The sequence below is a fragment of the Prinia subflava genome, chromosome 1 (assembly GCF_021018805.1).
Source record: "Prinia subflava isolate CZ2003 ecotype Zambia chromosome 1, Cam_Psub_1.2, whole genome shotgun sequence".
Lineage (NCBI taxonomy): Eukaryota > Metazoa > Chordata > Aves > Passeriformes > Cisticolidae > Prinia > Prinia subflava.
In genome coordinates this window covers 94910313-95477208 of record NC_086247.1, presented here as the reverse complement: position 1 = coordinate 95477208, position 566896 = coordinate 94910313, and the positions used below count along the sequence as shown (strand labels likewise).

The window sequence follows — 566896 nt, the reverse complement described above, 5'->3', positions numbered from 1 at the left end:
TTTCCTAAAAGCCTGTAACTTTTCAGATAGTTATCTCTGCTTTTGCTTGCTGTTGCTTAAGGAGAGGTTAGAAAAGAACATATGGTATGATACAGAGGTTTTTCATTTCCTTTTTTCAAATTAAAACAACAAACATTCAGGTTACCTTACATGTTATGGAACTGGAGAAGAGTGCCCATTACAAATCTGTCTAATATTATTTACATAGTTTATACATTTATGTAAATCTTAATCAAACCAAATTTTACTTAATAAGTTGTTGTGCTGGTATTGTCTGGGATAGAGTTCATTTCCTTCACAGTAGCTGGTATGTGGCTATTTTGGATTTGTGCTGAGCACAGGGTTGATGACATGGAGATGTTTTTGTTATTGCTGAGCAGGACTTGCACAGAGCCCAGGCCTATTTAAGGCCAAGGCTTTCCATACTGCCAACACTGGCAAGGAATGTGAGGGTGCTTGGGAGGTTGGGAGGAGACAGAGACAGGACAGGTGACCCCAGCTGACCAGAGGGATATTCCAGACCACATGACATCATGGTCAGTAAATAAAGTGGTGGGAGGAAGGAGGAAGGGGCGACATTTGGAGTGATGGTGTTTGTATTCCCAACTTGTTCCATGTGATGGGGCCCTGCTCTCCTGGAAAACCTGCCTGCCCATGGGAAGCAGTGAATCAATTCCTTGTTTTGGTTTGCTTGTGTGCATGGCTTTTGCTTTTCCTATTAAAGTGTCTTCATTTCAACCCACGAGTTTTCCAGCCTTTACCCTTCCAAGTTTCTGCCCAGTTCTGCTGCTGGGGCAGTGAGAAAGTGGCTGCGTAGGGCGCAGCTGCTGGCTGGAGTTAAATCAAGACAGCTGGTGAAACAGAAAAGTGCTCTTTACAGCAAGGCTCAGAAGGAACTGATTTCGTAGAATACAACTCTTTCTGATCAGTGAGTTCATAGTCATTGGTACAAAAAGGATCATTTGACAAGGGACAAGGAATATGTTTTTATATTTTTTTCTTAAAACAAATACTGGTGTGTGTTAGTAACTCTATTGATAGATTTACGATTCCACTCCTACTATATCAAATTCTTTTCAAATGCAAGCATAGTAACACAAGTTAATGAGAAGAATTTCCTTTTTCTTTTAGGTTTGACTGCATCAGACATGACATCAAGAAATTGCAATAGAAATTCAGTCTTACTACAACAAAAATGAGACACAGTTTAACTACATGCAGTTGATAATTTATAGCTGCTAAAATTTTTTTACTTTATGTTGCAAGTGATCTTGTATACTCACATACTAAAATATTTCAATCAGAGGGTAAACCAGAAACAGCACATAGGCATTAAAAAATAAATATATCTGTGTTAATTGTGTCACTGCATTGCTGACCTAGTAAGTAAAATTCACTATTTGAAAGATAATCCCTTTAACAACAAATTCTGAATTAAAAATAACCTATTCTTCTCAAAGTTAGTAAATCTGCTGTGAGGAATATGTAGCATTTATTGGACATCTCATGTTCAGTACAAAACACTGTACTGCAGCATATTTGATGCCTTTTCCAGCACTTCTGATATAGTTGGAGTTTTCCATGTCTGCAGCAGCAAGAGCAAAGGCATTGCTGGCTATTTGCTACTTTTCCATGTCAGAGATGGAAAGAACTGAAACCTCGGTTTTGCAGACACAACACTAGTCTAAGCTCTCGGTTTGTGTGCTTGTTCTTTCTCAGTTTCCTAGGTGCACAGGCCTTGTTCAGTTTATGTTTTCCAGCAAACAAAGAAGCCACTGCAGCAACTTTGCTACCTTTTCCAGCACTGGATGACATTCTGATACAGCTGGAATTTTCCATGTCTGCAGCAGCAAAAGCAAAGAGGGTGCTGGCTAGTTGCTACTTTTCCATGTCAGAGATGGAAAGAACTAAAAACCCCCCTTTGCAGAGAAAACACTGCATTCAGCTCTGCATTTGTCTGATAGGGATCTGTCGCTCTGCCTGATGCACAAGCTCTCTTTGGTTCTGTTTTCCCAGCAAGCAAGGAAGTTACTACAGCAAGTTTCCTGCCTTTTCCAGCACTGGATGAGATTTTGCTTCAGTTGGAGTTTTCCACATCTGCAGCAGCAAGAACAAAGCTATTACTGGTTTTTTGCTATTTTCCATGTCAGAGCTTGAAAGAACTCAAAGTTCCCTTTTGCAGAGAGAACACTGTATTCAGCTCTGGCTTTGTGAGCTTGTACTTTCTCGCTTTGCTCTGTGCACAAGCCCTGTTGGGTTTCTGTGTTCCCAGCAAGCAAAGAAGATGCTGCAGACACTTTCCTGCCTTTTCCATCACTGGCTGGCATTCTGTGACAGGTGGTGTTTTCCATGTCTGCAGCAGCAAGAGCAAAGCTGTTAGTGCCTAATTTGCTTGATTTCCATGTAAGAGCTATGTAGAGCACAAAGCTTTGTTTTGCAGAGTGAACAGTGAAGTCTGCTTTTGGTTGGTGTGTCTTGCTTTCTCGGTTTGCTCAAAACACAAGCCCTGTTGGTTTGCTGTGCTCCCAGCAAGCAAAGAAGCTGCTGCAGCAACTTTGCTGTCTTTTCCAGCACTGCCCGACATTTTGCTACAGTTGGTGTTTTCCATGTCTGCAGCAGCAAGAGCAAAGGGGGTGCTGGCGAGTTGCTACTTTTCCCTGTCAGAGCTGGAAAGGACTCAAAGCTCTGTTTTGCAGAGTGAACACTGCATTCAGCTCTCAGTTTGTGTACTTGTGCTCTGTTGCTTTGCCCGATGCACAAGTTCTGTTCAGTTTTCTTTTTTCACCAAGCAAAGAAGCTACTGTAGCAAGTTGGCTGCCTTTTCCAGCACTGGATGATAGTCTGCTAAATTTGGAGTTCTCCATGTCTGCAGCAGCAAGAACAAAGGTGTTGCTGGCTATTTGCTTCTTTTCCATGTCAGTGGTGAAAAGAACTAAAACCTCATTTTTACAGAGAGAACACTGTCACAGACAACACGAAAAGAACTGCACAACGACACGGTGGTGAGCAAAACAGGAAAAAAGGGCGAGTTTATTTACAAAACTCAGTTTTATACATTTTCTATGGTGCCCGTGGATTGGAGGATGGAATTGCACCTCTCAGATCACATTGGTCAAGCCAACTGTCAATCAACTTTCTCCTCCTACCTAAAAATATGTAAACAATGAAGGACAGTTAGCAAAACATGGCTATTCTTTATAGTTGAAAGTGTGATAAAGTAAAATTCTGACTCCAATATGAAGAATAATATAGAAGGCTTCAAAACCAGGGTGGCACAACACTGCATTCAGCTCTGTTTGTTTGGTTGTTCTTTCTCAGTTTCCTCAGTGCAAAAGCCTGGTTAGGTTTCTGTTTTCCAAGCAAGCAAGGAAGCTATGGTATTTAGTTTCAGGAATCACAGAACAATCTCATTAGAAGTCCTACTACCTTAACTATAATATCCCACAATTGATAAGAGCTGGCTCATGTTTCCTTCACTTGAACATAAAAAAGGCTAAACAGGATAAAAAGACTGATGAAATCCTTAATGTCTGTTCTGTTGCATTGTACTTCCCAAAAGAATGTAGTTTTTTTAATTATAAGTGCTGATGACTGAGGTGAATATAAAAACCATGATCCAGAAACAAGGCAGAAAACTAGTAAAAATAGGTTCTCAGTAAATAATAAATATTACTAGACAATATTCTTAATCTAAACTGCCTTTATTCATAATGTTTTTTCAAAACCTTCCTGATTTTCCCCTCTTGAGATTTTAAGACTACATAATAAAATAATTGAACCATCATTTTAAGAATAATTTAAATTGTTACAGAAGTATTTTAATAATTTATTTTAAACCATGTAATAGTTGGTTAAAATAATTAATACAAGTTGTAAATGGAATATTATTTAATTTTGTAATGTTCTACACTAAAACACATAAATGTCTGCATAAGTGTGGAAAGATAACTATATTACATTTTTTGGGACTGAGGTAATTTTATTTAGCCATGTATTTTCTGCACTGTGCTTCCTCAGACCTCTATTATATGTTCTTCTGAAGAAAATAGTTCTATAAATATACTTTACTCTGAGCACAGATTTTGCCAAGGTTTACTGTCATCAGACATACACTCAAGCATCTGCAGTTGCAACAGAGAAAGGAAAGGATATATAACTAATTTTCTTGGAATTATTTCCACACTGTTATTTCTCATTTCTTTCATATTATCTCTAATTCCTCTGGGTCTGGTTACCAGAACAGACAGTTTTCATTAGCTCTTGTTGAGAAAAACCGTTATGGAGCAGAGTGGTGGTGTCAGGAGGTTGCTGCAGTGGTTGTGGATACAGTACTGCAGCATATGGGGAGCCTGCCCAAGGCAAGAGGAAACAGAATTTCTCCTGCAAATATGTGGTAAGTGAAGTAAAAAGCATCCTCAATTTCTGTCTCCTTAGAAGCATTCGAGGGCATAACACCTAGTACATCTAATCCCCGTTTGTTTCTACTATAACTTAAAATACAAGAAGCTGTCACACAGAAAATTGGATAGACAATAAAGAGTTTGAACTTTGTGCTAGAAAGGGGAGAAAATTAGGAGGTTTTGAATGTGGGAGATGAGTCTTGACATTTAGACAGTGTTCCCAAATGTAGACTATTTCCTAGAGACTAAATAGTTTTGTTTGTGCTGTCTTTTGAGGTGATCAGGTCTTATTCTGAGGTTGAAAATTAGGCTTTTGGGTTTTAATCCCCAGAAAGGCTGAAAAATCTCAGTGGCTCCATTTGTTAGGTTTCTCTTTCAGCACACACTTATAGGTGTTCACTGGCAAAGGGTGCTTCCAGCTGCTCCAGGTTTGTCCATGAGCACTTCAGATGCCCAAAAAAGCCCCTCACAGCCATCTCTTCCCTGTCTGTGAAGCCTGTAGGACTGTGTGGAGATTCAGGGGGAAAGAAGTCCTGAAAAACATTCTGGAAATCATCAAAGCTTTCACACTCCTCCTAAGGGAGTTAAGCCGTATCCATATGCTTGGTAAACATTTGCATGGACTATTTCTGAAAGATTTGCTAGACTGTTTCTCATGGATATTCTACAACTTCCCTAGGCAATACATTCTAATACTTCACTAGCCTTATCTTTAGAAAGGTTTCTTTATGTCCAATCCAATTTTCCTTGCCTCTGTTATTGTGAAGGAAAATAACCTGTTTGCCACAACCTGTCTGCAACAAAATACTTGTTGACATTTGCTTGCTGTCATGGTGGTACTCAAATATAATGTTGGATGACTCATTCAGGGTGGATTTTTTTCCCCAAACAATCAATTGGTATAAAAATTCTTACTTCTTTCCCTCGCTCCTCTTCAAAAGAATCACTGTCCACCATCCCAATCTTTCAGTACATTCCCAATCCTTCACAAGCTGCCAAAATAACACTGTCCCAACTGCCTCAGGCATTTTTTTAATTCCTGTGATGAGCAACACACCTTGAACTAATCTGAAGGCAATATTCTACTTGTCTCACTTTTTCTCACTGAATGATACAGTCAGATAGCTATTAATTTCTAGAAGTTTGGAATTAATTTCAACAGTTTGAAATTAATTACTTCTAGTAATTTGGGAGTTGGAGCTAGATAATCCTCATGGTCCTTTTGAGCCCAAGCCATTCTGTGATTATGTCAAGGTTTAATTAACACAGATGAAATAATCTGCCATTTCCTGTGAGGGCATTTCTGCTTTGTTGTAGCACTTCTGCCTTTCTATGTGCTTTATTTGGTATTAAATAAATAATACTGATCGACTGAATGTGATAATCCTGACTTCAAATCTACATGAATTAAACTTTCATTTTGAAGTACTCTTACCTTAATTCTAGGCCTTGCATTTACACATTCCTGGACAAGGAACTGATCGGATGTTGGAAACAATCCTAGACTTGGCACAAAATGGTATATGGCAAACCTTCTGGACAACTCAGTTTTGGCTGATGGCTTTGACGCACATGAGCACATTGACGTGAGCATTTGCTCTTATTCTATGAGCAGTAAGAAGAACACTTAGTAATGGTCAGTCAAAAAGAAAAAGGAAAATTAGAGTTTTTCTAAATCTGTAAGTAGAATAGGGATGACTTGCCAATGAGTCAGTGCTCTAGTGACTAACTAGCAATACTAGAATTGTGCTACTGATACAAAAACCATTTTGTCACCATAATAAACAGGATAAAAATAACAAACATTAGCTTTACCAGCCAGAAAATCCATGTGTTATAAATGCCAATCAGATATTCCAATTTTAAATAATAATTTGGTTTATTAATAACAAATCAAATCACAGAATTTCGATAACCCACCAACAGCGGAAAAACTTGACAGAGTTTTCCCGGGAAATGTCAAGGGTGAGCTGTGAGATACAGGGTCTGGCAGCCTGCTATCTCCCCCAACGGTTCACAAATTAGCCCGGTTCGAGGCTTGGTTCTTATACACTTTATTCAGCCCCCGGCAGTATTTCCCCATATTTCCCATTGTTTCCCCACCAACTATAAAATCCGGGAGTTGCCTCGACCAAGCAAAAAGAGTTCTTTTTCCCAGTTCAAATGTTAATGTCTAATTTCAATAGATCCTTATAGTTGACGAGTGGTCGGGACATCGGAGATGTGACTTGATGGTCTGTGAAGGTGGCACCCAAGGTGTGAGTTGCTGGTGCCAGCTTATCTCTGGGGTCCCCTCCCTGGTGCTTGGGCAGCTGCGGGCTTTCCCGGAAAATCCCTTTGTTCTCTTATGAATGGAAGTGCCGGCAATCTCAGGGCTGTCAGTTTCGCCGTCTGCTGCAAAATCTCTTAAAACATAAACTTCTACCTGACATCACTTTATATGACTTTATAAATTTCTAATTTATCATAAGAACATGAATTAACCATCTATGTTTATAACACATGTGCCTGAGTGCTCTGTTCCCTTACCTGCACTTCACCCGGAAGCATGCCCTTGGTGGCCTCTGGAAAGAATGAGTTTGGGTTGTTTGCCATTTTTGCATCTTTTTAGGAGCAAGATGGAGTGTTTAGGCCTTTTGTAGAAATAGTACCTTCAAAATCTCACACTGTTCTTTAACACATCATGTTTTGCTCATAGGTAAGATATTCAGAAGCTGCATATGCTTCACAGGGATACACGACTGATTATATGCTCCTTAGACAAAAATGCAGGGAATGCAAGAGGAAAGTTAAGGAATGCAAAAATCCCTGCAAGTGTACTAGCTCTAGACATGTGGTCTGCTTTCAGCTGTTGGGTTTTTTCTGTTCATTGGGAGTCGTCTTAACTTGTTTTACTTCCACTGTTGCATATGTCCTTCAAGTTATATTCTGAGTGGATTTTAATAATTATGGTATTTTTTCCCCATTTTGGTTTCCTAGCATAACTATAAAATCCCCCATGTCCTTTACAAAGAAGAGGACTTGAGCCTGGTTACCACAAGGCTGGTGAACCAGAGACAACTGCCTGGTTGTGTGTCCTGGTTTTGTTGGGCCTGCAGGTAACACACTGCAGAGTGTGTTATAGAGTGGATTATTTGGTTCAATGTTGGCTGACATGAGGAAGAGTTCATCCCCACAAATACAAGAAGCACAGAGGTAGGATGGGGAATCCCTATAGCCCAGTGAGAGGAATGAAGCCCTTGTCCCAAAGCTGCCCTGGGAAAGCCATCAGCCTTGCTGTCCAGCTGTGAGTCCCTGCTGATGATCCTGCTGCTGGGGAGGCTCTCTGCATCTTGCCTCCGGCTGGACTTGCCACAGCACATTTAGGTGAGGAACCAAAGGTGGGGAAAGGGAGGAAGGGAAGGAACAAGCATATGGAAAGTGAGGGGAAAGGGGATAAGAGGGGCTGCTTGTGTGCGAACAGGTGGCTGCCATTACACTTAAGGTCTTTGTGCTTTGGTCATTACATTAAGGCTGCACTCTGTGCTGCACTTGCACATTCTGTTCTGTTCCATTATGAAACTCCATTTCTAACTACTAGAAATACACTTGCATTTAAAGACAGCTTTTTCTTTAGGAATCACAGAAAAATTTAAAGTACTACTTAGGATTGGGTTTCTCTATTTTTCCCATATCTTCAAATCTAGGAGGTACAGAACAGCAAAAAACACACCAGAGGGCTTTCAGACCTTAGAAGTTGTTTTAAAGACAAAATTTTGGTTCTGTTTTTGAAAATGCTCTGGCACTTCTAAATGTACAAGATGTAAGTACAGCTTGATAAAGCACACTTAATAACATTCCCCCTTCCCCAGGTTTTATTTCATTAATGTGTCTACCACATGTGCTGCCTACTGAATTAAAATAACAAATAGTGCATGTAAGGTATACAGGTATGTATAAAGAACATCACTTATTTAATTTGTGAAATCAGTAAATTACTACTTGATTTTCCTTTTTGGCACTAGTAAGAACAGTTTTAAACCAAGCTACCTTTTCATTTTGTCCTTTTAAGATGCTATGTGATGGGCTACATTATATTTTTGAGAGGCTGTTTATTCTCAGGCTTTCCATGAGAAGTACATGGCCACACAGAGGGGTGAAGGGCTCACAGCTTTTGTCTGGGATGTCAATAAATCTGTCTCTGTTCCACTGGAGAAGCTGAGCTTTGGAGGATGGCCCAGCTAAGGATGTAAGAAGGTCTGGTGAAGGAACTTGGGCAGCTGAAGCATGAAGTGTATGCAGTGCCTCCAAGCAATTTCAATTTTAATTTTATATTTCTTTATACAGCTCTTGCTCTCACTACACCACTGCCTTGTCCCCATGCATGACTCCCTCTCTCCATTTTTCTCAGACATGTCGTTTCTCCTTTCCTAGCAAAGACATCAGAGTTCTCTAAGTAACTTCCTTCATTCTTAATATGTAAATTATGCATATCTATATGTATTTTTATTACAAACAGCTACATAAGCTGGGACAAATAAGGCACCTTTCAACATCCTTATTAAAGAATTTTGAGAAGTATTCAGGATTAATGCATACTACCAAAGTAATTCATTCGTGTCACTCAAGTGTAGGTACAAATGGGAATAGGCACTGATCTCTAATTCATGTAATTACAATGTCATCTTGACAGAACTTGATAGCTAATTTATGGAATAGCAAGAATAAAACTATTTCAGCTAAACTGATTAGTTTTAGCAAGTTTAACTAAGGCAGATTTAAATAGTACGACACAAACCGGTTGCAAAAAATGGAATTTTATACCTTTCCCTTCCTTTTTTATTTAACCTGCCAGTCTACGTTGATTTTTTTCTGTTTGAAAGCAGAAGCAACTGCAAAATTGTCAATTAGCAGCACAAACAATTTCATACCGCCCACACTCCTTTCTGCAAAATTTGAAGATTGTGTTCATACAGAAATAAATGTATAGCAGTGAATGAATTATATACAGTCCTTCACAGATTAATAATTGAGAGTGAGTTATAGCTGCTGAAGCATGGAAAGAAATTAATGAGGCTCTTTGGATTCTTTAAAATATCTCACTGTAGGTGCAGGTTATGATGTAATTTTGAACACAATTCCATAGTACAGAAAAACTGTATACACTGTGTGTGTGTGTATATATATAGATTTTTTTTTCAGTATAAAAATAACCTTTGTAAAACATTTCAGCAGCAGTTCGGTCCTTAAACACCATATGGAGAAGTAACTAATCCTCTACACAACTAGACAATTCAGTGGGATAATCCACAGAAGAATTTCCATACGGCATTCTCAGTGTTCTTCAACACATCTTTTTTTATCTCCAGCCCATGGTTATGAAATGCTGGCAGATGCACTGCTGCTACAGAAGCCTGAGTTGAGAAGCAAAATGAATATCCATTTTATCTGTATCCAAAGACGCAGATGACACATGGGTGTGTCATCACCAGCTAAATGCTGTTATTTGTCCTCTTGGATGGTGAGCCAAGACTAGCAAGAAGATAGGATTTCAACTGGCATAGATACAGCCCATCTCTGCTGTGGTACAGGTGTGCCAGGCTTGAGTTTAGATTCAGATTTAGGTCATTAGGATGGTTGAAGGATTTGACTGGGCTGAACACAATTCTGTTTGAAACTCTTTTCTCACATTCCCAAACTCCACTACCTGCTCTTAGGGTTGTTGATTCCCTGAGATTCTCCTTGGGGTTGCTGTTCCCCAGGGTAATAAGGGTCCCCCAAGGTTGCTGTTCCCTGGGAGTTTCCTCTGGGTTGCTGTTCCCAGAGGTAATAAGGTTTTTAGTCTTCTCTTTGCCCTAAGTGTTTCACACCGGAGCCAGAGACGACAAGCTGAGTCCGCCAGTGCATATTTCCAAGGTTGTTTATTCTTCATTATCTCAGTCCTTTCTCAGCTCTGCCAGGCCTCCCTGGCAGGGTACATTATCTTAGTTCTCTCTCAGCTCTGCAAGGCATCCCCAGCAGAGCAGGACACGCAGCGGACTGGGAAGATCAGAGAGCCCCGCACCTTATGTACAGTACCCCTGACCCAACCACCGTCCACAACGTACTTTTTATTTACAAAATTGTACCAATACCTACTATCTATACTAACATGTCAGTTCTACTCTAAGCCTATCTCTAAAACCCAACTCAGCAAAAGATGGGGGACGACAGCAAGAACAAGGAGGACAGGGGCCACTCCCCAGTTCCTCCATCTTGCCTCTTCAGCCCCATATACTAAGAATCCTAATTTCTATATTTATATTCTATAATAAACCATCCACTACTTATTTTAAATTCTTAGGATTTGTGATTCTTCCTGCATGTGAGTGTTCACTCCCATGGACAGGAATCAGAGTCAGTGTCCTCCTGGGATCTGTGTGGGTCTAACTGACCCCCCTGTACAGATCCCAGACCCCCCTGTCCGGTCTCCAAACCCTCCAGGGTGGCCAGAGGGATGTTCTAGACTCCAACACCTGCCAGTGTAATTTCCCTCATTTCCAACTTCTCAAATTGAAAATCAACTTTTTCTTTTCTTCTATCAATCCCTCAGTGTTATTCTAGAAATTGTTTTGAAATTATCTGTCCAACTAGAGGGTCTTTTACATGAAGATACTCCAGACACTTTCTACAACCCTGGCCCTCATGCAGTGGTCTTGAAGGCAGCAAATTGATACAGATTCATTAATACATATTTCCGTAACACGGAGTACACAGCACTCTTTATAACTCACAACACAGAGACTGCAGAGCGTACAAAGCAGCATAGAAAGCAAGAAGCATCTGGCCAAGTGTCAGACATGTATCTTAGTGATTTCTTTGGGCATTATTTTTAGCATCACCTTCTTTAGCATGGAAAGACATAGTAATTATACTTCTCCAATGAAGTTCTTTTCTGTCAAAGAGAATAAATGGTCTTGATGCTCCCATCAGTGCACAGCCTAGTTTAAAATTATCCATTTCATAAGTTCTGTTACCAAGAAGTGTATTTACTTCACTCAGCATTCTCATTTGAAGAGAAGCAGATATGGCTCTAACCCTGTCACTGATTTCAGGAGCTTAAAATTTAGACTGACAGATAATTTTAGTTTCAGGTGGTTTGCTCTGCTGAGAAAAGTTATGCAACATGAAGCAGAAAGAGATTGCCTATAGTAGCTTTATGTACACCAAAACTGTCTCTGAGCAAACATGAGATCGATTTCAAATTCCTTTCTAAAATAATAGGATAGTTTCTTAACTTATACTCCCTGATGATGACAGAATCGTATTTACTTCTTTATTACCTTCACAGCAAATTTTAATTAATTATATATTATTCAATGATTTAATCACTTTCAATTGGCTATCCTTTCAGACTTGATGTATGCAACATTAATTACTTGCCTATGGCAAGACTTTATGAACTCTAATATGCACCACATGTTCAACTTTCTCAAAATTAATTTCAAATATCATATTTGGAATTAATATAGGTCTTTAATTTGCTTTAATTTCACATCTGCGTTGCTTTATATACAGCCTTCTTTATCAGCATAAATGCAAACTGCTTCCGATGTGTGTAATAGCAGCCACCAAATCCACCTTTTGTATTAACATTTTTTCCTTTTAGGATAAATCTAGTTTTCTGGGTTTAAAAAAATAAGATGAAGAAGTAATTTAAAAATAATCTTTTTTATTCATATGAATTATTTGGAAAGTCAGGTGGAAAATGCTGGCTGAGGTCTAACAGAGAAAATACAAAGTCGCTAAGTCTTGCCTGAACAAGAAGGTTTGCCTGTTTAAGAAAAAAATCCCTTTGAAAGATGCTTTCTTGTGGAAATCCATGTTTAGCCCAAAGAAACAAGCAACAGCCTCACTTAGTAGCTATCAGCTTGTTAGGGACAGCCCCAGGACTGGTCCCAGATTTCCTCTCAGTTTGCTCGGAGACACATCTGAGGCAGCTGTAAAGCCCTACCTTCGTTCCAACCTGGACATGAAACCGAACAAGCCCCAGCACAGGAAAACGATTCAACTCATGCTAGGAATCTGGCACTGGCTTATCATGGAGGTATCTAGTTGTTGATACACAGATTAGGCAAATTAATGCTAATTAGGGTAAATTCACAAGGTGTTGTAAGCACTTTTCCAGTTGCAAGATGTAGATGTCCTGAGAATTACAGCAAAGCAACACTGCACATCTCAAATGAGATACAATGTGTAACAGTGAAATATAGGACACTCTTTTCGGTCCACAAAGTACTCTGCTGAAACACAGAGATTTGCCCCATTGACAATCTGGATTTAAGAAAAATGTGGCATCATTTTACTTTCTGAGGGGATTCGGATCTTGTCAGATCTCCTTCAGTAGAATGTGGTTTTGGACCAGTAACTCAGACAGTGACCATATCAGAATCTTCACCTATTGATGAGGGAGACTTCAACATTAACTGTGGAGTAATATTCAGTAATTTTTAGGATAAAAAGGCAGGATCAAATGCCACTCAGAATATAATTAACTCATTATTCAAGGTAATACAAAAAGCATAGCTGAATGAGCAGACATTATATCTAGGCACCAGGAAATATGGCATACAGAATAAAGTATTCCTTTTCCCTTAGCAGTTGACAGGAGCAGCAAAAAACAACATAACACTTGCAGAACAGTTTCTATCTTACCACCAGACTATAAAATTATGCTGTCAGCATATTTATAGCAAACTGAGGCATTTAACTATTTCAAGTCCCAGAATTCCACTTCTCATTCTTAAATGTTGGGTAGGAATCAATTTCAAATGGATGCTGCTTTGAAAAGGCCAATGCACGTGGTTTAATTGGAAAACAGTAGCCTGCAGATTCAGCATCCAAACTCCCAAAGACAAAAAAGCCTTTACCTTCTACAACAATTAGTTTAAACTTCATATCACCATTAAGAAAGCCAAATTTTAGAAGCTGAACCGAACTACTAGTGAACTAAACCATAGTACTAATAGAACTATTTCAAAGTTCGCTTTGCTGCTTTAAAGCAAAGGAAATACTTTCAGTGGTCTCAAATACTTCATCTGGAACTGAAGACGTGACTTAGAGTGATAATGAATGACCTTTGAGTTGTCAGACTTACCTGCATCTTTTCCCTGCCTGTTTGCTTGGGGGACAAATTACTGCTACTAATGACCTGGCTCATAAGCAGCACTCAGGGTAAGCGGGATACACAGCAGTTCACCCTCATCCACAAGCAAGGTAGATTAAATCATTTAGCGTTACTGGGAAAAAAATACATCTAAACTGTTCAGGATCCCAGAATTTTCAGAGAATCGAAACCAGCCCACAAATTCAGCCATCGGGCTAATTTTCCTTTGGGATCTGCTGCCGCCTTGTGGGCTTGCCGTGAATTTTAAATCCCAAGATCGAAAATGAGCAAAGTTAACCTTGGACTGGGGGGGATAGCCCGGGTACTTAACTGACGTATAACCTCATGTACATACCAGCATCATTTCTGTCCCGGTTTGAAAAGATTTTTGTGCAATCAGGTTGCAGTTGAGACTTTTCACTTTCTTGAATTCACAACAGAAGACTTTAAATTAAAATACTACTAAATGTACTGTTATTTTTTATGGCTTTGGTTGACAAAGAAATAATACACTTTAATCACTCTATACTGATGTAGAGAGAGAGAAAAATTTTTCAAACTATTGGAGTGTTCTCCTGTATTGCTTTGGTTTGGTTTTTGGTTAGTTTTTTGGGCCATTTATAACTTGATATTTGACTTAAAGGGTTTCTACAGGTTCTCCAGGCTATATAAGACCATGGAGTCAATAATAGCTTGGTAGCTTGTCTTTGGAGAAGGAGGTCTTTGGGACATTAGATTGGAAAAAAGAAAAGCAGTTTGTGGGACACTGAATTCCATGGGTTCTTAAAAATTTCCCTGTTTTACATTGCTGGAAAATCTGACAGTGGGATGCTAAGGTGCTCATCCAAAAGGCCTGGAGTTGTCAGAAGCTGATCCATTCACCTTAGAACGACCAAGGCAAAATGGTCACATGAGCAGTATGAAATGAGCAGTAACTTAAGTTCATTTTAGCTTCATTGGATAGCTTACATTTCAATTCCCTTTAATTCTCACTAAAAAAAAAGAGGGGATGGGGAGGGCAGCTTGATCTCTACATGGAATATCAACTGCAGTGGTGGCCCTACTGTACAGAGGTTTCTTCAGCTACAGACTCTTTAATTGTACACCCTGTGGACTGAATCTGACACTGATGATGGATCAGCATCAAGGTGTAGCCATGACAGTCTCTTCACCTCTGTCCTCCCAGCCCAGGGGTCATTCCCCTTCATAGCCCATGCTTGGTGCCACTTCTCCCTCACAGTCGCTGAATACACAAAGTAACTTGAAGCAAAAAACATTGCTATAAAGTTGCCTTAGGTATCACAGAATGGTTTGGGTTGGAAGGGACCTTAAAGACCATCTTGTGTCACAGGCAAGGACACTTTTCACTAGACCGGGTTGCTCAGAGCCCCATCCCACTTGGCCTTAAACACTGTCAGTGTTTAATCCATATTAACATCCACAGCTCCTCTAGGCAACCTGTGCCAGTAATGCACCACTCTGAATAAAGAATTTCTTCCGAATATCTAATCTAAATATCTCCTCTTTCAGTTAAAAACTATTCCCCTTTGTCCTGTCACTATTTGCCTGGATAAGAAGTCACTCTCCCTTCTCTTCATAAGCCCACTTTAAGTAATGTAAGGCTGCAACCAATACTCTATAAGGGATATCTAGAAGTATCTTAGTAATTCAAATACCATATATAAATAGAAATAAATTAGTCCAACCGAGTCTGTGCCCCCTTCTCTCCTTAGTTCTCTTTTCAGACGGAGGTGGAGGGGGAGGAGGGGGAGGAGGGGGAGGAGGGGAAGGAGGGGAAGGGAAGGGAAGGGGAGGAGAAGGAGAAGGAGGAGGAGCAGCTCAACTCCCCCACCCTCGGCTCCGCTGAAATGTCCGAGGCGGCCGGGCGGGGGCGTGGCCTGGCGGGGCGATTGGGGCGTGGCCTGGGGGGCGGCTCAGCCAATGGGCGCTGCGGGCGGTGGCGCGGGGCTGGCGGGGGGCGCTGCCGGAGGCAGATCCCGCCCGTCCGTCCGTCCGTCAGTGCGGCGGGCGGGGGTCGCGGGGCGGTGTCAGCGCGGGTTCGAGACCCGGCCATGGCGGCGGCGGCCGCTCGGTGGCCCTGGGCCCTGCTGTGCCTGGCGGCGGCCCCGCTATTCTGCCCCGCGGCGGCCGGTGAGTAGCCACCGTGGGGGAGGGGTCGAGGAGGCGGCTCCTCGGGTCCCTCTTTTCAACATGGCGCAGGGGCGGTGTCGCGCGAGGGGATGCGGCGCCGCGGGACTCTCCTGTCCGGCCGCAGTCGGGGCGGGATGCGGGAGCCGGGGGAGCGGGGTGACCGCCGCCCCGCACCTGCCCCGCGACCGGGGAGCGGCAGCGGCGCCGTCCCGGTGCCGATCCGCGCTGGTGCCTGCGCCGGCTCCCCGGGGAGGGAGAGCGCCCGCCGGAATCCCTCTGGCCAGGACCGGAGCCGGGGAGAGGTACTTCCATAGCCTGGATAGCGACCGGATCTCCAGTATCCCGCCCGGCAGCGTGACGGGCACAGACCTCCTCGTCTGCCCCAGCGGGTTCCGCGGGTCGGGGCCGGGATGTGTGCCTTCGGCTGTCACGCTGCCTGCGGATGAATCCCCAGGATTGTGGCTTGAAATGGTCCAAGTGGGTAAAAGCTGACGCTTGAGTTGCCTGCCATATGCAGTGTCAGAACAGGCTATGTTCCAGGGCTCGTATTCCTTGCTTTCAGCAGAAGAGTGGTATCGAACAAGGTATCGAGTATTTTAAAAAGTGAGGGTAAGGCGTTTAATAAAGAATAGTGGTAAAATAGCTCCCCGCAGATGTCTTGGCAATGTGTGCTGACAGTCCAGAATGCCAGTCATGTCCAGGTTTCCCAGAGGATGGGTGCTCCATTCCTGGATGTGTTCAAACCAGGCTGGATGGGGCTCTAAGCAATCTGGTACAGTGGAAGGTGTCCTTGCCCATGGCAGGGGACTTGGAGCTAGATGATCTTTAAGGTCCCTTCCAACCCAAACCATTCTAGGAATCTGTGTGTCTGTAACTTCCTGACAGGACAAAAAAAAAAGAGCGGTGGAAAAAGAATGCAGCGCAAGACAGATATTGGAAAACACCTTTTATTACATAGATGTCATAGGACTGGAAAATACATGTAATACTTTAAAGCAGAAGACTGCAGTCACTAAGGCTTTTATGGGCATTTCATTGTTCTATAGTTTTGGTTTCTAGTGAAGCTTAGTTTTAGGAGGGAAGCAGTAAAAAGCTAGTGGAATGAAATATGACATACTCTGTCCCAGCTTTCCATTGATAAACATACTAATATTGCAAGGAATTCATGCCCAAGTTCCTTCTTGATGGTTCAGTCAAAATGTGTTTAGTAAGGTGTTGTGCAAAAGACTTTTTGTTTTTTTTGTTTTATCAGTGTGATACATATTTCAGATGTAGCTCAGGAGAAATCTGTAATCACTAAATGATCCTTTGTGTGAAGATATGTGTGGAAGTAAAAGCTTTGAAGGACATCTCTGTCTGTTTTCTAAAACACTGATCCAAACACAGGAAAGTGAGGATGAAAGTGGATATTAAGTCACTGTTAATCTTTTTTGTATTTGCAAGGTTAACCATGAATGAACAAAATATTTGAATGGTAGGGGGTACAAAGCACAGCAGAGTATTATGCTAAAAATGTTGCTTTAAGCTTCAGTGTGCTTCTGCACTGCTTCTTAGCGCTCCAGTTCTTTTTTTCTTTTTTAACTCTTGATGTGTTCATATCTGTGTTTGCTTTATGACTTCCTTCCAGTCAGGCAGATCCAATCTTAATCATCCATCACTAATGAAACAATTTATGGTTTTGTTCCAAGGATTGTAGAATACAGAGTTCAGTGAGCAGCTATGTGAGGAGAGGCCCCTGCTCTGATTTCCTTCACCACCTCTTTCTAACTGATTCTTGCACTTTTCAGATCCTGTGAGATAATTCAATTTACAAAGGCACATATCCTCTCCAGAGATTTTTGGCACTTTTTTGTTGCTGTTATTTACTTTTCATATTTATTCTTTTTTAAGTTTCCCCTGAGTTAATAAACTGCATTGCCGCATGAAGGAATTTGCCATGCCAAGCTAGTGCAACTTACATAGCAGAAATGTGACTAGAGGCAGAAAGGGAATGAGATCTCATTTTGGTGGCAGTGAGTGTTCAGGGGTACCTGTGAGACTTCTTGTAAAGATCTTCATCATTTTCGGAACTGAACTTTCTCTTATTCCTTTTGGGAAGGAAAGTTTCCCATGGTCATCTGTGGGCCAGAAAATTGTCCTGATAGAACATCAAGTGTGCAGTGGTGTTCACAAGTGATGGTTAAATGTTTCAAATGTTTTAATTACTCTTTTCCCTCTCCTGCTTTTCCATAGGCTTGTCTTGTTGTTACCGTGCAAAGGACAATTTAATGTGCCGTGATGTCTGTGAACAGGTAAACTTGTTTTAAATTTAACTCCATCAGAGTTGAAATTGTGCCTTTAGACAATGAGGTAGCAACATTAATTTTGTAAGCTAATGATCCTCTGTCAGGAGGCTGCACGTGAATTGTAAGATGTAATGGTATCAAAAAGAGAACTTAGAAGTTTTAAATCTATAGTCCTCTTTCCTTTTGTAGTGGAAAATGAGTTCTGCTGAAGTTGAGGAGAAATAGAAATACCAACCTGAGGCCACAATTTGGTCAAGAAGTGATAAGCACATTGGGAAATGAGAGTGGTGAAGGTTTTCTGCAGAATTTATGAATCTCATGTGTTTCTAAGTTCTGGGGAGTTCAAACTGAAGAACAAGATGCTGGTATTATTCTTTCTTCCTTCCAGTTCTTGTTTGTCCACTAAGCATCTCATTATGATAAATGGCTTTGTGAATGCAGCAAAAATCTACTCACTTACTCTGTTCATAAGGCTGTTTGTTCTGAATTCAAGCTTACAAAGTATTTTTCCATAACTTATGTGTAGATTTGTACCTGTGGGTAATAATTTGTACAGCTTTGTGTGTGTAGTTACATTTATTTATCTACCTTAAGAATTTTACATCAGTAAAACTTACATAGATGTAGACACAATTTTTTATATTTAAGTTGTGTTCTTAGGTCATACTCATCCTCTTTTCTTGTTTTCATTGCTCACTTTGGGGCTGTTCGAGCAATAAACCTGGTTATGATTAAATTTATATTTATCTGTGATTGTACTAACACAGCTTTCACTTTAAATTGCACTTTTCCCTCCTTGATATATCTAGCTAATACAACCAAATCTTCTTTCAGCTTTCATATTGCTAGGCCAAACAAGGAAAAGTTTTACAGTCTCTTTGCATAAAATATTCTTTCAATTCCTATAATAATTCTTGCAGCCCTTCCAACATGAGTTTATCTCTTTGAATACAGGTAAGCAAAATTATACATGGCATTAAAAAAACAAGTGTGGCATTCAGTCTTAAAAATTATGTTTGAACTTGGATATAAGAGAAAGATATCCATTCCTGTATATATTTAAAAATGGTGAATTTAGTAGCTGCATTGATACAGCATTTGGAATCATTTGTCCATTTCTTTCTTGTGTTTCACTGGTTTGAAGTTTCCAGCTTATCATGTGAATTCCTGTTGGCTCTTCATGAAAGGCCTCCAGCCTTTTAGTGTCAAATTCCATCCCAATTCTGCTATACTGGTTCTAATTATTACATAGTTTTCTGTGGGTTTTGTAAGATACGCTGATCTGGCCTCATCTGGACAATCTCTCTCCACTAGGATAATCAGCATATCCAGAATCTTAGTGGTGAGAGGTCTAGAACAAGTCTGAAGCGGGACTGGTGCCCCTCAAAGTATTCTCTAAGGAGCTGGCTTAGCTACCTCGCATCGGGCTGGTGGCATCGTTTTCTGTCTGATCCTTTGATGTGATCCAACAGGCCAACTGAAGGAGCTGTCTGCTGTTATTTTACTGATTTTCATCTTCTGTAACTTAACTGTTTTGTGCAGGTGACAGGAGGAAGAAGTTCCTTGGCCTGTCTTTGGATATGCACTTGCAGATTAGATTTGGGGCCTCAGAGCAGATGAGGAGGAACGAGGTTTGTTGAGGAGCCATCTTGGCCTAACCAGCAGATTGTAAACAATACCACCTGGAGAAACACTCCCTTCTGCAGGGCATGGAGGCATTCATCTGCAGATGAGACTTTCTGGCTAAGGTCATTTGGTTTCCAGGGAATCAGATCTAGGATGTTGCAGGAATCACAAGGGTTTTTTGACCCTCAGACTGTTACCCATTGTTCACTCATCTATATGGACACCAGTGATAGTATTGTGGGAGGCCTTGCACGGGAGCCCAGGGAGTAGGGTGAAAGGCACGGGACACCCAGTCATGTTGCCCTGGATCCTGCCAGTTAAGGAAGAAGGCTTGATTAAGGGTAAGGAATTCTACTAACCAGTAAATTAGCTACTGTGAGACCCTTGAAAAAGAGAACGTGGATTACAGATTTGTTTGTCAACTAACATGATTCAAACACCTAATTATTTTGCATTCTTAATAAATATTATTCCACTTTTAGCTTTAGTATCATCTCCTTTTCATGATTATTTGATTAAGCGTCTCAGATACTGTAGCAAGGAGTAAATGGGCCTCTCTTTCTTTAATTGACTTTTTTTTCCTAAATTTATTTCTGAGAAGTTTCACACTGATAAGTTTCCTGGCAGCATTCATCTGTATACCATTCCAGAGGACTCTGTCCATATCCTCCTCTAAGTATAAGGACAGTCCATCCCTGCTCCCAGAAAAACACCTTAATGTTCCAAGAATGTGATTTGGATAAACAGAGAAGTCGTGAACAAGCTTTGGTGCAGAAAAGATGTGGTATAGAGAGTGTAGAAGCAGGGAAATGTTTTACTAGAGGAATTTAGACCTTTTGCCAAGGCAAATAAGGTTATATAGGGAAAGACAAAGCTCAGCTGGAATTGAGACTTGTAGAGGATGTCAGGGGCAACAAGACATTTTATGGCAGTAGTTAAAGGCTGAAGAAGGAAAAATGAGAAGCTGTTGCTGAAGGCAGCATGTGATTTAATGTCAGTAAATCATTCCTGCCCAACCTGGTTTGATGATAAGGCTGGATTTCTGGATGAGGGGAAGGGCATGGATGTCATTTGTGTTATCTGTAGCAAGTCTTTAAACATTAATTCCCTCAATGTATTTGTGTCTATTTTAGGATCATATGGGTTTGAGGAATGGACAATTAGATGAGTAAAAAACTGGTTGTAAAATCAGGTTCGAGATAGAGGTTAGTGGATCCTACTTTGCCTGCAGGCTAGTAAGAAGTGGAGTACCAAGGAGTTCTACCCTGAGACCTGTCCTGTTTAAGATCTTTGTTAATGACGTGGACAAGGCAACTCTCATTGAGTCTTCTATGAAGCTGAAAGGAAGTGTTGATAATCGTAATGGCAGGACTATCATCTAGAGGGGCCTGGACAGATGGAAAGAATAAGCAGATGGACACCATGGTCTCGTCTCATAGTTGACCCTTCTTTGAGCACAAGGTTGAAATAAATGGTCTTCTGAGATCCCTTCCAACCTGAATTATTTTATCATTCTATGACCTCAGAAGAGTCAAAATACTAATGCAGTTCTTTTTTTGCTCTCATTTCTGAAACAAGTGCTATTGTTCTCTTGATTTTCTTTCAATAAGTTTATCATGTTAGAATAGAAAGTAGAACAAATTTAGAATAGAACTGTAATGTACTTTTCCTTTTGAAGTTCATCTGTTCAGTTATATAATTTCCAGTTTCATATCACACATTATTAAGTCTGTTTTCATTCCTCTTGTTGACCAGTTTCTTCTTTTAATTTAGAAGTAAAACATTATTAGACTGCTAAAAGAGCAAAATCCTCAATTGTATTCCATCCAGTCTAGCGAGCTCCTGCCTGTGGGTGTGATGCATTCCCATGTTAGTTTTGACTGCCTCTTTAACTAGTCTCAGTTTTGTTCTACCTTGTTCCACAGAAATTACTTGTTTCGGGGTTGTTTTAAGTTTAATTGCTTAAGGTCATGTAACGTGTAGCAGAAGGTTATTTAAGTGAATAGAGTTGTATATTATTTTGATATGTGCAGCAGAAATCCTCTAGTTAACATTGCCCTTCCACATTCAGTAGAAACTTTCTGATTGAAATGTTTGAGGAGGAAGTTCTCATTTTCTTCTAAATAGAAAAAAATGCTTCTCTATAAAAAGTGAAACATATTTGAAAAACTACAAATACGTAAAAAGAAATCTTAAATTTGAGTTCTGCACATACTAACTGTTAGGTAAAGTTGTCAAAGAGTAGATATTAGAGAAACTAAAACCAGTGAAATCAGTTGAAAAAAGTATGGGGTGTTACATTACATTCTCTATGTTTTAAGATGTTTTTTGTTTCTAACAGATTTTGTCTTCTAAGAGTGACTCCCGTTTGAAGCACTTACTGCAGCGAGCACCTGAGTATTGCCCAGAATCAATGGTAAGGTTTGCTCGAAAAGCTCTTCAAATGACATTTGAACCTCAAAGTAGGATTTTTTTTTGTAAAGCCATCATAAATTATGTTACTTGCAATAAGGTGGCATGTACAAGCTATAAAATGCAATGAAAATCTTATCTATGTTGTAAAAACCTGTGCTGGGTGATTGTCACTTGGATGTTAATGATAGTGACCTAAATTGGATCATACATTCCAACATGTATGGCACAAAGCCATGAGCTCTTGGACTAAGACAGGAATGCCCTGATAGCTGCACCAAATTGTTTATGGCCTTATCTGAGAAACTGAAGAAATATTTTTATTGGATAAGTAAAATTATGGTTTCCTGAAAGTTATGTAGTGTCACTAAAGTTCTTTAGTTTCATTCAAAAAAGAGTGTAATCTGCTCCCTGTTCTAAGGACAATCTAATCAGGGAATAGATAAGTATGATCATTCAGACTGTAAATTTTAAAGTCTTATCTCTTGACACCCTTTTGCAGTCAGAAAAACCTGCTTTCTTCTGGTAATTTCTGTTACTTCCAAACAGTATACAATGCTGTTTGCAGCAAGCCTGAAACATATGCTGAGCTCAAATGGGCAATGAGTAGGAGTAGTAAATCTGGAAATAACATTTAAGAAACAACAAGATTGTGTTCGCTTGTAGATCCTTTCCTTCTGTGTGTCAGAGTTCCTTCAGCTTTTTGTTTCTGTCAGTCAATAGCTGTAAGGTCTTAGAAAGTTATAGATAGCTCCTGGTATGAATAAAATCTGTCATGAAGACCTTTTGAAGTGATGAATAGCATTTGGTTTAGTACTGGTTTTCTTTATCTTTCATTCCCTAATAAGATGAGTAGAATCTTATCTGTATAGTAGAGAACGGCTTCTGATAAGACAGGATTGGAAATTATGTGAAAGGGGGAAAATGACACAATGATTTTTATAACTCTTTATAAATGAAAAGTCAGCTGTCCAGTGTGGATCTCAAATTAATATTTCTGAATTGGTAATATCTAGATATATAAAATAGTTAACCATTCAACTCAATACCATATTTGCTGTTCTCAGATATCTCTTGTCTTGTTGGACAGGTGTTCTGGTGCCATTTCACAGATGAGCAGATAGATTTAAATTTAATCAGATGTTCAATATTCTTGAACACTTGTTACAGACGTTGTGTTGCATGTATTCCTTCAAGTAACATGATGGAAAGGTTATTTCCTGGTATTAATTTAAAAAGTAACTGTCAACACAAGAGTGTGATTTTTTTTCTTAGAATCATAGATGCACTTAGGTTGGAAAAGACCCTAAAGATCATTGAGTCCAACCATTAACCTCCTCATGAAATAAGGGAAGTCAATGGAATGAAAGGGGTGGAACTCATAGAAGTAGCATCTTCTTTTGGTCTTGCTTTGGCTCTTGTCAACGTGGAAAACTTTAGCAGATACAGAGGACACAGGGTGTTAGATCATTAAATACAGATCCATTGCAACTTCGGAAAGTCATTGGTTCCTGTGATGATAGATAAATGTGTTATTGTGTGACAGTATAGATTGCTCTGTTAGTGTGATTGAAACTCTTTTCTAAATTTGTTTTCTATGTGGTTATGTGTGTTTAGGGTATTTTTAAGCTGGTGGGAAGGAATGCTAGGACAATAAGCTTCTCCATAGGTCTTAGTCCTAGTCAGCTCTTGTTCTTTGTCTAAGTTGCATTTTAGTTCTGTGAGCACTGATGGAGACAGTTGAGTAGCTTGTGTATTCCAGATAACTAGATTATGTTCTGCATCTGGAAAAATGCTGCTATCGATTCCAGATTCTGTGCATAGCAGCCCTCTTATTGAAGGAAATGGTACTCAAATTCTATCATAGTACTTCTTTAAAAGATGTTTAAACATAAGAATTCTCCCAATCAGATATTTAAAACCCAGTGAAAAAATGCTGAAATTGCTGGTTTGTCTCTGCTAGAAACTCTCTTATTCTGTAGACTTGCATTTGCTTAATTGCATTTTTACTTTCCAGAGAGAAGTGTGGGGTTGTATAAATTCTTCTTTGCCAGGTAAGAAATACCAGTTGGCTATTGAATCATGTTGCTTTTTCACCCTCTGTGTGTTTTGATAGTGTGTCTGCCACCTGCACCTATAGATTTTGTGGTCATTTAACTTCCATTATGCATCTAATATAAACTGTGTGGTGTTTAGTTTCCTCTAGTATATAATGAGTTACCTGAGAATTTTATTAATAGTTTTCTTTTCCTAGTTAAAAAATATTTAATATGTTTGTATAATTAAACATGTTCTTCTATGACGAATCCCGGAAATAGGAGCATTTCTTTCTTTTCAAGATTTTTTGGGTTTTTTGGTTTTGTTATTACACCTTAATCTGGTTTACAAAATGGTTGATAATTATGACTTTACTCCAGATACAGCATGATTTGAACAAAAACTGAGTAACACAGGGAGATAGTAAGAATTAGGCAAACAATTTAAGTGCAGAGGCTCAGATCATGAACCAAACTTCTTCGTACAGGTGGATTTAGAAAGCGTGACAGGTTGAAGCTGGCCAAATGCCCGTGCACCCACCAGAAATCATTTATTCATTTTCCTTTGCAATAGTTTAGCAGATGGGGGGAAAGAAAAGTCATGGGTTGAGATAAGTATTAGAAGAAAACACTTAAAGGGTAAAGCAGGCTCAAAACTTTAAGAGGTATAAAGAAAATAATGTATTAACCGAATTATAAGAGGATAATGACAACTAAAACCTTTAGAACACCTTTCCTTCCCCACCCCCCAGCCTTTTTTCCATCCCACTGACAGTGCAGGAAGACAAAACACTGGACTTTTAGCCAGTTTGTCACTTCTAAAATCTTTTCTCAGTTCACTTAGGAAGATGAGTCTCTTTTGCTGTGCCATGGGGTCTTTCCTATGGGAAAGAGTTCTCTGTGAACTTTTCCAATGTGGTTTTAATTTTAATGGCTAACAATCCTCTTGGAACCTGCTTGCAGCATGAAGTCCCTCCTATGGCTTGCAGTCTTCCCTTGCAATGTGGAGTCTCTCCCATGGCTTGCTTTTAGCTTATGCGGTGCAGTTTTTAAGGATGAGCTGTTCTAGTGTAAAAGCAAGGGTCTTCTTTCTCTATCTTATAAGCAAGCGTTCTCTCACTCTCTGTTCAAGCCTCTCACCATATCACAGCTTTTCAGCATCCACACGCTTCAGCACGAGCGCCTTTTTCTCATGGGCTGTAGGTGAATGCTTCATCCCCTCATGCACTTCGTGAATTACAGGGAAACAGTTTGTTCTGTTGTAGTCCTCATCATGGCTTGCAGAAGAATCTCGGCTCTGACACTCAGAGCACCTCCTCCTCCCCCTCCCTCCTTTGCATCGACCTTAGGGTTGCCACGTTATTCTCCTCATGTGTCATCACTCTTTTGTTTTCTCTGATTCGGGAGAGAATTGATGTTTGTAGGTTTGTTTGTTCCTAAGTTCTATTAATTGAAAAGATTTCATAGAGTTCTGTAGCACTGAAAAGTTGATTTCATCTGGGCTTTGCATCAAGGAATTGCTTGCTATTCCTCTCGCTGTCGGTCACATGGTCTGGTCCACACAGGTGCTGTTGGTGCTGGGATGCCACCCCAGCAGCAGGATCTCAGCAGCCGTGCCAGGACAGGGCCTGGCTGTGCCACTGGCCACCCCTCCAAGGGCAGAAAGAGAGCTTCCCACGGTTTCTTCTTTCTTAAATATGTTATCATAGAGGCATTACTGGCATCTCTAATTGGCTTAGCAGTGTTCCAGTTCTCGGAGCCAGCCAGGGATTGGCTGTGCTAGGCACAGAGGAGACTGCTAGCAGCTCCTCACAGAGAATCACTTCCTGGCTGACTCTTTTCCTCCTCACCAAAAGTCAATTAATGCAAAACCAGCACAAAAAACAAAAGCGTAAATCACAAGATCCCTATCTTGTAATGTTAAAAGGAGAGATCAAAATCAGAGGAAATCAGGCTTAACTAGTCCATTGTATCATGTGTAATTTCTAAAATACTTTGAAATTACAGAATTAAAATGCTTGGAAATTACAGCGCTGTAGTTGGAAAAGTGGGAGTGAGAAAAGAGGAGGCTGTAACAGTTTTACAGCATCTGCTCAGACTCCCCCCTTCCTTCTTGTCCTCCCATCATGCCTCCAGAGCAAACTGTTGATTCCAGAGCTTGTAAACAGACTTTCTGTCTCACTGGTTAGAAACCTATGTGCAGTTACCTGGCTTCCATCCTGGTGTACTCACAGAGACATAGCAGGAAGGCTCCCACAGCAGGTGTGCTGTGAGGGACAGGGACAGGTACAGGAAGGTCAGGAGCAGGAGTTACCCTTTATGTGAAAGTGTTAACTGGATTGCATGGAGCTCTGCCTGGAATGGATGCTGAGCCAGCTGAGAACAGCCTGTGGGCACTGGAGTGCATCATACTGAGAGCCTGATGTGGGTGATGATGTGGATGTCTGTTCCACACTGCCTCATCAGACTGAAGTAGGAAATGAGGCCTTGTTTGTACAGCTGGAAGAAGTCTTGTGTTCACAGGACTGGTATTTATGGACAACTTGAATCACCCTGGTACTTTTTGAAGAGAAAACACATGAGGGCACAGGCAATCTACATGGAAGAATCCCATGGGCTGTGGACCTGGAGAAGGGGAGAGTCCAGGAGAGTTGCTTAACTTTCAAGGATCACCTTATCCAAGCTCCACTTAATGCATGGTGGTATTAGAAAAGCCAGAGCATATCAGAAGTTGATCCTGGTGAATTTTATTATGGGCAGCCAGAAAGCTTCTTGAAGTACATCAGCAGAAAGGGAAGACTGGTGAAAATGAGAGCCTGCTGCTGAATGAGGCAGGAAACCTGATGACAAATGACACTAAATAGCCTGTGGTCTTCTTTGCCTCAGTCTTTACTGATAAGGAATGCCAGTCAATCCCTGAGATCAGTCATCAAGTCCAGAGCAAGGAAGACTTGCATTTGATGGAGGAGGATAGGGTTGAATATTGAGAGGACTGTGAAGAAGAAGGGAAGAAAACAAGTTCACTCCTGCCTGTAGAAAGGGCAGGGAGGACCTGAGGAACTCTAGGCTTGGACAGTTTCACCTCAAAACCTGGGAAGGTAATGGAGCAGATCTTCCTGCAAACAATTTCCAGACACATCAAGAACAAGAAGCTGATAAAGTGATAGTTTATAGTCAGCGTGGATATATGAAGGGGAAACTGTGCTTAACCAGTCTGATAACCTGCTATGATGAGATTATTGCCTGTTTAGATGAGGGGAAAGCAGTGCATGTTTTCTGTCTCAGCTTCAGTAAGATTTTGTCACTATTTTTTATTACTTGCTTAAAGACAAACTGATGAAGTGTGAACTGGGTAAGTGAGCAGTGGAGGTGAAGTGAAAACTGGCCAAATTGCCGGACGGTTTGATCAGCGTCACAGAGTGCAGCTGTAGGCCAGTATCCAAGGGTTGATGCTGGGTCTAGTCCTATTTAACATCTTCGTTAATGATGGGACAGAGTTCACCCTCAGTGTATTCACCAGTGATGCAAAAGTGAAAGGAGAGGTTGCTGGACCACATGGTTTTGCTGCGTTTACAGGGTTGTGGATTAACCAAAGGAATAGGCGGACAGGAACCTCATGAAATTCCAGGTGAAGTCCTGCACCTGGGTGAAGACCCCATGCTCTACAGCACACAGGAGCTAGCCAGCTGAAAAGCAGCTTGTTAGAAACGTACCTGGGAATCCTGGTGACCAGCAAGTGGAACATGATCCAGCGATGTGCCCTTGTAATAAAGAAGACCAACAGTACCCAGACTGCATCGGTGAAAATTACTGGCAGATAGAGGGAACTGATCCTTCCCCTGTGCTCAGCATTGGTAAGATCACATCAGGGATACTGTATCCAGTTCTGAGCATTTTGGACAAGAAAACTGTGAACACTCTGCAGCAAGTTCAGCAAAGAACCACTGTAAGGTGATTAAAGAGCGGGAACATGTATGAGGGCAAGCTGAGAATTTGTGTTAGGCAACTTGATGATTTGTAATGGCTCAGGAATCTGTATTGTACAGATGAATTTGATGAATTATCATAATTATGGGCTCCAGTCAATTAATTGTGCTCTGAAGGTGTATTTTCATCTAGAAATGCACACAGCTACTTTGGTGACAAAATTAATTAACAAGTTACTGTATTAAGATTGAAGTTCAAAGTTTCTTGAGAGTGTGGCATCAATTCATTCATGAGCTTGTCTGCTGGTTGGATATAACCTGGAGAGAGGGCCATTTGCCAAGAAAATATCAACAACAGCTGAAAATGATCAGCCTTCTTAATTTGGCATGTATTTTAGCTTGCTTCATTCTTTTATCACTGTTTAGTTTAGTTCCAGTATGTCTGAAACCACAGGCCCTGTATTGCACAAAATATGGGTGCCTGATTACTCAGTGGTGACTTATCAGTGGTGACTGCCCCTGAAGCTGTCCAGCTGTATTTCATGTGTTTCTCCTGGATACCACTAGTTATTGCAGCAGAGATTTCTGGAAATCTTTTTTTATATTGCGCATGTTTCTTTGATGTTTTTTAGATTGTTTATGCCTTAAGTTATCAATCCTACTAATAAATGTTCTACCAAACATTACTGATCTGATTGAAAGGAATCCCCATATAGGAATTTATGCAGAAATGACTGATGTGTTATTTCATGCCTAAAACAGAGCATAGTGAGTGGTCGGTTTGGCAATTAACTGTACTTGTGTAGTGAAACCCAAGTTGCAGATTCTTGAACACTGATTGCAGGTTACTGATGTATGCACAACAGTGATCTCTTTGACACTGTCAAAGATGCTCAACCTCTGCAAAACTAATTCTGCACCCCAATTGTGGAAGTGAAAGGTGAGCTGTATTTGCAGTTGTTTGTGATCTTCACAGCTGTTTTGAACTAGTGAGTTGGAAAGCTGAGGCAGTACTCTGAATAGATGTCAAGAGGATTTTGAGAGTCTCCAGAAGGATTTATGGATCACTGGCCTGCAATGCCTGCAGGGGGTCTGAATCATTCATATGGTCAATCTTGACAGAACACAGGCTACAACCAGAAGCTGTAGTGCACCTTTGACCCTCTGTTCCCTCCAACTGTTGAGCAATTACTTGTTACCACCTGCTGCTACCTTACTTGTGTCAAGCATTAAGCTTTTAATTTGTATTTTAATAACCATTATGCATAATCTCCACAGGGAATGTGTTAATTTTGCTTTGTGAAGATTTTGCTCCTCCTTTATAAATTTGCCATTAGTACATTTTCTTAATTTACCCATTAGAATGAGTGTCATGAAAGACAGATGCTGGCTAGACTTTCGCCTGTGTTTGTAAAGCCGACCAAGTGTGTTTTAAAGGCAACTTTTTTCATGATAAATACCAGTTGGCCGTTGTTTTCCATTGATTGCAATTGTTTTTGATTACTTTTTTCCAAGTGTTTTCTTAGCATTTGAATTTCGGATCGTACACCTAGCTCTTTCACTTCCCTTTTTTAAAGCTGGACATCCCATGTGGTTCTTCTAAATAGGCATTTCCATTAGGTTTAAGAGCATTTTTTGAAATTAAGTTGTTGATTCTTCTGCTTTCTGCTTTTTTATTTCTGTGTAAAGAATATAATTTATGTATGAAATAAAGTACTGCTTTGTTTTTTAAATATGCGTAACAAAAACGAGTGGTTCATTTGAATTAAATAATTCTATCTCCTGTCCTAAGAAAAAGAATATAACAAGTTCGTGACACCTGCTGGGCAGCTGCATAGCTCAAACCTTCCCTTTATTTTTGTCTTTAAAGTTACATGAGAAATAGATACAGGAATGCATTCTTTTATTTTATTTCTAATGTTTGGAAAACATTAGAAAATCTGTATTTATTATTAAATTAAGAGGATGAAACAACTTATGGCAGCAGTTTGCTTCTTACCATATTTCTATGTAATTTTATGGTAAGCAATGAGGGTAATGCAAGCAGTGAAATAAATGGATTAAGAGAGACAGGGAGATGGGAAACTTCTATTGGAGATAGTTCTGGGTTTGAAACCATGTTGCTGAGAAGATAAATGACAGAGGAAGTGTTGTGGACTAACCCCAGTAGGCTGCTAATTACCACACAGTGTTTGCTCATTCTTCCATCAGTGGGAGGGAGGGGAGAATCAGAGGCCAACAGTGAGAAAACCCAGGGGTTGGGATAAAGACAGTTTATAATTTTAAAATGGAAGGAAAAACAAGAAAGAAAGGAGGAGGAAACCCAAGCCCAAGAAAAAGAAGTGATGCAAAAGAAAATAATTGCTCACCACCAACCGATGCCCAGCCGGTCCCCAAGCAGGGACACCCCCTGCCATCCTCAACCCCCAGCTTTTGTGGGTGAGCATGGTGCCATATGGTATGGAATGTCACTGGGATCAACTGTCCTGGCAGTGTCCCCTCCCGACCTCTTGGGCACTGCTGGCCTACTTCTGAGTCCCTGTGGAAAAAAGGTCTGGATGCTGCCTGTGTTTGCAGTAACATCCCTGTGGTATCGACTCTGTTTTAATCAGAAGGCCAAAACATAGCCCCATGTCAGCTCAGCTGAAGAAATTTAACTGCATCCAGACCAAAAACACCACAGGAAGTTTGGAGAAAGAACACATTTTCTGCATTGGCAAAGTTGGTAGAGAAATATGCTGTTGAAACAAACAACAGGATGTGTCTGTAAGAGATTATGTTCTCAGTTTTAATGAGATTTTTCCTGATTTTTTTTGTTGTCTTGTATTTCAGATTTGATATATTATCAAAATGTAATATTTCCATTGAATATATAAAGCTTGCATAAAGCAAGCATTGAAGCATAAAGCATTGAATTGCATAAAGCATCTCAACAAACCTCCTAAACCTTAATGTGTGGATGGTACTTCATTGATTACTAGTTTCAGCATTTATGGAAACACAGACTTGTGTTTTTTTCTTCAAGTTTATTGGTTTGGAATTCCAGTAAAAATGTAATCTGTACATAAGCTTCTTGAATGTCAACAGGATTATAAAATATGAAAAATAGAGGGAAGGGAGAATGGTAGCATAGTTTCTCTTTCTACTCTAATATGTCTGTCATCTTGTTTCCCAAGGAGTTTTGAAGAAGTCTGACGGGTGGGTTGGTTTAGGTTGCTGTGAGCTGGCTATTGCTGTGGAGTGTCGGCAAGCATGTAAGCAGGTAAGACTTTCACCCTGCTGACTGAATCCAGGCTGATTCTGCACATCTCTAGTTATGCTAAACTTAATTTTGACTTTTTTTATCACAGTCTATACATAGAAGTTGTTACTTTAAAATAATGTTGAGTGAAAGGCAACATGTGGCTGATCCTATGCTCTTTTTTTTTTTTTTTTTGGAGTGTCATGTTTAGGAATACAACATTGTGGTTACAGCCCCAAACAGATTTTTGTGCCTCTTCAAAGAGGTTTTTGTTCATCAGGTGGAAGAGTGGGGTTTCTTTTGGTGTTAATAGAGTCAGTGTTTTTGTCAAATAATAGTTTTAAGCATAGTTCATAAATTTAGCAATGACCTTTTTATTAAAAATCTGTGAAGTGTTTAGTGACCTTTTTTCCCCCCTAAATATGTGTTTGTGGCTTTAAAAACATCTTCAAAATCTAGGAACATGTTTGTGTTTATCATTGTCATCCTTGTAATTCATTTGTGGAGCACAGATGCACTTAATATTCATATTTGTGAATGTTGCCCGTGTAGTCTTAATCTTGACCAAGCAGCCTACTGCAAACTGCTGTCATAATAAAAAAAATCTACTTTCATCCAAAAGCACAGAGTTTCAACTATGTAGTAAGGGATGAGCAGTGAGTACAGAGCAGTGTGGGAGAGAGATGAGGAGTGAGTAAACAAACTAGGTATTTTTGATCTTCAGAAAAGAAGATGTGTGTTTATTCTCAAATGCATTTTTTAGCCATGTTTTCAAATGTGTCCTAATGCTTAAGTGTCTTCCAGACCTGATAAAGACATTTCTGTTTATTGTAGTCTTACTAAATTCTATTAATTTAATCTTATGATTGTTACATAATTTCTCATTATTCTCTAAATCGGATGTTGTATTGTTTGATTGCAGACTGTTATTTCAGAATCTTAGCCATATTTTGTACTTCAGCAGACTCCGGCTAAAACATTTCCTTTTTAAAAAAAATTATACTAAAATCTAAATACCTGCCAAATATTAGAGATGATGGGAAATATTTGGATTTTAATTTTGATCCTTGAAACTTGAGGGGATTTTGGAGTCATTTTGAAGGTAGTGATATAATAGGTCTGAGGTCAGAGTTTACCCAAGTGTTTGAAATTACTGGAGGGTTAAGTAACATGTTAGTAGTTATTATAGTTTTGAATATGTCATATGAAAAAGGAGAATGAGATTTTGTATAGAACAAAGGAATCTGCAGTTTGAGGGGAGAATTTCTGCAACTCAGTTTGACAATAGGAACCTTAGAACTCAACATACAAGAGGGAGGAGAATAGAAAGTGACACACAAGTGATAAATTAACAGGGAAAATGAGGAGATCTTTATACTCAAGCTGTTCCATTTCTTAAATGCTTCCTGTATTCTGCAATCTGGCAAACATTTCACAAAAACAAAGTTGCTTTGTGTTCTTCCACTATCAACTAACTTGGTGCAGAAATATGAAGGTTTGAGTTTTCATTAAATGTCATATTAACAGTCATGGCATCTGCTTTCTTTTCTTAAAGCTTTACATGCATTCTTTAGGTTCTTAAAGGAATGTTTTAATAGATCATTAATCCATGGTTATTGCAGTTAATTTAAAAGTAGAACTGTTTTTATTTTGCAACATGATTTTATTGTTTTCTACTGCAAATGGAGAAATTTATCTGTCTTTCAGGCTTCTGCAAAAAATGATGTTTTAAAGGTCTGCAGGAAAGAATACGAGGTATGTTTTTATGTGTCTGAATATAGCTAAAAAAATCAACTTTTATATCAATAGTTTTATAAATCCTGTAAAAAATATCCTGTAGAAGAGGGAAAGTTCAGTCTTTTTTTAGCTGTGTTTCTGAATGTTCTTGTTTTCATATGAATGTAAATTATCTCTCTACAGTTTTTATAAAAGTAAAAATTCTTCTGTAAAAATTTTTAGGATTTTTTAGACTTCATATACCTTAATTTAAATGAAAAAGTTGCAACTTTCAAACTGGATTCCCAAAAAGTTTATTTCATAGGAGTTTTGATCAAAGTCAGCATTTGTTGTGATCATTCAATCTGTCAGAAACCTTTAGCTTGGACAGTGAGAGTCAGCTTAAAAGTGACCTAAAGAAATAAAGTTAGGAAAGAACAGCCTTAAGTATCCTATCTGAATATAATTAATTTCAAATGCATAAATTTTTGTAACATCAGTGAAACTGTTGATGCTTGCAGATATTTTTACTGTCCTGCTCACAAAATTAATCATCAGAATATCTTCAGAAATCCGCCTTAACCTATGTTGTTTTTAACACGGTGTGTGGAAATGCTATTCTGCAAGGACTGCTTTTCTTTTGATCTTCATCTTAATTAAAACCCAGATTCCTTCCACCCCCTTTCATCTCATTTCCTTCTGCCCTAAGTTAGGTAGTCCTGCATCAGTTCTGCTCATAGTCAACAGTTCAGGATATCACACAATTTTCTGTTCTTTTGATTAGGACAGAAGTGGAGCAGTTTTCCTGTTTTTCTTCAGAAAGCATTGAATTACTTTTTTAAAATTTATTTTCCCTTCGTCCTTTTATCTAAACAATCTACAGAGTATTTTCCTAGACTCTCAGCTGTGGAAGTTAGTGTGGGTTGAAGTTGCTGTAGCTTGTTCTCTTAAAAATGCATATTCATTTTAAGTAGTTCTGTCTCCTTTCATGCTATAATATGCTATACTGTCAACATCTGCAAGCTTCTCCTCTATTATGCTGGTCTGTTTCCTTCTTTTTTTCTGGATTTCTGCATTGCTGTAGGAGGTTGGCCAGTATGGGTTGAAGGAGAACGGGAGAAGAAAGGTAAGAGAAATAAAGAATGACTTCAAAATGGTCATCGTCATCTTACTTTTCCCGTTTTTTATCTGGAATTTCAAAAACTGGGCATCTCACTTTTAATCAAGAGTGATTTTGCCGTTATTGTACAGAAAACCTTAATGCTTGCTATCTGTGCAAGATTAAAAGAGAAGGAGAGGGAGAAAAATCATAATAGAAGGAATTAGTCTTTTAATTAGGGAAGAAGGAAAGAACATGTTTTAATGAGGACTAGGTGTAGTAGATACAAATAGTGTGTTGGGGACAGAAATTAATACCTGATGTGCTAGATCTTCAGTTATGGTAGAATTTTGTATGACAATGATTTTTCATATGTATCCAGGCTTACAGGTGCTCATGGAAAATAATACTTAAAAGGCTCTTAAGATACTCATTGGTTGCATAAAATTCAAGGAAATTATGCCTAAAATTGAAGATTCCAAATAAAACTTTTGGAGGGAACCTGCAATTTCCCACACCCTGTCATTATTTCTTATTAAAAAAAAAAAAGTTCTTGTTGATTTGGTGTGTGAGTCCTGCTCCCTGTGTAGTCTGTGAGTAGCTTCTGTGTCCTGTACTGTACTTTGCATTTGGTGGAGTTGGCTGGGGAAAAACTGAACTGGGGAAGGAATGGCCACTTCAAACTAAGAGTTGATGTGATCAGAAATTGTATGTGAATCACATAAATACAGTGCCTTACATTACCGTGTTTGGTTTTGCATTTAAGAATTTATACTTTGCCAAAAATGAGGATCCAATTAGAAAATTAGTTTGCAGTATAGAACATAGTGCTTGGTAATCAGCTCTCAAGTCTATTGCTGAGGTATTTAATATTTAAGTACATGACATAAAAGTAAAAGCTAGGTGTATTAAGGAGGTAAAATATAATTTCCCTTTTTGTAAACATTCTCATAGCTTGCCAGCCTTCTTAACTTAGTTTACTCGCATAAGGATTTCCCAGAGAATTTTCACAAATTCTGCTGCTTAGAATAGTCTAAATTGTGCGTAGTACACTTTGGTAATCTTTTGAGGTTAGGGAAGCAACTTTGTGAGTTACCCTTCATTCTCCCCTAAGTTAGGGAGGGTGAGGAAGGAAGTAAATCTTCAGGGGTAGGGCATAGGGTTCAGAGCAGTGAAAAAAGCCAAACTCCATGCAGGAGGTGTCACCAAGTTCAAAGTTATTAAATGGAGTCTCAGGTTGCAGTAACAGAATCACTTCAGCATTGATGTGCCAGCTTTTCATAAGATTAATAGAAGATGCTTTTTCTGCTAATCATATGTTTCTGCATTACTTTTACTGTAAATATTTATGTGTATTTTAATTTGGAGATTTTACATATTTTAGAAAAGTGTTGTGTTGGAATAAGATATTCATTTTTTATCAGTGCTTTGAAGATGGCATGTCCTGTTAAACAATTTGTATTTTCAAGTAGCACTGCATACAGAAATGAATAAATTTAACACTACTTACGCAGTATTTTTGAGTGTTACCAAAAGGTATTTTATTTGCCTTCTTTTGAAGGTTGTTTTCTAATAGTTCTTTTTTCCATCTTCCGCTTCTCAGATACTCATTTTGTCGTCTTAGTTTTCCCTCTAGTTCTTTTGTCTTTCACTACTTCTTCCAGCTTTCTGCTATCCTGTTCATCTTCCTCTAATAAAAAGGTAGGTAATAGTCAAAGAGAGAAGAAACAAGAAGTGGAGACGGTATGGATTGTATGTAGGATTTTCTGATTTTTGTATTTTTAAAACCATGTTTTAAATGTAAAGTGGGGGTTAATTTTTTAAAAGACCACATAGAATATATGCTTGGAGGAGCAAATTAAAATACTTCATTAATCTTAAGCTGTAAAGGCTTTACTACTGTGTTTAAGATCCCTTTTCATTCTTCTGTGCATAGGAAGGGTAGCACTACAGTTTCCATTGGGTTGCAGCTCTTGAGTCTGGGCACTGTATATTGTGAGTTCACCTCTCTAAATATTAAGAACTCCAGTTTTCACTTCAAGACATTCAAATATCTCTAGTTAATTGCCACTGTAAGAGCTTTACTGCAGCTGAGTACTATTAACATCTCCCAAGCAGGTGAAATGCAACTGGAAATGTCACCACTTATTTAGCCTCTGGACTTAAAACTACTTTTGATGCACAGTAGTGAACACTGTGTCCGTGGACTGTTTAAAGGTCGTTTTGCTGTCACAGATTTGAGCACTCTTTAGCCGAATCTCACTCTGGTATTTTAGTTTTTTAACACAGAAACATTAAGTGCAGTGCTTGCTGCTTCAAGTGCTTTAATGGGGATTCAGAAAAGTATTCACTCTGCTACGGTATTGGTTTGGTTTTTTTCTTCTAGGGTCATATGATCCTGCTTTTTGCTGAGATTTTAGTGAATGCTGGCTGTTAATTACCCCTGCTGGAAAATGCAGTCATCAGTTTTTAGCTCTTATCTAACTGCTTGTGTCAATTACTCCAAGACAATAGATAATAACTCAAGGAATTGTTTAGGATATTGTTTAGCTAAAGGTTCCTAAACTGTTTTAATGAACTCTTAAGGCACAGGACTGTGTGTGGCCTCTGGAAGTACTGCTTAATGAATTCAGGATGGACTCTGACCATACACTGCACATTGTAGATAATGTTATTGTCATCTGCTGGTGCTTTTTGTCTCCATTCTCTGCTGTTCAAAGAAGGTTGATACAACACTCAATGATCCTGCCAAAATTTGAGTTCCAGTAATTTGGTACTACCTCACTGTGCAAGTGTTCTCAATTCTTTACTGGTTTACATAACAGAGGAAAATCTTGACCTTACATGTTTATTACTGCAAGGTTTTGAAGTTTTTAACAGATGTTCATTATCATTTGACACTTCAGCTGATTCCATTAAACCTTATTATATTACCTTCTGACTTTTATCTTCTCTCAGTATATTCAAAGATTAAATGAAGCCAAGGAGAAATCAAGAGGGTTTTCTTTTCTGTGCTTAACTGCACAGTTAAGCATTTTACTATTGTATTTGTTAACTGTAGGTAATACTTATAAATTAAGATGGCCTTAATTGGATAGGATCTAGAGTCAAATATTTGTCATGTTAGGTTGCCCAGGACAATGGTACTGAACTTACTTTTCTGAGAAAGTTAGTAGAATATAGATATCATATTAATTTTCAGGGAGGAAAATAATTTTTGTGGGTTTTTTTGCAAAATACACCTAATTTCTGGTGTGAAACAACAGCTTCACTGTTGCTTTTCATTCAAGACACAAGAGGCAGCCATTTAGAAAAAATGTGCTTACAATATGAAAGCATGCCTCACAATGCAGAGGACGTCTTTCAGCAACATGTTCTGCTCTGTTTGTGTCAGGGTGCACGCATTTTTGGGTTTTGAGCCGTTACCTGCAGCTGATGAGCTCCAAAAAGAGCGAAACCAGTTAGGTCCTGCAGTACTGGCTAAAATCTTTCATCAGGAGGGTTCTGGTGAGGAAGACTGAAAAATGTTCTCTGCTGCGTAAACCTCAATAGTCTTTTTCAATTTCCATTACACCAAAAAGAAATCTTTGAGCATTTTTGCTTTAAGATGTATGTGGTTGTATTGCCAGTGTCCACCTGCCACTTTCCACTCCTCTTGCTTCTAGTCTCACTGGCTTTAATCACCAGGCTTGGAAATAACTGTCTTTAAAAAAAATAAGTCTGAAAGATGGGACTTGTACACAAGTAAAACAAATCATTGTGTTTGGGGTTTAGAAATTTTGATATTACCATCTTTGTTCACTTAATTTAGTATTCAACACAAGTTTAAAATGGAGTATCAGACTCTGTGTACACAGTATTGCCTTTGTACCATCATTCTCCCAAATCTTGATGACTTAATCATTCTTTTAAAGAAAACATACTTTGCTCCTCTTTTGGTTTTTGGTTGGTTGGCTGGTTTCGTTTTGTTTTTCCTTACCTGTATCTGTCTTTTACCTTTTGCTTTGTTTTCTGTGTCTTTCTTCACTGCCAGTTCACTCAAAGATTCAGAAGGAACCTTGAGTGGACAGAAAAGCCGGTGACTTCTTAAATATGAGTGGTAATTTAGTAGAGATGGACATGAACCTTGTATTCTGAAAAGTTGCAGTTAGTAATTCAAATCAGACAGACTGCTTAGTGCTGTTAACACCTTTATTTATGAACAGGTGATTAGACACTAGTTTTTGTTTTTTTTAAGATAATCTCATATCTCTGTAACTATACCCCTTACATGTGTGAGGGGTATATACATACATGTAAACTGAACAGTTACCAGATCTACCCAAAAAATAAAGTCAGCACCCTCACTAGCTATGTATTCTGTGGTAGCTACAGACACTTACAGTTTATTGAAATATGGTGAGTTGCTGTAACAACTCAGTGCAGCTGAAGTTCTTCCTGCGACTGCCATTTTTCCACACACATTCCCTACCCCTCCTTGCCTTACTCTCCCTCTGGCATCTGTCAGGTCCTTCTAAAAGAGGGTATCTAAAAATTATTTTTGTCTTCTGTTCTAACATAGTATTTTACCTGTTGGTATCGTTGACTTAAATCCTAGGGGATGAGAAAAATGAGTTTTCATCAGGGTTAATGAGAAAGATCAGGTTATGACAAGGTGATAGTGTAAGGGCATACACAAGACTATACAGCTGGAAACAGGAACAAGGTGGAAAAGAGAAGCCAGACCATCTCCTCTTAACAGAAATGTGAGGATTATTACAGTGATTCAGCAGTCTGTGGAACTGTAGTTTCAAAATACAGAAATATTTATTGTTGGATTGGGTTCCTGCCTGTATAAAATTGGTATGTGAAACCGCTGTGAGAGGATAATTTTGTCTCAATTTGAGCCCTTCTTTAGAGAAGGAGTATTAGTAGATAGCATAATCTTCTCAACATTCTCTTTTCTTTTGTGTCCTCTGAGCAGGACAAGTGACACTGTTATCCATGAACTGCTTTACAATCACTTTTTTGTATCATTCAACTTCTAAGTAATGTGACAATTTTTACCAGAGTTTATTGCAGCATTAGAGTATGATTCTAAGTATTGTTTGTGCTAATAGTATGGTCAAGTACATGGTATAACCATGGCAGACAGACTTTAGACTTTCTAGCAGCCTTTGCTGTCCCAGTGCATTAATTAATAAAGTTACGGTGTTCATTCTACCTGGCTGGTTTGTGTGCCACCTTCCAGCGCTCCATGCAGGGTGGCTCTGGAGAAGTCAAATTTCAGCAGCTTCTGAGGGCAGTCAGTTTAGGGGCAGAGTGTTGTTGTGTGTGACAGGTCCCAAAGAAACCAAGTGGCCACATGGAAACAGGGCCTTTCTGTAACCTTTGCCTGGCATCCACAGTGAAGCATATATGGTGCTACAAAAATGTCATGGTAGTAGTGTAAATCTATCGTTTACAGATGTAGGATGGTAACCCCATCTCTGTGTTCTTTCTCCATTAATTCTCTTGTCCCTCATCTGTTTTACAAAGATGGATGCATAACAGGATTTGGTTTGTGTGTAGGAAAGAAGGGAAAATCTAAAGTTAATTAAATGAAAACGTGCTGCTGGGAGGAAGAATGTCGCTGCAAGTTCATCTTAATAATGCAGTATTCATGCTTTTGGGAGAAAAGATCTGAAATATTGTAGAGGATATTTTCGGTATGAAAATAAAATGTCTGAATTGCTACTTTATGAGATTTGGGGCTTTGTTCTATGTAAGGCAGATTTTTTAGGTGTTGTGTGATGTGTACCAATAAATCTGTGCCTTTGTTTGTGATCACTAGAATTATAAATAGTTGCTGTTTGTGGAAGAATAGCTTACACTTTCAAGTTAGATTTGTTTATTTCTAACTTTCAAGTTAGTATTTATTCTCTTAGGGTCTTTCATTGCCACACTGTCATGGCTTACCCAAGGTTTAAATTAATTTCTGAGAGTTAACAGGAGAAATTTGATGCTGTGCATTACAGTATTGGGACTGCCCTGTTTAAAATCTTGTGTTCAGAAGAAAGCAAGTAGAAAATATGAATGAAAAACAAATTCCTGCACACTAAACAACATCTAAGACAAAAGGAAAAATAAAATCATCAAGTTAATTCCTAGCACATTTGTATTTTCGTCTGTTTGCAGCAGTGCAGATCTGCACAAAAATAGCCCCAAGATTATTTGGGATACCTACTTCTCTGCAATGCAGTGAATAACTAGTAATTTAAGATAAATGAAGAATATGGTGAACTACTAAACTTGAACTAGGACTGCATTTTGGGCTCTCTTCCTTATCTTAGAGATAGTTGCACATCTGGTGGTTTCCTGTATTGAAGCAAGACTCATCCCACACGATCTGGGATCAGTCTGATGGTGTTTCTGTTTTCTTCTCTAGATACTCTCTTCTGTGTGAAATAGAAATTTGTTTAATTATAGGGAGAGGGAAATGGACATCAGGAATTTTTTGAAGATGGGAATTGTGTTTCGTCGCCATATTGATGTATTTGATCATGTTTTATAATCTGGTGTTCTGACAGTTGTAGAGGTTAGATATGGAGGAGGTTCAAATTCTCTTTTCTCACAATCATATTATTTTAGTCTTTAATAACTGATAACATTTTGGAATTTCAACCTCATGACTTCATCTTTTCATAGAGTTCCAGACAGCTTATATGCAGTGTCTGATTTTTTTAATGGGAAATGTGCTTATTCAGTGTGGGGAAGACTGGGGGGTTTTTGGCAAGAGTTCAGTAGTTGTGAGGGAGGGAGTTCTGCCCTTCTACTCTGCTCTGGTGAGACGCACGTGGAGTGCTACACCCAGGTCTGGAGTCTGCAGTATAGGAAAGATGTGGACCTGTTGGAATGAGTCCAGTGGAGAGCCACAAAGAGAGATGGAGCATGTCTCCTATGAAAACAATCTCCTATGAGAGAGCTGGGGTTGTTCAGTCTGGAGAAGAAAAGGATCCCGGGAGACCTTATAGCACTTTCTGATGCACAAAGGGGGCCTACAAGAAAGCTGGGAATAAACTTTTTGGCAGGGCTTGTTACAATAAGACAAGGGTTAATGATTGTAAACTGAAAGAGGGTAGTTTCAAACTAGATACAAAGGAGAAAATTTTTTATGATGAGGGTGGTGAGGCACTGGAACAGGTTGCCAGGAGAAGTTGTGGATGCCCCATCGCTGGAAGTGTTCAAGGCCAGGTTGGATGGGGCTCTGAGCAACCTGGTCTGGTGGAAGGTATCCCTGCCCAGGGCAGGGGGTTGGAACTAGATGAGCTTTAAGGTCACTTTCAACCGAAGCCATTCCATGACTAGTCCGCAGATTAGAGACCTCTGAAACAAAGCAGCAGGATATGTGTATTTCCCTTCTTACATTTAAGATGTACATCCCCTAGCTTTTCAGCTGCAGTTTGAGGGAGTTGGTTGTATGCTTTAGCTTTTAAGGTACATTGTCAGGGAGTCATTTTGCTGAGATTTACTATTTGCATGTATCAGTCTGTGCAGAATTCTTTTTTTCTACATAGAATTTTTTAAATTATTGCTCCTAAAAAAACAATCCCAACATTTGGAACACCCTATTATAGCAGTTTACCCTGTTTCTAAGTTAGTCCAGGAAAATCTTCCAATTTACTTGTTTGCTTGAATATTTATCTGTTTTATTATGAACTTTGGTGACCCTTGATCTCTTAATTTCCTGTTTGTACACTGTTTGTATAGTGTTTTTGTTTTAATGTAATCTAATTGAAACAAGTAATACCACAGGTTTATTAGCTCATTATAACAAATTACTGGATAATTAAATATTTTTTTGAAGTCTTCTGGCTTGTAACACTGCTTTTGTTTTGATTTCAGAATGCTCTCTTTAGTTGTATTAACAGAAATGAAAGTAAGTATATAATGAATAGTTTATTCTGGTTTTCTTTTGTATCAGTCATTTTTTTTCTCTAAACTATAAAATATTCTGTGGGTGAACATATTCTCAAACACATGGATTTCAGACCCATATAAGCACAAGCCACAGGAGTAAATTGTCTTACTCAAGTAATAAGGGGATTTGGCTATTTGTATAATTAATATCAGTTTTTAATTTGTGTATCTGTATTTGTCTTTTCTGTCATCTTTTTCTTCTGCTTGTTCCTTTGATGTGTGCTAAGTAGCAAAAACAAACGCATAGTTGAAATTTTGAAGAAAGATGCAAGTGTTTTGTTGCCTGATATGTTTATATAAAATGAAATCAAGGTCTTAGAATTAATTCTAGTAGAAGTTGTTCTCAAGAACTACTATATGTATTTAACAACATAGCCAAAATGGGTGAATCACCAATACCATCTCTCTGGGTTTTTTGAATGATACTACTCTGATATTTGTTTGTTTATTACTAGTATTTCTCTGATAATTCAATTATGGGACACGTCTGGTTACCTAAAATAAGAACAAAACAGCTGAAAATGAGATTCAGCTGGCTTGCTCATGTCTTGAACTTGGGTTCAAGGCGACTTTAGTACTGACTTTTTTTCTCCTGCCAGACAAACAAATGTAGTTTGGCTAGTTACAGATATTTCCAGTCATTCTGTAGACAGAAACATTTCAATAGAGCATAGAAATTCTTGGTTTTTTTTTTTTTGTTTCCTTGAGCATCATTGTGTGTTATACAGACATGCTGATCTCTTCATTTCTCTGCATAGGAACCCTTAGATTTTCTGTTTATTTGTTTGCTTCCCCAGTGGGGTCAGTCTGTTGCAGTTATGCAGGTCACCATACAAACTGCCGGGAATATTGCCAAGCAATTTTTCGGACAGACTCCTCTCCCGGTCCATCACAAATTAAAGCAGTTGAAAATTACTGTGCATCTATCAGCCCTCAGCTTATACACTGCGTGCATAACTACACACAGTCATATCCAATGAGGAACCCTACAGACAGTAAGTAATTCCTTCTTTACTGAAAGTTATAGAAGATCCTGAAAATGTACTTCATGTCCATTTTATATAAAATGTGTTATTGTAGAAGTCTATTGTATAAATTGTATTACTATCATTATATGAGTTTATATAATGATAACTTTTGGGTTTAGGTGCATTATTAATTTTTATTTCCTTTTCATTTTTACATTTTGGTTTTGTAGTTTTTTTCCAGAGTTGATTCTGTATCTATTTACGAGAAGCAATGTTATTTAAGATTCTTTGGAGGAGAGGGCAGCACCTTCCAGCACTTTTATTTCTTAGGGCTGTTTATGTTGTACCTCTTTAATGTTGTTTTGTGCTTGACTGTTAACTATTTTGTTAACAGGTTTGTATTGCTGTGATAGAGCAGAAGACTATGCGTGTCAGACTGCTTGTAAAAGAATTCTAATGTCAATGAAAACAGAGCTTGAAATTGTTGATGGACTTATAGAAGGCTGCAAAACCATGCCTCTCCCTCAGGACCCACTTTGGCAATGTTTTCTTGAGAGTTCAAGATCTGTTCACCCAGGAGTCACTGTGCACCCCCCACCTTCAACAGGCCTCGATGGAGCTAAGCTCCATTGCTGTTCTAAAGCAAATTCTTCCACATGTAGGTCAGTACTTCTTTAACCTCATTTCCAATTGTGAAAGTTCTTAGGAATTTGTCTTGTTTCTGGCCTTTGCCTGAATCTTGCTATGTACATCAAACAGGAAGTTCTGGAATTCTTAGAAAAAATACAGGTTCAAGTAACCAGATAGTAATCTGTTGGGTAATCTATTCTTTGTATCTCAAAACATACTGTTTTATAAAAGGAATCAACCTTTTCTCACATTTAGCACTGGCTTATTGTAGCAGACACAGTAAGTTAGTGAAACTTGTACCATACTTGTGGTCATAATAGCCAATATTGCAGCCTCTGGTTAAGAGGTCTTAACCAGATGCTAAAGAGAGACAAAAGGACAACAAACTCCACAAACTCCCAAGTGCCTGGTTGCTTCAGGTTAAAACCTTGGCAGTATTCCTTTCTAGATGCTCTTCTGGTTTTTCTCTGAAAAATAACTTAGGCTATGTAGTAATTAAATAAGGGAACTAACTATTCTGACATTTAGAAAAACAAAGGTTTTCAGCAAACTGTTGCATGCTTGCAAATTATTGAGGTATTTTTAGTCTAGGATGCTTTTCTGCCCACTTTAAAAATAGATGATAATTGCATTTTAAATGCATCGGTATGTCGGAATAAGTGGCAAACATTTTTGAGCTGTTACTTCCTTTTATATCAAAGTTTCCAGTAACAACATCGCTTGAATGCAGCAGGATCTTTAATGAGTTTTGTAGTACAGCCCTGGAATTACATTATTTCTTACAACATTGTAGCATAGGATAGTTAATAAAGTATCTTTTAGTTCCTTGCTTTGACAGTGAGTTCTAAAATGGATTCTTTTATCAAGTTTTTAATAGGCAGGAGATCTAATAGTACAATGAAGTTCCATACCTTGGGATGGGAATAGTTGTAGTTTGTAGGACATTGCCATGAACAAAGTGAACTGAGTATTGCTGACACCAGGAAACATCTCAAACAAAAGCAGCAAACAGTATGGCTATTTCAAACATCAGGGCAAAAGAAGGAGTGTATTTTGCTTGACAGCCATTTCTGTAGGAGGAGAAAGTGTGATTTGCAGCTGAAGAATGAGATTAGAAGTTGTTTGTTGTGATGTCAACTTAGATTTATTACCAGTAAAATTAGCTGGCATAGTTTTCATCTCAAAGTTGTAAGTTCAGGTTTCCAACTGTTACATTTTTATTGGATATTGCAATTTTATATCCTGAAGTCTTTTGGTCTTACTAGCTTAAAGATGTGCTGACATTCGCAAGCAAAATGGGTTTTTTGCTTTGAGCACTACTTTTGGGTACCCTTGCAGACTTTGTGGGCTCTAATCTATCCTCTGTGGTGAGCAGAGGCTGTTGTGAGCAGCAAAGTGATGGGCTATATCTGAATGACTGTTGTTCTTTTAATTTTATTTTCTTCATCTCTATTTCTTTTTCGTTTTCAGAGAGCTCTGCACTAAACTTTATAGCACGAGCTGGGGCAATTCACAGAGCTGGCAAGAATTTGATCGTTTTTGTGAGTATAATGCAGTTGAAGTTTCCATGTTGACCTGTTTAGCAGATGTTCGAGAACCTTGTCAGCTGGGCTGTAGAAATCTTACTTACTGCACTAATTTTAATAACAGGTAGGAGAGAGACACTGAATATTTTATAAAGGAATTCCTATGCTTTGATTTCAAAAATAAAATGAAATGTTTTTAAGACTTATTTTGAGATTGTATGTAGCTTTCTTTCTGCAAATATGGTTTTAGTTAATTTGAAAATAAGTAGTTTTTCTTTAGAATGAACATTTGGAAATGTATTTAGCAACAGATGTAACAAAATTTAGAAGAATAAAAGTTAACCCGTGAACTTGTAAAATGTCACTGTGTATTACCTCTGCATATTCCTCTGTCTTACCGCATAGACAAGTAAGTCATGGTTACTGGAATATTGTATATTATAAATAAGGTAAAAGTGTTAGTTAAATTTACATGTTACTCATTTTCAAAATTCCTTATTTGCAGAGATGTTTCTGTGGGTTTGTACTCTATAGGACAAAATTAATTAAAACTGGTGGGTGGAAGTAATTGCAAGGTTACAGTTAGAGTTTTAAAAATCTCCTAAATTTTCTTAGGTATTAGAGATCACTGGCCTTTTTTTTTTTTTTCCAAATTGTATGTAGTGGCATGAGTGTTGTATGAGTAGGAGAATCCCAAGCCTGGCTAAATATAAAAGATAAATCAAGTTGCATTAGTGATTCACCAAGAAACATTTACATAGATATTTGGGCTGTCTAAGATACTTGCTCCTAAGTCAGCTTCAGGTGAGAAATATTAAAGTGCTACTTCATCTAAGAGATACAAGTGAGAAGGGAATTTCAGCCTTGAGTCTTAAAGACCTTATCTTCTTTAAAAACAGATTTCAAATTGATTCTGTCCTTGCTTTACCGTGGGAGGGATTAATTGCTTGTATACCACAAAAAGAAAGCCATATGAAGGATGTGGAGTTCATACGGTGAAAAGGGAAAATGTGTGGTATTTTCTTTTTCTTTCATACATGCTATATCTTACCTTCTCTTTTTAAGACCAACAGAACTTTTTAGAAGCTGCAATACTCAGTCAGACCAGGGAGCCATGAATGACATGAAGCTATGGGAAAAAGGGAGTATTAAGATGCCATTCATAAATATTCCTGTGCTTGATATTAAAAAATGCCAACCAGAAATGTGGAAGGCAATTGCCTGCTCCCTGCAGATTAAACCTTGTCACAGCAAATCTAGAGGAAGTATTATCTGCAAGTAAGTACTGTGGGGAAAACAAAAACCATTTTAGAGGTTTTACTAAGGATTTCAACGAAAACTAAAAAGCTGTAGGACTGTGTTTGCTACGTTAGGAAAGCATGGCGAGGCAAACATGTAAGGAATATGAAATTGCATGGTTTCCATTGCTTGAATCTCTATTGCATGGTTGCCATTGCTTGAATCTCCATCACTGTAAATGAAGATGCTTGTTAATGAGATGGATGTATATGCTTGCATTGTAAAGTGAAAGAAAAAAGATTTCTTGAAGGTTTGTGGTTTTTTTGCTCTCTGTGGTGTTTTAAACCTTTCCTTTCTTTTGGTTTTGAGATCAACTGATAACTTTCAGGTGACAGAAAGGTCTGAAAAAAAAAGGTTTGGGTTTTGGGGTTTTTTTAATAAGTTTTGAGAGTAGGTGAGTAAGGTGATTTTCTTTTAGAAAAAAGAGCAACTAATAGTGTAGGTAGGGAGGTAGAGTTCAACCCATGTTAGACATTAGTAAATGAAGGAAATGCTTGGTCTTGGAAGACATGCATATGATGCCTTAGAAAATGAAGATCACCAAGCCCAAAGTCAAAGAGGAGTAGTACAAGCAGTAGTTTCTGTCTGTGTCACAAATTTGTTCCTCCCTCCTACATGAAATGTAGCATGTATATATATATATATATATATATATATATATATGTATAAACACTCTGCTGTGAGGCTTATCAGGAAAGTTGTGGATTTAGGAAAGGGAATAATATGGAAAGAAATCTTTTTCATATAAGCCCTTTTTTGTTCAAGTAGTCTTCATGAAGTTCTGTCTCTTTATTTATCTGTAGATCAGATTGTGTGGAAATACTGAAGAAGTGTGGAGATCATAATAGATTCCCTGAAGGCCACTCAGCTGAGAGCATTTGTGAACTCTTGTCTCCAACAGATGACTTGGAGAATTGTATACCTTTGGATACTTACCTGAGTAAGTACTGACATACCTATGCAACAAAATTAGAAATCATGATATTGTGAATGTTTGTCATTACTTTTAGTAATTTTAAAGAAAATTATATTGAATTTGAGACATTTTATTTAATGTATTAGAGAAAATTGGAATTTTCAAGTTGCCATAGTTCATTGCTTCTATTCCTTCTTGTATTGGGCTAGAAAATTATTGGGCAGACAAGATAAAGGAAATATATTTTGCGTGTGAAGGATCATCCAGGTCATTATTTGCAGGACTGAGGATTAAACTATTGTAACAAGTTAACTACCTGGTCATAGCAAGCTTCTACATCTACAATTAAAGTTAAAAAAATCACAGAATTGTCAAAAATATGATTTTACTGGACATAAAAAATGCTAGGTTCTGCTGATGAAAAATAAACTTCATTTAAATCAGTGTAGATGATGTATATTGTGTTTTCAGGCCCAAGTTCTTTAGGCAACATTGTAGAAGATGTCACACATCCATGTAATCCAAACCCATGTGCAGCTAATCAACTGTGTGAAGTAAATCGAAAAGGATGTCAATCTGGAGAGCTGTGTCTTCCATATTTGTGTGTGCCAGGTAAGGTTTTTTAGGCTTCTCTTTTTCTGAATTTTGCCGATAAACACGTCATTGAAATGTTGTTGAAGGTTTTAAAGTGAATTGCTGTGCCAGGATTTAGCGCAGCTGGCACCTGAGGACCACACAGCCGCTCACTCATTTCCCCTCTGGCCTGGGGAGGAACAGTTTAGTCACTGAAGTAAAGTAAATAGTTTTAATAGTTATGATGGTGCTGATGATGAAAAGTGAGATAACAAAAAGAGACGAATACAGCCCAGAGGAACCGAGAGATGCACAGTGCCACAGCGCCCCTCCCACTGACCCAACACCCATCCCCTCCCACCAAAGACCTCTGGATATGCAGCCGATGGTGTTTCTGTTCTGCTCCCTTCAGTGACACTTCTAATGTGGTTGCAGCTCACCAGAAAGACACGTATGGTCATTTGGGAACTGCTTTTTTAGGACACTTGTGTTGTCTAACCTCTGCATCGTGTGTAAATGTGAGCTGACTGGGCAGGGAGCCTCACGCAGCATAAGTTTCAGGTACCTATCTTTGAAATGGTGGGGTTGGGTGGATCAAACCTATTAAAGAAGCTGTGAGACTCTGCAATGTCCAGCTTGTACAACCCCTTCATTGTTCTGCCCTAGGCACTGGTAGTGCTTGCCACAGTTTTCCCTTTTCCTTTAAAGCAGAAGCTGCCATTCAGTGACCTGAGGGGTTTGCTGTGGTTCTTGAAGCGGAGTGGAAACTGTGCATGTAGTGACCACTTGAACACGTGTGTAAGCGAGAGCAACACTGATTTTTACACTGAATTGCGTGGCGCAGCCTCCTTTCTAGAGGAGGTGATAGAGAACATTGCCATAGCTGTCTCACATCAGTTCCCTGAGCCTCTTTTCTTCCAGCAGTTCTGTGGCTGATCAGCAGCTTCCCCAGTGGTTCCTAATAAAAAGAGGAAAGCTGGATTTTGCTTCACTCATACATCTGCTCTCCTTGTGCTCTTTTAAAAGCCTTTTTAAAAAAGGATGGACTTCAACTTTCTTTGTGTGAGCCTAGGGACATTGTTTTGGTTATGCTTTTATGACCCTTAAAAATATTCTTGTTTTCCTGGAAAGCTGAGCCTTATTACTATAGAGGTTGTATTGTCTTCACTTGCTGCAAAAGTCATTCACAGTCATCTGAAAATAAGCTCACACAGAGCTTTTGAAGAGACAATTTGCTTCCTCTGAAGGTTGGAAAGTGACTTTTATGTTTAAATTCAGTGTTTTTATTTGCTGAAAGTTTCAGGGGGGTTGTTGCGGTTCACCCCTTGTAGGGTTATTTCTGCTATTTTATTATTTTTCCTTGCAATTCTTAAAACCTGTCCCTGTCCCTCTCCCTCTCCCTCTCCTTCTCCCTCTCATCAAATCTTAGAACCTCTCATCGAATCTCAGAACCTCTCCTCCCCCTCCCCTTCTTTTTTAAATCCACTTCTCCTCCTTTTTCTCCCTTTCTCCCCTCTTCACATCTACTTCTAAGAATCCTTCAGTGTTCACTTAAGAGATACAAGTAGAGAAGAAAGGCACAATAAAATATGTGAGAGAGGGGAAATGACTGGGCTTTGCTTGAAACCCTTTAATTCAAATTCTTTATTGGAGAGACTGAAGCATGTGTAGTATTTGTCATATAACATGTTTCATACTACTACAGAGCTGGAAAATTCAATTACTTGAGAATTATTGTAATTTCAAGTCTATTTCTCAAAAGTAACATCTTTACAGGTACTTCAGAACTTCATCTAAAGCAACTATCCTCCATTTTTACTGTTGCTGCCTCTATGAAATGGGTGAATTTAAGGGCAAGAGTAAGGCTGCTCAAGAACATCTTATGTTTTTTGAAAGTCACTGTAGTAATTCATTTCAGTAGTGGCAGTTGCCCCTGTGTTTACTACTTATGAGCTATTTTTTTCCTTGTATGCAGGCTGCAAACTGGGAGAAGCCTCCGACTTTATTGTCCGACAAGGTACGCTTATCCAAGTTCCATCCTCAGCTGGTGATGTTGGGTGTTACAAGATTTGTACCTGTGGACAGAGTGGATTGCTGGAGAACTGTATGGAAATGCGCTGTGTTGACCTCCAGAAGTCATGCATTGTTGGAGGACAAAGGAAAAGTAAGTAACAGAGCGGTGATGCATCCAGCACCTGCTCCTTACCTAATGAATTTTGAGCTACATGAGAAGACTCAGAGGATCTGAATTCTGAATTTGTTTTATGATAATATACAAAAGCTGATGATTGCATCCCTATATTTAATATTGGGTTAAGTCTTACATATGCTGGAGGGTTCCATTGTTGAAATGAGTACTGAACTGTCAGAACTGAACAATCTCATTCAATCACAGTCCTGTGTGAAGGGTGTTCTCAGTACACCATTTCTTTTTAGCATGGAGTGGTTTCTTTACTAGCTCCAAATGGTTGGTGGGGGGTTGTTATGGATTTGTTGGGGCTTTTTTTCTTCCTTTCAGTGGCTTGTGGCATCTGGACCCATGAATTCCCAAGGTTTGTGTTCCCACTCCAGTGGTTGGCACAAAGACCTCTTTCCCTATTTATTGGTGTCATCCAGCTTAAGGTTTGTTTGTACTCATGCACGTATTCAGAGTAGGAAGCACACTTCCTAAAAGTGTAAAAATAGGATTGGATAAAAATACAGGATAGGTTGTGGTGATCAAGTGTAGGGTTCAGTGAGAAAGGCAGACTGTCCAGCTACCTGTCTACACTGAACCAGTCCCTTTTTTCCCTCTTCCCTGTTTAGTGACTGTAAATCAGCCGTTTTAAACTACTGTCAGACTGTTGTCCAAGCAGAGCTAAAGCAAGTTAAAGATGTCTCATGAGTCCAAAATTGTAGTTTGTCACAAACATAATTTTCAGATTAGGACTAAACCCTAAATAATGAAAGAGCAGGAAATTGGGATATTTCTTCCTCACAAAAGATACCAAGTCAAGCTAAATAATCAATTGTACAATTATTTTCATCACTCAGGAAAGTCTGCCTGCAGTAGTCCATGGAATGGAATGGGGAATTTGTTGTTGTTGTTGTTTGTACAAGGAATATAAAAGGCAGCCAAACATACTTAAAACTTTTTTTTTTTCCAGAATTGGTACTATTTGTCCATTGAAGCAGAACACTGAAAACATCTTAACATTAACAATATATTTGATGGGCAGTTGTAGAAAGTATCTGGTGAATGCAGATATTTTTAAGATGCAGTTGTTAACAAATAAGAGTTTTTAAATGGTGACTGTAACTTTTTATGGGCCATTCTATCCAAGGAAACTTGCAGTTTTTCTGATTATTGGTGAAAATAATCACAAAAATATCTGATGCTGTATTTGTGTTTTATGGTTGCACAGTGTACAGCCCTCACTTGTTCTGGTAACCAGAACAATATGTGTAGCTGTAGGTATTCAGTAAGTGCTGTCCATTTAAAAACAAACTACCACAACCCCAAAACCAGACACCTTCCTCCTTTACCTGGTGACTCATGAAGTATTTCTCATGATTAAGACTCTGGCTATTATGTAATAAAAGATAAAAATTACTAGGTTGCAGATTTGTTAGGTGATGCGTTAGATATTAAAAAGCAAAGAATTAAGTTTATGGTCACCGTGTAAATATTTTGCAGTGACTATATTTAATTGGTTTATATGTCACTTGTAAAAAGCCAGGGTTTAGACATAAAATCTGAACTGTGTTTTTTAAAACCATTCTCTATAAAGAAAACAACCCTGAATGTTTTGAATGATGCTGGGGTTTTTTGTGTTGTCAGTTGATTCCAGCCAATTGCTGTTTGCACTCTGACAGTGAAAGACAATAGCCCTGCACAGTTTTCAGGTGGATCTTGAGTCAGGTACTCCGAAGAATCACCTGAGATCCTGTGTTTGGCATTACATTTTAAGCTTTTCTTCTTCCCTACTGGCAAATTCCTTCATCCTTTGAGTTGTACTGTGGTGTAAAGAGAGCTTTTAGTGCTACAGAGGCTTCCTCTCCCATCCCCTCTTGTTCTGCCCTCATTTGTCTCTGAATTGCTCCAGTGCTGAGGGGTTTCCTTGTGCCTGTGTAATATTTTCTTAAAAATTCTAATCCTCAATCTCAACCCTTTGAAGAGAGATGAGAAGATATAATCTTATTTTGTAAGGCACAATTACTATTACATTTTCCTCAAGAATTGTGTATTTATTGGTAGTCTTTGATAACCAGTTTGGGTACAGATAAATCAGAGTCTGTCATCAACATGAATCGATTGATACAAAATGTACATCACAGTGAAGGGCAGTCATATGGAAAGGTCAGAAAACTGAACTGGAGCTGCTTAATTGAAGAAAATACCCCTAAGTTTCTTAGATTCAGGTGTAAAAATGTTACTGACTTATAAAATACATTCCAATCCAATGAAGGTTGGAATGAAGTATTGGCATGTTTACCTCTTGACAAACACATACAAGTTGTGCAATGTGTGTGAGACTAAAAGTTTAGGAGTTAGGAGTGTTATGTAAATTTAATTTAGAAGAATGTGTCTTTATAAAAGCTTTACCTTTAAGCAAACATGAAACTCGCTAGCCAGACTTTATTGTTCTTAAAAAAAAAAAAAAAAAACGGAAAACCTAATTTATACAGGCTTTGAAAGGACTAAGTGCCTGCTTCTGTGGTTAACTAATTAATCAAAACCACATGTAAACAGACTTTTCCTTTAAGTGACAAAAGCAGAACTTGAAATCTGTTGGAAAAAAAGGGATGGAAATTTCAGTGGGAAAATATACTGAAAAGGGAAATTACAGAAACAATTAATGAGAATGTAGTATCTATGTAGTGCATATGAATATGTCGTCTTCTGGTGTATTTGCATTAATTGTATGTATTTACTTAATTCATTTTAAGGCCATGGAACATCCTTTCATATAGATTGCAATGTCTGTTCCTGTTTCGCTGGAAACTTGATTTGTTCTACACGTCAGTGTCTAACTGAGCACAGCTCAGAGGATGAACGTCGGAAGTTTACAGGTAACCTTCCAAACCATGGAAACTGTAGGCTGAGTATCTTTAAAGCAGGGATTATCAGCTGAATTCTTTATACTGTATTAATGGAAAACACCCGATAATTTATTACTTTGGGTTTTTTAACTATTTATTTTTCTCACGTCCAACCTGCACTGCAAGAAAAGCACATACTTTAAAAAAGAAACTCAATACAGAAAAACAAAATCTCAAGTAATACATAAAAATAAATAGACAGGATGCACTAAGGATGAGAGATAAGGTGTTTAGTGGAAAAACAGAGAAAGCTGAGTAGAATGAGCAAAGAGGCAAGACACAAATTTCCCTTCCTGCTCCTTGTAAGTGCCTGTGTGCTCCAGTGTTGCTAAATGACAGGTGGGAGGAAAGGGGTGAAGACAGAGACGCCTCAGTGGCGCCTTGTGTCATGGAAAATGAGTGTGCACCCAGTCCCTGTTCTGTGTATTGCTCTTGCAGGTTTGCCCTGTAACTGTGTGGACCAGTTTGTCCCAGTCTGTGGCCAGAATGGGCGCACGTATCCCAGCGCATGCATAGCTCGCTGCGTTGGGCTCCAGGACAACCAGTTTGAATTTGGATCGTGTATTTCCAAGGATCCTTGCAACCCAAACCCTTGTAATAAAAATCAAAGGTAAAAGCAGAACATTTTTCCAGTTTTCTTTGGCTTCATCCACTCATAAAGCAGATTTACGTGTTCTTTGAATGTATTGTATATTGTAACATTCTACTTTGGGGCTATTCCAAGAAAAATAACTGTTTGAAGTAGCTGCTTTTTATTTGTCATAGTAATATTGGATTGTAATAACTGACAGTTCTTGGTTGCATTTTTGTAGTTCTGTGTCAATTAAATTCATTATACAGATCTCAATTTAGCAATAAAAGAGACTTTATGTACACTTTCAAAAGTGGGAGAATCAGATTTTGTCAAAATGGCAATAACTGTCATTTTACTACTTTGTTTCACACCTTCTTTTACTAGTTTACAGATCTGAATTCAAGACTTGGAGTCAGTCTTGCTTATTCAGCCAAGTAATCTGTGCTTTTTGACTCTAAAATAGGAAAATATCAATCACACTTCTTTTTCATAAACTTAAATCTTGTGAAAATTATGTCTGTACAATCTCTTTTCAATATCAAGAAAAGCAAAATCTGCATAGACAAATACATAACAACAAAAGTATGCTTGACCCTTCTTACAGAGATCAAAGTATGTGGCTCACAATATTGGTCTCTGTCTTCAATTTTCTCAGAGTTTTGCAATACTACAGTCTCATTTGAATGGGTGCATTTTTCTGTTTTGAAAGAAAGCCATCAAAATAAGTTGTGTAATATTGTGCTTTCATGAAAGCTGATTGTTGCAACTTTAGGGTTTTTTTCCTTTTTCTGCACTTAAAATGCCATGATGCATAAAAATACTGAGAAAACACTGTAGTTTTGTAGCTGTTACAGCCATAATGGCATTCAAAACTGGAATCTCAAAGCTGCATTGTGGATAAACATTTCTTTTTTTTTATGTTTGAAATTCAGAGTGTACATAGAGGCTTTCCAGTTTTTCAAAAAACCATTATGCTTAGAACCTCAACTTGTAGTTTCAGTAAAGGACTGTACAAAATACATTTTTCTGGGTCAGTTTGATAATGTAGTTCAAACTGAACATGCTCATCTGAAAATGCCCCGATGCACTTGGAATCTATTTAGGATCTTACATTCCACTTGTGTTTAAATCTCAGAATTTCCGAGCCTTCCCTAATATCAAAGGCATGTCTGTAATGCATGGGAGCACAGCACTCAGAGAGAATAAGGACATATTGTGCATTATCCAGTGGTGGCAGCACTGCTGTAATTTATGGAAGGAGGGGGTTGTCCAGAGAGGCCATGAGACCTTTCATCAGCCTGTTCAGCAAACTGCACTGGCTGGCATTTCTCTAGCAGAGGGGTGCCTTGCTGGGCCTATGCCAAATGTTTTGCAGATAAGATCGTGGAAGGTATTGAAGGATGTTTAATACAAAGGGGAAAGAATTTGTGCTGTTTTTCTGTCTGTACTTGTCAGTGAAGGCCGTAGAGGAATGGATGCCAAGAAAGTGTAAATGTGGGATTTTTCTGCTTGTTTGCAGTCATCCTCTAGATGGGATGTTGTACAATATTCTGAACCTCCAAAGCTAGAATCCAATTAGATATTTGTAACTGAAACCATATAATTTGGTAGGTCTTGTTTTCACCCCTTTCTCAGAGAAGGGTAAGACTAGACCTCTGCAATAGAATCTTTTTTTCTTGCTTTTTCCATGTTTTCTCTTGCCTAGCTGTTCTTAAATATTCACTTACAAAATGAAGTATGGGAGTAGGTAAGAAGTTTAGCCAAGCCTTTGTCAATAATCCATTGAAAAATACTTGGTAAAAGATAAATATTAGTGGAAACTGTAGTTGTGTTGACATACATTGACTAACATGGTGTGAAACTGTTCCAGGTTTGTATATGTGACCTGAAATGGGCTATTCAGAGTGTTTTATCACTTGTATTTCCTGCAGCTCTGCAGAACCAGTTAGCTCTAAAGCACTGGAGAAAATTTCACTGAAAATATTTTCCCTCAAAATTCTAAGATGTAAAAAAAAAAAAAAAAAAATCCCATGACATGACATGAAATTATTATGACTTTCTGCAGGTGCATACCAAAGAAACAAGTTTGCTTGACCAGTTTTGAGAAGTTCGAATGCAGCCAGCATGAATGTGTACCAAGGCAGTTAAATTGTGACCAGACACGGGATCCTGTTTGTGACACAGACAGTGTGGAATACACTAACTTGTGTACTTTGTATCAAAAAGGAAAAAGTTTGGCATACGGAGGACCATGCCAGGTAGGAAGTGGTTCTGGCAATAAGTATCAAATCTTTGTTCCTTGGTGTTCAACTTAATTTTTTTTTCAATATTGTTTGTTTGCTTGAGTCTTTTTTAAGTATTCTTTTTGGGGTTTATAGCTTATAAAATGTTCTGATAGAAATCAGTAATTTAAAAAACTTTAACTAGTATAAAAATAATCTCATAATCTTCAGAGTTCTGTCTGTTGTTTCTCTGCTTTAGTTAACAGTTGTCTCAAAGGCAATCAGAAGCTCTACTTATGCTTCCTTGGGGGTAATACTCTTGATATTTATATCTTCCTATATATGCTATTAAAGCTTGCACACTAAGGTGTGTTTGCAGCAATTAGTGCAGTTCCTTGGTTACTTAAATGCTAATTCTTACCAATTTTAACTTGTTAAATTATAAAATAATGCCCGGTCATAGAAAGTCTTCAGCTTTTTGTGTAATTGTACCCCAGGTTTACCAAGTTCATTGCTCAGGATCTATTTACAGACTAGGCAGTCTGTAAGGATTTTCTAGTTAGTCTGCATTGGATAAGTTTTCATAATTATCCTTGAGAAGGATTAAAATTAGGTTTAGTTTTTGCATCCCACCACTCTCTACGGTGGTGTTAGACAAGCTACTTCTGTCACCTTACAGTAACACATACACAAATATAAATAATATAGGTAAATAGGTGATATATAAAACATACAGTAATGTGTTAGAAATACATGTGCATGCACACTAAATTTTAAGCACACAAAACCACACTAAGATGAATTAAATTACTAATGAGTTGTTAAGAAATTAATTTTATTAATAGACTATTTTAAGGTATAACGAAATTCTAATGGTTTTAATTGATTTAATAAGTTAAATTCTGGTAATTTTATTTAAGCATTAGCACATAACAAAAGTTGTTGGTTTCTGAAATACGTTTTATTGTGCATTTCTCAGACACTGTCACCTTCTTGAAGTACTTACCCTTTTCATTTATGGCCCATTTATAAACTGGCAGGTTATTTCCTCTGGATTTCCTATCTTTTCAAAGGCTTGACAATTTTAGCAGTGAATTCGCACTAATTTTGGTTTTCCTCACGTTGAAACTGCTCTGAGGTTTGTGCAGCAGGGCTGCAGCGATGTTTTGGGCCTTGCTGTGTTGCAGCCGTTCTGCAGGTCGGCAGAGCCCGTGTGCGGGCACGACGGGCAGACCTACGGCAGCGTCTGCGCCGCCTACGCCCAGCGCGTGGCCGTGGACTACCACGGGCACTGCCAGGCCGTGCGCGCGCTCTCCGACCACGGCTTCCACTCCGAGTGCGCCTTCGTCCAGTGTCCCCAGCTCTCTGCCACGGGCTGCAAACCACTCCTGGCACCAGGTGGGGAGAGTTCTCCAGGCTCTGGGTATAAATAGGGGGATACTGGGAACAAAACACAGGCTTTAAAATGTTGTATTAACAGAAAGTGTAAAGTAATGACTCTACTTAGGGCTAGAACAAGCCAATATCAGAACCAAGATGAGCACAAACCTGAGCTGTAAAGGTCTTGGCTTTAGGAGGCATGCTCCTTCAGTCTTTAAGAGACTGGCAGCTGGGATGGGTTTGGGAGAAACGAATGAGGTCTGTGGTGTCCAGGGTAGGATGCTTCTAGGAATCCAGTGAGTAATTTTTCAGAAGTGGTAGCACAGATACCACAGTGGAATGCTGAGCTGTCATCAGCACAGGGTTCCCAGAAGGACAAAGATGGTATTTAATTAGAAGACAGAGGAAAATAGCATATGTATTCACAGTGGAAGACAGCAGGAGTGGTTTTTCAGTGTGCTGGTTTGAACCAGTTTTTTATTGTGTTCACAAGTGCTTCCTTTATGAAACAACAACTAATCACAGGTAATACACAGAGCAAGAAAAGCTCTGTTCTCAAAACAAAAATGTTTCATTCATTTTTCTCCTTTCTCGCCCCCTTTGAAAAAGTGCTTTGTAATAACATTTAATACTGTAAATGTCACTCTGTGAATGTGAATTACATATAAGTTGGAGAGTGGATTTAATACACAGGCATGGACAGAAAATTGAAATATTATCCCTTTGGTTTCTGACATGATGAGGAAAAACAGTAGGAGAAATACAATGTCTGTGAGACAAGCACTTTTTCTCCCTTGTTATCTAAAGATTTTAAGCTCCAACATGATGCAACTGCAGAAATTAATGCTTGCAATGTGCATAAATGCTTTTGTCATGTCCTAGCTACATGAACTCTTGAAATCCATCACTTCTGTAGTTGATATGCATGCATCCATACAAAATCTTGGCTTGTGGTATACACAGTGCCTCCAGTTTTTAGCTTACGTAATGAAGGATCTTAAAATGAATGAAAATTCATCTTGTTGCTTCATGCTGATAATAGTAAATATGTGTCGAAAGGTGACTAATTTTGCATTATAAATGTTTTAAATACTAAAAAAGTATTAGAAATCTGCAACTCTGCTGTCAAATTGAAACATTTACTTTGCTTTGGTAATTTTGCTATTTTCATTCTCAGTTAATATTTAAATTTTGACTCTTGCTTACTTAAAAGTGAAAAGACTGCTTGTTTTACTACTGAGATTTCTTTAATTCACCTAGGAGCCTGCTGTCCACTGTGTGCTGGAATGCTGAGAATCTTATATGACAAAGACAAGCTGGATAATTTTGCAAGGGTAAACAGTTCAATCATGCCTAATGTGAAATAGTATATGAAAAGTCAAGTTACAGTGCCCTTCCTCCTGAAAGGTTAACATGTTATAAAAGCCATTATTTTTTAGTTGTTATTTGTGATTGTTGGGTGTTTTTTTCCTTATACTGCTTATAGGTCTCTTTATTTCTTTATCTGAGTCATACAAAATTAGAGTATTAGAGTAGGCACAAATAGAGAATTAGAGTAGGCACAAACGAGCAGACTCAGTTTTGCAGTTTATATGACTTGTAATACTGCAGACAAATTATATAGGAACAGCATCTATGATTCTACTGCTTTCCTGTCAGAGATTGTGTTTGTTGGTGCTCTTGTGTGTTGACCAGTTTTGCTGAGTAACAGTCTCTGTTGGGTCATGCCTACATCCTGGAGTGTTGTCCAGTTGTCACCTCTAATGGTACCAGGGACACAGTGGGTACTGCAGCTTCTCAGTTCACACATTACAACATGTGACCATGAAGAAGAATTTTTAGTTTCTGTTAGAAGAAGGCTTTCTAGTTAAAGAAATTTATTTGTCTTATTCAAGTAGTTGGTCATAACTACTCTCATCTACTAAGCACCCTGACATCTGGATTGTAATGTCTGCCTCTTTTAGTTCAGACAGCTGGTTCACGTGAGAAAAAACTGCTTCAGATACTAGAGAGTTCTATAAATTTAGGGCTGTTCTGCCTCTTGTTTCCACACTTTACAGTGTGGGAGCACAAACCACTGTAACAGATAACCATTTACATTATTTTGAGGTATGTGGTACATAGACACACTAACCATGAAGGTGGAGAACAACACATATCAAAACCATGGTTATTTAATAAATAAATATTTTCCTCTTTTTTTTTTTTTTTTTTTTTTTTTTTTTACATTTTTGGAGGGGTTTGTTTTCAGGTTTTTTTTAGAATCATTTCAGTTTTATATGCATTGAATCCTTTAGGTCTTTTGCTAGCATTTAGAATAGAGTTTAGAACTGAGTAGTTTAATGGCTGAAACACATTCTCTGGCATGACATGATGTTATTAAAACTGTGGAGGAGAATTTTCCATAATATGACATTATCTGCAGAGTTCTTTGTTTTCTTACAGGTAACAAATAAAAAGCCAATAACAGTACTTGACATACTTGAAAAAATTCGCCTGCACGTGTCAGTGCCACAGTGTGATGTGTTTGGATACTTAAGCATAGAATCAGAAATTGTGATTCTCATCATTCCTGTGGATCAGAACCCCAAACCATTGCAGGTAGATGATATTATTTGATTTACTCAGCATCGATTTGCTTCACTTTTGTACCTGTAGGATGGTGCTTGTTTCTCAGGCAGATACATTGTATGTCATTTGATTGCTCGTGCCCCGTTACGTCCAACTCAGCTCCAGCTTCTGTCTCCTTCTCAAGCAGAAACAGCCCAAAATGTTACCAGGACTTAGGAAGAAAGTCTTGCTGGCCTGGTCAGCTCTCACTCCACCTGCAGCAGGTGCTGTCAGATTCCTGGGGGGAGGAGGAGTCTGAAATCAGAGGCCACCACTGCTTACCTCATTGGTGGCACCTATTGTTAAGCTAGACACTCCTCAACTTGCAAAGCTGTGGACCTCCAATATTAAGCTTGTCAAATTTAATCTTCACCAGAGGCAGCTTCCAATGCTTTTAAAGAGACTTATTACTAAATTCCTTTCTGGGGTGCAGTAGAAAGTGAAGTGGAAAAAATAAATTTCCTAACAGAAATTCATTAGTATCATCATGTCAGTGGGGGAATAGAAACCTACTGTTTCTCAGGTTCTATTACTTCCATTTTTCCTTTCCCATAAATGAAATCAGTTTTCTCTGATTTGGAAGAAAAAGCCCAGAAAGGAGAAAATCTTGATTTTTGCACTGTTGCGCACGTCAAGGAAGTAAGTTGGTCAATCAGGAAGGAAGTCCTCAGTTTTAGAGGAACTTTCTTTAGTGATAATTCACTGTGGGCTTTTTTGCATCGACATTCAAAACACATAACCCCTCGATAACTTGTATACAGCTTCCTTCCTGTTCCTTTTCTACTACTGAGGACTTCCACAGGAGTTTTCAATAGTATCAGAGTCCATGATGAGACCTCTGATCTGTTTTCCAAGTTCTCCCCAAAATTATCTAAATCTTATGTGCTGATGGGAATATTTTTGCATTGGCATTTTACATGGTAAGAGGAGAAATAGTAACTTTTTTTCCCCTAGATTGAAGCCTGCAATAAAGAAGCAGAGAAGATCGAGTCTCTGATCAATTCAGACAGCCCAACATTAGCGTCACACGTGCCTCTGTCGGCTCTAATTGCGTCTCAAGTACAAGTTTCATTTAGCATTTCTTCTGCTTCCGCTCAAGTGGCGCCTGCTCTGCACCCCCTGTTCATAAGCCTTCTATTCATGCTGTCATCAGCATTGACATGCTACATGTAACTGCTTAAGAAATATGCATGAGCATTGTGGCATTTGTGTGGTGAAGGACATTCGGAGTTGTTGGTCACTGAACAGAAAACAAAAAACATGCAACATTCAATGAACTTATATTTTTCAATGAAGGACTAAAAGTATTTGAATAATGTGAAAAGATGATTCTCTTATTCATAACTTTCAGATGACTGTTTCAGCACAATTAGATGGTTTTCCATGGATCTTGGAAACATAAATATGCTCTGTAAGGTTCTGACATAATGGATTTATGATTTTGAGGAGAAGGGATCTTATAGGGTTTTTTCAGCAATGAACTAAACAGTGTTTTGAGTTTACTGAAGGATGCCAGTTTTATATTATTCAGATGCATATCAGTGACAATGAAGGCATGCACCTATTTTAAACATCATTTTTGGAAGAAAGACATTGCTGCTACTTAATTACCTTACCAAAAATTTAAGAGTTTATTCTCATGTAAATATGCTTGCATATTTTATTATGAAGAAAACAAACTAGCCCTGGGCCTATTTCAGTAGGCATCGTTCCTTGGACTGGTGAATACTTGCAGGACTTTGGGCTCACTGCTTGTAAAATGACAATCAAGCTCTATGCTAGTACCTGACTTCAGTGAAGAGATTTGTGTTCTTTTTATAGTTTTGTACATTTCAGAATCTCATATTGGATGCAAAATTATAAAGAATCTCAGTATCTATATTTAAGTGCCATTTAAAATATTGCAGTATTTGCATGTTATCTAATGAAATTTATACTTTAAATGTTTATACAAACAGTATGTTTTATTACTTATTGTATTTTATGCACCTGACTTTACTCTACATGAAGTATTTTATATCAGTATTATGATAGCCAAGTTTTGAAGTACATACAGAAAAACTTATTTTTGCCAAAATGCTGAACTTTGAAAGAAAGCACTGAAAACTATTTGAACATGTATGTTGTAGCATGTTTGTAGCAATTATTTTATGCTAAATCTTTTAAATGCAAAAGCATTAAAGCTTTTTATTTTAATAAACACTTCTGTCTTGTGTCCTTGTGTAGAATGCATGTAATTTTATGGATTCAGCAACGCTGCATGTATTTTCCTTTCTTTCTCAAAATAAGCACTTAAAACTAACTGCACTTACATACATGTATGACTCACATAAATAATGTTCCGAAACAGATGTCAAGAGGCTCTCAAGGGTGGAAGTGTTCTTGCCAAATACCTTGAGGAAGACTCATGCACATAATCATCCAAGTCTTGAAACAAAAAACTTGAGTATGTTGATAATCCATCTGTTTCTGAAATTTGTTACGTGGATTCTTTAGACTTGGACACAGAAAGAGAATGAATGCATTTTTGGAAAGCTTTTTGAACTGAAATGGCTCAGATGATAGCCCCAGAAACTTCAAACAATTCAGATTGTTTATTTTTTCCAAATCATTATCAACTATCTCTTCAATGTGTAGCCTGTTAGCTTGCCTAACATTTAGCTGAAGCAGATCTGATGCCTACTAAAAGAAAGGAATTATAATTGTCTTAAGAAAAAAAATATATATATTTATACATACATGTGGGTATGTATATAGATATATAAATACAGATAGATAGACAGACAGATATTCACTACACCAGAAAACTTAGTAAAGAGCTTTAAAAATACTTTCAGTGGAATAGAATATACAGTGAACTTACTTTTATACGTCTGAAAATTTTCTTTGATGAAAAAGTGTAACAAAAAGTTGCCTTAATTTATGCAATGGATCTGGGAGAAGCAGAATTTAAGCCCAGAGATTCTGTGATTCTATAATTTATATGTCAGTGTCCATTGCTTGCTAGAAAAGAGTGAAGTTTTTGAGAGGTTATGTTAAATATGTACAGAACCAATGACACTTCATAGAATCCTAAATTCTGAAATGAAGTCCAGAATTCAGACTGTACAGGGTTTACAGGGTTTTGTTTGGGGGTTTTTTTCCAAATAAACAAAAGCACTTAAGTATTTTCTAGGTTTTCTCAAGACCTTGGACTACCTCAAAAGAATGAAGAAAGTTTACTTGTGGGTTTTGAATTCAGTTCAACTGGGATAATACATAAAAGAAACCAAGCCCAGTCTTAATTGCAACTTAGGAAATCTGAACCTGAGGGGGACAAATCAGATACAGATTTCAGAGGAGTTTTCCATAAAAGTGCTAATGATCTTCTGTCACCATCTGTGTGGAAATCTGAGTTCACGTAAAAGGAATGAGACAGCACAAGGGCACTTCAAAGCAGCCCAAGCCTGTTTGTTACTTTTGTAACAGGACCCAGATGAAACATCTACATTATTTGCTTCTCTGCTGAAAACCAGCAATGGCAGTAACTCACTCCAGAGAGATGCCACCGTCCTCTTCCAGTTTGCTTAGTCTGGCTCTTCCCAGCAGGGTGGCATGGAAGGGGAGATGGCAGAGGTACCCTTTGTACACCCCCAGGAGAGGATCAGCCACAGGGACAATACCGGATCAAGTAAAAGCAAGAGAATTCTGGCTGAGTTCTGAGTCCAGCAGGAGCTAGCATCTGAGTTCCAGAGGTGAGGAACAATCAGCTCTGAGTGGGCACAAAATCACACCTCGAACTGCAGTGTCACTTCACAGCCCTGCTCCTCTCCCACGCTCTGCTTTTATGGTGCTTTACGCACTGTCATCGGTTGGAGATTTGCACCTGTGTCTCTTGATTCAAAGGTTAAATGTTATTTATACATCTCTACTGAGTTCATGACACTGCTCTAGCTCTTCCTTTTACACATAACAAAGACTATTTCAAAACTTTTCCCCACCATCTCTATTCCTAGGAAGTCCTGGGAGCAAATACAAATACATGAATGCTCTGTGAGACTGGCCCAAGTGTTTCGTATTTGAAGTCTGGACTATAAGGTGACCCTATTGTCAAGTGAATGCCAAAAAGTAACAATGAGGGGGAAAAAGATTTCTCTGTCAGGGTTGTGCAGGACGTGATTGCAATTTCCTGCAAGTTCTTTCAGCTGGTGCTTTTACACAGTGAGACAGTGGCTCCAGCTGCCCCATGTCCAGCAGTACTAAAGGTGGACAACTGCATGTAACTCTTTCACCTCCTAGGAGTGGCTGCACCTACCACTGCTAAGGCATTCTGCCTCCCATATAGGTGTTTAGACACTTGTGCCTTCTCTGGGCTGCAAACTTTTGCACAGCCGATTGCCTATGCCAAAGAGAGTCTTTGCCCATAAACAAACAAAAACTCTGTGAGAAAAATGTTTCCAAGCCCTAGCAGGTCAGTTTGTCTCAAGTTATCACAACTACAGTCAAAAGGATATGCCTCTTAGGGAAGGAATTAGGTAGCACATCAGCTTTTGCTAATAATTACCATGAAGCTGAAGGTTTCAGTTATATTTGAAGCTGTAAGTCTATACAAATTCAATGCTATCAACAATCACATTATGGAAGGCCAACTGTATATAACCAATATTGAAAGCAAAGGTGCTTACTTTGAAAACTGGGGAAACATCAATTGCCCAAAACCTTTCTTTTGCCCAAAACTCCTCTCAATTTTAATGGACTTTGTACATACACTGCTTAATGGAAAAAAGTGTGAGCATTTCATCTCAAGAAAGATTTTTTTTTTTTTACAGTGGTAACAACAAATCCCTGGAATTAACTCCCCAGAGACATAGTGGAGTCTCCCCAACTGGAAACTTTCAAGATACAACTGGACATGGTGGTAAATGAACCAAAAGGTTGGACCAGATGATCTTCTGGAGCAACAGTGAAATATCTAAGTAGAAGTTCTCGTAAAAGGATTTTTTTTTTTTGCGTGTCAGTTCCTAGGACATTAAAGAACAGCCTTCGCTGAAGATGCAGTAATTCCTGAACTAGTGCAGTAATCCTACCATTACTTACATAAAGAAAGGTTTTTAACCTTACATTTTTCATTAGATTATCATATATATGAGAACAATTCTGATTATAGGTGTACATATATATGTATGTGTGCGTATATATGTATTAAAAGACATCTGTGAACTTATAAATTACTCTCAAGCTTGTATTAACACATACCTGTTAATTAGATTTCAGTCCGTTCTTAAAACAGAATAAATCTATTCTTCTCCCAGTGTATTCTCTGATTTGCCCTCCTCAAAGCTGGATTCTGCTTCGTTTGGCCAGGTCCAGTAAGAACAGTAACCTGAGCCAAAGGGTGTTGATGCCTCTGTAACTCTGACACTCCTTCATAATTCCATAGCTTCTTGATGTAAAGAGCCACCCCTGTGTTTTTGCAAATGCCTTCTGTTGTGCTTGGCAAGGTTTCTCAGTTTGTTTCTTTGTGCTCAGTTCGCAGCATGAGCTGCAATATATACAAAAGCTTTCAATCTGTTTTATGCAGTTCTGACTCTCCTTCTAAGCCAGCATTCCTCTGCAACAGTACTGAACAATCCTAGGGGGTTAAATGATTCAGTCAGTGGGTTATGATATACAGCAGAACAGAAGCTCTCACCAGTGCTAATGTGGCAGGTTTCAAATTAAAGCCTACTCTTCAGCTTGTTGTTCTGCAATTCTGCACTGTTTGCTGACAGTGGAAGAAATGGATGGGTTGTTTGGTGTATAAATTCACTTTCTAGACAAATTTTAAGCCGCAGCAGCAGGAGCAACATTCAGTAAATATAAATAAAGATATATTCATATGCACATATATGCATGTATACACACAAATATACATGTATATATGCACATAAATATGTCACAGTGCTCTGTATCAGGCTTCGTATCAGCCTCTTCAGGAAGAGCACATTTGGCCATTGTAGAGAATTCAGGAATTTATTTTAGTAAAGAATCGAAATATGAGGGGTTCATACTTTTAAGTTTGAATTTCCTGCACAAATGGCAATCAAAGATGCAGGATGACACTGACTTATTACATAGTTTATACATGGCGTTGTCTACAAACAACGGCTAAAAACATACAAAAAGGTTAAAAAGGTAACTTTGGATTGTTTCATTTTTAAGTGCACTCAGCTGCAGCGGTTCATTTTCCTCTGAGTTCACTCTGGTCCCTCCTGCTCAGCTTCCAAGTACCAGTGGAATTGCTGGCATGAGTCAGGAGCAGCCATCAACCCCCAACCGCTGCATGATGTTCAGAGCTTCTGGCATAACAAAGTTTAAATATTTGCAGCCATTAATTCCATGCAGCAACTGAGGCTCCTGTCAGAAAGTCTGTGGCTGTATTGTCGTTAGCAGTGGCTGTGGGCACCACCAGCTTCATCCAGATCAGAAGCAGGGACGTGTCTTGGCCAGAAAACAAGATACAACAAGCAGCCCATCTGGTTTTCATGCTGGAAACCAAATACTTTCATACACATATTCCCTGTGCATGTCTTGAATATGGCAGGTTGTGCATTTTGCTTCTTTAACAGGCTTGAAGTGGCAATATAAACTCTGTATCAGTATCTCATGACTCAGTACTTTCTGAAGTGCTGCTCATATCCATAATGCAGGACTTACTGTGTCCCAGTACCACGGCTTTAAGACTTTACTCAAGGCCCAGATGAGTCAAACAAGATGTAAGAAAGGCAAATATACACTTCCAAAGTAGAGAAAATTAAGTCTATCATATTTTCCTTTCTGGCTTTAGAACGTTTCAACAGGAGAAACAGTACAGGCAGGAAGAGTCAGAGGAATGAAACCATGTAACAGAATGCTTATCATAGAGACTAGCAGAAAAGAGAGATGGAAACCATTTCCATCCAGAAGTGATGTAATAAGGATGTGCCATCACAACCAACCTCACCATAGACTTCCCAGCCCTGCTCTGGGAGATGGCCAGGCAGTGCTGGTCACCGACCACAGCGTGAGAACAGAGCAGGCAAAGCTGTGGCCTGTGGCGGGGAGCTGAGTTACCCTTCTCCCAGATCAGTCAGTTGTGATGGCAAAGCAGCTAGCACAGTCCAGACTGTAACAACAGCGATAGATGGAACTGAGATACTTTTCACTATTCTGAGGATTTTAGTCAAGTTTAAGTACACTCAAAAATATGCAAAGGCTTAACTACAATCTGGTAACAAGCATATGTTATGTTCATGTGGAGAAGTTTCTCTTGGCAACTGTTTGAAAAACTTCAGAGACAAACATGGGTGTGAGCAAGGGCCAGAGCCTCAGAAATGCTCTTTGAACTTTTCACATCATTGTTGCTGCATCGAGGGCAGGTGCAGTACAGAAATACAGAATGTTAGTAATTACTGTGTCACCCATAACCCATCACATCTTGTGTTCATTTTCTTTTACTTAGTCAGAAGCAGCACACTCACATTCGCCGTCAAGGAGTAAATAAATAGCAAATACACACAATTATAAAAAGACTGAGTTAATGTCACTGGACCACACTCTGCAATAAAAAAATTGTTCTGTCCTGTTGTCAGTGCTAAGTTTCCCAAACTGAATATTTCACTCAAGTTTCCCTTGTACAGCAGTGCTGTCCATCAGCAGATCATGAACTGATCCAGGTGAAGATAAAGGCATGGGCAGCATGGATGCAGCAACTGTGCCATCCTTTGATGCTCTGATTATTAATAGCAGAGAAGTTTTCTACTGGAACATAGCAGGAACATCTTAGGAAATAGATGTGCAGCTGCTGCTGCTGATCTTCCATACATTTTTACTGCCTGCTACAGCAGATTTATAACTACTTTACTGGCAGATGCCCTTTTCCAAGGACTCATTTGTTATCTAGAACTGTTAGGAAAGGCAGACCCTGCTGGCAGCACAAGAGGCAGTGGACACAAATGAGAAACCTCAAACTTCATCTGAACCTCACTTTTACCATGAGATTAAAAACAGTGTTTGGCACAGGTTGCCCAGAGAGGCCAAAGGTATTTTCCATTGTTGAAGATACTCAACACATGATGGGACACAGCCCTGAGCCCTAGGTGGCTCTGCTGCTTCCCACACCAATAATGCTGTAATTCTGTAATAAAGCTGAGTAGCTGAAAAGTACCACCATACATGCTAACCATTTTGCCGGATTCCTCACTTACCTTGCATTTTTAAAATGTAGTGATTTCCAGTATTTGAATTTGAATTCCGCAATGTATTTCCTCTCTGCAAGTTAATTCTAGATCAACAATTCCATTGCAGCAACACATTATCACAGAAGACAAGGTTGGAAAGAACCTCGGGCATCATCTGGTCCAACCTTACTTGGCAAAAGCAGTGTAAAAGATGGCCCAGAACCCAGTCGAACTCAGCCTCAAAAGTGTCCATTGCTGGGGAATCCACAACTTTCTTCCCTGGAGAGATTATTCCAATGACTGTTCTCATTGAAAAAAAAAATCCTCTTTCATCTACTCATAATAAATATCAAATATTTTTGAAATGTTTTACTTTGTGCATCCAACCCACCTAGAGCCATCCCACAGCGCTGTGCTGCATCCAGCAGGCAGGTCCTTGACACCCTTGAAAAAAAATGGCACTCACTGAGCAAGAGGGTTGAATTCATCCAGTCCTTCCCAATCAGGATAAAAGTGGTTACTAAACATCCAGCAGCCCTCCTGGCTTGAATGAGAGTTCTGTGCTTCACTTGGGTGATTCAACCCACAATTTAGTGACAATAGTTATGTTTGAAAAGAATCAAGTGAGCTGAAAATCCATTCCATACAGTATTACTTATTCCTGAAGAATGTCTTCATGTCTTCTCTCATGTATTATGGCCCTTTCTGTGTTGTGAAATGAAAGGTCTTGCCCAAAATATACAGGTTAGTAAAAGACTCTCAGCCATAACCCAGACATTTCTACTTTGAATGTTTAACACTCAGGTTGCTTATCTAGAGTTCAGGACTAGTTGTATTACAATTTCAGATCTATTTTTTGAAGTTTGCATTTAATTATGGCTTCCAAATGCTAATCTTTTAACACAGAAATCCTCTGCTCTCCAAAACACATATCAATTTCACAGGTTCTAAATCACTGCTGTGATGTCTGCAAAAACTCACAAGATTTTTCACAGATTTTCAGAGATTGCCTTACTCTGATGATTTTTTTACAAGGCAGATCTAGTATACACTAAGCATTTTAAAAATGCCTCTGTGGACAGGAAGCGTATGAGGTGTTGGGCTCAGATCTGTAATTGCTAACAGCAAAGCACCAAAGTTTCTGAGAAGGAATTCAACTTTCCTGAAATTCAACACAGAAATAGCAAAGTACAGAGCGGGAAACATTTGTTTTGATAGACTCAGGAGGACATCATGCTCTTGAGGTTTTAAGATAAACCTTCAACCCTAAGATTAAAAATCTAAACACTATAGGCCAGGGTTGTGCTCCCCACAGAAATCCCATAGGTGGCATCACAGCACAAGGGAAATTACATTTCCGCTGCTTTTGATTTAGAAAGAATGCAGCTGCCTTGAGATTTTTATTTTTCAGTTGTTTTTGTTTAAAGCTCACACTTTCCTGCAACTTCAGTTCTATTTTCTGTGCCACTTCATTCTCAAGATCAAATCTGCACAGGCTTAAGTCTCTCTTGCTTTATATAAATTTATTTCCTCCTGCAGATGCCTACCAAAACATACACAGGGGTGCCCCAAGAATGTAATTCTCCAGTTGAGAAGGATACCGGACACCAAGGACATGTATGGATGTATTGAATAGTTGAAATGGAAATGAATCAAACTCTCAACCATAATTTTTCTCACCAGCAATCCATGAAGTTCATTTAACTGAGTACTTCAGGGATGTATCAGACACAGGCACATACAAGGACACACTCTCAAGGTTTCAGCACTTGTGAACAAAATGAGTATTTTGAAGATTATTTTTTTAAGAAAACACTGATTGTTCAAAGAACTCTCGTGCGGACCTGAAATTATCATAAATAACAGAAAATTCAGCATTATTATCTTAATTCCAAAGAGGAGGGAAAAGTAAATGAGTGCATTCATATCTGAACAAGTACCAGTAGATGTCAGCCCCATTTTTTATTTGGCATCAGGGGCCTCCACAAAGGGAGAACAGGGAAAACCAGTGAGGAGTCCAGGGCACGGATGGGACCCAGCCCCAGTTCACCACATGACCATCCTGTCCCCAACAATGACCATCAGGGCACAGTGCCCCTCTCTCCAATTAGAGCAACATTGATTTGCTTGATGTGTGACCACCCAGGCACAACGTATATAATCTCCCCTTGGAAAGGAGGTAAACTGAGGCAGGGGTGCCTCTGGGCTGAGCCTTGACTGGATGCCTGATCCTGATGCTCTGCTTCTCCCTTGCAGCTGACTTACCATACAAAGCAGAATAAAAAAATAGGGTATTTTTAATAAGCAGTATGGATGAAAGGATAAAAAAAAATAGGGAAAAAGCCAGTAATTCCCTCTTGTAGGGTTTATCGCCCTGCATAAGATCACAGAACTTCTCACCAGTATAGTATTTCCAAGCACAACTTATTCCTCTGCCCTTGGCTGGGTCTGCTTATACGGTTTGTGAATTCCTTCGTCTAAAGCTGCCTGTTTAAATTTTTGTCCTCTTATATCCTTAAGAATCCACCTCCTCCCACCCATGGCTGCAGATTTCCTGAAGAGAAATCTGTGTTTCTCAGCATGACACAAATACTCCAGCAAAACCACAAGCAGATCTAACAATGCTCAACCACAGAGCAGTACAAAGCAGAAGTTTTATGCAAGTAACAGAAACCTGCCAGTTACTTTCTCTTTCACCTACACCAAAACTAGAAAAATTGCACATTTTGGGATATTTCAAGGTTTTTGCCAAGATGTTTGGGTGTTTCTAAGACAGCTGACCTCACTGCTGCAGAGGGATGTGCCTTAGGGCAACAGAAACAGTAGGATGCATCTGCTCTGAGAAAATGTACTTTTTTCCTATTAATATGTCATTTTGCTAAGCTCTGTTTCCCCAAGAGCCTTGCACTATTAAGATGTCTTTACTGCTGCTGTTGTTCTGGTTCCCTCCTCTCCAAAACGAAAGCATTCAGCACAGTATGTGCAATTTTTTGAATATCTATACTATTTTAAAATATTTTATTTTATAAATATTTGACATTTTATTTCTTAGTTGAACAATTTTTATTAGAAAGCCTCCTAAAAATTAGAAAGCTTTCTAATTCATCTGTTAAAGAACAAAAAAGGCATCTAAGAATCCAGTGCAAAGAGTCGCTTGTGAGATGGACCTTTGCTCTGCCCAAAGACTCCATGGGCCTGGCAGACCCAGCCTCTTTGGTGCAGCAGCACCAGCATGGTCTCATGCTCAGAGGGGCTCTGGAGAGGCTCCCCGGTTCCCACTCCCACAACACCCCAGCATCCAGGGACCCTAGATCCTCTTCACACTCCTCACTCCTGCAGGAACATGGTCAAACCCACATTCAGCAAAACCCAGGCCTTTACAACAAAACTGCAGAGGGCAAGGCATGGCCACTGCCCTCACACAGAGGTGTTTTGGGAATTCACCTACCATCACTGGTGTGTTGTTTAACAGGGAGCTGCCACTCCACTTCCAAATGCCATTCCATGCTCTGACCCAGCAGGAGTCCCACCCTTGTTACCTGGACTTTTGGTCTGCTCCCAGGACATACATTTTTGCAGGCTTGGCAGCTTCCTACACAGACTGCCCAGCCCTAGGCTGCACTGGTGAGTGGCAGCCCCTTTGTACCCAGAGCAGCCACCTCATGCACCTCCCCTCAGCTGAAGTTGAACCCAGCAATGTCTTCCTGCCCCAAACACACTCGATCCTTCTCAATCTAACAGACCTGACCCCAGTGCTGGCCCTGCACGATCCCACACTGAATGCACACACGGTCACATGTCACCCTCCATTTGCGGCAAGGCTGCCCCTGGCCTTGAGCAGCAGTGGGCTGGGTGGATCTACGCTGGCTGACCTTTATCCATCAGTTTATAAATCATGATGCTGCTGTATGAAGTCCCAGCACCCAAGTTCTTCACGTACAATACTGGTTCTTCTCTGCACCAATTCTGCCCAGCAGCATCTCCTCCATTTACAAGTTGGGTTAATAGACTTGCACTTTCCACAGTGTTAATAACATCAGTCCACACAGCTACGTCAAAATAAATTCTTATTCCAAAATGCAGAGGGTCACCAAAATGATCAGAGGGATGCAGCACCTCTTCTACAAGGAAAGGCTTGAGAAGATTTTTCAGCTTATGGGTGGTGTATTTGTGGCCATCCAGTACCTGAAGGGAGTGGAAAGAAAGATGCAGAAGGACCTTTTAAAAGGGCATGTAATGACAGAACATGGGGGAATGGATTCAAACTGGAAGAGATTAGGTATCAGGAGGAAGTTCTTTACTGTGAGGGTGGTGAGCCACTGGAACAGGTTGGCCAGAGTGGCTGTGGATGCCCCATCCCTGAAAACATTCACGGCCAAGTTGGATGAGGCTTTGAGCAACCTGGTCTAGTGGAAGATGTCCCTGTCTACAGCAGGGGATTGGAACTAGATAGTCTTTAAGGTCCCTTCCAGTCCAAAACAGCCTACAAGTCTATGAAAACAAGCACAAGAAGACAAAGCAGATTTAGCTGTACCACTCACACTCTGCTAACAGAACAGCACTGCAGGATCACTGCTGACCAGCTCACCTCATACCTTCTGCTCTGCTGAAGATCCTGTGCAGCCACCACCGCATCAATCAGACAGAACTTGAGCACACAGATGTCCACATATACAGCACACTGACAGTGCCTTCAAAAGAAACTACCTGGTTTGGGCTAAGTAACGCTGTTACAGTAACCTTAACTATTTAACCAGATCAGGAGAGGACACCGAGACCTCTGGAAAACCTGTAATTCAGCCCCTTCTCTCCAGCACAGTGTATGATGTCAGTCCTCTGGCAGATGGATGTATCTATACGATATGCAAAATGCAAATGACTTATTCAATTAAGTTCCTATGGGCACTTGTCCTTCGTGACCTGGAAATAATTTCACAACACATTAAAAAGGTGCCAAAGTGCCCAAAGTTGGTATTTCACAGAGGCTCCAACAGCATCCTTTCTGCATTAACTTTTTTAAAAGGTGACGCTGCTGGCACATATACCTTGTGTGACAGGACAGCTAACAAGCCCAGTCCACAGGAGAGTGTATTCCACCTCTCAGCAGATGCTGGAAACTGCCAGGCGAATTTCTCACACTTTTGACTGTTTTTCTGCAAAGAACAACTAAAAATTTATATTGCTTTTGTGTAATCTTTCCTCTGTTACATTTATTAACAGTTCTAAACTGTGAGTCTTGGCATTTTCCCATCCATCCGAAAGTGTGCACACCTCTTCAGCTATCCATACAGCAGCAAGCCAAGAGAACCACAGAGCAGGTGTGCTCCTCAGCAAAGCTCTGTCTCACACCCATGCAGCAAATGGACAGCAATGGTGTTTTACAGACTACTAACTTGGCTCAAAATTTAGTGGATTTTTCATTTCCAAACAGACTGAGTTAAATTGACACTGACTCTGATAAATACAATTAATCAGACCTTTCTCCAGCAATGTCCAAGCCTGATGGTCTTCGATGACACACGCACTGTCAGCTGTCCCATCCTTGACTTACTTGGTGCACTTAATGCACACTCCACCTGCCAGTCTCAGCCTTCAGGATGGCAGAACTGCTCTCACTCCTGCTTCATGGACAAGCAGACAAAATAAGAACAATACCTGCAAAGATTCTTGAGATTTCTACTTCCCCTCATTGTATTACAAGTTGTTCTGAAACATACTACTAGGTAAAACCTTGATGAACTGTGGTTGATGTGGACTTAAGAGGATGGCACATGGCCCAGTTCCTCCTGGTCATCTGTGGGCCAGCATGCTCCTCAAATACGCTGGGCAGTGCCATAAGCACACACACCACAGACACCCCCTCGCACTCAGTATGTTTAAATGGGCAAGCGAAGAGCACAAAGGACAATGTCACACACGTTCTGCGATCTGGTACCCAAGTAAGAAGAGAAACAGTCTCAGCTGCAAGCTGCTTGTCAGATCTGAACAGCCAGAATGCGACACAGAATGAGACAATGGGCACTAAAACAAGGTGTTAAAGACTTTAAATGTAGCACCCCACAATCTTCCTTCATTCGTGAAGACTCAATTTGTCCTTTTCACATGCACACTGCAGAGGAGTCAAAGGTCTCCTGACTTCTTAAGAAAGTCATGAATGTTTTCATTTTCTTAAGATTTTGGGGTTGGGAGTGTTTCTCGGGGTTTTTTTGGAGGGGGGTTGTTTGGTTTTTATTTGTTTTTGGTGAATGGGCATCTTCCTTGCTATTAGACTGCAACTTTTTTTTTTTTTTGTATCTGTACTTTCCTACTTAGCATCAAGTATCTTTCCCACAAAAAGGTGTATCCACAATCCAGTTTTCAAGTTTGAGAATTATGTTTGAAAATGGCACAGCCAGCTGCACTAGAATTATAGCTTTATAGATAATTTTGTTGAGAATTGCACAGCCAAAAATTATATTCAACAACTACCTGAATAAGCATCTGAGGTTTTCTGAATTTAAAACACTGAAGGGAAAGAGTTTGATGTGATCATGAAGGTAGGTAGCATTCCAAACAGGAACACAGTACTGAAAATCCACCATGAAGCGTTTTGGTTATTGGTCCCATCCAAAATGTTAGTTTACCACACAATATTCACTTAACTCCCAGCATATGTGCATATACAGAAGAAAAATGACCAATATAGTAATAATAATAATCCTTCCTACTACATATTCAAGTAATAAGTTATCACACTATTTCACAAGCACAAAACTCAAGGCACCACAACAAAGTATTTTTGCGCAAACACGGACACCTCTCCAGAACAATGTATTTCAGAAGCAGAATATATGCAGATCTGGGGCTTTTTCAATCCCATATGAAACAAGTATTTGCAACCATCATCCTGCTAGCCAACCAGCATTCTTCCCAAGTGGCCTTCTTTCACAGTGTACCAGAGCTCCCTTCACATGCTTCAAGGACTTCTATTTGTAAAGTCTGCTGCACAGGGCACCTCCACTGTTTTCCAATTCCCATATCCCAGCAGTCTGAGGCTCTGTCCTTAGAGAAGTGCAGAGAGGCAATTACCACACTGCCCATGTGGAACCCAAGGCAGGGGCAGCAGTGTTTTTCCTGACTAACACTTTCTATCAAATGACTTCACCCGTGAAGAGCTTACAGCAAAAAGCCTGATATCATTAAAGCCACTGATTTTTAACTTGGCTGTTTTCAAGCTCCTTGGCTTTCCTGAAAACCACGACCATACTGCATTCTCAGTCACCTCTTTCACATCTCAAAATTCATCTGGTTTTTATTTCTACAGTACCCACTTAACAAGAGCACATGCATTTAGTGATAGCAAATTAGTAACAAGATTTAGGAATATCAGCCTCTAGAAAAAAAATGCAGCTATCAATATTTGAGATAATACATAATTACTATAATGCACTAAGATCTACCTGAAGCATCTAGATCCAAGTTTTACATCTTACTTTCTCTTACTTTCCTCTTGTCTCTTTCAGCTATTTTGCACCAAAAGAAACATTCACATAAAGTTCTCTGAATGTATAAAAGAGGGAGGAGGATGGATAGGCAATCATTTGTACACACACCTAAGAGAAATTTAAAAGTTTGGTTTATTTCAAACTGTGAAATCAAAATCCAATAAAATGTTTAACATCAACACTGGACACTGTAGGAAAACTCTGGTAAGACTGGATTGTTCCCTTTGTCCCCCAAGCATGGATGAACCACAAAATGACTTCCCAGCTCCCCACAGCCACGTTGTTCTCTCTACAATCTTTCTCAATTCACGGCAAGCCTTCCCCAGGTGCACACTGTCAAACTCCCCCACACTGGTGTCTCACCAGTACCCGCAGACCTGCCCCAAAGCTGACAGGGCTCACAGGGCAGAGGCTGTAATAGCGACAGTGAGTGCCTGCATTTGAGGACTTCTAGGGAGCATCCCTCTTCCTCAAAGCCCTCTGAACAGGTTTCATCAACTGTGTGCTATGGCTAAGTATATATATATATATATATATTTTTTTTTTTTAAATGAGCTATTATGAGGCCATAAAACACACTGTTTCTTAATAACTTTTTGGGGTGGGGTATGCAACTGATCCCATAAATATTATGTTTGTTTAACCCTGCTATTAAATTACTAGGTTTTTCCAAACAGCAAGTTCTCTCTAAGTAACTGTATGTTACATATACATTAAAACTCTTTGAAGCAATCAATATGAAAATACTAAGATTTTATCCAAAATATAACTCCAAACACCTTGTAGAACCTCAGGCAAGAAGTCACCAAATTCTGCTAAAAATGTCACACCCTTTCAGAAACAGCAATAAAACATCCTGTATCTGCTTTAAAAACTATGGCACAGGACAAGTCTACTTACTACCTTAAAAAATAGAAATAAGCTTGGGCATACCATCCTTTCCTTCTAACACTGGCACAGGTGAACTCTATTTTTTCCTTCTTAGAAAGCAGGGTGGGGAGAGGGGGATGAAGAGGAGGAAATAAAACCAATGCATCTTACAAGTTATTTATTCTGTAACTGGCTGTTGATACTGGAGGCACTCTTTGATAAGCCAAACAAAAACAAGCATATCCAGAAACAACAGTCCTCAATAAGGCCTCGATGTGGCCACCAGTTTGTGCTTCAATTCAAGTATACTTTCCCAACAGCTTTTCTGCAATCTGCAACAGAGATGTTAGTCCATACTCAAGGTAAGTCTGTTTGGGTTTTATACTATTGCGATGCTCCAACAAGAACCCATGACCACATGAGCATCATTGGCTCAGGTACTCAACAGTTTACAGTTTTGATTCTACCAATCCATCCAGGTTCATTTCAGAACCATTTCTGACCCAAGGGACTTCAAGCCAGAGACCTAATTTGCTGGGGAGTAGGCTCTGCTCAGTTACTACCTCATAAAACAGCAATTTAAAATGTCAGATTTTCCACCAAATTTGGGTGATATTTGGAAAGGGCTTCTACACATAAGTCATGTGCACAGAGGTCATACACTCCATGTATCAAAGCAATCTGACATTCTCCAAAGCAGCTTGGTTTTTCGAAAAAAAAAAAAAATGCTGCTGCCAAGCTTTGAACAATAGGTAAACAACTAGGCTTCAACACCAAATGAAAAGGATAAACACTTCCGGTTAGCAAGATCTATTTAACAGATAACCATTTTAAGTCAGTTCACTGTTAACACTTTAATGCGCACCCAAAAGCCCCTCAGTCCTCACCACATTAATACTCAGCAGAACTACAGACCACCAGACTTAACTGGCACAGGTACCCTGACTGCAAAAAAGACCACAAGGCCATGTATTTCACTGCTACCAGTGCACTGGGAGTTTGAAAGGGCAATGGATGTAATGGTCACAATCACTTCTTCAGTAGATAAACCAGAAAGAGGTCAAAAATATCAGGACTTAAAAATACAAATAATCAAATACATCTTTTTCACATAGTCTACCTTGTTATTTTAACCAACATTACACATTTTATTACTTAGAAAAGATGACACTGCAGAAAATAAAATAAAATAAAATTTGGTTTTAACAAGGACAAGGGTTTTACATGGTGATATAAAAAATGTAATGGGAGCTGGAGGGGAAGAAAAAGAAATGGAAGTGGAACAAAACAAAACAAACCACTACCACCAGGGAAGGTAAAAAGCTATAACAAATTCCAGATGTTTAAATCTGAAGGTTTTACTTTTAAAATACACAACTATGTGTGCTTTTCACAATAAGAGTCACAAGTAAATGATACTTTTTGTATTACTGCACCCCTCAACAGGCCAGTCTGCAAGTTAAAACAAACAATATAATGAACTGCTTAATATTAAGTATGCAATTATGGATTGCTTTTAGCTGTTATAAAAAGCTGGGTTACATATCCAATGGTCCATCTTTTAAATTCAAACTGTGCTTAATGTTTTTTAGTTCAGACATACTGAAACCCATCAGCACAGATGGTTTGTGATGTTTTATCGCCTTTAAGCATCTATTCCTCATTTTTCCAAAGAATGATACAACATCTATTTTCCACACATATAGCAGCAAGGAAAGTAATTCCACTTCTTTTTTAGAAGGATATGGCCTCTTGTGAAAGTAGTCTGCCAAAAACTGTTTCTGTGCCTCATATGAATTCTGATCATACCGATTAGGATCTACCACTAGAAAGCGAAGATCATCACTAGAAGGAAGCTTCCTCATCTCAGTCCTAATTTTTTGTCGTTTGAAAGGCACTACCCCTGAATTCACTTTGCTCTCTTGAGACAGAGCTATGCCAGTATTTAAGCTCAGAGGCTGCTGTTCCTTATTCCTTTGGTCTTCTGGAACAAAGCAGGAATCTGATTGCTTTCTTTTCAGTACCACAGAAAGATGTTTCTCACCATTCACGAACAGCAGCTCTTTCCTCTCAGTGCGCTCAAGATGCATCTTCAGGCTTGAGTTGGTGTCTTTGGGAGCACTTCTACAACGGAGCAAATGCACAGCAATAGCTGTCAGAGTCATATTTCCAGGGTACACACCACAACAGTGGATGCACTTGAAAGCAGGAGACTTTAAAAGTGTATGCACAGTTGGCATTATATGATGCCTCTCTTTCAAATGCTTTTCATAGGTTTCTCTACCAGCAAACGTACCTAAGCAAAAGGGACAGGTAAACATTTTTCTGGTGCATCTCCTGCTCACTTGTGCGGTCTGGGGTTTCACTTTGATGTAAACAGGGACAAGAGATTTTAGACATATTCCAACATACACTGCCAAATGTACTTCTCTTTCACCCATGTCTTCATCTGGTAGCACTGTGTTGAAATCAAAGTGTGGAAACAAAAGGCCACCCTGAGCATCAGTAACTAGCTGAATTCCTCTGTTGCTGTAACTTGTATGCAATCGCTTTGTCCCATTGTGTGCAGTTCTATCATGCTCCACGACGCTTTTTAAGTCAAACAAAGTACCTGTGCAATACAAGCAAGATAAGCCATGCATGAAGATGTGCTTCATAAGCTCTTCCTCACAGAGAAAACATTTACAATCGTAACACCAGATTGCCTTTTCTGTCATCCTCAGAAAGGGTGCGCAAGCTGCAAGTTTGTGAGGTTCTGAGGTTTCTACTTTTACTTCACGTGGTTTGTGGGCCACCTCCATGTGCACCTCATAGACATTTGATGGGAAAAGCTCATTACAAACAGGGCAGGTCTTCCACTGCTTGGCCTGTCTGACAGCCTGGCTTGTTTCAGGAGCAGGCGGTGAGGCCTGTAAGGATACATTATCAGAGGTCAGAACAACGGCAGGAGAGGGAGCATTAGCTGGCAACTGGGACAGCTGAGGCACTGTCCCGGACTGCATGAGCTGGATAGGCACCTGCGGAGGTGTCACAGTCGCTACTCCACCACCAGGAGGTACAGGCAAAGTAACTGAGATGGGGGCCAGTGTGAAAGTAGGTGTCCCATTAACCTGCTCGCCAGTGGGAATCCACTGCTTCAGTATAGAGCCCGCAGTCAAAAAAGCTGTGCTTTGAGAAACCGGAGGTTGAACTGGCTGATTTACTGGGATAACTGCTGGGGCAACAGGTTGATTAAGCTGAAGGAACCCAGGCCCAACAGGCTGCGTGACAGGAACCACCCCAGGAGCAACAGGCTGGTTAAGCTGGAGAAGACCCGACCCAACTGTCTGCGTCACAGGAAGGACCCTGGGATCGATGGGTCTGTTCGCGTTCGCAAGTGACTGGCTGACAGACAGAACTCCTGGAGCAACTGGCTGATTCACAGGGAGGACTCCTGGTGCAACTGACTGATTTACAGAGCCGACAGGCTGAGTAGCAGGGAGCGTTCCAGCTGGAACTGGACTGTTTATAGTACCAATGGGTTGATTAACGGGAAAGAGCGCAGGCTTGATGGGCTGATTAAGAGGAAGAACTGCAGAGGCCACAGTTCTACTTACAGTCCCAACAGAATGATGAAGAGGGAGTCCATGAGAAACAATGACGGGCTGCGAAGGTGACAGCTGAATACCAAGGTTGTTCTGAGCCACGGGAGGACTGCTGGGCACAAGAGCGACATGTGAGGACATAGCAGCAGGAGCACAGGTGGTTTGTGAGAGGCTGCCAGAGGCACTTAGGACAGTCACTGGTCCAACTGTGTTCTGAACTGTTTGTGTCTGCACCATGCTCTGGTTTCGACTATTCTGTGGAAATGCAACCTGGATGCAAGCTGGAGCTGTCACAGAACCTGTTGGGGCAGCAGCAGGTCCTGCAGATGGAGCAGCTGTTGCTAGACCTGGGACAGGCTTTGGAGCAATATACATTTGTTTCACAAAACCAGGTTTCTTAATATGTTCTGAAATCAGAGATCGAAGTTTGTTCTCCAGGTCTCTGTGTGTTTCAGCTGTCAAGATATGGTACATTAAAGAATCTGGGCTGTTTGCAGGAGCATTACATTTTTTACAGTAGAACTCAACTGAATTTGGTGTACTTTCATCACATTTCTCGCCAAAATATACACTTAACAAGTTTTTAAAATGGTTCATCAGTACATGTTTCTTCATATTGTAATACAAGGTGTCCGTGAACTGACATTTTAGACATGTGAAGTTTATGATGTCACTCCTAAATTGTTTCATGCCATCCAAAATGCTGACTGTATAGTTCTGTATTCGTTTATTAGATGAATGAAACATCCAGATGTGTTCTCCCATTACTTTGGGATGAGAAGAAAATGCACATTTTGGGCAAGAAACCACCATCTCTTGGTCGATTTCATCCTCATGGTAACGATGCAAGTGATTCTTGAAAGAGGTAAGCAATTTGGATGAGAACTTGCATAAGCTACAGCAGTATGGCTTTGCTCTGTATCTCTGCAAACAAAAGAGAAACATCCACTTAGAAACTGCCAGTTCCTACGCCACTGGTATCTGTTTAAATCCACATTATCACCTGTCAAAAATGCCTTCACTGGATGCATAGCATGTATCTTCTCCGTTTCTTCTGGTTTTGAAAAGCAGATTTAAAGATGACATACTTAAGAGGAGAAACATTTGTGCCTTTTTTTGTTTCATTATAATTTACTAAGAAGCCTTAAATGAGTTGACTTCTACCCTAGTTCACAAGAAGTAATTCTAAAGCCTGTCTATTTTTAAATACAGGAATCACAGAACAAGCCTGGAAGAATTTTTATTTCCAACTGTATGCACATAGAAGTAAAGCCTTAGGAATTAGGAATAGCAGCCCTTTTAATATGACACTTATAAAGCTTTATTTAGTTCAGGGCCAGCTCCTATCTACTGGACAAAAAGAGAGAAGACAGAACAGGCTTTTTTTCCCGTATTTCAACAGCCTATTCTTCACTGAAAACCCTCCAGATGCACCTTCCCAGCAAAGCCATAAACAACTGATTTTTTAAAGAACATTCTTTTGGAGCCAAAATAATAACAGAAAGTAGTAAAACCCCCTTTTATGATAAAGCAGCAATGTATTAACTCACATATACAATTTATATTAACTCACACATGCTGGGCATCCCATCACAGTAATTTTTTAGGAAATTTATTCAAAAATGCTCAGTATTGAGCATATACACTCTTCTCAGGAAAGCACGGTAAATGCTTAAGAACGGGATCTATCCTGCACTATGCAGTGGTTTGCTCCCTCAGTTACATGTCACATGACAGCACTGATTTCATATCCATATGAACATTATTTGTTCCTTCTGAAAAACTGGTAGCCCCACCAACCGTTTTTCCTGATCAACTTCCCAGGAAGTTAACCCTTGCTCCTGCCAAAAACTACAGAAACAGTCAGAGCAACATCCACATAACAAATCTGCACTCTCAAAAATCTAGTGGAATCTGTCTGTTCCCTCAGATGTTTTCCACCTCACTGATTTCTGCCCTCATAAAACTGAACCCAAAGGAACAAGCTGTTCTGCCACTAGAGCATCCAGCCCAGTTAGATCCCCCACATCCATCTCACTGACACACCATGAAAAACAGTAACACAACACATGCAGGTTTTTTTGCCTTTTTTTTGCCATGCAGGTTACAGTTAGCCATCTACAGACAACAGATAGCTTAGATAGTCATCTACTAGCAGTACTAGGAGACAAATCAGCAGACATATCAATCTTGAAGTATCCCAGCTAGAGAAAGGCCACTGACACTAATGAAGCACACAGAACATTACTAGAAGATGTGCCTCACTACTTCTGAAGGAGCAAAATGACAAAGAAAAAATTCCAAACAATTCTTTTTCAGCAGAACAGAAGCATGTGGAAGTATGCTGCTTTGATAGTCTCTGTATGAAACAGCTCTTCCACACAAACACTTTACAAACCACTCTGCCAGCATGTTCTCCTTGCATACTCATTCACTTTCCCTGTTCATAAGTGCTACCACAGTCTACTGATGGCATGCTAGTTATACAGCAAGTTTGACAAGAATTACAAACCACTCAGGAAAAACAAAGTATCTTGGAGATAGACCAACACAACCTTCAACTGTAAAAATGGAATCCAAAAGAAGGCTTATTGTAGACATTGTGGTAAACTCAGTCCTCCTTCAAAGAACCTACCCCAGGACATAGTAACACTTTGTGTTGTGTAGTTTCACATTCCCCACAACCTAGAATCACACAGACAGACAGGACAGCCTCCAAAAAACAATGTTCTTCCAAAATTGTTAATTTCTCCTTAAAAATACTACGAACGGTGGCAACCACCAACTTCACTTACACACACATCTTCTCCAGCCTAATGAGTTTACAGGAGGAAACAACTTATTTTCCCTTTATGGCAACAACTTTGGAAAAGAACATCCTGAAGGACCAATTTCTTTTCTCCCAAATCTAGGCAGCATGATATGTGAATGATATATATCAATAAACCAAAATTGTTTAAAGAAAATGGATAGGCACAAGGTTAGTATCCAAAAGATACAGTTTGGCAAATCTGTTCCACAGCAACATATTATCAACTCCACCCTGAATTTCATTGACAGGTATTCCATAAGGAGGCAATGAGGGGCCTCAAGACTCTTCAGCAAGACTGGCAAGTCTACCTTTTTTTCTGGACATACTCCTCTACTCTATACACAGCATCTTAGAAACTTGCTACTATATACAATTATAGAACTGCTCACCTCAACCCTGCCTTTCTTGTAGAGTCTAGCTATACAGAACTAAAAGCTGTTTCACATACACCAATCTAACTGGAAAGTTTTCCAGTGCCATCCCATACCAAGCCACTAATAGTAATTTCATCTTAATCTGCTTGCATCTACACAATCACATTTTCACACTTCCAATGAAACACGACATATGTTGTACCCAAGTCCATGCTAAGACTACATATTAGGTTACACTAAAAAGGCAGAACATTAGTGTGACATCTTAAACACTGATGTTCAGGGTTGTATCCTTAAAGACTGCAAATGGTAACTGAAGTCCCCATAACCAGCTGCATTATAGGGAAAAAACAAGCAGGAAATGTAGGATTATTCCCTGACTAATAGCACCTAGAAAACAAACATTATTTCTTTTTCCATAAAAAAGCTGCATTCCAATTTCTAAAAACTCTGAAATTCAGCAACTCTACCCAACACATTTACCCAGAATTTGTGTCACAAACATACATACCTTCCTTTTGCCCACAGGCTCCCAAGGAGAGACATCACTCCAGGAAGTGTTATAAAAGTAGTTTTCACCTGCATCAAAACTTTTAAGATTCTAAAAGTAAAATAAAAACAAGAAATGAAAACAAGGCTTTTGCAGTCTTTGCTGAAATTCTCAATAGGAAATAAGGAAAAAGAAAAACAAAAACCCACACAAAGGGTAACTTGAAAGTGCCAAAATTCTGTTCAAAGCAATTACTTCTCTGACCATCTTTGATTTATTTTACCTCAAGTATTTACTCATATGACTGCCTGGTAATAGGGTAGGAATTCTGAACATTTCATAGTTACTGAAAATAATATAGAATGAAAATATTTACACTTGAATTCCACTGCTTCCAGCCAAGTTCACAGTGAACACCCGAAGTATTTTCCCCCTCTACCTTCCTCCTCCTTCATTGATAATATTTCATTGCTTACTTCCATTTATTAACTTACCACTAGCATTTACTTTGCAACAGGTTTTAGTATTAAATCTTCATAGCATGGTTATACTTTTAACTTGGAAAACCAAAACACATTTCCAGAAGCTGGTTTCTAAGATCTGCTTTTCCTGAAGCTGCAAAAGCAACAGTATTACTGCATCTGCATCAACTGTGTCAGGGAAAACAACTGTCCGTACAGCCGTCTTCTAATTAATCCCATCAGAGCAGTTCACGTCCCTCACGCCAAAGACAGCCACTATCCTAAAAATACTAAGTTCATCTCCAGATTTCTAAGACCCAGACATAATTAAACACAAACTTAATGGGACAAAAAAAACCACCCCAAAAACCAAAACAACAACAAAACAACCACCACAAAACAACCACCAAACTAGATTCCTTTTCACTGGGCATTTCTGAAGACCTTAAACAAATCCATCTTCACTCAAAACTCTGTAGACACTTAGAGAAGGCATGACTTCCACCTCTGCACCAAACCCCACTGCAACAGCAGATGTAGATAATAAATAACATATAATATCAGATAACCTTACAAAAGGAATGGAATTCATAAATCTAATAGTGTGTGTTATGTGAAATTTACCAGCAACATAGAATATAGCCAACAACAAGGAGAAACAAAGCTTCAAGAATCAAATACAGAATCCTACTAAATGCAGGCTCTGTCTACACTAGGCTCTTGTCCATTTGCACCATGCAAATATGAGCATTCCTGTGTGTTCAGCAGGTTACAGTAAGTCAGAACATCATGCCAGTGATAATCTGATTTTAACTTCATTATTCAAGAATGCAGCTGAGTCTGCAATATGCTGTCTACCTTTTCAACCATCAAGCATGCTCAGAGCAAATCCAGAAAAGCTCAGGACAATAATAAATCCCTTACAACCTAATCAACACCTAGACACTGAATAACTCATGTATTTGCCCTTCAACCCCCAAACAAACAAACAAAAACAGCAATAACAAAAAACCACTACTAATCACAAAAACAGCAATCTTAGAAAGAACTCCTGCATGGAACAAGTGAAATCCGAGAACTTTAAAGAACTATTTTTCACAGAGAAAATGGAGACTTGAACTACTAAAACTTTTTCAGCTGAACATGCTCGAGTGAATGATACACTGTTAAAAAAAGGCTTCTTAAAGTTTTTGGCTTATCTGAAACATGTTCTGTTTTTGTTTGAGAGACAGGCTCCTACACTTAAACACCAGATTCCCACAACAAGCCAACAAACCAAACACACATAACAGATAATTTTGATGTCTAGATAATTTTAACGTCTAGATAATTTTTCTGAAACGACTATTTCCTACAGAGGAATATAAATAAATAATATCCTACAGAGAAATATAAATAAATAATAAAAATAACCATTCTTATCAATAGAACTAGTCAGTGGTGCAAATAGCTGTTGTGAACACTTGCTATATTTGCTATACACAGAGATCCACTAAGTAGCTATGCCCTTCCCACATTTCTCACTTCCAGGAGGGGACGAAAACAGAAGGGAAAGGTAACAAGAAAGAAATTAAGCCCTCTGAGAAGCCTGACTAATCCTGATGCATAATAGACATTTTTAAGTTGAAGAGAAAAACATTTTTAAACTAAGAATTTTTCTCCCCCCTGTATTAAAACTATAACAGATTTCCATAACAAAAACATAAAAAGCTGAGATTTTAAATGACGACACAGAATCATAGAACACAATCATGGAATGGTTTAGGTTGGAAAGGACCGTACAGATCATCTAGTTTAACCCCTCCATCATGGCAGGGATGCCACTCATTAAACGACATTGCCCAGGGTCCCATCCAACCTGGCCTTAAACACTGCCAGGGATGGGGTATCCACAGCTCTTCTCGGCAACAGTGCCACTGCCTCAGCACCCTTTGAATAAAGAATTTCTTCCTAACATCTAATCTAAATCTCCCCTCTTTCAGTTTACATCATTGCTGCCTCTTGTCCTGTCCCTATCTGTCCACATAAGAAGTCCTTCTTCCTTCTTTTTATGAGCCGCCTTCAAGTACTGCAGGGCTGCAATGAAGTCTTCCCAAAGCCTTCTCTTCTCCAGGCTGAAAAGCCCCGCTCTCTCAGCATGTCTTCAGCTTCAGAGCAGAGGTGCTCCAGCCCTCTGATCACCCTCATGGCCGTAAAGATCACAGCATGTTAGAGAAGCTGAAACAGTTTACTCAAGGAAAACCTCTGACCTTACCATCTACCTAAACACACTACTTGGAGAATCAAACTAGTACTCCAGCCAAAATGGTCATGTTTTCTTCCTAGCAGAAATCAATTACCCTAAAAACGAATCTATTTGGTCTCTAAGCAACAGAGAGGTACTAGTCATACATGATATTCCTTCATCTTCCTCACTGTTGTCCATTATCATGCCTTATAACAACAGTGCAAGACTACTTTTAAGACCAGATGCAGATCATGAAAGCTGAAACTTAAGGCCTCATTAGCACATCGTATTTCAATCCATTTCTTACATTGTCCAGCCCCTTCAAATAGAGCCCAGAAAGTAATCTCAATATTTGAGAAAACAAACAAACTTTAGGTACTTCTTAGTAGATGGTCTTCAAGGTCCCTTCAAACCCAGGCCCTTCTATGATTCTAAGTATTAAAACTTCACACATCTCATGCTACTAAAAAGAAATACCATCATCATATGAACCAAGTCAAGCTATGAAAACCATTCTTCCTACTGCTGAAGTTGCACCAAAATGAGCCACAGATTACATGGAAAAAACAAACTGAAATTATGAACTTGGTTGTGGGAGAATTATTTGCAAAACACCCCTAATATGGTATTTTTGACCATAAATCTCATAGAGGTTTTTCCACAGTGGAAATGCCTGCCCAGTTTACCACCACCACATTATTAAAAATGAAGCAAAACCAACTAAACACACATTATACCTACCCCCAAAAACCCAACCAAATACAAAACAACTTTCCTACTTCAAATGGTCAAGACAGACCCAGCTTCTGAATTAGAAGTGTGATTACAGAACAACATTAACAAAAGAAAAACAGCAAGTAAATGGAAATTACTAGACATTATAATTTTCCTTGAGCTATTACAACATTTAGATATATACAACACTGTTCAACCGCAGTAACAAAGACTGTTCCAAAGTCAATTATGCATGTAGTCTTGAACATTTTTTTTCAAATTACTTACAGAGTTTCAGAAAGACACAACAGAACCCTTATAGAGTGTTAAACCTATTTCAGTACTGCCATACAGAAGCAATCAACCTCTTGACTTTGGTCAATGTCAAGTTCTAAATATACTCAACAGCCAAAAAAAAAGCCTGTGCACCAGCTCACTGAAATACACTATTGTTAAGAAATGGAGGTACATTGCCGTGTTTGCACCTTTTCTGGTATTAGGCAAGCTAATCTGATGGTGTGCATTCTTCCTGACTGATGCACAGAATTTTCTTCTGAAAGTGGCAACAGTGCTACTAGGTTTATCTTAATCACTCCAGTACACCTGCATATACTTTTTAAGATGCAGCACCAAACTAAGACTCAGTAAGACCATTTTGGTATTTTCCACCAGATACAAAGTTAAAACGTTTATCCATTTTCAGAAAAGCTGTTGATTTGTATGTCCCTTCAGAGGCTTGCCCCTGATATGTGATGGGATGTCTTTGAGGAGACTCAAGTCCTCATCTGCTTGAGATTTTAAAAGAATTGAAAAAAGTTGCTGCATGGCACACAAATAGCACCATCTATGACATGTCTTTTTAAGAAATACAATCTCTTGCACTGTTATATACTAACACGCTGAATTCCTGTCCTGGGTATGAGCAGTCAGTAATGAGTAACCCCTGAAGTAAGGACCCCCCCAAAAACATCTATGGCAGAGGAGCACCACACATACACCACAAAGTGAAACATTTGGCAAGAGTTTACATTTCAGATTGCTTTACATTCTTTCAAATGCTTTACCTTCAACAATTCCCTGCAGTTGTCAAGCCCAAGATCCACAAGAATGTCCTTCACCTTTTTTCGAGCCTTCCTTATATTATCAAGATTTTGAACAGGAATTTGAAACATTTTGCACTTCTCCTGGGGAAAAGAAAACAACAACCAAAAATAAAGAAAAAAAGAAAAAAAGAGAAGAGGAAAAATAAAAAAGAACTAAAAAAGGAAGGAAATACTCGAACATAGGCACTTCCATTTAACAGTGTTAAAATAAGAATTAAAATCTGATAAGTCATAGAATAGAAATATCTAGGTTAGAAAAGACGCCTAAGATCGAGTCCAAACATTAACCCACTACACAGTCAGTGCACCATTAACCACGCCTTTCATCTCTACATCCACGCGTCTTTTAAATGCCTCCAGCAATGGGGACTGAACTATTTCTCTTGACAGCCCATTCTAGTGCTTGGCAACCCCTTTTCTGAAGAAGTTTTTCCTAATATTCAATTTAAACCTCCCCTGGTGTAACTTGCTTGTGTCCTATCACTTGTTACTTGGGGGAAGAGATCGACCCCCATCTAGCTACACCCTCCTTTCAGGCAGTTGCAGAGAGTGATAAGGTTTTCTTGAGCCTTCTTTTCTCCAGGCTAAACACCCCCAGCTCCCTCAGCCGCTCCTTACTGGACTTGTCCAGACCCCTTACGCAGCTTCACTGCCCTTCTCTGAACTCACTCCAGCTCCTCAATGTCTTTCCTGTACTGAGGGGCACAAAACTGGACACAAGACTTGAGGTGAGGCCTCACCAGCGCTAAGTGCAGGGTCCATCACTGCCCCAGTCCTGCTGGACACACTGTTGCTGATGAGCCAGGATGCCATTCCTTAAATATGAAAACCCAAAATCCTTAAGCCAAAGAAGTGGGCTCATTAATATTTCCCAGTAGATCGCTCAATTGATTTTAAAGGAAACAGAATCTAATTTGGGGGGGCAAAAAAATTCTTTACATTTCTTCTATTTACAGAAAATTCCAAATTTTTCTTTCAGATCTCCTTGTATCTACATAGCAGAAATACTGCTTTTGTAGGGTTTTTGTAGAAGAACATAAACACCAGAATTTTATGAAGTTCTATTCAGAAAATTACTATCATTATAATTTAGGAAGGAGAAATTCAACACCTTTCAAATTGAATATTAGCATTGAGAGGTCTCTTTGATAATTTTGTTTGCTGTCATGCATGTACATGCTTAAAATATGATTGCTAGTAAAATCTAGATTTCTTGCAGAATTTTCTAGTTTAGTAAACCTGTAAGGTATCCCCACAGGCCAAGCTTTAGAAGTATGTCAGCCTTTGTCAACTCCTTCCTAGATTACAGCAAGATGCAATTTAGACTGCGCTTTAAGAAACTACAATGGACACAGAATTCAAAACCTAACCCTAAGCCTGGACTGAAAAAGGTCACTGCAAGCTTCTCCAGTACTTGGTACTTATAAAGCAGACAGAGGATCCAGGAGCATTAACAACATCTTAGTCCTCATTGCTATACAATTTATCCATCCAGGACATGTTTGAACAGGAAAAAGCAAAAAAAAAAAAAAAAATAGAAATAAAGGAAATCTCCAGACAGTACTTCAGCAGAGACATTCTCAAATGTCTTGAAAAGCTGTACTTTACCAAAGAAAGCAAGCTCCCTGCCAACACAAAAGCTCTACTTTGAATCATAAGACTTTCATGCAAATAGCTGCAAAATCCCCTTGCACATAAGGCACCAGCTACAAGCTGAACACCCCAAAAAAAACCCTCAAAAAAATACCCCAAAAAACTAATCAAACAAAAATACCCAAAAAACAAACCCAAAAAAACCCCACCAACCCCACCAACCATACAAAAAAAGTTCTAGTCTGTATGTAATCCCTTCTAAACCTTAATTTATGTACAAAACATACAATTGAGGGGTTTATAATTAAAATTCAAACAACTCACATACTATTCTTCGCTTCTTCTCCCCCAAAAGGAAAGGTGTGTAGAGAGAAATGGAGAGAGAACCCCATTTGACAGACGCTAGTCTTGTTTTCTAATGTTTTTTATCACCAAAAGTCCAGAACACATTCTGATACCATTGGGGTGGGTGTAGAACAGGAACCTATACAGAATGGAATAAATCAGAGTAACTGGTCTGGCATTCTCTAAAAATGCAATGACTAAAATTTTGACATAAAATACGCTTTTCAAAGCAAAGTCCACTAGGAATTTGCAGAGTCTCTAGTTAAAGCTTTGAGTACCCCGTGACAAGTTATGCACATCAACCCCACGGTCCAGTGCAGGTAACAACAGAGCTGCCTGGACACCACCACGGCCAGATTAGCCAGAAGAAGATATGGTTCAATACATTAGGCTCCACTGGAAAAAGTTCCCCCATCTCAGTCTTTCAACTCATACACTGATGCTACTGAAAAAGGTGAAGCATGCATTTGTTGAGGCATGTCTAGCTCACAAATAAGAAACAGTCTAAAAACTGCAGTATGCAATATCCATGTACCTCAACAGTTTTCATAACCAGTAATCATTCTGAAATTATTAATGCAAGAGAAAGAATGAAATAAAATTATTAATCAACCTGAAATTATTAATCCAGGAGAAGGAAGAACACACCAAAACCCCCACCGCAACAGAAAAAATTTGAATATCAATTATTTTCCAGTTTACAAGCAGTTGGTCGTCAATCCAAAGGCCACCATGTGCAATCATGTGGAGTGTTATTCAGCAGATATTTAAACAACCTTCCTGGGAGTAAGGATTTTAAAGGATCTCACACCAGAATCACAGAATGACCGAATGGTTTAGGTTAGGTTAGGTCACTCCAGACCACCTCCCACAGGCAGAGACACCTCCCACTAGACCAGGTTGCTCAAAGCCCCACCCAACCCAGCCTTGAACACTTTCAGGGATGGAGCATACACAGCTTCTCTGGAAAACCTAGACCCGTGCCTCACCACCCTCACAGTTAAGAATTTCTGCTTACTATCTAATCTAAATCTACCCTCTTGGAGTCTCTCCATCCATTAAACCAGAACTGCCTCACCATAAAGGTCACAGAAGATCAAACTTCCAAGCTTATTTCCTCAAGCTTTCAGTTTAATTTCTTGATTATTATGCAGTTTATTATCCACATTTTCACACTAATAATTTATTTTTCTTATATTTTGGACATTCTTCAAGCTTTAGTTTGCATTTTGGTTGCACACATTTGTTGGTTCACATTCCATTCTTAACCAGCAAATTCAGCGTGAAAGGACTACAGTAAAACCAAATTGGGGTTACCAATTGTTTTATCATGCTGCCTATACAGAAGACAAAAATTTATCTTCACTTCTTTTAATTGGTGTTTTCAAAAAACCTGATAAGTTGCGCTGAGTTTTCAGACTCAGTGCAACTTCATAAACAGAACCAAGGGAAGTTTTGAGCAAAACCAAAGAATCGTTTTAGCAGCTGATATCTCAAATTCAGTTCTAAGATGGCCATTCAATTCTTGCTCAGGTATTTTATCCATCAAGCCGTTCCTGCATTTGTTGCTTGTTCAGGTAACATTTCCATAAAGATACACACAGTGGAGCTTTATTAAACACTACAGGTTCCTTTCATTTCTGTATTTGTTATCATAGACTGTAACAGCCAACTAACTATATTTGGCTTTTCAAAGACCACTAATGCAACTCTCCTCTTCCAGCAGTACTAGCCTAAAAGACACAGTAACAGTCTGCACAGTACCATAACAGTCAAAGACACTAGTTTACAAACTATCTTTTACTATCATTTCTCTGCATTAAAAAAAAAAGCTAAAAACACTAACACTGCACCTCTTCAAAGTGAGAAGTCATCACAAAATGCCAGGTTTCTATTCATTCTACTTAGAACCATTCTCATTTACCTTGGAAGGAGCCTCCAGAGGATACCCAGTCCAGCTTCCTACAAGCAAGCTCAACCATTATTTGCAGCCAGGGCACTCTTTTGGCCAGCCAGGTTTGGCAGCCTCTCTGGGCAACCTCCTCCAGTGACAGACTGTGTTCACACTGAGAGCTTTTTTCCTTACATGAAATCCACACCACTTCAGTTTGTGTTCCTACAGGAAGTAGGCATTTGCAAGCAAATTAAAATAGAGTTGGTATGGATCTGGCACAAGGAAGACGTACATATGCGCCTTCAGTGGGCATGCAAATACTTCCAGCACCAGCCACCAACATAATCAGGCATTTCTAGAGTTTTCAGGGAAAGATGCATGTTAAAAGATCCAGAGAAAACGGCCGTAACGTAACCCTTTTAGACACCAGATAATTCGTACAGAGGCAAGATCTCCAGATGTGTTCCTAGGTGGTTGGCCTTCTCTAGTCTGTTGCTCAAAGAACTGTTTTGAGCAGGGAAATTATGAAAGACTTACGGAACTTTGTCCTTTGATACTTCCCACCTTGGAAATTAAACCATTCTTAGCTTTTGTAAATTTTATCTAGTAACTGTCATCAATAACTGATAAAGAGATTTTTTTTAAGACTTTGATCTTTTTAAAAGGTTTGTACCTTTTATAGGACCTTTATAAAAGTTTATAGGTTTGGAACATTTGGGTTGGAGTATTTTGAAAGGTTTGCTGACCAACCTGTATTTCAGCAGTTATCAGAACTGACAAGCACCAATAAAGAATTATTTTCATTATAGTAAACTAATTAGAAGTTGACAATTCAGTAGTTCAGAAAACAAGGACAACTGCATCACTCTTTAAAGTGAAATGAAAGCATGTGATCTGATTCTAGGAATACAAGGAACAAGAATATTGGATGGCAGAGAGCAGCTAGGAGGACAGGCACACTAAGAAACTGCCTAGGAGAATGCGAGTTTGACTTGGCAATGCCACATTTTACCCTCATCAATCTTGTTTTGGTTTTGATAATCTTACAAGTCCTCTAAGAAGTCACACCTGGGTATGTGCTAACCACATATTACATGGTCAGTTCAACTTCCTGGACTCTTGTCTCTGCCTTCTGAAAGACACCTAACTGGATTTACAAGTACGTCGGCACCATCAAAGCTTATCCAACCTATGGAGGGAGAGGGAAGAAAGCTTCCAAAAGAAAAAAAGTCGACTGATTAGAATGGATGCTTTTCTTGTTCATTATTTACTCTGTTGTAATTTAAAATATATTCCAATAAAACTTACGAAGAGCAGTTCTGGTCAACAAAGTAGTTCTTCTTTATAGTCTTATATTCAAATTTCTATCCAAGGGCAACTTAACAGGAATCTCAGGTAAGAAAAAATATTAACTCTTCTTTGTCCAGCTGTATCAGAAAACTCGGGGCATTTCAAATCATAGACCTCTTAGGGTCACAATAATTCTGCTCTTTTCACAGCTTTAAATCACATACCTGTTAAAAAGATCATTTTGCCCAACACCAAGATGCCCATCATTCAACTGCTGCTAACACAATGAAGAGCAGTAAGGTATGTGATGGCATAAATGAAGATGCAGCACAACAGCCTGCATTTCACCTAAAAAATCAAAGCAAATTTAGATCACTAACTTCAGCTACTGTGGTGATGTTCAGCTAACTGTTGTGATGGTTCATTAACACACAAGCAAGTCCTTGCTATCCACAACAGGTAAGAAGAGATGAAGTAACACTAATATGAAGGGACATCATCTAAACTCATGGAGCCTTCCTAATGCACTAACTCACACAAATGCTTTGACTTCCTTGAGAGTCCTTTCTGGGCAATGGCCAGAACCTGAATCCGGCAGGATCCAAGTTCATCCTAAGTGGTGTAAGTACTTGCACAGAGCCCACTCAAATCCTGCAGGATCTGTCAACCCCATGTGTATGTGAGCAGAAGTCACACCCCGAGCAGCTATTCTAAGATGAAGTACCACTACATTTGTACTGCACTTGTCAGCTTGGTGTGACCCCAAAATTTGCACTTTACAAATGCACACAACAGTCCACACCACAAATAAACCAAAACCTTAACAAGTGAGAAAGGGGACAGAACTGAAAAAAAAAAGAAAAACCTCAGGGCTGTGCAACAGGTTTCAGAAGGACTAAAGAGTTCAAACACAAAACAGTTCCACCAGCACTCAGTAAGATTTAGCCCAAATCCAGGAGTTCCCTATAGAAAAACATAAGGCAAAACTGTGTGCACTCTTCCTTGTTGCTAAAGATTTGCTGTAATTTGTGGGAGATGTTTCTTATGAAACTTCCATGAAACAAATCACGGAAATTATAAAACCTTATCATAGACAGTGTACCTTATAATGGGTCTTATTACAGCTTATTGCATACTTTATTTCTTACCCAGTTCCTCTAAATATTATGCTAAAGAAATTCCTTTTTTTGATCAAAATTAAAGAGAAAGTTTATTAAAAGAAGCACTAAGATTTCTGGAATATAGATTCAATATCCTAAGAGGCTTTTTAAGTATTTAATTAAACTGTTTTTAATAACGACAGGTTGACAGAAAACTGTTCACGGCAACAGCCAATCCCTTCTGAGTAATTTAGCCGTCAGAATTTTATCAGCTGAAAGTGAGTTGTCCATAAACTCGACAGTACAGGACTCTGAACCCCTGCAGCAGGAGTCAGTGTCTTTTATTCCATTTACAAACCAGGACACCTGGAACTCCCCATTACCTGCTCTCGACTGCAAAGCAAGTGCACACAAATGGTTTTCATGGCTTGCACTGTGTGGGTTGTGTTTGTTTACATTATTCATAAACTTTTTTTCTAAACGTATGCATTACTGAGGCACCACAAGGATATTCAACGCAATTTTGCATCCCATTAACTGCAATTCCATTAGCTGATTCCATTAATCGGTGAAGAAGTGCTGGTTCTGTACCTGTGCCATTCCTGCCCACGCTACAGTTCGCCACTAACTGTTTCAAATTACAGCGATTAATTAAAAGTAATTAAAATTATCGGTCCACAGACTTCAAAGCAAGCTATTAAGCTGGTTCCTTAGACACTCCATCGCTGAAGTGCGACCTGGAATTAAATACCCAATACGCAAGAAGCGCGGTGATAGCGAGCTGTTCACAGCCCGCAGCGGCGGCGAGGCAGCGGAGGTGCGTCCCCGTGTAGAACGCCTCACCCGATGGGGCCAGGCTGGACCCGGCCCGTCCCCTCCCTCCCCGGCAGCTCGCGGAAGCCGCTCCGAGCTCGCAGCGCCCGCCGAGCCGAAAGCGCGCAGCCACCAGGGCGTTCGTCGTCCTCCGCCCCGCTCCGCCCCGCTCCGCCCCACCCCGCCGCACGTACCCGGCCGGACTGCAGGGGGAGCCCCCGCCGCTCCTCCTCCTCCTGCGGCGGCCGCCGCCGCCCGCCGCGATCCCGCACCGCCACCACCCGCCGTTCACGGCTCCGGCTCTGCCCCCAGCGCTGCCCCCGGAGCTGACGCCGCTCCCGCCGCTCCCGCGGCCCCGCCCCGCGGCCCCGCCTCCCGGCCCGGCGGCGCGGCCGCGCTCAGTGCGTGCCCGGACGCCCCGCGCGCGCCTCGCCCCGCGCTCGCCTTCCTCAGCGCCCACCGCCCGCACCACCGCCCGCGCTGCATCTACCGCCAGAAAGAGAAAATGGCGCTCGACCAGGCAGAGGAAGTGACGTCGAGCCTCATTTGCATGCCAAGAGACCAGCCAATGGGGAGAGACTCGGCCGGCGCTCCCATTGGCTTCTCGGAGGGAATGGGCGGGGCTGAGGGCGGGACCTCAGATGGGGGTGGGGCCCAGCCTGGAGCTCACCTGCGCCCCTTCACACCTCTAAGGGGCAGCACTGAGCACTCTCGCGAGAGCCGTGACGTCACCCTGGGGAGGAGCCTAATGACACCATGCCCATCACTTCAGGTTGCCACGTGACCACCCAGCACTGATCCGTATGGGATGATGAGTGGAGCTTCATTTGCATGTGCTGCATTCCAGAGGCCCCACCCACCCCCAGTGGCCAATGGGCCAGGCGAGGCCTGGTGGGAAGGCTCACCATTGGTGGTGCTCCTGTGGGCGGGGCTCACACACCCGTCGCCATGGTAGGGCTGGGTCGGGGCACTGGCGCCTGGGCCAGCAGGGGCGTGGGGCAGAGCTTGGGCATGGGGGCCCTCTGGCGATGCCATCCAGGAGTGTGGCACTGCTACACCCATGGCACTGGAGGGCTCTGAGGTGTGATGGAAGACACATCACTGCAAGCTCTATCTGCCAGACCTCTCCACACCTGTCTGCTAACACAGTTCTTGCTCTTCCCATGATGGCAGATGGTTTCTGATGGACACAAGATGCAAACAGAGCTAGTCCCCTGTGTGGGCAGGCAACAGCCATACAACAAGGACCAAGACAAGTAGCCACAGCAGCAGGATGGGTGGTTCTCCACCACCAAGACCCCTGGTGTGGCTCTGCCACTAGAGCCGGCAGGAGGCCAGTCATGGCAAGAGCCCATATAGGACTATGCTGGATCCCCATCCTTGGCACATCAGGACCTTCTCCCTGCATCCCTGTCATCTTCCTGGCACAGCTCTCAGTCTTCCCACCAAGGTGACCTGACTTTGCTCAGGCCATTCCGAAGGCTTCACATACTAATGACTTCAGCTAGAGATTCACAAAATGTTCACCATGTGAGTGAAACATTCATCAATGGAAGCCAAGGGAGATTTTGCTATGGGCCTGCGCAGCTATACATTTTCACTGGGTGTCTACAACAGCTCAGACGCAGGCCAATGTGTTGACCAGTGCACTCAACGCCTGTGAAGGCCACAGCAGCAAACTTACTGGTATCTTCTCAAAAAGTAATACAAATCAAACATTCACTTTGGCAGAAAAGTATTCCTTTTTTATTTTTTGCAGCGGTGGCCACAAAATTTATTTACCTTTGTAGTCAACAGTCCAATAAGTACATTGAAATGCAATTGGTTCTTTTTTTTTCCTGTTAGTAAGTTCCTTAGCCCTGTACTTTCAGCATCAGCGTATACACAGTAAGGTTGTAGGTAAAAGCATTTACAGAAAACAGGGACAGCCATCCATGAAAGATAAATTATTGAGTAGATGGACCACAATATAAAAAATTGTTACTACACAGTGCAAGGAGGGATATGTCCCACTTAGTTTAGTTGTAGCATTTAAAATAAAGGTATTAACTTCTATCTAATAATTCATAAAGTAAAGTAATTGAACATGGTTCTGCCAGTATGAAAATGACAATGGCTCCCACATAACAACATAAGACTTCCATTGCTACAGACCCAATAATTGCAAAGTGTTTCTAACAATGGATGTGCTAAAGAGATTAAGCAACAGGTTCAGAGAAAACATTTGTGAAAGGGTCTTCCATGGCTGAACATTCCAGCAAAACCGTGGGATTTGTCCTCATTTTCACAGAACTCCAGGATGGCTGAGGTGTGAAAGGACTTCAGGAGACTCTCTGGTCCAACCCCACATTCCCAAGCAGGGCCATCTGGAGACAGCCGCCCAGAGTTGTGTCCAGATGACTTTTGAGATCAACCAAAAGTATTTTCTATCATATGATAAAAATGGGAGCTACTTTATAAAGGGGGAAAATTAAATATACCCACATGATAAATTTAGCTGTAAATCTGTTACCTGTCTATTGCCAGCTGCCAAATCCTACAGTGTTCTCAGCCAAACTGGGTCGTGTTTCAATCAGGTGAAGTTGGCACTCGTTCTTGGGAAAGGACGTTACATTTTCACAGTGTGGAACTGGCATTGAACTGTAGACATTGGAAGTGAGTTCATCAGCCACTAGCACATGGCTAAGACTTTCCAAAGTGAAACCGGTGACCAGGCTTTGAATTCCTTCCTTTGGGGGGAAAAAACCCCACAAACAACAACAACAAAAACAAACAAAAACAAACAAACAAACCAACCAACAAGGACAGCAACATGCAAAATCAGTTCAAGAAGAGGATTTGGAAGAACAAAAATGGGTCAGGTTAAGAGGGAGGAGCAAAGTATGTATTCACTTTTCCTCTGAGTCAACAACAATTTCACAATATAAAAATAAGTGGGTTTGAGGACAACAGAGTGAAGAGAAGTCAGAAACACACAATGTGAAGAAGAGTAAGCAAATTAAAAAGTCAGGTTTTCTTAGATAAAAGTAATCAAATCCAATGGATTAGTTATTTTCTTTGGGAATGTATTTGAAGATTAGTACTTCGCCAACTAGAGGTCATCAAGAAATTTAGTGAAAGTAATTTTGTTGTCATATGAGAGTTAAATATTTGTTTAGACACCTCAAGAGGTTACATTTAACAGTAACATATTAAGTAATATTTTCGCTTATACTGTTGGGCAGTTCAGGTCAGGAGCAAGTGTCAACAGCAAGAGACTGCTTTGGCAGGTCACAGTGACTTGAGAGTGCCTTAGCCCTGTCTCCTCTCCTTCCTGTGTGCGAAATTCAGTTTCAGCTCTTCCCATCAGATGTCTCCAAGCAGAACAATGGGAGCAAAGACCAGGTGTGCAGGTGTACAGGCAAAAGAGACTCCTCCGAGTCTACAGGAGAGTCAGGAGAATTAACTTTTATAGCTGCCTTCCATGTCCCAAAGCGGCTGGTACAGTTGCTTGAACAACTGTCACTTATAGTGTCAAGGAAGTTCATGCTGAGGATATCTGGGCTAATTCTTCCTGATTCCCAGTCACAGGAAGGGATATCAACATCCTAAATGAGAAAAAGCCGAGATGAGCATGAGACATAGTTAAAACAGGAGGCTTTACTTTTGGGAATAGATGGACTAATAAAGTATGGCTTTCTTACTGACAGTATTTTACCATCGGGTTTCAGTGTCTTTGATAAGGTAAAAGCATCCCTTATTGCTTTCTTCACATCTGGGGCTTGTAGAGCACCTTGCTCTTTGTTCCGGTTTCATCTGGGATTGAGTTAATTTTCCTCCTAGTAACCAGTGCAGTACTGTGGGCTTGGATTCAGCATGAAACTGATGTTGATAACACACTGATGGCTCAGTCCTTGCCGAGCAGTGCTTACCCTGAGCCAGGGGCTTTTCAAGTTCCCGTGCTTTGCCAGTGAGGAGCTGCACAAGGACCTGGGAGAGAGCATGGCCAAGACAGCTGATCTGAACTGCCCAAAGGGATATTCCAGATCATAGAATGTCATGCCCACTATAAAAAATGTGGGGAGTTGGGCTGGGAGGAGCATGTTCTTGCACTTAGCTGCATGGGGAACTGGAAGGGAAGTGTGCTTTGCCGAGGAACTATCATGGTGCCAAGTGTTTCCTGGCTGCAGTGGATCATTGGGGAAAATAAGCAAATTTTGAGGGGACACATGTTGTTCGTAACGGAGTTGCATTGTTGGACTAAGTACCAGAAGCTCTTCAAAATTAAGAATGCCAAATCTATGAACAGAAACCCATGTTTTCAGGTCACTTGGGCTCTTACCACTATTAGTTCAATATGCAAAGTGTCTATGGATCTAAAATCTTTCTTGTGTTGTCAGCTGGGTCATGAAACAAGCAGGCTGTTTGTAACTATACACTGTGTTTCAAAGTTGTCTCTGCTAGCATGAACCAGTTCAGCGAACAGTCCAGTGCAAAACATGTGTCCAGTCAGGCATGTTGGATGTTGGATGGTATAATCAGCGTCATGGAAACAATCAGCCTGCCCAGAATTTTCACCTCTGCTAGCACCTCAGCAATAATGCAGCACCGTTATTCCAGCACCGTTATTCCATATTATTAAGCAGCCAGACTGTGTCTTCACTGAGGTCTACTCTTGTTCATGGAAAAAATTAAAGCATATAAGTACTGTGTACCAAGATTGAGAAACTAAATTGTAGCAATTTTAATTACTTAGAACCTGTATTTAACCCAGCTCCCTCTTAAAGTTATTTTAAAGTTATTCCCTATTTCTCCCTTTTAAAGAGAAATAGGGAATAACTTTACATTTCAGCTTTGTAAGAACTCTTGTAACTTGCCTGTCTCCCTTTCCAACATCTTTTCCTAAACAAAAATCCAGAAGACTCGTGACAGATAATATTAATCCACAATCTTCCATGCTGGAATAACTGTTCACTGTCCTGTGGAACTGTATTGGTACAGAGGTACAGGAGTCAGATAACATAGGAAAGGGTGCAGAAAAGTAAGTTATTTTCTAAATAATACAAATGTGTTTAGTGATATGGACTTTTAAGTGTCTCTATCATCTACTGAGCCAAAAGAAGCTTCTACATTTGCTCTGCTAGTGAGACACATTTTGACTTTGTGTAAATAATTGGTTCAACATCCACTCTCCTATCTTGAATTAGATTTTTAGAGTGTTACTAGTAATCAGTTACAAAGTGCTTAAACTCAGCACGTACTTAAATTATATACATACATACATATATATATATATATAAAATAGAATCGCAGAACAGTGTGGGTTCAAAGGGACCTTAAAGATCATCTCGTTCCAAACCTCCTCCCAGGGGCAGGGCAATTGCTTAAAGCCTCACCCAACCTGGCCTCAAACACTTTCAGGGATGGGGCATCCATAGCTTCTCTGGAAAACCTCTGCCTGTGCCTCACCACCCTCACAGTTAAGAATTTCTTCCTAATATCTAATCTAAATCTACCCTCTTGGAGTCTCTCCATTCATTAAACCAGCACTGCCCCACCATAAAAGTCACAAAGTTTCAATCTTCTGAATTTATACCCTCAAGCTCTCAGTTTAATTTCCTGATTACTATGCAGTTTATTTCCACATTCTTTTACTACTAATTTTGGACATTCTTCAAGCCTTAAGTTGCAGTTTGTTTCTGTGCATAACAACCATTTGCAGGAATGAGGCATCCACATCCCTGGGAAACATGTTCTACTGTCTCATCACCCTCACAGTAAGGAATTTCTTCTTAATTTCTAATCTAAACCTACTCTCTGTCAGTTTAAAGCCACTTCCTCTTGTACTTTCACTACAAGCCCTTGTAGAAAGTTCTTCTTGAGCTCTCCTTAGCCCCCTTTAGGCACCATTTATCAATTTTAAAAAACCCAGACAATGAAATTCCTTTATATATGAATAATATCATCAGTAATTTTATCATATTGACAATCTCATGTGGTTTCAGGTGGGCAAAAAGAAAAAATTAATTCCTTTTTGGCAGCTGTCTTATAGGTGGGTAGGGACTCTTACAGAGAAACAATGGCCGTTTGGGTTGAATGGCCATCTGGCCAGCCACATCCTTACCCACACAAGCATGATCAGCAACAACCTTCCTGTTTACCAAATATGCACAGGATTTACTTTAAAATTTAGTGACCTTTATTCACAGTCCTGGAGAGTAAAGCTTATCCCTACAGACAGCAGTACCACAAACGGTGTCACATTGACCCACCAGTGTTTCACCTCTTGAGTTTCTCAATGACTGGCACTTTCTCCAAGGAAACTTCTAAAATGGAAGTTCAGTTAATTCTGGCTGTGGGTATTTCCTTTTCTAGGAGGAGATGTCCATTGCAAAAGTGACTGGACATGGATTTCTGCACCAATCTGAAAATATAGGAGTAGGCAGATGTTGCTGGAGGCATGAACAGGTCACACAGTATGGAATAATTGGAGAAAGATTATTGAAACTAAAGTTATATTCACATCCTAAGAGAGGTTGTAATGGTAAGGAAACTTTCAGGGCAGAATGTGATTGGCATGTAAGGAATCTGCTCCCTGAGCAAACACAGCCTGCACCTTTACTTGTTGGAAACACTGGGGAAGTTTTGTGAGCTGACCTTAGAAGAAATAGAGTGGAGGGTGAAGCAGAGTGGAGACACCACAGGCAGGCTCAGTTGTTAATCACTGCCAGTATGGAACTAAATGGTGCCCTATAGCTAAAAAATCACAGAGCATCTGCACACAAGAGATATATTGGTTGCTGAACTAGCAATTGCTCATTGTAACACCAAAAATCACCTCAATCCCAAAAGCTTCCTGCCTCCTAGGTGTGACCACTGCTCACTGAGCATGTGCTCTATATTTTTCCAACCTATAACTTCAGAATTAAAATTACAAAATTCTACACCAATCGGTAACAAAAGTATGTATGACAAGAGTCACTCATGCTCCACCTAAACATAAAAAAATAGTACAGTGCCTTCTTGCTCATCAGGCAAGATGTTTTTGTAGGAAAGGCACACATTGTGCAAAGTCCTGGTGAAAACTCACCTATACCACTGTGGACATTTCTCATTCCTCAGGTTCAAGTTGGAGAAATTCCATCTGAGGTGAAGGCAAACAAAAACTGAAGCAGTTGAGTAAGGGCATGGAGGGCCTATGGAATAAGAAGACAACTAGCAAGGCAGGACAACAGCTGAGAGGGCTGTCAACACTTCCAAGAAAAACAGCAAGGGTGAAGTCCAAGGAAAGAAAAAAGCTACTGAAGCGCAAGGAAAATGATGGTTAACAACACAAACCAATTCAGTACTTCTTTCCAAAAGGAAAACCTCACCATTAGCAGTATAGTAGCAAATGTTCCTTGGTGTATTGCAAAGAATGGTGAGGAAACAAAGCATGTTCACGCCGAGGAAACCAAAACCTTGTCTTTCACCTCTCGCATCACTACAATCAGATATGCCCTTATTTACATAGTCTGAATGTACATATCCATTTTGCACCAACATAGAAAATTACAAGCATAGTACCTTCCTTCCTCTTTCAAGGCTCAAAATACTAAATCCTAAAGGAAGAGACTTACTAGGCTTTTATATAAGTTCTGAACATTTCCCCATTAATGGAGGTGCGCAAATAACTTTCAGAAAGATTTAGGTCACCAAGGAGCTTTGAAAGTTTTACCCTGTGGATGGATCCCATACAAACACAGCCAACTGGGCAGCTTAGCTTCAATGGGAAAAGGGGATGTGAGGGAGATAGCAACAATGGGCTGTTTTACAGTTTGGAAGTTTGCCTGACTGTGCTTTGGGCATGAATCCAAATGTTCTAGGTCTGAAAATAACCAGCATTTCCACCACACCTCTCCCCCTTGTTCTTCAAAGCCTATGTTATTTCCATAGTGGTCTCTTGGCACTGTTCGTTCTAGCCAATGGAATACATATGATTACATTTTGGCTTTTGAGCCAAAAATGTAGTCTATGGCTCCAGGCTGAGGGAGAATAAGGCTTGGGAATCTGCTGGGAGATGTGACCAGTCTGTACTTTGAAGAGGCTGGTCTTGCTCACACACTCAGGGAATTTCCATTTGCTAGCACTGAGATCAGGAAGGACTTTTCCCCAGTGCATATTGGCACTAGTCTATGGGGTTTTTTGCCTTCCCCTTCAGCATCAAACATGACCACTCCTCAGGGCTCTCCAGTCCTTTCCTTCCAGGCTGCTTATGCACCTCGAAGATGGCCTCTTGTGCCCTATGGCTGGAGGGAGGAAGGGTTTTACCTCCCATGGTGGGCTAGCAAGTGTCTCTAGCAGGTTTTCTTGCCTTTGTCTGCAGCACTGAGCATGGCCCCTTGCCAGGGCTCCTCTGGGCCCTTACAGCTGTGTTGCTGCCTGCTGCCCTTGCACTTCCCAGGGACTACTGGTGCCCTCTGACACTTCTGCCACTGCAGGCTTGGAGCAAGAGTGAGCTCTGCTCTTCATTGGACCTCTGCTCCATTTTCCAAGGGGTTCTTGCTTCTGGTGAACAGCCTTGGAAGCCTTCCCTGCTTGCTTGGAAGGGCTCCAGGCTTGCTGCCCCATCTGGAGGCTTGGATGCCAAATGCCTTACTGCCATTTTTCAGCTCTTCCAGAGGACAATACAGGTGTGGGGTGGGCACAAGAGCACATTTCATTCATCCTTGGCCAAGAAGCACAGTGGAGCACATTTTGGAAGGCAAAAATTGTGCTTGTCATACATATGTGTCTTACTTTGGATAATATCCCATGGTACCACACACCTCTTTGCTTTCTTCTTTTGTATGCGGTCAGTACGAATCCTCATTCTTCTCATTCCCCACTCTTCAGGAAACAGGGACTGCTTGGCCCATATTCCTGCTGTTGCTCTCTGTGCCTCTGTAGCTTTTCTTTGCTAGACTGCAAGGGATGTTTTTTCAAAGTGACAAAGTGAAGAATGCACCAGCTTGCTCCTGGCTACATGTGCATTGTGTTAATGCTTGCAAGCATCAGCTATGAAAAAAATTCAGAAAAACTAAAAAAAAAAAATTACATAACCTAAATTCAGATATAAAAATAAAATACCATTTCCCTTTGTAATCTTCCAGATTTGTGTGCTTGAACATGTTTTTGAAGATGAAAAAGCTTTTGTATTTCAGGCAAATAACAGTCTCATCATTATTTGACTCATGGTGAGCACAGGAAATGGAATGGAATGGAGTGGAGTGGAATGGAATGGAATGGAATGGAATGGAATGGAATGGAATGGAATGGAATGGAATGGAATGGAATGGAATGGAATGGAGTGGAGTGGAGTGGAGTGGAATGGAATGGAATGGAATGGAATGGAATGGAATGGAATGGTTCTGCTATGTTATGCTCAGAGTTCTGCATGACAGAGTACTCAGACTTACATCTGAGTCTTCTATCCAGGAGACCAGAGCTCTGCAGTGTCAGAGACACTTACAGCATCACTCAGGCTGAGCTGGAATATGACCCTGGAGCCCTGGGCAGGAGTGGGGGGTGGAGGGGGGAGGGCAGCCTATAAGCACAGCCAGGAGCCCGGCAGAAGACCTGCTCTGGTCATGTGCTCTCCTGTAGACATTGATGGCTGGCCACTTTGGAGACAGTGTTTTGGGCCAGATAGACCTCAGCTCTGATGGAGCACTGTTGTTCTCTGGATCTTGTGTTTTAACAGGTTTTTCCAAGGGGAATGGCTCAGGTATTTCTACACCTGAGTACAAGGAGGAAAAAAAATCCCCAGGGAAATGAACATGTATTGCTAACATCAAACAGTTTGTAACCATTAAGTTCTGAAGCACCTCCTGCCCCTGACTGAGAGATTGATCTCAAAGCCTAGATCTTTGATCTAAGTGTCAGAGATGTGGGGGTTTGCCATCCTGTGGAAGCCCAGCTAAGCTGGATAAACACAGAAGACTTTCAAAAAATACAGTTTCCATGTACTTTTTGCAAATATGTTCAGGTGATCAAATGCTCTCAAGGTGATGCACAGCTCTCACTCCCGTGAAAAGGTACATGCCTCCTTCCTATAAAGTGACAGAGCCAATGCCCAGGCTGGGACACAACTGCCCATTCCATTCCATCTTCTAGAATAGGGCTGGGAAGAAAAGACATTCTGAGCATCTAGTGGTAAGGAAAGGAGAAGGAAGCAACAAAAGCCAAATCAAATCAAATCAAATTGAATCAAATCAAATCAAATCAAATTGAATCAAATAGAATTGAATCAAAGAACTGAGTTATAAGGGATGATCATCAAGTCCAACTGCCTGAATACTTCAGGGGTGACCAAAATAAAAAGCATGGTGTTAAGTGCATTGTCCAAATGTCTTTTAAACACTGACAGGCTTGGGGAATTGACCACCTCTCTTGGGAGCCTGTTCCAGGGTTTGATCACCCACTAGTAAAGAAATGCTTCCTCATGTCAAGTCTGACCCTCTTCTGAGGGGCACAGCTTTGAGCCATTCCCACATGACCTGGCACTGGGTCCCAGGGAAAAGAGGGACCTTTTCTCCTTCCTCGCCTCAGACAGTTTTAGAGACCAGTGAGATTGTCCCTCAGCTTCCTTCTCTCCAAACAAGAAAACCCCAGTCCTGAGCTGCTCTTCACAGGATACCCTGCCAGCCCCTTCCACAGCTTTGGTGCCTTCCTCTGGATGCATTCAGGGACCTCCACGTCCTTTTGAAATTGTGGGGCCCAGAAGCATACAACATTCAGGATGAGGCCACACCAACAGCAAGTACAGCAGGATGATCCTCCTTTGGAGTGGCTGGTGAAGCTGTGTTTGATCCATCCCAGGACATGGTTTGCCTCCTGGGCTGCCTGGGCACCCACTGCTGACTCCCATTGAGCCTCCTGCCAGCCAGCACCCTCAGACCTCTTCTGCAGGGCTGCTCTCCAGCCACTCCTCACCCAATTTAGACTTGTGCCTGCCATTAAACCTTCCTAGGTGCAGAATCTGGCATTTATCCATGTTCAATTCCATGCCATTGATGTGTGCCCAAATGATCCAAGCTACCCAGATCCCTCTGCAAAGCCTCTTGTCCCTCGGGAGTGCCAGCACTTCCCAGTTTGGAATCATCAGCAAACTTACTCATGGTGCATTCAACTCTTGCATCCAGATCACTGAGAAATATATTGAACAGAACTGGCCCTAGAATTGATCCCTGAGGAACACTGCTGGTGACCAGTCACCAGCCAGAGGTGGCCCTGTTCACCACAACCCTTGAGCTCTGCCCTTCAGTCAGATCTTCACCCAGCACACCATAAATCCACTCATCCCACAGCTGGAAAATTTGTCCCAAAGGATGCTGTGAGGTACAGTACCAAAAGCCTTACAAAAACCCAGAAAAAACTACATCCACCACATTCCCTTCATCTGCTGGGCAGGTGACCTTATTACAGGATACTACATTATTTAAACTGGACTTTTTTTTTTTTTTTTAATGCATCTGCATTGACTATGACTGATGATTGCAGTGTTCTTTAAGTGTAGTGACAGGGCAAGTCCTAAGTTTTAAATGAAAAGAGAGTAGATTTAGATTAGATATGAGGAAGAAACTGTTCCATCAGGATGGTGAGGCACTGGCACAGGTTGCCTATAAAAGCTTGTCCAGGATACCCTATCCCTGGAAGTGTTTGAGGTCAGGTTGGACAGGGCTCTAAGCAACCTGGTCCAGTGAAAGGTGCCTCTGCCCATGGTAAGGGCCTTGGGTCTAGATGATCTTTTGGGTCTCTTCCAAACCAAACCATTCTGTGATTCTGCTATATTGTAGGGCTACCTCCCCTATGTTGACTTTCTTTACCTGCCCATTAACTACTGGAATTAAAATTTCTGTATTTCTGGTAGAATTCTTTTTACTACTGTTCATTTTAATTTCTGTAAAGCTTGCAGCCTTTTGACTTTATACACTTATGCTATTTTTTATGTGCTTTGAGTAAGAAAGCTTTATTCTCACTTTTTGTACAATTCCTTATTCATTTTCAAAACTGTTTCTGGGCCACTCCTCCCTGCTGCTCTTTCTCTGCTTTTCAACTTGTTAATACATTTTCTAAGTCATAGTCAATGTTTTGCCTGATTTTACCCAATGGATGAGCAGTTCTCCCTATTCTTCCGATTGCAGTTCGCCTTGCACAACTACAAGTTTATTTTCTTTCAGAGTTGTAACTTTATTGGCCATCATTTCAATGAGTTTCATCTTGTAGAAAGTGTTCCCCCATTAGACTGGTCCTCTAGAGAAGACTCTGTCTTCATCTCTGTGTGATGAAGCTGAACACCACTGTCATTATTTTGCTTCCCTCTTCCTTCCTGATATCAGAATAACAGGCATGATCATTTAGTTGTAACTTTTATACAGGTCACTAAAAAACAGTAATAATAATTAAAAGAAATACTGCAATATAGAAACCATAATTTTATTGGAAATAATAAAAACAACTGCAAAAATTTTAACTCAGTGCTGCAATAGGTGTATTTTATCATTACAAAACTGCTCTCTGGTTGAAAGTCCCTTAACTGCAGCAGCTTGAAAGCTGCTTAACAGAATGTCACCAATGGCAGTTTTTCTTACATACTTTGTGCTAGCAAACCTGCTCACATGTGGCAAATCTATTAGTTTGAATGAGAAAGTGGTAAACATGTATAAAATTAATCTTTCAGTAGCTATGGCAGTCTTTTAATTTTGTTATTGGCAGCCTTATTTTGAAGGGAGTGGCTTTTTCACTTCAGTTTACCAGTAGACTGACTTAAAGTTTTGTCATCATCCACCTCCAATTCATTCACCTCTTCCTGTAATTCATCCTGCAGCTCGTAATCTGAGGCTGATTCAGTGTTATCCTCCCAGTAATCAGCTTCGTATCTGTCCAGTAAGTGTTTCTGTGCCGTAACATCATCATCGTCAGGAGGATTCCTTGCTTTTTTCTTTTTCATTTTCTTTTGAATCTTAGAAAGCTGCTGCTGCTGCTTCTCTGTCCAGGCAATGTTTTCTACATGTTTCAACACTTTCATTTTTTTATAGTCCATTATCTGTTTATTCAGCAGTTCATGATCAATACCAAACAGATTAGACCGCATGGGTGAATCTGAAGATTGAGTTGTTGAAGGGAAGAGTTTACTGTGGGGAAAGAAAACAAGTATTGGCTTGGCTTTTTTCCTGACATATACTTCTATTTTTGACAACTTCAGTAACACAGAAATAAATGGGACTTTTCAGTTTAACTTTATTAAAGCCCTCTGTTTCCTATGTTATGAAGGAAGAGATACCACCATATCATGTGTCCAAGGGCAGTCTACGTCAACAGATTTCATGGCAGAAAGCCAATAAAGCAACAACATGCCATATGAAACTGCTTGTCTCTGGGAAAAAGTGTATCTCGTGAGAAAGGGACCTGGGAGCTCCAAGAACTTAAGACTTCTCCCATCTCTTCCAAGAAGTGAGAAGCAGCAGTCTGTGCCCAAAGCACGTCAGAGTGATCTGACACCTTATGCTGGACTTGACTATTTCCCCAGGACACAGAGGAAGGAGTTAGGTGCCCTTTGGGAAATCTGTCACAGGAATGACTTCCCACAGGAAGCTATTTCTGATTTGCACCTGATGGACCATCCTGTGAGATGCTGAAGCACAGAAGGCATTTCTACCAACAGACTGCATCAGACAGGTGCAAAGGCTGTTGGCTTTGAGAGCATCCAGTCCACAGAACCACTATTCCAATAGGTTGTTCAGCCCCATCTCTCAGTGGTTAAAAATCCCTCACAGAAGAATGTTAAATTAGTTTAGGGAAATTTGTCAGTGAATTTGCAATCCATGTATAACAAACGAAACTTATATCAGAAAAAAGTGGACAAGTAGAGCAGTACTGGAAAATGCAGTTTTCATCCTCATGAGACAATTACCAGCAAGAAAAAAATTTTACTGCTGCAGAGCATTTTTAACATTTTGATTATCATCAACACATCAAGCCTTGAAATCCCAGAAATTCTACATGTATTTCCCTGATAAAAACTAAGGTATTAATATCAGAACAAGTATTGGGTCTGCAAGTAACAACGTACACATCTAATTAAAATGTACTTTCTCTTACATCAAATAATACCAAATGTAAGTTGGCCAGCAGAGACGAAAACAGACACTCCTACAATTCTGAACCAAAAAGACCTACCCTGAATCATTTTGAGATGTTTCTTCTTCTTCTGGAGGTCCAAAATCAGCAACTGCCAGTAAGTCCTCGACCTGTAAACACATGAGGGCAACACATGTTAAGGGTCCTGTTTTAATCTACTTTGTTTCCATCTACACAAAAACAGACAAGTATCAAACAGCAAATATGTTCTATGTTTGGAATGTTCTATGTTTTCTATGTTTGGAATATTTAGCAAAACCACTTCAAAACAGCCTTTTCCTTCTTTTACATGGAACTGCTTATACGTCTTGCCTGGGATGTTTTCGTCAAACAGTGGATCCAGAGATTCCTACAAAGTTTTCTGCCTTATGTGCGTTAGGAACCCTTGGTCAGGGATTGTCTGATGTAGATATTTTTTGGTTTATTTGTTCTTACCCCAGTCTTGCAAATCTTTTTCATAATATCCTTACACTGAGATTTTTTTTTACCTCTTCTCCCTTTCTCCAAGTTTGCATTTCTCTTATAGGCAACTATGGAGTTTCCAAATCCCTTTTAACATGGCATCTAACCAGTAAATGCTACTAATCTATTATATCCAGTGCTTACAGACTATACAATACATTAATTACTAATGTAATTAATTACATTAATTCCCTTCTAATCCATTGTATTATTCTAGGAGTTTAATTGGATGTTTTTTCCCTTACTTACAATACTTAAAAACCAAGATTGACATAAATATGATGATCTGCAAAGTAGTAGAAAATGATCCATCTATCTGATCCCCAGTGTCATTCCCTGACAGAAGTGATATAAAGAGGGTTTTGCTGGTCTTCTGTGAAACTCAGAATTTTTCTGATCACAGAATGTTCAAGCAGTTCATTGCATTTCCAGAGAATCTGAAATTCTTTTTATTCCTTCCGGCTCTGCTCATGCACACTGCAGGAGCCCATAAGGGTCTAACAGTAATTGGCTGTAACAGTAACACTGCTATAAATAATAAGGCACTTCAGGGCACAGAAACATGAAGCTGTTCTTTTCAACTTCTGTTCACATCAACAGCTTGAGGAGACATTTCTCATCAAATTCTACTCATTGGTGTCATCTTTCTCATCTGGAAATCTCACTGTTTTAGAAATCTTGCTTCCCAATGACAGTAAATTCCTAGGAAACATCGGTATTCTAGTAATATGTCAACTAGTTAAAACTATCAACACCCTGACACAACACATGAAATAGTAAGCACAGCTTTAAAAGTTAAGGGAAAAATGTAGCTTGAGTAAGCCTACAGACCCTATGCAAAGATCTGCACTTCCCTACAAACATTTTAACAATCCACAGATGGAAAAAGATATGGGGAAAAAGTAAAAAAAAATCACGGATTATTCAATTGAATCTTTAAAGCACATAAATGTTTAAAATGTGGAAAACAGCTCCTCCAACCTCATTTCTATAATCATATATACCAGGCAACCGTATATTACTCCTTAAAATAGTAATTTAATTTTTAAAAATTTCTTAACTGGTCTAATGATACTGCCTTCAACTTTTCCACATATTATATTGGCATCAATCTTACTCAAGATTATTTGTTAAAATGATCTTTGCAACTATAGAGAAAAACTGATTTTTAATGTAAATTGGTAGAGAAACTAGATGATCAGCTCTCTAAGTTACTGTACTTGTACAGTGAGTCAAAGATTACATTTACCTCTTTTACAGCTGCAGCTTCTTTGTCTTTTATAAATACTACTGGGGGTACATTTCCTACAATCTGCTGACTCTTCAGAAGATACCTGGCAAAAACACAGCATTCACCAGCATGGATATCAGTACAGCATCTCCAGGAAAAGTAAAAGGTGTTAAATCCAGCAGTACTGTACATTTAAAGATATGGCTTGCAAAACTTTCGGTCTGATGACGAGCTATTCAGGTTAATGCTAAGCAATACATCACTGCAGGACCCCAACTTCAAATGCATAGCATACAAAAACCACTGGTTGCAGATTCAGCTGAGTATTGATGATATTAGGTTTGTCTGTATCTGTATGCATAGGCTGGCACAGGTCTTTCCCCATTTCATTTGGTATCATTATCCCCACTGTAGGTTTAAGAGCAGTGGGAGTAAAAACCTCAGAGCAGGGCAAGGCAACTTATCCTACATGCTAGCTGCAGCAAGGACTGACAGGGCTCCCTTTGTCTTCTTCCCAGCCAGCAACTTTCCTTCTTAAAGAGTGGAAGCTGTGGAGTAGAACAGAGCACTATGCCAGCATAATTACAAGAATTACACAGCTCAAGGAAAAAGGGTGAAAGAAAATGGCTTTGCAAGTGTGCTTCTACGTCCCCTGTTACATGGGTGAAGTCCTGAACTTCCAACACAGTGGCTGGATAGCAGAGGAAAAGCCAAGGAAAGGGGGAAAGAGACAAAAATCTCAATGATACCATGAAAAATCACTGGACTGTTTGAAAAATGGGCAAAAGCATCACACTACATGGTAGCATTCTCAGTTTTTGAGGCTTTTTGGTATCATTATTGTGAAGGATTTTTGTAATAGCAGTCATCCCTTCAGGAGGCCCAAATCATCCCTAGCAATCAGAACTGCCCAGTGAATCTGCAAGGAGATCCTTGCAGCTGTCAGTCCTTTGTGCAGTATCCCATTCTGGGCTACTGTCCTGCACAGCCTCTCCAGCACCACTGCCAGGACACTGGAGTGAGACCTCACCCACACTCCTCTTGCTTTCTGCTCAGCCCACTCCTGCCCTGGGAAAGCACAGAAGCCAAATAATTAAGCTGTGCTCTTGCAAAAGATCACCCAGCTGGCCTGACACAGCCACGCTTCCCTGTGAGGCTCATCACAGGAGATGCTCTACTCCAAGTATCTAAAAACCTAAAGCATCCCATCCATAAAGTCTAGATTGTCAGAAACACTTAAGAAAGGGTGCTGGATTTAGGAAGTAGCCTGCCTATCCCACAGCAGTACCGTATACGTGGAGCGCTCTTTTGCAGCACGCTGTCAACATAACTTTCCTTCTCCGTAGTGGAAGCAGGGTTCCAGTACACACGACACGCTGAAAAGCTGGATGACAGGGACACCTGTAAAAAAGGCAAATCTGTCTTTAAAATGACATATATACACACACACATCATATACAACAAAGTCTGTGATGGATTGCAGAAAGCCTACTAGAAAATTTATTTTGGTAACAGAAGTAACGTTATCAGACCAGAATCCATTCATGAGTAAATCAGGACTGATCTACACCCAGCCATGTCCCAGTGCAGCACAAACATTGTACAGCTATAAAATCTGTACTATATTGGGAAGAAGGTTGTTTCTTTCCCTCTCTCATGTTGTAAGTTGTTTAATTTCAGCAACGCCTCCTGAAAGCGCTGTGTCTTGCCCACACCAGGTAGCATTTTCACATGCACACGTGATCTGAGACAAGCAATCCTGAAAGCCCTAGAGAGACAGAAATACTCTGTGAAGGATATTGCACATATAGAGCTAAAAGATTCATCTTGCCCATGTCATCTGGAACACTTGTCTGAAAAACAGAATAAATTCAGCTGGCAAAAACATCTATTTCAGTCATGAATGACAAACCTTTTGTCATAGATGCAGCTATGAGGTACTGTTTTTTTCCATGCTTTTAATATCAAAGCTAAGTCCACCAAGCTTTTAAGCCAAACACTGGTATAATTTAATCTTTACAAAACAGCAAATGTAGAAGATAAAAACTGCAGACAACAAACAAGAATGTGGAGACTGACTTAGTTCCTGTATCAGAGCTCTAATGTCCCTTTTAAATCCACAAATTATGACACCACTAGATAGAATTACGTACAAATCTCAGTTCTTTCTCACATATGGCTTGACAATGACACTTTCTTAGGCTTGCCCTTTTTTTTTGAACGAATCTCATGCATCACTTAGGTCTTCTGCCAGTAACATTGCTGGTGAGTGACACAAGGAGATGACAACTCTCACACAGCTGCAAGAAGAACAGACTCTTGGAAAGATACACTTATGTTGGTAAAACCAAGCTCCTTCTTCTGAAAGAGGAAGACAAAGAGTTTATGTCTGAGTAACAGAAAAAAAAGTCGTATCAGGAGAATCACCATTTAACTGGTCTGAGTTGCATTTGTGTTAAGAGTGGCAAAGATCTGCTAAGCCGGGTACTACAGTGGCAAAGCTCTGCTCGTATGTACTCCAGAGCCTGATCTTGCTGCACTCCGCCATATCAGATGCAATGCTGTAAAACTCCTCTTGCACACATCACAACACCCAAGGGAGTGCCTTTGGCATGTCCATGCCAAGCTCACAACGTACTCAGAGTGGCTTAGCACAAGCTGTAGCTTTGGCACTTGCCTTGCAGATTTCCAGCTTGAGATCATAAAATTCTTGACTGACTTCACAGGTAGTTGCCATCTCTACCATAGCTTTATGAATGAGACCATTCAAGACTCTGCAGCGCATGGTATCTTCTTTCCTTGTTTTTGTCGGGTCATTTTTCATTAACAAGTCCAACTTGGCTGGTTTATACAACTTTAAAAAGAAACAAACAACACATTAAACAGTAGTTACACACTTGTATTAGGCAACAATATAGTTTCATGCACTTTATTAAGTATGCTCATATTGCAGCTGTGATGGTTTTATATAGGTCCTATGTATCAAGTGTTTCAATAAAGAGTACGTCTGTTCACAAAATCTTTGACATTCATGTACTACAGTCAAAGTTTCTAAAGTTCTTTTTGTACTTGGTAGCAAGTTATAAAGCTCCATAGATTTGTTTTCTCAAATACAGCCAGCGCTGACTGAAAAGCTTTGCTTGTTTGAAAAAACAAACATTAAAAAAAATGTCATTAAACTAAACTCATAGAAGTTTTAATCTGGATCAGTACTCAGGAGTGTGCAAGAGAGCATTGATGCTGGCAAGGATGAAAGATAGTACAGAAGAGGAAACAGCCATGGGAAGCCAAATGGCAATCCTGTCACAGTCAGACTGGAGCCTACTGTTTGTTCACAAAATTCTGCTATTTCTCCATCAGAAAATGCTTCAAAGTTATGGCAGAATCAATGGCAGAAACACAAGTCTGTTCCTCTTGGCACAAATAAACACATCGCCTTAAGAGCTTGCACTTACCGTTTGTGATCCCGGGGTAGGGCTGTCATACCAGGACTTCTTTCTTTTGGGAAAAGGAGAGGAAACCAGCCTTATCTCTCAGCAGCTCAGAGAAATAAGGACTCCCTGTGTAATTAATATTACATCTGCCTGAAAGCACACCACAAACCCCAGGTTTTCATGCAAGTAGCTCTCCTCACACCTGGGGTGTGGAGAACAATGCTTTCCATCCACAGCTGAAGCTGCACATAGACGGCAAGGGGGCAGAACAGTTCTCAGGTTTCTTTAGATTCATAGAATCATTAAGGCTCAAAAATAGGGCTAAGATCATTAAGTCCCACTATTAACCCAGCACTGTCAAGTCCAACACTAAACCATGTCTCTAAGCACCACTTCTACATGTTTTCTGAGCACTTCCAGGGACAGTAATTACACCACTTTCCTGGGGATCCTGTTCTATTGCTTGACCATTCTTCCCTTTTAGTGAAGAAATTTATCCCAATATACAATTTATATGTCCCTTAGTGCAGCTTGAGGCCATTTCCTCTCATCCTGTCACTTGTTTCCTGGGAGAAGAGACCAACTCCCACCCGGCTACAGGCTCCTTTCAGGCAGTTGTAGAGAATGATAAGGTCCTCCCTGAGCCTCCTTTGCTCCAGACTGAATACCCCCAGCTCCCTCAGCCGCTCCTCACAGGACTTGTGCTCCGGACCCTTCTCCAGCTTCACTGGACGCGCTCCAGCACCCCAATGTCTTTCCCTACTGAGGAACACAGCGCTTGAGGCGTGGCCTCACCGAGGCCAGAGCACAGAGGGACGATCAGCGGCCTGGTCCTGCAGGACACACTATTGCTGACAGAGGCCAGGGCCATTGGCCCTCTTGGGCACTGGGCACACTGAGCCGCTGCCGACCAGCTCAGATCGGCGCGTCGGGGTCGGTGTCTGTCTCTCCTCCGCGGTACGGGGCCGCGGGAGCGCCCGAGCCGCACAGCCTCCCTTACACCCCTTGCCCCAGCGCCCACAACCCAACCCGGCTGGGCACCTCTCCCAGGAGGGCTCCGCTGCCGCCGCCCCGCACCTACTTGTTCTTGCGGAGCATTTTCCGCAGCAGGCTCCTGGGGCCGCCCAGGGCTGCGGAGCTACGCAGGGCCCGGCACCACCGCGGCACCGAGGCCACCCGGGCGCCCCACATTGCTGCCCTGGCCCCCGGCCCGGCCCGGGGAGCTCCCGCCTCAGCTCCGGCTGAGTATCCGGCTGCGGCTGCGGCTCCCCCTGTCGGCACGGAGGCCCGGGCCGGCGGCTGGGGTGCCGCGGCCGGTTCCGGGGAGGGCAGGAAGGAGAGAACGAAGGAGGGGGAGAGGCGGAGCCGGCCTTAGGTATGGCAGGGCTCGCACACACGCAGAGCCTGTGTAGAGGCTTCGGCCTGGGGAGGGGCACTCACCCCAATGGTCGGGACTGGTGCTGGAGCGGCGACATGAGGCGCTGCGACACGCCGGCTGCGCTTGTGGCTGTGCCAGGCGGTCACTCTAAAGACACCATTTACATGTCCCTCAATTCGCTGCTTGTTATAAATGCCAATCAAATATTCCAATTGAAAATATGGTTTTGTTTATTGAAAAATCAAATTACAGAATTTCGGTAAAAACCCCCAGCGGAGTTACGTAGACAGTGACCCGGGAGATCATCAAAGGGTGAACGGGGACGCAGTCTCTAGCGCACTGCAGACCCCCCAAAGTTCACAAATTTGCCTTGTTTGGGGCTCAGGTTTTATACACTTTATTTTGCCCCTGGCACAAGATTTGTCTCTTTGTTCCCGGGACTGGTTATTCGAATTCATCGTCGTCGTTGGTCTGCTGAAAAGATTCTCCTCTGGTAGGGAGAGGTGCCAATTTCGGGCTTCCCGTGGGTGAATGGAAACCGAGGTTTGTGAATGGAAAGCGTTCTCGTCCGGAGATCGAAACGACGATGATATTCTGATGTCTCGGCTGTCCACGAGAGGAAGGACTGATTGCTTATCTTAATGTGTCCTCCTTTCTGATGCCAAAGACGGAGCCCGGGTTTCCCGACAATTCATTTTCTTTTCCTACGTGGTAATTCTAGGGTGGTGCCTGCCTCAGGATTAGTAAATTCCGAGCCTGGCTGGAACTAAGGTTACATTTTCATATAACATATTTACAGTGGTTACTTCTGATTTTTAACATACCATAATCCATAACAACATGAATTAACATTCCATGTTTATTACACTGCTGCAGCTGCAGACAGTTGTAAGGGGATGCGAGGAAAGTAAATGACACTGAGGCAAGACTCTATACTCTGGAGTTTTCTTTTGAAGATCAAGACAAAACCCTGCAGTTTTCCAACAGAACCGCTGCTGGGTATTTAAATCAATTAAACCTGTGTTTTATATACTTTATCTGCATAATGTGGGATAATTACACGAAAAGTGATCAAATTACTGTTTCTGCACTGATGGTATTAATCCTAAATGGAAGCTGCTTTAGGGCAGCACCTCACGAGGGATAGGGAGACCCGCCAGGCCTGCCTTTATGCTTTCTACCATCTCCTCCATCATAACCCAGCGTGTCTTCTTAGTGGCACTTCCGATGTGAGGAGTTATTATAACATTCTTCAGCTTTAACAAGGGGTGATCCCTGGGAGAAGAAAAGAAATGCTCAGCTAGTCACTCGCAGCACATTCATCTGTTATTTCATCACCTGCAGACAGCCAGGGAAATAGTAATTAAAAAGAAAACAAAACCTAATTGCATGACCCAAGCATATTCAGAAGAGATCAAAGTGCTGCCCAGCTTGGCGGGGCTTTATGCAACAAATCCTCCAAATGAGTGAGTGTGACTTTTATTTGGCTGGGACAGAAGGATTAGGGACATGGTTTCAGCAGGACTAGTGCACATACCCCATGTACTCCTACTAACAAAATTATGCAACTTCTCACATGCTCACAAAATTTTACTCATTTAGAACATCACACATACACTATTTTGTGTTTAACTTAATGTCCTACCTTGGCAAAGGTTCAGGATATGTCACATCCAGAGCAGCTGCCTTAATAACTTTGTTTTGAAGGGCTTCCACCAAAGCATCCTGATGTACTACCAGACCTGGGTCACAGTAAGAAGGATATGTTTATTTTCATGGTCCATACTGTCCTCTCAGCATTCTTTTGGGCACAGTGGCTAGGCAAACAGCAGGGCAGACCATGGTTGCAGTTGCAGCAGCAGTGTGCAGCAGTGGAGTGGGAGGGGTAAGCTTGGGTATGTGTATCAAGGAATTAGCAGCATGAAACAGAGCACCAGGCATCAGAGTAGGCTGTGCCCCCCTAATGTATGTGAGCAACAACACTGCATTAAATAAATAAAAGGCTTAAGTAGGAGATATATAAATACAAATGGGCTTCTAACACTCCAAGCTCACTAACATTTCAGAGACCAACTTTCTCATTATGGGAACACTTAAATGTTTTACTGAGATATGACCATGGGTGTCTAAACTAGTAATCAGAAAATTTCAGAGGGACAGACTCTGTATTAGAGGTTTTCCCAAGACTTGTTATGCCAGCAAACCTTAATGTTTATTCTGCACCTTACCTCTGCTGATGTTAATAAGAATGGCAGTGGGTTTCATCAGCTCCAGCTCCCTCTTCCCAATCAGTTTGTGTGTCTGTGGTGTTAGGTTCACAGCCAGCAGCACAAAATCTGACTGCTGGAGCAAATCATCTATCTTCTTACAGTAAACAGCTCCAACAGCACTTTCTTCTTCCTTTTTTCTGAAGGGAAAATCCCAAAATTAAACTGCAGTAGCAAGACACAAGGGAAATATCAAATCACCAGTAAAGAAAAATGTTTCTTTATTGTTAACTTCACTGTGTAGTGCAAAGCTGTTTGTCTGAAACTTGGTAAAGACAAAGGTCAAGCTATTTCCCACAATACCAAGTGAACTGTACACAAATGTGCAGTACTACAGTTGTGGGGATGGAAAGTAAGAAATGGGTATCACGTAAACGCTTTGAATAAATTATAAACCAAATGCATTTGTATCATAATTTCTGCTTATAATAGGGATACTTTTCCTACCCAAGAGCAAGACTGATGTCTTGTGAAAATTAAGTAATTTAAGTAAGTGATGTGAAAATTACTGAGGAAACATACAAGACAGGGCAAGGGTTAAATCTTCCCAAATCTGTGTCAGCAACAGCCTGATTGTGGTATACATCAGTGCTGATTCACTGAAGCCACATGCTGCAGGACCTGCTGGTGCACTTGATCTGTGTCAGGACAAGGTTGGCTGGCTCTCATCAAATTCCCACAAAAGAAAAGAATAGAATGGGCCTGATGGGGGCACAGGGCACATACACCTCATCTAGAAGACAGCAAATAGACTGGCAAGTCTGGTCCTTTATTGTCACGTGGCTTTGGAAGGGTGAGGTATCTCTGTCTGAATCCCGAGTCACCTAAATCACAGGAGTTAAGTCCTCCCAGTTTTCTCCTTTCAATGCATTCCATTGCAATGTCACTACCATGGCAGGAAGAACTCAGGAGCCCCAGCTAACGAGGAGAACAGTGAGATATATTTCTCCCATTCCAACCTGACTTTATTTCTGTATAAATTGGGAAATTAATGACCATCTAGGAACAAGTGTATGTACTTTTCACTTAAAGAGCACCATAAAAAGTGAAAGCACAGTGAAAAGTACAAATAACACATAAACGCAGTGACAAAATAGAGTTGCCATGGAGTTGCAACCAGCTTTACCTCTGATTTCTGTTGTGGTACAAAATCTTCATTTCAAAGGCTTTGGCTCTTTCAGCCACTTTGTAACCAATGGTGCCCATTCCCACAATCCCCAGGGTTGCTCCAGAAACCTCAGCCCCCAGCCAGTCAGCAGGGAAATACTCTGTGTCAGGGGAGACTGCCATCTCATAGCCTTGGAAAAGCAAAAGAAAAATTATGTTATGTAAGGGAAGCTCCAGCATCTAGTTACTTTCCCCACCACCACACATTTTATCGTAGAACAGGGCAGAAGCACAGGAGCAACTTTCTTTGGCAAGAAAGAAGGCAAGGAACTTAAGGCCAAAGCAGCAGTAAGGCCATCTGGTTCCCAGCTTCCTTGCAGATACACCAAGGTTGGCAGGGAAGAGAAACACAGAGCATGGTGGGCAGATTTCTGGACAACTTGTTCGTAATTACTCAGATACATGGCAGCTTGGCCGAGACAGGCTTCAGACCTCCTTAAAATATCTTATTTTATTCCCCTTTTATTGTAACTTAAAAAGTAAGATGGAAATGACCAATACAATGAATAAGAGGCCATGGTCTGAGGAAAAAGAGGCCTGACCTTAGAGCTGTCCAAAGAAGGAACAACTCTACCTTGACAATATGCTGGTTTGGAAATAGAATGCCAGTTATTGTCAACAAAACAGATTTGTCTTAACTTCTTCCTTTTCCCCTATTTCCCGTATTTCTAGTTTGAAGCTTACTTTTGCATCAGCACACATTTTCTGCATGTTTCAAAGTCATCTTTTCTATGAAAAGACTAAGACCATTTAAGTTACTACCTTCCACAAGTCTCCTGGAAGATGCCAGCAACAAAGCCATCCCCATGTCTGCAGTGTCAGTGGAAACAATAAATGGAGTATTGGACACCTTCACACCATAGCTGGAGAGGAGTTTCAGGTCCAAGTGATCTATTCCCACTCCAGAACTTGCAACTACCTTCAAGTTAGGCAAGCTCTGGAGCAGCTCTTCATTAATAACTGGTTTGTGAAACCACATATAGATAGCTCTAATCTTTTTGCTGAGAAATGTCTTGTTTTCAAGATATTCTTTCATGGTGATGAGATGAAAATGTTTCTTCAGAAATCCAGCATGGTCTTCATATACTCCAAGCCTCTCTCCTATACAGTCAACTAGCACATAAGGCAGTTCCTGACCCTCCATGCCCTATAAAAGCAAAGAGAACCAAATGGACATGGTCTGAAGTGATCCATTACACCTTTTTTTTCTAAAAACCAGGAATTGATTGGCTCAATTACATGCTATTTTCCCACTTGATGAAGGATATGGTTAAAGATAACCACTCTCACATGCAGAAGCCTTTTGGGTTCTCCCTGTATTATTCACAAGGATGTTCAATTTCTACATAATCTTGTTAATAAGAAAAGAAAACATTTCTGGCATACCAAATATGCTAACACTTAAAACAAATGAGCAACCAGTTGTTACTCCTGTTCAATGTTCAACATTTAAAGCCAAAGTCTTGATAATTTAAAAATGTGGCCATATGAGTGGAAAGGTATCTTTTAGTCTTCAAGTTCTACCACTTCTGCAATTATATTACGCAATTATCATTTATAAAATTATCTCAGTAAAAATCTCATTTAATGTAACAGAGCTATAAATTGTCAACTATGAATTTTGGAGTTACTACGAATTTTTGGAGTTACTCCGTCTCCTTCAGTGCTTTGCCCTCTCTTCCCTCTGTTGACTCTGCGCAGAGCCAAGGCTGTGATCTCAGATTAAAGCCGAGACCCCCTCACGCCGCCCCTCAGCCCGAGGTAATATGCTCCCGCACCGCTCCCGCACCGCTGGGCCGGCTCCGTCTTCTCGCCCCCGACCAGCCGCCCCGGAGAGCGTGTCCCGGGAAGTTCTCCCTGCCCAGGGCGGGCTGTGCCGCTGTCCCGGCGGGCCTAGGTCTGGGACTAAAGACAGGAGGGAGCTGGAGCGGCGGCCGCAGGGCTCTGTCCAGCCCTCAAGGACGGCTGGGAACGGGCGAGATCCCCGCCGCTCCCGGCCCGGCCGGGGCTGCCCTCGGGGGCTCGGGGCCCTGTCCCCGCCCGGCACAAGTGGTCCCGGCGCCCTGCGGGGGTCCCGCGGTGCCGCTCGCACTCACCCTGCCGGCCGTGCCCGCCGCCCCAGCCACGCCGCGGGGAGGAGCAGGACCGGCGCCGAGGCGGGCACTGCCCGCACCCGGGACAGTAGGGAGGAGAGGCGGTGCCAGGGCTCCGACGGGAGCCAAGTGAGAGCAACGGGAGCTCGCCACTGATTGTGTGGTTTTGCAGAAGTGTTTCTGTGCTGTTCGTGATTTCAGTATAGTCGGGATTTTGCTTTAACGTCCTGCGCGCTGTCTTTTCTACACTGTCTTTGAAAACCAGACATGGTCTGATCTTTCTGCTAGTCATTACTCTGTGCACATGAATTAATGTAAGATGAAGAGTTGTCTCTGACCGACAGACACCAGTGACAGCTCTCACTGCACACATGATGTCTTTTCCAGCCTATATGATTCTAGGAATACCCTCAAGAACTGTCTTTGAGAGCTAAGCAACTGGGGCAGGCTCAGGTGCTTGGACACTTGAGATGTTATCCTGGCTACAGGCAGGTGTGCCAGTTTCAGCTGAGAATGTGTGAGAATTTTTCTGACAAAGTTACTTGGTCTGTATCATAGAATCACAGAATGGTTTCAGTTGGAATGGAAATAAAAGCCCATCTATTTCCAAACCCCCTGCCACAGGCAGGCACACATTTCACTAGACTGGGTTGCTCAGGGCCCCATCCAGCCTGGTTTTGAACACTGGTAGGGATGGGACATCCACAGTTTCTCTGCGCAACCTGTTCCACTGTCTCATCATCCTTAAAGATAACAATTTCTTCCTATTCTTCTCCATTCTACCACCTAATCTAAACCTACTCTCCCCTTCAATTTAAGGCCATTCCCCTTGTCCTATCACTGCTCATGAAGAGTCCCTATGCAGCTCTCTTGCTGACCCCCTTTTGGTACTGTAAGGCTGCTATAAGATCTCCACTGAGCTTTCCCTTCTCCAGGCTGAACAATGCCAATCTCCCATTCTGTCTTCATAGCAGAGGTGCTCCAGTCCTGTGGTAACTTAGTGGCCTTCTCTGAACCCACCTCAATAGGTCCACATCATTCTTGTGCTGAGGACCCCAGGGCTGGATGCAACATTCCAGGTGGGACCCCACAAGAGCAGAGTAGAGGGGAAGAATCACCACCCTCAACCGCCATACCCAGTGATGGGGACCGGGAAATACAGCTTCAGTTCTCAGTTCACAAAAGCTGTGCTGAAGTGATTCCCCCTGCTGTGCAGATGGTCATAATCCACAGGGGAGGATGCCTGCCTTCTGAGGTCATAGCAGCTCAGGAGCCAGCACACACCACTGCTGTGGGCATCCAGGGAACTTTCTCCTTTCACAGTATGGAATAACCAGCCATAGGGTGCTGCTGTGTCTCTCCTGACTACTGTAGTGCTTTTCAAAAGAATGGATTACAAAATGCTGTCGTCTTGAATTCTATCAACCGTCATTCTATCAAATTTTGATATGCTGACCATGAAGACAGCCAAGTTTAACACCAATCCTCTATAAAATTGCTACTAAAAATTAAATAACAATTCCTATCAATTACACAAAACCATAAACTGTTCTTGTTATCCTGGTGATGATTTTTGAGTATCAGTTGCTTACATAAATTTCAAGTTCAAACGGTTAAACTTTAAAGCAAAAATTAATTAACTACCAATATGGAGTTACAGCATGTTAACTGGATTCTTAGTTAAGTTTACTTGCATTTTCTTCCTTAAAAAATCCCCAGCGAACATAAATGATTACACATTACCTCTTCACATCAAAAGTTTCCAAACTGCTTTGGTGATAAGATGTAATGAGTAAGCTTTTAACTTACTGCTCACCTGAGAGCAAAGGACCCTTGTAAAGTCTCTCTCAAAGACACAAGTCTGAGGAATGAAGGCTACCACATTTTAGCCTTGAAGGTAAAGCAAAACCTTTGGAAGGGCAACACCCTAGTTTTTGCCTTTGTATATCAAATCCACAAATTGAATGAACAAAATGAAGGAGGAATTAGTCAGAGGAGCCAAAAAATAACAGTCAAAGGAATGTTACTCCAAGCAAAAATGCAGGACAAACGTATCAAATGTCAAAAAAATGGGTGTGCTATGTGGTTAGGTGTGAAGAGAATAGGATGTTTTAAAAGCGCTTTTGTGCAACTTAAACATCTGATTTTCAAGCTATGGGTCAGAAGCTGATACATCTCTACAGAAGATGTATCTGTTTGGCATCATATGTGAAAGAAGTTGTCAATTTCACCAGTGCACGGTCATGTTCTAAGTATATTTAGTTTATAAACTACCTTATAGACCTCCATGTAGTGTGTCAAGCTGAATTACATTGTGTGTACATCATTGCTGTGTGCAAGTTCTCTCTTACAGAAAGGGATCTGATATACCAGCATTGAACAGAGCACTCTGAGTGAGGTCTGTGGGTACGTAGACAAAAGTATTGCATAGTCTGTGGACTTCCTCCCCATCATTAAATATTGCTGTTGGTATCTGTGTAATCCTGCAGGGTGAGCTGATGCCTGCAATGTTAGTAAGGTGCTTGCATAATCGTTGTTTCTTAGGATTAGGCTTTTGAAGTATTGTGTTACCCTAAAAGGCTTTTGTACAATGTTATTTCCCAGGTGGGTTGTACAGACAAGCTTAAGCATGAACCTGGATAAAGATCTATATTTTCTATGTTCTACATTTTTATAAGGCAGTATTATATGTGACCAGGGTTTGTAGAAAAGAAAAAAAAAAAGCTGAGGTGAGAAGTTGGTGTTCATGAGCTTGTTGTTTCAGGCAAGGTCAAATCAAGTGATGCATTTGTTTTCAGTGGCTATAAACCACCATAAAGTGTTATCTGGTATCCGTCTGTCTAGTTGCTGTAGGTAGGGCCAGCTTTTCCAGTAGAATTCTGTATCAGCCCTTTATTCCAGGTCATCTGCTTTTTGCACATCAAAATATTTCAAAAAAGCTGAATCAATGGAGTGAACTACGATGTATCATCTCTTCTCTCATATGGCCACTGCATTTTTAGATCCACATTCACTAATCATGAGATTGAATGTATTGTGTGTAAACCAACTTATCACTCTGGTGACTGACAGGTGTGTCTTCCCCTCTGAAGCACCCCACTGGCAGGGAGCACTTCTGAAACTAATCAGCCCAGATTCTTGAAATATCTGCAGATGTTCGAGTAAAACTCCAAGCAAATGCCAAACATGTACAATTGTTTAAGTAGAAGTGAAGTACTGTATCTGATTTTGTTTGCTTCTTCGCCTCTCGAGAAAAGTTTGCCTGTGCAACAGCCTTGTGTGTTTTTTGCAGTTTTTAGGATATTGATCTAAGAAAAGGCTTTTTTTTCTCTTTTCTTTTTTATTGTATAGTAACCTTGTTTTTCAGCTCTGTAATTTATTGCTTAGACTTTTATTTTTAAATTAACTTCTTTTTTCAAGGTTATACATGTGACAGTAAAAGGTATACTGGGCACTTGTACCTCAGAGAGCAGGAAGGTCCCTTGGGCAGTCTTGAAATTCTTGACAGCCAATTTGCTTTGCCTGAAAAGCTGCAATGTCTTGTTTCCTGGAGCTGTAAGAGTTGGTAACATCATCATACATTAAAGTGATGGGATAAAGTGTATTTTGTCAACACCTAATGACAACCTGCAAGACAAAGGCTCTGTAAAGATGCACAAGGCTCCGGGCAAAATCCTGGCCCCACTTAGTGACAACTTTGCTACAAACTTTACTGATAAATAATCATACTATTCATAAAATCAAGCTACATAACAAACGGCATAGCACTGCCACTTCGTGTATTGGTTTATTTGTCTTTTGGACTTGCATTAGACAACATAAAGTATATAAACATAGCTGAGAGGATGGCAAACTGCTTCCTTCCAAGCTTTAGTGAGGTGTATGGACATTCTTGTATTTAAAAAGATCTTTAGAGCTGATATAGAGGGGAAAGATAAGAATAAAAAGAGAAAAAGAATGAAAAGAGATGTGATATCCTTTCGCACATCAGCTAGGGAGCACTTCACTGGGTAGGGGGAGACCATTCAGGGCTGCTAGTATGTTTTCAACTGCTTCCTCTGTTATCATGTACGTGGCCTTGTCTGTTTTAATGCCGAGGTGAGGTGTTATAATGACGTTCTTTAATTTTAACAATGGATGATCTCTGGAAGAAAAGAAAAAAGGGTTAATGATTGTTGTTCATCTAAATAAAGAGGATTCTTACTTTAGCTTTCGCACTGTATTCAAAGTTCATTTGATACAACTCTACAAGTCCCACTTAGACCCAGAGAACCCGACCACCTACACTGAAGTAATTTAGGACTGTAATAGGACATGCAAAGACTTCATAGCAGCTCTTTTCTCCAGAAACACACTTCTGCCATGAGGCAACAATTTGAATTATGTCAGAAGAGAGGATTAAGCCCTCCTGACACATTCACCCTACACAAAAGTCTGAGCTGTAGTTATTTGCACACAGGCATAACAATACCAAACTCCCCAAAATGCAGCCAGCACAGTTAACTCCAAAAGGCACCATGCTGATAGAGTGGTCTTCTTAGAGAAGCAAAGCAGTCTCTGGGCCCAAGAGGTTTGCAGCACTTCAGCCTTGTATTTTAGAAAGAAGCCTGTGGGGAAGGAAAGGACACCTCCAGGCTATGCAGCAGGTCTTAGTCCTCAAGCAGCTTCCACCCATTAAAATTGGCAAGCTGCACTTTCTAATAAAGTAATTTGCAAGTGCAGAACTGCTGCAGCTTCACAGGGTGATTCTAAGGACTGGGTTTAATGCTCTCCCTGTCTCCTGATGTTTCCTATCTCCCAGGCTTCCCTTTGGTCTGTTATCAGCCCCAACATCTGGGCTGCATCCCATTCGTATTCATAGCGCTTTTAACCAAACTCATGGCAGGGGCAGGGAGGCCAGCTTCCTGCCTTCGGCAGGGATTGCCTCTGGCCTCAGCTGTGCTCACCCATCCTTCCCCAGAAATAAGCAGAGATGGCAACCTGGGCAGTGGTTCTGGGGAGGTGACATCCAAAGCCGCGGCCCGGATAACACCAGTTTGCAGAGCTGCCACCAGCGCCTCTTGGTCAACTACTGCACCTGGTGTGGAATAAGAGTGTCTGAGTGCACCTTGCAGGTGAAGAGCAGAGAGCGAAGAGAGAAGGGAAGAGGGAGCAATTTCTGCCATGCCTGATCGTCCTCGGCATGTGCCCCAGCGGTGCTGGATGCAGCACAGTGCTGGCATGGAACACAGCAGGAGCTGGACCACGCTGTGAGGCCAGCCAATGGATCTGAATGGTACCTCGGCTGATGTTAATGAGGGTAGCTGTGGGTTTCATCAGCTCCAGCTCTCTTTTCCCGATCAGCTTGCATGTCTGAGGTGTCAGGCTCACTACCAGCATCACAAAATCTGCCTGCTGGAGCAAGCTGTCTATTGTTTTGCAGTAAGTGGCACCGACAGCTTGCTCCTCTTGCACTTTCCTAGTGGGGGAAAAAAATCAGTTATGGAAACATCTTCTTCAATGATATCACCAATATACAAACTAAAGGTTCTGATAATCACATCCATATAGCAAACAGGTGGCAAACAAAGGTGAATTTACTCTCAGTTCAGTGTTTAGATCCTTCTGGAAAGCTTCAAGCCCTACAGCACAGGATAGATTGCATGCCTGTCTCTCAGCCACTCCAGTGCAGCGTCCCGAGGGTTTCTTATGAAGTCTGCAAATGAACTGTGGCTGAGCACTGAAGCAGATGGCAGCACACAGTCTATTCTCCAGGATCCCCTGTGCACCTCAAAGGATGCAGTCACTGCTCAAACGAGGAGTGGTATTCACCAGAACTCACCCATGCAAGCTCTGGGCATGGCAGTGGTCCTTATCCTGTTGGCACTCCCAGGAAGCCTGTCATTTTTTAATGAGTGAAATCAGCAAGGCAGTTCTTTGCCAGGTTGCCCCAGGACTTTCATAGAATAAAGTGTTCAGCAGAAAAAGCTACCAGAATGTTGAGATTTTTAGCTTTAACTTTTCGCAGTGCAGAAGAATTATTGCCATTTCTCAGGTTCTTTGTAAATTTAGCTGTCTGAACTTTGGGAAATAAAGAAGCAATGACAGGGGATCAGGTGTACAATCTTCTGCTTCTAGCTGCAAGAGAAGGGCTTTAAGTTATCTCCTCCCTAATCTAGAAATAAAGAGGTCACACTAAGAAAATAACTTCAATGTAACTTTGACCCATGTCTCTCCTAACAAATGAACTGCACTGCTTTTTTTTCAGGTCAACGACCAGAGAGTAAGTGGGGAAAAGAACAGACTAGAACTGCAGCCAGTTTGGCAGCATGCAGTGTGCAGCTTGATTCAGCATACAAGCTGGAAGTATAAATGTACTTTAAATGTACTTTAGGCTTTTAATTTCTGTTGCACTGTGCATTGATTATTCATCACAGCACTCTTACATAAATATTTCTTTAAAGACTGAAAAATATTAAACATTAAGGATGGTACACATAAAAAATAATAAAGGGATTTTGTGCCTTTTAAATTTTTTTGTGGTTTGTGAAGAAATTCTAAAAGATCTTAAGGAGTACTTTCTTTTAAATGTGAGTTTGCTCAGCTGTTTTTCTGAAGAAACAGAAATGCCAAGCATGGCTAAAAAATCCTGGCCTTATTCACCCTTGTGATTTGCCTAAGGCTAGCTAAAGCAGTGACCCTACTCCTGCAGTCTGCTTATGGGGAAAATCCCAAAAAGCCACACCCTAGCACTGCAGCTTCTCCCTTCAGTCACAGAGGAGTAAAATTCTCTCAGGGTAGTTTATAGCAGTAAATATTTGTTCTGCTCATTATCTGCATCTTGCCTGATTACAAAGGCCTCGAATTGTTCATGGGGATCTTGCTCACTTTAAATTGAAGAGCCCCTGTGCTGAATGTCTAACGAGGTTCAGATTCCCAGATACACGAGCTAGAAAGGGCTAGAAATAAAGGGTGAAATCCAGTTAAATACTTGTTAAAATTCCTACTGGCTTGAGAAGAAACAAGGTTTTCTTAAGAACAGCTCTCAATCATATTGTGCCAAGTATATGCTTCCTAGTTTCCAGCCACTGTTTCAAAAATATCCCGCCTGAACTTCAAAATATGGGGAAAAAGGAACAACAAATAGATTTCTGTTGTCACTATAGTACAATGTAATAAGAATAAAAAATTATAAGCTTGATTTCTATTTTTCTGTTGGAAACCTTGAAATTTCTAATAGAAAATCTAAATAAGGTTTTCAAGTGTTTAATCACTGAGTAACTTTTTACAGGACTGATTTCAGGCAGGCATTCTTTTTTTTTTTTTTTTCTTTTGTTTTAACCTTGGCCCTATTCCCTCATTTCTTGCTATATTTCTGGCATAATTCCTTGAAAAGAAAATGCTGACTATCTGGAAGAGTTTCTGCTGCAATTAGGATCAAGACATATCTTTACCTCTGTGTCCTGTTGTGGTACAAAATGTTCATTTCAAATGCTTTGGCTCTCAGGGCAATCTTATACCCAATGCTGCCCATGCCAATGATCCCCAGAGTAGCTCCAGCAACTTTAACTCCCAGAATATCAGCTTCACAGTACTCCATACTTGAAGAAATGGAAATGTTATGGGCTGCAAGAAAAACACATAAATATGAGAAATGAATGGGGTCCAACACAGACGAACAAGGCAAAATAGTCTGGACTTGTTGTGCTACTATAGCACACTTCCAAAGGTTAAAAAAACCTCTAATGTATCATCTTTCCCTGTTACATGTATATATGACATTCCAATTTATTCTCACCATACTACAAAAAGTCTCTTGATATAATCGCTCCAAAAACTTTTTTACTGCTTTAGAATCATGAAAATATTGCCCTGTTCCTCATCAGCAATCAAAATAATTATTGCCAATAAAAATGCAGAGTTTGAAGATGTCACGTGGAGAGCAACACCAGATATTAGGTTTCCTCTTCACATCTGCCACCCTTGGAAAGAAAAGTGTGATTTCTTTAAAAATCACAACTTGGTAATTTCTGTAATTACCTGGTAAACTTGCACAATTCTGGATAGTTCTACAACACATAAAATACAGTTATATACACAGTGTCAGCGCTGTGGCCTTTTGATATTTCAGTCTTCTGATACTGCCAGTTTTTCTAAAATACAAGCAGAACATTGTGGAAGGATACAAAAAATCACTCAAGAAAAACCTCAGTCATGTCAGAACAGAGCTATCAGAAATGCCACCAGGCATTTCTGCACCACAGTTCAAGTAGATGGGAACAAGAAATTAATCTTCCTTTTTATCTGTGTAGCTTTTGTGAGGTAGAAACAGAGGGACACAAATCGCCTTTGAGTTTCTATGAATCCTCTGGTACAGATGGCAAGTCAAAGCCAGGTAAATATAAAAGGATATAAAATTATATATGTAATATATAATGATATATAATTATAAAATTATAAAATATTAAAATCTGAAGGATTTTTTCCTGAAGAAGGAGGCATTCTAACCAAGCCAAGGGTAGGTTTTTTCAGCAAAATAGCATGAAAAAATTGTTGATGAAACTAAAAAGGATGCTATTAACAAAAACTGGAATAAGCTGCTTTATTATTTCTAATGTCCCTTAAATGTCCCAGTTCTGCACTTAGAGACTAATGACAGTCTCCAAGAATATGTCCATGCCTCTATCAGCCTTGTGGGTCCCTTCCAGCTCTGGATCTTCCATGATTCTATATAATCTTGTTCTACCCCCCTGTTGTATCCTGCACTAATTTCTTCTGCCAGCCTGTGACTTCAGTGGTCATCTGATCTTTGTCATCCCCCACTTTTGGTCATAGCACTGGCAGCACCATCACATTCTATTTATACCTGGTTGAAATATATGCTATGTATATCTGTGTATAATATAATAATTTAGTATACCTATTTTACATAAAATATATGAAAATACCTATTATTCTGTTTGCCAAGCCAACATACTTACATTTTCACATTTTTTGTAAAACTGTGTGCACTAGAGGTAACTCTAAAGTCAAATTAATGGCAGGTAAATCTTGTATGATTTTTAGACGCCACAAAAGAATTGAGATGTTACCTTCCACTAGTCTTCTAGCAGATGCTAGCAGCAAAGCCATCCCAGTATCTGCTGTGGTGGTGGAAACAGCATGTGGAGCATTAGCCATCTTCACACCAAAGCTAGCTACAAGCTTCAGATCCAGGTGATCCATCCCCACTCCTGAATTTGCAATCACTTTCAAGTTTGGCATGCTCTGGAGGAGCTCTTTGTCAATGACTGGTTTGTGCCACCACAAATAGATTGCTTGGACCTTTTTACCTACATCCTTTCTGTTTTCAAGAAATTCCTTCATGGTGATGAGGTGGAAATGTTTCTTCAGGAATGGCACATGGCTATGCAGTATCCCACATATGCCACCAATTTCATTTACCAAAAGCCAAGGTAGTTCTCCTCCTTCCATGATCTGCACAAAGAAGAAAGACACAAAGAGTCAGAAGAAAGACATTATTATTTCCAGACACTTTAAAGAATAATAACTACCATGTCCTCTTTCATGACATTTACATCAAGAGATATAAACCACATAGGAAGATAAGAAAATCAAGACAAGCAAGCAGCTCTTTTAAATATACTGCCAATTATACACACAGGTGCCCCCCCCACACACAGACAGGTATTCACATAATCAGTGTGAACAAATTCTGACCTCATGATCTACGATTTCTGCAGTAAATAGTGCAATAAATCTCCTTTGCTACCCTGAAATCATAAAGTACGCTAAGTAGTTTAGAAAAATGTTGGACCAAATCTGTGTCATGAAAATAAATTGCACAGCTTCATCATGAACTTTGAGATATCAGGTTAATTTTTAAATGCTTCGTTGCAGAGATTCTTGCAGCTACCTGTCCTGAAGAGACCCCAGTGACTGCAAAGCCTTTTCCTGAGCCTATCATAAATTACCAAAATAACAAAATAATATATGCTTAGGTAAGTGTTTTCCATGAAAGACATACATGCTCTAAATTGTTTGGCTTGGTTTTTTTCCAGAATCCCTGACCATCTGGTTTTGGTCCCAAGAGGGTCTGTGAATTGACAGTTATTTTGGGGTGTTGTTGTGTGTGCTTCTTTTTTTTTTTTTTTTTTTTTTTTTTTTTTTTTTTTTTTGACAGAGTATTTATAGCTACCTTTGATTTTCTATAGCAATTTTGAGAAGAGCTGTGGGGACAGTGTTCAGAGGCTGATGATCTTGGAATAGCAATTCTGTGGCAACTCTGTTGCCTTGTAAGTACTATTTCACTGTTTCCAACGGAGTATCTAGGTCTTGGTCTGTCTACACTTCCTGTGTTAGGACTTCATTTTACTATCCCTTCATGGAGCCTGACCATGTTGCAAAATAATAGAGTCTTCCTGACTTTATGGAGGTAACAACCACTTTATTGAATTTTCTCAATTTTTTGATTGCTAATAGGAAAGAGAATGTAAGGAAAAGCTTGGCCCTGGTCTGCAAGTTAGGACTGATCATTAATCTGCTTTAGGTTATGCCCTCACCCTTGTGATCTTAATGGTAATTCTACCTTTCTTTCACAGCCAGTCAAGATAAAAGCGTAATTTTTGTCTGCATGGCTGAACTAAATCTCTTGGAATTTACTTTGGTTTTCAAAGGATCATCTCATGAAAAATAAAGACACTTTTTCAACAATTGGCTTTGCTTTAACATGTAAAGGAAGTAGGGCTCTTCTTAAATCAGAAAACCTTAGGCCTGTGATCACTTTAAAGAACATTTCTTCAGTGTTTTCAAATCAAAATAGAATACTGGAATATTGGCTGAAAAGTTTTTTAGGATACAGTCAAATTTCTGCAGGGAATCAATACTCATTCCTCTTCAACAGATCTGAGAGTGTTACACAAACTGCCTGGTGCATGTGCTTATCACTATGTAGCAGCAAGAACTGGGAACAGAACACTGTTATTCACTGAAACAGACTGAAGATATCAAAATGCATAATGCATAACGCTCAGTTAAAATCTTCAAACAAATCTCCTTTATTAGTTTCACTTTATTTTTTGGAATTGTAAGCAACAGAACAGATCAAGTCTAACAGTTTTGCAGCATCGTGATGAGCAGTGCAGAAACAGGTTGCTTTTTTTTTTTTTAACTTGGAAGTGGTAAGAAATAGTGCCTTCCCATACACAGGAGATTAAGTGGCATCATCTGGCACTTATCATTTGGGAAACACTTCACTTGGAATGGGCTGGTCATTGAGAACAGCCAGCATGTTTGCTATTGCTTCTTCTGCCATCATACGGATGGCTTGGACTGTTGCCGTTCCAATGTGTGGGGTTATGATGACGTTATTCAGGTTTAATAGAGGATGATCTCTGGAAGAAACAAAGAACAGAACGCATTACATAGGGAACTTACTCTGCTGCTATCCCATTTTAGTTGTGAAGAACTGAACCTCAGGAAACAGCAATGGCACGTTCAGAATAAAACACAGAATGAGCACAAAGCTGTGGGTCACTTGCTTACACATTTCTTCTTCCTCTCCATCCATCTTGCTCATTGCCTGGCCCATGAGTTAGGCAGGCAAAGAACTGACAGAGGTGGGGAAGGGGAATAATTTGTTGTTTATTTATGATTGTGCAAGACAGGCTGTGGTTTTGCACTTACACAATGAGTCTCCCATGGAGATCAAAATTATGAGCATACTTTGAACAAGTTTAAAATAATTCAGCTTCACAGAATGGGAAACAAATTTCCTTACCTTGGCAGAGGCTCAGGGTATGTCACGTCCAGAGCTGCAGCCCTAATAACCTTATTCTGGAGAGCTTCTACCAATGCATCTTGATCAATAACTGCACCTGCATTGACATGAAATCTTGATATCCTGATGAGTTAATGAACACATTTTTACCTATGAGGGGGGGAAGGTCTACAGGGTCAAGTGAGAAAACCTAGAGGATCTTCAACTTGTTAGAAAATAGAATGCTTTCTTAAAAATCATTAACCAAACAAACCAAAGATTTAATTTATTACTCTTTAATTATAGGATGATCATGGTCCACTGTATAAGGGTTTTTTTCCTGGGATGAGACCAGTTCCAGTCTTTTCCTCATTTAGACATTTCCTGTATTATTATAGACAAATAAGTTAATCTCTGCAGACTTTCCACTCCTTTATCTCTGCTTTGTTTACTGAAACAATAATCTCTCTCATATGCTTGTTCAATGCCAACAGATCTGTCATCCCATGTGAGGCTTCCTTTCTACATTGCTGTTCCAAATGTTACTTAATGTTTTCCCTTGTACCCTGTTCTCCCTTGCTGACGATAAACCTTTCAGTTATTTCCACAAAAACACTTTCTCTAGAATAAGGCTAAAGAGAACCAACCATATGCTGAACATCCCTGATTTCCATAGGACCTTTGAAGACATACCATATGATCCACATAAGTCACCCATTTGTAGACTGCCAGCTACATCATGACTCAGCAACAGAGGGATATCACAGACTGAGGTTGGAGAGGGGAACGTCAACACAATCAGACAAAATACAACCTTAAGTGTGGAGCCACAAACAGTGATTTCAGATCCTCCTACCTCGGCTGATGTTTATAAGAGTGGCTGTAGGTTTCATCAGCCCCAGCTCCTTTTTTCCAATCCGTTTGTGAGTCTCAGGAGTCAGGTTCACAACCAACATAACAAAGTCAGATTGCTGCAACAAGTCTTCCATCTTTGCACAGTAGTGGGCACCAACAGCCTCTTCCTCCTCCTTTCTTCTGAAGGAAAAACGCACACATCCCCAAACTGACACAACTATTTCTAACTGTGCTTCACAATCAATCAGGCCTAGGAGAGTTCCAGAAAGCATAGAAACTGAGACGTTTGAGACCAACATAAAGGATAAGTCATTGATTGCCACAGACGCTGGAATGGATGCAGAAAGGATGTGGGCTATAGGGAGCAAGAGGTTATGGAAGTGGTGGGATACTGGAGGAGTGATGTATGTGTGAAAGCAAAGCACACAGGTAATATGAGGTTAGGAGGCTGGGGATGCAGTCAGACCCTGCTCTTCTCTCCTGTGTCTATGCCAATTCTTGTGGAGCCTTTCCTTGCCTGACATGCCAGTTAGGACTTGTGGTTGAAAAGAAATGAAGTGTGAAAGAAAGGGAATTACAAATCCATGAGAAATTAAGACCTTTGACACTGGTGCCAGAGTGATGAGTGATCTGGCTAGGCTGAGGAGACTGTCTGGGAGGAACAGGGATGCTGCCAGAAGCCTGAAGAAGACTCTGACAGGACAGGGGACACCACGAGGGCACAAGATCTGGTTTGCTCGGACAACATCTCCCGAATGCTTACATGGCCCTTGTTTCAAACTGGTAGTGGCTAACCAGGGCAGGGCAAGTGCAGGGGGAGCTGCTTCCTGAGGGGAGCAGATGGGAGCCAAAGTGAGGAAGTGGTGGCACACTGGTGCTTCTTACACTGCTTACAACTGCCAAGTTGTAAGCAGTGTAAGTGCAAAGAAAGGCTGGGGACAGAGCAGAGCTGTGGCTTCCGTCACTGCCCCCTGGACAATTAAATGCAGAAACCAGATGTCCTTACCTGCGGTTTCTGTTATGGTACAGGATCCTCATGTTGAAGGCTCTGGCTCTCTGAGCCACTTTGTATCCAATGCTGCCCATCCCAACGATCCCAAGTGTCGCTCTGGTTACTTCTACTCCCAGCCAGTCAACAGCAAAATGCTTTGTGTCTGGAGACACGGCAATCTGGCAGCCTGCTTGTAAATACATGGTGAATGGGTACAAATCAGCCATAAATGGCCTGAGGGAAAGAAAAGGTCTATCACCATCACAGCAGTGGGGTTCTGGAGCACCCCTTACAAAACATCTTTGTTGATTTTGACCAGTTTATATAAGGGCCTGGATGGTGCCAATTCCTGCACACAGGCCTGAAGCCAGTAACACTGTGGGATCCTGGCTGCATACTGAGCTGGAAGGAATGACTCCTTGGAGAATTAACTCCTTCACATGTGGTGTGTTTTCTTCTTGGAAGTTCAAAAATAGCTTCTTTGCAACCCTGAAAGCACTGACTTCACTTTTTTTTTTAGCTGAGGTAAATCTCTTGATTTCTCTCCTGGAACCCAAAGCAGCCTCACTGCATGAATAGGGATGAAGGTTTCAAATTCCAGCTCAGCCAGGGATCTCTGTGAGCTACTATACAAAGAGCTTGAGGTTCAAAAAGATGCAATAGTGAGAAAACATCATGGGGAAAGAGATGTTATTTCATGCTCAGGGGTGGAGCAGCAGTGACAAGAAGACCGTAAGTCCCTGAAGACAGAGGTGGCTTCTTGTGAAAGTCTCTACTGACACCTTCCTTCCCCAGAAAGGCATTTCATAGCAAGGAAGTGGGGAAAGAACCTGCTTTTAGGGAGACAAACTAATGCTGGTAGTACAACTTATTTGTCAAAAGGAATATAATCTATTTCAAAAATAATGCTGATGCTCTTCAGGAAATACAACCCATTGGTTTTGACAAACTCATCACAGAGGCAGACAGAAGAATAATTTATACTAATTACTGCTCTGGAGTTGGAGATGTGGCCACTAATGGTTTGTATCTTACTCCTAATGCTTCTTTCGAGGGGAAATGGAAAGTGGTAACATTCCGTTTGGATACACTCTGTATTCAGTTTTTACAGCTATAAACAACCCACCCAGTGAACAGCCAGAGAAGAATTAAGCCCCAGACATTATTCCATATAGGATATCACAAGACTTTCAAGTGCATCATTTAGACAAAAGCCCTACTCTTGTCAATGTTGCTCTAAAAAAAAGTGAGACATAGAAGTAGATGCCTCTGAAAGCTAAGGCCTCTGAAAATTTTACACTATAAAAGCATCCCAAAATTGATTCAGAAAGATCATCTCTATCACAGCAAAAGTAAGGTATGCCAAAGAAGTAACTAGGACCAAGAAAATTTTAAACATTACCTTCTACTACTCTTCTGGCTGAGGCCAGCATCAAGGCCATTCCTATGTCTGCTGTTGGGTCTGCCACGGCGTGCGGAGTGTTGGTCACTTTTACACCAAAGCTTGAGATCATTTTCAAGTCTAAGTGATCCACTCCAACCCCAGAGTTTCCAATTACCTTTAAATTAGGCAGGCTTTCTAGAAGCTCCTGGTCAATAGTTGGCCTGCACTCAAACACAAAAATAGATTGGATTTTTTTGCTCATTTCTTCTTTGTTTCCAAGAAATTCCTTCATGGTGATAAGGTGAAAGTGTTTCTTCAAAAGTGCTGCAAGGTCTTCTAGGACACCATGAGTTCCTCCTATATCCACAATCAAAACACCCGGCAACTCTTCTTCTGCCATGACCTGCAACAGGGGAATAGAAGAAATACTCCTTTGTTTAGGAGAACACCCTGAAAGGAGCAATGCTGTTCCTTTATAAGTTATCATTTAAAGTCACATGTGTACATCAGGAAACTGATGGAACTCAGTAGTGCTTTTAATGCAGTCACTTGGTACTAGTGTGGTATGTCAGACAACTTCCAGGTACTTTTACCAAGTGCTGATTTAGACTATAACACCAAGGAATATCCACACTCTTACATCCAAATCCAGTCCTACAAGCTGTTCTTCACAAAGAGTTTCATTTTACTCCTGAATCAATATTGATTTCATACAAAACTAGTAGCTTTTCTGGTAGCTTACTCACCAGTGCCTTTCTATAAGCAGTGCTATAAAGTAGAGGCTGCTACAAATTTACTCAGTTTCTTGCCTGTTGGTTTTGGTTGGTGAAGCGACAGGCGATGTAGGGTGGCACTGAGGTTCAGATGGGTCTAACAAACATCTGTCAGGGATGGTTTAGCTCTAATAAATTTGCACGATGAAGGACCACTCTTGGATAGCTGTTAGACTGCTTGCCTTCAGTGTTTTAAACATTCAGATCTGTACCTGAACTTACCTCATGCAAAATTTAGCACACTCATGCCTATATGCCAAACCAGTGAAGAAGAGGACTAGGGGTGATACCACTGACAATAGTCAGTCCTTCATGCTACAACTTTCCTCTGCCCTGAGAGTTTTGAGCCCAGTCCTCCCTACAACACACCTGCAAATGCACTCTGCAATAAAATAGGGGCTCCACATACAACCAAACACCTAAATTAGAATTCCTATTGGCAAAAATGGTAGTTGAAGATTTCCTACATATCTTAACAATAGCTGTGCCTAATTTCCTACAATTCTTTTTGCTATGCTCCACTGACTTTCAGTCTCCATCCCATTCTATGTCCTAGACTTGGATCCAGGAAAGCTGATGTTGTGCTACCTGAATCAAAACAATTTTCCACAGCAATACACTGATTTATTCTGGGCACACAGTGCTGGTCAGCTGTGTCCTCCTGTTTCACTCCTCTCAAAAAAGCCTTCTGTGAGTAATCAGAACTCAAACCTGTGACAAATAGGTGTTAATATAGATTGAAGTTTTTGTCAACCATATTTACCCTTGTCCTGAACAAACTCAGATTTATCCCAAACACATCTATTAAATGGTTACAGTCTTGGCACCAGTTTTATCCTGGCCTTGATGTGCATTTCTGCCTCATTTTCAGTCTGCTGCTGTACATGGGCTTGAAGGGGCCTCCATGCTAGGACAGGTCTGCAGTTCACCACAAAGTCTCTGATAATACTACCAGTTCTCAACAGCAACAAACAATGCAGTGAGATGAACAGTGCAACCAAATTGCAAGGGAAGACCATGTTTTTATATATATATCTCTTTTTTTTTTTCTTTGCCAGCTGAAGTTGTCAGCCCCATGTGGTTGTCAAAATTGTGCAAATTTCCCCAGGTGTACTCTGCATTTCTTATTAGTATCACACAGCATTACTAGGATAAAATAGATTTGTTTTCCAGAATGAATGATGCATATAATAAAAGAGGAGCTGATGTCATATTGTGATGGCAGCTTCATTAATGATCAGATCGCGGTAATCCTGGATGGCAGCTAAACCTTATTTTGTTAAGCAGGGAAAACTAGGCATCAGACATGATCAAGTGACTGGCAGATGCCAGTGAGGCAGCACTGTATTACTCCATTTCCTTTCATCATCCCCTCCTACCCCATTACAATACATCACACATGATGGCCAGAGACAGATTGGCTTTCACTTTGGAAGTGAAACTTCCTGCACTTCACAAACAGAAAGGTGACCCATGAGGAAGCCTCTAGCTATAAACAAACTACCTGGTGCACTAGAAACAGGCTAGCTGATGGATCTTTTCATGAGTTGGACATGCTGAGCCCACCACCATCCCATCCGTGTTTGATGCACACGTGACCTATTCATTGCCTGAAGCACTGGTCCAGCAACTGGTGTTCTGCTCGTCCCAGGCACAATCACACTGATAGCAGGAAACTAAAAACACTTAAAGGAACCTCACAGAAGAAAGGGGGCTCTCCAGATACCAACCTTGGTCCCAGCACTTATTGTTTGTCTTCCAGCACTATGAGGGCACATCCTGTACCTCTGTTTGTAAATCACACTTCTGTGACAGTGATGTCCAGGAGAAGCAATTGGATGAATAAATTTGTAAGCCAAATTTGACTGGCCAGACATCAAGGGAATCAGTTTCAACACACTCAATGCTTTGCTCCTGAACATAATTATTCAGGTATCAGATGTCTTGTCCAGTGTACTAAATGTGACACCTGTCAAGGATACGACAATTTTGGTTTTGGACTAGTATCATCTGCAGTATCACTAAGTTCCTTTTTTTTTTTTTTTTTTTTACATTGTCTCTTCTCCTTTTGCATTACATAACACTATATGCTTCCATGTAGGTAAACAGTCATAACTATATATAAATCATTGATATAAGGTAAGTGTACTAAGTTCTGGTCCTGGCACTGCAGTAAAAACTTTGAAAATATGATTTATATTGAGACAACAGGGCAAATAAGAAGGACTGCGTTTAAGTACTAACTTCAGTGCTAATTGAGGCCGGCCTTATTTCATCTGTGGAGCCTGACTCATCCCTTACTCGCAGATTTGTTGGCTGGCACTGCTTTATCACCTTGGACTTAACCAAATCATAGCAAAATAAACCTACGTAATTCTTCCTACCTCAGTTTTCAATTAAAGTTAACAGCCCGCGCTAACCAGGATCAACTCCTCCCACTAACCTCTCTAGAGGAGACTAATTATCTGAACAAGAACCAAAGCACTAACCAGGGCTGGTTTCTTTCTGACGACGTGCCTTTCACAGCTCGATCCCGCGGCACCTGGAAGAGCCGGGAACTCACGGCTCCTGCTCGGGCCGGGCACGCCCGCTCCTAGCCAGCCCCGCTCGCTTAACCCTGCCCCGCCCGGGCACCGCCGCCTCCGGCACTGGCGGCTTCCAGGGAAGCTCCAGCACGGGGATCACGGCCCCCGCGGCCTCTGCGCGTGTCTGCAGTCAGACCAGCCCGCTGCTCCTTTCCTCCGCCCTCTCCTGCTCCGTCTCCCGCCGCCGGGTGTCCTAAATAAGCGATAAAGCAGAACGAGGACTTAGATAGCTTTTGAAGAGCTCAGCAACTATGGGGCAAAGTTATTTGCCACAAATTCACATTGTTCCCCACAGCACAAGCTGCAGCGTGCGTGCAATTTTTATAGTGGAAACTATGCTTTTCTCCTTGCCTGCTGCAAGCTAACCTTTTAAATGAGTGTCTACTGTGGAGTTAAGGAAATAGATTGGTCTGGGATGGCCTATGCCAATGGCCAGCTCGATTCAGTGCTCGAACGTGCTGGCTTCGCTGCCGACCACTTCCACTGGAACGTTTACCCAGAGTGCTCCCGCAGTGGCATTTTGATCACCACAGCGATGGAGGAGCTCTGGGAACCGCAGTGCGAACCTGGCAGTGGCTGGGCACTGCAGCTGCCACGGCAGGAGCGGGGCTGGGGGTGGCTGGGGCATGGAAATGATCACTGCTGTCGCTGGGTGGATACACTTAAAAAACCTTCCACAGCCAGGAGACAGCAACAGATAGCACAGAATCACAGAATGGCTGCCCTGGAAGGGACCTTAAAGAACATCTGCACTCAGCCCCTCTGCCATGGGCAACCTTTCGCTGCACCAGGTTGCTCAGAGCCACGTCCAACCTGGCCTTGAACCCTTCCAGGAATGGGGCATCCACAGCTTCTCTGAGCATATCTCCTTGATCAAATCCCATGGAGGCACGGGGAATGGACTGACATCGGAGCGATCTGCAGCAGAGAGTGGGAGATCTGGGCTCTGATCACCTGTTTCACCCTGCCCGTGCTAGCCGGCATCACCGATCCCTACCGCACGGCTCCACCTCCCACCTGCGCGGGCGGACGCGGGTGTCCCTGGACAGCGGCACCACGTGCCCGCGCGTTCGGCGGCGGGGTCACTCCCGTTGTGCCGCACCCGCGTTTCCCGGGCGGGGTCTCCTCCCGTTGTGCCGCACCCGCGTTTCCCGGGCGGGGTCTCCTCCCGTTGTGCCGCACCCGCGTTTCCCGGGCGGGGTCTCCTCCCGTTGTGCCGCACCCGCGTTTCCCGGGCGGGGTCTCCTCCCGTGGGGAACCGGGGCTGCCCCGCCCCGCCCCGTGCCGTGCCGGAAGCGCGCTTCCCCGCGCGTGCGCGCGCGCTCCCATGCCCGCCCTTCCGCTTCCCGCCCGTCCCGGCGCCGCTGCCGCTCCGTGTCGCTGAGGGAAGGACGCCCGCGGGGTGCGCTGCGGACGGGCCGCGGCGGGATGCACGGGCCGTGCCGGCGCTCGGTGCCAGCGCCCCGGGAGGGCTCGGGGAGGGGGCGGGCGGGGGCTGGACAGGCAGAGCGGCCTGTCAGCTCCAGAGGCATCCCTGTCTTTCCTTAGGCTCGCCGGCCGGCCGCCAGGATGTCGTATATGCTGCCGCATTTGCACAATGGGTGGCAGGTGGACCAGGCCATCCTGTCGGAGGAAGACCGAGTGGTGGTGATCCGCTTCGGGCACGACTGGGACCCCACGTGCATGAAGATGGATGAGGTCCTGTACAGCATCGCCGAGAAGGTAAACTGGAGGTTTCTGCTCTTTTTGAGCTCAATGTTCCCCGTGGCTTGCTTGGAGCCTGGGGCAGCTTATAGCTGGGGTTCTGCACAGGTATCCCAGCTTTAGGAGGCAGCGGGAAAGCTGTGTGGTCTCCTAAAGAGACATTCCCTCAGGTTTGCAGTGTTCTGGGGGGTGGAAAGAGCATCGCAGATGCTCTTTAAATCGAGGTTGCTGCCTGTTAATAACCTGTCATTGACTGAGCATCGCCATTCAGGCAGAAACAATGCTCGGTGGTAGGGCTGCTGCAGCTCCAGGTGACACAGCACTCTCACTCTGTAATGGAAATGTGTGGCACCTTCAGAGTTCCATCAGAATAACTTGAAAAGTTGCTTTTGTTTTGGCTCTTAAAAATGGCGAGGTGCTAAAATGTGTGGGATAGTGTTGATTAATCTGTCATTGATATAATTGTGATTAATCTATCAGCGATGTTAATCTGTCAGTGATATTATCCGTGGAGACCAATAGCATTCCACTCAGTTGCATGGACTGAATTAAATTTTAAGAGCCAAACTCCACAGCTGTTTTCAGATGGAAACTGAATGATCAACCAATAGCTGGTCACTTGCTTAAGAAAGATACATAGATAGGAAAAAATAGACTGTTAGAATACACAATTAGCTATAATTTACCTTTTCATATATTGGCTAAAGCTTTTGAATAGCGATAGATATATAATATTGACAGCTCTTTGAACCACATGAAAAAAGAAGCAAAAATAGCTGAATCTGAAATGGTAACTTGGATAGGAAAAGGTGCCAGCTATCATAGAAGTCATGGTTTGTGTTAGAAAGGACCTTAAAGATCATCTCATTCCAACTCTCCTGCTGTGTCTTACACTAGACCACGTATTTCAGGGCCCCATCCAACCTTGCCTTGAACAGTGCCAGGAATGGGGCATCCGCAACTTTGCTGCCTTCATACAAAATTCTGTGCATGCTGCATAGCTTGACATGGAGTTGTTTTTGTGGTGTACTTTGTTGTCTTCTAAGATTCTAAAGGGTTGGTTTTTTTTTTAAATAAATTACCTTGTGTCTTGAAAATCCTCATAACGAAAGATCTATACTCCCAGCCAAGTGCTAAGACATATTAGAATGCAGTAAAGAGTTGTGATATGTTGTAAATCAGTTGGTTTGTATTCAGCCTGGTGGGAGTGTTATGCTCAGATGCTGTTAGTGTGGACTTGGGGCAGGATGCTTGGCAATTTGGCAGACCTGCTGGCAGCTAGGGGTGACTGCGGGAAGAAGGAACAAAGTAACTTCTTATTTAAAAATCTCCCTCTGCAGAAATGGCAAATTAAAGGGGGAGATCCTACCTCATCCTCTTGCTTACAAGCCATGTTTGGATCTCTGCTGTTTTAAAGAGTGAGTAAAAGTTCCAATTGTACAGGTGTTTCTTCTAGAGAATAATACAGAATGTTAACTTGCTATAATTGCAGGCTACATTTGAAGACAATGTGGCCATATTTTACATTTGCTACCCTGGTGCAATTTTCTTTTAGACTGCAGCATGTTTTTGGGTAGCAGTAATATTTATCTGCACTTTATGATAGGAAAACAGGGTTTTTGTTCAGTTTGAATCCTTTTGTGGAAAAAGAAACTAGAATGCTATATGAAAGTAAAAAGTAGATTATTTTCACTGAAATGTACTCTACTTGCAGTTGACTGGGGGTTTTTCCCCTAATGTTATATGAAAAAGAAGCATTTCAGTGAATGTCAAAACAAATCATAATTGTAAGATGTTAGGGTTTTTTTCGTTGTCAGAGTATCAATCAAACATTGATTGAAACAAGAACTGAGTTTCACAGATTTAAAGATCTTTTCTAAAAATACACGTTTTTCTTTTCTTTAATGGAAACTCATAATTATAAAAACCTATCCCCTGAAATACAGGGATTGGTTTGCTAAATTAATACACCTTGTTGTATTGGATCACTGTGCATTTAGGGAGGATTTTTCAAATGTTGTGCATTTATTTAACCAGAATCAGAAGTGTGAATAGCTGTGGCTTTTTCTCAATCAGTAGTTGTGCCTCTGCATTTCTGTGAAGGTTACGTGAAAGGTGAGAGAGGAAAAAAAGGTGGGGCAGGGAAAGATGTAGCTATTAAAAAAAACATACTGGTATTTTAGGTGTTTGTAATTAACAGCTGAGCAAAGTTAATCCATTTACTGATGTCTGTAGTTTTTAAAATTATTTGCTATAGGTGCTGCTCTTGGCAGTACAATATCTTTTTCTTTTCCCCTAGAAATTTATCACCTAAACTTACAGCATAATTAACAAGAAAAAAAAAATCAAATAAATATTGCCAGTATAGACTTTCAAGTTTGTACTTACTCTGTTCAGTTCAGTAATGCAAGTCTGCTAGCCACCTTCAATTTGAGCAATTTGCTGTAAAAGCTAGTCTCAGTTCCTGTATTTTTTCTTGTGAATTTCTAGTCCAAAAAGTAGTGTTCTGTTCTTCTAAACAGAAAAAAACACTGTCTAGAAACTGATTAGGAAGATGAGAAGATGGAATCTTAGGTCTTGTTTCAGATTCCCTTAGATATTTTTGGGCTGTAAGGTTTGCTTTTCAAAGGCAGCTGAAATCTTAAAACCTGAAAAAAAAAAAGTATTACCTCTGACAGAAATTTCAAGAAACTTCATGATTTTTGTCATTCATCCTAGTCATTAATCATATTTCTGTGTCAGTCTCATGTTGTAGGAATTAATTTATTTATTTTTAGAAGGATATTGTTAATGAAGAAAGGGAGAAGAGAAGACAAATGAGTCTCATATGATTATTCCTACATCTGTGTTTCTTGTTTACTAGCAAAGTGTGTGATATTCATGAAGACAGAATACAGTATCCTTATCTGATGTTAAAAGTCCTATAGATTCCTCTGTTTTATTGTCTTGAGCCATTCAGTTTAAAGATTTCATAGCAGTCCTCAGGCAGATACAATTCCGTGAAGTATTAAAACAGCCTGTAACTGTGGCCAGCTGGTAATGTGCTTTTGGGTTTTCTACATGTGTGTTCAGCAACGTAGATTGGTTAGATTGATTTATGAAGCTACCATCACTGGAGAGAAGGGAGAAAACAACCACCAAAAATTAGGCCCAACCTGTGAAAGCAAGTCATAAAATTTTGAATCAATGCTGCTGTTTGACTTAGGTTTCCCACTCTACGCTGTCCTCATGAAAAGCAGTTCCAGTAGCCCGACAAGGCAGAGAAAGTTTTGAACTGAAAGACAGATAAGAGAAGTCATGAGTGTCAGTTAATATCTGTCTCGGAAAATGCTTTTGTCTTCAGTTGTTGCACAAGTTAGGTGCTGTCCAGAAGGAGGTCTCTCACTAGAGTTTTGATTTTGTTTTTCTTCAGAAAGCAGTTGACTTACTGCAACAAACTTACTGTATTTAGTATATGTTATGAGGTTAAGCACTTTCAGAATAAACTTGTGCTACTATGTGTTCAGCTTCTAAAATACTACAAGGTTTTTTCATATTGTTTCTACAGTAAAATTTTGGTTTATATTAACAAACTCAGCATAGTCTCCCTTGTAACTACTGCAACTGCTTGTATTTAGCGGGGTTTGGTTGTTTAGAGTTGTATTTTATTCTTGATCTGAGGTGTCCATACTGTATCCTCAGTTACAAGTCAGAAAGAAAACTTGCTAGCAACCACTGCCTTGACAGGGTAGCAAAGCTGGTTTTGTACAGGAATGTAGGTTTTCAACTGACAGCTCTCTCTGAGCAACAAATTCACGTCCCAACAGGGACAGGTCGACCTTTGGTTTGTCTCCACAAACCATGCACATCCATAGCAGTCTGAATCCATAAATACTTCCACTGCGTTTGCTTAAATCAAAGCCTAAGCTAAAGCTTTGTGAACTAGAGCTGGCTGTGTGTGAAGCCGGCTCAGATGCTGCTCTGTACTGCTGCTGTCTTGGCTCCAATATCGTGTCTGAGACAGGAACTGCTTCTTCAGGCTCTAAAACTGGTCAATACTGTACCAAAAGAGACAATTGAGTCTCTGCAAGGCTTGTCTTGTGTTGAAATAAAATGCCTCTTGGTGACAAGCTTGCCCAGCCGAGCACATTAAATTGCCCAACCCCTAAACATTTAACAGGCCACTGCAGTTCTTCTGTATCACCCTCTGTATGTGTTTATCTAGTCCCTCCTTAGGCCTGAATCACAATCTCCTACTGCTATCCTCAGCAGCTAGTGTCCAGACTCAACAAAACACCCTCTCATTCAATGTCCTCACAAGCTAACTTGTTCTGGGGTAGTGATCTTGCCAAATTTGAAATTAGGAAAGCAAGGGGTAAAGAATAGAGCCACTTTTAAAGTTTTCAATTCAAGTTTGAGTCCATTTTAAGATCTGCTTTAGACTTAATATGAGCTTTTCAGCAGGAACTATCATCAGTTTCACTTCTATAGAAGTTGGTCAGAGAGAAGGAAGATTTAATTAATGTCTTGGATGCTTGGATTCTGGTGATGACTTGCACATGTGCTCTGCAAAGGTGATTTGAGTGATCCAGTCCTTCTTAGTAAGATTTATATAACGAATTAAGACTTGTATAGTCTGTTTCTCTTATATGAAATCCTGGGCTGTTGATGATCACTGCTAGTGACAAACATTTCTGGTTCTGCAACAGCTCAACTAAATTAAATGCCTATAATATCAAACTAACTTTAAAAGGTTCTTTTGTTCCAGTACTATCTGGAGTACAGAGTTCTTGGAAGTAAAATTTTGGTCTAGGAGTGCTTCTGGAGTGGTATTCTGGTGCAACATGTAAATCTTTCATCAAACAAAAGAGGTCCTAAGAATGTTTTATTAATGCTAGGTTTATCTTAAAATAATTTTACAAGCTCCAAATTAAGTAATTGTTCAGTTCAAAATTGCTGAATGTGTCGTAGAAACTTCCTCACATGGTGAAGGTGTGCTGCTGATGCTAAAAATGCCAGCAGGGTGGAAGAAGTAATGATAGGATAAAATGAAAATGGCTCCTCGGGTGTTTTGTTTTCTAAAAAAATGACCAAAATCTCCACAGCTGTCTTTTGCCTGCCAGGACTCACCAGGGAGTAGCTTCAGTCAATTCTTGGCTGAATCGTGTTGACTGTGAACATCCCAATAAGGTTCTCAGAAGTCTTCAATACAAAACTGAAATGGCTTTGAAGGATCCCTTCAGAGGGTTTGATATTATGACCATTTGAGTTTACAAGGCTGTACCTCTTACGTGATTTAGAACAGGGCTTAAATGGGATGTTTTCTTTAGAATATTGACTGAATCTAGGACTATTACTGGCTCCATAAAAGCACAGTAAAAACTTCAAATGCTGTTTTGCTCTAGAAGAGATTTTACTTTCTTTGCTAGTAATACTTACTTACATTCTTGAAGTGTGATTATCTTTTAAAATTTTGAAACTGTCTTGAAGCAGAAGTCCATAAAAATTTATTTACTCTGCCCTTCTGAGGTTTTTTTTTTGTAAATAAACGTCTCCATACTTTCTCAGTAAAATGCCTGCTAGGGTGTCTACGTACAGGCTACACAACATATCATATTTTTCTCATACAAACTAATCCTGCTCTGTGAACTAAAATAAAATATTGTTCCATGAGGCAGATATTATACTCACAGCATTTCCACACTTTTGATAGCAAAATGAACAAGTGGGAAGTACTGTCATAAACAGTGAGTTTGTCATAGATGTGTGTTAACCTCAGGCTGGTAATTCTTGGCAGTCAAGTGGGAGGGACCAAAATTGTGTTAGCAGGTAACTGAGGATGGGGAGGCACAATTGTGCACTCCTGGTGTAGTGCATAAGCATTTGATAATATAGCTTACAGTTGAATGTTTGTGCAATTTGGGTGACTTCTGACTCTGAATGTAATGTGTGTGAGTGTGCTACACCTGTGCAATTATCAGCTAAGTTTAGAAACCAAAAATTCCCCTAATTCCATTTAGCGACAAGTATGCTATGACTAGGAAACAAAAATACAACGTGATTTTCCTGCAGGAATGAAGGCATTGACTGTGACACTAGAGGGGAGGGATTCTTTTCCATCTGAGTAACTCTGCAAAATGAAAGCCAGTTCTACCAGAACTGTCCAGTCAATAGCTTCTCATCAAGGTCTTATTTCTGTAGCAATTACACTTTTAAGTTTTAGCTTTGCAGCTCTCAAAAAAAGCTACCAGTTTTTAAATTAAAGTTTCCTTTCCATTTAATTAGTCTTGTTAGACAAATTGGATGTTCTAGAGGGAGGAAGATGCTTGGAGGCAGGCACTAGAGCATTGTAGATCATTAATTTTCTGAAGTCCATAAGCAGCTGATGACAGAGGCCAAATGTGTCAGCTTGGCATGCACAAAGCAGTTGTTCTACTTGTTTAGAGCTGTGCCTGTTACTGTGAGTTCTCAGTTCTTTATAAAGGGCATTTGTTTCTCTGGATGTTGATTTAGCATAGTAGCTTTCCAGTTGACACTGGATGTGAAATGAGCTCTCAGCTATATCGAAAAATGTTTTCCATGTTAATTGGTTGCTGTGGCTAACAATAAAAGGAAGGCTGTTTATTCTGATTTTATGACTTAATTATTTGGAAAATACATGTTACCATAATGAAAGCTTATGTCTTTTAATTGGTAATATGTATTGCTTTTGTATTTCCTGTTTTCTTCTGTTTAGGTTAAAAACTTTGCTGTTATTTATCTTGTGGACATCACTGAAGTACCAGACTTCAATAAGATGTATGAGTTGTACGATCCCTGTACTGTCATGTTTTTCTTCAGGTACGTGACGGTTTTGGAATGTAGCTCATTTAAACTTTCTGTTTGTCAAATACAGTGTCTCAGCAGATCATTTCTAAATGCACAGCAGCACACTGATGCCTATGTTTTCATTCTCTTCACAAAAGTAAACTGATTATATAGGAAAAGGGCTTGTTTTCCAATTAGCCTGTAACAGTGTTTGATAATAGAGTGCAAATTAGTGATAGTGAAAACTGGGTTTATGTTCTTAGTTTCAAATCTCAAGCATCCTGTAGAGAATGCTGTAGTAATCCAGCAATCAAGCTTGCCAAACTTGCTTTCAAGATAAATCAAAAGTAGTAAGGTTTTTTTGGAGTTAAGGTTTTTACCTTGGATGGATGAGAAAATATTCTACTGACAAGCATGGAAGTCTCTCTGGAAATTGACAGTAGTGGGAAAGAAATACAAACAATAAGGAATATGCTGAAGGATAATTGCACTGAGTAGCTGTTTTGGGGGCATGTTTGGAGTCCTTATTCTTGCTTTAAAAATTGGCAGTGAAATGTCAGCTTGAGTGAGAGGAGTGGATATTTTTCCTTTAATGCTTGTTTTGCAAGCCTGTTTATGTTTATAAGGGTTTCCTTTGATCCTACAAAGGATGGGGGGGGTGTTAAGATGTCTTTCTGAATTATAATACCATATTAACTTGGTTTTTTGTTCTTCCTCTTTAAAGGAACAAACACATCATGATTGATTTAGGTACAGGTAATAACAACAAGATCAATTGGGCAATGGAAGATAAGCAGGAGATGATTGACATTATAGAAACTGTTTACAGAGGAGCCCGCAAAGGTCGAGGTTTGGTGGTATCACCGAAAGATTATTCCACTAAATACAGATATTGATGTTACTTTGGGCTGCCTTTTTTCATAATCCTATGTCCACTTAAATTTATTTCTGCGTATGTGTGTACATATATGTATATTAAAAGAAAGAAAACTTTGAATTTTGACCATAATTTGAATTATTTAAAAGATGTGAATTCTGTTTGAGAAGTAGAAGACTCAAAGCCTGGAACTGTCTTGACCGCAGTAATATTGGGGTTTTCTTTTTTAATGACTTTCTTCTTTGTTGTCCCTTTGGTGTTAGGTATTTTTGTAAACAAAAAGCCTGTTTTCAGAAAAACATTTCAACTGGTTTTGTTTGCTTTTATTACACAAATATCTAGGAAAACTATACTATAGTTTTTTTAAATAATAAAGTGAGTTCCACTTATTCACTTTAATTTTTTTCTGTTACAAAACAAAGAATTTACTTCTACTACCAAGTGCGTTGTAGAGGATTTAGAAAATGTGAAGGAATTAAACCAAAAGGGTCTCAATTTCTGCTTAAATTAATCTGATTTAGAGTGGCCATTGTTTTTGGAATCATTTATGTTGGAAGGAACCATCAGATTCCTATTCATAGTAGGTTTCACATGGTCACGTTGCCCGGGATTGTGTCCAGCGTTGAGTATCTTGGTTGGGGTAGATGATCTTCAAGGTGTCTTCCAACCTAGATTCCATGTCCTCTTAAGATGGAGATTCGTCAGCCTTTCTGGAAGGTCTTTTCTGCTGTTTGAGCACCTTCTTGGTTAAAAAAGGTGTTCCTTGCCTCTAGCTGGAATTTTCTGTGTTTCAGCTTGAGTAACCCTGGTGTACAACGCCTTCAACAATGTCTGTTCCCCGTGCTCTGCCATGGGGTAGTGGTTTGCAGCAAGAAGCCACGCTCATTTCTTAAGGCTGGACTAGCAGATTTCTCTCACACCTTGTATCTGCTGTACTCCACTACATCTTGGTGGCTGTTTTACCTCCCTCACACCACTGTATCTCTTGAACTGGGGAGCCCTCAGACTGACAGAATATTGTGGGTGTGCTCTCCCAGCCAGGTCAATGAAGGGGGAATGACTTGCTAGCCCTACTTGTGCTAATGCTGACCAGTGAGTTGCTGCAGCCTGGGCATTGTGCTCAGTCAAGCTTTCCACCAGACCCCTTTCCTGCAAAGCAGTGCCAGCCAGCCCCTAACACCTGCCCCGCTTGGCATGTTGAACTTCATCAAGGTCTTCTTGGCCCATTTCTCCAGCATGTCCTCCAGCATACCAACCTCTCCTCTCCCCCCACTCTGACAGTACGTGCAACTCTAGACTGATTAAAGCATGAATTGGAATGATTTCTTGATATTAATGAAGGCTGTAATAGAATCATTTCTCCCTCATTAGCTGAGGTATTCTGTTAACCTGGCAATGCTTCAATTGCTGCCATTTATGGTAAAATGTTTCCATTACATTTCAAACTAAATCTTCCCTGCAAAGAGGACCAATGTTTTGGTGTACAACCACCTTAAAGTTAGTGCAGATGTCCTTTTTTCTGACTACCAATTTCTTCTTCTGGGCATGCTTAGTAACTAGAATTCCTCATCTATTTCCACATCTTTGAGTAAACTGTTTTCATCAAAACACCTAATATTAAAGAACTGAATTTGTCACAATATAAATGCCTGGGTGATGTTACCTCCACTGGTGTGCACAGCTTTGGGTGGGCGTGTGCAAAGAGCAACAACCGAGTAGTTGTAGCCGACAAATGCTGCCAGTTTTTTTAGTACAGAATGGTTTATTCTAAGAACATATAAGCTAAAAAGGCAATAATCTTGTTATTTTAATAGTAAAATAAATACATTTTCGTACATTGGAAACATTTGTGATTGGGTCAGTTCACTATATAGGACATAGTTTTCTATCCAAAATAGTGGCTTTGCCTTCTCTGAAACTAATAGTTCTTTTTCAGCTCCAGGAAATACAGTGCCCCACTTAGATGAACAAACCCAGCTTTCTATTTTTTTCCCCAGGGCAATAGTTTAAAATTTTTTTTCAAAGTTCTTTTATGACATGATGCAAACACATTTGTTTTCCTGTAACATTTATTGTCAGTGTGACACTTGACTGTAAAATCTCAGAGTCAGTGCTATGCTGTTTTGCCTTCAGTCTTCCTCGAACACATCCTCATTTCAGTGCTGCAAAGATACAGTGAATAAGTAGGTTAGTGATTTATTCATGAATATGATTCAGCATAGAGATAGGAAGATCTCTGTACACTTAAAATACATCTTTGTGGGTTGTCTTTCTGCATTTCTGAAAATTACTGTGTACCTTGTGCAAAAGACATCAGAATGAATAGATACCTAAATTACTTCAGAATATTTAGAGACAGTCCAACAATCTTTCAGGGGCTAAGAACTTCCAATGACAAGAATAATTGATGTGTCTCAGTTTGAATCAGGAAAGTGTACAGCAACAGGAAGACAACATCACTTGGCATCCACAGAACATGGAAGCAGTGCTGCCTCATAAATACTTAGAACACACAGTCAGGCATTGATCAAGGAGCGGGCTGGCATTTGCAACAGATGGATATAAAATCCAGACCACAATCCTGAAATGTACCATGATTTTATATTATAAAGTGATTGACTATAATTTACTGCTGTGCTTGGGGTGAGTGCATGTGAGAGGTGGGCTCCAAGCCACACTGGGAAGCTGTAGCAGGTTTAAAAGCAGGGGTACATAAATTTATACCAGCAAGAATCCTCAGCTAGGTTAGTATACCTGAGGGACACGAATGGTGAGCAGGAGCACTTCACACACATTTCACTATGAATAGACACCCTCAGTTTACACACTTGGGGTGAGTTAGCACTACCCCCTTGTATATGGCACTTAGCTGGAACAGAGGCAGCAAGATGCAGTTTTTCTTTTGTAAAAGTGGTCGCATTCTTTGGCTCTTGGCAAAAAAAAAATCCAAGGTATATTAAATATATTTTTTAAAAGTACACTTTCAAATCCAAGAAAATCTAGGTATACTAAATATGTGAACACCATTACTTGCCCATCACTCAAAATTAAGTGGAAATGTATAAAACACAGAAAAACTTAAGTAAATGTCTTTACTCCCAACTCTTCATTGCTGTTTTCTACCCCAGCCTCTGTCATCAGGTCAGCAACACGCTTCTCAAGGTCGTTGATGCGCTCGCCCATTTCTTCCAGTAAAAAGTTAAAGATAACATATTTATAAATAAAGAGTTATACAATTTTACACATTTTTTCTTCTGTAAGAATAACAAGGAGCTTTCTTCCACGTGTCAGCCTTTTGCTTGGTCATGTTTAATGCAAGATAAAGCATGCACAAGGTGGTATTGTTAGAACACAATCCCACGTTCTCTTCCAACAGGTAAGTATTCAAATTCTTAGTATCAAAAGCCTTTGCAAATACTCATGAGTGAACTGTGTAAGAGATTGTTTTCTTTCTGAGGAACTATTTTAGGTGATACCATACAGTTAACCTACACAAGCAGAATATGAGTGCTACTCAAACATTAGCTGCTTCCTGAAAGGTCAAGTTTCTGAAAAAACATTAGTAAATGCTTCAGAAAGCAGAGATAGTTTTGTAAGCACACGTAATAAGAAAGCTCAGAGCCCCTTCAGGTCTGATTTTCTGCTTTTGAGGGCTCACCTTGTCATGCTCAGGCCAACAGCTGCTTTTAAACTGTGGCCCACTTGAGTTGCATTTTTGGAGATGGATGCTTTTTAAAATGCACCTTCAGAATCTTTACACATAATTCAATGCTTATTTTACTTGAAAGCCAGAATTGCTTCACAGAGACAATCTTGCTGCTTGTAGTGAAATATTTTTTCGGATTTCCTTCTTAGAAAAAGGGATATATAAAAACAGTGTGGGGGGAAGTCAGGTGCCTTTACGTCACAGGTGTTTAGCCATAAATAATGCGTTAATTTGCTGTTTAAGACAAAAGCCCATCCCGCCCTTAGAAGCAAAGACCGCGCCCGCACCCATCAGTGCGCAGGGGGCCCCAGCCACGGGATCCGAAATCCAGCCGCGGGATCCGAAATCCAGCCGCGGGTACCCCACCTTCCAAAGAGGATATTTCTCAGCGTTAGCTTTTCCGTCAGCGCCTGAAAATTCTCCTGCAGCCGGCAGAGAAGATTTTCCACCTGCGAGAGGAGGGGGAAAATAAACACAGGGGAAGCAGAAGGCAGCGGCCCCGGCCGTACAGGAGCCCCGCAGCCAGGGCACCCAGCCCGGGCCCGCTCCGCTCACCAGCTGCGGCAGATCCACGGCTCCCGGCGGGTCGGCGGCCGCCATCAGCCCCGGCCCCGGCCCCGGCCCCGGCCCCGGCCCCGGCCCCGGCCCCGGCCCCGGCCCCGGCCCCGGCCCCGGCCCCGGCCCCGGCCCCGGCCCCGGCCCCGGCCCCGGCCCCGGCCCCGGCCCCGGCCCCGGCCCCGGCCCCGGCCCCGGCCCCGGCCCTCGGCCCGCCTCCGCGGGCGCGGCGGGGCGGGCAGCGAGCGCACGGCCCCGCCCACAGTGCTCCGCAGGGAGCCGGGGCAACCTTAACTACCTATCCTTTATTTGCCGAAGAAATCGTCATTCCGCAAGGCAATGATTAAATAAGGATGCCGAATTTTCATCTGAAGAGTTTTTTGTTTTGTTGTTGGGGGTTTTTTGTTTGTTTGTTTGTTTTGGTTCTTTTTGGTTTGTTTTTAAGGTTTGCTTCCTTTTCCCCCGTGTAACTAGTTATGTGAGATGAAATGGTAAAAACACCGTGGTGAAGTTCCTTGCACTGCATTGCGAAGCGAGACAACCTAAGGCATCAGCAGGAGTCGCGCAGCGCCTCTTGCAGCACCGGCATCTAGGTCATCCCTGGCTTTTGGGCTGCACACGGCAAAACGTCCTGGTGCAGTATTACGGAAGTGCCTTTCCTCTGGATGCTGGGACTGTTGCTTGATGTAAATGAAGAGGTTTTCAGTTTACTGTGTCTATATGGTTAGGAGGGTATTACTGTTGGGCAATAAATTACCTTAGTCAATTACTTTGATTAATTACATACACTAAATATGGCAAATATGTGTCTTCATCCACAAGAAATTTCTGCATTAGAAATGACTTCAATTGGTCTAAGCCTACCACTTAGACGAAATCTTTCTTAATAAACTTAATTGCTTTTCCTTCTTGACCTTCCCCACCTCATTTGAGAGGGTGTTAATCTCTGAGGTGAAATTCTGGCATCAAAGCCAACCTCTTGCATTGCTACCTGCTTCCCATAATTGTGGCTTCTCTGTACAACCTCATCTTCCCACTCTTGCAGGTTGTCCTCGTTGCAGAAAGAAAAATCAAGCATGTTTTTGCAAAGCTTGAGTGTTCTAGCAGTGTTATTGCTCTAGAAAGCTAATAGATAAAACAATTTGAGCAATATTATGCATGTAGATAGGGTTTGCTCTTGTATGTAGCCACTAGCTTCAACCATAAAGTGTTTTTGTTCTATCGCATAAGTCATAAGGAACAATTGGTGCTTCTTACCTGTTTATTTGTCGATAATAAATTTTCTTTCCTTTAAGGCTAAGTAGTAGAGCTGTAGTATTTTTCCATTTTTACTTCTGATAACATAGTCTTCTTCCTGGTTTTCCCTCCTTCCAGAAGAGCTACAAAAGCGTCTCTCACACAGCAGTATTTCCCCCCCCGCGAGGCAGTCGAAGTGGCTCTGTCTGCTTGTGCCCAGTTATCTTGAACAAAGCCATAGAGTCCTATTTGTAGTGAAGAGCTTCCAAGGATAAAGAACCAGCTGGAAATGCAGAGGAGCAAGCATTATACAACCAATCAGTTTGCAGGAATCCCGCTACATCTTTGTAGTGCCACATTTTAGCAATGGCCAGGTTAGAGTTCAACTGAAAACAAACATGACTTGATAAAGGATTTCTGTAATTAGCTCGTTTTTGTGAGGTAGGTCAGTGTGGTCAAAACAACAACAAAAAAATATCCAGCTGGCACAGAAATGAAGGACAAGCAATTAAAAGTGTGAAAGAGACTGAAAAAATATTTCACCATGCATTTCGTGCTTCAAAGGTCTGGTCCTTCTACTTTGTGGGCTCAGCAGCTAATGTGGATGGCCCTCTTAGTTCAGATCTGAAACTGAATTTGGCCAATATTGCATAGCATATTTATGAAATAAAAATGGAAGGGTCTTTAAAGCTAAAAGCGGTCATGGAAAAGTTCCAAAGTTCAGAAAGCCAAAGAATAGAAGAGACAAACAGCAAGATCACACAGACTTTTCTTAACAATGAATTTACTTATAATAGAATTAGCATGCTTGGTTTTGCTCAGCTGTCTAGTTTCTCCCTTCTCAGAGGGCTTAGAGATTCGGAATTGAGCCGTTGCATACACTTCCAGTGTCTGAAACCTGAAGATGTAAGATAAGGTGTATTTTAAAAGCATAGTCCATGTTGGGCATGCACCCATGGGCTAAGGGAAGCTGAGCAAAGACCCTTTGGTTTTGTTTTGTTTCAAAAGCAGAGGGCTAGCTAAGGACCAGTAAGCCACCTGAGACTGTGCCTCCCGATCACCCTGGTTGGGAACCCCAGCTAGCAGACACAGCAGTCAGCTGAGAGGACACTCCTCAGTGCCCTGGGGTACCCAGGGGCGGCTGTGGGTGGTACCCCGAACACGGGAAGGCTGTCGTCAGGAGAAAGCAAAGGCTGAAAGAGGCTTCTCCACAGCGGTAACAAGCCAGGTCCTTGTTGGGATCTCCAGAGAGCCCCTAGACACACATGGTACACAGTGGGCAGAGGGGCTCTGACACGAGATCCAGGGCCAACAGCCCCTTTACAGGGAGGAGGGTACAAGGGGGGGAACCACTCATCAGCCAATGGGGGAAAGATGGGGAGGGAATGGGGTACATAACAGACAACGAGGATAAACATTGAGGGTAGATTAGGCAGGGACCCTGCGTTCCAGCCTATCACTTGATGCCCTTCTTAGAGCTGTCCAGAAGAAGGGAAGGATACACCAAGTGACAGACAAGGGATCAGGGAGGGGGTATGAGGATTGACATATATAGGGGATGGTACAAACTCTTAACAAGCCAGAACAAACCACCAGTGCTCATAAGAGTGTTTACTGCAATAAGTATGCTTAATTTGCTAAAAGGATGACAAGAAGTTCATTTTGGCCATGAGTACAAAAACAGGTCCTGAGGGGGTTTGAGAAACAAGCAAAAGAGAAGATTTGACATAAATTCTTTTTCCATGCCAAAATATGCTTTATGCTACTTTCTTTCAGTAAAAAACTTAGACTTTAGTCACTTTCAATCTAAATATGTCTCCTTGGTATGAAGAACATGAAGTAAAAATAAAAAATAGGGTGACCTTGAGGTTGAGGTGCCATCTGGTTCCATCCTATTTCGGTACTGCAGACCTGTGCTGTGAACTCTTCACAGTGTATGCTGAAATGGTCTCCAAAGCATGTTTTCCTTGCGCTTTCCTAGGGAAATTCCAGTCCCTCCACTGCTGGAAAGAGAAGTCAAGGTAGCAGGATAGGACATAAAAGCATGTTTAAACATTTATAAGACCTAAGCTCCAAGTTCACTGCCATATCGTAAAAGCCTGTGGTGTGGTGAGATAGAACTCTTGCAGAAATGCATTACTGTTGGCGTTTGGATGTTACATAGAGTCTCTTTCCCTCCTCTTTGCTGGCAACTAAGATTTATTATACCAGGGGGGTAAGGAATCCTCTGGTCACGTACTCCAAAAGCATGTCTTCCCCTACTTTGGAATAGGGGTGAGGTCAGAGAGAGGACATCTCAAAGAGAAGATGAACATGTGTGGCAAGACCACGTGTGGTAAAAAACCCCCAGGAAATTTAGTCCTGAAAGGAGAAAAGTAGGCAAGTGCTCCAGGGCCAACATGGCAGCTTGTTTGGCTGCAGATCAGAAGGCAGGATGCAAATGACACTGCAAATTTTGTGGGTTTGCTATTTTTTTCCTGGCAGTGGCATGGCCAATACTACAAGTTTTCTCTGAAGAGAAAAGGGCTAGGTACAAGTTAATGCTTGCAACACAGTCATGGTATTTTTGCTAACAAATTTTTGGGTTGGGTCTTTGAGTCATGCTATGCTTGGTCCTTCCCTCTCAGGTAGCTTCTCTTGTGTCACTTTGCAGTCTGTGATTCAGAGGGACACAGTGTGCAGAAAAAACCGTCTGTCTTTGCTAGGTCATCAGCTTTTGTATGCAGCAATCCAAATAGTACTGATGGTTCTTGTAGCAAACTTTAACATTTACCTGATCTTTTGATTCAGCATAATGCAGTTCATTGAAAGCTTGCTCCACTGGAGTACTTCCTGGTGAAGGAATCACTCTTCTTTTGTATGTTAACATCAGTAGATGTAACAAGTTGTTATTTAAAAGCATAGAAAGACATGGTGAGTGAAATCCAAACGCCTCAGGCAGGGGAAAAGGCATTTGGGTCAGTGGTGTGTGACAGCTGGTGCTACTTTGAAAGACAAAGTCATTTGAGGTGAATATTAAAAGCCTGGGTGTTTGCTCATGGTTCAAATTTCAGGTTCTGTATCTTTGAAGAGAAAAGGGTAATTCCAGCCATTGGGAAACATGATCCCTGATGAAGGTGCTCTGCCTTTATTAAAGTGTTCTGTTTTGGGACTGCTGCTTACAAATCCCCTTACTGTGAAATTTTTCAGTCAGTCCCTTTCTGCAAGTTTCGTCATAAAGAAAACTAGTAGGGTTAAGGAGAATCTTGATCAGATGTTCAAGTGTGTGCTGTGGGCATCATGTATTGCTAAGTAGCGTAACAGAACACAGGGTGTAATTTTCCCTGTAAGTGTACTATACTGGGATAAAAGCAGGAGCAGCAGAAAGGTGACTGTGGAGGCTGGTGTGGTGGGTGGTGGTGGCATCCTTTGGCTCTGTGAAGATCTGTGTGTAATTCATGGCTCTGTGAAATCACTCACTCACTGCTGTTGACTGAATTATTGAGTGGTGATCCAGAAGTCTCCAGCTATGTTTCCTGGACATGGCTGGTAAGAGATGTTGCTTCTCATGCTTTTTCCTGCTACAGCCTTGTTCCATTGCCTTTGGATAGTGAGGGTGAAGGAGTATTCACCATGCAGTTCACCTCTTGAAAGGCTGCAGGAAGGAGCTGGAGTTTGTCCCTGATGGGAGAGGGAGCAGGGTGTGTTTCTCTGGCCTGGTGGCCCGCTGCTGGCATGCCTGGCACTGCATCGGGGGGCTGTGTTCAAAAGGTGGCCTTGTTCCTCACACGTGCACAGCAGAGCTTTCTGGAAGAAAACGCAGTGTGTAACAGGTGAGGCTCTGCTATAAGAGCTGGATGGGCAGCCCTGTGGCACAGGGACAGGCAGCTGACCTCACATGTTCAGATCCCACAGCCTGGTGTGGCTCTCTTCCAGGGACCTCGTGGTCCAGAGCAGAATGTGCATTTTGTGCATATGTATTAAACATGGCATATGCTGCGGTGCACGATGGAAAGAGTATTTTTCTAAAATATTTGATAAAGACATCCTGTGCTGAAGAGGCTGGAAGCTGGGCAAAGGAGGGAGTGGTTCATTGGAAAATACCCATTTTGCACTTCCAGAAGGTGTAAAGAACTGTGGGTAGAATTTTCTGTGACCAAACTGCAGTCATGCTAATGTTTCCCTGCAGCTTCAGACACAGTTTTTCCCAGAGGAGGCAACTGGAGTGTTTCCCTGGTACAGGCAGTTTAAATTCACTTTGAATTAGTGGAAAGCACTTAGCATGATTGCACAAAACGTGAGTTGATTTGGGTAAATATGGGTAATAACACTGGGGAACGTCGGGTGTAGGACACATGCTCTAACAGCAAGATATGAGTCAGTGAGCAGTGATAGTGTGGGTGAGGTAGTCTGATTCTTTGGTGCTTTTTTTTTTTTTTTTTTTTTTGGGAGAAAAATCTTGCCCTTTCTCATCCGAAACAAAGATCTTTTGCAAATATGCTCTTATCTCTTATGACTGAAACCTTGACTGGCAGTGGCCTGCCTGAACGTGTAAGACATTTGTGGCAGAGGGGAGGTGCTAAGAGTTATGACAGGCATTTTATGCAGCTTGGGTAAAGTAGGAGGCCCTCCCACCTCAGCTCCATTTAGTGTTTCGCATGGTGTTTGCCAGCAGGAGATATTTGGGCACATATTCCAAGCATGCCTGGCAAAAGGCATCTGAAATTACAAGGGCATAGAGGGGCCAGAGGGTGCCAAGGGACACTGCCAGCATAGGTAGCACAAGTGTCAGCTGAGCAGAAAAGCACTGGAGATTTGGCCTTCCACAAATGGGGAAGAGGTGCAGTGGCATGGGTCCCCAAGGCTGCAACCACTTTTCGGGCTGGCCAGAGTGGCTCAGAGGACACATGAGGATGATAATTTTCTCTCTGGGATAGATGCTGTATTAATCAAAAGCACCTGTAACTGCAGCTCCTTGGGGTTTCAGAAAAACCAGTCTGCAGTGTTTGTATCTGTACCATCTAAATGATCTTTGACTCAAGTATTACTCTTGCAATAAAGTTGGTCTTTGGGGTTTTGTTTCCCCATTCTGCACTCTTTGCTCATGGTAAGGAGAACATAAATTTAGCTTTGTTCTGTCTTAAGTGTACCAATGATGCTGAACTGATCTAACAGAAACAAGCCCAGCGTGTGCTACAGTGTGTAAATGCCACCAGGAGCACTTTGTCCTTGTCCTAGAAGAGAGGAAGAAAAAACAGATTTAGTGCTGCAATGCTACTGACTCCAGGTCGCCTGGGGGTATTTTGAATCAGGATGAAATAGTAGTTGCTCTGTAATTTTTCTTTTCTCTCTCTGCTTCTTATTTACTTCACAGTGGAGAGAAAGTGGATCAGAGCAGGCTAGTGATAGTGCTCCTGACACTGTGGACACTGCATTTGCACCCTCACTTGTTCAGCAAAAAAGCCAGCTTGAGGATCTCCCTAATGGCATTTCATGCCCTGTGTTGGCTCTGGCTAAGATGGAATCAGCATTTTCCATAGTGGCCCGTATGGTGCTGTGTTTGTGACCAAAACAGTGCTGGCAGCACATCACTCTTTTAGCCGTCACTGAACTCTGGTTGCACAGCATCAAGGCCGCCTGTGTTTCTTACTCTGCCCTCCTCCCTCAGCAAACAGGCTGGGGCAAGAGGCTGAGGGGGAAAGCAGCCAGGACAGCTGACCCAGGTGACAAAAGAGACAAGCTGGATCCACAGCATAACACTCAGCAATAAAACCAAGCTGTGGCCAGGAATTTTCTTCCAAAGTAGCTGTTGCTCCAAGACTGGCTGGGCACCAGTCTGTTAGTGGGAGGTGGTGAGTGGTTGCCTTTGTATCACTTATTTATGTTCTTTTTATTCACTACAAGACTTTTATGTCAACCCATAGATATTTTTCCCATGGCTTCACCCTGCTGATTCTCTGCCTCATCCTGCAGGAAGAAGCAAGTGAGCAGGTGGCAGTGGGGGCTTCACTGCTGCCTAGGATCAACCCACCACACTCCTTCTTTCCCAGCTCACTCTCAGGTATCAGCTTCTTGTGGAACACAATTGATCCTGTTATTAGTGAGCATTTCACCACGGAGGAGTGAAGTACATGAGAAAGGAAGATGGTGCAGAGCTCTTTCTGCGTCATGTCAAGAAAGGTCCAACAAAAACCAGCTTAATAAAATAGTCATTTTAGTAACACGGAATAAAAAGAGGAATCTGTCTCCTCTGATGCTGAGCCCCATGCATTGGATCCACAATCAATGGAGCCTGCATGGTACTTTCCCATGGCACACAGTGCAGATCCCATCTTTGGAGACATTCCTCTATTAAGTATTTTCTTAAGGGAAAGCAGCTCTGCTCCTGAAGGTTGTTGAGGTGACAACTTCTGGCTGCATTGTATGGGCAAGGATATGCAGGTAGATTGGGAGCTGCCTATGGATTTTTCTGTTGCAGCCAACTGCTGAGGTGACCTTGAGGCCATGGGACACACCAAAGTCATCCCAAGAGCAGGTGCGGAAGAAAGAATTGCAGCCAGCTGGACCTGTTTGACAGAAGAGCAAGCTGTGGGTTAAGCACTCCTAGTTCAACTTCTTACCTGTGTAGCTGCTTACTCAGGTAAGAAGTAGAACCAGGTCTGCTGTTTGTTTATTTCCATTCTCTGAACTTTGCCCATTGTTTACAAAGCTGTAATGGTTTGAAGAAGGATTCATGTATCTCTGCCAGCTGTCAGGCTGATTCCTGCTCTGGAATATTTGCTTTAGGGATTTTTCTCTATTTGCCTGTGGAGATGGTAGCAGTTCAAGTACAGAGAGGAGTCTAATCGTCAACTTCCATGGTCCTGGTTGCTGCTCCCCAGTGCAAAGCATGTAGACTTGCTCATGTTTGTCAGAGCTCCCCCTTGGAAGTGCAGAGGGTGTTCTTCTGCATGAAGGTGGGTGTTCCACTCATACTGATATTCACTGTTCTGTTTGCAAAGACCAGCACAGAAGGAGAAAGGAAGAGTGGTGAAGATGTGCAATAAAACTGTATCTCCTACTAATGCTAGCTTGATTCTGTCCATCAGCTGCAAAACAGGACCTCATCAGTGCCAGGAGGGGCCAGGAGGTAGCTTCTGCCACCAGTTGCAGCAGGGTTGCTTTAAAAAAATAAAAAATAGAGAGAAGAGGACAGCTGATGTAGTGATAAGACATTATGGTATGCATGGCCAATTTCAAGACACTTAAGACCCATTTACTTGTTTCATGAACAGTACCGTGAATATTTCTTTTTAATCTCCTCATGGCGGTAGTTGTAGAATGAGATATATAATGTGATAACTGAAGGGAATTTGCCCACCATAGGGATTCACTTTATCCTTATGACAACATTTATTATACAATCTGTTCAAGAAGTAACTTAGAGCTTATCTGCACTTTAGCAGGGTCTTGCAGGGACTTCATATACTTGCTTTTGTGCAACAGCATTTCTCTAATGTAGAATATAAATTCATTTTAATATTCATCTTTCAAAACCAATTGACAGAACAACAGACTGGTTGGGAGACTTGCAGCAATCTGCTATTTTTGCTACTGCAGTAACTACAAGTGAAGTAACAACAGCTGTCTTCCTCCTCCACCTCTTCATGTAAAAAACTGCAAAGAGGTGGCTAAGGCTTGTCATGAAACTGGTCCATTGGGTGGTTCATTCGTGTCCCCTCTTGGTCCCAGTGTCATCCTGATAGGAATATGGCGATATGGAGCCAATTGTAGAAATGGGGCTCTGCTTACTTTTTTAAAGTCAGTGGACCTATTTGCAAAAACTAAACCTTATACCTCTACCAATATTAAAGTTAAAAGCCCTTTGAAAACATCCCATGTTGGTCCACCATTTTCAGCTTGCTAAACCATATTCAAAGATACCACAGGAACATTTCTTATCAGATGTCTTTATCTAAAATAAATCAAAGTTCTTGTTATGTTTGGAGGTTTGGGGACTATGTCGTCAACAAAATGTTAACTGCTAGAAGCTAGTTCATAACTAGGTGGCTAGAGCTGCTCACATAATCAATTTCAATTCTCCTACAGCAGATGTCCTAAGAAGATTTAGTCTTCAAAGATCTGGTGTGTGACTTTGTCTGCTTCTGTTTTCTGAATGGGTAATGTAATTGTAGCAAATAGAGGGATTTTTTTCCTAATGGGGGAATTTTGCCAGTCTGTGTGAAAAAATAAATGCACCTGTTCTTTTTCTCCTTACTTGAAACAGAGGATTGCTGTCTGGCAGTGAAGCAGTGCTGTTTCTAGGGTAGGCTCTGCTTTTACACCAAAAGAGCGATCCTTCTGAGCTCCCTCTCAGTTACTATCTCCCAGAGAAAGAAATCTGCTCTGAAGCCTCAATCTTGTGACTGCACTCAGATCTGCATGTTGTGGAACTTTTCCTTGATGATGCAAGACTCTCCAATCACCTGTTATCACCCCAGGTTTAGATAAATTTCTTCCAGCACACTCTCCTACTGGAGTCTTGCTGGGTCTGCTATGGTTGGGTGTTCCTGTGCCAGGCAGGATGCTATGCCAGAGGCAGCAAGCACCTCAGGATGGTACCACTATTAAAAAAACTGATCCTGGCTTTTAGAATATCCTGAGACCTGAAGGGTCCCTCCCTGATGCTGGCAGCTGCTCAGCCCAAGGAGTTCAGCCAGCCTGTCATTCCTCCTCCTACCCAGTGTCTGGTGTCACTGGTCAGCTTAGCTTACATCCATGGATTAACTCCTGAACAGCTAGGTTTTTCAGCTAGGTTTTTTTTAGGAGGTTTTTCAGTGACCAGAACTGAATTGTGTTCATACAGCAACGTGCTGTAATTCACAGTTTTTACCCTTACAGTTTAGAGTAAGGCAGAACAACCTGAGTTTAGGCAGTTGTCTGTTTCCAGTTGAGTATTTCAGAATCTTAATCTTGCATACAATTTGTTATTGCAGAGACTTAAGAGTATCCTGGAATAATTCTGGAAGCTAACCTAGAGATCTGGTGCCAGCTTGGGCAGTTTCTTCTACTTAGGTAACCATTACTTCAAAATACCTATTTTCTCAAGATAATCTCTTTATGATTTCTCAAAATACTTGTATTTACATGAACAAATATTGGCTTTCTAATCTGGGCTACTCCTATTTTCACCTTGAGGTTTGTTTAGACTGCTGTGCTTAAGGAAAAATAATGTGCTAAGGACTCCAAGGAAAGTGTGTAAAGAAGCTGGCATAACTGCCTGATGATAATGCGCAAGTGACATATGAAATGTGAGCCATTAAATAATAAAATATGCTTTAAATAATGCACTTTATATATAATTGGATTGTTATACTCTGAGTGAGTCAGATGTGATGAAATAAAGAACTTCAGGATCCTCATTCAAAAATCAGAATTCAAAACAGCCACTGTGTATTTTTAACGTCAGCCATCAAACTATCAAGTCTATGTAATGGAATAGAGCTTTGTTCAAGTAGTGTAGCTGCTGCTTCCTTGTAGGAAAGGTAAGTCCCAATGTTATCACTGGTCACCTGACCTAAGGAGGCTGTTTTGCATGTTTGTATGATGGTACTCCAAGACTGTCTTTGACAAATACATTCTTCAGTAATGTGCAGGTTCATGTGCTGCACGTATGCTGCAAGAATTGCCCAGTGGAAGAAATGGTTGCAGCTGAATGAGATGCTGCTATGCAGGAAGTAAACAAAAGACTTCTGAAGTCCCAAACCAGACATTTCTATTTTTAATTCGTCTCCTTTTCCCCTTTAAGAATCACAAAAACATTTGCTGTTGCTGCTACAGGATACAAAATAATACATGACTCAGATGCAGGAAAACCTATCTCATTTTCTCCTACCTGTTGGATGAGCAGCAGGGGCACTTACAAGGCAGAAGGAAGCATGTCTGGGGTAGTATTATGGGGAGCCCAAGGAACAAGCTTTGAGGACAGCTGTGCAGTCACTTGGATGCACAGTGGATGACCCATCCTTTTAAGTGTGGCTGAAGGAGATGGATGCAGTGTCCGTGCTGCCATTCTCCACATAACATATGTGTACAGCACTTGCAGGACTCGTCCTCTGCTGGTCAAGGCAAGTAGCAGTAGAGACTCCCTGGGCACTTTGGGTTTGCCCTGCTTTGGGTAGAAGATGCACATTTTCCCTCCCCAGCCACTGCAATTCAGAGAGGCACAGAAATCTTAGAATGCTTTGGGTTGGAAGGGACTTTAAAGACCATCAAGTTCCAACCTCCCTGCCATGGACACCTTTCATTAGACCACGTTGCTCAAAGCCCCATCCAGCCCGGCCTTGAACACTTGAAGGAACGGGACAGCCAGGGCTTCTCTGGGCAACCTGTCCCAGTGCCTCACCACCCTCAAAGTAAAGATTTTCTCCCTGATATTTAGCTATTAGGAAGAAATCTGCTCCCTTTCAGTTTAAAGCCATTCGCCCTTGTCCATGAGGCATGACAGAATTTTCCGTAACTCCTGGGGAGCAGGACCCCGGGCGGCAGCTCAGCGCGGCCCGCGGAGGAGAAGCGTCCAGGTGTGCCTGGGGGAGCCGAGCCACCTCCGGCGCCGAGGCGCCCACCGTGTCGCGGGCGGCAGCGCGGTAGGAAGGGAGGGAAGGGAGGGAAGGGGCCGCTGCCCGGGGCCGCTGCCCGGTGCCACTGCCCGGTGCTGCGCCCGCCGCCGCCGTTCCCCGCCGGAGGAAGGGGCGGGGCCGCTCGCTGTGCGTCACGAGCCGCCCCGGCCGCCGCTGCCCGCCCGCGGAGCGGCGCCGGGGGATGGAGGCGGCGGCGGCCGGAGCGCGAGGAGCAGGTGCGGGGCGGGCGGCCGTGCCTGTCCGCGGGGCGGGGCGGGGCGGGGCGGGGCGGGCGCGGGTGGGCGAGGGAGGTGGAGAAGCCCCGTCGGAGACGCGACCCGGGGGCCGGGCGGGGATGGCGGCGGAGGCGCGTGTCCGCGCCCTGCCTGGCCGCTGGCCGCTCTCCTCAGCGATGGAGCGACGCGGCTGCCGTGCCGGGCTTCCCCTGTGGAGCGCCGGGCTGGCCCGGGGTCTGAGGCTGGAGCGGGGGCGGCCCTGGCCCGCCCTCGGCTGGGCGATGGTCCGGGCTCGCCAGCGCCCGACTGGCAGCGGCCGGAGCCGCCTTCGTCAGAGCCAGGCTCACGCCCCGTCCCTTTCCCCAGGTCCGGGCCCCGCGGGAGAGGGCGCAGTCATGGTGCCGCATCCCGGCCAGGAGCCCGCCCGTGGCTAGAGCCGGCCCCGGCCGGAGAGCTGCGGCGGGGCACCCTCAGCCTGAGGGCATCCCTCAGCCTGAGCGCCTCCCCGCGCGCCCCCGGCATGGAGCCGGGAGGCCTGGAGTGGCTGCTGGTGCCCATGCAGCAGCTGGTGTCCTGGGGCGCCGCGGGGGCCATGGTGTTCGGCGGCGTCGTGCCCTACATCCCTCAGTACCGCGACATTCGGCGGACCCAGAACGCGGAGGGCTTCTCCACCTACGTCTGCCTGGTGTTGCTGGTCGCAAATATTCTGCGGATACTTTTTTGGTAAGTTGGCTGTGTTTCTGCTCAGTTCTAAGGGTTCGTGCTTGCTTGCCAGCTGTAAAGCTTTGATTGGAATATTTGAGGAAATAATATCTTACGTACATTTTCCCTTCTCTTGAAGATATAAATGCTGTCTTTCCATCAGTGTGTGAGTCTGTTAAATAGAATGAATTTAAATGGGCTGGGGAGCGTAGTCTGTTTCCCTTGCCAGAGCTGATTATCAGCACTCTGTTTTCTAAGATGAAACTTTTTAACTTGTTGGTAAAGAGCTTTATGCTAAGTCAGGTCTTTTTCTTGCTGACTGCATTTTACATTTCTCATGCTCCTCTGTCTCCGTTTTCAGAATGAAAGCTTTGGTATCATACTCTTATTCTAGTGTCTGGTTGGCATTAACGTCACTGGAAGACTTGCCATATATTCTTGCATTTTCCCAGGACGCCAGCTGGCTTCAGAGGGCATTCACTTGTAGATCTTCATGCACAACTACAGATGAGAGTTTTCATTCTTGGATAAGCAAGGAAAAGATGTGCTACCTTTCAAAAGCAAATTTCTTTTGCTTTCAACACCACTTTCAATACTTAAGAGGAAGTTTGTTTCCATATTTAGGTCCTGTGCTGTTGGACAAAGAAAATATTATTAGGGCATGATTTCTGTGAATCAATGTTGCTAACATCTTGCTCATTACTTCTGATTATATAGATGCTACACCTCTGAGAATATACTTGGGATACCAAAGATGAAATGGTCTAGGAAATTACTGCAACAAAGGACAGTTATTCTGTGGTTCTGTTTTGACTACAAACTGATGCTTTTAATCCACAAAGAACTGATAGGTAACAGGCTGCATCCGTTTGTTGGTTTCCAGTTTCTCTTTAAACAAGCCTCTTCTGACTCTGTATAATGGCTTCCTGGGTTCTGCTACAGCAAAATGCAACATGTGAGTGCTGTGCTGGACTGGAGGACAGGAGACCCTTTCTTGGTACCAGTAGCTGGCAGTCAAACAGAGGAAGCATCACTAGGTCAGAGGTACTTGTTGCATTGGAACTGTGTTTTCCTGGGTAGAAGTATATGGAGAAAGCAAACAGCAAGAGGGAAGTATAGGAACTGGCAGGAGGAGAAGTGAAAAACCTGAGCTGACAGTTTTAGAGAGAGAAATAATCTAATTTTTGGTTTTACGTGAGGTAGTCAAATATAGAAATTACTTACACCTGAATGGAGATGCTGGCAGTTTCTAGGTAACTCAGGTGAGTGCATCTGTTAAGTGAGACTCAGACTATGGAAGAACTGAAAGATGTTTAATTTGAATTGATTTTAAGTACATCTAGTTAAGAGATAGGTGAAAGTATAAATGCTGCAAATAATGAAAAGTTATAGTTTATGTCAGTGTAGAAAGGCTTGTCAATACCTCAAAAAAGACAGAAAATATAGTTACATTGATAGGAGTATGTAATTGTTTTACTGTGAGTAGTTAAGCCACATAATAGTATCACTCCCTGACACAATGTAAGCACTGTGTAAGTTCTTGGTCACCTTGGAGCTTGGCATGGAAAGGCTTCACGCAGGGGCCTGCAGAAACCTTTCCGTCTGTACTGTGAATGAATTGTCTTTTTCTAGTTCTGCTGAGCTAAAAGACAAAAGAGTACTTGCGTGATGATAATTCAGTGTTCCCGGGAGAGAATATTTTGCTTGCCTTCCTAAAATGTTAGGCATCCCTGGTAGTTAGTTCTAAGCACCAGTAAGTCATGAAAATGGCATTGAGGGTGGATATTATTCTTTGGCATCTGGATAATTAAAGGAAGATTGTAGAGCAAGAGCCTGTGATTTCTGTGAACATGGTTAAAATCCACCCATAGAGCATCTTGGTAGTTCAATTTTTGCATTATTTGGTTAATGTCACCTATGGCTGATGCATTATCTGGGACACAATGCTCTCGATAATGACATAAACAGCAGAATTATTTTGGTTGTATATGTAATATTCTTTGGAAGAAATTAGAAAGTTTTTATTTATTTTGTTTTAAATTTATTAAATAAATACCATTCTGGTGCCAGGACAGAACTGTTCCTACAAGTAATTTTATTCTGTATATAATTTTTTCCACCAAGTACCAGTTGATATCTCCTTCCCTTTAGCAAACCTAGTATTAATCCAAGTCTCTCTTCTGAAAACTTTACTGCCATATAGCTCCTGGTTTCATTTGGTTTCTCTTCATTACCTTGGATTACTAAGCATGTGATTGGAGCCAGAGTAATTTTTTAAGGACCTCCCCTCCATCCTGATCCAAAAATAAGTACTTAAATTGTTAGGCTTTAAAAACTTCCAAGTTTTAATAGTGTTGCTTTTCAGGACTTAATTAATTATTTTCTAGGATGGCTGATGTTTTTATTGTTTTTTGTTTGTTTGTTTTGTTTTTAACTTCAAAGACATTTCTATAATATGTTTCTGTTTTTATTTCCAGGTTTCCCCTGAAATTTCATGTACTGATTTGCAGCTCACAAGAGCAGACTGTTCCTGCCTGTAATGCCTTTTATGCCTCTGTATTTTTGCTCTTGGGTAGTGCTGGTGTTTCTGTATTTGTGTTACTCATAACAGACCTGGTCCTCCCACCTTTCCCTTATGACTTTCTTAAACTTCCTTCTCCTCAGCTATGGGGGCAATTCCCTCACATCCTCTTTGTGGAATGATGGATTCCACAGGCTCCTCTAAATGTACTCAGTTGTTTCAGAAGTTATCCTTTTTTGGATTAATGTCTGGTTTTGCAGTGGGCTAAGTTTGACCTTTCATCTCCCCCCCAGAGTATTTGCTTCCTAATCTCGGCATGTTTTATGTGTCAATAGACACAGCTGGTGGATTGCACTGTGCCAGTAGTCAACGAACAAAGTACTACTGAGATCAAGGATAACAACCCTGTTTCCAGTTACCTGTTCTCACAAATCCTGTTTTTCTGATTAGACTGTCTTCAGTGGTAAGCCATCCTTTGAAGTCAAGCGGACTCAGTGCAATGCCTCTCCTCCTTGTCTTTCTTATATATAATTACTGAATTTCAAGATGTGCCCAAAGAATTTCTAGTTTGCTAATGATGACAATAGCACAGTATCCACTTTTCAGGCTTCTCTTTCACACAGTGTCTCAAAATGTCATCTCTAAAGAGATGTTTCTGCTTTCAGTTATGTGTGCTTGTCATTGCTATGTTCCAGCAATGTGCCAGAACTTGGTGTAAAAACATTGGGAAAATGTATGGATAGCAATGGGCGTGATTCTACTTCCCTTTATTTATGCATGCATGGTGTTTGTTTAGGAAAAAGAAGCTAGAATTTTGGCATGTTTAAGTCTTTCGCCATTTTAAAGAGGATTCTTAAAAAAAATTTGAAAAGTAGGCAGTTTGTGCTTATAACATCACACAAAGGAGTCTCTGTTTACCAGTGTGAAGAGCAGATTTTGTGCTGCAGTATATTTGATACTAATTTAACTTTGTATTTAGTAGTAATCTATTGTTACAATTTTATCAAAGCAATATTTATTTTCGGGTGTCAATATAGCTGCTGGATATGATTTATGACTGCGTCAGCAGCCCCTTTGTTTAGTCCTGCCTTTGTCAGTACTGCTTCTCCTGTCTTTCTTCTCCAGCCCCACAGCCTGGGGAAAGCCTGCACTGTGGATAGACATTGAGAGGCAGCGCAGAACTCCAGGTCTTTGTAATTCTGTTGCATATGAAAGTGTATGATATGCTCCAAAAAAAACCTGATAGCAATTTTCCTCCCTCTAAATTTTTAATTAAACACTTCATTACCATTTTTGATAGCTTGTGCCTTACATCTTACTATACTTTCTTGATTTAGCTCTGTGTTCTTGCTCAAGGGATACCCTGAACTTTGAGGTGATTAATTATCTGCTTAAGCTGTCCCAGGCTGTTTGGAAGTTGTGGGGTGGATCCAGAGCTCCCCGTGGCACTAGACCAAGGTGTACACATCATCTGGGTTGGTGTGGCCTGCAGGCTGCCAGCTGAGTAGCTTTGCATTGTCATAATGGAGAGCAGGAATGAGAAGGCGGGTGAGAGTAATGTTATCAGTTGGGGGTGGAGGATGCAGAAGAACTAACTTGTGAGTTCTGTCTCCTCCCCCTCTCTCTCTTCACTATTTCTTTTTTAAAACAGAGCTTATGAAGAGATAAATTACAGTTTCTTCTAATATTAAAATGAGAATAAATAGCAAGTGGAAAAGGAACTATAGATTTCTTAGAAATCAGCATAGACATTTTTATATGTATCTTGACTAAGTGCAGCCGAAAGTACTTATGTTGCCTGCTATCCCCAGAAGTTTTTTGGGGTGTTTTTCAGTTTTACGTTTTGTAAAATGGATGTCATTATAAAATAGAGTTTGTATATTTTCCATGAAGACAATGTTCTTTCCAAAGGTTTTGAGCTGCAGTTCTTTGGGACACTGTCCTAAAACTCATTTAGCAGTGCCACAGAAATCCAAAAACAGAAAATGAAATCATCCAGTTTTGGAGTTGTTCTCACAAAATAGTTGCCTTAAGGCAAACCATGGGAACAAGTTCTGACAGCCAAGGACAGGATGGAGACTATGGACTGTGTTATTTTTGAGCAAAGGTAACCCTCTACCCATTCCACATCAGCTGACCTAAAACAAAAAGTCTTCTTAAAACAGCAATATCAGTAGAACTGAGAGCTCTTTGTGCTGGAGTCAATGGAATGAGCTCCCTGTTTAAGAACAGAAGTTTAGAGACTCAAATATGTAGCTGGAGGTAATTTATAGAGAAATGGTGAACTTGCTCTTATCAGGGGTAGATTCCTAGGTGTTTTTAAGGCGTCTGTTACTAAAATGGATCTTGCCAGCTTTTTCCATGTGTGGAATGTGGCATGAATTGAGCTGACAGAATGACTACAGCTTTGAAAGATTGTCTTACATATGGCTTGCTGGTGGAATCTTGTTCAGATATTGAGAGCAAAAGTGTTATGCAATTCCTCCTCCTTTGTGTAAGTGCCAGAGAGCAGGGATAAGATGTGCTACTTTTTTGTGCAGAAAGTAAAGTAGAATTTTGGATGCCCAGTTGAGGAGCTTGGTTTGGGATGATGCATAAAGTCTTCGAAGTTTACATGTCAAGAGGAACTTTGTATCAAAAGATCCTGTTGCAAAACTAGTTTGTTTCTTCTTCCTGCCTAAATCCTACAGGTTAAATTCTGTAATTGTATGGGATGACTTTCTGGACTTTCTGGGCTATCTGTCATTATCCTGGTAGTGTGTGGTATATCCTGTGTGCTTTCCATGTTGCCTGGAATCTCAAACAGCTGAAAAGCAGACAGCAGATGAAAGCTGGAACAGCATCCAGGAGTGTAGGAGGAAACAGAGTGATCAGGGTGATGGTGATTTGGCTGCACCAAAAGCAGTCAGTTTCTTTTCAAAGATATTTTAGGAAAAGTGATAGGCAAACCATTTATGTTTGGTCTTGCCTAGGCTTCTTTTTCACAATTGGCATTTGCTGTTTCAAGTAGGCCCAGGACTGTAATAGCAGGATTATTGCAGAATTGAATTGTACCAATGGAATTACGTAGTTTTCTCAATAACTAGTTAGTCTCTCCTCTGGCTTGAACGTGTATTTGTCTTATCTTCATCACCCTGAACATGCATTAGTCATTTAAAGGCTGTGGAAATACGAATAAAATGTAAGCCACTCTCCCCTTTTATTTGCATATTTGACTACTACAGGAAGTAAAGAGTTCTTTTGTTTTTGTCTTGTTCTTTTTACAAATGAAGTAAACAGTGGAAAAGCTCTTTGTCTCTTTATAGTCTGATATATGCAGTCTGAGTTCCTTGAATACTGCAAGTGTCACTGTTCACTTTGTTACACAACATTGTAGTTATGGGATGAAAATGGAATAATGTTGGTGACTCCTCACTCCCAGGGCTTCAAAGCTGATCTTTTCCTCAAGCCTATTCTAGTATCCTAAGGCTCTTCATCTTTCTCTCATAAGGTGCTTTAATTACCTTAATGTTCCTCCTCTTCTGGCTTCTGCTTATGCAGAGACAGGAATAATGTCTGTGAGGCAGAAAGGAAACAGAACATGGAGTGGCATGCTCTCCCTGCAGGGCTTACATCCTGTAGTGCTCCTGGCTCAAGCTGGCCTGAGGAGTCTTAAACTGGATTAGAGTTGCTTTGGCAGGCCCTGATATCAATGAAAAGTAGGGTAAGCAGCTCGGAGTGGTGTTTGTGTCCAAGATCCTGAGCAAAAGGAATGTTCTGGCTTTACTTTTACAGCTTCAAGAACCCAAGACTGGTCCTTGACAATGGTATTCCCTTCAGTTTTGCTGCCCAGGTAGTGTGTAATCCATGTGTTTGCTCTGCCTGTTGGTCTCCGTGGCAGCTGTTTGTTTTCTTGCATATGTGGTCTAGTTCAGAGGGTTGTGTTGCCTGCAAGACTCATTCTGGGGCTTGGTGTTTGGGGAGATACATTTCACATGAGTATGTTTTGTTGTATAACCTTTGTTATCTTTGACTGGATGGTTGTGAAAAACCCTACAGGTGGTTTGCATTGTTTGAAGTTCCCATAAGAATTTTTAAGTTTCCATTTTAACTCTCTTATGTGTTGTGAGTTTTGTTGTACTTTTTTCCCTCCTAGTGTTCAGGGGAAAGGGGTCTGCAGTAGTACTTGAATCTTACGACAAATTGTGATCAGGCAAGCAGGCAGCTGTGCTTATTTGTGTTTGTAGTGAGTGGGTATTTATACTGCAAGCAGTATTTGTGTGTGGCACCCATTAATGAATGACAAGTAGTCTCATCAGCAAGCAGAAACTAACCTTATAGTGACCTGTGGCTGCATTTATTGACATAGCAGCTTCCAACTTGTGCTGCTAGCTCAGCCCCTTTTAAATGCATTACTGTATTTTACATGCAAATACATTTGTAACTGGAGATGGTTTTTCTAAACCTGATGTAAACTGGTTTATAGTTAACTGCTCCATAGTTCTCAGTAAGTCTTTCCCATATTTTTTATCATCCCTGAGTAAGAGACAAATATAATAGTATTGAATTCCAGTAGATGAGGGGAACTTGGTCACAGACAGCAACACAGGCTGAATGAACTCTGGAATCATGAGGCTGGGGCATAGACTAGGCCAAACTTTTGTTCTTTTCCCCTGCATTTTGAACTAGTGCAGTGAAAGCCTTACCCAGAGCACATACTGCCTGTGGTTATGCTTATCAGCTGTGTTCTTTATTTCCCTCCTCGTAGTGTCCTCTAATTTGTTACAATAGTGGCTCCATCGAGGGTGGAAAGAAGTAGGGGACTAATGGCTACAGAACTGCTGTTCCTGCAGTAGTTACTGGTGGGTCCTCTGGCAGTAATGTGGAGGCTCAAGGAGTTGTACTTTTCCTGAGCTGTATGCCATTAGGCAGGATATACTTGGCTGTTTTCACTGGTGTGGCTGCTTTGCTCTTCTGCACAGGATTTCCGAGGAAGCTAGTCAAGGACTTTCCAGTCTTTCTCCTCTTCCTTGTTACTTGACTTGTAATAAAAAATCTTGCCCTGGTGAAATGGCTGCAGTGGAAACACAGTAGTGTGAGACAGCATGATGGTGAACCTGACTGGTTTTTACTAGCATGGAGCTCAGCCATGAAAGTAGCCCAAGCATTAACAAATTGCCAGGATGCAGTAAAACAGGAACTATCAAGAAGAGAGAAATAATTGCCATGCCTGTGAGGCTCAGGACTCAGTCAGCATGATGTGATCAAAGATTGACCTTAGTGACTCTGCTGTTAGGAAATTTAGAAAGTCTGTGTGCCTCACAGTGCAGGTGAGAGAGCTGGGGAGCACAGCAATAGGTTCTGACCAAACCACTTCCTCAGCATCTCTGTCTTCAAGGCATAAAACCTGGCAGAACTGAGCACAGAGAAGCAGCTCACTATGATGTGTGTGTCACCTTCTTGTTGTAAATGCAGTGTGCTTTGAGGGCTGCATATGATAAGCTTCCACCCTTTACCCCTGATACACTTAGAGTGTGTGTTGGGGATTGCTGAGCTTTCACCAAGTAATGTAGGAAGAGGATCTTGGAGCATTACTGATCTCCACTGAAGGGTTCTCTTTTTCCTACAGCAGAATCTTGTGCAATCACTTAAGAATAAGCTCTTCAGTCAAGACTGGCCACAATCCAAGTACACATTCTCTGTTGTGTGAAGGAAGTGCTCAGAAGCTCCCGTGACATGTCATCTTTATTTCCTTACTTCACCCAGTCTTGGTCCAAATAAGACAAAAATTTATTAAATAGTTGGTGTGTTCTGAAAACTTGGATTTTCCATTCAGATGTCTAGACAGGGCTGTGGATATTTATTTCTTTACAGGGCAAGTGCTATTGGTTTTATGACTTAATTTAAAAATGAAAAAATGAGAAAGGGAAGCTTTGCACAGAAGTCCATGTGAAATCTTTGGAGTGTGTGTAGAGAGCACACAACTGGTGTTAATGTGGCATAACTCTCTGGTCTCTCTGTACGACTTACTGCTTAATGAATGTGATTTACCTTTCAAAACAATAGGTTTGCTGCTGGCTTTTGAAGCAAAGACTTAAGCTTGTTCAGCATCTCTAGGATGAGTCCACTGGGATGTTGCAATAAGGTTCTCAGATACTTCTGCTCTGAGCTACTATGTATGGAACTAGGTCTGTCTGGTGACTCTGACTTCTTCAGCCTTCCATACCTGTTACTGTTAGCATTTCCTTTTCCAGTGCTTAGATGTTTTACATACTTCCTTTTCCTTTTTTAGGTTTGGAAGGCGTTTTGAATCCCCGCTTTTGTGGCAGAGCATTATCATGATCATTACAATGTTACTGATGCTGAAGCTGTGCACTGAAGTTCGTGTGTCCAATGAGCTAAACGTCAAACGCCGCTCTTTTGCAGGTCAGTGACAGGAACTGGCTTTTTTAGGATAAATATATCTGAAAATATGGTGTCCTCTACTTAGTACAAAAGTTCTGTCTTGCAGTTCAGTCTCCCACTGTAGCACTTCCTGAATTTTTTTTTTGAAACTGCCTATTTTCCAGATAAAAATGTACAGCTGAAATTTTACTTCAGACAGGTCTTGGTTAAGTCTAGAAATTAGAGTTCTCCCTAATATTTTACACCACATTTTGAATATAGAGCTGGTTGTTACGCTGTTTTGCTAGCCTGGATTTTTTTAAAGATCTTGGCTGCAGTAAGAAGTTATTTTCTTCAGCTGTACTTTTAACCAAGTTCTTAATTGTGATCTTACGCTATTATCTAAATGTTAGAATTTGCTTTTATAGATAATAATTTTCTATTTACTTGAGTTACTGACTGTCAAAAACCAGGTGCTTCTTATCATAGTTGCAAAATGATCTCTTTTTGTGTACCATTTCCTTTGGCTTTAATGCAGGATTAGTTTGTCTTATGGGGATTTTCCCACATTTTTTATTTTGGTTAATTTTGATAATTTCAGTTGGGCCAGACTATTATTCTCTATTTAATAAAGTGTTCAGTCTTTGTGCAAAGTCCTTGCTTTTTTCCTTGCAGATATAAAATGTGAGATGGGTAGGTTTTTGTTTCTCTCTGTTGATTTTGACTTAGAATGTTTTATGTAACAGCTTATTACCAACAAGAACTGAATTAACACTGTCAGCTTTCTGTCAGTTGTTTTGCCATTAAGGATGTATAATGTATTCTCTCCATCTGTTTTCTTCCACACTCTCTAATAACGGAGAGTCTGATCAAATTCCAGATATCTACAGCCATCATTAGAAGGAAGCAGCTCTGGCTGTGGAGTAGGGTAATTTATCTAATAGCTAAGGAAGCTGCTTCCATTCCTGCTCATTGTGGAGTGTAGTGAGAAACTATTCAGGTAAGTGAATGTGGAAGAGGAGCTACACTCCAGCTTCTAAACACAAGTTGCTGTGTTCACCAGGGTTTTCAGTCTGGCAGGATGAACAACTAAAAAGCTACTTTCAGCTGGATTTAGCAGCAGATAAAATCCAGGAAGCATTTGGGCAGGGCATGTATGCTTTCTTCCTCCTCTGCTGTTTGTGCTAGAATTTTGTGAAGTAACAGAGGTATTTCTGTTTGCCCTTTCTGAGAGGAAATTGTTCTTGTGCACATTTATACACACTTGCAGGCTCCTTCAGTAACCTTTGGACAGAAAAGGGAGGATCTTCAATTTAATGTATAATGCTCTTTAAGCAACTCTCCCTGAAAGACATACAGTCTCCTTAGAGGTAATCAGTACTTCCCTTGACAGATGACAGGAACTCTTTAAGGTTGCCTTGTGTTATTTAATCCTTTTTCCTAAAACTCAAGTTTGTCATATGGAATTTGAGAGACTGTTTTTTACCTACTTGTGGTCCTTAATTATTTGTTTTCATTGAAAGGCTTGCATCCTCCCACAAACACTGAGAATAGTTGGAATATTTTTCTTACATGGGATTGATTTTTAGTAAGGACAGCTGTATGATGGCTCAGAATAAACATACAGATGCATACAAAGCTCCTTTCAAGCTGGGCACAATGATAGGTTTCAAGCACAATACGAGTAGGAGTGAGAACTGTGTTTCTAATCATACACCTAATCTTATCTCTAAAGTTGTATGGTGATCTAGGCAAGCTGATAAATCGGTGTACTTACTTTCTTTCCTTATAGTCTACTGGGGCAGTGAAGAGCTAGGTTTGAAGTCATTGTTTTTGTTAACCTTGCAGAATCGTGAGTGAAGGTACACCATTTCTGAATGATAATATAATTATTATTTCTCACATGGTTGATCTTCATTTTAGACGTTTTTCTTTTCTATCCTCCCTTTGAATGTTTTGGCAAAATAATCCAAAATATTTAGAAAGAACAGAATATTTCAGTGGAAGGGAGTTTGCTGTTTTCTTATATTATTGTTAAATGTGTTATTTCTTCCAAGTAGCATAAGTAAATGCCGGTGTGTTTTCAGTTATGTGGGAATTGCCTTTTTTCCTTTTGTTTTTCTTTTTCTCACAAATTAGGTCCCTTAAGTAATAACTAGTTCAGAAGGAATCTGCTTCCTATCTTGAAGCATTAAAATGCAATCTCTTCAAATCCTGACAAGCTTGTTCTGTATATTTTAGCCTGTTTTGTTACTGGCTTAAAATAACCAAAATATCAATAACTATTCAGAACATGTAAAATCATTCAGTCACTTTGCTTGTACTTTGATTTGTAGGTTAACTATCATAGCGTGAGAAATGCAGTCTCCCTAGATTTTCTAGTAATGTTTGATTTTTTTTTTTTAGACTCTATATACAGAGAACTTGAAAAAGATTGAGTTTTCTTAACTTTTTTTGCTTCTCACAGCTACTTCTCAGTTACAGGATTTTTCCCCCACTCCCATTTAGTATTGCAGAATGAAATTAAGTTGAAACTGGTGCAACTCGTCTTTGTGCTATTGCAGCCTTCCCTGATATTTTGTTTGGGATACACAGACTTTATCCTTCAGTACATACTGACTGAAAACAGAGCAAGTGCTGTTCATATATCCAACTGTTCTATTACTTTTTAAAAAAAATTTGGACTGTGTAGCCTGTTTTTAACAATTCAGACTGGGAGAAGCCAGCACCCTAACTAGGCAAAATACAAAACCAACAAAACCCTCAATTTGATTTTAAAACCTCCTGTGACAGGACAGTTCTCTCCCCTGTATATGAATGCTTTGAAAGCTACATGAAGGAGTCTCTTCAGGTGAAATCAGCAGGCATGAACAGTAGCTTCTCATCTTTTATCCTGTATTTAACCTCACTGCATCGTAACTGCTCTAATGCAGATTTCCTGGTACCATTGTTGTGGTAACAATAGTTTTCCATATTTGTTCCAAAGTTTGAGGTTTTATCTGTGCAGCCATATGTATGCTGCATTGTTGGCTCAGTACAGAAAGGGTCAGAGTTCTTGTTAATTTTGTTGTAGTTGTTTTTCTCCAAAGTATTTTAGTCTTTTTGGGCATGATGGTGCTACCATGCTAAAGAGCTGAATATTGAAATGCAAAAAGTTGCATGTGCTACGGCTTGACTTGAGAACCAAGAGATGGCTGAAGCAAGGTGGTCACAGATACAGAGAGCTGAAAACATCTGGTTACTTTTGGGAATGTTGGCAGGCCAGAGCAGTTTCTTCATATTCTTGGAGAGACAAATAGTATATGAAGAACCTTCTTTGTCTTTCCCCCAATCAGCCTCACATCTCTCTCCAACAAAGATTCTAGTTATGCCCAAGACATGGCAACAGATTTTTGAACCCCCTGAATGTGAACTATACTGAAAACCAGTGGACAGTATTTGTTGAAAGGAGACAGTTGGACATCTCTCCTTGCTTGTGCAGCCCAGGCACCACAAGTAGAACATTGACTCCTGTGTTTTTACATGAAGATGAATTCCTTTTGTCATTAATCTAGTTTTGCTGGTTGACTCAGTCTGCTTTATAACTTGTATCTTATTATAGCACTCTGATCCTTTAAAGAGCTTTGGTTTTGGCACTGGAAAACTCCCTTGTGTAATGCATAGTTTTCAACTGGCAGAGGAAGGTTAGAGTGAAAAAGGCTTAGCATGCAGCATGGTGGCAGATGAGGTCTATTCTCTCCTTCTTGATGTTAGGCTTTGTGACAGTATTTTTGAACAGCATTTTCCACCAGAGGCAAGGCAACTACGGTCTCAGCTGTGTATACATACATATCCACACACCCAATGTTCCTGAGGTAACAGCTTGTTTTTTCTGATCATAAAAAGTTACAGTTTATGTAGTCTAAAGTAAGAATCAAGCTGTCTATTTCATTGTTTTTTAAGCCTTTATTTTCCCTTTATAGGTACGCTGCTGGTGGGTTGTGCACTGCGACTGTTCTGGGACTTCCTATTGCTCAGTCCTATCTTAGCATTGTGGGGTGGGAGATTTATACAAAGCATGGAGGCTAAAATTTCTGGCATGTTTTGGTCTGGCTATTATTTTTTAATGAATAAAATGTACTAACTGACTAAACTGTAACTCAAATAACCACTGTTGCGTTTAATCATAAAAGTCTGTTTGTCTTTCCTTTCTTTTTTTTTCCCCTTCAACTGTTTTTTTATGTAGCTGCAGATAGTAAGGATGAAGAAATCAAAGCACCTCCCAAGAGATCCTATCTGGGTATGTACTGTACAAACCCATTCTGCATGAAGTTGTCCCCTTAACTACATATTTCATGATTTGCTACTTTTTGTGATCATTTTTGAAATGATTGCATGATCATTTCTGTAGAGAATGTTTGCATTACCTTTTCTTGACTTAGTAAAACCTAGTGTCTGATTTTTTTTTCCTTTAATTTTTTACCTGCCCACTTTTAACTTTGATGGAAAAGAAGAAAAGATGCTTTCAGCTCTATTTCAGAAACCAGTTCTTCAAAGGCAGTTGAATTGACTACATTGTGAGTCTCAAGGATATCTTCCTTACTCCTTCCCTAAGCTGGACAAACAAAATATTACATGATGCAGAGATTCCACCTCTTTAGACTCAGTTGTCCTTTTTCAGCTCTAATGCTGGAGGAAACTATGAAATACACAGAAGTATCTTTCAGCAGTGTGCAGAACTCTAGATAAGAAATTTCACACAACACTTGATATTCAAGCAAAGTGTCTGCATCCTTGTGAATATTCCTCTCTTTTTCATTATAGAGTAATCTCAAAATTGCTGTTTGGGAATTAGTAATGCCCAAGGTGTAAGCTTCCAATCTTCAGTTTCAGAGTTGAAATCTATGTTGTTTAATTTACCTATGGAACAGGAAATATTGGGTGCAAACTAGCCTTGCAGTATTTTTTCCATCTTAATAGTTTGGAATGACAGTTCTAGTCAAGTCATTGTAATTTTGTTTTAAATTAGTTGGGGTATTGCATCAAAGAAGTTAGGCTGACACTGAAGTTCTCCAAAGTCAACTTTTAGACTGGTTTTGACTGAGCTGGTTCAGAATCTTCCATTGGTACCAGTTGTGTTCTCTTGCAGTTCTTGAGTTAGTATGGGATCAACTGGCAATATCCAGGGCACAGCAGGACAAAAGGAGAGTGTCTGTATTTCTCAATGAGCAGTTAATCAAGCTGGAGTTAGCTCTGAGAAACTGCCCAAGAGTGGTATTAACCTGAGTGCTTTCTTGAAGCCATAGGGCCATCCCTGCTTAGGTTCAATAAGACCTAATAGCAATCTTGGGGAGCTCAGCAAAAGCAAAAACTTTAATGAGTTTTAATTAAGACTTCTGCTTAAGAAGAACAACAACTTGTTTTTTTGATTTCCTTTGAATATTTGAGCGGTGTAAAAACTTTTCCAATATATTTTTAGGCTTCAGAAATGATTATATTACCTTCTTTTTCTGATCATGTAGTAAATTATGTTTGTAATTGAAGATGATCTATGAAAACTGTTTCGTTATAGAGCTGTTGAACTATCAATTTGAAAATGTACTGGGCTACCAATGAATTTTAGGTGAACTTTTTAGATTAATACAGAGGGCATTTGTTTGGTGCCTCTCCTTGAATAGGAACTGAACTCCTACTGAGCTCCCGGAGATTGCTTTTAGATCTTATTGACCTAAAAGAAACCACTTAATACCGCTGCTTTTCCACATGTTATCTGAAAGAGCCTTTATCTCTGTTATATGACTTTCTATCAGTCAGTACTGAGAGAGAGTTGAGGGTGTGGGGGAAGGTTACTACAGTTTGAGTGACCTAAAAAAAATTTACAGTAACATTGGCCCCAGGGTGTAGGGTTTTCTGATTCCATACAGAAATAAAATGATTTCTCTTTTTCTTCTTGGCAAAGGAAAGATTGAAAAGAAGTAGCTCCAGTTCTGTAGGATTAATGCTTTATTTCCTTTGTTTTCTAATTCAGGTATCTAGTTCTACCTTGTGCCTGGTAGCATGGCAACTGCTGAGTCTGAGAAAGCTGCAGTTGAGTTGAAATTTGGGTTTTTGCTTGTTTCTTGTTTCATGATGAGATGATTTAGAACAAATGTGAATGTCTGTTTTGCTAAAATACAAACTCCACAGATATATTTTGAGCCGGGTGAGTGTTGGAGACTGTTGGGGTAACAAAATCACTAAAGAAGTAACAAAACACTACCATTGCTCCAAAGAGCCTGTATTGTTTCAAGTTGTTCAGAGTGGTTTCAGTGTGAAGCAGGTGACCCTCAAAGTGGATGAGACTTCTTGGATTTTTTTTTTCCTTCTGAGTAGACAGAAAGACATTTCTTTTGAAAGACATTTCTGGGATTTCCTTCCCTCTCTAAAGATGGTTTTAAAACTTGCTGTATTACTGAATCCTGAACCTTGGTTTTAACTCAAAAGAACTCATCAAATAACATTAAATTTTAAATCACAAGTAATAAAGCTAGTGGTAATGAAACAACAAAAACTTAGATTCATTGAATACCTGTTGCAAAATATTTTAAACAACTAAACATTTTTTAGGGGGAAAAAATGTAAAATGTGTTTGTATAGTTGAGTTTGCAGGCTTATATCTACATAAAAATAAGGAGAAAATAGTAATGTGAATTTAGCAGATGCACGTATCTGCTGCATGATTTCCACTGGCAGTGTGACAGCCTGGTGAATAACTCACACTTCCACCTCTCCTCCTTTTTTCCCTGCTCTTTAGTTAGCTCAGAGCATCAGTTGGCTTGTGTTGTTCAACACTATCATCACAGTGTTGACATATTCTAGAACAGCACTACTGCATTACATGTGCCATGAAGAATGTAAACTTTATTTAATCAGCTCTCTGATTTCTTCTCTTCAGTGTTAGGTCTCTTTGGGTTCAGGGGGGCATCCTGCACAGCTTGTGGGCAAGCAGTGTGTTTTTCCAGGGATGCTCTGTAAATAGCATGCACAATGTGCTTCTCTGTCCAGCCCCGACACCCTGAGCAGAGCTGAGGACGCAGCAGAGGCACAGCCTTCCTTGCTGGTTGTTGGCAGAGCCTGGGTTTCATTGGAAGTGTTTGAGTTCTGCACTGTGCTGCCCAGTAGTTGAATTCCCAGTACAGCTGGAACTATGAGAGCAGAGTTGTTGCTGGGCTGTCACCACCTCTGTAGGTGCATAACTGACCATGGAAGTGCTCTTGGAAGGATTTCAATCCCTCCTCCCCAGGATTATATGTATCCTCATTAGACTAATTTCAGAGTGCTTTTGTTGGTATTTCGGGGAGGATGTCCAGGAGAAGGGATTGTAATAGCATGTCTGTGAGAAAATAGGATGCCAAAGGGGTATTTTTTTTGCTTGTTTGTTTTGAATTGTTTAGTTTTGTGGTTTGTTTGGTTTTTTAATTTTTAAAAAAGGATTTTTAAAAAAATTAATGGAGTTCTAGTTGTTGAAGAATTCAGGTCTACTTTGCCTGATAAAATGGCACCTGTCTGCATTGACACTTTGGTTGTAATTCTGTATATGATGGGAAAAATTATTTCCCCATGTCTTTCTCTGCATCAATTTTAGACCTTTCAGGAGACAAAAGAGAGTAAAAAATGAGATTATAAAGAGATTATAAGGATGTAGGGGCAAATTTAAATTTGTTTTAAGTGAATACTTAAGTGGTAAACATTTGTGTCTTTTTTTAATACATAATTTTGGTTTCTTTTAGTTGATGTTGGAAATCAGTCCAACACAAATCTGGAAAATAATTTGTCTTTACAGATATGCATCTGTGCTGGAGGTCTAAGTTACTTACTATTCAAACATTTCAGAATAATTCAGTCCAAATAGAACACTATTGATTTTTTTTTAAAGGAGCTTAGAAATTGTTGGCATACTGAACAGATTGAACAGATAACTTTTTTTTTTTAAACTACAGACTCAGAGAGGGAATAGTTTCATTTAAAAAGCTGTTCCTTTATTTTCATAGGGAATTTGTCTTGAACCATTGCAACTTCAACACTAAAATAATTTTCTTTCAGAAAACATGAGAAAAATGTATTTGGATCAGTCTGTTTTCTGGGATCAGTTTTATGTTTCCCTGTAGATACTCATTTTCAGGCTTTGAAGTTCTTTCTTCAGCCCCTCAGGCTAATGGGCCTTAAAATAAAAGTTTTGTGACCTTTTCTGTCCTTGTGAAAATGTTGGAAGTGGTTCAGTAGAAGGGCATACCTTTTTGTAGGCTTATCTGATATTATTCAGAAGGTATAAAAGGGAGGGAAAGCTTAAATTCTGTATTCTGAAGAGACCTTTTACTTTCAGAAAAGGCAGCTGGGAAGGGGGAAACCCAAAGAATGATTTTTGTGGCCTCTTGTTGCTGGAGATCAGCCAGAGTCGAGACAGCACTCAATATGAGTTAGAAATCGTGCTCATTTATTCAGCTATTTGGCTCACATTTATACTGTGCTAAGCATAACATGCACATAACTCTTAACATCATTGGTTAATTTGTAATTACTGTCCTTGCAGTATACATAATTGACTTAGAAGCTCTGTCCACGCGGCTTGATGTGTGAGTCTTTCCCAACTTATGCTCAGCGCATCCTGTCTTACACCCTGTTATTATTGCTATTGCTCCAAAGCTTTACTTCATCCTTATCACATCTAGAGAACAGTTCAAGCATGTTTCAGCCTTTACTCATCCTTTAGGCTAAAAGCAGGATTGTGCACATGTCCTTGCTTTACCAGCCATGCATCCACGGCCTCTGAGCAGCTATGATCCGTGCCTCTGGCAGTTTGCAGTTTCCTTAAGGTGAGAGATCCAGAAATACACACCCTCTGCAGTGAGGTGGATGCATGAGGCCAGTCTGTTTTCCTGCCTGCCTGAGTGCTGTGAAAGCACATTCCTGACCCCAGAGGTCAGGAATGCATTTTCTTTTATTTTCCCATTTCTGTATGCTGGAGGCAACTGGCCCATGTGGTTCTCTCTAGGGGAGGCGCAAGCGGAGAGGAAGAATTGCAGTAAATCCGCAGATTTACAGATAAAATGGTGAGGGATCCAGGTGGGCAAGTCACTTTTGTAATGTATGGCACGTAGTCTCAGGTTTCGGCCTGAGAGACAAGTGATGGCTTTGCATGAGAGTTAAGGTGGTCACTTTAGAAAACCTTAGGTTATCCCTTTTCAGGGGATGCATGGTTGAACTGGACAATAGAAGTGGAAGAGACTGACATTACCTGCATGAGTGATATGTAAAGTAAGAGGCAATAGATTTTGAGTCTTCAGCTGATCTCAGGTATATTGTTCCATTCATGAACTGCAGACTCATCAGTAGTTGTAGTTAAGCCATAGAGAATAATCCTGTGTTGTGAGCTCACCCTGGCAGGCAGCTCCTCCCAGTAGAGCCACCCACTCACTCCCCTGCAGTGGGTGGAAGGAGTGTGACAGAAGGCTAGAAGTGAGGAAACTCCTGGGTTGAGGTAAAAATATTTTTAACAGGTGAAGCAAAAGCTGTGCATACAGGCAAAGCAAAATAAGGTTTTAATTCTCTGCTTCCCATCAGCAAATGTTCTGTCATTTCTAGGGAAGCAGGAATTCATCATGGGATGTGATGGAGACAAAATCCATAATTTCAGACATCCCTTCTTCTTCCTCCTGGGATGAATGTGTGAATGTCTTCTCCCTCACTTGATGAATGTGTGAGCCAGCACAGGCAGGCTCGTCTGTGATTTGTTTATCTCCAGAACAGGGCAAGAATCTCAGGCAAGTTTGATAGGGTGCCTGCTATCACAGGCCTATGTTACCTAAACACAGATGCTTGCGTGGCCTCTTGGAGAAAGGTAAGGTGATGAAATGTGGTTTTATATCCAGAAAAACCTGCAGCATTTTTTCAGAGTCGAAGAAATGCCAAGGACTCCTGTCTTAATTCTGCTTTCTGGTTTAGCAGTGTACGAGAGCTCTGGAACACCTGTTATCCACGATAGCACACGGGTCCTCCTTCTCAAGTTGAAGTCTTATGTTCTTAGTCAGCATGCTTCATAGTAGATTCTTACTGGGTCTACCAGTTATCTGAAAATGGAATGACATGTGTCTGCCAGGTAAATAGCTTTTTTTGGCTGCTGACATGCTGTTTTCTTTATATAGGTGGCATAACTCAGAGGAGAGAGGTCTTATTTGAGTGGTAACTCTTAATCTTTTTTTCCAGAGTTTTGGTTAGCACAATGATGGTTGAATAGGTTCCTACTGATTATGGGGTTTGTTTTGGAACTTAGATCTTGTACCTTAATTTAAGATAAAACTAGAATTGATAGGCAGAGGGGTAATGTCCTTTAATAGACCACTTGGGGAAAAAATGTTTTCAGCTGTGCAAGTTCTTGTAGCACAAGAGAGCTCTGTGAACTTCAAGCTCCTTTCAGTTTGGAATCTTCTTTTCTCCAAGTTTAATTTGTGTATCAGTTACAACAGTTAAGCAGGAAGAATAGTTGCCACCTGTCAGGTCATGGCCGCCTGTAGGGTGGAGAGAATGGAATGAGCACCCACCATGGAATGTGGATGGGTGAGTTGCATTTCAGGTTATATTTTTAGCAGGCAATGAAGCCAACAGTTCTAGAGTCTGTAATTTTTGATAACCATTGATGAATTTTAGTTTCTAGGCTTCTTGTTCGACAACTTTACAAAAAATTTTCATCTTTTGGGCTTCACACAGATATCAAAGGTGGCCTCCAGCAATGAAAACCTCATCTGGCTAGTAATGTTTCTCTCCTTAGTTTGTATGTGGGAGATGGTGACTAGTGGTTGTTTCATATTAGCCACACCTTTTGCACCAGCAGAATTGATACACTATACAAATTATTTTGCATTCAGTGATAAATACAGTAGCATTCCTGTGCTTTGAGAGCTGTATTGCAAAAAGTACTGTTTCAAAACCATGGAGGAATTGGAACTGCCATCTGCAACTTCCTTTGGTTATTAAACTGATTCCTTAGGAAGCCTTAAGGACTGAAGGGGTTATTCTGATCTTGTGTATGCGGACAGCAAAATTTTGCTTGTTATTTTATTGTAGTGCATACAGTCACTTGTGGTCAAACTGGTTCTTCTTCACAGTTTAAAAATTTACCCATTCTTCATCAGCAAGGTTCAAAGTACCACTTTGTAAAAGAAAATGTCCTCAGTTTTAAAATTTTTAACAGGTTGCTGTTGAACAGAGTGGACTAGATGTCCTGCAAAAGGCTTTTCTGATCCAAACTATTGTGAGATTGTAAATAAAATATTTGTAATTTCCTTTGTCAACTGTATTAGCTTTGTAATGTTTTGTATAACATGTTAATTCATTTCACTTCTGTCATTGGTGGTCATCAAAAAATACACATATTTTCTATCCCTAAAACAGGGAGTTGAGAAGCCATTACCTGTGTTTACTTGTTATCAGGGCAGGGAACATGGAGGACAGTGTTCTGTTTTTGCTGCTACTGCATTTTAAAATTATTTTTTAGCTTCAAGTTTTCAGCTTACAGACAGTAGGGAAATAGCCAACCACAGACTCGTACAATCTCTTCTGAGTTAGAGACATTTCAGTAAAATGTTATTTGGTGGTAGAGCAGTATGTTTGGACCTAAGCCTTTTGACCCCTTCTTTGCACTAGCTTTGCTGCTGCTTTTGAATGGCTTTGACATGAAAATGTGAGTAGGCTGTTATTTTATGAATTTCTTAATGCAGTTTACAGTGCTTGTGTTTATAGTTTAAGAGTATCTGCCAGGCCAAATGTAGCATGTGAAGGACTCATGCATGTTCCAAAAGCCTACCTGCTGCAAAGAGAAAGGAGATGGACAGGCAAGCATGGGTTAGGTGGAGTGAGGGAGGTGTTTGCAGTGTCAGGGCCTTTCCTTTGCAGTGGTTGGGAGAGCTGGAAAGAAGCTGTTGTTCTCCCAGCCTGTCTTTATTAAAAAAAAAAAAAAAAGAAAAAAAAAAAAAGGAGTGGGGGAAAAGAAAAAATGTTTAAAAAATGTTTATCTGCTACCAAGAAATATCAGTGTTACCTTAAATTGAGGGAAAACTGTTGTTCAGTCTGGAGAGAAAAGAGAGAGGTGGTGAAAGTTGCTCCCCAGCCTGGCATGAGCAGTAGTATCTAGAGGCTTCACAGGAGCACCATGTTTCTGGAGTGTGCTGCTCAGTGTGCCCACTCCAGCTGCTGGTGCGCCTGACCAGCAATCCAGCGGGTCTGTCATCCAGCTCTACTCTGTTGGGAAGAAGAGACTTGAAACAGGGTCTGTTAGAAGTGGCAGCAGAAATATTATTTATGGCGTGAGTACCATGCCCAGTTGGTGGTGTGGTAGGGAGATAAACCTGTGAATAAAATGTGGATTTTGCTTGTGCCTCACACAATTCAGATGGAGGAAGGAGAACTCCTGGCAACATCTAGCCACATGAGGGTGCTCTGGGGTTTCCAAAACTTCAGTGCTGAGCCAGCCACTCAACTGGAACTTCAGAGAAGTGGCTGAGCTCACTTGCAGGGCTGTGGAAATAGTGAATAAACAAAGATGTTGAAAAAATCTTTTCCTTCTTGGTGGGAGCTAGAATAATTAGATGCTTTAATAATAGCAGCGATGAAATACCTAAATGTTCAAACAGCTGGTTTGTCTGCTCACCCTTCACATGTGGGAGCATGTGTGCAGCAAAGCTATTGCTTTGGTTTGATACAGGTGAGAAGCTGTTGCAGTTGCCTACTTCTTTAGCTTGTCACACGCTGTTGTATACTTAGTCACATCTAGATCTGAGTGAGCTTCATTCTTTAAATTTGGCATAGAAGGGATTTCTGACGTTACTTGATCCAGTCCCCTGCTTAAAACAGGTCCAGTTAGTTGAGGTTGCTCAGGGCCTTATCTAGGTGAATTGTATCTCCAGAGATGGAAATTCCAGAATCTCTCTAACTGACACCTGTGCCAGTGTCTGACTGTCTTCATGATGCTAAAGTTTTTCTTCCATCTAATTGGAACTTCCCGTGTAACTCGTATCTGTTATCTCCTGTCTCTAAGTGCCTTCAAGTAGAGTCTGCCTCTGTGATCTGCACACTTCCCCTTTAGATAGCTGTAGGCAGCAAGAACCATTCTCTTAAAGATTAATGGGTCCTATTAGCCTCTTCCATGTACACCATATACCTGAGCTCTTTAATCATCTTGGTGGCCCACCACTGGGCTCGTTTATAGAATCATAAAATCATTTAGAAATAAAATTCCTTTATTGGAATATGCCCTCAAGATCATCAGATCCAGCTGTTAGCCCAGCACTGCCAAATCCACCACTAAACCATGTCCCTAACTACCATACCTAATCTTCTAAATTCCTTCACATGTGGTCATTCAGCTGCTACCCTGGGCAGCATGTTCCAGTGCTTGACAATCCTTTCTGTGAAGATTTTTTCCCTAATAGCCAACCCAAACCTCCTCTGATCCAACCTGTGTCTATTTTTGCTCATCCAGCTGCTCATTATGTTGGAAAAGAGACTGACTCTCACAGCTACAGCTTCCTTCCAGGCAGTTTTAGAGAGCAGTAAGGTCACTCCTGAGCCTCCTTTTCACCAGGCTAAACACCCCCAGCTCCCTCAGCTGCTCCTCATCAGACTTGTGTTCCAGGCCCTTCCCCAGCTCCATCGCCCTGCTCTGGGCACGCTTCAGCAACTCAGTGTTGTTCTTGTAGTCAGGGGCCCAGAACTAGACACAGAACTTGAGGTGTGGCCTCAGCAGTGCCAAGTACAGGAGGTCAAACACTGCCCTGATCCTGCTGACCATGCTATTGCTGAGGCAGGCCAGGGTCATTTGCCTTCTTGGCCACCTGGGCACATGTTGGCTCGTGTTCAGAAACTGACAGCTGGCAGGCACCCCCAGGTCCTTTTCCACCAGGCAGCTTTCCAGCCATTCTGCTCCAGCCTGTCGTTCTGCATGAGGCTGTGACTGAAGGCACTTGGCCTTGTTGATTGTCATACACTTGGCCTCAGCCTATTGATCCAGCTAGATCCCTCTCCAGAGCCTTCCTACCCTCCAGCACATCAACATTCCCACCCAACTTGGTGTCATCTGTGAACTTGCTGAGAGTGCACTCCAGTAGGTAACTCCAGTAGGTCAATGTCTTTCTGTACTTGGAAGCCCTGAATGCATTACTCCTGATAACATCTTGTGGGCATTGAGTAGAGAGGAATAAACACATCCATCCATCTGCTTGCCACATATTTGCCCAACTATACAGCCTGGAAAGTGATTGATTGCCTTTACTATGGGTGTATGCTTTGACCCATGCTCAAATTGCCTGCCAGGCTACCCTCTGCTATTCTGTGAAATTGTTTTCTAGTGAGTCAGTCCTCTGCACCGGTACTGTGGTGTGTGGTTACTCCTTCCCAGCTGCACAGTAACCCTGAACTTCATGGTGTTTGTGTCAGCCCATATCCTCAGACTAAGATCCCTTTGAATAGCTGTGTTGCCCTCAGTTCATAGAATCGTACAACATCCTGGGCTGGAAGGGATCCACAAGGATCACTGAAGTTCAGCTCCTGGCCCTGTAGAGGACTGGCCCAAGAATCACACTGTGACCCTGAGGTTGTTATCCAGGCAATTATTCTTATACTCTGTCAGTCTTGGTGCTGTGACCACTTTTCCGAGGAGCCCAACCACTCTTTGGATGAAGGACCTTTTCCTAGTATCAAAACTAAACCCTGGCACAACTTCATGCTTTTTTCTGAGGTCCTGACACTGGTCAGCAGAAAGAAGAGATCAGCATCTGCACCTCTGCTTCCCATTGGGATGAAGTTATTTATTGCTTACGCTCTCTAATTTGGTATTCATGAACTCACCGTCATGAATTGTTGTTAATAACAACAGGTCAGGTTGTTAATAAAATGTATTAAAGAGCATTGGCCTTAGTATTAGGCACTGTAGGCTGCCTTGTAACGGGTCACAAATTGTTTGTTTTTCCTCTGAGAGGAGTTCTTTGAGCCTGATGATCCAGCCAATTTTCTGCCTTTTTTATTGTCCACTAACTAATCGGTAATTCATTATTAAAGATACTGCAGAGACTGTCGGTAGCCTTCTTAAAGGCACTATAAACAACACCTACTGATCTCTTCTTCTCTTAAAACCATGAATTCATAGAACTTTAAGGGGTTGGAATGGACTTCGAAGACCATCTGGTCCCAATCCTGCTGCCATGGGCAGGATGTGTCCCACTAGACCAGGCCAGGTTGCTTATCCAGCCTGGCCTTGAGCACTTGCCAGGTTTAGGGCATCCAAAGTCTGCCTGAGCAACCTGTTCCAGTGTCTCACCACCCTCACAGTAAAAAAATTGCTTCCTAATATCTAACTTTAATATTCTCTCTTTCAATTTGTAATTTGAGTAATTTTGAGTAATTTGCATTACTCCTTGTTCTATCATTACAGCTGCTAAAGAGTCCCTCTCCAGTTCCTGGTAGGCTTCAACTGGAAGGTTCTCACCTCATAGGTCAGGTTGGTCAGTTGCAGTTTGCACGTGGTAAAGCCACCCAGGCTGTCATGGTCACATTCTTATGCTTCCTGTGTTTTGAAGTGACTACCATGAGGACTTTTCCATAACCATCCCAGGGATGAGGTTATCCTGACTGGCCTGTAGTTCCCTGATCTCCTCCTTGCAGATAGATGTGATTGTTTTGCCTTTCCTTCCCCCCGTCCCCAGTAACAGAAAATCTCTCCCAGTACCGTGATCTTTCAGGGACGATGGACTAGCCTTGCAAAGACATGAGCCTGCACCCTCAGCACCCCCAGATGCATCCCGTTTGTGTCACTTGTGTAAATTTAGATAGTTCCAAACTCCTGCTTTGCTGTTCCTGGGTACTGCTTCACTCCCTCAGCTTTGCTATCAGGACTGAGGAGCTGTAGGGGGCAGACCTCACCAGTGAAAGCACACTAAAGCATTACTAATACAGGAATGCAAGAGGTGAGTTTAGAGCCATGGTGACAATTAGTTATCTGGCTTTCACGCTTTGCTGCCTGCCAGCTCACTTTCAGTTTCTTTAAACAAAGTGAGAAGAGAAATAATGATTTTCTAGATGATGGCCAAGTTGCCACTACAAAAGATATAAGTGCAGAAGATATAAGTGAAGAAATTTTTAAAGTGTGACTCATCTCCCCACAGACTTCAGAATAAACTCTCAGGCTGAGGGGGGTTTAATTGTTAGTACAGGTACACTAATAGCTTGCTTTTTTGGTTTCCTAAGTGGCTTGTAGGACTGGTTGACACGATGTGTGCTTAAAGAAGCACTGTTGCCCTGTGCTGCCTCCTCAGACATAATGGATTGTCTAGACAGCTTGCTAAGGAGAAAACTTCTGGTTGCAGCACATTTTTGGGATCTTGTTATAGATTCTGGAATATACAGATTTTGTAGATTTCATGAGTTTTTAAAGAACCTTATCTTTGTATTCACATAAGTGGTATGGAATCAACAGTTCAACCAATGAGCACATCATCAGAGTCAACATATGCCAATTTTAAAGATTTCCATGTACTGGAGATGGGGCATAGCTTCCATTCACTTTCTGCTTCTGACTCTAACCATAGTCCCTAGGAAAGGCAGATGTTGTCACTTGGGAAAGCTGCTCATTTGATATGTTAGGCCCTTTTGTTGGAAATGAGCCTGCTGAGATAACCACACCCACTGCTGTATACAGTGGGAGGAATGGACAATGAGGTGACCTGAAGTGCTGGGCGGCAGTGGTCACTTGATCCCAATTGAAATGCTGCATGGGGCAGATGTGACATTGGATGTCTAAGATGTCATCATTTGCTCTATGAACTGTATGTGGAGGTCATGCTCAAGGTACAATGTGATTGTTACACTGCCTGATGGATTTTTTCACTGTGTTTTATGTCCTATATGTTTTATTAGCTTTATTTAATTATTTAAAAATCATTTGGAATATGAAGTTACTAGTTTCTAGTAAGCTAGAAATAGGGAATATATTTAATAAATCAATGCTTCTGAAGGTCTTATAAATAATGCCATTTTAACAAGACATTTCCTTATGCTGGAGATGGAAAGGCACCTTTCACTCAAACATCAGTGCTTTCCTATTTTCATTGCCTATCAACAGAAAATAAAATAAACCCTTTTCTATTTTGATACAAATGTCATGCTTTTAACCTGTAATGCAGTACACTGAGCATCCTGGACTGAACAATTTGTGATAGCTTTATTTTCTGAAAAGATTCTCCCCACTCCGCACTTCCTCTTAGAAAGCAGTGATGCACCAAAGGTTCATTGGAAAAGGATGTTCAAGCTCTAGAAGGACCTTTCAAGTGAGAGAGAAGAGAGATATTAGCCACTGTCCCTGGTCTGTTTGCTTTTAAGAGATGACACAGGAAATTCTGTTTTGTGTAGAGGCAGGAAAATGAAGCTGTAGAACCTAGGTACACTGTATCCCATGTGAATGCTGAGCAAGGATGAATTAGAGCACGGGGCTTAGGTGCTCCTGCTTTCCTGTGTGTTCTTGATCCCCTGTTGCCTCCACAAGAAGGTGTATGCACCTGGCTCTGTTTAGCCCTCATTGCCCATTTAGTTTGCCCCTGAATCTGCCCCTAAATGTTTTTAGCCCTGTGAAGACTGGAGCTGAGTACTCCAGTTGTACAGGCTGCAAAGCAGTATCATGGCACTTGGATGGGATACAGGAGACTGAGGTGGAGGCTTCTGCTTGCACAGATAACTCCTGTCACAGCTAGTCTTTAGCTAAGACCAAATAAATCTGGTCATGGCAAGTCCAGTTTGGCTGTCCTGGCTTGTTCCTGAAGTTTCTAGGTGAACGAGAGAGCTTGTGCAGAGACCTCAGCCAATCAGTGAGTCCAGAGAGCAGACATATCACTGCTCAAGGAGCTGGGCAGGGATAAGACTCAGACCAATCAGTGTCTAGGGGTGGGAGTTTTGAACTCCCTATATGAGTTCTGAACATTAAACAAGGCTCTTTGTCTTGTGACCAAGAGGACTTGAGTAATGATTTCTGTCTTCCTACCCATGACTGCTTGCATTACAAACTCTGAGTGTGAGAGTTTGTATTGGTGTGAGCAAAGTGGCTCTGATGGTTTCTTGGTAAGCCAGGCTGCAGACAGGAGAGAGAGACCTCTCATGGGAGCCTGAGGCCAGCATCCTAACCCTTAGGCTTTTTAGGTACTGCTGGTTCCTCATCTTTTAATGTTACTGTGATTTTTTTTCCTGACTTGGGATGGAGAAACATTTGAAATCTTAGTGTTTTCCATAACAGAGAAAGGCATCCTGTCTGGCTCTGTCCATGACTTGCTGAGTGGCCTGCAGAATCTGAAGGCAAGCCAGTCTCTCCCCATGAATTGCAAAGGACCTGAATCCGGGGCTCAGTCTGGTGGGTTGGACTCCAGATCTCAAGTCTGATGAGATAAATACTGCCTTCTCTTGTGCTGAGATCAGCACTGCATCAGGGAAAGCTGCCTGCCTCGTGAAGTTTTACTTACTTACTGATTTTCTTTTGCAATGGTAAGTTCACAGCTGGCTTTATCTATTTTTATTTTTTGAATAATTTTTTATGAACCAAGGTGTGCTGAAGAACAAACACCAAACCAAACATCCTTCTGGTGTGGATGCCAAGTTATCACTTCTGATGTTTGGCAGTTAACAGATGCCCAACGAGTGACTTACAAATGCTGAAGAGAAGAAATTAGTTTACAAATTATTTGTCAGTTCTATTCCTGTGTGTTGGAGAGGTGAGCATTGTTATGGGAAGTGGTGCAGACCTTGGCAGTAAGTGTGAAGGCTGCTTGATGGGAATGCTGCAGTGGAACAGACTTGGCTGTGTATCAACTATGCTCATCTGCACTGAGATGTGACAGTCAACTTTCAGAGACAGGCAGTATCTTCCCCCTGCCTTCCAGCTTGATACTTTTCACTGTTGCATGCACCTGATACAGATTATTTCAGGTTGCTTTAGATACTGGGGCAAATTATTTAGACACTTAGTAGTGTGACAGAACAGTGTAGAGAAGTGCTAGCTTACAGCCACATTGCAGATTGCAACCAGGACTGCTGGAGGGTTGTACAGGACATTGTGTCAAGAAACAGACAGAATTAAGGTGGAAGGATTATTTTGTAGGTCATACCAGTTCCTGAATTCACTTCAGAGTCTTGTCCAACCAACAGTTGTTCCCGTTTCAAGGCCCAAACCATCTCCTTTTCAGTTCCAAACACTGTTTCATTAAAGCTGATGAGGAAATCTTACACAGTAAAAGTTTTTTTTTTCTCTTTATGCAAAGAAAGGTTAGTGTTGCAGCTCCCTTTGCAAATAATGATTTAAATTACCAAGCAAGAAATATGGGAATAAAATAAATTATTGTGTGTCTTTACTAAAGAAAGTTTGATTCATGTGGTGATATATGTAAATGGAATAACTATATTTTAGTAATGATCCATTTAAATTACATTTTTTATCATCTTAAAAAATTAATTAAATGGTCAAATATTGCATTACTTTTACTTGTAACTTAGAGCAAGCGGTTTGAGTTGAAAATTGATTTAACATAGAAAAGCAAAATTACTTAAACTATAAAAAGGTAAATGAAGTGCAGTGTTTGCTCTGAAGGTTCATTTTGTGGAAATGTTTCTTTTTTAAAAAGAAGTGGATATTATTTTCAGATAGATTTTTAGTAAAATTAATTTTCTCTTTTTTTCTCATTCTTTTATACTCTCAGTCACTATTCAAAGACCCAAGAACAAAGCAGATGGTACTCATCTCCAATCAGTTTCTTCTTGTTAGAATAAATGAGATATTTTTACTAAGCAAAACTGAAAAAGTAGAAAAAATGTTTTTGCGGATGCGGACAAAGCCTTCTGAGCTCTGGCTTCAGTGCACCAGCCAGTAATTCTTCAGATGTAGTATTTGACTCATTAAAGCTATGCAGTAGTGATTTAAATGATGTTAATAGGCTGGCAAATATAGGCTTCATTAGAAGGGTGCATAAGCATGTTTCAAAATTTGATTATGTTTTATGTTTCAGGGGAAATGTTTTTAGCTTCAGAATGTTATCTTGTAACTAAGAGAATGTATGCAGTCTCTGTGTGTAGGAGGAGGTGACATAACACTCTGCGAGGCTGGGAAGAAAGGATGTAACTTAGCTCTTGGTGAGGAGCTACTTCCTGTATCGTCTCAAATCAGCAGCAGAAAAGATACTATTTTTTGGTGAATCATGAGTTTATGGTGAGGGACAAGGTGTACACAATCTCCCTCCAAATACTTTGATTACTAGTAAACAGCTTTTTTCCCTCCATGTGGAGGAAACAACCATTATTCCCAAAGTTATGAAGGTCTCCTTTCAGATGCATTTATTATGTGCCCTACTTTCTCTTTGCTCTGCTCTATGATCAGTATGCATTACATCTCTGCTCAGGATCGTATGTCCCTTCCCATGGGTGGGGAAAAGAATCCAAATCCCAGAATTCAGTCCTGACAGATTTCTTTTTACTTTTATTGTAAGTTTACAAAAAAGGGTCTTGTTCATCCTGACCGATTCCACAGAGAAGCAGAAATCTGTGAAAGGAAGACAGATCCCGAGTATTTAATGGAAACATTTTTTATTTTAAAAAGCCGCTTAAAGCTGTCTTTTTTATTATTACCCATTGCAAGTCAGAAGTCTGAAGAGAATTTGGGAGATGGAATATTTGAAATATTCAGAACATCTGTTTCTTTGCGTAAGATGTGAGTGTCAGGATTTTTTTCCCATCAAAACCGGGACCAGTGCTCCTGTTTCTAAAATACATAGACTGCTTTGGTGTTACACACACTTCAGTAGCCCTTGCAAGTTTGCTGCGGTTTTTTTTTGTGTGCATAGCTAGTCTTTAAAACTTGAGATTTATCTTTATGATAATAAAAATTATGCTGTCCTCTCCTTTCTTAAAGTGGCTTTTTAGTAGGTTGCTTTGTAAGTGTCACAAACTGCAGTTGTTGCTAGGTAAATTTTTTTCCCCTCCTTATCTTAAGTTTGTCCAACCTTTGGGAAGAAATAATTGCTGGTCTTGAAATTCTCTGCTTCCCGTCACCCTTATTTTTTTTGTCCATTTATACAAGCTATGACAAACTTGCAGTCACTCCTTGCTTATGTCAGTGTTTTTCATTGCTGCCCTTTCTTTTGCACCCCTTGGCATGTAAAAAATCAGGAACAGTTATTTTAAGAAGATGTCTTTTGTCTTAGACTTTTTACTCCTTCTTCAGAGTTGCTAATGCCTTTCTTCACCCCTAATGCCTTTCTTCACCCCCTGTTCAGAATAGGTTGTAGTAGAACAAGAAACTGCACTTGGGGAGTAGAGTAAACTCAATATGGAAATGGCTTAAAATAGTCTTGTACACAAGTTCCTCATTTAATTTTTGTGTACAGTTAAAGAACTAATCACTCTTTAAAGAGATTCACTATTTCTTCACGGCAAAACTCAGAAACATAAAGAGGATTTTGTGGATAGGATTTTTGTTTGCAGCTTGTGGTTCACCTGTCATCATTCTCCACATCTTCTGCACTTTTGTGTACACAGTGTGAAAGGGACAACAGTAGTGGAGGGCAAATCCCAAAATCACTTGGTGTCTTGGGCTATGTAACCAAAAAAAAAAGTGTATTCTATTTCATCTGTTGAAATCAGTTGGGGAGATATTTGGGATTGTTTTGTTGTTGTGTTGTTGTTGTGGGTTTTTTGTTTGTTTGTTTGTTTGTTTTTCTTTATCTCTTGTAACTCCGGGGGGAGGGAGGCAGATGCCTTCTGACAATAGGCCAGCTGTTAAAACCAGGTGGGGCAGTGTTTCTTATCTCTTTCATCAACTGTCCACCCTTGGGGGATATCTTGTGTTAATGGGCCATTAAGGCTCACCAATGACATGACACATTACACCATCCCATTAGGAGATGCACCACCCAGTGGGGAGGAGCCAACCATGCCCTACTCAAATAAAAATGGGGACACAGGGACCCCAGATCATCCTCTTTTCCACTGGATTCTCAGAGGAAGACCAAACTCATCTCACTGCCATTACAGGATCATCTCTACTCCAACGGAACCACATCTGTCACTCCAGGAGGACTTATTTGGACTGCTTCCAACACCCTGGCCGACAGCGTGTCAGGTTGTATTCCTGACTCCATCAGAGTTTTCTAGGACTATTTTTTGTTTGCTTGGTTGTTTTTTTTCTTTTTGTATTACTGCATTTGCATTTTTTAAATATTCCTAGTAAAGAACTGTTACTCCTATTCCCATATTTTTTGCCTGAAAGCTCCTAATTGCAAAATTGTAATAATTTGGAGGGAGGGGGCTTTACATTCTCCATTCCAAGGGAAACTCTAATTTTCCCTGACAGATACCTGTCTTTCCAAACCAAGACACTTGGCCAGGGATAAAAGGATAGTGCCCTGTGATAGCAAAGTCATCTCTTTGGTGAACACTTCCAGTGCACTCTCTTCTACCTGCATAGGTTTGGAGGTCTTTTATTGTCCTTTTTAACAGTAAAAATATTTGTAAAGGGGCATAATAGTCTTTTGCCTCTAACAACGGCTGGGTGCCACCATGCTTAGCAGCAATGCTGAAGATATTCTTGATTCTCTTTTTCCCCCTACTCGTTCTTGCCCCCTCACTTGTACTGACAGAACAGTTTGTGGGATTATGTTTTAAACCAAATAAGTGAACCAATCTTGCTTAAAATGCAGGCTTGTTCTTTTTTTGTGTGTGTGTGTAAAATCTTAAAAAGAAAAAAAGCACACATTTTGTGGCTTCGTTGGGAAATGCTTCAGGGAGCTAAAGAGTTATCCTCTTAGAGATTGAGAGGGATAAGAGGAGCTTAAAATTCTGCTGGGAAATGGGAACAATTTGTGAATGCACACCTATGCCACCACCAAACTCTTCATGACAGAGCCGCTTACTTAAATCAACTACCTTTTGATTTGTGTCTTGAAGGTTTATTAGTGTTGGAGCATTGAACTGCAGGCACAAGGTGTTCAGAAAATGTGGTATTCAGAAGTGCACCTTACAGAAAAAACACTACTCTTGTCAAAACAGATTTATCTCTGGTCAAACCAAACAGCTGGGAAGTTGAAGGGGAAATTCTGTTTCAGAGAAGTTCTCTCTCTTGGCTTCTGCAGTTACAGCTGCTGTAATCAGTAAGGCAGTCTGCAAGCACTCAGGTGAAGCTCTACTGGTCTCCCATCCTGTAAATTCTTTCTGCTAGTGCAGTGGAAATCCTTGCTGTTTGGTGTTCATATACAGTAATTTAAATCTGTGCAGACTTGTAAATAGAATGAGTTTTGGTTTAATGGTTGCAAGGGGACACTGCAGGCACGGAGGTTCTGGAAAACCTGCTACCAGAAATCCTTTTGTTACCTTTTCCATAGAAAGTTGCATGGGGATTGGAATTACTGCCAGTTTCATCTACCTATATATATATATTAATAGCAGATGAATTTCCACAGTCATCTTTACAATTTTAAGTTTCAGTACACTTAAATGAAGTTTATGGTAGCAAATGATAAGTTATAAGTTGAGATCTTTTTGCTACTGCTGGCCAGAAATTTGTGAATTGATTGTTGGTGATAAAGGTTGTCACCAGTGAATGGTCACATCTTCACAAACACAGATACATAAATTATTTTAATAAATTTGGTCAAAATTGGTCAGAATGTAGGAGATGCTTCCAGACCTGAGTGGGTAATAGCTTCATGACCCACTGCCATAGGACATGGAAAAACTTATGTCGAAGGTCCTTGATTCAAATCAGAGACTTTTAAAGTTTAAACTGATTTCCCAAATCCCAGTTGTATATTTGCCTCTCTCTTCATTCTCCCTCAGATTTCCCAAAGTTTTCTTTTTATTCCAGCATAGAACAAAAATTGAGAACCATAATTTTTTTTGAAAATGGGATTCTTTTTCACCAGCTTACCCAGAGATTTGAAAGGAAGCTTTATGAAGTGGAGTAGACTGTGCCATCATTTTGAGACATTAGCATCTTTGTAATGCAGTTCAGATAATTAAAGAAAACTTGTCTGACACACATTTTCATCTGTGTAGCAGGAATTGTGCAGAAGAGAGAGGTGATTGAAAAAAAGAGGTGAAAGAGTTCTAGAATTTCCTCCATGCTTGTGATAACTTTAAAGAATTCAACTATCAGTACTAAAATGGGTTATTCTGAGGTTAACTGAGGTAATGGCCAAGAGATGATTAGCAGGCCACATCACATTGTTTTAGCAAAGGAGACAGCTGCACAAAACATTTTTCTGTTTGGGTGCCAAATTACTAGGGCCAGTTTGGGGGCTGGAATATGTCTTGGCTGGTGGCAGGTTACCTAGGAAACAAGGATTAAACATGCCCCCAAAAATCCTAAATGAGAAGATGAGTTTGTATTTTTATGAAGAGTGTTTAGGTTTGTATTGTGTACATACTTAAACATTTATGCATGTCTGACTTCAATGTATGAAAAAAATCACAAATGCCTTCTTTTTGTGGTGTCTTCACCACAGGGGAGATAGAATCTCAGGCAAATCAAGCTCAGACAAGGCTGAAAAAGAGAGGGATCACTTGTCAGCATTTTTCTTAGAGATCTGCAGTTCGAAAGGTGGTAAAGTCTTATCTGGCAGTTACTTCCAGAGTTTCTGGGAATAACTTGCTGCATTATGGCATTGTAATCACTGGCACAGTAGAATCTGAGTCAAACTGCATCTGGTCTAAGGCACAGCTTGGTTTTGTAATGTTTAGAAGAACTTTTATTCATTTCTTTGATTACAGTCTTTAAATGAGAAAGGGCATATTGTTTCTAATATTATAGTAGTTTTGGTATCTTCGGAGACCTAAGCTGCAAAGAATAAGTTTGAGTACTAATCAAAATAAATTAAACTGTTTTCATATAGAGTTTATAACTCCCAACTACAAGAATTTTAGAGTCAAGTTTGCCTGCTCTGGAATGCTTAACTTACTCCATTTCAGTCTTTTTTGGAGGCCTTTGTGTAAGGCGTGCTAGGGCTGTGGGTGATATCTTCGATAAACTATGCAGATGATAGTGTAAAATATTGTTAAAATTATTGTAAAAATAGAAACTTGGTACTACATGTTCTTCTTGCTGTAATGTTCTCATCATCTCTGCTTATCTTGCTGTCAGAAAAAGAAGTCTCTTTCTATAGTTAGCATAGGAAGGCATATCTGGGCAAAAGAAGAGTGAGCTTATCTCTTATCTGCCACCTCCATCACTGACACAGTTGGGAGCAAAGGCCTGACTTCACAGCTCTGCTTGCTGATGAAGGGTTGGGGCACTTTAGTTTAAACTTTAGTTTAGCTTGCGCTAGGGTTTTTGATGCTCCGGATGTAGGAGGTGAGCAGAATCGTGGGTATTTGTGGTGAAAGCAGAAGTTGCCCAGAGTCATCAAAACTCTGCTGTGGCATTCCCTGGGCTTCCCTGGGAAGCCACTGCCACTGCTGCAACTTTAGAGGAGGATTTCCTCCTGAGGTCCATGCTCATTCTGAATCACATGGCTTCTAAAGCTGTTCATACTGCTTTCACTCCACCTTCCAAATACCTTTGGGCCACAACTGTCTTATTCCAGTGTCTTTCCAAGCCCCTTGATCTGCCTAATTGTTAGGCTGTTTTCCTTCATTGGTCATAAGTCAGTTAATTGCTCCTTTTGCCTGCTGTTGAGACAATCTCATGGACACAGTGACTAAGAAGAACAGTCATTACATTGGAATAGAAAGGAGAGAGATTTCTGTACTGAACAGGCAAGATAGCAGTAACACAATAGGAAGTTGCAATAGTGATGCTACTGAGGAAGCCAGTCTTTACAGGGAGAATATGGTGCTGTAAGTACCTTGATTTAGATATATCTGGCCTTGAGTTAAGTGCCCTGCTTTTGTAGCAATATTGGCACATGTGTGGTGGTTGGTTTTTTTTCTTCTCCTAATCTTACTGGCCTGCTTACTGGCCTTCTTCTCCTAATCTTACCACAGCAGGAGTAGAGACCCGGTGCTTTCTCTCAGCTGGACTTGGGAAGCAAAGAAATTGGTTAGCATATGTTGCACAAGGTACAGTAGTAGGGGCATAGCATGTGTACCTGCTGCAAGATTGCCTCAAAAGCATCTTTCATCTGGAGAACCCCAAGAAATGTCCTTGCTTTGGAAGAGAAGTCTAGAGTACTCTTCTGCACACTTTTTGTTGGAGGGACTGGGGTAGGAGTTTGCTTTTGGCTGCCCCCAGGCTGGTTACACTCATTCTGCAGTGATGTTCAGAGATGGCTAAGCTGTACTGCTCCATGAGGATTTGCCAGCTCAGCTGGCATTTACCAGCAATTTCTAAGCTCAGCAGTTGGAACCTTGTTCACAGATAGCATACTTGCTAAAACTTCCTCTCTATTACAGCAAAAAAATCTTTGTTCTCCTTTGTTTGTTTTTATGATTTTGCTTTCTTTTTCATGCTTATAACATCAGCTGTACTGTGAGGAAGAGGCATGTACATTTATCCAGGCATATTTAGGTATAAACACACAAATTAAAATGTTGACAGAGCTAGTATCAGTGCAGCACAACTGATGTAAACAACTCTGCATCCTTTTGTAAGACAGTGAAATGCTTGAAGATGAGGTAAAGGTCAACCTAATTTTGTGGGTTTATATAACTGCCTTTTCTCTAAATTTTTTTTCTTCTTCACTATGAGACTCCCATAAACTGAAGGTGTGTACAAAGCAAATTACACTGCACATAGCACAGCAAAGTCTGTCAGCTGCGCAGAAGGTGCCCAGGCTATGAATATTTTGATTTAGCTTTTCATTCCTATTGTTGTGTGTGTTATTAGCAGCAGGGGTAAAACACTGAGAAAATATTGTAACTTCTAAATTGCTATTTTTGAGGGTCACCAAATGGTCAAGAATATGTGGTGTTGCTAATTATCTCTGGTGAAGACCACTGTGCTAGGTGCTATTCAAAGGTTTCCTTAAACCAAAGGCTGTAAAATCAGGGAAATAGCACATGAATGGGAAAGGCAAGGTATTAAGAAATAGAGTGTGGATTGTTTGACTTTTTCATATGTACTAGTGCATTTGTGTCAGATTTTTCTGAAGTAGTTGTAACTCACATGTGTTTCTTAACCATGCAATTGCTAATTAACTTTGGTGGGAAGGTAGAGTGGACCCTGCAGAACCTAAAGGGGAAGGATAGAGCAGTTGCTGATGCTTGTAAGTGTGTGCTGGAGGACACATAGTGTGGAATATGAGTGAGAAGCCCTGGATGGGCAGGATAGTGCTGAAAAAATGTCAGCCCACTTCTGTGTAGTGTTTTTGAGAAGGAGGAAGAAGTGTGTGTAATAATCCTGATAGGAGGGGAAAAAACATGATGTGACAAAAGAGAGACCCAGCACAGAAGATTTTTTGAAGATTGTGAAGCTACATAAAATAAGGCAAAGAAAATCAAGGCAAGTACTTGCCTTCAAAGAGAAGATGACTGAGGGGAGATAGGGATAATGTTGTAGAGGAGGTTTCATCAAACTTGAACTTCTAATCTCAGATGTTCTGTCCCCCATCAAGTACTGAAAGTTCCATTGAGCTTTTAAAACCAAAAGTTCTTTGCATGAATCTTTGAGATTTTTGTGGGTCAGGCTTTCAGCCTTTTTCTATGTGATTAAGATTTGACATTTTCCCCCTCTCACATGAAAATCTGCTGGTTACTTTTTGTTGACAAGAGGGCTCACGCTGGGCCTTTAGGGAGAGTTAGTTACTAAGAGGAGTGGCTTTAATGAACTGACGTTAGTCTAGATGTGGCCAAGAGAAGGCACTGTATGAGCCAAGGGATGTCAAAAATGGATTTCATTGGAAGAGAGTAATTTGTTTGGTGTAGGCTGGAGTGATATTTTCAGAAGAGGTTCAAGACCCTCCAGAATATTTTGCTCTCATCTTGCATGGGCTAGAGAGGAAAAAGTGACAGTGTTTGGGTACAGGTCAGGATCAAAACTGAGGTAGAAGGGAATGTTTGAGAGATGCTGAAGTAGTGCAGTGACAGGGCTGAGCAGATATGTAAAAGTAACTGAGAGTTTGAGAAATTCCTAGGTCATGAGCCTGAAGGAATGGAGATGAAGAGCATTGTGTGTTATATTGTCCTTTCAAAAAGACTGTTTGGATTAGAGCCAGAAGTTTTTTGTGCTCTCCTTTCTTTTCTTTTGTACCATGAGTAAAAGATAACAAGTCCCTTCTCAGTCCCAGTGAGTGTAAAAGAAATGCTGACTTCAGACAGCATTTGCAGGTTTCTGTCAGTTCTTAAAAAAGGAGGAAGGAAAATCTAAATGTATCAGTTCTCACTGTCTGTCTGCAATGTTGCTTCCTTTCTTCTTTCTGTAAGGAAAGGGGAAAGTGCCTAGCAGCATATATGGATGATGAGAGTTAGAGAAAAAAGTTTTGGATCACTCAGTAACAGCCATGCATAGTCTTACTGCCCTTGTCACCCCACAGGGTGTCCTGTGGGGTACTCACGAATTTCAGAACAGAGGATCAGAGAAACCCAGGTTCTGAGTGAGTGCTGCTCAGAACGAGCAAGGTGAGGAGTGCTAGCCAGCACGCTTCTCTCTGCAATCCTGCTGCTGTTTTTTGATGAGACAGCTGAAATCCGGATTTCCAGGGAGACAGATAAGGCCTGAGGCAACTGTCTGAGGATTTGCTGCAGCTGAAGAACTGTAAGTGTAAAAGTTTTCTTTTCAGAATTCACTGCCTGGCCCAACCTCTTGTGGCAGGTGCCTGGGCAAGTCCTCTTTAGAGAATGTGGCAAAACTTACTTTTAAGATGCCACTGCTGAGTGCAGGACCTGTGTATAGCTTACAGCACTCACTGGAAGTATGAGAGGTCTGAGTTAGTTTCTCTTGTCAGCCTGGGGATACAAGTGTGCATCTTCCAGGTGTCCAAAGAGTTGCCCTTGTTGCTAGGCTGGGATGAGGAGTGGTGTTGTATTTGCTTGCAGCTAGGGCTGAACCTCTTTTACAGCAGAGACCACGAGTTCTGGAGATGAGCAGAAGAATAAAGAAGGGAGGAGAGTGTTGTACTGTAGCCCAGTGGCTGAGACCCACAGGCAGCACAGAAAGTTGCAGGTTGTGGCTTCTGCGTTTTAAAAGTGTGTATGTTTTACAGGAAACATACCATTGATAATAACCTGAAATAATTCCCAGCCATGGCTGCATTTTGTAACTGTTCCAGGTTGGATATATTACTGTTACCAGGCTCTTTCACAGCATCTAAGCCAGGTTTTGGATTGCAGTGTTGTTGAGAGAGGCGTTGGATATCTGACTGCTCAGGCTGGACTCCTCTGATGCAGGTCAGATGGGCAGGCACTGTGGTCCACAGCCAGATAATGGAAATTGGATGTCCTTTGAACAGCACCATAGGCTCACAAAACATAAGAATTAGCTGGGTACCAAGTGGTGGGAGCATTAACTATTTGTTGAGAAAGGCACTCAAGTAGAGACTGTCTGCTCAGCATGCTCTTAGAAGGAGTTAGTGAGCAGTGTTTTTCATACAGGAGGTCGAGAGTTTAATTATGGGAGGCAGTTTGGGTGAGTGACTGTGATTTAATGATGGCGTTCATAAGGGAATGAGAGAGAGGGTAAAACCAGCAGTCTTCATAAGAAGAGAAGAGTTTATTTCCTTGTCAAAACTGTACAAAGGGCTCAAATGTAAACTCTTCCACCTGGCAAAGATAGACAGTCGAAATTGCAAGCTTTTCCTTGACCTCAAAATTGGTAAGGAGGCAACCAAAAAAGGAGGAGCTGGGTCAAATGTCTAAGGACAAGTGTAAGTGAACATAGTGCAAGGATATAGGTACAGAAATAGAAAGGTCAAGGCACAAAATAAGATGCAACTAGTAAGAGAAATTGAGAGCTACAGTAAATAATTTTTAGGATGTCAAAGTCTTTGCTTCACTTTCCCAAAAGGAACTAGCATGGTAGCTGGCTTGGTATAAAATGTTTCTTGACTAAAAATAATGTAAGTGTTTGAACCTCTGTGTCATCCTAACCTGAAAGCTGATACTGTGGACTCTTCTTTGTGTCACTTGGCATCTATCCCACACCAGAATCTTGAATTTACTACTTGCATTTTGGCCTGACTGGTAATAACCATTGTTATTTACAATGCTGTCTCTGCCTGCATTACATTTTTCATATATGACATGCAGAGTGCCTCTCAGAGGAGGTCTTTTAATCTCATCCTTCTTCACCCTCAGGCTGTGTAGAGTTTTCTCCAGTCAGTGCACAAAAAACCTACTGAGCTGCTCCTTCCCCCAGCATTAACAGGATATTCCAACATAAATCTCTCATCTATCAATGGATTAACATGCTTAAAATGCAACTCAGTGAGTGGTTTTAAGACCTCAGCCATGGGTAATAAAATACAAGACCTTTCACCACAGTAATGCCAATTCTGATCCACACAGGATGTTAGTGATAGGGAGTTCCTGCTTGAACTGCATCAGCTGAGTGTGGTTACAAGCCCATGTCAGGGATTTCTCGCTGGGCAGAATGCAGTGAGCTGTGCAGGCAGTGCCTTCCCATATCAGGGAGAAGAAAGATATGCATCCACATTTAACTTAAACAGTTTTTAAGGCGTTTGCTAGAAATAAGTGGTGCTACAGTGGCATTTCCTGTTTTGTACTTTTAAGGAAAAAAGATGATGGGGGGAGCGCAAAAATCCCAATATGATATTTATTATTCATACTTTTCTTCAAACTTGAATAATGTTTGCAATAATATGTATAACTTTGTTGAGTTCTTAGATGACATGGTCTGGGGCACCGATTGGTGTCCTCTGCCTATCTTGGGGTAGGACTGGTTTGCACACACATGAATTTTGTTTTGGTTTTAAAATTACTTTTTTTTTTAAGCTTTTGAAAGTTTGGGTTGTTTTTTTTTTTTTTTTTTTTTTTGCATATACCTGTTGGGGGTTAGATTTGTTCTTTTTCTTCTCACAGAATTTTTTCCCATAAGTTTCCAAAAGGCCTTGATGACTACTTAGTCAGAAAAAAAGGGAGTACTTGAGGGACATGGCAGCACAAGGCTACACCTATTGTTTTTGAGTCCCTGGGAGTGTCCCTCAGAGGGGAGAGATAATGAGCTTTGAGAAAAGCAAAAAGGCAGAGCTAAGAGAACTCACTCTTGCTCTCAGCGCTGAAGAAGACGGTCAAGCTGCATCCCCCCCTCCCCCCGCTACAGGAAGAATTCGTAACCCTCACTCTGCCTCTGTCTCATCCTAAGAAATCTATTGTCATCTGCTCCTGCACCCGGGAATCCTGAGCTCGCTTTCTCCAGCCTCCCCCCACCGCCGCTGCTTCTTCGGAGCTTTGAGGTTCCCCTGCTACTCTGTAGCCCTGCACTGCCCAGCCCTGCCGGGACACCCCTGCTGCTCCAGCTGCCAGCGCAGAGCTCCTCATCTCATCCACGGGTCCAGAACTTTCCTTCCTTCCAGTTCGGCCTCTCGGAGCCCTGCAGGGGCACTGAGATCAAACTGCCCCGGGCTTTTGGGAAAGCCCTCAAAGTTCTTAGTTCTGTTTATTATTGATGCTGTAGTTGTTGTTTGTTTGTTGTTTTATCATATATACTAGTAAAGAACTGTTATTCCTATCCCCATACCTCTGTCTAAAAGCTCCTTTAAATTTTTTTTTAAATTAAAATAGTTTAGAGAGAGAAGATTTAAATTCTCCACCTCTAGAGAGGTCCTGCCCCCTTCCTAACAGATATCTGTCTTTCAAACCAAGACAATACCTGTCACTGTATTCAGCAGAACCAACATTTTATTTCTTTAAAAAAATATCACTCCCATTACAGGACTGATACGTTTGGACACCCTTGAGAAGGAAGCCATTTGGAAAAATGAGTCACAGTTTATTTCTAGACCTTGAAGTGATGGGTGTGTGACTTTATTCTCTCTGAATTTTTGAAACCATTTCTCAAAGAAAATAAACTTTAGCCTTGGTTAAAAAGAAGCAATCATGTGGCAAAACATTTGAGCAATTCAAATAAGGGCTAAAGAACAACCCTTATGGAAAGTCAGGTGTTTCATTCTCATACTTTTTTTTTTTTTGGTAGTGCAGAGTGTGGTGATGTGTAGTGTCCTGAAATAGACTTCTGCATCTGGAGAGTACATTTGTTAAGTAGAGCAATTAGTGATTATATATTGGGTTGTTTTTACAAGAACTCAGATGTTTTTCTTCAAAACTATTACTGTTATGATTGCTCTTATCTGACAAAGGAATAAAAACTGTCTTCCCTTCTTCCCTTCTTTGTTAACTATATTACCAAACAAAATAGCAGAAACCACAACTTACCAACTACTACAGTAAAATGGAGATTATCTAGCATTATGATAGTTTTGAGCAAAAGTGTCCCTGTGCTAGTAATTAGTTCTCCTGTTTCAGCTGAAATCCTGTTTCACACAGTGTTTTTCTCATCTGTGCTCAAGTGTTTGCATGGATCCATGGATTTTGTTGCTTGCCTCACAGTAGCTGTGCAAACGGTGACTTTTTGGTTTCATGAACTTCTTAAACTTCTGCTTCTTCCATGTAGTTTTAGTTCTTTGATTTCTATTATGCAAATGAACTAGGGAAATTAGGATTTGGTGTCCAGGGATGCGTATTTTAAAAAGGATCCCTGAGCATGTGGAGAACGCAGGAGGAAAAACGCAGTGTACGCAGGGCGTATGTGACAGCTGGTAGGAAGCTTTAATGGGTGAAGGGCCATAGGCTCTTCATCTTCAAAAAGGAAAGCCTTCACAAAGCTCTAGAAATGCATGAAGCTCATGTGGTTTGGGCTGTGCCAGCACTGGATCTAACTTTTATTTAGTCTTGTGTCCCTGAATTCTGAGGCTGAGGAGCCACTACCATAAAATACCGAAAGTCAGCATTTACATTGGCAGTGATTTTGCCCCAGGTAATTTCATTCAATTCTGGGTAATGGCTGACAATGCTGCAGGTTGGGTATGGCTCCTGGCCAGTTGTGCCTTTCTTTTGGGTGGCAAAATAAAATGATTCAGCTGGGTCCAGTCAGGAGGTGTCCTGAGGTATGGGGTTGCCTGGTACTAAAAAGAGAATAGTTAATAAAGGGTGTCTGAAGGCCAGACGTGTTCTGATATGAAGTGTTATAAATGTGGAATGGTTAATTCATGTTCTTATGATAAATTAGAAATTTATAAAATTGTATAAAGTGATATCAGGTAAAAGTTTATGTTTTAAGAGATTCTGCAGCAGACGGCAAAACTGACAGCCCTGAGACAGCCAGCGCCCCCATTCAGAAAAGAACAAAGGAGTTTTCTGGGAAAGCCCGCAGCTGCCCAAGCACCAGGGAGGGGACCCTGGAGATAAGCTGGCACCAGCAACTCACACCTTGGGTGCCACCTTCACAGACCATCAAGACACATCTTCGATAAATCGATCATTCATCAACTATAAGGACCTATAGAAATTGGACATTAACATTTGAATTAAGAAAAGAACTCTTTTCTGCTTGGTTGGGGAAACTCCCGAATTTGTATAGTTGGTGAGGAAACAATGGGAAATATGGGGAAATATTGCCGAGGGCAGAATAAAGTGTATAAAAACCAAGCCCCGAACCGGGCTAATTTGTGAACCGTTGGGGGAGATAGCAGGCTGCCAGACCCTGTATCTCACGGTTCACCCTTGACATTTCCCGGGAAAGCTCTGTCAAGTTTTTCCACTGTTGGTGGGCTATCGAAATTCTGTGATTTGATTTGTTATTAATAAACCAAATTATTATTTAAAATTGGAATATCTGATTGGCATTTATAACATGAAGGTACGAAGAGATGCAGAAAATAAAACTATTACTTGGTGTGTGTACGTGTCCTGAGGCAGCTAAGTGCCTATGTTCCCATCTCACAGAATTTTCAGTTAGTGTTAGTCAATGGAGGTTGATATCTTCCTTGCTTGAGTTAGCAGTCTTGACTACTTCTGAAGTGGCAGCAACAGAAATCTTCTGGTGATGTGTGTTGCATGGCATTGGGCTGGTTGTAATATCCCTGTTAGGACAGTAGTTCATCACCTTGGTAGTTCAGAGAGTCCAGTTGGTCTGAAGTAGGTGCTTCTATGAAAGGAAGTCAGGAACAGCACCTGCTAACAAACAGTTACCGTAGCATTTTTGTTGAAAATTAACTTGTTACCTTGCTATACAGTCAGTTGCTATGGGATTGTGTATTTTATTATTCATCAATAAGACGGCTATGTGATACACTTTTAATGTGCCAAGAAAATGCCATGATTGGTTTGTTTCTTCCCTTCTTCCATCAAGAGGGCATATTGTGTTTTGTGGCTGAGCATTTTGTTATGACGGATACAGAAATGAGTGCTCAACCTGAACTTCTTGGTGCTGGCAAAGGCAAGAGCAAAGTTTTGGCCTGGGAATGAAAGTGGTGATGTCTGTGAGAGGCTTTTATTCCAGGGAAAATCTTACCTCAGTCTTGTACCTGTCTCAGTAAAACTGTAGCAGCTGCACTGGCATCTTGCCCTTCACCACACGCAGCTGCACTGCACCAGAGAACAGAGCTGTGGACTTCAGGTGACCTTCTAAGCAGCTTGGATTGAGGCATTTGGAAGGCAGAGATAGAACCTAAGAGAAAGAACGCTTGCACTGCTGTGCTTAGGGCCTGTTATTAGTATTGGAAGGTTTTTGGGAAACATTTCTTATGCCAGCTCCACTACAGCAGTATCCAGAGTCCTTTACACTTGATATAGGAAGGTATTTTTGAAATGCTTTCTTTTAAAGTTATCTTTGTAAATACTTTATTGGCTTGCAAGCCTTTGTTTTCTTGTTTCTTTATCAAACACCTCCCCCAAAATGTTTTTGAAATCGGGACTATTATTCTTTACTGTTCTTGTTGTTTCTGTGGGGATGTTTTTGGGGCGGGAGGGGGTGGGTGGGGGTGACTGCGAGTGTTTGGTTGGTTGTTTTGTTTTTATTTTTTCAATCCTATCCCTCATTTTCTACTAACCCCTTTCATCAAAGACTGTGGCTCTCTCAGGCTTCACAGTTCTCAATTCCACCCTGATTAAATTTGAGTTGTTTGGGAAAACAAATTTCATTCTTCTTGCATTTCTGTTCTGTTGCAGATTTTGACTTGAACTATTTTTGGCATTGGAGCAAGTTTACAGACTACGTGCAGTGCGTCCTCACCTTCACTGGTGTGACTGGTTACATCACTTACCTGTGGCTGGACTCCTCCTTCTTTGTGGAAACGCTGGGCTTCCTTGCTGTGTTCACTGAGGCCATGCTGGGTGTCCCCCAGCTGTACCGCAACTACCAGAACAGATCAACAGAAGGAATGAGGTACCGTGCTTGTCCTACATCAAACACGTGTGTGTGTATCCTTGTGTGTGTTGTCTCTGCAGTGTGGGAATGCTTTTCCAGGAGGGACAATGTCACCACTACAATTTTTACTTGAAAACACAGCAGCAATCAGAGTAGACTTGCTGTCAGTAGGAGCCGGTGCAGCACTGCTGAAGGCAGTGGGAGTCCCATGACACCTCTGAAGTCTGACCCATTAAGCACATCCAGCTGGAGAGTTCCAAGGTGAAACATGTTCTAGTGAAATTAACATGTGAAACCACTGCTGTTGCCATTAGCAACATGTTGCAGTTCTACTCAAGCTGTGCTGCACTGATAATTAGAATGGTCTAAAGAGATCTTATACATTAAAAGTAATAAAGAGGATGAAAATATATTGCCTTCAGCCTATAAATATCAGCGTAACTCATATAATTAGCTTTTTCTCATATACCCGCTCATCACTTCTTCATAATCCATTACTACACTTGTAGCAAATGACATCAGTATTTATTTTTGTGTCAAAGCTTGAAACTGACATTTATGAAAGCTTTGATGCAACTTTTACAGTCATGACTAAAAATGTGGGACAGAAAACTTTAATTGTGTGCCTACTCTTGAGTCATTAAATCAGATTATCTTTTCACACTGTTTATTGGCTAACTCAAATGGTAACTCTAAATTACAAAGGCAACTTGTGAAGCTTTTTGAGAGAGGAAACCACTGTGGTGCATCAGTGCACTGGTCTGTAGAAACAATTCAGTAGCAGATTCAGTTCACAGAGTGCTGTGATCATTTGTGATTCTGTCTTCTCTTTCATTGTTTCGTTATGACTTCTCTGCATTCGTTCTAAAATTTGCTGGGATAATTTTTACTTTGGTCAAAATGATTAACCATGCCACTCCCAAACCAAAGCAATTCTGTCCTCTGATCATATTGTTCCCTTTACTTGTTTGGCTTGAGCATGCTTATACTCTGAGATATTTTCTAACTTGAAATGTTGAAATGTTCAGAAATTTGCCTTGGTGCTTTGTGCATTTTCTGATTGGGAGCCCCTTTGGTATGGAATGACTCAGGATTTGCTTCCAACTATAGGGGTATTTTTTGTGCACTCACTGTCTTGGAAAATTCTATACCTGTGATATTCAGAAGGCAACTTATCTACTAGACCTTTTTTATGCTCTGGGTTGACTTTTCCTTTTCTATTTTTCATCTGTGAATCATAATGCCATATTAATGATGGCCACTGGTAGTATTTTGCTTTTCCTTAACTCCTTTCCGAAGACGAGTTTCAGTTTTCTTATTTCTTGTATGTGCTGTTAGCAAAGGATTAAAAAAAACCCTTTGTAAACTGCTAAGCATAGAATTGCAGAATTCTCATCTAAAACTGCTTGGCAAAAAAGTCCTGTGTTTAGTCAACAGAAAATAGCATAAAAGCTCATGTTTCCTTGCCCTGGAAGAGAACCAGGTCAAGCATAGCCACATTCCTTATCACTTGTGCCCACAGTTCAAGAATGCATTTCCCTCTCTGGTTCCACTCTTGAAGCAGAGTACTTTGTGTGGCATTGGGCATTGACGGGTCTAGGTACTGATGAGATAATGCACAACTTTATGCTGCTGTACTGCAGTGGAAGGATATTCATGCACATGTTGGTGCTCTTTGTTTTTTTTCAGCTTGAATTGTAGTTTTATATATGTTGCAGGTACCACACACACAGTAGTACCATGCAATCCTAAATCAACTGGATGTTCTCTAAGCATTACTGGGCTGTTTCTCCTGTGAGAGTGACTTTGGCCAGTCACTACTGGCCTACTTTGGCCTTCTGTTGAAGGAGCTGTTGGAAATACTTCCTCTGAACGTCCCTTCCTTTGCCCACTTCTCTAAGAGCATATCAAGAAGAGACCCCAGTCATGGAAACACTGAAGGGAGCGTGTAACAGTGTGGTCAGTCTACTTGAATGGGTGTTTACCAGGTGAGGGCTGGCTGATGTCCAGGGTAGCTGATTCCCACTGCTCTGTGCAGTTTTTGTAGCCCAGGGCAGAAATAACCACGTATGTGGATGGTTACACTGTTGGAAGCAATTGCACTGGTGATCTGGGCCAAAATGGCTGGCTGCCAACCATGCCCTTATCAAGCCTCAGTGGCAAAGAAAAAGAGATGAGTTTCTAGTGTTTCTGTGACTTTAAGCTCTCTAAGGGGAGAAAAATGAATATTAAGCTGTTCTATATAGTGACCTTTTGGTGAATCATCACATCCTGGTTGGAGGTGATAACTTCTTAAATCACAGTAATTCTGTCACCCTGTGGAGGAGTGCAGTCTGTGTCCCTGATAAAGATCACAGCTTTTACTACTGCCAGAGAAGTGGTTGTTCACAGGTCCTCATGGCTTGGCTGAGAAAAGCTGTTAACATGTCTCTGAACTGGGTCAGAATATCTGATACATTAATTCTATTTAGCAAACAAGTCCTTCCATAAAGGTTAACTGTTGAAAAAGACATGGAAAATAAGGTCTAAGTATGTGGCTCCATCTGGTCACAGTATCCTGCCAGACTTCTCTGATACTCTTGTTTCTGAAAAAAGGCCACACTACCCACAACCCTTCCCTCCCTAGTAACACCTGTTTAGGTGAGGAGTTGAGGACATCTTATACTTGAGGTAGCAGTCATTTCCCGATAAACAAACTTGGAGACCAGGGTCCTTGAGGGAGCTAAATGGGAGAGGTGGCTGCAGTGGCAGCCAGGATACCCTTTAGGAGTTGCTTGTGGAAAGGCTCCTATCATCCTACCCATGTATTTCCATTTGCTACTGCCTGAAAAGTCCCCTACTGAAAATGTCCTCTATGTCTGAGGTGAATGTCCAGAGGGCATCTGGAGCTTAGACAGTTAGTTTATTGTAATTGAACTTGGCTGGAGTGAAGGAATCACAGTTTTGTGCTTTGTAGTGCTCCTGAGAATGAGTCTGCTGGTTCTTTGATATTTCTGTTCTGCTAGATAGAGCTCCTCACATCTTATTTTTAAATTTTCATTTTTCCCTTCCTCTCTCATTTTCCTACTTTTTGTAGGATTTTAACTGCTAGGTCCTGTAGCTTCCTCCTCTGTTCTGACAGAGCAGAGACCAAAGGAGAATTTGCAAACAAGTGGAAATAATAAAAGTAGAAAGGAGATGCATGCTGAGTAACAGCTTTGGTAGAGTAGTATGTCCTTGTGGGCTGATGATTGATGGGTGGAAATTTTCCTGTGATTAGGTAAACAACTAAGCTAATCAAAGCAACAGAAATCTTCACTATGTTCTCCTTGGCAATTCACCTGATTACTTTTGGAATCAGTGCTTTATGGAAACTTGGAGCTCTGTTTAAGTACTTTTGAATGGTTGCAAACCTAAATAGTACAGTAGTATTTATATAAACTATGGTACTAAAATTGACAGAAGTGCTTTGTAGTGAATTGTGATAATACCTGTCAAAGAAATAGTCACTTAATCTCCATTCTTTCCAAGAAGGAAACTAGTTCTGTTAGGTCACCTAGTAAAAGAGTTATTACTTTAATTATTAGGATGGATTAGAATTGTAAGTGATTATGTTAGAAAAAGGACAAAAGTTGCCTCAAAGTTAAAGCACTTTAGAATATTTGAAAAAAAAGGCATTCTGACATTAAAAGATTGTTCATCACTTGTAAATTTTCTTTATATTATGTGGTAAAATATTTCACGATTGGACATCCAGAATACCTCTCCTCTATCACTGTAAGGAGTCAGAGCTGCTGAATGCTACAGTTGGGATCTGATGCTCCTTTTATTATTAACTGCTTTTGTTTTGGGACAAAAGAAATACAGACAGGAACTTACTCTGTCATTTATCTTTTCATCCCCACTCCTTCCAGGAGAGTTGCCTCCCAGTCACTTTCTCTTTCTAATAAACTGCATTCGTGAGAAAAGGTGGTGTTCAACAGGAGGCAGTGGAAAGGGCAGGAAGGTTGGCTTTGGATCTGGCAGCAGCAGCACTGCTACACATAGAGATCAGTACACTGGGAGAATCACATCCTTGTGTGGACAGCAGCTTTTGTGGAGTTCTGTAAGGGGGCAGTATGTGCTTTTGTGCAGGTGTGGGGAGAGCCTCTGAGGGGAGGCACTGCTGTTATTATGCTCTCATAATCCCATCTGACTTCCCTCCACCAAAGGAGGGTCCATTTGCTCCAGGACAGTATTGCATTCCTGTCTACTGCCCTGCTCCAGAAAAAAATAACTGCCCTTTGCTGAAAGTTTTTTGTAAAGGCTTCACAAAATCATCTGGCAGAAAGCCTTTTTGACTGCCAGCTGCTGCTCAAACCCCATGAAGCAGTTTCTATTCAGTCAGAGCTGCTGCATGGCACAGTCTTCCCAGGTCCAAGAAAGAAGTCTGGTAGTAGGACAGAGCTGGGCTGCGTATCTTGAAATCTCAGAAGCCACAGTCCATTGGATACCCAAATGTGCCCATCAGTTGTTAGCTTGCAAACATGTGGGTTCAATAAAGCAAGGTCTTTTTGCAGCAGTAGTTGAGGTCCTGACAGGCACTGTTGTCTCTTCCCTGGCTACACCCTGGGCATGGGATGGCCCTTGCTGTGCCTGGTTCAGGGCTGCACGTGCAACTGCAGGGTCAGAAGGACACAACCAGGGAAAATCTATGTCATCCCTCTGCAAGCAGTTTCCCAGATTTGTCCACTTGCTCATGGACAGCTTTCAGTCTGCTTGGAACGAACCTCCTTTCTGCACGACTTTGACTGTTGTGTTTGGCTGACATTGGGTTGGGGGTGCAGAATTTCACTGCCTGGAGACAGCCAACACAATCAGTGACTATGCTTATGTGTTGGTAGCAGACTGTCTTGAGAAATCTAGTCTGAAAAGGCTGAGTGAGGACAGTCTCAGGCTTTCATTTGAATAGGTTATTGTGCTATGAAAGAAAAATATTAATTTAGTCCCTCCTGTGCTGGGTCAGTCAGTAATTATCCTGTTTTAAAAAGCACAGATCACCGAAGGATAAACAATTGGCATTTATTGTCTCAGAAGCTGCTGGAGTCGAGAGCTGCAAATTTTAGGGAACTTTTTCATTCAGAAATGTTTTATAAGGTGTGCCACAGCTGTGAGCTAGTTATTAGCAAGTGTTTATCTGAAAACTATCCAGTGAAATGAGTGTGGTATAAAGAGGTATGAAAGAAATAAAGTCTGTGAAATGATTCTAATGTGTGTATATATTTATTATGTACTTTTCTCCTCTATAGATAATATAGAAATACTAGAAGACAGTATTTCTTAGAGAGATAAATTCTATTGTTGGTTGCTTTTATTGAATACTGCTCTACAGCTTTTTCCTTTATGAGACATGCAGCTCTTTATATCATTTTTCAGGAGAAACATTTGACTTCTGAGAACAGTGTTTGTCCTAGAGACAAATCCTGGTCTTAATCAAATGCTGCAAAGATTAATGAAAGCTGCTATATGTTTTCTGCCTGTATTGTATTAACCAGTTGCTGTGATGAACAGATGCAGAAGGCTTTATTCAGGACTGGCTAACCAATGCCTGGCCACCTCCTTCAGGGAGATTTTAGATTTAAGGAGATTGGGCAAGTGCTCTAAAAATGCTGCTCCTGTAGATTCTTGGGATTTTTTAGCCTGAGGGAAGTTTTTATTTATGAATAGGTAAAACAGCTTCAGTGAGTTACTTCCTTTGGAGTAACTTTTGAGTTACTTCCTTTATGCTATTTAAAAGAAAACAAAACACTGTGCTAGAGGAGGTAGCAAGACTTGTGGATGTTTATGCTCAGGCACCAACTATGTATTGGATTCTTCAGAATAAATTTAGTTCCATTTAAAAAGGAGGCAATTCACATCTCTTATGGCAACTTTGTTACATATCTGTGCTTTTTTGGGGAGGCTCAGTAAAGGAGTAAGAGAAATTAACTGGAAAAGAACTTCGGTGCTATAAAGAAGGGAAGTTAAAAGAGTAGTGCAGGCAATGGCCTTATTGAATGTTATGTTTTTTTTCTCAACTTCTGTTTCTCACTGTCAAAAATTGCATGGATGAGAGCACAATCAAAGAAATAGGAGTAGGGATAATGGATGCCTGTGTGAAAGATTTCCTTTCCTGAGTATGCTGCATACACAAAGCAGACACTGACAAGTACAGTGAAGACCTGAGTTAGGAATAAATTGTGTCCAGTTCAGAACCAACACCAAGGAAGATGCTGAATAGAGACAGAACTGTTTCCCACAGGATTTGGCATTGTACCTTCCAGATGCTGATTAAGCAGTGTCTTCTGTTATTCTTAAAATAGTAGGTGATTTATATAATAAATAGACAAAACAGAGAACATTGAAGAGGGGTATGAGAGGTGAGGGCCATTTAGTTCAAACAAACAAACAAAAACAAACACCCCAATATAGTTTTGTGGATTCAAATCATCTGACCCAACTAAGAAGCAGGTTTTCATTGCATAAAGCATTGTGCAGACAATCATAGGGGCTAAATTATGAAAGCGAAAGTAGTTCTCAAGGGACTAGTTAGGACCTAAGGGTTAAATCTGGGACCCTGGCAAATAGAGAAATCAAGGTCTTAAGCATGAACCAGAACTACATTGGGTAAATGTAGAATTATTAGCTTTACTTTAAAGTTCTTGGAGTTGTATAACCCATTCCTTAGTTTTGCTGCCTTTCCTATTGCACTAAGTTAATCAGACCTTACAGTTCTGATTAACATTACAGATTAACAGATTAACATTACAAATATGCAATTTGTAAGCACTGAATCAGTGCTTACAAATTGCATATTTTAAACTATACATATAATTTACTGTAGTATTCTACAGTATTCTATTTTTGTATTCTTTTGTCTTCCTAAATGCTCTTCTTTACTCAGATTTTTAGTTTTCTTTGTGGGCCTACAACAATTGTTGTCTTTGCTTCTGTGGCTCCAGCCAGCATTTGTAGTTTTCTGGGGAAGTTTTACTTGTTTGATTGTTTTGCTTTACTGACATTTCCACTTCTGCTGCTGGCACTGGTCAGCTGGTTGCTATTGTCTTTTATCATGGCTTTTATGTGAAATATTGCAAGGTTTTTCATTTCTGGACTTTGTATACACATCCAGGTTTGTATAATAGTGAACAATTTTCACGACTGGATGGATGAGGTTTTTGTACAACTGTAAGGCTTACTACAAATAGCTTGTTTTCTCTCTTAACCTTCTCATTTGTAGTTCTAATAGGCAACAGGAACATCAGGAACATCAGATTCCCTCCCCGAATCTGCCTGTTTTAAGGCTAAGAGATTCAAGAAGGTAGTCTGTAGTTCTCAGAAGATTTTTAATTTCTTCTCCCTTGAAACTGTTACTATATCAGGAAAATAAACAAGCTTGGTCTCTGTACCCTAAGGATGAAGGCAGAGTCCTGTCATCATGTAAACAGATGGACTGAAAGTATTTTGTTGTCACCCTTGGAATTAAGTGGATTCTCCCCTCTTCTCCAGACCCTCTTTTCACTTGGAGCAGACCTGTGATCATTCGAGCCCCAGGCTCAAGGGCCTGCGCTTTCTGCTTGACTCTACAGATCTGTGGCCTGTGGATTGCTGTGCTGGGTCAGCACTGGCGTCACCTCTGTGCTCGCCTGCTGTGTCTCCCCAGAGCTATTCTCTCAAGACCTGCACCAGCACAGTATGAGGCTCCAAAGATAGTTCTTTGTGCCATGTACACTCAACACATCTGAGAATTTCAGGAACTGAAGGAAGGGACAGGTGGAAAAATCCAGGAGGGAGACCTTCCTTCCCAGCACTTCTGACAGCGTGAGCAACAGTATCCATTCCCCTTAAGCATCTCTAAGGTTGTGGCACAGTGTGGACTGCTGAAGTTCTTGCACATATTGATCCTCTCTCCCATTTCTCTTCCCTTGGCACCTCATCCTCTCAGTTCAAAAAGCAAATTCAAAGCAAATTACTTCAAACCAAAAGCATTCATCTTTTACAAATAGTTCAGAGCTTCTGTACAGTAATAGGAATAAAGCTTGGCTGGCATGTTTAATGAGTGCTCTCTTGGTAGGTGCTTTTCTCTGTGCCCTGAGAATTTGAATTACAAGAGAAAATTTATTGTACTTCTGTTACAAAACCATTCCATTAAGTTTAGGTGCTCCATCTTCCTCTGGCAAGGAAGTGTCATGCAAGGTATTTTGCATAGATAAGGTCAGGTCAAGGCACAAAAGGTAGGAATTGAGCCGGTCATGATGACACTTGAGAGATAAAGGTTTTCTTAAGATGTTGTCTTCTTCTGTTACCTAACAAATTTGGGAACAAAAGTGCCTCAGTTCTTGACATTCCAGCACCTGTATTGTTTTGTTAGAGTTCACTACTAAGAAGAACTAGGTAGAGAATGGAAGCTGGGCAGATGCGTGTGGGTTGACTATAGCGATTTTCTGTTTCAGCTCTGACCTGTAATGGTGTGTTTGGTCCCCTGCTCCTCAGACACAGAGGGACAAGCAAACAGAGCAAGAGTAGGAAGTGCAGAGACTGACATACTGAATGATGTGCCCAAAAACTGAGATTGAAAGGAAGTGTTTATAGTATTCTTGAGTGGAATGTAGAAAGAAAAAAATCTTGATATCAGAAAAACCTATTTCAACTAGGCCAAAAGGTAGGGTGTCAATTTGTTCTGGGGAGGATGGCTAGGAATGATACATGTCTACATCACATAAGGGAATTACATGCCTAGCCAGATGTCCTGGCATTGTCAGGCAAGCTTTCAGGGTAGTTGTGGAAGCCTTGTCCTGTCAGATACTAAGTCTTGTATCAGAGAATTTTGTAAAATGGAATTCATGGTGTACAAGGCAGCAGATGGCAAGAATTTGGGAAGATAGGCTAGGGGATGTCTATTCTTGTTGAACTGCAAACACCCTACTTGGGCTGAAATTGTAAGATTTGTTTCATGCTACTGTGTGTGGGATGTGATCATGATGCTTTTATTTCCTCCCTACAGCATTCAGTTCTGTCTGCAGCAGGGGTTCAAAGTTCTGCAGCCACCGTGGGTCAGTGCCAGTATGGGAAGTGGCTCAGAAAGGGTTGGTTTATGGTGGCACCTGCTGCTGACAAAGCACAGCCCTCCCACTGGGCTTTGCTTTGAGAAGCAGCACAGAGTTTTATGGTGTGTCACTGTGTAACTTCACTTCTGCACTTCTGTGTGCACATGAGCATGTGGAAAGAAAGGGAGAAAGCTGGCATTTCAGATGAAGAATTAGATGGTGACATACCTTCATATAGAGGTTGCAAGGGATTATTTCATACAATCAATAAGATTGGAAGAAACCTCTAAGATTACTGAGTCCAGCCATTGACCTAGTACTGCCAGGTCTGTCATTATTTCTTTACAGTGCTAAGGTGTTTTGGAGGAGAATGCAAGCTTTGTTCTTGCAAATAACTGTAATTTCTTTCCAGACAGTAATCTGGACTTTGTCCCCGAATGATCACTCTTATTTTACCCACTTGCGTGTTTGGGGTTTTAAGTTCTCAGTGTTTTCCTACAATGTGAGAATCATTTTTACTAACTGAAGGATGTGATTATGCATGAAAAGAAATGACTGCAACATCATTAGATTTTGTCCTTGTGGATGCTGGCTTTGAAGACAAGTGAACTCTAGTCATCTAGAACAAGGAAAGCACTAGGGCTGGGACTGTTACTTTGTATGTGTTGACCAAAGAGGGAATTGCAGTTATTGAAGTAGAATACTAGAAGTGTGCTCAAGCTATGTACTTGCTACCATATGAAGATGAAGGGAAAATGTGCTCAAATTACCTTGAGTTGGATGAAGTGTCTGATGACCTCTTGTTTGTCTAGGGCAGGAAGAAAGAAGATTTAAAAGCATTGTTTTGAGCCTTGGAATGCATAGCTGTTCTGAAGCAAACCTCTGTTCCCTCATGTCTTTTTATTACCTTTCAAATTGAATTTGTCCCAAGTTATTTAGCACTAGAGCAGGAAATACTCTGCATGGTGTTGCACAGGGACATTATGTTGCTACTTCTTGGCACTGGCCTTGCAGGACATAGCAGTGATGTTCTTCTTGGCAGTGGGCAGGCTGCAACTACTGGGATGTGGCAGGCCAAGTCACCCTGCAGGGAAGCGAGCCATGGGAGGAGTGCTGCTTCCTGGGATTTGTTTCCCTGTGCCCCTGCATGGCAGCAAGTCCTTTTATCAACCACCTTTCAGTGCATGATGTAGGGCCTCAGGGTGCGCTGTGCCAAGTGGCTGGAGAGAAGATGGGCAGCAGTGTGGAATCCTCCATTTCCAAGAGGCTGAAATCTGATCTTACTCTCCTTGTGTTAACCCCTCCTTTGACTCAAACCCTAAAACTCCTCTCGTACAACACCCTGTAAAACCTCACGACTTGGCCCCTGTTGCTCCCTCGGTCTTCTTCTTCGCCTTCTTCTCCCTCCCTGGTCCTGGGGGAAATAAAATGGATCCTCGAGCCTAACAAACAGAGGCTTGTCTCATCTGTTTCCCTGTGGCAGCTTGTACTTCCCTGGACACGATGGTCACTGTTATACCATGCAACACAGCAGGAGAGCATCTAGAGCAGCTTGAGCCAGCAGCTCTGCCTGCAGCTCCACCAATTGCAATGCTGTGAGTGGGAGGTGAGAGACAGGGAAGCAGGGACAGATCCTCCAGAACAACTTCATGAGTGAGATGTTGAAGGATGGTGTAATTTAGTGTGCTCTGCACCATTCTCATTACGTTGACAGTACCATGTGTGTTGGCAGCTGACTGCGGTTATTGCAAGAGGTGCAGGACGTGATTTTCTGCCCTGGCACCACAGGAAATCTGGTCCCTGCCATGGCAGCAGGTCCCAAGCTTCCCAATTCACCAGCAGCAGAAACAGAACCTCTCTGGTCTGTGTTCATACCACATATTTAAGCAGACCTGAGCTTTGCAGTCTGGCTGGCATCCATCTGTGTCTCCTGCAGAAAGGGCACTGGTGTGAATTGTGGCTCAAATCTCTCATCTGATCCACAGAAGAGATATATTTTCACACCTGCTTCACAGAACTTGGAGGTTTTTGTGCTTTTTAGTACCTGCTGCCCTTCTTACTGCAGCACAAGTTGTAGAGTACTAGAAGTGCTTTGTAGCTGTTATGGGTTACCAGTTTCTGAACCCCTACAGACTGAACTTTAGGTACAGCTACTTGGTGTAGTTGGAGGCCATACTAGTGATCCTGGACCATCTACTGGCCCTGTGTGGCATGTCTTGTAGATTCCCCTTGATTATCCTTTCATAGACATGTTCTAACAAATACTGGCTTTTGGGTGGATCTGCTACATGGGATCAAAATCCCTGACACTGCCATTCTTGGGAGTTTAGAAAACAGATATTCATGAAAAAAAATTGACGAATACCCATTTACCCTGTTTTTATGTGAAACTTTTTTGTTTAGCTGCATCTTTTTTGGGTTTGTTTGCCTGATGGTGTTTCAGAGCGAAATCTTGCATTTCATCTTTCTTCACTGATGAGTACAGTCCCTGAAAATCACAGGAACTTTTAGAAAATTTGCTCTTGGATTGCAGCCAACTGTGGTATCAATTACTTGTGGATATGGCTTTAACTCCACTGCTTCAGCTTGGTTACAGAGGTCCAGAATAAATGCTGGATCTCTCTTGCTGCATTCTCCTCTTAACTCCTGCTAATATTGCGGGGCTGGACAAATGTCTTTCTCTGGAGATGCTCAGTGCAGCTCCAGCCTCAGAAGAATTGTTGAGAAGTGAGGTAAGGCACCCGCACCAAGCAGGGCACGTAGGGCTGGTGAATAGTTTCATGCTTGGATTCCCAGCTGGCTGTGCAATATTTAAAACAAGATCTTTGCTTGTTCACGCAGAAGGACCCTGTCTTAGGGTATGCACACTTAGTTTCCATGTTTTCAAACTTTAGACACTTTGGATATCTGATCCATGTGTTTTCTTGTTCTTCTTTCCCTTTTAATAGTCTTTGGTAGGCTAAGCAATTTGATTAGCATGAGGAGGACTCCTTTTTTTATTAAGCCGTATGGCATTTTGTTAGAAACAAATGCTCTATTTATTAACTTTTGTTTGTTTTATGCATTGTTAAAAATAACACAGCATTTGTATTTCATGTTTTCTGGTCTGTGATTCACTGCTGTAGGCAGACCAGCTTCTGACTGAAGTTCAGTGTTAGGGATGCTTGCTTTCTTTTGTAAGTAGACTATTTTGGAGCTGCAAATGGGAGCTGAAAGTTTTCCAAAGTCAGGATGTTACAACTGAATCTGCTTTCTCTTCCAGACATTCCTGTGCAAACGGCTTGTGGGCAGCAGCTTAAAAGGTTGCTGCAGAGATACCTTCTGTACTTTCTTCACTGACAGGCTGCTGCTGTATGGACTTTATTCCTGAACAAAATACTATATTTAAAATTATTTTATTCTGCTTTTTCATCCCATCATTCAAGGATTTATCACTGTGTTTTACATTATGAAAGTCAAGTGCTAATATATGAAGAAGTATCTGAAATTGGCAATCTAATCAGATTTTCTGATTTGGCAAAACCTATGTCATGGCCAAGATGTAGGGAAGTTGGCCATGATGTGGGGCCATGATGTGTAGAAGTTGTGGACAACGTCCACTGATTCTTGAACAAAGAATCCAGGCTAATTCTCTTCTTTATGTAGGTAAAGGTCAATGAATTATATTATTTTTTTCTCTAATCAAACATAATTTAGAAGTTTTGAGTTCATCCAATGCCTGAGCACAGTTAGCCCTAAGTTTTTGACTGCAGCAGGATGTAATTACATCAGGGCAGCACGTACCTCCTGTTGCTATTTGTGTTGCAGCGTCTGCTGAAACCACTACAGGATTTTTCAATGGAAGTTACTGTCTAATGCCTAATTCTCTCAGTGTCTTCCAGTGTGCAGGGTATTTTTGGGTTTGTGTGTTAAGCTACAAACATGCAGAATCATAACATCAGTGTGAGAAAATCTGCAGTGCAAACAGGAAGCAAGGACTGCTGTGTCTTTTTCCTTCTGCAAGTTTTGTGCTCAGTCCCAGCCTGTGCTCTGCAAACTGCTGCTCTGCAGCCCTGCTGCTGTTTGGATGGAGGGTTGCAACAGTCTTAAGACAGACAGGTTCACAGGGAAGTAGAAGAGAGGGCTTCACATCTCATGTTCTTTTACAAGATCCTTCTTTTTGGTAGCTTTTGTTCTTTCAGATGAAGGAAGAAGAAAGGTGTAATGATCCACAAGTGACTAATGTTGAGCAGAGTGTGCAAAGACTCTGAGAGAAAATCAGAGACTTGAGACTGTTGCAGCCAGGTTTTGCGCGGAAGGAATGAAGAGCTGAAAAGCTTTGATTAGAATGGTATCAGTCCTGGATAAGGCATATTGAACCTGAATATCTGGCAGATATAATTGTTTTGTAAATTACTCAGCCTCTAGTATAGTTCCACAGAAAAAAGCAACAGAATATGGTTTGGGTTTTTTTTTCTCTTTTGAATGTAGCTCTTTTTACATCTAAATAATTCCAGAAATAATTCTATAAAAATTAAGGTTTGTTGGCTGACTGCTGATACCATGTTATTGATAGCTGTTTTTTACCTCTAGTTGCTGTCACTTCATGATTAATGTCGTGATTAATATCATGGTTAACATACAGGGAACCTGAGTGAAACAAGTTATTCCATGAGAAAAGTGAATGCTGTTTTGCAGCATGTAATTAATTTATTTAGCAAGTGAAGATGGGTACAGCTTGTTCATGAAATCTGCTATCAGTGATAGAGAACAGTAGCACCATAGGACATTTTCATATTACCGTGTTAAAACCCATCATTTAGCAACCCACCCCTAGTCTAGTGTGTCTGATCAGATGTGCTGGTGTCTCTCTGACAATTAATTCCAGCAGCAGAATAAATAAGTGCTCTTTCAGATTTTAAAAACAGTTGAAAAAATACCAGCTTTTCCTGTTTGTGGTCATTTGCAATTTACACAGACTTGGCACTGGCTGTTACTACATTAAGAACTCCTTCTATCGAGCTCAGCTGTGAGGAAGGTGCTTGCTTTTTAGGAGGTTTGTTGTCATGGGATACTGTGGTGCTGATGTACATTACTGGGAAGTGCTATTTTTACCACAAGTCTGCCTCAGCCTCTGGCAATACTGGCTATTAAATGCAGTTCCTGCCTCTCCAGTTGGCATCTCTGTTGTCACACAGACAAATGCTGCCATTTGTTTATTTCTGCATCCCCAGGTTGCTCTCTGGCACTGCTCACCCCTAACCTGCTTGCTCAAATGTGCTAAGAGCAGTTGTACTGTCCTCCTGGAAGGTATCCTCCATATCGACCAGGTGAGCATTTCCTGCCTTCTGCAGCTCCCCAGCTTTGGGCTATTTCAGGAAAGAAATATTTACTCATAAGTCCTGCTTTGGTTTGTAGCCAGTGCTGCACAGAACAGCTTGGCTTGTGTGACTTTGCAGATAGCAGGAAGATGGAGTATGAAGTTGGTCTTTGAGATAGTCTGGGAAATTTTTGCTGTATGCAGCCTCTTTGTGCCATGCTTACCAGTCTCAGGCAGTGTTGATAGTGGCCCCTGACTGCCTGTTGTAGCAAAGCCTTGTCTGCATTAGCAATGCAGCATTTTCTCTAGCACTGTGAAGCCAAGGTTTAGACTCTGGTGTGCCAGTCTGTGATCTATCAACCCACGACACCTGGCATATGGCAAGGGTGCAGATCCATGGGCTGAGGTTGGTTGTATGAGTATTACCAAGACCAAATGCTGGGTCCTGCAGTTGGGTTGCAACAAGCCCAAGCTACAGGCTTGGGAAAGAGTGGCTGGAGAGGTCCTCAGCAGAAAAGGACCTGGGGGTGCTGGTTGACATCCACCAGAACATGGAGATACTTAAAATCTGTGCCGATGCACCGCTTAGGGGTGTGGTTTAGTGGTGGACTTGGCCTGGTTGGGTGAGTTTAGGTTAATGGTTGAACTCAGGGATTTTAGAGGTCTTTTCCAACCTAATGATTCTATGGTTCACTCAGCAAATACAGGGTTACAATAGAGCAGTGGAGCAAGGGCTTAGGTGTGCTTTCCCCTTTTTCCCCTTTTTGTTCTTTCTTCTCCACAACCAATTGAAAATTCCCATTTCTTCTGGACAATAGAATGTTCCCTTTTTCACAGACACTGCTCTATTCTCCACCAGAGCAGGTAAGGGGCAGCTATCTGCCCAAGCTAGAATGGTGTCTAGTCTATCCCAAAAATAAGAACAAATATAAGAATTACCTCTCTTCCCCAGGTGACTGGGTAAAGTTGAGAAGCTGCAGACAAAAACTGGCTTTTCTGTGCAATGTGGCATCCTGAAGTGACACAGTAGCTGGAAGGTATGAGAATGGTGAGAGTGTATCCATGCCATTCATCCCTCATAGTCATATACACGCCACTGCATTATTGCAAGTGGCCTCTGCATATGCAGCAAGGACAGAGCAATTGCAAATCCCCAGATAGGGGGAGGACCATTACTATTGCACTGCGAATCTGGAAACTAGGACATGACAGAAGCTGTGTTGATGGTGTAAGCTTTATCCAGCCTGTCTCAGGCCTATGATGTGGTAATGGAGGCAGGGCCATCTCTGTTTCCCCCAAGATGCCACACAGACACTTCATAGGTTTCTCAGCAAGCTGAAATTTTCAGGCTGTGTTTGCAAAGGGGTGCTGGTTGAGATGGGACAGAGCCAACAGCAGTTACAGCTTTTCCCCTCCCTGGAGTGGGCACTGGAGGAGTGAGACATGTACTGACTTGGAGAGGGTGCTGGGGGCATTCTGGGTTTCTTGGAGTGGTGAGATGAGAGTCCTGGGCCAGCACAAACCTCTCTGCTCATTCCCTAGCTTTACCCTCATGGTGGATTGAGGTTGGCTAGTGCCAGGTGCTCACCATGCCACTCATACTGCTTCTGCTCCTTGGCTGGATAGAGGAAGAGAAAAATACAACAAAAGGCTCATGGGTCGAGATAAGGGAGATCACTCTGTCTGGTAACTCACACTTACCATCACAGGCAAAACAGACTCCTCTCAAGGAAATGAATTTAATTTATTTATTATGCCAGTTAAAATCAGAGTACAATAATGAGAAATAAACACAAATCTTAAAACAGCTCCCTCAGACCTCCCTTCTTCCCAAGCTCAATTTTATTTTATCTTATCTACATTCTCCCCATAAATGGCATGGAGGGACCACTAATAGAGGTTGAAGTCAGTTCATCATATGATGTTTTTGCTGCTCCGTCCTCTTCATGCTCTTTCCCTACACCATTTAGGGTTCCTCCCAGGGAGACAGTGCTTCGTTGAACTTCTTCAGTGTGAGTCCTTCCCATGGTATGCAGTTCCTCATGCGCTGTTCCAGTGTGAGTCCTTTCCTTGTGTCCTTTCCATGGGGTGCAGTCCTTCAGGAATGGATTGCTCCATCATGGGTCTTCCCAGAGGTCACAAGTCCTGACAGAAAGCTACTCCAGCTTTGCTGCTTTGGGCTGCACTCTCCATGGACCCACAAGTCCTGTCAGGGACCTGCTCCAGCACAGGCTTTGCACAAGGTCACAACCTCCTTTGGGTATCCACCTACTCCAGGGTGGATTCCTTCATGTACTACAGGTGGATCTCTGCTCCCTCATGGACCTCCATGGTCTGCAGGGGCTGCTTCACCGTGGTCTTCACCATGTGGGATGCAGGGGAATCTCTGTTCCAGTGCCTGGGGTACCTCCTCCCCCTCCTCCTGGACTGACCTTGGTGTCTGCAGGGCTGTTCCCTCACAGGTTCTCATGTTCACACTTCCTCTCACTGGCTGCTGTGTAGTGCAGCAGTTTTTCCCCCTTCTTCAATACATTAGCTCAGAGGTGCTATCACTGTCATTGATGGGCTCAGCCTTTGCCAGTGGCAGGTCCATCTTGGAGCCAGCTGGCATTATCTCTCTTAGACTTAGGGGAAACTTCTGGCAGCTTCTCACAGAAGTCATTTTGTAGCCTGTCTCCCTGGCCCCTGCAACCAAAACCTTGCCACACAAACTGTTTACCCCAAATTCAGGTAATTTTCAAGGACTTGTGTACCATGTTTCCAGTTCTCTTCAAGTCCTGTCATTCCCTATCCTGTTCTAGTCTCTTTTTTCTATCCTCATCTGACCAACCTCTTGGCTCCTCTGCTGTCTTCTTTGCTTTGCTCTGTGGCCCTTCATTGCACTTTCTCACCTCTTGCATGACACCATCCCCATTTCCTTGCTAAGCTCTTTGTGATTACCCCATGCACATTTTGGTCTCTGCTGGACGGGCTCCTTTTGTCCCTCCCCTCTGGGAGGGCAGCCAGCGCTCCCACAGTCACTACTTTGCATCAGCCCTGATAATCTCAGTGCAGCTGCAGGACTGAGTGTTGTGGGCTGTCAGGTGTTTTCTGTATTTTATTTTCATTGTACCTTGGTGATTTGCTGGTTTTCTCTGGTGCTTTGTCTGAGCTACTGTACAGAGAGGGATGATGTTTTTTTGGTACACAGACAGACAAGTGGCATTAGTTTTTTAACCTACCTATAGCATTTTCTAAGATTATTTTTATCAAGGACAAGTTGAGACTTTTGTGTGTGTGGAGCATTGTCATGTCCTAGTGAGAACTCCAGGCATGATGATGATGTCCTTCAGTGTTACATGTCTGAGCTGAAGTGTGGGCTCTGGAACATGCAAAGGCTGTCAGAACCAAGTTTTCCAGCTGGTATTGCAGACTGTTGAGTTCACAGGTGCCTTCCTAGCAAAACACAGACTTGCTTTGGAAAACTTGGCACAGCATGTGACACAGCTAGAGGTGTGCTTGGCTCCTGTGGTGCTGCTGAACTGCAGGTGTCCTTACGTTTTCCCTCAGTGATTGATTATTCTTTCTTTGAGAGGGTTAATTCTTCTGTAGGCTTTACATATTCTGACTCTGTATCTTCTCCACGACTGCTCTGCACTGTAAGGTCACTTAAAAAACCCAACTGGCTTTCTCCATTGGGAATGAGTGGCAAACATCCTTTGTATTAAGGATATTTGTTAAATTCTATTCAGCTATCTCATGGTATCCCCGAATTGCCCTTCTGTCAACAGTGAGCAGTTACTTTGATTAGCCTGGTTGAGCATGTGCTTTTAGTGAGAGTGCCTAGTTATGCCAGGGCAGATCACAATTAAATTGTGATCAATTGCCCAGCAAACACTAATACTCTTAAAATCAAAGGAGGAGAAATATTGACTGCCAGCAAGCAAGGTGCCAGTTTTATTACCCTCAGAGTTTATTGCCTTCCTAATTAAAATCTCAATCAATTCCGACCACACCTGCATCTGTAAATGTCCTGTAAGTGTGATGTAAGGTGACTTGGTGTGACTGGGAACGTGCACAGGGCAGGTGGTGCATGCTGTTTACACCAAGCACAAATGACGTGTAGAGTTCAGCAGTTGTTTTCTTTCTCTGATCATTTTTAGAATGACCTTGGGTACGGAATGACTGCTCACTCAATCCCATATCCTTTCTTGCAGTTCCACACAGATTCTGTGGAAGGTCGTTATTGTAGACTTGTTTTGTGCTCTGGGCCACGTGACCCAAGTTATAAAAGGCTCCCATTTCCATAGTGTGATGGGGCTGTACAAACTGATGCTCTTGGCCACCCTTCCCATGTGGGAAAAGAATGGGCTGCAGCATTTGGCTTGCAATGGCATTGTGCACTTGTGCCCAAAACACAGATCCTGTGAGCCTGAGTGTTTGAGAAATGAACATTAAGTTCTGCCCTGCTGCATGGGCCTGACTGTGTGTGATGAATTGGAGTCTCTGCGGGCAAAATGTAAATTGCTTGTAATGATGAGAAATCATGTGCTCATACTGTGAACTACAAAGCTTTTGTCCACTGCTGCTTATCCAGCTGCTTAAAAAGTTCTCCTGATAAAGTGCATGAAGCTCAGAAACAGCCTTCCAGGTTTGGTTGTTCACATTTTGTTGAGGACACTGAAAATAATTTGGTCTGTTTGAAGAACTTGTGTCAATTCCCCAGAGTTTCTCCTGATGTAGGGAAGCAGGAGCTAGACTACAGGACGGGGAATACTCAGCAGAAGAGCAAGATGAAAGCAAGTTTGGTTATTGAGCATTGCTCTTGATCTGTGTCCTTAATAAAAATCCCTAGTTCTGATCATCCTTCCAGTAACAGCTGCAGGCATGTAATTTCTCCTCTTTCTGTATTACTGGACAATCTGTTTGTCTGCATTTTTGGTTATGCATTTTCTGCAGTAAGGAGTGGTTTCTTCTATCTATTTTGTTTTATTCAGCAGATGCTGAAAGTATGCATGCATGAGAGAACAATCTGTGTGTTACTTTACCTTGCATGAGCACAGAATGGCATGCACAAGAAGTAACTACTGGGATGATTGCTGTTCTTTTCCATGCTGTTCTTTTCTATGCACTCTTTTACTTTGATTTATGGTCAATGCTGTCAGCATGTGGCAGTCATGTTTACAGAGCACCACTGAGTCAAATATCCTAGCTGGATATTTAAAAATGTTGGATACCTTCACAGCCACAGATGTTTGGAGCTGTAATTGCTGAGATAAGAGTGCTGCAGTTTGTGGAGCAGAGAATTTGATCCTCCCTTTCAAGTACAGTGCTGCCTGTCTTGGCTAGGCACACTGTGCCCCTGTCAAGGGGAGTCTCAACCCACTGTTGAGTAGAAATCCTAGCTGCAGTATGTGGGATCTCTGGCATGGCAGGTCTAATCCAAAGCAAATTTCTTCTCAGTAAATGCTCTTCTCTTTTTTCTGTCTTTTAGCATCAAGATGGTGCTGATGTGGAGCAGTGGGGACACATTCAAGACTGTTTACTTCATCCTGAATCAGGCCCCTTTCCAGTTCTCCATCTGTGGACTCCTGCAGGTATTTGTGGACATCGCTATCCTGTTGCAGGTTTACTTGTACAGCCACTACCCTCAGAAGCCTGTGTCCCACACTGCACACCCAACCAGCACCAAGGCCCTGTGAGGAACTTGGCTGGGCAGGTTGCAGGTCAGTGGAGTCAGCCATGGCGTCTCTTCTTCCACTTGTAAATACTCCTGTGTTGCCAAGTCGAAAGCAGAAATGAGAATTAGGATGGAAAATATGGCTGCACATCCAGTTTGGGAAGTTCTGTGTTAAATAACTTGCTCTGTTTTCAGACTTAGCTGTACAGAACTGTTTCTTGGTGGGGGGAGGGGCACTTTATTTTTGTGTATGTACCTATGAGCCTTATTAATTCACAGATGTTTGTATATTTAATCACAAGGGCTGGATGGTTTGTGTTTTTAATGCTATTTAAAAATGTTACACCACAGAAATTATAGGATATTTTGTCTGAAACTTCTACCTATTTATATAATATAATAATTGTATTATATGAATATAATACAATTTGTGTATATTGGCAGGAAGTTTGTGGCATATACTAGCATTCAGTATCTCCATGATGGAGGAGGAAGTATTGAAGAGCAAATCCAGGAGCTTTCTCTTTTCTTTGTAAGGGTGCCTGGTGAGAGAAGGTGGGAATGGGAGGTCCTGCAAAGAGGTGAGCAGCCAGAAATGAGCCAGCCACAGATGCTGTAAAGCTAAAGAGTGAGCAGGTGTTCATCCCCGTTGCAGGAGGACACATGGAGGAAATGATGGAGAGGGTCTGATGGTGCTCGAGTCACGTCTAGAGCTAGCACAGCCAGTCAAGCATCCAGGCAAAAGAAGGAGCCAGCAGGAGACTGGGAACTTAGGTAGTTGTGCTTTGAAGCTATGGGGTGTGGGAATAGCCTGCCCTGCACTTTGGGTGCAGCACTGCCCCTGCAGCTGTGCACAAGACAGCTGTAGCGTGTCTTTCCCAAACCAAGGGGCCAGCAGATGAGTGTCAGGCAATTATTTCTAGATGGTGATTGAGGCACAAAGATAGAAGCAGGTCCACTTTCATCGGCTCAGAAATGAAAAGGTTTGAGACAGAGAAAAAGTTGTATCCCCTGGAGTAGGACCAGCATCTGACAGCTTGATTTGTTGAGGCTGAGATTCGCATTCGTGTTGTTCAATGCCAAACAAGAACCAGGTTATGTTTTGGGGTGTTTCCTGCATTGGCCCAACTAGGAAGGAGTCCATGTTTTCCTTTTACTGTTGTGAACTTCTAGGCACTTAAAGAAGAGAGTCATCTTTTTCAGAAGAATCAGCAGCCTGTACTGAGAGGGACTGAGAAAGCTGAAAGAATGGAGTTCATGTAAATGTTGTCTCTAAAGGCTGTTAGCCAGTTTAGGTCACTGTGCTCTGTCTGTGACGTGCAGCAGCTGGTGGTGTGGACCCGTGGGGGTGGTGACCAAGCCCCTGGGCTCCTGTTGTGACACTGCTGTCATGAAACTGCCTTGGGTGATATGAGGAGGCTGTAGCAAGGCCCTTGGTCCCAGGAACAGCTATGCCTGTGCTGCTTCCTTCATGAGGCTTACTTTCTGCTGGGTGAGTCCCATCTGGCCACAGGCAAGGTGTTGGACAGATTTTCAGAATTGTTTTTTCTCTTAAGAATAACCCAAGAGTTTATGTTTTCTTAGCAGTGACAGCAAGTCTGAGGTTTGATAACTTCAGTGTGTAAGTCAGATACTTCCTCTCCTACGCTTTCTTTGGGAACCTCACAATTTGAGTCTGGACTGTCTTCATTGGTGGCAAACTGTCCAGTGGAGGGGAATCACACTGTGCCCAAGGCACTGACTCCATGCTCTTTGTTCGATACCATACTCTAGGACAACTCTCCTAGGCCTGAAGTGACCTTACAAAGACAATGTACTCAGCATGGCAGACTATGAATGTTTTGTTCCTCTCTTTTCTCCAGTGTTCTGGCTGTGTTACAAGAACATCTGGGCTTTTGTCTTTTTTAATTGAAAACTTAACAACTGGCTTCTCTGGTATGCTGCTTTACTGAGGATTGTATTTCTACTGTTTAAAAAAACCCACTTTCTTGTGTGTTTTAATGGTCTGAAGGGTTTTTTTAATAACTTGTAATGGTAAGATTTTTGTATTTGGTGGTCTTTTTCTAATATTCTGCAAAACAGGGATGTGAGAAATTAATGGTTCATAAGAAACATACTTTTGTATGTTATAGCTTCATCTGGGAGTGCACACTTTTGGCCACCACTTTGGCTTTGAACTACAGATATTACTGAGGAGAAAACAATTTCTGTTTTTTCCTTTTGGGATTCTTCCTTGGGCGGATTCTTGAGCCTGTCATTGGTATCTAAACCAGCGAGCTCTGCACACCAGTCTCACTTACACCAGAGCAGCCAACGCTGGAAGAGAAGCCAGTGAAACCATGTCCAAGTCATCTTCTGTATGTGGCATTTAGCAAGTAGGACTCTTGGCCAGGAACTTTAGAACTTCTTGCAAGGTACTTTAGGGACAAAGTGTTACAGAACTTCTGTTTTGTTCTCTAATTGTCAGGAAGTATCTTTTTCAATGATCACCTCAGAGAATAAGAAATCTCTTACTTTAAATGCATCTCTTTGAATGTATGGCACATTTCATGGACTTTATCTTTGTCTGTCAGTTGCAATGGTTTTTTAATAAAAATTACCTCATATATAAATTGCAGTGTTGCTTTGTTTTGTTCAGGTACAAAATGTATGCTTCTTAACCCTTATTATAAATCATCTTGACATTGTTGATACGAGTATGCAGTGTGGTTTTTCCTTCTGATGAGTAAGCACAAGGCATAAATTGTCTTGAATTGAAGATGCACAGGAGGGATTCTGGATTCCTGTCCCTTGCTCTTCCATACATTAAGTTTACAGGGTAAACTTATCCACTGAGACCACATAACTTGTTTGTGTTTGCAATGCTCACAGTAAAAACTAATTTACTAACAGATCATTATGTAACTTTAAAAGAACCCTGTGTCATGCAGACTGCAGAATGAGTCTGAAGATGGACACAGATGAGGGATGTGCTCTTGGCAGCCTCTGCACAGAAGATGAGGACACTGAGTCTGTCATCTCATGGCCAACTGCAGCCCCAAGAGAAGTCTTGGCCACCCTCTGTTCATTCACCCACTGTTCATTCTGGATGGGAAAACAAGCCAAGACTGTCAGGAGCAGCCTTGCAGCTTCTGTGCACCTCCTGAATCCTGCCAGGCTGCTGATCCAGGATGTTGGGCCTCTCTGGCATGGTTTGCTATTGCTGTGTGCAATGACTGCAGCAGCTGCAGAAGGGGAACTGGGGAGGACAGAGGGCTGGAGGCAAAGGAGAGAGGGTTGGGAAGGGTGGGAGGAGAGATGTGCTTGCTCAAATAAGGGCCTGAAGGGTGATACTCCTGAAGGGAAGGGAAAGAAGGGAAACGTTAAAGATAGGTAAATCATCAAAGTGGGGGGGAAAGGAGGAGGAATGTGAGGGTGGGGAGTAAACCCTGCCTGCTCTGTTGGAGTCTGGTGGCAGTGGAGACCCAAGCAGTTCTCACTGCAGCCAAGCCTGGTCAACACTCACAGTGCCTGCACCTTCTCTCCCAGACACTGCTGGTGTTACTGGCTGCTGCTTTGGCATTCACTGTGGGGAAGCCAATGGTGGGGCTGGCCCCAAAGGAAACAGTGGGGAACCCCATCTCCGGGTGCTGCACCGGCCTGGCCCTGCTGTGCATGGCAGGCAGTGGCCTGAATTGGAGCTCCATGGTGGGAGAAATGTCATGTTAGATGTTTGAGATGTGTGCTGTTAGGTGCAATTAAAAACATTTTAAAACATAAAATAAAGCTCACATTTGGTACTGGGTATTAAGCAAAAACTGGCCCACAGTTTCTATTTGTTAAATCTGATTTTGATCCTTAGGCTTGAGAGCCAAGCTGGCTTCCAGGACCTGACTGACAACTGTAGCTTTGTTGGAGGCTTTCTATAACAAAGAAGACATCAATATGTAAGTCAAGTGCCCCCATAAATAAACACTGCCTGGATACTTGTGCCAACAGCAGTAAATAAAACATGGGGACTAGAATATAATGGGAAGTTCACTCTGGGGTAGGTCTTCCTGTTGACAGCCTTGTAAAGCAGCCGGTTCCAAGTGGATGTCAGCATCTAGAAATGCACTGACAGCAAACACAGCATTTCAGACCCCCTTCCTGCCCTTCTGTGTCCCAGCTTACATGCACATGGCTCTGGTAGGTGCTAGCTGGGGGACTGAGGGGCTTCGCTCAGTCGCAGATGGGCCATGTAAGAGACGGTCTGAAGATCCCTCATCTGCCTCACGACTGTCGACAAGGATGGAGGCTGAAACCCCAAGGACAGAGACCTAAAACCCCAACACAGGAGTCTTTGCCTGGCTGAGGTGGGATGTCTGCCAAATGTTGCCTGCAGGTGCATTCGCTAGACCAAAAGCCAGTATGCATTCGCATGGGAAACAATGGGCAAGTCACGGTGAACTGATTGTGCTTTCTGCTGGACTGTCTGCGCTGTACCTGTACCTGTTCAGATCTCCCCACCTTTGGCCAGATGCCTTTTGCTCTGAACAGACTATAAGAAGCTCCATAAGCTTAAGAAGCTCCATAAGTTTGAGATCTCCGCACGACCCTGAGGACTTAGTCTCTTCTGTTGGTAGCTATTCCGCCCCCCTCTTTTTCTCTATTCTTTGTCTCTCTCTCTCTCTCCCCCCTCCTCTGTCGCATTTCGTGTTGTGGGCACTTAATAAAGGTTGTTTTGATTGTTTTGATTTAAACCGAAATTCCCTGTGTCTTTTTGCACTCTGAGATCAATAAACGAACCATCATGACCCCTGCTTGTATTAGTGGATCGTGACAGGCCAGCAGCCCTTCCATGTGCCTCTGTCCTCTTCCACGCCAAGGCTTCACAGTCCTCTAAGGCTGTGGCTTGTAGGTACCAAGGGGAAGGCCAAGGATGCTTTGCCCCCTGAAGTGTCTGCTGTGATGCTGTCATAGCCTGTGCCTGTTCTGGCCTCAGCAGCGTGGGACAGCAGCCTCTGTCCGGCTTGGAGTTGAGGAGATGCCACCAGCATCATTTTTCTTTGCATTACTGCTTTTTCCTAACTGAAGCTGCTGTGCCGTAGGAGATGGCTATACACATGTGCTGTATGACCTGAAGTTGTGTTTGACTTTGTGCCTTTACCTCTGTCCCTTTACCAGTTAACACATCCTTAACTCTCCTAAGTTATGGTTTTCATGACGTGTTGCCAGCTGTCAGAATTTGTTGGTCCAGATCCATGCATGCTGCTACCAAGATGGACATGTAGAAGAGCTAGCTTTGCTCACGTTTCGAGTCTTTGTCCCATATTAGAGAGAGGAATATTTTTTTCCTTTTTTATTTTCTTTTTCCCTGAGGCAAAACTAGTGTGCTACAATTGTGATGCACTTAGTTGTTCAAAGAAACAGATATAACTACCTGCTGGCACTGGTGTGCCTGCAGACAGCAGTGTGGCATTTATTATAGTTAGAGATAAATCGCCTTAAAATAATTTGTGCTGTGTCAAAAAAACCCAACCACCATACACAACAAAAATGACATTCTCCAGAAGCTGATCAAAAGTAATAAGGATCACCCATAACAACAGCTGCCCTGGGTGAAACTCATTCTCCTCTGAGTGTCTTTTACGTCTGGCAATTTGTGCATCACAACTTTATACAGCTTCCAAAAATAATTTATTTAAAAGGTTCCTGGTTTATATTTGTTTCCTCATCTGTCATCCCAATAGATGAAATGAGACTTTATTGAAAGCCAGGCTTTGACTAGGCAACATAATGAGTGGGTTTTGTCACTTTATTAAAACTGTGCATGCTGGAATTGATTATGTGCCTTTTCAAAAATACAAAGGACTGACTATTGTAGCACAATAGCAACTTGATGGAGAACAGCAATAATACTGTTTATTAATACTGGTGTGTGTCATCAGTCTGTTTTTCTACACAGCTGCTGAACTGCAGTTTGCTGTCCCAGCACTGTTTTTGTCATGCTGCAAGGCCAAAAGCTCCACTGATTCATGGTTACTTGCTAGCACTGCAAATGTGAAACTCTTCGTTCTGCAAGTATGTCCACTCCAACATGGCTTTTCTAGTAGAAAGGTCAGGGTGCTTGCAATTTGTAGGTTTCACCACCTTCAGGAGATGCATTCTGCACCCTCCATGTGCATTAGCCATGGTCACTTCATTCACCCTGTAGATGGAGCATGAAACACACCTGGTGTGCATGAACCAAATCCCCATGAGGAGTGAACTTGTGAGTCTACCTAGTGAGTCGATTGGGTGCCACCTTAAGGCTGAGCAATCTGAATGCTGCTCGAAGATGCAGTGCTGCCCCTCAGCACCAGGCCACACTGTCCCCTCATCACTGCTCCCTTTGCTGGTTTGCAATCAGCTGGCTGTAAAGCTGTATGCCTGATGTCAGACCTTAATAAGCCTTAATGAAAGAAATGCCTGCACTAGGAATAAAAAAACAATAAAATTAAAATCTTTCATGAGTCACAGGAACCGAGTGCTGGCATTGCTGTCCCAGGAGTCTGAATCACCCCAGGCACCAGCCCTTGGCTCTCCTTCTCTAGCACAAGGTGCAGATGTGTTCCCAGTGCTGCTGGGCCATGAAGGATGGGCAGAGCTTTGGTGGGGACTCCTGCATTTGATTTGCCTGCAGTTCAATACAGCTTGGGCTCTGCTGACCCAGCTGCATCCTGCAGGGTAGGGTGGAGCTCAGTTTTGCTGCCTCTATCTCCTACAGTGCTCAGCAGCAAGTAACACGAGTTACTTCACATCAGCACAGTGAAACACCACCTCCCTCCACACCCAAATCACCAGACACAAAGAGTCAGCATCAAAGCTTTTAATTTTTATTAAAATAAAGTGTAACTTTTCCATTTCCCTTGCTTCATTCCTATAAGGAATGGCTTAATATGAGAGTTTGCTAATGTAGGATTGGTTTTACAGCATATGCTGAGGCAAAAAAACCCCAAACAACAGACTCGACAAATCCCAACTTCAGTATATCAGGTTTTGTTCCCTTCCTGGTATGTGGAGAATATGGAGGGTGACACCGCATGGCTTTAGTACAAATAGGAGTGTAGGTACAAGCGATTGTTGGATTCCATCTCCCTCCATTCCCTGATCAAATCCCACCTGTAGGAACACTGAAAGACCCACACAGCATCCTGATTTGGAACAGCTGCACAGTTCCTCCAGGATCGGGGCTGGTAAGCTCATGCATGGGGCTGGCATCTATAAGCAAACATGCAGATACCACCATATCATTCATTTTCCCTTTAAATTGACTTAAATCCTCTGAGTATCAGGAAGAAGAGCTAGAACACTTGTTTTAATGACAGGATTAGCAGGAGGGCAAAACCAAAAGGCTACTCCTAATGCAGAGCACAGCTGCTGCACTGCAGCTCGGGCCAGAGGCCACTGAAGGTGTCTTGCTGGCCTCACTGGGTTTGTACTACTCCCCTACTCCTGTTTGCACATGACTGCACTCAGTGCAGCCACCACCACCAAGGAAGGCTGTGCAGAGCTGGGAGTCACTGCTGGTTTAACATCACCCTCCACTTCTTGAACTACATGTAGCTCAGATTGGTTCCATTACCTGTTAAACACATTTCTTGATACATGAAAGATGGAAATAGTTAACAGAAAGTGGAAAAAAATCATCATTTGTAATGCTATTTTTTATATTCAACTGTTAGCAAAGGAAAAATAACCAAGTTAACATTCAGTACCACAGTCAGGAAGATTTTTGTATGTGTATTTCTGTCATGGAACTAAGATATAAAGCTTAGGATGGTAAATATGCATCTCTACTCAATAATGCAAACTGCTCACACACAATTCAGAGCTGGCAGCTCTGGCTGCGCTGCCTCATCTGTAGAAGACAAAAGCAAGCCCCTAGTAAGGCTGAAGGGATGCTTCTACCCTTCTCTTCCCTCACCCCTTGGCTTCTCTGAGGTTTGTGTTCCTTGGTGCTGCTGCCAAAACAAACGTGCTGTGTGGCGTTGCAGCACGGGGAGCCCCTTGCTCAGCCCCTCACACAGGGAGTGCCACTGAGCAGGGTAGGGAGGAGGTGGCATGCTGGTTGCTCTGCCATACACCTGGCACAGGCTGTGCTTCACATTACATTCTGCTGGCTGGCTGCATTCAATGGCTGCTCCTTGGGCATACCCAAAAATACTTGCTCAATAGAAAAGCCCTAAGAAAAGCAATGGAGCAGAGCTGTACTTGGTAGAATTTCTAGGGGTACTTATCAGAGGTCTCTTAAGATCAGAAGTTGGTCTTTAGAGAAACCTTGTGTGTGCCTGCCCCTCATTCATGCAGTTCATGGCATTCTTCTTGCAGAGCTGACCTCCCTTGTCCACTGCTTCTTGTGCTGCCAATGTATGTCCTCAGCTCAGGGTCAAGAACTTCTTATGGCTTACAGGTCCACCAAGGGCAGACCCTCCTGCTCACCAGCACTTGGTGGGAATGTGGCACTGAGCCTCCGTGTACTGTCACCACCTGGGAGCTCAATGTTCTCTTGCCGTTGCCGCACGTGCCTGCTGGCTACTCGCTGCTGCTGCTCCTTCAGCTCACTGTAGGAACGGGAAAAGGTATGAAAGATGGACGTGACCGGGAAAGCCATCAGCAAAATCCCGCTCAAGATACTGCTCAGGGCTACCACCTGTCCAGGGATGCTACGAGGCACCATGTCCCCGTAGCCAACAGTTGTCATGGAGATCACAGCCCACCAGTAACTGGTGGGGACGCTGGTGAACTCTTGCTTGGCTCCCAGTTCGCTCTCGGCCAAGTAGACCAGCGGTGAGAAGAGTGCCATGGCGACGCAGAGGAAGAGCAGCAGCAGCCCGAACTCGCGGGTGCAGCGGCGCACGGTGAGCCCCAGTGTCTGCAGTCCCAGCGAGTGCCGCGCCAGCCGCATCACATACAGGATGCGCAGTGCCCGCAGGAAGCGCAGCACCAGCCCCACGCGCTCCAGGTACTTGTTCCCAGCTCCCCCACCAGGCTTGCTGCTGTTTTTTGTGGAAACCACATCCACAATGAGAGAGATGTAGAAAGGCAGAATGGCCAGGATATCGATGATATTGAGCGGGGTTTTCAGGAAAGCACACTTGTTTTCTGCCTGGATGGATCGCAGCAGGAACTCAAAGGAAAACCATGCCACACACACCGTCTCCAGCACAAAGATGTCATAGCACTTTTGTGAGCATTCACCCTGGGGAGAAGAGGAGCGGGAAACACATAAAAGAGGGAAACAGATTTAGCCAGGGAGTGAAACAAAGAGAGTGTCAGTTCTTAAAGAAAAGCACCACTTGAAATTGATATGAATTGTGATGTACAAGCAAAATCATGGCTGCTGGTACTAGAACCAGAGGCTATATGTTTGACTACAGGACAGGTCACCAATGCACTGGAGTGTCCCAAAGCTGCCAAGAACTTGGTGTAATCTTATCAGCTGTTGGACAGAGAGCCCACTCATATAAGGCCAGTGGCTCACACTTAATTTCTAACCAAGACTTTAACACCTTTCAAAAAGAATTAATACAGGATTCATGGATTGTAATAAATGTGTGATCCTTCCTTCCCTTCCTGATCAATAATAAATTGCTTACTAATGGCTCATAAACACCTACAGCATTTTAAGTGATATGCTTGGAGTTATCTATGATCTATTATTCACTAAATACAGTACATATTTTATATTTCAGTGAACATTTATTAACACACCACCCCTACAGTCAAAAGCTTATATAAAACACTGAGAAATGCAGGCAATTCTAAAAGAAAAACTATAACAGGATAGAGTGGGGTATGGAGAGATAAGTGTTTTTAGTTACTGCACCTGTAACAGCTAGTGACCACGATGCCTTCCCCAAGTTTTCTTCCCCTGCTCTTCCCTGCAGGCTCACTTGAGGCCAAATAAAGAGAGCTCTAGCTCTTTAGTTACGATGCTTGTAAACAAGTCAGCCTCAGTGCACTGGAAAGGCAATAAACAATAATGCTGGTGACGGCCACTCCTCAGTTGTTAATACTGTGGCAATTCTCTGCTATATCAGTCTTGGTACCTCCAGCTGAATAATAAAAAACTTCTCTAAATAAACAGATTTTGATGTGGACAATTACAGGTCTAGTGCTGTTTCCTCTGTAAATGCTCTGGGGGCTTTGTGTGGAAGACAAGTGTATACTTATTTAAGGGAAGGGAATATTTATTCAGTGTGCCAGATTGAACAGTTTGTGAAGCAGCTTGTTGTAATGAGTCCATCCATGCTAGTGGGGTGTGTGACTCCCACCGGATGCAACAGGTATTAGGACCCAATGCCCAATCTTGTTTTATTTGCTTACAACCAAATTATAGCAATAAAACATCAGTTGAGAACTGTGTCAAGCTGGTCCCCATTTAACCACGGAGAACCTGGCACATCTATTAACAGTTCTGCCCATATACTCAGCCACAGGAGTCTTTTGCTCCAGAGAGCCAAGAAAATTTTTAATGCACAGCACCGCATCCTAACTTCATCTCTCTTGAAGTGTGTATGCGCAAGCTTTTTCCCTGTTTGGAAAGAAAGCAGCAAAAGGCTGATGAGGCTTTTGCCCTCTTCACCAACTGCAGCCTTCCCCAGAATGTGGAGGGACTGGATATGTTTCAAGGGCTGTTGCACTGTGAGCAGAGAGAGCAGTGCCATCACATTGTAGGCATCCTTACCTCAATATGATAACCAAAATGCTGAGGCACCCTGCACATCTTATACTTAAGAACAGATTGAGACAATAACTAAAGAGGTGTCAACAAGAAAAAGAGACCTGAAAAGGAATCCTCAGAGCCAGCATTTATGGTCCTCATAGTAACCACAATAAAAAATTGTAATGCCTTGTGTTTATGGATTTTTGTTTTTTTATTTCACTTTCAATTGACATATGGTGTACCTCCCACTGTTTCCCAGGGGGTCATGCTGATATGGAGAGAAAAATTACTTGTCCCATTGAAATTACTGTCAAGATTTTAAGCATATTGGAGGGAGGAACAATTATCTTATGTTACTAGTATAGTAGCTCAGATAGCCTGTCTTTAATTTCCAAATTTTGATATGTGTGAACACTAGAAGGATCTTAACTTATATCTGCCTCACCAAACTAATTTGGTCATAAGTATTTTTGTCACAGTCGTAATACATAGGATATAAGATTTTGTTTCTAGGAGCTTTCCTCCTATCAGAGCATAATTATGCTGTCAGACTCTCCTATCAAATACAGAGTCAAGATGCTTTCACACCACAACACAAATCTGGCTCTGTGAGCCAGAGACAAAACTCACAAATTCAGTGGAAGGACTCTGTACCACTGTAACTTCTCTCATTATGATGCCAAAACCAGCCCTCAGACAAATATTGTCCCAGAGCTCTGCTGCCTGGGAATCTCTCATCAGGATATGCTTGATCTTACACCTAAGGGAAATAGCTGGAGAGGATTTGCAGCTCTTCATCCTCTCATTGCAGGATAGGATGAAGAGCTGCAAATGAGGACGCTCAGGAGGATCAGGTTGAGGCCCAGAGAACCCAGAGAAGAATAGCTATGGCTTGAGCAAAGCAACAGCAATGACAAGACAAATACCCAAACATTCAAATGTGATTTCTCTGACAGATGCATCATTACTTGGACCACCATCTATGGAAACCTGGATACACCTTGCCTTAAGAGCCCTATCTGGCAGAAAGTGTTCTGGATTCTGATGTACATGTATAGACTTCTCATGCCACTGAAAGTTTTAGGAAAGTCAGTGAAGCCTATGGAGAATTTAGCCTTCAAATAAACCTACAAAGTCACTAAGGTAATTAATAGGTAATTTGGCACCTAATTCCCCCAGCGCTTTCTATTTGCTGCATATGGAAAGGAGACTCTCTGAAGTGCTTCTGTGTGTGAGTCCTGGTGTAGGAGAAATCAGGAATAAAGATTGTTCCTCACTAATGGGCTACCAGGGAAGATGACTTTTGGAAGATTCTGTCCACCTTCCCACACTCTGACATGTTTATCCTGTGTAGGTTCACAGACCTAAAGCATTGTTATTTATGTCTTCAATCTTCCTGCAGAACTACATCCCAAATGCAAGTGCAAGAGCAGCCTGACAGCCTTTGTTCAGCCAAGCTCAAGAAACTTGGTGGGATATGGAGCTCAGGTAATCCAATGCTGCAGAACCAAGCTGCATCTTTGCCCATCAAGATAACGAGGAGCTGAAATTTCCTCCATCCAGAGTTGATGCTGGGCCCTGGCATTTTTCCATTCTTCCCACTCTCCACAGCTGACAAATAATATAAAAGTTGAAATGTTTACTTTCAGTACAGTGGAGTGATAATGTTCTACTATATAGACTTCACTTCTACAGGATTAAACAATCCCTCCTTCCAGCTAATGCATAATTATCTCCAGCAACTTGCTCAGTGTTTTTATTAACCTATCACAATCTGAACAAGCCAGGCTCTGTCCAACGGCTGTCCTAAGAATAAGAGGGTCTGAACAAGCTTTTAAAAAAGAGATCTGTGTGTCAATCAACACGCCAGAGGTCTCTTTTTTCCGCTAATTAAATGTCTTCCTATCCCTTGGACCATTTTTCAATATTATCTAGGTGTGACCTACTATTATCCTCATGTTATCAAAACCAGCAGTGCAAAACTGTATTTCATGCTCTTTGCACTTCATTTCTTTCTGTTGCAGCTGGTTTTGTTTTCCTGCTTGATTACATCATTGGTTAAGAAAGTAAAAAGTAGGCAGTGTTTTGCTTCCTAAAACTTCTAACTATGTGTTCCAGATCAACTGGTTGGTGTAATTCTGCCTGGGCTTTTCAGATTTTTACGTTCAAGAAAACAAAACAAAAATTCTCAGAAAGGCACACACACAGATGGAAAAAAATCAGGAATTCATCAGCCATTGGAACACAAGAAAAACAAGTCCTAACAGAATAGGGCATCCTGCCCAAAATAGGTCTTCATCAAATCTGTATGTTCTCAAAAAGTTCAAGCTATACCAACTTGTGGCCATAAACATGTCCATTAACAACTATACACTGCTTATTACTTTTTATAAGCAAAACAGCTCTTCCTCATTCCAAGAAACAAAATTTCTTTACCCTGTAATCTAATGGATACATTTTTATTACTACTTTTTCATATTTAGATTGATGAAATTGAGCCACAGGGAAAACAGTTGTTCTTCACAAAGTGTGTATATTTATTCATCTGTGTACATTTGTTTCTTTCAAACTGTGAGTAGTTTGGTGGGGTTTTTTTCCTGCTGAAATTTCTTGAGTATGGTAAATTATCTGCAGTTGCACAGTTTTTGGGGGCTATATACTAATGTCAACACAGGACACAAGGAAAGAAAGTAAGAAAGGCATCAGCGACTAATTCTGTGCAGTCGCATTAAAGTGAGTCTCCTTCATTAGGATCTATAGAAATCTGCTGTCAATAAGCCAACCACAGCATCTTTCTTCTGGAGAAACATTTTCTTTGCCAAAAATTCCTTTGGCAAAAGGAAAATTACAAAAATGAAAAACGGTGTCACTGGAGTTCAAATCCATCTGTATTCATTGTTCTGCATGGCCTGTCTAAAAGTTACAGACATCTCTCAGAAACATTTTGGTTTGGCTTGCAGGGTCCATTTCACTTGTACTTCCTTGTACTGAACATTAGAAAAATTCTTCACTGTGTGTTGTGTGACTTCTTGACCATGCCTTTGTCCTCTGGTCTCCTGAGAAGAAATTGTGACTCTTCCTTAGATTTTTGCAGGCTTTGACACCATCTTCTAATCCCTCTGCATTAGAAGATGTCAAAAACCAGATCACCTCTAACTGCCCCAGTTCTTGTGTTGCTTTGCATGTACTTTTTTGTGTGCTCCACAGCACTTTGAAGGAAGAAGTTTCAATGGTGCCCACTTTGACCCTATAGTGAGATTTCCCTTACTGTCAATTCTATATGAAAGAATTCTTTTAAGAAAAAAAGAAACCCCAACATGAGAGGCATTGCATACAAAAGTACTGACATAAGCTTGAAAATTGTGACATTTCTAAAATGATATTTTTGTTCATGTTCACTTGCCCCTTGTTACTTGAGCCTTTCAGGTCACACATTTCAAGTGTTTCTCCGTGCACATCAGATTTTAACAACAATGTGGAACTTGAAATTCCGATGCAACTGAAATCACGGCATCAGAGATCTGTGTTTAGAGACCTGCAGACAAAGAGACTTGCAGCCCTGAGGCTGCTGACAAGTCTGCCTACAGTCCCCAGTCCAGAGGCTTAGGGTGTTCCCCTTGGATTTGGATGGTAGGCTGAGCTGCCTGTTTCAATGAACATATGCAGGGTGACTCAGAGGACAAACACTCCTCCACTACTAATTCAGCAGCCCACCACTTGGGAGCCTTTGCTGGGCTTCAGAGAGACCCAGTTCCTACTCCTATGGAGCAGGGTGGAAGCTTCCACCTGGCTCTGTCCCAATGTGTGGGAGCACCTGGAGCACTAGGTGCTGGGTCATTTGCCCTCTCTTGTCTTTGTAAAATTAAGAAGCCTTCCCTGAGAAAAATTCCAGCAAAAGAGCAACATTCCCAGAAACATGCCTCACCAACAAAACTCAAAGGTATTGCTCATGCTGGCACTTTCTGATGAAAGGCAATTTTCTGATGAAAAGTGATTTTCTGGTGAAAGCATCCAGATAATTTTCTCAGCAGGGATGAGTGCACGACTCCAGCCATGTGACCTACCTTGGAAGGGCAGCGTCTCACCCTGCCCTGGGGCACAGGAGCTGCCCTCGCTCTGACCACCCACAGACACGGTGATTGTAACTCAGTGCTTCTGCCATTAATGCTGAGGTCAGGCTGAACTTGCAGTCAGCCTGCTCTGAATATTTCCTTGTGCTCCCAAACAAAGATGATTCAGATAACTGCACAGCCTGTCCTCTAAGCTGGCTGGCTATGAAGTCAAAGGAACAGTTTCTGTTTTGAAAGCCACCAAAGGGCCATGAAAGAGTCCTTTGCTTCTTGCTATCCACTCTTTGATCCATAACTCGAGCTTAGTTGGTGCTTTGTCTTCAGTCCAGCTGCCAGCAAAGGTAACCTGTGCCTTCCAAGGGGAGGGTTGTTGCTAACTTTGTGCACCCCCATTATGGACACAAGACAGCTCTTGTACAACTTGTCTTCGTTGAGCAGAAAGGGCAAGGAGGTGGGCAGGAGCTACACCGGCTTACCGCTCTGGATTTCCCTTGATCCTGAGACAGCACAGCCCCAAAGTGACACTTCTCAAAACCCCTCAGCCTGCCATTTTTATCCTGCCAGTGAAGCTGCAAATAAATATGGAACACCAATAGGAACAAGGGAGCTGCCAAAAGACTATGGCAGCTGCTAGAAGGTAACTGCAGGGTGTGCTAAAATACCCAGCCAGAGTCTAATCAGCTTGTGGAATTACATGCTGTGCTGTTCACTGGCAGTAATGCAGCCAAGGGAGATCCCGGCATGTGCCTTTCATTTGTCTCAAATTGCTTCTCTGACTCGTAACTGTGAAGCCAGATGGCTATGTTCATGGAAATCTGGGAAAAAGGTCTGGGAGTCAATGAAAGAGAAGAGAAGACCACGTGAGGACTTTACCAATGACTACCCTTCCAGACTAGAGAGATAGGAGACATGAATGGCACTCCTGATGCAGGAGGCTGCAGAGGGAACCAGCTGTGTTTCCTTGAGTAACTCTGCCCAATCCACAAGCAGCTGCTGCTTTGGGCCATCTCAGCTCCAAACTGTACAACCAAAATTAGACATTGTAAGTAGGCCTTGGGTTCCTAAGCCATATAAATACTGAGCTTTGAGAGCTGTTTAACTGACACCTTTTCCCCTGGAAATGCCACAGATGCTCCGACAGCTGACTGCATGGATTTGGCATACACATCTGAATTGTGGAGAAAGACACAGACAGGAGGGATTCAATCACCTACCTACCAGGCAAGACTTACTGTCATCCTAAGGCTTTCTTCCATTTCCCTGCCTCCTTCACGTGCTGTTCCTGACATATGCAGATATATTCTTTGATCCACTATCCTGCCTTTTTTTGCCCCAGTAGAGTTGTTGAGAAGAATGGAAAGCAGTACTACAGATGCACAAAATGCCATCTCATTAATACCTTCTTCTGAACTAGCTCTCCTCATGCCTGTGCCCTTTTTTAGCACACACTTCTCCAAAAGCAACAGTATTAGTTAGAGGGAAAAGAATCCTACCCGGCTCTACTTTATGGAAAGCAACCAAACCCTAAAATTAGCAATAACCAGGAAACACAGAAAGAATAAAACAGACCATTAAATATCTGTGAAACCAAACTTGCCTGATTTTCAGATGCCTAGCAAGCACAGCACCTCATCCAGAGAAGGCTAGAGGAAGTGTGAAGACATCCAATGTTTAAAGTTCCTTAGACTCTGTGACCATGGCTAGGAGCAACTTAAGGAAACAGTATGAGCTCCAGCGGCCAGCTGCTCCTGTCTCCCCCTCTGATCACCCCACACACCAGGAGTGAGGGGCTACACTACGACATAAGGAGGAGCGCTATACCCTGAGTAACATTTTCTGCAGATGTGGTCCAGGAGTGGCTGGGATAGGCAACACCATCAGCTGAATAACTGCAACCAGCAGGGGAGGTAGGGGGGCGAAGGAAAGGGACCGTACATGCTCAGTCTGTACTGGCTATGTGCAAAGGGAACCCGTCACTAATTGACAGGACAGTGCTGGCCAGAGAAGCAATAGCTACACCAGCTTTCAGAACCTAGAACACACAGGGCTCTAGGAGACACATGAGGTTCCAAAAAAGACCCCCTGCAAGAACAGGGAAGACCAGAGACCTTTAAGATGAAGCTTCTCAGTTTTGAGGGTTGGTAGCGTGATGTAGTTCCCATGAGGCACTACACCTCAGAGGACTCCTCCAAGTCCTACCTGCCCATAAGGTTTGGCTGGCAAAGGAAATGATCTCTTGGTGCTGCTGAAGTTGGCCCTCGAGGTCCCCCACCTGGCTGATCCACAGCTTTTGTCTGTGCATAAGTGTAAGACATAAACAGGCTGTTACTAATATTGAGAGAATTACAACCTAGATAGTACAAGAATAGATTTACTGGCATTTGCTTGAACAAATACCCTGAATCAGAACACTACTTTTGTACCTGGGGTCTGCTTTGGCAATTTTACAACCATTCAGTGCCATTGGGAAACTGTCTGAAGATGAATAGCTGCACAGGAAGACATAGGTCCAGGAAAACAAGGTATTGTATTTGAACCTCACCAACTCCCATGGCATTTGAGGCAAGATCTCACACACCACAGCCCATGGGGCTTCCTGTCTCTGCCCTGCAGCTGTCCCCTCTGCCGGAAACCTGTGGGTGAAAAAGGGGTCCAGGTGTGCCCACAATTCCTGCACAGCTCGCTGCGCTTGGACCAGGCACAACCTGCCCAGCCTGGCCTCAGGGGGCAGCTCAGCACAGAGGATTTATTTATCAGAGGCAGGAAGGTGGGAAAAAGAATGATGACTTCACCAAGCCAAGGTGTCCTCCAAAGAACAGTTTCAATTTAGAAACACCAATATTCTTAGTATTTTTGACTAAAATTACCTTGGAATTTTCTATTTCCATAGAAAAACATAAGAATGTTTTTCTTGGGTTTGGCCCACTTTTTCACTGAAATTGAAAGTAAAAATCCCCAAGAGCATGAAGCACCAGCAGTGTCTTTGCTGACAATGTGTCCCTCTCTTCCCCTGGTTTTACATGAATAGAAATCTTCCTCCTCAGCTCCCTCTCCTTTCTAGCTCTGATAGAGGCATTGAAGCCTTGGAAGTTTACAATGCTTTTTTAAAAAAAATCCAGTATCCATAAAACTAAGCAAATGCTTGATCCTGAGCTTTCATATGAAGAAGCCCAGTTACACTGCAGCTTAGCAAATCTGATTTCTGAAGAATTGTATTTTCTACCCTAGTACTCTGAAAACAAGACAGACTCCGTTGTGACTTGGAAAAGCTTGAGCAATGGCATTTGGCACTTGCAGCACACCTGGTCGCAGGCAGGGCAGGACTGCAGAAATAAAGATGAGGGCTATCTCCCTTAAACTAAACCAGCATAAAACTGCAGAATCAGAGCAGGGCTGAGCTCTTGCCAAGGGCACGTGGGTGCAGTTTCAACAATTTCCCCAGGGAATGGGAACACCCTCATACCCCTCCAAAAGAACCCCAGACAGACAGAGCTGTGTAACAAAGCAGTGGCATTCCCAATGCTTTCACACCTACCTAATACCTGGGAAAAGATGACGTGGTGGCATCTGGCTGTGCTCACAGATATCCACTGCCCAGAACTGTGGTCTTCCTAAGCCCAGCATCCTCCTTGCATCTTCTCCTCCTCAAACTTGTCTTACATTAAAAAAGGATCTCAGTCTTGTTCTCCCTCTCTCTCTCACTCACTAATTATATTAAAAGAACAACTGATTTGTTGATTCTTAACAACAAATGCTGATTCTTAACAGCATTTTACTGTGTATTTTCCCTCTTATTTATCCCAGTTTCCCCCTTCTTTCAATCATTTTTTGAAGCTCTTCTCCTCCTGCCTCCCACTCACTGCTAGTTCTGTTTTACTGACCCATATTGATTTTACTGGTTCCTGCAACCCTGTAACCTGCTATAAGATCTGGGGGTGTCTGTTTTTTTCCTTGGAGGAAAGGAGGACAAAGTCAAGCTTACTGTTTTCCTTTGACTTTTTTTTTCCAAAGCTGTATCTCTTCCCCCTCAGTTTCCTTTTATCCCCTTATCTGAGAGCAAGAGAAGGATTTGTGTGTGTTGCCTGTGGGAAGATTCACCTTCCTGCTGGTAGCAGCTCAGGCACAGCTGGCAGTGAGCTCCCGCAGTGTCCTTGCACTGAAATGCTCTAAGTTGGGATGGATTTTTAGGAGGTGGATGTGACCACGGCGAAACCACACATGCTTTCCTATTCTCTCTTTCTGCTCAACGCAACAGTAAGAACAGTGCTTTCCGTGCCAGCAGTGCAGCATACAAGAGCTGACCTTAAAACACCCAACATTTCTACTGTGTATGAAGGCAACGAGCTGCAGCCCGGGAGAAAAATCTCTGCAGCGTTTGCTCACAGACAGTCCCTGCAGGGACTTTTTGGGAAGAGTGCTGCAGTTTCTCGTGTCATCATCTCTATCCAGTGTACCAGGTGCCAAGTTCCCAGCATAGTTCAGGATGTATTGGATGTCTGGGACCTTCACACTATTCTCTGTATTTCTTACTTGAATCCAGGCTCAGGAAATGAGATGGGGCAGAGGGAAAGGGATTGTTTGTGTGTGTGACTTATGGAAGGGTGAGCATAGAGTGAGTGAATGACCAGAGGAGTGGGCTGGCACATGTCCTGGTGAACAGCCTGGTCAGGCTGTGGCTAAATCCCACCAGTGGCATGTCCCAGTCCCTATGGCACCCCCTACAAACACAGTCAGTGCTGGACAGGACACCTGGGTTAGGATGCTGCCTTCATGGGACCGGACTTGTGCCACATCACTCTTCAGAGAGCTTCCAGGCTGCTGAGCTTTTTCTGGCTGCCCTTGCCTTTAATCACAATTATGAACTGTCACTGCTCATTTCATCTTACTGATGCCTTCAGGTCTAAATATTCACGAGGGCCAAGGAAGCCCCAGACAGTGAGAAGATTTACAGCATCCTTGCTGGCACCTCCTGCACTAGCGAGTTAGGGACAGGATGGCAATGGCTCACTTCCCTGGAAAGGCAGAGGAGGCTCTTGAGCTGATCCCCTGTGGAACAGAGGATCTTGCCAAGTGGCTCATGAATCATATGCATGACTTCAGCTGAGCTGAGTTGTAATGTTTAGAGGGACTGACAGAATGTATTTAAAAACTCTTGAGATGCATGCAAGCATGTCTAGATAAATGGTTTCCATTGTTAATTACCCACACTTTAATTCAGAGCATGAGTTTGTCCAGCTGCAGCTTTCTGTTATTTCAGTTCACTGTTGCCCAAAGACGTTTTCTTCTTATGATTCCCACTGCATTAAGAGCACTTTTAGTGTCTCACTATAAAGCAGAACTTTCAGATTTTAAACCACTTCTAAAACTTTTTTCAATTTGCCTGCCAAATGGGTATCAATCTGGACACAGTATCTCAAGCCTCACTTGATGTCTTATGTTGGTTTTCTGCTATTATGAGATCTAAGAGACTTTTTTTAAATAATAAGGAACGTGATTTTTGAAAACATGCCTTTTTATTAAGGAAGAATGTTGTGTGGCACTAATTCAAATATCTTACAGAAGTACCTACATCAGAAGCTACTTTCTTCTGAAAACTTTATAACCTCAAAAAAAATTAAATTTGAATAATGAGTGGTGTTCTACACAGACTTGATCCAAATGTGTCTGATTGTACTCAGTACCATGTTTTTGGTGTTTTTACTTGGAACTAATATCGTGCTTACCGTTAGAAAGCTCAACAGCTTCATCATTTTCTCCTGGTCCTTTCTCAAGACTTTGTTGAAAAGCTTTTGCAAAAAATCTTATAACTTTTTTAAACCACTCAATTTGTCTTGAATATAAATGTCTCCATGGGCACTGCAAAAACCCCCAGTTTCAAAAACTTTCATATTTCATCACCATTGCCACGCTCTAGGCAGTGAAAATGTAAGCATTTATAATGTTGAATGATTTAATGCAATTGTTTCATGTGCCGTACACATGAATTGGCTCATTGCCTCAGACTAGCTATATGAGGTGTAGCCAAATGTAAATCTGCCTGCTTTCTCTCATTTCAGACATCTAGAATGGATAGCAACATATCCCGGAGCTCTGAAATGAAATTTCCAGAGTATATTTTCATTTCAAATAAATGAAAGGGTTATCTCTTTCAGAACACTGGGACAGCACTTAGTAAGCCCACAGCACCCAAGCTCTCCTGCAAAAGGCAGTGGAGCAATCTATGGAATACAGGAGCTGTGCTGTACTCCCACAGCCGTGACGAGTAGCTGTAGTAATCTTACAAACATGTCTGAAGGCCAGGCGACTATTGTTGTGAGATTGCTTCAGAGACTCCCTGGATGATTTACCTGGAAGTTTGGAGAATAAACCCACTGGTAAGGATAGATACTTATTGTGGTGGAACCAGAGAGATATTAAAAGAAATTAAACATGGACCACATTTTGCTGGGTGAGCCACACTGCACCAAATGTAAACCAATTAATGATGTGACAAAGTTACCAATGCTTTTAAGAAATAGTTCTAGCTTTTAATGATTTATCACTAATGTTACATTGCAGCATATTTATATAATATTTAAAAGGAGACCTAAGCTTGCTATTTATTCATGAGAAGATATCCTGCAGACTGAAAGAGTTCATTGGCATAAAGTTATTAAAAAGTCAAAAGTAATTTTATCCTAGTCAGCTCTTGCCTTGTTCCCAAGCAGTGCAAAGAAACACTCTCTGTTTCTTTTTACTTCTAAGCCCAAAACACTGCAAAGAATCTCAAGGGGCTCCCAAAGTCTATATTGTAACCTACTGTCCTCAAAATCTTCCAGGGCAGCTCCTTGACCCATAAAGTTTTCTCTCTTTACGTGGGAAAAGCAATCCAACAGCAGGCTCTGCAGTGAGACCCATGGTGGGGAAGAGCCAGGCATGGAGAGCTCAGGTGGTGACTTTGCTGAGGGGGGGAATTTTGAGCAGAAGATCTGTGGGCTCACTAAGGGACTCCGCGCAAACCTGTCATACAGTGCTGTGTCCCTACCCCCAATCTAAGGGCAATTCTTGGAGAAAGAAAATACAACATTCCTCCTAACCCTCCTGATACTAGAGATGATGATTTTCTTACTGGGACCATGGTTCCTTTATCTGCTCTTGAAGCAGCTGCCATGACAGAACAACTAGGTACATCTACTACAGAGCTTCAATGAAGCAGGAAGGCTGGATTTTGGTGTTTATTTGTTTGTTTTGATTTTTTTCCCCAGGGGTGGAACAACTGCAGAAAGCAATTTCTTTTTTTCTCCAAGACAAGCAAGCAAGTCAAGGAGAAAAAATGGTGAGAACTCTCCAAACACAGTCATGACTAAATGCAGCCTGTTATCCAGCACTCTGTCTACACTACCAATAGCAAGAACAACCAATCATTCCTTCAGATGTTTTCTATTCATGAGCAGCTTCAGGCAGCCTTGCAAAGGGGAAGGACTGTCTTGCTGGCAAAGCTGGCACGTGGTGTGCTCTTTTACCAGGGGTTTTGCAGGCAGCGGGGTCCTGGGTTGCTGGCAGAGCTGGTGCAGAGGGCAGTGAGCTCTACAGCAGTGATGCTGGGGACTCCCAGCACCCAATGTGTCTCCTCAGTGTGTGAGTACAGCAATCCTGAACTCAGCAAAATAAACTGATACCAAGATATGCTTCCTATAGCAGATTGATTTGGACAGCCAGGAAAGGAGGGATTTAGATTCAGATCCACAAAGCAGCCCAGGATACTGATACCTTTCTTTGCAGCGAGGGCACAGTGCTGGCTTACGGTCAACTTGGTGTTCACCAGGATGCCCAGGTCCTTCTCTACCAATCTCCTTTCCATCTGGGTGGCCCCTAACACATACTGCTGTGTGGGGCTGTTCCTCACCAGGAATGCAGGACTCTGCATTTCTCCTTGCTGAGGTCCACAGGCTTCCTGAGCCTGTTTCTCCAGCCTGTCAAGGTCATTCAAGGTGGCAGCACAACTGTCTGGCCTATCAGTCACTTGTCCAAAGTTTGTGTCATCAGCAAACTCACTGCAGGTACCCTCTGCTTCATCCTCCAGGCCACTAAGAAATCTAACAGGACTGGACCCAGTATAGACCCCAGGGCACACTGTTAACTACTGGCCTCCAATTAGGCTCTGTGTCACTGACCACCATGCTCAGGGCATGGCCCTTCAGACAGTTTTCAGTCAACCTCGCTGTCTGCTCATCCAGCCTCTAACAGAACAGTTTGTCTATGAAAAGCTATTGAGAATCATTATACAAGGCTCTCTTAACCTTGTCAGAGATTACTTTTGTGTGTACCTTTGTGAAATGAAACCTTTAGTCACAAGATTGTTTAAAATGCACATTCACAATTTACCTATTCCCCATCCTCAACATTGTGGAAGTTGAAGCACAGTGTGTAAATTGAGCTTAGAAGATTAAATAGTTTTGGCTTCCTTACAAGCTATTATTAACTTCTTTATTTATAAGTCTCTTTGTTGTAGTGTTCTTCAGCTGAAGGTTATTGAACTGTAACTTCCTATCACAGCATCTTTAATTAGGTTAGCTTTTCCCAACACATTACGAAGCACAGTGAAGAACGAACCCTCTGATCTGTTTCTCCGTACGGTTTTGCACCGTACTGCTACAAATGACTGAGCTCAGGGGTCTCAGGCCTCTCAATGCTTTTTTGAATCAGGACAGAATGTTTGATATTATTCTCTGAGATCCACCTTTTCTTCTGTGACAACAAAGGCTGCCATCTAACAAAAAAAGAGAAGATTCGTCTTCAGATAGAAATGGTTGATATTTCTGTTTTCACCAAGAAAAAAATGAGTTTAGCATGACGACCATCTGGCTTTCAGCTGAATCTCTCTGAATGTCTTTTCACTGTTTAGCTCTTACTGTGCATTCAAGGCTTTTGCTGTAATGTATCCCTGACTGGGTTAGGACTTCTCTGATGTGTTAGCTGCTTTCTTTGAGTCACTCAATACTTGCCATTTGTTTAGAGAGGTGAGAAGTCCACTTAAAGGTAGCATATGCCTAAAATGCCATGAGGACACTCTGTGCCTCTGGCTATTTTTATGTCTTGGAGATGACTTTTGTCGTGGTCTTGAAAGAGCGTGGTGCCTGAGGGCTCCTGCTATCATTTTATCTCAGCAGATTTTGCCTTTAGAGGAGACTTTTCACCATTAAATCTAAATCTCATGTTGAAATCTCCCATTCTGAAAATTTTGGAATAAAAAGTTTATCATTGTTTAGTTATTTTACATGGAAGAATATGACTGCCTTCACATGCTTGTTTTCTTCACATACTTGAAGTGTCCCTTTCCTGAAATTCCCAGGAGTTATTATACACATTACTGGATTGGTGGTTTTATTTAATTTAATCGGTAAATAAAAGCTAAACGAGAAAACAATTATTAAATATATATCCTACTTGTGTAAATGAAAAGTAGTTCAGAATCTGATTCTGTTAACTCTACTGACAATTCTGCAGCATCTGAAATAAATGATACTACTTCCAAAAAAGAGAAACGCTCAAGGTGAATCAAGGTGACCTTTAGTAAGAACAAATGTGGACAGCACAGGGGAGCATGAGCCTTCCCACCCTTGTTAAACCACCAGGGATTGACACTGTCATCCAGAACACCTGGAGCAGCTACTAAAGTTACCAAAATGTATGACTGAGTCTTCTGCTCTATTTTAAAAGAGATGGGCACCTAAAATAATTTCCTCACCCACCTGGTAATTACTTCTAACTTTTCAGGTCCACACTTATATCTTGTGTGAGGTCGTTTACACCTCTGCAGAACATCACTGGGTCTGACAGCTGGTCCATTTAGATGGCATTAAAGGATCAGGGTAAGACAAATTGCTCCCCAGCATGGTTTTTTCATGATTGGCTTCTCTGTCTTTCCCTGAAGCAATAACAGGACAGATAGATGGCACATAAAGCTTTTGTATTCTATAGCAATGCCAGCTCAAGGAAAAGGTCACTCTTTGCTAGCCAGAGCACCTATGACAGCCCTGACATGGAAGCATAACAACAGCAATGCCAGCCAGAAAGCCTGGAAAATGTGCATACTGAGTATCGTGTGTCTTTGAAATAGTATTTACTATTTATTTGTTCCTTAGTCAGGAGGGTTGCACATCCTTTTCTGCTTGTTAGGACACTGCAAGCCAGACCAAAGAGCTATCCCTGCACACAAATTTTAATCTGGATACTGGGGATACAGCTCAGGAGGATTACCATGCATTTGAATTCACATAAGCTCTCTTGTCTCCACACCTGTTACTTGTAGAGCTGCCCTGGCTTGCTAAGCCACATAGGGAGTACACACAGGGAGTCTGCAGCCAGGGTCCCAGACCCTACAGATGATTCCAAGTAGACAGATGCCTACTCCTTGCCTTGCCAGAAGTGATCCTTCACCAGTCCTCTGTGCAAGAGAGCCACCCTTGTCTCAAACAGAATTACCATTTCCAGTCTGTCCACAGACCTTCTCTGTGCAAAGCACAGAACAAAGATTATTTGCAGGAGCTCTGTGCTTTTAGAATTTAAGGGCACAGAAGAATGTTGGATAATTTATTCTGATGTTCTCTGCATTGTAAGAATTTCACCTTTGTAACTTGATCTGCAATTGATGTTTTTCTTTTGATTGAAGTAGAGTCTGTTTAGCTGAGGGCTAAACAAAAGGGCACTGAGCTTTTAATTGAAAATGTCTAGAAGCACAAAATCCACTAATTTTCTTCTTAGTCTGTCCCAGTAATGAATCACCTTGGTACTACTGTACCATATTGTAATCCCAGTAAATACTGGCACATAGTTTCTGTCGTGGTTGGGGGGGGAGGTGAATTTTTCTAGGGAGATGTGGGCAGTCCAATCAGTGATCAGCTTTTCTGCTAGCACTTGGATTAGTCACTCGGAGGTTTGGACACGCCTCTGAGGACACAAAGAGTTAAAAGCAAGAGTCTGGGGGGTTCAGCCTCTTTTCGGATCCTGGTTTCAGCAGAGGGACGTGTCAGGCCTCCTTCCCCTGCCCGGCCACGAGGCTGGGTGGGGGAGGGGAAACACGTGGTCGGCTCAGGTAAGCCGGAGCCCCCGGGGGGGGGGGGGGGGGAGAAGAAAAGGGACAGAACTAGAACTGAGCTGCCCCGTCCAAGATAGAAGGGTAGAAAACTGTGGAAGTGCCTTCTGTGTGTGCTCACCCCCCTCCCCCCCCCCCTCCAAACTCCGGGAGAAGTTGCCCAGCCACGTAGGGGTTTGCGGATCCTGGGAGTGCCTCAGCCTGCAGCACCCTGCCGAGAAGAAACTGTTAACCCTTGCTTGGTAGAAAGAAACTTTTCTTAGACATTGATTTTCATGACTGGTGGTTTTCAGAGAGAGGGCAGCGGCCTGAGACCGAGATGATAAAGCATGATTAGAAGGAACTCGATGGAAGAATGAGAGGAGTAGCCTTCTGAGCCGGACTTCTCTTGCATAATGTCAGCCATAGACTGAACTTAAGTCTCTTTTGAACATAAACTGCATTTTTAGGTAGATGCAGCTGCCCTTGCTTTTGCTACAGTGACTGGCACTTTGAAGAGTGGAGCGAGCAGAGAAAAGAGGAGGAGGGTGAAGTGGTACCCTCTGCCCTCAGGGCAGACCTGCTCCTGGAACCCTGGCCCCTGGGTAAAAAGGGGAGAGCTTGGCATGCAAGTATCCTTAAAAGAGCCCTGTATGCAGTTTTCAGCCTGTGGACAGCGGTGAGAGCGCTAGACATAAGAAAAAGAGAGTGTCACCCTAGCAAACCTCTCTGGGCGGTGCCACGGGTGACATAGGAACACATAAGGGGTGGACCCGTGTTTTCTGAGGAACAGTCTGTGGTGCGAGAGAGACTCCTCTCTCCCTTGCTGAATTGAAGATTAGTTTGTTTTTGAGTGGTGATTGTTTGATCTAAAACCCAAGGGTTGGTCTGTGAAGAGTGATGGGTGGGGAGGTAGAAACTGGGAGAAGAAATGTTCTAAGAAGTTTTTATTTCTGTCTCTGTGTGTGTTTAAAAGTATTTCTGTCCCTGTTCTTATGTAATTAATAAAGTTTTAGTGGGTTTTTTTTTGTTTTCAAGATTTAAGCCTGCTCTGCTCTGTTCCTGATCACATCCCACAGGAGTTGTTAGAGAAAAAACATATATTCATGAGTGTACTAACATCTGGCCAGTGCTAACCCATGACAGTTTCCCATATGAATTTATAAGGATTCAGCTTTTATCCATGCATCATACCCCTGCTTAATTTAAAGGTACAGTTCTTCTCTCACAAAAAACCCACTTATGTGCCCAATCCATTCACCTTCCTTCCAATAATTTACATCAACTGAAATGTTCAAGTTTCTTATTGTATGGCATTTTCTCCAGGTGTCTTAAGATTTACAGGTTTTTAGCCCTCTCCCAATTTTTCAAAATACGATTAAAAATATGAATGTGAGAACCGACTACAATATTCTAGCGTCAGCCTCACCAATACTGCATACAGGCACAAAAAATCTTCCAGCTTCTCATTAATACTCCCCATTTTAGATATTCAAGGATGGCATTGACCCTTCTGACTGTATGCTGCAATAGGATTTTATGGTTGCTTGTAGCCTAAATATTATTTAGAGCCTCATTTTGCGAACCAGAGACCCTACTTTAACACAAGCAAGCCTGCATTCATCTTTATTGCAATATTTTGCATTTGACTATGAAAATGTGCTCCTTCTAATGGTTCCAGTTTACCAAGAAATCCAGGCTTCTCTCATATTCTTGCTCTATCCTCATTATTATCCTGCTCCACTCAAAAATTATTATTAGCCTATTATTATGAGTTCCTATTTCTGTTCAGACCATTAGTAAAAACATACGGATCCTAAACTCTCTTAATTCCTAAGCAGAATTCTTAAATTCTTAATTCTTAAAGCAGTTGTTCAGCTCTTACGTAAACCTGGGAACAATTAAACACTAAATACATCTCAGTTTTCAACAGTAAAATATCCCTTGTGCTTAGAATTCAGGATACTGGAGCCCTGATGGTTAATTACAGTAAGAGGCAAGTGTTTTGGAAATGATATCTTAAAAAACATTAGGACAACACAGTATTAACTACTATCCAGTACTACCATCCTCAAATTTTAAATCAGAAAAAGCCCTTAAAATAAAGATCTGATAATAAATTATATATCAGTCATCATGCCAATGTTTTATCTTTTTTCCTGGCTATTCCTGAATGAGTCTGACTCCAAATCAAACTACTCAGCTGAGATGTAACCTGAGCAGACCTTGCAAGCAAAGGGTGGGTTTAACTGCACACAGGGCGCTCAGTCAGATGCAGGGGTCTCTCTGGAGCAGCGGGATCCATTTTCCATCAGCATGCGTTTTACTTTCAAGGTGACACGACAGTAAATGCCTCTGGACTGGCGATGATCACCCTCTTTTCTGCTCGTGGCAGTGGGGCACAAGCCATCCAGCCCCTGGGTGACAGCACATGGAAGAGCTGCTTCCAGGGGAGCTCAGCCTTCAGCTCAGAGGCAGCACTTCATGGCCTGAAGTACTGTCTTAGTAGCTGAACTTCACAACCACATTTAATGACCACAGGGGCTGGGAAATAAGCCCAAACATTTAGTGTCAAGCTTGGACTTGAGTAAAACTAGAGAGGGCATGAATTCTTCAAAACGTCCCCACCCCCAAGTCCTCCAATTGCATGTCAGCACGAATGTGAAGAAAATGTGAATGTCCTCCTCTACCATTTTTCAGATGAGCTCTCACTGGCCTACATACAATTAATTCTAGGAAAGTGAACTGCTTGCACAAAAAAGGAACTAAACCCTTAGGAAATCTGATGAACTAAAGAATAAACAAAATATCTGTAAGACTTGATTTTCAAGGGCATGAATCATCCACAGCTTACGCTTGAGAATACTAAGCAGGTCTAAAAATTGGGACAATTGCTCTGTTTCTACTGTTAAGTTGCTGCCTCAGCTTCCCTGGCCTTTACATCACCCTATAGCATCAAAACACTTTAAATATGGTTTTTACATTGGCGCACTGAGAGTTCATTCAAATTGTTAAAGTAGGGAAAATTGATCTGTTAGCTCTAAACCTAACCTCAAAAGATTAAACTACAACAAAGGCTGTTTTTCATCCCCAGAGTAGCTAGTTTGTCATCTGGTTGGGCATGTCAAAAAACAAGTCTAGCGGGTAAGGCTATCTGCTGGTCTGAACTGACTAAACTGGTCTGGCAGGGCAGAGTTTGGCCCAATCTTCCATCAATTTTAGGTGACATAATGCTTTCTGTGCTCTACCCAGCCAGCCCTCCACATCTGAATATATACTGAACACAATACCTGCAAATCTGCTGCAGTGATTTGGCTGTCACCTTTCCTGAAGAGACAATAATGCAAAACAAGCTCTACCCCAAGAAAAGCTGCACTTACCCGATCCTCTTCTTCTCTGACATCTGGCATGGTGCTGATGCAGAGGCTGACAGCAGTAATGGCAACAAAAGAGATGGAAATACAAGCAAAGATCTTTCCTGGGATCCCTGAGTGGGGGTTCTCCACCATATCCCTGAGCTTTCGCATGCACAAACTCAGTCGGCTGTTGTCCTGGAAGGCACATTGCGTAGCTTCATTAAATATCATCTCCCTTTCAAACAGCCTGGCCTCAGCTGCCTCTTCTTCTTTCTGTCGCAATCTCTTTTTACAGCACCACTCCAGGTGGTCCTCTTCTATCCCCCAGTACACAAGCTCCTCCTGGAATGAAAGAGCACACATCTCCCTGAGAAGCCTCAGCTTCCCAGCTGCCAGGAATGTCATGATCGTTCTGAAGGCACTAGGATTACGGTCAAAAAAAAATTCATTGCAGCTAACATCATAATCATCGCAGATGTCCATGATCTCATCATAATTGTTGCAAGATTTTAGCTTCCCAAGTCTGGTCAAGGGGCAGTTCTCCAAGGTGGTCCAGGGAATTTTGTACTTAATACCACCTACATTGATAATCACAAACCTAGACCTGTCATCTAAGTGGGCTAAGCAGCACAGGTCTTCTCCAGGATGCAGAAGTTTGGCCTTTTTGTAGAAGAGTCCTTTCTTGGTTTGTACTTCACACAGGTTTTCCAAGTTGTTGAAGGAGCGGGAGCTGAACTCAGGATCTGCATTCCCAGTGAGCAATGCCATTTCGTGGTACATCTGTTGAGTCCATAGGGAGGTTGAGGCTACTCAAACAAAAGCATTTGGAGCTTGACCAGAAAGTCTATCTGTAAAACAAAATTTTAAAATTACAAGAAAAGTAGGGCACTCTTAAATGATAAAAGTCCTATCCCCTCCCTCCCAAGAAACTTTTCTCTATGGCATTCCTTTTCCCCCATTATTTTAGGACAATCTTTGCTTGATAGTCTCTTGGGGAAGGAACTTATGCTACAATCAGCTCAGAAGCCGCACTGTTACTTCTGGAGAGTTTAGTTAGTGACTGAATGGAGACAAAACCAGTCCATTACCATTTCTAGAAATTTCTAGAGGTTCAAGCTATATCCTGGACATCAATGCATACTAGAAGAGAAATCTAGTCATTTGAATAAATGGCAATTTACAGTTTAGCAGCTTAATAAAAAAAACTTAATTGCAAATGTTTTTTTCATTATTTTGTCCCATATACATTATGTTCCTATTACAAAAAGGCTATAGGGTGAGGATAAAATGGATACTTACAGTGCAGTCAGAAATGTGACAGCAGAAATGTGGGTAATTCCCAACCTAAATTCACCATGCCTAGGTAGCAATAGCAAAGAATATGTGGGAGCTGAGGACATGCTGGGTCTGAGCTGAAACCAGAGATTGCCTGGGAGCCTGGGACTTTTGAAGCTCTGCTGTGGGCTTGGCTGCAGTTGTGGACAGTGTTCCAAGCAGCCTGTCAGCAGCTCTGGAACAAGAGATCAAACCTCAGAATGAAGCTGAGCTGGAAGTGACCCAGTTGCTGTTCTTACTTCTGGATAGTGCAAAACCCAACTGGTCACATTTAGATGGAATTATGTACAACTCCAGGATTTAATTTGTGCCTCCTACTTATCCCTCCTTTGCCACGCCACATTGCTTCCTTACTTTCTCTAAAGCTCATCACCTGCGTTCTTCAAAGCTGTCTCTCTAAAGTGATACTGGGATGTCTTGAAATGCTACCATGTAACCGCATTTGTGAATCACTCAAAACTTTCTGAATTGCTCACATATGAAGTAGGAAACAAGAAGTCAATGTAGGATGACTGTGTCTCCACACAAAGACCTGCGCTGGGAATGGATGCAGTGATGGGGAACAATTTTCAGCAGAGGATGGAGAAACCAAGAAAGAGCTCACTAGTGAAGGATAAACTGACATTTTTGATGATACAATGGTAATCATGAGGCAGTAACTCCATAATTTATAAACAGCATTCTCCAATTCCCTCTGAATCTCATGCCCCAACTGGGAGAGAACAACAAACAAATGGGTGCTAGGAAAAACTGAAGAGCATACACATTCAAACACATTTCCAGAGGAGCAGCTTTCTTTATCTTTAACTGGCTCACCAACTCTTAGCTCATTAGGCTTAGTCAAAGCGATCTCTAACAGAGACTGGTGAACACTTTTAGTCACAGCCCTGAATCACCCTCTAAACATTCTTACCAACCACTCTCAAGAAACAACACTGCAGTAACAGTCATACTTTTGCTTCAACATTTCTATGAGGATCCAGTCCCTGAATTTCAGAACAACACTTATATCAGATACTTGTAAAAAGCCAGAGAATGGTTGCTTTACGTGCAAAAAGCTACAGTCACCTAAAGATACTCTTCAGCACCGTGAGAATTTCAGAAGAGCTAACGATGCCAAAATCTCTCCAATTTCACTTTGGGGAAGAGAAATAATTGTTTAAACATCCATTTCTACAAGGCAACATGAGAATCAGAGAGGAGCTCCTTCATCTGGCTAAGGGCCAGTAAAGGGCAACATGCACTCTGAGAAATGGGTGCTTTTACAGCACAGGCTTGAGTGCAGCTGGGATTGCAAATACCATTACTGTCACAGCGAGAGCACACTGTCAGCACAGCATATGCTTTAAGGATTCAGTCTCTTGTTGCTTTCTCTTGGTAAGATAAAATATTCAGTGTCACTACTGAGGGCTCTGTGCTTTTGTTTTCATGCCTCACTTGTTCCACAAGTCAACATACTAAAAGGAGTTTACATTGTTTTGACATCAAGGCCAGGATTTGTTTTTTCCTCTCCCATATTAGCAGGTTGTTTCATGAAGGGGCCAGATACATTTCACAGTACTGCTTTGAATCTAAACTTATATGCACTTCTTCCTCCTTCTAAGCAGCAACGAAATGTGAAAATCTGTAAGCATGTTGTTTGCTAGAAAATCTATGAATTACAGGGGGTTATTTTTATTTTGTGGATATAAAATGATGTTGCTTAAATTTAAGCTTAAGAATGTAGCTTTTATTATTATTATTATTATTAGTGGATAAATAGAAAGTGAGAGAGAAGTAGTTACAAATTAAAGTTGCCTGTGATTTAACAGGTTGATTCTGGACAGTGCAGGTAGCACTAGATGCTGAAGTTCAGTAACTAAAATGAATTTTCTGACATCACAGTTCAACATCCCAGAATCTGTAATAGTTGGCAGCATTTGTTTTGGAAATCTCATATTTAATCTCAAAATATGAGCATGTGAAGACAGTTGTATTTCTTATTCTCCTTGGCATTTCCACCTTGTGAGGTGACTGCCCAAGACCAGGCTCAGGTGTCAGTGCAACAGCTTGTGGTGCCATTTTAACTGTCCTATAGAAACCCAAAATACTGTGGGCTACCAGTTTGACATGCATACTGAGCTGTAAAACAAGCCTGGAAGGTCTGCTTCTGATCTTATGTGCGTGGAATGTATCATGACTTCCACTAAATATTAAAGGCTGTTTCAAAATTATGTAGGTCTTAAAATACTCTCTGCATGCCAGGGTTATCTAATGCATGCACATGCCTGCAGTAAAGCATCCCATTGAAGATTAACATTAAAAGCCATTACTTCCAGAAATGATACTACATTATCATCCATTTGGTATTTCTGCTATTTAATCTGACACATGGGTGTATGAAAGACTATTAAAATACAGTCTGGAATAAGCTGCCCATCACAGGGATGGAAGGACAGAATTTGACTCTATATTTGTTGTTCATAATTTTGAAGTGCTGTGGGAGAAATGCTGTATGAATATTTCAGTTTGAGGATCATATACAGGGTGGGTCATACATTGTGTGGATTCTTTTTTTTTTAAGTATAGTTAAACAATTTTCATTCACTAAGAAGTACTTTCTTTGGCCATCCATGTAACCACATGTATATGTCTGCACACACACACAAGTTTAGCCACATTTTGTCAGCAGCAGACAGCTGGGATCTTCACTATACAGGTATTTCTCATTAAAGGTCTTAAAGATTCAACAAATGTCAGAAGCACAAAACTGCCTCATAGTCTTTTTTTGTTGTTGTTGTTGAATTATTTCCTCAGTGAAGAGAGGGTTATTTCTCTGCTTATTGCCTTTTCACTTTCCTGCTCCCAGAACTGCTCTTCACATAAACATTCCTCATTATCCCATTCTATCAGTATTGCCACATCGAAGTCATATGGGATTCTGCATGTGGCTCCCCTGGTCTCAAGCTGCCTTGGATAAGAATGAAAAATGGAGCAAAATCATCCCTAATAAGAGGCTGAGCATCCTGGCAAGGCGAGCTTGAAAACAGTAATGAAAGGCAGGTAGTGGTGGAGCAAAGACTGCAGGATACCATGGCAGGAGACACCTCGTGAGGAAGGGTGGCCATGTAAAGTGTGTGCACACAAATGAGGGGACAGGCAAGGGTCATGGGCAGAGTGCTCACACCTGTTCTGAGAAACCAGCCTGATCAGGTGGCTCTGAAGGGCTTGGGGGAAAAACAGGGAGAATTCAGAGGTCTTTGTGCAGCTGCACAAAGGAAAGCTGTTACTCTGAGAGTGGTCAAACACTGAAAGAGAATGCTGAGAGGTGGTGGAGGCTCAGTCCTTGGGGATGTTCAAAACCCATCTGTAGACAGTCCCAAGTAACCTCTTACAGCTAATTCCACTGTAAGGAGTGACAAATAAATCAGATTAACTCTAGAGGCCCCTTTCTACTTGAACTACTCCGTGATTTTGGGAATAGTCTCTTTAACTGCTGCTGTAAATTACAAAGTATTGAAAGTTTACATTCGTGCTACAGTAGCAAGAGGAAGCTGTGAGACCTTTTAATAATTAATGTTTCAAGATTTCCTTTATTAAATGAAACACATTTTGACAGAGAACAGGTAATTGTGTTATAATTTAAAGCCATAACCATGAAACATATATTAGAGTGACCACAAGATGTCTTCTCTCAGTTCCAGTGAGAGCTGAGTCAGTGAATCTGTTCTGCAGTGCTCAGCCATTTCTAGTCAGGCATGTGCTGAAACCTAGCACTGCTGCCTGGGACCAAAGCAGTTCCCACTTCCCACTGTGACGTGATTTATAAATCACAGCACACATGATCACTTCAATACTAAACCTTACACATGCAATTGACCATACATTTGGTGATATTACAGATAATAGTGTGGACAAAGAGGCTTAGGAGATCCAGGTGATAAGTTACTCCTTTACTTTCTACAATCTAGTAGAACTTGGACTCCCAATAATGAGTCCTTGCCAGTCAGTGTGGAAACATTGAGAGGAGAGCACCTGCCCACGAGGCTTACAAAATGCAAAACAGATGGGGTGTGAGAAATACACATATTTAAAAGCAAAACAAAACAAATCACAACAAAACAGAACTGAAAAGGGGATTAGGAGGATACAGTAAAACAGATGCAGCTTAGCCCAGAAGGCAGACTCTATGGGATTTGGGGAATTAGCCTCTGAGTTTGTCCACACTGAACATGATTATGGCTCCCTACATACTCGTTATCACAGAATCGCAGAATCATTTATATTGAAAAAGACCCTTAGGGCATCCCTGAGTCTAACCATTACCCTGACACTGCCAAGTCCACAACTAAACCACGACCCAAAGTGCCACATCTATGGTCTTTTAAATACCTCCAGGAATGTAACTCACACACTTCCCTGGGCAGCCTGTTCCAATACCTGACCACCTTATCAGGGAAGAAATGCTTCCTAATATCCACTCTAAACCTCCCCTGGCACAACTTGAGGCTCTTTCCTGCTGTCCTGTCTCTTGGTACTTGGGGGAAGAGACTGAACCTCACCTCACTACACCCTCCTTTCAGGGGAACTGCAACTGGGACACAGTCAAATTTTACATATTTCTGTATTTATTATCAGTAAACTTTAATATCCCTAACCTCCTCAGCCCCTGCTCAGGGAAGACAATAGCTCTCTGAACAGTCCTTCATTTTATCTGTTTAACAGAGTGACAGGAAGCAGTGACACCACCTTACACACCTAGCTGAGATGTCCCCATCTAACAGAGAAAGGAGGGTTTGTAAGTACAGTTATGGAGCACAAGAGCCAAGACAGTCTTCTCTAAAGAGTGTTTTGGGGGTCTTGAGGAGGACACTGCCCAAGAAGCCCAGGAGACTCATACTGTAATGAAGGCTGCAAAATTCAGCATGTGAAGCTGGACATTGTTGCATACTCTGAGCGTTCAATTTCCTTAGTATTTTCATTAATTCAGTGGAGGAAAAAAGTAATAATTTTCTTCTCTGAACATCCCTCATCACATTTAGGCCACACTACATAATTAGCTGAAACAATTCAATTTGTTAAATGAAAAAATTAACTTGACTCAACATTAATTATTCTGACATACATTCATAGTTATTTGTCTCCATGAGACAGCTTATGAGTTATCTTGTGTCACTGCACTTGCCAGACTTGTATATGAAAGAATGAACATTGCGACATCTTTAAGAAATCAGGGATTTGATTCAATACCTATATGAAGGTATGGGATCTTTACCTGTATCTTCACAGCTAAACCCAATCTTATTCTGCACTTCCACAAGCTTTTGGTGCCCATTTATCTTTGTACCCTAACTAGCATTGAACTATTATTTCTATGAAGCTATTTGCACACTTCAGTTGCATAGCAGATAAAGGCAGACATGCTAGGTAAAATACAGACAAAGGAAGCACTGCTTATTTTTGCATTATACCCAGAATTACTGAATTCTGTTCAGGCTAGCAAGCATCAAGATTTCACAAAGGTCTTAAAACATGTATTTCACTTAAACAGAACTATAAATAAAAAACAAGCAGAGACTGCAAGGATTAGGCAGCAAAGCTTTTCCCCACAGAATTATTACTACTTACAATAAAACAGAGCATCATGTTCAAACCATGCTTACTTGCTTAGGTGAATTAACCCTCAGTTGGTTACCAGAAAACCAGGTTCGTAAAATCTGCTTTCATCCTCAGTTCATATTTCCTGAACAACTGAACAGACTCCAAATGTGCACCAAGTGGATGACGTGCTAAAGGGAAGGAACTTCAGAGCAGAGCTGTACCTCCCAGACTCTGGGAAGATTAGATTTGACATGGAGATTTGTTTGATCCAGTTGCTGTTAACTGCAGCCTTAGATCAAGTATAGTGTCAAGACCCTAAAATTAAAATGTGTTCTATCTGCACTTGCCTGGTCAGAGATTGAGCCCCGTGGACACAGCACCTTTGACCCTTACTGGCAGCCACTAGATGGTGAAGTTTTTATTCTTCCATGAATCCCACACAAGTTTATTTTAGGAGCCTTACTGATTAATCCTGTTAGTATCCCATTTAATTAACTAGTCAGATAAGGTACTATGAGTTAGCTGCCAATCTGAAATATTTCTTTCCCTGTTCTTAGATTGTTAATAAAAAAATAACATAAAAGAATAAAAGAATCATCAAAATCTAGGTTTTAAAGTATCTGCTCCAGTCATGATTACATACCCTCAGCTGGCCTAAGATACAATGTGAATGGCAAATGCAAAAGTGACAGACTGTAGTATTTTAAACCAGCATTGTTTATCCCTCTCACCCAGGAAACTAAACAGATTGTCTCATTTCTGTTGCCAAAATTCGGGAAGCACGAAAAAACCCAGAGAAGTTTTGGTGTCTTTGAAAATCACAGGATTATCAGTCAAGTGTTCCAGTTGGTCTGCAGATCACTGCGGGGGGAAAAAACAGTTTTTACCACGAGCTCTACTCCTAACACTGATCTTTTCTTTCTGATCCATCCTACTGGTTTCTGCAATTCTATACTTAGCAGCTTCCCACCCACATGATTAATATGCTTGATTTTATACAGAATATACCAACTAGATTTCTGACTAGAAATAAGGTTTGACTGTGTGATGCTACTCTAGGCCTGATTTTCACATTCAGAAGTTCATAAAGACTTGTTGGGGTATTTTTCCTAGTAACTGTACCTGTCCTTGTGTCTCTTTCAGGGCCGTCCACAGGTTTGTATGAATGGTTGTTAGATACATATGACTGAATGCGAAAGGATGAGAGGAAACAGCCTCAAATTGTGCCAGGAGAAGTTTAGACTGGATATTAGGAAAACTTTCTTAACTGAAGACTTATCAAGCCTTGGAACAGGCTGCTGAAGGAAGTGGTTGAGTCAAGATCCCTGGAGATCTTGCAGACACGGCACCTAGGGATGTGGTTTAGTGAATTTGGCAGTGCTGGGTTAACGGTTGGACTCAGTGATCCTAAGGGACTTCGCCAAGTTAAATGATTCTATGAATAAATGCTCTTATTAACTGCTCACAGATTTCAGATGTAGATCTAGCCTTTTTAATTTCCACATGAAATCCTTTGCAAAAAAGATAAATTGTATACAGATGCATTCTTGCTTCTCTTGTTAGCTTGAATTAGTGAACACTGAATTTTATGTGTTTACATTTTTTTTTGCAGATGATGTTCCTGTTCCCATGTGTGTTTCGTAAGTCAATTGTGCACTGACCTCAAAAATATTCCCATCTCTACTTAAACACAATTCTGCCTCTGAATTTAACATGATTGTAGTTAATTACTAACATCATCGCATAGAATATCTTTTAAATTTAGACTCATTAAGATTATATATTTAATCCATGGTTGGCGTTAACAGGAACTGGATGAAACAAAACTCCACATGCAATAGAATTATCTCAGAGAGACTTTGGTTAAAGGATAGCTCCTGGCCTAAAATCCGTCCACTTTAGCTCATCACTCTCTTTGTGCACATCCAGTGTTCCCAGAGCTTGTTCTACCTTGTTTGTCCCAATATCCCTACCCACACTCACAGTGACACGTATCTTTTACACAAGATTAATATGACTGTGGTTCCAGAGCCCTTGGATGAGGTGCCTCCTAAACAGAGGGAGGTTCTTATCTTTGTGGCATGATGCCCACATTGAACATTGGGAATACTGACACAGTGCTAATAACTGCTGCTTGGTGCAGCAAGAACTACTTGCCCTACTACTGTGGACAGAATTCAGGAATCCTGTCCTTTAGACGTGTTTTTAAATGAGAAGGTGTTCCAGATATTGCTCTGTACACAACTTGCATTTCCACAAGGAACAACCATCACTACCTGGAGCGGGAAGTTCCCAGAGCCCTTCACTTGTCTTCTGTGCAGTCTTTACCCAGGAACATCTGCATTTTGCAGTTTGCAGTTGTGGTGAACTGGAAACACTACAGCAGCTTGAAGCAAATTAAGAATTAAAATTTGTGCTCAAATAAATAGGAAAACTAATACTATGACTAACAAAGAACCTCTTGTGTATTTATATAAATTTAACACAAAATTATTTTTCAAAATGTCAATTTCATTACATCTTCTGTCCTAAATTCCTCCTAGACAAATGTGGTAGCAACATCAACTTTCCCAACAAAAGCTGACAGGACAAAGCCACAGCACCTGTGTAGAAACACTGATTCTTTTGGTTCCTAGAAAAGTGGGAGACAGCTTATACTTTTTCCCTCAAACAGGTAGAGAGAGGCCTTTTGCAGTTTGGGTTTACAGATGCATTTCCACATTCTTACCCTGCTACTGAAGGGTAAGAAAATGACCTGTAATAGTCGAAGACATCTTTGTGGTTTCTCTCACCAGCAACCCACTTACCCCACTACTGAACTGCCATTGCTGTATTCAGAAGAGAAACACTTAAATTCACTAAACACACTCACTCACTTAAAGGATCATCTGATAATGTTACCGGTTTTAATGTTTAATAAAGAACCAAACTGATTAGAAAACTTTGCAATTTTTCTAATGCAATTATTTCAGTCCGCTCACAGGCTAAGGATGTCAGCATTCTTAAGACCTTGTTCTCTATAAAATTTCAATGGACTTATCTATGCAATGCAGTGGGAATGAATGGATCCCACTGTGAAGATGATGGCTTTAAAATCAGGTAAAATATGACTGATTCAGTTATCAGATATGCAATATCTTCAGTAATCATATTGAATCCTTCATAAATCACCTCTCCTTTCAAAAACAGTGGAAGAGATACAAAAGGAAGGCTGACAGGCTAATTATTCATGTATGTAATAGATGAAAATATTCCACTAATATTTTCCTGGAGAACCCTGTAGATCATCTGGAGATGTCCTGGAGAACATCTGTAGATCAGATGTCATGCAGACACACTCTGATGTAACATTTCCAGAGAACTCCTATTGTGACAGACATGTGAGAAGCTCAATTCTAAGACCAGCTCCACCGTCTGGAGGTTTTTGACCCAGTAGGTTAATATGTACCTCTGAATAAGGTGAGCTCTTGGGGTGGTGAAAGCAGGCAATAACATCAACACTATGACAACAATCCACACCTTTAAAGGATGCTTAGCATGGCTATTTATTCACTCATTGTTTTTGCAGTTGGGCTAGTAAATGAACAAATCCTGTTCTCCATGAGAAAACTCTCCTCTGTTCAGAATTCCTGCAGTTTCTGCCAGATTGCTCACCACCATTCCACTTGCAATACTGGCAAATACATAGAAACATTGGGATAAAATACCACTAAGGAATTCATTTTACAGCATCACCACTACTGATATGATTTTGTTTCTGAGCAGTTATTTTCATGCAGCAAAAGGACATGTTGTTACTCATAAGGCATACATTAATCTGCAAGTGAGACAAACAATAAATCACTGCCAGATCCCAGTATCTCTGGCACACTCCAAAGCTGCGGGTTTCTTCCCCTGTGTCATCATGCTTTAAATCTTATCACCATCAGAAAGATGGTGAGGAATTTCCAGTTACTTCAGTTCACTGCCAGCTGGCCTTCGCCTTCCACGAGGAAGGCTCCATGAGCTGCATAGTCTGTTGTGCTCATATTAAAAACTCAGGAGGTAATTAACCTAATGGCCTTGTTCAGGAGGTGTTTAAGACTTCACTCCAGGCCTCATTCATAGTTGCCTCATTGTTTTAACCTTCTCCTGCAGGTTCCTACTACAGTGCTCCGTGAGAGAGGCTAATTGAGGGGTGCTATGCATAAAATAGAAACGCATAAAATATGTAAATGCATAAAATATATAAAACAATAAACAAAATAATAAAGTTTATTATTAGCATTGCCAATGGAAAACAGGAAGGTGACCAAAATGGTGAACTGGGCCAGCAGAGTTGAGGAAGTTGCTTCTTCATTCCACCTTTACTTGACTGGCCAGTTCACTGTGTAGCTAAGAGGATATCCATGACTATTTCACTCTGAGCAGTGGAAAGCTGCTCTCACTTTCCTGTGTTGCCAGAAGATCTGAGAGGTTCTCAAAGAAGCTGGATACTGGCAAGTGTAGGAATAATTTTGCACCTCTTTTTGTTTCGAACTATGCTCCCTGACTGGCAAAGGAGGGTCCCTGGAAGGTGCTCTGCAGATGAATAAGGTGGTCTAACTTGTCAGGTTTGTGTTTGCTAGGGCACTGCAGTACTGACATAGTCAGAGGGAAAAGATGGATGTTCAGCTAAATGAGAAAGATCACAGAATGGAGGAGTTTCATAGGTACTAATATAAAAGCTGGGCTCCAGCTCTATTGCAAGCCTGTACTTTGGTAAATATAAGCTTTATCTACTATATTGAAGAATCTGGAGCATGGTCTCTACAAAAACTCTTTTGTCTCCCTCCACAGTGATAGTAGTGAATAGAAGTGGTTTTCAGGCACAAGGCTTATGTGATCAGCAGCTCTGTACATTTGCATCTTGCAATACAGCAGAACACCCCCTATTTATCTACCTCAATTTTACTTATCCTAGGGCATTTGTTCCAAACAAAACCTCATTACTCTATTATTGGTTTCTTGCTAACAACTAACCTTTACTGTTAGCACAAAAGATACACTGAAGAAATAAGCAACAAAATACCTTTCATTCTCTTTCATCCTGAAAATTTTTAATTAAAAGACATCTCATAAAATATGAATTCATATCCAATTTGCTTTCTCATCGAGTAAAAAGTAAGCACAGACATCAGCATCTAAATATCTAAATAAAGATCGGCAAATAAGTAGCTAACAGCTACTTAATGAAGATGCTCAAAAGGAATGCATGTAATCTGATTTGTACTGCTTAATTCTTTCTGTATTATTTATTTTCTACTTTAAATGACCTTATTTTATTTAATGCATTCAGTCTCAGTAGCTCACTGATACAGAATCATTTAGTTTGATTCTGATTAAGCAGCTGCTCTCCAGTTCAGTCAGTCCCCTTCTCAACAGCAAAATTTTACTTGGTTGGTGAATACTTCTATACCCTGACAGGAACTTGAAACCACGTTTGGTCTCAGAAACCTTGTCCTGAAGTGTATCATCATACTCCACAAAGCCTAGCTTCAACTGAATCAACAAGAATTGAATGGGCTATGGAATTGGGTTGTAGAGAGGTCCATCCTCAGGCTTTTGAGGAGCTCGAGAGGAGGGTGCCACTGGGAAGGCTTGCTGGACAGAACTGAAAAGATCCTACCAGTACTACACAGTAAACCCCATTCACAAGATGAATTTCTGTGTCTCTGTCATCATTACAGGGATGTTTTTGTGGCTGTAAGGGAACTTCATGATGTGGAAGTGACTTCATGTGACTTCATGATCTGGAAGTGTGAAATAAATATGAGACATGAGCAAACACAGATGGGTTTACAGAAAGAGAGTGGGAGAGAGAAAGCACTTAGCTAAACCTCTTGTGGTCAGCTAAGAAATTTAAATGGTACTGTTTTGAGATAAAATATGATCATAAACTAAAATCTCTGATGGTTTTATGCTTACAACTACTAAATCAAAAAGAAACATGTAATTTACGGTGCGAAGGAAGAGGAGAAGGATAAAAGGATACAGATCAATATGGTATGAAGCAGATACTTCATTATTTTAGAGCCTAATTCAAGCATATGCTGAATCCCTGCACTTTTCATGTAAGTTAGCAATTGTCAAGCAGCTTGTAAGAAGCTCTCTCCCTCTCTCAGAATCAGGATCCCAGTCTGCTCTATCACCTAAGAAAACCATTACCAAGTAAATCCATAACTAGTACTAGCCCATGCTTAAGTATATATAAGCACTCCCTGGAAAATGTTTTATTTTTCCCCATGTACATGCATGTCTATGCAGACATCCATATATTCCTCTCAACAGGTAGCGAAATGACATACATGAGATCTGTGACATGAAATGCTCGTGGGTCTCCAAAACCAGCCTTCAGGAGCACAAGGCCAGAAGCACCAAGGAGGGTCAAATCAGTCATCAGCTCCCCTGGCTTCCAGGAGAAACAAGCAGCTTGAATCTGGTGACTGCACAGAGACATCCAGTGCCATCTGGGACATCTTGGGATATCTGAGGATAGCAGATGTGGCACAACAGCAACAGCTGGATGCCAAGAATGATGTGCTAGTACATCTAAAAGAGCCATCTCTGGGTAACCAGAACTACTCTAGGTAAACAGGTCTTTTGAGAATCTGTGCACACAGAGCCTTTGGGGGTTTATTTTTAATCTCTTGGTTGAGACAAAAGATCCTCCATATTCATAAATTTTTAAAGTATGGCACTCTTACGTCAAAAGTCAGTGCTGCAGATCAACAGATCTCTTTATGCAGATGGAGATACTCACTGAAACAGCAGAAGCACTGTAAAAAAAAATAGTGGATTTCTACCATGCTTTGGTGCATGTAAACCTGAAAATTTCTGTAATTAAAGTTAAACACTATCCTGGAAGAAGTTTCCATAAGATTCACATTAGGCAGCTTTATTTATTACTAAATGTTTCCTATTTTACCCAAGCTGAACATATTCAGAAATTTGCATTACAGAGCACAACTCCTTAATTCTCAAGTTAAATTTGATCACTGCAGATACTGGTTTTGCACGTACCCAGCCTGTGCATGTGAATTTCCAGTGTCCATAGCTTGATCAGATGTCTGCTCATACAAAGGTACTTCTGATGGGGACCAGCTGGAAATAAGTCTGTGCATAATTACAACGTGTGAATGAACACATGTACAGGTTGAAAAACAGAGCACATTAGCAGACATCCCTATTTTTGGAGGGGACATACCTCTGTCACACAATGTCATTATGGAAAACCTGATGGTCCTTGTCCTTCCAAAGCACATACAAACACCCAAGAGCCAAATGGAAAAAGAGAAGACACTGAAAGTGTCAATGTCAATTGGTGTTACCTCTTTTGCTGCTGGATAAATGTTGTTTTCTAAAAATAGCAAATAGCCTTCCCAATCCTGGAATGGTAAAGTAAAAGAATTTTAAATTAAAATGCATCCTCTATGAACTACAGTAAGAAAGTCCCATTTTCCTCCATACTCTAGAAATTCTACTATTCATTGTATTTATACAAAACCAAATCCCAGCTATGAAAAATAAATTAAACCTAACCATCTAAATACCCTTTTCATGTGCTAGAATCAAATGCTTTTCTTTGGCCTCCTGCCTCTGTTTTATGCATAGTCAGCATTCCCACTGACATGACAAAACTGGGAATTTGTTACAGGGACAGAAAAATCAGGGCCACTTAATTTGCCAGTCTGTGAGAATAAAGCAAGCTACTTTTCATACTGTGTGTACAGGCATCATGTGAGCACTCACTGGTAGCTGTGTTGGAATGGACAGCTACAAACTGCAGATGAAGTCTTACAGTATGGACGGGCTACATGCACCTAAATTAAGAAGGTGTTTTAATTCTCCATACAGAAACGTGCAGAATGTCTTTTTGCATGTAAACTTGTTAAGATTTTCAGACTGGGGTGATTTTGCACACAGAGAATCAATGCTTCCTCAGGTTCAGCATGACGTACTAGATTCCGCGTGGTTTCACCAAATGACAGGAAGAAGCAATATGGAAGCCACTACAAAGGAGCCTTCTTGAGCACTGACTTTCAGATAATAGGGACAAGATGGGGACAAGGTGAGAGAATAGACATGTTGCCTCATTTCCACCTCATTTCACACTCCTTAACATCTTTATTTCCAACCCAGAACAACAGGAGCAATAAAGACTCCACAATCCCAGTCAAGTCATCCCAGACAGACAGTGGGAAGGAATTTTGTACAAGTTACAGACATATTCATTCCAAATTCTCCTGAAAATGCTGTAGTTGTTGCTGGGCACCTTCCTGATGGACATCTGCTCTTATGTCCATAACACTTTTTAATGAGTGATTCCCTCAATCAAATCTTGAGCTCAGTTTTTTTCTAAAGCATGAATAAAACACCTTTATCCATTAGCCTAGTTTCTGCTGCTTTCATAATACTGAAAAGGCAAAGGAGTCACTTGCGGCATCTCTTCTTACTTCTCATAATCTGGCAAGTCTCCTTTTGAGCAGTTTCTTTACTCTCTCTCCAAGTTATTCTTTGCTAGAGCAACATACCTTTCCTCTTATTAAAGACCTTTTCATCCCAAATAAATGTCTTGCAGTATCAACCCACCGTGCATCAGTTCCAGCTCCTCATTACCAGGCCCATTTTTCTTTCTGCAGACACCTGCATAATTACCTTATGTGAAATAACTTATATAAATCAGCAGTCGTTGTCATATATTCTAAAGAATTGACCTACAATTGATATCAACTGTAAAACTTCACTCCAATTTTAGCCATCAAATCTAACCATAAACTCAAAAGTTGACTGAATACGGATTACTGAAGCTGCATTTCAGAAATAATAACTTGCAATTTATCTACCTAGGCCTTACTTTCAAAGCTATTGTGATCTCATCCCCACAGGCCTTGAAATTGATTTTTGAAACAATACTTTAATTACCTTCCTACCTGACAAGCTTTCTTTGGTGCTTCGTTCAGAAGCTGAGATTGACCCTGACTTTTCATGTCTGAGTCTGTGCACTGGTGTCATCTACTCTCCATCCTCATCTGCTGCTGTGTGTGCCAGCCCAACAGGGCTGGTAGTAACTACATGAACACAGGGCAATAAATGAAGCTTTCCTGATGCTTTCAATAAGCAGTGACTAACAGCTCTTTAAATTATCAAGACAGTGGCAAAACCAAATTATATTTAACATTACATTTTCACTACCTCCTGATTTGTATGTACAAAATACGTCCACACAACTGCATCAGCTAATTAGCTGTGCAGCTATTCAAATGCCTTTTCAAATGGATCTATACACAGTCAAATGTAGATTTTTCATACCTGAATTACTGTAAACAAACAAACCAGAAGCAAAATGAAGATTTGGCTATTTAATCTGGAGGATATTCCATATTAAGAAATAAATTCTAAGTTGCAACAGTGTACATTATTGCTATACCTTTAGGAATTTTCAGCTCCTTCACGGAAAGAATCACATTTGATCTATTGAAAATAAATCTGGTCAGAAGCTATTATAAAATGCAGAATGTGCTTCCACAAACAGAACAAGCGAACTTGTGCAATTGGTACATTCATAATTTATTTCAGAGTCACTCTGTTTTGCTGACATATCTATTCTTCTTAACACCCTTTCTAACGAGTTGTTTTATGTTCCAATAAAGGCTATTATAAATTTCCCATTTTTTTCTGTTTACTTCTGAATATTTCACCACTGGAAACTTCCGAGGACTATCTGCAATAGTTACATTTAACCTTCCATATACCCCTCTTTCTCACACAATTGTTTACCTTCTAGGACAAGGACTGGTATCAAACTTCCTTTTTTTTGATTAGGCTTCTTTCCTAATGCTAGGTAGCACGTGTACCCCTTAGGCTTTCAGTTTCATAAATTGTCAGCACTTCTTATGATCCCTCAACTTCTTTTCCCTCCACAGATTTATCTCATTTCATTATCCTTGGCAGCTCTAAAACCTTTCAAAATTTGGTCTACTGAAATTCAATACTAGTGCAAAAGAACATAAGGTTCACCCTGACAAGAGATAACTACAAACTTTGAGCACACCTCACTAGTTAGCCTTGCCCAGTTTTACTTCATCTGTCATTCAATACCTAGAAGTAGAACCTGGGTGCACTATAAAAACCCTAAAGCCAGAAGTGCACTCTTTCCCTAGAAAATATATACTTCTTTCCATTTCCTGAACAGTTCTTCTCTTCACTTTTTCGACTTACTGAAATTATATTACCTGACTGCTTTGCCTAAGGCAAATGGATATAGATTATTTTAGCATTTCTTTGCTTTCTTTTTTTCCCTCTGGAGGGTGAGGCTAAGCAAATTTTATACTAGACTAGCAACATGCTGCAAAGTCAAAATTCAAAGAAATATTCTGCATGCCTCCTGCTCTAATTTTTGCTTTGAAAATTAGTACTTCTTATGTTGACTTGAAACATGAAAATTAACACTGTGTGGACATAAAAGTGCACAGGAAAACAAAATCTGTCAATTACACTGAACTATTTTTGTCATATCTGGCCTTCTGGGTCTATTCCAACTATATCACTCTAGTAAGTCAATGACTTACTATCAGTTGCTTGCCAGCTCCTGGCAGTGACTTCTTCTAGGTGACTTACAGAGCACAAGATCAACCTTAAGGTAGCTTCAAATGACAATAAAATGTGCAACAAACACAATTTCTCCTAAGCCCCAGTCTCTTCCCACCTGTGCTTCCCATTCCAGAACATTCAGAGCAGAAGGAAGGAGGTTATTTGAAGCATCAGCCTGCAGGTGTTTCCAAGACACATCCTAGATTAAGCAAAGATTTTCCTTTGATTTTGTCCAGCTTAAGAGCAGATGAGAGTAAACGGAATTTTTTTTCCCTCTACGATTCTATCTTTTGCATTTACTTACTTCTGAAATGCTTTCCAGACGTTTTCTCAGGGTTTGGCCTAAAATCTTTATATGCTGCCTCCTAAAATTCTTCTCTAACATATGTTATTTGCCTTGAAGTTAGTGTCTTTCCACTTCAGAAAAAATCTTCTGTTAGAGGTACCATGAGATTCTCTATTTCCAGACCAAATCCATTCAGTTATCAAGGAAAGAATTAGGTCTTCCACAAAATCCAGTCAGGGCACCCAGAGAGGAAGCTGCTCTGCTAAATCCGGAGCTGCCGTTTTCCACAGCGCCTTTTCAGAGCTGAACTGCCATATGCTGCTGCCTATCCCTCTTCACTCGCACCCTCTCTGCAGGAAACCAGCTCTGTGTGCTTCAGTCCACTGGCTCAGCCTTCCTCAGAATGCTGTGCACTTTACTCAGTTCCAGGCTAATGTCTTCTCACCCCACTCCAGGGCACTAAAATACATTTTTGGCACCTTGGGCACCCTTCAAAGGAGCAGGTGCTTCTTTTTCACACAGATTGCACCGGGTGATGTGATAGGGACACATGATCCTTTGAGGGTCCGTGGCAGCCTGAGTCACAGACACGAAGCATTGGTGGAGGGAGGTGACAGACTTTCACTCCGCGTGTGACACTACTTTTGTTTCTGGTTTCTTGTGAGGAGCACACAGTGTTGAAGAGGTGGAGGGAAGTCACAGTGTTGTTCTGATTCCCTTGCACTGCATCAAGGGAGCAAGGGGATAGGCAGTGGGAGAAGAGCTCTGCTAAGCCCAGCCTAAATCTATCCCTGCAACACGTTAAAAAGAACAAAAGCTTCAGTACATGTCATTGGGGCTGAGCAGCACCTTCTGTACAAAGAGAGACAGACTCCTTGAAGAGTTCTGTGACACCAGTGCCCATCAGGAGTCAGAACTGTCTGATAGTTATGCAATAACGGAGCTCTTACAGCCACGCGTGCACACAGCCATTTCCAGCCTTCCTGGGCTCAAAAAGCTTTGAAATGAAGCTCCAGCCAAAGCTCCAGCCAAGACCTCCCTCTTGCAGTCTCACCTAAATCTTCTCTCCAGCTACACTCTGCATGCCAGCTCATAGTAGGCATTCCTAACCCCCTGACTGCCTGCCTTGTCCTTACCTCCAAAGGGACTTTGGCATCACTTTCCACACATTTTGCCTCTGCAAAGCTACCAAGGTCTTGCCTCTCACACTGATGCATGCCAGTCCACTCAAGAAAATAATAAAATATTTCCCACCCATATTCCAAAGGATGGAATGTGGGTGGGAAATAAAACCTGATAAACGAGACTGCCTTTACATAACTACAAAGCTCTAATCATAACTGTACTAATACACTTTTCCCTGAGCTGTTGAGAGCCCATTGGTATAGCAAAAATGTAACATTGGCAAATAAGCAACACAAAAATGTGTTAAAACCCATCACTGGATCCCTGGAAACTCGCATGCTGTTTCCTGGCACTCCAACATTTACCAGTTGGCTCAGATGAAATTACAGAAAAGGCAGAGGGACACTCTTTTCCTTATCACACTCATTCATTATCTTTCATCCTCACTGTCACTGTACAAGAGACAAGCTCAGTGCCACCACCATCAGTGTAGGGCACAATGTCATGTTCCCTCCTGCCTTTGCCTTTCATCCAGCCCCTGCATGGGGCTAAGGATTTCACTCAGAAACCTGAAGTCAGGCATTGTTGATCTTAGCTGCTAAGGACCCACACCTTTATTCAGAGACAGTCCCATGAATATGCAGCTGGTGACTCTGAAACCGCTTTATGTGTCTGAATGGGAAGGTGAACGCACAAAATCAACCAAGAAAAACTCTTGCTTGTTACCACAGAGGATGGAAAATAATGCAAGCTGTACAGATAAGTGGCCTGAACACTGTTGTTCTACTGTGACCCAGCACTATTTTAGGTCAAAACACCAGTCAGTGATAATTTTGCACTAACTTATTTTAAGTGAAAGTGGATCATTCTATTATGACTACCTGAATATGTTTAATAGCCAGCTGAAATCCCAGCAATGCATGTCTCAAAGTTGGACCATGTCTACTAGCTTTCATAGGTGGAAATAGGATGACAAAATCAGTAGTTAATAGAACACTTAATTGGAAAGTTCAAAGAACCTCATACTGCACATTCATGATGAATCTTGCTCTTGGGAGCAGTTTCACCCTAAGGGGCAATGCTGCATTTTCATTTACATTCTGAAAACAAAGGGTCTGATTTGTTTTATACCTTTCTTATGCTATCGAATTTAACTTCAGCTGTGTCTCGTGCTTCGAGATTTTCTCTGGAAATCTCCAGTGATGCATAGAATAACTCAAAAATTGTAGAGTAGGATCTTTTGGTGCTACAATTACTTTTTCTCTTTAATAACGGTCTACTTTTGAGAATGCCAAGAATGTTATAAAGGATGCCAAGGAAGCAAAAAGGCAGGGGAGAAATCATGTCACCAAACTCTGATTGTGTGAATGTGCTTGAAAAATCTTGACCAAGAAGGAGGCAAGAGCCCAGAGAAATGCTGACTCCAGAGGCTTCAGAAAAGAATCAGGCAGCTCCCACTGTACAGGATGAATCTTCATCTGACTTTGGTTCTTCATGCTGATGCATGCATAGAGCAATTTGCCCCCTTATAAAACTTTTTTATAAGAAGCTCAATTAATCCAGTTTATTAAAATGTATCAAAGTATGAGGTTTGGATCATACACCAGTCTCCTCTCACTTAAGCTTAAGGTGAATCCCTTCATTTGAGGAATAAGTAAATTCTAGATAATCTTTAAAAAAAGAAAAAAGGTTCTAGTATTTAGAATAGAAGTAGGTTGTTGAACAAGGAGCCATGTTTGACGTGAAACAAAAGAGCATGCATATCTACATGTGCAGCATTTGAACAGGTATTATTTGTCACAGTTTCCACAGATGCTATCAGAGTTTACAGAGAAACTCAATGGTTATTAAAGATGATTCACTGCACTTATTAACATGACAAAGCACAAGAACCGTGAACTAGTCATCAGAATGAATGAGATTTGACAAATAAAAGAGAATGTATGAGATTTGATAAATAAAAGGCTTTTCAATGTTCTTTAAGGACCCACTCTTGAAACCCCTTACTTTTTGTGAGCCCATCAGCCTCAGGACACTGACCTACTCAGTAGTTCATTTGTGTGAATTACTCAGGAAGGGTCCCTTCCAGCTCATACTATTCTATTATCCAATGCCACTGCGATAGTGCAGAGAAGCAGTCAATCTTTGATTGCAATTGCTCAGTTAAAATTTTCACCTACAGAAAACACAGTATTGCTGTGCCAAGTCCAAGGTAGTGCAGGTTTTGAAGGTATTTATGCTGATTCCCTTCCTGCAGGAGAAAAGCAGAGCTTGCCAAAGTGACTTCCAGATGTAAAGTGCATCCCTGATCATACGTGTCTACAAACAGACCAAGCTGGGCAGTCCTAAGGCTGCTCTCACTTAACTCAAGTGGGAAACCATCATCTTGGAACTCTGAGTGGAAGAAGAAAGCCAAGTGAGGATCACCTGTTTTAACTGAAAAGTAATTAGGCAAGAACACCAGAAGACTGCAGTGGGAAATTCAGAAGCCATAGAAGAAATTGTTTCCATGGACTCAGTGATCTTTGTGGATTCCTTTCAACTGAAGATATTTTATGATTGTAAGGGTGAAGTCTGTCAGTATTAGATGTTGAATGTAAGCTCTTTTCATATTTTTTTATTTTAAAGGTAGAAAAGAAATAAAATTAGAAGTTTTACTTTTGCTTGGTCGAAGGGTGATTTGATATTATTCATCCATAACTCTGGGGGTTTTAACTCTAGGCCTCTGTACCAGTACAAAGAAATACAAGTACAAACACCTACAACTGAGGCATGCTCTCATTTACAAAAAGGTAGGTCTGGACAGGCTCCTTTCATTTACCTCAGCATGCCAAGAAGAACATTTCCCTGCCATGCAGCCAGGAATTGCTCCCAATTAAGAGCCCTGAACAGCAGTCTGCAGAACAAATTCCAGTCCCTCTGCTGTCAGAGGAAACCTTCACGGTATCAAGCCTTATACAACCACCAGGAGAGGCTGAGCTTAAAATCGGGCTTTTAGGGAAACACTAAATGCAATACTAATCTGAAAAATATTTTAGTGGCATTTACATTGAAGAATATACACATGAAAGAGGATATTCACAATCTGCAATCACAAAATGCTGGGACTCTCTAAAGCCTGGAGAGTATGCTATTCTGTAAACAGTAACCAGTAAAGCTGGGTCTGGTGGATAAAGAAAAGATTGTGTATGCTGTGCATTTCCCTGCCTCACAGGACTCAACCTTTTTTGTTTTTAAACCAGTAGGTATGAAATAGAGCCTTATACCTCTTTCTAGACTACTTAAGCTTGTCATGAAAAGACTTTTCAAAATTTCTTTCTTTTTCTCTCTCTTTCATATGTAACCTCAATCAGCTCAATCAGCTTCCTTAATCCATATATATTTGCAAAGGTTTTTGTAAGCTTCAAAGTCATACTCAGAAAAGTCCTTCCTGTAACACCTTTGATGACTTTACAGTACATAATAACATTAAACTACTCCTCGAAATCTGAATAAATGACCTTGAAAAACACAATAGACAAAAATGTAGCAATAAAATTATGCTAGGTACATAACTTAATACAAATCAACCTTATCTGAACCAGAACTGGTGTGACTAGAGTTGTTCCTGCCTTCTTGTAGGCTGAATAGAGGAGACTTTTTAAAGGAATTGATATGACTTTCCCTTACACAATGAACACAAGTTCAACTGAATGCAAGCCAGAAAAATCCCTAAAACTTAGCTGGGAACTAGACTGAATATATTAATTTGAGTACTGCCACAGAAACTGTCTGATTAAACGTAACTTACTGTGTGCTCGTGTACAGTGAAAGCCATCATATAAATGATACCATTCAAAGTTAGCATACTCATGCACATGAACAGAAACCACAGACAAGCCTCTTGTGGCTTCACTGATTGTTCAAGCCTGGCAGGTAAGGTTGGTCATTATTCTGAGCACAGAGGTAAGTTCAGAAATATGTCAACATGGATTAATGCAATCAACATGTGTGCATTATTGTAATCAAATTTAACAGCTCAACTAAACAACGAGGTCTTGCCATGTAAAAAGATGGCAAAAAGTCCAGTAATGGTAACAAAGTGGTACTAGACTGTCCATGGAGACACGTAGCAGGTCTCTGCCATCAAAGTATAACTGCAATTTCACTGCAGGAATCAGTCTTTATGGTCTACCATAATCTTCATTAACTAGAAGCATATTATAGTGATCTCCAAAAGCAATAATTTATGATGTCGGAATTAGAAACTAAAATTTATAAGATGTGCTCCATTTCTTAGGAAATACCTGCTTTTCCAAGTATTTCTTCCTTAAATTTGGAACATTATCAAAGGCAGTTTGTGAGGGAAGAAAACTAATTTGTGAGAACCAAGTAAAAATTTTACCTTAACAGGTCAGAATGAAGTAGAATTCTAAGCCATATAGACTTTAGCCTTGGGATAATGTTTGCAAAGCTCTAAAGAGGCTTGAGTTTCACTCAGAGTTTTGTTGAATTAATTTATATTGTGATTGCAGAGTCTCCATAGAGGCTCTGGCTTCCTGGCTTTACTAGCTGAAAAAAAATGCACTGATAATCTGAAGGAAAACAACTCTTTTTCCTCATGTCCGTTACAATCTGTTCAGCATGGAGTGCCTAGGATTCTCGCACTTCACTCTGATAAGTTTAAAAACCCCTCATCTTCCCTCAAGCTCAGGCTATCCTTCATCCTTTTATTTAGAACATTCAATGATTCAGAGTGTTGGCAATGCACTTTCTCTAGCAATTGTTTCCACCTCATTTCCAAAGCAGGATGTTCTTATTCTTAGAGACCTATTACCCGCCCCCCCCACTAAAAAAAAAACCAACAAGTAAAAACCCAAACAAAACCTTAGAGATATTTTTCTATACACTGCAAAAATCTGTCCATCATTATGATAACCACCTTCAGACAGTGGGACAGGTTCCTGGCTCACACTGCCTTACACCACTGATGCAAACAACATGACCTAGACCCATTAACAGGAATCACATCCTGGTTCCTTCATTAATCTACATCACTTGTGTGGTTAAACCAGCACATTCCCATTGTTACTGACTCTGAATGTGGTGTTCTTGTGTTATTGCTCATGTAGTTCAGAGCTGCTTCAGCTGTAAACAAATACAGAGTTTAGCTGTGAATGAACTCCTTCCAGCTCAGGCCAGTAACAGCCCAGTAATGCCAAAGCCACCTGCACCAGGAACGGTACACAGCACAGAAAGCAGGGCTCACAGTCTGTGTACTCCCACAGCAAGGGAGACCAAGGGGGAAGAGAAGGCAAAAGGGAGAGACTGAAAGGATGCAAATGTTTACACCCTTGAAGTCACCACAGTAAGGGGATCTGCGCTAAGAGATACTAAGAGATATGTTTTCAGACACATGGGTATCCCAAGCAGTGTTTTCCTTGATTCAAAGCTGGTTGATGTGACAAACATTTAAAAGCAGTAGTGTAGGTGCAATTCTAATTTGAGAAACTAAAACGTGAGAGGAAACGAGCTTCCATTTCAGGATTCAATTCTCTTCAACACCCAGGACAGATAAAATCCCAAAGTCTCAGAAATGTGCTAGACTTGAAGAAGTTAGGTATAGTTTTCAGGGGCACAAAAAGTTATTATCACAGCTGTGCCTAATCCCTGGAGGACAGTTTCTCCTAAATCTGGTTTATTTCTTCTTCTTCCTTAATCTGTCCAGTTTCTCCTTAAACATTTCAAAATCACAGAAGTCTTTTAACTCAGACAGTGGGGCAAATGTGCACAAAATGATGTAAGGAATCTGATTCACAGCCAACACACAACTGGTTCACAGTACATCTAGGGAAACTCATTGTCAGTCCATCCCCAGAACGTCTGACTAGAAACGTTAAAAGAAACCCCAACAAACATTGCATGATGGCAAGAGATATATAACGAACAAATAAACATGTTTATAAATCCTCTCCCAAGTTCCCAGAGGACCATGCTCAAATCCCAGGAGTACCAAACAAAGCCAGCATAGTAGCAGCTTGGCAATGTTAAGAGTCAGACTTCATGATCTTAAAGGTCTTTTGCAACCTAAATGATTCTGTGACCCTGCTATGTGTCAACACCCTTTTCCCCCGTAAGGAATGATGGAGTTCAGGCAGAGAAGGGTATCACCAGCACGGCCCCAACTCCTCCCACTCACAAAGGGTGAGCAGTGGGCATCCTGGCACTACTCTGCACACAGATGAAGATGGATCTTACCCATTACTCCCTACCCAGTTGGTATCAGTCTATTTATTTTGTTCACAGAACCATTTATAGATGACTGAGACAAACTGCTCTAACTGAGTTGCCAAAAATCCCCCACAACATTAATATTTACAAAGAGCTTCTTGTGGGTACCATCTCAGTCCAAATGCTATTTGTATCTTCAAGAAACACAAAGCTCTGAATAAGAAAATGGGAATAATCTCCATAAACACCAACATACACGATTCTTTTCCTTAAAACAACACTGAAAGGATACATTTTTAATGTTTTATTTTTGTTTCATCTTGGTTGCTTCAATATTCCTAGAATCTTGAGTACATTTTTTATTTTAAATGCTCATATCCTTTCCATTTGTCAAACAGTGATTTACCTCCTGCAACTTGTGCAGAACTCTAATTTAACAAAATTTAGTTGAATCTCTTGTTTTCAACAAGCATCACAAATTCTACTGAGAGCTCAGAAAGACACTGGTTAACCAAGCACAGAGAATGAAGAATCATTGTTTGTGCAGAATTAGTGGTTTTACATTTATTTTGACCAATAGCTGGCATCACAGTTTACAGTCTTAATTATCCTTATTTTTAAAGTAGTTATTTAGAACCCTGAAAGAGAAGAAGGAAGAAATCATTTGGGACCTTTTCTGCTCAGGAATAGGAATAGACTGGAGTGGCTTAATTCAATTACAGTAATTGAAATTCCTCCTTTAGCTTTTTGTCACTTGGAAAAAATACCATAAACTTTTGACTTGCTTTAAAGATTTAGATTTTATCACCAAATGGTTGTGAAATAGCAAATTTGTTGGTAGAACCTGAACAGTTATCAGAGATGCCAGTTCATGTTAAGAACCTGGGAGACTGCATACTTCTTATCTTAATTCCAGGGTGAAAAAACAAAGACATTTTTAATATTTAATAAGAAGGAAAATGCTCCAGAAATTGCTCTTTATGCACCTATGGTTATTGAAAGCACTGGAAGTTTGAAGATGTAAAGCACATTAGCATTCAGTGAACCATCACAGATGATTTTTGAGTTGGCAAGGGCGGAAGAACAATTATTAAGAAAGCAGAGTGACCCTAGTCCCTCTCTCATCTTAAATAACATAGGGTGTGTCCATCCTCTCTGCTGGGAAGTCAGGGAAAAGCCACTGGTCTTTCATCAGGCACTACGGTCAGCACCAGAACCTTCACAAACATTGTTTTTTTCACTCAGCTCACTCACAGTGCACATAATCTTAATTTGCATTTATATCTTAGTCCAGTGAAGAACAAAACTAAGTGAGGAGCAAGGAACGTCTCCCATAGGCAAAACACTACACAAGAAGAACAGAAGCAACAGACTGACTTTCCACAGGACTAAATTGCCTCTTGAAATTTAACATGCATGTGATGCAGAGGCATGCATCAGGGAAGCAGGACCAAATAACTTAAAGTTGTCAGGTTTAATTAACTGGTTCTTAAAAATGCCTGATGCAAACAAACCATTAAGGTCCCTTGACTGATTAAGACACCTTTTATAATCTGATGAAGTCATTCATCTGAGCAGGGAAACACACAAGTTAGGTAAATCAAAACAAATATCTTAACTGAGGAAGTAAGTTACTCCATGCAATTCAAGACACACTGAGTATTTAAAGAGGTAGTACATAAGAGCTGATAGGTTTCTTAATTTTTTTAGTAGAGTTGCAAAATGTTTGAAAAGAAATAATCTCAATCCTTATCACCTACCTGCATTTGAAAAATTTTTGAACCTTCTACTGAAATCTGTGTGCATCATACGTTTAACACTCTGGTCCTTGACTGCCCATATCATTTTTTAAATAAGAGAAAGGCTCCTCAATCATTCAGACATTTAAAAAATTAGGAGTTTCCACTATCTCCAGTTTCCTGTTTCTTCTCTTAATAGCATTTAAATTGAACATTGGTTTTTATCATTCATTCAGTCTTAAAATGTTGCCTCTTTTTCTTCCTTGCAGACAATCTGAGCACACAGAGATCAAATCCATCTCAGCCTTTCCCCCAGCTGCTCAAAACAAGCAATCAAATAGCTGTATGCCTGCAACTTCACAAGCTAAAAGCTATGCCGAGCATTCAGAAGACAATACTCTGAAATAATTCCCCACCTGGATACTCACCAGCTACCAAGAGTACCAATGCATAATATTAGCACAGGTAGAGCTACAGCATCATCAGTTCCCACCAGCTTTTCTGGCTCTAGCTTCTCCAATTAGACTGGTCTCATGCTGGAGAAGTCCAAGGGTTTCCACAGTGTCTGAAAATCCATCCAACAATGGACTGATTACTGATCCTGTCTGACTGCAGACAGTGCTGGGTTCAGTGCAAGGCACAATCTGATTACTTGGGAGTAATTTCTTATAGTGTCCTTACAGTGTCCTTACAGTGAAATCATAGTCAGGCACTTAAAAGGATTTCTCCCAGAATCAAACACGACGACAAAGGAAAGGGAAATATGAGAAGCATCCCAAGACCATCACAGTCCTGCGTAAGTTCAGCAAAGAAATGCAATTCTAATGAAACTCTTCTCTCATCTGTTTTATCAACACGGACTTACTAAGGGGAAATAAAAGACATAAACTCACACGTTTTAGGTCTTCAAAACCAAAGCCACATAAACAAAGCTAGGCTGTATTAATGGGCTATATTAGGACCCTGACAATAGATCCAGGCACCATGAGTTAGTCATACAAAGAGCTGTCACATTTAAAAACTGAGCTGAAACTTTTCTTTCTGTGCCATTTTAAAGCCACTCTATACTTAAGCCTGAAGTGATGGCAAACATTTATTGACAGTTAATGCAGATGTATTATTAGGCACAAGCCCAAAGGCACAAGGCCAAGTGCTGTTAATCTCTTGGCCAGTACCATGGTGTCTCAGATATGCACTGCCTGAAAATATCTGGTGATATCCCTAACGTTTTTTAAAAGGCAGGAGTCTTGAATTTTCACAGAAACTGATACACTGATTAACCCACCAAAATAAAAGTACAATGTAAAAAGCCCTGCAACAGTTCACCCAGTTTCTAGCTCCTGTTTCCCCACATCAGGAGTAATGTACCAAACAAGTACTACCCTCCTTTGCCTTACCTCATGCTTTACCTTCAGCAGTGTCAAATCAGATCTTTCTTGCTTGGCTAGAAACCTTTCCAAAACAAGTGAAAACATCTATCAGCTTTTACCCAAGGGAAATGAATTGCTGAATATTCAATCATAGGTTTCCTTCCAAATGCTCTGCTTGTTTGTTTTAGAGCAGCCTTAAGAAGGGCAAATAAAAGGTTTGAAATCCTCTGAGCAAAGCTGACTTCTTTCTCTGAAGGTCACCCTCAAGTCATTTCAGAACTGTGGAAATAGCCTGGGGAGGGATAAGCAGACTCAAAAGACAGCTTTTCTTCTCAAGTAACTTTGGTGCTTCAGTCGGAATTAAAAACTGCCCTTAGGTGGAGATTTGCCACCTTTTATGGACCCATCCAATTTTACCCTGGGGAGAAAGATGCAGTAAAAAGTTCTTGCAGAAGTATCTGTTGCACAAGTATTTCAAAGAAAGGAGAGATCTGCCTTTTCAGAAAGTGATCTAGAAGTGATCAGGCTCGTCAAGGGTCTTATGGTCAGGCACCTTCCTCTTTGGAACAAACCTTAACCACTATTTTCAGGGTCAGTGCCAAAGCTGGAATATTCAAACCACATGGTGTTGATCGTAATCAAGACAGCCCCTTCATATTCCTTCAGAATTTATGGTCTGACCATACTAATAATATGCACTCAAATTGATAGTAATGCATTTAGCAAACATTAAGTATGACTGCCGTGCCTATTCAGAGCAAATTTTGCCGAGGATGCAAACTGAAACTCATAATCGTGTTAGCTAAGCATATTATTTAGGAGATGTTGTAGACTTAATTTTGTGTAAAGCTTGAGAAAGACCCGGAAAACCAGCGGGAGCTCTACCTAAGCAAAAACTACAGGATCTGGGGCCCCTGTGCAGCTCCACGCACGGGCACACCACCGCGACATTCCAGCGGCAGCTCCGCACACCCCGTTTCTGCAAGAAAGCGAAACAACACCCAAACCCCCAAGCAGGCAAGCGAACACAGCAGCGCCCGGGACAGTCCGGGCACAGCTCCCGGCGCCGCTCCGCGCCCGGCCCCGTCACCTTCTGCCGCGGCAGCGCTGCCGAGCAGGGCCGAGCCCCCGCCGGGGCAGGCGGCACGGACGGGGCGGGGTGGCCGCGCTTCGCCCCGGCTCTGGCAGCGCCCTTCGCTCCGGGCACGGCCCGGGCGGGGACGGCACCCGACAACTTCGCGCACGGTGCCGCCGGCCAGCGGCGAAGTTGCCGCTACCCGGCGCCATTCCCTCGCCCAGCAGCTGCCCCCGGCCCGGCCGTCCGCAGCCCCTCTCACCTCAGGCACTGCCTCCTCCCCGCCGGGACCGGGAATGGTGCCCTCCCCGCTCCATCGCCTCGCCCCGCTCCCGGCTCCCTGCTCGCTCCGGCTGGCGCGGCCCCGCTCGCCGCCGCCGCAGCCCCGGAGCGCCGCCTGCCGCCGGGGCACGGCCCCTCGCCTGCCCCCGGGCACGGCCCCCCGGGCACGGCCCCCCGCCCCCGCCCGCCGCCCGGGCAGCGCTGCCCCGGCCGCCCGGGGAGCCTCAGCGGGGCACCGTTCTGGCCGGGCGGCGGCGTTGTCTTTCATTCACGTCTTTAACCAGCAGCCCCCTCCCCTCACCGGGGCAGCGGGCCCTGCTGTCCGAGCAGCTGGCGTGAGCTGCCATCGCAGCCAGCCCGAGCCCCCCGCGGCGAACGCGCTCTCCCGGGCGCGGACCTGTGCTGGCTGCGCTGCGGTCCCGGCTGAGTTTCCCGCTCCGCTCCGAGCCCGCGGCGTGGCTCCGTGCAGCCGGCAGGTGAGCGCTGTCAGAGAGCCTGTAGGTCGTGCCTGGCGCTTCCCAAGGCGGGGAGAGCCCTTTCCCCGAGTTTCTGTCCCAGAAGGCGGGAGACGGGGAGGCGGGAGCGGTGCCGGCAGCCCGCGGTGCGCAGGGAGCGCGGCTTGGCTCAGCCCGTGTCCTAGCGCTGGCGGGGTTCGCCTATGCCGGGGCTGCCAGCACCCCTCAGGGTCAGAGCGGGGAGCGGCGTTCACAGACGGTCGGGCAGAGACATCATTACCCTGCCTGATGTCTCCGATCTGCGAGCGGGCGCTTGGGGGAATGTCAAGCCTTTGGATGCCGGTGTGAGTGCTCAGGCTCTGCCCGTGCCTACACCGCACGTACACCGCCGCAGGATACCGCTCCACCAGGCAAACAAAAAGCATACTACACTCGTAACTTTTTTGGTTTTAGTACAAGGATGCTCTACCCCGACTCCTCCCTCTTCCCCCCACAACCCCCATCGGTACCAAGTTACAACCTATTTGTAAGGATGGAAATGCATTTCCTGAGGTGTCTCTTTTATCTCCTGCCAGCTTTTTTCAAAATGCCTCTGTAGCTAGTACCCGACTCCAGATTTTTGTCAATCTTAACATATTTATTTTGTTTTGTTTTGTTTTGTTTTATTTGGATTAAGGCATTCACAAATTTTAAATTCTGGTGTATTTTAAAAACATTTCCCTCCCTTCCTCGTGCGGAAAATTCTGGCTAATTCTGGCATCTGTCATGATTTTTGCCTCTTAATACTGAAGCAAAGATTATGTGTTTATTAATTAGTTTCTTTTCTCAGTTAGTCGATCAAGAAGTTGTTAGGTCAAACTTGATAAAAACTGTCAGTCCCAGCCAGCCCCTTGTCTGTGCAATGAGCCAACTCTGTCTCAGAGAAAGCAGGACATAGTTCTGCCTGTATTGTCTATAGCTATTAGGGAGATTCTCTCTGTACATGTATGTGCATTTCACACTTTTTACTAATTATTGCTTACAAAATCTATCAAGTTTCAAGGGAACAATTTGTTGCCCTTGAAGTATTTGGTTTTCAAGGTAGCAGTGCAGAACTAATTGGCAATTTAAGTACATTGCCTTCTAATTGCATTTCATATTCTGTTCATCTTGCACTATGAAAGGAAACAAACAGGACCTTGCTCATGTCCTCAGCTCCATTTGGGCACTGCTTCTTACATGCTCTCTGTGAATCCATCCTCTCTGCTCTCTCACTGAAGTCTGGAAGTGAGACAGGTGTCAGAATATCTGACCTTGTTTGTATCAATGTTAAAGAACTATTTGAAACCACTTGTCTTTCTCATACAGCAAGACCTTTTTGTTTTCTTTTTTTTGCTGCTTGACAGCACAGATAGTCTGGAACATGTTTCCATGAGATCTTTGCACAGTTACTTTTCTGTGCTGTTTATTTATTTAGCATGGATTTGTCCCATCTCTGTATGGCTTGTATTTCCTCAAAATAAGCTGTCTTAAAATACACAGAGGTATGTATTTCTTTCTTTCCCCCCCTCCAATTCCTAATAAGTAATTTGACAGGGCTATGGAGATTAGGATCTCACTTCTATTCACAAACTGATGTGGTATTATTATCTTCAGAGGTTACCTTTCAGCTTGCACTGGAGATTAGTTGTGCATCCTCAGAAGTGAAGAGTGAGCATGACTGGACAGGTATAATTCCACTTTTAATAATTCCAAAATATTAAACAGTATTCCATCTCCCCCACTCCCCAGTTCCACTAGGTTGCAGCTTCTTTACTTCACTGATGATAGTGAAGAGTAATATTGAAGATCAATAGCAGAATGTTATTTATGGGGTCCATGCCACTTAACCATTAAAAATAATACAATTCCAGTTTTCTAAACAGATGGGGAAAAGGTTGCATGGAGCAGTTAACTGGTTTAGACAGGATCAAAATGGTGCAGTCTTGGCAGAACTGATGTTAGAAACTGGGTCTCTGGCTCCAGCCTTTTTGTCTCAGTGCTGCTGCTTTGGTGCTGCTTTATGCTCCTGTTCCTTGAAGGCGGTGTCATGTGTGCCATTCCCGACTCACACAGCACCAATAGCTGCAGTAGAGAGGGTACAGGCACCATTCCAATCCTGCTGAAGACCCTCGCCTCTAGAAGTGGGCCATGAAAGGTAAATTAGCAGCTTTGTTTCATGTCCATGCCTGTAGAAGAGTGGGATAGCAACCATTCCTTCTTACTCTTCCTCCTGGGCTTGCTTGGAGTAAATACAGTTGAGTTTGGTTTACAATCAAGGCTTTCTACTGCAATTAAAAACACATTTATATCGCATTCTGTAAGGAGCTCTCTTTATACAGGTGTGTGGGTGCAGCCTCATCCAGTCTTCCAGTTAAAAAATTTCATTTTCTACTTGGACCTGGTCCTGCTTCAAATGAAATCACTGTCTGAAGTCCCAACAATATCAGAGGAGTATGATTAAATGCTTTGCAGATGTGTTTACCCATTTCTTTCCAATCCATCCCAGTAGTGTTGTGATTGCTTCTGTTCCACAGATATGGCTGCTTCAGTGGCGGTGACATGGCAAAAGTGAAAGACACAGCACACCTTTGTTTCACTTCTTCAATTAGTTTAAAATTTCTTAAAAGTGTTTAAAGTTTTTGAAAAGCAATAAGCATAAAGCCATTTGCTTGCACTGCTCACCAAGACCTACTTCTGTAAAGCAAAAAAAGCAGATTTAAGTGCTATACTTTAGGGGGTTTTAAAATCTGAAATCTGAGAAAAGCTGGAATGTTATCCCAGAGCTGTGAAGGGGGAAAAGATATACCTTTTCCTTTAGACTTACAACAGAATAAGTCTTAGAATTGTATTGTTGTTGTTTTGTTTCAATTATTTTAGTATCTCAGTGGTACTGCTGTGATGAATTTGGTTTAGGATTTGTGTTATCTAATCCAGAAGGGATTTTACAGGTCAATAAGATGCTTCAGCTGAGTGTCAATAAGCACTCTTCAAAATTCAAAATTCAGCTTCTCAGAACTCTTTTGGGGTAAGTAATATTAGGAATAAGAGTTTATGCATATATTAGTACATGTGTTTTACAGATGGGGAAGCTGTTAAATTTCTTCACCAGTGACCAAAGAAACAGTATATAGCCAAAGGCAGAAAGAACCTGTACTAAAGCTGTAAATTTATAATTTCAGCCTTGTGTCCCAGTCAGCCAAGTTGTTTTAGCTGCAAACTGGTACAAAAAGCTGTCCCCATCTGTCTGGAAGGGACTAAGTGGAGAATTGGAAGCTTTTGCAGAGGATATGCCTAAAACATGGCATCAGACAGGAGGTGAACTCTGTGTGTTAAAAAGAGGAGTCTACCTAAAAGAAGGTGTCACAAAAAGGGAAAGAAAGGTGATGATGACCATGAACTTTGGCTGCCTGGGGTGTGTGCAGACTGTGGAGATGGTTATAGAAACTTGCTCCTTGGAGATGGTGGCAGGAATAAAAGGAAACTCCTGGAAGCCTGACTCCCACTCTTCAGCTCTCATAGCAGACAGAAATCCCAGAGATGGGTAAGTGAATATGTCTGTGAAGACTCTGTTGAATACTATTATTGCAATACTTTTGATTGATTGTCACAAAGTGCTGCTGAGTGTGTTTTTGAAGGGAGAGAGAGGCAGAAAGCAAAATTTTGGTATATGTCATGGAGAAAATTATTTTTGTGGCTGAAAGGAGGCAAGGGGATGGTGGGAAAACAAGAAAGGGAAATGAAGCATTGCTTGCTTCAGGTAAAAGTTATTTTTCAAATGGGAAAATAATTAAGCTGAACTTCTATTTACATGACTGCAACCAATTCCATTTGGGGCAGCTGATCAGAACAAGGTTCTCAGAGCTAAGAAATGATACTGCAGGTAACAATGCAGAAGGGAAGGATAATGTAATTGTATCAACGACAGCAGATGCAGTAGGTTTCCTCTCAAGTTATTTGTGACTAAAGTGGTCATGTGCATGTGCAAAATATTAATGATCTACTAGAAGAGTAGCCATGTGTATACATTACATAAACATGGCCATGGATATATATTACATAAATATAATATTTTCTGTGTACTTATCTTCTTCTGTACAAGAAGGTATGAAAAGGAGAATTTAGAGTTTTCTGTGAACTATTTATATAAATTATAGAATGTTGCAAGCAGGATGTACTTTTTATTAATGCCAACTTTTCCAATTATTTCAGGGGAAATTACTCAGGTTTGAAAATCACAAGAGTTAAGTTACATCAAGAAAATCACAGAAGATCTAATAGAGGTGCTGTGGTGATAGCTGCTGTGGTGATGGCTTGTGAACTCTCCACAGCCTTTTTGTGTGGAAATAATATTTCTGTGAGTTACAACTCTGCTATTTCCTCTTCTGTTAGACATAAGGTTGTATTTTTGTAGTTTTGCTGAGAGTCACAGCACTGAATTTGTATCTCTGTAATCTCTTGCATCAAGTTGCAAGAACACAGTCATAACAAACAGCATACAAGCCACCTTCCAGTTATAGCGAAACTAAATTTTAAGGTAGTATATGCAAATCTACCCTGAAACAGAAAGCTTGTTATGTACAAAGACGTTTGTGTTCTTCTGGGTCTGTTTATTGCCAAAGTCATGGGGTTAGTGGGTGGGAGAGTAACTCTGCCAAGCAAAAAACTCTTAGCTACTTGGCTCTGATTTGCGAATTAGACCAGGTATGCATATTAACACTTAGCGAAACCGGAGCCTCATGACAACAACATGTGTACTTAGATTTCAACTTTTCCCAGGTCAGATGCAAACTTACACTGAAAACTGTCCCTGTGTAGAGATCTGACCAAGCTGCCAAACCCAGGGGCTGGCACTGACTACAGGCCACACCATGTGCTCAGAAATTGCTTATCTACAAAGGGTTTGGAGGTAAAAATCAACGTATGTCTGCCTCCATGTTGGTATAGCAAATCTCAGCAGCCATGCTCAGGCTGAAAAGACATTTGCTAGTGTTTTGGCCACTCAAAACACCAAGGCAGAAAACATTTTATAAATGGGAAGAAATACAGAGCATAAACTGGAAGCCATTTGGAAATTATATTTTTTCTCTCAAACCAAACATAAGCACCCAAGGCTCTGAGATGAAACTATACTTACTGAATAAAGATGTGGTTGGGCAGCCAAACAAATTGAAAATGAATCCAATAGTGTTAAGTCTGAGCCTGCCCTGCTTTGGGAAAAATTGCTTCTTAAATACATTTCATTGTGTAAATTTAACATCTCATCTCGAAGTATTATATTTGCTTCAATACAGGCTTTGTGGTCTGAAGGATTCTCCTAATCTATTTGGCTGAAAATCAAGGACAGTGAGAGAAAAATAATGTCAGAATGATTTCTGGGGGGTTTATTTACACTGTTGTTCTCAAAAAAAAAAAAAAATAATCCAAAATCACTAGTTTCAGATTCTTGAAATGGATCATTAAACCAAGGTAAGATCTTGTATTGGCTCTTTGATTCAGAACTAAAATTTCAACAGTAAACTGTATTTTATTTTGAAAAAAAATGGCATCTCCTTTAATTCCAAGTGTCAGTACACAGATTTTTAAAATAGTTTAACAAAGTCACTCTGAAAGTTCATTCAGATTAATGTTTAATCATCCAGTATTCTGGTTGTCTGGAGGCTTATGAACATAGGAATCTTAATGTGCTATAAAGTAGCATTTAAATTTTTGTAGGAGAATATACGTTTTTCAGGGAAGAGTGAATTATCACTACAAGTGCTCTACAGGAAGAATTAGTGTACAGTAAGTTCCCAGTCCCACTCACTAACTTCACAGTAATTTCCCCTGTAGACATGCATCCAGGTGCATCCAGGTCTGTAGAATTTATGCATTGTTAATCTTGCCGTGCACATTTTGCAGCACTTTAGCTACAAAGTGGGTCAGAGCCCAAACAGCGAAGGATGGCTGTGTCTGCATTAGGACCAAAATGATGCCGAGAGTCCAACATTTGTCTGTCAGGAGCTTTTTCTTCAGAGTAGCTGCGGTGTGTTCCTAGGGTCTCAAAGCCATTAGTGGCTGAAGCACATCTTTCAGTTTAGTTACTGCAGAAAGAGCCTGGTTGGGCAGTAGTGAGCAATACACACTGAGTGGGGATAGTAGAGAGTAATCTGAACTTCAGTGGTAGTGTAGATATTCTGAAACAGAGCAGGGCTTCACGGAAAGGCTAGTCTGATGGCAGTGTGGGTATGCCATGAGTCTGTGACCAGTGTCCTGGGGACCTGCTAGAGAGTGGCTGTGGGACTCCCTGAGTTAGCAGAGAGGCTGGTATTTTTCATTTTATGGAAAAAAGAATGCAGAAAAGCACTCATCAGATTGATGCCTATGGCACCATTCAGTCTGTCATGGCATTTGATGCAGAACCAACTCTGCACAGTACTCTGTGATGAAGGCCACATTATAAAGACTGCATGGAGAACTAGCCCTGAAGCCTTTCTTGCCTCAGACTGTTTGCCATGAGAAACAGTAAATTAAATAACATTGGAAATGCCAGACTCCTGTTTGTAATGAGCATGCAGTCCACGTCAGTGGGCTTAGGGAATTTGACTGGTTCTTTGTAAAGACTTTAAATTATGAATAATGTTTCCAGCTTCTTAATGAGAGCTGAAGTTACTGCAGAACTTTTGAAACAAATTTCAGGGGTCAGGGAGGGATGTGCTATTTCTTGCTCCCACTAAACCATTCAATGGACAGAATCAGGTAAATGACTTGCTCATGTTGCCATTAGTATCATATTGCTGGTATGTATGGCATCTTTTCATAAAAAAAACCCAGAGCTAGTGTTCCAGCAGCTTGCAACACAGATTAGAGAATACTGAGGTTTGCCAAAGTGCTTTTGCTCTTTACATAGCAATTAAGCTTGAGAGAGAAGCAGATGGCCACAGGTGGGTCTCAAGCAGCGGTACACAAACCTCAAATATCCACCTAAGCCCCAGACACCTTCTGGGATTCAGGTGACTTGTGAACAACCAGTGAGCTGTTTGTAAATTATTCTCATGGATGCTAACCTTTTCCTACCTATGAAAACAGCACATGAGAGAGGTGGGAGCAGCTGATGGAAGGAGGAGGTTACAGCAGCAATGTGGTCAGTATCACCCGTGAACTCCATCACTTGTAGATGTTTTTTGAAAGTGAGTAAGAATTTACAGATCACAGTGCAGGTGCTGACATCCAGCAGAGGGCGGTTTGGAGGGCAAGGAGGAAATGTGGTTACCCCATTAATTCTATCATGGCTCACATTAGCAGTGTGTCTTTAAAAATAAAATGGGCTGCTGTTAAGAAGATAAAGGGAGCTCTGGTGTATGTTACATCAGTTGTAAAATGGAATGATTAATTAATGATTAATGGTTTCTAAATTATTGGATTTTTAAAAATGCCACTGGCTGAGCTATAGCACAAAGCTGAGCAAAGACACTGCAGTGAAGAACATGAGTAATCTCAGCAATGGGACCTGCAGAATTATTTAAGCAGATTTGTGTGATAACTGGGGCTTTTCTCACAGTGTTTAGTCTTGAAAAGAACAAGACTGATGCCTTATCTACACTGCTTATTTCATTTACTGCTTAATAGCAATGCAGCTGCTGAGAGCAAGCAAACAAAAAATTGTCAGGAAAGTTGAGTGATTGAATTACCACTAAATTAAAGCCCACAGTCGTCAGTGGTATTTCTGGCAACAAAGAAACCTAACCAAAACAAAATGATTTTCAGAATTCACAGGACTGAGATGATCCCTCAGAAGCACCAGTGGGGGCTGCATCAAGAGGAGGTGTCACAAAAGAGCTGTTTGCCTTCAGCTCCTTCTCCTTCATTGTGATGAAGGAGCCTTCTCACTTCCACAGTGCGGAAACTGTTTCAGGCCAGAAGGGTGGGCAAGCAAGGAGGGGAAGGGAGGCAGTTTTCCAAGGAGCAGCAGACTCCTTGGGTGCCTTCAGCTTGTTTTCTGAAATGCAGCCAGCTTCAGAGGAAAGTAGCTCAAGAAAAAGAAGTTGCTGTGCTGCTTGGGAGCTGACAGGCTGCCCCTCCTCAACCAATAATTAATTACCTTAGCCAGAAGATGAGGCTGCTTCTTGGCAAAATGCTTTTTGTCAAGTAATGGTCGTGACAGAGATGAAAGTGCTTGGGAGTGCAAAATTGACTTATTTAGCCATGTTATAACCTGACTGACTGCATTCACACCAGGCAGACCTAATGATGCTTCATGCTGGGGCTTTCATGAGATGAATCACTGCAGTGAAAAAATTTCACTCATATTCCACTGCCCTCTTTTAGATACTTTGGACATGTAGCTTTGTTAAACAGAACCTAAAAATCCTTTTCATATTGGTTTTCTTGAGCATTTTTTTTAATGGAGAAGTGACAGCTCATTTGGAGCCCAAGAGCATGCATGAAACATTCAAATGAGTTCCAGCTGAGACAGCTCTGGTTCTGGTGTGGAAGCAGGGAGTTTGTATGGCTAAAGACTGTCACCTGTAGCAGGTATTATTTCCTGTCCTTAGCTATGTGTCTTCATTAAAACCAAGGTGATGGATTAAACGTCAGCAACAACCTTTGTGCTTTTCCTTTTAAATAATGTCACTTGAAGTGACTCAGCAGATGCACATGTTTCATCTTTATTATAATAAATTTGCCGTAAAATCCTATTTCACTATTTTAGCCTGATGGTGCCATTGGTTCCTTACAGCACACATTGCAAAACATCCTTTCAAAGCCCAACTAGAAATTAAAATGGATTAAACACCCAACAGACTGCCCAAGGCTGCATGAAAATTGAGCATGAATAGTTTCAGAAGTTGGAAATACTGTTCTAAAAAATTGATAGGTTCTCTGCTCCTAAGAAAGTCCACAGAAGGATGTCCTGTTTTACAAACTGGGAAGTTTAAGCAGGCTTCACTGCTGTGTTACACATGAAACTGGGTGGTTAGAGCACTCAGAGCTACAGAGAGAATCAATGCCCTGCTGGTGGGTGGTAGGCACTGTTGACTCGGCAGTCCTGGCCCTGCTGATTTTGACAGACTATAGATCTTGTTCCAGCGCAGAACAAAAAGCCATCTCAGGTGCTGGAAACTGTTCCTGTGTTGCTCAGGAAGTCAGTGCAGTGAGGCAAGGACAATGTTTTTCTTTCTACATCCATGTTCCAAATATTTGTCATTTCTGTCACTACTCATTGTATGCATTCTTCATTTCCTCAAAGCAGTACCACTCAGATCCCCTTATCTTATTCTCCAAGGGGTTCCTAAACTATAAGGAAGGAGGTTGTAGATCAATTAGCTCCATCTACTTCTTTTTCCTTTTTATACTTAATAGCAAACAGTTTCATTTCTGTCTCTTGGTACCCACTAACTCTGAAGCTGAAATACTGAGAAGACAAGGCATTTAAGTCTTGCTATGAGAAAGAGCTACCCCAATTCAGCTCAGAAAAAAAGACACCCTTTGCTCTTCATATGCCACAGGAAGTCCTTCAGCTGCAGGAGAGTTGCAGTGGCTCAGGAATTTACCATTATAATATGAGGTTCAGACTTTGTTCCTGGAAAAGGCTACAATAGCTGGTCTTCAGTTTGCCATCAGGTGAGAGCCTCAACACAGGGTTACAATTTTTCCTCCTACCCATTTCCCCCAGGCTTATTCCAAAAAGAGCCACAGTTGATAATTTCTGCTTAAGAGAAATATACTGACACTTCCCCCCTCCATTTATGATATTACCAAAGATATTATTCCTTATTTAGTTTTCTGGTTTTGAGATATATACCATGCTCTTCTATAACCCCATTTAAGCCAATAGGTTTTTCTCAGCTTACACCTGGGAATGCTACCAATTTTCTATGTGTTTCTCATTCTGCCATTCTGCTGAGGACACAATTGTGGGAGAAAATAAGATCTCCCACAGCTGAGGAAGAGGGTCCAAGCTATCTGACTGGGAATTCACGTCACTGTCAGTCTGTCAGCTGTTTATCTTCTCACTGACCCAAAGCCCTAGGAGATACCACCTTGTTAAATCTAAAGAACATTGAGTACCAGAGACCCATCGCTGGGCAGATGTGACCTTGTGCTGCTACAGCATCTAGCAACTAGCTTGTCAGTGGGAAAAAAAAAAAAAAACATTCAGAGGGGATAGCAATTAAAAAATGCAGCACAATAAAGCTCAAGATTCTTGTATGTTCTGCTCATATAAAGCACCATTCATCCAAATCCTTTTTTCCATGCTATTACTTAATTCAATTTATAATAATATAGCAATTGCCCAGGAGCGTGAACATGTTCATATACAGGAAGTAAATTAACTCAGTAAATTGCTGACTAAACCAAACAAATCAATTTTTCTTTTTCTACAAGAATAACATCCTCCCTCTCCATCATCAAACAAGATACGTGTATTAAAAGCTTGCACTTGATGCACTCTCCCTGGTACTGCACTATTTGTGACACAAACACATGAAGTTTATTGCAGCGGGGAAAATGATTTATATCTGCAAGTATTTTGTAGTAGCTCTTTCTTACATACAAATCATGTCATTAGCTCCCAAATAAGCAGTATCTGCTCACATACATGGCAGATAGTCACCTTAGAAGGGACAGTGGAAGCACCTGCCTAATGAGGTAATCCTGAGAAACTCATGCAGTCAAGACAGCTCTGATTAACAAGTTTACAGAAACAGGGGCTGCAGGCAGATACTTCTCCATCTCTTCTCAGGCTCGGCTGTACAGATGGCATTTTCTCCAAAGTGTTCCACTTTGCATTACAAAGTGTTTAATATGGAAGTTCAACCCATTCTATTCCAAGCTCAACATACTCCAGAAGCTGAAGAAAAACAGTATCAGGGAAGGTGTTAGAGCAACATTTGCAGTGTAACATTTCAGCACAGACCCTTGAAGGTGTCTTGAGACCTGCTCCTTGCCAGAAGAGTTTCAGTGAGGATTGAGATGAGGATCCAAGCTCATCCAGAGTTCATTTTGGGATTTAGACAAGCATACAGGTGCCTTATTTTCTTAATAATAAGTGGTTTGCTTGTGGCATCACAAGATGCTTGTGATCTAACAGGCACTGCCTCCAGCTCCAGCACAGGGTAAAGTATATTCAGTCTACTGGATGTGCCATAATGAGACAGTAACAAGTCTCCAAAACATTGACTCAACTGGCTGAATATGAAAGGAATCAGTGGTCTGTCTCCAAAGGCTAAAGGCAGGTACGAAAATAATAAAGGTCACCAAAACAAATGCCACTAAGTGGCCACTTGGCTTGACCCCTCACTACAGTGTATCAAGGAGCTGGAGAGAGGCAGGGGCAACTGTATCTGGGAGAGTACAATAGAACAGCTTCAGCCCAAGGAAAAGTAGTGTCAGCACGTTCAAAGGTGTAGAAGCAAAGAAAGGAGTTTAGTATGAACAGAGTCTTCAGTGAAGCAAGGAAGAATGGATTATTTAATCCCTGGAAGTTGAAAACTTGACCATAGAGTAGCATTTTTCTGCAGAAAAATAAATTTTCTTATTAAAAGAAAAATTTAAAAAAGAAAGATTATTAAAAGAAATTTTTTTCTGTCTAATATGAAGGTATTAGACAGGAATGTACAGTTACAGACAGAAAAATGTATTGTTTGAAAGAGTTATTCAGAAGAATGAAATATCCAAAGAGCTGAATATTACAGAAAATCTGGAACTGACAGTAAAAAAAACTACAATCAAGTTTTATTTCTAAAATGGAAGGCACTATCTTCCAAATGGAACCTAAACCACTTCCAGTGTCAATATGCATCACACATTACTCACATTACTGATCCACAGGTGGAGAGGACATGAGGTGAGCCTGGTAAAGTCTGAAGGAGAGCCATCAGAGAGTTTGAAGCAGTGAAAAAAAGGAAGATTAAAAACAAGCCCAAAGATAAAATACATCCTCAATTAAATTATAACTCAGCTAGTATGCACAAAGTCAAACGACTCCTGGCTCAGTTTCTCAGAGAAAATTAGATAGTTGTGCTCCAAGTGGAAGAAAAATGTATCCTTTGGAAATGCATTTCTCTGTGTTATGCTTTTAAGTACTAGCTTTTAAATCATGTCTGAAGAGGCCTGGGAAAGCACATTAGCACCTCTCCACAAGCGCTGTTTGAACATGGTCGGCTTGGAGAGAGGGGAATGAAAGATTTCCAGACTCAGTGCAGACAAAGCCCAAAGGCTGTTGGCATAAGTACAAAGCCAGAATAGTGCTTCAAGAAAATGGAAGGAAAATGCCTTTAAAGAAGAATTCACCAAAATGACATGAAACAGTAAACAGGAAACAGGGCCTTTGAGAGCAGTTTTTCACAATTAGGTCACCGCTCTTTTGTGAATGTTGAAGGTTTTCCACAACAGGAGTCAGAAACCTGCTGAAAGCCTGTTCCAAAAACCCTTCTGGATCCCCTGGCTCAGTTTTCACCATTGCAATTATCAGACTGCCAGGGCAACTGATACAGCAAATTGACTGTTCACTTCCAAAGCCACTCGCTGCTGGTCTTACAGAGTTAACACAGGAGCTCAGGGAAGCAGCAGCTTCGGGCAGTGTGCCTGGAGCAGCTCACAACATCCCTTGGGGAGAGGAGAGACTTACCAGCCGTTCCTGTGTGTAGAGGGACACAGTGCAATGCATACTTATCAACTGTGTTTCAAATGTCCTTCTCTTTGTGACCATCACTCTCCTTTCCCTGACTCCAGGTTAGCAGAGCACTTTCCCATGCCCTGTGTTTTAAAGAACAAGCCGAGGTCCTTGTGTGTGTTTCTGGCTTGCTGTTTGCAGCCACTGGCAGCCAGCTCCGTCTGACAGAGCCATCCAAGTCAGCACTAGCCAGCAGTTGCACCCTGCACCCAGAAAAGGATTTCACATTTGAAAGGAGCTCACCGCAGAGGAGGTAAGGAAAGAAATGTCTGCCAATGTGCAAGCAGAGCAGGCCAGCTCCTGGAGTTTTAGGGAATGTGTTTCCATTTCTTTTCTTTCTTCTAGCTTAAATATTTTACTATTTTCAAAAAGGAGACATATGAGCATTTAAAAAAATTGTGTGCCAGGGAGTGCACTTGCATTTACAAGACAGCCTGCAGACAGGTGAGAAGGCACCTCAGAGGAAGAGGGAAGCTGTATGGAGCTGAAAGTGAAGCTCAGCACAGGTTTAGGCAGGCCTGTGTGCAATATAGCAGATTTTCCATCTACTTCTTCAACTTACAATTCTGTTTCCTGAACAATGTTTCAGCAGTCTAGGGGTTTGGTGTAGAGCTTACTGAACAACAAAATTCAGTAAACTGTCATTGTTCTCTGTGTGATTAATAGAGGTTAATGCTGATGTATGTACTGGCATGTGACACCATTGTTTCTACAAGGAACCATTACTCATCAGCTCAACATATGGGATTAATTGTCTTTGCTTATTACCAGGGAGAAACAAGCAAAAAGGTCAAGTTGCCCTAGCAAAATCATGCACTATCACTTAGTAATATCTCTTCAGTGGGAAATACTCACTAAACAGAGTGTGTACAATTGTTTTTTTATTTTTTGTCAGACCGATCCACTTGGTCATTCCCCACCCCCCCACCCCCCCAAAAAAATTAAAAGAAATATTGATAAGAAATTGTTTTGCAAGTGCTTAGAGAGTTTGCAGAAGTTCTTTGGTACTAGGATGGGAGGTGTGTCCTAGGGATCTGAAGGTATCCTACTTCCCCCACTAGTTGGTGAGAATCAATGAAACTCAACTGGTCTCTGGTAGTAAGACCAGTTACTCAACTGGTCTCTGGGCTAAGAAACCATGCCACAGATGTAAACTTTAGAAATTTGGCAAGGCCCAAGGCTTTCTAGAAGGTCAAAGATCAGTAAAAATTGTTCAGGATTTTCAGTTTTCATGCTCTATCCAGAAACATCAAGACAGGAACAGGTGCCCTCTGTACAAGCATGCAGGTCTTTGAAAGCCTTGGGATTAATTCTGAAAGTCTGAAGTCTGGGATATTGTAAGCAGGGAGTGCCACAAAACCAGGAGGAGATAAACTAAAGCAATATGAGTAACTGCTTGTCCATCAGTTTGTTGCTTATACAAAGATGAATGGAGAAACAGGGATAATTTGTTCCTCTTGAAGTGGAAAAATGACCCTTTTTTGCAATTGTGGGACAGTATGCTTACAGTGCATTCCAGATTTTTTTTGTTCTTGTACATACGATTTGTAAAAAGGAAAACCGTAGAGGGATTTAGTAACTTTTCAATAAATTATTGGAAGAACTGAATCACATTTCAAAAAACAAGACCCTGATTTATGCTGTAAAAACCCAGTATTTTACCTTTCACGGACGTGACTTCCATAGCAGATGGAACAGAATTTTGATGAATTTCACTGCTGTCCTGGTTCTGGCCAGGACAGGGTTGATTTCTGCAGTAGCCAGGAGAGGGCTTGGCTAGGACCTGTAGATCACTCTATACCACCTCACCCCATTTTCCATACCAGGGAAGTGTGGAGCGGATGGGTTGGATCCCGTGGTGAGCATTTTGCATGTGAATCATTCTGTCTCTCACTTGCACACTTTTCTTATTAATATTGTTGCCGTTACTGTTCATTTGCTTCTCTTATTGCTGTTTCCAGTAAATAGTTCTCATCTCCAGCCATGATCTTTGCCTTTTGTGGGTCCAGTTCTCCTCTCCAGTCGACACAGGGGAGAATTGGAAGGGGAATAGGAAGTGAGTGAGGGGACAAGTGGAGGTGTTTTCAGTGGGAGCACTAAATTCCTAAACCACAACAACTGTAAACACAAATAGTCATGAAAAGACTTTGTGGAGGTTCTGAAGCTAGAAAAAGTAATTTTTATCTCCAGTATACTGGTGTAATTTTGTCACAGAAGGAGGACCATCTATTTTTCATTTGAAAGGCAATATCCTTTCACAGCCACAAAATTTGACTTAAAACCGTCAATAATGCAAAGCACAGAAATGCCATGCTTTTCTGAGTACCCCTTTTTGTCATGGGTAATAGGTAACAGCAACATTACAAAACAAACAGCTCTGGGAAAACAACATGTGTAATACAGATTATTCCGGCAAAAGAGACTGCAATGGTTATCTCATATGACCTCTTCTTATTGTTATACTTGAAGTTATTTGTAGAATATTTTATGAGAATGTCCATATAATCTTCATCTCAACATCATTTATTAGGGTTAAGTGATGTTCACACATCTTTTATAAATAAATTTAAACATTAGAAACAAATAGTGGAACTAACAACTATAGGTTGGCAGGGACACTAGCAGAGATATTTGTTAAATAACATGCACCTGTTCTTTTATGCTTTTACTAATTATCTAGAGTGGAGAATAAAGTATATATTAATTGAAGTCACATATATATTAAATTGAGGGAAATTACTAATACAAAGGAGACATGAAATAAATAGGATGAAACTCACCCAGACACAAAATACAGGGAGAAAGTGAGAAAATGAGATACTATTTATGGATTAAAATGCAATTGAAATGAAAAGCTATTCTAAGTCACAAGGGATAGAAAAATCTGATGTGCTATCAAATAAACCTGCAAAGAAACAACATGGGAAGAATCTTAGGGAGCTGTACTTTCAATTCAGGATAACAAGGTAAAATAGCCAGAGAAATATATAATGAGACTAGAATATATAGATGAAATCTTTTCAGAGGCACACCTGGAATAGCCTGTTCACTTCTTTATGAGATGAAGAAGATCTGATGAAAGATAATTCAGATCAGCAGAGCAATTGGATTCATCAAGGTCCAAAATTTGATTTATGAGAAAGAATGAAAAGGCTTCAAAACGTATTAGATGATTAGTTAAAGACACAAGTACAGCCTAGGAACAAAGCAGCAGTCTTGAAATGCATAAAACCTATAAATAGTGTTGATAAAGAGACTTCACCAGCTAATTCAAAGCAAACATAAATGAATAGGTGAAACTAGGTAAAGAGTAGGTCAGACTATATATCAACAGCCCCTTTCCTAACAGTACACCATTAACTTGCACAGTGATCTTGCAGGAGACATAATGAAAGAAACTCTACTTGGTCCATTGAAAACCTGAGAAAAAATGTGTAAGAGAGAACAGCCAGGAGTGGGCAGCTTCAGCTGCCCAGCTGGAAGTGGCTGATATCCTTCTGCCCTTCCTCAGCCTTTCATTTCTCACCAGAAGCATGTCACAAGGCAGTGGTGAGCCAGTTGTGTGTGTAAATCCTGGATGGTGGCATCCCTATGCCCCTGCCCTGCCCATGGCTGGATAATTGCTTCTCACTCCCTGTGAGGCTCTTTTGGGCATGATTTAATTCCCATCTCATCAGAAGTCCTTGGTTCAAGTCTTTCATGTACAAGAAATGATTCTGTGCCAGGAGAATGGTGCTGCTTCTTTCACAAATCCAGCTTTGCCAAATCCAGGCTGTCCAGAAGATGCCCATGAGAGTTCTCTAGCCTGGCAAGTACAAGAGCGTAGGTGGGAAAGGGCGTCAGCTGGGAGTGAGAAGCCCTAATGGGGCAGCTGCAAAGCTGAAACCTCTCCTTGGGAAGAAGTGCAGTTTTGTGTCATGTTTCACAAAGCAGAAGAGATCAGCAGGTAAGATTTGAATGGCAGATTTGGGGAGCAAGGAGTAACACTTGGCAACCTGGCAGTGCAGAAAAATTCTTGTTAAATTTCTTGGCATTAATGTCCTGCTGAGATGTTAAGCCATATGGCATCAAAAAGCGAGCTGCTGGGAGGCAATGCCTTCTCTGCCCACCTCTCTAATACAGGGGGATATTTCCGTCAAACTCAGTTTTCTCTCCAGCTCAACCTTTCCACACCAGCTCTGTGATAAAGGAGCATTTTCTTATTAGCATGGATGTCCCTATGTCATGTACAACATTCCTCAGCACACAGTCCCTCTTCCCCAGACCAACTCTTCTGCAGCTGCTGTTGAGGATATCATGTTATTCATCAAACATTTTGTTAGCGTGCTGCTGTCTAATGTTTTATTGTCTAACAGTACAAGACTGTACTGAGTTAATGGTCACAGAGTATAATGTTGAATGTGCACGGTGGGAAATAATGCACATACACAGGCAGGAGGGCAATTGATTGGACAGTTTAATCTCATGGTTTATTCCCCTGCTGCCACTGGGAAGTCAATATCATTGAGTGAATGTGCCAAGGCATCATCTTGTGAGAAAACCTGTCATTGGTGGGATTTAGAGAAGTGATGAGAAGTAAAGAGAGCATTAAAACAATACTTACATATGTGAAAAATGAGGTCCACTTTCCTGGTAAATTTAAAAATAAGTAAAATAAATAAGTAAAATAAAATAAAATAAAATAAAATAAAATAAAATAAAATAAAATAAAATAAAATAAAATAAAATAAAATAAAATAAAATAAAATAAAATAAAATAAAATAAAATAAAATAAAATAAAATGGAGGTGAGCTCAGAATTCCTGGGCACATGAGCAGATGATGGTAGATTTCCCAGGATGGGACAGAGTGATGACAGTGAACTCTTCCAAAGCAAACAGCAGCCTGACCATCCTCTCTGATGCCAAGAGCAAGAGAGAGCAGCTGCCCCCAGCTCTGTCCTTTACCTTCCCAAAAGTCGCTTTACCTTCTCCCTCTGAGAGAAACTCCCAGAGAACCAAGAACAATAGATGTAGCCCGATGCTACAATCTCCTTTGGCCACTTTGTTTTGGCCAAGAACCCACAAGCACCTAGTAGTTAGTGTCTTAGCAACTCATGGGGAAAAGTTCTATAAATAAATAAATAAATAAATAAATAAATAAATAAAAGAAAAAAATACAACAGGACAACACAAGACAATACCAAGCAGGAGAAGTGGGAAAATCTATTGTGTGCCTTACAGCAACTATGATTTTATGAACAGTCCCACAATGATCATGGCCTTTATGTGCTAAAGGACATGAATTCCACCTGCAAGTGCACATATGCAGTTTTGTATGGAAAAGCAGGACAGATGGTTTTTTGCCTTGTGGCACTTGCAGGCAGCAGTGCAGGCAGGAGGTATGCACCCCAAGGCTGATGCCTGCAGCAGACACTGACAGCTGAGGAGCAGCTGATTTTTCCAAGAGAGTGGGATTTAACTTGTCTCCATTCCTTCTATCTCTCATTTATTTGGAAATAGGATACCAGGTTGCTGCAGGCATGTAGCTTTCAAAGGACTGAATTGGATGTTGGGCAGCACCACCCCATTTCATTAAAACAATAGGAAGGACCAACACTGTTTTTAGTTCCATTGTTTCTTGGCACTGGAGTGGGAAGCAGTAACACAGTTGTATCCCTTTTCCTTTGTTTACTTTGAGAGGACATGATGGGATGTGACCACAGCAGTGTGCTGCCACACATATGAGACCCAGGTGCTCTCCAAAGATGTGGCAAGGACATTCTGGGTCTGCTGACATTAGTGGGATGGCAGTCTTGGACTTGCTGGGAATGCAAAAGTCCCATGAACTATATGTAAGTTATAACAGGTAGTACAAGCCTGAGTGACTCATGCTAGGATCCTATCTATCTTAGTCCTCAACAGCTCCATCTTCGAGGTAACCACTGCCCAAATATCCTAGAGAAACCCCTGCCCATAGCAGGAAGGGCACACACTGAGCACCTCTGCAGCCAGCTGAGAGGAGCTAAAATGGCTCAGGGAGCTCAGAGCTACTCAGGACCATGGTCTGCAGCCATGCTACTCAGTTGAAATTTTCATAATTATTCTAATTTATGATTATAAACCTTTTCATTCTCTAACAATCAGTGAAGATGTGTGGTGAAGACCAAGAGAAGATGTTTTGCAAAGAAATGAAAGCTTTGCAGTGAACCATGAGGTGTGTTTTGGGGATCCCTGATGAGTGCATTTTGCTTCAGGAACTTGACCAGGCACCCACAGGCCCTGCTGCAGCATCCACAGGGCGCTCCACATCCACATCTGTGAGACACAGAATCAAAACCCAGCCAGAAACCATGGCAGGACACAAGGTTTGCTGTTCTGGGTACGGCAGCAACGCAGCTAAATGCCTGGAAAGGCCCCTGTGTTGTTAGAACCAATGCAATCATCAGCATCCCTGAAGCAGGGTCCATATGGGGAGAGCTGGGCAGGCTGGGCCCCACATGTCACAACAGTGACAGACCCTGTGCCAGAGAAAAAAACCCTTCCTGCAGCATGAAGCAACCCCTGCTGTGATGGTGGAGAAGTGAGTTGGTTCATGGCTCCTCTGGCACCCCAAGCCCTTGCAGGGTGGCAGAAGGAAGGGGCCTGAAGCCCAGCAGGAACCCCTGCCTAGTGGAGGGATGCATGGAGCAAGGGTGAAGGCATCTACTGAGCAAGGAGGGGCTCCCACTCATGAAGGCTTTTCCTGTAGAAGACTCAAGTGCATGCCCAGGCTCACAGGCTGACACGATTCTTAGTGAAAAAAGTGGCTGGAGAAAACAGAATAAAATTCAAATCAATTATGCTGTTCAAAGTCAGTCTCTAAATTAATCCAATTATGCTGCAATCTTTGCTTAATGCCCAGAAGCTAGAAATGATGGTTAGAGCAGTCATAAGGGAAATCAGTTGATAATGACAATAACCAACAATGGAAGATGCTATTCTGAAAGTAAAGTGGGGTGTGGGGGGGGCTGGGGGGAGAGGGGAGAGAAAACACTCTATTATTCAACCTTCACTCAAAAGTATATTGCTTAGCTATTAAAGGCTAATGCACCAGAGCTAACCAAGCACAGTGCTGCCTCCAGGTCTCAGCAAGGAAGAAGTTGAAATTTGCTTATCGTTCTTTGCTAAGGAAAGCTTCCAGCACTGTTGTTATGGAAGTACAGCTCTTAATAACCATTGCACAGCTGTGTTCTGGAACAGTTTGCCCACACAATATCTCTGCCTCTGTCAGGCAGGCTGCTAAAAGCCTATTTTTATATTTTCAAAATTTATTCTTCAAATCAACTTAGTGCAGAAGCTCAGCTTCAGGGCCTTGATGTTTTTCATAGAATGATAGAATAGTCTGAGTTGGAAGGGACCTTGAAAGCCCATCTAGTCTAATACTCTCCCTGCATTTTGCAGGGACATCTTCAGCTATACCAGGTTGCTCAGAGCCCTGCTCAGCCTAGCCTTGAATGTCCTCCAGAATGTGTCATCCACAGCTTCTCTGGGGAACCTGTTCCAGTGTTTCACCTCTCTCTCCATAAGAAATTTCTTCCTTATATCTAGTCTGAATTTACCCTCTTTTAGTTTACAATGACTACCCTTCATCCTTTCCCAGCAGGCCCTGCTAAAAAGTCTGTTCTCACCTTTTTTATAAGCCCCCTTAAGGTATTTAAAGGCTGGAATGAGGTCTCACTGAAGCCTTCCCTTCTCCAGGCTGAACAATCCCAGCTCTTTCAGTCTATCTCCACAGGAGAGATGTTCCATTTTTGCAGCCCTCCTCTGGACTTGCTCCAACAGGTGCTGGGACCCCAGAACTGGATGCATTGCTCCAGGTGGGCTCTCACCAGAGCAGAGCAGAAGGGCAGAATCCCTTTCCTTGCCTTGCTGCCCACACTGCTTTTGATGCAACCCAGGACAGGATTTGTTTTCTAGACTGCAAGTGCACATTGCTGGATCATGTCCAGCCTCTCTTCCTCCAGCACCCAAAAGCCCTTTCCATCTCTTCATCTCCCAGCCTGTGTTGGTACTGGGGTTTGCCCTCACACTGGTGCAGCACCTCACAAAATTTTTAACATGGGTGGCCACATTAGGCTTCTAGCTTAAAGCATGAAAAGACAGAGGAGGAGCAAATGCAAAGAAGAATATACTCTTGTTTTAATCAGTCAGTCTGTGTGCACACAGGCAGCCAGCTGAACTTGGGCCTCATGACAGCACTGATGAAAAAGTGCATGTTGATAGTTTCAAGATGGAACATTAGAAATATTTTAAAGCATTTGGCCCAAAATACCAAGATAATGGGAAGGGAATAGCAAGTGGAAATTCTACTGATTGCCCTAGATGATTTTCACTCAGAGCCTGCATCTCAGGTAGTCTTCACAGGGACAAAAACTGTCTGAATCAAAGAATACTCATGAGTTTTGTGAGAGACTCGTATTCACTCTACTGCATTGAAGTCACTGCTGTGTGGCATGATTTGCATCCCTCTCACCCCAAATATTCTGAATCTTGGTCTAGCTTTCTTGTTTTGTAGGATACTTCATACCAAGATTTCATCTTTGAGCTGTAGTTCCTCTCTTCAAACAGCATAATTTAGATCCTTTCTGCTGGAAAACAGATGTACCCTCCCATGCCCAGTCTCATACATCAGAGCATAAAGAGTGTATTTATAAGATATTCAACTCTGAAAATGATTGGATGTAATTTCTGAGGCAGTATCCTTGTTACCACTGGAAGAACCTGTTCCTGATATTGCAGCCCACGTGCTCCTCAGAAAATGTTTCTTTGAGCTGTGTCAGAATTTCACAAAAGATTTGAAGGAGTCTCATTTCAACCCAGTGGGAAAATCTCATACTGTTTACCTCATTACACGTTGTTGCCTCAAGACTACTATTATTATTCATAGTCACTCACATTCAAAATTGCATGTAAACCCCCACAAAGCTGTGAGCTTAGCTTAAACATCACCAGGTATACTCGTGGCTGAGCTGCTGAGCTTTTCCACAGTGCAGCCAGGACATGATTTCAAAGTTTGCTTCACAACCTGAAGGAGTAGAGAAGAAAATTCACATTTTTAAAGTGCAAATTGTACTGCCTAAACAGGCTTGACTGTTTTAAATGGAAAGACAGATGGTAACAGCCAGTAGCAGAAGTGTGTCCCAAGAGTGCTGCAGCAATATCTACAGATACAAAGGTATTAAATGATAATGATTAGCTAAATCTCTCCCAAGAAAGCCAAGTGAACATCATAGTATGAAAGTTACAAGCAGTGAGCCTTCAGTGTCACAATGAAAGCACTGTTTCCTTAGTGCTGTCTAGGTTTCCAAATACTTCCACAATGACACAGAAGAGGATCCTGAATTAGTGTTAGATTCTTACTTCTGATCTGAAAAGTGGTCCATAAGATCTTCTGGAGATGCCAGAGAGCACCTCCTCAGCCCTCATGAGCTCCTTGGGGGGCTCCAGGGTTTCCATCAAGGGAGACACAGCAGTTTCCACCAGGCAGGAGCTGCCTCTCTGGGAGCTCCATGTCCCACGGCTCTTTGCAGCACAAGAAAAACAAGCAATGGAGGGATCTAAGAAAAGCAACACTTTTTGTGCCCCTAATACCAAGACCTGAATTCCAGATGAGGCTGCTAGGGGATGGAGCTCATGCTGACTGTGAGGACCTGCTTCACCCAAACCCAGGCAGAGACCTGCACACAGGGGCTGTCTCACAGGATTATAGAATAGTTTAGGTTGGAAAAGACCTCTTAGCTAATTGAACCTGTTAACCCAGCACTGCCAAGTCCACCACTGAACCATATTTCCTGGTGCCACATTCATGGGCCTTTTGAACACTTCTCTCTGGACAACCTGTTCCAATGCCTGACCATCCTTTCAGTAAAGATTTTTTTCCTAAGATCCAAGTAAATCTCCTCTGGCACAATTTGAAGTACATTCCTCTTGACCTATCCCTTGCTACTTGGGAAAAGAAACCACCCCCACCTGGCTATACTTGCAGGCAGTTGTAGACAGTGATATGGTCCCCTCTGAGCCTCCTTTTCTCCAGGCTAAACACCCCCAGCTCCCTCAGCCACTCCTCATTGAACTTGTGTTCCAGACCCTTCCCCAGCTTCACTGCCCTTCTCTGGACATGCTCCAGCATCTCAACGACTGTGTTGCAGTGAGGGGCCCAAAATGTCCTGCTCCAGCTGCTCCAGGGTGGTTGCAGTCCGAGGTGAGTGAGCTGCAGCAGAGTTGCAATCTGTCCCTCTCCAGCACGGGCAGCATTTTCATTATTTGCTGAAAGCAGCAGCCGTTTCTCAGCCTGTGCTGCACTACAGCAAAGCACTGTGGCCAGGGTGCTTTCTGAACATTGTACACTTTCGGGCAGCCGCTGCTGCCTCCCCTCCGCACAGCACCTGCGCTGTCCCCACACCGAGTGGGGAGGCTGTGCCTGTCTGCGTGCCTGGCTCGGCGGGCACAGGGGCTGGCACAGGGACTGGCAGAGGACTGGCACAGGGACTGGCACAGGGACTGGCACAGGGACTGGTACAGGGACTGACACAGGGACTGACACAAGGACTGGCACAGGGACTGACACAAGGACTGACACAAGGACTGGCACAGGGACTGGCACAGGGACTGGCACAGGGACTGACACAAGGACTGGCACAGGGACTGACACAAGGACTGACACAAGGACTGGCACAGGGACTGGCACAGGGACTGGCACAGGGACTGGTACAGGGACTGACACAGGGACTGACACAGGGACTGGCACAGGGACTGACACAAGGACTGACACAAGGACTGGCACAGGGACTGGCACAGGGACTGGCACAGGGACTGGCAGAGGACTGGCACAGGGACTGGCACAGGGACTGGTACAGGGACTGACACAGGGACTGGCACAAGGACTGGCACAGGGACTGACACAAGGACTGACACAAGGACTGGCACAGGGACTGGCACAGGGACTGGCACAGGGACTGACACAAGGACTGGCACAGGGACTGACACAAGGACTGACACAAGGACTGGCACAGGGACTGACACAAGGACTGACACAAGGACTGGCACAGGGACTGGCACAGGGACTGGCACAGGGACTGGTACAGGGACTGACACAGGGACTGACACAAGGACTGGCACAGGGACTGACACAAGGACTGACACAAGGACTGGCACAGGGACTGGCACAGGGACTGGCACAGGGACTGGTACAGGGACTGACACAGGGACTGACACAAGGACTGGCACAGGGACTGACACAAGGACTGACACAAGGACTGACACAAGGACTGGCACAGGGACTGGCACAGGGACTGGTACAGGGACTGACACAAGGACTGACACAAGGACTGGCACAGGGACTGGCACAGGGACTGGCACAGGGACTGGTACAGGGACTGACACAGGGACTGACACAAGGACTGGCACAGGGGCTGACACAAGGACTGACACAAGGACTGGTACAGGGACTTACACAGGGACTGACACAAGGACTGGCACAGGGACTGGTACAGGGACTGACACAAGGACTGGCACAGGGACTGACACAGGGACTGACACAAGGACTGGCACAGGGACTGACACAGGGACTGACACAAGGACTGGCACAGCGGCTGGCACAGGGACTGACACAGGGACTTGCACAGGGACCGGCACAGGGACTGACACAGGGACTGGCACAGGGACTGGCACAGGGACTGACACAAGGACTGGCACAGTGGCTGGCACAGGGACTGACACAGGGACTTGCACAGGGACCGGCACAGGGACTGACACAGGGACTGGCACAGGGACTGACACAGGGACTGACACAGGGACTGGTACAGGGACTGACACAAGGACTGGCACAGGGACTGGCACAGGGACTGACACAAGGACTGGCACAGGGACTGACACAAGGACTGGCACAGCGGCTGGCACAGGGACTGACACAGGGACTTGCACAGGGACTGGTACAGGGACTGACACAAGGACTGACACAAGGACTGGCACAGGGACTGACACAGGGACTGGCACAGGGACTGACACAAGGACTGACACAGGGACTGGTACAGGGACTGACACAGGGACTGACACAAGGACTGGCACAGCGGCTGGCACAGGGACTGACACAGGGACTTGCACAGGGACTGGTACAGGGACTGACACAAGGACTGACACAGGGACTGACACAAGGACTGGCACAGGGACTGGCACAGGGGCTGGCACAGGGGCTGGCACAGGGACTGGCACAGGGACTGACACAAGGACTGGCACAGGGACTGGTACAGGGACTGACACAGGGACTGACACAAGGACTGGCACAGGGACTGACACAAGGACTGACACAGGGGCTGGCACAGGGACTGACACAAGGACTGACACAGGGACTGACACAGGGACTGACACAAGGACTGGCACAGGGACTGGCACAGGGACCGACACAGGGACTTGCACAGGGACTGACACAGGGACTGACACAAGGACTGGCACAGGGACTGGCACAGGGACTGACACAAGGACTGACACAGGGCCCGGCACAGGGACTGACACAGGGGCTGGCACAGGGGCTGGCACAGGGACTGGTACAGGGACTGACACAGGGGCTGGCACAGGGGCTGGCACAGGGACTGACAAAAGGACTGGCACAGGGACTGACACAGGGACTGACAAAAGGACTGGCACAGGGGCTGGCACAGGGACCAACAGAGGGACTTGCACAGGGACTGGTACAGGGACTGACACAAGGACTGACACAGGGCCCGGCACAGGGACTGACACAGGGACTGGCACAGGGACTGACACAAGGACTGACACAGGGACTGGTACAGGGACTGACACAAGGACTGGCACAGGGACTGGCACAGGGACTGACACAAGGACTGGCACAGGGACTGGTACAGGGACTGGCACAGGGACTGACACAAGGACTGGCACAGGGACTGGCACAGGGACTGGCACAGGGACTGGCACAGGGGCGTGTTGACCCCAGGGGAGCAGAGAGCAGCTGAAGGCTGCCGGCAGCCCCGCAATGGGCTGAGCGATACAAGCCGAGGATGAACCAGGAATTACTCATGGATTTATTCCTTGGCACTTCTACTGTGGCTTTTGGTGCCTTTGCCTCACAGATGTCAAATGCAGGCAATTAAAAGTTACGTAAGGCCACAGCTGAAAAGAACCACTGCTGTGTCCCAGTCTGCACCTACGGGCACCCTCCTGTAATGAAGCAAACCAGGGGCTCTGCTCGGAGGCCTGAGCACGGGCTGCGGTTCCAGCTACAAGGACAGCAGAAGGTGTTGGGCTGGGTCAACCCTGGGTACATTCTGTAGAGGAGAATTTCTAATCTAGTGAACCTCTGTTTTGCCCACTTCTTTCCCCTTATAGACTGAGGACCCTCTCATGTAAGGAAACAGCGTCCAGCCTTTGTTCATCTTTCCTTGCCTGATGGGTATGTTCAGATTGATGCACACGAAGCACAGCGTCTGTAGTGAGAGATGAGTTCTGCTAATGCACAGCTCTCAGACTCGAGTTTCTTTCTTTTCCATCCCACAGTCCACCAGGGGCCTGCTTTCACCTCCTTAGCTGTCTTAGGAATTCAAATAAAAGAAGAGAGATTTAACGTGCCCAAACCCAAAGCACTGAAAAGTGTCTTGGATTGCTGACAGGAGGAGCCAGCTGCAGGGGAAGATGTGCTTTGTGCCAGCAAGCCTTTTGAAAATCTTTTCCACCAGCAAGGGAAAGGTGATGGTCAGTGAAGCAGATGGATGCTAGAAGATGCACAGCTGCTGTTCTGAGGTGGGCTCAGAGGTGACATGTCTTCCACAGGCAGTCCCCGGTGGGAGGAGACCCAAGGAGGACACAGCTGGTGGCCGATCCTGTGGGCTGGGCACAGGGCTGCTGTGCATATGAGTTCTGTGGGGGGGCTCCCCCTTTAGTCTGAGAGGCTGGCTGAGAGCTTGGGTACAAGGACGGACAGCAAAGAGCAGAGGAATCAGATGGAGTGTTCTTCATTTGGTATTCAGTGTCAAGGAAAAGAAAGCTTTTCTGTGGGATGCACAGATTATATATAAGATTATGAGACAAAGTTGAGTTATTAAAATATTTATTCACCCAAGGACATGTTGAGCTCTCTGAGGACCAAACCTATCCACTTAATTAAAACAGAGAATCTCCCAAGCACCATTTGTATTGGAACTAAGTGACATATTTAATACTTATGTCCTAAAAGGGTCATATATATCCATAGTGGTAGATCTGAAAAGATAAGCTTTTCTGACTTCTTGCTGTGCTCCCTGCCAGAAAAGTGCCAGCACCTGATCTGAAAGCAGCCTGAGGAGGAGGAAGAGGAGGCTGTTTCCTACAAGCTTTGCTCCTTACAGTTGCTCAATAGCAATGGTAGTTTGTGCTTCAGCAAAACAGCTTGATTGTTGTGAAGGAGCAACAACATCCAAAATCTGACAGGCAAACAGTCTCAGGGATTAAGAGAGGTTGGTCTCCTGTAGAGAAGGGTAAGGAAGAAGGACTCAGCTCTTCTGACAGTCCTTGGTCAAGGTTTCTCCCTCATGATTACTGTCAGTGGAGAACCTGTTACTGTGATTCACTTTTTCAAGGCTTCTCCAGCAGATGTAGAAGGGACAGAGGAGAACTGCACTGCTCTAAGAGCAGACTTAGAGAAGGATGGGTGTTTTGTCATTGCCTATTAAACCTACATGGTTTTGCAATATGGTTACTGTCTGCCAGCTCTGGTGCTTCAGGAGGAAGGTCTGTCTCCATTCTGCTTCCCAGTCTCCTGTCGAGACCCACTGACTCATGGAGGACTGCTTAGTGGAAGGGGATAGCACATGGAAGGAATCTGTGGACACAGCTGTCTATGTCACAGATAGGGCAACAAAATGCACTTTTACCTCTGTTATTTCAGGTTAGCATCTGCTCTACCTTTAAAGTGCCTCTAAACCCACCAAATGACTAAGTCAGTCCATCTTGGGATGGAGATCCTTAGAAGCGCCCCATATAGATACCAGATACCAGATATGGCTCCTTGTCTTTTCAGGGAACAGACTTAGGATGGAGTGTGGAAGGAAAAGAGAATTGATCATCCTCTGCCAAGGGAGCTCTGACTCATGGGGTGGCAGCACAGGCTCTGTGAGCATGAGACCTGCAGGGATGAGAACTCCATGGGGTTTAAAAGGGCCCATGCAAGTCAGCAATGTCAAGTACTGCAAACACATCAAACCCAACCTCTGCTCAATGCACAAGACAGAATCTGAGTCAAAATCAGCCCCCATCTCACCAAGTAAATGATCTGAGTGCTCTGGAGTTGGGGTCTGTGCCAACTCCACCCTCCCCTGGGATCAGGTCATGGGGCATTTCTGCTACTCTCCAGGAAAAAGAGAAAGTCCCGAAGAAGGAGAGGAGTGAAAGGAATAATTTGTTGTACCAGAAATAAAGTTTGTGCAAAAGAGGGCTTGGCTTATTGTTCATGTCTGTTTCTCCACAATTCTAGCAATCCTGTGTTACAGGTAGGTGCCTGACATCCTTCTCAAATAAAATCTCAAGTGGTTCAAAAACCCATCACATATTTATTAAAATCCACACTTTCATTAACATGTGGTAGGGGACTTTCCAGTACAGTGTCTGGTTCTGGACTCAAAAGAAAACCAGCTTCTGGCAATCATGTATCCCAAAGTTTCAGGTCCTTGAGAAACTCAGGGGTGAGGGCCCCACACCTGCTTTATGCCGCCTCAGTCTTAGTCAGCAATCATGGACCTTGTGCTCACAGTTTTCCTTTCCATTTCCCCCCCCACCCCAAAAAAAAAAAAAAAAAAAAAAGAAGCAGCAAAGTATCTTTTTACTGTGAGATGACTGACTGAGCAAAGGCTGTGGACTCTTCATCCTTGGATGTGGTGGCGTGTGTTTTTCTTACTGTATGTTTTTGTAGCCCTTATAGTCCTTAAAAATTATTTGCTCTGTACCCCTCCTCTTTTCTGTATTGTTGGTTCTGCCCAGATCGTACCCATTTATTTGGTTGTCAGTCTTTCCCTGGCCCTTATTCCTTATTTTGGACTGTTCCCTATCAATCCCCTAATCCTCGATGCCCTATTGGTTGTTTCGGTTGCTCCCCTCCCTCTGTTTCCTCATTGGTTTCTGTATTGCCTTGTACCCCTCTCCCTATTGGATCCATACCCTGAACTCCGCCCCTAAGCAGTCCTAAAACCCACTGTCTTGGTTTGTTTGAGATCTTTGCCTCTGCCCGTCCTTTTAGTAAAGTTAGTTTTGTGTTTCTGTTAATAAAATCGATCCTCAGAGTGGCAAGCGGAGCCCATCTCGTTCTTTATACTCTGGACCCCGGGGGAAAGTGTCACAGCCGCTGTTGCTCATGGTCCTTGGACCACCCCAGGAGTGTGCACCTATGCCTCCTCAGCCTTAGCCACCAATCGTGCTCCTTGTGTGCACTTTTTTCCTTTCCATTTCCCCTAAAAACAAAACAAAAAGTAAAAAGAAAAAAAATCTTTTTACTGTGAGATGACTGAGCAAAGGCTGTGCACTCTATATCCTTGGAGACATCCAGACACTGACATGGACATGAACAGGTGAGCCTCCCTGCCTGAGCAGGGGATTAGACCAGATGACCCCCAGAGGTCCACTCCCACCTCAGCCATTCTGTCATGCGTATATTGATGACAACAGACTGACCGTTTCCTTGGAGGAGAAAGATAGAAGGATTCACGTGGGCCCTGAGGAGATCCAGGAAAGCAGCTGGCCTGGTTCTTGGGGACAATGACTTAACAGCTGCTGGGAATGATTGAGTTGATCTTCATGGGAGATGAGAAGCAAAGGTTTTTCCACTTATGGTTATGAGCTGTATGACAGTGAGGAATTAATTCCTAGAAGAAAGATGTTCTTTTTCCACGTGGAAGCACTCACGCTGCCTACAAAAAGGCAGTATTTTCACTTATCTGTAGTATTTGTTACTGCTGTTACTACAGGTCATCTGTCTCAGAGCCAAGTCAGCAGAAGGAACACAGGATATGCAGCTGCAGCCTATCAGTACAGGTATGTATGCCTGCTGTAGGTGGTGCTGCTTGGGGGATTGGATACTACTGCCTCCCATTCCTGGGAGAGGAGGCTGAGCCGGGTGCTGGGCTCCAAAAACTTCTGAAATGATAATGGAAGGTGGGATTGGATAGGAAAAACAAATGTATAAAAAGCTTGCCTGCAGGTAGTGAGAATTGGGAGTCTTCTCATGCTGAATTTTCAGCTACATGATGAGATCCACTTCCTTAACAAGACCACTATGTATTAATTCTTTGACTTGTCACCTACTGCACTATAGTAAAATTAGGTAGAGCTGAGAAATCTTCAGGTACAAATCCAGGTTTGTGTATGTGTATTTTCACACTTGCAAGACAGTCACCTATTCTGTAAGCAGTAGTGCCAAGAAGGAAAATTGAGACTTCCCACCCTTCACAGAGGATGTTACTATCTAACACTGAGAAAACTCAAGGCCTACTTCACATATGCACAAAACCCAACAGTAAAAGTATCTGCATGCTTGGAGCTTTTCGCATCTCAGTGCTAAGCAACAGCTCCCTCGTCCTCCGCTGTCCCCAGCACAGGCACAAGGAGAAAAGCTTGGCCACTACGTGATGCTTTTTGCTTTTATCACAGGACCCACTACATCCCCATTCCTGGAAACATTTGAGGCCAGGCTGGACCAAGCTCTGAGCAACCTGGTCTAGTTAAAGATGTCCCTTTCATTGTAGGGAGAATAGACTACATGACTTTTAAAGGTCCCTTCCAACCCAAATTATTCTATGATCCTCATAAGAGCTGTGATGTCTTCTCATTCTCTTAAGAACTGGTGAGGGCAAGTCAAGGAGAAAGTAAAACTGTTGGTCTTTAAATCAAAATGATGGCTCTTATCAGTTCTTAAATAACCATGAGCCCTTAGGAGCCATCCTTCCTAGCCCTCAGTGATAGCACATGCTTAGAAATCTTGATGAAGCAAGTTGCCCTTTATGTGCTCATTTCCACACTGGTACCCTTTCAGAAACCAATACTACCCAGTGAGTTCGACAGCCTCACTGGGAATCTGGTTTCCTTGTCAGTTGTCAGAGTGCCCTTGCTGGCAGCAGGTCCTTGCTAGTTACCTAATGTATAGAAGTAGGGCAAGAAGGCAGGATAAAACACCCAGTCAAAATATCTAGGTCACTTAATGAAGAGTTAAACTCATTTCACAAAGCACATTTGTTGCTTTTCCTGCACCTTCACAAAAGTGTAAGCTAGTGGGAGTGAGTGACAATTTCATACATCCAGAGACTTCTTGCTGGCAGGTTAGAATGGGCATTTAACTTACCATGTATTAAATTTTCAGACTCCACTTCTCTCTCCCACCTGTGCAGAGACTGGTGATCAGTGCACTTAGCACAGCCACCTGACTGAGCAGGAACCCACTTTTCAGCAGAAAGCAGGCTTGATGCCTTCTGGGCTGCTCTGGCAGTGAGCAATGAGTTGGTGGCTCTCAACCCCCCCCTCTGCTAGGTGCCCCCTACTCCAAGGACTGCAGGCCAGGAATTGTTAAGAGATACTGGAGTGCTGATGGCTTTTAGGACTCCTGACCAGACCATTCCCTCCCACCAGTTAAACCATCCATAAAATAACACTGGGAGGAAGATAGAGCCTTTCTCACCAGAGAGCTTGTCCACAGAGAATCCTCCCACAAGCACTGCGAGGCAGCTGTGGTGCCAGGGATGCAGCACCCAGCAAAGCCCAGCTTTGCTCGCTGTGTTTACATTCAGAGCTGAAATGCTGCCCCAGGTTGCGTGACTGGCAAAGATCATCAGCCAGAACAAGTCTCTGCTGAAATTTGCGCTGTCAAGTCATTTGCAGCATCACAATGACCCAGAAAGCTGATGTTATTTCACATTATTTCAAGTAGGGTTTTAAGAAAACACAGAACATGCCCCACAACCCCAGGATTTTAGTATGTAATTGCACGGAATCATCCTCTGGCAGCTGGGGATGCTGCATTTTCTATTGCATTATGAAAAATCACTTGGAGACATCCTGCTTCTTTTCATGTAGAGCTACAGCAGGCAGGGCACTGTAGAATTCAGCTGTGTGGTACTTGTGTAAATGCCCAGGAAACAGAGCATTTTCCCACCAAATCCACTATTTTCATCTGTGGATGCTGACTTTGCATTCTGAAGTGGAAAAGCAATATTAATCTGAAAAGGCTTCAATATTTTCTTAGTCTTCCTTTTATTGTCATTATGAAGCTTTAAAATGAGAGTGCTATCTGTAAAGCAGCTGAGATTCTACTGAAATGTTCTGTTTAACTGCTAAGGGGAAAAATGAAGTATTTTTGCACCAGAATGTACTTCTTTTTAACCATGACATACAAACTAACAAGTCTTCTTTTGCAAACATTGTTAAAAGGGTTTAATCTCCAGTTGCTAACAACTGAGAATAAACCATGGTCCTAGCCACAGAAATTCAATACCAGGGCAACAACTCCTATGGGTAATGTCAGAGGCCAGTCAAAGACACACACCTGAGCAAAGTCAGATGTTAGAGTCCATGAATCCTCTGAGCCAGTGTTTCTTTTCTGTCCTTCAGCTACCTGCCTGAATCTACAAATTTGCACCTGCTTTCAACGTTTTTCATTATTTTCATGCAGAATAAAGGAAAGATGATACAGAAAAGAGCCTTATGTTTCATGGAAGAAAATGAACAGGAAACAGAAACAAAGCATACAAAATGAACCTTTATTAAATGAAAGAAAATCTGTTTTGTGGGTCAAATATGAAATAGAATATACAAAAACTTTACATAAGATCTCTTGTCAAAGAAATTAAATTCTATCTAGACTGAAGTAGCACTTGTTCTTTCCAAAACAACATGAATGGGTGAATAAGCATTTTGTGGCAGTACAGAACCACATAGTCTGCTGTGCTAAATTTCTAGTTACAGAGAAGGAAAGTTAAAAATCTAAATGAAGTCTCTAAAGAACCCAGCTATTCAACAAAGTAGCCTAAAAACATGAATGTTGACCACTATGTATTCTCTTACAAGCAAATGACAGGTGGGTCAAGTGCAGAGTTCACAAAGCTTGCATATCACATTCTCTGTTTCTATACAAATATAAATAGTTCTTTTTTATTTCAAAAATCCTTTTATATTTGATAGCTCTATTTCTGGAAAAAGATGACCAGTTTGTCAGGTTCCTGCTGTACTACCCAGACAATCCCATCTCCTTTATCTCCTCCTGTTTTTGAAGATTGTAACCCATAGACCACAGCCTGTGGTATTTTTAGAAACTTGATGTTGGTTTAATCACAAATCTTTGTACCACTGTTCCATACATGAAGGTTCTGCAGAGCTCCTAACATATCTTTGGCATAGAACACCATGTCCCATTTAATACTTTTTTTTGCTTAAAAAAGTATATATATATTCCTTTAGTAAACAACTTAAAAACATCTATTTCTGATTTTGTAAAATATCACCTCTTGAGTTGCTTTGCAAAATATACACACGTATTTTGGAAAAACATTGAGTACTGACATAAGGGATTTATCTGAAGTCTGATCTGTTTATGAGAAGTAAAATATAATCACAAATTTTGTCTTCTGCATGAATCTCACATGAAGTCATTCAATTCAGCTTCAAGTGCTGCTGCCATTTCATCCGCTTCAGAACTGCTTCCTTCCTCATCTTCATTGCTGGATTCTTTACTGGAGTCACTGGCAGCATCATCTTCATCCAGTTTGCGCTTGTGACCCCTGGAAGGACAGACAGAGACATGGCCCATGAATGGAGGTGTCTCAGTGCTTATGGAGAGATTCATATTCACCATGAGAAAAAGTGAGGTTAAAGGACTCATCTTTTTTCAGGCCTACACAAAAAGTATAGCACTTGCTTTTACATGAACTAACAGTAGCCAGTTCACACAATTAATTTTTTAGTTGCTGTTATGTACTGTCAGTGGTAGATGTAAAGAACAAAGTAGTGTTATTTCGTCCTGTTTGAAGAGACAGTTCAAAATAATGAGACTGTTTGAAAATAATGAGTAGATTTGCATTCCTCTTGCATCCCAGAAGAAAGAAGAAAGCCATTGTGTGAGAGATGTTACCAAAATACAAATGTTATATGATTTTGAATTATTCAAGTTTCTGCCTTTTTTATAAATATAATACCATTACTGATTAACCAAATCTCACTACACCAGCATCTACACTTCCATGCTTCCAAACTTTGGGGTCCCATCCTTCCCTTTTGTGTCTCTTTGGATTAGTACTGCCAGGCTGAACAACACATTTCTTTGCATCTCTGGAGAATGAACCAGTTTAAACAGGAAACTGATGTGCACCATACCCTGCTGAAAGAATCATGTTCCTGGCTCTGAAAGATCTCCAAGGAAAATCTTAACGCTTCAACTGGGACGTAGCCATAAGCAAAAGAATTTGGATTTGTGGAATCCTAAAATCTCTTTTTCTTGCCAAAGGGAATTTTATATCAGACGTGTACTTCTGAGATAAAAATAAAGTTGAGATTTTTGCATTGCACAGAATTCATAATGAGATGTAGAAACACCTTCAAAATCCTTCTGGATAATTTGTTCAGATTTCAAGCAGAAAAATACATGCAGAGGGGACAGGCATTTCTCAAATAACTTTCCTTGCTGAGTGGGGTTTCATTAAGAAGAGAATGCACCCACTTGCAGTCATGAAAAACTAATAAAATGATCTACCTATTTCAGCTAAAAGCAGTAATTTAAGAACAATCCTGTTACCTCTGAGAGTACAGAGAAATAGCATATAGCAAGACAGAAAGACCTTTGATAAATACTGACATGAATGATACCTATCCAAAAGAAATAAAGGCCAAGATTAACGGTCAAACTTGTGAGTTTGTAAGCAACGCTGAAATACAAAGCAGTTTTTATTTGTACAGACACTTTTATTGCTGTTTTCCAAGAATAAGAAATACTCATTAGCCCAGACTGCTTGGTTTGTGGGCTGGTTGACTGACACCCGACCTGCCCTTTCTCACCTTTTCAGGGAGATGGACAAGGTGTGGTGGGAATTCAGAAGGGGAGTCCAAATCAAAATGGAAAGTGAGCAGTACTATGTTCATCTTCCCTTTCTGCTGCAGCTGTGGGACAAAAAGAGACACTGCTGCTGCTTTACAGGGCAATTCCTCACACTGATGTCAGGTATGTTTTGCTGTTTAGCATAGCAGCGTAGAAGTAATATTCCTGGGAGGCAAGGTTGAAATCCTGGGATACACTCTGGGCTCTAAATCCCTAACAAGGAAAAATGGGATGAAGGTAGAAGTGTTACCTGAATACTTCACTACTGAAACTCAACTGTGGCATGCTGAAGAAGTTTCAGGGCACTAAATGTAACCTAATTCACAATAAAAAGCAGTTTTTCAGGCATAACAGTGATTACTTCCACACAGCCTCTATTAGCATGCAGTTTGGACAAGGAAGCTCCCATGCTTAAAATGCCCAGTTGGAAGAAATCTCAGCGCATTTTCATTAAAAGCTATACAAATGTATGGAGCCTTAGCAACACTTGCTGACTTTGTGATGATTTCAGCCTTCAGAGCTACAGCGCTATTTCAGGCATTAATGATACTATTAGCAAAGAAAAGCTAATTGGGAATTAAAGAAACCTGAAAGAGTCTTACTCAGCAAAAGAAGGAGTTAAGTGCATCTTTAAAAAGTAGTGAATAAGAAGTACATAGGCAGTGCTAACTGAAAAATAAAGTCATAGAGGGAATCTATACCACAATACTTGCAGCTGAAAACATTTCTATTCATCTGTTTGTAAGGCTGCATCCATGGAATCTGATGGTATTTGCCCACTGAAAAATGAAATCAGCCATCTGACAGCTGTCATTTACACATATGGAACATGTACACACAACTGCAGACACTGGATTAAAGGATGTGTCAGGACAAGCAGGCTTTTAGAGCCAGCCCAAATACTGTAAGTTTTCTGGGACATAAATCAATAGCAAAGATCTCATACAAAAGGAAAAAAAGGGTCTATAAAGAAATACAAGAAAGAACACATCAGTGAAAAAATACCTCACTGCCGGTTCTTGAAAGTGCAGAACAGTTAGTTTACAAAATAATTACAGCAAAGATGAGCAAAAATATTAATTTATGCAAGAAAGTAACTTTTAAAATTTCAATGTGCTTCACATCAACTAGATTTCAGTGAGGACAATCAACAAAATACAGGGATCTGAAATAGTCAGTGTGACTAATTAATTAAAAAATGAAGTTTCGACCTACAAAAAGACTTTCCAGAAACCTTAATGGATGCATCTCCCACATTTCATCCCTCATTCAGTTGTATTAAACAGTATCTTTGGAAATACAAAAGCCTGACTATTAACTATTTTGTCAGTTCTTGTTTCAGTAAGGCTAGAATGACAGCTCTGTTCAGTCTCGATATGAAACATTAGTCACTCATGGGGAGGAAAAAACCATGAAAAAACCAAAAAAGAAAACATAGCTAAATATTAGCTCTCTATAATAAACCAAAAAAATAAACCAAAAAAATCTCTCCTGAATGTTAGCATTTTTTAAAATTATGATATAAAAATCTTTCACTATTTGCGTACTGTAAAAGCAGCTTCACAGGTCTTCAAAAAACATTTAAATGGGTATTATTGTATCAAATGAAAAGCTAACCCTGACAGAAGTATGGAGGAAGGACATCAGGAACACAGAGCTGCATTTTTTCTTTACAAATTCAGAAAAGAGATAACATTCTGTTAATAATTTCTACCGTCAGCGAAAAAGCAGTATATCCCCATGGCAGTGTATCTACTAACATAACAAACAATTTAGAATATATATTTTCCTCACTGCCTTGTGCCCCTTCTTTGTCATTTCCAGTTTCAGAGCCATAGTGTGTAGCACTATTGAGTGGAAAAGTTAAGTTCATACAGGATTCCTTCTAACTATTTAGGGAAAATGATTCAGCAGTGTTGCAGGCTCTCATTAGCCTGATTTGCATTTTTATAACGAATTTTGCTCGACTGTTATTAAAAGCCAAACACACCGATAATAACTGAGTATCTTTAACCTCACATATGAAAAACTGCCAAAACAATGAATGAACAACTTTAAATATCTGACAACTCTGTGAAAAAATTTCTACAATCCGGATTTCCTTTTCATTTGCATTAAGTATTTTTGCTTTGTAATACTCACTAGTAGCAAGCTGAACAGTTCATGTGCTGGAAAAATCCTTTCAAAGAGAACTACATTTAAAAAAATATCACATATTTAAGTGAATTGTCAAGAGATTTAAATAAACTACAAGTGTAATTCACAATTATATTAAAAATGAAAATAAAAAACCATTTGTAATTATATACATATGAAAGTAGTTTTTAGGAAAACCTCATCTACAGAATGCTAATGAGAAACAGTGATATTCCAAATGAAGAGGCAGGTTTACAAAGTTGCAATAGCATAAGGCATATACCTATAAAAATAGCACAGAAAAATTTACTGAAAATGAAAATTTATTTAGCTCTTGATCAGTTAAAATGACCACTAAAATCTGATTACAATGTACAGGTTGAACGAAAACTGCATTCTTATGAATTCACTTTAGTTCACTAAGAGTGCCATAGGGAACAAAGTAAAAGAAGTCCAGTATTTCTTGCTTCTATTATCTTATGGCCTTAATTTATAATTGGCTGAAAATAATGTTGTAAAAAAACACTCTTCTTAACTGGAAAGCAGACTGCCTCTGGTTTGTTTTGCATCTCAATGGCACCCCTTTAAGAAATACAGTGCTACATTAAAATAGAAACATCTAATTAGCAAAGGAACTCAAAGGGCAACATAACCCTTGCTTTAAACAAAACAAACTTAAATCTTCTCCAAACTTTATTTTGAAATTATAAATGAAAACTTCAGAAAGTGTTTAGATACATGTTCACATATCCTTTAAACTCCAAATATCCACAATCCCCATTCCTATTCTGATAATGAGTAAACCTCTAATTTTTTGCAAGTTCACCTGACTTCTTTCAATAGCTCTTAAAAGCAGTACAATAACAAAGTAGAGTCTGCAGACTAAATGTATTTAGTCTTTTACAAGTAATCAGCTTACAGCATTGATATTGTAAATTAGGACTTCAATTTGCTACCAAATACAGCCAAGTTTCTCTCTAACAAGAACACTCATACAGCAGCCCTAAGTAGTTTGGAAGGCAAGGGTTTGGAAAAGGCATTTTGAAACTGCCTGCTGCCTTCCAACATCATCATAGCCCTGCAACACAACCGCCCCCGGCACGACTCTGAAGCTCCATGTGGAAGGTCTGTCCTGGTTTCCATACACACCTGGACCACAGCTTTCTGTAAACTCCTTCCGCAATGGAAAGAAAGTGATGTGACATTTGGTAATGGAACTAGAACTTCCTTTCACAGGAATTTGACTATGGGAACAACTTATTCAGATAAGCTAGTTCTCTGGCAATATTCTTCAGTTATGAAGAATTAGGGCTGGTTATCCCGTAAAACTCTGCTTCAGCCCAGTCTGAAGATGCCAGCCCAGTACTTGGCTAACAAGCTTCAATGCCTGGAGCTCTGAGAACCAAAAATCAATGTTTGTGAGCATTAATGTTTCATGAGACAGACAGACAAGATAGTTACATTTTCAGAAAAATGTTTCAAGTTTTGTGGTTATATTTTTTTAACATTGGTTACATGGCAATATCTTTAAGGTCCCTTTTAAGCCAAACTACTCTAATTCCACTCTATGCCCTTTTATGGACACTTGATACAAGATTGAGCAATTGTCCATAGCCTGCCTATAACTCAGGTGTCTACCCTCTGGCAATTTCCCTTGTACATGTGTGCAGGAACACTGGATTTTCTGTCCAGGTGCTCCTCCTTGGTACTAGCACAGCATGCTGCAAGGCGCAGAGCCATGGGAGCTACAAACAGCACTGCCCCAGCACTACTGGCAAGCTGCAGTGTGTTTTCACTTCATGCTTGTGCTGGGACAAACAAGACACTAGTTAGCGCCGCAGGAACAAACGCCAGACACCTCATATATCTCCTCAAGAACTCATCCAATGCTGTCTGCAGGATTACAGGATGATCCAGAAATCTAATATGCAGAAAAATGCACCGAGAATGTTCCTTGCACACCCTCGGTGTGCAGAGAGAGTCCCTGCAGTTGGAACAGTGTGCTTTCAACGTTTCTCACAAAAACCTCTTCCAGGTACCCACCAATTCCAACTGACATATCCAAGGAGTATTTTAACTAACACAACAGTAAAGCAAGAGCTAATTAAATTCTGTACACCCTCAGAGCCTTTCTGCTTTAAAATTTAGCGCACTTGTGCACAATTCCAATGGTGAGAAACTACTCTGGAAACTGAAAACCATCCTACAACAGCTTTATAGGTAGTACTCTGAGCCAAACACTCAATGCATATCTAAATTGAGAGTATTTTAAGTCAGGAAGTCACAGAAAATTTAAAATAACACACTGTAGTAATTTCTGCATTTAACAAGGTTTGTAAATTTTGCTACAATTGTCTCATTGATGAGCCTGTGTTTTCTTAATATTCAGATCAAGGGGAAAGTTTAATAACAAGAAAATTACCCCAACAGTGGTTTCTCAACAACATTAATGTTTTCTTTAAGAAAATGGTGCTTTTGTAATAGTTCAACATTGACATTCCAAAACCAAACAGTATAGCAATAAAACTTTAAAATTAAACGCTGTGTGATTTTCTCAGTTCTTTCTCTTTAGATCTGTTCTAGATCTAAAACTAATTTAGATACAGATAACAATTAAACTGGATAACGAAAAACTGAAAAGTTGAACCGATGATTTTACCTCTGTAATTAAATCACAGAAATATAAACTGTGTCCCTAAAATATTACTTGTTATTAACTTCACATTGTTTAAAAATAACTCATGTAGTTATAAGACATTTACAACATGCAATATGACTATTTCTTCAAAAGGCAAAGAAGACAGTTGCAGTTTTATATCATACAACAAATAAACTTGCCAATGACATGTAGAAGACAACAGGAAATTAAATATACTTTTCACTATGTGGAATGCCAGACTGTTACCTGACACTTCCATAAGGGAAAATACACAGATACACTCTGGCATATCACTTCTTAATCCTAATTGAAAGCCAAACCAGGCCTGAGTTGTTTGCATCAATTCTCTTTCCAGCTTCTTCTAATTAAGAAATATTACCCGTTCAGACAAAAAAATCAGACAATAGTTCTGTAGCTCTGTAGAGATTCTGAGTAACTCTGAGAGGCTGTTAATAGGATATACCATGGCTCAGCAAGTGAGCAAAGAAAGTGTAAAGCCTTCCTTCTCAGTGCCTGGGTGGGCACTGTGCAGCAACTCAACTGGGATTTGGTATGAAAAAAGTTTTTTGAAAATGGACTAGTTCCTCAAACTATTTTGTGTTACTGGAAGGGGATAGTCTCAGATAGTGATGAAGAATAATGTCCTCATTAGAGATCTAAATATGAGCCATTGTTTTAAAGAACGTTTGTATGCAATAAAAAATTCAGATGAAAAGTGGGCAAAACCCATAAGATGTATGGGCAATTTAGCAAATTCAAAACCATACATCAAAACTAGAAGTTGGAAAAGAAACATCATCTGATTTATCTGAGCAAAGTCAAACTGCCTTCATTTTTCTCACAGGAGCACAGTATGTATGTGGAGGTACCCCTGTGCCAGTATAATGGAGAACCAACTCCAGTTTGAAGACCTGCAGCACTGCAAAGTAATGCTTGTAATCCTGAATGGATTTGTCAGCATCATTCACAAGCACTGAGAACACTTTTCAACATGCATTATTTGGCTTTTAATTTGTTAAGATGAAATTTAGCTGATAACACACTGACTGTGCTAACCAAGGCAGTTGGAAGTAGGATTTGGTATATGGTGGCTTTTTAAATTAGATACATCTTAATCTATGTGTTATGGACTACACCAAGTTATACTGAAAGATGATTTTGTCAAAGCCTTCAACTCTGATTTTCGTTTACTCTTCTCTTACTATGTCCTTGTTTTCAATAAATAATTGAGATTAAATTGCAAATAACTAAACCAAACATCCTTCTAGGATGTTCATTCACTGCTTTGCTCACAAGAATATTAATTAAGAACATCTCTGCTTCATCACAAAATATTGAAAATAAGAGAAAACACATCAGTGACTCTATATGAATACTGGTAGTACTGTTATCTCCACTGAGGCTTGTAAATCAGACTTCAAATTCCTTTAAAATGTTGTGTTTTATGGACCAAAATACAAACCCCCTTTCCACACAGGTATATTCTTTCATTAAATGCACTAGCCCACTGCTGCCAAAACCGGTCAAACCTTCATCCTCCTCATATTGCCACATGATTAAACAGGATAATCCCCCAGTTTATTGACTCTGCTACCTGCCTCACAGTCTGGTAAGCCTGTTGTCCACTGTCTCTGCAGTCAGCTTCCAGTGAGTACTTCCTGCACAACAGCTGGGCTATTGGAACTGTTTTGAGGCTGTGGGTTACACCGTGGTACCTGGGATTGAGATTGCTTCATCTGGTAATGGGCTGCAAGATCTGGTCTCTGTATCACATGATAACTTCCTGCAATATTGCATTTCTCTACTTATTTCTTTATCCCAATGGCAAGACATGTCATCTTGGCACTCCTACTTCTTCCTTCCCCAAATTGCTAGCCCTGACAACTTAGATTTTTCTTTATTTATTGGTTGAAATTGTACACAATAAGTATTTTTTCACGCATTAAAACAGGTTTTGGAAGACTGTTTTGGAGACACAACTGCATTATAAAACAAAGCTACAAGGAAGCTAGAAAATTTATCAGCATTAAAAGTCAACACTTGACTTCAGACAGTTCATTTTGCTACAGGATGTTTAAGAAAAGCTAGTAAGTTACAAAATGAAATTATATCAAAGCAGGAAATCACTTCTTGGTAAAAGAAATTTTCAAAAACTGGTTAGCAATTTGGTCTTGAAACTGCTAGGTTTCCATTAGAAACAGAGCAAAGTACTGTCAAGGCTTGGTTTACAAATAAGAAAAATCTGAATTTACAAATTGAAAAATCTGCCAGAACCACAAGACTTTTACATCTGTTTCATAAGGTTAGCATAAATGATATATACAGCATAAAATTACATGCAATACATTTGAAACAGAATGCCACCCATCTTTATTTTACTGTGCAATTCCAACAAACTCCCTAAAAAATGGGTCTACATTCATTAAGTTTGGACCTCTACAATACTGGGTCAGCGAGCGTCACAAATTTAATCTGGATCAAAAAGCATGTTCCAACCCCCAGCCTATGTGCCAAATGGAATCATCGCTGAGAATTTCCGGAACCTGTTGTTTTCACACCAGCTACAATGTGACAAACAAACCAGTGAAGGAGAGATCACAGCTCTCCTGGCTCAGTCTTGATCCCCTCTACAGTCTGCTCTACAATTTTTTCTGTCGATATTTCTGGAATAAATTTGAACTAGCAAAGGCAGTTTATACTTAATCTGTACTTTCTGGTACAAAGCTGCAATTTTTATGATGTTGCTGTCCAAAATCCAGATTCAAGGTATTATTCAGCTGTAGTCTCCCCCATACCACTAATGAAGAAGGCATCTGAAGGAGAAGCAGCTCATTATCTTTTATCAATTCAGAGTAAAAGGCAGCTACTGAGTCTGTGTCGGGGAGAAGTAATTTTCTTTTCACTATCCAGTACAGTGCTGTGTTTTGAATTCAGCATGAGACTGATATTGATAACACACCGATGGCTCAGTTGTTGCTCAGCAATGCCTACCCTGAGCTAGGGGCTTTTCAGGTTCCCGTGCTCTGCCAGTGAGGAGCTGTACAAGGAGCTGGGAGGAAGCATGGCCAGGACAGCTGACCCGAACTGGCCAGAGGGATATTCCAGGCCACGGAACATCATGCCCAGCACATAAACTGGGAGGAGTTGGACAGGAGAGACTGAATGCTGCTGAGGGAGAAGTAGCAAGGTGGTGAGCAGTCGTATCATGCATCACTTGTTACCCTTAGAGAAATTAAACATATCTGCTTCTCATTACAATGATATGATACTATTATAGTATTTTGTTTCAATTATTAAACTGTTCTTATCTCAAGCTACAGGTTTACTTTTTTTCTGGTTCTCCACCACACAGGGCAGGTTGTGGCTGTGTGGTTCTTAGGGTCTGGAGTTAAACCATGACAGCCTGGTCTTATCCATGTAATGGTACTGGCCATAGGCTCTGACAAAGTACAATTTTCAGTTTACCTGGCTATATGGATGTGCACAAGAGGGAAGTGTGAAAAGGTGTTTCTCTGGGTGCCAAATGACTACACAGACACAGCACTTCAAACATGCAACAGAACTCGAGACTGCAACAAGTTGTTCACTTTCTAATTGCTTTCCGAGACTGAGATAGACACACTGATGCAGACACAGGAGCAAGGTCTGAAACGCCAGGCAGGGGATGAGACACTTCTCTGTTTGACTTTAGGAATAAAATCACTCCACAGGTCCTCTCCCAGACTGCCAGAACACATTTCACAGCTGACCTCACTCAGATACCCCTGTCTCCTTCTCAGCCTGCACAGGTGACCCTCAGGGGTGCAGGGTAGTGCATGTGCACAGCCCTGGAAGAGAGGAGAAGCCTGGCCACATACCAAGATCTTGCAGGCGGTTCTGGCCCCACTGCTCAGATGCTGTTTATCCACCTTGCTAACATGTTTTCTTAGTTCCACTAAGAACTTTCTGATATTACCATTCAGTGGTCTGAAGCAAGCAGCAACATGAGCTGAGACATGCCTTTTTTCTGTTAATCTGCAAGCTTTATGGGTTCTCTACCTAGGAGGAACATACTTCACAAGAACATTTAACGTGATGTGGTTTGTCTGATGGGTTATTTCACCGCAACTGGCAAAACATATACTGTCATGTATTCAACTGTGTTTTCCAGTAAATATTTACTGGGATAGTTAAGATGAACTCAAGGCACAATGGTAGTCTGAGAAACAGCAGAAGGAGGCTCTGAACAGGAGACATTCCCTCAGCAAACAGGGACCTCTTCTGTTCAATGCAGTGGTAATATGTCTGGGTCACACAGTAAAGGACATGTTTGCTGCTGTGCCATTTACTGTGGTGTGAGGAATTAAAACATTCCTATTCTGCTTTTCATGTGCATGGCTGACAACAACACAGGGACACATCTCCCAGACTGGCTTGATACAAGTCTTTCGAATCAAGTTCAAGTTTTCTAAAATATCTGACTTTGTTTTTCCCAATGGAAGAACCTATTAGGAGTTCAAGTGATTAATAAACTACTTGGAAATGGGAATATCTACCCATTTTGATTCCTAGATTTCTATCCCTCCATTAAGAAGCAGCACTGCTTCTCTTCTACCAGCATTTTTAGCACATGCTTCAAGCAGACATTTTAATTGAAGATATACACTGCTGTTTAGCAGCCATTAAAGACTTGCAGGGATCAAGATTAATGCACATTAGTTATTATGTGGAATTTAAAGTACTTTTAGAATTCATTAGGGAAACTAGAGCTATTTTTCTTGATCGGAACAATGTTGCCTAACAGTATTCCCGCTAATGTCCTAGGTCTCAACACAACGAAGGATTAAAAACCTTCACTGACAGTTCTTAATGTACTTCTTGGTTTCCTTATTCTCAAGAGATATTCAGATATCCATATATCTTACTAAGGAAAAACACAAATTGTTTAATAGCTCATAAATTGCACTGAAGCATTCAGCCTGACTAAAGGAAAAAAATGCTGCCTAAATTACCTGAGGGGCAACCCCCCTGCTATTCTTCAGTTCCCAGTGCAGTCTCTCACCAATATGCAAACCAAAGCAGTATGTTATGGGCTTGCCTCACCCTGAACTTCTCCTTTATATCTTTCTTATCCCACACCACTAGCCACAGACGCAAAACAACATTAATATCTACGGACTGCTGGAATGGGCTAGTGGTGCTGGGGGTCGTAAAGTCCATAAATACTCACACAGTGCTGGGGGAACTTTTCTGAGTGGAAGCAGGACACTGGATCCTGGTGTTGTTTACTACTCCTGTGCAGGAACTGAAATACATCCAAACCAATCTGATGCTCCAGAATTTTCTTACCAGAATTCAGCTTCCATCAGAGAAAGGAACTGTCCACTCTGTGTGTTGCAAGTGCTCTGAAGTTGAAGAAGGAATGAAATGGTTTTCCTACTCCTCCCATTGTGAGAGAACACTAGGAGCTCAAGTTTTTAAATTCACTCAGGGTTCTTGTTCTTGCCCTGGCAACCACATGAACCAAGCTGGGGCTGCTTATTCTTCAAGGTGGCAGACCATTAGGCAGATCAAGTCAATAACTCCCAAATTTTTTTTCCATTATCCTAGTTTCTTGCGGCCTTCATTTCTTCAAACTTAAATTGTGTTTTTGGCATTTTTTGGCTCTAGGAATACCTAAATGAAATGTTCCACACATCTTTCCCAGCTGGACTAGAGGAACCAGCATCACAGTAACTGCCCTATGTGCATTGTTGTGAAAACTCTTCACCCCCACAACCTAGAAGCTCAAGGGGTAGCATTACATTTTCAAGAGTTTTCCTTGTCTGGAAGGTTCTCATATGGGATCAGACAGCTCCTAGTATCCTGGGTTAGGGTTAGACTGGAATCTCATCAACACAAGCTCTCTTCCTTCTTCACCATCTAACTCTGCTGTAGGCTCCTCGGACTTGCTCAGGGCTATTCTGACTCCCAGGTAGTTCATGCACTTTCTTTCAACTTTGATCTCAACAATGTGGATTTTACAGATCACTTAACTGAGATGTACTAATTAATGCAAACAAAACACTCATTCTTGATTCTGAGACAAACTTATTGCTACTGCACAAGCACAAGAAAAACAGCTAGATGAAAAGACAAAGATCTTGACCTAATTTGTTCTCACTAGTCTTGATCACCACTTAAGCCTGGGTTTGGGGTCCTGGAAGGGTGCCAGGATTGTCCCTGCCACATATTGCCTCTTCTCCAAGCTGAAGTGTTGTTGTTCATTGCTTTGTACTTTCTTCTTCAGCTGGCCTCACAGTTAAACAAGAATCCTCTGCTAGAAAGCACATCTCATTTCTCTGTTCTTTCTCTCTGATTATGTGAATTCGTCTCATCATTTTTCAGCCCTCACTCTTCCCAAAATGATTGTAACAAATGATTTCTAAAGTCTGCTTTTACAAAAATCCAGCTCTTGTAGACTGGTGCTTCTTGCAGATATATTATAGAAAATTATTTCCCCTCAGGCTCTAGTCACTCCATTGTCCCAGGATGGAAGCTATTAGTTAATGGCTCTGCAGTGATAAAAGGCAATGACTGCAGAAAGACTTCTATTTCAAATACATTGATGCATTAGTGAGAAATCAATTACATTACTTCACTCAGAACTCTTAAGTTATAGACAGTCACTGAATCATTATAGACAGCAGAAGTTAGAACAGAGAAATGTAAGAATAACAGCAATTCCTATACATACTTTAGCATTTATTAGCACATTTAAGGAGACAAGGAGAACAAGGCGAATACGCTCCTGCTTGATGACTTATGATTTCAAACTTTTGCCCCTAGAAAAAAATGGCAACTTAGATTCCCCAGTTTATATTACAGATACCAGCACACTTCTATTGAAAAGCACACGTGAAACATATTTTGTCTTAAAGTGAATTTTGAGAAAAATAAGGTTATATTTTAACAGCACTTTCCTAGCTCTTGTAACATACTAGTATACAGACTTTTAATTGCTTGTGTATGCTTCCCCTGAAGTACTAGAACTGTTAGAACTTAGTGCTGTGTAGATTTGCACAGTTAATCTACATAGCATTGAAATAGGAAAACCCATGACCAATAAATTGTATTGATGACTGAGTATATAGAGAATTTGATCAAAAACATACTAAGACAAACTAGCTTTCAAATCTAATACTGAAGGCAGTATAAGAAAACTTTATGCTATTTTTCACTTTTCCAAAGACACTTCTTTTCCTGATCTCAATTGCACAATTGCTATATTAACCAGAAGGTAATAACCATAGTATCAGTGTAAGCCAATTAATAACTGCACACACAGACACAAATGGACTGAATAATATTGTATTATTGCATCTGGACAACATCTAGGTAGTTTCACAGTTAGACCGTAAAAGAAGCTAAAGGCAGATGTTCACTCAAACCACGCTGTATTTCAAAGCATTTTCAAGCCTCCCATCTGATGTGGTATAACACAAACACAAGTATTATAACCCACCACTTTGTGAGAAAAGTAGTCTTGTGCAGTTTGTATGTCTTCTGGCAATTTACATATTGTAGAAGGAAACATGAAGATACCACAGAATTATGTTAAAGTATCTTGCACAAGTTCAAAGCACCAGTGTTCAGCTCTTTGGTGAACACTGAAAAAAATCTTCTTAGAACTGTAACAACTTATATTATTCTTAATATAAAACTTAATAGATATAGCTGACAGTTTAAGTGGTGAACACCTCACTCATACCATCAAACGCTAAAGAAACTTGCCAAAAGAAGCAACATTATATCCATAGAAAAAGACTTTAAAAAAAAGCCTCTTACAAAAAGGAAAGAAGGTTAAAAATTAAACTGCTGTTTATATTTGATAGGCTTGATGTGAAAAACCCCTTATGTTTCGTGGATATAAATGTTACTGAGAAACTATTTATTCAAGTTGTTTAGGAACACTGTACAAAAAAAATAGCTCAGATGATCTTTCCATAAAAGACTCATGCTAGGAGAAATCAGCAAAAGTCATTCAGTCCTACTGAACTTCAGCTATGGCACCTGCTTTGTAAGACTTATGAAAAATCGCCAGGTATTTGTGATAATATTGCTGTTTACAAGGACAAGATTAGCACCACTGATCAGGCAACAAGTCAGCAGCACACTGGATGCATTCTGCTGCTACAGATGTGTCCTCTCTTAGGACAGCTGACATGGACATAATAGGCATACCTACAACTCTGGTCATTTTAGGACTGTGGGCAAGGCCCAACTGTACCTCAAAGAGATGCCTTGAGATCAACCCAGGCACTCAGACTGCACATTATTCTGTGCCAAAATTTGCCTTGTTGGACCTGAGAACTTTTAGACTGTGCAGTTCACTTTCTAAAAGCCTTTAGGAGAATAAGAATCTCCATTTTAAAAAAGGAAAAACAGTCCCTGCAATGGAAACTTAGCAGCTTGACACTTTGAGCAAACATGCACAAGCTGTGCATTTGCTCCTTGGAGGAAATACAGGGAAATACAAGAGCAAGACTGAAGTCTCATGATCGAAATGTGAACCAGCCCTTTGGTTAATTTTAGCTGCAGTTAATAGTCTAGATGTGTGAAAGTTCACACTCTCAGTTCTCTCCTGTGATTTTTTTTCCCCTTATCCAGTTAATGATCTGAGGCTTTCCAAAATGCCTGTTCCTCTTTAACAGACGTTATATTAGACCTTTACAGTAATTCCAAGTATTTCAGAATGTGTAAGAAGCAGCAATGAAGTGAACAATGTCCTTCTGTCACTTTTCCTGAAGCAAACTTAGCATCTACCTCTTGTGCTTAGTGTATCAATGACTTACTTTTGTCAGAAGTCTTAGAACAAGGACCTTCCTCTTCAGTAGTTCAATCACTCTGTTTCCCTGTTTTCTCTGTTTGCATTTTATACATCTCTGAATATGCAGCACATCTAATTAGACCTGTATTTTCTCAGCAATCTTTCAGTGATTTTGAATTTTGATTTTGCAGTAAATGAAGATTGAACCAGTTGAGTATCTCAACATTCCCATGGACAGTGCAATCCTTTTCTACTTTCTTTACACATTAATAATTTCAATATAGGATAGTATTTTATCAAGAAAAATTCAGGATCTCTGACAAATTGAAAGAAGAGTATTTCATGTAAGACTATAGCAAGAAAAGAAATAGATATAAATATATAGAAGAATTAAAGTTGCTTATTCCTTTTGACAGGAATTGTAGGGCTAGTGCAGTAACTGGAAAACTGGAATTTCCGGTAATTAACATCTGAAAAGCTTTACTGAAGAACTCCTATTCAAACATACCTTTGTTGAAGTCTCAACCCTAGGTTTGAAAGTTTGAGTGTCAGATGTCAAAGATCATCTCTGAAATAATTTATCTCATGCAATCCCTTTCATTACAGAATGGTAACTGATACCAGAAGAACAAGACAAAGATGTTGCTCTCCCATCAGTTCTACCTACAACAACCCTCATGTTGGAATACTCAGTGTCTTGCAAAACGGAGTTAAAGTTTCTTACTGCAAACTCAGGACAGCAAAAGCAGCTCCTTTTCATCTGCTTATCATACTAAAATAATTTCAAAGCTAGGCTAGTGCTTTTTTCATGCCTTAACTCTGGAAACAGTACTATTCATGTTATATAACTGTAAAAAATTTTTTTTGGAAACAAAAGGGGATTTGAGAGAAAAAGTACTATGCAGTTCTGAGGTTTTTATCTCTCTGAAAACTAGTTTACAAGTTTCCTGCTTTCCACAGGATGAAGAGCACACTTATGTGAAGGAGAAAAAATGTACAACTATGAGTAGTAGTTAGCTCCATGTGTGTTATAATTTTGCATCTGCAACATAACCTTCTTATTTTCATTTAAAAACATTCTATTTCTTCCTTGAAAACTGGTTGGAAAAACCTGAGATACCATAAGGGGAAAAAAATAAAGTATATTTTGAATTGATGAGTGCTTCCTCACATTGGTTCCTCTCTAGTGACCAATATTCTTTTTGCTGCTTTGCTTTTGAAGATTAGTGAAATCTACACATTTCTCCCATTTGTCAAATAAATCCTAAGTAACTTCATTTGAAACATAATGTTATACTTCAGTAGGCACAAAGGTGCATTAGGGAAAGGTAATCTCTTCTTACTATACTGTCAGACATCTATGAAGAATTTCTTACGGCTTTTATTTCCCTTACAGAATCATATAATTTCTAATGAAACTTAAGGCTACAGACTGTCAACATTGTTGTTTAATCTCTTAAATGTCATAATCAAGAATGAGAGTAAAAAAACTAAAGCAACGCATGCTTCCCAAATGGAGCTGCAAGCACAAAGCTTGCTTAATAATCACACAGCATATCTTTCTGAAATCTCCTGATTTTAATAATATTAATAATATTTTTCTAAAGCATTATATAGGTACACAAAAATATACAACATTATATTCTAGATAACCAAATTAAATTATAGTAAGAATACACATTCATTTTCCTACAAGATTCTTTGATGAGTCTTCAGGGCTGAACTGTAGAGATCTTTCCATTGCATACAGGCTTATCCCTCAGAACTGATGTCTAGGTTTCGCGGAGAGTTGCCCATTCCCAACACCTTTTCAATTTTTTGTAAGCAAGTGTCTAAGATAGAAGAAGCTATGACTATTTATATAATTAAAAGCTGATCTCTTTATATCAATATATATAACTTCCAGTATGAAAACTACTGCTTTTAAAATGCTTTATCTTCAACACATATATGAGACAGCAATCACTTAAAATTTCTTTTTACGGAGATTGTAATTTGAATAATTTTGTTAGTGGAACACAGCTTTTTGTCCCTGCTGCCTAAGAAATGATGAGTTTCAGTCTTGGTCTTTTCATGTTTTATGATCCCCAGATAGGAACAGGAAACAACAACTGAGACATACATAAATGTACACATATACAGTAAGAACTTTGATTTCTAAAAGGAAGGCATCTGAAGGGCGTAATAGACTTGACAGTCTCCTTTTAAAATCAAGATAGGGTTTTATCAATTGTCCTTTCAGAAATCTTGAGATTATTGACAAGCTCTTATGTAATGGAAACAGATGACAACTTTCCGAAGCCTAAGGAAAAACGGAAGATAGATAATGTTGAACAGAGTGATGAAAGAAGAGAGATGATGTTGAATAAGCATTCAGGAATTCAGGGAATATAAAATCCCCAGCCAGCCCATGGGAATTATTCATTCACCTTTTTATTTATAGAAAGATACTATGGCATATTCATTTAGAAGAGTGGCTTCAGAGAATGGGAAATCTAACCAATTACAGAGCTGTAAAACACTACTAGCAGGAGTAACTGACAGAATATCTAAGACAGGCACTCCTATACTTAAACTCTTAAGACATTCAAATACTGTGATTCAGAAACTTCTCTTCCTCCAGACTGGGAGCCACTGAAAGACATATCTAAAAGAAAATACAATCATCCCATTATCCCTGAAAGGGTTGTACCATTCACAGAAAGGGTGCACCATAGCAGCGAGAAACTCCAGTGATGACTTTGCCATGCAAGGTATGTGGTGCTTTACATCCAGAGCACCTAATTTTGATTTACAAGAGCATATTTTCCTCTCTATTGTCTTTAGGATTTGATTTTGCTGGTGTCTTTCCTCTGATCCCCCAGAATTATCTAGTTCCCTATGGCAAGGTATCATCCATGACAGTTCACACCTTTTCTATTAGTTTCCCTAAAATTTCTACCTTCCTTAATTCAAATTCTCCTTCATCCTCACAAGAAAAAGATATTTTTCCCAAGACATCCAGCCATGTAAAAGTTAAAAAGTGATGAAATGGAGAAGGGTTCCTCAGCTCAAAATAATTGCAAAGTGTTTTGCTAGAAAAAAAGACATTCATTGGATAAACAATATAAATGTCACAGCTATTACACTTCAATATTCATCTTACAATTGTGCTCTAAGCTTCTGCTATAAAGCATCACCTTAAAACTCATATATTTTCCTTTAAGAATAGTGAAGGACGTTAAATCCATGAAGAGCTGGAAGGAGAACTTCACAAACACATGCAATGGGAACAGTTTGAGGGGTTATTTTGAATGTAAAAGGTTTTAGCAATGCTAAAACTCTGCAGGTGACAGCAATTATCAAATTGGTACAGTGAAGGAAAACTTTCAAGGTTTGTAAAAGTTTAAGACACTCTTGTTGAGCTCTTTTGGAAGATGAGCCTTTCTACTGAGGAGAACGTGGCATTTCTCCTTCTTTCTTCCATACTTTGATGAAATGCGTCAATAGTATCTAGAGACAGCTATTTTACTTGAGAACAGCTTTTAAGAACTGGCTATTATCAAATATTTTTATAGAAAACTATCCTTACAAAAAATGCTCCTTAGTTTTTACACCTGTACAAAACAGGGGCAACAAGACGTGGTGGGAAGGATCATTTCTCTCCCTTTCTTCCCAGCAAGATATACAAAGATCAGATACAGTATCACAGGATAAACTAGGTTATTCCTGACAACAGAAAACTCACATTATTTGAGTATTATCAGGTGCGGCATGAGCACATTGCAAGAGACCGCAAGCAAAATTTAGACCCACTGATAGAAGCTAGGGCACTGCAAGACCCAGATTTATATACTGCAGCTCCACAGAATGTTCCCAGATGGGTGCAAAATCAGTAGAAATAATGGAAAAAACACTCAAAAGAAGCCCTTCTGAGACAGCACACTGGAAACATCCTATTTGTACTCAGTTCTGGAGGGTCTGTAAGCTATTCAAAAGAAGCTGCCAGTCTGGAAATTGTGCTTCGAGGTGCTGGACCTGTATTTGTACAAGCTCAGCTCCAGCATTTCAGTGTCCATTAGTATGTATCCAGCTCTTATTTACTCCATGTTCTCCACTCCTTCAGTGCACAGGATGGCCTCAGCCTTCCGGTCACAGCACTGCACAGTGCTGATCCCAAGCAACAGAGAAGCCAGTGAGGATAGCTGCTCTGCTGGATCTCAGGCCTAAATGAGGCAGAGGCTTGGGGGTGGGAAGGCTGAAGGCAGCCTTAGCTGCAATGACCATGAGATGCTGATGTTGTCAAAGACAATGGAAGGTCTTGTACTGTAAGTATGAAATGGAAGAATGTGGAAATAGCAAAATGTGAGCCTGCTGCTGAATGGGGCAGGGGAGCCAGTGATACAGACATGGAAAAGGGCTGAGGTAATAGTCTTTTGCCTCAGTCTTTACTAGCAAGATAAACCTTCAGGAACCAGAGAAGATGGTAAAAGACCTCTAGCAAGGAAGAGGTTCCTTGGTAGAAGAGAATTAGCACAGGGAAGGACTCTTAAGTAAATGGGGGTCATACCTGACCCCATGGCTCCTGATGAGATGCAGCCATGAATGCTAAGGGAGGTGGGTGATGTCATTGTGAGGCCACTTTCAGTCTTCAAGAGATTATGGTGGTTGAGAGATGTGCCTAATGGCTGGAGGAATGCAAATGTCATTCCTACTTTAAAACTAGCTGGACTGAGGGAAGGTCAGACTCACCTCAATCCCAGGGAAGATGAAAGAGCAGCTGATCCAGGAAACCACTTTTAGTCACATGAAGGACAAGGTGATCAGTAGTGCTGAACATAGGTTCATCAAAGGGAAACTGGTTGACCAACCTGATACACTTCTACAATTAAATTACTGGCTTGGTAAATGAGGGAAAAGCAGAGGGTACTTCACTAAGGCCTTTGGTTCTCTCAAGATCCTCAGACACTCTTGATGTAGGAGTAGAGTGTGGATCTAATGAACATACACAAAATCCTGAATGGATAGTGTAAAGAAACTGGAGCCAGGTTCTTCTCAGTGGTGTCCAGTGACAGGACAAGAAGCCAGGCACAAACTGAAATATACAAGTTCCCTCTAAACATCAGGGAACAGCTTCTCACTGTGATGGTGATTAAGCACTGGCACAGGTTATCCAGAGAGGCGTTATCCTTGGAGATACTAAACCCTGCAAAACTATTACCTTGCCTGTCTAGCTCTTTTGAGAACTCCTGTCTTATACAAGTATTTCATGCTTCTCAAACACCAGAGAAGTCATTGAACACTGGAAACTTTATGATCATGTGAAGAACCTGATGCAGAACAAATGCTAGATTAGGCTTGCAGAGATATGAAATTATTCATCTTCTCTGTCATGGGAACTGCTTCGAGTGCTGAGCACCTGGGCATCCATCTGTGAGCCAGAAGTACTTGAGGAAACAGATCTGCACTCCATTATTCTTGCCTGTTCTCCCCATTTTACACCCAAATATATTCCAAAACTTTCAGAAAGAAACCCAGCAGTATGCTGGTCCTGCCTCAACCACCACATCACTAGAACACAGAGATGGGCAGACTTGCTATAATGAGATCTACTTTTCCCATCATTTTTGTTCTCCGTTGCCTCAAACCCAATCCATTGCTTCCCAAATGGGGCTGTGGTGGTCATAATCAATCAGTGCATACTCTAGTGTTTTACATACTGATGCATTAATTCTCTCAGAAAAAAGTACCAGAGCTGAACAAATCCACGCTATACATTATAAAGACAAGATATTAAGTGATCTATCTCTGCAAATCTGCTGAAAATTTGAATTCCTTCTCCCTGGACAATTCATGATACCAACATTGGAAAACCCCAGAAAATAGAAACAGCTTCCTGTGGCTGGAAGAGTTTCCAGAGTGTCATCTGTCTCATTATGAAATTGGGAAGAGGGTTCTTTGCAAAATTCTGCAAAAGGAAAAACTACTCAGGGGCTACTCAAGGTTTCTAGAAAAAACACTACAGAATCTTTAGAGAACCTTGCTTTCTACAACTTTCTTCAGTTCATCTGAATGTATCTGGTTTTGTGCCTACATTTCTGTATGTGGATAAAATACAATTTCAAGCAAGAACACAGCACATGACCATTGAAAACACTGAGATTATGGTAATTCCTGACTAAGACTCTACAGAGAACAGAGTGAATACATGAATCACACACAATTTTCTGATTCTCAATGCAGTGGCAGCTCATGTATCTAAAACTGAAGATGGTACAAAATGCCTGTTAGGTCTTCCTTGCATGTGTAAGGAAAATATTTGTACACATTAGAGATAATTAAGCTGTTGGGCTGCTTGCTTTCCTAGGTAAGCATCCTAAGCAGAAGAAAGGATTTTTAATTATTGCAGCTTTTCACTTCTAAATCTTACAGGCTGTAAATGCAATTTATACACATAGCCAAGAGAAGACTTTCCAATATAAATTGTAATTTTTTAGTGTAACTGGATGACAAAGTGTTACAGACAACATTACAGGAGTAAAGCTAACTGTAAAATTGCACTTTTCTGAAAGTGAAAAAGACTTCTCTGAAATAAAAAGGAGGCAAATTGCAACGACATCTTTCCCCTACACATTGAATATTCAGATTCCTTTTCTCAAGTATTTTTCTTAGTTTTCTTGACAACTGGATGCACACTGTTTACCAACAAGACTAATCAGCAGACGGAAACACAACTGTAATTTGTTGCAACTTAACTGAAGCTGTAGTAGGTATATATTCAGTAACATCATGAAACTTTAGGCCATTAAAATCATTAACAAGCTTGAAGATATGAATGACTCATCTACTTAAGTGCTTTCATTAAAGAAACTGAGCCATGCATTCATTTGCTTATACAGCTGTTTTTACCATTTATCAGTGTCATGCTTATAATTTAAGTAATTTAACCACTTGAAATTTTAAAATAGCATATTGAGATGTCCCAACATTTAAATGACCAAGAAATAACTGCAAAATTGTGTTCACTGTCTAGATAAAATATCAAAAGAGATAGAAAAAAGGAATCCAACTCTGTAAGTGTATAAAAGTTTAAATGGTAATGCCAGTGACTTTTAAACTTTTGTCCTATTGACACTATGCACTGAGACAATACATTTGGCATTCATGCATGTGGGCCTTACAACTGGTTATGGCAGAAATAGGATGGGCTCTGGATTTACTCTGGATGGGCTCTCAGCTCATTCTCTGGATTGAAAGAGTGCATTAGTGCATTAGTGGCTGTGGGCCAGCTCTTGGAGTGAAACCCCAGCCTACAGCGACCTAAACGAAATGATGAACCCTGATATCCCTGGGAGCCACACCAAAGCACTGCTTCAAGGCCACACTCATCACCTGGGCTAAAACACTAATGGAGATACAACCTTCAAGTACCAAATGCACCCTCACTGCTACCATTTGCTTCTTGGCCGAGTACTTATCTTGTACCCAGAAACTCCTTCATTTTAACATCTGTTTTCAAATATTTGTCACCAAATGTCCCATAGTTTCCTCTCTGTCTTACCTTTGAGGAAATAAATAATATATCCATTTATTTTACACTTTTGTTAATTGTTTCCTGAACAGCTAAATAGTTCAAACTATACTTGATGATTTTTAAGCTTTTAGACTTGTCCATATGAATTTTTCTATATGAGATCATAAAACTTAATTTGTTTAAATGAAGAATAAAATTAAAAGCTTTTCTACCACAGCTGTAGAAGAAAACTAAACACAAAATCTAAAAGGGAAGGACACACAGACAAGATGTGGAAGTTTAAGATATTAATGGAAAGATAATTTCTCTTAAAAAATCTAACTAATTGGTATAGATTTTATCTCAAAAATCCCCCATGGGAACAGCCCACTCTATCAGATAGCACAGAATAGCAAACAAAGAAGAAAAATATTTTTCACCAACTCTGAGGTGTTTTTTACTTGTATTTGAGAATTCAATTCAATTTTTCTAAAAAGTAGTGCCAACCTCTCTTCCTAATGGCATTCCCTCTTGCAACATATCTCCCACATACCCTTTTATTTGTAGAAAATAATTATTTTTTCTTTCTTTTTAAATAGAAATTTAATAGTCTCCTAAATGATCAATTTAGTTAGGCATGTCGGACATTTTGGTCCTCTTTACTATCAAATAAAATAGTGTATTGAAAATAGTACCACAGTTTACACTCCTTAGAGCACACCAGTAACTTCCAGCATCGTTCTACCCTACTGTGGATTTACAAGGATGTAGAACATCCCTCTACATCTTCACCTTCTACTGACACCAATGCCACAAACCCATGAAATAATTCTCATACATGCATTTTTCAACCCAATTATGACTAAAAGTTAGTCTTCCAGGATTGACATGCCGTACATACACCTCATGGCTTATTAGAGGGAGGAAAAAACACAAGCTCTAGTTTTACATGGCATTCATTATAGCAGAAGACAGACTTAACTAAATTTAATATTCAGAAAAAAACCTTGAAAATCACATTTTTGGCATAGAAAATCCTACTGAGACCTTTCCATTAGCAAAGACATCCTAGGAAGATTATACCGAAAAAAGCAGAGCAAATTTGGTATAATCTTTTCATGGCAACAGAATTCTGAATCCTTTGTGAAAAGATATTTAAGAAACATCTAGCAACATGCACCTGAGCAAACTCCTGCAATGCATCCAACAATGACAAATTAGCCAGTTCAGACACAGTAAATGAGCAGAATATTACTGCCATTTTGCTTATGCCATTATTTTAAATATTGTGTATAAAAGATTTGGATGATTCAATCTTAAATTCAAAAAGATTCCTAGCAATGTTAAGGAAAGACAATCAGTGAAGTAGCTTTGAAACAGAATGGAACATATTTAAAATCTTAAATGACCTGAAATGTAGATCTAATGAGAGAATCCCTTGTGCCTTTGACCAAATCAGTGTGTTCCTGGTACTCCTTTCTGCCCAGAGAAGAAAAAAACTCCAGATCAAAAGCAGACTTTAAAGAGAAGTGAAAAATACTCTATAAATAGCTAAAGGCTGAATACTTTCTGACCAGCTGGAAGGCACCTAAGGAGTAAGAGATCCTTCATACTGTTAACCCTGCTCAGTGAGCCTGGCAAACCTCACTGGAGAGCAGATGTTAAGATCCAGATAAACTGCTTCATAGCTGTTTCAGAAGGTGGGTATCTCCCCGGTGGAAATACACTGGTATATTAAGCTGAAAAAGAAAGTAGAATTCTGCATTCCCTCTCCACAGGAAGCACTCCTGTCCTCTTACTTGACTAAGTGACTTACCCAAACAATTCTGCTCTTAACTTTCTCATATGAGGAGACACTGAAGAGCAGCAAGTGGCCAGCATAGTAACTTGCTTTTTGAGCCATGAGTAACAAACAGGCCTTACAATTCTTCTGGTTGCTGCAGACAAAAAGAAGTTTTCCTCTTAAAGAATTATTTCATATGTGGAAAAAACCCAACTCTTTGCTCTGCCCTTCCATCTGAGAAAACACACAGACAAGCATTCCCTGCAGATGGAAATTTCCTCAGGGCAGAAGTCATACTGGATCCCCCATCCTTCTCTAACAAGAAGGAAAAAAAGCAGGCAGTTTCTCTTATCAGAGAGCTTAAAAACTATATTCTGTAACAGTTTTAAATTAATTACAGAGCAACTTAGCATTTTATATGAAAACCCAATGCTGCTTAACCTCATTAATGAGAAGAAAAATCTCTGCCTTCTAGTGGCACTGTCACAGGACTCGCACTTGTCATAGCCATCTGAATGCTTGTCTTATCTATTGTAAAAGCCTTCAAATACTTCAAAAGAGAGACTGTCATAGTAAACGATGTTACTTCACTTGCTCTATTCATTAAATATAATATTTGTGAGGCCATAGTATAAAAATGACTTTTTTTAGAAGTGTGTTTACAGCCAAGTGATATGACTGGCATCTTTAAAAAAAGGGATCTAAAGATAATAACTGGGGTGATAAACAAAAACATGTTGGCATGTAGATGCAGTTTGAACACTAACATTTCCAGTTCCTAATTCTTCCTACTGCATTTTTTAATTCTCCACTGATAATTATAACATGTATCCAATATGATATTGGAAAAGTTGAGTTTGTCAGTGACTTTTCTAGATATCTGCAATTACACTCTAATACTGTTGAACATTTCTGATTAAAAATCCCCTTAATTTTCAGGTTTCAGCTAAAGCTCTAGAGATCATTGAGTATAGACACACCTAGAAGAACTCCCCAGTATTTACTGAAGGTTTATGAAAAAGATTGCTATAGTGAAAGAATCACCTAAGAGCTTGGACACTATTTCACTTCAATCAAATCTACTTTTCATGAAAAAAAACTACTCAAATGAAACAAAGCATGGCCTGTAACTACACTTTTCAAGTACAAACATCCTTGGCACAGCTTGCTCTTAAAGTCATCTTTTGTGCTTTGTAACAAAGACAAGGACCAATGAGTGAGATTTAACTTAACACATGCAGAAAGTTCAAGTCAGCAAAAGCACCTAGCTCTCCAAATTACCTTTTCTTGGAGGACAGGAGGGGAAAGAATGACTGGGTTCAGAAATACAAATATGGAAAGATCAATTTTACCACAAATATGTGAGACAAAGACAAAAAGCTGAGCATCAACCTAAACAGAACACTGAAAACAAAAGTACCAAATGTCAAAAACCCAATGCCTTAGTAACATAAAGAATTAGGTTAACTGGGGATGGGATGCACCTCAGTTGCCTAAAGCAACCCTAATGAAACTTTGAAGGTGGTCAGTAATCAGATCCTAACCCTCTCACATAAAGATTACAAGCTGATGGACTCCTGGTTTTCAGGACATTTGGACAATTTTCAAGAGGGCCTGAAAAAGGCACACACTATCAACTGAGATCCAGCATTTGTTTCCATTTATTCAATGCTCTAGAACCTGGATCTACAATTTTCTAGCTGGCAGACTGAAAATAAGTTGTTGATTCAGTGTAGCAGAGGGTAGAGTACTAGGGGCTACACATACTTGAAAATAAAAATTACCTTTGGAGAAAAAAAAAAGTTAATCAAAATGGCTTCAAAAAGCTGTTATTACCTCAGAATGGATTTCCTCATGTGGAAATTTGGGTAACAAGAGATCTTTCAAATAAAAACATTCCTATATGAAAAATTATTTTTAATATACAAGTACAGAAGAAAATTATGCTTGGCATGCCCAGAATCCTCTTCCATTTTGGAGTCATCATCAAAATCACTTCCAAACAGGAATGACATTAAAATTTTGCAGAACAGCCGGCTCATGTGAAAACAGCAAGATGTGCTGCCAACAGAAGCACTTCTCTTTAGAAGCTGATCCTGGATTTCAGTCTGCAGTGTTTCACCATTGCTTCTGAGAAAAAAACCTCACCACTGAAACTGCAGTAATTTTTTAATTGCCTATGTGGACTACATCAAAGAGTCTGTTTATTTCCAGACTGTTAGAAATCTAAGGAAACTTGGTCATTTAAACATACTCTCAGCTTGCAGTAACTATGAGAACAATTGTTATGCCAAGGAAAAAAATATACCAGAAGGAATCAAGAAAAACTTCTACCTTGGAAGTTGAACACAATAACTAGTTTTGGGAAAAATGAAGTTGGCCAAAGTTTCAGCTCTTAACACCTCAAAATGCCCTCTGAATAACCATTTAAACTCATCACAAGAGTAGTGTACAGCCTTGGAACATGCTGGCCAAACCAGGTGTTGTATTATTCATATAAGTTTTTTTTAAAACCCAAGAAAAAAATACTTGAAACAATCTTGCAAAAGATCAGTCAGAATTTGGTTATGTAAAAAAATATTCATCACATTGTCTTATTACCTGAAGGATGCTTTCTTCTCCTAGATGTTTAATTTAGAATGCTGATTTAGACTGAACTTACAGAAAATTTATCATGGGAGACAAATTTGGGCTGTTCTCTGAAACAGACTCAAACACTTTGAAACTTTGTAAATGTAATAATGTATAAAATTGGAGCCATCACATCATCCATGTTGAGCTTCCTTAACTTGCTTCACCTTAAAAAAAGCATTTCCAGGGAAGCATCTTCAAACTGACAAATGCCACCTATCTCTGCAAATTCTTGGAGCATATCAGCCTTTCCCACAACTGGTGGAGTTGCCTGCCAAGGATCTCTAATTTTACAGAGTTTAGGTCTGGTTTTTTCCCTACTCAATGATTAGGCATTCTCTTTAAAGGCTGAGAGGGTTTCCTGCTTTGTTAAGGAGACATATTGTATCTCCCTAAAATAGAGTGAGACATTAAAATGCATTCAAGTAGGAATACTGCACTTATTTACCAAATTACATCAAGGAACAACAATGAGCTACTGCTCCTATCAAACACACTTTGATTGATTTGGGATTCAATATCTCATTGCCAAAATCAATAAATGGGCCCCATTTGCTTTCTGTAGTTTTCCAGCAATCTTAATTCTATGCAGAGATCGTAAAGCCCCTGAACAAGATGCAAGATTCAACCTCATTCACCAACACTTAACTGAAGTTGCCTCTGCAACCGTGTTGCAGAGGCAACACAAAGATAGATGGAATAAGCTTTGAGGAAAAGTCTTTAAAATGAGACATGGTCCTCTGTAATCCCACAGCCACTGACACGGCAGGCCCACAGGCAGAACCACAGTGCAGTTTTAGAAATGAACTGAACTGATCCCTCTAGTTCTGGCCAATTCCAATAATGAACTCTGGTTCTTACTGAGGGAGTCTGAACAAGAGATTTTCAAGAGGACTTCACTATTATGCATGGCAAAACTGTAATGGCTCCAGAAAAGTAAGTGGTTTAGAATAACCACACATCACAGAATTCAGATTACAAATTTGAAACAATTATGTGGGAGAAGCTCTATCAATGAGAGCAAAATGAATTTGAATTTTCTTCACACAAACAACATTTTCCAATTACCTGCGAACGCAAGCAATTGTTTACTTTAGGATTTGTTCACTCTGGACTTCAGATTAATGTTTTGTTGAATATTCAAGCACTGACCACATACAGACATTTTGATCCCCTTTCCTTTTGCACTTAGACATCACTGAGTGTCCCCTTAAATAAAATCTATTTTAAGGGAAAGGAGATAATGAAAGATTTAGTTCTTAAAAATAGCTTCACACAATGTATTTTTTTCTAGTGTGACCTTACACAGTATCTCTTTAACAGACAGACTGCTTGATGATTAAGTGAGCTATGCTAATGCAACAAATGATCCAGGAGGTAGGAAATGATGACTTTAAATCACCAGTATTTCTAAATTTAGATCTTCAGCTTTTCTATACTGTAAAAATCAAATCAACAGCATACTCACAACATCTAGAAAGGAATTTTGGAAGACTGTTCAGTGTAACAACATCACGACTAGTGAAACAATGCAATGAGTTGCTTGTGTAAGAAAACAGAGGAAGCATCATTCTTTGGCAAAATGTTTGAATTTCTACAATTGTTTTGTCAGCCATATTTGAGATGTGCTACTGGCTATTAAGGATACTTTCAAGAAGACTTTGACCACATACCAGATAGTTCCTTAATATGTTTTGAATGGTTTGCCACTGAAATTGTTTTTGAAAAAATATCCCAGACTATAACAAATCTGAATCTGACATCTTGGGAAGCACTGAGCTGTAAAAAAAAGTAGGTCCTGAGACTCTCAAAGTAGAATGTCTCAAGACTTGAAACTGGAATAAAGTTATAGCGACAATTAATATACTTGTTCTGGGATAAAAGGGATAAAAGGGGGATAAAAGATGTCACTAACAAAATTTTGCAGTGGAGTTTGCAGCAGTATTTTCTGTCAGTAAGAAATAAAGAAAGGAAAACTAATTTCTGTCTTCTAGGAGAGTGGTTGTTGTAAGGAAGTACATAATATTTGAAAGAAAACACTTAGGAATCAAAATATCACTGTTCCTTTTAAAATTCTAGTAAATGGGGAGTAACTAGAGAATCTAGAAAATATAGTTGTGGGAATTCTGAGGCTCTAAGCTCAATTTTCCTTGATTATGAATTAGCAATGGATTTAGGAGAAAGGCTGCATTTCCCCTCCAGTGGGAGGTATCAGTTTTCTCAAAGATTATTTTTTTTCCTCCATGCTTGAGAATTTCAGAAATGGCAACAATCAGAGAAATTATCAAGGTATTCTGTAAGTTTCAAGACTGAAGACTAACATTAAATGTAAGCACTAGATTTTTTTGTAAGCGCTATGGTTCCAGTGTGAGTAACTACTGGAACGGTGTAGAGGAACTGCAGGAACCTATAGTCAGTGTAGGCCTCATCTCTAATAGGAACGAACTGGGGCAGACCATAGGAGTACTGGATCATATCTGGACTGTTTCTTGTTCATCTTCTGTTTCTCGGAGACTGTTCTTACATCACCCCTCCTATACAGTATCTCTTTAGCACATACAACTCTGACTGAACAAGAAAACATCAACTTAAAGCTTCAAACTCAAAATGTAATTGGAATGAAGGCTCCTTTCTTATCAAGCAGAATTTCCTGCCTAGTAAGACACTGGGTCAGCATCTAAACCAGCACTTTTTGCAAGTATGTTTTCCAACACGCCATTCAAGCTCAATCCTGAATGCAATTTAGCAAACTGACAAGGTGGAGAGGTTGAAAATAGAAGTTAAAAAGCTGCTCAAAGACTTTATCTCAGCAAGAACACTACTATGTCTGTATAGTTTCTGAGTGAAGAAGTATTGCCAAGCTTACTTAAAAATCTTCCTGTATATAGAATAAAGCTTAACTACAAATACACTTGCTCTATATTTTTACACCATACTTGGGGAATAGTATTTAGCAATATTCCTTAATGTGACTCTTTCTTCTTTTTGGTTTCCAGAAAATGGTATGTCTTTCATACAATGAAACATCACACTATTAGGATCACTTAACAATGACATGCCACCACCATGCTTTGCTGCTTCAAGCTGTGTTCTAAAACATTCATAATTTGCTTGCCTTTCCTCTTCCAAACTTAATTTAGGAGAATTTTTTTCTTCTACCCATCTGAGACAAATTAAACTCTCACAACTTTCAGACTTTTTTTCTGAAGAAGTTCAATGATTAGAAATACCCATGATAAAGGCCATGTAAGCTTCTCCTGTAACTCTTTCTCCAATAAACCCAACACACATGAACATTATTACCCCAGTCAAAATCTCTCCATAAACATTTACGTATCACATTCTGTGGCAGTTTTTGCAGTTTCTCTCATACCTTCTTTGTGTGCCAGAATAAAGCTCAGAGAAGTTAAAATAATGTGAGTCAGTTCCTTAAGACCTACTACTTGTATTATCCTCATTAAGGAAAACGTGTTAGAGCCTAAAGTCTTATGGTTGGGAACAGAGTTTGGTTAGACAGCAGAAAGAAAGAACAACATGCATGTGAGTCATGTTTGCACTTTCAGCACCCTGTAGTACAGGATGATGACCCCTGCAATTCTTAATCAAAACTTTATATTGCTTGCCCTAAATTGTTAAGCTTAAGCACTATTAATAGGCTGCAAATTGAGAACCATTCATTAACATATTTAACATAAGCACTTAGACTAGCAAGTTTAAATTTCTTTCTAAGTAGAAAAGTATCCCAACAACCTCATTGTTAGGAATGACCGACATAAAACTATCTCAAAAATTCAGGGTGAAAAAAGCATAGCTTTCCAAACCATGCTTTATTTTAAAGTGACACTGCAGAGGACATGGTTCTATATCTGACACAGGATTGAGACAACTTTAAAAGAAGTGCAGTTCAGTTGCCTTCAGTTCTTCCTGAACAGGTGATACCTTGGTTCTCAATAAGACATTTACTAAGACCACTTCCTTAAATAAACCCCAAAACATTGCAGAGATAAGCATGACAACTTCACAGACTTACAAGAAAAAGTTGCCTACACATAGTTTAACATCAGATTGCAAGTATCAGATTGTAAGAAAACATGCTGGATAGCACAATGAAACATCATTAACACTTCCTACATGTGAAAAATTCATACCTGGGTACACTGCCTGTTAAACTTCTTTCACTTGATGATGATGATGATGATCCAGGTCTCTGATCTGCCTTCCTCCCTAGAGTCTCTGTTGCACTTGTCTGAGGTTTTTCACTTTCCTCTTCAGGCTTTTTTTTTTCAGTATCACTTTCATCACTCCCTTCTCCTAAGATGTCATCCACCTGCCGAAGAGTGGAGGAGTTAATCTTCCACCAAACTATTTTGTATTAATCTTCCATAATTATTGGATCGCTCTTCAATAATCATTAGGAATATACTTCAAGTTTCCTTGGCCTTCCCACAATGCCTTCAACACAGCTTCTGTAACAACTCTAGCAACATTTTATTCAAATGTAGTATATTTATTCTATGCTTGGCATAAGGTAGATATAAGTATACTCACATACATGATAGTCACATAAGAAACTATTATTAAAAAAGTGCTGTCTTCTGAAATTAAAGGGTTAGATGATTTATACTATCCTAACATACTGAAGCATATTTTCTACTAGATACATTTTATATTATTGTAACATATAGAATCACTTGGGAAAGACATATTAAAATCTCCAGTAAGAATTCCTATATTTACAAGTATTCCTTGATACCAATATAACTGCAAAGGAAGTATTTCTAAATAATACAGTTTGAATGAAACAGAATGTACAAACCCCATTTTAACTCAATTGTCTGACTGTGCTAATTAATAAGGACAAATCTATCAAAAGACGGACATATTTTGTTAAATAATTGTTTGTCCTTTACTTCTGAAAAGGATTTGATAATCCTCTAAAAACCTATGAATTTGCTGTGACAGGTCTGGATCTGCTGAAACCCTCATTAAATGCAAATCATATTCATGAGCCACCCTAATGAGTTTCAAAAGGTTATATTCTCTTTGAGTTAGCACTCAACCTTCAGAAAGAGATGAAAAAGTAAGAAAACATGGGTGAAGATCTCTCAGTCTCTCAATTTTTGTGAATGGTAGAAGACAAGGAAATAAACCATGTGTGAGAATTTCTCTGATATTTAAGAATTTTTCCTGAGAAAAATTTCCTGAGAAGCAGCTTATCTCAACATAAAATATGCTTCACTACTACTTTGTTCTCACTAATCCATACCTGCTTTATCAAGAAGAAAAATATCTGCATATGAAAATAGACTAAAAGGTTTAATGCTGTTTATCTGCTGCTTTTACATGAATAATCCCAAAAGCTAAAGAAAGCTTAAGAAAGTCACTTATATCTGGTCATTCATAAATGGACCTCTAATTTCTTTGTTTAGCTCATCAAAAGGAACTGCAAACCAGTTTAGTGCATCTAAATCCAGATGGCATTTTCAGGTAGAAACCGTAGAAATTTCTGTGTCAAATCAAATTGAAGTAGTCCAAAAATGTTTCTCCTGTGAGCAGTTGTCGTATGCACGACACACAAGAATCACGGAATGCAAGTAAGGGTCAGGGAGACTGAAAGCACTGCTAGAGATAAGCCAACAGCGAACCAAGGGGAAGAATGTGAAGTATACAAGATGGGGATTTTTCTGTATATACAGAATGCAGCAAAAGTCTCAAGCGTTTTAAGTGTTACAGTTTGGGATGAGATGGCAGGAAGACCCTGCCTGTATAGCTTTGGTAGAAGACATTCCAGATAACTGGCATGGCCAGTAATTGCCAGCACAGATCCACAGCTCTAATAACTCCTTTCCTAAAAGCCTTTAACATTTAAAATTATAGTCCTTAATTCCAAAAGCAGTACTTTTCCAGAAAGTCTTATGTTTAAAACTAAGTTCTCACTACAAAATATGTTAAGGTTTTCAAAGGATAAAGTTAGGCTGATAGACATTCAGTATTACAGATGCTTTTCTCAAAGTGACGTTTGATAGTATTTTAAAATCTACTTTGTGTGAACAGTTTTGACAGACTAGCAGTCTAGTTAATGCCATGTCTGTTTTTCTTTCATCCTGTACAATGATAACATTATTTGTTTGCAGTCTGAAATACCATTTAATATTAGAATTACTAGACTTAGTTGTACATATACATGCCATTTCTTTGAAAGGCCATATAAAATGCATGTATAAATCACAGAAATACATATTTCTGTATTCAAATACAGAAAATTTCAAATATCACTGCATATGAAAATGATGTGGGAGGGTCCCTACAAATCTCTAACTAGAAAGGCATCCAAAACATGGATTCCTGGTTAATTATTAGCTAAATTGCAAATATGCTGAAAAATATAAGTATTACATCTTCATCTTCCACAATTCTCAAAAGAAATGGAAAAGAAACCATTTCATTGAGGCAGTGAGATTTCAGCCCATGACAGACACTTGAACAAGTTAATAGGCAAAAAAACTTCACTAATATCTGAACACCAACTATCTATCTATACCTATCACTAACTTTAAATAAATAAGAAAGAACAGAGGAAACTTTTAATCTGATTCAGAACATGACAGATACAAATGTACCAAGTACCAACTATGGCTTCAGCTTATGTGATTGGATTTTTTTATGATTAATATAAATGGAACACATAACACTTCAGAAAAAAATGCCAGCTAATACAAAATCTTACTGATAAGGTACAGTGAAGGGATGCTTACTGCTTTAACACCCATAGCAGCTATCTTGGAAATAGACTTTTATAATGCAGCAACAATGATTAACATTGAAAAAGAAAAATGATTCATCCCTTGAAAATGATGGAGTTGTTTAATTCAGCAAGAGAATCAAAAGCCTGACAACTCTTTTAAACACTCAATCATAAAAGCCAATAAAGGTCCTCATGTGACAAAGCTATTTTATTTCTCATTTAAGAGGAGCAGAGTATACACTCATGGTATGTGTAAAGACCAAAGAGCAATGAGATTTTTAATCTCATTCTCCAATTAAGAGCTGAAAAGTACCTAAAGCTTTGCTAAAAGGAAAGTCAAAGCCTTCTGTAGTACTAACGAACCAGATCAGCTGAAAGTGTTTTCATTCCAGAAGTTGAGTTTACACATTCAAAATTAATCAAGACTCCAAGAAAAACACCAAAAAAGAAACTGCTATGAGCAACTTCTATTTTTCCTACAGTTAAGTTACAGGCAGTGTTTTGATACAGCTTTATGGATATGACAGAGAGCTATCATGATACATTTTTTGGAAGTAATAACTACCTACACAGTAACGCACACTACGTATTTAAAGCCAAAAAGGAGCTGTGAATAAACTTTAATTCTTGTTTTTCAACTAGCAAGTACATTAGGCTTCAAGTTTTAATAGAACTGAGAAGCTACCCTAGACATCCAACAGGACACTACTTGCAATTGCTTAAAAGATCTCTCAAAAGTAGTTCAATCATCTGAAACACCTCTTTACTGCCATTACAGAAAAAAATCTACAAAAAGAATAGGTTTGATAAACAGCAGTGAATTTTGTGCTCCAGTACTCCACAGAGGATACACACATTTCTGACCCTCCCCACCCATCTTTCCAAAAAGAGTTTTTCTCCAACTGATTGTGCAAGTTAAGGGAGAAACAGAAAAAAAATACCAAGTATTTACTAGGAGTTCTTTAGGTCTAGTTCTACTGCCACAAAAATGACTGTTCATTGTAAGCAACGTAAGCAATTGGTATTGACAGCAAGTACAGCTAAAACCCAACTCCATTTCAGCATAAAACCTATGTGTCCTGACATTTATTTGAGATTGTGTTGAATGCATTTTATTTTAGGAAGAACTTGCAACAACTAATATAGTCTGCCATCTGAATGTGTCAAAAGGTTTCAATATGTACTTTATATTGCCTTCATGGTATATAAAGTCAAAAAATAACTCTAATATGATCCTATACTCTTTACTCCAGCTCCCCTTCCAACATTCCCTTCTGCTTTGTGCAAAACTATTGCTTTTGAGTACATTACAGAAATCAGCTGACTACTTTAGAAACTTTAAAAGAGCAGCAAAGTGAGAAGACAAAGAGGAGGTAGGAAAAGGTACACTGAGAATTACAAACTAAAGCAGCACTTCTGAGCATGTGAAATTAACAGTGAATGATGGTATTAGATTGTAAATCAAACTAAAGAGAGTGGTGGCTCCAGCTTTCTGGAGCTGCGCACTGAAATTTCAAACCTTCCAGGGGAGAGGTGTGAGAACAGAACTGCTCCATCTGTGGCAAAATAAATGTAAATAATAGTGTAAAAGTTTATTACCCCCCCACTATAAAGTAATTTAATACAGCACTGACAACTCTAAATCAGGTGCAGTTATAATCCCGTAACCCAGTTTACAACAAGTCCTCCAACAGTGCTCTCTGCACAGTGCACACAATCACTTGACAAATTGTTACTGTGGCACAATCACAAATGCTTGTCCTCTCTTTCCTAAAGCTCCTCGAAGCATATACCAGGCATTTGGTAAAGCAAGGAAAGGTTTAGCAAGAGGAGGACAGAAGAACTGATATTTGTGCAACTGACTTGGAAAGTTTAACTGCTCGACACAAAAGAAGTGCAGTTTGGGGAAGAAGAGCGAGAGGCCATGACAGGACTGACAACACCTCTGCACAAGCGGGAGATAGAAAGTGAAGTGCTGGGTCTCTTAACTTTCACGGGCAGTCCTCCTAATTTCAAATCCCACTGGGGTTCTGTGCTGAACAGCATAATATAGATGTTACCCATATGTCAAACTTAAGCAAGATCAGGTGCTAATTATGCAGCTTTATATGTCAGAGTAAAGTTTCTGTGACAGCTGCCTATCTGTATGTGATCTTCTACTGAACACAGCATTAATCTAGTTTTTACATATGTGTTACATTGTACTCTTGATAAAAAGGACTGAGTTCAATATATTTATAAAAGTCTTCATTTCTAGTGAAGCCGAACAGCAAAAATGCAAAATCAAAGTGTAAAGAAATATAGTAGCACTTAAAGACAGAGTTCAACAGAAATGAAAAAACAAACTTCTCCTAGAATAAGAAAAAATACCTGAAGTCAAGTGAATTTGTATTAATGATCATAGATCAGTAGTTATTTACTCTGTGAATGAATTCAGTAAAGAATCTGTTTTTAATGGTGTAAAACGGTTTTATGACAAGCTTTCAGAATATCCACATAGTTTCAAAATAAAGGAATGTGTTTTTCTTTGTAATTTATATCACTTACTGTATTTATATTTATAAACACTTTTTGTCTCTACCTTTCAACAAAAAGATACCCTCAAGGATACTTACCAGTAGTTTCATCTGCAATTAAAGAAACATTACAACATTTACTGTCTTTTTGTAATAGAAAAGTATTAATGAAATACAGACATTACTGCTTTGTTCCTAAGCAGCTGAAGTCCCAGAGTAAGAGTATAATTTAAGTAAGTATAATTTAAAATATATTTTGCTTTTCTAAATACTTAATGGTATATTTTTGAGTGGGAGGTGATTGCCTTTTTCCTCCGTGAAGGGGCATTAGCCATGGGTAGCTTTTTTTCGTTAAGGCAGTAAACAGATTTCTGAGTTATATTCAAAGTCATGCCTTTAGAATGAGAGCAAAATCAAACCTGTAACTTGTGCTTCCTGGCACTTGTGGTCTAGAATTATTTTTATCTACTGTTATCAAACCGCACATAGAAATATTAGCAGCTCCTGATAATAACCTTCCAGTTTCAGGATGAAAAGCAATTACTTGAGAAGAAAAAGCCTTGGCTTGATGCTGAGCACAGTTACTATGCTCAGATTTGAAAACCAGCAATTTAAAAATACCATGTGGAAGTTAGTTACAAGGAGCCCCACTGCAGTTCCCTGGAGGCTGCACTGGGACCCTGATGGGAAATGAAGTGGCAGGGCAGGCCCAGTAGCTGGGGCTCCCAACGCTGTTGACAGCACTGACTACAATGCTGTCACAAGTTTTAATTGCAGCCCTGGGCGACAGACTGTGCTCCTAAAAAGCAGATCTGAAGTGAAAAAACTGAAACCCACTGCCTCTGATAAGCTGACCATTCAACCTCTGCAAATGAAAAGGTAAGGTAACTGCAACTACAGCTGCACAATTCACTATATTTGGGCTTTACTACTGCAGTTAATACTTTGGCTATAATGAAATAAAATATCACTTAGAGATTGCATACCAATATTGTTATTTAAAAGCAACACTAATAACAATCCTGTATCCTTGCTTATGATTGAATGGGATTGATTCTTCAAAGAATGCCATTTAAAACTTTTAATTTCCCACCTGGAGAGCAATGTCCAGATTTGAGGAGAAACTTTGTAAACTTTCTTAAGATGCCAAGAACAAATACATGAAACTGCTAAAAGAAACACAAAGTACAATCCTTCCTTGATAATTAGCTTACCTCAAGTGCTGACCTAAGGATTCCAAAGTCCTTCTAAAACATAAATTTTATTATGGAACAAGGGGGAATGGCTTTCAGCTGAAAGAGGACAGATTGAGATTAGCTATCAGGAGCGATTCTTCCCTGTGAGGATGGTGAATCACTGCAACAGCCCAGAGAAGCTGTGGATGCCATATCCCTGGAGGTGTTCAAGGCCAAGTTGGATGGGGCTTATCATAACCTGATCTAGTAGAAGGTGTTCCTGGCCATGGCAGGGAAGTTGGAACAAGATGATCTAAGTGCCATGGCAGGGGGGCTGAACAAGATGACCAAAGTTTCTTCCAATCCAAACCATTATATGATTCTCTGATTATTAGTATAATGAAAATTGCTTTCACTTGGTAACACTTCACTGATGCTGGAAAGAGGAAAAAGCCTATTCCTAACTACTAATTTGTGAAATTTCAATTGAATTCACATGGACTAGAAGTTACTGATTTTAATATTCACAATATTTTTTTAATTCAAAGACTCTAAAGAGAAAATGTCTCAAGGGAGATAATACGATAATTTCTCTAAAGCTTTTCTGAGTCAGGGACATCACGGGAGCCTGGAAGCTATAGCTTTTTCTGATTATAAAGCCATCCATAATGCTAATCTTCCTTTCCTTTATTCTGTTTTCAAAAGAAATCCTGTGCCAGAAGACTGTTAAATAGCAATAGGCCTGTAAATCTTCTGTGTAATTTTTTTAAAGGGTGAAGTCTAACATAAAAAAAACCCCACCACAATACCTGTGGCGAGAATACGGTTGTTCACCTGTCCAGGAGGACAGACTTGATGGAAACCAGTCAAAAACAAGAACAGCATTTCAACTCCACCTCCTCTGCCCATCAGCTTACAGTTGGGACGGAGAAGAGAGACAGCCTGAGCCCACTGGAGCCAGCAAGTGTGGAGCCCCCCGTTCCTTTGGTTGCAGCATTGCTAAAACAATGACACCCTAGCATACATGAGAGCTCTCTGGCTGCTAAATGCAATGATTCTTCAATTTAGACTGCTGAAAATACCCATGCCAAAATTCCAGAAAAGGCTCCAACAACATAAGTTAAGGGCCAGTGAGTAAGAGCATGATCTACAGCTACCCTTCAGAGAAAGAATGTGTTTTTAGTCTGTTACTGACCATTATTTATGAAAAGTTCTGGTCTTAGGTAAGGCAAAAAAGCAAGTAGTTGGAAGAAGTTTGTCCTGGGGTTTTTTGCAGGGAAGCAATGCGCTGCTGACATGGGGAACAGAACACTGCCTCCACAGCAGGAAATGACTTTTCAGGTCACTCTCACAGCTATACGCAACTGCGGCACCATGACCTTACTGCGCAGAAAAGAATCCACTTAGTTTGACATCACGTATCTTTTTCCAAATATGGAAAAGTCTAATAATTTTATTAGCTTTGATCTTAATTTTTTCTTCTGTATATGAAAACTTTTCATTTTACATTTTTCCTCAATGAACTGAAAAGCTTTTTTTATGTTTATTCCTACCAGTCGAATATTTAGGTACAGTTAACTGAGGAGCAAGATATTACCACCCATGTCTTCAAAAAAGCTAGCAAGTATTAGGGCATAATACACATGAACAATTAAACTTTCCTACAATAGACACAGTCCATATTAAGAGATTTGGGCTGAATTTAAAACACTTTGAAACAAAAAATTTTCTTTTACAAAGATGTCACTGGAAGGACAAACAGTCTGAAATAGGTTAAGTTGTCCCTCAGTATGTAAAATTTAAGTGAGAATGTGTGATGTAACTCAGTCCCATTTCTTCTGAGTAACCTCAGAAGAACCTGTCTCTCACATTCTGTTTCATTTGGTTTTTTTTTCTTTAGCATTATAGTGCTTTTTTCTCCTTTCAAATTTCTGACTCAATTTTTAGAGTCACACAATGCATTTATGCAAGTATCTAATATCCTTTTGCCTCAAAACAGTTCAAATGCAGATTTCACTGTTCTCTACCACAATTACCACCAGCTCATCAGAGCAGGTGATGAATCAGAAAGATCAGAAATGACCAGTTATGTTCATGATTAAACAGCAGAACCACTCTTCCTTTATTTAAATTTCCATACACTGCGAACTACCTTTGTCCTATCCTGATTTTGATAAAGGCATGCTTCAGGTTAGAATATCAAATCTGGCAGTGTTATTATATCTACTTTGGTAGACTAAGAAACAATTGCTCTGAACAGTTTAAGGAGTATTACCAAACCTTAGAAAAAAGCTTTTATGAGATTTCTTTCACATATAATTCATTTAGAGATTGACTTGTATGTCCTGGATGACTACATGCAAATTAAAATGCATCCTGCTGAAACCAAAGCTGATCACAGAAAGCTATACTTTTATATACTCAGCCATGAACTGGCATGTTATTCAGTATTAGTTCCCCTACTGAAAAATCACAGGATTTGACTAATAAACATGCTTAATACTTGCAAGCTTGAAGGAAATGGAAACCATCTGAGTCCTCAGCATTTTCACTACACAAAATATTAATCTGGCTTTTTCTATCTCTATTAGCCAATCCTTTATGTGAAAAACACCTTATGGGACATCTGAGAGTCTGTTAGTCTCTAAACACCTAGAATCACAGAATAATTTAAGTTGGAAGGAACTTCTCTGACAGTTATCTTGTCCAGTTCCTTGCTTGAAGTCAGACCGGTTCTATAAAATTACTCCAAGCTTTGTACAGGAACATTTGAAATATCTTCAAATATGGAGATCTAGGACCACTCCTGGAAACCTCTTCCAAAGTTTGATCACCCTTCAGGTAAGAAGGTTTTTCATTATATAGAGTTAAAGTAATCATTTTTGCAATTCATGTCTGCTGCCTCCTGCCCCATCACTGCACATCTTTGGGAATTGTCCACCTTTGTCGTTTTTAAACTTCCATGCTGTTGTTGACAGCTGCTAAACTCTTATCACTATCATTAAATGAGTTGCTATGAGTTTAAAAGGGTACATACTTTTGAAATAAAACCCACTAGTTTGGATCTTGGGGGAGCTCTAGGCAAGAAGTTTTATACAGCATATGCCTTTTTCTACTAGCACAGGCAATTGACCATTAAACCTTAAGCATTCATTTCTGATCTCTGAAGGGCTGATACTTTAATAATAATGGAAATAAAGCTATTAAAGGACATGCTGGAGTTTAGCTTTCTTTTTATAAATTCAAAAAACTCATAATTTCCTTTTTCTCAGAAAGCCAGGGTAGGAACACTGAAATTACAGGACAAAAACTGAGCACCAAAAATGTCAATAAATTTAGATTTATCCCAAATTTTTTCCCCTACCCTGTGTAACACTACCAATCACCAAGCAGAAACACAAGTGAGTACACCTTCAACAAATAGATGGTACATTTAAATTTAGCCACAGGGTTTCCTCATCTTGCAAGAGGAGAAGAAGCAAGAAGGCAGAGGGGACTGACACTTCAAGTGCAGAGTGATGCAACAAAACTATCTCCTTGCTCATTCTGTGACAACATCTCAGAGACAGCAGCAGCTTAGTGACTGTCAATCATTTTTTTAAGCTGGGTTACTGCTTAGCTATACCACTTCCCTGTCACACTTCATTTTATGTCTACACTAACACACAAGCAGTAACAGTAGACCACAACAGGAATAAGCAGCTGCCAATAGACTTTGCTCTCTATTAAATGTGTAGCCACAACCCGAGTAGTGGAAGACTGCAACAGACCAATGGCTTGGAGAAGTTATGTTAAAAGTATTATTGTATGCTCTTTTGTGACGAGTACAGAATTTCACAATCTGGTAAACCGAACCACACACTACTCCTGCAGTCTATTGGTACTATCAGGAAAATTCTCTTCTGAAGAGTCAAATTTGTGTGACTGGGCCAGCCTTCAAGTTTACCTCTACCTGCAAGTCTTAAAAAAACCCAACAAAAAACCAGCAACAGAACAGAAACTCAAGATATATGCTCAAGTTCAAGTGCCACATATTACTAAGTGTTCTGATTCCACTTGAGGCAAACTTTCACCTTAAAGAAATGAGACAGTGAGTGAGTCCCCAGGTGATAGTCTGTTGCACTCAAATTCTGTTAAGAGTCTCTTTCTAGAAATAAGCACTATTTAAATATCCTGAGACTGGAATACCTAGAGAGTCTGTTGAAGCTATACAAACAGAATACTAATACATAAACTCCTAGAGGGAAGAGAAAGAAAAAAGGAGAAAATTCTTATAAAAATACATCTTTGGTGTTCTGTAATTCACAGAAACTATCAAGTGTGCAGGATGAACAAAGACTAACATCACTGTAGTCTTCTCCCAGCCAATAAAAAAGGCCTGGTAAAGTCTTGAAGTATCCAAACCTGTTCCCTTTTTGTTTAACACAGGTGGACATTTCAGGATTTCAGCTTGCTGCATGCATGTGTCACTACAGCTCTTATCTTGCAAAACTTGATAGCAACAAGCTAAAAAAGCTGTAGCAGCCTACAGCTGTACTGTGCACCTGTTTAAAACAAGACATTATCACACTTTTTGTTCTCAAAGCTACCCTTCCTTTAAAGTAGAAAGTATGCCTTGCTGATACACAGTAAAGAAGAGCTCTGTCTTATAATTTTGCAAGACTCTTAGAACTGTCAGTCTGGCTATTAACTGAAGCACAGTTTTGCCAGAAGTTGTCACAACTTTCTTCTTATTTCTAGTGATTTAGCAAGAGACTTGCACAATTGAAATTCCTTTAAAAATAAATTAATCTAATTTGGTAATGAAAGAACACTTGCACAAGTTGTTTAAACAGAGTCACAAAATACCACTGACATACTAGGTTAGAAATCATAACATTCTATTAAAAATGACACATGGCAATTTAAGAGCACACAGAGCCTGATCTTTTTTGACACTTCACTGCCAAAGGGAGACATCAGTAGGAAGCTGCTAATGAAGTACCAAGGGCAGCATGATAGCAGTGTGTTACTATTGAGGAATTATACAATTTCTGAGCTCCTAACCTGGTTTCATACTATTTAGGTTATATAAAGATATAGAAATTTGGGTAAAAATAATTTAGCACAAAAAATACTTAGTCTACTTGTACTGTTTCTAACCAGTCCCTCAGACCAAGCCTTTTTTTGGACACAAACTTTATTTTACAATTTTTTTTTGAATATCAAAATATCATCAAGTGACCTCTTGACAGTATCTGCTCTCATGCAGCTTCACTTAAAAGCACAAAAGAATGTATGGACATATCGACTGCAGTGTTCCCCTCCCGTGAGTGTTTTGTAGAGTACAGCATACTGATGGCCTAAAGCTAATAAGCAATGGGATTCCTAGGCAGCTAGCTAGGATGAAGAGTCATCTACTGCTAGAACTCACTCACACTCAGGCACAGCTTCTAAGTTTCCTTCTGATGCACAGAAGCAGCTCTGAAGAGGTATGGACAGGTTTCTTTATCAAAGCAGCTTGATGGCTGCCCAAGTGGTTTTTAAAAGAGAATGAGGCAGTTCTCAACATATACTCACTATTTTATCTGGAAATGTCTGCTGAACTGGTGGATGGAGTTTAAATTGCATTTTTTTCCTAATGTGAGACATGATCCAGGTTTTTGCAGCCTGCATTTCCAAACAGAAAATCTCAGCTCTTATGAAAGAAGTACTAGGACACTAATCTACATATTCTCTTTCAAGTCATCCCCAAAGGCATTAGTTAATAGTGTAGCCAAACTGCAAGTACAGTTAGCACATTACCCTTGAAAACTGCTGAGAAGCATTTAGGGCTTAACCCATTTGGTTATTCCATTACAATGAGAAATCCAAGAGTGGGAGGGAACTTGATTTGAACTAATTTTCAAATAGTTCAACCTGAATTACAGATTATTTAAACTACCTTTGAGGCTCTTATGTGCTTCAGCTCAGAGGCAAACACTAAACTTCTGAAATGCAGTCTCTTATTGCAGTCATGATCAGAAAATGTTGTAGAACAACAACCATAATTATGGACTTTACTTCAGAAGATATAAGAACCCAAGCAATCCTCACCCTAAAAAGAAGATACATAAAAGCATAAAAAGACTTGCTGATACAATGTGAACACCACCCTCCTATTTTTTGCATCTCAACTTTCAAAGCTTTCTCTCAGTGAGTCCTTGTTAAAACATGTGATAACAAGATTCTCTCTTAGCACACTGCTGGGTTTCAGCATCCCAAGGTTAACTGAAAGCATACCTTTTGCTTAGAGAGACTGAATATTCATCACTACATACATATTTCAGAGAAAAATAGGGGTTTTTTTTCCTTTTCAGAAGTTGAACTCCTTTATCTCTTGTTCAGCAGGCTATAGAGTTATTCAGGAGTCACAGTCTAAATGAAATTGAAAACATTATGGTAAGAACAAACGACAGGCAAAAACTGCTTTCATTTACCTGCATGTACAAGCTTTTTGCAGTCATAACAGCTGCAAAGGAACTCAAACTATTGCTTTGTAGACCAACAGGGATACAGTAGGGCTTACTAGCTCAAAACCGCTGCTATGCTGTGTTCAGTATAGATTTATTCACACATTCTATGAACAAACCCACCCCTAAGATGAGTAAGCCAGCTTGGATCTGCCTTGACTTGCTATTTTTACCTTTGCATTGGCAGACATCAGCTGGCTTCATGAAGCATTATTTGTTAGTGAACTTCCCTCTTCAATAAGCCTGATTAGCTTGGTTTTATTATTACAAGAAGCAAGAGGGAGTTATCAATGTGCTCAAGCTAACAAAACCACCTCAAATAATAGGCATTGGAGAAAACTGTTTCTGGTTTTATGAGAAATTTAAGGATGACAGTGAAGACAGAGAAGTTTTGAAACAGTTTCTCCTGAACTGGGCAATGGAACTGCTTGACTCTGTACAGACAAGCACGTAGTTTTTAAGTGAAGAAGTGATGAAATACGAGCACTGTGTATGTGGAAGCATCCTGTGTAGCCAGCCTACTTAATAGCCAGAATTAGGCATGGAGTAAGTTAAGGAAAAAGAAAAGAAGCAATCCATAATACAGTGAAAGATAAGCCCAGCAGCTGAAGAGTTGTCCGTTTCTACAACAGGCTCAATATTAAAGTGAATGAATACCATGCAGGTTCTGATATGATCTGTGTATCATGGTATGACAGCTATATCCAGTCCTCAATACCTCTGAGATGAAGCAAGTTTGATGTTGGAGCATTGACATATCTGCGATAGGCAGCTGTCTATGTTAATCTCAGAGAAAGCAGTATCATCATATTTGCTACAAGGAGTGACAGTGAATATTGTCCAAAGCTGACTGTGACCCCTGGCAATTAGAAAGTGCAAGCTCATATACAAATCCTATAACAATACAGAGTAACGATGGTGTTCTCTCAAGATCTAAAATTAATGCCACTACTGAAAGTAGACATGAAAAAATTACTGCAGCACAGCCATTCAAGTAATCATTCATTTTGCAACTCACTGCTGCAGAGAATTCTGTACATCAGTAGGGGGCTCTAATTCTGCAGCTTTTCCTAATCTCTATTAAAGTTGTACATGGGATGAAAATAGTGGTGTTGACACAGGAGCTGAAGGACTATCACACAGAGTGGCTGTATTCGGTCTGTCTGAAGCTGGCACCTGAAAGAACAGAGACTACCAAAGCAGAGATATTTTCCCTTGAAAATGTCTCTGAAGGGAGCAATTGCAATTATGCGTAAGTTAAATTTAGCAGTAAGCCACCTTATGATAACTGATGAAGATCAGCTGATTACAAACTAAACTGTCCTTCAATGCTGTATGTAGAAATAACCCGGCGTTTGTGCCACCAAAATGGACTTGTATTTTTATCCCCCCAGAATTCCAACCACAAATTAAGTTTGCTAGCAGAATAGCATTATGCAAATGTTTGCAAAGATTCTCCACAGCACTTAACATACATTATGCTATATATGGCATATCTATATTTCTTGGTATGTTGAAATACAAGTATCAAAAGATCTTGATAAAACAAACAAAAAGTTACGAAAAACCATTTCAGACTTAGACTGGGACTTGAGCAGACACCTCTAAATATCACTCATGGAGAGTAACAGCTCAAATTTAAATGTAAAAACATGTCAGACTTGTGATGAGGCTCTATCAGGCCCTGTATGCAGCTGCTCAGAATTATGTTAGGGATCAGCTTACAAATTGTTTAACATGGCTTAAGCAACTCATTTTTAACTGTGGCCAATTAGTTTTGACAGCCTAACTGCATTTCATTTAGCATATGGAGGCAGACGAATATGTTAAAATAAGGTTATTGAACTCTATTTAAAGAGGTTTTGCCCCATTTTGTTGAGTAAACAAACAGCTGAAAAAGGCTTTCAGCTTCTCTTTACTAAGGCCAGGAAAAAACATAATGCACTACCAGAGTTGGTTGAAAAACCTTCCCAGAATGTACGGAAAAGCCTTCTTCCCTATAGAATAACCAACACCTTGTATATATGTTCTAGAGGTGGAAGCTTTATAGAACTACTTTCCATTTCATATGGAACAACATCAGAATAACACAGTTGGTATAAAATCAGTCATAGTTTAAAAGCCAGAAGTTGTTCATATCTGCAGTACCACAGAGCTCAAGATTTATCCTTACCTGCATAATAATTTTTATACTGTGCTAAACAGAATTATAGCAACATGGAAAAAGAAGCTACTCTCATAAAAACCTAAGCTTACAAAGAAACAATTTCATGAACACCTTTGGGAGAATGGCACAGGATCTGAATCAACTGTTGATTGCATTGGGAAAGTAGAAGAAGACTATGTAAGATGGCATCTTTCCTGAGAAGTAAATCTTGGATTTGCCCATCTTGGACTAAGTAAGTTTTGCCTGGATTTCCCTGTTTTTCTACTGACAATCCATCAATCTGATTACTTTAAGTTTTATCAGATTCCTCAAAAAGTAGTTAGTGCTGAAGCAAGCATGGCTATTTCTTTAGCTGATGTCCACTTGGTGCAGCCCATTACTAATATCTATTGTAGCACAAGTATTTGTACCTAGCTTATGAATAAAGTAGGCATAATACAAGTGAAGTCTCAATAAGAAAGAGGGAACAGCTGGAAGTCATGTCAGGGGCGGTTTGAGTTGGATATTAGAAAAAAGTTTTTACCCAGAGGGTGGTTGGCCACTGGAACAGTCTCCCCAGCGAAGTGGTCACAGCACCAAGCTTGACAGAGTTTAAGGAATGTTTTGGACAACACTCTTGAGTACATGATGTGACTCTTGGGGATGGTCCTGTGCAGGGCCAGGAGTTGGACCCAATGATCCTTGTGGGTCCTTCCCACTCAGCTTATTCTGTGATTCTGCAAAATGTTTTATTTTCTCCTTAACAGTCTGACCAGCCAAGAACTCAATTGATCATGTACATTTTGCTCAAAAGTCTTATATTTTAATGAACAACTTGTCATGACTGCCACTAAACTAATTCTTACATATATAGGTAGTCCCCATTTTTATCTACAAAATGCAGATATTTATATCGTGTGTCATCTGAATTGTCAAAAAGTTACAGATGTTTCCCATATTTCCTCATGACATAAAAATTCAAAAAAACACGCTCTAAAATGAAAATAAGACATTCAAGTACATCAAAAAAACATGTTTAAATAGTATTTTCTAAGCAACCTGTGCAGAAAAACAGAAGTGATCCACAACTGATTGCGTACTTGAGATAATATCAACTTTGATAAAAATCCTTTTCCTATTTTGGTAATGAGTTGTCTCCTTGTAAAACATGGTATTACATTAAAAAGTCTCTTTCCAAACACTTCTAAAAAGTGCTCTAAGCAAGCTTGAACCCTGATGCCCTCTTAAACAAAACTAGCAGACAATTAGCTCTATGCAATTAGTGCATAAACTAATGGTCTGCAGAGAAATATCAGACCAAAAAAATAGGCAAACATATGTTTCACATTTTGATAATCCATTTGAATCTCACTAGCCTTATCTACACTACACGTATTTTGGTGTTCTTCCTACTAGGTGAATAACAATCAGAGTGTCAATGTTTCTGGTCAGGTTGATTTACAATTTAAGCATGACCAATACTGACTTTTTTAAAAAAAGTATGTTTATGTCTTCTGAAAGTAAAAAACAAGAGGAAAGCCTAGCTGCTTTTTAGAGTAATTTCCATTTTCCAGTAGAAAATTAATTCTTCAAAGCAAAACAAACAATGGCAGCAGCAAACTGATGGCCAACTTCTTTTAAGTGCTCATCTTTCTTCTGTCCAATGCACTGCACTGGTATCTTAATTCTATCCTGCCGATTCTCACTGCCAAACTATTAAAAATACTACTGGAAAACTTTACTCAGTTTTCGCTACTAATCAGATGAGATATGGATGAAATAATTGCTTTAACATTATAATACATTAATGCTCAATTACTTCTGTATTATTTAACCACATTAGAGAAGGGTGAAAATGGTAAAACAGGGGAGAAGCAGTAAATATACTTTCCTTCTTATACAACTGCTTCAAGTTATGTTCTTTAAAAAACCACATTACATTTCTTGGTGCATCAGCCAGCCATCGCTTGTTCATGAAGACAAGCCAGCAGCCTGATTCTTAGCATTGCACCCTCATAATTTCTCTCCAGAAAACTCATCTCCCAGGGAAAGAAAGCCAGCAACACATGAAGTCTTGCTGGGTTAAGCCATTTGGTAATAACCACTCCACAGTGAAAACAAAAAGCTGTCCAGAGCATGGGGGCCGGAGGGGATGTGAGAGTCAATATGTGAAGGAAGGTGACAATAGGGCTGCCAGTAAGGAAACAGCACCAGGAAGCACCAACAGACCGAGACCAGCCAATCTGAATCTCCTCAGGTCAGCTCATATCAGAAGATGCTTTGGCAAATCCTTTCCATAACAGTCTCTTACTGCCTCAATGAAGAGCAGCACGTTTGCCTTTCTTACTACTCAGTATGTGTATTTTCACTAATAGTAACTTCAAACTGTTTTTGCAAGTCCAGTTCGACTGAAAGCTGTCTGATAACTGCAAAGCAGGACCTCATCATTTCCAAGGGCCAAGGGGCTTGGATGACAATCACTAACAACAAATGTACACACAGGCTTATTCTTTTTACTTCAAAAAAGGTACAATTTATAAGACGCTAACCAAATTTAGCATCTGTACAATTTATGACATAGTACATGCTGAGGTGTCAAACAAGAAAATTTGTATGAGAAACATAGTTGTGGAAATTCAAAGAACTGTTAATGTGCAAGATAATTGTCCAAGGGAGCCCAGGCAGCTATTATTTGCTCTAGAGAACACATCCTCCACATTAAATAAGTACTTTTTAACTAACCAAGAGGCTAACCACTTACTGAGGTAATAGTTTTCAACAATTTGAGAAAAACACTCCCTCCTAATTCACTGCATGGTACAGTCACTAACTTGAAATAAAAACCAGAAATCAAGGGATACATGCTTAGATAAAAGCAAAATGCAGAGTGACAAAATGTAAGAGCATAAGTGACCTTATATAAAAGCAGAATGTTGCAATTTTAGTCTTTGTATGTGGCACGTAAGTTATGACTTAGTTAAAGGAAAAGAATGCACAGAATACGTCCCAAATCAACAGAACCATGTTGACGCAAAAGTAGCTCATTAGGCAATTCCCACAAAAGAAAAGTCTTTCTACTTAAAATGCACTCGTGCACAGAACATACCTTTGCAATGTTGTCACTTTGCAGCTGCTGACCACATATCCCAACCAGATGGTAGGAATCTCTGTAGCTCCACTAACTGAAGTGAGAGATGGGAAAGCTAGAGGTCGGACTGGTATCAGATTCACTCCCTCTCTTCCCCTGTCCCAAGTCCCAAACTGAAGAAATTTAAACCAGCAAAATATTTTACCTTAGATGGCAGAGACGATGACACTTGACAAGACACAGATGCTACTCTCAAACACCACGACCAAGCCACAGTAACAAAACACAAAAGCCTAAGCATCATACAGCTAGTAAACTGTGTGCACAGCTGTTCCAGGATGTTAGTGATCCCAGGCCATTCTGGAGAAGGTACTGAAGAACAGAAATCTTTCTGCCTTACTGAACTTGTTTTATTTTACTGCCTTACTGGAAGTTCTTTTTCAACTTCCTTCCCATCGCTGAAACGCATACTGGCATCTGTTGAGGACTGCTCCTGAAAGTACTGACACATATGACGACCTATGGCTGTCTGCCTTCTACTGTTACCATGGATGTAGCAGCAGCTGAGATATGAACAATTCAGAGCAGGATCTTGAGCTCAGCTCAGGGTAATTTCTTTATCCGTTATCACTGACATTTTAGATTCTTGTTATGCATTTCTACTATTTACATGGACTGATGAATTAAAAAGCACCTGGAAACTACCATAACGAAACTGTACTGACAGCCATAGCTCTGAAAGGAACAGATGAGAATAATTTGTAGCCAAAAAAAAAGAGAGGAATGAAAACTCTCGACCTTGTTTACTTATTTCATGGTCAAGTCATTTATCCTACACAAGAATGTCAACCTAATTATGAAAGGCACACTTATTAAAAAAGGGAAAATCTTTATTATATAAAGCTGACTCAATTTTTAAAAGAAGCTAGCACAATGCACAAGACTAAAAATCACCTTCTGTGTCTACAACAAATATCCATGAAGAAAGAACACATTTTAGAGAAAAGCAAAGTCAAGGCCCATCGGGAAGCAATTAGTATGTAAAATCAAACAGCTTATTTATAACACATAGGACACAACAATGTTAGGATTAGACCAACTTAACTAAGTAACTGTGCATGATACTATCCCAATCATAAGGTTCTCTACAAATATAATTTAGGAATACAAATTTAGAAGAAAATGATCCCTAATAAAAAGGAACTAGCAATCAGGTCTGAAGAAATAGGCTCACAAGATGATCACAAGATGAGCAACCTCTGGGAATGAGAGCTACATGGCATCCTATACTGAGATAATCAGTTATGAACGGAAAGACATGTGTACATCTTCAGATGGTTTGCATGTCATTCCCTTCCTTTGCGCAACTTGCTTTAGCTAATAGATCTTATTTCTGGAAACAAATAACAGTCATTTGAAGCCTGGATTCCACTTTCTGTTTTTTCTCACTAAGCTACAGAAGATCCAGACAACACTGTAGTGACTGGTAGGTCAGGAACTTCCACCTATCCCTGGCAAAGGATGACAGTGCCACACAGTCCCAGCCCAAGCATGTAACAAAGGCTCCTGCAGGTGAGAAGTCCATTCCTGCTGAAATGGGGAACAAGAAGAGCTGCAGACAGCCCAGTTTCTTCTCCTTACAAGACAGGCTTCTGCAGCAGTTACTTTCCAACATAGATACTGAAAGCAAAAGTAGATCACTTCCCTGTAAAGTGATAGAATTGATCCCGAGAAAACAAAAGTCATCCTGGAACAACTATTACGGACAATAGGTTTCTAGTTAGTTACTGACTGCATTTAATTGATTCAAAACCATTCCTCTAAAGATTTTTCTTTGGTGAAGATTACAGCATACGAGATACAAGTCTATATAAATAGCATTTTTATGGAATGATCTTTTGCAGGTTATGTAGCTGATAACCAGTTATTTAAAAGTAAAAAAAAAAAAATCCTATCCTGTAAAAATAACAAACAAGTTAATTTGACTGGCAGCATTTAATTCTGCTGCCCTTTACCATCCATAATGGAGACAAACAGCACTAATCAGTTGGAAAGCACCTGTGTCAGGCTACTACAGAAAAAGGGGAAAACATTCTCTCAACTGTGAGGCAGCAGCACCAGTAGGCTGTATATTTCTCAAGTAGGGATACATTCCTTATGCACTTACTCTGATTTGGCAATTGCCCTTTGAATGCCAATTTTATTATCCTGAACACTCCTGTGCTTCCACTTCTCTAAAATTCTATCAGTCAGAGTCATGTCAGAGGAAAGGAAGCTACTATTGGATCCGATTTTCCAGATTTTTGGCACTGGAATAGATACAAAAGGCTAAGTGACCTTAAACTGCAACCCAATAGCTGAAATGCTATTAATTTCCTTTGATTTACTTGGTATGCACAGCACAACTACAATTGAAAAAATAAGAGAAGATAAAAAATCTACACAAGATCGAATTTTAAAAGAGATGCTTATCCACAGTTGTTCTTCCCAATGGAACAGTAGAAGAGCTACAGCTTTTTTTACTAGGAAAAGGAACAAACACACTTTCAGATAGGTTAAAAGGAATGAAAGGGATTTAATTTGGGAATTTATCATAATTAAATTCTCTTTATCAGCTCCATTTTGATACTTCTAACAAAACTCTCCCACATATAAACTACATGCAAACTCTGTATCTGGGACTGTGTGGCCTTTCACAGATTTTTGCAAAGAAAAAGCAAGATTTTCTTTAGATGTTAACTGCAAAGGAGTTACTTGTTGCAAGTTATACCCATAGAAACAATACATATGAATGCTTCTATTTCCTATCTAATTTCATTGAACTAAATCCCAGTGCCTAAAGCTAAAAGACTCCTTTTGATCTTATCTGAAATTGTGAGAGAATTCAGTAGAAATACTGAGAATGCAAGTTTTAAAGCTTTAAATGCAGTTCTGCCTTCACTCTTATTTCCAGCTCTTCCCATCTTCTGCCTGCTCCTGGCACTACCACTCATGCCAACAGCAATGGTGGGTTATTTCAGGAAGCTGGAAATTATGAATATTAATCTGAAAATGATCTTTTTTGTCCCAACCAGCTCCCTGAGCTGGTTTGCCACAGGGTTCCATGATGACCAACAGTGGCTTAAGGCAGTGACAGAGCAGCTGAGCTTGAACTGGCTTACACTGCAGCAAAATCCTACTGGAACTTGCTTTACCTCTTTTTGGACCACATACTCCTAACCCAAACAGCCTCAGCATAAGCACCCAAGAAGTGGAGCAAGAAACCACTGCTGTGACTGGAAATGATTCCCTTGCTCTGCCCAGGTAGTCTGCAGTCAGCTGCAGTTCCTGTGGCTGCCACAGCCACCTGAATGCATACAAAGGAAACAAAAGCATTTCTGTGGCAAAAGCAGAAATTTCACATTTCTCAGTGATAATCTGATTCCAGAAAGGTTCTTATCCTTTAACATGTTTTGATAAAAAAATCAGATGGGGGCAAACATGTTTCTCTGGAAGTTAAAGTAATCACAGTGTGACCAAAGTAAACTGAGTCCCAACTAGCAAGGCTTATCAAGTTTATTTTCACTTTATTTCATAATGTTCCTGACAGCAGACTCTCCTGTGTACACTCCACTAAACTTTTATATTTTATAGACTACATTACCACACGTCATCTCTGTTTCCTAAGTGTACTCCCACACAATGCCATAAAATTCTGTGTAATTACTTGCGTTACATTTCTTCCACATGAACACATCACCTTTACCAAGGTGATACTAGCAGTCCCAAGTTTTCCTTGCCTGTCTTTTATAGTCAGCTGCCAGGAGTCAATGACCTGCTGGCACTAATATGTAAGGTTCAACCTCCCTGATGTATGTCCTGTGTGCACCCTTCCTCCATGTCTCAGTGCTAATATTTGATCCTTGATAAAATCATACTGGGAAGCTGAAATACCAGAAAAATCCCACCCTGCTTCTGCACCAAACCCCAAACACACCCCTGCTACTGGTTCAGCTGCACAAGGAACAGAGACTTGGTGGAAGGGAAAACTTTTGGCAGCAACTTTTACCTCAACTCATACTCCTGGAATCAAAGCTAAGCCAACTATGAAAAAAAAGTCACTGGAATTTGGGCTTCATTTTTCTGAAGGTCATGTAGTCTAGTTTCCAAGCACAATATGCTGCTTAAGCAAAAGCATAATTTAAAAACAAATCATTGTAATTTAAGATGTTTATAGATGAAGGAGAAATAGAAAAACTTTAATTTCTTTAGTCATAAATGTAGCAGCAGAGAGCAATCAATCATAAAACTTACGGTGCCAAAAGATTCAGACTTTTTACAAGGTTCCTAAATAGTATCTTAAAAAACAGAACAATAAATACTTTATGCAGTGAGTCTGAAAAACATGCACACTTCCTTTTGACTCAGTGCACACACTGAATCAGCAATTCATTATTATTTTTCAAAAGCCACATGATTAGAAAAAAATGTTAGTACATAAAATCATAAAGATGACCCATAATATCAATTGTCTTTAAGTATCACAGACGATACAGATGAAAGGCACAGATGGATTCACAGGGACTGGTATCATGACAAGAAGAAATACTATTTCTGAGAAAGTTAGAGATAAATAGGCAAAACACTTTAGAACAAAAAGCGAAAGAAATCAAAAGCTTTCAAGTCCAAGAGTTACCAGATAAGGTTAAAAGCCAAGTCACCTGAAATTCAAAGATCATCACAGCAGTTGGAAGTTATGGGACATTTCCCCAGAATATCAGCTTAAAGTTCTTCCAAAAGTCCATCCTGAATTTACCCTGTACTGTACATATAAAGTATCTTTCTTTTGTTGGTGAAATGTGCGGTTCCCTTCTCATACTTTTATTACATTTTCTGAAGATAACTCAAAGCCTGTTACAGCTAGAACCTTGTAATGAACTTATTGCCAACAATATGTCAAGTTATATACTCCTGTCCCCATCCCAATGAACTATCTAAGCTTGAAGATGAATTGAAGCTCCAGGGTCACCAGATTTTAGAGTAAAGTCACACAGAGGATAAATTCATGAAAACACAGTGTACAGTGATAGGCAACTTTTCTTCTTCTATCATTTAATATTATATGAGATGGTGGCTCATTTGAAAAAAGTGCATACAATGGCAAGTGAAAAGTGAGCAGCTAGAGGTTCATAATGAATTGCAAATAATGTGCTTTTGTATGAAAGAACTGTTTGCAGTTCTCTCTGCAACATAAAGCTCCCTTCACCTGCAAAACAATTATGGCTATGGCTTAACAATACTGTAATTACATGTCTATGGATAACAATGCCCCTTGCTCTTGTTTGTCTACCTAGTCTCCCATACAGTCTGTGCCTTTTGCATCTGCAGACCTCTCTTCTCCCATCCCACCACAGATGTCTGTCCAGATTATTTTGAGATTTACTGTAAAAAAAAAAAAGCAAAGCAAAACAGCTCTAAAGTGACACATGGCAAAGCTATCCACAGAGCAAATTTGATACCATGTTTAATGTAAAAAGGCTACTCTTAAGTGAAGTTCTACTTTAAAGGTCTACTTACATACCACAGTATTCTGTTCTGCTTTCCAGAACATAACTGCATTTTAGCCTGAGTCACACTTTTGTCTGCTGCGGCTTTTATTTAAAGAGTTACTGTAATGGCATACAAGGTCAGTTCACATACATGCATAATTTAACAGAAGTTACAACTTATGTCATGTTAGAAATCAGTCAGAATTAGTTAAGCTCACCTCTTTATCCATACTCTCTAAATCTTCTTTACATAGAGTGTACAGTGGCATTGTTTCAGACATACTTGGCTGGCGTTTCCTCTTTGATGGACCAGGCTGATCTTCATTTTCACTTGCTGGTAGGTCATCTTCTTCAAATATCTGCTGCTGATGTGGCTGAACAACTCTGAAAAAATTCAGAGGTCTCACATAAGAAAGATTTACTTGGTTCAGAGCTACAAATGAAATTCTGTGAACAATTTATGACTACCATGTATGTATGACTTTGCTTAATAAAGCTCTGTGTTCATCAACAGGTCAGTCAAGTCTCCTGATAAATGCTTTTATTTTCAGTCTGACAGCTAAAGTTTTTATTCTGCCTTTGACAAGCTACACTCTTCTACCTTTGCATTGCTCTTTTAAGTAACCATCAAACTTTTCTTGTTGCCAAGAGCTTCAGTAATTGCACATATGTTGCCCTTAAAATACATTAACATTCCTGCACAAGTTGAGTTTCTCCACCACTTGACAAATTTATTATTCCAGAAGCAATGTCTACATTCTAATGCATTTTTCCCGATCTACGCTAGTGTTTTAATTTTGAGTCTCTAAGTATACCCTTCTATTTCTCAATAGCAACTCTTCTACTTTCTTACAGACAAGAGTTCTGCATGTAGAAAGAGCACTTTTGCAGTGTCAGTCTTCAGATACTTCCCACATGCTAAGCCTGGATAAGATTCAAAACAGCCAATATTTATTTTTGGCTAGTGTATTGAAATATGGTAGCTTTTTCTTTTAGTCTGTATTCTATTACATTGTTAATTACAGTACTTAATTCAAACATGCAGATACAAAAAGAAATACCAAAATCTTCATTAAAATGGATAAAATAATCATAGTTTCATGGGAATTGCTTTATGGTAGTAATAAAAAGATAGACTACATGTACAACAGCAGGAAACTTCTACCTTCCTTGGGCAAATTTTTCTGTGACTATTACTTAAGTACTAAAGACTTCTAGAAGCTAAAATTACTATACAATACAGATTAACTACCCGTACTGGTCAGTCACATTAGCCTCCTGGAATAAATTTTAACAGCTCAGCACTACCCAGAATCCAATTCAAAGGTCATGAAGCTCATGGGTCACAAAATATTTATGTTAGCCGTAAGACTGTGTATTTGGAGAGCGACTACCAAAAGCAGGTATCCATCAAGCATCACCCTGTTTCTGAGGGTGATAGTGACTGAAAAAGGGTACAGTGTAGTCTCTGTGGACAAGAGTCTCTATGCAGAAAGGCTAATTATCATCAAGCCAGGATTTACAAGAATCAGCTTTAGACCAATAGTCCCTCACAAAAAAAGCTACGCAAATCCAGTCAGCCACAGGTAAGGTCCTACAAAATTACTTCTCCTTTTGTGAATTCGACAACCTCTTAAGAAGGTTATCTAAATATCAAGGGTTGTTTCACCTCAGTACTTAAATTCCAGAATGTATGAAATCTGAAAGCCATACAAAGCTGTCAATTTTGTTCCTTTTGACAGCTCATATTTTGCAAATACACATCTCTCTTCTCAAATTCCATGGATAGGTGCAGGAAATCTGAAATCCTGTTTTGAATGGGAGGCTGTGAGGGAAAAGAGCTGAGCCACAGCCGTGCTACTCAGACCTGCACTATCTGCTGCAGAGGACTCCCAGCAGCACAGCACAACTCAGCAGCACAGCAGACACATGCCCCTTTGTAGTCTCTTACTCATGTACAGTGAAATTTCTTGTGAAGCTTAAACAATTTGGATGCTGTGAAAACGAACTAACCAAACTGGTTTTTTGCTAGTTTCTCAGCACTGCTAACAGTTTTTGGGTGGGGTGTTTTTTTCTCCCCTCTACTATCTACTGTAAAGATCTTTTGCCATTGAATTGCTCTCAAACAGTGGTTTTCACAGGTAGATGACAAAAATAATATGGTATTCCACTATATTTTTCAAGAGGTTCATACTTTTAAAGTATGATTTCCCTGCCTTTTTAATATGTAACCTAGGCAGGACAGGCGGTGATGCCATTTACATTCTTAGCAAAACAGAGAATGACAAAACAAAAGCTACAGGCATCTTACACAACTCTATTAAAAATATGACAAGCCTGACCATTCCAAGAATTACAGGGAAGTTATATGTAGCATGATAGCCAAGCAGATTTTCTTGGACTAAAAATAAATCTAAATAAATTTAGCATATTTTTTAAGAACACATTGTCATACGGTTGACGAGAACTTCTCCTTTTGTAGTATAGAGTGTGAGATCATACATGACTACATTACACACAAGTATTCACTGTAAAATAACTATATTAACAGCTTCTAAAGGCCTCTGTCAGATGTTTTTTCCAGCATGTTTCCACTGCTACTAGGTAAGATACACTGGGCCTTCTCATGAAAGCCTTCCAAAAGCAACATGAAATAAAGTCTTCTTTAAGGTTTGTAAGGCATTTTTATTTTGTCAAAAACATTTTTTAGGCTTTTACATTTTTAGCTGCCTGTAAAGTTGAATAAAAATTAAAGACATAAAAATGCAGGAATTTACATTTATTTCTAATTAAATGAGATTCATAAGTACTTTTACAAAAATAACGCCACATTCAACCCTGCAGAGGCTGGTTGGTGCTTACCAGTCATACATGCACAAGAACATATATGTGCAGGGTGGGACCAACATTTGTGAAAGTAACAAGCACTTTCCTTGATACATCAGGGCAAAAACTAAAATAACATTATCATCATGGAAGTGTTAAAATATTTAAATTCCAGTCACATGTTCAATTTGCCACTTCATATTTTTGCTGTCATAATAACATTGATAAGTAAGAAAAATAGTAACTAAGAGCATATAATTCAGACAAAAATGTTGTAAGTGAAAATAATGTATACAAATCTTGAAGTATGGCATAAGCCACCAACATCTGCTTGACACACCTCTTCAAACCAAGCATTTGGTGCATCTTAGCATTATTTTAAAACCAGGGTGCCACTTTTAACTTCTGACATGTAAATGACACCCATATTTTAAGCTTTGCCTCATCTGCTAGCATATTTCTAGTGCTCACTAAAATGTAACTTGCAGTATAACTTTTTTCTTTATTCTAGTCCAAGCTGCCATTAGCTTTTGCATTACTCTGAACAATACTACATTGCATGTCTCATGATCTCTTACAACTTTAGTGTTTACTGCATGTTTGTAGAATACTATTTCTGTATGAAAATGCAAATTTTTGATACATACGGCATGTCAAAGCTCTGACATGCAGGTTCTCAGACAAAGAAGAGCTGCTGGCCACCAGCAGCCCCTAAGCAGCAGTGCATTCCTTTCCTTCTATTACAGCTGCAAATTTTTTTTCATTTTACTGCACGGGCTGGAACAGCCATGATAAAAAAGCAGGTGCCCAAGTCTCAGAGCTAAGCACAATGGCACGACTTGTTGCTTGAAATGTTGACTAAATTAACTGAACCATCTGTAATTCCCTAGTGACAGTTTCACTGCAAATTGCATGTACAAATTTGAACTAATGATATCCAATTTTAAATTACATTTCAAGTTGAATCTCAGAAAGAAACTAAAACTGTTGAAATCAAACATAGTGAGAACTGAAACAGTTCTTATGAATGATATTCAGGTAATTTCAAACCCTTTGCAATAACCAGCCCTGCAAGGAAGAGGTTCTCTCCTAAGTACAAGCTGGTCTATTCTTACACTAAGACACCAAGAACCATTGCTATGCCACATGCAGCTATCAGGTCCCCAAAGGCTTCCACTCACAGCAGTGCAATTCTGTTTCCCACTATCTGAAATTCAGAATCATACGCAGAGTTGAGAAACTATCCAAGAAAATTATTGGAGGCTTTGATTACACTCACCCACAACAGGAGCTTGTGAGTGTCAAAAACTTCAACTCTGCTTAAAATCAATGGTTCAGTTACAAATATTCACCTCTTTCTGTAGAATGTGAACAAGGGAGCACATTAAGTCTGTCACGACTCAAATACATTGTCCTCTACCAATACATTGCTGTACTAATGCAGTTTTCTCTTAGGACAAGTATTATATCAAATTTTAAAGAGGATGTGAAGCTTTTTTGAAAAGCTATCACTTTTGGTATAGGTATGCATTAAGATATAGCTCACAGTTCTGCCTCAGCTCTTCCTCAGTCAAGACACAGGAAAGCCGTTTCCATTCGGCTTTTTGTTACTTCTTCACAGCCTTCCTCCTCTGTCTGCACTGTGGTATTTAAACACTGCCTTGCTTTTCCCCTAGTCTTTGCCAAAACACTCCTCAGGATCTTAACTCAAGAAGGTGGAACTGCTCTGAGGAACAGAGATGTGTCCCAATTAAGAGATTAGCATTTAGAGGTCATCCACTTCACCACTAGAACCAAATCAAAAGGAAATGAGAAAATTTTTCCTCAGCCTAAATCCTATGTTCATCTCTTTTCTTTACAGCTGCTTAGTTGTGGGGTAAAGTTGCAGAACTGAATGACTGGATTCACAGTCAGATTAAAACATCTCAATTCTGAGCACTGACAGTCACAAAAAACTCCCACTGAACTGAAATAAAAGAAGGGAGTAGAAAGGAGACACAGCCTCACTCTGCCCTCAAAACCCTGTCTGAAGCTCTATGAAAACTAAGAGGACAGCTAAACTATATTTCTCTCCTTTTCAGTAAGATACTCAAGGTAAGAAGCATTAAGGAAAAATAGGCTTAGGTGTGGACATAAGTTACTGACATAGGTAGGGAAACCATTAAAACCTATTCTTTTGAAAGCATTCAATGATGTATTAATATCAGCATAACCCATCATACTGAAACATCTTACAAGTGTCATGACAATTACATACAGATCAAACCTTCCCAGCTTTATTCAAGGAAACTTCTTTCTACAACAGCTGACCAAGACCCCACTTTTTCAGCTCCTCTCCGGATACATGCTGTGTCTTGATTATTTGAAGTTTCTAAAGCTCATTTACCATGTCATAGTAACTAAAACAGACTTTAAAAGACACAGTTAAAAAGGAACTGAAAACAAGACATCTTCACAAACAAGAGAGACTCAGAAAACCTGTGTTGACAGCAATAGAAAAGCTGAAATAAGAAAAAGGCTATAAACAGATAACAACTGAAAAAAACCAGGCTGACATTTTTAACAACAGGAAAATAGAGTAGAAACATAACAAGCTACAGTACTATACTAAATCTTTACAAGTGATAACACTGCTGAAGTGGCAGAAAAGGGAGAAGAAAGGTAGAAAACAGTGCATTTATAGTTGTGATGTATATTTTTTGAAAATTGAATTGCTTTGTAACAACTGCTGCACTCTGATCACATTGTACAAGGGAACGCAGATCACACTTTACAAAGAAACGTTTTGCCTTTAACTGGATACTTCTTTACCACTGGAATGAACAAGTCTTGCTAGACTTGTTAGAAATCCAGAAAGTCAGATCTTTTATTTAGATAATTGGGGGTGAATTCTAGGTATTTTACACATTAAGAGACAAGAGGTGTTTTTGCAGATAACACAAATTTTGACACAGTCCAGATAGAAACTAGCCTCTGTACTTCAAAAAACGCAAAGGCTTTTATTTCACAATGCTCAGTCAGCTACACGTGTCTTCCATCGCTTCTGATATTCCTCAAAACCAAAGTTCATGCCCCATTTGAAGGAATTAGGTGAAGAGGAAAATTTTATAAACAAGAATAAAATGGTATCAGGTATATTTTATTAGCAAAAAACAATCCAGTATTCCAATACCCATTAAGAAACATCAAGCTGTCTCATTTCAGCTGTAACATTCTTTAGACTACACAAACCATACATCGAGTTTATTTGGTTTGAGATTTCCAGTTCCATTTCAGTGAGACACAAAAACCACGTGGTATTGTAGCATCCTGACTTACTTCAGCTGATTATTCACTTTTGCCCATTTTCTTGGTTTTTTAGAAAGCAAACAAAGTAAAGCAAAAATGCCAATTTCATCAAATGAAAGGATAACAAGTGTAAGATTTACTACAGAATCTAAAAATGTAGATAATGTGACTCTTAGCTGTACTTTAGGTACCTGAAGGACGAGTGTTCACCGTGGACTGGCAAGATGATGGGAGGAGCTGGAGACTGGATGTACATTGACTGCCCAGATGTCTGTGTGCCTTTCCTGATCAGCTTTCCAGTGTTAGGATCATAAATTCGAACTTCAGGACCAGGTTGAGACTTCGGATGGATGGGTGTTGGGTGAAACAGAGCCGTCTGAAATGTGCTGGGTGTATCAGGAAATGTGGCAGGGCTATTTTCTCTGTTAGATGGAGTTGAGAAAAAAAACTGCATTAGAAATTTAAATGAGCTATCTAACCAGAACCAAAAAACGAGCATTCCCTTTTCTTCCAAAGCAGAAGAGGGAAATGGTTTGGAAAATCTCTAAAGTAACATTTCTCTCCTCCACCTCATTAAACTCTCACTGAATTTAAAACAGAAAACTGCAAATACAAGATAATGTCAAGTTTAAATTACTAAAATATTAATAAGTGTGCCTTAAAAACTGTCTAAACACAAAGTTACCTTAATGGCTTCCAGGTAGTAACAACAGCACAGTTAGCATAGCACGATAATCTGCATATATGCAACAAAGAAAAGCAGGCTATTTTATCAATCTTTCTATTTGCTCTCCAAATTTGCTCTGAGAGAAAATAAACACGTAGTAAGTGACACTTACAAGTCTTTCTAACTAATTTTTTAAAATAGATTCAATTAATTTGTGACAAATATTAGAAGTGACACAAAACTGGAGTTTTTACTACATGCTTTTATGGATGTTTCTGAAGTAGTCTTGCAGTAATAACAGGGTAAACCAATTCCAAGTTCACCTATTCTTTCCTTGCTATCTTAGGTTCATTTTACATGCAAATGCTTTCTCAGACTTCTTTCCTCCCCTAGTTTATAACTGCTTTGAACCCGTAATAACTATTTCAAGCAGCTTCATCAAGGAGAAAATCTTTTCCAAAGTAGCTGCACCTATTGGGTTAAAGTGAAAGTATTTCACTTTAACATTAACATTAGATATCTTACTGACTGAAGCTTGGGGGAGGAAGTATGACGTTAAGATATATTAACTAAGATATTAATTAAGATATTTGAAACACAGAAGTAGGAAAAATTATCATGTTCCACTAACTTGAAGAGTAAATACAGAGGAAGGAAGACTAAAATTCATCTAGACATCAAAAAACAATGTTCACAGGCCACTGTCCAGGTTTCTACTGTAAACTCAGCAGTGTCAGGTCTCTGAGACGAATTAAGCATCCCATGCAAATATTTCAAAGTTTAACTAAAAACCATCTGACTGTACTTTTTGAAAAGACTAAGTATGCTAGTCAAGCCATAAGCAGGCTACATATCTTTTCCTAACTAATAGGAATGCTGTGTCTCAACCTAGTGTCAAATTTGATAAATACACTCACTTCCACATTTCTTCTTTTAGTGTCTTCAAAGCCTTACACATCCATGTTCTGCCCTCAAAGGGCATCTTGTAAGTAGAAAGTAAATCTCTAGCATAGTCAATCAGACCAGTATAAGTTTAATATAGAAACCCCATTATGCTGTGCCCCTTCCTGTCTAAACATGGAAGAGAAGATCCTCTGTTAGGCTTGCAAGATATGGGTCTATCCAAACAGATAAGTCAAGAAGCAGAGGCTGGCTTGACAGTACCTTGTCAAGTTACTTCAGCCATGCCACTATCCTGCAGGGGACTGTTACTGATAGCAGTCCAACTTTCTCTTTGCTAATAATGTTTTTGGCTGCCTCTTCTGTTTCTCTTTCAGCACTTTCCTATCATCCCAAAACCGTCTCTCACTACTTCCTTTCTTCCAGTTTTTGCTCCTGTCTTCATACCTTCCAATTCTTAGAATTTTCTATGTTACTTTTCTGTTTCTCTCTTTCTTATCACTACCAAATTTCAGCAAAAAATACCATACTTTATCAGTTCTTCATGTAGTCACAGTATGTACATTTTTCGGCAGCATGAATGATCCCACACCTTGGTGGCATTCTCTATGTTAGCTTATGGATGAACTGAAAAGGGCAACTTCTCCAAATTAAAAGAGCTAACAGTAGTAACTGCTGAAGAAAGTAATGTTACCACAACTTTTCTACAAGTTTTCTCCTGACTGTGCTAGTTACTGAACTGCCTCCTGATCCTTTAGTAGTCTTCAGTTTAAGGAAAAGAGGAATGGACAAAAACAAGGAGTTCTTCCATAGAATCCAAAAGCATTGCACACCATTCTGAACTTGTCAGAAATCAATTTATTAACAAATCAGCATTCCTGTATGAATAATCGTCTTCATGGCCCCTTTTCCCTCCAAGAACAGCACATACCTGTGTGTTTTGATGTAGTCATCCTTTAAGGGAAAGAGCTGTTCCTCAACCTTGTCCCAGCGCTCCAGGCAGCTCCACAGCCAATCAGGGTTTACAACATGGAGATCCTTGCAGTCCTGAGCTTGCCGTACTTTTTCTGTGCCTATTACAGAGTCAAACACAACATAACAGTGTTTCCACAAACACAGAAGATAAACCAGTGTGTAGTTAAAACTAAGAACATTTTGTCATCAATCGTACAGGAAAAAAAAAGCAACACTCCTCCTCAGTACAACCAAACAACCACAGCAAATAAAAGTGAGAATCTAATTAAGATGCTGTATCTCAGACTCAAGCTGGATGAACATAACTTTCTGAAGAACTGGCACCATGGAAGTAGCCCACTAAGATTTATACAGAAAATCTCTGCATCTTCTCTGCATGTTTGCCCAACAAACAACACAAGTGCACTTTTGTATAACATCTCCTTCACTTATATTTGTTAGTAGTCCAAGAAGAGGCAGGTTTTCAATGCTGTTGAAGCCTGACTAACTTATCATAACTAACTTTTTTACACATGGTCCCGTGTTCATACAGCATGCTACCTTTTAACAGGCTGTCACCCACTCAAACTCCATCTACCAGGAGTGGAGGCAAAGCAGATAAAATTTCTTTGTACTGAAAAAGGAACAAAGAATGTGAAGTTAAACATGGCAGGCTAGCATGCAGTCCAGGTGAAACCATCAACAATGCAGCTCGCAAGCAACAGATCATCTCAAATTTCACTCTCTGGGAATGTCAGAACAAGAGAGAAACTCAGTAAAGTTGCTATAAATCTATATAAATCTATTTGGCTATAAATGCCAAAAAGAACCAAGATCAGTGCTGTGGTTTAATCCCAGCCACTTGTTGACTCCTCCAACAACCCCAGTGGGATGGGGAGAAGAATCAGGGAAAAAACATTAACACTAGTGAGTTAACAACAGCTAATGAAACATATCATAGTACTAATAATATAAGCCCTTGTCTGTTTTCACACATGTTAGAACAATGAAGCAATGAAGCCTCCAGACAAAAAAATCAAGTTTCAGAACAATCCAAACAAGGAAGCAAGAACAGTAAATTAATTTGACGTTTTCATCACAGTTCCCTGGAGTTTCATCTTCGTGACTGTCATTTAACAATATGATTTCACTTGTTTCAATTTAGATTAAAATCTTGAAGTACCCATACTTCTTCACATAATTTGAAGATGAGACAAAGCAGCTAATCTCAAATATTTAATATCCTTTGTACAACCTGAACTACAATCCACTGGGATAGACAGATGAACTGAAATACACTTGAAGTTTGACCTAACTAGTTGGTTAGACAGCTCAGTTTAAGACATCTGAAAGATTAAAAGACTAAATAAACAGGAAAGGGCATGAGATAATTGTCCTTTATCAAACTGCTGAATGCCTCTGTTTCCCTACCTTTCAGCCACCAAACCCAATGGAAGTAGGGCTACATTTTTCTCTAGACACATGCTTTTTCTTGGATTTAGATTAAGAGAAAACAATGTTGTGTGCACAAATATATTTATTCTTTTTTCAGCTGTAAATGCAACCACTTGCACAGTTACATCTTACATCTTACATCTTACAGGATGTAAGAGCTGTACATATAAAGCTTTACTCCACACTAGTATCATTGAATAAGAAAAAGTTAATTTAAGAATCCAAAATAAATGCAAACACAAAAATAAGTATTTCAAGATACAGCCCTGTCCAAACCTCTAATGATTTGGACATGTCATATTTTACTTTTTGTCATGAAATAAAAATAAAACCCCTGTCCAACAAAGATTCAGTGAAAACAATTTTAGAACTGCAACTGTGTTAAACCCAGCACACCTTTGCAGTTCAAGAGGTTTTAACCGGCTAAACATAAAACCCTAATAAGGGAGGTCAATGTACTCCCTGAAATCATACATGCCCTGATTTAAGAAATCTGTTTTCCAATTAATTATCAGTTACAAAAGAAATTGAGAGAAATTTCATGCAATAGTTGCTGGAAATGAGCCGGTTTCCAGTGCCAGAAGGAGCTTTGACTGGAGGTATTATTAATATTTAATTAACTTCAACAGGAATTGTAGAAATACCTGTAGTTAGAAACAGTTACATATAAAGCTGTATTTAATTTATACAAAGGGCATATTTCAGACAAAATAAAGCAAATGTTCTGGAAGAGAATCAGTTTAAGAGATCTGGAGAAAAAAGGACTGAAGAAGTTTAAGTCTTGGCTTGGACATTGCTTTCTTTTGAGAATAAAGGAGAAAAGGAATGATATCAGAAAAACAAACCAGTAAGAGGACATCTGTTACAAAGAGGATGCTAAAATCAGGTTCATAAGCATAAGAGTTTCAGAGCAAAAAAAAAGCAACAAGAATGAGAAGTCTGGTAGAAGTTTAGGTACCTGTGTCTGATATTAGAAACTGAGTCAAGTAGCAGACACAGCTGGCAATACTGTCCTGCGCATACCAGCTCTGGAGCAGACTGAATACCACACACAATAGCAGTGGTTTTACCACTAATCACACACAACAGTTAACTAAAGCTGGTGATGTTGTTGAACAGATGGGACGGTGGTGCTCTTTTTGGACTTCATCAGAGGAAACCTGGACAAAACTATAAAATTGCACCTTCACCTCACGTTAAATCTGTGAAGTTACATGAGGAGATGGCCTTCTCAACTGTTTTTCAAACTCATGTTTCCGCACTGATGTCAGGTGTTTCATCTTGCTACCCCTTCCTCCCCACCCCCACATTCTGCTTTTACACATATCTGTCTGTTTCATACTGGATGTATGCTGAGGAGCTATGTAAATTCTTCTAGTTGACAGGATTGTGACAGAAAACTTAAACACGAAAGCCAAAACAGCACAATTTTATGTGAAGTTGCTACTGGAACTAGATGGTCTTTAAGGTCCCTAATAACCTAAATGTTCTAGGATTCTGTGCAAGCTGGTGACCCAGACTTGTGTGTAACCAAACCCACCTCCCAAGAGTCAAAAGTCTTACCTTTCTCACCTCCACAACTTCAAGGCTTTCTGCCTCCTCCCCATTTCTAAAGTGCAGTGGCCTATTGCATGCTCCAGCATACTGACAATTGCATAAGGGAACATAACTGCGTCCTCTTGGGGAGGGTTTCCTACTTCTAGCTGACATCTTCAGAAATCAATTCACGTGTATAATGTACTTAAAGCAACATTTGGTGAAACATCAGATTTAACTGTGAGGAGAAACAGCACTGTGATAATATGTTTGCTGTCTCCTCTCCCTTTCTCCAGTGTAACTTCTCTGGCATTATGCTTATTAAGACAAAACAGCAAAAAGATTTTAATCCATCCAAGCAATGGTACTTCTGATGCCACTAAAAACATCTGAATTACCCAGTTGAGCTGAAAATCACTTAGAGAAGAACTGATTTTCCAGAGTACTTCTTTGCATTACTGTCATCTAATCACCTTTCCCAACTTCAAATCCTAAAGTAGTTCCAAAAAGTTAAAACGGCACAGAAGGTTTTCTATGTGAATCAACTGGCAACCAAATTAATCACATCTATTCTCTGATGGATACAGTCTGAAGCAGATAGTATCAGAAAATGTTATTTTCAAAGCTGAGGAAGGTGCTCATCAATTCTACTTCTGAAATTGCTGAAAACAGGGCTCAGCCGACTGTGGCCTGTGACTCAATCTCACCCATGAGGAACTCAGCATGAGTGCTCAAGGCTGTGACAGGACTAACCAAAGCACACTGTGGGGAGAGACCAGCAGCACTTGCAACACACTAAAATCAACATATCCTTATGGCAGTTTGCAACCAGGCTGCTAGACATTGGTCGGAAAATCTGATCACTGAAAGTTTATTTCTCTTCAGATAATCTTTATGTACAGATCTTGACTTATAATCAAATCCTGAAGCTCTTCTGCAAGAACACCAACTTAAGACAAGTGACAGATGTGCTGTTCTGAAGCTATATGCCTAAAGTTCAGGTTTAACTCTGTACTGTGCTTTACCAACAGGCTTACCTGGTCAGTGGCCAAGTTCAGAGCAATGCTTAACCCGATTTTTTTAAAAAGACACAGTCCTTGAACATATTTTTCATGAAAAAACACTGTTGACACATCACAGGCATAGGAAAACGGCATGGACTCAAATATATATCACAAAATAGAAGAAAAATTCGGGGCCTAAAATTGATGTATTTCCATTCCTACCACACTACAATAATTTTTGAGAGATCTGAACAGCTCTATTGCTCCACCATCAAAAACCCAATACAAGAACCAGCTACAGTGTCTTTCATCTGTTCAGGAAGGAATATAAAAAGGTTTATGAAATAGTGTGGTAACTGCTTAGCCAAGTGTGCACACAGCTATGAAAACTCATCCTACAGTGCAGTTTACTAATGCTTGAAGCAAACAGCAGATGTTTCAAAAAAAAGCCAAGAGCAGATGTTTCAAAAACTGAAGCAAGATTCATGCAGCCCAGAGACAAGTGGAAAGGACTACAGGATAGCCTCTTCTCAGTTACTCAGACTTATAAAAGCTGATTGAATGATGCAAAGATACTGTATTTTACAGTAATTCAGGCAGATAGTACTTTGTGCCCTATGTAATGAAAAAAGTCCTAATTTTTTTCGAGAACAAGGATTTATATAATTTCAGAATCCAGAGTGCCTGTGTCTACATGGAAAAAAACAGCCCATCTGCAGAGAAAGAGACAAGTATATACAAAGAATAAAAGAAATTTGAATTATTTACTTTAATGGGTTGGGAAGAATGCTGTAGAAACAACCTAAAACGTTTTTCAGTAGCTGTTCGTTTTAATGCACTAACCTATGATGAGGTCACTTCACAGGGGAAACCCCAGCACCTTAAGACCTAAGGGATAACTGTTTCACACTGACTTCCCTTTTACATCCTCTGCCAAATTCTTCCTTTGCCTTCAAAATGAGAAAGTTAATAGTATTTACCCCTAAACCTGCTGCAGATTAACTATGTGCCTTTCCTTAAATCTCATCTAGAGCAAAGTAAACATTCAGTTGCTTGTCAGAGTCCCCAGTCTGCCGCTGTTAGTGGTGTCACCCAGAAAAACTGAACTCAAAGGTATTTTAGAATCACTTTTCACAAACATACTAAAAAAAAGTATAGATAACAATGTTGCCTGGTCTCACATCACTGACTTCTGAATAAAACTCAAGAAGGGACATGCTTTTGTTTCCCCTTTTCACCAGCAATTAGATGTCAAGCAGTGCTTCAGATGTTTGCCATGGGAGCCAAAGATACAATATTTGTATGGCTTACTGTCAGCAAGAGGCTTGTAAGAATTTGCTCTCTAACCATAAAAGAATCACTATGAAAATCACATTGACAGATGGATTATCACAAATCAAGTTGTGACAGGACAAAATTTATATCCTTAAAATCTCTGTTTAAGAAGTTTCCTTCATGAAATTAGAACAATGCAGCATAACTACTCCCACTTTCCAGACCTGAGAATAATAATCTCCAGTTGAAAAAATACCAAAACCCCATCACAAAACCAGAACCAGTCAGCCCACAAGCATCTTACAAAGAGTTATTGGAGAATACAGTTTTATTCACTCTAAATTCCTCTATTTCATTGCCATTGTTACAGAAATAATTATTAAGTGATGAAGAACACTGACAACAGTATTGCCCATTAGGCAGAAAGGACTGCCAGTCTACCTCATCTAGAATTAGCTCAATATGCAATTTAATCAAAAAACAAAGTTAAAATAGCTTTTCATATTTGGATATATTTTAGTATGTTTCACTAAGAAAGTGCAAGTGGCAAAAATTTACTTATAAAAATAGAACACAAGGATGCATAGACGCATCCTCCATGCATTGGGAGGGTCTCAATTACATTTATCTCATCAGTTTTACCCCATCACAAAATAGTTGTATCTGATGTGTAACTACATTCAGAAATCATCTAGTTTAAGATAAAAAACCGCAACTTTGAAATGAAGCATTTTAATATTTGAAATTGGAAAAACATCTTTTATATTGATGGCTGTCATGTCTCCAATGAAGTATGATGAACTTGCATAATCCTTGCTGAAGTAAGTACTACTATTTATGAAGTTTTAAAACAGCTGTCCCAAAATGGTAGTCAAACAATGGAATCCCAAATTGATGCATCCATTGACTTCAAAACTTCACATTCACTGTTGCAATTATCACATCTTCACAACCCAGAATTCCAGCTAATCTCAATGCATCTAATTCCATCTCCTGAGTTTCAGGTTGTTTTTACTGCTAAAATGTCTATCTCCATTTATATCATATGCTATTACTACTTAAATGCCTCTCGACATACACATTTTTGAGGAAAGTACTCTCTCTTTAAAATACAAGCCAATGAAATTAAGCTGCTTCTGATGCACTAAACCCCCACATGAATAGCATTCCAAAACAAAAAAATCCAACAGGTGGCAGATAATGTATTTCTTTGCTTATGACATCTAAGCGTGTCCTAAAAGTACCTGTAAGTTTGAGATTATTTAGAACACACCGATTTACTTTTGGATTTCATGGGTTTGACTACCAGATATTTAGATTCCATGTAATTTTGAAAGACCACCAATGAGGGAACAAAGCCTCAGGGTCCACCCAAAAAAAAAGTGTGCTAGAAGTTAGAGCTGCTGACTTGTAGCTCCTCTGTGGCAGCTACCAGTGTTACATTTCTATCTATTACAGCTATGAAAAAACAGGCAGCTTTGTCAAAGACAACCTAAACAATTCAGGTTTAAGCACAGTGCAATGACAGGGTATTAGCAGTCTCTTAAAATAATAATTTTTTTGAATTCCATGCCAAGTGAAACTGACCCATGAGAGGTGAATCTGATAAACTGAGGAAGAGAGCACTGCTATACCTTTATAACAAGACAACCATATACTTTTCTTTGACACTAATATTAAAAGCTTCTATTCAACAACTTTGAGTCTGACAATTAGTATCGCAAATTCCTAACAAAAAAATGAGACATGACACATTACATCAGAGCATATTTAGTGGGTCCTACTTTTAACAATTAAAAATCACATTTGAGCAAAAAGAAGAGAAAGATCCTTTAAAAATGGCTGCTAAATTGTTTTAGGAACAATCTTTCCTTTGATTTTGATTCTATTCTCAGTTTCATTAACGTCTGTAAAGATTATACAAAAGAGCTCAATGCATGAATTCTAACACACTAAAAGCTGCTTGAATACCTACCTGTCCTTGCTGCAATGAGATGTGTTGCTTTATCAGGATCATCAGCACTCAGTACAAGATTTTTCACAATTTTAGCTCCAAGTGCTGTGGCATGATAGTGTTCCCGTGTCTTTTCAATAGGGAAGTTTGTTGGGTAAAGTCCACTAAATATTATGGTTACATCTGCCAAGACTTTACTTTTTAGTTCTGGTACTATTTTTCTGATGTCTGGAATTTCCTCAATCTCTTTTTTCAGGTATTTATCATACTTTGTGTAATAATCAGTGTGAACTCGCACAAGGATCTCCTCGAGGTATATTAAATGGTCATCATCATCTGTATCATCTTCCTCATCTTCCTCTTCCATGCTCTGATCTAAGGACTCACCCATTGTAAATCCAGACTGTTCACTAATCTGAGATTCTGTTTCAGCTTCTTTCTTGTCTCCAGACCCATTTCCTAAATCACAAAGGCTTTCCTGTTCACTTTCCTCTTGTGCTTCAAGATCAATTTTATCCTGGATATTTTCACTACACTGTGTGTCCTCAGAATGGTTTACCAAACCATCCTTTTTCTCACTCACATCAGTGCAACTCTCTTGCTGCAAATTTTCATCCTTCAGAGGTTGTTCGGATTTCTTCCAGCTTCTCTTTTCCTCATTCTCACTATCTGATACAGAAGTGGACAATTTTTTGGCATCCAATCCGTCGTCACTTTCACTGTCACTAGACAGCTCAAAGTCCAAGTCATTTGTTGTCTTCTCTTGGGTTTGCTGCCTCTCTGTAACTGTTGTATCTACTCGTTCTGAAACAATCTGAGATTCTTTTGTATTTGCCAAATCATCACTGACCTCACTGTCCATTTTGTGACCAGTGCTATCATTTAAGGGGTCCTGGGCATTAACTTTATCATGAGAGTTCACATCCCCATCAGATGTTTCACTGCTTACAGAAGTACTCCCATTTGCAGTGCAAGTATCCATTGCAGTTTTCTTGAGACCATTACTGTGCTCTTCTACACATATAACATTCTTTATCTCTTCAACATCTTTTGCTGAAATCACTGCTGAATCCAATGCCTCAGGTTTTGTAGAGTGGTTTGCTAAGACATGGGCAAGAAAGAATACATACAATTTTTCCTTTTTTTCTTTTTTTAAGATTAACAAAAATTTAATTTTCATTGACCTTACACACACAGTTTACATATGGACTTAGATTTCATTATGATTGGAAGTGATCACTAGGCTGTTCAAAGTTGTTAAAATTCTCTAGGTGTCAATCATTACCAGAAAGGACTGTCAAAACTAACAAACATTACTGTTGTAAGGAAGTTATATAAGCAGCTTCCCTTTCTTTAAATCACAGGTCATAAGTAATTATTTGTTAACTCTGCAAGCATTAAAGGATTTATCTTGTAGTGTAAATTTTACAATTACAACTTAGAGCAATGAAAATAAACAAATGAGAGGCAGGGGCAGAGTTTGCTTTGCAAGGCTGTAATCCAGAACTAAAGTACAAAAACTTTATTTAAAACAGCCATGTCTTTCACATTACCTTATTTTCATAACAAAATAACTGAACTTTAGTCCTTGAAAAGACATGTATTTTAACAGCACAAAGATGCCATTCAAGCTCAATTTAAGACTGATGGAATGCAAGTAAAAGGGTAATGGAGTCAAAAGCAGAACAGTTTTGGTATGTGTCTGCAGATATCTGCAAGAAGTAGACAGACAAGTAAAGAAATCACAGACTTCCAAAACTTTGCACACAAATATTCACTGGCAACACTGTGTGAAATCATACTATTTCGTCTCCCTTTCGTGTACATGTTCCTGCCCTGCAAGTGTAGAGGTCCCACATCACAGTGACCCGATTCAGGTTGATCATACTATTTGATTGCTGTATTGGACACTTTGGACATTTCTATTTCAACAAGGGAAAGAGAGAAATGTCACAAGAATTAAATTGAAAAAAAACCCCAAGCCTTTGGCTAAACTGGAAAAAGCCCGACAATTCGTTCCTATGACATTGTGTTCCCAATACATTTTGCCCTCAAATAATTACCGATCTAGTGATGTGTACTTTCTAAATCCATTATGCGTATTACACTGCTGAGCCTGTTGAACGTAAGGTTCTTGTGTCAAATGCCAGAACACCACGTTCAGTAGGTGCTAAAAATTCACCTTAATTTTTTTAGCATGATTTAGCTGGGAGGCAAGCAAATTTCAACATTCATTTTCAGCAGTGTGTTGAGGCTAGAGTTTATTACCTATTTCTCCAAGTCCCAAGGGCAAGGAAGGGGACTGAAGAGGCGAAACCTTCAAAGAAAAAGTCAGCATGTTTTACATGGCGGTGTGAGGGAGAAACTGTCCCCCTCGACATATTCTTGAACAGTTTAGTGTATTGTCCAATCAGCTCTGAGCCACAACACTTATTACTGCTTTGCTTCTGCTCTGGTTGATATTAAAGGAATGCTCTCAGTAAGAATAGTCAAGATTTACCAAGCTATTCACATTCGTATTTTCAACCTAAATAATCTGGGATTGCCCATCTGAGCACAACTGTAATACTGCTAAGACCACAAGACCAATTACTTACATCAATCATGTTTGAAAAGTGGACAAAGTTATAAACACAGTTTAAAAACAATATAATTACCTTTCTTCTTCATTTGCATTTCTCTTGATCCAGGAGGTGCATTAATATCTCCTATCCCCTGAAAGTATACGTATTTCTTCACAGTTATCAAATTTGGTGCAAACTTCCAAACATCCTCTCTATCATCAATGATGCAAACCATGGAATCTCCACAAGGAAAGAGATCTCTACGAGACAAAACAGTTGATACATTATGCTAGTTTTAGAAATTTACAGAGCAATGAAAGCACTTTCTGTTGATGCTCTGGTTTATTATGAGCATATCTGCAGAACACGGATTTACAAAAGAAACTTAGAAAAAGTCAGCAATTTTAGAATTATGGAATTCAAAATACAAGTTTGAACAAATTTACATTAGTGGAAAAAAAGGAAATCGCTCTTTTAAAATCTGTGTCTCAAAGGCTAAAAGCAGAAAACAAGAAACCTCTGCAAGAACAAACCATTACAACATTTCAGTCTAGTTTTCACTGGTTTTTATCAACCAATAACGCAAAGTCAACTATCACAAGGTCAATGCGCTACCTATATAAAGATAGGTAAAAGACACAAGAAGAGTTTTTAGAAAGTAGATTCATTCAATCCAAGATAAAGGAAACAGAAGTACTAATATCACCCATCACCTAGGAGGAAGAGGAGGTAGAGTACTTAAGATGCACATAAAAAACAGAGCAAGAAAAGAAAAAACGCTTCTCATTTGCTATAGTCAGCTGTGAAGAGGCAGTAACTTCTAGTATTTCATAAAGCTGCATGAAACATATCTGTCTTAGAAAAAAATCTTGGCTTTCTACTCTGAAAAAGATCAGAATTTAGACAAGAATATGAATTCAAGGCTCTAGATGACCTAATTTCAAGAAACACTAGGAACAGAAGGTGCTTTTAGCACATTTGAAAGCCAGAATACTAGGTATTCAATTAAGAATTAAATGCAAACTGACAATTTTGGTTTACTTAAAAAAACCACAACATAAAAGTCATTATACAAGATCACAAGACAAAGTGGAAGGATGTTTGTTATTACAAATAAGAAGTGTAAGTGAAAACATGATGCCATGGCATCACATTCTCACTGTTCTGCTACCACAGAACCCATTAGGTAGAGGGAATGCTGCAATGCCCAACACCTCAGTTTTACTGAGATGGTGCTGATATTTAAGAGGCAGATAAAGAAGAATATAAACAGTAATTTTTATTTTATTTAGTGTATTTTCTCTGTTTGCTGTCCTGTTTTATATAATGCCTAAGACCCATATACATACCTAAGATTCCCAGTTTTAGAAAATGGATCAATACATTCATCCCTTGACAATATCCGATGGGAAAAAAGCTTCTTTTCAGGGTCCAAAAATCCTTTTGGAAGAAGAAATTAAAAAGTTAATGTTCAAGATGTTTGTTCCTTGATAATATTTTATATACTTCTACTATTTAATTTGTGCAACAGCAATTTAACAGACAATTTTAAAGCATGAAATCAGATGGGAAAAAGTACAGTGGATCAAGTATTTGTAGCTAATTCACTGAGATTAATTTTTAAAAATCCATCTAATTTTCTTTCAAGATGGCAACAAAACTGAATTCGTGACAGCCAAATAAATAAAGCTGAAAGAGATACAGCAGGTGATAGATACATGATTTTTGCAACTTACATTTATCTCTCTATAGTTTGCTCTTTAAAGCTAAATGCTCTCCTTAGCTCATTATGCCTAGGGACTGCAGAGAAGTCTCACAAGAGTCGGCAATGTGCTGCAATATTTCAGCACAGTAGCAAGTTAAGGGACAATTTCAGCCAGAGCTCTTGCATTTGTAGGTTTTAAGTTGTACCTCTAATAACTACTTCAATACATTTACACATAATGAATATATCCTGGGACTTCTAGAAGTATTTAGGCCCAGTTATAGTAACTGTTCTGACTGGACTCGTAAAAAAAATCAAGCAAACAAACAAAAAATAACCCCCAAAACCAAAACAGAAGCTGTGCTAGCTGATCTTAAAGCAATATAAAGTGCCACTATTTAGCAAAATGATGACTTGGGTGTACAAACACACATGCACATGTGTCCTAGTCTCCAATAATGAAGTCCACCTTATGAGCAGATCACAACCAAATAATTCCTTAGAGAGAAACTGGCATACTACATGCTAACCTGCATTTTCCGTTTTACTGAATTTGTATTGAAGCTAGTATAACTTCTCATTATTCTTATGAATAATACAAGGCAGTCAATACTTACTTGGGAAACCATCTTTTCAAGTTTACTGTCTTTTACTTTAAATGATGGCCATATTATAACCAGAAACAGAATTCAAAATGACTACAGACTCTATAGACCAACTTTAATTTTCTTTCAAGGAGCTCAGATTTCCACAGAACATATATTCAACTCCTTATAACAGTCCAGCTCCCAAGAGTACCTTACACTGGGACTTCAAAAACAAAGTTTTAAAAAACCCTAAAAATTATTCATCACTTCTGAAAGTTGATCCTGCATGTAATTAATATTGATGTGTAATTAGAGTAACTTAAAACCCATAAAAGCAAGAAAATTCTGAGTTAAGGACAGAGGTTCAACCTTAACTCACCCGACTATGCTTAAGAATTGCTGCAAACTCGTAGAATCATCCCCTGTAGTGAGACCCTTGCAGTACCTAGGCATAATGAATTGAGAAAATTAGCTCCAAAGATTTATTGCTGTACACATAGATACTCTGACAAACTACAAAAGCTGTCATACAAGTTCCTGTTCTCCCCAACAAAATTCTCTTCTGCTAATTGTCTGAATACACAGGAACTCTCTACACTGAATTCGACAGAAGTGTACTGATTATGTGGCAAAACTTCAATGAGGCACTCAGCTGCAATGTTGCCAAGCTAAAACCGTAAGAAAAATGAAGTTGAACTAAAAAAGTCCAAGTGCAGAAAGCCTGGCTGCCAGGGATTAGAGAGAAGATAGCATTCCAAAGCTTCATAGTAATGCTTTATCACTAAACTAAAAATATCCTGAGGACAGAGCTCACAAGGATCCATCTGCAAAGATATGAGACCACCTTAGGAGAGTCCGAAGCTAAGCTGCCTGAGTAACAACATAGAAAACAGCACTGGTCTCTTTTGAAAAAGTTCTTTCCAGGTCAAACTGTTTGGTCTCTTTTAGATGTTCCCATGTCAACTAAATCAATGTAACAAACAATTTGATGTTTTCACATCTCAGGGAAAGTGCAGGTCACATTTCATTCATCATACATCATTTGTTTTCTTCAACACACCAGGCACCCACCAAAGCCACTCTCTCTCTCCTCTGCAGCTGGACAGGGGAGAGAAAATATAATGAAAGGTTCATGGGTTCAGATAGGGACCAAGAGAGACTAGGACAAACTGAGCTTCCATTTAGTTTCATAAATTAGACACTGTGCTAAGTATGCCCCCCAGTTTCTAGAACAAACTGAACACACTATCATTATCCTTCACCGCATTAGGAAGGACTATCCAGTAGACTCACCTACCAGAGACTATTGCCCCAGTTGTTTGTTTCCCATTATCTCAGACTGTCTCTTTGCATATAGACTTACCAAACTATATTGCCTGCTCTTACAAAGGCTCTCTTGAAAAACAACATTCTTAAATAAGTAAAAACTAAGTTAAAACCATCAGAAGATACAATGTTGAAAAATAACTCATATTGGGGATGTCTCAAATCTTAGAGAAAGATTGAGTTAAATAGCAGTTTCCAGGAGAAGTTACACAACAGTTGGAACCAACATGAATTTGAGTAAGTCGTTTTATAAATAAAACAAACTGAATTTCTGAAGAATCAGGTTACCTTCAGCTCTATTTGAGATTCTATTTTACAGCCCGGAAAGAGCTGTTGACCCAATCTTTCAAAAGCTAGGACAATTTCAGACACTGGTGATTAATACACTTGATGTAACAAACCACATGTACAAATGCTTTCCACTTGGTCCTACTTTCTAAACTTCATAATAAATCTGGGGTGATTTCACATTGCTTTATTGTTGCTTAATAGTTTCTGAACTCAAAATTCTCTGTGGCATTTTACAACTAGCTTTAAAGCTGACATCCGTTTTAAAATACCAAACTTCTCTTATACAGAGCAGAAAAAGAAATTAAGTAACAATTGCTCGAAATAATTATTTAGTAGAGAAATACTCCAGGGGGCTCTAGATAACGGTGTTTACAAATACCAGCTAATCCCACTTAACAGCAGGCAAGAGTCAGCTGAGATGAGAGAAAAGGACTGACAAGATGTCATCTCTTTTCGAAAGCCTTCTAGGACATGAAAGGAGCAGCTCAGGAATTCACAAAGACATATAGGATGTCTACAGAGGACCTAAGCAAACAACCTTCTTCTTATGAAAAAAATCCCCACCTTTTTAATACAAGTTCTTTCTTTAAGTAAGGTAGGGATAACAATACAGTATCAAACTGACAACTGTACAAGAAACCATTTAACCAATACTGCCATCAAGTGTTCCCTATATGTATCAGCTATGTATTTCTCTAGTACTGCAGCTTGGCTGGACAGGTGGACCGAAGGCTGTAACCAGTGTTTGTCCACAGATTTCAGCTGAAACTAACACCAACTGCACAAATAACCCACTTGCAGTTTGAATGCTTTTGATGAGGTTAAATAGCTTTAGCCAGAAATCCAGAAGTCTGTGGGTGACAGGAAGCAGTAATACTCTTGCTCATTTGGTGGCTATTCCATCTATGGAATAAATGGAGTAGCTTGAGTATGATAACCTCACTAAGTGTCAGCCTGTGGCAGCACAGGGACTGCAGGGTAATCCACACTAGGGCTGAGAGACTAAAATGGGCAGAGGACCAAATCATACACTGAGAGAAGACAGAGAAAGCACTTAGATATTGTGAGTTAACTACCTCTAAAGCTCCTCTCTGGCTCTGAAGACCATTTGCTATACGGCTTCTGACCATAGGCCAGATCACAGCACAGATCTAGGTGAGGAAGACTGCCCCCTCACTTTCTGACTACCATGTATTTAAACCTAGTGCATAAGAAAACTATTCCTCTTTTGCCGCAGAAAATAAAAACACATTCCAAGAAGGACAGAAAGCTACAAAATTGTTCACGTATTAGCAGCACATAACACTTAATCCAATAGCAAGACTGACAAAGCTTTAGGAAGATTTTTCAAACTATGGTCAAAGACTGAGTGACAGAAACATTGACTTGGATTGGCAGGACAGGACATGCCTTAAACCTTTCAAGGAGTATTAGCTGGAGACCACAAATAACCATCACATTCTGGTTACAGAAATATTGAATGTTGTCATTCAGAGGTCTCTTATAATTGTCATTACAAGCCTCTTCTATGGCATTTAACATGCATAAGGAATTGTTAGATTATATATTTTTTTTCTAAATTGTTTTAGAGCAAACTAGGATAGCTAGCTCTCTAACTATTTTGGAATCTTCCTTTCTTGCCAAGAAGTGGGATTACTGGGACACTGTTGTTCAAAACGCTCCTGGCAATAGGACACAAAAAAAGCAAATGTGAAAGACAATATAAAAAAAGCAGGAGACACGGAACAGCAGCATGGATCATTTGACAGTCATAACCTAAAATACTGTTAATTATATTGTCTTAGACCAACAGAATTGATAAAGGGAAATTTGAGGAGAAAATGCTCTTCTCACAGGAAAGACTAAAATTGGCTTTTACCCCATCTTGACAGTTTAAACACATGGTATCCCTCCTAACATGATTCAGACCCATACACTTGCATAACCAGGGAAGGTTTCTTTTATGCTTCTTGGAAAAAAAACCAATTCAGCCAGTGACCCATACAATAGACTACTACTGTTATAATTCAAATACAAGTTTTCACTTACTACGAGAAAATATTTTTAAGTTCTTGAGAAAATAATGTGAAAATACTGCTAGATTTTGTTCATGTTTTTCAAACTTAATGTTTTTCCTCAGCTCCAGAACACAAACAGAACTGCTGTAAATTGATTTATAGCAGCAGAACTTCCTTGGGTGAAAGGAAACCATACGAGGGGGTGGCATTCCCCACAGGATGAGATGATGTCACATTGTTGGAACTTCATGGACAGTTACATTAGACTTGTAAGACAAGTAAAGTTGCAGATCACTGTTAGGGTCTATAAACATAATTTCTTACTTAATAAGAAAGGCAACAATTAACACTCTGATTCTCTAACCATCAGCAATGCAAAGCACATCTGATGGGAAAAAAAAAAGATTACTTCTAAAATTATAGGCCATACAGACACTGCCTTGTAAACAAGCTAAGAATTCTACTTACAGGACTATTTAGGAGGTGGCTTTACACAACAAAGAACAAATACTTGAAAACAACTCCATAAAGAAAATTAATTATATGAGTATGAAGGTAGGGTAGGTAAATATTGTTAATTGTAACATACAACTCACCTGCAATTGTATGTGCATACAGTCTGCTGCCAAAAGTAAAAACATGTAATTCATAGAGCTTGGCAATTTTTTCCAGGAATTCCTTGCAATGAGGACGCAAACGTGTGTGCAACATAGGCTCACCTCGACCTAACTGGAAATGAAATATTCCCTGGAAGAAAAACCATGTTGAATATTATCCAAATAGCAAACAAAAATGCCAGCATTCCAGAGCTACCTTCTTCCCTTACTTCAATTTTATTTGGTCCTACTAGATCAAAGCAAGTTTTGGCCACAAGATTATGTGGATGAATAAAATCCAAAGCATATTTTTGCTCTGTGGCTGGCAGTCCAACAATAAGGCTTTCAAATGCAGGAAGCTGTACTGTTGAAAAATTTATGATGTAGGTGGCTTTCCTTCAAATTTTTGCTTATGGCAAACCAATCTGAGAAATTTCTTAACCTGCTTGTTTCAAAAAAGTTCAGGATCTCAATACAATCAATGTCTCTCAGTGAACTGACAGACTCATTTCAATATGCATTGAGCTCAAAGAAAGTATTTTTTCAATCAACAAAGTCTGTCTATGGAAACAGCATCAGAGAGCAAACCAGGGAGGAAGCTTGCAGATAAAGATCCCAGTTAAAAACCTCAAAATATTTTTAAAATTATTTTTCTTCAAACAATGAATTTTTACAGATAGAGGCATAGCCTTTCAGACACGCATGATTTTTTAATCCTTAAGTTGAATATTCATGGTTCCCTTTCCTCTTAATTGCAATGTACATTTCTAGCTTGCTTTTTCCTAGCAGTTGTGAACATATACTGAGCCTAATGGACATGCAAGAATGGCAACAGGAAAGAAAAGAACTAAGCAATCACATTTTGCATGATATTGATGTTTGAGTTTGCATCCTCTTGTTCCAGACACTGTACACATTTCAACACGTTTCTTGTTTTAGAACTCCCAAATTAGAAATGTTAGAAGCCAATATCCCTTGTCAGTTCAATAACAAGTGTTTCATGAAGAAATTAAACCACAATACACAACCTCTCTCCTCCTCACTCCCCCCAAAAAGGTTTTAAAAAATCCCTACACATACTCATGGAATGACAGACATAGGAACGCACAGGATTGCTCAAAAAGGGATTTTAAACAGTAATTCACTGAATCTGCCTCAGACTTGGAGGGAAAATAGTCTCATTACTGAGTACTCAGCTTGTGAATTGCAGAGGAAGGAAAGCAGAGATTAAAAATAGCTACCCGAAACATCTCTCAAAATGATTATAAAGGAAAAGTGCAGGAAAGCATGAATGGAAGAAAGAAAAATATCAATTTGAATGTAGAGAAAAAGGAACATATTACAGAAGACTTGATTCTCACTTTTTTTTTATTCTTCAACTACAATTTTACCTAACCACAGAATGTTCTTTTAAAGAACCATCACTTAAACGTTGTTCGAAACATTCTTGTTGTTATATTGGATTGAGAAGTACCAAATACCTTATTGGACATTTGCTGGCAGTGCTGTTCTGTAGTATGGATCAATGTCTGGTCCAAATCTACCATGAGCACCAGTTTTCTATTTCGATGTAGTCGCTGTTGATCTTCTCTTCCCAGCTGCTCAGCTTGCTGTAACAGACATATTCACTGCTAAGCGTAGCTTCACAGAAATAAATTAGGTTTATTGCCTTTTGTGTACTGTACACGTGAGAAGACTTTTTGCTACAAACTAACTGCACAAGAAGTGATGCCTCAACATAACTGTAGCAATGGCAGCTGTGGAGCAGGTTTTTTTACAGAAAAAAAATGTTCTCAAAGTCTACTCTCCGATTTTTGTGACATTATTGCCTCCTAAAATTGAAACACTCAACACAAAACTTTCAATGTAACAAATAAGTAGCCACAGATTTAATTTAAGTGTCCTGACAGGAAATAGAAGTGGCACTGAACACAAAGGAAAATTCATCAATAGCTCTGAGAACTTTTGACTGCTACGTCCAGCAATTTTGCATCATTAAATACAATATGTCTGAAAACCCCACACTAAGTATAAAACTGAAGCTGCTGGTGACAGAAATGATACCTGTGAATTTCAGATTACAGAATGTATGTCTTCAGACATAAATAACTAACCAAGTTTATGCAGTGCCACACGAGCACTAACATTAAGGCATTATAATCCATTAAATATGAGTGAAGTTTACTCCTCCTGCATGTATTTAGAAACTTTCCAAGTACCATGTGAAGCTCTGTGTTCACTTCATTCACTTCTGATAGCAAGTTGCAGTGTTATCCCCAAGACAGATGAACTTGAAAGTAAAGTTAGAGCACTACAAAGCAGTAAGGATCAAATGCAAACTGCCCTTTGAAACACTCCTCTATGATGGGGACACCTCTACTGCTTACAACTTGACAGTTCCACTCACTGGTGCTCTTTGAAGAATTACCCGGAAAAAAAATCAAGTAGCAGCATAAAAAAGTAAAAAGAAATCAGGTTGATAAATAAGATAAATAGAATGTTCCCTTCAAAATAAACATGCTCCTTACCCCTACACAAACTAAGGGATAAACAAGCATATTTTGATAACTCAGATGAATACTGGAAATATTCATGAACTCAGAATACTTGCAGTATTTGAAAAATAATGAAATAATTTTACCATACAGTTAAGTTGCAGCAAACTAGCTTCACTATATCTAGTGGGTCAATTTCAAGGTGTAGGTTAAAGCTAGGTTTCAGAGACATTGCAAACTTTAAATAGATTTCAGCTAGTGGAACTTTTCACTGCCTGTTCACTCTAAGTGACAAAAATGTTCAACTATTAAGTTTAAAGGCTGCTGTCAAAGCGACATCTTTTCAGTATACAGCTCTAAAAAAATCAGTATAAACCATGAGAAAAATCAATCTACACTAAGACAAACTCAAAAAACCCCGGGGCTACTGATGTTCAAGTCCAAATTCCTCTTCAAAGGGAAGACAAACTTCCTGTATTAAGTGCATACAACGTTTACAAAACTACTGCAATTAAGTTTCTCAACTGTGGAGCTACTGTGAAAGCAGTGAACAAAGAAAGAATGATGGTACTTACCTCAGAGCTAACTTTCAGTTCTGGGACACTGTGAACCATCGATACAGTTGCTGTGGATAATGGCACGCTCTGTTTTCCATTCTTGCCTCGTATCCTAATCACATAGGGAAAAGAAGGATCACATGAAAAAACAATAGTTTAGTGAAATGTTAAACTGACTAAAATCTGTAGCCTCAAACTAATCACCACCAAAAAAAAAAAAAGATTAAAAAGAGCTATTTTAACTAACATGCTCTTTCAACTTCTTGCTAATGCAAGTTACTAGACAAAATGATAGAGATCAAAGAAGCTCACCAGAAAAAACCCTGCAAAAAGTCACTCTAGTAAGTCACACTTTCTTACAATTATTTTGTGACACGACACTAAGATGAAACACATCTATGTATTGATTTGCATGAAAAAACAAACTATAAACTAGGTATAACTACCAAACCACTCAAATTTAAAACTACTCTGTATCTTTTTTTTTTTTTTGCAATCACTCAGCATGCAATTATCTACTTGTTTTCCAAGCCAGAGTATGAAAAATGTAAACAAAGGATAAGCAAAGTTACTCTCTGCACACAGAACGACTTACAGGTGACTGCTGCTTGAAAAATACCATCCAAAAAATTCCCCTTACATGCTCTTCCCATTGGCAGAAAACAATGAGGAACTCTGTAAGCTTGTATCATTTTTTTATATGTATATCTATTATGCACAGATCTTACTGGTATACAGACGTGTGCATATACACATATCAACACAGAATAGGTGTCACCTTTGTGCGCCTACATGTGTGTGAGAGATTGTGCGTGAGTGCACACATGAGTACAAAATTGTTTGAAAACTGAACAAGTAACCCTGTATAGGATCCCTTTCACTAGCTTACATCAATCAATTTATTGGGAATTCTGACATCTAATTGACGATTCACCAATATTAAAAAATACTACCATAGAAATTTTGTCCTATGTGACACATGCACAGCTCTCAATTCTCCCATGCAAGGACAAGATTTGTATCAGATCTACAAGAGATAAACCGGATTTCACTTTGTGACAAGCAAACTGCTGAGGAACAACTGTACTGAGCTGAAGCAGATAAAACCACAGACAGGTATCTTTACCTCTACCACAGTGTATGGCAGCACTGATGTCCAGGAACAAAAGTATTTTGTCCTGAAATTTACATGTACATTTTAGCATCTTCTATCCTTTGCTTCAGAGTTCAGAAAACTTAATCTATAACCCTGAGTGGCATTCTCAATGAGCCTTTAAAAATTGTTAACCGTTTTCAGACCATTAGTTGTATGACTACTAAGAATGCTGTACTTGCTTTTCTCCAAGCAAGAAAAGCATCAATGCTTTTCAACTATCTTTTGATGTAGGCTCAGCAGTCATAAAACAGTATTTCAGATGTATAAGCCACTTTGTAGAAAATGAACACATAGACATAAGAAGTATTAAGTGAAAAAAAATTAATTTGCTAGATACCTTGAATTTGTCTGGATTTATCACACAAAATAAAAGCAGTAGAGCAATATTTAGATGTGACTGTATTCAAACGTCAAATCGAGAATTCATTCAGGACAGACAAAGCCCTATTCATGATTATCCTAACTTTGCTAGGTTTGCCAAATAATGCTTATTCACAAAATATTAACATTTACTTTAAATAAAAGGTTATATCCAAACATTAACCAGGCTACTTCTTGCACAGCACTCTCAAAATTCAGTTCACTTGCACTGGTTTGTTGGATAACTTTCACAAAAACATTCTTAACAATGAACATGAATCAAAATGAAATTGAAGTATTTCCAGTCAAATGAAACAAGTATTCAACATTAATTTAAAAAATCCAGGCAACTATACAGATTGTTCTGGAACAGCTGTTGAATTAGTAATTTGATATGCATAAGAAACATTCTCTTTACCAAGCAATGAGACACAGCAAAGGAGAAATACAATCGTCTTTTGAATTCGCTTTCTTTTCCATCTAAGGCTTAAATTCCTTTAGTTCCATGGCAGAATATTTCACAAAAAATTGAAAACAGTTAAGAAACCTTAAATCGAAAGCACTGGAGCCAAGCTAGCTTCCATTCAGAGACAGTACAAATGAAGCAAGGTCTTCATGACCTTGAGCCGAATGAGACTGCTATTACCTCTCAGCTACTTGCACCTGCACAGACAAAGCTCTCAGGTTTATTAAGCAAGCTGCTGTTGACACACCATACAACTCTTGGTCTCAGCAGTGAGTACATGGAAAGCAAAGTGTGATGAGAATTTACCTCTCTACACATGCTCCTTGTATTTTTTTACCTAGGTAACCCTACATTATCTCCATGAAAAAAGAGCATGGACAGAGTTCTTAAATCCTAAATGAGTGGAGACCTCAGAGCAGCCTTCTCTTTACAACCTTTAGCAACCTGAAGAGCCTAAAAGAGACCTGGAGAGGAACTACTTACAAGGACGTGTAGAGACAGGACAAGGGGGAATGGCTTTAAACAAAAAAGGGTACGTTTCATTAGCTATAAGAATGAAATTGTTTTCTGTGAGGGTGATGAGGCACAGTAACAGCTTGCCCAGAGAAGCTGTGGATGTCCCATCCCTGAAAATATTTAGGGCCAGACTGGATGGGACCCTGAGCAACTTTGTCGAGTGGAAGATAGCACTCCTCATGGCAAGGGGGTTGGAACTAGAAGACCTCCAAGTCCCTTACAGCCCAAGATATTTTATGACTCTATTAGATGAGGGAAGGAAGAGCTTGAATCTTATCAGAAGCAAGAAGCTGGAAAAAAGAGCTGAGAGTACTTACTGAGTTAAGTCCTGGCCACATTCTGCACACAAGCCTTTCATAACAACTGGATGGCTGCATCCTTCCAGTCTCACCAAGACAGTCCTGAAAAAGACACAGGCATTCCATTTACAAAAGGCAGATTACAGACACGTAGATTAGTAACCCACAGATTGAATGAATTCAAAGAATAAATTCTGGTTATGACTTAAATGTCAGCCCCTTAAGATACATGCTTTTGCCACAACATGGTGAAAAAGACAACCATTTAAATTTTCAAATTATTAATCTTCACAACTTTAGAAGTCACTGAATCATGTACTAAGGTCAGTTTCTAATCACAGTTTAGCAAGGAAGTTCGATGAGAACAAGTATTGTTTGTCCAGAAACAGTTTATATTCACTTAAATACAACTCCCTATTAATACCCTACTGAGCTACACAGTAATGAAAACCAAATGTGGAAACTTCAACATCACAGAACAGCTCAGGTTCTCCTCTTTTAAAATCAGTGAGTCCAACCATCAAATTAACACTACCAAGCCCGTCACTAAACCATGTTGCTAAGCACCACATCTACATGTCTTAAATTCCTTCAGGAATGGTGTCTTGACCCCTTCCCTGGGCAGCCCATTTCATTGCTTGACAATCTTACCCATGAAGAAATTTATCCTCATATCCAGTATAAACCACCCCTAGCACAATTCAGGTAATTTCTGCTCCTCCCTGCTTGATACTTGGAAGAAGCAACTCCCACCTGGCTATAACCTCCTTTCAGGCAGTTGTAGGGAGTGATAAGGTCCCCCCTGAGCATCCTTTTCTCCAGACTAAACACTCCCAGCTCCCTCTGCTGCTTCTCATCAGACATGTGCTCCAGATCCTTCACCAGCTTCCCTGCCTTTCTCTGGCTGTGCTCCGGGACTTCAATATCCTTTTTGTACTGAGAAGTCCAAAATCTAACCCAGGATTTGAGGTGTAGCCTCACCTCTGCCAAACACAGAGGCAGACAAGTTTTATACCAACTTCATCTTAGTTTATTATTTCATGGCAAATATTGCTTCAATCTTCTCATAAAAATATTTTAATTTCTGATTCTTAAGCCTTGACTCACCATGTCTTAAAATAAAGACATAGGAACTGATATTTTATTCTTTTAAAAAATGGCTAAACCAAACCAGAAATTAGAGCTGGAAACAGAAAAGTGTGACATTCACTATTCCAAACACTTCAGAAGACAAACTCTACTCTTCAGTTGAATAGTCCAACTAAAGTATTCCTCATCCAGTTATCAAAATTCCAGGTTTTGAAAATATTATTTCTTTTCTTTCAAACACTTAACAGTCACTTTAAGAGACTTGTTTTCTTCATTACAAATAGACAAACTGATCTTTCAGACTTTTTATTTTTAAAAAATTCTAGTATGTGGATATAGTTCAGCTACTATAACATTTCACCAACTCTGTGATGAGCTACACAGCATCTCCCTAATATTTTTAAAAAATTTAAAAGTCAAGCAGCTAAAACAAAACTCCAACCAAAAAGCAAAAAAACCAACAAACCCCAAGCTCTTTCATTAACTGGCTGTAGTGTTTTAAGTGTGGCTTCAAACATGTACTGAATAAGCAGACTGCCACACAAAGAAAACTGTTTTGCATGCCCGAATCTCTCATTCATATATCTGACTACTAAGCACTTGGGAATTCCAAGCAGCAATCCAGTTTCTTAGTAATACCTGCAACTGCTTACTTGCAGCATCCCTTGTTCTTCAACAACTAGAAGACTGATGAGTCTACCAACAAAATTGCAGTTCATGCCTGCAATGAGGATTATTTTCCTCTTTGAGAGCAAAAACTAGATTCAGGTCAGGTTTATTTCAAAAGAAGTCTCCCCAAGCCATCATACTACCAGTATTCCCATTTACGAAAGTGCAGATCTATGCCCTTCTCACTGGTAGTCATTATCTGCTTGGAAATTACACCACCTCTTCCTGTGTAGGCATTTTAGATCTCTCTCTTTTTTTTTTTTCTTTTTTCTTTTTTTTTTCTTTTTTTTTTTAACATGGTGTGTATTTCACAGAAAACAAATAATTATTCTTGGCTCTCTACAAGAACTGCACAAGATAAAGTATTTTAGTGGCCCTTCACTAGTGGCAATTCACTGCATGATTACTTCACAGATTTCACAAAACTTATGTCTCTTCTCATCCCCCTATGTTTGCATTATTTCATTTGACTCTTCTCCCCACTCCCTTTGACATGTCTACCTTGTGGTCTTTCACCTTGATTCATTGCTAAGCTCCTTTTTAGGCTACCAACACACACGAATGACCATGTCAGAATTTTTCATCCTCACCATGTGCTCAGTGTATGAATCAGAAATTACAGGCACACCTAAACAGCCAAAAACCTGCCCCATGGTACAAGCTACAGAAACATGCTTAAGAGATTACAGTGACTAAGTTTATACCCCAAATGAATTGGTTTTCAATAGTTCAGAAGAAAAAAGCCTTTCAATGCCAGCTTAGAAGCCATACTATCTCTAGACATTCTCTACTTCGCAGTCAAGGTACCTCACACTCCAGGTATGCAACAGGAGAAGTTGGCATACTCCTGGGATGAGATGTGACTCAAAATCGGACATGCAAGAGCAAAGATTTTTATAAGGAAATCAGAATTGTAAATTAATAATTGGTACTGTTCCTAAAAAGCACCTCTGTACCTCATCTTATACCAAGCATGACCACTAAATAGCAGTTTTGTCCCTGCAATATCTAAACATAACCAGAACTCCTGGCCACACTTAGATGTGCTGGAGATAAAATATAATGTACATGATACAAAGTCCTCTGTCATACTGTTCTCTGTGATGCTTAACCCAAAGGACAGAGGAACTTCACAGGCATGATAAACTTCTGAGCAACATATAACCAAAGGGTCAAGTTTCAATTATAACTGTCAGGACCCTAGGCAGACTTCTCTCAGGGAAAAAAGCCCCAAACTACTTAGTGCGGAAGAAAGCAAGCCTGAACTCTACTAAGGCCTGGGCATACCTAAGTTTTAGCACATGTGTTTTAATTACTAAAAAGGAACAAACACAGACCTCAAGTAGAATGACTTTTTAAAATTTCAGACTTGAAAGCTCTCGTTTTACTGTTGAAGTGAGGGATTTTCAAAATGTAATGGCCAAGATCGAAGTCAATTATCAGACAAAGTGAGCTGAATTAAAGTGTGTGTGTCTGGTTTTAAATGGCTGCATATACCAAACACAGGGTCAGGTTTCTCTCTTTTCTGTAAGTGAAACCCACTTAGAAGAACAGAGCCTTTCCCTACTCTGTTTCTACAAAGAATAAACAGATTCCCCCTCCCACCCCCTCCAGATATGAGGAACTACAGCACACTTTACTGCTGGCAACATTAAGAGCATTTTCCTCTTCTTCAGGATCCACACGGTGTTAAGCAGAGCTAATTGGCTACCTCAACAACAGCATTACAAGGAAATTGCCACAAAAGATGCAAAATCTTTTTCTAGTTCTACAAACTGTCACAACTGTGCAGATGAGTCAGATGAAGCAACTGGGTAAGAACCACTGTGCTGTGACAAGTAAACATTTTCTCTGAGCGAATGTGGAGGTGGTAGGTAATTTCAATACCAGCCTGATAGCTAAATGACTACAACAGAACCACAAACTACCTATCCTATATGGTTTCTTTGGTGCAATGAAACTTGAACTAGTAAATAAGGAAACCCACTCTGGGCCCTTATTCACATTCCTTCCAGATGTACTTGTAAACAACTCAAATTAGGTGGGCCATTAACGTAAAAATTTATTTTTTGTGGCCACAATCATGAATAGGAACTAACAGAATTTACCAACAGCCTCAGGATGCAGGTGACCATAAGCTCATCATTGTTCTGCCAGTACTTACACCCTGTTTCCAAACCAAGTCTTTTAATAATATCTGCTTTAAGTCAGCAGCATGGTAAAGGAAAAAAAAAAGGGAAAGCTTTCATGAAATCCAATATGTGCTAATCCTAAAGCCTGGTCATTACTGTTGACTCCAAATGGAGGAACTTTGTATCAAGCGTAACCATGGCACTGCTTCATGGTAACTGAATTACATTGGAAAGCCAAAACAGAGCTCCCATATCTGTGCTACACCTCAGTTGTAGCAACAACTCAGTTTACTGAATCACTGAAGGGAACCCACTGCAAACAAAAAGCATTCCCCTAAACATTTTATTATTGTTTTAATTTTTTTTTTGTTGGTCAGTCGTTTTCCTTAAGCATGATTTAACACTTCCAGCAGCAAGTGCAGGATTAACAGGGGAACAGAAACAAGAACTTCTTGATAATTTTGCCATAAGTTAACTACCTGTATCTGGAGGGGCTGGCCACCTGCAGCACACAAGTACAATGGCCACAATATCTCTTTGCGGTTGTCTTCAATAGAGCTCTGTATCTTAAGGATACTCAGCATTACACAGGAATAGAGAGGTTCCCTCTGTTACTCGGAGTCTAACCTGACTGTACATTAACCATGGCCTTCTATTACAGCTTAGCTTCAGAGGCAAGAGCTCCAATGTCACGCTGCCAGAGAAAGGCAATGGTCTACTTTCTTTAGTCCCCACTCTTGTGTTTCCTCTGAAAGCCCAGCACCTCCTCTAGCACTTCCAGAAAAGATGATTTCCGTACCCTACAAGGTAGAACTCACCAGTCCTAAGTTTTCTGCTGGCTTTAGTCAAGCAGCTGGTAAGAGTAGTTCAGCAAGTGTGACCGATCAAAGCTGCAAATGTTTCACGCACAGGGCTAAGACTGGGGAAAGACAGACACAGTTCAAGCAACTCACATTTTCTCTCCACGTTAACCAGGCCACTTTGTTAGCATTTATCTTGCCTGTCGGTAAAAACTAGCTTGGACAACTCCAAGTCATGGAAACATAAGTTTTAATTATTATCTTAAAGTCTGTTTCAGGGCACCATGCATTGGCACTGAAAATATTGTGCAGTATAGTGCAAATTTACAAGATGAAGCTACTGCCCTGCACTGACTTGTATCTCACGCAAGTGCTGGCAGCCAAGCAATTGCTGGCTTTCCTCAAACCTGTTTGGTATAAAGAGAGCTGTCAAATACCACAAGAAACACAAAGACCAAGTTGTCCCTGTGATCGCTTAAAGCTGCCATCCTCAGTCTGATGCCATATGCCCTTCCAATTCACATTAGAAGATGTCCAAGTGTACCAATGCAGAAAAAGGAGATGCTGGTATGCAAGTGAAGTTGCTGCCCTGGTTTGGCAGAATGCTCAAGGGGGTGTTACTGGCAAACCTTCAAGGGGTAAAAATACCAAATGAACACATCTTCAGATCAATTATTAATAATACCAACCATTACTGAATCAACCAACAAATCTAGAACAAATATGAGCACAAAATCCTTTAGTTGTCAGATAAAGTTAGAATCAACCTAAACCCCACTCATACAGTTTCATTAGTCAGATTTCTGAAACACTGACATTTTTGTTTGCTTATACCAGAACAGTATTGTGTGGTGTGTATGCAACATTTAGAACCTTGTGACCAATTTACATCAAACCACAGCCTTTGTTACACAGAACTCCAGTTTTGTAGCAAGGCTGTTTTCAAAGCCTGAATAACTTTAGTCCTGCCATGTAAGAGTATTTAACAATTGTATTTATATATTTATTTAACCCTCATTAATATCTGTGAGGAAGAGAAATAATTAATTTAATAATTTATTAAAAATGCCAAGGATGCATAAGGACACAGGGCCCTTGTTGTTACAGGCAACACATGGCCTGCAGCCTCTTCAAGCTGTTGGAGGAAATGTCCACTACACTTGACTTACACTCAGGGACAGCAAATACAGAGAGCTGCTTTTCCAACATGCATGAACCCCAAAGGCTTCACCCAAACAAGTCAGGCCATTTCATAAAATCCCCCCAAACCCAAACAAAATCCCCATACCCTAGCCCAACTAGGGCTACAACTAGGTAACAACTGCTGTGAGCAGTAGCTCACAGAAAGCAGAGTTCACGCTTCAAGGCATCATCTCAGTCCTCCAAAGCTAATGGGGAAATTACTTGTCTTGAGATTATTTTTGCTCTGTTAAATACAGACTATTCACAACTAGGAGTTAAAGTGTCATGAACTTTTTTCTTCTTCTTTTCAGGCAAAATACCTATTCAGGTTTAGACCATGGTCATAAATGCCAACAGAAACATAGGCCCGGAGTTTCTGGGTTTTATTTATAATCAAAAAAAATCTCAAGCTTGAAACAAGTCTATTTCCATTATTTGTAAGGCTTTAAGTATTTCCATTTACTTCTGGAGAAGAGTTTGGGTTACAAGCACCCTCTTTCACCTTCTATGCCAACATCTGTGAACAGCATCTTGCACGGTTCAAAAAGCCACTGCTAGGAGTTCATAATATAAAATAAAAAGGCACAAAAACCCCCAAACAAATGGGCTTGCAGTACCCTTTGTATAAGATCTAGTGAATCTTTCAAACATTATTTACAATGTGTTTTTTATTTAGAACATTTTAAACCAGAAGTATTATTATTTATGAGAATTCAAGACTATTTTTTTTGGAAGGGAAAAGGTAAAAACACAGTTCTCAATGCTCTTACATAGAACTGCTTCAAAACATGAAGTTCACACAAAACAAATTCAGAAGTGGAAACATGCAATCCTGTAACTCTGTAACTTGTTTCTTTAGCAATAAGTACTTCTAATAATCACAGAAGAAAACAGGCTATCATATCTCAGTAATTCATTTAAGCAATAAACAGTTCTGCAGCCCACTCACCCCATTACTGTTATCAACTGCTGACATTATTTTCATGCATTTGCTTTTCTATTGCCATTTCTTTGACTGTGGTGTTAGCAGTCATGCAGCAGCTCTGAAATACTGGCAGCAAAAGTCCACCTGGGAGCTGAGGAACATCCATCTGACAGCAGGATCAATCCACATCTATGTGATGAACCCTGGCAATCTAAGCAGCACTTATTCAAAAATTTGAAGTTATTGAGTAGTGACTGTACAGCCTTCTAACTGACAGAACAATAATTAACCTAAACCTGCAGTTTTCTCAAACCACATTTGAACTTTCACATCAGTTACTGAAGAATAGTACTCAGAGATGCACTGCTGCAAATCCGGACAACAAATGCACTGATGCACTGCTGCAAATCTTGGACTAATCCCACTAATGACTAATTGTTTTTTTCAAGCATACAGCTCTCCTTCAGATAAAGGCACATCATTTCCCCTTATCTCAGACCAACTTAACACTGCATTTCTCCAATGCCCAGTCAAGATCACCTGTAATTACTGGTTTGCCAAACTAAAACCTGGTTTGCCTCCTGCACCCATAGGAACGTATCTAGAGAAACAGAAACAGATGAACACCAAAATAGCCTGGACACCAAAGAGAGAAAGGTGACTGAGAAAGAAACAGTTTCAAACACACACACAGACACACACACACAGAGCTGACATCAAAGCTATAAAACATAGGCTTTACTTCTTCCTGTGCAAAGAAATCTGGGAGGACCCTGTGATCTCTCCCCCCTGCCTTGGAAAGCTGCATCTATTAACAGAATATTACACATTCTGCAAACATTTTATCACCTCTCCAGTGAAACCATGCACTTAGGCAATCACAGTCCCTTTGTCTGTTACTTCCAAATAATAAATAAAATGGGTAGAGGCTTACTGGAGGATGCACAATCCTTAAATCTAACAGCTTCCTCCTGTCCTTTCCCTTTATAGATACTGTGGCAAACTTATTTGGACACTACAGCCTGTGGGCTCTCCCCTGGGACATGCTGTTGTGTTCATAGGAAAAATTAACAACTCTCAACACCCTTGAGAGCAATTATGAACCAAACTGTCTTAAGTTACACCACAGTGTTCAAACAAGGAGCAGCAGCTCCACGTTTGACAACAACCATATGACAGCAACAGCATCATGTGAGCCCAGAAACACATTACACTCTGAAAGCAAAGGACAACACCTTAGAAAGCTGCTCAGCTTATAAAAGATAAGTGTGATAAATAGCTGTAAAGTTAATGAAGTTCTCTTCATGAGCAATGCTTCCCTTGGCTAGGGCCACTTGCCACCCCAGGCCCTTCTGTGAATGACAATCCACAGCATTCACCCCCCTATGCTGGGACTAAGATGATTTATTTTCCTTTCACATCTTTTTGAATGCTGTGAAGTATCAGATGTAATTTTTAAACTAGGAAGCACTAGAAAGCAAACAAATAGGCATTATTCAATTCTACTGTGTCAAAATCACTGCCTTATGCTACACATTTTCTTAGAACAGTTGTAGAAAAGCCATTTTGTTTTAGTTTTGAAGATATTAGTGCAATAGTGACCTGACAATATCCTAACTCTTCCCTTAAAAAAGGAAACATTTCCTTTAAGACAGCAACACTATGTTAAGAAAACCCAGGGAACCTTTCCATCTTCCAAAGCCTTTTTAAGACCAGTAATCTCTCCTGTTGGTGACAGTTCTATCCTTCCCCCATTTCTAATTCCATAGGTCTAACTTCAGCAAAGCCAAACCTAGGCAAAATGTATAATCAAGATCCTTAAATTGTAACCTGTAGTACATTACCTGCTCTCCAAGAAGTCATTTCATGTTCCCCTATATGCTTTAAAAGGCAACTACTGTCTATTCAGCTATCCATACATGGTAGAAGACCTTAAGTTAACCTTTAATTTTTTAACTACACAAAATAGATATCCATAATAGACAAAACAGATATCCATTTTACAATTAATTGTCTATTATAATTTTCCAAAAGAGGTCCCATAAATTAATGGCTGGTAGCTCTTTACTGAGCCTTTAGGCTAGTATGTCCCACCTGCAAATATTTTTATATACTCTTGCTGATGTTTGAGAATTTGCAATACCATCACCGCATGTTCACTTTATTTAGCAAGTTCAAAGGTTTCATTAGCCATTTACCTAAGGGGAGTCTTCCACTAGGTAGATCTGACCTTGAAAATCCAAACAGCTGCGATCCCTGCTAGCGCAAGCCCTTAAGTTAACACCAAACACACAGTCATCAAATCAGAAAGGTCCAAGTAGGCATGTAAGTTGTACTACTGAGATTGCTAAGAGAAAAAACTCTTTGGGTCAAGACAAACTTTCAGAACTATTCAAAGCTAAAGTCTTGTCACTCACTTCCTTCTTCCAACTCTTCCAATCTCTCCTAGGACAAACATTTATGTATTGTGCACCATAAAAAATAAAGGTCTCATTGCAGTCCCCCCATGAGAATTTTTGTCCATATGCTTTTTCTTCAGAAGAGAACAATTACAGAAAACCACGTGGCAGTTGCTGAGAAGAAACAACATGTGCATTTGCCTTTGAAAAAGACTGGTTTTCTAAACAACTCTAATATTAAAGCAAAGCTCAAAAATACCCTAAAGAAACTAGACAGCAATAACTAAAGAAGAAAATCCATTACTATTTGGGTAAAAATAGAATTTATTTCCAGCACAGACATCTACAAACCAACATTTTTTAAGAACTGTTATAACCCACTTGTAGTTCTACAACGGGATGCATAAAACAGTACCATGACCTGTCTCATTCTGTCTGCTGGCCCATACACACACAGCAAAAAGTCCTTCAGCTCAAGTAAGATGAGCAACATATTGTACAAAGAGAGCAGAAAATTCCCTGGTTTGGGAGAAACCCTGTAAAGATAAGAATGTCACTAAAAACTATCACACAAAATGCCAAATGGAACATAGACAACCTCAAAAATGTTATTCCCCAGTGTTGACCTGTCATTTATTCCCTTGATGACTCTACTGGCATTTTCCCAATCACTTTGACCTGACCTATCTATAGGCTACTGCTGAAAGGATAAATTACTCCCCCTTTCCCAACACCACACTCTTGTTGAAGCAACTGAAGAAAATGAGGGAATTGAGTACTATAGACCATTTTACAGGAGATTGGGTAGGAAGGACAGAAAGAAAAAAAGATGGCATCTTTAACTACACGATTTCCAACACCCTACTCAATGCAAGCTGAAGGCACTCAAGTTTGAGCATCCCTTCCAGCCAACTCTCATATCAGCATGAAGCAGTCAGGAAACAATGGTCTAAGAAAGCCATACTGAGAAAAACTGCATACACAAGGATGCTACAACCACACTACTGGTAAATTCCAAGCCTGATGCCTGTTTCCAACCAAACCCAACTGAGCAGCTTGATGCTCTTAGATAAAGAAGTTTCCTACAAGTTTTGTGAAAACATGGCCATGTAAAGAAAGTGAACTTTGTCCTCTGTCATTCAGTACAATGAGGTATCTTGTGGGCTTCCAACTTGTTAGGTGCCTAGGAATAGCAGAAAGAGAAGGCAATGAAAGACAAAAGCCTTCGTTTAGAACTCGCATTTTTTCATTACCCAGTTCATCCAAACATTAGAGAGACAGCCTTTTTTTAATGTTTCTTGGTATCACAGTGTATGGCAGAAAGGAGAGGGGGAAAATTTTAAAAAAAGAGACAGAAGTCAGAAAGATACATACCAAAACTTACTAAAAAAATAACAGGATGAATTCAGACATAAAACGGAATTAGACAAGAGATACAGTAAGTTGAGATTGTTGAATATTATTCAACAATCCTCAGTGCTTGGCACTGAAGGGTATTTTTAGACTCATAACTTCATTAAATATTTGCCAGGCTATTCTGAAAACATTTGCGTCTAACAAATAAGATGGTGTTTTTCCTGTAGTTTGTTAATAGTGTTACCACTTTAAAATAAAGTGCAATTCATTAGCATTTTATTTCCCTTGGAAGATGGTAAGATGCATTGTACTAGGGTCTGGGGTCAAGTAGACAGTAATCTAGGCTGTGAGCCTATGTGACATTGTCTTGGGTTATGTAACCAAAAAAAAAGTGTATCCTATTTCATCTGTAGAACGCAGTTGAGAGATGTTTTCTTTTTTTCTTTATCTCTTGTAACTCCAGGGGGGAGGAGGGCAGATGCCTTCTGACAATAGACCAGCTGTTAAAACCAGGTGGGGCAGTGTTTCTTATCTCTTTCATCAACTTTGTCCACCCTTCGTGGGATATCTTGTTAATGGGCCATTAAGGCTCACCAGTGACATGACACATTACACCATCCCATTGTGAGATGTACCCCCAGTGGAGAGGAGCCAACCATGCCCTACTCAGATAAAAATGGGGACACAGGGACCCCAGATCATCCTCTTTTCCACTGGATTCTCAGAGGAAGACCAGACTCATCTCATCACCACTGAACCTGTCTACAGGATCACCACTACTTCAACAGAACTACATCTGTCACTCCAGGAGGACTTATTTGGATTGCTTCCAACACCCTGGCCAACGGGGTGTCATGTCGTATTCCTGACTCCATCAGGGTTTTCTAGGACTTTTGTTTGTTTGCTTGGTTGGTTTTTTTTTTTTTTTTTTTTTGTATTACTGCATTTGCATTTTTAATATTCCTAGTCAAGAACTGTTACTCCTATTCCCATATTTTTGCCTGAAAGCTCCTAATTGCAAAACTGTAATAATTTGGAGGGAGGGGGTTTTACATTCTCCATTCCAAGCGAAACTCCAGTCTTCCCTAAAAGATACCTGTCTGTCCAAACCAAGACAGACATTAGATAACCAAAAGAAGATATTCTTTTAAAAATACATAATCAAGTTTTTGGCACAAAAATATCAAGCAATCACACAAAAAACTAGTTTTAGAGAACCAATCCCCACCTGCTTCCTGCTATCTTCTCTAAAAATGAAAAGTTTCACTTCACTAGGATCCAGATAGTTTAAACAAGATTTTTACTACAAAACAAATATACTCTGTAGAAGAAAGTGAATGTTTTTTATTTAAAGGTATGTGGCAAGACACAAAGATACCCAGGCTAAATATGCAGGTAATAAATATTTCAGAAGACTCTTCTAATATGAACAAAACATACCCTTGCAATAGTCTGTCCCATCAGCAGGGCAATCATTTTATATTAGAAATGCTTATATAAATATTTGCATAAAGCATTAATACTGACGCAACCCAGAATCCTGCCATACCTGTATCACCTTCAGAATGATTAACCTTGATGGGTAACTGGTGCTAATAATACACAGTGCAGAACAGGATTTTTGGCATTTTATCTGTTGCTCCTGCTAGCCATCAAAATTATGCTTCCCTAACATCAAAGGCCTTTCATTAACTGTTTCCTGTACTCCCTGTTATTTACAGTCCTAAAAGGCTAGACACCTTTCTCTCTCAAGTTCTAGTCGGACATGTGATGCAAGCCTACCTCTGCAAGAATAAGCAAAAGCTACCCACTGCCTGTCTGCCTTGGGCTCTCTCCTGGGGAAAGTTTGCACTCCTGACAATGCTAAAAAGTGGGTAATAACACTACAAAAAATTAAGTGCTATAAATGTGCAAAATTACTTCCACACAGCAAAAGTTTCATCCCATGCTTGATATGAAAAAAATAATCAAAAGTTAGAAGTGTCTTCTTAACTGGGAAAGACTTTTGCTAAATGATGTCTTTATTTCCCAGAATTATTATGACCTGACATAGAAGAAAAAGTCAGCCACTCATTGTTTATCCTCAGATAAAAAGGTTTGATCAGCTTATCTTCTCATGTTCTAATGAAAAGAAAAAATATTTTGAATAGAAACAGTACTTCTTCAGTGTTTCAAGATCTGACAAATACTTGTAAATATCGTTGTTTCATAGAGAATTCAGTGCTAAATCAGCCAAGTTCATTTTTCTGAAGGCAGCACAGCGGACTGGAAAATAGTTTGGACTAGAAAAAGGGCATCTTCTGTGGATGAATAAATTTCAGCTATGTTACTTACTTTAATCACACCTGTGTTTTAATAATGCAAAATCTTAACACATACTGAAATACTGTTGATAGTGAAATATTATTTCAATTCCTCAAAATAGGAAGCTGCAGGCAAGAGGTTAAATGCTTGCCAAAAAACCCTTTTATGTGACCAAAGAAATGCAGTTATGTCTTCAATTGCTGACCAGTTCCACTAACCTTTGGTCATGCTTATTCTACCTCTTCACTTGAACTTTTCCCTTGCACTCACCCAGTAAATTCCACTGCAACATGCAACAGAGGAACCTGACTGAAAAGCCAGAATTCCAGAAGTGTAAGGCCTAGCAATGGTCAATATCAAATACAATCTTTCAGTCCTGTAAGACAGAAATATTCCAGGAGCCAAGAACAACGGCAATAAAGAACACCATTCATTTTATAATTGCCTTAAAGCAAGAACTTGCTAATTATTATCAAATGACTCAAGACTAGACAAATCCAATAAGAATACTTGTCCTGGGGTGACAGGACATTTTCATGCTTTGTATCCCAAATCGTGTGTTTCTGTTCCCATGTTCTCAGTTTGTTTTGTCTATAGCAGAGCCCCTCCCCCGGCTGCTGGCTTTTGGCTTGCTTGCTGCTAGCTTTAGGCTGCTTTGCTGGCTTTGCTCTCTTGCTTTCTGCTTTTTGCTTGCTTTTTGCCATTTTTCTGCTTTTGTCTTTCCCCTTCTTTCCTTCCTCCCTTCCCTGAAGACATCGGACCTGCTTCGGGCCCTGATTCGGGAACGTCAGGGGAAAACCCCCCGGAGTCTGCACCTGAGAGAAGCTTTGGCACCCTCCCCAGCAGAGACTGCTCACCCTCTCTTGGACTGGTGAAAACATTTGTTGTCATCTCAGACTGTTTTTCTTGTGTTGGGGAGTGTTTTTTCGTTGTTTCTCAATAAACAAGTTTTTTCCACTTTTCCTCTGAGGAAATTCCTCCTGAACCCGGTGGTGGGGGAGGGAGTTGTGGAGATTTTCCCCTAATTTTGTCCTAAACCAGGACAATACTGTATAAAGACTGGAGCATTCCAGTCCATGAAGTTAACATTGAGCCAAGCTAAAACTAAAATGCTGCTACATCAGCAGGAGACTGAGACTACTTTAAATTGATTACATTTTTCACTGAGAATATTTTTAGTTTGGTTTTCCTTCTGAGTGCTTAGCTAACACAATGAAAAGACCAGATAAAATTATCTCCCCTTCTATTCAGTGCTAGCAATATGAATTTCATCATGCATATGGCATTTTAAATTTTCAGTCTGTGCTTTTAAGATGTTTTTTATTCTGACCTAGCATTTACAGTACTTTTGTTCTAATACCTAATCAGGTATTAAAGATTGTCCATGCTGCACCAGATGCAATAAAAAATGCTGATGCAGCATAAAAAGGAAAGATAAATCACTGTTTTATCTCAGAAAAGAGATATCTCTACAGCAAGAAACACAGCTTGCACCTCCTCAGTATATCAGTAATTCCTGTATATCAGTCATATTCCCGTTGAGAAAGAATAAATATGCTTAAAGTACATGGTAGCAGGCTATTCACCCAATTTAACCTAGACATCTGAGTGGCCCACTATCAGGCATTTAAGAATTTGAAAGTCAATGAACATTCAGTCCTATCAAGACAAAACCATTGCTAAAGTATAGGAAGAAAAAGGGTTTTTTAGTCTCTTGCTCTTCTGAAAGTTAAAATTACAACACCTTGGTTATATTCGTGAAGCCTTATACATTAAAACATCTACAGTTTAAAAAACATTTAGGCTGCCAATATTATGCATAAGGGACTTAGTAACTTTAAAATGCATTACCGCATTGTTGTTTCCTATTAAAATTTCCTCTGTTAAGCACAAAATGATCCGCTTGCTCCCCGAATTTTGCATCAACCTAAGTGCCAAACTAAAAAGAGTATATTAGGAGAAGCGACAGTAGGCAGAAACTGATGCACAGGAAGTTCCACCTGAACACGGGGAACAGCTTCTTTATCGTGCTGATGACTGTGCACTAGAAGAGGCTCCTCATACTGTGGAGCCTCCCTCACTGCAGATCCCCAGAACCGTTCGGATGTAATCCCGTTCAACAAGCCGTAGGGCGACCCTGCATGGGCAGCGAGGTTGGACCAGATGACTGTGGGCGTTTTCAAACTAACTCGTTCTATGATTTTGCTACTTTCAAGTAGTGTTTCCAGTAAAAGGAGTGTTCAGGGAACCCCGACATAGGAGCAGGGATGCACAGTCTTTACGACAGAGCTCATAGCGAAGGGCTCAGCCCTGAAACACGGGAGTGGAGCATGATCCTTCGGCACCTCCCCAGTCAATTCCTCCTCCTCTTCCTTCTCCCCGCACGGCAGCTTCCCTGCGCAGAACTCCGGAGGAAGAAGGGCCTTTGTGAGCAGGCCCCGGCCCGGCCCCTCGTAAGAAGCGCGACAGCCGCGTCCCCGCCAATGCCGCCCGCGCCGCCCCGGCCCGCACTCACCCGGGCGCGATGACCTGGCCGGGCCGCGCGCACAGCTCGCGCACCACGCCGGGCCGCTCCGCGCGCAGCCTGCGCTCGGGGCCGCCGCGCTGCGGGCGGGCGGAGGCGCCGCTGGCGGCGGGCGGCAGCGGGGCGGCGGCGGGGCGCGGGGCGGACGGCGGCGGCAGCGGGGCGCAGAGCGCCAGCACCGAGCCGATCTGCACCGCCCCCCCCACCGACACCTTCCACTCCAGCAGACGTAGCGGCCGCGGGCCGGGAGCGCGGATCTCTGCCACCGACGCCGGGCCCTCCGAGCCGGGCTCGCTGCCCCGCTCCGCCCGTTCCTCCATCGCCCCGGCCGGGGGGCGGAGGGTGGGTCGGAGGTGCCCGGCAGTGGGGCTGGACCTGGCTCTGCCGCCACCGGGGGGGGGTTCGGGCGCCCCGACAGTCACCGGTGGCGCCGACAGCGGCGGGGTCACGGCGGCTCCGCGCAGGCGCCGCGCCGCCCGTCCGGCCGCGCTTAAAGGCACAGGCGCGGCCGGTCCGGCCCGCGGGGCGGTGAGGAGAGGAACTACGGCTCCCGGCAGCCCCCGCGGCCCCGCCCCCCGCCCCGAGTGGCGTCACAGAACCGGAATTGGAGAACTTCCCGAGTTCGGACCCGCGGGGCTCGTCGGGTCTGAATCCCGCCCCTGCACAGAACACCCCTAGAATCACCTCACGTGCCTGAGAGCGTTGTTCGAGCTTTTCACGAACTCTGTCAGGCTTGGTGCTGTGACCACTTCCCTGGGGAGCCTGAGCCATTGCTAAGCCATCCTCTGGGTGAAGAACCTTTTCCTAATATCCAGCTGTCTTGATTTAACTCCAGCCAGCAGCTGCGCCCTACGCAGCCACTTTCTCACTGCCCCAGCAGCAGAACTGGGCAGAGACTTGGAAGGGTAAAGGCTGGAAAACTCGTGGGTTGAAATTAAGACAGTTTAATAGGAAAAGCAAAAGCCATGCACACAAGCAAACCAAAACAAGGAATTGATTCACTGCTTCCCATGGGCAGGCAGGTTTTCAGCCATCCCCAGGAGAGCAGGGCCCCATCACATGGAACAAGTTGGGAATACAAACACCATCACTCCAAATGTCGCCCCTTCCTCCTTCCTCCCACCACTTTATTTTCTGACCATGATGTCATGTGGTCTGGAATATCCCTCTGGTCAGCTGGGGTCACCTGTCCTGTCTCTGTCTCCTCCCAGCCTCCCAAGCACCCTCACATTCCTTGCCAGTGTTGGCAGTATGGAAAGCAGAATAGGCCTTGGCTCTGTGCTCAGTGTTACAAACGTGGAATGGTTAATTCATGTTCTTATGATAAATTGGAAATTTATAAAATTGTATAAAGTGATATCAGGTAAAAGTTTATGTTTTAAGAGATTTTGCAGCAGATGGTGAAACTGACAGCCCTGAGACAGCCGGCGCCCCCATTCACCGGGAGGGGACCTCCGGAGATAAGCTGGCACCAGCAACTCACACCTTGGGTGCCACCTTCACAGACCATCAAGCCATGTCTTCGATATCTTGATCATTCATCAACTATAAGGACCTATAGAAATTGGACATTAACATTTGAACTAAGAAAAGAACTCTTTTCTGCTTGGTCGGGGAAACTCCCAAATTTGTATAGTTGGGGGGAAACAATGGGAAATGTGGGGAAATATTGCCGAGGGCAGAATAAAGTGTATAAAAACCAAGCCCCGAACCGGGCTAATTTGTGAACCATTGGGGGAGATAGCAGGCTGCCAGATCCTGTATCTCACGGTTCACCCTTGACATTTCCCAGGAAAGCTCTGTCAAGTGTCTCCGCTGTTGGTGGGCTATCGAAATTCTGTGATTTGATTTGTTATTAATAAACCAAATTATTATTTAAAATTGGAATATCTGATTGGCATTTATAACAATATGGTGTCCTAAGCGGGGCCAGTTTTGGAAAATCTGTGGACCCCCGTATCTGACTGGGAGGTGCCCCGCTGTAAAAAGCAGCTCGGCAGATCGGGATAAGTCCAGCAGAACCTACTGGCTAAACGAACCCAAAATTACCACCACAGCGGAAGGGAAAATAAGACAAGCCAGCTTGGGTGGGCTCAGGAACTCAGCAGGGAAGTATCCCTGGTAACCGCGGCTTTATTTCACTCATAAAAATCTACATGCACGAAGAATCCACGCGGGAAAACAGGATCGTAAGTATTGCGGGGTTGAGTGGGGGTGACCTAGCGAATGAGAAAGTGTGTGTGAGTGTGTGTGTGTGAAAGAGACGTGATATTATCACGAAGCGAGAGCGGACCTCGAGATCGCGTTTCCGTCGTCCTGCGAGGGGCACGGCCGATCAAAAGGGAAGCGAGTGGATTTGTGAGATTTGTGTGAGTGTCTCCCGACAGGGAGGTTGATGGTCACCGGGAGTCTGGAAGGAAAAGAGACGTCCCAGTAGAGTTTGGGGAAGAGTAAGCCTTCTTTACTGCGACCTTAGGGTCCATTAATTTTTTCGGTGGCGGTTGTCGAGCCCGCCATTAAACGAACCTCCCCAGATCGATCCTCTGGTGGACAACTAAGTTAACAGCACTGAAGTCGGAAAAGACTCGGGATTTAATTTTTGTGTAAACCCATCGAAACTTCTGAGCCATGGGAAGGATGGGGTTGAATCTTGAGGATTCCATAAGAAAAACCTCAGTGGGAGCCGTTCCGGAAATCCCCTGGAAAAGTCCGCTGGGAGAAATATTGCAGGGATGGCAACAATGCCCAATTAGGAGATGGGCATCTAAGCAACATATGATTCATCTGTGTATGAATGTTTGGGGAAAGAAGGAAATACGGAAAGATCTTGTATGGCCTGTGTTTGGTACTTTCGATGAATGGGCATGGGAAGCTCTGTGGGTATATGTGGCTAGGAAAAGAACGAAAGAACACGAGGAGCTATCATATGTCTTATTATGGTGTTGGGTACAGTTAAAACTGTATTCTGATAAAAGGGAAATGGTGGATAAACTAGCTTATGGGAAAAGCCTCTCTCACAGCTCGATGGCCCAAGCCCTGTCTATTCCAACCCCCGATTCCTCTTCAGCCTCCTCGGAGACGGCATTAGCGACGTCATACGAGACCCAGGTGGAACCATGAGCTCCGCGGCCGTCCCCTTCCTTTCGCTTGAAGGGATTCCCAAGAGGAATCCTGGTCCCCGTTTCTGGTTCCGACATCGAACCCCGGCCACCGACGCTAAATTACAGAGAGAAGGGAAGAAAGGGTAAGAAAAAGGAAGGGGGAAGGTATAATGTAGATAACTATACGCCAGGTGAAGCCCAGGCTGAGACCTGGACCCCCGAGGAAGACTTAGGACCTGAGGAAGATTTGGGGTGGGATAGTTGTTGCGGCAACGGATACAGCCCCGGAAGAAAGATGGACAGGAGAATGGTTAAGCTAGACAGTGGAGCTAAGCAGAAATTACCTAAAGTAAACTGGAACGCGCTAGAGAAAGACTGGTGGTGTTGGGATGCTTACAAGTCAGATTGGGAAGTTTATCGCAAGCCAGTCAAAAGAGAAAAAGAGAGAAAAAAGATGTAACAGAATCTTACTAATTCTTTCCTTGGTGGAGGTAGACCTTTATATTTCATGCTAGGATGCTTTTTGGGAATTGTGTAAGTTTTGTTGTAAGATCAGTAAAATGTCTCAGATATACGGAAAAGAGACAGAACCCCCGGTGAGGAGAGTGCTGTTGTTAAGAGACAGAAGCAGCAGGTTTTTTTTTCCTCTTCCTTTCCCTTTTTTGGCAACAGAAAGACAGGCGGCAATCCTCTGTCCAGGACGGTACGAAACAATCCAGGACAGGAGAGTGAGGACCCAAAATGAGAACAATAAAGTTAGAATGAATTAAAGATTGGGAAAAAGGAATCAAGACTAAAACTGATTTACTAGAAAAGGGCATTAGTGTTTTCTTTTTTGCTGTGTATTTCGTGAATATTTCTATTTTGCTGTGGTCTGATGGAAAATTTAAAAGGGTTTTTTTCTCTGTTCTTCTTTTCTTTCTCCTTTTACCTCTTTCTCTTTTCTGCCTCTGAGTTAATTAGATGATAGGAGGTGCCTGAATAAAAATTAAAAAGAAGTTAGGAAACTAGTATAATTAACATAAGTAAATTTTGGGGTTTTTGGGAACCAAGGTGAATAAGCAATTCACAGCGGCTAAATTATTGAATTTTTGGGCTTTACAGAAAAATAGGGAAAGGTAACATTGGTTTTAAAGATACAAGAAATGCTTTTGAAATATAGGTATGAAAGCTTGCCTTATGGGAAGAAAGTTGTATTTATGTGTGAAAGGTATCCACGTTAAGTTTTTTTCCTCAATTACCTGTTTGCTGTAAAATATGTTTTTAGTGTGATAAACGTGACTCGTAGGTTTGAAATGATTGCTGCAGTTTGAAATCAAGTGGTGTTCAGACTGGAGCTGCTTGTTACAGTCAGGTGGCTAGGAGTCAGAACTGTAGTAGTAAGATTTATGATTTAGTTCTTAGATCAAAGTGGTGGCATGGTCCTAAGAACTAATCACAGTTACGCCCACTGGACAGAAGCTGAGAACTAAGCGGGTTTTTTTGGGTTTTTTGGTTTTTTTTTTCTTCTTCTTTCTTCTTTTTGGGTATTAATCTCTGTAGATGGAAACAGACCTCGAAGTTTTTCCCAGGCCACATCTGGGCATGGGAGATTTTTTGCTTAATTGAACTGGCTGTGATTTTTCTGCAATCTTTATTTTTGTGTGTTTGTTTGATAGAAACAGGGATTTTTCTTTCTAATGGCTAATCTCTTGGAGGGGATGATTGATGTTATCCTTTTGGTGTTGTGTCTTTTTGTTTGCCCCTAAGTTTGGAGGGTGCAGGCCTCAGAGCTGTTCCAGTGCTTATAATTGTGTGGATTTATTTCTTTCTTAATGTTTGTCAACTGAGGAATAGCTAAGCTTTGGGTTTACTTCTGTGATATTCCTCAGGAAGTGTTGTGTTTTTCTGAATGTTGTTAGCAGTACATGTAGAAAAAAATATATACTAAACAGCTCTTCAAAAGTAACTGATGTGTGTGAAGACATTTGTGTTTGGTAGATACAACAGAAAAAACTGGTTGCCTGGGTTTCAACTATTTGAATAGTCAATGTTTTGATGGGTAAATATTTATACACTGAAGGCATCATTGAATTATTTATTAATTTGATTTCTAAAGCAAAAAGTAATTCAAAATGGACCAGTTTAGATCTAAAAACAAATGGTTGGCCGAAGTAAAAGCTAATTTTGTAGAAACTCTTTGTGACAGATAGTGGTGCCTATGTACTGGTATCTGTATTGGGAAAGGCTGTACCTTTAGCAAGGTTACTGTTTCAATGTCCCTCGTCTATATGTATCCTGAGAGTGTTCTGTGGGTGGTGAAGGAATGAGTTCTGCTCTTTGTAGTATCAGTTTCTTCTATTTAGTGTGCCTTGGGGTTTTTTTTCTGTGTCTTATTGGGGTACTCCCCCGGGATTGTGGGAGGGTTTTGGTTTTTTTTTTCTCTTGGTTTGTATTAGGAACAGGTGTTGCTTGGGGCTCATTCTTCACGGAGTTGTGCTGCTCGCTGATTATTTGGATTGGCTCCCTGGCAAGGTGGGGAGGTCACTTCAGCTGCTACGGCGAGATTGTATCTTGCCGCGCTGAAATAGAGATCTGCAGCTGATCCTGCATGTGAGAAATGGTTTATAGACGGATCTGCACAGGTAGCTGATGGGAACTGCTAACCGGGAGTCCCAGCTTTGCATGGATGTTAGCAATAAGACAGCATATGGAGCTCTTACACGGAAGTGGGCAAGAGCCAGGAAACCGATAGATATGTTTCAAAATTGTTAGATTCTGTTAGCCGAGGATGGTTCATGTGTTTCACAGGCAATTGTAGCCATTGCTTTGAAGGGTGAGGAGGCAAAGAAAGTAACTTTTGGTGCCCCTTTGGTGGTATGTACCCCTCACGATATGAGGAGTATATTGCAACAAAACACAAATAATTAGCTATTACAGTATGAGACAATTCTGATAAATTCCGCTTAGTTAGAACTCCGTACTGCTACGGCTCGAGACCCCGCCCAGTTTCTGGTCGGGGAAGGATTGCTCCGAGGCAATGGAATTACAAACCAAAGTAAGAAGTGTCGTCATTAGACTAATAGCAGAGCTGACAGGGCAGGTTGATCAGTAGGTGTGGCTAAAGAAAGGGTGAGAAGCTGTTGTCAGGGAAAATGGTTTTTTTGGAGGCTGAGTGAGAATGGCCACGGCTGGGAGCACCTCTAAAAATAGAGATAAAAGATGGTTCAATTGTCTCGCTAAAACTTGCTTTCTTCTTTTGGCTATGTGGCTCTGAGAATGTGCTGAATAGGGATCTGAAATGAGAATTGGTAGTGCAGTTAAGTAGCAGTAGTGCAGACTCATCGCACTGGGACTGCAGAAACTGAGTGAAAATGTGGGTAACCTTAACAACTAATCGTCCTGGAAACTGCTGTGGTTACTGAGCTTTGTAAGATGCTGGATCTCATGAGTGTTTGTCAGTATATCTACTCACTCTGAATGTGCTGAGTTGGATTCTGGAAATAAGCCTGAATTGTTTGTGCCTTTCTATGATTTCTTTAACTAAGAATTTTCTTTAAAGAGCTGAAACCTGTGTTAATGCTGTAGGATTTGGAGTTGTCGTCTTGTTTGTTGTTCACTTGCTGTGTGCTCAGTGGATGGTGTCATAAGTATAGGTGGAAACTAGGAGGAACTGTTTGTCTGTTTTAGTATACACCTCATTCAATAGGAGGTAGAATTCCCTTTTTTGTTAATTTTATTTTTTTTTTTGTGACAGGATGAAAAGAAGATTCTTGAATTTAGCATTGAATTATTTAAAATCTGGGAAGATTTTAAGTTGTATGAAGAATTGTGTAGTAAACTGTTTTGTAATTGTTTTGTATACAAATGATGAGTGACTTAGGAACTAGAAAAATCCCATTCAAATTATTCAATTGTCTGAATAACAGTGGAAACTAATTTTCCTCCTGAAAAGTAATCCTGAAGATTTTTTTCAAAAGTAATATCCAAATTTAAATTTACATTATACCTAGATCTTGATTGATAAATTTAATCTGAAGCAAACTATGATAAATTTCAAGGCGTTGATTTATACAATCAGATAGATTCTGGAAAAAGGAAGTCTTTCATAAGAAAGGCATAGTCTGTGCTAACCCCTCAGTTGGAGGATTCCCCTGTTTTTGTTTTTAACAGCTGCTAGTGTGAGAGAAAGTCAGGAAAGGTGAATCCAGGGCTCCAGAAATTAAAGGAGAAGGAATTCCACCCCCGGGAGATCAGAAAGTGAAGAAATACCTCAGTAGCAAATGGCAGAAGAAATATCCATTCGCTGCTCTGAACCTGGATGCCCCTGCAATCCCTGTATCTATTTCAAATGCAATTATTGTCTTGAAATTTGGGTGGTGCACTGCAAGTGGGGGTGGAGGCCGCTGGGGCTATGCCACAAGTGTTCTGAGGAAGAACAGAATTTGACCATGCGATTCTTGGACTGTGCCACACGTTTGGGATTGATAGAACCAGATTCTCCCGGGTGGTATTCAATATACAGAAAGGGGTTAAAGGGAAAATTGGATGTAAAGGCCCAAGTGTTAGCCACTGAGTGCCGTCGAACCAATAAAGTGCCGTTTGTGGCAGAGCCGGTAAAGCTATCTCGGTGGGGAGCTTTTAAAAGGAGGTATGCTGTCCGAACCACCCCGAGGGTCTGAGCAGAGAGCCCCTGCTGTCGCGAAGACGGACTTCCCCGTTGTTGGTTGCTACCCAACAGACGCTGGGCTAGACAGAGGGACGCTTCTGCGAATCACTCTAGGGAGTGTGAACCAGGCTATGCGCTTGGTGAAGGGCCAGCCCTGTGACATATGGCTCCTCCAAAGGTTACCCCTTTTAAGACACAAGTAACTGGCAGGCACTCAAAGGCAATCAGGAACATGGGAATTGGAAAGATCAGAGGAAGAAGCATAAAAAAGTAAACATGGTTCAGGAATCGCTGGTCAGGTGTTTCTCTGAGAAACAAGAAAATCAAAAGAAGAATCTGAAGTAGATTTAAAGAAAAATCTACAAATGATGACGATGCGAACACGAATTAAATAGTTAATAAAAGAAAAAAAATGGGGGAATTGTTATAAACGTGGAATGGTTAATTCATGTTCTTATGATAAATTGGAAACTTATAAAATTGTATAAAGTGATATCAGGTAAAAGTTTATGTTTTAAGAGATTTTGCAGCAGATGGTGAAACTGACCACCGGCGCCCCCATTCAGAAAAGAACAAAGGAGTTTTCTGGGAAAGCTCGCAGCTGCCCAAGCACCAGGGAGGGGACCTCCGGAGATAAGCTGGCACCAGCAACTCACACCTTGGGTGCCACCTTCACAGACCATCAAGCCATGTCTTCGATATCTTGATCATTCATCAACTATAAGGACCTATAGAAATTGGACATTAACATTTGAACTAAGAAAAGAACTCTTTTCTGCTTGGTCGGGGAAACTCCCAAATTTGTATAGTTGGGGGGAAACAATGGGAAATATGGGGAAATATTGCCGAGGGCAGAATAAAGTGTATAAAAACTAAGCCCTGAACCAGGATGATTTGTGAACCGTTGGGGGAGATAGCAGGCTGCCAGACCCTGTATCTCATGGTTCACCCTTGACATTTCCCAGGAAAGCTCTGTCAAGTTTCTCTGCTGTTGGTGGGCTATTGAAATTCTGTGATTTGATTTGTTATTAATAAACCAAATTATTATTTAAAATTGGAATATCTGATTGGCATTTATAACATCAGCAATAACAAAAACATCTCCATATCATCAACCCCATGCTCAGCACAAATCCAAAACACAGCCCCATACCAGGCACTGTGAATAAAGTTAATTCTACCCTAGCAAAAAAAAAAAAAAAAAAAAAAAAAAAAAAAAAAAAAAATCTAAAAACCCCTGACACAACATCAGACTGTCCCCTCGGGTTCTATCACTTGTCATCACAGAGAAGAGGTCGGTACCTGCCCCTCCTCTTCCTGTTGCGAGGAAGCTGTAACTGCAGTCCCCCCTCAGTCTCCTCCAGGCTGAACAGACTAACTCAACTGCTCCTCATACAACTTCCCCTCAAGACCCTTCACCAACCTTGTGGCCCTTTTTTGAACACTCTACTAACTTTATATCTTTTTTATATTGTGGTGCCCAGAACTGCACACAGCACCCGAGGTGAGGCTGCATCTTTGCAGAGCACGTTGGGACAGCCATCTCGCTCTGCTCTGTGCTGGTGCTGCCTGAGGCCTGGATCCCGAGGAGCCTGTGGAAGTTCTGCAGCACTTTCCAGGTCTCCCCTGGATCAGAGGGCAGGAAAAGGAGAGCAGCCTTGCCTGACAGAGCAGCCACCTCCCCTGGGCTCTGGCCCCACACCACAGTACACTGGCAGGGCAAGGAGGAGGAATAGGGGTGTCTGGCAGAGAGGACTCTGGATGTGGACATATCTATGGAGGAGCTTGGACATGGACAGGACCCTGCACAGCCTAGCAGGGACACCCTCTGCTGTCCTCCATAGGCCAGCCGCGCTCTCTGGAGCTGAGGTCAGAGATATCCCCAAGGGCATGTGTGAGTCTCCATCAAAAGATGCCATCGACCATGTCCATGCTTTGAACCCATGGCAGCCACATGGCAGGGTACTCTTGTTTCTTCAGCCACAAGCCAAGGATTGAGGCCTTGTGCTATGTGCCAAGCCTTGTGCAGCCTGCTATGGAGCAATGAGATGCTCTTTGCGTCCCTGGGAATGCTCAACTATCTCAGCATCTCTAATGCTTGTGTAACAAGTGCACCAAATCTTTTTATCTTGTTTTTAACTTGTGTTCCCTGAATTAACATCTTGACCTAAGCGCTCAGGGCAGCAGACACCAGGGGCTTCCACAAGAAGTCTTTTCCAGAGAGTGACTGGCTTGCTTGCTAGTGGATAGGATTTTGATAGGGATGTTGGAGAATATATTTAGTGCCCATAGCTCAGTATGCAGGTGCAGTGTGAGCTGCAGGTGGAGCTCTGGAGGGGCAGGAGCCTGAGCCTGAGACCAAGGTGAGAGGCCATGACCTGCCTACCCTTTGCATAACAAAGGGCCAGGAGACCTGTGGTCCACCCAGGAGACCTGGACAACCCAGAGACACAGGAGGAGCTGATGACTCCAGACTTTCCTATACTTGAACTTAGAGGGTATAAAAGCCCAGGGTTTCCTTTGTTGCTCCTTAGATGCACACACCTTGAGCTGTTATTTTGATATTGCACCATGATTAAATTATTTTAAGGATCAGGATGTCTGATACTCAGCTAAGGGAAACCTGAGGTTGAGCTGATAAGGAAACCTGATCTGACTGGGAGTATGGGGGATGTAGCTGCCAAAGGAGCCTTGCTCCCAGATTAGGTGATGTGAGAGTGGCTCCTGGATGGTCAGACAGAGAAATTTCCTTAACAGGGAGAAGCCTGTCAGCATACAGTCTACAGGCAGTCTCCAAACAGTACGTATTCCTGAGTTTTTCCCTCTTAACATTAATTAAGAGAGATGTTAAAACAAGACCAGTGTGGACTGGTTGGGAACTGGACCTGCAAGACATTGCTCTGAACATCATGATCAGCTTGGGTTGTGAGGCAGTCACCATCGTCAACAAACAGAGACTGGGAAATTTTGGAGTGAAAGTTGCTGTGCCTCTTTTATCAGCTCCTTGTACACAGGCACAATCACACATTGTTCCCTAGTGTGTATTGTTCCTAATGTTCTTTTCATGCTGTCCTGCGAATGTGGTAAAGCTACTTCATAAAAGATGAGTACTTTTTGCAGAGTATTCTATCTCTCTACTACTTGTGTTGCTTTATTTGCTCTTCCATAATCTGAAATAAATAAAATCTGAAAATCTGAAATAAAAATAAAAATAACCAGCACTGGAGCAATATGCCCATGTTGTCTTGCACATGAAAACTGAACTTTGAACCCCCAGTGAGCTCTGATGAGGCCACCTTCGAACTCTACCAGAAACTGCTGTCTTGCAGCATTTTTCTTGACTCTCATCTCAATATCTTTAGCTCACACCCAGCCTTCTTTCTTTTGTAGGGTGGATTGATATTGTTTTGTTAAGGGGCAGCAGGCTGAGGACTGCCTTGAGAGTGCAAAGGAAAAAAGCCCTAAGGAGCAGGAAGATTTGTCAGGAATTTCACTATTAAAACCTTTTAGACTTCCAAGTCTGGCAAAATCTTGTTCCATCAAGACTGGTAGTCATAATAGTGAAGGAAAGGCTGAAATATTAGCTGAGGTGGGAAGGGACCTTTGGAGATCATCTAGTCCTAACTCCCCATCTCAAAGCAGGGGCAACTAGCAGGTTGCTGAGGGCCATGTCCAGTTGGGTTTTGCGTGTCTCCAAGGATGGAGACTCTACAGCCTCTCTGAGCAAGTGCCAGTGTTCAACCAACCTTACCATGAAAAAAGCTTTTTCTTGTGTTTAAGTGGAATTTTGTGTGCTTCAGTTCATGACAGTTCAGTTCAGTTCAGTTCAGTTCAGTTCAGTTCAGTTCAGTTCAGTTCAGTTGCCTCTTGTCCTGTTATAGGGCACCAGTGGCAAGAGTCTGTCCATGTCTTCTTTATTATCCCTCCCACCTCCATCAAATGTTTATACATGTTGGTAAAATCCCTCTGGAACCTTCTTTTCTCCAGGCTGAACCATCCCAGCTCTCTTAGCCTCTTCTCACATGACAGATGCTCCAAGCATTTTAATAGTGTTGTGCACCTTTGCTCCTGTTGTTCCACTATGTCCATGCCTCTCTTGCAGTGGACCCAGCACACCCAATGTGGTGGGACCAGTGCTGAGTGTAGAGGAAGGAGCACCTCCCTCAAACTACCTATTGGCAGTGTCCTTCCTAGTGCAGTGTGGAATGCTGTTGCCTTCCTTGCTGAAAAGTTTACTTTTTGCTGATTCAAGGGGAGCTTGGTGTCCATCAGGGTCCCCAGGGCCTTCACTGTAGAGCTATTTTCCAGACACTTGGCCTCCAGCCTGTCCAGGTCCCTGGGGTTTTTCCTCCCCACAGGCAGGACTTGGCATTTCCTTTTCTTGAACTTCATGAGGTTCTTCTCTACCTGTTTCTCCAGGGTGTCAAAGTCCCTCAGGATGGCAGCACAGCCATTTAGCCTGTCACCCACTCCTCCCAGCTTGATATGACCTGCAGACTTGCTGAATGTGCAGTCTGCACCATGGTCAAGGCCATTAATGAAGATGTTAAACAGTACTGCTGCCGGTATTGGCCTCTGGGCAAAGCACCAATGAATGGGTAACTAGTGACAGGACACTCCTAGGACAGCATGAAGCACCAGGGGCAAACTTCATATTCATATTCACATTCATATTCACATTCACGTTCATGTTCACATTCACGTTCACATTCACGTTCACATTCACATTCGTATTTGTATTCGTATCCGTATTTTCATTTTTTTTCCATTTCTGCCAGAGAATAACCTCTTTAAGAAAACCAGCAAAGACTGTCAATTTTATCCAGATTCTCCATGTGTAATCTTGCCTTGTGTTTGAAGATTAGCTCAGGTAAACAAACTTTGTTGGTACTGAGTATCCCATTATTGTATGTGGAGAAGATAATCTTGTATGTGGAGAAGATAGTCTTGGCAGCAGAGCAGAACTGTGGCACAAAAATGATCTGGCTTTGTTCGCCACATATTCAAATTGATGGTTATTCTGTTTTCCTTTTGCTTGCTAATCGCCCTCACTCAAAGACACACATTTAAGATCGTGCAGCTTTAACACCTGCTATTTTCTTGAAAGCCAGCCTACCACACAGCTTTTTTATGTTTCAGTGTCATATCTGTCTTACCAGACCTCATTGGAGTGTTATGGATAGACAATATTTGATCCCTCACTGGTGGGTTTGATGGAGTGACTGAAGTCTGACACTTCAAGTGAGAGATGAAGTGAGAAGAGCTCACCTTCCCTTACCAATTCTGAGATGTTAACTCTTATCTGAAGCAAACTAAAGGTGTGCTGCAGCTTCTGCAGTACTTGTGACCTCAGGAAGCCTCCGCAGCCCCTCCTTCCATAGTAACTATTTTGTCATTTTCTCTGCACCTGCAATTGTGCAGATGAACAGCTCAGATGGGAGGATAACAACAGAAATGTATGTAATAAGTATTATTGTTTCTGGTTACTTTGATTGCACTGAGACAAAAGTTTACAAAATAATTGCACCAATCAATCCTAAGTAGGTGCAAGGGAGAATCCTTGAGATGGCATGTGATGAGAGCATTAGGGGAAGAATCTGTAATTCTGTTAAGCTGGTAGGATCCTACAGAGCACATAGTGTTAGGATGCTTGACTTCATATCTGGTTTTACCAGATGGCTTCCATCAAGAAGCAGATGTTTTCCCCAGTCTTCCCCTCAAAAAGGACGTCAGAATTTAACCATGCCTTTGTATTTGAATACATAGCATGAACAAAAGCATATGGTGTAGATATCAGCTTCATAGAACTGTTGGGTGAAAGCACTGGAGTGGTAGATATATTTTGTGGCAAAGCACTTCTTGAAAATAATAGATTTTTAAAAATACATGCATTGTAATACAGCTGACTTCCAAGAAGATAAACAAGATAATCTGCAGTGCAGTCACTTAAGATTAAAACATGCTTAGCTAAGACTTCTTTTAAAATAAAAGACATGTTACCCTACTTTATGTGTTGTAGTTTTAATGAAAATTCAGAATGTATCATATAATGCCTCTTAATGATGGCTGAGTATTTTCCTATTCAGATTGATGACTGACACTGTAAGCCTGTCACAGCATACTTAATTCTCACTAACACCTGTTCTATGGCAATTCTTGGGAGTGTAGAGCACAAGGTGGTCAACCTCCCCAAATCTCCCAAGTGGCTCACAGAGATCTGCAAATGGGGGAGAGCCACAAGGCTCTCCTCCATAGCTCACTGCTCCAAGGAGACACGTTTGCAGACAGGGCGTGACAGCAGCTCACCAGCAACTCATGGACCCTGCTCCAGCCTGAAGCCCAGGCATGCAGCTGTGGTGCAGGGTGTCTGGGCAAAGTCACTCTCGGCTTCCCCTGTGGCTGGGGTTTTGAATGGACCAGCTGCCCTGGTGCTAGACAGCCCCATTGCCAATTATGTGATGTAATGTTATTATGAGAGCTGTTGCTGAACTACTCAGAAGTGATGCAGAAGTTGTTCAGGAGTCACAGATTGGCCAGTTCCTATGGCAGGGAGTTTATAGCTGTTTATATATAATTAATTCCTCAGTACAAGAAGTCTGCAAGGTGGTATCACATTTAAATATTATGAAAAAATATGGAGACATTCAAAAGGTCTCACAACTCTTCTGTGCCCAGACACCTCATTGTATCCACTGTGATAACCAGTGACAGATTCCAGTTAGGGAAGCTAAATAGCCTCATCTTGTATTTTGAGCAATTCCAGCAGGAAGGGAAGTTTTACCCTCCTCAAAAGGTGGCTTACTGTCAGAAGCTAAAGCAGCTTGTGCTGTAGATGAGCACCCACGTTTGGGTAGTTTCCATTGTGGTAATCCTTTCCTGATTCTAGATTCTTGACTTCTTAGCCAAGGACCTTCTGCCAGGGTTTCTCCTGGCTTTTACAGACACAGCCTGGGAAACGACTTTAACACACAGAATACAATAAAATGCATATCTGCAGCTTGATCCCACTCCCACTTAACTATCAGAAATGTTGTCAATTGCCTTCAAAAGGAGAAAACGCAAATTCTTAGCATTGCAATAATCATTTAGCAGGCAGTTTAAATTGCACTGTCACCAGCTTTTCCATCAGCTGTCTCTTAGTGTCTGAAAATGTGATCTTCATACTCTGTTAACGGAGGATCATTTTTTTCCCCCAGATAATATCTTTGGCAAAGCTCTGTGCTTCTCAGTGGAAATGTAGCAGAGACTAATTTGGCTTCTCCATTTTTCTTTTTCTTGGACAACCTGAAAGAAAAAGATACAAAAAAAATTCAACCATTTTAATGTTATTGTTACATTTACTCCGCAGTTCCTTTTCTGTGAGTGGTTAGAATTGCACTGATGGATCTGTGCAGGTGTATGTTTGTTATGGGTTAACACAGTTTGGTTTTTAGTTGAAAAAGAATAAGGATTATTGCCCTGTCAGGACCTTGGATTTCTTTAGAAAAGCCAAGGACCTATCAAGGGCCAGATCTTGACTATTGGCATGTGGTTTGACTACTGAGAAAACAGAATGCGACTTCTGGTAATACCCATATAAAAGTGAGGCTTTGTTCGAGTCCTCCCTCTGCTTTCTCCCGGTGAGCCACCAGGTGACATCGTGGGCCCGCCTTGGGCGGCCGCGCCGGGCCCGGCCGGGTCTCTGGGAGCCGCTGCCGCGGGAGCGGCCCGTCCCGGCCGGCTGAGCTGAGCTGAGCCCCCGCTGCCGGCGGGGGAGACGGGGGGCTCTGTCTGGCTCCGCAGGGCTGGCCGCATGCTGGAAGCCGCGGCAGAGGGGGCCAGGCCATGGCCGGGCCCGGGAGCAGCCGGCAGCGAGGAAAAGGAGCTTGCACACTCTGATGGCAGCCCCGAGCTGAGCTGTCTTGGATCAGATTGACGGGTGGAAAAGAAGGCATCCACCAGCCTCCTCTACTGGCATGGCTTTGAGATCTTTGCAGCTACCGCCCAGCAGAGACCACATGAGCACCGCGGGCCTTGGCAAGCTTTAACTCTCTCCTGCCAGCAGATGGAACTCCCAGAGCACTGCCCCTTCCTGAAAGTGACAACAGACAAAGTAATGGATCTATAGAGAGACGTAGCATGAAACTTGAAGTCAGTGAAGAGTGAGTGAAAAGACTATTTGGAACAAAGGAGAAGGAGTGGCCTAATTTGGCTGGACGTCTCTAGTAAACTATGGATAATGGACAATTTTTTTTCTTGTAACATATGAATGCTGTTGGGGGGGATGTAAAGCTCTAGTTAAAAGTGATAAAAAGCTCTCTGCTCTTCAGGAAAAGGGGATTTTTAGTTTTTGAGATGAAGATGGTTTTGGAAATAGAAGAGAATCTTTGTTTTATACTAGAAGAGGCATCCTTAAACAGTACCCTTAATAAGCAGGTATGGCCCATATGCAGTGTTGGGAAAGCTGCTGTTGGGAAGGACCTCACAAAGGCAGATTTGTGGGCAGCTGTGTTTGTGAGAGATGAGACCCACAAGGCAAGGTTTATGTTGTTAGTGGAGAAATTCCATAGAAGTTTCTAAGAGAGACTCATTTCCCAAAAGAACTGATGAAAGATTATTTTTGAATGGTAAAACTGACTGAAAATTACAAGTTTTGTCTCTTTATGTTGCCTGTGAGAAAGTAAACTATTGGGGGGGAGAAGTGCTTTGAAAGCTTTCATTTAATTTTTTTTTTCCTTTCCCTCTTTTGGTGTGTGTTAGTAAATATATTTTTTTAATCTTTAAGTTGAGCCTGTTTTGCCTTTTCTCCTAATCTTATTTTCACAATAAGAAAATATTTAAACCACTACACTAGATTTTACAAGCAAAGTTCAGCAAACGTGAAACCTCTATATAATTTAGTGTTTCTTCCCGGTTATGAATTTAAAACCATTATAATGTTCAGCAGTGCATGGAATATGGAACTTGTGCATGGAAGTTTTTCTGTATGGCAGCATCAACACTGGCTTGTGCCAGATCAGCTGCACAGGAGATTATTGCATATACATCATCAAGTATGTGGCTGTCTACCATACACACCCCAGTATAGACATGTCCTTCTGGTCCTGCCCTTGAAAACCCTACAGGCTGTTGTCTTCAGTCATAAAGTAAACCATTATTTACTTAGGTTAGGGCTACTCCCACAATGCGTTCACAGTCACACTTCACATCTTGAAGCCCACGTAATTTTGAAGTGCATGACTCGGAAGTGTGAATGAACAGTTCTCCCTTTCCTTACCAGGGATGCATACAACTTAACATCCCTTCCTCCTCTGCAGAAGAGGGACATGTCTAAACATTTTTATTTCAGAAGAGAAGCTGATGACAGTTTCCTGTGCCATCACAACAGAAATTCATTCAAGTGCTAGACTGGGCCATCGACCAGACATGATAGGGAATTTTTATAACCTAGGATGTTTGTGACTGCAAAATGTTAGAGCAGTGATTTACAGCCTGTGCTCTCCAGGCTTTTGGTCCTTGTGAGTCCACGGATGGTGATTAAGAGAGACACTTTGCTGTCTAGTAGTCTACAGCTGGAATTTTTTTTTTCTGTCATCCACTGGAAAATGTATAGAGATGAAAACCAGCCAAAAAGCCTTGCCATAATGAAACATCTGCTCTTCTTTTCAGACTTATATGAAAGGTTTATTGAGTCCAAAATTTTCAACTTTCATCCTGCCCCTCACTTTATGGAAGGCCAAAATTGGGAAAAAAAAAAAAAAAGAGAAAGAGAAAGAGAAAGAGAAAGAGAAAGAGAAAGAGAAAGAGAAAGAGAAAGAGAAAGAGAAAGAGAAAGAGAAAGAGAAAGAGAAAGAGAAAGAGAAAGAGAAAGAGAAAGAGAAAGAGAAAGAGAAAGAGAAAGAGAAAGAGAAAGAGAAAGAGAAAGAGAAAGAGAAAGGGAAGGGGGAGGGGGAGGGAATGAAAATGAAACAAAAAGTAAAGCAAAGGACAGGGAAGGGAAGTTCCCGGAAGGGAAAGGGAAAGGAATTTAAGTTTTTATCAGATATGAATTTTTGCACCATTCCTGGCAGGTGGTGGGGCTGAAGTGCACCCCCAACGCAGAAGGACTTGCCTTTCTCCACTGTCTTGTTCTAGCCCAGTGCCATAGGGTGGTTCTTAAGAAGAAACAAGTATTGAAAATACTGAAGAAGATAAGTCTTAAACAAGAAAGCAATGGGTTTTTTTAGCAATGGAGAAAAAAGCTCTACTAAACTGGGAAAGAAAAATCATGTTGTTTCTTCTACACAGGCAAAACGGGACAGATAAATTCAAAGTTCAGAAGAGGATTGAAGGTAGTACTTCCCTGTTTATTGTGGATCTGGAAATGTTGAGAAAACCAAGCAGTTATGTAGGGGTGTGAAGCATTTCCCTGGGGTACCTCCATACCCCAGGGGTGCTTCAGGTGAGGCAGCACTGAGCAGGGTGTGACATACCCCCACGAGCTCTGGGTCCCGGTTATCGATGCTCTCGGCGCAGGGACAGATGGAGCAGCAGTACGGGTCTTGGGGGTTAAAGAGAGGTGGTTTATTCAAGCATGGTGGAATCCAAGACGCTATTGCCCACGTGCAGAAGGTTTTTATCTACACAGAAAGTGGGAGGGATAGGGGTCAGGGTGACTACACAATGATGGCAGAGCATGAGAGGGGAACTGGGGGAAACAAGGTGGGTATATGCTAATGAATTGGGCAAGGGAAGGATTGCAACACCTGGGTTGGACCAAAAACTGGAGAAAAAACAGGGGTGTGCTGCGTTAAACCATAAAATGAAAATATGGATAAATATGACCTAAAAAGCATGCTGCAACAAGGGTGGAAGAAAGATGCTGTCAACTGTGGTTTTTAAGCAAAGAAAAAAGTCTCAGCACTGCAAAGAATATAAACAGAATCAAAAGTGATCCATCATGGAGCTGCTGAATGAAGGGACCACAAAAAAGTCATTTGGTCTGTTGGCTTGCTGAGGACAGGCATGCTGGAGACAGAAGTCATTACCAGGTAAGGAGAGTGAGGCAAGCACCATTTTTAAAAATTCAAATTAGGGATGAAAAGACGAACACGTGAAGAAGGGGTAGGACAGGACAATAAATGATCAAAGAAGAGAGCATTTACTATGTACGAGACAAGCATGGCGGCTTCATAAGCTAATCTTAAAAACCATAAATTATGGTAGTAGCATTAGTTGTGAGCCTCTGAACTGGGAAAAGTGGGGTTCCATACACATTACTAATAAACCCATAATCATATATTGAAACATGTAGAAGCAATGTGGGTGTCTGCACAAGCTGAGAGCTAAATTTTTTTCTCCCTCCTACTTCATCTGAAAACTTGTTGCATGGATAGTACTGAGGGGTTTCTTGCAGGAGACATTTTTATAATCTGTTCTCAGGAAGTCAAAGTTTGGACACCCCCTGATCTTGCTGATGGGCACTTTTAAAACAGAGGAGAGAAACTGTTAGCAATGCTCCTCAATTAGGATCTTTTCTGCTCCTGGTGCCAGGTTTTTGTAGTTTTTGATGCATCACGTGAGAGGTTAGCTACACAGTCATAGACTATGAAAATGTTTCAAGGGTAGTCCCTTGACAGAGATGTAGTAAGCTGACAAACCACACTATAATGATGAACCACTCCATTGCTGGTTCTTGGAGAAATATGTGTTCTATTCTCGGTTTGACAAAAATGCTTCTGTCTTAGAAAAGTAAGCAAACAGGTTATGTATCTGGGGCAACGTTCAGTATACTAAATGCACATTTTTACAGGAGTAAAATCATTGTCTAGTAGAAAAGCTAGCATCAGGTGCGATAGCACAAGTCAGAACTATCCTCACACAGAATTCAGTTGTGGTCAAGATCTGGTAAACATTTTACTTTTCAACTGCATACTTTGCACACTATTTGCATGACATCTCCTTTTCTCTCATTCTCTTGTTGGCTGACTTTGTGCCCTTTTGGCTTGTGACCCTCCCCCCCCCCCTTTTTTTTTTTCCTTCTTAAGCCTAGTAGTGATTCACTGGAAAAAAATTCATTTAGCCAGTGAGCAGGAGTTTCTGACCTATTTACAACTGAACTTCACTATACTTTTCATAGGTCAAAGTCAAGCCCAAAGTACTTCCCAAACTGCCTGTTAAATCCCTGTCGAGTTCTCAGGGACTTCTCATGTTTCCCCTCCAGCCCATCTGTGCTTACCTCACCTGGCGTGCTGTGTCACAGGTGCTATTCACTGCTAATCCAGAATACTTTCCCTTAAAAGAATCTATATTCTTGGGGATGGACTGTGTGTCTTCTGAAAGGTGTCTAGAAGACACTGCATTGCTGGAGGAATAATGACAAATAATGTCACTGGAGATTCTACTCTGCTTTCCACGGTGACACGGAGCTACATCTTGGTGCTTGAGCTGTTGCTGGCTTTGCTGCGTAGCCTCCGCGTTCCCGAGAGGATCATCCCCGTATCTATGAGCAGAACAACCTCATGTTTTACTGACATTTACCACAGGATGGCAGTGCAAGATTTTAATTGTCAGTCTGTTTCAATTGTGTATGTATGTGCCTTGTGCGTGTGACAGCATAGTTAGACAGAAAATTAAAACCAGCACTGCTTTTTTCCATTTTGAAAACAAAGATATACTAGTTTCCTTTGAAATAGAGTGGGTTGTGAAAATACAGAACCAAAAAGAAAACAATGCTGCAGCTGCATGTGAGATGCTGCCATATTTCAGAAATGTACCTCAGCTTTCTTTTTATGCTGACTGTGCTTTTAATTAATTTGCACCTCCTCCCTCAGTATAAAATCTGCATTGCAAAGATTGTTTACATGATATATTCTAAGTGGCTTTTGACTTTCAGGAGCTTTTGTCCTGATATTGCATCTTTGGCCCATGCGCTAAGGCACACTCCCTGCCGGTGTGGCCCCAGAGCACATCCTGCCAACAGAACTGCAAGCGATTGTCAGAAAGTCAGTTCAGCCTTCCTTCCCTCTCTTCAGTTTCATCTTCCCATTTTATTTTTGCTTGTCAAATTAGGAAATTTGTTTCATCTGAAAATGTACCTGAGAAAACCAAACAGTTGTTAATTAGGTCCCCTGTCTGTCTTGCAGCTTGGATGCCAGCACGGCCAAGAGGACATAGCAGGGAACCTGGGGTCATGGTTCTGGCTGCACCTCATGCCCAAGCTATTTTACGTGATGGCAGAGTTGAAGAAAGCTTTTAGGCCTGGGCTCTGCTGGTTGTTGATTCAACTGGCTTGCCATCACTGGTGCTATTTTATGGTTTGGTCTTCACAGTGAGTTGTTGATGGTGTTTCTTGCTGCATGACATTTTTATCAAGATGCAATACAGTAAAGTCTTATCAGGTCTATATCATTGCTGTGGGCAATTCAAGTTTTAAACAACACATCCTGCTTTGAACTGTGACTCACACACACACACACACACACACACATACTCAACATCTTACTGATGCTTGTAATTTCTGTGCTAGTGCGTAGCACTGACTACATGGCTAAATCTGTACAAAGAATGTAGCTCTTGCTGGAGACAGTTTGATAAACAAAAGCTAAAGGGTTCTTCAAGTAGTATGTATCAGTTTGTGATGCCACTTTTTTTAAAGCTCAGGTACTTGTGTTTAGTAGTCCCCATTGTCCACTGACAGATAAAAAGTAGAGTTCAGCAGTGCTGCTGGAGGTGTGATAAAGGCTCCACATAAATGCAGCAAAGCAGTAGTTCTGTTTTCTCCCTTTCCCAATAAAGGCCAGTTTTATGTTTCAGAAGATTTCTGGGATGGCTAATATGATCTGATACAGAACCAGCCTGCACTGGAAGACTTAATGGGGGAAAAAATGCATTTTTAATAGCTAGCATCCAGCACTCTTAGCCATATCTGAGAGAAGAGCTACTCTTACACTGAGTTTTAGACTTCAGCCTATATCTGTAACAATTTTGAATCCTGGTATTTTTCTTTGCAGTGTAACTTCAGGAGAATATCCATTTTATCTGAAGAGAAGAATATTTTTCTTTTTTAATTCTTTCAGAACATATCTTTCTCTCTGTCTATTCTAGTGATATAGTGGTAACTAAAAAGTGGACAGAAACGCCTATTTAGTGTGAGATGTAGCTACACTGTCTAAACTGAACTGAGAAAAAACATCTACCTGTTCACTCAGAAGTATGCAAAAGTTCTGTCATCTTTTCCAGACATATAATCTGGATTTTCTTCTTGCACAGATGGAAACAGTAATACACAGTAAATGTGTGTGTCCAACTGCAGTAACTCTTCAAGAACAAACCTTGCAGTAATATTCAGCTAATATTCTCATATGTTTCCAGATGTAGTATCCCAAACCAGAGCCACTGCAAGTTCACAACTGCACAGACACTGAGCATGTCACACACACACATTCCTTCATTAAGGAATTAAACTTTGCCAAACCCCTGTGGTACAGGGATGGTGATGACCTCTTTCTATGGCAGGCAGCTGGCAGGTCCAGCTGCAGCCTTGATATGAGCTCTGGGCTAGTGTGACGTGCTGTGTGGCAGGGGAATTAGGGGCAGAAGGGGAAGGGGACAGCATCCCTGTAATTGCTGCTAGGATGGGAGTCCCAGTAGGCTTGTTGTCCTACAAGATCATGTAAGAGTAGTCATTTTTTCTTCAGGAGGGTTTACAATATGATGAGATCAGACCAGCAGCATGACTGCAGGACAGTTATCAGGAGAACTGATCCTGTACTGGCTTGTTCATCCATGTGCGTGCTCTTCACAGTGCTACACTCTGAACACATTGGCAGGGGCAGTTTGGGGCTGGAGAGGGGAAGGGAGGGGAAGAAATGGTCAAAACCAGAACTGAAAATGTGCTAAGGGAAGAGGAGTATAAGAAGGAGGAAGAAAAAGGGAGGAGGACAGGAAACAGAGAGGATATTAAGAGACTTAAGGTAGCAGCTGAGAACCTACAATGGTGGGAGAGGTTCTTAAAAAAAGCAACAGTCATCAGAGAGCAGCAGACAAAGTAATATTTCTTGTACACAAACACATGCTCACATATATGTCAGAATTGACAGAAAATTGGTATTAGGAGGAGAGGGACTGTCTTACACAGAAAAAGGCAGGGTTAAGACATCCATGGCTGTCCTGGTTAAAAGAAGTCCCCAAACACCTCCTGCTCTGCATGCAGTGGAGCTGCTGTGGAAACCCTGAGGCTGTGGAGGTGCCCACAGCTGCATCTCCAGGGCATGTCTCTGAAAGCAGCCTTCAGCAGAGCAGCAGGGCAGGTGGGCAGCTGGCAGCAGGGCTGTCTCTGTGTGCTGGCAAGCAGATGGGTCAAGCCATGCTTCTGTGGGAGCTGGGCAGAGCTGAGAATAAACCCCAGATTTCCTGTGCCTCAGCTCCATCCATGAGGCCGCAGCTTCCCCACGCACTAATCTGACATTACAGAACGTATGGCAATGCAAAGCCACAAAGAAACTAAATTAGGAGAGTAGTAGGCGTATGACTTGCATGCAGTGTTTCCCTTTCACTGCAAATTTCTCGTTTACTGTTATTTTTGAATTGGCCCGTGTGACTGAATTCCCATAAAGTGGTCTCCCATACCTCAGGCAGTTGACAGAGCAGGAGGCAGTCACTGGGCCAATCTGTGCCTGAAAATTAGAGAGAGACAGACACAGACCAGGCATCTGAGAAGGAGACAGTGGTGCGGGAAGGGATATATGAACCACTCTGGCCCAATTCAGTTGTTAGGCAAATGATTAAAGCTAAAAAGGAGGAAAAATGAACTGCTTCCCTGGTTGTATATATAAGCTGGACATTTGTGGAGAGTGAGCAAGTGGAGTGGTTATCAACAATAAAAGAGTAATAAAAAGATAAGATCTTTGCATTCCAATTAAAGAAAAATCATTGCAGCAGAATCAGATGTTTTCCCTGGCAAAGAGGCAAAGAATTTCTCTCCAAGCAGGAGACAAATACCTACCTCTTTCCTTTTATCAAGTGTTAACCCATAGACCTCTGACAGGAAAAGGCAGAGAACTAGCACAGGGATTTCTATTGGAAATGGGAAAACACTTTTCCCCCCCTTTTTTTCTCTTTGTTGAAATTTGAAGAAAGATTGGACCAATGAATCAACGGGTGGAGGAAAACCAAGCTATTAGGAGATTGACACTGGGGGAAACCTTTGCACAAGATGGCTTCTCTGATGGAACTGGGTAAGAAATTAAAGAAACAAATATTGTTTTGTTTCCCGTTTGCTTCCCCTTCCTATCATCTGCACATTAGCCACGTGTTTGCAAGGTACACCATGCAGCATGTGCTGATCCAATAGCAAGGCTCACTTCTGCAAGAAAGCCTTTTCTTACTGAGACTTTCAGCCACAACCAATGAAAAACAAGTATCACATGAAGTATCTAATGACAAATTCACAATATTCAGTGCTGAGGTAGCATATGTACAAGTGTTTGAGTCAATGGAACAAAAGTAGGTTTGCCTTATCTGTACTGTTTTAACAAGATTGTTCCAAAGTATCTGGCATGATGCCTAAGGGTTAGGCACACAATTTATTGAAGACATTCAGAGGCCACGTTCTGGCTGGTCTTCTCTTTGTCAGTGCCAGGCAGGTAGATAGATAATCAGGGAGAAAGTTAGTTTCACTGATTAACCTTAGGGATCCATTGTGGAGAATGTAGCTTTTTACAAAGTCAAGAAATATCTTTGATTCAACTGCCCAGGAAGCCTGCTACCTCCTTAACCAAAATTTTAGAAATTATTTTAAAAATTGAAGTGCCTAATTATTTACTGTTGAGTATAATATTTAAATCTGATTGTTGCTTGATTGTTAAAAAAATCTATTTGCAGTGGAAGACCAAGTTTTTTGTTTTGTGCATGTGCAGCGTAGATCTGAGAAGAATATCTGTGTATTACCATGGAAAATGCTGACTGTAAAGAATGCCGGAAAAAATAAGGAAATATACAGGAAGACTTAAGGAAATGCAGTATTTCAGCCAGACAAAATGATTTGAATGTGTCACAGTGGTACCTCTTAGAAAATGTAATGCAGTGGCTTGGTTTCCCTGTTCTATGAGCAAGTTTCTCATCCAGGCTTCAGCTCCCATAGTGCTGGAGGAGCCATGTTCATGCTGGGGACAGCTGTACTGTGCCATAGGAGGTGGGGGCTGATTGGGAGATTTCCTCAGGCAGATGGGACTTCTGGCCCAAAATGAGATACTGAAGTCACATTTATAGATCACAGTTTTGAAGTTACTGCTCCTCTGTTGAAAGATGTCAGTTTTCCAGCGGGAAATCTATCCTCCAGGTTTTCTGACCAGAACTTATGTTTATCAGTCTCCTAATTCCAAAACCTCTTCTCCAGCACTTCCTTTTCTTTGACAATCCACTAATAGCTTCATTCCCTTCCCTATCATTGGCTCATCTTTCTTCTTATGTGGAAGTGTAGATCAGCTGAAACATGTATATTTCTTGTCTTCTTCCAACAGTAATTTGATTCTTTACATTAAGCTTAAATTTCAAACACATTGAGGAGAAAGGTATTAGGCTTCTGTACCTGTCATTTGTTTCAGTATTGGATCTAACTTCATTACATCCCCCACTTTTGTGCTTTACATACATTGTAGAAAATGTTTTAACAGCATTTAGCAGGACACAACCAGTGAGCAGACTTTCCTGATAAATATTCACAGGTTTGATTCTGCATGTAGTAGGCTGAATTAATATCTATACCTACTGCATATGCTAAGTATGATGTCATGGAAGTACTTTGGTGAGTTTCTAATTCTCAGTGAATCCATTTATCTCTCTCTCTCTCTCTCTCTCTCTCTCTCTCTCTCTCTGTCTGTCTCTGTCTCTCTCTCTCTCTCTCTATCTATCTATCTATACAGATATGCATATATCTATCTCAAGCTGTAGTTCCAGATAAGGATTCCTCGTATAGGTACTCAAGCAGTATCTTGCACTCATTCCTTGTGGTCAGTGAGTATGATGAATATATCCTTAGTGACAAGATGACATTACTTCCTCATACCAGGGGAATACCCAGAACAGCATTAATGGGTGTCAGTTGCAGGAAAATTGTCTGACCCATTGAACCTTTATTTTTTGCAGAGTAGAGATTTTCTATGTATCTAAACATTTTCATGTTGCATATATTTCATGAAATATGTGTCTTAAAAAGTGGGTTTTTAGAACTACGCAATTTGTCTGAGTAATATTTTCCTAGTTAACAAGAGTTTAGGAAAACACCAAGATCCATTTTAATGCAAACCAACAGATGTACTTCTCAAGGGTGCCTTCTAACCTAGGTGTTTCTATGTGACTGCCTGAGTGACAAGTCTACTGGCTAGTATGGGAAGAATATCTCATCCTCTCTTCTGAGGGGTGCTCCACTTAATAACAATAATTAAATACATATTTGAGAAGGTCTTTGAACTCTGAACTTTGCTGTGTTTCCTGACTAGTGGGCCAGAGAGTCAAGGTGTGTTCTCTGTCCCTGCTATCTTCCTTCAACTTTGATTTCTAGACCAGTGGTAGTTAATAATTTATATGAAATGGAACATTTCCAAAAGTAAAGATGGAAAGAAACCAACCCCTTGGTAGCTATATCATCCTCAATTTATGCCACTAAGGAGAGATTTGGGAGAAAGTGTTTGGATGCAAGAACTATCTTTAGACAGACAAGAGTTTGGATCAAACACAATTTTTTGATTGTGTAGAACTTAATAATTTTTGGGTTTAATCTTTATCTGTCAGCACCCTGCTGCCCTGACTCTTCCCATATGGTGAATTTGGGGAAAAATGAGAGGGATTGAGCCATAAGAACACCTATTAAAAATATTTTTTAAAAAAGGCAATACTGAGATACATACTCAACTCAGTTGACTTTACAGTGTCTTTGAAAGATATTATTAAATCCATTTTCTTTAGTTCATTTTAAATGTTATATTCCCCTGGTTATTTCTGGTAGCTGAGTTTCACTAGTTTTGCTATTAAAACACAGAACTAAATATTAAAAGGTTAAGGTTTCTTTTTTATGCTTTCCTCCCCCCACCTCTTCTGGTCTAGCCTAAATGCCAGGAGCAGAAAATGCATTCTCAGACTTAACTCAGCTGCTAGCTCTAAATATTCTGTACTGAAATTAAATTAAGTACTGAAACAGATACATGGTACTCTGGAAATATGGCTTCGAGCAACAGAATTGTGATAGCTCAGGAAACTGCACTGACAATCAGCAAGAGCTCTATCCTGATGAGTAATGGGGGAGATTTGTCATTGTCTTTTCACACCACGTATTTACATATGAACTCTACTTTCAGAACCAATTAGGCATCATATACTTTTGCACATGGGCACATTTTCCTGAACAATATGGGAAGAACAAACTTTGAATCAAAAAAAAAAAAAAAAAAAAGAGAGAAGTTCAGATAAATCACACTCTTATTTTAATCTTACTTTAAACATGTTGTTTCCTTTTTTTCCCTAAATAGTTTTTTATGTGGTTGCTGAAACATCTTTGTAAGAAAAGCTACAATACTCATACAAGGAAAGTCCCTGGTGGTTTTTAACTGCCTTTTTAATTAATATTTTTTAATTTAAAAAGAGAAGATCTAATATGCACACCAGTCATAGAAACCCCTTATCATCATGCCTACTATTTAAGTTTTATGAAAAGGAGGAAAAATGACATTTATGCCACAGATTGTCTGTGGAGGTAACTAAAGTGGCTTGGGAAGATACATTCTGAAGGAAACATTTTTATATGGAGAAAATTAGGTCTGAAAGTGTATTAATTCGGCAAGAAGATCAGCCATGCAGATGAGCATCTAGGTGTGTAACTTTGAATTGTTTCATGTGCACAATTATCCTAGGAAATGAACATACACACATACAACAACACCAACAAATTAACTGATTACCTGCAAGAAACATAGGCCTGTCTTTCAAATATTTTCTCCTTCCTTTCTTCCAAATGTTTTCTCCTTGTACATCAGTTTTCTATAAATAATCTTCTAATTATTAAAGATGACAGCTCTGAAAACTTAGATTTAGTGCATGCCCAGTACAGGTAGGTATAGCATAGACAACAATATTTGATGATCTTTCTATATCACCATATATTATTCTCAAGAATTTTTGGCAGACCCTTGAAAAGAACTATGGAAGAACCAGAAAAAAGATTTTTTTTCCCTACCAAATGCATTCACAGTACTGTATCAAAACCTCCATAATATTGGGAAGGACCTCAAGATGTTGGTGAGAGTAGACAAAGGCTCTGACAGAGCAGACACATGCATTAAAGATCACAATTATGCATCTTTACAAAATCTCTAGTGTTCGTTTTTTAAATTGAAATAGATCTTCCAGTGGGTGGATGAATTCTGTCAAGCCATGTTTCCTCCAGATAAGACAGGAGGTCAGATTATCTAAACCATGCCACTTTTTACTGTACAAATCATGACCAGGTTCACAGGTCGTAACTCTTGATTACTTTTCAATCAGGAAGTGGAAGACATATATGGTATTGGAGCATGTCCAGGGAAGAACAATGGAGATAAGGAAGAGCCTGGAGCACAAGTCTGATAAGGAGTGGTTGAGGGAGCTGGGGTTATTTAGCCTGGAGAAAAGGAGGCTCAGGGGAAACATTGCTCTCTACAATCACCTGGAAGGAGGCTGCAGCCAGGTGGGGGTTGGTCTCTTCTCCAAATAAGAAACAATGGGACAAAAGGAAATGTCCTCAAATTGTGCCAGTGGAGGTTTAGATTGGCTATGAGGAAAAATTTCTTCACAGAAAAGGTTGTCAAGCATTGGAACAGGCTTCAACAGGCAAGTGGTGGAATTGCTGTCCCTGGAACTGTTGAAAGAAAAAGTGTGGCTGTGATGCTTAGGGGCATGGTTTAGTGGGGTACCTGGCAGTGGTGAGTTAATATTTGGACTCAGTGGCCTTAAAGGTCTTTTCAAGCCTAAACCATTCCATGATTCTATGAATTCCCATAAGTGTGTGAACAAAAGAGGGTGTATCTTGTGGGCTTCTTTGTTACCAGATCACAGTCTAGCAGAGAAAAACTAATGACTGGAATAACTTTGAGACCCAACTTTCAATAGTGGTAACACCATTATCTAATTCCATAGCTTTTGATGACAATGAGATATTGATGACCTGACTGCATCAATTAGCCAGGTTGTGCAGGATCAGCTCCTCTCTGTAGTGTTCTGCTCCTTGCTTGGCACCCAGCAGTGGGCATCAAGCAGCTGAAGTCAATCAGAACAATCTGAGGAATAGCTAAAACATTTCTAAAGGCTGTCACGTAGATGATGGCACCCATCCTGTTGCAACCTGTTTGAGGCAAGGGGGTTTCCAGGGTTTCAAAGGGTTGTCTTTGTCTTCCTTCCCCTATCAACTAGAATATGGGAACAATTGAATATGGGAACCTGTTGGGAAGGATGAAGTAGAAAAACCTTGCAAATATGGTGGTTTAGATTCTGGGAGTCTGAGTTCAACAAGCGAGATAGAAATGAAAGCATGCTTTGAAATTTAGGGTGTAAGGTACAGAGCCATCAGCTTGTGAACAACGATGTGCTAAGCTGAGGGCCAGCTCCCTTGATTAAACAATCCCCTTCTGCTTGCCTTAGGAAATGGGACATTTCCATTGGGTGTAAGTAAATGTTGTTATCTTGTATTAGATTGGTTGGTCCAACACAGACTATTCAACTTAGAAAGATATTTAATGTACGGTATTCGGGACCTTGCTCTCTGTTCCTCTGTTCCTGCTCTCCTGGCCTGCTTTAGCTGTGCCTAGCAGCTACAAGCAAGGCCCTCACAATAAGCCACGTGCTACCCCTGCTACTTTGCTTATAGAGATACTTTGTCACCCACTCTACTTGTCTCGGAGATACTCCTTCAGGAACCAATTTAATGTGTGGTCAGAAATTACTTCTTTCAACTTGACAATATTGGAAGATATGGCTTTCACATCTCATTACAGGGGTTCACATCTAACATTATTGTAAATCATAGAATCATGGAATCATAGAATGCTTTGGGTTAGAAGGGTCCTTAAACATCATTTAGTTCCAACCCCCTGCCATAATGAGGGATACCACCCACTAGATCAGGTTTCTCAGGGCCCCATCCAACCTGGCCTTGAACACTTCCAGAGATGGGGCATCCACAAGGTCTCTGGGCAGACAACAGACTGCTGTAGTGCCCTGCACATGGGGCTGCCATGCAGAGTGCAGGTTGTGCCTAGCATGGCAGGAGGACAGCATGCAGCACTCTTGCTGTGAATCAGCAGTGCCACGCTGCTTGGAAAGCTGTGCTCACTACTTGCCTCTGATAGGGCTGACAGCAAACACAGAACCATTGTAGCATGCAAAACCAATAAAATATCAGGCAGATCTGTGTTGCCTGTTGACCTACCTGTTACTGTGGTGACTAAGATCAGATGAGTTGAAAGAAGAGTCAACACTGGCATGGTGTCACCCTGAGAAGATGGGTGTTGACTTCCAGTGATTTTTAACTGTTTCCACACACACATGAAAATTTTCCACATACATGTGCAAGCAGCCCAGACCTCTTTCTCCTGATATATGAACTGCTTGGAGCTAGCAGCCAAGCATATTTAAGTATGTGTAGGGTTGCTAGGTGCTTACTTTAAGCAGATTCAGATACTCTGGAAAGGTTCTATCTACCTAGACAGACAGCATAAATTTATGATTGTTCTGCTTACTGGACAAGGCTGTTTTTTTTCCTTTAAACTCTTGTTTTTAATTATATTTGAGCTAAGTACTCAGATTCTTTAAGGCAGGAATCCCTTCTTTACTAACTTGTAATTAGCTCTGATTGTTCCTTTTCATGTCTGTTATGAGCAGGAAGCACACAAGCTCAGAACATGTATTGCTAGGTGATGACTATTCAGCGTCATTCCAATGCTGGGAATGTACAGTCTCCCCATAGACACCTCATTCAAATATACTGTGTTATGCCACCAGAGGAAGTACTCTTACTTTTTATTAAAAGGCAGCTATGATGCTCTGTAGGTATTAATTTCATAGTCCCCATAATTACCTAGTGCTTGCATCTGCTAGTGAAAAAGGTAGTGAATCACCTTCCAAACCTTTCTCTTCCTGTCACTTAGGCCCTGTGCTACATCACCCTCAGTTCAGCAAGAGAAAAATCACTGGGCAAAGTTGACTTTCAGCAGTGACTTTTTAGACTTCTTTTACCATGAAGCTGTGAAATGCAATAATAGTAGGTTGGGTTTTTTTCCTAGAGTTTCCCCCAGTCCATTCTTAGTGGCCTCCTTTGGTGTGCAAATTAAACGTGGCTCTTGTGGTTCAGCCTCTTTTCAGCATAGCTGTAGTTAGCAGTTGGCTGAACACCCAGCACTGTCACTGTTTCTTAGCTTTGCCTCAGTAAATGACAATTATAAACCAGCTTTTCCCAGCTTGTTCTTCAGGTGGTTGCCCAAGACTGGAAACCTAGTATTTCAATCAGTAAGATATTTTTCTCAATTAGCATCCCTAAAAACCCCATACCCCAAAACCTCAGCCACAGAACACAAAATTTCTGAGCCTAGCTGTCCCACTTCACATTCCATTAGGACAGAGGCATGAGCTATCAACATATGGCAGCAACAAGAGCCACAGGTTACCTCATGTGCATTAGGCAGAGTCTCCATGACAAGTCAATCTCCTAAAGCAGTTCTAGGGTCACAAACATTTTACAGTTAATACATTTTTGAAGGGTAAATGGAACACATATCATCATCTCATGTGGCCTCTAAGCCACAGTTTTCACCTATATTCTGTGTTGGACCTTGTCACTGAAGGTGAACTTGAGTATTCAAACCGCTGGGACTTTGTCTGTAGCACTTAATGACCACAGGCATCTGCAGAGGAGGAAGGAGCATTCAGCTGCTGCCTCTGTGCCATCACAGCCTTAAACATTATAGTTCCAGACTTAAACTTCTCCCATGTATTAGTAGCCCTTGGACTGGGAGAGTGGGGTATCTGCTAACCATATGCTAACCATGTGCTAAGCTCACTTCACATGGCAAATACCCCTCTTCTATGCAGTGGAACTGGATGTGCATCACCAACAAAGTTGGTGCAGTTTAAGTTAATCTCTCCACTCAGCTTCACTGGTTTGTTACTGCTCCTTATCTGAGTATCATCACTGGCAATATGACAACTCTGTGTCTGCTTCAGTGCAAAAGAGGTGCCACCAAGACTGAACAGGATCATACCACTAATAATTCCCAGCCAGTGCTTTCCAGTGACATGACTCACCCTCTGGATTATCAAAGTTACCTGGAGAAGTTAGTATAAAAGAATAAAATAAAAACATGAGAAAGGCAGTATCAGCATTAGGGGGATCTGTTAAATTTTGATTGTGGAATTAATGTAATCATTAATTTCTTGAACTGGTGAATGAAAGGACACACAACAGATTGCCTGACACTTCTACTCTGTAATCTCCTCTGCATAAGGTGCTCTTCCTTTGAGGTGTCTGAGGAATCTGGGAAGGGGAAATGTTCAATTTGCTCTTCCTTTAAGTCCTAGTAGAGCTAGATAAGAGATTTTGTAAAGAAAAAAATAAAAAAGAGGGTGAAACCCACAACACATTTAAGCACTATAAAAATGCTAGGAAAAGTAGATGCCTGTTTAGAATGTTAACATCTCATATTTCTTCCCCCCAGCTTCTACACACAGCATGGGCAGAGACCACACCCCTGTTCTCACTCTCTTGCCTTCTTTTTCCTGCAGAAGCCATGTCCTCTGACATGGGGCAAGACCAGGGCTTTTCTCCTGGGCCTGTCTGCACAGATTGACCTGCTGCCTCTCTCCTATTTTTCTCAACATCAGCAAACAAATTGATCTGTCCACTTCTTCGTCTTCCTGGTGTTTTTCCAATATACTTGGTTTCGCTGTTCCAGACAGTACTTAATATAGTGAAATTTCAGAATGAATGAGGATAGCAGTTCTTTAATATGTCTTTCTGAGTGTTCTTGCACTGAAAAAGTGAATCTCATTTGTGAGTGTTGGTGTAAGAAACATGAATGCAATTTCCTGAAGTTTTGCATGAGACGTGTGGGAGCAACAACATAACTTTCATATTCTGCCAACTTGATTTCATTAGGTCTTGGAGAATGTGGACCCTAGGGACAGTTCATAGCCAACTTGTTATTTTCTATAGCTGATAATTTTTTATATGACCTTTACATGAGCAGGTCTTACTGTATGTACAACAGCATATATATTAAAAAAAAAAACCAAAAAAACCCCATATAAATATATAATGTGTGTGTCTCTCTCTCTGCCCATGGCCTTTGTGTTAAATCCTCCATAAAGGCAAAAGGTATACCATGTCCTTCCTTTGAAGGAGGTTAATTCTGTAGCAGCTGTCCAGCAGAGTAAAAAGACTAAGTCTTAAATTAATTACTTCTTACTTAGACAATGTAATAAGTTTAACCAGGACTCTTCCCCTTCACCCCATATCAGAAAACTTAAATTACTAGGTAGGAAAAAGCAGCTGCTAGCATGCTTAGAAGGAATAAAAAAGTTAGATTAAAAGTATAAGTGTTATTTAATGTGCTTGCCCTCATCCTTTCCCCAAATCCTCAAAGCTTTACCATTTATAGAACATAATTTTTTGTATTCTGTTCTTCTTATGGTGGGGGAGACAAACATTATTATTCTTGTATTACAGAATGAATGAAGTGAGGCAGACAGGTCTCTGAGGATGTGTCTATACTAATCATCCTATTGTATCCTATATATACAGACATACAATAATTAGTATACAACAAATCCATATTAATATAAAATGAGAATTAAATGGGCTATTTCCAATTCTCTGACACCAGTATGACTGATGCAACATATTTCATGGCCATATGATGGTGAAATACTTCAGTCAAAACAGATTGGTCACTTTCAAACTGCCTACTAGGAATGATTCCTAGTCTGTGTTTAGTGCGGAAAAACATGCCTGCAAGCCTAGAAGAGATTTGTTGAGGTCAAAATGTGCTACAGATAATTTCCCAGTGTGCCCTGGCCCATGGCTTGTGGGTAAAGACCTAACCAAAGGATTTTACCTAGTGCCATGCAACAACTATATTGCTGTACTTAATTGTGGTATTATCTTTTGTTTCTGTGAAATCTGGCATTTGCCTTTGCCTCTGTTGCTCTCCTCCTCTTCCAGCTTGGCTAGGGTGTGTTGCCACTGGGGGGTAGATCTCCAGAGCAAACAAGTATGCTTCTTTCCTACAGGCTTACCTCTTAACAGGCCAGAGAGCCTTAGCAACAATTTGGCATTTTGCAGATGTTTCTACCAACATTCAAATTATGATCAACTGGACTTCCTACATAAGGACCGGATTCTGTCACCTGTACAGTCTTGGAGCAGCACCTGTGTGCAGTCATCTATTGAAAGCAATAAGGAAAGATACTGCTCATTATTAGGAAGGAGATTGTAGCCATAAAGTGTTATGTTATAGAGGAAAATAAAACCACAGGCAAAATTCAATACAAAATAAGAGTGACACACCATAACTCTGCTACTATCTCTGTCAGAGTCTCAGTTTTGGGTAAGTGGAAACTGGTGCAGCTATTATTGAATGTGTAGGAATCCTACAACACTGCATTGTAAGGGACCTTAATATCCTTTGTTGCACAAAGTATGTGCAATGTGGACCAAATTAATCTCTGGCTCAGTTCTATCAAATGCATTAAAATCCCTTGGTTTATTAATTAGTCCCAGACCTAAATATTTTTTCTACCATTCTGTCTACCACCATTGGAGCAGCAAGATTTCCATTAATTTTCATGCAACACAGTAAATTACTTCCTAGAATTTAAATCCTCATTTATCTTGTAACAACTGGGGCCTTTGATGAATATGTGAATTGAGGCAGCATTAGTGGGACATTATATTCCAAAAAAGCTGCATGTCACCTAAGGTGCCCCTTTCTATACATAACTCATCTACCGCTGTGGGCAACATACATGTCTGATAGCATAAAATATTATTTTCTGAGTTTCTGTCCTAACTGGCTGGAACAATAGCAGCAATCTGCAATTGAGACCCGACCAAATCTCTCCGCATCAATCTTGCAAACAGGAGAGATGAAACAGAGCATTCACTGCCAGTCTGGGGAAGAAATCAAAATCTCTTGGATGGTGTGAAGGTGCATACAGGCAGTCAGAGCAAACTCCTAGCAGCTGTAGAAAAATGAAATGCTACTCATTCCATCCCCAGAATACCTAACATCAAATCACTTCAATGCGCTTAGCAGCCGTAGCTCACACGTGCTGCAGTTCAGAAGGTGCATAAGCATTTTAATTTCCATTCCACAATTTTTGATCTACCTGGAATAACAAAAATTCCTCTAAATGGAGCTTGCTATGATTGTTCACAGTCTTGTCACCTCAGGATTAGCCTCCTGTAATATGCTTTCCTTTTGGCTATTGCTTGGGATCATTCAGAGCCTGAAGGAAGTCGGAAATGCAACAGTCACATATTAATCAGATTTTAATTTGCAGCATGTCACACCAGTGCTCTCTGAGCTTGGCCTTGGCTGGCAGCAGGATTCAAGGTATTGATGCTGACCTTTAAAACTCTGGATTCAGGCTCTCTCTTTAAAGCACACTACTAGACAGGCATTGGTGGAGGCATTTGGGAAGCAGCTCTGCTTGATAGCAAAGACTGCCAGCAGAGCGATGTTTGCCAAAGCCACTTTGGGTCTTCAACTGCACTTAACTGCCAGACACGCTGCTGGAGCTCTTTTAATTTTTTTAATTTTAAGAATTTAGAAAACGATCATCTAAGGGATGGACTGTCTTATTGTCTTTTAGGAGCTGATTCCAAAGGGTAGTATGGGTGTACCTTATCAATAACCCTGAAATAGATTAAAATGCACTTGCTGTTAGCACCTGAGATTCAGGCCTACTGTACCTACAGGCTTGACATACCCGTCTAAGTGGAACCTCTGTTTTACCTTACAAAGTACTAAAGAGCAAATCTCATTATTGTGCTTCAATGAGAAATGTCTGTGTCACGTCAATGGGACACAAGAGACAGGCGTTGAGTGCTGGTTCCAAGCCTGGCCTGTGGAAAAACAGGCCCTAAGCTAGTTAATGTAAAGTCCAGTTATAGCACAGTGTTTTCTCTTGGGTGCTAGAAACAGCTGAACATTCAAGCATCTGTATGTTGGCGGTAAATGAATTGTGTAAGTGACCCTGGCTACAACACCGGATTTAACCATCCACAGTGCTAGTAGAAAATGCACTGATGCATATTACTGGACGATAGTCCTGAATATGAAGTAGCAATAGAGTTAGAACCAATCCTCAGGCCACTGTACAAGGCAGGAACTGATAGCAATAATGGAGGCTTCTGCTCCCTAAAAGGGGCTTCTCTTAAGTGACAAGTGAAGTGCAGTGGCGGTCACGTGCCAAAGCACGCACAGGGACTGACTTATGGTGATGCAGCTGTAACAAAATCCCATTTGTAATGAAGCAGAATTGAAGTGTGAAATTATGTCATAAGCTCCTTGGATGGTTTGGAGGAGATAGTTCCCATCATCTTAGGCTGTCTTTTATGAAGGCTCAAGAAGTATGCAGCTCCTGTTCTGCCCTAAGCAACCATCACGGCTGTGAAAACGTAATCATGGATTCTCTCTACAGGGGAATCATCGCTGTTCTTTGCAGTGCTCTGGGGCTTCATGAAGGTGCTATTATTTGACAGCTTTTTTGCCTCTTACCCATTCATAGAAGCACATATTGCTATGCTTAAGACAAAATTTAAAACACTGGAATGTAGTAATAATTTTTACAATTTTTGCTCCATAAGTACTTATGTATTCCCATATGAGTGTGAATTCATTAAGCTGTATTTTTTAGAGAAAGTGGATAGGTATTATATTTGAAAATATTTGAAAATAAAGCCACACAGAGGTAATTTTTTCAAAGACTATCTACTATTAGAAATTCTGTCATTGTAAACAAATTGGTGGTAGTGACACTGGTGCCTGGCACATCTCCTTCTACTTTGCTATATTGATCAACTTAATATTTTTCCACATTATACATACCCAGCCTTAAAGACTCTGTGTAAATAGCCTCTCCATTGCAGAAAATAATAAGCAGGAATCAGTGACTGCATCCCCTGGTCCTCAGTGCTTGTCTGAATGGCTTTCCTATTCGCAGTTATCACTATGTCAAACGTAAAAGAAACACTACCATAGCTTGTACTGCCTTATCTAGTTGCCCTGTAGGATTATTCAAGTAGGTAAGGAATGCAGCAGCAAGTCCAGAACGTAGTTCTTTCTGATACAAAAGAACAAAAAATGTTAAGATAATGTTTTTTATGATTGTTGGGAACTGAGAGCGCTCTGCACCTTCAGGACTAGGTCTTGTGAGAGAGTGCTTCTGCAGTAAGAGGAACTTGTGTGAGAACCCCCCACCTACACATCTCAAATGTGATCAAGAGGAAAACACATCTGTCAAACAGTGCAGTGTTTTGCTGCAAACAGAACAAGGTTCTCTATTTGCAGATTGAATCACTACTCAACTGTGGACAAAATTGTGAAATTTCTCAGTTCTAGACTGCAGCCTAATTTTTTACAGAGATGTTTCCCTATATTTGTAGCTATGGAGACAGGCTTTTGTTTCTTTAGAAATAAGCCAGGAACTAGGGGCCAGGCCACAAAATATTCTGTTTTATTACAAAACCACCAAAATGTGATTTCTCACCAATTTAACTGGCAGCAAGAGTATTTCACACAGCAGTACCATGTACAGTACTGTCCTGGGGAAGCTCAGCAGCAGTAACTTTGGCTGAGAGTTAGGACTATTTTTGGAAGCTTCAAAAGTATCCAGGGAAAGTACTTTTCACTTTTATTCATGTAAACAGTATCTCTATTTATTAAAAAAGTGAGAAATTGCTTCACTTCCACTTCAAATGGCTTTGACAATAAAATTCTGCTTATATCAAGGCCTTGGGAGACACATGAAGCTTTGTGACAAATGGGTTATTTGGATGATGAAGAGATGACTTGAAGACTCAGTAAGAGATGCTCCAGACTCCTGCCCCTGGAGCCCTGTGAAATAAAGGTGAGTGCACTTAGATCCCAGCTCTGTCTCGTCTACCTGTTTAATCTCTCATGTCTGCATGGGGGTGGACTATGATGAGCTATACAGTCTTTTCCATCTTAAATTACTAAAAGGCTAAGTAAGTCATTCCTGCTGTGAAAAGAAGGAAAAAAACCCTATGTAAATGTTTATCTTCCTAAGTACAGGCTTAAATCTTATTGAAGTCCATAGAATTTAAAGTGCTTAAGTGTTTTGCTGAATAGGGATATGTTGCTGAATCATGGCCAAGACTTTTTAAGTTGATGTACTGTTACCCATGAAATTACTAATATGCTCAATATCAACACTGTACTTAAATGCATTGTTAAAGGGGAATAGACTTTTTCAGGGCTTCTGGTTCATCCTCTAAAAGAGTGGCTGAATCAGGGATTCAGAATAACGTCAAAGAGTAAAAATGTCAGAAAACATAAAGCCTAACCAGAGCAGGAAATTGTGGAATGAGGCAGGGCAAGAATTTTCTAGACAACTATGCTGCTACTGACAGCTTCAAAGTTCAGTACTCTCTGCTGTAGTGTTACCACTCATTCTGAAATTTGCTTTCGACTGAACAGAAAGCAACACTGGAAGTTTTATTGGAAGTGTATCATCTTCTTTGGTATAGACTGTCTGATTTCCATCCCTTTGTGCCCGTCACCTAAAGATGTTTCCATTAGAGGCAAGCTAAATCTCATGGTATGAACAGGAAATAAGGTAGATTAACTGTCTGTCACTGCATATTAATTTCCAGTACCCTTTCTAGCTTTCTTTTTCTGTCTTCCACCACTTCTGCAATAAACTCTCTGATCTGCCAACATGTCTAATCTGCAATGCAGTCATATCTTTCTGCAAGATATGGGTCAGTGTATTAGCTTGCACTTAAGCACACATACAATGAGAGGATTTACTGGTTATAACTGGGGTGATCACCAGTGATGAGATTAAACCAAAATTTTTGAACACATCATTGATGAAAATATCAATGAGGCTTTAGATGTCAAAGATGTCTTTAAATGTCCAAAAAGACCATGCTTGAGGTCAAACATTGTAACCTAGGGCTATTCAAAAGAAAACCTGCAGTGAGGTGTTGTGTCTGCCACTCCTTATCAGAAGCATCAGTCTCACCTGTGTGGCAGTACATTTTCCCATTCTGCCAGGTCACTATTCTTTGCCTTCTATTTCTCTCGTTTTTAGCACTGATGACTTTCTGGAGGTGAGACCTCACAAAAAATCATTGGGAGTTGATTTCTGAATACAGGCCATTCAGAGAGCAAGCCCACATGTTAAAGCATTAAGCAAATAACATTCATTAAGTGTGTCAGGAGGGATGTTGCTGGCACCAGCCACCCTCTCTTACCAAGAGTCACTGCCACCAGGGTCCCCACTTGCCCCCCAGCCTGGAGTGGCCACTGTACCCATGCCTGGCTCCTTGACAAGACGTGCTTTTGAAAAGGAGCTATGGGAAAAATGCCCCATTTCAAATGACTGCAAGCCATCACGTGGGGTGGAAACGAGAGGCTCCATCCAATCTCTCTTTTCACTGCATGCTTCTCTGCTCTGGAGCACTTTTTGTTGCTCTTTCAGTAGCTTTCCTTTGTCAGCAAATAACAGGCATTAAGGATAGAAACACAGTAAAATTACATGAGGAGAGAGCAACAGTCGGTACACAGAGATAAACATCAGCAACAAACACTTGCAGCTGCCAGCCCTACAACATATATAAATGACAGAGGGGTGCATGTTAGGGAAGGGAACAGAAGTGCTGTGTGCAGATCCAGGAAGGGATGGTGCAAAGGGTCCTGGCAGAAGCTCGGGAAGCCCATGTGGTTCAAGAACGCTGGAACCACAAATAACCTCCACACAAGAGCCGACTTTGCCCGAGTGCCACATCACTGTGAGTCCCTTTGGCTTCATGGAGTTGAAAATTGAGCTTCAGGATTAAATGTGGTGTCCCAAATGTCCAGGAAGAAAAACAAATGCCATAAAGCTGACCCTCTGAGGGCAAAAGAGGAAAAAAGATTTTTTTTTCTCCTCTCCATGATATTGTAGTCTGCAAATAGAATGAAATGCTACATATTTATGGGGAAAGAGGAACTTTGCTTTGTACTCAGTAGACATATTTTTCATTATTTAGTATCCACTTCTATATGGCAAGTCTAAGCTTTGTCATTCTTCTCCCAGTGTTAATACTATCCTGCCCAAATCTCAAGCTGGTATTATTTTGAGAAGGAAGATTTTGAATCTGGTTAAAAGAACATTTCTTGCAATAGATTGATTGGAGGAAAAAAGAGCTTGCTATTTGGTGCTGTTTGAAGTCTGGGTGGTCCAGCAGAAGAGGAATGTTATGGGCTGAATGCAGGTGATGTGGTGAGGAGCACATGCTGAATTCAGTGTGCCCAAGATGTTCCACAGGTGGCAGTTCAGATGGCCCCTGCAGCCAGAACCAGAATTTCTGGGCCATCTCTCTGTTCTTCATTTCTTTCTTTGGTGTTCAATGTTTTTTGGTTTTTCCTTTTCATCTTGTTTTACCAGTTGACACTAACACAGAGTTTCACAACTGTGGACAGTTTCAGCTTAACTTTCTACAGAAGTGATAAGTGGTGGCTGGCAACAGATATTCTCTGGGGTACAAAACCCCTACAACAAAACCCCCCTGTAATAAAAGTTTGGTGTTTTAACTGCTTCCCTGCTGTTTAAACTGATGGGCACTCAGCTTAATAGCATTCTCCATTGCTTTGCTCCAGTGTTACAGCCCAGACAGTACCATTTTGCAACTGACAAAGATAATTTTGGAATTATTAATGTATGAAAGGGATTAAGGGAAGTAGCAATTTCATTGAGGAGTAATTTGATTTGGTGTCCAAGGATCTCCTTTCCAGACAGATACAGACCTGCTGTCAGTGGAGAGGTACTAATGCTGAACAGATCAGGTGTGCTCAACTATGAAGACTACTGCAGATGGTAGGGCAGATGTGGAGATCCTGTTGCCTTCAAACTCTCCAAATACATAAATAGATAAATAATGCTCCTATTTTCCCAGCATCTGGAAACTCAGAGGGAAAATGGAATCATCATCCATATGACAGTAGATTTGTCATGCACAGACTTAAGGTACAACTTTTATGGAACAACAGGAGGATTTAATCTGATTCAAGGCATCACATGCTATGGAAAAGCATTATAGGTTGTCCAAGACAGAGCAGTCCATCTTCAGCTCAAATTGTTGCATGGTAAAAAGGCATGAATAAAAAAATGCAACAAACCTTGCCATCTACTTTAAAGGAATGCTAATATGAAATGGAAGAAGTAAGTCCTGATGAAATTCAAGGGCTGTCATAATGAGGAAACATTTTCACTTTTGATCAAAGAGAAATGGTGCTTTTCAGTGCTTGAACAGACAAAACTAAGCTTGCACAGCAGAAAACTGGATAGCAGTTTTAAAACACTTCAATCATGTTATCATTGTTGGATATAGAGGTCCTTTAAATGTGTTTCTGTATCTCTGAAATGAGACTTTATCAATTTTTTTTTCCAAACTGGTAACTCAGAGATGTGATTTTTTAGGGTCACACAATGGATTAGTGGCAAAGATAGTAGAAGCAGCATTGTAGTTCACTTAGGTCGCCTAAACTATCTTTCATGTTCAATTTTTTGTGATCTTACAGCCCCCTAGCTAGTGCATTTTGCCCATTTTTCTCCAACATTATACTAAGCATTAAGGGAAAAACCAGAAGTTACTTCACATTCTGATTTGTCTTTTTAAGTTGGAAGTTGTTTTAGTCAACTCTTCAGAGTGTCTATTGTTCGGGTCTTTTTCTGCCTAATGACAAGGTTTTTCAACTAATCCAGTGTCCCAGTTTTAGCAGAAACCAGTGGCAAAAGCAAGACCAATGTTAAACGGAGTGTTATGGACTACAGGGTGCAGTTGTATTCCTGCATGAAAAACTGCCAGTCACTTAATCTCTCTGTGGGTGTCTGGTGTAGCACAGCAACACCTGAGCTAGCTTTAAACTAGCTGAGTGTGACAGCACTGGCACATGCACTGCAGCAGCCCAAGGCTCAGCACTGGCTGGGAAGCTTATGTTTGGTATGGAGTGGAGCCCTCAATACTTGTGGTGAAAGGAACATGCAATTACTATCTCTGTTTTATAAAACACTGTATTTAAGAGCTCATTATACTTAGTACAGCTAGATGAAACTGGATGCATGTCATGTGCACTTCCTTTTTGAGTCTGGAAATGGAGAATTTAGTACAATGAAAAACTGGCCAAGGAGCTGATGGTCAGATGCTTCAGAAAGCCAGCACACACCACCTTACCCTTCCTTTCAGGTCATAATTAGTACAAGACTCCTGGACAAGCTATTGCTGAATAATGTGCACATGAGGAAGTTGGAAATATTCAACTCTGCCTCATGATTTGCTGTGCACCTGAGGTGAGTGTCACTCAGCTTAACCACATAGAGTCCAGCCTGGAGCACTTTATTGCCAGGCATCAGGGATGGCCCATGTACAAGGAATCTGATTAAACTTTTCAAACATCAGATTAACATTCATTTTGACAGTTCTTGGCTGCATTTTGCAGTTTATTTTCATCTTTAGAAAGATACAAGGTGCTCATAAGAGAGCATAGTTCAGCTCCAAGAATCATGAGAAACCAAAACCAGGTTTATCAACCACCTCAAGAGGAAAGACCAAGAGTAGCCCATGTTTGATAATCTCCTTGGACACTCTAGTGTGTCATTTATGGCATATTAGGATGGATCATGACATTTAAGCCTGGCCAGTTGTCAATAGACCATCTGTAAACAAGTTACGATAGTTCCAATTTTCCCAAGTGAACTTTTTAATAAATGCTTCCTCCTCCCAATAAAAAAGTATATAAACAAACTGAGGTTACAATAGATGTCTTTTAGAGACACAGACCTTAAAAGAGAATTACATTTTTGTCAGATACACTTTTTGCCACTGGGACAAAAGGCAAAATCTCCATCTTTCACTCTCTCTCTGACAAAATGCCCTGTTTAAATGCTCTTGAAATACATGATACAACAAAGTTGTTTTATCCCCATCAGGGAAAACTCTTATCTGTTCTGGAGGTCATAACCACTCCTTGAAGGGAAAACAGGCACTATGTTTCCAAGCTGTGAGAAAATACATCTAATAATTTTTTAGTAGCTCATCAGGATAGTCAAATACTGAAGTGATAATGACATGATCTCATAACTCTTTGCTCTTGGGTTATGACAGGCCAGTCAACAAAGTTAAATAGTTTTACTCTCACATGGAAAACAATTCCTGCTTTATAGTAACTGGAAAGAAGCACTATTATTAACTGTTCACAAAAGCTGCAGTTCTACAGCAAGGAGAGTATTTCCAGCAATAATGCTTTCCAGCAGAAGACAGCCGTACTGAGTCCCTCTCTCTGGCCTTCTAGGTGGTCTTTCCCTCACATCTAATGATAGGCCTGTCAGAGTGATTTATGGCACTTATCCATGCCTCTGTGTTTTCCTCCTCGGCTTTGGGTCAGCTCTGGTCTCCAGCGCTCTGTGGTTGTTCTTAACACGTATTCAGTAATTGCACAGACCAAGACTTTGTTTTTCTACATTTGTGTTTTCTTTCATTCTGCCTGTCTTAGAGTTTTCAATAACACTCATCACCACGGGACACCACTTCCGTATTTCATCCATCGGTAAAGCTTGCGTTAATCTTCAGCCACTAGCAGCCCTCTCTGCTGGCTTGTGTTTACACACATGCACACAAACTCAAACTAAAAAACCATTGTATCATTGCATTACTGTAGTTCTGGATCCTGGTGGTCCCTGTGCTTGATCCCCATCCCATTAAAATCAGTAGGAAGTTTACCATAACTCTTAACAGGAATTTTAATAAGCCCACTTTAGCTAATGTAGGCATGGACTGAGTTCTGCTATATGATGCACAGACGGAAATAAACTAGCATATAAAGACCACTTCCATGTTTCTCATTGCATGCACTTGCACAACATGAAGGGCTGGTTACCCATTTCTGAGAGAAAAACAGCCTGAGCAGAGCTGTGGCAGGAAGAAATTCTCTGCTCCACATTCCTGGGGCACTTCGGTCACTTAATCATAGCGTAAGCAAAATTCCCCCAGGACTTGGATTGCACATCCCTCCAGAATGTGGGAGCAGCAGCAAATAAAATGCATGACAGGGCCCATAGCCTGGGACTCCTTCATATGATAATCTTCTTTTATACTTGGCTCGCTAATAATAAATCACACAGCACTTGTTGCATAGATGCCAAACAGGGCACCACCCATTCTTTTTTATTTGGCAACAGTTTCTGAACAAGGTTGCTTTATCTGATCATAGTTCTAAAAGCAAAAACATCTCTTAGATAGATAATTTTTATAGGAACAGTAAAATATTAGAGATCTGTGTAAGGTAGTCTAAAGCATTTCCGTTGAAAAATGTATAAAATTCTGAATTCTAGTGAAGGAACAGGCAGATAAAAGGAATTCAGACTACTGGGTTAGTTGTAATTAAAAGGGAAGAAGAAAGGGCTGCTATATGTGTTTTACAGACAGACTAAAAACCTACAGCTTCTCTGAGGGTAAAAATTCATCTCTGGTCAATGTGAGTTTGCCCTAATTGCAGAATCATGCTGCTATTTACATTTCTTTGCACATCTGAGACTGTATTTCATGATTAAATAAAATTCCATGTAATGGAAGCTCTGTCCAAATAGGAAACTTCCTGTCCTCAGTGGTTACACAAACTGTCATTCCTCTCCACCATTTTAGAAGAATATTCATTTTGGAAAGCAGCAGCCATGAAAAGAAGCAGACAAACAAGCAAACAGTTAAAACAGATGAGAATACAACTTTATTCAAGATGTTTCACCACCACTTGAGAGCCATGGTCTGCAAGAAATGACATTGAAGTAGCCAATGGAGAGCAAAGTGCAACTCAGAGCAAATGATGAGCTAAAAATTTCCAGGAACTGTCTAAGATTTGTTTCATATTTTAACTTGGGTTGCAGGAGAGGTAGCAGGAAGTTTAATTAATTTGCAACAGAAGAAAAGTAAAGAACAGAAGATACTGTATTTCTGAAGATTCTGCAATGTTATAAGAGACACGGACAAACCAAGGTGAGACATCTCATGCCGTGGTGATAGGGGTAATTGTACCTGACTGAGGAAGCTCCATGTTGATTTGTCAGCACACAGATGACGTTTTTTTTCTCTTAGTCTGCACTTGACTGACAATGCACAAGAAACCCTTTTATTAAGCAATCCTACTTCTCTTTGGGCCTTTGCCTTATTTAGTTCTATTCTTGTCCTAAAGATGGGAACTGTAAATCCTTCCCTCCTATGAGATTACCTGTCTCAGTCTTCATACAGATGTGAAACAAGAGACTCCTAATAAAAATCTCCTAATAAATATCTTCTGGCTGGACCCAGGAAGGAAGAAAATCAGGGAAGTAGGAGGTTCCTCTGTGCAGGACTAGCCAAGTGTGAGCCTGAGGGCTAATAGCTGGAGAAACATTATAAGAGGTACTAAGTTTTTTGGTAGACTTTCACAAGTGGCATACTAAGCTCTGAGGCCTAACTCCAGTTTTCTTCCATCAAGGGTAGGGAAGGGAGAGCAGTTACTCTCAGGTAAGGGTAGCAGGCTGAAAATTCAAAGACGTTTATCTTTGAATTTCTGTAAGATTTTCTCTTTAGAAGACACAACATGTTTGGAGGTTCCAAAGGTGTGACCTTGCTGAAATAATGAGCTTGAGCATTGGGCTGAAGTTCTCTTTACTAACCTTTGCTAGGATTTTGGATCTGAGACAGTGTCTTGGCACTGGCAGGATGAAAAGCTTCTGTAGGATGGCGGGAAGCAACACACAACACATTCTTTCCCTACCGGAGTAACAGCATCGTCTTGGTTTACAGAAGTATTCTTTTAGCTGATGATGCCAATTAACCAGCTCAGATGTTGACCTTGAATGTCAGGAATGACAGATTTCTGCCCTGATCCTATGATCAGGGCTTTGGCTCAGCTCTTTCTGAAAACAACCCCAGAGACACACAAACTGAGTAACCTTACTGGACTAAGTAGTACTCACTCTACTACCAAGAAGCCATTAAGTCTAAACAGTGATCGACTCAAAATAACATCACTTGACTTCAGACTTTCCTTCCATGCCTTTTTGAAATATACTTCAGTTAAATAATAATTCTTTGGTTGGGAGAGCTCATGTGATTTAAAGAACAATCAAAATACAAGTGGCATCCAGCTGTTCCAGATAGTGACAGACTACAGTGGCAGAATACAGGATTTCCAATGTTAAAGTGGCTGAAACATCTGAGTGACTTCTATTCTGCTGCCAGCGAACCACTGTGGAAAGTATTTGGTGGTTCCAAATACATGTAAGCATGTAAGCAAGCCTGCCAGCTGGGCAGGACTAAAACAGGCATCAGTAAAAAGATGTCAAGAAAGGTGTGCTGGTCCCTTCCAGAAGTCATCACAGTCATAACAACTGGCTCCAAGCAGGCTCAGGGAAGGTAAAAACCCCAGGTAACAACAGGAATGAGTAGTAGCATACAAGAAAGGCAAAGAAGTTTGGAGGGTGGTTTGGGAGGAGATAATCTGCAGCTGTAAATGTAGGTCCAGCTGTGTTTGTCCAAAGTGATGTATTCAATCACACATCCCTAGTGACATTACTAAAACCACGTGTCCTTTTCTGGACACCTCATTTTCAGACACTGAGGCCCAGACAGGCGCATGGTGCTGCTTCGTTCCTTTTAGCTGGTTGCTGTTTTGGGGGGCTATGCCATCAGGGAGACCTATGCTGCTAGGCTGGGTGCTCTGGGCTTTGATGGAGTTCGCATTTGTGAAATTAAGCTCAGACCAAGCATTTTTCAGGTGACTCACCACTTCCAAACCCTGATAATGTTGCTGAATAGAATAAAAGCAGAATGTAATTTGCAAATATGGTACCTGCTCACTTTCCTTGTACATCATTGTCAAAACTGCCCTAAATTTTTCTATTTGTAGTATCTGAATCTCTACAATCGGCTGAACTCTGAGTAATCAGTTCAAGGCAATGAAAGTCTTACTCAGCACATCTGGAAAACACTTCACTGGAATAGTTTGGTAGCACTCCATAATTTCATTGAGCCCTATTCCTTGCATTTGCTCTTGTGGTCAGTTGGAAAACCTCAAAAGTAGGGAAAAAGGTAGTTGTTTCTTTTCTTCTGTCTAATACACCATTGCATTAAACTTGCCTTATTCAACTGTGCTCCAAATGAAAATGGCTCTTGGGACTGTAAGTCCCCACTTAATGGCTGAGGAGGTTCTTACAACCCCCCTGGAAGCTAAATTGCCTGCTGTTGTCAGAGAAGCAGGTGCTTCTATGCACAACAGGTAGAGGTTACTGAGAGGACAACTAAGAATAATGGAGCTACTTGTGGACTGCATGTGGCACATATAGCTACACAAGTGAGGTTTTTTCCTATGCCTTTCTGATTTCCAGGCAGCACTAGTGTTTTCTCCTCTCCAAGCAAATGGTAGTTAAAAAGAAAAAAAAAAGTTTTCAGTTCAAGAGAGATCTCAGCTTTCTGTTTTTACAATAGACAGAGCTCTGAATCCGTGAAGTATAGCAGGTCATGAGTAAACAAGGTGCATGAAACAGAAGAGTTGTCTATCATGGCCTGAGAGAAAACTGCCAAGTACTTATCTTCCTTCAAGTGACTCTTCTTTCCAAGAAAAAACTAAAAAGCGTACAACATGTAGAGTGGAATGAGGAGAGGAAATGCATGGCTGTGAAGCATGTTCAAATGAAAGGGAGCTTCCATAGTTTGTAACAAATTACCAGATTTCCATTGAACTTACATGCTCTGAGTAAATGTTTGAGGATGTCCAGTGCTATGGCTTCAGAATTTTCATCCATCTGGAACACCAAAATCTCATTAGGAACTAAAAGACTCAGCAAGTTCCTTGCTGTGGTGTCTGCTGGGTTGGGTGGCAGAGGATCATTTACAGTCCATTCCAAAAATGCTGAGTGTAGACCATGACTTAAGGAGACTGTGTGGAAACGCTAGTCAGCCCTGGCTGTGTTCCTATTCAGGATGGAAGAAAGGAAAGCTGCACAAGCCCAAGAGATTGAATAAAATCTTCTCTCTAATGTGTATTTTTGCAGTGTGTCAGGGCTCTAAGTGACTCATACCACTTAGCATTTGCAATGCCACTAGATAAGCTGGGCTGTTCTCACCATAACCTTAGATATGAACTGCAGGGGTCCTAAACACGTCTGTGTGTCTTGCATGAACATTACCATAGGTCAGAAAACACCCAACAGCCTGATCTCATTGAATACTGAATTGGTGCAACAGTAGATGTGAGCAAGTCTATCAATTCACTGAAGTTTCTGGAATAAGTGGTGGTTGAGAACACAACTGCGCTTCTAGAACTGCTTTAGAATAAATCTTCTTAGTTATGCATTCCTGTTTATGGCCAAGTTAATGATCAGATGAACAGTTAAATAAGATCAAAAATGTAAGGTTAAGTGAGGATGTGAAAAGGAGGTTACAACCAAGGTGGGAGGAACTATTGATTTTTGTGGCTTGTCACAACAGGAGGATGGCTCACAGTCATCTTGTCTATGGACAATTATAAGTGTAATAAGAAAACAACCCTGGAAGAATACCCCAAGAGACAGGGAAAAAGAGAAGAAAAAAAATCAAAGGCATACATGATAGCAAAGTGGAGATGGAGGAAGTGAATGTGGAAACATTAGAAATGAAGAAGAAAGGGGGAAAATGAAATGGAAGCACTGCAGAAGCAGTAAACTAAGGACAAGATTTTCAAAAGTGCATCACTCTCCTAAAAAGTTGTAATTACTTTGCCATTGATGCTTGCAACAAAAGTGAATAGTGGTGGCAATGACAGGCTAGCAGTGAGCACTTTAAAAAACCCTCAACTTGGAATTTCGTTGACTTCTTACAGCACCTGCCTGCAATGATGGCATCAAGAAATACTCATGGCTACTAAATTACAGATAGTGTCCACTAAGATATTCTGGGAAACATCAGATGTCTGTGGCATTAAGACACCCAGCAGCAATTACCACAAGGAACTTCTTGAAGTCCTCAGAGGCTGGTTGGAAAACTCACTCTAAATAATGTAAAAATATTCATTATTGTGGAGCATAGAAAAATCTGTTTCTCAGCATAATTAAATTGAAATCTCTGAAAGTCAAATTGCATTTACAAACTGTTTAGGCTTTTATGCGCCCTTTCATTTTTTGTGTTTCTGAAGTGTAGCACTCAGGAAAAGTGCCAAGTTTATGTCTCTGTGGACTGGGCTTCTCCCTGTTTATCAGAGGTTGATCAGAGAGGAGGGAGTGGCACTGTGCGCTTCCCGGCGCTGCCCTGCCAGCAAGCCCCAGCCCTGACCTGGAGGGACCATCACTGGGTGTGAGAAAACCGCTCAGGCTCCACACCTTTGAAACCTTTGGCATCTTTGCTGAGCCTCATGAGAAAGCAGCCAGCACTGCCAGTGATGTCTGTGATGTGTCCTTTTATCCCCAGGAGACTATTGTGGTTAATTTCTTGTTGTGCTTTCATTAGGTGATTGAATAACTTGCTAATGGCAACTGTTCTGGTCACTACTACCTTGAACTCGGCTTAGTATCCCACTGCTTTAGTATCTCAATTTTAATCTCTGGACTCAAATGAACACCAAAGAATTTAGAGTCCTAAGACATAACTCATTTGCATTTCCACAGGGATCAAACTTTTAAGTCTAACAAATGACATGTTGTACCACTAGGACATCTTGGAAAGCTCAGATCCTTATATTTATTAGCTCAGAGTGAAATAATTATTAGCTAGAGAGAAGCACCACTGCACTCAAAAAGAAAGCCAAATACAACCCACCTACACAGATTTCTCACACTGGGCCCTGGGCATGACTCACTGGTTATGTATTAGGCATTGTGGGTGGGTACTCTAATTTGTATGTGTTCCATTGTTTAGATGTGTTTTGCACACGCTAATTCTGACTTTCTGTTTTGGCAAAATCTTACAAAAAAACCCAAACCCACCACCACCCTCTTGGGTCACAGTCATGAAAGGCAGCTGCATTACCTCACCCACCTATCTTGGGATCAGGGTGGGCTCCTGAGAGAAAAGGGATCAGTGCTTGCTGGGATTGCTGGGAGGAAGCACGTCATGTGCAGCCACTGATGCTGGCTGGCTAAAGAGGAATTTTAGCAGCATCTTAACCACTGTGTGGAGAGTCACTTTGCATTCTCTTCAGGACATATTTCCAAGACCAGAAAATTATTTTGGTGCTTTAAAGCATTCACAGAAATAACTTGGCCAGTAGCTTGCAATGCATTTTTTTGCTCTAACATGCCAGCAGACAAGAATATATTAAATTTTAAATGGAGAGGACACTGAAGAAAAAGTGCATCTTTTCAAAATGTTGTAATGCTTGTGCATGTCTAAGCATAAGAAACATTATTAGAAAAAGTAATGAGAAAATTATTTGAACTGAAAATATTTTCTTGGCAATGGATCATCAATAATCACCTTCATTTGCGGAGCATCAACTAGAAAAAGGAATTCAAATGGTAATGATATAAATTATACAATATATGAATCATAAAGATATATAAATATAATACGTTACTTCTGTTAATAATGGAGTGTTTATGTGGTACTTGTCACCATGAATGAGAGAAGCAAATAGGAGGGCTTGGAGAATGAACTCTGATGATGACTAGAAAAACATGGTGATATATCTGGGACGCTGACTAGAGCTGCTAACCATTTTGGTCACCCAGGAAAACTGTCAGGCTCTCTGCCACTTTCGCCTTACCACTTGTCTCTGTGACAGCTCAATGCATGTCTCCAAATGCATTCTCAGGAAAACTGTCCTTGGGTATGCTGTGAAGCTTGGCAGGAGGTGTTGGCTGTGTAAACAACCGTGACAGTCACTGTGGAGGAGTAACCTGCAGTGAGTAGAGCAGACACTGTGACACTCTGGTGGCTATCACGCATCCGTTGCTGGGTGACAGGCGGGGACAGGTCTGCCTGCTGAGAGTTCCTGCGCTTTCTGCTCATGGGCGGCCTCTTGAACGTATGCAGGGGGACAAGAGGAGTCAAAAATCTCCCACAGAAGGATATGACAAAACCCCACAAAGGCAAAGCTATGCCCTCACAGAACACTGAAAGACCCAACTGCTCTGACCCATGTGCACTTTGGCTTCTCAGGGCTTATCACACCTCTGCATCTTGGACACCTCAAACTTTCAGGAGACCCCAGAGCTGCATCTGACCTCGCTGTCATCCCTGACAATACTGATGTCAAACTTTGCAGGAGACAGATGCTAGATCAAAATCATAAGTCTTGATAGTCCATAGCTACTAAAAGGAGGTGCTCAACACACCAACATTTGCTGCCCTTGTTTACTTCACACACAAAATATGCAACTTTCTTGACCTTAAGTACACTCCTTAGGAGTGTTCAGGCTGAAAGGGTCTCCACATCTGCCAAAAATAAGCATGGCTGACCTTAATAACTACTTTCCTTCAATCACTAGGGAAACACCAATGCTACACCGCGACCATCACTTTTCCTTTAACGCCTACGTTTGCAGTGAAAAAACTGTGCAAGTTAACCCTTTCACTGCTGCTACCAATGCAAAAGCTTGCAGGTTTGAGCAGGGTCCTTAACAGCTTCTCAGGTTTGTTTTCAAGGGGTTACTTTTGGGATAATGCAAGCCATTCAAATTTTCCACTACACCACAAAATAACACTCATGCCTGTTCCCACTATTTGTTTAAATATAAACCAGCACTGCACTCAACTTTCCAGCGGCAGCTTCCTGTTTAACAAGTATTTAAATGAATGGCTGAGTAGGTTTTACCAAGCACACTTGGCAGCCCTAGAGGTGCACTGCTCGGTGTCTCGACAGCAAACAGGGCTTGCAGATGGTGTTGAGGCAAATAGCAGGTAGATGGGGCAGACATGCTGTCCCATGTGTGCTGCAGGCAGGGCTGGCTGGCAAATTGTCTGCAAGGAAACAGGAAATCACAGAAGCAGAAAGCTAGGGAGGCTAAATGGCCCAAAATGAATCCAGAAGAGGAACAGCAGACCTCCTCCTCACAGAACCACAGAATATTCTGAGTTGGAAGGGACCCACAATGGTCATCTAGTCCAATTTTTTAGTGAATTGACCCATACAGACATTGAACTCATGACCCTGGGATTATTAGCACCATTCTCTGACCAACTGTACTGATCTCCTCAGTCGATTTGAAACACACAGCCAAAGAAAGAAGGTGCCTCATTGCTCAGACACCCCGAAGCAGATGACTGGGAATAAAATGTGGCCCTTTATCTTGCTGCTCCCTATTAACAGGGGGCACTGGCTTCTGAACCAGCATATGAACTGCACTAAATAGGCAGGGGAAAGAGGACATTTGGCCAAAAAGAATGGTACAGTTTGGCTTGACAGGGTGTGAGTTTTCTGCATTTCTCACTTTTATATCCAATGTGATTGCTGTGAAGTTATGAAATTATGCCAGAATTAAAGAGGTGCAATTCTGCAGAGCAGAATTTCATCTTTACTATTTAATACTGATTCTTCCTAATTAATTCATTATGCCAGGACCAGAAGCATGCTAGGTGCCTGTAACATTCTCATTTACCTCTCTCTTTCTTATAATTTTATTTCATACTGCAAAAACATTTCCTGTAATTGGACCTCCGGATACCTATTGACTTTCCATAAGACTGGCTGAAAACTACCATTCTGTTCTTGAATTTTCACTGGTATTTATTCAACTGTAGGTTCCTTAATGTTTTAATTGGTTGCAGAAGCTCATATTTATGAATGGCTCTCAGGCAGAAAACATTCTTCCAAAGAAATTTCATATCAAGGCAGTTACTGCACTAGGATAAGATCAGCAGCCTTGTTAGAGGTATATGAAATTCTATTAAATGCAAAATATATACCACTGTACTAAATGACAAAATTTTAGGGATAGAGCATAGCTTCGCCTTGAAGTGAATAATAGTAGTGAATTGGCAAAAAAAGACTAGTCCAAATTAAGACGAAGTGTCAGAATTTCTGGAGCCAAAATGAGATGCAGCACAATACTAACATTAAAAAGTTATGACAATTATTGCATTTATCACTATAGAGTCTTGCAACAAATGATTTGCTATTCAACACCCCAGAAGGCAGAATACAATTTTATTTCATGTCACTATGATGAACTTAAGCTTCTGAGAAAAAAAGAGAGCAATATTTGGGAAAGCAGCCATTGATTCAGGTTGTCTCTGGTGTGGTTTGATGCTTTTTTGGCCTGATATTAGCAGTTTTGAATTCTAAGAATTCCTCTATTAGCTTCTGGAAGGAACTCACAAGAGATACTAAAACCCAAATGAGACTCCAGAGCTCCTGACCACATGGTTTGAACTTGCAGGATAGCAGAAACTATGAGTGGACTTGTATTTAGCTCATTTTGTAGTCAGAGAGGACTGGGGTCTGTTTAAAATCAAGCTGTAGTAACTTCCTTACCACTGGTTGCACAGACTTAGAAATAAAGTTCTGATTGCCTATAGCCTGCCATTCAAAATTTTGTTGGGCTAGCTAAAGTCTCTGTGTAACTGTCTGATTAAAATACATTAAAACCTCTGTGAAGGAAAGAAAACCTCAATCTTTAAAGGCATAGTTTTAAAATCACTCATGCCTTCTATTAAAGGGTTCATGGGCTAAAGCATTGTTGCCCCGGCCCAGCTGATCATGGGCTACTTCAGTTGCCCCACCAGAGCAGAGATGCTGGGGAGACAAGAGTTGGGGTCAGGCTGCTGTTTGAAAAGATTTGCTACCTGTGGTTAAAAAAATAGCAGTAATGTTTGCTTTTGGAGTTCTGGCAATGAGTGCCAAGTTCTACTCTCTTATAGTTATTAAGTCTTTACCAATAAATGATGACAGATACTGAAAAGAGAGGAATGGAAACCATACACAACAATCTTGATAATGAACCCTTCTCTCTCTTGCTCTCTGATCAGCTCTTTTGGAAACTGTTATGGAGTTTCTGGCTACCCATTCAAACCCACTGTTTTTAACAAAACCATTTCCTCACACGAGGCACAGCAGCTCATACCAGGAGCCATTCAGCTAGTAACTTGAGGCTATGATTAAGAAAGCCCTGGTCACAGCTCCTGGGCTAACTGCAGCTCTTGTCCTTCCTGTCTTCCAGCTGCATCTGCTCAGACCTTAACTTGCAGCTGCTCCCTTGAGGTGGTGTCAGGCACAGCTTGTACCACTTTCTTGCTTTGTGTGACTGTCTCTGCAGCCTGACTTGCCTTGAGCATCTGTGGGTTTAGGTGCTGTGACAATGGCAGTCAAGAAATCAAACTGACTTTTCCAAACCAGAGTTTTTAAAAAACAAGAGCATGAGAGAGAAAACCAGGGTGTTACAAGTCTCTCTGCAAGATGCTCCTCCAAAGCTCCTCGGCAGCTGTCTCAACCACTGCCTCATAGAATCATAGAATAATTCATTTTGGAAAAGGCCTCTGAGATCACTGAAGCCAACTCTTAAGCCAGGCCACGTGTTCATCACTAAACCACGTCCCCAAGTGCCACATCCACATGTCTTCGAAATACTTCCAGGGATGGTGATTTCACCACTTCCCTGGGAAGCCTCTTCTAATGCCTTCTCAATCTTTCAGTGAAGAAATTTTTCCAAAAATCTGATATAAACCCCTCTTGGTTCAACTTGAGGCTATTTCTTTTCTATCACTTGTTACCTGGGAGACTGTTATAAATGCCAATACGATATTCCAATTAAAATAATAATTTGGTTTATTAATAAAGATCGAATTACAGAATTTTGATAAATCCACCAACAGCAGAGACACTTGACAGTCTTTTTCCCGGGAAAATGCCAAGGGTGAACCGTGAGACACAAAACCTGGCAGTCTGCTGTCTCTCCTACGGTTCACAAATTAGCCCGGTTCGGGGCTTGGTTTTTATACACTTTATTCTGCCCTCGGCAATATTTCCCCATATTTCCCTTTGTTTCACGACTAGCTATCCAAATTCGAGGGTTTCTCCGACCAGGCTGGAAAGAGTTCTTTTCTCAGTTCATATGTTAATGTCCAGTTTCTATAGATCCTTATGGTTGATGAATGGTCGAGATATGGATGATGGTGCCTGATGATCTATGAGGGTGTCAGCTTGGCCGCCTTATCTTGATGAGTCTCCTCCCGGTACTCGAGAAGGCTGCAGGTTTTCCAGTAAATCTTTTGTTTCTTTCTGAATGGTGGCGCCTGCTTTTTCAACATTTTTAGTTTCACCATCTGCTACAAGGTCTCCTAAAACATATACTTTATACAATACACATTTATACAATTTTATAGTTTTTCAATTAACCATAAGAACATGAATTAATCATTTCATATTTTTCACAGAGACCAACCTCTACCTGGTTACAGCCTTGTTTCACGTAGTCATAGAGAGTGATGAGGCCTCCCCTGAGCCTTCTTTTCTCCAGACTAAATACCCCCAGGTCCCTCAGCCACTCCTCCTCAGGCTTGTGCTCATAGAAGAGGTTTTATAAGTGTCCAGTGATCTTCCAAAATCTAGGTTAGCAATACATGTCATGTCTTTTTACTGGAGTCAAAATCTCCTGATCTCCAGCTTAGCTTGCTAACCTTCAAAGCCTAACACACTGTTTGGAGATATTGCATTCACTTTTAGCCTCTAGGATACACCAAATGCAGTTTGTGGATAAATCACAAGAATTATAATTGTCCATTAATGCTGATTATTACAAATCAGCTTTACATTAGCCGAAAGACCCCTTTGGATAATACATATATGAGACCCTAAGAAGATGCTAGGATTGATGAAGACATTAAAGACCATGTGTCATCATAGAGAGTAAAGGAATATCAAACAGGAAAAAGCATGTGGATTTAGAGAAAGAAAATGTAAAGAGGAAGAACTAGTGTAAGTAGGAGAGTTACAGAGGGATTTCGAAGTTTAACTCCATCACTTGCAATAACACTGAAAATGTATTGACTTGCATACATAGACACAGAAATTTTTCCATTGCTACTTCAGAATGATAAAATATTAGATTGCTTCATTTTTTTTCTCAATAAATCAGAAGGTTATGATTTCCTACCAACAAGCTTAAGATGATTTTGCCTGCCGTATGAAAAAGATCACCTGTCGTAATGAACTGAAAGCAATATATATAAAATCTTGAAAATATCAGTGGCAACAGCAGCAGTGTGTCCTTGCATGGTATTAAATAAATGAAGACATCATCTTCTTGAGCAGACAGATTGCAAATAAGCCCACTTAATAGCTTCATGTAGAAACCCTGGCTACCTGTGCACCCCGCTGCTCTGGCAGACTCTGCAGGTTTTAGCATGGGGCCCTCTCAGGGTTGCTTTTCCCTGAGATTCACCTCGGGGTTGCTGTTCCCTGAGGTATGTAGGGTTTTAGAGCTTTTCTTGCCTGAAAAGTCCAGCGCCAGAGCCAGAGAAGACAAACAGAGTCTGCCAGTCCATGTTTCCAAGGTTGTTTATTCTTTCATTATCTCTCAGTTCTTTCTCAGCTCTGCCAGGCGTCCCCAGCAGAGCAGGACACACAGCAGACTGGGGCAGATCAGAGGGTCCTGGACCTTATGTACCATTTCCCTGGTCCAACCACCACCCAAAATGTACTTTTTATTTACAAAATCTTACCAATACTTACTACCTATGTTAACATGTCATTTCTATTCTAAACCAATCCTTGTGATACAACTCAGCAGAAAATGGGGGACGAGAACAAGAACAAGGAGGACAGGACCACTCCCCAATTCCTCCATCTTGCCTATTCAACCCCATATACTAAAAATCTTAGATTCTACATTCACATTGTGATAAATTAATTATTACTCATTTCAAACTCACTTGGCTTGTCATTCTTCATACAATATGGGCATTCACTCCCATGGCCAGGGATCAAAAGCAGTGTCCTCCTGGGCTCTGTGTGAGGCTGGCTGACCCCCTTGTACAGATCCCAGACCCCCCTGTCTGATCTCCAAACCCTTCAGGGCAGCCAGAGGGATGTCCTGGAATTCAATAGGGCCCCATTAGATGACCCCTGGCTATTTAGAGATTCTGCCTAACAGAAAGGGAACATGAGAAGCATTTTTTGAAATTCCACCTATACCAACTGCCTTTCCCATTTCTCTGTATAATCTTCACAATATATTAGTTCTATAAATGCTTGCCTCTCTTTTACTGCATTAGAAATCCAAGCAACATAGAGAACCAAGAGTCCTGGCTGCAGAAAAAGGGTTGGAAAGGAAAGGAAACCAAGGTAAAACACACAAGCCTTTCCCTAGATCATTCAGTTTGGCAACACCAGCACCAGAGGTAAAGTATATTCAGAAAGTAATTCTATTTGTGAATTGACTGCTTCCCTTTTCATTTCCTCCCTGTGATATTCCTAGTATTGGTCAGAAGGCTTTAGTGAAATCTTTCTTTTTTTACAAAGACATTTATATTTTGCTCACTGGTTCGGTACCTTCTGGCATGCCTGCTCCTGGTAAGGGCACAAGTTTCCTTTGTGCATGACAAAGGTGGGAAGGAGCCTGCCCAGGGAACAGGCTTTCCTGCTGACCTGCTGGTGCCACCAGCAGCACAAACCCTTTTCCTGGGGAGTCAGCTTCCAGAGATCTGCTCTCTGCCAAGCCATTTGCTGTGGCCACATGTTGCCACTGGAGTTTAATTACACCCTTCATCACAAAAAAGCAGTTAATTCATGCTATAAATCATACCCCGACATGCAAAACTTCTGGTGCCTCATTTTGTTAATCTGAAATTGTTTAATGCAACTGACTTTGAGGTGAGGAACTCTTTTATGTTGTTGATGTTTAGGGAAAGATTAATAGATTATTTGTTACTGGTTTAATAAATGCACTCCACAAACTACAATCAACTGTCTCCTGTTCATTTCATTGCTCCTAATTGGCTCAGAGTACAGGTTCCACTTCCTGTCTGAAGTGCCAAGCTTATGTTTATTGAAACATAATTACTTTAATGTAATTGTTTTGGATTATTACATCTCTATTAAGTGGGACAGAGTTAAAATAAATGAAACCCTTCCTTGATCAGAGCTTATTTTCTAACCAGTTATGGAAATGACCACAGGAAAAAAAAAAAACAGCAACAAACTCCATACTTCAAATTATGTTGCTTTCCTCATGTTAATTAATCACAGATTTGTACTCCCATTGGGGCTGTACTTAAAAATTATTCTTTCACCTATAGTTTCTGCGTCACTCCACAAACTTCAGAATATACAAACTTAGCAATTTTAGAGACGAGAGTTCAGGGTCTGCCCATTATTTAAAAGGCTTTTACAGCAAAAACTGACTGAAATGAAGGTCTCTTTTTTTTCTGTGTCACCAAACTCAGGACTCAAACCAACATCAGAAACCTCAATTTCATGAAGAGTACTTAACAAGGAAAGTTAAAGTGTTTCAGCATATCGGGGGTTTCCAAAAGCCCAAACAGGTTCCAAATATGCATTTTGCAGTTTTCTTCTATCTTTAACAACGTACATGCAGAGGCCAAGTCTTTAATGGATGGCAGGAAAAAAGAAGAAAAGATAATCAACTAGACTAGAGTTTGAACTATTTAAAAATTGGTTTGCAGTGGTACAGTTTGAGCTCATTTCTAATTTCCAGGCAACTCATCAAACCAAATTCAGATTCTTTACAAAAATTCCACCTTCCAATTAAGCTATAGTTGGAGGCCTGCTTGAATTTTCACTTGCACAAAACCTCAGGAGTAAGGCTCACAAGCCAGCCTGCCTTACTCCTGTAACAAATCCATATCACTGAAACTTCAGTGCTCTCAGTTTCTCTGGGTAGAGATGTCCAACCAAAGAGAGGGGGAATCTTCCTTTAAAATTTTTTCTTTCATTTTACTATATTTGCTTTTCTCTGCCCCTAAAGCTACAGAAGCAAAGAGATTTTTCTTGTCCCATAGCCTATTTGGAACAAGTTCTCCTGGAATCACAGATGTGATTTATGGCATTTTAGATACTTTGTGGTTTCTTCACAAAGTAGAGACAATAAGTATTGTGCCAGAAAATTAGACTTGCCAGCATCACACATTCAGGGTATCAGGGAGCAGTGTGATATGACTTTCCTTCTTCAACAAGAACATCAAGCAAGGGTCCCAATTCCAGCCTAAATGTCTTTCCCCAGGTCCTCTGCTCATGCTGAAGATGACACTAGGTAGCAATGCTGTGACCTGGGGTGTGCAAAACAATGTAAATTGTTGTGATTTTAAGGCTGACGGTGCTCCTGATTTAACCACAAATCTCCTGGGATTCCATTTCTTAATTAAAACTCCAGGTTCTGGATTTACTTCTGCTTGCAGACCTCATGGATATGGAGAAGAGCTTCGAACATTGATCTGAGAGGCGCCTAAAAGTATAAAAATGTAATAATTTTTAAAAGCACGTAAAAAGAAAACTGTGTTTATTTTTATTAAATCTCGTGATCATTAAATAAGTTCCATGATTTTTCAAGACCTGATTCATGTGTTTTGAACATAAGGGTGTAGCCAAAGAACCACTATGAGATAGGTCTCCTGGGCTGTGCAGTCCATGGGCTGTGCAACAGCACAGCAGCATAGTCTCTGTGTACAGCTGGGAAGCTGAGGGCTGACTCAGTGTTACTTAAGACTGAGCCATGACAGTTTTCCAGACACCAGAAAAGGAAAGGCAGCAGAGGAGGGAACAGAGCTTAAACCAAGTTGGAAGGGCAGTGTCTTTGGGCAGGGCAGGCAGCTTCCAACATGGGAGAGAGAGGTAGGCTCAGTGACCTGGCCCTGGCCTGCCACAATTTAGTGCTCATATTTTCAGGAAGCTCTTCAAAGATTTAAGGAAGATTTAGTGGACTGCCAGAATGGAATTTCTAATGTCATTACCAGCCCAATCATTCACACCCTCTTATTTTCCTTTTCTCCCTGAAGGCAGGTGGGGGAGGCTGACAGGCGCAGGCAGCAGTGGGTGGCAGGCTGGAAGGAGCCCCACGGCCAGTGGGGGAATGGAGTCACCCCTCACAGGGAGCAGTGAGCATCTCAAAGGGGCTGATGGTTTCAGAAAAGACCTGTTGGCTTCCTGCCGGCAGGAAGGCAGGAGGTGACATGGAGTGACACAGCCCTGGGATCCAGATAGACAGGGGAGCTGCCTGTAAACACAGTTTGGTAATGTGGCCAGTGAGCACTCAACAAAAGGCTTTCCTCACGGATAAAAACCCCACAGTGCTGTATTCCTATCTACCCAATCTACCTAGATGTGCATAAAAATGCCAGTTTCTAAACAGACTGTAAAACTCTGGGCTCAGCTGGAGATTTCTGTACGCTTTCTGTACGGTCACCAGTGACACCTGGAGCAACAGTAAACTTCTACATGTGATTTATGATGTACACAGGTAGCTGCACTTCCTAGATGTCAAATACTCTGCAGGACCCTCAATACTTGCTGGGAAGGTACATAGCTCTCACTGACTACCTGGCTGAACCAATCAAAATAAAAGTTTTGGAGAAAGCAGATTATTGGTCATTTTGGCTTCAGAATGCGTGACTTACTGCAAGTGGGATGGTGAGGACTGCTCTGAAGAGCTGCAGCTGCTGAACAGCAAAACTAGCAAAATTTGGTGTAAGTTCCACTGAGGATAAAAAAGACAAAAATTGTGATCTCAGATAAATTCCATGTTTAGCTGCAAGGCTGGGTGACTTTTGAAGGGGAATACATGGAAACACTGGCTGAAGTGAGGCTTGGAACAGCGTTTCCTTCTTTTTGTAAAAAGGGGATCGGCAACAAACCTGAGGAGCTGAAACAGCAGATTTTTTTCAATGTCAATATAACTAAAACATAACATGATGAAATGCAGGGAAACTTCTAGAGGTCTTAAGTGAAAAATAAAAGTTTCAGACTTGTGGCAATATGTCAACTGATTATCAGGCTTCAGGGCCGCAGTAAGAAGTTCCTTCTAAATGAGCATGGAACAGTTACAGATAGCTATCATTTTTCACCAACTACTGATACAAGAAAAATCAGAATGAACCCAAAATCAAAGGATAAAACTTTTAAAAGGAACAGGAGTGGTCTGTATCCTTACATATGCTGCCCAAAATTTCCATAGTGAGACAAGAAGCCATTAGGTAATGCAAAGAACCTAAACATTTGCTCACTTGCAGAAAACAGAAGAAAGAAGAAAAATATGGAATGTTCCAGCTAATCATCGTGACTCTTTTTTTTTCCAACTTGAGCAGCTTTAAATTAATTTTCTGTAATTAAAAATAAAATTCCAAAAGGGGGGCAATTGAGGTTGAAAACTGTTTAGAGGTTGATGTTGACATTTGGTGATGTTACAGGCAACCATTTGAACACCAGTAGTGGGGTACGTGGCACTGGTTATATTTTATTTGTTCAGAGAGAGTTCAACTTCAAGAGTTGTGGTTTCGCAGCTGCTGAGTGAGTGATTTCCCACTGTCTGGTACTAATACTCAGCAAATGCTCTTCTATACAACCACAGCTCTCCACACCAGCTCCTGAAGGACCTATGGTCTGTGGATGCTGTGCAGGGAAACAGGAGATGAGAGGAAGTGCTGAAGACCAGCCTAAGGCTGTGCAGCCCTTTTGGTGGGGCAGTGGCCAACCCCTCTGACATGGGACACCATCTTAATAAGGGAAATCTATCCGGATTAGACTACACTGATCATTAAAGAAATGGTTTATCCCCTTTATGCACCTCATAGATAGCCTTCCAAACTATTTCTTCTATCTGTCCTAAATGCAGCAATGACTATTTTTTCCAAAGAAGCTGTAAAATTGTGCACTTCATAAAGACCCATATCACTATTGAATGGAGATGGCAAAATCTTTGCCAAGGTATATACAAATAGCCTAGCACCTTTTCTGACATCCATTATCCACACTGGCCAGCCAGGGTAACCCCTCCAGAGGCAGACCAAGAATAACATAAGGAGGTTGTTAAATATTATTCATTACCTTCAGTGAAACAAAAAAGAAGCCTAATTCGCAGTCTTGGTTCCAAGAAAACATTTGATAAGATCCCAAGGGATTTTTGTGCTCTTTACTTTAAAAGTTTTTAATTTTGCCTTGGAGTTTATATCATGGATAAATATGTTTTTCCTGAAAACTATGCCTTGGTGATAACAACTTGAAATCTCTCCCATCTTAATTCTTGATTTAAGAGGAATGAGGCAAGTCTGTCTCCTCTCCTCCCATTATGTGTGCCATGCTCACCAGGTTGTAGGTGAATAACTGGGAGGCAGCAATGCCAGAAGTTGTTGTGTCATGTTGTCTTGGAAAACAAACTCAGCCCTTCCCAAAGCATTACCTGTGTCAGAGCTAGGATTTAAATCCAATCTGCTGTAAGTCAGAAGCTGTTCTTTTTGTCCCAACCAGTGAATTCTTAGGTGACATAAATTTGAAATATTTTAGTGTAAAGAGTTGTCATGGGTTAGCACTGGCCAGATGTTAATGCATCCATGAATATGTTTTTTTTTTCTCTAACAGCTACTGTGGGATGTGATCAGGAACAGAGCAGAGCAGGCTTAAATCTTGAAAACAAAAAAAACCACCAAAACTTTATTACATTACATAAGAACAGGGACAGAAATACTCTTAAACACACACAGAGACAGAAATAAAAACTTCTTAGAACATTTCTTCTCCCAGTTTCTACCTCCCCACCCATCACTCTTCACAGACCAACCTTTGGGTTTTAGATCAAACAATCACCACTCAAAAACAAACCAATCTTCAATTCAGCAAGGGAGAGAGGAGTCTCTCTGCTACCACAGACTGTTCTCCAGAACACACAGGTCTACTCCTTATGTGTTCCCATGTCACCCGTGGCACCGCCCGGAGAAGTCTGCCAGGGTGACTCTCTCTTTTTCCTATGTCCAGCGCTCTCACCGCTGTCTCATAGGCTAAAACTACATACAGGGCTTTTTAAGGATGCTGCATGCTGAGCTCTCCCCCTTTTTACCCAGGGGCCGGGGTTCCAGGAGCAGGTCTGCCCTGAGGGCAGAGGGCGCCACCTCACCCTCCCCCTCTCTTCTCTGCTCGCTCCACTCTTCAAGTGCCAGTCACTGTAGCAAAAGCAGAGCAGCTGCATCCACCCAAAAATGCAGTTTATGTTCAAAAGAGACTTAAGTTCAGTCCATGGCTGACATTATGCAAGAGAAGTCTAGCTCAAAAGGCTACTCCTCTCATTCTTCCATCGGGTTCCTTCCAATCATGCTTTATCATCTCGGTCCCAGGCCGCTTCCCTCTCTCCGAAACCACCAGTCATGAGAATCAATGTCTAAGAAAAGTTTCTTTCTGCCAAGCAAGGGTTAACAGTTTCTTCTCAGCAGGGTGCAGGCTCAGGCACTCCCAGGCTCCGCAACTCCCACGTGGCTCGGCACCTTCTCCCGGAGTTTGGGGGGAAGAGGGGGTGAGCACACACAGAAGGCACTTCCACAGTTTTCCACCCCTCCATCCTGGACGGGGCAGCTCAGTTCCAGTCCGGTCCACTCTTTTCTCTCCCCCGGGGCTCCGGCTTACCTGAGCCCGACCACGTGTTTTCCCCTCCCCCACCCAGCCTCGTGGCTGGGCAGGGGGAAGGAGGCCTGACACGTCTCTCTGCTGAAACCGGGATCTGAAAAGAGGCCGAACCCCCTTGGGGTCCTGCTTTTAACTCTTTGTGTCCTCAGAGGCGTGTCCAAACCTCCGAGTGACCAATCCAGGTGCCAGCAGAAAAGCTGATTACTGATTGGACTGCCCACATCCCCCTGGAAAAATTCACCTCCCCCGCAACCACGACAAGAGTTTAGTAGAACTACATCATACTTTTCAAGAAAATGTACCTACTTTGTTAAAAAAAAAAATTACTGAATGCAGACATCTGGCAGAAACTTTCTAACAACATTTAGCCTTATACCCTCCTCAAACTTTAGACCCTGCTCCTTCACTCATTCAAAATCACAGATAAAAACATGAAACATGAAACAAGGGAGAGAATTTCTGTGGAAAGCCAACCATATAACATAAGTATATTTTTAAAAAAGAAGAAGAAATAGCTAGGTCATGTTGACTGCCTTGCCCTCCAAGAAGTTTTTTGCACTTTCCGTTACCAGTATTTTCCTCTTCTAAAAGAAAATGCCCCTGCTTACTCATGAAACTTAGAAAAACAACGGGGGGGACTTATGAAGACCTTGATCCTGCAAATGCCCATTAAGAGCAGCAGCTCACATGAGTGAAGTGCTTTAGAGCTAGAATGTGTTGAACAGCCATGACTGCACCTTACACCTGGAAGTCACAGCTCCAGCTGCATGCTAGATTGATTCTTGGCTTATACATTCCTTTTAAACAAACCAAAATATGTTAAGGCAGAAAGCCAGTCACATCCTGGGTTGCAGCAAAAGCACCATGGTCGAAAGGGCGATGGAGGGAACTCTCCCCTTCTGCTCTGCTCTGATGAGACTCCACCTGCAGTGCTGCATCCAGCTCTGGGGTCCGCAGCACAGGAGGGGCACTGTGCTCTGGAGTGAGTCCAGAGGAGGCCACCAGGATGATTATAGGAATGGAGCACCTTTCCTATTATAAAGGCTATGAGAATTGGGATTGTTTAGCCCAGAGAAGAGAAGTCTTTGAGGTGACTGAATTGTGGCCTTCCAGTACCTGAAGTGAACCCACAAGAAAGACAGAGAGAGGCTTTTACAAGGGCATGTAGTCACAGGACAAGGGGGAATGGCATAAACTGAAAGAGAATAGGTTTAGGTTAGACATTAGGATTCCTGTTCTCAAGGGTGGTGAGGCACTCAGGTTGCCTAGCGAAGTTGTTTCCATCCCTGGCAGTGTTCGAGGCCAGGTTGGATGGGGCTCTTAGCAACCTGATTTAGTGAAAGATGTCCTTGACATCAGCTATTGGAGTGATGGAGTGATGGCCTTGACATCAGGGACTTGGAACCAGATGGTCTTTAAGGTACCTTCCAATCCAAAGCATTCTGTGATTCTATGGTAAATGCTAAGGGAGCCTATCAGCTGCCACCAAAAGAAAACAGAGGCTATTCTCAGATGGCATTTTGCACCTTAGGAATTCTTTTGTTGCCTCACGTCTTGAGGATGTTTGTGGCATTACTTTTGAGGCAAACCTTCAGGGTTATGGGAAAGGCTTGAAGGCAGAAAGGACAGAAAACTCTCCTGGAGACTGTGTTCTAACTGTAAGGCTAGCTCTATCCCAGCTGACCATGTGTTTCTATTACTGGAAACAGGTACTAAACCGGAACTTGAAGACACCAGAGTCATCTTATGCTGCTTCTTAATCAATTTGTATAATTTATGCCAGTTCCAAATGTAGCTGAGGTAAATGATCCATCACATGACTTAAGGCCTGAATGTTCATGATTGAGGCAACATTTCATGACCTTTTAACTTCATTTTGATGCAAAATTATTTATGCATGAAATTATTGATGTAATCAATTCATTCTCAGGTTCACTAGTTAACATATGTTGACATATTCCAACAGTGATAGAATAAATGTACACATAGAAAGATTTCTGCAAATTAAGAGACAGAAGCACTATCTTCTTTCCTCTTGGCTTGGTAATAAATACAGCTGGATGTAACATTTCCAGATAGTACAAAATGGTTTAGACTCCTAAGCCTGTTGAACAAGGAATATTTGAAACTGGTGCACAGTTTAGAAAATTAATTTTAACTGACTAATTATTAGGCACTGAGCTTTATTAATTGTTTTTTGTCTGTGTCTTACTGAATTACTGTAATGTTCTTAAAGAGGACAAGTTACCCAATATGATTCATTTCAGCATAAAAGAGGATATCTGAACTGTGGAGCTTTGAATGACTCTCTCAGTGGCAGTATGGCTGTGGAGAGCCCTGTGCTCTGCAGTCTGCGAGGCTCTGTCTGCAAGGCCATCCCTGGAGACAGTGATGTGACCAGCTGACTTTCATCTGCTTAATCTTGAACTGAGCAGCACAAAATCGATGGCAGTGGGTAGCTCCCCATCATGGGACAGACAAAGTGTGCACGGCTGACACCCCACATCCATACAACCACTGGGATATCCACTGCTCCAAAGACAACTTGCCCATGCAATTTCTTTTTTCATTGCACTGTAGTTATCTGTGATTATACATTACCTAGCCTGTTTCCATTTACCTTCTGGGTCCCAATCTATGACTTATGTGTTATGATTAGAGAAGATGTACCAGAGTTTTGTTGAGCCTAATTATGAATGAGATTAACTGTTAAGCAGAAACCTTAACAGGTAAGATTTCAGATGTAAAAGCAAGCAAATGTCTGTTCTATTGAAAGCAATAGTTAACTACTCAGAGTTTTTTGAAATACCAGCTACAAAGGGGTTATCTGGCCAGATTCTAACAGACAAATTACCTTGATATGTAACAGCTAAATCCAGCAAACCTGATGACTTTATAATTCCACTGATAGAACTAGTTTAAGAAGAAAAAACCTTGTATAAAATTATGTTTCTACTGCACTGAGATCTGCAGAAGCCACCCTTGAGGACACTACAGATACCTCAACCCTACAGAAGTGAGTGTATCAGCAGAAGCAGCAGTCCAGATGACCCACATCTTAGCAAGACAAGAAGCAGATAATAAATCTGTACATGTGTTGGGGAATGGATGTATTACTGGCTTGAATTAAGTGTCAAAGACCAAATTTTTACCTCACCAGTCAGATGAAGGGGAGGTGCAATTTCCCTTTGGACACCATCTCTGATGTGATCTGTTCAGTGACTTAGTGTAGACAGCAGACAGACCTGTCCCAAAGAGTGTTAGAGAGGATAATGGAAAAAGGCAAATTCGAGGAAGGGAGAAAAACAATAAGCATTTTTATTAAAGAGCAGAATGTAAAAATGTTGAGGAGTGAGTGGGATGGTGGATAGCCTGGGCATCATAGTAACTCAGTTAGATGTCTCATTCCAGTGTGTGTGTTAGCAGAAGACATTTAGGAGCTGAAGTCTCCTCCAGCCAATCAGCCTGCTATTTATGGTATATTTAGGCACTCCATGGTGATGAAGAGTCTTGGGCAGGCATTCTCAGAGAGTTACTGCCTTCTCTGCAGCCCTTACATCACCATCCAAGCTCTGCAGTCAACATCTAGAAATTTATACCTCACAGCTAACTACTGTTTCAGTGGAGCAAGCACTACACTATTTCTTACCAAGAAGACATCTTGTGATGATATGCAGCTTTTAAGTACCTTATGAGATCCTGCGTATATGATAATGCACTGCTGGCAGCTTGTCAAAGAGAGAACTGCAAAACCAATCATGTTGTTTTGAGGAAGAGACAGCGATTAAAGTTTGGTTTCTGGGGCTTCAAGAAGAACTGACAGAGAGAACAAAAATTATGAGGCCAAGTACATAGATGATATTAAATTACCAGCACTTCATTTACTTATCCTCAAAACAACCACTAGAGATCTCTTACTTACTGAAATAGTTAAAAATAAAACCTCTAAGAACATTTAATTCTGGCCACAGGCATTTCACGGAAGTCCGTGTTTCCCAGCTCCCCATAAGCCATTAGGGCTTCCCTCCTACACCTTGACATGCTTCAGTTAAAAACAGCTGAAGGCACTGAGCTTTTAAACAAGAACCTATTTACATGAATCTTTTTTTGGTCTGCAGTTTTCCACTGGTAGAAGCAATGATGGGAGTCAGAGTAGGTAGGGCCCCAGGAAATTTAAGCATCTGTCTCTGCTGAGAGCACATCTGCACAGACGGTGCTGGAAAGGCCGGTGGCTCACAAAGCACCATCTGCCTCCCCATCCTTCTCATGGCTGCTGCTTCAGCAGGCAGAGGGCCAGGCCTGAGGGGAAATGGGCCTCAGGACTCAAGGCATCAGCCCTGTGGAGCAGATGAATCCTCTAGATATATTGGCTCTGCCTGAAAAACTAGCACACTTTTAGATTTAGATTTAGATTTATAGAAAAATTATGTAAATATAGATTTTTTTTTTATATTGCTTGACTGTTTTTTTCAGTGCTAGTGTAGTCATTCTCTCATACAATATGAAATACTGTGCCATATGCACCCTTCTGCAAGGGCTGACAAGCTAGGTGTGAAGACAGGCAATGGTACACCTGTTGTTCTTCTTTTGAATCAGATTGAGCAATTAGAAACACAACTGTACTCTCTGTGACACAGGTGTACTATAACACTCTTAATCATATAATGGTTTTTGTGATACTGACCGGGCTGTATCTCTAAATATGCAAAAGACCAAAGCTCATTTTTAACACAGACAATTTTCAATTAGTTTGTCTGCTTCACTATATTAAATAACATTGTTGACCTTGCTGGTTTAGTTTGGTCACAGAAGTGAACTGTTTTGAAGATTTCTGCGAATATTTAATGGATTACCTCCACCTTAGCTTATGCTCAAACCTTTTCCTAAATCTCTAAGGCACATAAGGGTCAGCTCCTGCTGGCAAAACAGGGTGAAAAGGCGTGGGTGCTCTAGTTTCCTGGATATCTGTATCACCTTGTCATCCCTGATGACTGCAGAGCACCTCTTCAGCAGATGTGGCAGCTTGCCTCCTTCTATGTGCTCAGACTACACAGAAGCTAGATGCAAAACAGCTGAGAAATTGCTGAATCCAGATGCGTTGCTTGGCCTGACCATCTCCTGTTCGTGGCCTTGCTCTGAAACTCCCCAAACCACCTGACGTGATCAATCTGTTTCTGGCTGGAGACTGCAGAAACCGGATAGTAAAGGAGGAATGTGGGGAAAAGACATAGAAGAAGAAAGATAGAGGTCATGAACAGAATCAAAATGTGGGAGAGGAGAAAAAGGCAGAGAGAAATAGGAGGGAAAAGTATTAATATAGTACAATATTGAACAAGAAGGAAAATTATGTGGAGGGAAAACAGACATTGGAAAAGACCCAAGAAAGGAGAAGAGAAGGAGGTGAGGATTTGGCAGAGGAGATAAGCAACATCAACAAAACCAGGGGATTTCTTATTTTATCTTCCAAAAAATTGCTGCCAAAATAAGATGTACTAAACTATAATCACTATTATTAATATATGTATGTGAACAATATGAAGGTGAAGAGAAGATTATCAAAGAATGTAGCTCTGGCAGGATGCCAGGCACCAGGGAAACTCACAGGAGGACGATGCAGCAGTTTTCCCAAAGGGAATGGAAGTTGTCTAGGGTAACCTGGGTAGAAAGTTTGGAGCAAAGGCCTGTTGCTTATGCTCACCTGCAGAGGAGGAAGGGCTGAGCAGGTCATCAGAACAGCTTGTCGCCTTTTCCAGTCTCATGTCAGGTTTGGGTGAGGATGCCACAGGCATGCGCAACAGACCATTTTCACAGGATGTTTTGCATGAGAGAAACCCAATTCCTCTTGTAGGCTGCATTGCAATATTCAGTTGTTGAATTGTTGAATTCAACTGTTGAATTGTTGCAGCTTTGGCAGCTGAATCATCATTTGCAGTTAATGTGACCTAGCGGATTCAGCTTTGCAGCAGCAGGATATTGTTGCTTTTTCTACCTGGTGTCCTGGGCAGCCTTAGGCATGTAAAATTCCCTGTCTGTTGCTCAGTTTCCTCATCCATAATTCACTGATTCACTAAGGTGTTTTGAGATTCATAATAGAAATGCATCAGATAAGAGCTGAGTGTGACTAAAATTACTCTTTGCCCCCATGTACAGAGAATTAATTTTTGTCTTCATTTTCAAGCCTTTCATGTCTTCTACATTGCTTTTCTGTTCTGCTTAGTACCTTGATCACATAAATAAATTTATCTTCTCTCGTGCTTTTCTTCTTTGTAAACTTGTACTGATTTCATAGCTTAGTTTTAAAGTAAAAGAGTGAATAATATGAAATAGAAGAGCAATGTCATGAAAGACCCTAGAAAAAATGAAAAAACTTTTCCTCCAAATCCAGGTATGATCTGCTAAACCCCTTTACCCTGCTTTGAAAATAGATAGTTTCAGTGTTCATTAGGGAGTATGGAGAGGTCAGAGGCCCTCCACAATACACATTCCGTTTCCAGCTATCTGTATGAATAGTGGAGAACATCATGACCTGTGCACACCTCATTTACCTCTTAAATTTGAGTATCTATTTTTCTACAGGTTATATTGCCCTAGCATTTTGAAGGTATTAACTTTGCCGGGAAGCTTATTTTAAAAAACTGTTTTAAAACATCCTCCCCACTATGCACAAACACCTATGAAAACCTCATTTCCTTCTAGAAACCCTGAGGTTTTTACACACTATCAGAGATGTAAAATAATGCACCTGCTTGCCCCTTATATTTGTAAACATTGGTGAAATTGTTTACCTCAATTTACCCAGTACAAGAAATAGAGAACCTTCCAGTTACATTCACTTATAAAAATAGGAATGTAGCTCAGCCCAATAGATGCTACATTCAGTAGGACTTTCCCTAGTGGTGGCTAGCCATTCCTAGGGGTCTGTTAGGCTCCTCTTACACTGTAGGGGAGGAAATGACAGATGTCTATCAACCAAATGAAGGTCAGTCCTGAAAGGGGGAGATGGAACTAAACAAGTCACACAATAAAATTTAATAATATGTTTGTAATTAAAAAGTTATGAGTGACTTCCAGATATGAAAGAAGGGGGAAAAATTATTTATGCTTGGCATGATTTTCAAAGTTGTCATTGGACTCACAGATTCTCGTTGAAGTCACTGTAAACTGTGGGTACACAGCACCTTTGAAAACCTTGCCAAAATTACCTCTAGACTGTAAGATCCTTAGGGCAGACACCTCATTTGGCAAATTGTATTGCAAAGATCCTTTGCCCAAACAGGCTGCTTGTGTAATAATAATAATAATAATAATAATAATAATAATAATAATAATAATAATAATAATAATAATAATAATAGATAACAGATTTGTGCTGGAATTCAGAAATATCTGATGTGGTTCTATAGCCTTCTTATTAACACAGTATTTCAAAGCATTAAATAAAAGCTCATTTTATAAGCAAATCACCAAGGAAGTTGGACCAAACGAAGCTGGATGAGAATAACTTAGAATCAGAGATGTTTGCTTGGTCAAACATGGAATTTCCCTTCCACCACACATTTCAGTTTCACATTATTTGACTCATAGGCTGTCATTTGAGAGCCTTGTTGAGCAGGTAGGCCATGAAACATACATCTGCCTGTGGTTGGTTTAGAGTGTAGAATAGATTCATGTAAGAACATACATCATTGCATACCCTCAGCCCTGGGGGTGTTGCTACACTCCTCAAATTCTGCTTGTGACAAAGACAACTAGAAATGAGGGTTGCCTCACTTTGTCTGGAAGTGCCAGAACATTAAGTTTCAAATTCAAAGTTATCAGCAGAACAACTATTATTCTCTGCTCTTCCTTCAGAAATCTTGTTCATTTCAGTAACTCAGCCTAACCCAGCTGTAACTCAGTACAGCATTTTGCAGTTTAATTTACAAACTAATTACACCCCTTCTCAATAGACATGAAAAGCCAGCAGTGACAGAAACATCACTCTCACCTCAGTGCTTTCAGGGAAGCTGCAAGTAGTCCAGACCTTCTCAAAACCATTGGCTGATTTCTCTAAGCCTGGCTTTCCTCCAGCTGTTCCTCAGCTGCAGAGTGTGAATAATGGTACCCGCTTTTCTGAAGGCCTTGGAGGTGGATGGGGAAGACCAATGCCCAAGGAAGGTGTGTGGTACCATCAGAGGAATGTCTGTTGCACCACTGGACTGGCACCACCATGGCTCCAGATGCTGGCTATGTCAGCAGCCAGCACCAAAACCCCTTTCACAGTAATATTTATCCAAAAGATAATTATGAGGAAAAGGAAAGAAAACTGACCAGTCCTAATAAATACCAGGCTTTTCAGGAATGAATTTAAAAGCTAGCTTTCTATGTATCAGATGATAGGAGTCATAAAGTTAAGCATGCGCTTACTTTAATGAACCTGGTCAAAAGCGCTGTCTGGAATGTTTATTTATTCATTCATTTTTACTTGAGTAGACAAAGTAAATCTATCTTTGCTTTTCATAAAATCTTTCTTGCTACATTTTATTTAGTTTAAGTTGGCATGTATTTGATTCAATATGGAAAGCCCAGCCAAATCCAATTAGTGTAATTGAAACTTATAGAGTTCATTTTTTCTCTTTTTTACCCTCACTTTAACAACCCAGAAAAAGAATTTTTCTCTCTTTTTTTGAGACCAAAATTTGAAACTGTTCCCATTTCTCATTTGTGCAAAGGATGAGCGGGCAGGGAGTTGTCGTTGTTGTTATTATCATTATTATTATTATTAATAGTAATAATAATAACACTAAAAACAACAACAATAATGTCACAAGTACAAGACCAGGATGGACAAGGCTTTGAGCAATCTGTTCTAGCAGAAGATGTCCTTACCCATGGCAGAGAGGTTGGAACTGGATGGACTTTAAGGTCCCTTCGAATTCAAATCAGTCCATGATTCTATGAGAAATGAAAAAACCCTTGTCTGTGTAGCCCATTTTTGCCTGGCTGGCTAGTTGGTTGGTTTTCCCCTCTCGCTACAATACTGCATTTATTCCTGTTAAAACTCCTGAGCAGCCCATCTCACATCCCAGTGGACTGAGATGCATGTGGCAAGCTGTGGCACTCATGACTTCAGTGTGCTGCTCACAAGACAGGAACCTGGGGCAGCACCTGTTTCTTCTGGTATCTCTGATCCATCCCTCTGCCACTGAAAAGCTCCACATGGAGCCTGGGCTGGCCAAGGACACGGGAGTGTGGTCTGGCAGCCTCAGGGAAGCGCGCAGTCCCCGTCTCAGCTCCTCCACCCTGGCAGGTCCATAGGCCTCACTGGTCACCGGCTGCCCCCACAGACACAACTTCTGCCTTGGGGAATAAGGCGGTTTCTCTATCAGCTCCCAGCTGAGGTGGCTCACTCTGCTTCCCAAAAGGGTGTAGCAGGTGGCAGAGAAACAAGTTAATTTTGCTCACAAAAGCTTCAGTGGCTCATTACAGAAATGGAGCCTTCAAAAATATTGCTAAAATATGAATGTTTTGCAGAGGTTGCCACAGAAACTTGTAGATCATATAATCCAAAATAGGATGTCTAGACAAACTCCTACTGTCTGACCTTTTATGTATTTCCTAATCCAGCCAATCTTGCCAAGCAAATTGGTGACTAAGCAGCAATTCCCTTTACATGGTGTCGTAAAGGCCTGACAAGGCCCAAGTCACGGTTATAAATTTCAGTCTGGCTACTTCAGCAGTTCTCGGCTTCCCTTACCAGCACGCCTCCCGTGTGGTTTCTGAGCTATGATGTGTGCTCTGGATCATCGTGAAGTAATTTTGGGGCTGTAAAATCCAAAAGCCACAGCTCTGCTGCGAAACAGAGAGCACTTTCATCCCGCAGGACCCCAGAGTTTACATAAAATTGTAAAACAGGGAGGCTGGAGAGAGTCTCGGGCGAGAGCAGAATGAAAGACAGCGGCACCAGAGCCAGCAGCAGCTGCCTTCTTCTGGGGGCCTGGGACTACCTACAGCCTTTTTCCCAGAGCCCCAAGTGCTGACTGCCTGGAGCCAGCAGCACCAGCATGTCATGGAGGTCCTTCTGCTCTAGGCTCCCATTTTCTCCTCCTTGAACAAGCCCTTTTGTTTTCCTTTGTTTACCAGAAGTAGCCCTACACAAAAAGGCTTCCATCCTCCCATCACAGCAGAAAATAAACAAAGTGCCCTTCAGTGATGCGTCATTTATTAGCATGGTCAGATTCCAAAAGAATCCAAAAAATGACAGTAAACGGAAGAAAGAGGAGGCAGAGGGCATTGACTCAATACTCAGTAGCCCTTAAAAAACTGTGTAAGATGTTGCTCTAACTCAGAATACTCTGGGATTCGATATCAGTTTCTGTGATACAGAAACAAGCAGCTCCCTCTCTCTGTATATGTGTGCACACACGTATGCATACATGCATTTGTATACATACAGGTCATAGAACCATAGAATGTCTTGGGTTGGAAGGGACATTAAAGACCATCTTGTTTCAACTCCTCTGCTGTAGGCAAGGACACCTTCCATTAGACCACACTGCTCAGAGCCCTGTCCAACCTGGCCTCGAACACTTCCAGGGATAGGGCAGCATTCTGGACAGCCTATTCCAGTGCCTCACCACTCTTTGAGAAAAGAACTTCTTCCAAAGATTTCATCTGAATCTCTCATCTTTTGGTTTAAAACCATTCCCCCTTTGTTCTGTCACTATCTGCCCTTGTAAAAATTCTTTCCCCCTCCTTTTTGGAGTCCCCCTTTAAATACTTAAAGGTGCTGTAAGGTCTCCCCAGAACTTTCTCTTCTCTGGGCTGAATATCTTCAGATGTCTCAGATTGTCCTCATAGGAGAGGCACTCCTTCCCTCTGATCAGTCTTCATGTCCCTCCTCTGGACCTGGTTTGAGAGGTCCACTTTATTCTTGTGCTGAGGACCCCAGTTGTGGTGATGCACCAGCTTATAAAGGTGAATAGATTTTTACAACAAAAATAATATGAAGCAGAAGCTTTAATTTTTTTTTAATGTTTTGTTCCACATTGCCCATTCCTCTCTTCCCACAGAGCAAGATCTGGGGCTGTGCTTAGGCTGAAGGTAGGAAGACTGCCATGGGCAGTGATCTGAGACTGTAAGTATTGGTGTTTCTGAGTTAAGTGCCCCAGGTACATGTTCTGGCAAGCTTAAGGAAGTCTTGTACACACCTAGGAACAGGGTTGCACAAAACATATGTTACTGAGCTGAAAGCAAGTGTGTGAGAGAGAAAAGAGAGCTATTGTCAGAAGGAAATAGGAGGGTATTATTAAGAAAAAATAGTGACATTAATTTCAATTTAATCAGGACATTAGTAGTATCATGTGCTATACAGTATTGTGTAGTGGTAATTACACACTATGTGTATTAAACAGTGGTAAGAATTAACAACTTAGTATCTGGCCTCTCCATATAGCTTGTTACAGAGAGGTGTTGGATTTTATATTTATTTTCTGTGAACTTTAATTTTCCTTGTGGTGTTTGATCAGGAAATGGAAACTCCCTCAGGTGGAGTGCCAGGAGAAACCTTCCTGAGGAGGATATGTTCTGCAGTGTGTGTGGAGAAGAGCCCAGGGGCAAATAATTAATCTTCTGAACTATTCACTTATGCACAATACATGGTTTCTACCACAGAGCGATATTCTCATTCTTGAGAAATATTAAAAAAAAAGGTGAAGAAAAACATTCTGTGATGCATGGGCAACTCATATAAGTGCCAAAGAAACAAACAGCTTGTGATGAACTGGAGAGAAACAGGAGGAACGTAAAGAAAAGCATTGCATTGAATCCAGGTCCTGCATTGGTGATAAATAGTTGCTCCTTCCATCTGGAGCTTCACAAATTTCTTCTTTCAACAAATGGTTAGGCCACCACAGCAGGTGAAATCTGGAAAATTTCCCAGATCCTGAAAAAACTATCTCCTGAAGGGGAGCATCAGGCAACCCATGCTTTGCGTGTGGATCAGGAAGCTCATCTTTGGATATAAACACACAAGAACTAAACAGAACTCATGCAGTCTGGGCTCTGTGGTTCACATTAAAAATAGAGGGGACAATAATGGGCATAGCAAGAGAGTCACAGAGTGCAAAATATATAACATGCTGAAGAGCAGTCAAAAATTAGTAGCCCAAAGTGAAAGCAAATCTAGAAGTTTCTAAACCTGACTTTCACCTTAATAAAAATGAAAAAAATGTAACTTCAACGTTAACCATAAGCTTTATCCTAACCTAAAAGCTATAACCCAAAGCCTTACTCTAACCAACACAACCTTAACTCTAATGACCCTAATAACCCTAACAGTAAGCCATAACTCTAAATGCCCTAACCCTACACCCTAACCTTAATCCTATGTCAATGCAAATTTAGAATTGTCTAAAGCAAACCTTACCACCTGAGCCAAACCAGGGTAAGACTGAATCAGATTTCTCACATTAGAAATAATTCCTTTCAGCTTCTCTCATAGCAATTCCCAGAGGCCATTTTTCTGGCCAGATTGTGTTTTTGGTTCCTCCTTTTGGCTTGAATGAAAATGATGAGTGTGCACTGTGATCCTTTGCTTCAGGGGCACTCTCCCTTATAGAACAGAGATTTGTGCTTTTCAGTCTACACAGACACAGGTGAGTCCCCTTTGCTGCTGAAGCTGGCAGTCCCTGCGAGTTCATTTTAGCTGCTAGTTGCAAAGAACTGTCTCCTCGGGGTGCAGTGATGCTGGTCTTCCTCAGGAGGTCCTGCCACATCCTTCCTTCCCACTCCCTGCTCTTCCTAGTACAAGGACCTAGTCCTTTTTTCTTTTTTTCCCCTTTTTTCATTCTTTCTTTTTTTCTTTTTTTTTTTAAGAAAGACTTGTATTCCTTTCAAATGGCAAATGTAAGCAAAATTAAATTCTGATGTATGGTTAGATTTTACTGAGAAAATGGCAGTCTGATCTCTCTCTGTTTCAGGCCTCTCACACACAATTATTTGTACTTGTGTATATGTCTGTCATTTTCTGTCATATAGCTGTCAAACTGCACCACAATCCCACCCATGAGAAATGGATCATTTAGTTTGATGTTTGCTTTAAAGTTTGAGCAGGGCTGTTGTGTGTTGCTGGTTACTGATTCTGGTAGTCTTTCATCCAAGCACAGCACTCATTGCTATTTCCTCTGTTGCCTATTAATGGTCACAAGATGATCCAGTCAAGAGATAGTACTTCTCTGGAAAATATTTATAAGGGAAAGACAAAGCAACATGCTGGACTTCTTGAACTACAAAATTAGTGGGCCCATAGTTCTCAAGATCTCCATTTTCTCAGATTTATTTTTTAATGACCAAAGAGAAAATGCAATTGGGCAAAATACCATGGTGTGCTTTGTTACAGAAAGCATAAAATATACCCTAATGTATGAAAGGAATGCACTTTCCTCTTTTCAACATAAATGGGAGGCAGGTGGCCAGCCATCAATCTTTTTCCTCTCTTTATATCTTAGAGAAATAAAACCTAACACATACTGCAAATTTACAAATTTTACACCCAGTCTATATAGCTGATTCCTATCACTGGTAGCCTCATCATTTCTTACATTCCCTCTACTAATTTATCACATCTTCTTGTTGCATCATATAATAATTTTGATTTTCAGCTCCAGAGGAGACAACTACCACTGTAGGATGGTACCTTGATATAATGAGAATGCTAGATGAACAATTGTTAGATAGATGACAGCAGAAGTCAGCACCAAGACCAGGCAAACCCAAACAGAAACATCTTGGGGGTTTTTTTTGTTTGGTGTTTTTTTTGTTTGTTTGTTTGTTTTTTTTTTGTTTGTTTTTTTTTTTTTTGTTTGTTTTTTTTTTTTTTTTTTTTTTGTTTTTTTTTTTTTTTTTTTTTTTTGTTTTTTTTTTTTTTTTTTTAGGAATTATAACACTTTTCTCTTGTTTGAAAAACTAATTTTCCTGATACAGACAAAGGCAACTCCTAGCTCAGATTTTGGGGCCTACATAAAAGTCAGCAGAGTGGTAGGAATAAGTAAGTAATATTAATGTTTCTTTGGATTAAAATTGGATTCAACAATGAAATTGCCCAAGCAACCAAATGCTGACTCTATCCCAAAAATGAATGCAAACTCCAGGCTGACGGTAACCTGGGAATCTTATGAAGACACTAACATTAACTGCTCCCCTGGAAGGCCTCAATGCTGTCTGCACGTTCAGCTGGTCTCACTTTACGTGTTACCCTGCCTGAGCAACAGCGAGCTGTAGGCAATTGAGTCAGCAAAAGGGAAGTGTATGCTGAAGTAAATGCACACAGACAACTGAGCACTTGCAGTTGGTTTGTTTAATGGCTAAAGTCACTGATATCTTCATAACACCATTAGAGGTCCAGCTGCTGTTGTCTGAAAGTGGGTTTTGCCCACTGAGGCAGAGGAGAGCCTCATTTAGGCTGCATGTCACCCAGCTGAATTGCCCTGTCTGATATAGACCAGTAGCAAGTATTCATTTTACACTTTTCATTCCATCATCAGGAAAAGGACTAAACCCAGTGGCCACAGTGACAAGGAAACAACCTTCTTGTCTTTGAAAGATCCAACATCTTACATGTGTCTTTCAAGGTCCATCAATCCAGTCCACATTATCATTTTCTGCAGCCCCTATCTCCTGTGTTAGAATAAAAGCAACAGGATCATTGTGTTTTACAAGACAATTCCCTGGTGAGGAAATCTGTTTGATCTTTGACCTTTTTCTGTGTACAGTTTCAGGATGTTTATCATCACCTCTCAAGGTACAGCAGTGACACTATTTCTAAAGCAAATATCACTGTCCATAAGCATGGATGATGTTTCCAAAGGTTGGCTGACTATTTTAAATAAAAACAAGAAAATGAAAGTTAAAATGGGCACATTGTGGGCTCAGAGATTATGAGAAGAGCTAGAAAGAAAAAAGAAAATGGAAACAGAAACTCCTCAATTCATTTAATGAAAAAATTAGTAATTTCGATATTTGATACTAATACATAACTCATCAAAAGGGTGATTGGCATCCTTTTTTTTTATGCTGCAGCTAGCTAGCTTCTGCACTTTTTACTTCAGAGGAGCATTTCTGGCACCCCATTACATGAGGTACTGTCCAAGCAAGGGTTAACTAAGCTGGCCTGGCAGTTGTGAATTGTTTTTTTCAAAGTACCTTATCATTAGAACACATTAGACACCAAGCCCTATTTTTAACAATTAACTTTTAGAAACCAAAGCAAGTAAGAGAGCGTTACTTCAAACATATTTGAATCCTTGCCATGCACTTTTTGCTTATTGTTTTCCAATAAACAAAGAAAGTTTGATGAAGGGAATTTAGACATTCTCCATACCAAAGTAGGGACCTGTAAGAAAAGCTAATGAAAACTATAGCACTGCATTAGTCAAGGACAGAACTCTATTTCATACAGCAAAAATTGGAAAAACAATGATGTTAACAAGCACATAGAAAAAGAATATCCATTGGGACTCACAACCTTGCTTTTGATCAAAATGTCCCAGTTCTTATCCAGGCGGGTTTCCTCTGGCACAGGTTCAGTGCAGAAAATTGCCACAGGGCTGCTTGCCAAGCTCTGTCTAGAGGGAAAGAGCCAAGAGCAAAAGTAAAGAAAGAAGTGGTTGTAGGAAACACCTCAGCAGGTAATACTGCAGAGAGCCCAGACACCATTGTTAGCTGGAAGACTGCCACCATTTACAGAGGGTGTCCAAATACTTGCCCTCATGACAAAAAGGAGCTGTGATTGCAGCCTGGATAGACTGATCTGTGATAGATTTTGTCTGGCAGCTCTGCAGGACAGCAGTAGTTAAGGCATAGTGGCAAAGGCACCAGCATCTTCCTACAACACACCATCTCCCTCAGGGCCACAAAGCGCCATGGACCTTGATTTTTGATTGCTGGGTTGTGGGGTAGTCTTCACTGCTCTCATGCCCAGACTAGCTAGAAAGAGTTTCAGGCAATAGTCAGGCTGCCTGCACCCTGTGCAGCAAGGCCAGGGGTTTCTCCTGCCCCTAGGCAGCCAGAAAGCATGTTCTTAATCTATTCTTCTCTAATCTAATCTATTATAATCTACTCTATTCTAAGGTTTTCTTTTTAATCTAAGATAGAGTATCTGGAATCCAGAATCCAGAATCCAGAATCCAGAATCCAGAATCTAGACTCTAGAAAGAGATCATTGCATTTAAATGGCAAGCCCCAAAAATCAGTCCCTGCCTTTGCATTTTGGGTAATACAGAGCACATTGCCAGTCCCACCAAAAGGCTTTGTGAGATGTGAACATGTGTGAAAACTATGCAGGCCTTATTCTGATCCCACTGCTTTTACACTGTGATTAGTCTGAGTTTCTCAGGGTAACTGGGAGCAAAGTCACCACACTCAAATCACGGTATTATGCTGAGCAAAGCAAAGTCATTAGTTTTTCCCTTTCTACTTCCTTATTTCTAATTTTGAATAAGGAAGTTATCCTGGAGCATCTTCATTCCCTATTTCTCAGTGTCATAATGTAGTTCCTCTTTGACACATGAGTGGTTTTCTCAGGCTGATGATTTTCTTGTATCCCCTCAAAATGTTATTTCAAAGTAGTCCAAACAATCCACATCCACACAAACAAGAACAATGTAAAACTGGCTTAATTTCAGGATGCTGCAAATTCAACATGCAGATCCTAACCACTTCACGATTTTATGAGTTCAATTTTATTCAAATCTGGAATTCAAGTCAATGTGAAGGAATGCAGGAAGAGGGGAGGCCAATCATACAGAGACACACCGCTCTCATATTTGCAGGAATCCTCTTATGCTAAAATAATAGACTTCTGTGAAGACTCAGATGTTTCTTCTATTAAGATGTCTAAAAAACCAGGGTTTTATAACATGCAACTTTTCCTAGAATTGTGGTTCTATTCCACTATAAAAGTTCAGTACTTTTTTTACTAACCAATAGAAACAGGCCTTTCAGGTTATACTTTTTGTCTCTGAATCCAGCCTACAGGATGGTTCCAGCAGTTGATAGCACCCATACATGAAGAACTCACAGGACTGGAGGCATGCCAGGAGCTCAGAGAAAAGGAGTTGCCATTACCTCTTCTCAGCCCCAGAAGAGATACTAAACTGGTTTTGGATGTGCTCTGCCAATGCAGTTCAAATAGACTAATCTACTTGAAACAGTCAGTATTTTCCCTCAGATAGTCCCATCTGCTTTTCAACCTCCTTTCAGCTTCTTAAAGGCTGGGATGGTTGTGTCCGTACTCCTCTATATGAACATCACCTGAACACAGATTTACCAGCTCCAGCAGCCCTCCCTGCCAGAACTCCGGATTGGAGTATGGATCACAGGGTATGACCTCTACAAAATATAGACAAGATTTAGACCCAAGGCAGCAAAGAATGCTCAAAAGGCTCCAGAGACACTGCATGCATTTTGCAAGCCAGGTAAGAGAAGGCATAAAGCAGTGTGGTGATCACCCAACAAAAGCCAGATTTCAAGAGGGGTTGGCCAGTCTTTGCTGGGGCAAGGTGCCAATGACGCCAGCTGTTTGCTGGCACTTCTACACCACTTCTACACTTTGTCCTGTCCTTTCTGTTTGCAGCAAGACAAAATTTCCCCTAAATAACTGCTGTATTAGTTTATAGATTTAACCTTGTAACTCTTTCCTCTTATTTCCCTCTAAGTCACATGTTATCTCTTTCACTGTTAAATATTTCCTGTCTATTCATTCATTGGCTTATTTTAGCTTCTTCCTTCCTCTTAATTGGCTGCCTGCCCCCTATATGTCTGCCTTACATGTTTATATTCCTAGCCATTGTTGCCTCTTTTCTTGGCCAGTGAATTGGTTCCCATTCCTTGCCATTGTGAAACTCTCAAAAAATAACTGACTTGCTTCACAATCCCTTTGTGTGAAGCACAGCAGCCATCCTGAACCTGTGGCACTTCCCTGGAGTAGAGTTCCACAGCAGGAGTGGGCACTGTATGGGCAGTAGTCCTTCATATCTCACTTGTGATTAGCAGGTCACTGCAAGCTTCATCTAGATTTTATTTAAATTCTCTTATTTTCTTTCTCTACTGAAAACAAACCTTCCCTCCTTTTATAAGACTCAAATGGGATCCCCAGGGACTCAAAGCTAACTTGAACTTTGGAAAGCTCTATTCCTGATACATCCTAGCAACCCGCTGAAAGGAAGTAACAATGCACAGATACCCTCAGCTGCTCTCCTTTTGTCCAATATAGACAAAAACATGTGGATGTGTGGGATTTTTTTTATCCCCATGAAGTTCTGTGCAATAGCATACAACATTAAGATACTCAGAACCTCTCAGTTCATGCTGATCTAAAAGACACAAGGGTCGTATCCCAAAATAGAATTCTTTAGAAAAGGGCATTTTCTTTTTCTATACCTGTTCTGCTGAGATGTCCTCTCCAAGCACTTACCCTCTACTCTTACTTAGGTGCTGTCTTGTTGTTTGTATTAGGGATGGTAGAAATAAGCAGCAAGAGGGTGAGTAGAAGCTCTTATGTCTCAGATTTGTTTGATTAGCAAAAAGCACCCAGTGAACCCTTGAGAGCACAATTGAGAAACGAATGGGGTAATCCAGGGTTAGATTTCTCTACTACTTTTTGACTTCTAAATTTTTTTGTTAAAATGAAGATTATTGCTGTAACTCAAAAGTTCATTAAAATATTGAAACTGGAAAGAAAAATATGTTAAATATGGCTGAAACATAGATCACTAAGAGCAAAGTCTATCTTGCAGCCTTCCATATGTAGTCCACACAGTTAGAAACAAGGAATGTGCCAGATGACCTGGTGCTGTACAGTTGCAGGGGCCACAGTATTTGACCCCATTGGAAAGTAATTCTGATTGTGAATGCAGCATTTGCTGGATGTAACTGTGCTGTAAAAATAAAAAATGGCAACCCAAAGTGTCATGTATATTTACTAAAATAAATAAAATCAGTCTGATTGTTTTCCCTTAGTATTTTGTCTTGTACCAGCTTTACATTAAGTTGCAGACTGGCTTTGTATTTATCTGAGCACAAAATAATCCCAAAAAGAGGAGGAAAGCATCCGTCTTATTCCACAGCGCTTCAATGCAAACCCTTAAAATACATAACATTCATCTTAGATGAATGCACAATTTCTGCCAATTTTTAAAAATTGCATTTCTCACTTTTTCTAGGTATACTCCCCAGGGGAAAAAAAAAAACCTCCACAAAAAACCCACAAAAAAACCACCACCGCCAAAAAAAACCCCCACAAAAACCCAAAAAAACCCAAAACACCAAAAACACCACTATCAAAAAAACCCAACCAAGCAACAACAACAACAAACCCAACAAAAGTAAACCAAAAAAACCCACACAAACAAACCAAGAAAAAAAAAACCACACCAAAACCACACCCACAACCCAAAAACATAAAAAAAATTAAAAACCTCACAACAACAACAAAAACAAACAGTTTCCAAGACAGATCTTTCATGTTCAAGAAGATTTGTTGCCAAGGTATACACAGGTTTAGACACATATTTATGCTTCTGTATGCACCTTATGAAATAAGTGTGTAACTACTGCCATTTTTGGAGAGCTCTCTATTTCCTCTCTTTATCTCAGCATGGCTTCATCATTTATTTGTGGTTTTTCTCCTAGTCATTGGATTATAGTAAAGAGGCACATATTTCTCAGTTTCTTGTACCCATACTGCTCCTCACTTAGATCTCCAGAGAGAGATCTAAGAGAGAGTACTACATGATTAGCTAGTGAATCTAAAATTTCAGGGTCATTAACCACTTCAGGAGACATTGTGACAAGCTGACACAAGGCTACATCTTTGGTGAGTACCTGCCCATCCCATAATCCACATTCAGTGGGAATCTCAGCTATAAACAGCTTGCCATATGTGTATGCACACACTGGAAGGCTTGCATTTTTAACATTTGTAAATTGGACCATCTTAGAGGAGATGATATCACAGCTCAGCAGCAATCTCTGCTTTAATGCTGCTCAGTTTTCATTACAGGAGTGCTTATACCACTCTGTAATGAAATAGTTATTAATAGACAAAATGCCAAGAGAGAGACACCAGAAACTGGTCTCTATCATAGACAACTCCTCAGTTTTGCGGGATTAATAAAACACCTTATTGTACACTGCAATTTGGTACCCTTTGTATCAACCCTTGGGCTTTCACTGCAGTTGAATTCCACATTTTTGCAGGCAAGTCCTTATGGCATCACCAGGGCAGAGCTCAGCTCCCGCTCCTGGCAATTCCCCACTGCACCATCTCCCACACCAGTGGGGTTACTTGCCTGCAGTGTGCTGCTCAGCAATCTCTAAAGTGCACTGAGATGAAGGGTTAGCTCAGCACCAGGCTATTCAAACTGCTTTAAAACAAGTTCTGTTCCAAGTATTGTGGGTTTCCCCATGCATTACCTCTACTTTAATTATTGTGGCCTTCCCTGATTGCTTAGATAAAGACTTCCTGGAGTTAATGGGGAACACTGTAACTCTCAAAATGGGAACCCACCTCACTGACTGATACAGCTCTCAAAGGGAAGCTCATTCACTGTGCTGATAGCATGGACTCTGCTGCTCAGGCCAACCCATGATCTTTCATCAGTAGCCCATAGTTAAAGACAGGATGGCTGGTCTGAGAGGCCTGTCTGTATCTAAGAGGTACTGTAGCCAGTTGTTACCAATTCCTGTCCAAATCTATTTCTGTGGCTCCAGTATTAGCCTAGGCTTATTCCTTCTATAACACTTGAGCTTGTGTCAATCACTGATTTCTATTTTGCCATGACTTCCTGGCATAATTAGGTTATCTGTCCTAGTTATTCACCTCAGAGATGGGGATGCCACATTCAGATGCTTTCCTGTCCTCTCTTCACTGTTTTGTGCTGAGAAGTTAAACAACTTGACTGACCTTCAGAATCACAACCTTAAACATATTTCATGCAGTTACTCTCTGAGTAAGTAAACTGCCAGGGATTTCCTAGAGCAGGAAACCAACTTGGAGTCTTTTAGGTGTTGGACTAGCACTCAAATATGATGCCCACATTTATAACTATGTCAAAATGCACATGGGTTGGCATATAGATGGTCATACCTCCAAAGCAGTATTGAACAGTTTACACAGAAAAATGCCACATGAAACCTCTCAGATTGAAAGTAACTCTGCTTACTGATCCTCACCCTCTAAATACTCACACAGTTTCCCTAACTATGTCTGTTGTACACTCCAGCCATGATAAGCAGACATATTTACACTTTAAATAAAACCAAACATGTTCTGAAGAAGAAAATATCTCCCTTCAAAAGAGATACATAGTTATTGTCTATGAAAGGTTAACAGGATTTTAAAGAAATGGGAGAGATGAGGAGCCACTGCCCAGTATGGGCAAAATGCTGCGCTCTACAGTCATATGTGGAGTCACACATTCTGACTACTACTCATACCATTTCCTCCAGACATCTAATCTGAGTGCCATGCAAACCCACAGTCAGAAGCCCAGGTTTACTGCAAAGGGAAAAAGAAAGATATTTCAGACAGCAGCTCAGAACCTGGAAGCATGGACCCTTGGTCTACAGTCAAACTGAAGGATTCATTATGGCTTGCATCTCTCTTGATTTTCACAGTTTATGTATGGGATTTGATAATTTACAACTTAGGTGGATCAATGCAACCCAGTTCTCAAAACAGGCAGATCAACAGGATCTGCTTTGAATCAAAGCCGCTTTTTGTACAAAATAGGCAAGTCTCCCATCTGAATTTATTCAAATTTCTAAGTGTGCCGAGACTAACCGGTCTTTGGCTTCTACAAATTCATAACAAAATTCTTGTCTGTTTACAAAGTCATGTAAGTAACAATCTGACACATCTAATGTTTTCTTTGCTAAGACTGAGCACAGGAACCACATCTTCTGATGGCACTTAGAGTGCTGGAAGTGTTGCTTTGTAGGGTAACAAGTGAGGCTGTACCTTGACTACTGTGTTTAATTCTAGGTCCCTCACTTCAAGAAAGACATTGAGGTGCTGAAGTGTGTCCAAAGGACAACAGAGCTGGTGAATGGTCTAGAAAACAAGTCCTATGAGGAGTAGCTGAGGAAACTGGAGTTATTTAATTTAGAGAAAAGGGGGCTCAAGGGAGAGCTTATCACTCTGTACAACTGCCTGAAAGGAGGGTGTAGCCAGGTAGGGATCAGTCTCTTCTGTCATGTCTCAAGTGAGAGGACAAGAGGAAATGGCCTTCAATTGTGCCAGGGAAGGTTCAGATTAGATACTAGAAAAATATTTCACTGAAAGGGGGGTAGGCACTGGAATAAGTTTCCCAGGGAGGTGGTGGAGTCATTGTCTCTGAATGTGTTCAAGAAGAATCTGGACGTGGCACCTGGGGATATGGTTTGGGGTGACTATGGTGGTGGTGGATTGATGGTTGGACTAGATGTTCTTAAAAGTCTCTTCCAGCTTTGATGATTCTGTGATTCTGTAACCCTTTGCTCTGGAGCTTTGTTATCTCTCGCTCACTTGGCAAAAAAATTTCCTGAAATTGATGCTGAAATAATTATTGTTCCCAGAGGCTTAAACATCCATCTCTTTATCTCCAAAGACAATGAACCTACCACACCACTAGAACAGCCACCATGAAGAATTACAAGAGTGTCCTTATCTACTTAAAATGACAAATCTCTGTTGTCAGTGATTTCTGTATCCATGGATCTCACCTTGTTGGCAATCACCTTGATGGTGAAAAACAAGAAAATGTTCTTCAATTATCATGTCAGTCATTTTCTATCTCATAATTGATTTCAAGCCACTGGCAGCTCTGACCATATGAAGTAACTCCTGCAACAGAGAACAATTTACCAATGGAAGCTTAAAAATACCCAACCAGCTACAATTGCTTGAACTCATGGAGCAAATAATTAGAATCAGCTGTTTAGCATACCCAAAGAGTCTCCATGTTATGGGAGCTACTGCACCTAAACTAAGAGAAAGCCAAGAGGGAATGTGTTTTGTCTTGGCTCTTTACAACAGCACTGATGAAAGTAACTTTGAATTCATGACTTACTGTTGCTTTAAAAGAACCTCACTTGCTGTCTAGGTATTATACAGGTGGAAATGGGCATGATGCAGAAAAACAGATTGTTCATTCATTTTCTAAGCCATGTTTTCCTATCTAAACTGGAATTTTCCGTGGGCTGTTGCCACCTCTAACTAAAAGCAAAACTTCTGAAATACCTATGACAGCAGCACTGAATAGCTACTTTTCTGCCAAATGGCTTAGAAAATAAGTTGCATGGGGCAAGTATAACTTGAGAGCGGACAACATGTCTTGCATGACTCATACCAAGCTCTGCCTGCTATTCTGGTAGGCAGGGACATGAACTGGCTTCACATCCAAGCAGCTTTGCCTCGTCAGACTCTGGGGCACTTAGCATTGGGGTGAAATCAATGTTTGTTTACTGTCTCTGAGTAAACTAGAGGTGTGGAAAGAGGAGTCCCAAATCACAGAAACCAAAATGAAGAATTCAAGGAAAGTTGAAAATTGCAGCAGTCTGTTTACCACAGATGAGAAAAGAGAGCAATTTTAACTTGAAGAGAAGGTAGGGAGACTTTCCTATAACTGCTTGCACCTTTGTCCTTGGTTTCCGCAGCACTGTGTATCAGCTGCCAGCTGGAGGAGAGCAGTCTGTGCCTTTGTACACACTTACAATAGTAAGTGGTGTGTCTTGGGATTGCTCTCTGCCTCTGCATTCTTAAGAAAAACTATTTTCACTTTTTGACATTTTTAGTCAGAAATGAAAATGGCCAAGCGCATTATTAAATTCAGCCTCAGTTGCAAGAAAGGGATGCTGTGATTGTGTCTGAACATGACTACAATGAGGAGATAACTGTTTCTAGGAGAAAAGTGTCAACTTTTATTTTTGAGACAGCCAAGTTGGCAGATACTCTTGGCTTCCACTGCACAATTCATGTGAAATGCAAAAATAAAAAAAGAAAAAAAGAAAAAAAGAAAAGAAAAGAAAGAAGAATTTAACTAGTGCTGCCCAAGAAAACCAGACAGACACACATGAAAAAGGAATGATGTACCATATAAAGCATTAAATACACGCACACACAGGATTCTGCTTTATAGGATTTGAACCATATGCGCATCTACACATACACACACACTAACTCACACCAATAGATCATTTTAGCCAGACTATCTGTCTAGTGTGTGGAACAGAAACACACTTATGAAATCTATTTTCTTATTTTAGCAGCAGGCTAATAATTGATAAAGAGCCAGACCTGGGGCTCTGAGTTTTATATGACAGATATACAAGGCTGCTGTTCTCCTCCTGTGTGCCTTGCCCCTTCTCTTGCCTGCAACAGCTCCAGCCTGAGACCAAGCAGAGCCCCTTCCTTACTGGAACAGACTGGGCACTTCAGCAGCTTCCCAGCAGCCCTGGCAGGGCAGGGCAGGTCTCCTGATTTAGCTAAAGCAACAAGAAAGAAGTAGCCAGTGGTGTGACTCAACAGGGGCAGAAGTCAGCCGTGTGTATGGGCCTGGCCTTGTTTGGGCAGTGGTGGCTGCTGGCTCAGTCCTTTGGGTAAGGTCTGGATGCTGGAACGTGCTTCCAACATGGTCCTAAGCCTCCCTCAGCAGCATCCCGGCAGACAGCATTGGCGTGGAGCTGGCAGTGAGATCCCACCCTAAGGAGAATGTGAGCAAAGCAGCAGAAGCAAAAAGGCCCTGGTGGCCCTTCAGAAGCTGCTCTCACCACCTCTGGAGACAGGGAAGCACGGTCAATACTAGTTAAAATAATGGATTACTCTGAGCACCAGGGCTTCCTTCCCTCCTCTGTATGTTGCTTACATTACAGTGCCAGCCCCAGACACTATATCAATGAGATATTGTCTGCAGTTTATTTTCCTAGTTTTTTTTTCCCTCTATCTCTTTTCTTCGTGGACTGTTCCCCACCCTTCCAAACAAACTCTAAGGCAAAGTTTAGTGTCCCTCAGCGCTAACCCATTTCTGGATGCTGGTGTGACTTTGGTCTGTTGGCTTTGGGCAGCTGCTGGCAAAGGGGCAGGTCAGGCAGAGGAGAGCCAGACTGGATCTGGGCCAGGTGGAGGAGAGATGTCACACTGTGGGACCACCCATCCCAGCCTCTGTACTGCCCCTGGAATAACTTCCCCTGAATGATCCTGTGGTTCCTCTAAGTGGTTAGCTCAGACTGGTTGCTTCTCCCAGCTTTTTGCACTGTCTTTTGCTTTCCACTCTTCCTCTTAACACACTACTGATTCTTCATTCTTTTAATGTACAGTCAGATCATGGGAAAAAAAAGAGAAAAACATAGACTTAAGATATATTGAAATTGTGGGAAAAATATAGTGAAATACAACCCACTCTCAAATTAGTTCAATATTGCTTGTCATAACTAAGGGGAAACACTTTTTCAGGCAGTTCCAGGCTTTGGCCACTTAATACCCTTACATTAAAGGGCCACAACTGAGTCCTCTAACTCTGCTGAGAGGCAGGACAGGGATAAACCCCACTTTGGTAAATCTCGCAAAACAGAGAGGTGTTTACTTCCTTGCCTGGAGCCTGCCAGGTAAGCCTGCCAACTGAAGGTGTTGCTGGCTTGGAGGGAGTATTTACCAGGCTTCCCACTAACAGAAATACCTGATGTTTGTAGTGATCTTCCTTCTGTTCGGCTGTAAGGAGTCCAAGGCTCAGGGAAGGCTGCCTTGTTTGGGCTGAGCCCTACACAAAAGCAGCTGGAGAGAGAAGCTGCTCTGCAGGTTCTGATTTTCACTCATTGCATCTGCCTTGAGGTTCTTCCCTGCATCATCCTTGGGTGAAAGGACTGGAGCTGCCTCAAGGATATGCCTGCCTTTTTGACTACAAGACATCTGGAGTGCAGTGTTCAACTCCAAGAATGCAGTTGTACCATGCACACCCTATTGAGTAAAGGGAAACAAATCTGTGAGTGCCACCAGAAAACTGGCTTCTCCCCTTCCCTGAACGTTCTTCTGCAGCCTATCAACAAAGCAAAAAGAAGTGAAACTTCCGCTTTGGCTTCTGAAAGCTGTTTTAGCTATCCAATTCTCAATGAAACCGTCAGGATTTTAAAGTCACACTGCATTTAAGATAACAATCACTTCAGATTATGCTTCCATTACAATGGCACCAAAGTGCTTGAGAGCAGCTCTGAAGGGCGCTCTCTCTTGAGGACTTTCCTTCCAGGAGCAGTACCACACACCTCAATTCCCTGCTGAGCTATGCAGGCAGGCACCACTTCTCCTAGGTGTGCTCAGCAAGGTTTGTCCCAGGTTAGCTTCACTTTTAAACCCTATCACTTGTGAAATGATGACTTGTGCCCAACAGGGCTCTCCAGTACAGCAGAAAGCAGTTCAGTTTTGTAACTGGAGCGTGCTTGTGCTCCTTTGGGTATGGGAGGTCTATACCATGCCGGGGCTGTGGGAATTTGTCAGCTGAGTAGAGATACCACACACTGGGATTGAGGAGAAACAGAATTCCATGCACATGGGTGCTGACATTTTAATATTAAATCATTGCAAATTATGATGATTGCAGAATGCAGACCTTGGCATCTGCTTCTAGCCAGAGAGGAAAGGGTAGAGAAGCAAGGATCTGTCTTTCGCTTGTGTCCTCTGGGCTGGAGTTTTCCTACCCAGTTTTTGACTGCCATCAGAAGAGCTGTTACACTGAGTACCTATAGTTGGTGCAATGGGTACCACCTTCCTCTGATTTCAAACCTAGTGTTATAAACGCCAGGACAAATTTATTGCCAAATTCAATAGTTTGGTTTATTAACATCCAAATCACAAAATTTAGAACCAAATTATAACAATTTCAAACAATAAAAACAAAACAATACGAACCCCACGAACAGCAAACTTACTTGACCGAAGTTCTCCCGGGAAAAGCAGAGTCAAGGGTGACCCCAGGGACACAGGACCTGGCAGCCAGTGCCTCTAGCTGGGTTCACAAACTTGCCCACCTAAAGACCCAACTTAAATACACTTAGTTTCCCCCTCGGCAACTTTCCTCCCATTGTTTCTCTAATCATCGACCATTAACTTTATTTACATTAAATCCCGAAAGGGTCCCTGGGCACATTCAAATGCTAATGTCCAGAGTTAGTCCTTGCTTTGAGTAACTGCCGTAGAGGTGTGTGATGACCGGTGTAGCGTTTGACCGTTGCGAGTCCCGATGAGCTGAGCTGCACGTAGGCAGGAGCAGGTCGTTCTCACCTTCCATTTTTGGAACCCGGAAGATCAGGGAGGTGCTTTCCAGAAGTTCGTGAAACGTGCGAGTTGAGCAGACACATACATATCTTTATATAATATATATCACAGTTCCCAATCTATAATTATTTATAAAACATGAATTAAATAACCATATTTCCCACAATTCCCCCATTTCTTTTCTTTTGTCAATAATTTTAATTCATGTTTTGTATTTTACTTAATTGTTTTTCCTCCTTGGAGAAACACCTGATCAGCGATTCTTGAACCATGTTTGCCTTTTCTGCTTTTCTTCTATCTTTCTAATTCCCATGTCTTTGACTGCCTCTGAGTGCCAGCTAGTTACTTGTGCCTTAACAGGGGTAACTTTTTGGAGGAGCCTTAGGTCACAGGGCTAGCCCTTCACCAAGCGCACAGCCTGGTTCACACTCCCTAGAGTGATCCGCAGAAGCTTCCCTCTGTCTGGCCCAGCGTCTGTCGGGTTGCAACCGAACAACGGGGAAGTTTCTTCGCGACAGCAGGGGCTCTCTGCTCGGACCCTCGGGGTGGTTCGGACGGCATACCTCCTTTTCAAAAATTCCCCACCGAGATTACTTTACTTGTTCTGGCACTACATTAGTTCGACGGCACTTCGTGGCTAACACTTGGGCCTTTAGATCCAATTTTCCCTTTAACCCCTTTTCGTATATTGAATACCACCCGGGATAATTTGGTTCTATCAATCCCAAACGTGTGGCACAGTTTAAGAATCGCATAGTCAGAGTCTGTTTTTCCTCAGAACACCTGGGGCATAACCCCAGCGGCCCCCCCACCCCCACTTGCAGTGCACCACCCAAATTTCAAGACAATAATTGTATTTGAAATGGATATATGGATTGCAGGGGCATCCAGGTTCAGAGCAGCGCATGGATATTTCCTCTGCCATTTGTTTCTGATATCCTGGGGTTGGAGTTCTTTCTCTTTAAATTTCTGGAGCTCCGGATTCACCCTTCCTGATGTTCTAACACCTTCCTTCTGGTTACCCTTCCCTCTCTTAGTCCTCCTTGTCGGGTGGTTATTAAGTTTCCTTTGAGGCTCCTCTAGGCTGCAGCTTAATGTTTCCAGGGTGTTGGCATCCTCGGTGCAGCCGGACCCTCAGATCTCCGGGGGAAGAGATGACCTTCCATTCGGGGTTTTCCCTCGGGGCTGTTAGTTTCTTAACCCTGGAGGCGTGTGTCCAGCCTCTTTCAGCTGTTCGGATGGCTGTATCTGTAGTTAAAAGGACAAGAAAGGGTCCCTCCCAATGAGGGGTTAATGACACCGCTTTCCAAGCTCTGATCAGTACTTTATCTCCTGGTTGTATCTCATGAATATACATCGAAATCCTGCAACTTCCTCAGATTGAATTTACCTAATACAAAATTCCAAACCAGCCCAATACTACAAGAATATTGTATAGAGAGAATCCCTGTCATGTCTACCACTCAGAAAATCTGAATATTAGAACAAGTTATCTAATAGTACATTCACACCTTTACCATAAAAACAATTTTGTCCCTGGATCACTATGATTCTCACCTCACTATTCACCCAATGTACCATACAATCCAGAATTTTCCCCTTTTTTGTACTGTTACAGGAAAAATCAGAAAGAAAATTTTACTTCTTATTAAACGAGGTTTATACTGAAACATAACACAGGTTTTAGCTTTTTAAAGAAAAATTCAGTTTAAAAAAATCATAGATGAGCACAAACAATTTGGGCTTATTTCAAGAATCAGACTCAGCACATTCAGAGTGATTTGGCATACAGACAAACGTTCATAAAACCCAGTATCCTACAATGCTCGGTGACAACAGCAGTTTCCAGGACAATCAGCTGTTAAGGTTACACACATCCTCACTCAGTTTCTACAGTCTCAGTGTAATGAGTCTGCACTACTGCTAATTAACTGAACTACAAATTTATATTCCAGACCCCTACTCAGCACATTCTCAGATACACACAGCCAAAAGAAGGACGCAACTTGAGTGAGACAATGGGACCACCTTGTCCCTATTCTCGATGTGCACCCTGCCATGGCCATTCTCACTCAGCCCCCAAGAAGCATCTGCCTTCACAACTGCTTCTCACCCTTGCTTCAGCCACCCCTAATGATCAGCAAAATTAACACAATTCCAGAAGCACTATCGGACCTTTCAGCTCTGCTGTTAGCTTGATGGCGACACTTCTTATTTTGGTTTGTAATTCCACTGCCTCGTAGCAATTGTGACTACACTCCTCAGATCCTCCCCAGGACCGAAACTGGGCGGGGTTTCGAGCAGCAGCAGTACGGAGTTCTAACTCTGGGGAATTTACCAGAATTGTCTCATATTTCAATAGCCGGGATTCAGTAAGCCATTTAAAACATACCCCACCGGTTTCCTGGCTCCCGCCCACTCCTGTGTAAGAACTCCATACGCCGTGTGATTGCTAACATCCACGAAAAGCTGGAACTCCCGGTTAATATACCGGGGCAGTTCCCGTCAACTACTCATGCAGATCCGTCTACAAACCATTTCTCACAGACAGGATCAGCTGCAGACCCCTATTTCAGCGTGGCAAGATACAATCCTGCAGCAGTAGCTGAAGTGACTTCTTCACTTCATCAGAGAGCCAATTCAAACAATCAGTGAGCAGTAAGCAAAATTTGTACAAATTAAGAGAAAAACTTAAGACCTCACCCATAATCCTGGGGGAGTATTTTAACAAGACAGAAAAAAAACAAAGCACACCAAATAGAAGAAACTATTACAAAGAGCAGAACTTACTCTGTAATAAACCATACATTACTTAAATTCGGAACTTAAAACCCAGAAAAGTTTTCCAACGCCAGGAGTCACTGTAAACATCAGGCCCCGGTAATCAGACAGCTTTATCTAGTACAATTATCAGAACATTAACACTACTGCTTTTTACTTCAGTCCAAAAAAACTTCACAAACTTAGCCTTTCTTAACAAACAAACTCGAGATAACTTGTGCCTAATTCCCAAAGTAAAGCTCCTGTATTTGCTATCCATTCTTGCGTATTATTAAACTTAAATACACAAGCAAACACCGACCAAACTTAACACCGGTGACAAAATGCTGCCTCTCATATATCACTTACTCTCCACCCCTGAAAACACAGGCACCAGGGCAACCTCAAGGTTCACATCCTCCAAATTGAGGAGCAAGTAAGAAGACATAATATCAAAGGGACAACACAAACCATCTCCTTCTAAGGAGTCAATAATTAAAATTAAGAATCCCGGTTCCCGACTAGATAAAATACATACAGAATAGGAACTGCAAAGAATAAAGAAAAATCCTGTAACTACCAACACAGAGAATTATACCACTTTCCCAACTTAATACTAGAATCCTGACTCCAATTACCATTCCAACACTATCTCGACAGAAAGATTTAGTTTCCTGCCTCTCAACAGCCACTTTAATTTTGGCTTCACCGGCCACATGCTTCAACCTTTTGAAAGAAAAACTGAAACACACAAAACCCTTGCAGTACACTGTCTGCCAACACAAATGCCATATTCCTGCTCAAGCTAACAATCCGAATTCAATTGTTTTAAACATAGATGAGCTACATCCACCATACTATCAACCTTTTGATCTGCACAAAATCCTCACATGCAGCAGACAGACAACTAAAAGGAAGATATATTTTCAACTTTTCAAGAACAAACACCTAGGTATTTCCTACGCATAAGTATAGCTCTCATTCTTGGTCTCTTCTCTCAATACTTTTATCCATTTTTGCTTCCTATTTCGCCTTACAGGGCGGTTTTCTGTCCCGGGCAGCCTCGTCTAATCACTTTAAAGCTGCCGCTTTCCTTCGTCTCCCGGCAACCATGGACTGACTCGCCCTGCCGCTTGCGGGAAGGGGGCGGGTTTCGTTCCATTCCCACGTTAGTAAAAAGAAGAAAAAAAAAAAAACAACTCCGCCGATCTCGTCCAGGAGAAAAAAAACTCTTAAAGCAAAATACACAACTCTAGGGAGTCTCCAAAATGTATTCAGCCTGAAGTAAAAGATCTACCACCACCAAGGAAAAGAGTAGGCAAGATTCCTTTTAATCCCTTTTCTATTTTTCTCCTTTTGCAGACTCACGTGAATTCTCGCATTTCTAATTTGCACGCTTCCCAACACCGCTAGTTATTCTCTAATGCATTCCAATTCACCTTTGGTAATTTCTGTTTTGCTCTACTGTCAAATTTCTTACGGGAATGCTTCTTTTCCCCCTTTTTTCCTCCCGGGCCATTCTTGCTCTCACACCAACTGTCCCACCCCGAATCCCTCCCGGGCTCTTCAAGATCTCCTTCGGGGGTCCTGGTTTTAGCCAGGGCTCTAACTGGTGTATACCTGTCTGGTTTATTCTTCCACCCTTCGTTTTCCTTACCCTTCTTCTCTTTTTCTCCATATTTTAGCGTCGGTGGCCGAGGTGCGGGGTCAGGACCAGAAACGGGGGCAGGATTCCCTCTCGGGAATCTCCTTGAACGGGAGGGAGGTTTCTGGAGTGGCCGCTGAGCTCGGGGCTCCGCATGGGTCTCGGATGGCAGTGCTAACTCTGCCCCTGAGAAGGCCGGGGAGGAGGAAGTGGTAGGGGTAGGGGCTGGCAGGACGGGGGCCACCGAGCCGTGAGAGAAGTTTATCCCGTAGTCCAGTTCATTCCGTGTTTCCCTTTCCTCAGAACACAGCTTTACTCGTACCTCATACCATAACAGAACATATGCCAATTCCTCAAATTCTCTCCTTTTCTTCTTCGCTACATGTTCCCACAGAGCTTCCCACGCCCATTCGTCAAAAGTACCAAACACAGGCCATATAATATTAGGTCCTATCTCCTTTCCTCCCCAAACATTCATACAAAAATAAATCATCCGATCTTTAGATGCTCCTCTCCTAATTGGGCATTCTTGCCAACCTTGCAACAACTTTCCTAATGGACTTTTCTGAGGAATTTCAAGAGCAGCCCTCGCTGAGGTTTCCGTTAAGGAATCCTCCCGATCTCTGCTGAGATCTGATCCCATACTCCCCGTGGCACAGAAGTTATGGGATACCAAAAATTAAATCCCGAGTTTCCGAACTCGATGCCGTTAACTTAATGATCCAACGGATGACCGTTCCGTGGATGTTCGGTTAACGGCGGGGCTCTGTAACCGCCACCGAAAAAATTAAGCGACCCCCCTGGTCGCGGTCAAGAAGGCTTACTCGTCCCCGAACTCAAAAAGGGACGTCCTCTTTCCTTCAGGACCCCCTGGTGACCTCCCCCACCCCGTCGGGTAACACTCATACACGAAGCGAAATATCACACGTTCCAATCGCTTCCCCGTCGGTCGGCCGTGTCCCTCGCGGGAGCAGCGGAAACGCGACCTTAAGGTCCGCTCTCGCTTCGTGATAAATCACGTCTCATTCACACACACACTCACACGCACATACACGTTCTCAAGCACTTGGTCACCCCCACTCAACCACGCTATACTTACGGTCCTTTTCCTGCGTGGATTCTTCGTGCACTTAGATTTTTACGAGTGAAACAATACCGCGGTTCCAGGGGAAAACCCCTGCTGAGTTCCCGAGCCCCCCCAAGCTAGCTTGTCCTAATGCCTAATTCCTTTGCTGTTGTGGGTTCTGGGTTCGTAAAGCCAGTTCGTTCTTCCGGACTTACCCGCTCTGCCAGGCTGCTTTTTACGGCGGGGCGCCCCCCGGTCAGAAGCAGGGATCCGTAGAATATTCAAAACTGCCCCACGTTGGGCGCCAAAATTGTTATAAACGCCAGGACAAATTTATTGCCAAATTCAATAGTTTGGTTTATTAACATCCAAATCACAAAATTTAGAACCAAATTATAACAATTTCAAACAATAAAAACAAAACAATACGAACCCCACGAACAGCAAACTTACTTGACCGAAGTTCTCCCGGGAAAAGCAGAGTCAAGGGTGACCCCAGGGACACAGGACCTGGCAGCCAGTGCCTCTAGCTGGGTTCACAAACTTGCCCACCTAAAGACCCAACTTAAATACACTTAGTTTCCCCCTCGGCAACTTTCCTCCCATTGTTTCTCTAATCATCGACCATTAACTTTATTTACATTAAATCCCGAAAGGGTCCCTGGGCACATTCAAATGCTAATGTCCAGAGTTAGTCCTTGCTTTGAGTAACTGCCGTAGAGGTGTGTGATGACCGGTGTAGCGTTTGACCGTTGCGAGTCCCGATGAGCTGAGCTGCACGTAGGCAGGAGCAGGTCGTTCTCACCTTCCATTTTTGGAACCCGGAAGATCAGGGAGGTGCTTTCCAGAAGTTCGTGAAACGTGCGAGTTGAGCAGACACATACATATCTTTATATAATATATATCACAGTTCCCAATCTATAATTATTTATAAAACATGAATTAAATAACCATATTTCCCACACTAGTAACCCTATTTACATCTTCAAGCAGTTTGATCCAGGAATTTAAGGGAAGCTTAACCTTCTAATCCCTAGATACATTTCGTTGAGTTTGGCCCTGTATGTGGGAAAAACCCCTTGGAGAAGCACAGTAGTTACTGTACAGACACAGCTGCTGTTTTTTCAAATGAAACACAGTATTTCATCTGTTTCAATGCTGTTTTAAGTCAAATCAATTTGGCTCTGTATTTATTTTGCCAGATTTGAATTTTGTTTTGGAGTTTGGGTTGGTAAGTTAATAATGACAACAACATGTCTGAAACAAGAAGAAATTAATTCTATTTATACCAGCACAAGAAGAATTATGAAAGACTCACAGAGCCAAACGTCAAGCAACTTTGGTATGCATGGAATACATTCAGGAGACTATAGAGTTTGGCAACAAAGAAATACCGAGGAACTGAGAGGAAGGCTGGGTGGAAAGCAGACTCAGGCTTTTGCTCTGATGAGGATATTTGGTGAAAAAAGTCATCTTTGAGAGGACTTGTTCTGGTGTAGGTGTGTGGACTAGTGATAACCATGTGCCCAGAGCAGACCCTGGTGTGTGGCACACTGGCTCTGGACTGCAATTACTCGCTTTAAAAATGAAATGGTTAAGATAACTGCAGAGCTGTCATGCACAGAAAAGTATGTGACACCTTACCAGCTGAAATAGTTGAGGCCAAACATTGTTACTCATTGGGAACTCTGCCATTAAGCTCCCTCTCCCCTGATATTTATGATTAACACTTTAAAACATCTCCATTGCCTTTTTGACTCACAAGAATTGCAGTTAAAGGGAACAAACTTTCTGTAGCAAAGTTTCTGACTGCCACAAAAGAGAAAACTTACAGTGCAGCTGTCTCTTACCCTGTTCTCTTCCCAAGGCAGTGAACAGCCTTTGGAAAGGAGGTGACTTCCAGTGCCTCAGCTCACAGCTCTGTGCCCAGAGAGCTCCTCACACCCTGCCAAGAACTAATAGGGCACCAGCCCCTCTCGGGCTCCCAGGCTGCTGGAGACACATATGAGGGGATGGTGGCCCGACATGTGTCACACACACACCCCCACACCCCCACACCCACACCACCCTCTCTGCAGCATTAGCTTCAGGATGCCTGGCCAGGCTGATGGACTCTGCCTTAGAAAGGTTAGGATGGAGGCACTTCCCAAACTCAGGTTTTGGTCAAAGCCCCCAAGAAAGGGAAAGCAAGGTTTGTAGAATATGAAATAGAGAAACGTGAGTGCAGCAAGCACATGAAAAGTAAAAAGTGAATGATTTTTTTTTCTTTTAAAAACTCTTCTCAATTAAAAGAAGGGGAAAGCAGAAAGTACTTGAAAATAAGTCCGATGGTTGCAGAACCACATTTCTGAAATACAGATTCTCAAGTATCAAACTACACTGCAGAATGACTAATTGTTGGGTGACTAATCCCTGTCTCCCCTCCAAAATTAATACTTCACAGTGGCCAAAAAAACATACCATAAAGATGCTGTTATTGCATCACTCACATTTATTTGCATTGAGAAAGAGTGAGCCTTTTGCAGTACTTGTCTGATTACCAAGAGAGATGCTTCTTCTGTGCCAGAAAAAGAAAAAAACACTTAGTCTTCACAATTCATCCTGGACAACTGTAAAGGTGTTTGGTTAAATGCCTCAGGGCTAGAGAGATTGCTTTCAAGCAAAAAAACTCCACAAACAACAGAACAAAACAAATGAAAACAAAACAAAATCCCAAACATGCCACCACCCCCCCCCCAAAAAAAAAAAAAATTGGTAGGGAGATAGCAGAAGCAGATGGATATTCAGATAGACAGAAAATGAAAACCTGCCTTCGTCTTGCTTTCATTAGTCTTCATTATATGACCACGACAACTTTATTGCTGCCCTGCATACATAAGTAATAAAAATGTAAAATGTTTAAATGAACTGTGGCTCCCAAAAGCCATTATAAAAGATTAATGATGAGTACTATTTGCTAACTTAAACTTCTTCAAGAAACACATCTGAGCAGTCCTTGTGGCTAAGACGATATTAGAACAATATTTACAGGAGTACTTGTCTCAACCCATTATGCACCAAGCTTTGATGATTTTGATGATTCCATCTTTGGCTAATCTGAATTCTAGACATATTTAATTGCAATTTACTCATTCCTGACAAGTTATCCACTCCTGCAATCCAAAGAAAGAGACTTCAGGTACTCACAGTCATATTCTGTCTTCAAGAATTGCTGATGCTTGCTTCTATGGCTTTTACTGCCAAAGTTGTTGAATATATGGTTTATTAGTAGCATTCCAGAAATTACTGTGCTAATTAATACACCATCCAGCTGAAGAGAAAATTACACAACATTTTCTATTTAAATTGGACTCAGTACCAAGACCCATCTTTAAACTACAACTTTCCCTTGAGGGGGACAGATTTGACTGTAAAGTTTTATTTTTGGCAACAAAGCAAAGCCAGGTTTTGACATAGTTTTGGCTATCCACCTCTCATTTAAATTAGAAACCTGTCCCCAGGGTAAAGCAAATGCATGCGCAGGGTGAAGGTACCAGCTCTTGTCTTCTCACTGCTACCATTCAGACTTTCTTTCATGTTTTACCAATAAATTTACCACTGCATCTACTTGGCACAATGGACTACCATGCAAAGTACTGTAAGGTAGAGACAGCCCATTAACTCCTGCATCCATGCTCTGCACACAGAGCAGAACAGGTTCCAAAAGCTGTACAGCCTTTGTCCACTCTCCCCACTGGAGTAAGTTACACCTCCTGTCAAAGCTCAGCTTTGGGATGAGCCTGGCTAGCAGCTTTCCGGTGTGCCCCTCTCTGGATGGAGCAAAGGGTCAGATCATGCCTGAACGTTGCACATGTAACCAACAGAGCAGAGGCAGGATGACAGAACTAAGGCAAATTTCTGATTTTCTGCCTCTTTCATGCACAGGCAACCACCAAACTTCTTTAATAAACAGACACCAACAGCTTTTCCATGGATAAACACCTCCCTTGTGAAGTCAGCTGTATTTTCTTGACAGCTACACATCTATGGGAATGAAGAGATCTGCACAGGGAAGTTGAACTTCTGTGTGGTGTACTCTGATATTTGACTTCTAATCCAATTTTTGGATAATACTAACAAATTTGGGAAGACTTGTAAAACTTGATACTTTTGAGACATAAGCCACTTTCTTGCTATTTAGGATTGCACTAGGATTTTCACAACTGGCAAGAATTTGCTGGTTGCAGATCTTCTGAATACCATCCTTTTCATCATCACTTGTGGAGGCCAAAAACTAGACTGATGGACCACTACATTATATATTTCTATGTTCCTGTCTGCTTTAGTGCTCGTCTCGCTATATTGTACTCCATGTTGACTTCCATAACACATTCTCCTCTGCCAGGAGTGGATTATATTGACTACTTAAGATCTTCCAGGCTTTCACCAGGTCTCCCACAGAATGATGCCCAAATTTTCCCATATTCCATTCCACTCCCATTAGCTCTCTAGGCTCTTTTCTGTGCACATGATGCCTTTTCTGTTTCCTGATCACTGGTTGGAAGCTGCATCCCTGGTAAGTCTGGTTCCTGGACTCTCATCTCTTCCTGAGCAGTCTTCTAGGCTGAGCCCATTCCAATCTGTGGACCAGAAGCTTTTCCAAGACAACTGTTCTCTCTTCAGTGCTTATAAGACCCCTGCCCAACAACCACCAAACTCATTGTCTGGTCAGCGTCACAGAATAGACCGATGCAATTAACACTGCAGAGTTAGCTATTCAGGGGGAAAGCAGAGTTGCTGTTGTTCCCAGGGAGAAAAGTCCTGGAGAAAGAGGAACGTGGTTTAGTGTTGCTATTTCACAGCTGGCTGAGCGAGAAATTGGCTCTACTGTTCCCAGCCTCAAAAGTGGGACAGGAGCCCCAAGGCACAGAGAATGGCTTGCCAGGTCTTTTACCTCAGTGACAGGAGGAGCTCCTTGCCCTCTCTGCCTCCATCACCTGTCAGGAAAACTCCTTGGGGTGGTGCTTGGTCTCCTGCAACTCTTCTCCTACTGCTGCAGCTGCCCTGGAAGCCCCCAGACATACCCAGCAGAGTCTGGACGGTTGCTTTGGTGACAACCTGGGCTCAATTTAATGAGAACGTTCACGTTCACTTGCTATGCTGGCGGTCCACCAGCATATTTTCTTGAGGCACATAAGAGAGAGAAGGGAAATGGTGATCTTTAACAGGTTTCTTTGTGTGTGTGTTTTTTGAATTTTTTTCTTTTTTAATCCAGCCAAACCTGACTGGAATTTCATGGATGAAAGAAAAGGCACTTCTCTAGCCCAGGGGCTTTGTCCCTGCCAAATTATAAGGGCCTACTGCAAACAATGGAGGTGTTAGGGCTTCTAAAAAAATAAAAATGTTGAAAGAATCTTTTATAACGGAAAATATTAGGCAACCTAAATCTCGGGCCAGCTGGTAGCAGGCAGTATAATATAAGCTCTTTGCAGCAGAGCTGTGCAAATAATGGATTTTCAGAATTTCTCATCTCCCACTTCCCACTCCAAGTTTGAACTATTTTAGCTATTTTCTCCAGCTGAAATTATTTGCCAAATTCAGCCAGTTGCTAAATTCTCCTCAAATTTTTCTTTTCTCCGTCGACAGGTTTCTTGTAAAAACAAACCCATTCTGTCACCTCCGGCTTGGAATTACAGCGTTCACCAGTGACACAGTTAGGAAGAAATCTGCCTGTGGTCAGCTCTCTCATTTTTCACTGCATTCTCGTTGTAGCTCAAATGTTTCAGGAACCAATCTGGCCTGATAGCTGCCTGGCAGCCTGCAGGGGAGGTTTTCCAGTAGTCTCCACCATCCGTGGACTAGCCAGCGCTGGGCTGGGAGCCTTCGCACAGTGTGGGGCTGGAGGTTCATTAGGCTGTGGTTTCCAGGCTGAGTCTTTGCCGGAGCAGTTCATAATAATGATGTTTCTGGTGTCAACTGCAGACCAGATGTTGCCTGTTGGTCCTGTACTGCTGGAGGGGAGAGGCGACACAGGAGGTTGGAGGCTCAAGGAGTCAATGATCCCGTGTTGTTCCTTGTAAACATGCAGGTGCTAGCTGTGGTGTCCTGGCCAAATCCCATTCTGGCACTTCACCAGCTCTGTCAGTTTACCTACTTACAGTCACCTCCGTGCTCCTAATTGCAGGAGTTGTTTCTCACCTCCCTTCCTTAGCAGCAAATTTGTGCATTGATGGCTGGCACTGTTACATCCCTACCCTGCTGCTTCAGGAGATGGTGAAACCTTCATCTTGATATCCCTCATATCCTTTGGGATAAGCAGTCACCCCATGCCCAGGGCTGGAAGACAGCTGCCCTGCACAGCCAGACAGAATTGACAGACACCCAAGGTGAAGCTGCAGCAGGTCTGCCCATGGTGGTGGGGCACTATAAATGTACTTAAACAAGCTGCCTGAGCCCTAAATTGTGGCTCCAAAGTAATGAAAGGTGGTTGGTTGCCATTGGCAGACACTGCCTCACTTTCAGAGGCTGCTTTAAGGCTATTACTGTAACACAGCCTTCCCTTCCCTTCCCTTCCCTTCCCTTCCCTTCCCTTCCCTTCCCTTCCCTTCCCTTCCCTTCCCTTCCCTTCCCTTCCCTTCCCTTCCCTTCCCTTCCCTTCCCTTCCCTTCCCTTCCCTTCCCTTCCCTTCCCTTCCCTTCCCTTCCCTTCCCTTCCCTTCCCTTCCCTTCCCTTCCCTTCCCTTCCCTTCCCTTCCCTTCCCTTCCCTTCCCGCACCTTCCCGCACCTTCCCGCACCTTCCCGCACCTTCCCGCACCTTCCCTTCCCTTCCCGCACCTTCCCTTCCCTTCCCTTCCCTTCCCTTCCCTTCCCTTCCCTTCCCTTCCCTTCCCTTCCCTTCCCTTCCCTTCCCTTCCCTTCCCTTCCCTTCCCTTCCCTTCCCTTCCCTTCCCTTCCCTTCCCTTCCCTTCCCTTCCCTTCCCTTCCCTTCCCTTCCCTTCCCTTCCCTTCCCTTCCCTTCCCTTCCCTTCCCTTCCCTTCCCTTCCCTTCCCTTCCCTTCCCTTCCCTTCCCTTCCCTTCCCTTCCCGCACCTTCCCGCACCTTCCCGCACCTTCCCGCACCTTCCCGCACCTTCCCGCACCTTCCCGCACCTTCCCGCACCTTCCCTTCCCTTCCCGCACCTTCCCTTCCCTTCCCGCACCTTCCCTTCCCTTCCCGCACCTTCCCTTCCCGCACCTTCCCGCACCTTCCCGCACCTTCCCGCACCTTCCCGCACCTTCCCTTCCCTTCCCTTCCCTTCCCTTCCCTTCCCTTCCCTTCCCTTCCCTTCCCTTCCCTTCCCTTCCCTTCCCTTCCCTTCCCTTCCCTTCCCGCACCTTCCCGCACCTTCCCGCACCTTCCCTTCCCGCACCTTCCCGCACCTTCCCTTCCCTTCCCTTCCCTTCCCTTCCCTTCCCTTCCCTTCCCTTCCCTTCCCTTCCCTTCCCTTCCCTTCCCTTCCCTTCCCTTCCCTTCCCTTCCCTTCCCTTCCCTTCCCTTCCCTTCCCTTCCCTTCCCTTCCCTTCCCTTCCCTTCCCTTCCCTTCCCTTCCCTTCCCTTCCCTTCCCTTCCCTTCCCTTCCCTTCCCTTCCCTTCCCTTCCCTTCCCTTCCCTTCCCTTCCCTTCCCTTCCCTTCCCTTCCCTTCCCTTCCCTTCCCTTCCCTTCCCTTCCCTTCCCTTCCCTTCCCTCCTCTTTTAAACCTCTTCTCAGTGAGCCAAATTTGCAAAAAGACTATTCAGGCCTTCTGTTTAGGGCTTTAAGTGAATGGTGAAGTGTGAGTGTGTATGATTACAGAGCCCATAAGCTGCAGGACCAGACAGACAATGTAGGCACCCAAGTTCAAAACCAAAACACTGAAAATTTTGCTTAGAAAGAACTGGTGGTGATTAAAAGTGAAGCAAAACTCCTGATGTGAGTACTATCTCTTCCTGTTGTTGATGTTGTTGGATCTTTGTTGGAGGCTATCACTCTGCACGAGCTCAGTCAGCAAGGCTTCTGTTAATGTCTTGTGCAGCATAAACTGAGCTGGGCAAACTCCAGCTTGGGTTACAGCCCTGCAGCCGCAGGGATTTCCAACAGGGCAGGCTGGAATCCCTTAATTGCATCGGCAGAGCAAGGAGGACCTGAGACCACCGGGAACACAGCATTGCTCTGAGCTTCAGTAATGTCTGTAAAGTCACATGGGAGCTAAGGAGGGTTAACCCAAAACCTCACGTTCAGCAATTTGTCAGTAAACATTCAAAGAACCGTAGATTGGTTTGGGTTGGAAGGGACTTTAGAGATCATCTTCTTCCCCTCTGCCATGGGCAGAGACCCCTTGAACTGGATCAGGTTACTCAAAGCCCCATCCAACTTGGCCTAAACATTGTACACAACCAAGGCTAAAATTTTTCCATTGTCCTCACCACACAGACACTATCAACCTTTACTCTTAAATCTGAGAGCCAGGATGCATTCCCTATCTGAAACTCTGTACAGAACACTCCTTCTGAAGCTTCCCTTTTGCAGTTTGAAATCATGATGGACACTGTACAGGAAAGACTGTGTTGTAGCTACAGGCCTTCTAAAATAATTGTTTCATGGATGAATATTGATAATCAGCACAGATTTCTATTTTTACACAGCATAATTGAAAAGTTATATATACGAAGCTCAACAAAAAATGTCCTCCTAAAATAAGAAGCAAACCCAAATTCAAGTATAAACAAAACAAAATGAGTTATTTTGGGGCATGCTTCCTTCTATATATATTTTTTTTTCATTCTTTTATCATTACTCTATCTGTGAGTAAAACCCCATTACGTATTTCTGTGAGAATCTTTGAGGTTGTGTAAATATATATTGTTGCTAGGTTGTGAAGCATCCCAGCTCCCTGAGACGCAAGCTGCACACGTTAGCAGAGTAGGAATAAAGCTATCAAAGGCCACAGGATCTGACTGACCTGGGTTTCTGTCACAACAGCCTGGAGACAGCAGCAGCAGGCAATGGCCCAATTCCTTCTGGCAGGAATTGCGCCCCTCAAGGAGGTGCATCCATCTGCAGCAGGAATGTCTGCTTTGGGTACTATCTGGTCTGGGAAATGCAATAATGGTCTAGGAACTTGAAATACTCTAACACTAGAGACAGCAGCATTTATACTAACACTATTGCTCAAATTTTTCCAAGCATCACTCTTGCACTGAGATTTTCTCTTCACCTTGTTCAGTCGCCTCCAGGTTGCAGCCTGGGGCATTGCAATGAGAGAAGGACAGGATTTGCCTCACCAGTTTGGTGCATCTGGGCAGCAGAGACCTTCTTGAGCCAAGTAGGAGCCTGTACAGTAAGGTCTACTGACTCAGTGCCTGCTGAGTGACTCACTGGTCACTCATCTATTGCCTGCCTGGCACCCTGCGTTAAAGCCTTTCACCAGATGCTTCTACTTTCCCTCTTGCACACATCCCTTCGTGCTTTGCACCATCCAAAATGAGGCCCACTCCAAGACCTGGTGCGCAGACGGCATTTTCCTCTCTCCAAACTTGCCTGTCTAGGATTCCAGTCAGCAGAAGGCAGAAACAGGAAATTATGGGATTGCTGCTGCTGTGCTTCATGTGCCATGCAGCTAAGTCACTGACCTGCTGAAGAAAGAGAAACAGATCGGAGGCTGATGGGAGCAGGCACGACCTCAGAGGCACAAGTTCAGCCAAACGTCCCCAGTCAGGACAGATGGCTAATGGGGCTTGCACTGCTGATAATCAGCATCTCTGGGTCCAAGAATGTGGCCAGACAGAGCCTGGAAATCAGTTGGGATGAAAGTGATGCAACTTCATCTTCTTAAAGACCCAGGATGGAGCTGAAGCACAAGAGTTTTCTCTTCTGCAAGGCAGCCAAAGGGCAAAGTGTGTAGCACAGCTGATGCAATGACTCTTCTTTAGACTGCAATAAAGCTAACTGTCTTCTATTCCCTTCACCCTTTCTCTGTTTCTTGCACAACATGACTTTGATCATAAAGCTCTGGACAAGCAGGATTTGAGCCCAACTCTGATCTCACTTAATCTGGCATAATTCAGGATAACTACAGTCGTACTTGTAGAAGATAAAAATCAGCCCAGTTCCTTTTAACTGGGCAAAATTACTGGTCCACAGAAAGAAGAAAATAATCAAATATGTCAAAAAAGAATCAAAATAATAAAATAATCAATACAATAGAGCCAGCTGAAAAAGGAGACTGTTTTCCTCTTCAAAGTTCAATTTTTTTGGCTAGCTCCTAGCTCTTTATATGATGCAAAATCTTATAGAAGAAAAAAAAATTGAAAATTCCCATCAGCTGAAACTATTTCTGATATTTTCTCCAGTGACACCTTGTATTATATAAGACAGAATACTGCACTGCTGGGATGTGTGGTTTCACTTATTTCAGAGCACTGACTGAACCCGTTGACCAAAGTCAAGCGGATATTGAGAATGCAGAGCTGAGAAAACACTGCTCTTCTCCTATCCTCATATGTAAGGTCTGTGCTGAGGAACAGCATCCAGAAGGCAAAACTTGTGTAAGCAGGCCTTCCTGAGCTGCCATGATCAGACAGCTACAAAGCAACCAGGAGCTAAAAAAGCACTCCAGGGATCAGTGAGTGTCCTGCTGTGACTGCCATGCCTGCAGACCTGGTTTCAATGCCAACAGCACCTGGGAACGCCTGGGGTTCAAATTCCCTCTGCTCTCCAAGGCTGCCGGGGCGTCTGGATCCTCAGGAGCTCACTTGGATGCACGCACAGCACGCGACGTGCTGACAGCACAGCCAGCGAAAGGGGGAAGCTGGGGATGTGGTGCCTTGCCAAAGGGTGTCTGCCTGCCAAGCTACAGGCAGCCGTGCTGGGAGAAGACGGGAGGAGAGAGGAACTCCAGGCACTGACTGGGTTTATCTTCCAGCTGAGAATCAGTCCAGATTAACTGCATGTGTGATCACAGAGGCTTAAACTCATTCCTCGTCATGATTACGAAGCATGGCTGTGAAGCGCAAAAAATGCAAGAAACAAATGTATTTAGAGCCTTCTACATATACAGTAGTATATATATACAGCCATGCAGTACAGTCCAGTGCTGCATTGTGTGACTCACTGGGTTTAGCAAATGAGAGGCTGTATGTGCAGTCAGCCTTCTTAAGCAAGGAAAAGGCCCAGGGAGGCTAAAAGCTTGTTTTCTTGAATCAAAAATCCCAAAGGATTTTGACCAAGTACCATGCCAGCTACTGGGTCCACACCAGTTCTACAAGAGCTCAGCAACATCTGGAGTGTGTTTGAGGGAGCCAGTGGCAGGAGAGGTCCCTGGCACTGGGAGGCAAACACAGGTACTCTCTGCTCTTCTGAAAACTGTCCTTAAACTGGGGAAGGCCAACTGAGGCAGCCGCAAGAATCCAGATAAAGCACAAGCTTTATGTAAAGCACAAGTCCCAGGACCAGGCTGCCTCAGAGTCCTTCCTTTCCAGCTGAGCAGTTCAGACACATAAAACTGATACGTATCTGCCTCAAAAGAAAAGGCCTTTCTGTGTTTTCCATCACCCAGCGTGGCCAGCCGGTGGAAGTGACACTCTGCAAAACCATGCTGTAATCTGCATCAGGACTGAAATGCGTCAGCAGACACACACAGGGCGTCTGTTATCCCACACTTCACAACAGCGGCTGTGAGGAAAGGAAATGGGGGTTTGGGGTCAACCACTGCACCAGTAGGTAGCAGTGATGAGTGATGTGCTCTTCCTAGGCTTGACCACTGCTTTAGAGCTCAGATTATGCACTTGAGTCACCAAAAATGCACATCCTTCAGCCACAAAAATGTTTTAAGGACACTGTGTTATAGAAGAAGTTATTTAACATTATTAGCCAATTAATTACTCCTTAGACTTGCAAAGCTCATACAGATCATGTGCAATGGAACCACAAATATAACAATAATTTTCCATTATTATTTTTAGCACCAAGTTTTACTTCTTTAATTACTGTTTGGTACACGCACATATTTTAGAAAGGGTGGGGAAGATGAAACATTTTTTGCTGGATCTAAGCCTTTATAATGCTCTTTTTACAGGACAACCTGGTTCACAGACACATTCTGCTAATGCAGTGGTCCTGGCCCTCTTGGTCACTGGCAGCAATACCAAGGTGCTAGTCTGCTAAAGGCAGCATCCCCCTCTGCAAGCTGGACTCACTGGTAGAGATGCCCTGGTACCCTGTGCCTTACAAACATTGCCAAAGGTCTCCGGTGCCTGACAGCTTACATTGAAGCAAGAAGAATGTTGTTACTGAATCATAGAACCATAGAATGGTTTGGGTTGGAAGGGACCTTAAAGTTCATCTTTAAAGTCACAAACTCCCTGCCATGGGCAGGGACACCTTCCACTAAAACCAGGTTGCTCAGAGCCCCATCCAACCTTGCCTTAAACACTTCTGTGGATGGGGCATCCACAGCTTCTCCTGGCAACCTGTTCCAGTGCCTCATCACCATCACAGCAAAGAATTTCCTCCTAATAACAGGGAGGTTCAAGGAATCACCTGCCTTGAGGGTGGCCCTGGGATGAGCCAGGTGCTTCACCACTGTGCTTCAGCAGGCATGTAGTGCTTGAGAGGAGCAGCCTCCAAAGTGCTGTCTCATCCCTCTGGTACACTCCCTCATATATGGAGTAAACCCTGAAATTACTGACTTTCTAATTTGTGAGTGAGTTTTCTCATCTCACTTGCCTCTCTTGAAACTGGCTTTCTAAAGTGTGAGTGGCAACGTGCACTGCAGGGAAAACTGAACCAGAAACTTCTACACTGGTCTGAGTGCTCATGTAGATGCTTAGTTGTCATTTGCTTGCCTGGGGTGACCAGTCATGGGAGGGGTTGCACCAGAGAACACCTGAAAAAACACGGTGCCTCCTTCTCCCAGGGGCACTTCCCTGATGAAAGAACTTTGCTCTTGAAGACAAGGAGGAATAGAGAAAGAGTGCTGGGGCTCCCCGCTCCACACCTCCTCTGCCCAGACCACACTGCTCAATTGGAAAGTTAAAGAAAATAGATGAGTTTTCATACACCCACCTCTTCAGACTCATCCCGCAAGTCAGGCAGAGTTTGTTCCCCCTCCTTCCCACACATTGCCTCTGCTGCTCAGTCTTGGCCATGGAGCCCCTTCTCCCACCTCCCTCTGGCCTCGCTGGTGGGTGGAGAAGGCACCATAAACCCATTTTAATTGCTCTGACGAGCATGGTCTCCCCGGGGCACATCCCAGGGGCGCGCTGGCACCGGGTTTGTTTCCACAGGTGTGCTGAATTGTGGCTGTTCTCAGCCCACGCTCGGCCCCAGGGGCAGTGCAGCCAGGGCCCCATGGGCTGTGCTGTGGTGGGTCTCCCCTCCCTGCCTGGCTGACAGCGCTGGGTGGGAAAGGCTGTGGCTCCTGCTGCCTTCTCAAGAAGCTTGCTGCTGGAGCCATCACGATGTGCTGGCAGGGCACATGGGGTCCAGCACCAGAGGAGTAGCTCTCTGTGTGTGGGGTGGGGGAAAAGCACCATGAGGATGAGAGCTGGAGCAGCTCAGCCCAGGCAGGAGCTCTGGAAAGGGCCCAGGGAGGCCAGAAAGATCCATGAGGAGTTTCCCGCAAAGAAACTGTTCAAGAAATTGGGCAGAGGCATTGTACATGTAATGCCTGTGCAGCTCTGCTTGGGTGGAGGGGGAGCTGTTGTCTGGGAAAGCATGCCAGAGATTTGGAGGGGAGCAAGTGGGAAAGAAGGTGGAGTCTGGATCAACCTGATCCAAAATAATATGTGGTTTGTATTTTCTAAGTAGAAAATTAAGGAAAAAGGGATCCCAAAAAAGTAAGTAGAGCAAATGATTTCATGGATGAAATGTCATTTTTCCTATTAAAAACCAAAACAAACCAAACCAGAAAACTCCCAGATTTTACAATTAAAAGATTCAAGACATGCATTGAAATATTTTCTGGCAAGGCCCAGAGGTCCCTCCTCTCCCCTAGTACCATGAAGCTGGTGTTAATGGAATGTCCTCCAGCTGGATGGGAACACCATCAGACTGAGTTTTGGGACCCAACACCATGTGTGTTCTTTGAGGTTTTGCAGCTCTGCCACCAGTCCCCACTGCAGTGTTTGCTTTGTTACTCTGGACCCAAAAGCTCTCCATCAGCAGCACTGGAAACAGGATGGGTCCAGAGCTGAGAGCGAGACTAACTCAGAAGAGGTGCTGGAAACTGACGCTGATGGCATCTTTGGAAACTCTTTCCCCAAGCTGAAAAAAAAGGGTTTTCCTAAAATGACTGAAAATGAATTGCCAAATCTGCAAAGAGTGGCTTGTGGGTTATCTGTCCCTGAAAGTAGCTAAGGAAGCACTACATTCAGCAACTTTTCAGTTTAAATGACAGCTGCTAATGTGCCCATGGGTGATGGCAAGTTCCAGGTACCAGTTGTCTCAAATTCTGAAAACACAACCGTTTGAATTGTTAAAGCTCTGCAAGTTTGCACAGTACAAAAAGACAGTCTCTTTGGCCAAAAAAAAAGCTAGTTTTGGATTCAAGGACAACCTGAAATTAAATCCAACAGTTTGAGAATCTGTAACTGATCTCCTCAGAACAAATTATTTGGCTACCTGAACAGAATCAAAACATTTTTATTTTTTTGGAAAGAAGTGCAAAGAAGAAAAATATTAACTTGTTGAGAAAGAGGAAATTGTATGGGCAAATTAAAACAAGCAAGAACTTGACCTCCATGTTGGGCAAGTGTGTGCAAAGGTGGAGAAGTGAGGACTCAGTTTGATGAACAATCCAGTCACTGCTTATGACATAAAATTAGACTCTGTGTTTGAAAAAGAGCTAAAGAAAACAAAATGATTTTATGCCATTGACCTTAATACTCCTCTGTAATGTACTTGATGAGGGGGATTTTGTTTTATTTTTACTGACACAAATTCAGTAGATTTACAATGATGAGTGCAATAAAATTATACACATGGTGAAGGAAAGCTTAGCTTCAAGGCAGTACAACTCTGTCCAAGAAACTTAACTCCTCGAAATTTGCCATTTTCAGCTGGAAAGGAAAAATCTCAAAGGCATGACTCCAGCAAGGCTATTTAGTCAAACAGCACCAGATGGATGTGTAGGATTCACCTTCTGCTTTGGTTATGAATGAAAGTACTCAGTCAGGAGTTTGCTGAAGGCTATTTTTGCCTGGAGAAGTCTGGTCAAGACATGGTTAATGTAGATGTGCCTGGGTCTGCTGTGCTTTGAGTGAAGGATGTGTGGAAATGGAAGGGAAAAGAAGCTCACAGGAGGCCAGGTAACACCATGACTGAAATATGTTGCTTGAGTGAATTCAGTTTGTGACATTTTGCTGTGATACACAATGTAACAGTCTTCAAGGAGAATTTGTGACTGAGTTTTCAGTATCTTCCTTTTTCCAGGAACCTCACCAACAATACAGCTCATGCTGTCCATGAGGCATAAATACCACTATTTCCACCCTCCAGACTGGGAAGCAGAAAAAGATTTCTTTGACTAATCTCTGAAGAGCTGAGCCTTATCTGGGTTTTGATGGGCTTGGAGCATCTGCCTCTGTGTAAAGGGGCAGGAATTGGGTACCAGCCCCAGCGAAGCCAGGTGTAATGAACTGAGCAGAGAGTGACACTTCTTACTTAGAGGAAGAGAAACCCAAGGCAGACCAAGGTCTTCCAAAAAAGACTTCAAGGCATATTTGTGTCTCTTTCTCCTTGAGGAATTTTTGAATGGTTTTTAAGTGCTTATGCAAACTCAGACTACTGTGGTAGGCATGCTTGTATACTTTTCAGCTTGCCTTTGGTCCTGAAAAATTGAAGCAGCTCAGGTTTTCTCAGCATTTTGTGGCCCATCAGGTGTCAGATGGCACCGACAGAGGCACCACCTGATGAGCTGACAGAAGCCCAGAGCTGTGTTCAGCCCAGCTTTGACTAAGCTGACATCCTCCTGTTGCCCCTCCTCCTCTGGGGCGGAGCAGTGAGGAGGTTCAGGGAGGACACATCATACAGATCAGATCCATTGATCACATCACAGCCAGCTGGTGGCCAGAGATCCCCTCCTGCCGGCCCACGGCCAGCCCTTCTCTCTCAGGGCTACCAAAGCCTCCAGCCTAACAAAAATGTCTCTCATATCTACTGCACTGAAGGCCACAGATCCCAAGCCTACCCTTAGCAACCCACGCATTTCAGAAATAGTTCCAGGGAGGGCAAAAGAAACTGTTGTCCATGCAATGCACACATATGCCAAGTGCTTTGTTGCACGATTAATAAGATAGCTTGTTTCACCACTTAAAATTCATCCAAAGGGCTCTTTTTAATAGTGAGAATCATCCCTGGCAAAAGTATTTTTGAACATACCTATGCTCCAAGTTTAAAGTGTTGTGGCTTTTTGGTTTTGCTTTATTTTCAAAAAGGTTGATGAGAACTATTTTCCTAAACTGACAGTAACACTCATACGAAGATGCAACAACCATACAAGGCACAACAACCAGAAACAAGATAGCAATCTCATACAGGAAATATTTCTGCTTTCGTTTTTATTTTATGAATACATATACAACAGATGCATAATCCTCCATTACCCAGGCTTAAAAGTAACAGGTTGGGTATTTTTCTTTTTTTCAAAAGTAGCTTAAAGAGGAAAATAAAAATCAGAATGAAGGAGCTGCAACATAGCCAAACCATACATTTGAAAACTATGCTAAAATTACTGCTCAAATGTGCCTCTGTGTATGTGTGTGCATTGTCCCGCATGGTTAAAGCCTCACCCAAAATATTTAGTATATGAATAAAAAAATGCTTTGGCATAATCAGAGATTCCTCCATGCACAGTTTATTGACATTTCTGAAATAATGAGAAAATAAAATCTGAGAATTATATCATATATAATTTCCTCTTTTTGGCAGCGGTGTTTTTAAATGCAGTGGGGAAATGAAGAGGAGTCTGTTGGCAAGAGACTTTGCTTCCATACTAAGATGGTTATATTAGCAGTATGCAAGCAGCTTCAGATAGAAGAGATGGAGATATATATGTATATATTGTAAAAATGTTATTTTATACGAGAAAAGAAGATTTTTCAAGATACCATAAAATGAACCACTCTAAGACTAGCTTCCAGCAAAACATTTTGCTTTATTAGTTCTATTTTCTAGCTACAAGTCAAGCTGACATCTGTCAAGCTTTTTAACTTTTCATATGGCAGTCTATAAGAAACGTTTCATGCAACGTCTACAATGCTAAATACAGGGTAAATAATTGGGATTAAACAGGTGAGGAATAACAGACTATTATATGGACCAGTAACAGCATATTATGTACATAGAGCCATATTATATTCTCATGTCTTCACAGTAATGTGCAAATGTGACAAATATGGCTTTCATTTTTTTTTCCTAAAGAAAGTAAGACATAATTATACAGAAGAATGTTTTAAAACACTTAGTTGGATTTCACCTTTTTGTGAAACCTGTTCAGTCTTCATTGCATCGGTGTTAAGGAGCTAACCCAGCTCGGGAGTGTAGTTTGGGTGTGTTTCCAGGAGGGGGCACAGATTCCTAAGGCACAATATTAAGTTAAACATTTTTAATTCAGTCATGCTATTTTATTTTATTTTAGGTTTATTTTTTTGTTTTGTTTTTGGTTTTTTTTGGTTATGTGAATTAATAGGTGGTTGCTAGTTATATAATAAGCAGTTGATTGTAAAAAATACAATGTTGACAGCTACACTACATGCCACCTGTAGCTCCAGGAACATTAGCTGATCTGAAATCACGCAATACAGCGCCGCACATGAAACTGAGGTGGGTTTTTGGTAACCTCCTTTTCCATACACGTAGCAGAGAGTTATAAGGCTTCTGCGGAATAATAATATTATAACTGAACAAATATTTTACACTCTTCCATAATGGTATTTACAGTTACAATAACTCATATTCTGACATTTGGTAAATAATATGTATCTTGTATGCATCCTTCTTGCCTATCTAAAGTGCTTGCTTAACTCCATGAGGAAAGAAAATGCATACCTGCTTTAGGTGCAACAAACCCTCAAAAGAAGTAGCTGAAGTATTTGCTGTGGATTTGAAATGCATTCTCAGAAATTGAAATTATTGCTAAATTCAGTGCCCTTACTAGGCAATCATCTATATTATTTGTCATATATAAATATATGCATATATACTAGTATGTATGTACATGCATACACATTCATCTATCATGTAAAAGATAGATTTCAATTTTTTGTCCATCAACCTTTTTTATTTTGTGCTATTCAACTCACTTGTGCTATGACAGAAGCCGGATCAAAATCAAAATCTTACTATGTTACTACTACCAACCCTATCATTCATTAGCATGTAATAAAGGCAAGAAGCAAAAGAAAGCTGAGATGATGACAAATCAGGAGGCTTTTGAAATACACTGAGAATAAGGCAATAGGCTGTACATTACAGCAGAGGAAAAGCTGAGGAAATTCTGGAATTCATGAACGTGTCTTACTTGAGTCGGGATTGCTCTCCCTACTCTGCTGCAGTGTCCTATGCTTTTTTACAGTATCATTCTCCAGAATTCAAGCTCTAGAGTTTCTGCACCTACCAACACTTTCAATTGTAGCGAATTCAAAGCTTTTTAAAAATGCCCTGATGCCACGACCTGGTAAAATAAGGCACTTCCAGGGCTGTATTCCAGCGGTGCCATGCCAAAAGGATCAGCAACAGGAAGAAGTGTTCAGATTTTGCTGAGTTTCCTAGTTTTGTCCCATGAAATGTGCCCTCTTCTCTCTTCTGAGATGATTTTCTTTAGAAACAGCTGTTTCATCAGTTGAAGTTGAGGAGCTATTTCTCTGTAAGTAAGAGGTAAATCTTCGGTTCCTGACATTCATTAAGGTGGAAGATCAGAGTGGTACCAGGCAATGTCTTCAGTTCATTTGGCATCTCCCAACTCGAGGTGATGTGCCAGCCAAGTCAAAAGTGTGTATTTCATACCAGGCCCACACTGAAAGCTATGAGTGGACATTGGTACTGGAAAGGTCATTCCTTATAATTTCATTTACTGCAAAGAAAGAAGACAAGAAAAGGAATTGATTAGAATCCCACTGCTGCAGGCAGCTGTCCTCAGTCCACAACCCCCCCAGACTCGCACTTGTTCCTTGACAGCTTCAGTACAGCTCTGAACAGTAAGTGTGACATCATCAGGTAGCTTGGACAGGCTGATCACTGTGCAAAATCAGCAGGATTAACCAAGGTTATTAACATGCTAAATACCACGTAAAACCAGGCATCACAAAACCAGCAGCAGCCTAGATCCTTGATTGCATCAAACATACTTAACATTTCAAATTGGTTACAGAGAAAACATTTCATTTGCTCTAGAACTGCCTCAGAAATGTAAAGCCAGGAGGACTACAGGAGATCCTAGAATATTTTACTCTTTCAACAAAAACAGCTGCTTGGAAAATATGTTAGCCCGAATAGGTACTGGTGGCAGAAAGCTGACAGTCACTGAACCTGGGTATGTGCAGCTGCAATGCCTAGATAGAATACAACTTCACATGCTGACTTTTTCCACTGTGGGTTGATACTGGAGAAAAAAAAAAACAGAAGAAAGGAAACTGCTGCATGCTTGCCCATTACTGGAGCTGGCAACATGTTTAAATATACCTTCCCATCGTGGTGACCAACACATGTGGACATGTACCCTTCTATCGACACAAACAGATGAGAGGGATAAGTAAGTAAAAAAAAACCTCTCCTGGCAAGAGTCAGAGGAGACAATAAGCAGTCTGCTATCTCAGCATCAGCCAGTCAGACTGCATCTCCACTGATAAAGTGTTGTTTTCTTTATTCACAAGTCTTCTTTCTTTCTATTCCCCCTCCCTTGAAAATCATCAAGCAATAGTTTCCCACACTCCAATTATGTCCATGTGATTTTTGGCAGATGGACAGGAAATGACTGAACTTGGCAAAGGTCATCCACAGTGGACTACACAACATCCCTTTTATCTCCACTCCACCTCCCTACAGCAACTCCCACCACCTGATTTACACGGAGATAGACAAAATGCCATCAACAGGGCTGTCACTGCTTCTGAGTTTCTCTAACATTGCGTGCCCACATCACGGAAGCACCATGGAAAAGCCTGCATTTTCCTTTCCTTGTGGGCTGCTCTTCACAGTAATCCAGATAACTTCATGTGTTTACTGGAAAAGACCAAGCCTGTATAAAACCAGCTTCCTGAAGCAATTAGTTGGGTATGTTTGGTGTTGGTTTTTATGGCTTGTTTTTTTCCCTGCAGACCTATTGCCCACTTAGTAATTGCAGCACATGAATCAGTCAGGATTTGTGTCACAGGTCCTGGCCACCAAAACCATTCTACCAATGGATACTCACACCATACTTCAGAGAGGAAATATCAGTTGCATTTGTAACTATCTATTTACAGCAGCAAATTAAGAAGTATGGAAATGAGCTGTGAAAAGACAAAGCAGTTTTTCCTCTTGAGAGTGCCGTGGAATTCATCTCTAATACTACCAAACAGCAAAACCAAATTCAAGCAGCAAGCCCTGCACTGAGACAAAGACTGCTGTGCATGCATCCAAACCCAGCCAGAAGTGCTGCCCCATTTACATGTGGCCAGAATCCAGAGAGCATTAGGGACTGAGTCTCTGCCTTGACTGCAAACAGCATACTTCTGTGGGATGATTCTGCCGTGATGCTTTAGTAAAGATCACTTCTGTGATAAATTTCTCAAGGCACTCTGGGGTCTGCAGCAAAACCACACAGCAATACCTTCATGTTTTATGTGACAATGAAAACAAATCCTCCTACCAGCCAGGCAGTATCACAGTTTTGCTAATGTTCCCTCAAAGCTTCTGTTAAATCAAATAAAATTAAGATACTAGTCCGGGCTATGCTCACTCTTTGTACAGTTACTTAGTGCTTAGAAACATTAAATAATGAGTTTTCACAATGCTTCTGTAAAATGTGAACATAAAGACCACTGCTATTGCATGGGGACAGGCGGGTGGAAATGTGAAGGGCCTTCCCATCTCAGTCAGGATTAGCACCAAGGCATCTCAAATCTCTGACTAATGCTGTAGCACTTGCTGAGTTACTCTTGCTTGATTCTTTCAGTACAACTTTCAAAAGCAACAGCCTCAGCCTGCCAGCTCATGCTTTCCCCTATTAAAGCATGTAGCAAAGGTATTTTGGAAGCAACTTGATGACATAAGCCAAAGGTCCATCTCCAAAACCAGCTTAGGCACTCAAGAGGCTGCCCCTTCAAGTCACTCCAGGTACCCTCAGCTGATCTTCTGTCACTTGAGGGCTGTAGAACACGTCTTACTCCAGATATGACACAACTTTTCCTTTCAGCTGGGAGCCCTCCTGCCTTGGCTCAGGCCACGAGACCACTGTGCTCACTGAGTCACACTCTTTCCATCTCTCAGCAGCCAAATCAATTTGTCCCCAGCTGAAATCACTCACATTTTTTTATTGACTCATAGCAGTTTATTGCTTGTTTTTATTTTATATTACTTTCTTAAGATAGGTGGACTTCTCCTACCTTGGTAAGTAAGCCTGGCATCCTCATGCAACATCTGGCACCTATTCAACAACAGTCACCAGACAATGTCACCAAGGATTTGAGAGACAGCAGAGCCTCAATCCAAGTGGATACATTGCCACTGGATGTCACAATGAAACAGGGTCAATACCACCAGAAAGGAGACTCAATATCTCTCTCCTCCACAGTCATTTGTGGACAGTGTGGCTCGCACACAGCTCTCTTTATTTCACTTGTTGTTTCCCCTTTACCCACTGCAGTGTCAAAAAGGCAAAATATTCCCAGCAATGCAGTGGAAAAAACCTGCAGAGAAGGACAAGGGTGCACGCAAAAGGCCCAGGTGGGTGGAATATGTGGCAGCACACCTGATCTTGCAGCAGCAGACCGCTAGTAGAGATGAAAGGGGAAGTGTGATTTGAGCGGGCTTTCCCTCACTGCCCACTGAGACACCTGAGGCTGCAAGGAAAACCCTCTGGTGGGTGGGAATGGGGGAAAACCAGGAGGCAAGTGTATGTGAAGTGTGCTGGGTGATGCATGCTGGGTTTGGCTAGAAGCATGTTCCCTGCCACCCTCAACTGCATGGTCCAGCACTCCCATGAGGACTCTCCACATTTTAAATTTCTGATTTCTGGAAAATTTGCTGCCTTTTAATACCCCAAAACATGTTAACATTTTTGTTGCATGCTAGGAAATGTTTTATTTTGCATCAAATGGAATGTCTTGGAATGTTCTGTTTGACCTCAAACTGATTTTTCTTTCATTTGGCAAGAAAACATCAATATTCTTGTCGTAGGCTGACCCAAGACTGTCCTTCCCAATAGCAAATCAAACCTCTGTTACTGAAACATGGTTCTACTGAAGCATCCTGTGTGCCCATCCACACCAGTGTTACAACTAGCACTACTGTCAGTTCTTTGGGAAAGAACATAAGAACCAGCACACCTCCAGTGGTGCTTTCTCTAGTACACCTTTGCTCTGCTGGAGGACTTCTTGAGCAGAGGTCTGTATCCTTGCTTCTAATGAAATTTGATGAACTTTCTTCCATTAAGTTTTCTAATAACCTTCTGAACCCATTTTGGCCTTCACAGTTTCCTGTAGCAATGGGTGCTGCAGTGTACGGGTGTGAGGGTGGAAAAAGTTTTTTTTTCCTGTTTTAAATTTGTTTCTTGTAAATTTAATTCATGTTTCAAGTAAATGAGCTGACCATTCCCTGTTCACTATCTCCTTTGCCATGTATCCCTTTGGTATCCTCAGAGCTCCACTTGGTCCTGTAGGACCACTGCAAAACTTCCCACAGAGGCAAGATCTGATCAGGCAGATAAAGTAATTGGCATTTTGCTCTTGGCTCCCACATTTGTAACAAAATATTTATTATATAGTTTAGGAGAATCAGCTGGCTGCAGTCTTGAATGCTCAAGTTTTGACTTATAAACTCTCTACTATTACAAGAGGATTGTGCGTGGTCCATAGAACAGCAGTATTCAGTGCAAGCAGTACTTTGGCCCAAGTTTGAGTTTCATTCCTACAGCAAATGCTTTGCTTTCCCAGCTGCTTAGATACACATCCATTCATGTCTGCAGAACCATTCCAGGAGTAGCTGGGTTTTGAATAAGCACAACATTCTTCAAAGAAAGGTTGCAATGGCTTTACACTCATTTTTAAAACAACATAAACTGAGTACTAACAAAGACCTGTTTTACAACCAGGACAGATGAGACCCAAATGATTACCCAGCTTGTCGGAGGCCCTACATACAGCTTAGCAGCAGATCTGGGATAGCATGCAAGATGTTTAATCTTCAATGCCTAGAGAAATACAGCACTTCCCTTATAGCACCAAGATGATCCCTATCAGACTAAACAGCTGAGTACTATGATTTACAGCACCTTTGTCATCAGATTTTTTTTTCACTGTTTTTCTGCTGGCTTTAAGAAGGGGAGGCCACTGTCACTTTCATAGCTAACACCTACAGTTCCCCACAATGCCTCAACTGGTATTTTCCATTGTCATGTTAAGCTTTTCCACTGACAGAAGAGTCAAAAAATAATAATGCTGAGAAATGCAGGTAACATGTGACCGACCTCTCTACCTGTCAAGGCTTTTGAAAGAGGAACCTTTCCTTTGCTAAACAGCAGATGCCACAGTAGCAGGATGTGGTGAGCTGTTACCCCACATTTTAGTTTAATAAGGAGTTTTTTCCTCTTGTATTTAATTTTGCTTTTAAATGCCCTTGCAGTGGAAATTTCTGCTTTACTAATTAGCCAAATCAGTATCTTACCGATGAACCAGTTTGGGTTCCTGCATGGAACAGGACAACCAGATATATCTGTACAAATGCGGGTTCCATATATAGATGCGAACTTCATAGGAAGTGTAATATTTTTAACATTTGGTGGCTGTACATGGATTCCACCAACCGACAAGACTTTAAACTTCTGCAGATTTCTGTCTTCCTTGCATCCGACTACTGAATATGGATAACAAGGTGGCCTTCCGTTTTAATAAAATTCCTGTTCTTCTGAGAAAAAGTTCTGCCTTCCAGCTCAGAGACTGATCCTGCTCAGAGCAAAGAAGTTACAAGGTCAGTGGTGCAGGGAGTTGGGAGAGGGCACATGCACAGGGTTTTCCCAACTGTGGAGCTGTTTGGGGATACAAGTAAGAGTTCGGAAAACTTCATACTCCTAAAGGTGAATGTACCCCTAGAGTCTGAACAAAATGGAAGTAAGCTGAGAGTCATGGTCAAATGCACAATTATAAGGAGCTGAGTCTACAGTTTTGTGTGTGAATAATATCAGTTTGAAACATATCTCATCCCTTTTCACTTTGCAAGCAGTAAAATTAAGCCTCCAGTTTCTGGCTGTGTGAAGTTGCTGTCTTGTCACACATGTGGAAGTCAAAGACCATTGTTCTCATGACCTCAATCCATGTCAACAGGAGCCCAGAAAGGCCTGAGACTGAGTAGCAGAAATCTAGGTTGTATTTACTGTTGTGCCCCTTTATGATGCACTCTTCCACAAGTGAGCTTTGTGGCTCTTCACTCTTTTTAATAGACAGAGAGGTGTGATAAGAGTTTAGGCTCAGGACACTCAGATATTTTGCACTGAGCTGACACCTTGTGATTCACATGCCCCTGTTGTCCTGTAAATAGCAATGGCATCAATTCAGCTCCTTCAGGATGTTTTTTGGTTTCCTTATCAACGGAAAGTGCCACATGGCATGTCCCAAGACATCCAGGCATGCAGGGTCACATGACATTTCTAGCCACAGCTGACTAACCAACCTTTGCTCATTTCTCCATGTCCACCTGTGTCTGATGGGCACCACTGCCTCTAACATGGAGCAGAACTGAAGACAAGAGGCTGAGATGGGATGACGTTCTCCTGATGAAAATGAACAAAAGCAGCCTGCTCTGACTGGTTCGCGTGGCATGGAAAATACAAGTAATACCAGCTGCACCTTTCAAGCTATGCGTGTGGAAAACCTGTGGTAAATCACACTCCAATTCTGCCATGTCCGGACAATAATGCTTCATCTCTCACATGGGTGTAACTGCCCAAGAAATACGATGCCATGACTGGAGACCTCATTTGGACGGTGTTTAACACTGGTCAGACTGCACAGCTTCTGTGTCACAGCCTCCAGATGGTCTATGGAAGGTCTGAGCAATCTCCAGAAACAAGTAGCAGTCCTGAAAGAAATACTGCCTTGATTTGGCTCACTGTTTTTTCCTCGTGGCAGAACTCACTAGCTAAGGTCAAGCGTTACATGGGTACAATTACAGCAACACCCAGGTCAGGGATCTCTCCACACAGCTCATTACACAGTGTGGAAGTACCCACAAGTGCTCTGAATTTCTGCTGCTCCTATTCAGCACACAAAGAGAGCTGGGGACACATAGCTCTGGAGTGACTACATGGGTTTGACGCTGACACCCTGCTACCTGTAGTCATGATTTGTAGTATGACATTCACTTTACTGCCTATAATCATTGCCCTTGGATTTTTTCCACCAGCAGTGATGACATATCTTGCTCCATCAGGCTTCTGTGCTCTTGTATGCCCTTCTTTTAGATGAAATGCCACATATTAGAAACACTGAAGAGGAATTCAAAGTCGCAAATGAATGCAGAGGAAGCAGAAATACAGGAGGGAAGTTTTTTTTCTTATCTCCAAGTAGAGATTTTAAGAGAAAAATGGCTAAATATAGATGCATATACAGTGACTAAAAAAATTGAGCTCCTAGTGTAAACCATCCCATGACTAAAATTTTATAGTTTTTATCAGGGTACCTACTTCCTCATTATTAACAAGCATCACTACATTTTGACACATGAAAGCTGCAACAAACAACATAGAATTGTTACTCAAATCACAGAAAAAAATAGGTTTTTTCTTACAGAACGATTTTCTCATAGCTAGTAAGTATTGTCTTGTGAGTGAGGCAAAACATCAGAAAACAGTGATATAAATTCCTGAGGTGCCAGACTATAATGCAAAACTATAGATCACATGAAATTTTACTGAATTAAAAACCAAACAAAACAAGTCTTGTGAAGCAGTGGAAAATATAACTTCACATGTTCCACAAAGAAGTCAGATCTTGTATTACCTCAGGTGTCCTGGATGTGTTTAAACCTTAAACTTATTTTTATCTGTTTAATCATAATAAGCCACTACCACAGGGCATGCTATTTTTGGAGACAGCGAATAGGACAGTGGAGCAAGTGAGTGACAGCAAGTAGCAGGTTTTAATAAAACATGATCCTCCCATAAGAACATCAGCTTGGCACGATGGAAGGCATTGTTGTGCATGACAGCCATTACCACGGAGTCATTTTCCTACCTGCTCTACTCTCTGCCTTATTTAGTTTAACAACTCCAAGTCTTCCAGGGCAGCTGCACTGTGGAGGGCTAATGGGAAAGGTTCCTTGTAGTGTGATGACAGCAGTGTGCAGCAGCACTTCAACTGGAGCTCTTGAATAGGTGCCCAGACTAAATGAGTCCCATCGTATTGCACCAGAATTTCTGGGTTTTGATTTTTTTCATCCCTCCCTTAGGCAGCCCTGGAAACACCCTGCGTCTCTCGCTCTGCAAACACTTAGGGCTGAATTCCCCGGCTGCTGGAAATTAGCACAGGAATCAGCAGAGCTGCAGTGATTTCTAACACATTGGAGTCTAAACTTCAGCTTGTTTATACTCTTAGTCTGAGAATGGCTGCACTCAATCTGATTTCTCCTTTTTACCAAAGAATCAGAGATGCAAGAGGAATTTCAGGTAGCCCTCACTGAGGCCAATCTTGCCTGGGCAGATGGGGATTTGGGCTGTGCAGAGGCTGCAGGATCTTCCCCAGTATGATGCAAGCCTCATCTGACACACATATACACACATGTGTGAGGGTAAGGCTGGGCAATGAACAAATAAACCACAGTTTAACCAAAATGATGTGTTTACGTTCCTAAGAGCATCTGTAAGGGAAACAAAACAGACATATTTTACATTTTACACAAAATTTCCCCACGACAGACAAACTACACAAATGTTACCTAAGGCGGCCAAAACCTGAGGTCAGCACTGCTGGAAGCTTTGTGGGTACCAGTCCAGAAGGAGTAAGGAAGACCACGCACCCCTTTGTCATAGACAACAGGAATTTGCTCCTGTCACAAGCAATACAGTAATGCAAACTGATCCTGGTGAAGAGTTCTTCTTTTCAATCTAGTGCCCAACAGCGAAACAGTGCTGTTAGACCCCAGCATCCAGAACTCATGCCCTGAAGCATGACGAGACTAGATTCAAAATCGAAACAAATTTTAAGCAAGTCTGCATTTGCCTATTTTTCTAGCTCCAGATGTCTCTGGCAGTGTTAAATTCTGAATATAACTGAAATAAAACTTCCTATTTTTGTCTTTTTATTCTCATATTCCTGATCCCATCTTTCAACGCTTGCTGTACCTCACAACTAGCTGTCAACTGAAGCATGGATAACACTTGAGACATGAGGCTCTCAAAGTATCCTATGGTTAGAAAAGCAAGGTCAAAGCCCACCTGATGGCCCCAATGGCTGACTTCTTCCAACCTTACCAGCAGTGAATGGGAGAGGGGGAATGGGACTGGACCATGTCACAAAGCTCTGAGCCTGATGCTGAAGGCTACTGCTTGGAGACTTCATGCCCTGCCAAAGGCACATCCATGTGCAGGCATCCAGTTGAACACTGGTGATTTCTGTGGGCAGCTGACACCCAGTGTGTCTGCCAGACTGACACCCAGTCCCAGTGTGACACCAACCTTTAAGACCTCACATGACTATCTGTGTCAGGCCAGATCTTTCTATATAACACAAGAAAGAACTTGTCTTCACATGCTAGGAAAGTGACAGATTAGCTTTAGAAAAAAAAAATTCTGGGGGTACAGGAGGGAGAAAAAGGAAGCAAGAGAAGGTCCATAATCTTAATGGCTTACTGATTTCACAGTTTAAAAAAAAGCCAAATAAAACTGAATTTCTCTATACAATTATTATACAATTATTAATCTTTTTAGAAGCTTTTCCAACATTGCACATAATGAGCAATTCATCAAAGCGTATTAGGTGCCACAGAAGCTGCATTCAATATAACGGGGTCATTAAGTTTCTTGTAATTGCACATTACTGAAGCTTTCGTTAGTTCTAAATCAAATCAATGGGATGTGCATGTATGCTCTTTAATTGACTTTATGTAATAATAGTGTGGCCCATAGTGATCCTTTGGAATCCTCCAATATGAGCCACCTTGCAGTGCTGTTGATAAAAAAAACAGCTTGCATGCAGCTGGGCATATCAAGTAAAGCAAAGAAACAATAAATGGAGGAAAGAAAGAAGCACCTTAGGTCACACAACAGTATTTGCTGAGTGCCCTTTTCTTTCCATGGGTAGAGAACGGCCAAGAGACTTTACTCTTCTTCCACTCAACCAGCCTCACGCGGATGGACTTGAGCAAGAGTAGCATGGTCTCAAGAATGGAAGTGTCCTGGAGATAGGTTAAAACAGCATCTATATGATCTGTTTCTGAGCAAGACATGTTTGGTTGTCTTTTTCTTTTTCCTTAATAGACCCAACTTGCCCTATTATCATCACTCTATCAATACCTCTTTCCCTTATAGCCCTTTTCATCGATGAGGTACATGCTGAACAGAAAAGAACGGTGCCATTATTCACATCACCCAGCAAAGAGCGCACCTAGGCAGGGACAACAAGAGGATGCCACTGTGTAGATCATACACAATGTGACTATGGCACAGCGGGTGGCCACTGCTGGGACACATCTGTGCCTTGCCTGTGTGAAGGCTGAGCCTTGTTTGGTAACCTCTAATTCTCAGGGGTTTTGCTCAGTCAGATAAAATGATAACCATAAAGTGACTCAGTGAGTGGTCACATGCTGCTGAATGGAAGAGAAAGGTTGGGTGGGGCTAATAAAATTTTTATGTGTTTGATAAGGGAAAAGAAATGCACCTATGAGCCTGCTGGGGACTGGGCTGGGAAAGGTCATGCTAGCTGGGGCAAATCCTTAGGTGATGGAACACAGCTGCTAATCTGCAGCAGTGGGCAAGAAGTTGGACTGCCTCTGGGAATCTGAACTGCAAACAGACAGCAAAAAAATGGATGCCATAAAAAGCTGTCATGCAATAAAATTGCTTTTGGCATGATGACCTGGTCACCACCATAATGTGAGCTGTAAGTAATGCCATAGGATTTCATTTCACCCACGGCAACATCTGTTGCTGGAGAACACTGCAGTTCAAAGAGGAGTGCATGTCCTCTTTGTCATGGCTCCTTGGACAAGAGCACTGGCAGGGCATAAGGACACTCTGGCAGTGGCTTTGTACCACCCTAACTAGGGATAGACCTTTTCATAACAAAACCCCCATCCACTTTGGCTGGGAAGCTTTGATCCAAAGGCTGATTTAAGTGGACTCACACTGGAGACATACCATCGCAGCTTGGGCCATGATATGGAAAGCCTCAGGGTGTTAGTGGATGTTGTCCCTAGTGTGGAGACGTGGCTGAGAAAACCACTGCATTCAGGCTGTCCCTGGATTCCACTACTCCTTGGATGCTAAAACCACCTAAGCAAGCATCTCAGATTATAGCAGCTGGAAGAACACTCTTATTTGTACGTAGTCTCAGTGTGACAGAGCTGCAAACATGACAAAAATGTCTTTCCTCTTTTCTGCTCTCCCACACATGCTGTGCCTAGCTGCAGAATGGCTCAAGCTCTGGCTAGACTGACAGAGCAATGTCAACAGTAAAATCATCACATGCAGTTGCAAGAATTCAGTAAGAATTACTGCTGGGCTCTCAGGGAAGACAAAACCTTCCTCCTTGCAGCTCACTGCTTGACGCAAGAACCCTGCTGATGCTCAGTGCTCCCCACTAGAGTGGAAATTTATTCTGCCCCAAGAATGAAGTACTGTAAGCCTGCAGCCAGCACTAGAGAACTAGGAAAAAGGCACTTGAGAGGAGATGTACAACACTCATCTCTCAAACACACTTAAGGACCTGAATTTTTATTCAAAATGTTTGCATTACACTTTCCAAACAACCACTGGAAACGTGCAATAGGCTTCTTTTCTGCCTCTTTTTGAGTACTTGGACTTCAAAACCCTTGCTTCTCAATAGCTGAGAAATGACAGATGCTTCCACAGCCCAGGCTGTGATATTGCAGCACATCCAAACTCCAGCAGGAGTTGGTCTGCACTTCTGAGAGGTGCTCCAGGCAACAAAATGAGTGGAAGAACTTTAAGAGTAATTCAAGTAATTAATAAATTTAATAATGCTTCAATGAAGAAAACTCTCTGCTTTCATGAGATTCAGTCAGGTCAAATCAGCTAATTCGGAGCAGGAAGTAAATGCATGGAGGCTAACACAGCAGCTTTGGGAAATCCACACAACTACATATTGCTTGAAGGGGCAGGCAGGGCCCCTCGCTCCCTGGGGAGCTCAACAACGACATGCAGACCACACGACCTAGCTGTGGGGATGCAGATGTGCAAGAGAGATCTGTCTCACTCTTCAGAAGCAGCCTTGCCACAAGAGTAGCCCAGCAAGGGTCCGCTCTTGCTAAAGATCCTGTGAACCAAACGTTTTTCAGTCTGGAGCTCTGGGGACATCAAGGACATTCTACTGATGAGATAAAAGGAAAAAGTGCAAAAAGGTTTTGACGAAAGACTACAAAAATTGATTGTTGTTTGCTCCACACAACAGCCCTTTTGGTGCACCACACCTTTTGTAAAACATAGTTCCATGAAACAAATTATTATCTCCAGTAGCTTCCTTTTACACACATTTCTGAAATACTTTCATTCTGAACTGTTTTGAGAGGAAACATTAAAAAGAATGGAAACCTGGCAATTAATCAGATGGAAACCTTTGATTCCATTTTACAGTATAGGAAAAAAAGAGGAGAGAATTATAAAAAGAATACCCAACATTAACTGCTAAGTAAGGAAATGAAAGATAAGCAGAGGCCGGGGACTGGGAGCACTGGTGTGTTGCATGTGTTTACCTGCGCTTGGATGTAGTTCTAAAAGGTGGGTCAGATCTGTGTGTGCTGTTCTCATTCAAACCCACATAAACACCTAGTTAGAAACTGGGTTTTGACAGAGGAAGATTCTATTTCCTTAAAAACTCACAAAATAAAAACCTTTAATTTTTTTTTTTCAAAGCATGGAGAAAGGCTCTCCTGGTCAAGACATAGCACAAATATTTACAGGTGCTGGGGAGACACCATTTCCTCCCTTTAGGCTTCAACCTGGTGTCTGCCACATGATTTTATCCATTCAATAATTTTTTTTTTCCAGACATCTGCCAAGAGGAAATAACTTCACTGTATTGGGAGTCTGGGAATCCTAGAAAACAATCTTAAATCCATAAAATAATTGAAGTGCAGTTTTACTGAGCTGTTCAGTTCGATTCTGATTTTTACTACAATGTCAACAAGAGTTTAATTTGTTTTAAAGTTTAGGTTCTTAAATCTGAATGATATACGGTAGTTTACAGCTTGCTGGCAACAGCTACTGTGGAAAAAAAATGGAAAGTGCATATAAAGGCGGTTCTAACTTTGACATCGTGAAAGCAGGGAGCAGTGCCAAGAGCAGCAAACAGCATGGCTTTCCCAATCCTTGCTGGCTTTAGGCACTGCTTGCTATTGACATCAGTCACTATGGGATACATTTCCCTGCTCTAACAAATCTCATCTGGAGCCTATAATTAAAAAAGAAATGTCTCAAAGTGTAATTTCTTTCCCTAAAACATTTACAGATGTTAACTAGATTGCTAATAGTGTGAGATGTCTGTGGGTGGACATCTTCCTTCTTATCTGCTGTGTCAAAGGGGACAATTTATTTATTAAAACAAGTCCTAAAGATAGTTATTTTTCTGCATTCATCTTTGTGTATGGGGGCGGTGGTTTCTAAACTCCTTGCGGAATGAACAATTTGGAGGTGTTTTTCTTCAGAGTTTTTTTTCTTTTCTTTCTGAAGTCATCTCCAAAGTCAGCCTGATTTAAAAGGTAGTCAGAGTGACTGAAAATGTCTTTGCTAAGCAGATTAAGAAGTATTCTGTCTGAGCTGTAAAATTATAATAAAAAATAATAGTGGTTGTAATAATAATATTATTAATAATAATAATTATAATAACAGTAATAATAATAATAATGATAGAAGTAGTCATGTAAGCTTTCTTCTACAGTGACTTTCCACCACTGTCTTTGGCTGGCACCTCTTGGTAAGTGCTGCTAAAAGCATTTACAGGAGCTACTGGATGGCCAGGGAGGCTGATCTGCTTCAGGTGCACACTAGACATGTGAGGGGGAGAACATGAAAAAGGGATGAAAAACATGTCTCTTGGGAGGCAAAAAGAGGTTTTTTTGGCTGTTGGAGAGGGTGGCAGCCCCAGCTCTGCCATGGAATGCTGCTTCCAGCCAAGCACTCCCCATCCCACATGGCCACATGGAGCATCTCCTTGGTACCCCGCAGGAGGTGATGGCTGAAACACTCCTTCCTAACACACACAGCCAGAGTTGTCTGCCTGGGTCTTTCCCTCCACCTTCCCCCACTTCTCGCTTTTCATTTTCTTTTTTCAACCAGCTTTGATTGGAGCCAGAGGCTGCGGTAAATCAGAGGAATTTCTAGATTTTTCTGAGTGCTGTGAGCTCTCACTGTTTTCCGATACCTACTTCCTGCCATATCTAAAATAACAGCAGCTGCAGGGGCCTGATAGAGAAGAGCTCCAGGGGAGAAATTCTCACAAATGGGGTGGGAACAAAAAAAACCCCAAAAAACCAAACCAAAACAAAAAACCAAAAAAAACCACCAAAAAAACCAACCAACCAACCAAACAAACAAAAAGACCTATTAGGGAGATGATAACACAGAGAGCCAGCATCAGATTCACTGCTGGAGTTGATAGCACCATAGGCTGTGGATGTTGTTGTCAGAAGCAAACAAATCCTGTAAAATGGCCATGGAAATGATAAGTCTCCATGTTTGCTGGGATAACAGAGGTAGCATTATAGCACTTGTCCTATTGTATGGAGTATCATGCCTCGATTAGCTAATGTCTCTGAGGGCCAGATAAGTGAGGATGAATGTCCCGCCCTAGGAACTTTCATGCTTTCTCTTTGGTGTGGCTATCTATGCAGAGATGCAACAGAAATCTTTGTACACATAGAGAAGGGCCCCTCTTTAGAGAAAAACATCACAGAAAGTGGAAAAATGTTGAAATGACATTGTTTTTCATGGAGAACACATGCTGCAGTGTTGTCATTGTCTCATTACAGACCGCATGAACGAGTACAGCCACTCAAGAGACTTTCAAAATGCTCCCACAAAGGAACCTTATATATTTGTATGAGAACTACTCCAGAAGAATGTCTCTGTCCTACTGGTATAAAGGGGGACAGAAACAGACATGGTGCACTCATGCAAAATATACTTACACACCACTCGGTGTGCAAGAACACACTGAGATCTCTGTGAGATCCCTTGCAACTAACACAAACATTGCTTTAAATATCAGCACATCCAAACAATCAAAGTGAGTGTGCTTGAAACGCTGCAGTCAGTGAAATACAGGCAGCATTTCAGGTTATTGTATGTGCCATTAGCCTTAACAAATTAATGTAATTCTGCACTTACTCTGGGAGCTATAACTTGTGTCTGCATCAAGTTTTGGGTCCTGAAATTTGCACCCAATATTAGAGATTTTCATGCCTTATTTCTTTTCAATATCGGATGTTTTAAAAGAGTAATAAGTGAAGGTTATCGTGATTGTGAATTGGAGCTTGATCCAAATAGTGCAGGAGACAACTGAAGAATTCCTACTCACTTCAATGAGCTTTGCATCAAGTTCTTATTAAACACAGACAGACATCTGCAAAGGTAGTATATAAATACGCAATGTACTGCTCTGAAGGCTTGACAGGAAAAAATACCAGTCACTGTATTGTAAACACTATTTTGTTCATTATTCCCAAAAGACCATTTGAAATGTTTTAATGTTGATATGCAAAAGAAGCAAGTAGATGTGTTCTCTTATTTTGCTTGAATTTAGAAGCATGCAAGACTTCCCTGAGGTCAGCAGACTTACTCCGGATTTCCACTACCCAAGCAGGACAAGCATATTTCTGTGTTTACTTCAGTTTGTTGGTTTTAGCGCATATGCATGTGGGTACAGTGTGATCCTGGAGCCCTACCCACTTTCTAGGGAATAGTGGAAAACCATGCACAGGGTTTTAGTAGCAGCTTGCAGTTTTTCTTTTCTAGATTTTAAACTAATTCTCTATAACTAAAAATCTTTGCTTCACTTGAGTACACAGCACAGCTGCCAATTTTTAGTTGTTAAAACAAGATCTTGTTAAGGTACTTGGTTCTTCCCATCCTCAAAAGAGGCTCCTGAAGATATGAACCATATTTGGTTCATGTTCAGGTAATTAAACAAACTGGCCAAGTTTAGACAGACTAGACAATAGTCTGGCAAAAAACCATGAAACTTAAACTAGCTAAACCATTTTTTTAAAAAGTCACCCTTAACAATACAAAGAGAGTGAATTTGTATTCCTGCACAAGTAGAAGTAGTTAGATAATATGAGGCATTGCCTAGTCCTGTTTTAAGCACTGCTATGGCTGTGCTGCATTAGATATGCTTATAGAGTAGTACATTCATAGTAAATTGGGTAAGGAATTTGGGAGTAGGATTAACGAGCTTTCCTTTCACAGCAGACCAGATCAGATCACAGTAGGAGATCAATCTGCAACAATTCCTGACTTTTGTTCAAGAAAAGCGAGCATAGTGAAGGTCAGAGACAGTCTAAAAAACAGCATGGCAATTATTTACTGACATGAGACTGGAAAGAATATCACATGGAGCACAACTTGGACTTTAGACACGTAGGAAAGAATGGTTCATTTTATGCCACTAATCATAGCCAAGGATTAAGATATTTTGGAAAAGCCCTATTATTTCTCATTCTGCAAACCCGGATTTCATTACTGGTAAATCATGAAGTTTATGAAGTCCATTCATACAAATTAATTTCCTTCCCTGATTTCCATTGGCATGTGAGACACAGATACATAACAGAAAGTACAGTTTCTGCAAAAAAAAGAAAAAGATACACAGAAATCTCTGTTAGTACTTAAAAGCAAGGTAATCCCAAGGAAGGATACAGCTAGAAGAATTGCCCCTGCAGCTAGTACATTCATTCTTAAATTTGTTTTGGGTCTGAACAGGTAGAAATCAGTGCAGCTACACTACAATTACATGGAACTATGCTGACTTACTCCAGCTGCCTTTATCAAAAATACCCAAAGGTAAGTTCTCCCATTCATAAGATTCGTAGGATTTCATTTTGCAGCAGCAATGTAAAATCTAGATGTCTTTTCTGTATTACGAGAAATATTATCTACGACCTCTCAGCAAAGAATTCTTACAATCATTTTAGTGTCCCAAGATGTGGGGTTTTCCCCCTCCAGTGGTGTCTTCCCCCCAACAAAAGTTTTTCATATGAAATGTAAATCCATCTTCAGACAACTTTCTAAACACAGATATTTTTCCAAAAATAGGCACAGGGAGGTCATGGCCACATCCCTCAGGGGATCATACACAACAGAAAGCATGATACAGACTCATCTGGCATCACAAGCATCTGCCACCTCCTCCCTGAAGCAGGCTCTTAACTGACAGCAGAGAAATTGTGTTCGTTGCTGCAGAAATCTAGATTTTATTATCAGAGAAACCATAAAAATAGCCTTGAAACATCAAGTATACATCTGGCTGATCTCTGGCTGGCTGACCAAACATTTTTACGGTCACAACTCACACCATGAAACATGGACAGCCCGGTATCTTACCCCCTTCCTCACTAAAATAAATGACAATAGGTTTGCTGAAAATTTCAAAAGCAGATTTTTTTCTGAATATTCATCTAATAACCAAAGAAAAGGTCCATCCATTTGTAGATTTCTTGGCAGGAATTCTGGCATCTCTATCGAAGTCTGCTTACTTTTCATACACTCCTCTGTGCTGAGTGCTTGAATCCAAAATATTCCTTATAATAATAAAGTCTACCCAACAGTTAGCTAATGGGACTGTTATGCAAGGGCAGGCCTTGGTTCCAGCAAAGTAGTTCACGGCAGCAGAAGGTGTTCTGGTTTAAAACGGTGATGTTCCTCAAGACAAAATTCAGTGGAAGGGATTAGAGAGGACTTTTACTTTAGCAGATGATTTTTTTTTCCAGAACTATCCAAGTGATTTTGGTCTGGAAACACTTAAATGTTTTTGATGAGACACCATTCAGTCCAGGTGCTTTTCCTAAGATAATAGTAAATATAGCTTTGGAAATTTCAGCAGATGTTCTGATTTTTCCTAGTTCAAAATTTCTTTTGCTACTACTCTGCCTTTATGTAAATAGCTGACTCTAATTGATTCTTTAATATAGTGATTCATAATCTGTTGCGAATCTTCTGTTAATTTACTTGAGAATCTGTTATTATTTTCCCTGATTTAACACATCCTGTTTTAGAACATGCATCAAAGTTGATGAAAAAAATTTTCATGGCACTTGGATCACATCCTAAATGTAACTTGAATGCCATCTTTCGAAAGTTGCAAAGTAAGGGGATTTCCTGTTTTATTCTTCAGTTGTATATCTTTGAAAGTGAGCTTTTACAAACCCTCAACTGCCTTGTCAAGGTCTGATCACTTCTACTTCTTCTAGCACTGTTTTTTCTGGGTAGTTTCCAACTGGGGAAAAATCAATGGATAATATACTCTTATTTTTCTCTTTTTAACTGAATGCCCTATTACACTCTAAGTCTTAAAACTGATACGGAAATTTCTAACTAAGTTCAGGTGATGGGACTACATTTATTCAAAGACTACTTCCCACCCTTTCATTTTCACCGTATTTCTGAGGGTTTTTTGGTCTCCCTGCAGGAGCTTTCTCAACCCAGTGGCAGCTCTGAAGCCCCTTCCTTGCCCCTTAGAAAACCTGTCTATTGAACATGGAAATAAGCCACGGGGTTATATGAAGGTCCTGCCCTAGGGGAGCTGCCCACCAAACCTTTCCACTTGCAGGCAATGCAGCCATCTCACTGCAGACTGCAGATCAATACAGACAGAAAGGCTCCTCTGCCTTCTCTCCGTGGATCTGTATAAGTTTAAGGAGCACAATGCTCATTTCATCATCTCCTCTCATTTTCCTCTATACTTAAATTATTTGGGGGCAAAGAGAGGTATTCTTTAGACACACTTTTCCATGGCAGTCAAATCCTGGGCTCTTACTACTCATTTGTACTATTTCACTTTTAGACAAACTCCTCTCTCTCTCTCACCAACACTCATCCTTTCATCCTTTCCCCTCTTCTTCCAGAATTCATCTATGCTTTTTTTTGTTTGTTTCAATGGGGATGTTATATTTAACCCTCCTTTCATTTCTCTTTTTCTCAGGCCTTCTTTCACTCTAATTATGTCATCAGGTAGTTTCACAGCTGTGCTTTAAATCTGAAACTTTGAAATGCTTGCTGACCATGCTACAGCTTCATGAGACAGCTTCTATATTATTTTCTTTACTAAGTTTCCCAAATAGAGTGAATGTATATACACACATGCACTTGCCTGTACTTGTCACAAAGGACCCCATTCCCTCATCCCTTCCAATGCTGCAGCCCATGTAGAGCCCCAGCTTTGACTGGGGGTCCTGGAGTCTTGCAACACAGAACTGCCTCTGCCAGCAAGCACACACCAATTAAATGGAGGGCTGTAGCTATCTCTGGAATTGTGCGTTAGCTACTAAAATAGCACCAAGAAACTGCTTTCACATTAGCATGTCCTTCTGGCAAGCCCTTCCTTGACTTCAGCACTACTGGTTCCTCTTTAAGACTTCAGTTTGCCATTGAAATGGCATGAAATATCTGGGATGTCACATGCAAAAAGGAAAGCCTGAACCCTCTAACCCCAAAGACCATGGTCACCTTTACCTCTACAACTCTGACTATGTGCTGAATAGGGCAGAAATCAGCAGTTTGTCTGATAACAATGGAGATTTCGAGGTTCCTACCAAGTGGTGACATCTCATCCAACTGTGAATCTGTGGCTTAAATAGATAGCAGTGTGCTTTTCTGGCCTATAAAGGTCCAGTGCAGGTTTCCAGAAATAGTGGGAGAATTCCTGGAAAGTTTTCTGAAGCAGCCATTGCCCCTGGGTTTGTCTGCTGATGCAAAAAGCATAGTTGTCTCCCTGTGGCTGATGGCACTTTCTGCCCTAGAATCACCTTTTTTCTTTTTCGTCTGTAATGATGTCTTTCCTCATCCTAGCATACTCTCTGTGGGGAAGAAAAAACAAAGAAAAAATACCTGAGAACTCTTTCAAAGTTACCTAGGAGGTCAGGGTCTGGAATAGAACAGCCATCTCCATTTCTGGTGGCCCTTCCAGAGAGATCTTGTGCAGTGTCTGGCTGAGGTACAACTTGGAAAAACTTGGACTCATTACAACACTCTCAAAACTGGAATTTGTGTGGCATCAATTCTAGCAACTTCAAGAAGCTCTAGCCTTTGACTGCTGGGGCCCATGGTTTGTCATGCAGTGGTTAACAGCTAATGAGTCAGGGAAGTTTCTCAGAACAACGAAAACAAAGAGTGTAATTGAAAAAAAACCAGAAGCGGCTTCCCTTTTTATACGGCAAGTTCATACAAAGTCATATTATATTGAGAAGAACATTTGAACCTCCCAGTACTACTGACTCAAAGACATTACTATAAGAAGAAGACGCCTGGAGAAGTTGTTAATGCCTCGTGCAGATGGTCTGAGGTGAAAGGCCTCAAGCCAACAGCTGAGTAGAAGTGCAGCCTGGAGCTTGTGGAACACAAGTCATCACAGAGGAAAAAATATAAGTCAACTAATAGCAAAGAAATTACCAGTCTTCAAAAGAATAACTTTTGAAGTTATTCAAAAGTCTTCTAGTCTTCCAAAAGAATAACTGGATAGCAAAAGCTCAGTTGCCAGCACCATTGACAATCGCAGCCCAGAGGTGAGCAGCAGTATGGAGCTGCAATGGTTCAGGAACTGATTATGCACAACAAAACCTCCAAGGGATGAGCTTTTCCACCTGACCTCAGGTTTCCAAAAGGCTTCACTCAACAGGCATCTGCAGGATTTTCAGAAAAGTCAATTATGAGTACAAGAGACTTAGATCACTCTCACCCACCACAGCTACAAAGCTGTAAAAGAATTAGAACACATTACAAAGTGTTATAGATAATTTCAGACACTTTATCTGCATATAGATTTGCATAAGCATGATAGAAATAAAGGTTAAAATAAATATTCTTCAGTTTGTTATTTTTGGAGGCTTCTCTTGTGACCCAAAATAGTGATTTTTCTACTCCCTAAGTAATCTGCAGAAGATTTTGCTTATGAGGTGACACTGAAACACATATTTTCCCTGAAGCACTAGAAAAGGAACTGACTGCTGCTCCCAGAATACCAAAATGGATTCATAATATCTACAGCAATACCTATTCTGCAACCCCAAAGCTATCACAAAAGTTATGAAATGGAACAGATCTTCGGCGCTAGCTCCCACAGAAATCAAATATCAAAAGCAATCTGGACAGTACAGACATGAAGAGTAAAATCTTGTCTTCTGCATTCTCTTCTGCAGTATGTCTGCAGAAAAGTCAAAATTACGCAGAGAAATCATGTTTTAGTTGTGCAAAGGAAAGGCAAGCGAGGAACATTCTTGCATTTACATTATGAGCTATAACTACATAAGGATCAAAGAATTAATCCCCTAATTATAGATTTGGATAGCCTGTAGCATTGCTTTTTCAAGACTGGTCCAGTGCACATACTGCAATTTATGTGTTCAGGAACAATATGGTTTGAGAGTTTTGACACACTTGCAGCACCATCTCACTCACTTTCTGCTATTTGTCTTGCAGTAGGTTTCATGGTGTGCAAAATGTAGAAGGCCTAAAAGTGAAGCCTGTAAAGGAGACAGAGGGCTGGTCCAGCCCCCTGGTTTGCTGCCAAAGCCAGCCAGGCTGGCCAGCCAGGAACAGGGCTGCAGTTTTCCTACTGTATTTCTTACTCGTGATTGTTCCCAGGTATTTTCAATACCCAGGCTTTGCAGACTTCCTCAGTGACAGAGGAGGAGGGGAACATTTTAGGGTCTGCTTTTTTTCATAAGCTTCCTCCCAGTCTGGTGATAAGGTTGTTGTGGAAGCCCCCTTCGGTTGCAATCAGCATCAGCTCCTCAGGGAGGAGGAAAGACCTGGAGCCAGGTTATCATGCAGCCTGCTCTCTGCAGTGATGGTCAAGACACTATCAGGACCCTGACCCAGCCCCCAGCCGTCCGGCAGACAGAGATGAAACAATGAGTGGTGCAGAAATCTGCTTGGAAAAACTCCCTCTCTGCCTGTCTATCGGGCATGAATACAGCTATTATGTGTGCTTTAACTACCAGCCACGCGCTTGGTCCTTTTCCCAATGAACCCAAAGGGAACAGTGTTATTGACTTAAGTGGGAGCAGAGGCAGGCCCTCCACAGCCTGGGGATCCAGCAGGCTGCCAGTGCCTCTCCAAGAGTGCAGTACATGAAGGCAGGGAGGCTGCTCCCTCTGACACGGATGTGTTTGCTGGGCTGAGCCGCCAGCCCAGCTCTGCGGAGGTGCTGTGGAGGCCTGTGCCGTATTCAGCTCCCTCGAGAAGAGGGGCCTGCTACCACAACTTCCCCACAAATGTTTTGACAGAAGGAGTTCAGGACACAAGAGCATGGAGGCCAAGGCACAAGGCCACACCTAAGCAGCTAATATTGCTCAGCTCAGCAGAAACAATTCAAACAAACAACATATTCCTAAAATAATTTGCATTGGAACAAAGCTTTCTCATGAAGCTTGTGCTTCTGCAAGCCGTGTATTTTCTTTGGCACTGCTCCAGGCTTAAAAGCAGATGTAAAAGTTACCAAGGCTCAGATACAGCAACTTCTCTCTCCCGACTGGCAGGGAAAGCTTCCAGAAAATAACCAACAAAATCTTTACCATTTGGAATGGCAACACTAACAGCCATTGATACAGAAATAGAAGAATGAATTGGGCATGGGAATGAGAAGCAACTTCTTCCAAGTTGCTCTCAGCTGGAAAGAGAGGGGAGTAACACAGTTTCAGACAAACACTTGATAACTCCAAGTGCTAACATGAAGGTGGGTATGCAGACACACATCAACCAAAGGCTGCCTTTTCAACACTGCTTGTTGCAGCTTTGGTCAGCTTCCTCTGCCTTCACAGTGTCTGGCATCACGGAATGGGGCTGGAGCCATTTAGGACTTCTCCAAAGGGACCGGACACTTCCTTGAAAGCCTGAGACTCAAGGAGCTCCCTGGAAATGTAAGTGCTGGCGTTGAAAGAAAACAAAGTTCCCTACTGTATTTCACAGCATACCACAGCTAAGAGGTAGGCAGGTCTGCTCTGTGGGCAACTGCACACCTAGGGCTGCAGAAAACCAGAAAAGACACCTAGTCTGGTCATCTGTGCTTCTGGGGGCTTTCTTCTGGTGGGCCCCCTGGGAGACCCAATTCATCAAACTTGCCAGAAACAGCAAAACGCATTCCCGTGGGTGTGTGGTTTCTTGTAACAGGATCCCCCTCCAACCCAGACGTGCAAGTCCACCGAAGGTCTGACTCGAACGCATTACTTCAGCCCTCCCTTACTCATCGCCTATAATCCAAGCTCCAAATGTTAACGACTCAGCATGTTTTATCACAGTAGCATGTACACTTTCAATCATCATTAGAGACGAGGAGGGTCTAGGCATAGGCACCACGCCAGGTTAAGCAAAACTTTCCATGAGGAAAGCTATTTGTTTTCTCCCAGAGCTGTGAGGCTTAGCCAAGAGGGAGGAAGGGAAAAGCTCACCCAAGCCAAAAGTGTAGACAGTGTTACTGGACTTTGCAGACTACCTGCATGTTGTTCTAATGACATTTGGACTACTGGAAATCACTAGGTGAACTCAGGAGTTTTCAAAGGCATAACTGTGGCAGAAGCAGACTAAACTTAACGCCTCAAGAGTCAATTGCTTTAATCATGAAGCTGAGATGTATGAAAAAGGATACATTTCAACGAAAGAATAATTCTGTCTGCTATGGTTCCTGTTCAAATAAACTATATCACCAAACCACGTGCATTTCCAGAATATAGAGGAGTCAAAAAAGAACATATGGTTTAGACACAAAAAACTTTCATATATACTGTATAGGAGATATATGGACTTGTCAGACATCTAACGGTTCAATACTGTAAGCAATTCATGGGAATGACATTAGCAATAGCTCATATTACATCCAGGAGTTACAGCTTTTACTGCAAAAGTTATATTTAAAAGAGCCATATTTAAAATGAAATGGCTGGCAGGACTGCAGCTTTCAGTAACACTTTACCTGTGGTTTTGCCACTTTTACATACTTATTGGTGGCTTAATACTCCCAATTTACCTTTTCAGAGTAAAATACAAGTTGCAATGAGTGCATTCATTGGCATGGCGCTATAAAACTCACAGCTGTGCTAAGACAATCACAAGAACAAAAGCCTCCTTGTTTTAAAAAAGATGATTATGTGCTTCTAATACTTTCTGCTAGCCACATATCCAAACATCAGATACCTTTGTTTATGGCCTGTGTATTTTCATCTTACTATGCAAAGATTTATAGATCTGATCAAGTCAAGATCAGGATAGAGACCTTTATGAAAACATTCATGTGGAGAGGAGGACGCTGAATTAATACACAAAACTTCAGACAAGAGATCTGTCTTTCAGATACTGTTATTTCAGTTCTGGCTCTTACATAGGACTTAGGACACTCTGGAAAACTTTTTTTCAACAGCATGTGGAACTCTGGCCTCATGACCAGAAATGGGAGTGTGCTCCTGATTTCAACAAGGCTGCCACTGCATCTCCAAAGTTGAGATTAGAAGCCAGGTCTTCAGGACTCAAGCACTGATTAATCAAGTACCTTGATTAAAGAACCCTCCAGGATACTGCTTTGCTTTCAATTAAAAAAACTGCTTTTGTAAAGTTTTGTGCATTAATATAACAAATGGGATTCCAGAATGTACAATACACCTTAAAATCTGCTGAGAATATAAGTCATACAGTTTTTACTGCTGGTACCAATGTGTTTCCCCCTTGCTTTTTTCAAAATAGCTTCATTTTCATCTGCAATGAAAACTACATTCTTTGATGTTTTTAACAGCAGGAAATTTCACAAATGAGTGTCATTCTGCTGCAGGTAAAATATCTAATAGTTTGTGGGAGTGCCAGTTACAACCTGAAAAACATTTCTTGGCATCATCCATCCTGGTGAAATGAAAGACTTGGAGCTCAGTTCTGTGTTCCACACAGGCTACACTAGGTCCAGGAAAAGGAAATGGGGATGAGGAAGGTGATTTCAAGTCACCTACAGCATCTCCTGTTGAGAGCCTGGCCAGTTCCCAGATGCCTTGACATCAGGAAAGCTGTGTGACCTTCCACTTTCCCGCCTCTGGGTTTGGGTTTCTTCTACCACTAAGAAAGGCAGTTAAAACTCTGAAAATTTGTCTGAGCTGCCCTAGTTGACAGAAAAGAAGGAGGATTAGTTCAAGAGCAGACTAACAACTTTTGATCCAAGTTCTAGTCAGATAACTGCAGAAAGAGGCACACTCAAAATACAAATATAAATATAAATATAAATATAAATATAAATGTAAATGTAAATGTAAATGTAAATGTAAATGTAAATGTAAATGTAAATATAAATATAAATATAAATATAAATATAAATATAAATATAAATATAAATATAAATATAAATCTGTCAAATATATAAATTAGGTAAATTTTCACATCTGTTTCAAGGAATCTGGAAGAATTCTCATCAGCTTGTAGTTTCCCCAAACTATCCATCTCTTTGGGCAATAATAATTCCACTTCATATCTCAAAGGGCTGTATAGCAGACACATCAATACCTAAATAACAAGTATTTTCTTAAAAGAAATTGCAGCATGGACTTGTACTAAAGAGGTCCCTCCAGCCTGCCTGCCTAATGATTTTCCATGAGCTCCAGCACCCACCCTAGCACCCACACTCCTCCCAGGTTAGATCTGAAAGGCAAACATCACTTAACTTTCACTGCCTAGGGCAGGAATGGCTCATGCACATGGAGACACCGTCAATCCCAGCATCACCAACAGGGTGCCCCAGTGTCCTGCAGATATCTGCAAGAGCTCCTGGTGCAGAGGACAGGAGACACTTCCTCTCCCCCTGCAAAGGACCATGGACTCTTGCAGAGGACCAAAACCAGGCATAAATGCCACAATTTCAACGACTTTTAATCACATTTTCCTGTGAAAGCAGCACAGGCAGTCAGCCATAATCTTTGCTATGAGGCTGAACTCAAAATGATTTGAAACGGGTGCTGGTATCCAAGCCAGATACCTTTCAGTATCAAGAGCATAGCCATAATATATCAGGTATCACTTTACGGTTTGAGTTTTAAATACGTTCTATATGTGGAATCATATATTCACATACTGAAATGGACAGCACATTTAATGAGTAGCCCAGATGGCTACTGTAGATTTTGATTTAAAATAAGATTGCCAAGACCAGAATTTACTTGCAAAATGGAATTCTCTTCATTTGCTCCCTTTATATTACTTCAGCTACCCACCTTTACCAATGCAGAAAGATGTCATATAAAGGATCTCTATTTATATAAATTCATTGACTGTTTTTTTCCATCTATATTTTGCAGTGTAAATGATCTATATTTGGACATATTCCAGAACTAAAGGAATGAATATTACTTTGAACTCATAAGCTGAAACCAAAAGATTTCTGCTTATACTGACCCAAAACTGCTCTATGTATATTAGATACCTAAATCAAATCTCCCTGCAGTGGTAAACAAGCAACCAAATTTTAATCAGTTATAATCTGGGAAAATAAATCGGCTCTTTTGTTTTTCTGGTAGTCCCCTAAGTATCTTAGATATCAATACCTCACACTTAAACACTTTTAGATAAAACTGATGTATTAAATAGGTACAAGATGCTGTGAAGATATTTATTAAAATGAGCAATGTTTTGAGAATTTAATTTTTAATGTCATTAAAATATTTCATTAATCATGGCTGAGGAAAAGAGTGTTATATTCAGAGTAGCAGGCAAGGAAAGCAGTTATGTACACTTGACCAGTCTCTGGCTTTCATATTGTTCACAACTGCTACAGATACTCCACCCACTCCTCCAACAAGAACACTTAGAGGGGGATATATTACTAATTAAAAATGGTGACACCTTCAAAAAGCTCCTATTTGAAAAAAAAGTCAGGCACATGGAAAAATGAGTTGCTCCTATTTGGTACTAGCCACTCGCCAAAACTCACGGTCCCTTGTTCCACTGTTATAGTCAGAGGTGTGAATGAAACAGTACCAGGCACAAAGGTGCTGCGTACCTGCTTTGCCTTCTCCGTGCTGATCTCAGTCAGCAGCACACCCTGTGACACCAGGAGCAGCCACGGGTGGTTTCCAGGCAGTCACCAGAGTGGCCAAACTGCCCTTTGAGACTGTGCGACATCTCCCTTCCATACCTGACAGGTGAGCACGAGAAGGGGATTTTTAACCAAAACAGGACGAGTGATTAGATAGTTGCTCAGGAAGATAAGATCACATCAGAATTGCCTTCAATTCACACTTGCTCTGGCCTATTGGTGGACTTCTGCCACCCAGAGTGACCCTGCAGTACCCCTCGGCCCACAGCACAGGCTTCTTTCCCCCCTCTCAAGGGCTGGATCAGCTGCTGGATGTGGTTCCATGAGCTGACCCAACAGAAAACTGAAAATGTGGATTTTGCTATTTTGAGCAGGCTAATTTCCCATTAGCCTGCTCTGTTGCTCCACAACTGATATGACTTGAAGGAAGCAGCAAGAACATGTGACAGAGCAAGATGGATTGAGGCCACCCTTTCCATAGGAGCCTGCAGTTCCATCAGATTAAATGTAATGTGAAACCAATGTCTGCAGTGGTGGTGAAAATGCTGCCTTCATGAAATGCATATATAGCATACAGCATATACCTAAACAGGCTTCCAGCCTGAGTCACAGCTTCATGCTCCTGTGCTGCATGTCTGAAGCATGCCAGGACTCTGCATGGTTTGAACAAGGTGTCTTGGCCAGCGCCAATCCAACAAGAAACACTTCCTGCCTTTAGCCCCTCATCCAGATACTGAGACAAATATAAAGCAGGAAATAGTCCACTTCAGATACACACAGAGCGGATGATCTTTTCTTCAGGCAGTGAGATAAAGTTTTGATAGAAAAAGGCAGCTCATGTGGGTTGAGCTCCATCAGTGTGACCCTTGAGACAAACCTAAAGATCATTTTAGCCATTTCTGATTGACCCCCTTGGAGGCAACTGGTGGTATTTAATTTATTGAACTACAAAGGCTTAGGTTTCTTCCTATTATATACTGTTATCAGGACTGCTATGTCTTTCTTGGTCTAGAGCTCTTGTGGTCAGCCACAGAATGATTTTGAAAGCCTACTGGATGCCAAAGGGAAGTATATCTGGATTTGGCTAGCTGAAGAGATCTTCAAAGTCAACCTCAAGTATCAGTGCAGATGTGCATGGTGGCTAGCTGCAATTAGTTCTGGTCATCTGTAGAGGACTGGTGTGCATGTTTGTCCAGGGGAGAGCGATGGAACAGAAATGAGGTTAAAGGCTATGCTTTGTCAGAGAGAATGATGATTGCTGAAAATACTAAAACCTCTCTATCAGACCACATGGGAAAGAAGTTCCTCTGTTCCTCCATGAGAAACCTAAAGCAGACATGGCTGAGGAGCTTCATTCACCCTTCATCCCTGAGACACAGTCCTATCTCTCAAGTAGGGATCCAGCCAAAGGCAGCTTTCATGGTTCTGTCAGAGAAGAGGTTATTGGATTTTTGAGAGGTAAAGAAGGAAGGCTGACCCTTTCTTGTGCTTTTCTACAAAA

General features: G+C 41.1%; 13 protein-coding genes across 47 annotated transcripts in view; 4 read left to right on the top strand and 9 right to left on the bottom strand.

Annotated features, from left to right (window-relative positions):
* Positions 1-15468: 15468 nt before the first annotated feature.
* Positions 15469-68683, top strand: RECK (reversion inducing cysteine rich protein with kazal motifs). Of its 4 annotated transcripts, none has more exons than XM_063404235.1 (22): positions 15469-15675; positions 17908-17966; positions 21928-22002; positions 24016-24052; positions 31137-31222; positions 32909-32956; positions 41880-41913; positions 42752-42949; positions 43317-43584; positions 45023-45202; positions 46144-46356; positions 47181-47317; positions 47765-47905; positions 49842-50030; positions 52796-52918; positions 53387-53558; positions 55588-55780; positions 56932-57142; positions 58385-58458; positions 59570-59725; positions 63323-63468; positions 64543-68683. In XM_063404235.1, the coding sequence occupies exons 1-21, from the start codon at positions 15597-15599 to the stop codon at positions 63434-63436; spliced, it is 2787 nt and encodes a 928-aa protein (XP_063260305.1). In that variant the 5' UTR covers positions 15469-15596; the 3' UTR covers positions 63437-63468; positions 64543-68683. The 4 variants fall into 4 exon arrangements, with proteins under 4 accessions (XP_063260305.1, XP_063260296.1, XP_063260314.1 ...); XM_063404226.1 differs by having other exon boundaries at positions 63320-63468; XM_063404244.1 differs by lacking the exon at positions 63323-63468 and having other exon boundaries at positions 64543-68682.
* Positions 68684-76426: 7743 nt separating this feature from the next.
* On the bottom strand, positions 76427-95583 carry ADNP2 (ADNP homeobox 2). 11 transcript variants are annotated; one of them, XM_063404196.1, is made up of 8 exons: positions 95260-95500; positions 93377-93500; positions 91893-92084; positions 89948-90107; positions 88771-88845; positions 87992-88111; positions 83547-83636; positions 76427-80773 (listed from the first exon to the last, which is right to left on the bottom strand). In XM_063404196.1, the coding sequence occupies exons 6-8, from the start codon at positions 88097-88099 to the stop codon at positions 77804-77806; spliced, it is 3168 nt and encodes a 1055-aa protein (XP_063260266.1). In that variant the 5' UTR covers positions 88100-88111; positions 88771-88845; positions 89948-90107; positions 91893-92084; positions 93377-93500; positions 95260-95500; the 3' UTR covers positions 76427-77803. The 11 variants fall into 11 exon arrangements, with proteins under 11 accessions (XP_063260266.1, XP_063260259.1, XP_063260188.1 ...); XM_063404189.1 differs by lacking the exon at positions 88771-88845 and having other exon boundaries at positions 89952-90107; XM_063404118.1 differs by lacking the exon at positions 88771-88845 and having other exon boundaries at positions 95260-95499.
* Positions 95584-107486: 11903 nt separating this feature from the next.
* On the bottom strand, positions 107487-115613 carry RBFA (ribosome binding factor A). Of its 2 annotated transcripts, XM_063404099.1 has the most exons (7): positions 115413-115613; positions 114353-114395; positions 113575-113751; positions 112186-112298; positions 110916-111000; positions 109244-109314; positions 107487-108198 (listed from the first exon to the last, which is right to left on the bottom strand). In XM_063404099.1, exons 1-7 carry the CDS (start codon positions 115520-115522, stop codon positions 107805-107807), a joined length of 993 nt encoding a protein of 330 aa, XP_063260169.1. In that variant the 5' UTR covers positions 115523-115613; the 3' UTR covers positions 107487-107804. The 2 variants fall into 2 exon arrangements, with proteins under 2 accessions (XP_063260169.1, XP_063260176.1); XM_063404106.1 differs by lacking the exon at positions 114353-114395 and having other exon boundaries at positions 115413-115552.
* Positions 115614-115915: 302 nt separating this feature from the next.
* On the bottom strand, positions 115916-121312 carry LOC134562719 (probable 2-ketogluconate reductase). 2 transcript variants are annotated; one of them, XM_063420254.1, is made up of 6 exons: positions 121240-121312; positions 119906-120290; positions 119103-119274; positions 117938-118116; positions 117355-117451; positions 115916-116984 (listed from the first exon to the last, which is right to left on the bottom strand). In XM_063420254.1, the coding sequence occupies exons 2-6, from the start codon at positions 120285-120287 to the stop codon at positions 116831-116833; spliced, it is 984 nt and encodes a 327-aa protein (XP_063276324.1). In that variant the 5' UTR covers positions 120288-120290; positions 121240-121312; the 3' UTR covers positions 115916-116830. The 2 variants fall into 2 exon arrangements, with proteins under 2 accessions (XP_063276324.1, XP_063276316.1); XM_063420246.1 differs by lacking the exon at positions 121240-121312 and adding an exon at positions 120933-121222.
* A 3698-nt stretch (positions 121313-125010) lies between these two features.
* LOC134553905 (probable 2-ketogluconate reductase) lies at positions 125011-131213 on the bottom strand. The gene is made up of 5 exons (XM_063404040.1): positions 130308-131213; positions 128670-128841; positions 126516-126694; positions 126217-126313; positions 125011-125380 (listed from the first exon to the last, which is right to left on the bottom strand). The coding sequence occupies exons 1-5, from the start codon at positions 130687-130689 to the stop codon at positions 125224-125226; spliced, it is 987 nt and encodes a 328-aa protein (XP_063260110.1). The 5' UTR covers positions 130690-131213; the 3' UTR covers positions 125011-125223.
* Positions 131214-131351: 138 nt separating this feature from the next.
* Positions 131352-140905, bottom strand: LOC134553875 (glyoxylate/hydroxypyruvate reductase B-like). 4 transcript variants are annotated; one of them, XM_063404015.1, is made up of 8 exons: positions 140579-140719; positions 139466-139754; positions 138707-138945; positions 136222-136606; positions 134835-135009; positions 133830-134008; positions 132995-133091; positions 131352-132608 (listed from the first exon to the last, which is right to left on the bottom strand). In XM_063404015.1, the coding sequence occupies exons 3-8, from the start codon at positions 138896-138898 to the stop codon at positions 132452-132454; spliced, it is 1185 nt and encodes a 394-aa protein (XP_063260085.1). In that variant the 5' UTR covers positions 138899-138945; positions 139466-139754; positions 140579-140719; the 3' UTR covers positions 131352-132451. The 4 variants fall into 4 exon arrangements, with proteins under 4 accessions (XP_063260085.1, XP_063260101.1, XP_063260093.1 ...); XM_063404031.1 differs by having other exon boundaries at positions 134835-135006; XM_063404023.1 differs by having other exon boundaries at positions 140516-140656.
* On the top strand, positions 140860-149317 carry TXNL4A (thioredoxin like 4A). Of its 2 annotated transcripts, none has more exons than XM_063404054.1 (4): positions 140860-140963; positions 141110-141283; positions 147981-148084; positions 148776-149317. In XM_063404054.1, the coding sequence occupies exons 2-4, from the start codon at positions 141131-141133 to the stop codon at positions 148945-148947; spliced, it is 429 nt and encodes a 142-aa protein (XP_063260124.1). In that variant the 5' UTR covers positions 140860-140963; positions 141110-141130; the 3' UTR covers positions 148948-149317. The 2 variants fall into 2 exon arrangements, with proteins under 2 accessions (XP_063260124.1, XP_063260133.1); XM_063404063.1 differs by lacking the exon at positions 140860-140963 and adding an exon at positions 142606-142683 and having other exon boundaries at positions 141145-141283.
* Positions 149318-150715: 1398 nt separating this feature from the next.
* HSBP1L1 (heat shock factor binding protein 1 like 1) lies at positions 150716-153322 on the bottom strand. Of its 2 annotated transcripts, XM_063404087.1 has the most exons (4): positions 153190-153322; positions 153017-153083; positions 152025-152119; positions 150716-151090 (listed from the first exon to the last, which is right to left on the bottom strand). In XM_063404087.1, the coding sequence occupies exons 1-4, from the start codon at positions 153232-153234 to the stop codon at positions 151085-151087; spliced, it is 213 nt and encodes a 70-aa protein (XP_063260157.1). In that variant the 5' UTR covers positions 153235-153322; the 3' UTR covers positions 150716-151084. The 2 variants fall into 2 exon arrangements, with proteins under 2 accessions (XP_063260157.1, XP_063260147.1); XM_063404077.1 differs by lacking the exon at positions 150716-151090 and having other exon boundaries at positions 151098-152119.
* An 11782-nt stretch (positions 153323-165104) lies between these two features.
* On the top strand, positions 165105-232782 carry SLC66A2 (solute carrier family 66 member 2). 5 transcript variants are annotated; one of them, XM_063403980.1, is made up of 6 exons: positions 165105-165238; positions 165605-165961; positions 174733-174866; positions 179050-179103; positions 209970-210186; positions 229985-232782. In XM_063403980.1, the coding sequence occupies exons 2-6, from the start codon at positions 165759-165761 to the stop codon at positions 230190-230192; spliced, it is 816 nt and encodes a 271-aa protein (XP_063260050.1). In that variant the 5' UTR covers positions 165105-165238; positions 165605-165758; the 3' UTR covers positions 230193-232782. The 5 variants fall into 5 exon arrangements, with proteins under 5 accessions (XP_063260050.1, XP_063260069.1, XP_063260058.1 ...); XM_063403999.1 differs by lacking the exon at positions 229985-232782 and adding an exon at positions 196890-196977 and having other exon boundaries at positions 209970-210114; XM_063403988.1 differs by lacking the exon at positions 179050-179103.
* Positions 232783-236984: 4202 nt separating this feature from the next.
* On the bottom strand, positions 236985-289809 carry KCNG2 (potassium voltage-gated channel modifier subfamily G member 2). Of its 6 annotated transcripts, XM_063403927.1 has the most exons (5): positions 288912-289062; positions 287602-287656; positions 286633-286769; positions 259343-260166; positions 236985-239372 (listed from the first exon to the last, which is right to left on the bottom strand). In XM_063403927.1, the coding sequence occupies exons 4-5, from the start codon at positions 260096-260098 to the stop codon at positions 238578-238580; spliced, it is 1551 nt and encodes a 516-aa protein (XP_063259997.1). In that variant the 5' UTR covers positions 260099-260166; positions 286633-286769; positions 287602-287656; positions 288912-289062; the 3' UTR covers positions 236985-238577. The 6 variants fall into 6 exon arrangements, with proteins under 6 accessions (XP_063259997.1, XP_063260016.1, XP_063260006.1 ...); XM_063403946.1 differs by lacking the exon at positions 286633-286769; XM_063403936.1 differs by lacking the exon at positions 287602-287656 and having other exon boundaries at positions 288912-289061.
* LOC134553836 (uncharacterized) lies at positions 289111-321790 on the top strand. The gene is made up of 6 exons (XM_063403967.1): positions 289111-289407; positions 292587-292948; positions 293617-293761; positions 302122-302315; positions 319026-319092; positions 321658-321790. The coding sequence occupies exons 2-6, from the start codon at positions 292695-292697 to the stop codon at positions 321667-321669; spliced, it is 672 nt and encodes a 223-aa protein (XP_063260037.1). The 5' UTR covers positions 289111-289407; positions 292587-292694; the 3' UTR covers positions 321670-321790.
* On the bottom strand, positions 321788-423946 carry CTDP1 (CTD phosphatase subunit 1). Of its 3 annotated transcripts, XM_063403879.1 has the most exons (14): positions 423478-423946; positions 408125-408208; positions 405328-405421; positions 403739-403867; positions 402258-402408; positions 397084-397174; positions 395828-395994; positions 393192-394271; positions 385924-386065; positions 383617-383847; positions 377530-377695; positions 353771-353949; positions 347025-347145; positions 321788-322823 (listed from the first exon to the last, which is right to left on the bottom strand). In XM_063403879.1, the coding sequence occupies exons 1-14, from the start codon at positions 423804-423806 to the stop codon at positions 322800-322802; spliced, it is 2988 nt and encodes a 995-aa protein (XP_063259949.1). In that variant the 5' UTR covers positions 423807-423946; the 3' UTR covers positions 321788-322799. The 3 variants fall into 3 exon arrangements, with proteins under 3 accessions (XP_063259949.1, XP_063259958.1, XP_063259969.1); XM_063403888.1 differs by lacking the exon at positions 347025-347145; XM_063403899.1 differs by lacking the exons at positions 347025-347145; positions 353771-353949.
* A 112949-nt stretch (positions 423947-536895) lies between these two features.
* Positions 536896-566896, bottom strand: part of NFATC1 (nuclear factor of activated T cells 1) — a 110362-nt gene continuing 80361 nt past the window's right edge. For all 4 annotated transcript variants that reach the window (XM_063403817.1, XM_063403834.1, XM_063403841.1 and 1 more), the window contains one exon: positions 536896-538832. In XM_063403817.1, coding sequence (XP_063259887.1) covers positions 538783-538832 — 50 coding nt within the window. In that variant the 3' untranslated portion in view covers positions 536896-538782. The remainder of the gene's footprint in view (positions 538833-566896) is intronic.

Coding starts and splice junctions, on each gene's coding strand:
- HSBP1L1 (XM_063404077.1), bottom strand. CDS start 153,234: ATGGCGGCCGCCGACCCGCCGGGAGCCGTGGATCTGCCGCAGCTG. Junction 153,084..153,189: donor CCGTGGATCTGCCGCAGCTG/GTGAGCGGAGCG, acceptor CTCCTCTCGCAG/GTGGAAAATCTTCTCTGCCG. Junction 152,120..153,016: donor GGAAAAGCTAACGCTGAGAA/ATATCCTCTTTG, acceptor TTAACTTTTTAC/TGGAAGAAATGGGCGAGCGC.
- TXNL4A (XM_063404054.1), top strand. CDS start 141,131: ATGTCGTATATGCTGCCGCATTTGCACAATGGGTGGCAGGTGGACCAG. Junction 141,284..147,980: donor TGTACAGCATCGCCGAGAAG/GTAAACTGGAGG, acceptor TCTTCTGTTTAG/GTTAAAAACTTTGCTGTTAT. Junction 148,085..148,775: donor ACTGTCATGTTTTTCTTCAG/GTACGTGACGGT, acceptor TCCTCTTTAAAG/GAACAAACACATCATGATTG.
- KCNG2 (XM_063403918.1), bottom strand. CDS start 260,098: ATGTACCACGAAATGGCATTGCTCACTGGGAATGCAGATCCTGAGTTC. Junction 239,373..259,342: donor TCAGAGAAGAAGAGGATCGG/GTAAGTGCAGCT, acceptor TCTTCTCCCCAG/GGTGAATGCTCACAAAAGTG.
- ADNP2 (XM_063404172.1), bottom strand. CDS start 88,099: ATGTTTCAAATTCCTGTTCAAAATCTTGATAATATAAGGAAGGCTCGA. Junction 83,637..87,991: donor ACTGCAGGGAATTGTTGAAG/GTAAAGCATTTG, acceptor TTTTACTTTTAG/AATCTTAAAAGTTTTGATGC. Junction 80,774..83,546: donor AGCCTGTGGGCAAAAGGAAG/GTATGTATGTTT, acceptor TTTTGTTTGCAG/AGATACAGAGCAAAGCCATA.
- LOC134553905 (XM_063404040.1), bottom strand. CDS start 130,689: ATGGAAGGAGGAGAACTACCTTGGCTTTTGGTAAATGAAATTGGTGGC. Junction 126,314..126,515: donor CCTCATTAACATCAGCCGAG/GTACCATTCAGA, acceptor ATTCCACACCAG/GTGCAGTAGTTGACCAAGAG. Junction 125,381..126,216: donor TCCCCAGAACCACTGCCCAG/GTTGCCATCTCT, acceptor CTTTTCTTCCAG/AGATCATCCATTGTTAAAAT.
- LOC134553875 (XM_063404008.1), bottom strand. CDS start 140,890: ATGGGAGCGCGCGCGCACGCGCGGGGAAGCGCGCTTCCGGCACGGCAC. Junction 134,009..134,834: donor TACCATAACAGAAACCGCAG/GTAAGGACATCT, acceptor TTTTTCCTTCAG/AAGAAAGGAGGAGGAAGAGG. Junction 133,092..133,829: donor TCTTATAAACATCAGCCGAG/GTAGGAGGATCT, acceptor ATGTCAATGCAG/GTGCAGTTATTGATCAAGAT.
- LOC134553836 (XM_063403967.1), top strand. CDS start 292,695: ATGCCTAAAACATGGCATCAGACAGGAGGTGAACTCTGTGTGTTAAAA. Junction 292,949..293,616: donor GACAGAAATCCCAGAGATGG/GTAAGTGAATAT, acceptor CAATTATTTCAG/GGGAAATTACTCAGGTTTGA. Junction 302,316..319,025: donor AGGAGCTCACCGCAGAGGAG/GTAAGGAAAGAA, acceptor CTGTTACTACAG/GTCATCTGTCTCAGAGCCAA.
- CTDP1 (XM_063403879.1), bottom strand. CDS start 423,806: ATGGAGGAACGGGCGGAGCGGGGCAGCGAGCCCGGCTCGGAGGGCCCG. Junction 405,422..408,124: donor TGTGGCCAGGACTTAACTCA/GTAAGTACTCTC, acceptor CTATGTGATTAG/GATACGAGGCAAGAATGGAA. Junction 347,146..353,770: donor TTAACAGGCAGTGTACCCAG/GTATGAATTTTT, acceptor TTTTGTCTGCAG/CAACCAGAAGAATTGTAAGG.
- RECK (XM_063404219.1), top strand. CDS start 15,597: ATGGCGGCGGCGGCCGCTCGGTGGCCCTGGGCCCTGCTGTGCCTGGCG. Junction 31,223..32,908: donor GTCGGCAAGCATGTAAGCAG/GTAAGACTTTCA, acceptor TCTGTCTTTCAG/GCTTCTGCAAAAAATGATGT. Junction 32,957..41,879: donor TCTGCAGGAAAGAATACGAG/GTATGTTTTTAT, acceptor TTTTGATTTCAG/AATGCTCTCTTTAGTTGTAT.
- SLC66A2 (XM_063403980.1), top strand. CDS start 165,759: ATGGAGCCGGGAGGCCTGGAGTGGCTGCTGGTGCCCATGCAGCAGCTG. Junction 174,867..179,049: donor CAAACGCCGCTCTTTTGCAG/GTCAGTGACAGG, acceptor TTTTTTATGTAG/CTGCAGATAGTAAGGATGAA. Junction 179,104..209,969: donor TCCCAAGAGATCCTATCTGG/GTATGTACTGTA, acceptor GTTCTGTTGCAG/ATTTTGACTTGAACTATTTT.
- RBFA (XM_063404099.1), bottom strand. CDS start 115,522: ATGTGGGGCGCCCGGGTGGCCTCGGTGCCGCGGTGGTGCCGGGCCCTG. Junction 111,001..112,185: donor AAGAGCGCTCCACGTATACG/GTACTGCTGTGG, acceptor TGTTTTTGCCAG/GTATCTTCTGAAGAGTCAGC. Junction 109,315..110,915: donor AAGCTGCAGCTGTAAAAGAG/GTAAATGTAATC, acceptor ATGTGTTTACAG/GTCGAGGACTTACTGGCAGT.
- LOC134562719 (XM_063420254.1), bottom strand. CDS start 120,287: ATGGAGGGTCAGGAACTGCCTTATGTGCTAGTTGACTGTATAGGAGAG. Junction 118,117..119,102: donor TACCACAACAGAAATCAGAG/GTAAAGCTGGTT, acceptor TTTTCCCTTCAG/AAAAAAGGAAGAAGAAAGTG. Junction 116,985..117,354: donor TATCCTGAACCTTTGCCAAG/GTAGGACATTAA, acceptor TTCTTCTCCCAG/GGATCACCCCTTGTTAAAGC.